Raw genomic sequence first — 518,348 nt, forward strand, 5'->3', positions numbered from 1 at the left:
AACCCTAATACCGATCGCGACGGCGAAGTACTGTTGAATACCTCTGTCTCAGCTGGGGGCCTTAGGACCTTAAGCCACCTTTGCAAATGGAATAATAATACATATAGTTTACCAACAAAAATAAAGTCGCTTAAGCTGAACTAATAATTTTAATTTCATCTTTTTTTATCATGTTAATACTGATCAGGATCTTGGAGCAAGTTTCTTGAATTATTTAATTGTTAATAAAAACGGCAGACAGCCACCATTTCTATTCGGGAACGTTTTACAGATGCAAAACCATGTTCTATTTCGATTACTGAAGTATTGGAAATAAAATATAACTGGTATCGTATTTCGACGCGACAGGCGGAAATAAAGCCTGCCGGCAAATCGACACGGCAAGCGCTGCCTCAACATTCGTGGAGCTTCTGACGTTTGCTCTGCGTAACACATAATCATCCCGTCAATGTTATTGTTATTGGATAACAAGTAAACTATTTAAGTATTCATAGTTCACGTATAGAATAAGTCGTCGGTCCACCTGGGAAGTCGTTGGATGCGGAAGGCGGAGGACCGCATTATGTGGAAGGCATTAGGGAAGGCCTATGTCCAGCAGTGGGCAGATAAGGGCTGATGATAATGATGATGATGATGTGTAGAATAAAATTGATTGAGACGACAACAGAGATTGTACGTTACCAAAAAAAATTATATGTAAAAACTAAACTATAAGACCCAATGCTACTCGTATTAAGCGATGCGACAATACCGGTGCTCGAAACCCGTAGACAGTTACCAAGTTTTATAAGAAACTACGTCCTTAATGTTCACGACCGATTTCCACGATGAAGTAATAGGATTGCGTAATAAAACTCAAAACCGCGAAATTCAAAATCACGTATTTGCTGATGATACTAATATTGCGTTAATACTGTAGGCTCGCATGGCTAAAGTGCCACCACCCCTATTTCGTTTTACTTTGAAATGTGGGACGGGACATTGGCTGTAATTTTTTTAAGTTAGACAGTTAAGATTTAAACCTCATGTTGCATGGTAGGTAACCATTCAACCATTTAATTTAATTTAATGTAACCATTTAACTCCCCCATTACTGCATTAATCTACTACTACACCTTCTAACATATTCTTTTTGTAAATTATGTAAAACTAGAGCTATGTAAGCAAATTTAAGCAAATATAATTAAAATTAATTTAATTATAATAATGAAATCGTCTGAATATAAGAATAATAAAAAAATTGCCGACATAATTTCAACAAAAGCAAAGCATGTTGTTACTATGACCAGAAATATCACGACAAAAAGTATAATTATCTTTAAATCGTCTGCTATTTAAGCGCGTTAAACTTGGAATATCCCTTAGAATGTTTAACACTCTTGGGTTGTTTACACGTTTTATTTTATTGCAAAACCAGTTACAGAATTCTGCTCAAATACCCAGCTCATAAAAAGTTCGCCTAGTCATTTTAATCTCAATATAATATTTGATTTTTTTAAATCTATTGTTATAACTGTTGCATCGCTGGACTGCTTTGTCGTATTTCGTGTAACCGGTCACTCTGTTTTTAGGAAGTGATAAAATTAAAAGGTTTTCAAAATGGGAGCATTGAATTCAATATTCTGTAGGACTGAAACAGGTAATTAGTATTTATAATATAAATATATTTTTTATGTAGTACGGAACGAATTTAAACAAATTAATTACAATTACACGAAAATAATCATTATATAACAAGATATTGAAAGTTAATAATACATTTGAATTGTTTTTCGTTCTTATTAAAGAAAAGGCTAAAACAAACGGATTTGTGGTATATAATTAAGGGTAATTAATTAATTAATTTTTAAAAAATTTTTGCAATTTAAAATTTGGTCATGGCATTAATCAATCAATCTATACTAATATTATAAAGAGGAAAGATTTGTTTGTTTGTTTGTTTCGAATAGGCTCCGAAACTACTGGACCGATTTGAAAAATTATTTTTCCATTAGAAGCCGACATTGTCCCTGATGAACATAGGCTACTTTTTTTATTTATTTTTTTGGTTTCATGTGTGTTTTAATGTTTCCGAAGCGAAGCGAGGGCGGGTCGCTAGTCGTTATATAAAATGAAAAAATATGTTCGTAAAATAAAACAATCAGAATACACAAAAAGTACATATAATGGTCACTCTTATCGGGTAAAAACAATTTCCAGAACACAATTGCCAAATTATAAATAAACCAAATTATAAAAATATTATAAAAAGAATAGCAGACCGATATTTTAACGCTTTGCACATATGATGGCTTACTTTTAATTCACTTATTCAATCATATCAATAGGAATGTATTAAAACTAATATTATAAATATTGAGTAGTTCGATCGTCGGTGGTTGGTTAACTGGTGGTAGAGCGTTTTGTGAGCTCATAGGTAACTTTTTTTTTGGTCAAGACGAAATCGCCGAACTTCTGCCGTTCACTAGGGATGGCGGGCGGAGCATGTCGGAGTCGAACCGACTAAAACCTCCTGTCGCTCAAGAACCCACTTCCGAACATCGCATGATACAGAACTCCTGAAAAGGCAAAGAGGGAAAAGTGAAGCGCTTAGTGCGGAGCACATCTCTCCCATCACCCTCCCCCTTGGGACGCCGGACCGGCTGTCGTCGGCGCCACGACCACCAGCCCTCTCGGTCGGCTGGCTATCCGAAGCCTGCCTAGATGACGCCGGTTAGAGTGAGTTATCCTACGGAATACCCCGCTGGGTCAAAACCAACGTGGGTCGAGGATAGCCGACCTTCCATCACCCGAATGTTCTTGCGTAAAACGCGTGTAGAGCAGCTTGCACGTCGTCTTCTTAGGCCCCCCTCACCGGTCCCCGGACCGACATGTTAGGTGAACCCGAAACACTTAGAGGGCCAGGGCTTGGACGAGATCCGCCTCTCCGGACCCCGCTCAACGGCGGCGGGCTTGTGGATCTCTTACGCGCCCCGCCGCCTCCTTCTGCGAGATGGTGCACTCGCAGAAGTCGAGCATCGCCTTCCACGACTCGTGGCCGCCGAGCATCGATGCCACAACACACGGCAACGACAAGTTGTTTCCTATTTTTGCGACGAGGTCACGGGGCCACCTCTCTCATGCGGGGCAGGCGACGAGCGTATGCTCCGCCGCACCTGCGTCAGTCGTAAAGTGAGGCGTCCTCTGTCACGATTCACCCAATCTACAAGGACCGGGCAAATTGACTCGACGGTCTTACGACCAGCCGAAGGATCGACCAGCCGCCTGCACCATGACTCCAGTACTGACCGCTGAGATTGGGCGCCCCGCGCTCCGACCACACTGAGGCTGGTACGAGCTGCGCCCCGGGCACGAAGATCAGCCCGCCACTGATAGTCAGCACCGAGCGCCTCTGACTCCAAGGTGGTGTCCAAACCATTACACACGCCGGATCGAAAAAGACAGTGCGATAACCATGGATCACCCTGACCGCGATGTTGCGTTGCGGCTGTTGCAGCAGCTTCGCTACCCCCACGGCCAGGGCCTGGCCCCACACAGGTATAGGGCCATTGATCGCATCACCCCTGTATAGAGACGGCGCGTCACCTGGTCAGGCCCCCTGACGTTGGGCAGAAGCCGGCTTGACTTGCCAGCCACCCCCAAACAAACGAGGGACCAGGTTCTGAAAGTGAGCACAGAAGGTCGGTCACTTTCAGAACCTTCAGAAGGCTGAGGTACTTCAACTGCACCCCGACCCGATAGGGACGCCTCCAACCACGATTGGGCATCGACAGGTGGCACTCTCTGGGGCCTGTGGAACCACATGGCCTTGGATTTACTGAGCGCCACTTTGAGGCCCAATCTCCTGAGTTTGCCGATGACATGCGCCACCTCAGCGGTGGCAATACGAGCAGACTTAGCCTGGGAGAAGGGCACCCCCCAGCACCCAGTCATACCTGATATTCCACAAAAAGGGGCCGAGCACTGACCCCTGTGGAACACCGTGCACGACCGGGAAACGGTGCACGATCCCATCGCGTCCGGCACACGTGAGCGGGTTCTCCGTGTCTTTCAAGCGTCCCCCTTATCACGGACCAGGGCAGGGTGTTAAACGCATTAGCGATATCGAATGACACCGCCAAGGCCACCCCGCCCCCGGAGACGGCCTTCTCCGAACTCACTGCCAATAGCCTTATAAGTGAAACATTTTTAAATTTCACATATTTATACTCATTTAGATTTCCTATATCATAACATTTTAATGAATATACCTCATAAAAAAAACGTTTCTATCATAAAGCGTTAACGTATACTTAAAGTATATTTTATACTCAATTTTACTTAAATTTATTATAAAGTATAAAAACTCAAGGACTAATGTGACTACCGCGATTTTTAATGAAATTCACACAGCCATTTGTTTCAATGACTCGTGGGTTAAATGTCCTATATTGATAATGCAACTCCAATAGCCTTCCCCTGAAGAGGGTGGTACTATTGGACCTGATGGAGTTTTAAGATTTCAATCTTGTGTTTGAAGCCATAGGCATTCCGATAACTGTATGTATAGGTTCCGGTAATCGCTGAATATCGGAAGGACGAGGCTGTGTGGCTTATCTTTCCTGAAAAACGGCAAAACAGTCGTACTTGACCGTCATTGTTTTAAAATAAAATTATATATGACTGTTTCCTCCACGAACGCAAAAAAAACTATACTTGATAACAACACAATGTTATGCATTAGCACAAAAGATTATAATTTATTTTATTAACTGAAAATTAGTTAATTATGTAAATTATTTTAATTCTACGGAACTTGAAAAATATTAAAATTGTTAGTTGCCTAAAAAAAATGCAATATTTAATTTTGAGTATCCGGAAGTTTTTTTTTTTCATTTCATTTTTGCATTAACAAAGGAAGATTAATTCAAAATACATGGCTTAATATTCTAAAATGCATTACCGAAGTCTTTAGACACCACAAAATGGAAACCACTTTGAACTATCTAATGAACGGCTTTGAATAAAGGATTTCAGAATTAAGGACAGAAATGAGCAGCACGATACCAACAATGCGTGCATGTTCAGAACAAACAACTTCACCAGACAATAGGCTTGATTAATTAATAATAAAGTTAATTGGGAATAGACTAATCACTTTGTTTACTGAACATGTTTGTCCGTAATAATTACCAGCAAACAGTTACATTTAAAAACGTACTTAGTATTGTATATATTATTATGTAGATATAAGTATATATGTTGGTATTAAATACAATTTATTAATTAAACTGTACGGCGAATATTTACCACTTGTTTAATATATTCATTTGCGGCTACAGAGCAAGTATTATTAAGTAAATCTGAAATTGTGGTTTGAACGAAAACAAACAGAAGGCGCTTTTTAATGTTTTTCAAATTACTCCTTAGAACTGCGTAATGTACATACTTCCGATCAAAGTACTTGCTAACTGGTCAACCGTTAGTATCCACTAGAGGTCACACCGGCAGCAATCAAATTGACCCAAGATGGGATTTCACATGATGATCACATATACATTGTATATCTTAAAGATTTAGTCAGGCGATTTCTTGGAAATTTAACATTTCCGTCACCAATTTCAGTAAAATAAAGTTATCGTTTATTAAATATCAAAGAATGTCATTGACCTTTACCCAAAATTGACTCATCAATTAATCTTTTCCCTAACTCATTACTAATAATTTCGATAAAGGTAGAATTAAAAATCATTATAAGATTGCCTTAAAAACGGAAATTATAAGATTCTTAACTAATTTGCCTCGACGTATTTTCCAGCGTTACGAACATGTAACGTTCGACTTTGGTTGTTTACTTGTTTTGCAACTTTTTTTGGTCAGAGGAGGAAAATCATTTTTTTTAAATACAGTCTGAACTCGAAGCACGTATAAATAATTAAAAATCGTTGCGTTCGACGCGTACCCGGAGAACTAAAAGTAAAAAAAAATACACACACACACACATATGTCAGCGAGTCTCGTCGGGAGCCGAGGGCCGAAAATTAAAAAACTCGGTTTTCCATACCGTTGTCGCGAACAGGCGTCCCGTTCGAATTGCCTCTCTACACTCAATTTAACGTGGAAAACACTCTGCTTTGTCCAGGTAACGAACGCAGCCCAAGTCCTGTCCGGTCAACAAGCCCTTAATTTTCGAACGCATTATAATTGTGTGATTTTTATTTATTGCTTAGATGGGTAGACGAGCTCACTGCCCACCTGGTGTTAAGTGGTTACTAGATAGAGCCCATAGACATCTACAACGTAAATGCGCCACCCACCTTGAGATATAAGTTCTTAGGTCTCAGTATAGTTACAAAGGCTACCCCACCCTTCAAACCGAAACGCATTACTGCTTCACGGCAGAAATAGGCGGGGTGGTTGTACCTACCTGTGCGGACTCACAAGAGGTCCTACCACCAGTAATTACGCAAATTATAATTTTGCGGGTTTGATTTTTATTACACGATGTTATTCCTTCACTGTGGAAATCAATCGTGAACACTTGTTAAGTACGTATTTAACTTAGATGCGATAGCTTTAGTTTCTAAACGTAAATTTCTATAATGTAGTGTACATACTCGTATTTATGCACATATGTACGTCCGTACACACATACAATACAATCGTAGCATCAATTGTCGTTACAGGCAATACAGTGAACGGATTTCTATATATTGTATTTCGATTGAGGGACAAGCAAAAATATTCCTAAATTCGGTAGGCAGCGGCTTGGCTCTGCCCCTGGCATTGCTGAAGTCCATGGGCGACGGTAACCACTCACTATCAGGTGGGCCGAATGCTTGGCTGCCTACAAGAGGTACGCCTGGTACGCATGGTGCCTTATAGATTTCTACTGCGAAGTAAGGTATACTGTTGTATTATTAATTACATGTAAGCAAGTTGCAAACTAACGCGGTTGAGGATTACGATCCTATTTCTTTCTGACAGCCGTGTCGATTGAACTCAATGGAGACAGTCGACGTCGCACAAACACACGTCATTTCGGATCTTGCCACCACTATCGTTGCCACCACTATCCACTATTGTCGCTTATAGGTACCACAAGCACCAGTCACCATTCTCGTCGAACCCGTCCCTCGCTACGAAGGGTTCGGCGAATAAATTGACCCAGAGACACGGCCCACTGAGTTTCTAGCCGAATCTTCTCAGTGCGTCGCGTTTCCGATCCGATGGTAGATTCTGCGAAGCACTGTTCTTGCTAGGGTTAGTGTTAGCAACATCTTCAACTTAGAGCCCCCTGAGCTCAACTACTCGTCTTGTTACGCTGGAATAGCCCCCTAAGGTTACCAGATTAGGTAGGATAAAATAAAAAAACTCGTCGTCCCTTGTTTGCAGCATGTAAAATATTTACAAAAAAAACGAGAAACAAATTGGTTTATCGAATTTATTTCTTTATTTATTTATTTTGATTTATTTATACTTTATCAAATTATGTAAGGTGTAAATGGTGTTGGTATGTAATTTCCGTAACATTTTAATTTGAAATTTTATACATTTGAATGTTTTAAACGGCACCGTTATACCGTATAATAGTTGAAATTGTGCTCGATACTACGTCTATACTGAACATATCTTTGGTCAGTGCTCGATAATGCAGACTTGTTTCCTATACTTAGAGTAATTATATGTTCTTAATAAAATTATTTCATTTATTTAGCATACATATTTTTTGTCTGTGTGGTAGATACTACATATTTATTATGCTTACTATTTATTAATTAAAATGACCCTGACATTCTCGCGGATTTTTCTCAATAATGAAACTGCATTCTAAAACAGTGATAAAGTCATGACTGTATAAAAGCATCTGTGAAGGTCCATTTGAATAAAAACTTTTACATTTAATTTTGACACTCAAGTAATATTAACATATTGATAAGTCGAGCGTGAAATTATTGTATTCCTTTTGAATTAAACTAATGTTTCATCTAATTCTCTATTTAATACATTATGCTCCTGAAGATCAATATTAATAAATAAACTAGAGAACTATAACACATTAAAAATATGGCAACATAGTTAACGACCAGTTCAATAGGCTACATAGTAGATCAAAGCGGATTGAAATCATTCATCCAAACGGAGTATGTAACTCGATTTTCCATTGCTCAAAGAATTGTTTACAGCTTAACTGAGATTGAAAATTAGAATACATCACACCGGTAAAATAAATAATAATTTAAATCAACTCTTTAGGTATTAGCCCATAAATTTACTAAAGTTTACCTTCTGCTGCATCACGCGTTACTCGTTAAAATACTTATTATACGACCGTTAACCAAACTATTACGCGAGCCGTACACATATTCTAAATGTGTAAAATCCAAAGTAGCATTTAAAACTACGTAACTTACAACATTTGGTAACTGTGATACCGCTTCTTTTACATTATCAATTCTACTAAACCAGTCCGTTTCACTGGCGAATAAATATAACGGAGCTTCTACTAATTTTAAATTATATTTCGGTGGCTTTGAACTGTTATACATAATTATATTTTTAGTATTACCGTAGTCGAACCTTTGAAACTGTCCACTTATATAACTTTGGAAGTAATGTAAAAATGTTTTTGTAGAAACACCAGCAGGTATGTGGCTTGCCAGAGCCGGTAACCTCTCTGAAACCAACTTCTTTAAGTCGGTTACACCATAATTGAGGAAAAACTCTAATAAGCACAGGACGTTTTGTAACTCCCCTCCACGACACACTTTAGCGTGATACAAATTAAAAAACACATTATCTGAGAACAATTCATAAACACCGATATCGTTCACAAAAGACGACACAAAATCTATATTATTTGTAAAAATGTCTACAAACGGATGTATTATATTCTTTACTGTCGTAATAGGTGCTAGTAAAAATGCGTTTTGTATTTTTTTGTTATATTCCGGTTTCATGGTGGTCATGACAAAGAATATTGTCGTTCCTTGAGAGAATCCAACATAAGATAGTTTCGTGTGAGAAGTCGTAGAAAGTATATGATCAACAACGGCGGGCAAATCCTGAGATCCCATTTCTTCATAACTGAAGTCCCAATACTGTTTCCTTGGAATATTTTCTATGTGTCCTTTACTGTATTTGTTTCCTCTTGCATTGTAAATCCACACATCATAATTGAGATCCGAAAGTTGGTAAGCTAGCGAATGAGACCGATCAAAAATCAGCCAGGAATCAGAACTGTCACCGATTCCGTGCACCAAGAGTATTGGAGGTCCTGTCTTCTGTATCCGAAATATACTTAATTTGTATCCATCTTCAGTAATGACAGTGTGGTTTTGTGAAGCATATCCATATTTTGCCATTAATTGTGGAGAGTCCAAGAACAAGTCAGAATCACTGATAATTTTTAAATGGTTACTACTAACGTAATTAATTAACATTGGAAGCACAATTACTCGTGGTATTATCACATAACCAAAGTACATTGTTACAAAATACGTCTCACTACGACAAAGACGAAACGTTATCTGAACCTTAAAAATTTGGCTTCGAGCTGTGGGTCAATGCCAAGCAACCCAAACGTGCTGCCTAGCAATGACCTCAGGGAAGGATTCTCAATTCACGCATTTTTTTCTAAGTTACTCAAATAAAGCATACTAATGCCATTCAACTCAAAAATTAAATTTGTGTATTTATTCAAAATGATTTCAGTCGAGACACGTAAAATTAAAATAAATTTTTTTTAGAGATGGGAATTAGACACTTAATTTTAATCGAGAGCCATCGTACTCATGCCTGCGTTCGTAACTCATACTAGGGCTCACCTTCGAAAGCAGTTACACAGCTTATTATAGTCGGGTTATGTTCTAAAAAAATGCTCGAGTTCATCTTATGAATAAGAGTAAATTTTCGATTTTGTAACAGAAGCCATGGTACAATGTGTAGCCATGACTGTCCATTTTGTAAGGTGCTTGAACTTGAACTTTCTTTTGTCACAACAATAAGGTCTAAATATTATAAGCGATTATTATGAATTTCAATATCCTATCGAAATTTAGGTATTGTAAATTAAACTATGGTAGTCCACCCCATAAACTTGGCAGTTTGAAACTACCCACGCATGTGTTTGATTGAATAAAACAGCTTTTCTTCTAAAAAAATATTTTAATTGACTATTAGCGTTTTCCATTAATGAAAAAAATATATTTAATTATACCTTGTACTCCTTTCAACAGTTTATTGAAAATAAAAATATACCCAAACGAACTATAAATACAAGTGGTACGAAAAAAGATCAATATAATTTATTAATATATATTTTTTTTTTTTTTAGCTTAGATGGGTGAACGCGCTCACAGCCCACCTGGTGTTAAGTGGTTACTGGAGCCCATGGACATCTAAAACGTAAATGCGCCACCCACCTTGAGATATAAATTCTAAGATCTCAGTGTAGTTACAACGGCTGCCCCACCCTTCAAACCGAAACGCATTACTTCTTCACGGCAGAAATAGGCAGGGCGGTGGTACCTACCCGCGCGGATTCACAAGAGGTCCTACCACCAGTAAACTCCCTTCTCTCCCCCATCAAAACATCGAAGATAAATCGTAGATTAAGATCAAAGCCTGAAAGTGGAAAATAACATTCTGTGTTTCATGAAACAATGGTTTTTGTCCTAACATTCATTCTCTAGCCCGAGCGTTTATAAATATTATATTAAGAAGAAGAAGAAAAAACTTGAAATAGAAAATTTTAAATTCTAACTTTGTAACGCAATACAACTACGACAGAAAACTAGTTACATCAATTAAAGATAAGTTTCATCGTAATGTAAGCTTCGTGAAAATAACACTGTTACCTACCACGAATAATCTATAGTAGGTATCATTAATTTTATCTTTTGGTTCTTTAATTCAGTTTTATTTAGTGACATTAGTGTTTAAACTGGTTTTATTATTACTATAGAAGCACGAGTTAACAGTAAACGTACTAAAGCCGCGTTGACAAGAACATAATATGCGTCGACCGAAGGCACTTTGATACCTACTCGCACAGGTAGGAGCCCTTTGAGATTTTGACTGCTAAAACATTTATCATTGAGTTTCACACCTAAAGTGATAACTTCATTGTTGATACAAATCTGTAAAAGTAGTATTTGTTTTAAGTATTTTATTATTGTGTTAACAGTTTAGCAACATTACCGAAATGGACATGCCTTTTATTGGCATACCGAGCTAACCAGTAATTAATAAGGGGCTTAAAAGTAACTATCGCCATGTCAGTACGAATGTAACAACTTGTCGGGCATGTTTTGTGTGAGCTCCATTAATACTCGAATGAAGATGAAGAGAACTCGCATGGTGCTACTCGGTCTGACCATACTCTGATGATATTGTCAACGCGCCTTAAGGATAATAAAGAAAGTACTTATGTCTACAGTATGCTTTCATTCCATATACAAACTACATAAACACTAGTTAATAAAGTAGAAATATATATATTTCTTTATTCTATTTATTAGCTTATGAAATACATGATAACCGAAGCAGAACCGAGTAACTATATTCAGATCCTGGGTGGTACATATTAGTTGTTGTCAAACCAATATCACATGCTATGTGCAAAAAGCACAACTCTTCTTTTTCTTTTTATACGAAATTTTGATTAATAAATAGTTAATACTTGGACTGAGTCGGTAGTACACTAGTTAACGCCCCTCGCTGCTGGGACGTAGGCCGCGGGTTCGTTTCCCACACTTGACAAACATTCGTGGCAAACAACTTTGTTCGCTCTGTAGGTATCTAGATGTTTATTATTTATTATATTTAAATGTATGTATTAGTCTCTTGTACCCAGTCTACATCGATTCCTAGTTATGGGCCAAGTGGGAATGTCCAGTTCACCCCTAATTATTTATTTATTTAATAATTAATGTCGAAATCTCTGAAAAATCCATATGGCATATTTTATTTTGGCAACGATTATCCTTAACAAAAGATACTGAAGACCAGCTATCGAACCCGGATCCCGTGAAACAGTCAACAGTATACAAACCTGACAAATGTTCACTATTGAGTGAGTAATGCGTTTCAGTTTGAAGAGTGGGGCAGCCGTTGTACCTACTGCAAAAAGTGAGACTTAGTCTCTCAAAATAGGCGGCGTCATTAATTTGGTTGATGTCTATGGGCTTCGGAGACCACTAAGCACCAGATGATCTGTCAGCCCATTTGAGCAATAAATAAAAAGTTTTTAATGTGAGACAAACATGCAAGAGTTTTCCAACATGAAAATACATAAGTTTATAATCACACATCGGTGTCATAATAATTCATTTTTTGTTTTTGTTTCACACTCCACAATACTTGCGGATTGTAAAAACATTAATCAATTATTTCGTAATGATATTTGTAAATATTTTCAATGATTCAATACAGTAATCTTCGCGAGACAATCCAATTTCTCAACTACGCACGCTTGTGTAACAAAAAATAACATTTACCGACATTCAAAACATCATAAACATTCGTGAATGTAGCTCTTACTAAAGCATTAAAATTATTTTATTCAGTAGCAGTGGTCGAAGGTGACAGTTTATTCGTGTTTTATCCAGAGAAATCCTTAGGTTTTTTCACATATATAAATAAATAAAAATGAGGTATCTTTTAAACTTTATCATACATGTTAATACTAGATATATTTTTAGGATTACTTCGATTTCAAAGTTTTAAACATCATGACGAGATATTTCGTTTGGTAAGTATTTTATTTGTTTAAAAATCATAAAGAATTTATATTTCTTTTATTTTAATTCATATATTATGTCAATGACATGTCAAAAACAGCAATATACATAAATAAACCAAACTCTAAAAAACCGGGAAACCGGACCCGCGAATAAATTTATCTTCCTTGGACTGCTTGTGCCCAGTATAGTTTTCACTAACCACTTGTAGTGCTCGTTGGATGTTGCTTGATTGTTTGATGGATGGCTGCTCGTTGTAATTTAGGATAGCCATAGTGGACTGAGTGACAGCCAACCCTAGATGACAAGATAAATTATGATCTCTTTTCGTTAAATAAGATCAGGAAACACCAGTTCACGTAATTTCTCAATGTACTTTTTAGGATAAGTCGGTGGTTTGGCAAATACGGCGAATCAATATTTCGGCATTGTGGTATCCTCTGGCTTTTGCTTTATAAAGCACAAGTCCGGCCTCGCGTGGAGTACTGCTCCCATCTCTGGGCCGGCGCTCCCAAATACCAGCTTCTTCCATTTGACTCCATACAGAGGAGGGCCGTTCGGATTGTCGATAATCCCATTCTCACGGATCGTTTGGAACCTCTGGGTCTGCGGAGGGACTTCGGTTCCCTCTGTATTTTGTACCGTTTGTTCCATGGGGAGTGCTCTGAGGAATTGTTCGAGATGATACCGGCATCTCGTTTTTACCATCGCACCGCCCGCCACCGGAGTAGAGTTCATCCATACTACCTGGAGCCACTGCGGTCATCCACAGTGCGTTTCCAGAGGTCTTTTTTGCCACGTACCATCCGGCTATGGAATGAGCTCCCCTCCACGGTGTTTCCCGAGCGCTATGACATGTCCTTCTTCAAACGAGGCTTTTGGAGAGTATTAAACGGTAGGCAGCGGCTTGGCTCTGCCCCTGGCATTGCTGAAGTCCATGGGCGACGGTAACCACTCACCATCAGGTGGGCCGCATGCTCGTCTGCCTACAAGGGCAATAAAAAATAAAAAAAATACTCAACGTCCAGGTTTTAGATAGGAAAAACGAGATAATTCATTACTTTTATGTTATACGATCTCAAAGGTATTTTAAACCCTTTCCAAAAATTGTTAAAGCTTTTATAAGCTACCGGTCGGGATCCTTGTCAAGTAATAAAATTTACATTTACGTTTATTCTAGATTTCACAGTGTGTGAGCACAAATGTGAAATCTCGCGGTTTTTTTTTGTCTTTATATCATTTCCGTAATTTCGAAGCCTTTAACAGTTTTCGTGGTCACAAAAGATAGTAAAAACGCGAGATTAAACTATAAAATTAGTTTTAATTACGTCTACGACTCGCACAAACTGATGAAAACACTAAGTAATAAATGGCTTTTGACTTTACCGCCATCATGGTACCTGCATCTGAGAAAGATAAAGTTTCCACTTCTCTCCACACTTTCATACTACTTCCTTAAGGCGATGCGTCATGATAATCGCAACAATTTATTATTGTAGGTCACCTTCCTAGGATATCTTCTTGAAATTGAGTAAAAAAGTGTAATAATTACAGAAAATTAAATTATTTTGATTTTTCCACTCACATACACATTTTTTTATTTTAAAACTATTACTATTACGGTACTACAACTGTAATTAGATCTGAGATTTCATTGTAATGCTGCAAGTTTGGTGGTGGCATACGTATTGTAATGTCTATGGACACCCATCTTCTTAACACTAGATGAGTTCATTCTATCGCTGTGTACACCATTAATAAAGAATTAAATAGTATTGTATATGTTAGTTAGCTAGTTTATATTTTATACAGCCATAAATGGTGCTGATTTCTTGTATTGAAATCATTAAAATAAGTTTGTTTTACCAAAAATTAAGAAAGATTTCAAGAGTAGGCCTATTATTCCGATACTAGATCAGTATCATATTATAGAGATAGCGAATCTAAAAGTGTGTATAAAATAGAAAAATATAGGTCCTCTGTCATAGATGTTCAATTCACTTAAGGATTCGATCACGGCACCGCTTGCTACTAAAAGCTACTAAAAGCCCTCCATAAAAGCAATAATTAAATTGGTGTAACACAATTTACGAAGGGGCTGGTGTCTGAGGTACCTATATGTGCTGAGACTACGTTCAAAGCCTTTGGCTCTTGTTTAACATTTGAATGTGTGTTCTTAGAAATACTAATGATAGTAATTACTAGCAGGGCTAATTGTGCTGCATGTTTTGTGAATTGTTCATATTATTTTAGTGTCTGTTCAGGCTTAAAGATATAATAATGATGGCTTATTAACCGTTTCGCTTTGCGAAAAAGATACCGCCATCCTTTCTCTTTCTGTTATGAAAAAATAAGATATTCCTGTTTTGATAAATGGGATAGCAATGATATTACAACTGAGTCTTTGACCGCATGTAATTGACACTGACCTGTTTCTAAAACCGATTGACATCCCGTGACATTTACAGGTCTTGTATGCTCATCTAGATAAATAAAATTAGATTTTACTATAATTACAATATTCAGTCTCACGCATAATATCGTTATCCCTAATGATCAATGTATCCTTCATTTACATAGCAATAATATAAAAAAATATCGAAAGCATGTAATTATGTATTAATGAATCAACGATTTCCAGTCGCCACATCGCGATTGATTTTTTTAGATTTTTTTGCACAAATAGTAACATATTTTACTTGCATCATAAAACTGCTAAGAATCGCGCTTTAAACGTACAAGTAGAATATCCAGATGTCAATTTCAATGGTTTATTGTAAGCAATATATTTTTGGTCTCCAGCTATAAAATCTTAAAAAACATTTTTGTGTTGCCCAGCTGGAGCACTGGGTATGAATACTCCAGAGGGTCCTACAAACAAGTTCGAAAAGGAATGGTAGCGAGCGAGGTGCGGACGTATTCGGCTGCCGACGCGGCAGGCGTTAGGCTTGCTATAACATGCATTTTAATATATTTATTTATTGACTAAATATTGTAATGCAAGCATAATGCTATTTGTAAATAAAGTCAATATCTATTGTCGACGTTATTTATATACAGGTCAATAATAATTTTACTACCATCCATTAGGGGTTAAAGTGTGAAATTGCTGATTTGTAGTGAAAAATTGAAATTCGTTTTTTTTTTTCATTTAACATATTTATTTAATCAAAATATCTACCATTATTATCTATACATTAGTGCCATCTAATAGGATGGTCATTTATACCTTTGCGATAGAACTCTGGTGATCTAGATTCTACAAACTGTGTGAAAGCATTTTGTACTGCCTCCTGGGAAGAAGCTCTTTATCATGTAGAAAATTGTCCAAATGACAAAAAAAAATGGTAGTCCGTTGGAGCAAGGTCTGGTCTGGCAAATACGGAGGGTGACGATTGGTTTCTAATTGCAGTTGCAGTTGCAGTCTTGAAGTCGTCGTGGCCTAAAGGATAAGACGTCCAATGCATTCGTATTTAGCGATGCAACGGTGTTCGAATCCTGCAGGCGGGTACCAATTTTTCTTATAAAATAACTAAATTGGGTACTTAAGAAATGTTCACGATTGACTTCCACGGTGAAGGAATAACATCGTGTAATAAAAATGAAACCCACAAAATTATAATTTGCGTAATTAACTAATTACTGGTGGTAGGACCTATTGTGGGTCCGCACGGGTAGGTACCACCACCCTGCCTATTTCTGCCGTGAAGCAGTAATGCGTTTCGTTAAAAGGGTGAGGCAGCCGTTGTAACTCTACTGAGACCTTAGAACTTATATCACAATGTGGGTGGCGCATTTACGTTGTAGATGTATACCTATGGGCTCCAGTAACCACTTAACACCAGGTGGGCTGTGAGCTCGTCCACGCATCTAAGCAATAAAAATAAATAAAAAAATCCTGTAGAGTTAAAACGGTTTCTCGTGCTGTATGAGGTCTCGCGTTATCATGGAGCAATAATGGTGAACATCGATTCATGAGTCGGGGCTGTTTTACTGCAAGTTTTACTATCATTGTTCGAAGTTCGGCACAGTAGACATCTGCCGTTATTGCTTGAAAAGGTTGGAGAAAGCTACAGTGAATAACATCATGATGAGACCACCAAACAGTTACCATTACTTTTTTATTGGCTTTGCTTTAGGATAATGTTGCGGCGTTTGACCTGGGGTCAGCCATTGCATTTTTCTCTTACGGTTATCGTAAAGAATGCACTTTTCATCACATTATTCGATCCAATATTCTTTCATTTCTGTATCGATTCAACAAGGCAACACAAGTTTCAACACGCGTTTCCTTCTGCAGATATCAAATCATGAGGCACCCATTTTTCATAAAAAAAATTACCAGATTTTCCTTTTTTTTTCTTTTTCTTTTTGCGGCTTTTTCTTTTTTGAGATATAGCTTCTAAGGTCTCAAATATAGTTACAACGGCTGCCCCACCCTTCAAACCGAAACGCATTACTGCTTCACGGCAGAAATAGGCAGGGCAGAGGTACCTACGCGCGCGGACTCACAAGAGGTCCTACCACCTTAATAACTTTTATTGAGATTATATTTCATTCCATATCATCTCATCTCATTTCATCCCAGTTGATTAATATCTCAAATTAATCATCTTCATTTCATTTCATTTCACTCCATACTATCATTTTTCATAAAAATAAGAATATACCTAAATTAAAATAAAACATGACCTAAAGGTCTACTAAAAAATACTTACCAGGTCATAAAACCCCTTAAAAAAAACGTTAAACAAGGGTATTCCGGACACCAGCGGCACCGTCTGGGCGGCCTGACGGGCTGCCGTAAAGAGACGGCCGACGTTTCAGAGCCTTCGATTCGCCGATTCGCCAAGGCTCCGTTAGCCGTGCGTCCTTGGGGTGAGCTGCGCCGTCTGGTTGTAGTATTAACCGCGGCAACCCCCTTACCTCATCCGAGTTCTGACCTCAGAGGGGATCGGACGCTTGGGCGAAGAGTGCAGGGGAGTCGTTTAGTGGCTATGGCCCTGAAAACTTCCTTGGGCCCGCGGTATCAAAGTCGCGAATCAGTCCCACATACCCCCGCGTAGGCGTTCGGCCGCCGGGCCGAAAAATTAAAAAAAAAATCCACTAACACCTGGGTAATTTGGCTCGGATCGGCTTCCACCATCTCTTCCAATTCATTGTTGTTCACATGTGTGGGCGGTCTTCCACGTGGTTCATTCTTCAAATCAAAATTTCTATCACGAAAGCGCTTAAACCAAAATCGCACGGTGCATCCCCTCCCTCTCCAAGTGCAACATTGATATTGCGTGCTGTTTCTGCAGCGTTAGTTCTGCGTTGGAACTCGTATTCAAAAATCACTCGAATTTTCGCAGTATCCTTCTTTCGTGTCTAAACTGAATAAAAAAAAAGAACTAAAAGTCAATAATCGAAAGTTGCACATTTTTTAAGAGAAAAACCTCATAGGTACCATTTGAAAAAGTTTCACTCAAAAATCTCAAGCCATGAAGGTTCTATGTCAATTCGAAGTACCTACCTATTACAATAAAACGGCAATTTCATACCTTAAGTACTTTAACTCTTATTATTAATACGAAGATTATGGATCTACGACTAGACATTCTTACTAGATAGTAGTTTATTCACCGATTTTCGTAACTAACTTGTTTATTTATTGTTGGAACAATGTGGAAGGAAGCTCATTCTAATTTTAAATGAACTCGACAATTCCAAGGGTTCCAAATATTTAGTAGAAATGAACTCTGCCTCAATAACTGATGATGCGATGGTAAAATAATAATTAAGATGGTAATTAAATCATCTTAAACAGATCGTCAGAGAAATCTTTATGGAGCATATAGTAGGAAACATAGAGTTGCTCAATAATTGCTCATACAATTTTCTAATTGGTGATGTTCATGGAAAATTAGTATTAATATAAAAACCGAAGTGCATTGCTAACTTGTACGCGGTAGATATATGCATCATAGTGTTATTTGTGTACATACTTTCATAGAGCTTCATTTAACACGTTTTTAACCTGAGGAAACACAAAAGATAATTCGCACATCTTGAAATCTCGCGTACGCGTCAAAAAGTCCACAATCATAGAAAATGGTTGTTATCATCAAAGGGTCAAATAAAATAAGGGAATGTATCATTGTTTTTTCAAGTAGTCTGATAAAGTGATACCATTAAATTATAGAGCAAAATTAAAACGTCGGATTTTTTGGGGGGAAGCGAGGAGCGAAGTCATTGAAATGTTTTAATATGATATTTTAGTGTTTCTAGTATAGACGTGTAATGATGGTAGCCCATTAATCTTTTAGTATACAAAGTTACGGAACGTCGTCGCTTCTATGACACTTCTGAAAAATCTACTCAAATCTTGATAATTTTTACCACTTTACTAGGATATTTCTTCGTTTATTTTCTCCCGTTTCATTACGATCATTACATTAAAATAATTAATTCCTTTAGAAATAAATAAACGAGGCACCATCAATATTAATTTTGCAAGAAACTGTTTGCCATACTAAAAAACCAAGAAGTCAACTCAATTTCAGTCTCATAAATAATAAGTGTATCATCTATGTTTCAGTCATAGATATAGGGACTTTTTGGCGGGAACGCGAGGAGTGAAGTTGTGTGATTTGTTTTATTTTGTCTATTTAGTGTTTCTTCAGGTTTAAATGTGTAATAATGGTGGTTTATTAACTGTTTAATATCTGTGAAAGTGCACAAATGTGGGAAAATGAAACAAAGCTGCTGGACGTAACTTCTCGGGTTCCTCCAAAAAGTCCACTCAAAAAATCTCAGTAAATGACCACCATTTTACTGCGATTATATTTCATCCCATATCATCTCATTTCATTAAATTTCATCCCAGTTGATTAATGTCTCAAATTAATCATCTTCATTTCATTTCACTCCATATTATCATTTTTCATAAAATTAAGAAAATAAAGTCATGTCTTACTTAAAGGTCTTAGTTACCAGGTCATAAAATCTCTTAAAAAAATAAATAATAGATATAGTTTCATTTCACAATTGAAGTTTTGACAATTTTGACATGCTAATGAAATGTACACTCCTAAGTGCCTTGGACGAAATGTAATTATTTGCCCGATAAAAACAGTTGTTATTACAACAAGGTTAAATGTACAATGAACACATACCAACGATCAGTTATGATTTCACCATATAAAAAGAAGAACGTGCGTCGTTGTTATTGTTTATAATATAATTTCGCTTTCAGTTTTATTTAATAACAATTATTTTAGGTACTAATGAAGAATCCGCAGAGATGACCGTGCTAAGTCAAATAATAGAGCCCGATGATATGATAAAAATTACATCAGAGTTTGAAAGACTGGGAGGTAAATGAGCTGTTAATCATTTCTTTAATATACATGGTAGTATTTTATAGTAAGTCTTATGTTTGTATGTTTATTGCAATTTACAGTATAATTAGTTCTAATCTAATATTCCTGATTTTAGTGTTAAATCAATTACAAAATTTCACAATCAAACAACTTTCTCTACAATTAACTTCTTGGAATCCAGTGAAAGTTTGCTTAACTTTATGATTTTGTAACTGAAATGAAGCATTTTATATTACTAACTATGTTGATGTTCTACAGAAAAATCTAGCAGGCGTCAATATGATTATTGCCAAAAAATTATACAGTTACGAAAAATGAAATACATGTTTTTTTAATGGAAATGTTATTGTAGTATTTGAACTTGACAAATCCTAAAAATGTAGTCTAGTGGCCTCTCACTCTGGTAGGACTATTTATTTTCACTTATCTGCGTTATTAAATTTTCAATTAGTTTTTTACGGACTATCTTGACCCCCAGTATTAACAGTAATAAAGCAGAAAAACAACCTGGTCATCTTTTTTTATTTCTCTAACTTTGTGAAGAAAATTTCCTGTGATAGTGATTGAACACTTCACAATATGAATTAAATCACTTAACTTATAACTGGACATTAAAGCTTCAATCATTGTGTACAACAGCTATTTGAGCCATATAATCAAAACAAATTGACTGCTTCAGAGAATAAAAAGCAAGGGTATGTTCAGTCGTAGTAATAATTGGGAAGAGGTGGTGTCTCATGTATATGTGATTAATATCTGGAGAATGCATGAAAATGGCTACCCTTACAATAATTGTTTGTTGGAATATTTTGTTCTGGCCCAATGGATACAATGAAAAACTTTCAGCGTAGCTGGCTATCTAACATGAATCACAGCACCAGCCCGAACATGTTTGTTATACAGATTAAAAAGAAAATTAAAAATAATGGCTAAAATATCAGTCATTTTATATGTAGATATGCAATTCAAATAAGAACATTTTAAATAACAAAATTAAAAGTAAGGTAATTTGTGAACCAGATGTTTAAATATTGATTCCTTTTATTTCCGCTTTCACAGACAGATGTTATTTGGACAATGCCGGTGCTACTTTATACCCAAAAAGTTTGATTACGTCCATAAATGAAGACTTATTAAAAAATGTTTATATGAATCCTCATACAGATAAAAATACAAAAGATTACATAGAACAAATTAGATGTCTCATACTAAAACATTTCAATACAGATCCTTCAACATATACGTTGATTTTCACATCTGGAACCACACAAGCTTTGAAATTAGTTATTGAATCATTTCAATTTATGAAAAATGAAGATGATGATTTAAATTGTGGTTCCTTTGTTTACCTAGAAGACAATCACACATCTGTTGTTGGCTTAAGAGAACTTGCAGTAGACAAAGATGCAGAAGTAGTCCACATAGCCCATGAAGATTTCTTAAATGTGATAAACACGAAAGCCAAACAAACAAGCAAATACACAAATGGTGGTAACAGTCTTGTTGCTTATCCTGCTCAAAGTAATTTCAATGGTTTTAAATACCCTTTAAACTGCATAGAGAATATAAAAAATGGATGTCTGAACAATCACTTGAAAAAGCATTTATGTGAGATAAACAGTGACTGGTACGTTCTGTTAGATGCTGCTGCATATGTTGCTACCAGTAAATTGGATCTCACAAAAGTGCAACCAGATTTTGTATCTTTATCGTTTTATAAGATTTTTGGTTTCCCAACTGGATTGGGAGCTTTATTAGTTAAGAAATCTAGTGAGAATGTTTTAAGCCAAAAAAGGTATTTTGGTGGAGGCACTGTTGATGCATTATTGAGTAATGAGCACTATCATATCAAAAGGGAAATCTTTCATGAAAGGTATATTATTATCTTATTTTATGCAACAACCAAATAACTTCAATTTTCTGTATAAATAATTTAATTACATTTCTTTCAGATTTGAAGATGGATCTCTATCTTTCTTATCCATAATTTCTTTAAAACAATGTCTGGATACAATGTACAGAATCATACCAAGAATAATACATGACGATATTATGGAAACAATATCTTACCATACGTTTTATTTAGCAAACGATTTGTATTGTCAGCTATTAGATTTACGACATCGAAACGGCACAAAGGCTATCAAATTCTATTTAGATTCAGATTTTAGTGACATTACAAAGCAAGGGGGCGTTTTAACTTTTAATCTGGTGAGAGAAGATGGAACTTACATTGGTTTTTCCGAGGTAAGATTAGTTAATTTTGGAGAAAAAAAAAAAAATAACAGTACTATACAGTTTTTTTAAATAACATATAACTTTCAGTTCCAACACATGGCAGACTTATTTAACATAAGTGTCAGAACAGGATGTTTTTGTAATTCTGGATCATGTCAAAGACATTTGCACATGTCAAACAAGGATATGAAAGATATGTATAATGCTGGTCACAGATGTGGAGATGAAGTAGATTTAATTAATGGAAAGCCCACAGGTGCTATAAGAATATCATTTGGATACTACAATACCTTTGAAGATGTTGACAAATTCGTTAATATGATATGCCGATGTTTTGTTAATGCAAAGGCAAGAAAACAAAAGCGTATCATAAATCATTTTGTAGAAACACCAAAGATTAAACATTATAATGGCAATGTTAATAAAATAATTAATGAACAAATTTACTTTAAAAATGTTGATGATGTACTGATAAACATTCCACCAATGAATACTAAAATAATATTAAAGGAAATATGTATATTTCCAATTAAATCTTGTGGAGCGTTCAAAATTTTGTCAGCTTGGAACATAGGTCCAAAAGGTTTTGAATACGACCGAGAATGGATGATAGTTAAAGACAATGGAGTGTGTCTCACACAGAAACAGAATACACGTATGTGCATGATTCGCCCACAAATCGATCTCAAACAAAAAGTAATGATATTAAATTTCCCAGGTAACTTACTATTCATTATTTTTTTATATTGCTTCACTCATCTGGTTTATTTCAGTTTGGGTACAGCAGCTTGTTGCTTAATGCTTTTTTGGCAATAAATACTTTAATATACTTTCCTACAAATTTGTAGCTATTGCATGAATAAGACCTGTGTGACATTCAGTATGCAATAACTGTTCATAATTTAACTAGAGAATAGATTCTTAGTATAGCCAAACTGTTGTAAATATGTATTTTCTGATTAATACCAGTGAATATTATATGTGATGCTATTACATATTCCTTATCCTTAACAGGTAAAACTCCGATCTCCATACCCTTGGAAAATTCTATAAACGAGGTACAGAAAAATGGATCACTCTGTCATAGTAAAGTCTGTACAGATATAATTAAGGGCATTGATTGTGGTGATGAAGTTGCAGACTGGATATCTGAAGCTCTTGAAATTTCATTCCTTCGTTTAATACGACAATCTAACAACGACAACAGATCTCTAAAGAAGAAGAAAGATGAAGATAAAAAATTATTGTCGCTTAGCAATCAGGCTCAATATCTTCTAATTAATAAAGCAACAGTTAAATGGCTTAGTGAAAAGATCAAAGATCCTCTCTTTACAGATGATTTAAATCATTTAACAGACCGATTTAGAGGGAATCTCATTATAGAAATGGAACAAGAATTGTTGGAACGTGAATGGCACAGTGTTATAATTGGAAATCACGAGTTTAAGGTTTTAATTTCATAAATTGTTAAAATTCTGTAAAAAAAAACAATAAGAAACACTTTGGTCAATGAGAATTTATCTCTCTTACTTTTAGATTACCAATTTTTCTATTACCTATTTTTAGAGTAAATTAGCAATGTTTTTTTTATAAATCTACATCCGAAAACAATTAATATAATTGCTCACGGCAAAAATTGGGAACTTAAAGATAAATTTATTAAAATCATGAACTTGCAGGCTCAGAAGACGCCCGATCACCATTAAATCAGGATTAATTATAAAACATGTAATCTGTCAGTGTTTCTGAGAAAAAAAAATGCATATGTTCCAGGTGGAAGGGCAGTGCCCCAGGTGTCAAATGGTATGCATAGATCAACAAACTGGCGAGAAAACTGTAGAGCCCCTTAGGACAATAGCAGAACAATTTGGAGGGAAACTTCGATTTGGTATTTACTTGAGTTATGTTGGCACAGTGAATAAATCTGACGACAGAACTTTGAAAACTTATTCTCCAATTAAAGCAATACTAAATGATGACAACATCAGTAGATGAAATGAAAACTGAAGTTGATGAAACCTTAATTAATATTAGATTTATTCCAATCATTCCATTTTTTAAACGCGTCCCAGAGACAATTACTGAGTAAATTGGGCGAAACGGGAGGTATGATGTGATAATGCAAACATAATTTGCTCGTTTGAATGAAAAAACGAATTGACTTATTTTAGTACTTGCTCTAATCCAGGGGTTCCCAGCGTTTTTTTTTCTCCTCTTATTGCTCCTCTTCACAGTCGGCCATGATGGGCGATTATAGAAACTCATGATAGTGTAGAGGGCATAAATGTCTAATCGGCCATCATCGCGTATGGTCGTGCACAATCGGCGTTGTGTCGGTAGATCAAAGGAATGATGGCCCATGATTGTGTGAGCGTCCAGACCATCGCCGATTAGTCAGGATGTAGTTGTCTCGAGTGTGTGTCAATTGTGTCGACTACAAAACTATGGTTGCGTGGACCTTGTTTTGTTCCGATTGATAGCCACCACCCACCACCTTTCTCCATCTTGTTTATCGTTATCGGTAGGCAGCAGCTTGGCTCTGCTCCTAGCATTGCTGAAGTCCATGGGCGACGTAACCACTCACCATCAGGTGGGCCGTATGCTCGTCTGTCTACAAGGGCAATAAAAAAAAGAGTTTCACGATTCTTTTTTCGCGCACACTAAATGACTATATGAGTTAACTAAAAATATTGTCGCAGTCGCGATCTCCTCGATTTCCATCCTCGATACCTAAACGTCTTAACAAAACAGTAGACAGTACTAGACAGTCAGTAAATGAACGTTCACGATTGTGTGGAGAGCTGCCCGATCATGGCGGCGATGATGGACGATCATTTGTTGGCCTATCATGGCCGATTGTGAAGTGGAGCCTATAGACCACTTTCAAAATTTAACTGATTCTAGTTGACAACTTCCATGCTAAATTTCTACCATATTCCCAAAACTCGACAAAAAATTGACGCTTAATCTAACTATGGAAATTTGCGTTGCAGCTAAATTTGGACGACGAATTAATAATTTTTCAAAAATAGGGTGAGAATTGATTGTTTATTATTAATTAATTGATTGCGCTGCGAGTGGATGTCAAAAAAGTTAAGTTAAAGTAAAAGTAAACGAGGAACCAATCAGTTCTCACTTATTTCATTTATAAAACCACGGTAATATAAATTCCCGTGGACACCCGGTGGGAACTAAGGCTCTAATCAAAAGCTAAAGTCATCTTAACCAATTGATTTTACATATATTTCATAGATAAAATATTGGATGTAGCGTGAGAATTAATTACTTAAATATTAGTGGTTTTAAGCTCATTTTAAATAAATCTGGGAATGTTGAAATTAAACTATTTCTTAATTCATAAAATTAGTTACGTTACTTTTTAAATCATCTCTGAAATCGCACTATCAATGAATGCAAAGATTGAGGATAATGAGGAAGTAGTTTGCTGCCTGCATGCACTCCACATGCAGTGATCTAAAACCTGCACAAGGCTAGTGTTATTAGCTCTTTAGAAGATTGTGTATGAGCTCTTCAAGTTTGCAAACAACATTGCTAACTGCACACCAATTGTTCTATTTCTGGAATCATCTCATTTAAGTTCGCTTTTATGACTTTCATTAAAAAAATGTAATCTGTAAAGGACATGGGCCATTTTCGGCCCAGCTACTCGTGCTCTCAAGGACATTAATGAAATATCTATAGAAAAAAACATTTCATTTTTACATACTTATTATAAAACTTGAGGGTATTTTAATGGTGGGATAATTAAAATCATAAATAAAAGAAATTAGCATGACTTAGCTACATTGATAATATTGAAGGAGAAAAAAACTAACAAAATATACTAACATATTTATTAATGGATTTTAAAATTAATATCAAATATGTATTATATCTAAACAAAAATCTATTTTTATACTTTTAAATCCGTAGAATAAATTATTACATGGATGAATAGTTATGGTTCTTAAGCAAAAAAAAAAACTTGATGTTTATTGACGTTTTACATTTGATCACCCCTTTTCGCACTCGTGCGCATTGTGGATATTATTGTTTCGTTGCGATATACCTGCTTATTATATTTTGTTAATATAAAGTTAATATAAATAATATTTAAGCTGATGATCATGTTAGTGTCAGTGTATTGACAGCAAAATCATATGATATAACCTAAAATTCTTATCTTATTTTTTTTATATCTCTGTATCCCCATGAACAATACTGATTTTAATTTGTTTATAATAAAAGGGATATATAGCTGGTATTTAAACTTAATTTCACATTACTGTCCTTGAACTTCGTTTAATCAGCCGTGCAATGTATGGAGAGTAGCTCATTTCCTTTGAAAGAAAGCAATTGAAATTGATTAATTATTTAAATTAAATGGCTAAAAATATAGTCAAACTCTTGTTTCCAGAAATATATTACAGCTCTTTTAAAACGCATGATTCTCAATGTTCGGAAGGTTTTTTTTTTATAATTATTGTTTTTGTAAGCTTTTTAAATGATACAACTGTTGTATCTCCAATTCTTTTATTTATGTATTTAAGTTTTGTTGTGAATATATTTTAATATAATAAAAGGTGAGAAGTTGGTAATCCTGGGCAAATAGTTTTTTGTTTTTCTTATGCTTGCTGCACCTCCGAGTTTTATTTTCAAGAACTGGGCGTCTTGGGCGTGACGTGGTAGGAGCTAGAACAAACTGCCTAAGACCTATGTAAATAGCAAGATTTGATCCCAGCCCTACACCCCAGCAGAGGGTTATAGGAAATAATAAAGAAGTTTTATTTATATATTGTCTAAAGATGAATCTATGGGTGACAATAGAGATAATGTCAATAACATAGAATCATTGAAATTATAGTTTGCATTTAATTATTATAATATTAGATCCTTACATAATATGAAATTAGCGTTTTGTTGTACTGACCACTTTGGTTAAAAATTTCAATCAGAGCGTTCGTTTGCGCAATAAACTAACTCTTATGCAAACAACCGTGATGAAGTGTACCACAATAAGTTCGCACGTTACCGAATGACCGTGGGTTGTTGCGAAGCCTCCAGTTTTATTTTCTTTATTTCTCGAATAGAACATAAAATTAATATTTTTATAATAAGAACCTTCGTTCCTATCCAGTGTCCCACGACACCACACATCTTTTTTTTCTTAAGCGTCGCTTATTACCGCACACTGGAAAACATGAAATATCGGTATATTTACGAGTACAAGTTCTACCGTGGCACCAGTGCGCAGAAACAGCTCGAAGGATTAATGATGTGTACGGCGCTGGTGTCGCAAAAGAAAGCACGGTAAGTTTTGGGTTTCAACGTTTTCAGTCTGGAAATTTCGACCTTCAGAACCAATCCCGTAGACGGCCGGAGCCTTAGTGGAATATGAAGAATTAAAGGCTATTGTCGAATCGGATCCATGGCAAAGCTCTTCAGAGATAGTTGCCGGCTTTGCGGTAAGTGATAAAACTGTATTAATCCACTTAACGCAAATGGCGAAAGTAAAAAAACTTAGACAATGGGTACCTCATGACTTGAGTGAATCGAACTTGCAAACACGCGTCGACTGCTGTGTTACTTTGCTCAACCGACACAATAATGAAGGGATTTTAAACCGTATCATTACTTGTAAATCATTACTGTAAAAAGTGGAAAAGCACTCGTTGCAATGGCTGAAGCCTGGAGACGCAGCCAAATCCTGGCCTAAACGAAAATTGACTGCGAAAAAGTTACTTGTGTTTGGTCCACCGCTAGTGAACGGTGATGCCCCTGCTGAGGTGGTCCCTCCGAGCATCTCGGAGGAGGAGATTCGTGCGGCCATGTCGAGGATGCGGAGGAAGGACGCGGCCCCCGGCCCTGACGGTGTTCATGGTCGGGTCTGGGATTTGGCCTTCGGTGCCCTTGGGGACCGGCTCGTGCAGCTCTTTGAAGCCTGCCTCGAGTCGGGACGGTTTCCGAAACAGTGGAAGACGGGCAGACTTGTTTTGCTGAGGAAGGAGGGACGCCCTGCAGACTCACCTGCGGGGTACCGTCCAATCGTGTTGCTGGACGAGGCGGGAAAACTGCTCGAGCGAGTGGTGGCCTCCCGCATCGTCCAGCACTTGGCGGGGGTGGGTCCCGATCTGTCAACGGAGCAGTTCGGATTCAGGGAGGGCCGCTCGACCATCGACGCGGTGATGCGCGTGCGCGCCCTCTCTGATGAGGCTGTCGGCCGGGGCGGGGTTGCACTGGCGGTGTCCCTGGACATCGCCAATGCGTTCAACACCCTGCCCTGGTCGGTGATCGCAGGGGCGCTGGAGTATCACGGTGTCCCTGCGTATCTCCGTCGGCTGATCGGGTCCTACCTCGAGGACAGGTCGGTCATGTGCACCGGGCACGGTGGGGCGGTGCTTCGCTTCCCCGTCGAGCGCGGTGTCCCATAGGGGTCGGTCCTTGGCCCGCTCTTGTGGAGCATCGGCTACGACTGGGTCTTGCGGGGTGCTCTTAGCGCTCCTCTCCCGGGTCTGAGCGTAGTTTGTTACGCGGACGACACCTTGGTGGTGGCCCGGGGTAGGGACTTGCGCGAGTCTGCCCGTCTTTCCTGCGCGGGGGTGGCCTTCGTCGTCGGCAGGATCCGAAGGCTGGGTCTGGAGGTGGCGTTCGATAAATCCCAGGCCCTGTTGTTCCACGGGGCCTGGAGAGCGCCGCCTCAGGGGGCCCACCTCGTGATCGGAGGCGTTCGCGTCGAGATCGAGGCGACCGGGTTGCGGTACCTCGGCCTCGTACTGGACGGTCGTTGGAGCTTCCGTGCTCACTTCGAAAGATTGGGTCCCCGACTGATGGCAGCCGCCGGCTCGCTGAGTCGGCTGTTGCCGAACATCGGGGGTCCCGACATGGTGGTGCGCCGCCTCTACACGGGGGTGGTGCGGTCAATGGCACTGTACGGGGCTCCCGTATGGTGCCACGCCCTGACCCGTGACAACGTCGCAGCGTTGCGACGTCCGCAGCGCGCGATTGCGGTCAGGGCGGTTCGTGGGTACCGCACCGTCTCGTTCGAGGCGGCGTGCGTTCTCGCCGGGACGCCTCCCTGGGACCTGGAAGCGGAGGCGCTTGCTGCGGATTACGCGTGGCGATGTGATCTCCGCTCCAGGGGGGAGCCGCGTCCCGGCGCGGCGGAAGTTCGAGCGCGGAAGCTTCAATCTCGGCGTGCCGTGCTCGAGGCGTGGTCTCGCCGCCTGGCGGACCCCGCCTACGGGCGACGGACCGTCGAGGCGATCCGCCCGGTCCTCTCTGACTGGGTGAATCGCGACCGAGGACGTCTCACCTTCCGAGCGACGCAGGTGCTCACGGGACACGGCTGTTTCGGTCGCTACCTGCACCTCGTCGCCCGGAGGGAGCCGACGCCGAAGTGCCACCATTGCAGTGGCTGCAACGAGGACGCGGCGGAGCACACGCTCGCGTACTGCCCAGCTTTCGCGGAGCAGCGCCGCGTCCTCGTTGCAAAAATAGGACCGGACTTGTCGCTTCCGACCGTCGTGGCTGCGATGCTCGGCAGCGATGAGTCCTGGCAGGCGATGCTCGACTTTTGCGAGTCCACCATCTCGCAGAAGAAGGCGGCGGAACGGGAGAGGGAGAACTCTTCCTCCCTCTCGGCGCCGTGCCGCCGCCGTCGAGCCGGGGGTCGGAGGAGGGCGTTTGTCCAGCTCCGGCCCCTATGAGGAGGCAGTCTCCTCCCGGTGATGGTCACGGGGCGACCTAAGGGGGTTGAGACTGCGCCGCACGCTACCGTCACTGTAGCGCGCTGGCACCAGGAGGACGGGACGACGCGTCGGCGGCTGCGGACTGCGATTCGGTCCGCATTTTCGTCGTCGCTGTCGTCGCCGAACATACTGTGGAAGAGCAACCCGGTCGGCGGTGTATCGCGTTCCGACCCGGCAGGCTGGTTCTGGCCCAGCGGGGTATCCCGGAACACCAGCGGCATCGCCCGGGCGGCCTGAAGGGCCGCCGTACCGCGGAGACTGACGTCGTTGGTCGTCGACTATCGCCTCGACGACCCGTCGGTCGGGCGTCCTCGGGGTGGCGCCGCGTGTCTGGTTGTAGTGTTGACCGCGGGAACCCCCCTACTCTGACCGGGTTTTGACCCCGGACGGAGATCGGACGCCGGGTGTAAGAGTGCAGGGGAGTCGTTTAGTGGGTGGGCCCTAAATTCCTTGGGCCCGCGGTCTGCTCTCAACACCTGCAGATCGTTGAGTCTCACATACCCCGTGCGCCCCCTAGGCGCGGGGACCTCGTAGGAGGTTCGGCCCTCGGCCCGGAAAAAAATAAATAAATGGTCCACCGCTAGTGGACTAGCGCCACTGTCGTTTATTACAGCTTTCTAAAATCTGACCAAATGATTACAGCAGATATCAATTGTCAGCAACTGCAAACCATGAAGAAAGAACTAGCTGCTAAGCAACTGAGATTGGTCAATCACTCTAAGCCACTGCTGCTTCACGACAATGCAAGATCACACACTGCACAACAAATAAACAACCACTAAATTAGATAAGCCACAATTGGAATGTCTGCGATATCCACCATGCTCCCCAGGCTTTGATTCAACAGATTACCACTTTTTCTGGAATTGGACAACTTCATACAAGGAAAAAATTTAACTCAGATTGATTCTCGCCCCCATGGTTTTTTTTTTTCAGTAAAGGGATCAATGAACTACATATGAGATGGCAAAAGTGCATAGATAACAACAACAATATTTAATTAATTAAATATATTTAACAAAAAAAAAAAAGAATTTATATTCCTCCTGTACAAAACACCTTTCATATGTAAGGACCTAATATTATCAACCTACATACTAACATCAACAATTGCATAAGTGAGTTTGTGCTGTTTTTTGATAGCCTTTCAAGTCTTAACCAATTCATCACTTAGATTGAATCAATGATTAGCAATAAATAATGACATATATTGTTCTACTTGTTATCAAAATCAATTTTAAGTAATAAAAAAATGGTTAAATCAGTCATCTGGCCTTAAAACTAGGTTTTCATATATGGAATCCAGATTAGCATACATACCCATATAAATCTGCCAAGTACTCAGGAAGCTTATGTCCAGCAGTCAATCTTATAAAGTACAAACAAACAGTGCAGTCTATTGTATCACACTTCCAAAAATCAAACATGTATTTGACCACATAACTATTTTCTATAATACTGGCTGGTTCAAGCATTAATCAAGATATAGCACAATTGATTGGCTGTTCTCCTTTGATTTCCCTTGGTTCTTGGCCTTTTGAAACATCGTGAACTACTTGAGCTACTTCTCCATAATCTGGCAATGCCATTGTTTTGAGCTTAGAGTAAATCAACTTATCATTCACAACTACTTCAAAAGATCCTATAACAAGATAGTAACATTATTTATTTAGAACAGACATAATTGAAAAATATTCTGGAGGATTTTTTAGATTTTGTTAAAGTTATACTATAAGTATGAACTTGCCTTGACGTCCCCTTTTACACAAAACCAAAGCAGAAGGTGTATCATTTCTAATAATTTGCGCCAGGGCTAAGCAATGACCTCCATAATCACAAGCACCACTAAAAAAAATTACATTATACACAGCTAACAATTAAGGATTGTTTTATGCAAATAGATGGGTAGGTAAGTTTGGTAAAACTTGAAAGCAAGTTGGATAGCAAGTAATAAGCAAAATCCCTATCAGTCCGTATTTCAGACGGAAGTTTTTAAGTCGAACAGTAGCTACCTATAAAACTCAGTACAAAAAGAACCAAGTACCTATGTACAATTTGAAAGTAAGTTTAACCTTACCTACGGTAATTATGGACATCTAATAATTTCCCATAAATTTAGCACTTTCATAAATACTTAACTTATACAATTATATTATTTTTTAAGCTTACCAGTATTCTACATGTACTTTAGGGATGAAACTTTTTTCTTCATTCCCAGTCATAATTTTAACTCATTCCTATTTACTCTTACAACCCTTAGTTTACTATTTTAGAATCTCTCATTCATAGATAACTTGATTTAAAAGTCTCTCATTGAAATACATTTATGTACGCACAATACATTTTAATTATTTTACTATTATTACATAATTACCGCTTTTTTAAGGGATTATTTGACCTGGTAACTGAGACCTTTAAGTCATGTCTTATTTTAATTTATATTCATATTTTTATGAAAAATGATATTAAGGAGTGAAATGAAATGAAGATGATCAATTTGAGACATTAATCAACTGGGATGAAATTAAATGAAATGAAATGTAGTTTTTGGGATCGTCAAGCTTTGTGCATTAGCTAGTGTCAAGTAATAAGGTTTTTAAAAATCGCCGTTTTTTATGAATTCTAATAAACGAAGTAAACTGTCCATGCTGACCATTATTAATATGTGTAAGTATGAATTAAATTAGCAGCGTGGGACGGTATAGATAAATTAGGTTGAGAAAGTAATTTGATTAATGTAGTAATCAACTCTGCAAATGATAATATGAAGTGTAATGAGATGAAGTTTAATATTATGAAATATGACATGAAATGTTATGAAATCAAATGAGATGGAGTTCATCCGATCTAAGTAAAATGGTGGTCATTGACTGAGACTTTCACGGTGAACTTTTTGGAGCATCCCGAGAAGCTACGTCCAGAGGGTTTGTTTCATTTTCCAACTGTTGGACGGTTAAATATTTGAGAGGACTGGGTTCTGTAGGTGATGAGGTGCTATTTAAAAACACAACTGCTTCATTATAATTATATTGCAGATAGCTTGAAAACTTTTACACCTTCAACTCCACTCACAAACCAGATAACTCATAACAAATAACCTCGCACAGCTTCAACAAACTCAACATTTGAATTCACATAGCACATACAATCTTACATTATTCATACAACCTTCTATTATCTTTTATAATTTTTTCACTTTTTTTTTTTTGCACATATCCGTTCAATTATTTCAATATAACATTAAAACCAAAATTCCTAAGATCTTTTATAACAAACACAACAATAAAACAAAACTTTAAAAGAGATTCAAAAGGATTTTAGAAAACGACTGTAAGTTTATTTGTATCAAAAATGAGTACTTCTTCCACGGCTTAGGTTATCTATTGTTTTTTATATTTTTATTAATAAACAATTATATTTTATAATCACCCCCTTAATTGTTTATGTCGGTGGAAAGAGAGCACCCCCTTAACTTTTGAATTATCCTTGTCTTTTTTCAGTTATATCTATTGTTGTATAATACAACATTTAAATTCCCAAAGAACTTATTAAACTATCCCATTTATCCCGAAACACAAGTTCACTTTTTTTAAAATGAATACACATAAAGTCTCAAAGTTTTCCATGACCAGATTTTCATTTCTTAATGTGCTATCATTTGTTCCATTTTCATTTGTTTCTCTATTATTTCGCCTTTTAACAACTTCTCGAACTTTAGGGCATTTCTACTTCATTACACTCCATTAATATTATTTGCTCTAATATCACCTTCTCGAACTCCACTAACTCTCCATTTCTTCCTATTTCACCTTCTCAAACTTAATTACACTCCATTAATCTCTTTTTCGATTCTAGTTCTTTAAACGCTTTCTTCACTCCGCCTGTTTTCTTAATATGATATTGGAAAGTATTTGCCCTTTTTTGTTTTCTGTCTTTCCTGATATTTTTGTTAATATTTTTACTTATTTCTGCGATCTCTTTTCGTGTTTCTTTGTTTTTATTGCCTTGTAAAAGCAATTTTCTTTCTTTAAGTAATATAATAGTTTCGGTAGATAGTGTGGATTTATTATTTGTAGACACTTTTCGAGCAACAGTTTTGAGAGTATTTACAAAATAGCAGTATGTCGTCTCAATTGCTTTATTGTATTCCTTTTGTTCTTTTCTCTCTAGAAATTCTTTTAAATTGTTCATTATCTCTAAGTTATTTTTAATGTCCACATAGGGAGTCAATCCAGTTTGCAGCCTTCGACTTTTCTTTGTATGTGACGCTCGTAACGTTGCACGTATCATTTTATGGTCCGAATTAAAATTTAAATGATGTAAAACTGACAGATCTTTAAAAACTTTTATAATAGCAGCAGAAGTCATCCCAGAAGACTGGGTGAGATCAGTGATAGTTTTGTTGCACAAAAAAGGAGACAAAAGAGACATTAACAATTATAGGCCAATAAGCTTAATGTCTAATATATACAAGATCTTTTCTAAAATACTATTGTTTAGACTAACTGTTACCCTTGACGAAAACCAGCTAAAGGAGCAAGCTGGATTTAGGAGCAATTTCTCGACCATTGACCACATACACGTCCTACGCCAGATACTTCAGAAATATAGAGAATACAACAAAACATATTATTTGGGTTTTGTAGATTTCAACAAGGCGTTTGATTCCTTGGAACACCACTACATATTGGAATCATTAGAACAACAAGGGGTCCATAAAAAGTACATACGCATCCTAAAAAATATTTATGGGAAAAGCACAGCACAAATAAAGCTTGAAAAATTAGGTGAAGAGTTCCCAATAGAAAGAGGCGTCCGTCAAGGTGATCCTATTTCGCCGAAAATATTCTCAGCAGTGTTGGAGTTGATCTTTAGAAAACTGGATTGGGATAATTTCGGACTTAACGTGAACGGAGACAAACTGAGTCATTTGAGATTCGCTGATGATTTAATACTTTTCTCCGAATGCCCGTTGATTTTGGAAAGAATGCTACAACAATTAGCAGATGAAAGTGCAAATGCAGGGCTTACTATGAATATAACAAAGACAAAAGTAATGAGCAATTCCTCACAAAAAAACGCTATTGCAGTTAACAATCAAGAGTTAGAATACGTAAGTGAATACGTTTATCTGGGCCAATTAGTATCACCGACAGAGAGCATGCAGAAAGAAATAGAAAGAAGAATAGCAAACACTTGGAAGAAATTTTGGTCATTGAGTGAAGTAATGAAAAATAAGGAAATGCCTATGGCAGAGAAACGAAAAGTCTTCAATGTTTGCATACTGCCATGTCTTACATACGGATGCCAGACATGGGCCTTAACTGAAAAACAACAAAATAAATTGAATATATGTCAGAATGGGATAGAGAGAAGCGTATTGGGAGTAAGAAGAAGGGATAAAATAGAACTAAAAAAGATCAAAGGAGAGACTAAATTTGGAAAAGTTCAATCAATATGCAGAAAATTAAAATGGCGCTAGACGGGACATATGATGAGAGAAAAGAAAGAAAAATGGACCAGAATAATAACGGAATGGTACCCTAGAGAAAATAAAAGAATCAGAGGAAGACAGCCGAAGCGATGGGAAGACGACTTGAAGCAAGTAGCTGGGCCAGGATGGTTACGTATAGCAAAGGACAGAAGCAAATGGAAATCCTTAGAGGAGGCCTTTGTCGAAAGACAAGCTGTTAAGAGGAGAGATAAGCCGAATGCCGAGATATGTTTTAGTATAAGTTAATTTTATAGTTTTCTTACCTCTATTGTTATCATTTTATCTTTAGTTAAATAAGTTAAACTCTAACAGCAATAAAGGCTTATTTATTTATTTATTTATTTATTACTATTATTTCCTCAAATATCATCTTCTTGAACTCCTTATCTCCATATCTTCCTCTAGCACCTTCTCGAACTTCGTCTTTACGGTTATGTTTATTTGTTACTTAAGTTAGTGTTTTCCCTTCCATTACCTTATCTCATGCTCTTATAATAATTTTCTGTTTGGTCTTCCAGTCAAATTTTATAACATTTTCTATGTTTTTTAAATGGTTTTATTTTCATTAAATTCATTACACATTGGTTGCTAAGAAAAATTTTTTACAAACGGTTTCGTTTCCATGGTGATGTAGGCTTTTTTTAATCAGCAAATTATAATAAATTTTACCTTTTAAAATTTGTTCTGGGCCCATAACCTGTTGGACGGTTACATTTGAGGGGATTGGGTTCTGTAGGTGACGAGGGGCTATTTAAAAACACAAATGCTTCATTACAATTATATTGCAGATAGCTTGAACACAAATTTTATAACATTTTCTGTTTTTTAATGGTAGCAGAGCGTGGTTAATTATTATTAATTATTATTTAATTAATTAAGGTTATTAAAGAGGTTGAGAAAGAGATTAAAGGTTTTAGAAGTCGAGAAGGAGTTGAAGGTTAATAAAGTTAGAGGTCGAGAAAGAGTTTAAAGGTTAAAGAGTCGAGAAGGAGTTAATAATTGTTAATTAAATTATTATTAAATTCCTTACATATACCAATATGTAACGAATTTAATAAAATAAAACCATTAAAAAAACAGATGATTGTATTCTCGTAAGAAAGTCAGGACTTCTCACCTAGACACGGCAAGAGAAACATGTAATAGTTTTATTAAAAATATAAAGATAATAATTTTATAATGGTGTAAAAGTGTTCAAGCTATCTGCAATATAATTATAATGAAGCAAATGAAGCAAAAGAATAACACTAACCTAACCTTCATAAATTAATTATTAATTTTAATTAATTTAATTATTTTCATTATTTTCTGTTTGGTCTCCCAGAACAAATTTTAAGGTAATATTTATTATAGTTTGCTAATTAAAAAAAAAGCCTACAACATCACCATGGAAACGACTCTGTTTGTAAAAAAATTTCATAGCAACCAATATGTAATGAATCTAATGAAAATAAAACCATTCAAAAACATAGAAAATGTTATAAAATTTGGCTGGAAGACCAAACAGAAAATTATTATAAGATCATGAGATAAGGTAGGTAATGGAAGAGAGAACACTAACATAAGTAACAAATAAAAATAATCGTGAAGACAAAGTCGATGAAGTTCGAGACGGTGCTAGAGGAAGAAATGGAGATAATGGAGTTCGAGAAGGTGAAATAGGAAGAAATGGAGAGTTAGTGGAGTTCGAGAAGGTGATATTAGAGGAAATAATAGTAATGGAGTGTAATGAAGTAGAAATGGGGTAAAGTTCGAGAAGATGTTGTTAAAAGGCAAAATAATAGAGAAACAAATGAAAATGGAACAAATGATTTCAGATAAACAAATGAAAATCTGGTGATGGAAAACTTTGAGACTTTTAGTGTGTTAATTTTAAAAAAGTGGACTTATTGTGTTTTGGGGAAAATGGGTTAGTTTATAAGTTCTGTGGGACTTTCAGTATAATATACAACAATAGAATATAACTAAAAACAAGGATAATTCAAAAATTAAGGGGGTGCTCTTTTTCAACAGCAATTAAGGGGGTGAGTCGAGAAGGAGTTTAAAGGTTAAAGAGTCGAGAAGGAGTTTAAGACTATAGAGGTCGAGAAGGAAGTTATTATAGTTAGAGGTTGAGAAGGCGTTAAAAGTTTTAAATAAATTTGAAGAGTTTATGTAGGAAGTCGAGAAGGAGTTAGACTATTATAGTTAAGGTTTTATATAGTGAGTCAAGAAAGTTAAGGTTGAATGGTTGTATGGTTGAATGAAAGTACATTTTTGATCGAATTGGAGTTGGAGAAGTAAGAAAGGATTAAAGGTAGCGACATTAGAGATAGTATTAAGTTTGAAAGGTTGAATGAATAGTTGTTGGTTGAATTGAGAGGGATTATGTGGAAGTAACGGAATGTAAGTGGTTGTGAGGTTTTTAGGTATGTATGGAAAGTAATTAATTTATGAAGGTCAGGTTAGTGTTATTCTTTTTTGGTATTAAATTATAGACGGAGTTAAATATGTGCAAGTGTTGAGGGGGTGTGTTGGAGTTTTAATATAAATATAATGTCAGGCAACACTTGACACATGATTATAGATTTCGAATATTAGAATTATTTTAAATGTTTAAAAAAAACAGATGATTGTATTTTCGTAAGAAAATGTCAGGACTTCTCATCTAGACACGGCAAGAGAAACATGTAATAGTTTTATAAAATATAATTGTATAATGGTGTAAAAGTGTTCAAGCTATCTGTAATATAATTATAATGAAGCAGTTGTGTTTTTAAATAGCCCCTCATCACGTACAGAACCCAATCCCCTCAAATGTAACCGTCCAACACCAACAATTAATTTTGTGCTCTTTCACAGATACTAAACAGTAAAAAATCAACGTTATTACAAATTTATACCTGAAGAAATATTAGGTGAACAAAATAAAACAACTGAACTTTGCGTTTTCGCCAAAAAGTCTTCAGTGCATGTGGTTTCAAATTCAGTGATTTCAAATTTAATTAAAAGAGGTTTATAAGAATATCATCCCGCCATTTCTTCAAGAATTGCATAAGTGCCCTGCAAGTTTTAGACCAGTATATGAATACATTAACTCTACTTTCGGAGACTTATATTGGGGAACACTAATTTTGACTTTTTACTCGGATTTTTCAAGAAACACGATTGAGACAGCTTTCAACCGAAACGTATTTGAAAAAAATATTATGAATAGACATTTACACGGATTTGATAAATATAAATTTTATAAAGAATACTAAAGAATTCGCTTTTTTGCCTTGAAACATAAAATTATATATGAAAATATTAAACTTAAGAATTGGCGGTATGGCTTAGTTCCATTGCCTTTCTTTTGGAGAAAAACCCTACCACTACTGAGTACCGTATGTACTGACTTACTGACTGACTCTAGATTTGAGAATTTTGAGTCGCGGCTTTAAATGTTTTAAAAAGTCTTGTAGGTATATAAATACATTAATGTATTACTTTTACAGTTTTTTTGAACAATAGTAACATGGATTACGATTATCTTATAAAATTGCTGTGTGTCGGGGATTCAGGAGTAGGAAAAACTAGTTTTTTATACAAGTACACCGATGGGGTGTTTCATACACAGTTCATATCAACAGTTGGAATTGATTTCAGGGAAAAAACTGTGGTAAGTTTGTCTTTGTTGTACAAGGTAAGATTAGGAATGATTTTCGTACAATAATAATTAATAACTTTTATAGATTTATCAGCAAAACGGAAGGCAGCATCGCATACATCTACAGCTTTGGGATACTGCAGGACAAGAAAGGTATAATCAAGAAAACAAATACGTTTATAACTTACATAGGTATTTGAAAACATGAAACACAGGTAGTGGCCGTTTTCCAATTACAGCACAAGAGCGCGTTATGCGACATAATGCTCAACTAAGCTTCAGCATAATTCGGCATTATGCGGTGTAATTAATTTTTCCAATTTTTCCAATTACAGAGCATAATGCGACTCAGTGACGCACAATGCCGAATTATGCTGAAGCTTAGTTGAGCATTATGCCGCATAATGCGCTCTTGTGCTGTAATTGGAAAACGGGCAGTGTTCGAAATACTTTACAAATTAGGTTGTTAACAATTTTACATCAACCAAACTACCTAAAATAATTTTATAAATAGTAACTACTTGTCATTAATTTAGTAATATGATTTTTAGGTTTAGAAGTTTAACAACAGCCTTTTACAGAGATGCCATGGGTTTTCTATTACTGTTTGACCTGACCAATGAGGCTTCATTCCTTGAAGTACGCAATTGGATTGAACAATTGAAGGTGAGATAAAATGTCTATTTTTTATCAAAGCATTATTTGCTGGAAGTCATCTAATGCTGCTACATAGGTGCCCCCAATATATATAATATGTCAAAACAATCAGCACTGCTCTATCTGCATTCAATACATTTCCATGACATTGTAAATTTTTGCTTAATTCTCAGAAAAAATAGTAGCATTTTGCTTCTGAATGAGGTTCAAACTTATTGGCTGCTTGCTTTCCAAATAGATAGAAATGTTATTAATCATCACACATTGTTAATTATTGAAGCCTTTCTTTAGAAACTATACAACATAAAATGTTTTACAGCAAGCAAAACTAGAAAAAAACAAATATTAGATTGTTAACCTTTTTTTTCAGACACACAGCTTAAGTGATGATCCAGATATCGTCCTTTGTGGCCACAAGTGTGACTTGCAAGAGAAAAGGCTCGTGAACCAGAATCGTGCCAGAGAATTTGCCAAAAACCACAACTTGGCATATTTAGAAACTAGTGCCAAAACAGGACAAAATATTGATAGAGCAATAGATATATTGCTAGATAGAGTTATGTATAGGTGAGTCATCTGATATAAAAGTACCTAAGTGCTTGATAACCCAATATAATAGTAAAATATGACTGATAGGAGTTTTATTAAATTATCTGTGTGATACTCAATTAAGAACCATTTTTTTCCAAATACTGAAGTTCTTGCATTGAAAAAAAAAGGAGAGGATAGTGTATTTCATTGTTCACCAAAACATGATTACCAAAAATAATATGAACTTAACACAGTGTACAATAATAATAATGAGTAATAGTAAAAAAAAGTTGAGATAAGATCGTTAATTATCAAGAAATAAGATTGTTATGTACTTGTTTATTAACAGCTACTTTATTGTTTAGATTACAATTTGATCTATTGATCTTAAAAGCTGGATATACCCTTGCAAAGTCCTGACCAGTCCTGACCTTCGATGACTCTTTAATAAGATTTAGATTCTTGTAATGAAAGGAAATCAAAACCACTTAGTTGTTAACTAATAATAGGGAAAGTAAAATTTTCTGTAGTTTTCAGAAGAGTCAAAAGAAAACTAAATGCTTGAAGGATTTTGCCACATTTAAGTTTTATAAATGATAACAGATAAGACATTAATGGTTATATTAGATTAATTGGACAATTTTTTTTTTTATTTTTTTTTTTTTTTATTGCCTTTGTAGGCAGACGGGCATACGGCTCACCTGATGGTGAGTGGTTACCGTCGCCCATGGACTTCAGCAATGCAAGGGGCAGAGCCAAGCCGCTGCCTACCGCAAAGCCGCTGCCTACCGATCCTATGAAGATATTCAGATTTTTATCACTGCTTGTTAAAGCTTAATAAGATTTATGCGATATTTATATCAAAGTGATGATAAAGGTAGAACAGTACCTATATAAAAAATTCTGCTATGCAACCATTCTTTCAACACCATTCTTTAAAATAAAAGGCTAGTTTCCAACTTTTTTTTTATTGCTCATATGGATGGACAATCTCATAGCCCACCTGGAGTTAAGTGGTTACTGGAGCCCATAGACATCTTCAACGTAAATGCGCCACCCACCTCGAGATATAAGTTCTAAGGTCTCAGTATGGTTACAACATCTGCCCCACCCTTCGAACCGAAACGCATTACTGCTTCACGGCGGAAATAGGCAGGGTGGTGGTACCTACCCGTGCGGACTCCCAAGAGGTCCTACCACCAGTGAAAACAACTGAAATGTTCAAACGTTATAAATGATTTCTAATGGCTATGATTTTTATTTTTATTGTTTAGATGGTTGGACGTGCTCACAGCCCACCTGGCTGTTAAGTGGTTACTGGAGCCCATAGACATCTACAACGTAAATGCGCCACTCACCTTGAGATATAAGTTCTAAGGTCTCAGTATGGTTACAACAGCTGCCCCACCCTTCAAACCGAAACGCATTACTGCTTCACGGCAGAAATAGGTAGGGTGGTGGTACCTACCCGTGTGGTCTCACAAGAGGTCCTACCACCAGTAATTATGCAAATTCTGATGTTACGGATTTGATTTTTATTACACCAGGTTAAGAATTATTCCTTCACCGTGGAAGTCAATTGTGAACATTTGATAAGTACCTATTTCATTAGAAAAATTGGTATCCACCTGCGGGATTCGAACACCGTTGCATCGCTAGATATGAATGCACTGGACGTCTTGTTGTCCTTTAGGCCACGACAACTTCACTATGAAAAGAAAATACGTTTTCTTTTTAATGATATTGATAAATTTTAAATGTGTATAACTGTTCAATTAATCTCTATAGTGACTTAGACTTAAGAATTGATTAACAATGGCTAGAGTTTATATTCCTAAGATAACATATTAAAGGTTCATTTTAGAGACCGGTAATGTTTTATTTGTTTTACAGAATGGAGCATTCTGTGGAATACGCTATGCTTTGTGCGTCAGGACGTCGCCGGCAATCTCTACAGAAACTACAAGCCAGACAGGAGAGAAAAATATGCACATGCTAGAATTTATTATCTGTGATTTCTATACACATACTTGAAAAATTTTAACTAAACATTTTGATCTCAAACGTAACTTGTTACATTATGTTATTGTAATTTTAATATCAGCATGATAGTATATAAGTGGCCTGCATTTTAAAAAGACTGATTTTCGTTCTACGTGTTATATTGGTTTATGGATTTCGAATTTCTCCATCGTTGCTAAATGAAATGATTAAAACGGAAATCAAAACTGCCATCAAAAGTACAGGGTACAAACAAAAATCTAGTCATATCTTGTATACACTACAAGTTATTATTATTTGTGAAAGGAATTGCAAATAAAAAAGACCTTTAATGATTCTTAATAATGTACTAGTCATTAACAATAAGATTGAAAGAACTGATTTTCATAAAGAAAAATAAAATGTGTTAGATGCAAAGACGACTGAATTATAACTACACAAAAAACTTATGAATTCGAATGAGATTCGTAGAAAATTTTATTTAACATGGCCTTTATTTAATTGAGAAATGAATGTAAATCTGGTGGAGGTAGTTATGAAATAACAATACGACAGCTTGCATTGCGGCTTATGACGTCATCGCCACTAAATAGCAAAAAATGTGTATCTAATAGGTATGTAAAGCTTTATTATTTTAGCTTAAATGAAAATAATAATTGCTAAATTATTTAACAACCAATGTTCACTATTCTATTCATTAAAATACAGTGTACAAAACGTAAATATATTATACGAAATATGTTACTAGTGGACCGTAGTGTGTACGGGTTGATGCCACCATATCCTCTGTTTCTGCCACGAAGCCGTCATGTGTCACGATTCGAAGAGAGGGACAGCCATTATACAATTCAATTGAGACTTCGGTCACCCATCCTAATACATGCTTAAGATAGGTGACCGCATTTGTGTGATGTCCAACATGAATTGTGCGTTCAGTATGTTCATCAATTGAATAGCAAAACTAGTCTAGAAACACTACAAACTACACGAGTTTGTTTGAACATTTCATGTATAATTGTAACCACATCTGCGTCGACCTAAAAATTAAACAAATGACGTTTGTACTATTGCTCGTCTTAAAGCTGAACGTAAAGCTCAAAACAAAACGCAATGAAGGGGCCATAATAAAATAAACATATTTAAAAAAAGTAACTAACAATAAATTGCTATGTAGTCTATTCAACATTGCGATATTGCAAGAAAATAGTAAATATAAGCAATTCCGAATACTATTGTTGGAATAGCTGAAATAATCGGTGTTTACGTAATGAAATAGATGAAATTTTGTGAAATTTTTGAAAATTCGTGAATTTGAATTTGAGTAAGCAAAAAAAACGAAACCCGCAAAAACAATGTTTACAAAGCTATATGTTATCTATGGGTGAAACTATGGATAGGCCGGTTTTGCATGAAAATTTATTATATTTTAAATAAATACCAATATACATCATATAATAAGCTTGAATATAAAAAAATGTGGGTTAGGCCACTTTTGCGCTGATGGCCTCATATGGTTGGTCACATTAAAAACAACCAGTAATTATATTGTGTGTAAATACTTTATTCGCTTATCTAATTTGATGTTACGTGACCGCGCAAAGCAAAACCAAGCCAGATGGCGAACGCTACACAGGTTCCGCGATTTAGCTAATTTCGGAACGTGCTTCATTGCGTGCTGTGCAAAAAACATTAGTTGTTTATAATTTTTAGTATGTTATATCAAAAATTAATTAAAGTTATTATTCTACAATATATCTGTACAATATTTCTCATGATTTTGTCATGTTTTTATCGAGCCTTTCAATAAACGTGGTGTGGTGCTTAACTCATGGTCACACTATAATATTGTTTTAAGCCAAACCAGCAATGTAAAGCAAATTAATAAATACTTATAGATTTATTATACGACTTTTTAAAAATAAGGGAAATAAATTAATATCTGTTATTATTCAAATAATTTATAAAAAATAAACACGAGATTATGAAACGCTTTAGCACAAACTGAATGTATTTATTCTTATGTTAAATATTATATTAAATAAAAATATATATTAGAATGGTTGAAATGTCCATGTAAGACATCTGCGATTATGAATTTCTTGCATTCCGCAAAATTTTTGCTGTTACAGTTTATTCAAAGTTACTAGTTTTTAAAATTATTGCTGAGGAATTATATATGAAGGAATATCAGTATTATTTCCTTGTAATATTAAGAAAATAAATAATTTTAAGTTCCAATAAAATAAATCCTGATATGATCAAAATTTTAAAATAAAACAAAAATATTGTCGATATGGTACAATGCAGTCATTTGTTTGGCGATTTCGTTCAAGAAGTATTCCATTAAGAAACAATTCGCTTTTATTCAGAAATTACTAATTACACCTGTGGTGATGTCACTTATAAAAGAAAAGATGGGTTTTATATTTCTGATTCTGCTAATGTCGAAACATGACCGCTGTACATATCTAACTACAACAAACAACTTTTATGTCAATATCCAATACTTATTTTGGATAAAATTGACTTTTAATAAATATTAAAAAACAAACATTAAATTTGACCAAACAAACGTTTTTAATATATAGGTAATAATATTTTCAATTTAAGTCAATTTATATTAAATTTGATGTTTCTGTCTATTAAAATCGAGTATAAAAATAATTTGTGGTTTTACTAACAGCTTGTAGTAAATTACGATTTTTTTTAACAATGGGTCTTCGCCATGCACAGGAACGAAGTTCCTTATTATAAAAATATTAATTTTAAGTTCTATTCGAGGTATAAAGAAAATAATTATTCGGGTATACATTTTTTATTATGATTTTTTATTGATAAAAAAACTACTTTACAAAGTTATCAACTTTATTTTATTTACAATGATTTATAAAGAATATATACAAAGAAACAGCTATTTATATGAATAATAATAATTAAGCCTAATTGTGTTCTATCATAGAAATAATAATAACCGTCATCACGTAGACTATACATTAGACACTGTATAGCCATCATACTAAGACTATACATAAATGATAAAAATCTTACGTTACGAACGTTTATTCCCGGTTAGAGTTCCGCATCGTCCCATAAGGAACTTCGTTCCAAAAAAAAACCTGACATAAGTTTCTTTAAAATGCCAATAATTTTGTTTAGCAAAACGAAAATGCAATATATAAAATGATGCGGTCGTATGAACGAGAAAAGGCTTGTCGGCTCTACTCCGACATCCAGCAAACCACCGCCAAGTGTAAGCGTAAGTTCTCCATTCACTTCGTAAAAAAATTAAATGTAGATTGTGAAGTTTTGCAATGCGCAAGAAAACTTTTTAATTTCGCATTAGTCTACCTGATTTTAAATGGCTTAGAGATCTACAGAGCAGTGAATGCAGTCGCCCACTTTAAGCACGAGGTGGCAGGCAGTTTCAATGGTATTGAAAAAGTTATTGTACTCCTAAGTGCTTTCTGCAATACACGATTATTTCACAAGAGAAATGGGTACGGTGATGGTACCCACCTGAGCCATCTTGTAGTACGCACCATCACACAGACAAGACAGAAATAAAGACAGCAAAGAAAATAATTATGAGCGAACGCGAAATTCGTGAATGTATTTTTTTTATCTAGAGGTTGCTGGCATCGCGTCTCCCTGTTGAATGGTCGACAGATTTAATTAGCAGTCTAGGATTCTCTGAAATAAAAAAAAGTCAGTTGTTTCATATTTAAGAGGTCTTTAGTTGTCACCTTCTTTATTCTATTGAAGGAATTGAGCATCTAATGATAGTGGCGCCTCTATGACCATGATATACAGAACTTTTTTACTAGTATGAAGAAGGAGCGTTCAGTAAGCTACTACGGTCTATCGTTTTCCTAATTATTCTCTTAATTTACTTTATTATAATTTGGATTAAATTAATCGAGTATCTGGCAGGTGTTTGGGTGGTACGGCGATCTCGAGGACTTAGGAATTTGCACAAAGAGGCTAAAGCAAAAAGACCCTAATAGCTCAACTCCTTAGTCATTTCCGGCTAGCAAGTGTCCTTACAACATAAATCTCTATATATAAAAATGAATTGCTGTTCGTTAGTCTCGCTAAAACGGCTTGACCGATTTGGATAATTTTGGTCTTGAATTATTTGTGGAAGTCCAGAGGTTTAAAAGGTAGATAAATATGAAAATGGTCGGTATTAAATATACAATAACAATTTTGTTTTTCCTTTGATGTGTACCTATGTCCCCCGTCGGACGGATTCTTTTTGTTTGTTTTAAGTTTATTTTATACAAAAGTGGGTTTTTTATTTATCGATTGAGGCACTACGAAGTCTGGCGGGTCAGCTAGTATTTTATATTAATGGTTTTAATTTTTACCATTGGCCGACATATGGCATGGAAGTCAATGCTTGTTGGGATTGGTGGGAATTTTAATTTAATTATTGCTAAATATGTACAATAGAATTGCTGAGAGGCTTTTTAATTACTGGCAGGCAGGTCCATCAATTGTCAACGTTTACCTTGACAGATTGGATAATTAAAATGTACGATTCACGAAAACCGAAGAATATTTTTTAATAAATATATTGACTCATAAGGTTGAAGTCTCCATTTCATTGTATAACGGCTGTCCTCCACTACAAATACCTACTGAAGCTTGTTTGCTTCTTGGCAGATATAGGCAGGATGGTAGTACCCGTCGATGCGGACTTACAATACGCTCTACGACTAGTTGGTTTTTATTCTTGATGTATAACACGATCCCATATTCATCGAAGTTGTTCGTAAACCCAACGCGGTCACCGTTCTCGTCGAACCCGTCGCTTGCTCGACGAGCGAATTAACCCACAGACACAGCCCACTGAGTTTCGCGCCGGATCTTCTCAGTGGGTCGCGTTTTCGATGCGGCGGTAGATTCTGCGAAACACTGCTCTTGCTAGGGTCAGTGTTAGCACCACACCGGTTTGAACCGCGTGAACTCACATACACGAAGCTGAAAAAGCCTCTTAAGGCTATCACCATAGCAAGGGAAAAAAGGTAAACCATTTTTAGGTGCGTATTTAAAAAAAAACGCATTAGAGGTTTTGTACACATTATTATACATTATATCATCCGCCTTACATATTAAGCCCCGGATGTTTGCAAAATGCTTTTTATGTTAATGTACTTTATGGCTTCTGTTTTTAATGAAAATAATAAAAAATAACAGAATATCTAATCGGGTCGCACGTGTGCGTGTATTGATTTTAAGATTTAGTTCAAGCTACGTTCATTTAGACTGGACATACGATCAGAATACGTACAATCGTAATTGCTTTCATTTGAAACCCTATAGCATTGAGGGGTCGTGCGTGCGTGAGTTCACGAAACTGCAATCATCTGGCCCCTCGCCACGTGTCATGTACGTCTGCAGCAAGCTTCACCAAAGTAAACGTGACTCTACAGTGTTGACGTAGATTCTATATTTCTTTAGCAATGGATTGATAAACTGCAGTGAGGGGTGACAATGGTTCATCGCGTCGACTTTAAAGCAAAGACACAGCGTTCAAATTAGCCCTCCGTTCAAGGACGCACACAGTCGTACCGCGCAGACGCGGAAGTTCTACTAAATCGCGTTAGTACTAAAGGCCTACTCGTCCACAATGTTTTCGTATTATTTCGAAATGTTTTCAATGGACGTATTCTATTTTATAAACCATTTACATGTTTTCAACCCTTGATCTAATATAAAATTTGTTAGAAATGAAGTGGATATGGACAGTGTTGCTTCGTCCGTGACTAGCTTCATCTCAGTGGCAGTTTGTTTATGTATTGTAAGACAACAGATTGGTGCAGGCCGGCGGCATCCGCGAACACAGAAATGATTCTTCCTACGTTTCAGTGAGAGCGGTGCGCGTGAATGTAATCGCAGAAGTTGCGGGCGCAAGTAGTGTGTTACGCTGGCGTTTACAGAGAACTTTATCAAAATTAGCTTTACGATGAAGTGAATTTCTGATCGCGAAGTGCTAATTATTTTCTATCGAACTTAAGATTATGTTCAGACATTAAGAAAAAAATAAATAAGGCAGTGGGTAAGTTTACTCATTTTAAATTTAGTGTAATATTGTTATGATATTTGAAATATTCCTAAAAATTATTGGTTGAAAAAAAAAACCTATTTACACTTTAACATAATTGTTTTGGTAACTATTAGAAAATTATTTTCCTTCAGCTAAATCAATAAAAATAAAGCTTATATGTTTTGGAGCACATGTATCAACTAAGCATAAGTTTAAATTACTAAAATGTCACGTAAATACATTTCAAAGTTTAGTTATGCTTGTCCAATATTACTTAATACACAGAACAATAATAAATGTATTATAATAATTTCATCACGTCAACATCATATTTCAGTTTTACTATACAAACTTCAATACATTTAAAATACATATTAAATTTCAATGGTTTTGTTGGTATATTGAAGTAAGTATACAGACTAGCAGAATCAGAAAATGACTTACATTCAACAATTTTCTATTTATTTATTTATTTAAAATATAGGAACATTATGATATGCCCTATTAGAAGTCAAAAACAAAGAGCAAGCCTATTCCACTTATGATGTCATTTACATCATTCACAGATTCACATTCGTCTATTGCATCCAATTAGTTTTAATTATTCCTAATACTTGTTAATTCCGGGTGAAGCGATGTGCCCGAATGTTGGTTTACGTTTCATAAAAACTTTTCTGAATGTTTTATCGCACTTATTTACGTTTAAAAATATATATTTTAAGGAATACAATAGAGTACCACACAGTACGCGGGATGGATGAACGCTATTACAACGTATAAGTAGTTTTTAATTTCCTCATACCTTCTCCGATTCTAGAAAACATTACAAAACAGTGGAACTAAGATACGGATGGAAATTACCGTTGATACAGTAAATTAGGCGTGGATCATTTGCAGCACTACTTTAATTTTTGGCAAATTATCATGAACTGCTCCACTTGCATTGTTTTGTTTCCGCGGGGAAAATCCCATTACGGGTGCATTTAAACTTGCAATAAACTCTGGATCTACCTTATCCGATTAGATCGGATATCGTTAGAAGGTCCGAGGTCCCACCGCTTTAAAATTCTCAACCGGCGTGCTCTTACCTTAATAAGGAACACTACATTAAGAAGTACATTTCTTTGTTACAACGAAAGACCACAGTATTTAACTTCACCCAGGCTGCCAGTGGTTGCAGCACGTCACCGCGACAAGGTATATCAACGTTGCGATGCGAAAAGTACACCGTGCAAATAAAGTGTTGCTAGATCAAAAAAACAGGCGGGCTTATGATCTAAGTGATTTTAAGTTATCACAGTCGCTTACAAACAGCGTCAATGCCAGGGACGCAGCCAAGTTCTAACATTAAGAACCTTTTCAAAATCTCGTAGATAAAAAGGACATGCCATAGCCCCCGGGAAACTCGTAAGAGGGGCATTCATTCTAGAGTTGAATGGTATGTGGTAAAATATAAAGTATATCTCGAACCGTATTGGATGAACGAACGGTCTAAGGTGTAAGAAATCGATTCTGCTGTATGGGCGAGTGCAGCAATGATGAAATGAGTATAACGTGATCATTTTAAACAGCCCCAAAGAATACACTCCGTCTAGTAGGTAGGTACACCTAGAAAGAGCCAAACTCTCTGTATTTACCCATATATTATTAAAACTAATAAATATAGATTTCATTAATTTTGATATTCTTCATAATATTTTGGAGTTGTGGACTGCCATATTCAACAACATGTATGTATGTTGTTTGTATACAAAAATACTATTTATGGTAACAATAATTACCTTTAAATTTGAGGAGTGTTCTCAGTAGTAGGCAGAGACTTGGCTGTGTCCCTGATATTGCTGACGACCACGAGCGAAGGTGACCACTAATGCCAAACTTAATTAATATAGTGCAAATTTATTTAATTAATTAATAAGTTTAAAATTACATATTTATGCCCTACCTATATTTCCCCTATATAATTAATTACATAGTGCAAACCAAAACCGAAGAGATTTAATAAATATATTAAAATTTTAGTACTTACTTTGATCGTCTTAATAGTTGGCTAGTTACCTTGGGTATTTTTTAGCGGAGTTCGATTGCCGATTGGCGTTAGTATCTTTGTTAAATATGTATGTAATTGTTTTTCTCTATAGGATTTCCGGTAACGGTTTAACACCACATAAAATTCGGGCCGTTGAGTGTGCAGAGCTTATGGATATCGGGAGCTAAATTAATAATTTATATTGCCTCGTTTGATTATTTTTATTGGGTAGATGAGTCAACAAGCTGCAAGCAATGCCCTATCTGTAGATAAGTATTTACCGGAATTAATACACACCATAACTTGAATGCTACTAACTCACCTTCAAATCGGCATGACTGCTTCGCGCCAGAAATACACTTTAGTTTTTAAAACTTTTATTGCATTTCAGATAGATTGTTGTTTCTCCTTTACTAATTGAGTGGTAAAAATAAAAACTATTAGCAAATGTCAAACTGACATTGAATAATAGGGGTGAAAACTTGCGAATGCTTGCAAATTGAATTATTGGTCATGTGAAGGACTTTAGCGTACGCGTCGGTAATGCCCAGCAATTAATCTTACGTAAAACGATGTGTAACGTGCCAACTAGTGAAGTCTGTACCGTTCAATTTCTAACACATGTGATTAAACATATCCAAAGTTTCGTAACACTGTGGTGACGTTAACATGTGTTTACATTTATATTCCGAATTAGCCGACATCTTAAATAATTAGACTTACAGAATAAGGATAATACGAACCCATAAAGACAGGCCATAGGGTATCTTGCAAGATTTTCTCAGTGGCTTATGATTCCGACTCTGCAGTAGATTCAGCTGAGAACCACTGTTGCTAGAGCAGATGTTAACAAAGTCTCTCAGGCAAGCCCCGTGAGTTAGCCTATCATCCGGTGTAGCAGAATAGACTCGAGGCTACTGGTCTGTGGCAGGGCAGTCGTGGCATTCAGTATCTTTTTTTTATGTTAGAGAAGTTACTGGTGGCTTTCCAGTTTTACCAGGACAGGTGGGCGAGCAACGGCTCAGCCAAGAAGAGTGGGATTTGCCAAGAGCTACCCGAGTGCGTTCAGACCTAACAACTCAAAAGTAGCTGCTTCGCGAATGAATATACTATCGGATCGGAATCGCGACTCGCTGAGAAGATCTGGCGAGAAACTCAGTGGGCTGTGTCTGTGAGTTAATTTACTCGCCGAGGCCTTCGTCGCAAGCGACGGGTTCCACGAAAACGATGACCGGTGCTTGGGGTACCTAAAAGCACCGTTAGTGGATCGGGAGGATCCGAAATGACGTGTTTTGGGCGACGTCGACTGTTTACCATTCGGTCCGCAAGATCAGGAATGTAGGCCATGCGATGAACCGACCAAGTCAAGTCGGCAATTGGCGATTGTTTACGTCAATGTACTGGTAATTAGGAAGGTATAAAAGAAAACTTTCATACAGAATTAAAATTGCTCGAATTATAATTATGTCGTATGTGAAAAACATGATGATAGCACGCCTAATGATGAAACGCCTGTCCTCACAAAAATAAATATGGAATACGTCATAAAATTAAAAGAATGTCGGTCGTCCATTTTAAGAGAAGATTATGTTTTGATTAAAATATTTTAAACTCGATTAACTAGGATAAAGTTGAGTTTTACATAATACAATCCACACGAAAACCTTTTTTTTTTTTTTTTCCTCAGGAGAAAATCGCCGGATCCCCACCCGCGCGGCAGGTGGGGTATGTGGGAGTTGAACCTCACTAAAAACTCCTGCCGCTCACAGCCGGCGCCCTACCTCGGACCGGGCCGGAGCCCAGTCGGGGCTATTGAAACGGCGGGACAGGGTTGACGCAGAGCACATTACATCCATCCCACCGTCCCACGAACGCCGGACCGGTGGCCGCCAGCGACACGACCACCGGGTCCCTCGTTCAGCGGGCCGAGAGCCCGCTTTGATGGCGCCGCGTTACACCTTCCCCCAGAGCGGTCGGGGGAACGCGGTCTACCATCACCCGGCGTCCTATTGCGGGTGAGCGTGCAAAGCACGCCACCCCACGTCTGGGTCTCTCCCCGCACAAAACGGGTGGGACCCCTAGCTCTTAGGGGGCCAGGTCACGGATACGACCCCAGTCCCGACCCCCTGCTCGGCGGCGGCGGGTTTCTGCGTAGTGAGGAGAGCTTTCCCTCACTCGCCCCGCCGCCTCCTTCTGCGAGATGGTGCACTCGCAGAAGTCGAGCATAGCCTTCCATGACTCATCGCTGCCAAGCATCGACGCCACGACGCCAGGCAGCGACAAGTCAGGTCCTATCTTTGCGACCAGGACACGGCGCTGCACCTCCCAAGCGGGGCAGACAGCGAGCGTATGCTCCGCCGTGTCCAGGTCGTGTCCACAAGGGTGACACCTCGTCGTCGGCTCAGCCCCTATCCGGCGCAGGTACTTCCCGAAGCATCCGTGCCCGGTCAGCACCTGCACCAGAACACCAAAACCTGGTGCATTTCTATTATTTAAAATCACTTATTTTTTTATCGTATTTTATGAACTTCTGTATATACATAGTTGCGATCAAAGTTTGTCAATTTCTTGTTTGCTCTTGCACAATTAATAGTGAAATTAATTGACAGTAAGCAGTTTCAACAAATGGGTGAATTTCATACAATTTGTATTATTCATAGCTGAACGTGTCTGTATTTTCCTAGTTTCAAATAAAATAAACAAGTAAAATTAGCCAAAAAACTGCCCACCGAGTTTCTCGCCGTATTATTTCAGTGGGTCACGATTCCGATCCGGTGGTAGATTCTGCGAAGCACTGCCCTTACTAGGCTAGTGTTAGCAAATTCTCTCAGGTTGAGCCCGTGAGCTCACCTACCCGTCCGGGCGTAGCTGTTTAGCCGGAATAGCTCCTTAGGCTGCCAGCGAATAAAAACGGAAAAAACCGATTAATTTAGAGTAGAATAGACATTATTAATTCATCAAAATGCGATTTAAAAAAAAACGTCCTTTAAAGTTTTTAATATAATATAAAAAAATAATCTAAATGTTGAAGTGATTATGGTAGAATTTCGATCATTGTATGACCATTGGTAAGAATAAACATAATTTTTCGAAGGAAAAATAAAACTATGTGATTTAGGGATATACTGAGAAAATTCCCTTATAAATTGAAAATTACTAAGATGTCTTGATAAAATAGGGTTTTGCCGTGGCTTTACGAGCTGGAAATGACGTTGCCGACTGTCCACTCTTATCTATCGGCGACCCAACCCTTTTCACTGCCACTCTCATCCGCATTATGTACCTACTTTCGTTGATATCCTCATAAAGTCTTTCTACAGTAATAGAAGAAGACATTTCAGTTTTGATAGTGTATTTATTATAAAATAATCAAAGCACAGCAACAGAATAAAATTATAAGTAAAAAGTTTCAGTCCTGAGTTGAAGAAATTGTTGAGTCTTAAAAAAGGGATTGTTCTGTTTATTGAAATTGCTATATACGTATAATGTATTTTTGTGATCTTACACTAATTTAGGACAATTTTATGACGAGTGATAATATTTTTAAGGGTTTCCATTTCGCATTCAATGACGCAATTTGGGCGTACAAAGCTGTTTCTATCTCTAAAAAGCATCATTTAAAAAAAAAAAACATTTATTATTTATAATTTTAGGAAAACGTAAATTTAGTAAAACTTATAAATAGTAAATATGAAGCTAAGTTCTAATTCGTAGTATTAAAATATATTAACTGAAAAAAATAAACATGGCATACTGAATTTCAAATAAAATCCTCTACTGGTGACGTACAGCGATTGGTTAGTTCAATACAAATTGTATTCTGCAGGGAAATGGTTTAAATTGTTGGTTCCGCATTAAGCCATAAATCCTTTATCAGACCACTTTACTTATCGGCAGTTTGAGGCTTACTTTTCGTCCGTTCATTCTGAATGCCTTACTACACTCCAAACCAGGGATTTTCAATAAAAAGTAATAATGTGTATGACGCAATTATCTTTTAATTTAATTAAAATTTCGACGTTGTCACATTTCAGCTTTATACACTTTGTATATCTTTTATCTAAAGCTAAATTTTCCTTTTTTTTAAATCGTGTACTGCGGTGATTACTGCGTCATAATCTTCAAATTTATGGCCCTTAAGATGTTACTTTAAACACGGAAATAGGCACTACGAGCTAGGTTCGGTGAATATGGAGGACGTTCCATCAATTCGAAGCCAGCTTCTTGAATAGCAGCCATCGCAACTCTGAACTTGTGCGCGGAGGCGTTATCTTAACGAAACTAAATAACTTTAGCAAGTTTGCCACGCCAATGCTTGCGTATTTCCTCACACGACTTAGCTACTTGTTTTGCGTACAAAGTCCTCGTAATGATGGTTAGGATCTTCGATCATTACCACTCCTTGGCTCTTTCAGAAAAAAAACAGCCCATATTCTTACCGGCGGACGAAATTTCTTCTTTCTTTCTTTTACTGGTGGTAGGATCTCTTGAGAGTCCGCGCGGGTAGGTACCACCACCCTACCTATTTCTGCCGTGAAGCAGTAATGGGTTTCGGTTTGAAAGGTGGGGCAGCCGTTGTAACTATACTTGAGATCTTAGAACTTATATCTCAAGGTGGGTGGCGCATTTACATTATATACACCAGGTGGGCTGTGAGCTCGTCCACCCATCTAAGGAATAAAAAAAAAGACTGTTTTTTCGTTTTGGCCTATAGTGAAGCCATATTTCGGCCGTTGACATGAAACGAGCCAAAAATCGGTCAAGATTGGTGTAATAAACCAAAACAGCTTTGTGGAAATTTCAGTCTCTTTTGTTACTGTACCTCAGAAAGAATTCCGGGCACCCAGTGCGCCGACACTTTTTTCACATCCAAATGGTTGTGTTGAATATTATGGAAACTTCATATAGAATTCTTGTTTTCTTCTACAATAAAACAAACGATAAGACGACGATCCACCAGGACAATGTTATCAACTTTTTTTATCATTTGTTCAATCATTACCGATATAGGGCATCTCGTGCGGAAGTCGTCGTTTTTGGAAGTTCTTCCTCGCTTGAACTTTGCACACCAACGTGCAACCGTTCAATATGTAGGTGCACGAACCCTTAATGTTGATCTCAAGTTTTGATTAACCAGCTCCGAATTAAAAAATATCAAGCAGAGATATTCTATAATATTCATGCCAGCCAGTGTTTTTTTTTCCAAGAAGAATGTATCGCATTATCTCTATTTATTGAACACCCCGCGAATGTGTTTTTTTTCTAAAAAGGCTGGTAAATTTAACATTGTATGTTATTGAGGAATTACATTTTTAATTGTTAAATTGAGATCCATATTACAGAAGGAAACAGCTGTTCTTCTGCGTAATAGTATACGGAAAATGTTGTCTTGAAAATATTACTCTTCTTCTTTGCAATGTTTTAAAAGTTCATCAAACTTTTGTAAGACCCGACGTCTTACATTAAATATACAAGTTGTTATAGTACCAAACAGAGGATTGCGGATGTTTCAGGAGTTAATTCATGTCGTATGGTACGGGTTACATTTGATCGTATGTATATCAAGCATTTTAGTATTAATTAAAATCCTTTTCTTTCAGGACAGGTCTGAAATGGCAAGTATATGATTTTATTTGTAATAAATTAGAAAGCCTATGTTAAATTTGAAAAAATATTGCGTGAGAATCACAGTTTAGCTTAATAGCAGTAGGATACGCATTGATATAAGCCTTGGATCAATAACTTACTTACTTGTTCCAGATAAGGTATTCTATGTCTGGTGGTGGTGATTCAGTGTACACGGTATTAGCCATCAGCTTACCCCCTTGTTCTGTTGGGCGAGGCAACCGTTTGTCTCAATCGAGGTCCAAGACTTTTTAGGTTAAGAACGACGGTTTTAGTGTGGTTCGATTTACTGCTACAGCACCACCTCCTAATAATATATGTAGATATCTTGTTGGCAAAATAAAACTGACAATAGTAATTTCATTCCCTTTATTCTAATAATATTCATTCCGAAAATGGTTAATAGATAGTTAGTAGCTATATTAATGGCTTACTGTTAAAACAACAATACTGTTGTTCTTACTGAGTTATAATCACTTAGCACAATAATAAATTGAGGTAATGTCGGGTCATTGACCAATAACACCTTACAAAGAACTCTTACATACTACTGAAAGGTTCATTATAACGAATGTGGAAACGGCAAACAGATCAATGGATTAATTGCTAAGCGATTGAAATTAAAACTACTTCAAATATTATTACTAAATTAAATGCAAGAGTATGTACGCATATTCTTCATATTTCTCTTAGATCTGAAAGGAGTCATTAAATATATTATTATTACGAGCGAATAACCGTAGTCTTCCTCACCTTAGCAAATGAAATGTGACCGTTTTATATTTCCCTGTGGAAAGCCGTGCAATAAAGTATGTTGGCAATTTAAGGAGAATATGCATTTAGTAGCACGACAGCTATAAATTCAGACGTAGCAAATGAACGAGCTTCCGCGGGAGCTACATTCTGCGGGATCTCGCAGCCACTGGCGTGATATGGACATGAAATATGGCCTGAAATATTTTAAACTAAAAACTACACGCCTCGTGAAAGATCTCATTATAACGTCCGGTACCTGTTTTTAGTACAGCCCTATATCAAACGCTCTTGGATTTAGGTCGAGATTTGATGTTTGGTTAATTGATGATCCGATTTCCGATAATTCATTCGTATCGGAAGATCGGTACCCTAATTTCGTAGAACTAATCAAAAGGACAAATTTTAAATATTGGGTGTACGTATATACGAGTATATATGAATAATAATATGTAAGCACGCAATGTGTCTAGATATGATAACAATAGAAGTAGTTAAACCCACTGAGTGTCTCGCCCGATCTTCTTAGTGGGTCGCGATTCCGATCCGGTGGTAGATTCAGTGAAGCGCTGCTGTGTCTAGGGCCAGTAATAGAAATTTTTCAAGATGTGCCTACGAGCTCACCTATCAGTCTGTAAGTAGTTGGAATAATAGCCCTTTCGATACCAACTTTAGGTAGAGCAAAAGTAGTGTAATAAAAAATAAAAACCCTTTTTTTTTTAAATCGTAGTGTTTCATGATTTATATTGTAGTTTCATGACTTTTTCGTCGACTATGAAATTTAATCATCTATATTATGTTATCAATTGTAACAGAAAAGATATGTACGTACCTAGTTTGACAGTAGCCGTCCTGAAATAGTGATTATCAACAAACATTACGTGGCTGTTTTATTTTAGTTATCATACTAAGAGCACAATGACTGTAATGCGCCTAAAATAAATATTAAAGCTTTGATTCAATGTAGGTATTTATATGATTACGTGAGTCGTATCTGGGAATTGGTTATAGTATTATTCATTGTCTCCTTCGGAGGCGCTCGGGTAGCTGTTAGCAAATCCCGCCCCTCCTGGCTGAGCCTTTGCTCGCCCACCTATCCTGGTGAAACTGGAAAGGCCTCCGGGCCACAAGTAATCCTTCAATCAAAAAAAAAAAAAAAGTATTATTCAGAGAGTCAACCATTGAGAAAATCATTCCATGATATTATTAAAAGCTACTACATAATATAGGTTTGTACACTGTTTTTATACCAACTGTATTTGCGTACGATGGTTTACGCATACAATCACACTGACCCAAATGTGTACTGAATACATTGCGGCTCGATGCGATGGTGCACGTGTTTGAAAGCTTTCGAATGCTATTTAAACTATTTCATTTCACATCATTTTCATTTTTCGTTCTCATATAACTTTCTGTCATGAAACGTTTAGGTACATAAATGATAAAATTTCTTTAAATTTAAAAATATAAATGAAAAAGGAAATTTCATCAAAAATCTGCCTCCATTTGTTTTTTTTTTTTTAAATCGAACTCTGAGATGATTGTCACTCATTCGATCATTTAAAGAGTACAAAATTAATTATTTTCGATTTAAACTAGAAGAAATGTTTAAATTCGTATTGAGCTTTTACATCACTTGATGGACAGAGATCAGGGTGAGATGCTCAGTGTACTCAAATGAATACCTTTTTTCTTAAATATATTAGTACTTATCATGTGTTCACGAATGACTTCAACGATGAAGATATAAATATAAGATAGGTATGGATAGGTATAATAGGTATAAGTATATTATAATATATTATATTAAAACAATAAATGAATTAGGGAAATTATTGGTTTTTTCGTGCGTTGTAAGCTCACGTAAATAGGCGCCACTATCTTACCTACCTTTGCCAGGAGACAGAGATACGTTCGGGTTTGAAGGGTGTTTTTGTGCAATACAATTTTTACCGGTGGTCGGACCTCTTGTGAGTCCGCACGGGTAGGTACCACCATCCACACCGCCTTTTTCTGCCGTGAAGCAGTAATGCGTTTCGGTTTGAAGGATGCGGCAGCTGCTATATAACTATACTGAGACCATAGTACTCATATCTCAAGGTGGGTGACCGCGTTTACGTTGTAGATGCTTATGGGCTCCGGTAACCACTTAACACCAGGAGCTGTGACCTCATCCAACCTCCTCCTCCTTGCGTTGGTTTCCTCATTACTGAGGGTCGTGGTCATGGCCTTGAAACAGTTTGTTTTTTATAGTGCACCGCCATCTGTTCCTATCTGCAGCTGAGTGCAGAGCATCGTGCACTGTGGTATCCAGGGCTGCACGAATCTGGTCCGTCCAACGGGTCGGGTTCCTGCCTCTTGGTCGCTTGCCCTCGACCTTTCCAGTGACCACAAATTTCTCCAAGTTGTCACTGTCTTTCCTTGCGATGTGGCCAAAGTATTCAAGTATCCTTCGCACGCAAATGATGGAGAGTCTAGTCCGGATCTTCAACTGAGCTAGGATGGATACATTGGTGCGGCGTGCGGTCCAGAGAATACCCAACATCCTCCTCCAGCACCACATTTCGAAGGCATCAATCCGATTGCGGTCAGCTTTCTTTATAGTCCATGTCTCTGCTCCGTATATTAATATTGAAAACACTAGTGTGCGGACTAGGTTGCTCTTGGTGTTCATAGAGATATTTTTGTCCTTCCATATTTTGTCCAGCTGAGACATGGCACCTTTTGCCATCCCAATCCGTCTGCGAATTTCCGGTTCACAAGAGCCATTGTTGCTGATATTGGAGCCCAGGTAAACAAAGTTGTCCGTTACTTCTAAATCCAACCATCTAAGCAATAAAAACACTAGTCCCGGTGTGCTAAGTGCGAGTTTTTTAACGTTCTCGATAGCGTAAAAGTTAACTCAACTTTGTATGCAGTTGGAACAGCGCCCCTAACGGTAAACGTAGGCAAAGGTTCCAACTCCATACAAATTTGACTTAATTTTACCGAGTTTTGAGTTTATTTTATTGAGAACGTTAAAAAAATTTCACTAAGCACACTGAGCGCATTCACTGCGTGATGCAGTTGTTGCATCATATTACAAAAATAAAATAATCTTAAAATGCTAGTTTTGATGAATTATACGAACACCTTCCATGGTTTTTAATTTAGACTCATATTTAAGTACAACATTTGAAATTTTTCATACTTTAAATATTTTTCTTAAAATTATGTTGTAGAAAGCTTCTTACTTTTTAAGTATAGGACAATGTTTATGTTTGGATTTGTTCAATCAAGGCCGTGGAAATGGAATCAACCCAGTCCCTTAACGAGAGGTCCTTTAGGAAATCACTATAGACCCACCATTCGATTCGATGTAATAAAATAGCAAGATCCTGGACATTTGTAGTTTTCAATAGTTATTCTCTAAAAGTGCCTTTGTTACCAGTAGTCAGGGTTCATATTAGGTTCTCTTAACCGTCCGGCTGCTTTTGTGGCCTAAGGGAGAGGGTCAATTTAATTAATTACAGAAACCACAACGTGCACCGTATTAAACCTTAGTTACGACATATTATTTTACTTTCTACGGGTGATTACGATATTTAATGTTATCGCCTAAAGCACCATTATCGAGAGGGCGTATGGTTCTTTGCAAAATAAAATAATAGTTCTATGAAACTGATACGGCTTCTGTTGAAATCTGTGATATTTAAAAAAATAGCTAGTCATATACAATGTAATCTTAACTCATAAAACACGTGTACATTCTCATTCCATTATTTTTAGCCTTCGATTAACTAAATGTAGGATGAGTCATTCTCGCAAGAGCTATTAAAAGCTTCGGACGTCTTTGAAGTTTGAACTGACACTTGGCTTGGTGCTGATCTATTCATGTCAAATTGTCCTACCTTCTCATTGTACTTGATAACACGAGATCGGCTACCTTCGTTCTTTGTGCGCGATTGTGTAATCAACAAAAATATCATCAAAATGAATAGGAAACTATTAAAATCAAAGACGAAAATGAATGTTTACGCACTTTCACCCGTAATCCCAAATGGTTCATTTCAAGTATTTCCCTGCTAGCAAAACTTCGATTCGATTTCTAACAAAACTATTGATGCTGAATATGAATGTTTTAAAATAACAACACGCGCTTAATTTTATTGTGTTCTTTTGGGTGAAGAGAAAAAAGCCACATTTTTAAAGCAATAATTCCCTTTTTACACTCAGTTTTCTTTTCACATTGTAATATTTACAAATTCAATGAGACAATTACAGATATAATAGAAAAGATTTTTTGGAACGAAGTTCCTTATGGGACGATGCGGAGACCCCTAACCGGGAAAAACGTCCGTAATGTAAGATTTTTGGTCGTAATGCACACAGTGTACGGCTTAACTTTGTAATAACGTACAAGTTAGTAATGCACATATTGTACGATTTAACTTTGTAATATCATACAAAAATAACGTATTTTTATCATTCATTGACCACGATCTCAGAGCGTTCGTTTGCGCAATACACTAACTCTTATGCAAACAACCGTGAATGAAGTGTACCACAATAAGTTCGCACGCTACCGAATGACCGTGGGTTATTGCGAAACCTCCAGTTTTATTTTCTTTATACCTCGAATAGAACTTAAAATTAATATTATTATAATAAGGAACTTCGTTCCTATCCGGTGTCCCACGACACCACACATCTTTTTTTATTTTATAACAAGGAAATATGTATATTTTCTCGCTGTCATCACGATTTTCAATTTGCCCGGTTAGGTTCTGGAAATGGTACATGTGTTTACAGATTTGTCACAGTGCCGGCTGGAACTCGCCCGCAGCGCAGGCTTCGACAAACCACAGCCATTCAGCTAGATTCCGACTGACAACATTAATTCCTCTCTATGTATCAAAGGCATTCGGATAACCTACATTTGAATTTTTTAATTTAAATAATAAGCCTGAGTTTATTTTAGTGAAATTGAATGAATTTATTAAAATAATTGATTATAAGTACAACCATAAGCAGCGGCTTGGCTGTGCTCCTGGCATTGCTGAAGTCCATGGGTGACGGTAACCACTCACCATCAGGTGGGCCGTATGCTCGTCAGACTACAGGGGCAATAAATAAAAAATTCGAAATGGTATAAAAGCGATTTCTTAAAATGTAATTTTGAACTAAGCTTTTTAATTCCAAAAGCCATTAGTAAATTCCTGGTTTGCCTTCAGAAGACTTGTCATATTTCAGAACAGCACTCTTGTTAGTCCTAGTTACTTTGTTAGACTTTTTGGGCAAATCTAATAATATTTAACGCTGACTTAAAATACAGATGAAATTCCGATAGCAATTTAATTCAACACCATTTTTTTATCTTCCATTTTGGATCGCGGTATGCTTAATCGGATTTTTACAAAAGATATAAAAACGTGATTGCGAAAGCTGCCTTTGATACCCTTAGGAAAAATATATCTACAAATCTACTGTGCTACAGAAAATAGGCGGGAAACTAGAATTTACTACGACAATTACAAAGCTTTAATTAAATAGGGGAGGTTTTCATCCTGCGATATAGACAGTTTAACAGTTCATTGAGTTAATCGTTTACAAGACATTTTTTTAGAAACATACCATTTTATATGTAAATATATATATATATTTTTATTGCTTAGATGGATGGACGAGCTCACAGTCCACCTGGTGTTAAGTGGTTACTGGAGCCCATAGACATCCACAACGTAAATGCGCCAACCACCATGAGATATAAGTTCTAAGGTCTCAGTATATGTAGTTACAACGGCTGCCCCGCCCCACCCTTCAAACCGAAACGCATTACTGCTTCACGGCAGAAACAGGCAGGGCGGTGGTACCCACCCGCGCGGACTCACGAGAGGTCCTACCACCAGTTACCGTCGGGGAATCCAGGCAGGCTGCGCGTGGGCTGGATAGCGGCCCACGTGCGCCTGCTTGAACCACGCGCCTGGCGATGCCTCCGGTGCTTTAGCACCGGACACGGTCTCGCCAGGTGCACTAGCTCGGTTGACCGCAGCGGTCTGTGTTTCCGCTGCGGCCAGCCGGGCCATAAAGCGGCGTCCTGCGCGGCCGCCCCGCACTGCGCTCTGTGCGCTGCGGCCGGGCGCGGGGCTAACCACCGGGCGGGAGGAAAGGCGTGCCTCCCGTCCGGTGATAACACCGAACGCAACCGGCACCGGAAGTCAAAGCGCCGGCAGAGGAGAAAGTTGGCCAGAGGAGCACTGGCCAACGCTGTAATCCCCGCTGCGGCACCGGTGCCGGAGGGTGGGGGCAGCGGTGAAGGGGAGGGAGCGATGGATGTGGTCCAACAGTAATGGACCGCACCTATCGCTTCCTCCAAGGAAACCTGAACCACTCCGCCAGAGCTCAGGACATGCTGTCTCAGAGTATGGCGGAGTGGTCTATAGATGTGGCTGTGGTCGCCGAGCCATATTTCGTTCCCCCGGCAAATGATTGCTGGTTCGGGGACGATGGCGGCCTGGCGGCCATAGCCATAAGAAGAGACGCGGCGATCCCCCCCTGGCGATGGTGACCAGGGGCCAAGGGTTCGTCGCGGTGCAGTTGGAAGGGACCGTCGTGATCGGGGCGTACTTCTCTCCGAACAGGCCTACTGTCGAGTTCGGGCATTTCCTGGGCGGGATCGGGGCGATTGCTCGCCGCCTCGCTCCCCGTCCAGTGATTCTCGCGGGGGATCTCAATGCGAAGTTTGTCGCATGGGGCTCCCCCCGCTCGGACGCTCGTGGTAGGCTACTGGAGAGGTGGGCGAACGCGGCCGGCCTCTGTTTGTTGAATAGAGGTTCGGTTGCGACGTGCGTGCGGTGGCAGGGCGAGTCTATTGTGGACGTTACGTTCGCAAGCCCGGCCATCGCACGCCGTATCCGCGACTGGAGAGTTTTGGAGGGGGCGGAGACACTGTCAGATCACCGATATATTCGGTTTGATCTCTCCGCCCGCTCCACAGTCGCGGACGTCCACGGGGACCACCCCCGTGGTGCGTCCCGGTCATTCCCCAAGTGGGCACTGAAGCGCCTGAATAAGGAGCTCCTGATGGAAGCCTCTACGGTGGCGGCGTGGGCGCCCATGCGTCCACACCCGGTCGAGGTCGAGGGAGAGGCAGGGTGGTTCCGGGACACGATGTGTCGCATCTGTGATGCGTCGATGCCCCGGATCGGCCCTCGACTTCCTAATCGCCAGGCGTACTGGTGGTCGCCCGAAATTGCGCAACTCCGCGTGGAGTGCGTTCGGGCGAGGCGCGAGTGCGCCAGGCATCGCCGCCGCCGCCTGCCGCGGCGCAACGATCCGATTGCGTTCGCGGCAGCAGAGGCCCGGCTGCACGGCGCATTCCGCGTCGCGCAGAGGGCATTGCAGCTGGCCATCAGAAGAGCCAAGAACCAACACATGGAGGGTCTCTTGGAGACGCTGGATGAGGATCCGTGGGGGCGGCCCTATCATATGGTGCGCAATAAAATGCGCCCATGGGCCCCCCCGATCACGGAGCGTCTCCAGCCTCAGCAGCTGCGGGACATCGTCTCGGTGCTTTTCCCGCAGGAGCGGGAGGGATTTGTCGCTCCCGCTATGGACGCACCGCCGGACTACGACGGCGAAGTCCCTGCTGAGGTGCCCCATATAACGGGGGCGGAGCTCCGTGTGGCCGTTCGCAAAATGTGCGCGAAGGACACTGCACCCGGCCCGGATGGCGTCCATGGCCGGGTTTGGGCCTTGGCTCTTGGTGCCCTAGGGGACCGACTCTTGAGACTTTACAACTCCTGCCTCGAGTCGGGACGGTTTCCTTCATCGTGGAGGACGGGCAGACTCGTGCTGTTGAGAAAGGAGGGGCGCCCGGCGGATACTGCCGCCGGGTACCGTCCCATCGTGTTGCTGGATGAGGTGGGCAAGCTGCTGGAACGCATTCTGGCAGCCCGCATCATCCAGCATCTGGTCGGGGTGGGACCCGATCTGTCGGCGGAGCAGTATGGCTTCCGAGAGGGCCGCTCAACGGTAGACGCGATCCTTCGCGTGCGGGCCCTCTCGGAGGAGGCCGTCTCCAGGGGTGGGGTGGCTTTGGCGGTGTCGCTCGATATCGCCAATGCATTTAACACCCTGCCCTGGTCCGTGATAGGGGGGGCGCTGGAACGACATAGAGTGCCCCCTACCTTCGCCGGCTGGTGGGTTCCTACTTAGAGGACAGATCGGTCACGTGTACCGGACATGGTGGGATCCTGCACCGGTTCCCGGTCGTGCGCGGTGTTCCACAGGGGTCGGTGCTCGGCCCCCTTTTGTGGAATATCGGGTATGACTGGGTGCTGAGAGGTGCCCTCCTCCCGGGCCTGAGCGTAATATGTTACGCGGACGACACGTTGGTCGTGGCCCGGGGGGGGAGTTTTGCTGAGTCTGCCCGTCTTGCTACGGCTGGGGTGGCGCATGTCGTCGGCAAAATTAGGAGATTGGGCCTCGACGTGGCGCTCAGTAAATCCGAGGCCATGTGGTTCCACAGGCCCCGGAGAGTGCCACCTGTCGATGCCCATATCGTGGTTGGAGGCGTCCGTATCGGGGTCGGGGTGCAGTTGAAGTACCTCGGCCTCATTCTGGACAGTCGTTGGACCTTCCGTGCTCACTTTCAGAACCTGGTCCCTCGTTTGTTGGGGGTGGCCGGCGCGCTAAGCCGGCTTCTGCCCAACGTCGGGGGGCCTGACCAGGTGACGCGCCGTCTCTATACGGGGGTGGTGCGATCAATGGCCCTATACGGGGCGCCCGTGTGGGGCCAGTCCCTGGCCGTGGGGGTGGCGAAGCTGCTGCAACGGCCGCAACGCACCATCGCGGTCAGGGTCATCCGTGGTTATCGCACCATCTCCTTTGAGGCGGCGTGTGTACTGGCTGGGACGCCGCCTTGGGTTCTGGAAGCGGAGGCGCTCGCCGCTGACTATAGGTGGCGGGCTGAACTTCGTGCCCGGGGCGTGGCGCGTCCCAGCCCCAGTGTGGTCAGAGCACGGAGGGCCCAATCTCGGCGGTCCGTGCTGGAGTCGTGGTCCAGACGGCTGGCTGATCCTTCGGCTGGTCGTAGGACCGTCGAGGCGATTCGCCCGGTCCTTGTGGATTGGGTGAATCGTGACAGAGGACGCCTCACTTTCCGGCTTACGCAGGTGCTCACTGGGCATGGTTGTTTCGGTGAGTTCCTGCACCGGATCACAGCCGAGCCGACGGCAGAGTGCCACCATTGTGGTTGCGACTTGGACACGGCAGAGCATACGCTCGTCGCCTGCCCCGCATGGGAGGGGTGGCGCCGTGTCCTCGTCGCAAAAATAGGAACCGACTTGTCGTTGCCGAGTGTTGTGGCATCGATGCTCGGCGACGACGAGTCGTGGAAGGCGATGCTCGACTTCTGCGAGTGCACCATCTCGCAGAAGGAGGCGGCGGGGCGCGTGAGAGACGCACAATCCCGCCGCCGTCGAGCGGGGGCCAGGGAGGCGGATTTCGCCCAAGCCCTGGCCCTCTAAGTGTTTCGGGTCCCCCTCACATGTCGGTCTGGGGACCGGCGAGGGGGGCCTAAGAAGACGACGTGCAAGCTGCTCTGCACGCGTTTTACGCAAGAGCATCCGGGTGATGGAAGGCCGGCTATCCTCGACCCACGCTGGTTCTGGCCCAGCGGGGTATTCCGTAGGGTAACCCACTCTAACCGGCGCCATCTAGGCGGGCTTCGGACAGTCTGCCGACCGAGAGGGCTGGTGGTCGTGGCGCCGACGACCGCCAGTCCGGCGTCCCGAGGGGGAGGGTGATGGGAGAGATGTGCTCCGCACTAAACGCTTCACTTTCCCCCCTTTGCCTTGTCATGAGTTCTGTCTCATGCGAGGTTTGGACGTTGGTTGTTGAGCGACAGGAGGTTTTAGTCAGTTCGACTCTGACATACCCCGCCCAGTATCCCCAGAAAAGGGCGGAAGTCCGGCGATTTCCTCCTGACAAAAAAAAAAAAAAAAAAAAAAAAAAAAAAAAAAAAAAAAAAAAAAAAAAAACCACCAGTAATATTATCTAAATAGATGTATTTTAGATACAGAAAACGTTCTAAAAAAAAAACAAGTTTGTATCACGTAGACATGTTTGAAGTGAATCATTTGCCACGTACTAGTCGACCTCCAGTGCTAAAGTCTGCATCATATCCTGAAATAATTCAGTTGTTAGCGTTACCCACTAACCTCGATACTAATAAAATTACTTGTACTTTACGACGCTGCTCTTTACATAGTTTCTATTAAAATACTAAACAATTTTGCAGCGAGATACTTTGTCTGAGTAACAATCCTTGGGCATGGTAATCAAGGTTTTGATGACGTATGAAGCGATGCGATTATACCGATCATGAATGATTTGGTGTAGAAATAAAGTCGTGTAACGAAAAAATCAAACCATAATTATTATTAAAACTGTACTATTTTATTGGTTCAATTTCGCGTTTATTGTCCTCTTTTTGATTATTATTTCTGACTTTTCGGATACTATATAGCTTAGTAGATAAGTTAGGAAAACATTATACACGAGACACCGCCTTAAATTTTTTTTCAAATTTTATGCACGATTCGTGAAACCCGAAAAAAGAATTAACTAAAAAATATATGAAGAGCGTATTGGATCTTCGCACGGATATGTACCTCCTTCTTTTTTTACCTTTTCTTTGGTAGCCTAAGAGACTATTCCAGCGACGCCGCTGGGGCGGTTAGGTGAGCTCCCGGGCTCAATCTGAGCTAAATTGCTAACAATAGCCTAGAAATAGCCTAGCCTAGCCTAGCCCTAGCAAGAGCAGTGATTCGCAGAATCTACCATCGGATCGGAATCGCGATCCATTGAGAAGATTCGGCGAGAAATTCAGTGGGCTGTGTCTATACGATAGTTCGCCAGGTACGAGGTAGTACGAGGAGTACCGTCGTCCTCTCTTTTTCTGCAGCAATGCTCTAACGGTTTCCAGTTTGAAAGGTCGGATAGCCGTGACGCAATATGACTTAAGACTTGAGGTAGCGGCACTCACGTTGTGATGTCCATGGGCTTTTAATATCTGGCGTAATCTTTGTCACTGATCTATTCAAGAGACGCATAAAAATGTATGTGAAATCTCTCTTGACTAAAATTCCGTTGCTGGTGTTATGATGTGGTTTGAAAAATCATAAAGATAAACGCTTTGAATCTATTTTTAAATTTTACTTCAACATCAGCGATCAAAAATTATTCCAGAATCTATCGCTTTGTTATTTAAATTTAGAAAATAGTGCCGCGATTTGCTGAGTTTCATGTTGAAGATACCAAAATTCTTGTTTCTAAAATCTTTACCCTTGTCTCTGATACGTTGAAATATAGCGTTCAAATAACCGAAAAGCCTAACTTTGATGTAAAACCAGGCAGATTTCAGCAATTCCGTCGATTAAATAGAACAAAAACCGGTTAATTATTTTTCACGAGCACTAGAGTCCCTATTAAAAGACATCTGTTACACCCGAAGATGTTTGGTATGCATTTAAAAGTTTACGAGCTATTAGAATGATCATGCTGACCGATCACTTCTAAATATACTCCGTCGTATATTAACCACCCAAGTTGTTAAACTGATTGAGTAACCCGACCATGTGTTAATGTAGTTTACATTCATTACCTAACTAGTAATTTAAATTATACTCGTGCTAATCAGGACTTGTTCAATTTAAAGGTATTTCCCATAGATCTTGTAAAGAATACCAATAGACTAACATTACACCAGTATACGATTTTACTAGTCGGAGTGGTGGGGCTCGATGGGGTTTAGTCGGTAGTCGTTCTGCGGGGCAAGTGCTTCGCGCGCCTTTTTCAAGGCGTAGTCTCCTGTGAGAAATTGGGGGAGGTGAAGGACCTCGGCTCTTCTCTTCTCCCCTTCTTCCTCTCAGGAGGCGCCGGAGTCCGACATAACCCGGTCCGTTACCCCCCTCGACCGGGTATCCGTAAATGGATTCCCCAGCGTTAAAAAAAAAAAAAAAAGGACCTCTTGTGAGTCCTCGTGGGTAGGTACCACATTGCCTTACCTATTTCTGCCATGAAGCAGTAATGTGTTTCGGTCTGAAGGGTAGGGCAGAACTTATATCTCAAGGTGGGTGGCGCATTTACGTTGTAGATGTCTATGGGATCCAGTAACCACATAACACCAGGTGGTCTGTGAGCTTGTCCATCCAACTAAGCAACAAAAAAATGAAAAATAAACTTACGAAAAAACTGTAATTATTTCTTTTGTTACAGGTTAAAAACACAGGATTGAAAATAATTTAATTGTGATAAATATAAGGGCTTCCAATTTACACCTTAATGTTTCTACGACATGAGCAAACGTTTTCCGGACACTTTTCGTTTTAAAAGTGTTGTTACATTTTCATTTTGTACGTGCTTTATACGATGAAGTGAGAGTCAAGCGATGACTACGAAGGAAGTGGAACTGACAGGTGGCGTACCCTGGGGATTTCGCATGCACGGCGGAACTGACCAGAACCAGCCGCTTAGAATATCACGGGTTAGTAAATTAAAGTTAATTTAATATTATATTTTCTTAGGTATTAGCGAGCGGTAGACAGAATTAAAAATACTTTTACGGTTTAATCTTGAGTTTTTACGGTCATTGTATTAACGTTTTTCTACATAACACACACACACTACATTTTTAACGTTTCAAATACTTTGTAGTTTTTCGTAATATATGAAATATAGATACGAAAGCTTAATATTAATAATATTATTTTGTGAACGAATGTGGTTACCGTCAATAAATATAATTATTAATAATTAATATAGTCTGCAATCACGTATACATTTTACGATATACAGAATTCGATTTCAAATTATATTCTAATTAAAATAACAAAATTCAGCATCAGAATGTGACTTGTTAATTATAAAAGAGTTTCTAGTAGTTGAGAACCCTATTAGCTCAGAAAGAAAAGTAATTTCCTTGAATTCCTTGGGGGTGTAGTGTCAGATTACGCAATTAAATGCCGCTATAAATGAAAGAGCGAAACAATTCGTTTCGCTCTTTGTTGGTGGACAACTGTATAATTTGTCAAGAGTACTGTACCGATTATTGTGGCGGTGAGGTGTGAAATGTACCATAGAGATTTACTGAAACAGATTCACTTACATTTATATGACTTTTGAAATATTTCATAGTTATATCCACTTAGCTCTTTTATTTGAATCTAGGTTATGTCGGTAATTGTCATTATAGAATTACAATTTTTCGTAATGCTTCTGGGGAATGGGATAAGAATAAGATTACCATAAATTGTGTTTACTGAACAAACAACAATCAATCATTAAAAAAATGAGACTCCTCTTCTTTAATAAAACCAGTGACGTTTTCCTCATCTTTATACACATAACTACCGCAGGTAATCAATCAGGATTTTTAAGACAAGATTAATTTCACTGTAATCATTTCTGTAGTTTATTACTGAATTATAGAATTAAAAGTTTTGAAAATGGTGTCATAAAATATATAATAGAAAGTGATTAGATTTAAAAGAGCAAGAAAAAATATTCTCGAAATTTTTTTTATAGGTTCCTTTGTTAGAGTATTTTACGGCACCATGCTCAAATAGCGGAAGCTGTCGGCGACAGTGAGGTAAAGCCCTTGTTTAATGTAACAAGATACTGCGATCGCTTCCCTTATGTTAAGGATTATTATTTGATAAATCAAATCAAAAATCAAATCAAAAATTTTTATTCAACATAAATGAAAGTACATACTTGTTGAACGTCAAAAAAAACTACCGCCAATTCACAAGAACTAGCCTCCGTCCTGAGAAGAATTGGCAAGAAACTCAGCGGGCATGTCTTTTTTTTTTTACATATGAAATTATTATTTATTTATTTTTTAATATTAGATTATTTTTTTAAATATGAATTTTTTACAATGAGTAATATAACGTAACAATTACTACAATATTGAAATGCCTGGAGCGAGCAACTCATTTCCACTTTGTGCAATCTTCTAGATAATCAATAAGGATTGAAGAGAGCAAATTAAGCGGCCCTATCTTGTTTCTTTTAACCTGTCAACAAACTTTACTAGCTGCCGAGACCAAAGCTAAGAACTACAGTTTTTTTACCTATTATTACCAACTTCGCCAATAATGGTACAATGTGACTCCGTAATTCTACTTACAATATTTGGCTAATGTATGAATGCACCAACAACTACAATGTGATAATGTTACGCGCTGGGGTTCGGGATAAATAAAATTCCACCGAAATATAAATTAAAACTCTTCTTATCACTTAGAACACTTAAAACACTTCACAAGCACTTTAAAATTCTCAGTTCGCTTCTTCCGCTTCGCTTCAGGTAATCGGTTCGCTTCGAGTAGTTCCGACTACTGACTGACTGCGTCTTGTTTTTTTTTTCTATCTATTCTAGTAACCTCGAGGGGTTACTCTAGATTCACCGAGCTTGTAGGTGAGCTCACGGCTCAAACCTGACGTCGTTGCTAACACAAACCCTAGCAAGAGCCGTGCTTCGCAGAATATACCATCGGATTGGAAAAGCGACCCACAGAAGATCCGGCGAGAAACTCAGTGGGCTGTGTCTGTGGGTTAATTTATTCGTCGAGCCCTTTGTCGCAAGCGACGGGTTCGACGAGAACAATGACCGGTGCTTTTAGGTACCTTAAGCACCGGCCATCGTTTAGTGTTAGTCCAAGTTAGTGGATCGGGAGGATCCGAAATGACGTATTTTGGGCGACTTTTTTTTTTTTTTTTTAATCCTACCTAAGCTGAGAGCCTTGAGAGGCTATGTCAGCGTAACCCTAACTTTAGTAGGTGAGCTCACGGGGCTCAAACCTGACGATGTTGCTAACACGAACCCTAGCAAGAGTCGTGCTTCGCAGAATCTACCACCGGATCGGAAACGCGACCCACTGAGAAGATCCGGCGAGAAACTCAGTGGGCTGTGTCTGAGAGTTAATTTACTCGTCGAGCCCTTCGTCGCAAGCGACGGGTTCGACGAGAACGGTGACCGGTGCTTGAAGTACCTAAAAGCACCGTTAGTGGATCGGGAGGATCCGAGATAACGTGTTTTGGGCGACGTCGACTGCTTTCCATTCTGTCCGCAGGATCGGGAATGTAGTTACCGGCGGCCACGATGAGAGGGTTCTCGTGTCGTGCCGCTTTATCGAAGTGGCGCATGGACGCCGACTGAAGATACTTACTGATGGACTCTAAGTCCAGGTCGTCATGGAGGTCGACGTTCCTGACGAACCACGGGGCTCCGACGGCTATCCTGCAAAAACGGGATTGAATAATTTGAAATGTTTTTAGGTGTATGCGGGCCGCGTGAGCGAACACTACACTTGCATAGGTCATGACGGGGCGTATGCAAGTTTTGTAGAGTGTCACCTTATTTCTAAGGGACATTTTACTTCGCCTACATATCATCGGGTAGAGACGTCCTAGAATGAAGGCGGCACGGTCGCGTACCGTCTTAATGTGGGGGCGGAATGTCATCCTACTGTCGAGGGTGACGCCTAAGTACTTGACCTTCGGGGCCCACGGTATGGGCTGGTCGAACATCGTGATTGGGCGAACGGCGGGGGCGGGGGTATTGACGCGCCTAGTCGGAAGGGGAAAGTTTGGGCGACGTCGACTGCTTTTCATTCTATCCGCAGGATCAGGAATGTAGGTACCGGCGGCCACGATGAGAGGGTTCTCGTGTCGTACCGCTTTCTCGAAATGGCGCACTGATGCTGACTGTAAATACTTACTGATGGACTCTAGGTCCAGGTCGTCATGCATGCTGATGTTCCTGACGAACCACGGGGCTCCGACGGCTTTCCTGCAAAAACGGAATTGAATTATTTGAAGGGGTTTTAAGTTTGTGCGGGTCGCGTGAGCGAACACTACACTTGCATAGGTCATGACGGGGCGTATGCAAGTTTTGTAGTGTGTCACCTTATTTCTGAGGGACAATTTACTTCGCTTGTGGTGTGGTGTTTACGCGTCTATTCGGGAGTGGGCTGCTCGAAGTAATATTCGGAGGGCGATTCCTTTTGAAGAGCATCGCTGTGCTTTTCGTGGGGTTGATGTCGACTGACTGCGTGCCATCTCTGCAACGGTTTTATAGTGGAGACGAAATCCCTAGAATCGTCGAGAATATTCCACAAAAGTCAAGTATTGTATGTTTCCGCTATCTGACAATAGATGACGTTGTACTTCTCGGGCGTTCTAGATGCTACTAGCTCCTTCGATATTCTTTCGACTATTCGGCGATAGATGGCGTTACTCTTACCGGCGTAACAATAATTATATTATATTAATATGGTAATATAATAATGATAGGAGAGATCATCCAATGTTGTTTGAGTGTGAATACAATGTTACTTGTAATTTTTATTGAGCCCAGTTTCAATAAGGTTGATATCAGTGCCTTATTTTAAGTTCCCACGGTCAGACACTAATGCCATAAAAAGTTCTTCATTTGATATGTTTTAACACTTATTTATTATATTACATGGGTCGAAATCACAGGTACACAAAAACGACCTGCAAGCTATGTGACGTCGAAATCACGTAGAGGGTTGAAAGTCAGGGCCACATGCGTCATTACGCTGATATTGTGAGGGTTGATGGTGCTTTGTCGTTCGCTCGGGCGTAAATTATCCCGCACGTTCAACAATTACAAGCGCTCGTTTAGAAAATCGTCATGTAATTGCAGAAATATAGGAGTGCGTTGTGCGTATTTTAAAATTCCGGAACAGTATTATTATTATTATTGATGATCTATGTACGCGGAATTTAACAAAAGAATATTTTGTCGTATTAAAATGTGTCAAGTGTGTTCATAAAAGCTTATGAGAAACACCCATGTTACAATTTTAAGTGACATATCTATAAGGCTTTTTAGTGTATAAAATGAAAAATAAGCCAATTGTCTTAAGCATTGCCCAAAAAGCAGGCGAGCTTTTAGTTTACATAATTGTAAGTAATTCCCTTTACCTCATGAACATGAGTATTGTCAGAGCACAGCCAAGACGTTCCGAAAAGAACCAGATATATAATGGAATCACCCTTAAAACGCATTCTAAGTGGAAACAGTTATTTTGATAGTGGGTATGAACTCTGCTCCTCGGGCGGATGGAGTAATGCTAAAAAACGGCGTACATATTTTCAAATAATTCCGTCTCAAATAATAAATCAATACGTTGATAATAAAATTTATTTTTTGGTCTGTTTAATTTTTTGTACAGATGATCGAAGAAAATGAATATTATATAAAAATAAGAAACGAATGTTATTTATAAGTCGTATTTTTTTGATTAAGCTTATTGTCTTGGATACATGCAACGTCTCTAACTAAAATGGATAAATTGGGAATATAACTCCAGTAGATATAGAATTTGATCGTTGAGGCGACGCACGTCGTTGTCACGCGGCCTACGTGTTCGGAATGTAAACCTAGTCGTTGTCATATCCAGATTATGTAGAGCCACTCTTCTCCGACAATTCACAGTTATCTACTCTTGAATTCGTCAGTAAATAAAAGATAGTTCTTATTAAATTGGTACTGTTTCAAACCTTCTCACTGTGAAACATACCCCGTTGGGTTTTAAATGTTTATTAGTCGTCGTGGTATCGATTAATCTGTCATTTTGTGATACTTTGAGATAACAAACTAAATTAAACTAACTAAACTAAGCTTTGTTAAGATTGTACGGTATGCTTTGGAGTTTGATGGCATTTAAGTACATATAAATTATTCACGGTTTTATGTTAAATGATTTAAAATCCTATAGAGTTGTTCTGAAGAACTTTTAATTGAATAAAGATGTCTAGTGAATGCGGCACCACTTTATTGAATTGCGCTAATAAGATTCTCACAACTTGTGCTTTTAATTACAACATCTCAAACGATGAGACACTTGCATTATTTAATAATTTCACTTAATTTTGTTATATTTTAGATTGAATATTCATTGATTAAACATTATTAGTATTTTTCTGCTTGGCGAGAACAAAGTATCTGACACAAACTGAGACAATTATATGTAAGACATAAAGAAAACTTATTTTTCCTTAATTTAATGGTGATATTCGATATATTAACTGAAATTATTGTTCCTTAAATTATACGTCAATCAGAAATAAAGCTAATTTTGAAAGAAAACAGGAAAAAAAACTTCTCGTAGCGCGAAAATATTAAATGCAACAAAACGAACCTGACTTAAAAAATGTGACGTAAAAACATTTGTTTCTAATATAATTTACAAATTAGGAATAGTAGAGTAAACAGAATTTGGCAAATATTGTAACATAGTTCGACGAAATATAAATATTGTTACGCGCTGGGATTCGGAATAAATAAAACTTCCACCGAAGTACAAATTAAAACTCTACGAGTATATTATATCACTTAGAGCACTTAAGGAACACTTTAAAATTCTCAATTCACTTCTTTCGCTTCGCTTCAGGTGGTCCGTTCGCTGTTTCGCTTCGAGTAGATCCGATTACTAACTGCTTTCGTGTCATCTCTGCAACGCTTTTATAGTCGATACGACAACTTTACAATTATCGAGAACATTCCTGACAGGTCGAGTAGTTTCGATATGTGTTTCCGCTATTTGATAATAGATAGCATTGTACTTCTCGAACGTTCTCGATTTTACTAGTTGTTTTTATATTTGTTTCTGATATTCAACGATAGATGGCGCTACTCTTACCGGCGTAGCTAGCTGACTGAAGCTATTGCAATTCAAAAAAATACCCTAACTATGATAGAAAAGATGTTTAGCGCTTATCTAAAAACTGAGATCCTCTTATCGAGAAGATGATACAGAATATCAGGCCCGAAGATACCTTTAGTTCTTTTTGTATGTTAAGAAAGGTAAAATTGACGTCAATATACAATATTCAAATGTTGATGAATAACAGTGATGAATAATAAATATCTTGGTCGTGCATGAATAATATAAAATCTAAGCAATAAAAATTTGTAATACTGAAAAGTATTCGAAATATCCGAAATAATGAAATCGAAATTTTAAGCACAATATTAAATATTAAAATCATAAAAGTAAAAAAAATATATGCCATTGCTTGCGTTCTCTACATTCGAGAAAGCTTTGACAAATTGTGGATATTTATTTATGTAATGCACTTAACTCAGATCTACATGAAATTAAAAGTAGGTACATAATATTTACAATACAAGTTATCATCTCTAAATTAGGTAATTAGAATTTATTCTAATATTAATCTTGAGCGATTTGCATACAATATACAAGTTCATCGTCCTAATAGCGACATGGACGTTCCGAAGAGCACGCGCGCACGACTTGAATCGAACGATACCCTGACTTACCTTCGACAAGATTAATATTCGAGGCGTGTGGTGGACCCCGACAATGTGTGCGTCCCTCACGGCGCATGCATTTTCGAATAATACCCATATAATGTTTCGATGAAATCGGCTATTGTAACGCGCCTATCTCTTTAGTATAACTTACGACTTTCTTGAGGCTACCGGCTGATGCTTCATAGGAATCGTAGCGAGCACGTTAACTGAAAAACAAATTGTATCGTACGGTGATTTTTTGTGTTTAGTGCCTTTTATGTTATTGACTTTTTATAAATAATAATAATAATATTAACGATGCAATCTGTGCTCTTGGTATTTTGAGTGCGATATAACATTAAAATAATTACAATGACCTTTCCCAACGTCTAGGGGTGTGCGTGTACATTGAGGGTGTGTGGTATCGAGGGTGGTTCATTACAGAGTGAACATGTTGAAATTTTGCTCACCAGCGACTCGGCGACGGGAAACAAATGTGGTCTGTGCTTAGGCAGCTTTATTTTCGAAAATAACAAAAAATATATCTAAACTGATGTAATATTTTACTTTATTTCTTTACTTAGAATTATCGTTGTTATATGCATCGAGTTGCTTGAGGAACTTCAGTAATAAATATTAGTACTTATTTAGGACAAATAGAAATAAAACACAAAAAAGAGCTTAGATAACCTAACTACATATAATGTGTTTGTAGTATCTGTGTAATGCAGAATACCGATATCAGAATGCAGGCAAAAATTAATATAAAAACTAAGTAATCATCATAATCATCATCATCATCATCAACAGCCCACAGTCATCCACTGCTGGACATAGGCCTCTCCCAATTCACACTACTAAGCCCGGTCATAATAAGTAATCATACAAAAAGTAAATTAAGAAATATAGATTTTTAAATTAGGATATGAGAAGTTTTATGGTAATATTTGAGGGGTACATATACATATATTATTTAACTGTAAGCATCAATTTAATTTGTTTTACAGGTAAATCCAGGACGGAAGGCATCTTTGAGCGGTATCCGCGAAGGTGATGTCATTTCGTCCATAAACGGGCGGTCTACCAGGAGCATCAGTAATGCTGAAGCTCACGCCATGCTGCGAACAGCTGGTCCAGTCCTAAGACTTGGCCTAAACGAGTAAGTATTTCTTCTGGAATGTTTACAGCTTAGAAAATATGCTGATCTCTTATCATAGATTGGGGGTAATAGGGAGGGACTAGGGGTAAAAAAAAGGTAAAATAAAAAAAGGGAAAATGGGATGTCACAATGCTTTTTTGAGATTTAAATTTGTTGAATTCAAAAGGACTTTTATTTAGTGTTAAAGAATATTAAACAGTTTAATTTGGTTATCAGAATTTTGTAACTGATTAATGATATTGAAAAGTTAATTACCTAAAGGTAAGTACCGACCTAACAACTACACAGTTTCAGCCTTATCGAAAAACTCTGTTGTCCCCATACGTGATTCCCCGATTCACCCCAAAAGTCAAGGTGGATCAGGTTCAGCTAGTTTTTTATGTTTTTGTGTATATTCGGTAGGCAGTGGCTTGGCTCTGTCCCTGGCATTGCTGAAGTCCATGGGCGATGGTAACCACTCACCATCAGGTCGTCGTATGCTCGTCTGCCCACAAGGGAAAATGAAAATTTTTTTTCAATGAACTATGTATAGTAATGCATCGTATATGAAAATTTAAACCTCCGGAACCATTTTAATCTCAATTTTATTGGTATTACCCTAAGAAAAACCGCTGAAAATTTGTGTTAGAATTGGAAAGCGTCCTGATTCTACCCTCTACTGTACAGAAAATCAAATTGTGCTTTTGTTAAAATTATATGTTTATTCACAATATTTTAGATAATATGAATAACATAATTAGAATTTTAGAAATTGTAATCATAATATGTATACAATGCCTACTATTCACTTGACTATGTGGTTATCGTCAGTAACAAAAATCAGTACGTCGAACCACTATCTGAACTATCCCTTTTGGTGTGGAGACAAATGAAAGTATTTCAGATGTGGTGGTCTCGTCAACAAAGGCCGCAGGACTTTTTCTTTCTCCTCCAATTCCAAAGCTGAGCTTATAAGACACTGATCAGTGTGATTAGGTATCCCAACATCCCAGTTCTGGTAAACATTTCGAAGATCGAGTTATGATATAAACAGATACTTTTTTGTGCGTGTGAACGTGTAAGTCTATATGTTAATAGGTGAAACTAATTTCAATATATATTTTTTATTTTATTGCTTAGACGTCTGGACGAGCTCACAGTCCACCTGATGTTAAGTGGTTACTGGAGCCCATAGACATCTACTACGTAAATACGCCACACACCTTGAGATATAAGTTCTAAGGTCTCAGTATAGTCACAACGGCTGCCCCACCCTTCAAATCGAAACGCATTACTGCTTCACGGCAGAAATAAGCGGGGCGGTGGTACCTACCCGTGCGGACTCACAAGAGGTCCTACCACCAGTAATTACGCAAATTAAAATTTTACGGGTTTGATTTTTATTACACGATGTTATTCCTTCACCGTGGAAGTTAATCGTAAACATTTGTTAAGTACGTATTTCATTAGAAAAATTGGTACCCGCCAGCGGGATTGGAACACCGGTGCATCGCTATATACGAATACACCGGACGTCTTATCCTTTAGGCCACGACGACTTCAATTCACCCAATTAGTAGAGTTCTGCAATTCAGACTATAATAACCGCAGAGCACTGCATGTCATCAATACGAGTAGATAGTATGTTATTTATGCGCAGAATGAAGTGGAAAGCTTAAAGTGTGAAGTGTAAAGCAGAGGCATAGAGCCTTATGAAACACTACAACGCGTTAATTGAACGGCCGTTATTGGAGAAATGGCCGAAAACCACGATTTTAGAGATTCCGATCATCCAAAAGACTATTCATTTACTTGGAGAATACTACGAGTATTTAGTTGTAAATAAAATTTAGAAATAAGTCTGTAATTGGTATGATCTGTCTCTCTTTCAAAGAGTATGGTCAATTATAGTTAATTATATGTATAGGAATTAACTCCCTTAAGATGCAATTTATTCCAATTCAAAATTTCTACTAGAGAGATAATACAAATACAATTATTCATATCAAATTGGTGTTGAACGACTTAAACTAAACTTACACAAAAAATGCTGAACTTTTTTCTGTTTAAGATCCGTTAAAAATAATAATTAAAAAATTAAAATAGTTTTCCTATCATTGGAAGCTACTCACGAGCTTAGTTGTAAGATCGACTTTCACCTTAGTGCAGGTTTTAAAAATGACTTCAGAAAAGGTATGTTGAGAAATAAAAATAACATTTGGTTCTAAATCGACTGTTGAAATATCTGAAATTGATTTCACATTTACAAAGACTTCTGCCGTATTGGATGGATGTCAGCGGAAATCGGACAGGCACTAATCCGATCTCTCCTCGCCGTTTCACACAACATTCAAATGGATTTACAGATTAGTCGGGACGTAAATCGATGCACATTATTTATTCTGTCAAGCCCAATTAACTTATTATTTACAAGCTTTACTCTTTATTTAATATGGGAAAATTTACACATAATATTAAATGTACATTATTGTTGAGTGAACAAATCGTGATTATCTTATTTTATTTCGCTCGGAATTAAGGGAAGCAACGGCCTAGCAAGTTGACATACAGGTGTCAATAGTATTAACGATATAGACATGTTATGGACAACTTTCTATCAGTACTAACATCCTCCATAAATTTATCTTCAAGTTCCAATCACATTGTTCTTACTCGAATCTAATTGCGACTGTGACTCCAATGCGATTGACGTTCAAAGTGTACTGCCTAAAAATATGGTAATCACTTTCCCTCAGTAAATCTACAATCTTTCATAAATCCTGTCTCTCTAAACTGTCAGTAAATCGATATATTGCTGGTGGTAGAACCTCTTGTGAGTCCGCGCTAGTAGGTACCACCACCCTACCTATTTCTGCCGTGAAGCAGTAATGCGTTTCGGTTTGAAGGGTGGGCAGCCGTTGTAACTATACTTATTTTTTTTTTATTGCCCTTATAGGCAGACGAGCATACGGCCCACCTGATGGTGAGTGGTTACTGTCGCCCATGGACTTCAGCAATGCCTGGGGCAGAGCCAAGCCGCTGCCTACCGCTTAATACTCTCCACAAGCCTCGTTTGAAGAAGGACATGTCATAGCGCTCGGGAAACACCGTGGAAGGGAGCTCAATCCATAGCCGGATGGTACGTGGCAAAAAAGACCTCTGGAAACGCACTGTGGATGACCGCAGTGGCCCCAGGTAGTATGGATGAACTCTACTCCGGTGGCGGGCGGTGCGATGGTAAAAACGAGATGCCGGTATCATCTCGAACAATTCCTCAGAGCACTCCCCTTGGAACATACGATACAAAATACAGAGGGAACCGAAGTCCCTCCGCAGACCCAGAGGTTCCAAACGATCCGTGAGAATGGGATTATCGACAATCCGAACCGATTTAGACCTTAGAACTTATATCTCAAGGTAGGTGCCGCATTTACGTTGTAGATATCTATGGGCTCCAGTAACCACTTAACACCAGGTGGGCTGTGAGCTCGTCCACCCATCTAAGCAATAAAACAATGTTTATAATATATATACCTATATGTATAAATAATAAAATTTATTTTACAAGTTCTTCAGCTACATACAACCTTAATGAGTCTACTTTTTGTCTACAGAGACAGAGAGATATCGCCGCGAAGGAGATCTATCGGCAAAGGAACGGATTTAAAACGTAAGATACGAAACACATGCTTATTAATCGATATCATTAGTGAAGTTTATTAGAAATTAAAATCTAAGAATTAACAATGAATCGAAAATATTTTTTATGATAATTTGTATCACGCCTAATTTGAATATTATTACCTTTGAAACCACATTAACTTACGTCGCAGTGAATCTTCACCGTCGCTCCGGAAATAAACCATAGCACTTTTAAACACAAGTGTAGATATTTTTTATCGATATATCGCGGTCATCATACATGCCATCAATGAACAGCCTGTGTACAGCAGCCATCGAATGCTCCGCGACCTTGATTGCTAGCAATTCACTTGTGTAGTACCTAGAAGATCGCATATTAACCTCAATAGAAGCGCTTTAAGACCCGATATGCCTCTGTAATAAACAACACATTTGGTGTTAATTGGTTACCGGATCACGATATCATAGACACACAAGTGTGTGCCACTACCCGCTTGGGAAAAGAAGATCAATGGTCACATGGAGAACATTTTGACTTATACGATTGGCTAGTGTTACCGTAGATGACTAGACGTGTTTGCTAATAGGTATATAGACACCATCCCTTATTTAAAACATGAGGTTCACGTTTCCATAATATTGCTTTAACGATTGTCCTATCCTTCGAGCCGTAATGCATGAATTATTTGAAGGCTCAGGCTAAATGCCTCAAAGCTTGGATTTTTTTATGGGTTTAGGTGCATTTCCACGGATTATTAAACAAACTCTATTGGCGAGCTCCTATATTTTGCCGGGTGCATAATTTTTTTTCCTAACTGATTTAAAAACTTAATTTCGATTAAACCAGATGAAGTTAAATTCGTGGCGTTTTCGTTATATTTAGTATTCATTCAAAGACTTATAAAGCTCATTCAAACTTAAAATTAATTATTCTGTTGAATAATAATTACAAGTTTAAGATGAGGCGCCTGAATTCTATCGTGGAAACCCAAAATATATTTTTTATTTATTCATCTGAACCTTAAAGGTTTAATAAAGGCGTTTTATGTTCGAATATAAACATTAACTTGTCCCCTTTGACAGAGCAATCTGCGAGACAACGCGTAAACCTCTATACAAATCAGAAACGTTAAAATATATATTTATACGTTTCGCTGTGTGAAATGTTGCCTTTTGTATGGCGGCAACTTTATTTACTTTATCAAACGGCTGCACGTGCTGGGCTTTGGTTCAAATAAGCACAAACAGACTGCGACTTTATTGTCGTTGCTTGTTTACTTGGAACGATCTAAGAAAAACGTTAAACGTACTAAAAACTGTAATTCTACCAAAACAATTCCGCGCTGAATGTGTCAGATAGATTATAATGTTTTCATCATCATCATCATTATCCTGCCGTTCTCCCAGTCACCTAGGTTCGGCGCAAAATGTTTTCTCCTTCCATACTCTTCTATACCATTTCTTCGCTCACTCCCCTCTTACCCATATCGTCTTTCACACAATCTATCCAATTACAATGTTTTACAATTACAATGTTTTATTTTCTCAAATAAAGTGAAAAAATTGTTTTAGGACCATCGCAGTTGATTGCTGAAGTACAATGTGGAAGAGCGACGCCTCAAGCACCGGTTTATGCAACGATAAGATCATCTGAATCACCGATTAAACGTCCGTCTCCATCAGGCATTCGTTCTTCATTCAGTTCCTTGCCTGGCGAATTTCATTCGACACCCCTTGTGAAATCGCCAACAAATTCCGATAATACTATTGGATTTCACCCGACAAATCCATTTTATACTACTCTCCCTTCAAATTATTTGAGTACTTCCAGATTACCTGTGCCGAATGGTAAAGCTAATACTTTAAATTTAGATAGAGATAAACCTAAACAGTCGTCGCCATTCCACGATTGTGGTGGAGATATAAAATCTACCACGAATCATGAGCGACTACTACAGTCTGGTTCCAGCGGTCTTCCATATTATAATCACAATAATGTGAAAAAATTCAACGGTTACGAAAGTCCAACATCAAAATTTGCAAACAAAACGGACTTTGGTCATTTTGCTAATAGCTATAAAGAATTTAATGAGCAAACAGACCAAAGTCTACCGGATGAGTCTAAAAATCCATTTGCAACAAAAAGAAACAGCGATCCATTTGAAAAGTATTTACGTCCAGAGCATAATACTAATGGAAAAACTGATGCCAATATTAAAACAATACCGATTTCGATGAGCGATAACAATTTTCAAACTAAAGAAGAAATAACGCAACGTTCAACTGTAACTGAACATAAGATAAATGAAATCGAAGAAATTAAGACCATCAAGAAGATAGTTCTCAACGAATACGATAGAATGCGTGATACCAGACAAGACGATTGTTCTAAAATTATTCGCGATAGAAATAATCATTCTGATAAATCTTCAAGAGTAAGACGCAATGAAGATTTTCGTCAAGAATCACCAAGTAAAGAACATCCTATATTACCAAGGAATGGATGTCATAATCCACAAAATGAAGAGAATAATAAAAGGAGCTGGAGTTCCTTATCTAGTACGTACGATCAGTACAAATCCGAGCATGAAAACCTCACGAGCACTTCAGGTAAGCCGTTAACGTTATTATGTTTACTGTAATAGTCAAATTCAAGGAAAACTGGCCCGGTACTGTAAACGAATCATCTCTATTGTTATTATGTTATCAGTACAGTAATATTTTTTTTTGTAATTGCTCCAAATTAGTAGATTATCTCATGTTCCATTGTTTGTTAAATGGTTGCTAGAGCAAGAGACATCACAGAAATAAAGGCCGTTACTCACCATTTTTATTAGGAGTCATTTCAATTAGAACGATTTAAGATGCCAGTTGAGGTACTTAACTTGTTTCATTGGAAAATAATATTATTCCTTGATACATTTGGTTTCAATTTTAATTGACAGTTAATCTTGATTCATGCGCAAGTTACGGGCTTTGTTCCCGAACAATTCAGGTGCGATTACACGATATGTACATAACAATGCATTCAACCCTCCAAGGCAATGTGGAACAGCAAAAGGGGTGGATCGTTATACTGGCTTATAGTACCGATACGACACGAATTTATACCGATTACTTTCGTCCTCACGTTTCCCATGTGCAAGCTTAACAAAATGCTCTACGTGCTACCTGATATATTACGTACAATGTGCCTACGCTAATTTGGGTCGTTTCTTATACGAATTGTATTCAATATATATTGGAATACATAAACTGGATAAATGGAAAATGGCTTCTATTATTTTATATATAAGTGAAATCTGCTATGACTATCGCTACTTATATAAAAGATTTCACGTGGATTTATAAAAAAACATCGAATTATTCCCGTAATAAAATATGAATACAACCAAAAGTAAAATAAGAAAGTGTTTTCAATCCTGTATGTATATGACATTTGATTTTTCGTTTGTGTCCTTTTTCTGTTTTATCTTTATATATATATATATATATTTCTTCTGTGCGTGTGTATATCAAATCAACCGGGCATAGGGCGCTGCAGTCGGTATCTAGCTTATTTATCTTTCCTAGAAATAATTTATATGGCAAAACAACGTTTGCTGGGTTAGCTAGTTGAAATATAAAAAATCATTATTTTTCAAATCTCGACTCGGCTATATATATATATATATATATGTCGCATCCGGGTCAATAGTTCGGAATATCAACGATACACAAACGTCAAAGTGACAGAATGGCCGTGTCGTGGTTGACGACTTTTAGTAATATTAAGACGGTGGTTTTGATTATTATTTTAAATGATGAAATGTTGTTTTGATAAATATCACAAAATGAAGGGTAGACTCCGTAACGCCAGTTATAAAATGGCGGTACGTGGACAGAGTCGTAGCATTTCGTGTCAGACAGTGATTCCGTCCGTCTCAGCAGTGAGTCTCTGATAGTCAGTCAGTCAGTCAGTCGGTCTGTCGGTATGTGCAACGAAACTGTCGGTTTATCCTGTCATTGTGAAAGTTGTGTGTGTTGAGTTTCAATAACTATTATTGAAAAGTTTTATTTACTAAACTGAGTTCAACCAAATACGAGTGATGACGAAACTGCCGCTCAGCCATCTCTGGCGACCCGCCTACGACATATATATAATGTATTTATTTATTTAAATAAAAATACAGTTTAGCTTTGTAAAACTATAGCAATTGAGTTGCTCTTATAAAGAGAAACAACATTTAAAGCTATTGCTTCACCATTATTTTTATATCTTTTTTATATTTTAATATTGCAAAAATGCTCTTTATATGTCTAATGTTCTAATGTTTCAATAATCGAAATTCTATTTATGTCATCTATAGAAGAATGATATAAATAACATATTAACCTCTTTAAGGATTAATCGTATAGAGGTTACATATATATATATATAATTTACTATATAATATTAGTAAATACGCATTACATAAATATATAAAAACTGTAGTTACGGATGATTTTTTATCAAATGTTATTAATGATCACAATTCAATGTATTTATTTCGCTGTGGTAAATCGACCTTGATTTATGGGAAACGATTAAGAGTTTCCCTTAATAAGCCATACAAAGTGATAACAAAAAACAGGCAGCTGAAGGAACTTACCTTCTATGAGCTTCGGTACCCACCTTACAGAGAATAGATCCAGAGATCGTTTAACAATAAACTCTAATTTCCAAATCCATAGGACCTATTTTCCTTAATTTATCGACTGCGGTATCAAGCAAAGTCACAATCAAATTGAGACAATTTGAGCTTCAGCGTCATTATGGAACTCGACTCAGTTGAGTTTTTAAACTTTGGGAAGAACCGTCTTGGTAGTGGGGAAAGTACGCTCGCGCAGTGTTCCCGACTTATTTAAAGTACCATTGAAACCTCTCTAAAGTGCTTCTAGCACAAGTCCCAGATTACGTCAGTGCATGTCTCGCGTTCAGTGTTAAACTGCGGAAAACGCAGCAGAGTATTTTTATTAAATTATTGTTCCATATATTCTCAAAGCTTAAAAAAAATAAGCTAGTTATATTTTATTATAGTTTAATAATAAATAAACATTTCGCTTTAACATCAATCACTTCGCACTGTTTGTGAACATTGTTAATTTATAGAGCAATATCTTTGAATTTGCATACGAAATTCGTGCTATTTAATTTGAGTAGGGACTTTGAACTTCATACGGATTTCGGTACGCATTAATCGCACGATAATTATATGTTGTAAATAACATATAGTTTATGTTCTAAAACAAAGAAATCCATGCAACGGTTTTTAATACAACACAATTATTAATTGGTACATATTAATTATTAATTAGTTTCTACATTTACATTGTTCATATAGAAACTAAAGTGCTGCTAAAAGTCAAACGGTGCTTTTTATATTTGAGAGATTACTGGTGGTCCGGAGGCCTTTCCAGTCTTACTAGGGCAGGTGGGCGAGCAAGGGTTCAGCCAAAAACGGTGCTAGAGCACGACGCAAAGGTTATAATAGTTGCATATTAGATTAGACTAACAGCTCTGACATCCATATTATGAAAACAAAAGCTTCATGTCTGAATTGCGTTTATCTCACGAAGTTTTTTTGGTATTCAACAAACAGGAACTGATTAAAAAAACTTTTTCCTCTAATAAAATCATAACCAAGAAGCAGCCTTGGATATTATTGTTAAACCAAAATATTGGGAAAATAAGCCGGAGGGAGGTCAAGGGATTAGCTGCTTTATTTCCCTCGTGGTTCTAATAGTTATTTTTTTTATTTGAAGTCATGCTCGGAAGCGGAAATTGAGTATCGCTCGCAGAAATCTATCTTATTCGCGTCCGAGCAGAAAATTATCTCCGGTCCTTAATTACTTTTTAAGAACTTCCTAAATCGATTATCTTTATTTCGGAATCATACAGAATCATTATTTAGTTCGAATGATTTTAGTTGTCATCATTAAATACTAAGATTAGTAGTAACTTTCACAACATATTGGATTTAAGGTAATTTAAATCAATAAGTAATTACATATTTTACATTATAATATTAATATTAAAACCTTGTCTCTAATTCGCATTTTCATACTCTATTTTACTTAGCGGATACATGTATAGTATATAGTTTTTTTTATTGCTTAATGCTCAGGACGGTGGACAAACTCACGGCCTACCTAGTTCTAAGTGGTTACCGGAGACCATAGATATCTACAACGTAAATGCGGCCACCTACCTTGCAAGATGAGTTCTAAGGTTTCAATTTTTACAGTACAACGGCTATCCCACCCTTCAAACCGAAACGCATTGCTGCTTCACGGCAGAAATTGACGGGGTGGTGGTACCTACCCGTGCGGACTCACAAGAGGTCGTACCACCAGTAATTACGCCAATTCTAATTTTGTGGGTTTGATTTTTATTACACGACGTTATTCCTTCACCGTGGAAGTCAATCATGAACATTTGTTAAGTACGTGTTACATTAGAAAAAATGGTACCTACCTGCAGGATTCGAACACTAGTACATCGCAAGATACGAATGCACCGGACGTCTTATCCTTTAGGTCAAGACGACTTCAAAACCTATATAATAATATATTATTTTGATATTTTTAACCGGCGTCAATAAGGAGGTTCTATATTCGTAACCTATGTTTTTTTTTAAATGTTCCGCGTTTATGATTTTGATACTTTTACTATGATCTAGATTGTAAGTATTACAACTAGTACAATATCTATATATTAATACGTGAAGCAAAAACTTTGTATCCCTTTTTACGAATATTGCGCGGACGGAGGATTGTGAAATTTCTCACACTTGTAGAAAATACAGTGAAGGAGTGCATAATGCTAATATTTTCTTTAAATTATGCATTAATAATACATTAAATCAATAAAAAAATATTACACACACTACCATGTTTTTGACACACACTACCATGTTTTTGACACACACACATATTTAGAATCGATGTTTATTGTCAAACTTTTGTTATTGCTTAAAGCCTGTGGTCAAATTGAAAATAGGTTAATATTGTTTATCCTTAACATTATTTGTCTACAGTGTAGTCTTGGCGAGATCTGTGATTATAGAAGTAAAATAGTTTTTGACAATTGAACCATAATAATGTTCAAATTATAAAATTTCAATTAATTATAGTCGAATTTCGACTACTGCGGGATCACTAGTAATATTTATTGTAGCATATATTTCAAACCACACCCGTTTACTGTTTATGATCAATTTAACGAACATTGTTCCATGTCGTTTAGTCTGCCATTGATAATTCCGATTAATTGTGGGCATAAAACATAGCAAGTAATACGGGCCAAGGCTGTTTAGGTGTGGCCAAGGAGCGGTTTCACGGTCTACAGAGTACCTGGATAGAACGTCTGCTATCCTTGCCAGTTCTGTCGTCGACTTTGATCAACGCTCTCAAGACTTCACCGTGAGCAGTCGTAATTGAAACATAGAAATAGAATGCGAAATTGTAATTTTAATTTTTTTAAACGGTGTTTCTGTGAAGCGAAATGAACTCGTGTTTTCAAAGCAGCCCGTACGTTTTTCATCCGCCTTCGGATACGTCGGCGACGGAAACCGACGACAGTGTTGATTCAGGCTGTGAAAAAACTGTCAGTATTAATAATACACGAACGAAAACTTACAACGAACCGAAGTTCAAAACGATTACCAAGGTCAGCGAGAAGATCCTGAGAGCCATTGAAAAGTTGACGTGTAACAAAAAAAAGAGCAAGAAATCAAAGAGATTCTTGTTCCAAGAAACAGGTCAAGTATTTATGAGTATTTTTTTATCTATAAGTTTTATTTAGAAAAAATATTATTATCGGCATTGGTACTGGAAACGCATGATTGCTTCGAGGCAAAATAGGAAGTACGCTCGTATCACCAGTACTGCGTATTGCATTTTTGTAAATACTAGTGATCCCTTGGTAGTCGAAATTCGACTATAATTAATTGAAATTATAAGTTTGTACATTATTATGATTCTATTGTCAAAGACTTCGAGATATACTTCGAGATTTAATCAAGACTACACTTTAGACAAATATTAATAAAGACAAATAATATTAATCTATTGTCAATTTGACTACAGACTTTAAGGAATAACGAAAGTTTGACAATAAAATATATTATGCATGCGTGTGTGTGTCAAATACATGGTAGGGTGTTTAATGTTTTTTTTTATTGATTTAATGTATTTTTTATGCATCATTTAAGAAAATATTAACATTCTGCACTCCTCCTGTATATTCTCTATAAGTGTGGGAAAATTCATGCTCCTCCGTCCGCGCAATTTTCGTAAAAAGGGGTACAAAGTTTTTGCTTCACGCATTAATATATAGATTATTGTGGACCCAAACACGGCAAAACCGAATTGATAACAGAGATTACATACACATAAAATTACGCTTAAATTTTACCGTTGATCGTATATATTGTGGGAACCTTAAAATGTGATCACAGAGTGATTATCGTAAAGCACATTCACGACATAAGTTTAGTTTCGAACAATAGAGTTTGTAGTGCGGGTAATGAGAGATTCGGAGGGGCCTCGTAAACTGCGTAGACATGTAAAATGTGAGCGGTTTCTGAACTCCTTTAGAGGTTCGGTTACGAAGCGGTAGGTACTTTATTTAAACTGGTGAAACAAACAACTGCCTATTGAAAATTCCTAATTTTTTTTATAAGAAACTAGCTGATCCGGCAGACTTCGTAGTGCCTCAATCGATAAATAAAAATCCTAAGCTTTTGTATAAAATAAACTTAAGACAAACAAAAGGAATCCGTGCGACGGGGGACACATCAAAGGAAAAACAAAATTGTTATTTTTATTTAATTCCGAAGGTTTACCTTTTAAACTTTCTCTGGACTTCCACAAATTATTCAAGACCAAAATTAGTCAAATCGGTCCTGCCGTTCTTGAGTTTTAGCGAGACTAACGAACAGCAATTCATTTTGATATATACAGATAGATATGACTAAACGTATTTAAGAAACTCTAGCTAACTTTAATTCCTCAAAAAGTGTTTTTTGATGTAATTTTTTTTTTTAATTTTTTTTTTATACACGCCACGTTAGCTTGTCCCGTGATAAGTTCGTAAAGAACTTGTGTTACAAATTACAGTAAAATCATATATTAATGTATAATAATTAATAATATGTGCTATTGATAAATTTAGTACCTTAAAAATTTAGTATCGCGTGAAAGAAGTCAATATCGAACAGCCACTGAACTAACTATGCCTTACTATTACTCCTTACTGTTACTATTATCTATATTACATTACTATGTATGTAATGTAAGGTTATAATTTCTGACAAGTATAAATTTTATTTCAATTTATCTGTACGATGTCTACAGATATGTGATATTGAATAAATAGTCACAGTAATTTAACTTATTGGAATCTGATCTTACTGGTGATAGGACCTCTTGTGAGTCCGTGCGGGTAGGTAGGTACCATCGCCTTACCTATTTCTACCGTGAAGCAGTAATGCGTTTCGGTCTGAAGGGTGGGGCAGCCGTTGTAACTACATATACTGAGATCTTAGAACTTATATCTCAAGGTGGGTGGCGCATTTACGTTGTAAATGTCTATGGGCTCCAGTAACCACTTAACACCAGGTGGGCTGTGAGCTAGTCCAGAATCTAAGCAATAAAAAAAACCTGTGATAGAAGTACAAAATAATGGTAATACTTTAAAAATAAAATGGTATCCAACATTTAGCATAATCTCTACACGTTACGTAAATTATATGGGAAGCAACGCACATTTTAATGGCCAGTTTAACGTCTTCGTTGGTCATTGTCCTTATATACTTACTATTCACCGCGTTCCCGCTCTCATTTCTTTATTCCGAGAGCGAGCCGTGTGTTTTCCAAGAATAGAATTACACACCAATTTTATATCGACGTCAGATAAACTCGTATCAACGGTGCAGGTATCCAAATTCACGGAAATCGAAGTTGGAATTCTTGGCCTGTTTACATTTACTAGTTAATGATCCCCCGGTAGTCGAAATTCGACTATAATTAATTGAATAAATAATAAATAAATATTTAATAACAATCACGCCACGTTAACTGGTCCCGTGCTAAGTTCGTAAAGAACTTGTGTTACAGGTACCAGATAACGGAAATAAGTGTAAGATTTTTATTATACACGTACATATATTTAATATACATCCATAACCCTGGAAAAGACATTTATATTTATCATACAAATATCTTCCCTTGACGGGATTCGAACCCGCGACCCCCTTGTGTAGGGACCATGTCACTTACCACTACACCAGACGACCGTTAGACCGTTGAAATTATAAGTTTGAACATTATTTTTATATTATGGTTCTATTGTCAAAGACTTATTATTTTACTTCCTATATTAATCACAGATTTCGCCAAGACTACATTATAGACAAATAACATTAAAGACAAACAATATTAATCTATTCTCAATTTGATCACAGATTTTAAACAATAACAAAAGTTTGACAATAAACGAAGAGTACTTATTTATGCGCGTGTGTGTGTCAAATACATGGTAGTGTGTGTCATGTTGCTTTTATTGATTTAATGTATTTTTTAGGCATCATTAAAAAAAAATTAGCATTCCGTCTTTCCTCTCTATATTCTCTATAAGTGTGGGAAATTTCATACTCCTTCATCCACGCAATTTTCGTAAAAAGGGGTACAAAGTTTTTGCTTCACGTATTATTCAGTATAGATTCGTAGATTGACAAATTATGTAGTCTTAGGATTTAAAAAAAATGCAAAATAATGTTGTTACGTGCGGTGAATACTTACAACACGTCCCAAGACTTGATTATATAATTAAAAACCTAAAATTTTCATCCAACAAAAAATCAAAGTACCAAGTACCAACTAATTTTTGGTTTTTCTTTGGCTTGGATCACGTGTCCCAAATATTTCCATGAGTTCGCAAGTTTGAGGCAATGTTGTGAAACCCGGCCTTGATCTCACTAAAATTATGATAAAAAGCCCGCCCCAATCTCGACAGGATATTACAATAGTATTGTCAGAGAATACATTTTTACATTTATGCTCAGAGAAAGATAAAGAACCGATGGAAAAAGGTTTAGTTTACCATTTCGTTTTCATAAAATGATATTTTTGTTTTGTTTTTACCTTTACGAAGATATGTGGATTTCGGATTTCATAACATTTATTTGATTTAATAATCTTTCTCCACGACGTAAGCACGCTTTACCATTGGCACTCCTTTCGACTTTTTGGTATAATATTAATAAAGAATTAAACAAAATGTAATTGTCTTTATAACTAAACTAGCCGTACTCGCCCGCTTCGCTGGGCATTTTAAATTAAGATTATTATTTATTGTCATTATTATTAGGGAGTCCAACACTCATATAAATATTAGCCTATCTATTAAGTGCATGTATTTTCTACATGGATACCAAGTTTCGAGTCAATCGGATGCATGGTTCAGTAGTTATAACGGAACATCCGTAAAAACCATATATACCTATATTAGTATAGATATTACCATTTAGCGATCAGAGAACTATATGAATATAATAATTGTGACTCTCTAAAAAATATTATTTATTATTATTATTAAGAATTCAAATAAACAAGTCCAATAGTTAAAAAAAATTAAACATGTACAAATTACTTTTTCCTATTAAATTCTAATCGAAAGCACGCGTCTGTAATGCGATGCTCATTTCAGGAAGCGTTAGGTCGATGTACCCATACTACGTTGCATTTAACTGTGTATGTTAAACAAGGAGGCATTGTGGTAAAACGGCATATTAATAGACTTCGTTTAAATATGCCTATTTCTGCCGTAAAGCAGTAATGCGTTTCGGGTTGAAGGGTGGGGCAGCCGTTGTACTATAAAAACTGAGACCTTAGAACATATATTTCGAGTTGGGTGGCGGAATTTATGTTGTAGATGTCTTTTTTTGCTTAGGTGGGTGAACGAGCTCACAGTCCACCTGGTGTTAAGTGGTCACCGGAACCCATAGACATGTACAACGTAAATGCCGCCATCTACCTTGAAATATGAGTTCTAAGGTCTCAGTTTTTACAGTACATTAGTAACTATTTAACACCAGGTGGGCCGTGAGCTCGTTCACCCATCTAAGCAAAAAAATAATGAAATATAAATATCTTCTGCACAATTTTATTTAGGAGTACATATTTCAAATAGGTGAATTCAAACGGAAATGTAAATTCATTGTACTATTGGATTCTTTTCTAATTCTAATTAGGTTACTAATTGTTTTAAAATTGATTTAAAAAGTAGAATTGTAACAGTTTCAAGGCGTCTTAAGAAATCTTGAATATTTAAAAATTGTCAATAAAATAAAATAAAAATATAAGCAAATATAGTGCAATATAAACTTTAAGATGTAGATAAAATTACCTCAATCGCTAGAAACACCTTTGATGTTCCAATTATGTTACGCAATAATATGTTATTTGATCTAGTTCACACATACACTTAAACATTTATTGTGTAATTCCATTCAGTGCCGTAACAAATCTAACTAATTTGTGTATATCACAATAGATTTTCCACTGTCCAAATAAAATTGAATTGAGGTGCGCCTACGGCACGCATCTCTGTGACAGCCACAGTTCCGCCCTTTTTATTGCATAAATAACTATGCTTCAATGAGCGCGTTCAAATGCGTACAATAGTTACGTCACCCGATGTGGCACAACGTACGGTTTCATCTGTAATTCCATTACACAGTGTGGTTTGTGTTTGCTTATTGTTAAAGTAGTAAATAAGATCTATAATAGGACGACAAATTACAAAATACGCGTAACTTTAAGATGCGTTAATAAAATTTTGATGACGAATGACAATGAGGATTACATTTAAAAAAATAAATGTGTGGTGTCGTGGGACACCGGATAGAAACGAAGTTCCTGATTATAAAAAATATTAATTTTAAGTTCTATTCGAGGTATAAAGAAAATATATATTCGGGTAAACATTTTTTATTATGTTTTTTTTTATTGATAAAAAAGAAAACTACTTTACAAAGTTATCAACTTTATTTTATTTTCAATTATTTATAAAAAATATTTAATAATAATATACAAAGAAACAGCTATTTATATGATTAATAATAATTACCGTCATCGCGTAGACTATACATTAGACACTGTATAGCCATCATACTAAGAAGACTATACATAAATAATAAAAATCTTACGTTACGGACGTTTTTTTCCGGTTAGAGTATCCCTCTGCAAAGTCCCATAAAGAAATTCTTTACAAAAAAAAAATCTTATGCTTGCACTCTTTCAATTTTCATATTGATGAATATTATTTAATTTTAAAAGATATTCAGTTATTGGGTTTTCTTTGGCGAATAATTATCATTAAAACGAAACATCATTAAAATTTGTTACGTGAAAACAGTCATTGGACGATTATTTTAAGTAACATATCTTTAACTTATTATTATTATTATTTTATTGTAGGCCGGTAGAGTATTGTGAAGTTTCTTGATTGTATAATAATTATTCAAGTTTCATAGCGGATAATGTATAGACCCGACTGGTCTAGTTTCTTTTTTCTTTTTTTGAGATTTAGCTTCTAAGGTATAGTACAACGGCTAACCCACCCTTCAAACCGAAACGCATTACTGCTTCACGGCAGAAATAGGCAGGGTATAGTGCCTACCCGTGCGCACTCACAAAACCTTATACTACTAGTCTAGTATATGCCTACACCTATAAGTCGTTACTTGTACCTATATCCATCACAAAATGGAATGCAGATGTCAGTCACCTTGACGTCAAAGTCTCAATTTTATTCTATATCGGTATAATTGACATGCGGGAGAAATTGGCAAGATCATTTAAATCTATCCCCGTGATTCACAATACGCTCTGCCGTCAGAACTTTTCATTATTAAATACATAATTATGAAAACGTGTAATTAAGCTCGTTAAGTTGTTTAGGTGTCAACGTTCTCGTCCAAGTACTCTCACGTGCGCTTCTCCTAAACACAACGAAGCCCGAGATTCGGCACGTGCCTACTAATGAGTTTTAAGATTTCTAAAATCACACAGAATTGACTTCAAATATCTTCACTAGTATTTGTAACAATAATAATCCATTCCTCAGCAATTCTAGATTAGTATAAAATATACATATAAACAGATAACAGTATAAAATACACTTAAATAATGCATGTATAATTTATAAGTATAATCATTATATTATACTACATTACTTTATAAAATACTTGCGACCCGCCCCCGCTTCGCTTCGGAAACTGTAATTTATTATTGATTTCTTCACTATTTAATGGATGTTATTATACATATAAACCTTCCTATTTAATCACTCTATCTATTAAAAAAAAACGCATCAAAATCCGTTGCGTAGTTTAAAAGATTTAAGCATACATAGGGAAAGATATAGGGACAGAGAAAGCGACTTTGTTTTATACTATGTAGTGATTAAGTAAATATCACGCAACAATTACATCTATGAAACTCGATTATATGTATTTTTCGTTCAGATGAATTCCCGTCTAATCGTTCGTATGAAACCACATGCAAAATATTGTTTTCCATTCATTAAACCACAAGGTTAACAATGTTTCAATTTAAAGTTTGTAATAGCCAGTACTGCTACCACATCTATACCGAGACATTGACGTCATTCACACGTTGATAAATAACGGTGTTATTTTCAGAAATCTATACTAATATTATAAAGAGGAAAGATTTGTTTGTTTGTTTGTTTCTAATAGGCTCCGAAACTACTGGACCGATTTGAAAAAATCTTTTTCCATTAGAAGCCGACATTGTCCCTGATGAACATAGGCTCCTTTTTTTTTTTGTAATTTTTTTTTTTTGGTTTCATGTGTGTTTTAATGTTTCCGAAGCGAAGCGAGGGCGGGTCGCTAGTATTATTATAAAATTAATCCAAAAATAATGAAAACGTAACTGTGTACCTATATACTTATTTGTCATCAGTGTAACTCTTTTCCCAGAACGCCTATTTATTTTACATCAGCGAAAAGTTATTATTTCCAATAGACATTCTAGTGGTGTACCATTTACTAAATTATCTCTAGCCCCTTGGGAATGTTTGTCAAAAATCTACTGCTTTGTAGACAAGAACATTTTAGATAATACTTGAGTCTATATTTAATGGTTACTAGTTTGAAAATATCCTCAACAAAATAACTCGCAATTTCCTTACTAGTATTTCTAAGATCGATTAGCCGCCATCCGGCGTAATGGTAAGCACTTCACAAATAGTATCATCCTCATTTGTCCTCATCTAATGTCTTTGTTTTCATCATTTTGACTTGTGTTTTCATAAAACCCAAGCATTGTGTTTCTCGTTAATGCTACATCCTATATTTTAAATGGCCATAAATGCTTATAATTAAACTAGTAGCATTATGAATTTTATAGTGAATAATTGTTTCATCATCATTATCATCACACTATAGTAGTCCACTGCTGGGTACTGGAAATATGTCTATCGAATTGCACGCCACTAAACACGATCCTCGGCTTCTCTCATCCATACAATACAATAATTGTTTACTATTTTTAATACGCTTTTAATAGCTTCAGACGTATGTATGTTAGTATGTAACGGAATCTTTGAACATGATTTTGACCCCCTTCAAAACGTCGGATTAGCTCGAAATTTGGTATACTTGTTAAGGATAGATGACGATTAATATTAAAAAAAAATGAAAATTCAACTAAAAAGTGAAAAATAAATATGAGTTTAAAAAAACTAAAAAAATACACTTTTATAGAAAATCCGACTAAAAATAGAAAATAAATTTTAATTAATTTGAATTAAAAATAGTGTAAAGTGAAGTTTTAGTAAAATAAAAAAAAAGATCTTGTTGTAGAAAAAAGGCGTGGTGTGCTTTTTAGGATATTATCAAAATATTTATAGCTATTGATACTATGTACCCCAGTAGTTGGATTTTCTATAAAGGCGTATTTTTTTTTGTTTTTTTTTAAACTATTATTTATTTTTGTAATATTGGAATTTACAGGCAGACAAGCCCATTCTCAAGTAACATTATTAGCAGATAAATCTGTAAATGCCACATTAACTTTACCCCCGCTAGCAGTTACAGTCCCAGAACGATTATCCTACTTTTTAACTCAGAACTCATCCAATCAAGCTTACCAAGCACAAGATTATAAATACATACCATTGCCAGTAAATATTTTTATGGCGATTAAAAAAAAACTTAATTGCTTACGCCAACAGACGAGTTTACGTATATATTTAACGCAAGCGTCTCCCGTGCATAATAAACATTATAAATAGTAACAAAAGCTTACAACGTCTCCAGATATTCTAATTCACTGCAGACCGCATAGATATTTTCGTATCTTCAGAAAAAAACCTAGAACGTTTTGAAAAAAAACTCGCATTTACAGGTAGGCCGTGTGATGAGTCGATGCGGAAGATACCATATTATCCTTTTTGCAGCGAAGTTTCCATTCAGATTTAAATGGTAGTACAAAGTTATAACAGGACAATTCAGATTATTTTTACCCATACATACAGATATTTACTGGAGGTAGGACGTCTTACTTACTGGTGGTAGAACGTCTTATTAGTGGTAGGACGTCTTGCTGGTGATAAGACATCTTGTGAGTCTGCACTGGTAGATACCACCACCCTGCTTATTTCTGCCGTGAAGTAGTAATGCGTTTCGGCTTAAAGGGTGGGGCAGTCGTTGTTGCGTAAATTCTGAAACTTAGAACTCATGTATCAAGACGGGCGGCGGTATTAGCATGTTGGATGTCTATGGGCCCCGTTGACTACTTAGCACCAGGTAGACCGTGAGCTCGTCCACCTACCTTATTAATAAAATCATAAAAATTTTGACTTCGTGTCTAAAGACGGGCTTAGCGTTCTTATGTCTATGAGCTCCAGCTATAATTTAATACTGCTTTTCCCGTTAGGTATTTCATCTAGAGCACAATGAAAAAGATAGATTCTTCATGATAGATCTAGAAACAGTGAACGAATGAATTAAGGACGTGCTCTAAATGGCAAATTAGGTGATCCGTCTAGCTAGTCTAACGCTGCCTAATTACTTAATAAAACAGGATTCTAAGTAGGTAGGGCGGATTGGCCTTTCCCATAGCACTGCTGATGTCCATGAGTGACAGTGATTACTTACCATTAAATGGGTTGTACACGCCGTCTACAACCGTAAAAAAACAATATTTAATAGTTTTAATAATAAACTAGTATACTACATTTATTCAATAAAAACTGTGCTTGAAGTTATATTTTGTGTCCAGTGTCCTATTTTAGTTCGTTTAATAGGACACCTCTGAATAGTTCGCTTCTGACATGTCTCGGGATGATAAATGGTTAAAATTCAACTTAGGTCGAACACAATTTAGCTGACAATCTAGCACCACACCTTGTGTTTGGGGTTTGGACAATATACAGCCTGTCAATCAATAGCAACACGCACGCAATTGTACCTATAATATTATAGCTGCTGCTATATATATTTTATAATCAATTTTGTTTCGTTTGAACACAATAAATAATATGACATACATAAATTATATATTATACCAGTAACCTATGTTATTTATTGGATGTTAGTATTGGAATTTAAGGTAAGAATTTTGTTGGCGGCAGGGCTTATTGTGATCCCCGGGTGCCGGTGAAAAAGTGCTTCAACTGTTTTAGAATGTAATTGAGGCGTCTTATTATTCTGTGTTATAGTTACCTATTTCTGTGGAGTTCGGTAACCACTTGGCAATAGGATGGTCTTGAATTCACTTGCCTACCTAAATACTTTCTTCGCCTTCCGCGAGTCGTAGACATTGGATTTTTAATCTACTTATCAGCCCACAGACGTCCACTGCTGGACACTGCCTCCCCTAAGCCTCGCCACAAAGACTGGTCCAATTTTTATTATCGACATTTCAAATACTTTACAATTTCCGTGGTCACGGTCACGCGGTCAATTGTTTTTGACCACGAAAACTGTAGAAGTAGTTTTATAATAATTAAAGCAATTAAAATACTCGAACAAACTAAAAACTCTTTTCATTCATATAAAACAGATTTTTGCTTGTGAATTCAACTCTGTGTATGTATATCATGTGCGTTGTTTAGTTCAGCGTGTCGTAATCAGTGGACAAAGCGGGTATTTTATTGTGATTTAGATACAGAAAGTGTCCATTGTTGATGCGTGCCCTGCCACAGTTGCCCTCCGGCCCCCGATGGCCTGCGCCGTGGTCCAAGTGACCCGTGTCATTAATTCAAGTTAATAGTGTAATTAATGTGATAAATAAATAAAAAATCATTCGCGTCAATATATTGAATCATTTTATTTAAATTTACATAAAAAGTGTCTATTATTTATTATCAAAGGTAAAAATATATTTTTGTTACTTGAAGTTTATTTATATTAACAAGAAAAGTCAATTTCAATATATAGGGTTCTTTCGAGATTTGAAGTAGCAAAATTTGGTTCTAACAAAAAAATATCAGTGAAAATTTTGAAAGTTACAAAAAATATCGTTCCCCAATAAAAAAACTGTATATATGCAAGTAATATAATTTATAAACATATTTATTTGTGTGTAATTGCTGTGATGTTATAATTTCACCGTAGTTTCGACATAGTAACAATTTGAAGATCTCATTACTCAATGAAATTACACCAGGCAACTTTTATCAAAGTTAATTCTTACAAAAATAATTACCTCAAACGAACCAATTTCTTCAATACTACGGTATTCCTTAATTCCTTGAATAAATTATTTCGAGCAGAGACTCCGCCCGACTCACTGTTCAGAAAAACGTAGATTGTAGATTGAAAAAGTTGTAGATGTCTCGACGACCCTTAACGATTTTGTTTGCTTATAAACCATTGCAAGCAATTTGCTCCGGTATAAAGGATTATTGTTTAGGCTTGACTTCGATTTGATTGACTTGATTTCGAACGATTCCGATCCGGTAGTGGATTCATTCGCGAAGCAATTACTCTTAAGTTGTTAGGTCTTATTTGGAGGCGCTCGGGTAGCTGTTAGCAAATTCTACCCCTCCTGGCTGAGCCCTTGCTCGCCCACCTGCCCTGGCGAAACTAGAAAGGCCTCCGGGCTACTAGTGATCATAAAATAAGGGCTTGATTTCATCTCTAACGAAGCGAGACGTCTAAGTATCGAGCGCTCTATGTAATCGTGGTACTTGAAAAAACGATTCATCGTTTTATTTGAAAAATCACACGCCTATACTTAAGTTATCCGCTGAAATTAAATAAAAATATTGTTGGATTACAACATCAATTTCTTTATTAATAAATTTGAAAAAGAGTACGAGCATATAGCTTATGATGGTGATGGTACCTTTACGATCACAATGCTCATGGATTTAAGCATTGTCAGAAGCAAAACTGATCTGTTGTTCGGTCATTTATCAGCGGATTTAAATAAGTGACCTGGTCTCATCGATCCAGTAAGCGGACCAAAAAAAAAGGGGGGTGTCCTATTTATACCCGGTTGGAACGGAGTACTTTTTTTCAACTTTTTTCTATTGTGCTTGTATTAAGAAGTGCGGTAATTTAAAAATAAGTCAGTTTAAAAGAATTAAACGAATCATAAAATGTGAATAATTGCGAATAGAGTTGGCATTACAGATAAATTTCTGGATATTTTTTATTGCCCTTGTAGACAGACGAGCATACGGTCCACCTCATGATGAGTGGTTACAGTCGCCCATGGACTTCAGCAATGCCAGGGGCAGAGCCAAGCCGCTGCCTACCGAATATATAAATATGTATATAGGAATATTATTGAATTAACATATTATTATATCACTATTTTATTTATTATTATAAATATCTATAGAAAAAAGATACAGTTTCTTTGGTGATCGGGAAGTGCCTATAAAATCACTGCAAAAGAAGATGGTTTTTGGTGTCGTTTTTACACTTTTTCCGGTCTTGCCCCTCAGCCGAAAACAAAATGTGCCATAAGGAACTTCGTACCAATACAGTTTATTTAAACATAGATGTATATAGTTAGATATAACACAATTTCAAAATCATCGCTTGGAGGTCTCCTGTTACATTATATAGCAACAAAATAGACAAGTGTGGGAGAAAAAACCAAAGTTTTGTGTCTATGGTCACCTTCAGTGTCGTCTGACATGTCAGGGTACTTGGCTGGATGCCCGAAGTGGAACAAATTAGATTCTCGATGATAGACAATATACAACGAAATATTATATAAATACATTTAGTACCCACTGCCTATTTACTTTTTACACGAACACATTCAGAAATTTAATTATTTCTGCTAATCTTACTTCTAGCCTTACTCGTAAAGATTTTTAATGCTCGTTCTAACGAGCTACTTCATTATGATTACCTGGTCCGGCCAGTGATAGGTCAGGCTTGCTGACTTCAACAAAGCGCTTTATTTACGGCGTCCGTGAATAGGTCAGTCATAGAAAAAGCTGTGCCAAATCCTGGCATAGTTGCATCAATTGCGTTTCCTGGTATTTGAATTCTTATCAAATTAAGTAAGGTGAAGTCTGATGTGCGTCTAGTTGGTTTTAAGCCGTCCAGTAGTATCGGAAAGTTACCGAATCACAATGAACCTTTACATGTATAAATAATCGCGATCAGCGGAGCCAGCTATTATTAGTTCGATCGGAAACATAACGTTTGTTCTTAATTAAACCGCAGCTGCTTCGAATACCGATAGCGGTTGTATTTGCAAAATATACAGGGAAAGCTATTCGAATTTAACCAGATTATCCGGGCGGATGATGTTCCGCGATACTTTTTATTTATTTTAGTTTTTAATGTGTAACGGTCTTAACATTTTCGGAATTTGCCTGTTGACAACACGACACAGTTGCTTTATGTTGTTTTATGACTGCTTTATTCTAATTTAATTGTTTTAATATATCTACGACTTTTTTACGGTTTGTTTTTAGTTTTTTTTTTACATTAAAATATTCCTGACCTTGCGAATACTTTACACAGTTTTCGTGATCACGGAAGTCTGAGGTGTTACACGTCGACATCCGAATGCTACTACACTGACTACTGCTAGATTTAGCCATTACATGTAATACAATTAAATTGTGCCTAAAACTCGCCAGAGCCGAAGAAAATATTAAATTTTAGAATTTAAATATTACTTATGACTTCAATACTATTGGTCATTACTGGTGGTAGCGCGTATACTCAGCCCGCACGGGCAGGTACCGTCATAAAAATATTTTTTGATTTGACAAACGGAAAAGCCGTTTTAGTAAGTAATTGAGACTAGACCTCATATTTTAATTCACACAACCACGCTGTGATGTTAATGAGCTTCAGTAAATTCCCATGTACATCTACAACGTAAATGCCGCCACCTACCCTGAGATATGAGATCTAAGGTCTCTGTTTTTACATTGCAACGGCTGCCTCACCCTTTAAACCGAAACGCGTTACTGCTTCACGGCAGAAATGGGCAAGGTGGTGGTACCTACACGTGCGGACTCGCAATACGTCTTACCACCAGTAATTAATCATTATATAATATTTGTATATATTACTAGCTGATCCGGCAGACTTCGTAGTGCCTCAATCGATAAATAAAAGACCTAAACTTCTGTATAAAATAAACTTAAAACAAACAAAACGAATCCGTCCGACGGGGGACACATCAAAGGGAAAACAAAATTGTTAATTTTCATATTTATCTACCTTTTAAACCTTCTCTGGACTTCCACAAATAATTCAAGACCAAAATTAGCCAAATCGGTCCAGCCGTTCTCGAGTTTTAGCTAGACTAACGAACAGCAATTCATTTTTATTTATATAGATGTTACCGGAAATGTATGAAATCAAGGAATTGTATACAAATCCTAGGAAATGTGTACAATTCCGATACTATTTAGGAAATGTATAAAATATTGTTTGAAAAACTATTTAATGCATAGATATCCTAGGAAATGTATAAATTTCCTCGGAATTGTATATAATTCCAATATCGTATTAGGAAATGTATAAAGTAAATGCTTTCTGTAATCAAACACGTTGTTAATAATATTTTTTTAATATAACACTTATTGAGACAATCGGGTAACAGTCATACTGTAAAATAATAATAATATATTCATATTATCTTACTAATTAAAACTTCTAAAATCAACTATCTATTAACTTTTAACGTATCACAAAATCAACTTATATTTATTCTTATAAAATAAAATTTTCATTTGGCAAGTAATCAGTCTGCTAATTAAATAATTATAAATGTCAAAGTATAAAAGTAAATCTTTATATTATAATACTTTGTCAGTCCATATAGCTATTTATTTTTGCAGGGTAAGCTCGAATGACATTTGGAAGTACATAATACTTTATTTTTAAAACACAGACATCTTGTTGTAGCACAGTTTTTCTTGCAAAGGCACTTCTTAAATCCCTGGCCGGTTCCAGTGGATTGCAAGTTGGCAACTGACCGTAGTGCAAGACTCGTCCCACTGTCCCCGCGTACCCACCAATATCTTAAATGTTTTACATTTCCGATTGCTATTTAGGAAATGTATAGATTTCCTAGGATATGTGTAATGTATAAGTATAATATAATTTATTTCACACATTTCCGTGCGATTTTGGGAATTACATACATTTCCTAGGAATTGTATACAATGACGGATTACATACATTTCCGTTAACATAGATATAGATAAAATATAATTGTAAAATAAATTTGTGCTTTTTTTTTAAACAGTCGAATTGCCGTCGAGCGAGGTGGTGACCATCAAACCACCCGTGAAATCCCCGAGCACACACACGCCTGCAAACGTCCCCAGCCCCACAACGAAACGTGAGTAACCTTTTGTTTTCGCCTCCAAACTCCTTTGTTCTTTTCGTTAATAAAACCTTTTGTAATATGACACGAATACCTGGAACTACTCGAAAACAACATAGGTACTGTATAAATATAGTTACAAAATTAGTATAACATCCAACAGTGCAAGGAGTATTTTTTGATGAACACAAGTCATTACGGATCCTCCCGATCCATTAACGATGCTTTTAGGTACCACAAGCACCGATCACCGTCCTCGTCGAACCCGTCGCTTGCGACGAAGGGCTTGATGAGCGAATTAATCCATAGACACAGCCCACTGAGTTTCTCGCCGGATCTTCTCAATGGGTCGCGTTTCCGATCCGGTGGTAGATTCTGCGAAGCACTGCTCCTGCTAGGGTCAGTGTTAGCATCACTCCGGTTTGAGCCCTGTGAGCTCACCTACTAGTTAAGGTTACGCTGAAATAGCCTCTCAAGGCTATTAGCTTAGGTAGGATAAAAAAAAAGATGAATAATTGTTCCATTATTATTATTGTTTAATCCCTACCTATGCACTGATAGCCTAGAGGGATATTACAGCTACGCACTGACTGGTAAGTGAGCTCGCGGGGCCTAACCTAAGAAAGTTTACTAACATTGGCCCGAGCAAGAGCAATTCTTTGCAGAATCTATCACTGGATCTTATTCACTATTCATAAAAAAAAAACTGGTACTCTTTTGAACGATTCAGATATTACCAGAAGCATATGGAAGGCAATTTTAATATAATAATAATAATAATAATAATAATAAAGCCTTTATTTCCCGAAAATTTTACATTTTAAGCTAATAATTATAAGTAGACTAAAAAATAACTAAAAACATTATAACAAATTAAAACAAAATATAAAAATAAAATCTACACTTACTACAAAATTTCTCTTATCTCGGTGTGCCTTTCGGCAATTTTAATGTTACAATCATGATAATTTTAATACTTGTGGAAATTGTGTACAGATTAAATATTAAAAAAAAAACAGATTGCACTGCTTTACGTAAAGTTGCATCTAATTGTCTATTTACGAATATATTGATGTTACTGGTGGTAGGACCTTTGTGAGTCCGCACGGGTAGGTACCAGCACCCTGCCTATTTCTGTCGTGAAGCAGTAATGCGTTTCGATTTGAAGGGTGGGGCAGCCGTTGTAACTATACTGAGACCTTAGAACTTATATATCAAGGTCGGTGGCGCATTTACGTTGTAGATGTCTATGGACTCCAGTAACCACTTAACACCAGTTGGGCTGTGAGCTCGTCCACACATCAAAGCAATAAAAAATATATATTTCTAGTACGAATTTAATTACCAAATTACAACCAAAACTGAAGTTAAGTTGATTTAAGGTGTAGGTGTGTTCTAGATGTTTAAACTAATACTCATATTCAAGGTGAAGGTAGGTGGCAGAATTATGGCCATAATACATATATTGGTTGCCACTTAATACCAGGTGAGCCGTGAGCTCGCCTGCTCATCAAGAACCTCATATGAAAACTAAAATTATAGAACTGGAAGAAAAGGCTTGTGGAGAAGTACTTAAAGGTAGGCAGCAGGTTGGCTCTGTCCTTGGCATTGCTGACGCCCATGGGGGACGGGAACCCCTCATCATGGGCCGTATGCTGGTCTGCCTACAAAAGCAATAAAAAAAGTGATTGTTTTTGAGGAAATTTATTGGAAATATGCGCTAGTTATGTGTATGAATAGTGGCACTCACGCAAACATACATGCATTCATTATTTACTTAGATACAATTTTAAATTTTATATGTCATTATTACAATAATTGTGAGATCGACTTCATGTCTGCGGGTGTTGTTTATACATAATATATCCCAGATTCGCAGATCACCTCTGACGATTATTTGGATTTAAATTTGTGCTTGTTAAACCTGAAATTCAGGACCAAAGTCTGAAAGCGAACATAAACAAAAGCCGTTAATTAGGAGTCACACATATTAAGCTAAGAAAATCGCGACATTCAGAGATAATCCAAAAACTACGAGGCCAATAATGAAATGCTTACGACGCGACGAGAATTAAAAGGTGATATACATAATAATATTAGTTTTATATGGAAATTTTGACAAGGTCAGGTAAAAATGTAAGATGAACTCCATTCATATATTTGAATCGTACAAGTTCGTCATGTTAATGTTAACGAAAAAAAAAACAGTTATTATTTCGCGTTTTAGAGACATGCGCCTTAAGCGCTTTGACTACACGCCAAAAAAAAAAACTAAAGCCGGACTTAGCGCCCGCAGTCGTTTTGGCACACTAGCCCGGATCTGTTCGGTGATTATGTCATGCAACTCGATTCCGAAACCCCGTTCGTTATTGCGTTCTCTACAAACAAATATCAAAATTTTATTGTCATGAAGAAAGTCGAACCAGACGCGTTGTGGAGGGGCCTGGGATATTTCTGGAAGGTCACACGGTCATGTTGTTGATTTGTAGTTAATGCAAAGCGCATATAACGATTCTCGTGTGCTAAAGGAATAAATACACTTGAAATTTAAAATGCATTTGCTAAATGCTGAATAACATAAATACAATTTCCACTTCGTTCGGTACTATTTTAGAACGCGATTATTTCTAGAAATATACCGCGAAATTCTTGACCTATTTATTTCAAGAGGTTCCATCTTTATTTATCAATTCATTATTAGTATAAATAACCTTGAATAATTCATTCAATTTTATAATGTATTGCACTACGATACACTAAGAAATTTTATTTTATGCTAAGAATTTCCTAACGTTTCCCTTTTCTGAAATTGTATTTATACATATGCCTTCTAATCTCCACATGGCTGAACAAATGTATCTGTACATTGTGGCAATATAGAATTTAACATAATTTAAAATCATTTAACCTAAAAAGATAAAGTCGAGATAATTTGAATTCACAGTAGTAAAAATAAACTATGAAAATCTATTAAGGCGCATTACCTCACTGCGAGTCCGACGCGATTCGCTATTGAAAGATACGGCTCATTGGCACACTTTGCCGTTATTTTTGGAAAATAACAACCGATAAATGATCTCACGTAACAAACGGGTCAAATTAGAAGTGACCGCCGCTGCAATCAAATCTGGAACCAAGCCTTTTTCTTTAAAACTTAATGTGTTTTATTTTTCTAAATGGAGCTTTGTTTCTAGGTGAGTGAGAGTAGAAGAGTGGGTAGATAAATTACCTTAGTTAATAAAAATTTAGGAGCACGTGGGTGTATCGTAGTCATGCATTATTCCTTTGTTGATATATACATACATTCATGAAATTTTAACAACACTTTTTTATACTTTACGTAGCTAAAACTAAAACATCATTATGATTTCTTGTAAAATGTTAGAGATGCCAGTTTCTAAAATTACGTGTCGATGCGATGAAATTAAATTTGAAACTAGTTATTTGGTTTTTATTTTGATGACGGTCTAATAAATAAATGTACATTGTATACAAGAGGTCATTCGGTATAATTCATAGTCGGTTCAGTAAATGTACAATACTTCCAAATAGTAATAAATTTGAAAAAAATTAAATGGGTGCCGAGAGCACGTCAGCTCGACTATTGCATTGAAAATAAAATGATCACGCCTTCACGGTTCGTTGACCGCTATAAAATGACCTTCTTCATAGGCATTTTGCTGATGTCCATAAGCGACAAGATGGCAATTATCGCTACTGATGTGACGCTGAAATAGTAGTTTGTTAGTAGTAGTTTTCCGATTCGTTAACTTGCACACTATACTAACAAGAAGTAATTAAATCGTGCCTTACATATTATCGCACTTTTAAATTGAAATGATAATACACTGATATGGGTTTCTTTCGGTTTATTCTCAGTCGAACTTTTGTGATATATAATATTATATGTATATTATTACGTGTATTTATCAATATAATAAGCGAATTTTTTTCGATCTGTTCCACAAAATCTATGAATTCATTGAGAAAATTAACGCTTTTAAAACCGAAAGACAGACATTTTTGTGAATGGTGGTAGGACCTCATGTGAGTCCACACGGGTAGGTACCACCACCCCGCCTATTTCTGCCGTGAAGCAGTTGCGTTTCGGCTTGAAGGGTGGGGCAGCCGTTGTAACTATACTGAGACCTTAGAACTTATATCTCAAGGTGGGTGGCGCATTTACGTTGTAAATATCTATGGGCTCCAGTAACCACTTAACACCAGGTGGGCTGTGAGCTCGTCCACCCATCTAAGCAATAAAAAAATAGACATATATTTCAGTATTTCGAAATTTCCACGAAGTTAACTCCCAAGTGAGGACATTTAAATTTAACTCAACGTCTAACTGCATCAGTGGAAGTGGTCAATCATTCTAGTTACTCGCGACGATTAGTTGGATAGGTACGCTACAGTACAGGGACTCGGCAGGCTGCAATTACCACGCGTTATGTAATATCCTGTTTTTAAGCTTGTGCTTTCTAAGTGGAATGGAAAAGGAAAAATGTCAAATGAAAGCTCGTAATTTCAATGATAAAAGCATTTAGTGTTTACTTCGATTTTCGCGAATCGTAAGCATAATAATGAAAAAGAAATATCTGACGTTTTCTACGTTTAACGCTTAGCAACAGAAGAATTTAAGCATGAAACAGCTGAAATGAAATATATGGAAAACATTTAATGCTCTGATGTGGAAATAAAGTTTTTATGACGTCCTTAAACCGCGTTATTTGATTTTCATAAAAATTTCAACACATTTTGCATATAGAAATAATATAAAGAGCTATATCTCAAGGTAATCTGAGGGATAACATCAGTGTTATCAGTTATTAAATGTCAACGTATGAAGGTGCACCTGTATTGACTAATTTTGATATCAGTGCTTGTGTTTTGTAAATTGTTTTTTACAATTAGGTAATGTGTTTTGTGTGATTAAAAGCGTAAATCAATGTGTGATTGTTTTGCATACAATGGTATCGTCAGTGCCTTAATCGGAGAACCGTAGTTTTTCGACATCCTCCGTTATCCTACCCTAACATAGTCAAGGTGTGTGTGTGCGCAATTTCAATTAGTATTATATTATTGAATTAATGTGCAATGATAATACAAAAGAACAGAATCGACCGGGCGACGGCAGCGACGTGCGGGCTCCCTACGCAGCGATATACCGGCGGCACCGCGCGCGCTCCACTCGCATACACGTCTCCGCGTAAAAATAAAGTCGACACTGCGCGCTCGCGTACTTCAACCCATTTATAATTATCAGTAAATCGCCGCGCGAGTGCACGACTGCCGCGGCCGGCGAACGTTCGTCGTTTCTTTTCGATTACCGGCGCTAGCTCCTCTAATCCGAGTCAGTCGACCCTGTTACGCGAGCCCTTGTACTAACAATATAAATTATCGGCCTAAAACTAGCGATTCCGACAACGCGCAGGGCTTACTTCGTCGAGAACGTAACTAACTCCTACGCTACGGATACCGGTATCGTAAGCGCGAAGCCGTGAATGGACGGACGACGACTGTTTTGTGATATGATCGTGTTGTGTTAGTGATAACAGTGTAAGGATCTTAAACATGCCTGAAAAACCGAAGCGACGTAAAAATAAAAATAAACGTAAAAATAAACACAATCAACAGAATAGTAACGGTGAGAAAAATGCTTGTGAGACTTCAGCAATTGAGAGTTCCCTAAGTGATAATCAAAACTCTGAAACTAGTACAACTTTGTGTGAAATTGATAATGTTTCTTCGTGCAGCAAAAGCTGCATTAACACAAATTTGTTAAGTCCAAGCGGTGCTGCTGTACAAACGAAAGAGGTCATCACTCAAGAAGTGAGTGAAGGCGAACAATGCGATTTAATTGAAACAGTGAATGAAAACATATCAGACTTAAATGACAATATTCACGAAATTCAAACTTACATTGTAGAAACTCCGGAACAAAAGAAACCTACACCAAAAATATCGAATTCAGTAAAAAGTAAAAGCCTAGACAATGATGATGATCCTAAAATTGTCGAAATAACCGATGATACACTATTAGTTTCTGAATCATGTAATATACCTATAATCGATTGTAGTAATGTGATTGTTACAGACGTTGACTCAGATGTAGGTTGGGAAAAAATTGATGAATTGAAAACACGTAACCCATTTACCGGAGAAGTTGCGACTGAAAGTATTTCAATAACTACGCTACCTCTTAATGTGGCTCAGTGCGAAAATATAAAATCATTAACTCCTGATCAAGAAGCATCGTTGCGAAATTATTTGAAAACACTTAATCTATCGACAAGTCCAGATAATCTTAATTCTATAGAAATTAAAACTGAAATCGAACAGATTATAAATCGTGAAGTAAAACACAGATTGCGTAAAAAAGCATCGGCCGATGATAGTTTTCCACAAAAGCTTTGTCCTCCAAGAATGCTAGATGTTATTGATGAAGAAGGTAGTAGTGAATCATCTATGACTTCTCGCCGCCATTCATATTTGAGTGAAAAAAGAAGTGACTTTGAAGATTTAGAAGATGACGTTTTTGAAGATACAAATGCTATAAGAGAGAAATTTGCTGCAAAACCACCAGTAGCCTTACGCAACAAATCATTAGGCCGTCTTGTTTCTCAAGAATGTGTTTTAGTTGATGCCAAAATAAAGGAACCTGAAGTGAGTGAAGCTCGAGGCGACTGGACTATGAAAACTGTTGAAAAATTATCCGGTGCCGAAGTAGTATATTTAACTGATTCGTCAAGCAGTACCAGCTCTATACATGAAATAGAGGAAGAGACAGATGATAGTATCGATACAGATGTTTCTGTGCGTATGATTACACCAACAATCGAAGTAATTGATACTGAACATTTGCTGAAGAAAAACTTTTTATCTTCTGGACAACATATATCCGACGACCATAATACTTCTCAATTAGAAAGTCAGGATGTAATGGAAAATAAACGTATCAATAATGAACGATTTATTAAAATTGAATTAGAGAAAAATACCACGGAAGACCTCCCTACTACTTCAACCAAAGAAATGGCAGAATCACACGAAATTGTTGTTTTATCAACGGACAACATTAACACAAATCTGTATGTTAAAGAATTAGGCGATGAAATTGAAAAACTTGAGAGTATTTGTAAATCAAGTGGTTCAGAAAGTACTAAAAATTTTAATGAGAGTAATGTTACTAAGCGTGACACCAAATTTGATTTGGAAATAAAAGTGATTAAATGTGAATTAAACGATGCTTTCAATAACTTGATAAAAGAAGTTACGTCTGATTCAGAAAGTTCAAATGATTTTCAAAATTGTAAAGAAATTTTTACCAGACAAGATTCTTCGAGTAGCGTTTGTTCTTCACAAAGCACAGCTAAATATAACCCTACGTCTACATCTTTGAATGACATATCTGATTTACATAACGACGAAGCATCTGAGAGTACTGCAAACGATAAAATATGTGTTAAGGTCACAGATAAGACACATTCTAATGTATCCAGCCATGTTAATGATGTTATAGAGCATGTTACAGGAGAATCTAAATCTTATTTGACTAATGAAGGTTGTAGCATACAGCATCCGAATACGTTAAGAGAAATTAGTGTAAAGAAAATTGCATCTTTGCCATATGGAGACAAAATTTTAGAGGAATTAGCCTCCGTTTCGGAACGTTTACAAAATGTCAGTATCAACAAAATGAGTCCTACTAAAAAAACATATAGTTCGAAAGATTCTCATCCGTCGACGAAGCAAACTACAATTAATGCACCTCCTCCAATAAAGCCTCGTGTTTCTTCGTTAAAAAAGCCACTAGAAAATGAGCATAATGTTGATGTCGCACCAAAATCTGAACCAAAACTATTGTCTATGTCCCCGTCGCAAAAGATGCTAATGGAAAAAACTAATTCGACTGCAACAACGCGTGATAACGTTGGAAGGCGCACTGAACAATATAGTAAAAAAATCACCAATGAGGAATTCAAAATTGATTCTCGGGATGTTTTTCAAAATACAGAACATAATCTTAATACTAATACTCTCACGCCTTTAAAATCACAAACCGGAAGCCGTTTATTAGCTTTAATATGCGACCCGACCATCACCTCAAATGTAAATTCATTAAAAACACGTTGTGACAATAGTTTTACACAGACACAAAATAATCTATCATATCGACAATTGTCGAAAGAAAAAAATGATTTCAAGGCAAGTCATCTTATGCGTGAACTATCTGGTACATTCAAACCAATTCCGCCTCCTCGACCGAGAAAAATTTCATTAGGATTCTATGAAAGTGATGATAATTCTGATTTTGCTGAAAACTCTCTGCGTTCTATTAAAACTGAGACAAAGAAGTTTCATTTTTCAACTGGCAATTTGAATAAAGAAATTGAGAGCGACATATCTTCCATTCAGAATATGCACAGATTTTATACAAATGTCAGAGATAAAACAATTGATTATGATAAACCTAGAAGACCTTCGTTACCAAAGGATCTATGCGAACAACAAATGGAATACATACGACAGAAAGAGAAAGAGGTAGAAGCAGAAATTCAACGATTGGAGAATCAGTCCAGAATGAAAACACAGAATCTAAGGCAAGGCCCTAGAGCCCCACTGATCTCAGAAAAAGAAACTATTGAAAATGATATAAAAAGCGGTGACAAGGTATTGATTTCTCGTAAAACAGATGTTGTCATGTCGTCACAAGATCTAATAAAAAACAGAAATGATAAAAATAAATTATCGTCGTTATTTAGCAGTAGTCAAGAAGAATTGCAACGTGAAAAAATGTATACTGAATATATGACACAAATGGCAGAAAGAATGGAAAGAAAGCACCATAAGGTTATAAAAATTACTAACACACCCACTTCGATAAGATCGATATCGAAAAGTATGCCCACACTTGAAAATTTTGATTCAAAGGTCAACAATAAAATTGAAAAAGAATTTATATCAAAGGCTAGGGAAAGATGGGAGAAATTAGGAATTAGGGACCCCGATACGGAAGATGAGCGTGAAGTTAGTAGGAATGTATTCAAAGAACCTAAAATAATTGAACACAAAATTAAGGTTATCGAAAGTGGTGAAGAAAAGGATGTCCAAAACTTGCCTAGTCATTTGCAAGACTTCATTCATTTTACAATTAAGGACAAGGGCGAAGAAACAAATAGCTCTGGTGAGTCAGAGAATGCACCGGCATCTCCGCACGTTGTGATTTGGTGTGCAGTGTTAATAATAATTATTTCCATCGGAAAGTATTTTATGCGTTTGTTGAGGAATAGTGAATGATGTGATCGACTAACAGACTGTTCAGCTGCTATACCCATTAACTAAAATAATAGCATATTGTTTTTTCTAGTGATGTAAATGTTGTATTTGTTGTGTTGCATGAACATTTGTATATTTTATAGAAACCTATTGATTAGATAGTAGCTGCGGATACTCAAGCATCACACCATGAGTACCAGTACCTTATATAACCAAGGTGAGTAAATATCTATCGGTATATTTTGATTGTTTTCGCTACTAAGTTTTTTATTGTTTTCCCTCGACGTAAATGTACAGCATTGATCACACAGTCATATGTCATTAGATATTTCTCTTTGTCATTAATTAGAAAAATCTTAGCACTTCTATGCGAAATTGTATGAATAAGTACGAGTAATATTAGGTAGACATATTCTAAATTAGCTGCAAATTCTTGCGAATATTACCTATGCGTAAAGAGCCCACATGCTTCCTGTCTACGACTGAACAATTTTCTAATTGAAATTCTGAGTGATTGTTCTATTTAGTTTCATTGTCTAAAACGGTATTGTCTAAAGTTACTTTTTAAACTAAAGTCTATCCGACCAAATATTTAATTTAAGAAACCTATTTAATAGTAATATTAAGATAAACGTTGAACAATTCGAACTTTTGGTTTATTCTACATTACTTTGTTACTATATTTTTAATAAAGTACCACAAATATTTATTAATTTAATAAGTTTTTTATAGCTTAAAAAGGGCAGATACCATTATAGCCCACCTAGTATTAAACCTTGCCGAAACACATAGGTATACAGATTTCATAAAGCGAATGCCCGCTTGAAATGTTTCATTCCTTAAATTGCTGGACGAGCTCATGGCCAATCTGGTGTTAAGTGATCAATGGAGCCCGCTGACATCAACAAAGCAAATGCCGTCACCCACCTTGAGACATGAATTCTAAGTCTCCGTTGTCAAAGTACAATGGCTGCTCCATCCTTCAAGTCGAAACGCATTGCTGTTTCACGGCAAAAATAGTTAAGGTTGTGGTACCTACCCGAGCTGGCCCATAATACACCGTACGGCCAGTAATTGGGTGCGCAAATTCATAAGTAGGTATTGCGAGTTCTTTTTACTATACGGTATTATTCCTTCATCGTCGAGGTCATTCGTAAAAACGAGTATCTTTGTATTTTATCGTATGTATCTTGTATTTACTTAAAAATTGTTACCTGCCTGCAGAACTTTAACCCTGACATCACTCAATAGGAGTATACTAAGCGTTTTACCCTGACGGCCACGAACTCTTCAGTATGAACTAATTCAGTCGTTTTATTCTTGGATTTCTTGTTACATTACAATACAACTTTTTGTTTTACGTAATTTAAACAAAGAACATTTCTGTTTTGTAAATCTAATGACACTATTGTGACGTTGTTTATTTTGTTTGTGACTATGACATCGCTACAATAACGATCGCCTTGTAAAGTGTCAATGCACGTAGTTGAAAGGATTTGACACTAAAATGAGTCTTTCTTTAACAGACAGCATTTCATATATAACTGTTTGCAATATTCCGGTTGCGAGATAAAGGTCTTATCTCGGTGCTGAATACCTACGTTAGTACAAAACATTATGATAATTAGATAGTTTGAATATCGAGCTCGACTAATAAATAATTAGGAATGATAACAACTTCGCGATAACACTGTGGGATCCATATATATATATAAATGAATTGCTGTTCCTTAGTCTCGCTAAAACTCAAGAACGGCTGGACCTATTTGGCTAATTTTGGTCTTGACTTATTTGTGGAAGTCCAGAGATGGTTTAAAAGGTAGATAAATATGAAAATGCTCAGAATGAAATAAAAACAAACAATTTTGTTTTTCTTTTGATGTGTCCCCCGTCGCACGGATACTTTTTTTTTTTTTCTATGTTTATTTAATACAAAAGTTTAGGTCTTTTATTTATCGATTGAGGTACTACGAAGTCTGCCGGGTCAGCTAGTAATATATAAAAATTACGAGAAAGTTTTCCTAATGCCAACAAGAATATTTCGCTTACCGAGACAAGCAAGTGCGTCGCCCGTGAAAATATTTGGATCGTCTAAATCTGGGCTAAGTGGCCTTTGGTGACTCAAGACGCGAACGCATACCCAGTTATTTCGCGCATCATCGAAACGAATTCGATAAACAGTTTACGAAAAACATCGTGTAGCAGATCTTGTCGCGCAAACAAACGTACATAATAAATTAGCATTTATTTAGCGGCAAATAATAATTACGTGACCAAAACATTCGTTGCGGTTCTCAGTCGGTATTGTGAACAACTTAAAAGCAAATATCTCCAGTTTGCGAATTACTAAACTGTAATATATAGAAAATAAACTTCTTGGCGGACATGCAGAAGAATAACCTTACCCAGAAGGCTGCCGAAGACTTGTCAAAGTGGAGGTGCTTAACGAAAGCGGACCCTGGTATTAGACCGAGAAAACGATAGGAAAAAGAAGATATTACTAAACTGTGCTAAAAAAAAATGACAAAGTGTAGTTTGGCTTTTAAGGGAATTAATATGAACTAGGTTGACTGGAAAACATATCTTAGGTTTTTTTTTAGATTGGCCTCATACAACACGTGAGCACTGAAACTGTTTGCCGTTAAGATCTATTTTCAAACCTTTGGTATTAACAAAATCAAGACAATCTATTTAATTTCCAATTACAAAACCAAACATAATAATATACTTTTTTTCGATTTTTTAAATGTCTTTTAAAGTTATTCTCATCTTTCAGAGTAATAAATGCCTGGAAAAGAAAACCTCTTCTCTGTCAACAATAGGTTATGCACTAAAATTAAGAAAGATCCAGAAAAAAAAAACCAATTTAATACATGTTTAATTCATGCAAAAGCTCCTTGTTTTGGAATTTGATTACGACTATATTTGTGCCTGTTTCCAAATAAAATTTTAGGCAAACAGTTATAGCATATTAATATTAAATCGTCATAATACAGAAAAATTTAAGAACACGTCATACGAGTGGTTACGATATCAATTATTATTTCATTTTGGGTTTGATAAAAGTTTCAAAGTGTTGCTGCAACACATAGACACTACGTCACTACAACGTTTTTGCTTCTGATCGCTTTCAATATCAAAAATCGAAATCGAATTTTTATTGATATGATGTCTAGCTCAGTATTCGAATCGTAATCCCTTGTTGTTTTTTTTTAGGAATAGGTAAAACAGATTTCTATCCGTATATCTGATATCCGAACCACAAGCCACCCTAGCCCCGGTAATGAATTCGTTAAGTCTGCGGGTTTCATTTGATTGCGGGGGTTTCTAGTGAAGTCACTCGTGTACAAAATGTGTTAAAACAATCATATCGGCCCTAAGATCGATTTATGGCATACTTTATACGGCTTTGGGGACGCGGAATAACGACTAGCTACATTTAAAAATGAAAGCCTAATAATTAAATATTATTACTTTAAAGCTCAGTGTTGATCTTGATAAAATTAATCGTGACTCGTTATCGATCACGTCAGTTCAAAATTTTATATCGACGTTAAAAAAAAAAACATTACGTAAAACTAAAATTTACGTTTAGATGCATTGCTCTGCCAACGATCATAAATTTCATCCATAACATCTACCCACCACTATTACGTTTATTCGGAATAAGCCAGATTGCAATGCAACTGTGCCTCTAAATACGTTCTGCGTATTTGTAAACATGATAATTTTCCTGTTCTCATTTTAGGCTTAGATGACCTTTTTATAAAATTGTAGACACTAGACCATACTCATGTCTAACCAAACCTTTATGTAACCCATTAATTATTTGGTTTGGAAATCTCTTTTGTTCTAATAAGTACAGATTAACAAAGTAATATCTGCCTTAATCGTATTATTTTGTAGCGTAGTTTCTAAAGATATATCATTGTGTATATTTTAAGACCATTGTGTAATTTAGCAACTGGCATATGTTAATAAAATATATCGAATCTAATTAAGATCAAATCCCACTGCAGTGTGATAGGTAATATTCTGAATACGTAATAGGTCAAATCATTAGTAGATAAACTGACCTAAACACTTGTTATATTAAACACATTACTTGTTATTGTGTTATACATAATATTACAAATAATATGTGTAGGTACCTAATATTGAAAATGCAAGTGCCCGTTTAGTATTTACAAGTTTGGGATATTTGTACTGTTATATTATTAATCTAATTGTAAAGTATTTGACAAACTGAATTGCTGTGGAGGACTGCAGTCCACACAATTTCCAGGTGGCTAATCAAACGAGTCATCAAGGAGGTACGCAATGTGACGCGTCGGGGGTCCCCAACAAAGAGAGAATGTCAAAGAGCCCGCAGTCGCTCCGGAAGCGATTTGACTGCGGATCTGACGTCATACTAGGGTCGCAGTTCTCATAAAAGTTCCTATGTTCCCCTTTATATACCAAACAACTTTAAAATGTACTAAGATGATAACATTGAAGTTAATCACAATATTATAGAAGTTTTTGTTTCTTTCTTACAACAAACGCTTTGCAACAAAAATGTGTATCAGGCACATATTCGACGGTCGTCGTAAATTTTAAATGTACTTTTTATAAGTAATACATAGCCCCTTAGTAATCATTCATTATTAATATGTGAATATTACGCGCATAATGCTGCTTTTTTGTCTAGTAGGTATTTTTAATTTGACTTTATCGTTTTACTGCCATCTGTTGGCGCAATATGAAACTTACGATAAGTTTCCATTTATCAATACAAGATGGCAGAGCTCTTCATCGAAGAAAATCTTGGTAAAAACTCGTAATCAGATGAAAACTTGCCAATGGTTTTTCGTAACACTACTCAGAATTGGCATTCGTCTTACAATAAACCTACGATGTTACGATAATAGATTCACTAATATTAGAAATGTTAACATATTATTCAACAGTATTTTCATGTTTCCGTTTTGTCAAAAGCATTAATATTTTAAAATTGGTGTTATTGCCTGAATGATTTATTTCTTGCGTTTTTATTAAAATATTGTCGATGTATTAAGCTTTCGTTAATTTAACCGAATGAAAAGTCTAAATATAAAAATAGAATTTTCCTTTTTTAGCTTTATTTAAATTATGTTATCTTAGTATTCGTGGCGTATCTACAATGAGATTTAAATATAAAATGGGCATATATAGTATTTGAATGTATCTACACTAACATACTCATGTTAATAGAACAAAATTAAATATCAAAAGTAATTTCATAAAATGATATAACTTTAATAAAAATGTCATTGGCGTTGTGGTTTTAATTACATTAGCTTATCAATCCTTAGATAACAAAGGTAGTATTCGCTTACAAAATAATGATAAAACAAGTTATATGTTTGATTTGTGTGTTATCACATTTACAATTTCACGCCTAGAATACACCTACATACATAAAATGATATAATATTTATTGAGACCTACATACATGAAATGATATATATTTATTGATTATATAATATTTTATGATAAATAAATATTATTGAGGTGTTAATAATAATTAATAATAATATCTTTACTTTACTGGTAATTTTTAGTGGTGGTTTTGTGAGTCCGCGCGGGTAGGTGGTGGTCACCCTGCCCATTTCTGCCGTGAAGCAGTAATATCCAACTAAGCCATAAAAAAAAAAACAACAGAATAGTGACTTCGATTTAAGCCTTTAAGGTAGGTCGTAACACTCACGTAATCACTTAGAACACAGTAACAGGGTTGAGTGTGTATGTTTGCTCATCTACAATTTCATAAAATAAAACAGATTTTGATGAAAAAGACATTCACCCATTTTCAGAGAACTATCGTAACTATTGTTTTTGACAGTTTGTTGTTTAATGTAGTTCTTTAGTTTTCACGAGTCGTAAACATAATTAAGACTAGATTTACGGTTTACGTGATCACGATGAAAAAATCACAAATAACAAATATTATATAGGATAATGACTTTAAAAAACCCGACATTAAATCGTAAGAGTAGTTTTAATTTTTCAATGTATTCTGTTAACTTTTTTATTTTCACCGACCCAAATTCACAACGCAAGTACCCGCCATTTTACTCTAATAACTAATTAAGGATTTATTATACTTATTACTTATATGTCAAACGGTTTCAATGAAACAAGTATTGTCAGGGTTACCAGGTTATTAAATGGTACTTAGTAGTAGTTATAGGTTGTTATGTTTATTTTCATAAATTTAATCTTGACTGTCAATACGACAGTCAGACGTACAGACAGACGAAATACAGAATTAATAGCACAGCCTTTTTTTAATTGACATCGATTGTAAAGAATCAATATTTCTAAAACGAATAGGTAGAGAAAAATAAGATGACCGTATCAAAAAAAAAAACACTCAAAGTATTCCCAATAGAAGATACGTTATAAAACGCAGAGAAAACGAAAGATTTCCGTAGACGTAGGATGCACATTTTTAACCTTAACTTGACTCAATAAAGTTGACAAACAATATTATTAAAAGTGTGTTTACTCCTTATGAACCTTATCAAGTTATAGCCAGTGAACCAGCGCCTACTAATATTGTATCTAAATAGATTTGCATACAGTTCTAATTGAAATGTATTATTGGAATTCAATATCGAATGCTTCTGATACGATCTGAATAGAGAAATTAATCTTGGCATCGCTTGGATTTTAGGCCGATTACCAGATTTATGCAGTTCCATTTGTGGTATAAACGTTGTTTGATTAAAACAAACAACCCAGAAAGACATGAGTTATAAGGAAAAGCTCAACAAAGAGGCCGGTTGTCAATGTTAAAAATTAAAAGTTTTCGAAGCAAAAAACAATAGCGATTCGATTTTAAATTTCTCTCTCGTTTCTGAACGATTTCAGTCATCGAACACATGCAATCATTTTATATAATTCGAATAGTATTAAAAGTCATAAAATACGATCATATTTTTTTAAGAAATTCATATCTATACTAATATATAAATCTACAGTGATTTTTACGGATGTTCTGTTATAACTACTGAACCATGCATCCGATTAACTTGAAACTTGGTATCCACGTAGAAAACACATGTACTTAATGGAGAGGCTAATATTTATATGAGTGTTGGACTCCCTAATGATAATGACAATAAATAATAATGTTAATTTTAAATGCCCAGTGAAGGGGGCGAGTACGGCTAGTATACATAGACAATTGAATTTAACACACTAAAAAAAACATAAAATGATGTGTACCCGAAACACATACTCATAGATATGTATGTGCACAGCTTATATGAAAAAAAGTATACTATGTGCTTCTAATTTTAATGAATGTACCTTCATCTGCCAAATTTATCTTTTAGATAACAAACGGTTTATTATTTATCCAACAGAAAATTAAACGAAGTCATATCTCGAATCTAATGTATGTATATGTGTATATGTAAGGCGAATAATACTGCTGTAATCATTGTGGAAACAGCTCAGGAGACAGGCCAAGGTCAAGTTTCAGGGACATGACCTTGCAATGAAGAAAGCGACGAAGAAGAGAAGATAATCATTGTGGTGTTTTATGACAATTTATGGAACGAACGAATGAGAGTAAACGCTCACATAGATTCTCATATTGTTCGACAGTTTTCCCGGTATCGACACTGCGATGAAATTAGTATGACTTATAGTTTTATCTCTATAATTTTGAAGAATTTTAATGCGTTGCGTGCCGTAAAGTAATACTCGCAATCTTCATAATATAAAATATATGAAAATATACATCAGAGCAACGTTGTTGATAGTGTACTATTCGATTGAAAGGTATTATTATTTGTTTATTAGCACTACAACTATTATTAGCTTCTAATGGTAAGTAGTTTTTTTTTTTTTTGGTCAGGAGGAAATCGCCGGACTTCCGCCCTTTTCTGGGGATACTGGGCGGGGTATGTCAGAGTCGAACTGACTAAAACCTCCTGTCGCTTAACAACCAACGTCCAAACCTCGCATGAGACAGAACTCATGACAAGGCAAAGGGGGGAAAGTGAAGCGTTTAGTGCGGAGCACATCTCTCCCATCACCCTCCCCCTCGGGACGCCGGACTGGCGGTCGTCGGCGCCACGACCACCAGCCCTCTCGGTCGGCAGGCTATCCGAAGCCCGCCTAGATGGCGCCGGTTAGAGTGGGTATGGTCAGTAGTTTAATATACTTATGGTATGGTATATTATATAACTATAAAGTAAATGGTATTAGAATCATACACGCACGGACACAGCAGGACAATACATCTCATAATATTGACGTCCAGAGTTTGTTCCTACGTCACTTGTGCAGCTGATTCTTCGAAAGTAAATAATATAATAAATAGTTAAAGATTAAACGTTAAAAACAATTTTAATTATGTCCACCGCTGGTTCCAAAAGTGACACAGTCCTAATAAAAATAGACGTAGCAAACTCAGTGGAATAGTACTTTTGTTAGTTTCCAATAATTAAAAAAAAAGTGGTGTTATAAAAGCATGTATATTAAACAAAATGAACATATTTAAAAACTAATTTTCTAGTCATTTCAATTCAATTTTCAGTCTATTTTAAGATTTAGCATAATACGTAAATGTCGAGGAATGATAATGAAATAATATGACGACAGTAAAAAAACGCCAGATTAAACTAAAAAAGTAGTTTCAATAATTAAGGTACAATTCGGGGAAAATCGAAAAAAAATGCACAACCAAAAAACGAAATGAAATAAAACTCAAGGGGCGAAATCCTCATTTCGATAGATAGCTACCTAATAAATAACTGTAAATATTCTAATTTGCATTCCAGAAACGTTGCCTGAGTACTTAAAACTATGTATACGTTTAAAGTTTCAATTGTACTGTCTTCACCCCTTGTGCTGGAGAATTCGGGTGGCGTATCCACGAAAAAAAATATATTCGAGAAACATCATCAATATCTCTGCGGCCTTAATTCAAGTAATCTATTTTCCTCTAACTGAAAGCAGTTTCGGCTCGGATTGATCAACGATATTTTACTCATACGTCGTATCAATCATAGTCGTAAACACGTTACGTGAAAGTGTCTTCCCGGAATTGATACGGAATACCCTTCGAGTTGATACTAACTGCTTTCTTTTTTCTTTTCACTTAATAAAATAATCAAGAATAAATTCGATTATTCAATCAAAAGTTGTTTACATGAATAAATCATAAACACATGAATATACCTACAAATTATTGCGAACAATAAGTTTTTACCCCCCTAATTTTAATAACCTCACTTTTTTTCAAATTAAAACAACTTGTTATTTAGAACGAATCGTAATAACTCAACAAAAAAGTTATTAACTCAATTAAAAGTTTGGAACTCATATCTTTGAATGGATATTAAGTTGATGCCTCAATTTAACACGCAAGTCGGGTAAACTGTAACATTTCATATAGGAAACATTTAATTTAGGTTGTCGGAAACATTACGTCGAGTAATATAAGTCATGTCAGGCGGTATTGGGCTCAAACGGCTGCATCGTTATAGGAGTGTGGCCGTGGGAGAATCCGCACCGGACAAGATTAATTACAGTTGTGGTTAAATTAATAACGGGCCGAACACGCACCCTAGATGCCACCTCGGATTTACTACCCTTATACACAAACAATAGCTAATCAAATCGTATTATCGCCTACGAAAGTGATTAAGATCCTGACGGCTCCACATAGCTTATCAGTCACCGCGGCAACCCGGAGATCGTGTTCATTTCGATGAGAATTTCATTGCATTTGTAATTACGGTATCAATAAACATTACTCCATAATTACAATTAGTAGTTTTATTATCGTGCCAAGTAGGTATTTTAACACGTATTTTTTTGTAATAACTTTCATAAGCCTTTGTTAAATATAATAATTTACTGATGGTAAGACCTCTTGTGAGTTCGCGCGGGTGGGTACCATCGCCCTGCCTATTTCTGCTGTGAACAGTAATGCGTTTCGGTTTGAAGGGTGGGGCAGCCGTTGTAACTATACTGAGACCTTAGAACTTATATTTAAAGGTGGGTGGCGTATTTACGTTGTGGATGTCTATGGGCTCCAGTAACCATTGAACATCAGGTGGGCTGTGAGCTCGGCCACCCAAAAAAAATTTTTCTTTGTTTTGTTTTTGTTATCAAGCTGACTTTTTTTTCCTACCTATTCGCTGGTAGCCTAAAGGCTATTCCAGCTACGCCTGGACGGGTAAGTGAGCTCACGGGCTCAACCTGAGAGAATTTGCTAACACTAGCCCTAGCAAGAGCAGTGCTTCGCAGAATCTATCACCGGATCGAATTCGCGATGAAAATTAAACTGACTGTACCAGACATTATGTCCTGTTCAGAATTCTTTAGGTATGTATATGTAGTGAACGTATTGAACGTATGTAAACTATCGGTCCACGGTGGTAATGCTAGCTTTGATAATCGACAAGTAAAGGAAATAAATTTATTGAAACTACTCATGCGCGCATTTTTAGTAAATTTCTCTTACTATGCTAGAAAACTTTTCTGAAGTGCTAACAACAACTGAACAATGTTTCAATTCAAACGGATAATTGACGTGCGAACGCATTAAACATGAACAAAGACACGAACCAGGCTCGGCTCGGCTCGTTCGTCATAGAATGAACGAATTGACTATAATGAACCCGTACTCTGCTTCTTTTGATATCATTATTCAAAGAATAAAATAATGTTGTAATCAATAAACGATTAACAATCAAGTACAACCACATTATTTTAAAACTAGCGACCCGCCCTCGCTTCGCTTCGGAAACATTAAAACACACATGAAACAAAAAAAAAAAAAAAAATAAAAAAAAAAAAAATTAGCCTATGTTCATCAGGGACAATGTCGGCTTCTAATGGATAAAGAATTTTTCAAATTGGTCCAGTAGTTTCGGAGCCTATTCGAAACAAACAAACAAACAAATCTTTCCTCTTTATAATATTAGTATAGATCAAGGAATTAAATACCCTTTTCGTATAATTTGTTTCATTTAAATGTAAGTATGTATTTGTACATCATGTTATTGGAGAAAAATACATGATCGTAAAATAAATGTTCTACAACTTGATGTTTGTTTTGTAATTGAAAAAAACTAATAAAGAAATAGAGCAAAGAAAAAAACAGCTAAAAAAGAGGCCCCACCTGATGATAAAGTAAAATAGCAATTCGATTTTAAATAATGTCATTTATCTGACCTTAGTGAACAAGTCACATTGGGATGCAAATTACATTCTGTAGAACGTACAGCTATTATAAAATGAGTTCATACCGCGTCCGACGAATAGCTGCATAAGGTCAAAGTAGTTGACATTGATACTTTAATAAATTGTTTAAAATGACCATGTTTATATTGCTAAAATACGCTTATTACCATAGAGGGCGGCCCAAGTGATTGTAATTGTTTAACGTCGTTTGAGGCGAAAAGCTAAGGATACAGGATCTCGTTGGAAGACGGACACAATGTGTAACGCTATGAAATTTCCACGCAAAGTTTATTCCGGACCGTAGAAAAATGCTGTTTGAAAAGAAGCGGTCAAATCGAATTAACGTAAAAATTAAATAACAATGCAATTTTTTTCTGATTCGTATCTGATATATTACTGAATAAGAAAAAAACAATTAATCATTTGAAATAATATTCTAATTTTGAAACGGTTTCGAGTAACCCTGTTTTAGAAAGGTACTCTATAGATAATAAGATAGATAACTATGAACAATAACAAAAAAATACAAAAATGTCACGAAACTGGAGAGCTATTGTTTTAATTTGCACTTAATGATGCAGGTAATACAAACTAAATTATGTATTTCATTTATCGAAATGCCACATGATGGCTGAAGTGACGGCTCCTGGGAATCCGGTATCGAATGAAGCCAATTTAGTAAATCGGAATAATAGGCCAATTTATTTAATCCCCGGAGTCCTTCCTAATAAAGGTAAAGTGTAGGCAATTAAAAGTTAACGTACATACGTATAGTTAGTCCTTAGTTGGGGACGAGTACCCAATAATAAGCGCATTTTCCGATAATAATATTGTAACGCGTTTACGGATTTTTGATTCCTATTGAACCGTTTACAAAAGTTCAAGAGTTTTATAAGTCCAATGTTAACTAAACCTATTATTATTATACACGGTTTTTTTTGTTTTTGCGTTCGTGTTTGAAGCTATGTGTATCCAAACTATGACCAAAGATGGTTTTTCTAATACGTAACCTTAGACCGTCTAAAAGTCCGTTAACCTACCTACCTTCATGCGAGAGGTTTTAGCTACCGGAGCACCGGTTTTATTTTATTTTAAAACTATATATTTAATCAACAGAACTACGTTGCAGTCGTATCTTTCCGATCCAAGTTTATCTGCAACAAAATAATTTTAACTGATCACTTAGTCTCCTATTAAATCAGCGTTTACAGCTGTGCATACAATAACTATACATGTCATTGTATGTTTACATATATATTTAGTAATCGGTATCAGAAAGACACGGCGTGTGTTACATACACAGTTTTCACAAAGTATTTTTTCTAAATACGCTCATTGGAAAGCAGTAAGTACTCTTGTCATGTAAATTGGGAATATTTTGTATTTGGGTAATCATAATTGACCCTACCTTCACATTATGGAAAACTAAAAGCTTATTACTAAAGAAATAGTAATTTTGACTAATTTCGATTAACATGAATTTTGGGCTGTAATTCTTTTTGGTTAATATGAGAACTAAAGTCTAAACAGAAGAATATAATTTACAACAAAATATGCCTGTTTGGAACGAAATATTTTAGTCTCAGCGTAACTCCCGAACCGAAATAGCAGAAATAAGCACGATAGTGGTGACATGGGCTAAGCATAATAATTAGGGTTTAAGAATAAAGAAGTTACATATAAAAATAAATGAAGTTGCTACAAATAAACATTATTGTTGGTATGATTTAGTAGTAGCTCTTGGATACAGAGAACTCATTCGGACCATAAGTACCGTTTGGTAGATTAGCACACAACGTTACCAGACAATATTTAGTTTTAATAAATAAAAAAATTACGCCGAATTTACCTTTTTACGTTAGATATTGCTTTATTTATTTACGTAATTAAAATACGTAATACAGTTACGTATACGTAAATAAAATTTACGTTTAATACAATTTACGCCGCACGTTGTGGTTTTCGCACCATGGACGATTATGCTAAAAAGAAAACACGTTTTCATCCGTCGCTTTGAAAAGCTTACTTGATTGGACTCTGTTGTAAAGTACTTAAGCAACAGTCCCCGATTGTTCAGGACGCTTCGGGCAGCGGCGTTTTGTAATTCCTAGAATGTATCCACTAATCGATATCACGGCGGCGGCCCGATTTTGCATCTTCAAGACGCTAGCCGGTTGCAGGAACATAGTTCTAAGGTTCTAGTTATACATTGATGAACTTTTGTACACCTATAAAAAGAACTTAATTATAAAAGAAGTTTTTTACGTAAAAATTACGTTTTTCTATATATTTTTGCAATAAAAAACCCACTGACTTAATAATAAATAATAAAAAAAAATGCTGTTTTATTTAGTTTTTATCTTCTGTTCCGATATTCAAATACAATATGATTTTACTATTTGTTTTAGAAGCAATACATATTTGTTAAGAATCGAAATGTCTACTTACATTGAAGATGCATATTGACTTAAAATAAAAAAGCGTCTAACGCGTCTACAGTTCGCAGTCACATTAACTCACCGCAGTTTATTTACAGATATTTAGTTCCAGTTATTTTCGGTCCTTCCTGCTCGTTGACCGACGTGCGAATTTAAGGGCAGCCTAGATTTTAATTCGATATTTATTTAAGTTTCTTAAAGAATAATACGAAATATTCAAATCTGAATTTCCATGTTAATTGTTAAAATACGTATTTACGTTTGATTATTTGCTGTCACAGTCTTCAGAAACAAAACAAGGTAAAAAGACATTAATGTACGTATGAGTATACCTAAGTGTGTAGCTTACATTGTGATGCTCGTTGTAATAACGACAACATGTCGTATTTCCATTGTTTCCCATTTTCCGTTTGTTAGTATCGCTTCGTGCGGCGTTATCAGAGGCAGACGGATCAGTAGGCGCTCGGCCCTCTCACACGTCGCACGTCCGCGCTCAGTGAAGTTTCCCGCACATTTTCCGACAGTTTTCCGTGCGCTCATCCGTCGTACGCCTCTCCCCGCTTCGAAAACGTCACCACGGGAAATGTCACCCTGATATACATTTAACGGTGTGTATAAACAACGCTGTGTTTATTATTTCGGATAAGTTAATGGTTGCCTCGATTCTTGTGTCTTGCACGTGATTGGATTACTGAATTAACGGATAATATTCGTTTTCATTGACGTAAGTAGGCGATGCGGTCGAGGTTTTGTTAATGAATTAGATGCGGACAGCGGGGCTGATCGCTGCTGCTTGAGATATTAATCGCCGATATCGACAACGGCATGTCGAAGGTCGTACTGATTGACTCGTTTATCTTTCATTATCTTTTGTCAAATGACATTATCTATTACCTGATTTTTGGGACTTGATAATCAATTCACCTGCAAGTAATGTAAAACAACAAACCATTTCAAATATAAATAAATACTCTTCGAATTCTCATATATTGCGTTCGATGATTAAAGTTAAATTTTTTTCATGAACTACGTAATAATATCATCAATAAAATAGTACTAATTTCGCCATTATTATAAATTCCCATAAAAAAAATGTGAGATTTAGTGCGATAGTTTTTCTTCATAAACAAGCCGTTTATGTTGCTATTGGGCCATGCATATAATCCATGGGTACGTTCGCTTTGAACCCCCGTCATCCCTCACGTGTACCTGCCCGCATATTGAGTTTTTTTTTTTTGCGTGCGCTTGTTTTATTGCTCGTACAAAGCCTTTACAGTGTTATTAATGGGCTTATAAATTTATTGGAACACAGCCTTTTGTGTTAGGTGCACGATTCTTGTTGACTTAGCGAAGTGATATATTTATTGGGACGCTCAAACGAGCAGTTTTCCATATTTACATAAATTTCCAAAAAAATAATAATCAAGTAATTCTATTTTTACTGATTAGACACGCAGTCGTATCGCAGAGTGTGTCAAATCTTAACACGTAGATAAAATGAACGTACTGTATATTTTGACAAAAAAAAGTAGGTACTGAAACATAATTTTACAACATTCTCTAATTAGATTCAATTCAAAATACATACTTAGAATGTTACCATACAAAAGTATTTGTAAAATTGCTCGAATTAATTATTACAAGAGACTATGTTTATTTTATAAACATATTCACAAAGCCGTGGAGCTATATTCTAATTTCAATTTTCAAGGCTTTTCATTTACAATTGTACAAAGCAAAACATGAGTTGCTTATATTATAAATTTTTTGTATAAAGAGTGGTACCTATCACATACAGCTCTTGGCACAATATATTACTCGGATTACGCGTTTCTAATGATACCTCGACTTTATTGTTCTGTTTGTTTTGATTTGAAATATCAGGCCTATGCTACTATATTTTTGATTGCTTTCATTTTCTCTATCTAAACAAAAACAAAAACACTAAAACTAAAATGCATAGTATAAAAATTAAATATGCTTAAACAATTTGAGGTCGAACCTTATGCTAATTAATTTACTCTATTCATAGTAAATTAACATAGTGGTCGTGTGTTAATTCGTGTTTTTCGAAACAGTTTTTTTTATAATACAGGCACTTCATTACATAACGTCGTTAAAACCGAATGTGTCATGTAAGTTGTAACGTTTTCCAAGATGTGGGCGAGATCATCTGTAACGCGAGCTAACTGGGCGTGGGTCACGGTCAAAATTAAATAAGACAGGGCAATCGGTTCGAACGATCGTTTGTAACAAGAGACAATTCACTCGTGTTGTAGCTAAAAAACATTACTCGACTGCCCTAGAGCAATTCCAGGAGGATCAGAATTACGATACCGTTTCGAACCTTTGACGGCGCCCAATTAACGTTACGATTCGAATCAAAGTCGGAATGTTTACGTAATGTAAGCAATTTCAAACACCCCCTAATTTAGTTAAATCTAAGCAGTTATAGGATACGGGTACTGGTTCATTCAGCAAATACTACATTCAATGCAGTTGGTGATTTTACTGGTGGTAGGGTTTATTTTGGGTCCGCACAAGTAGATACCATCATCCTGCCTATTTCTGTGATGTCTGCAGCTCCAGCTCCAACTTCAGCTTTAATAGTGGGACTGTCGTTATACAAAACAATGAATATTAAAAAAAAATGTAATATTTAAAAAAAAGATAAAAGAAAAAAGACATGCCCGCTGAGTCTCTTGCCAGTTCTTCTCAGGACGGAGGCTAGTTTTTGTGAATTAGCGGTAGTTCTTTTTGACGTTCAACAGGTATGTACTTTCATTTATGTTGAACAATTTTTTTTTATTTGATTTGATTTCATTGAGACTTCGATCTAAATGGTCAAGGTGTTTACGTTTTGTTGTCTACGGACACCGGCTATCACTTCACACCTGTTGAGCTAATTCACCCACCTCAGCAATAAAATAAATGCAACATCTCACATAATAATCCGTTTTATTGAATCGAATTGGAAATTCACAAAACCATCAAGCACTGCTTGTTCTGTTTGGCCGAATTTGCGGCCTAAGAGTGAACAGCAAGGCTATCGCCATTAAAAAGAAACGATTAAATCTTCAAAGCCACAAACAAACACAATGCTGGCGATTCTACTATATTTAGGTCATGGACTTAGACGGACGACGCCTTGCGCCCGGTTCTTAGTGACGAACTTCTATAATCCCTTATACATCACTATAGATAATGAATCTCAATAGGAACATATTTATGGCTGTTGATATAATGGGATGTTTCTTTTATTACCTTTGAAAATAGGAGAGCTTGCAGCTCGTCGAGGTCTAAAGAAATATGGAATAACAAATAAAGCAGTGGTTGAAAGGATAAGTGTTGAACGAAAGTCGTTCTTTCACGACAATAAAATCGATTAACCCGCCCTATTCCCCCTGTGACCCAGCTAATTGTTAGTGTGAAATTTATAAATCATATTTAATGTACAAACGTTCGTATAAGTGAACTCGATCCTTATATGGTTGTAAAACTGGAGCCTAGTACTCGCATGTGTACGGTTGCGTTGTAAAACCCGTCTAATGGATATCTATGAGTGAATCACGACGTATTTGATGATTTATGGACATAGTATTTGCTTTAAACAGATGTGAATATATAGTTCATACCGGATTATTTCTTTAATGTAAGCATAGTTACGATGCACAAATAAGCAAACCTTGAGAGCTAAATAGCATGGACACACACAGCAGCGTTGCAACTGTGAAATATTTGCATACTTATAACTGGCTCGTTAATTTTTGTGTAAGAATATACAATTAGTTCTTTAAACTAAAGTGTTGAGATAATTAAAAGCAAATGTTAACATATTTTCGATCCTATTCACGAGGAGTCAGGATAAAATTTCGACTTAAAATAAATTAAAAGTACCTAATTAGTTTTAGCAATAGGCCATCGAGTTTTGTAAATGATTCGACGAGTTACATAGGCTAAATTCGAAATTGGTGACATCGAACACGATCCTTGCACGAAAGCAGAATCAATTTATTATTTACCAAAACAAAGTGAATTTCCAGAGCATCGCTAACTTTTTAAAAGGGCTTACAGTTTTGTTCTCCGTAGCGTAGGTAACTTTGGTTTAGGAGTTGAAAAGCAACTTTGTTTCAAATCGAGAACTGCGTTCCGTAACTTATTTCAGTGTCATTAGGACATCCTCAAGGAAAACTCAATAAAAGCAAGTATTGACTTTTAGATTCGATTCTACGAGGGATATTCTATTGATATCCTTCATAAGTACTAATGAATTTAATTGACATTGGTAAATGAAAAAAGATAATAATATTGGATTTAAAGTCTAAATGAAAATTCATTGTTTTAGGGTATATTATATATGGTACCTTATGGTATATTGATCGAAGTGCAACGTACACTAAGCGTACATCTCTGCCTTAATGTGCTATTAAAATAAATAAAAACGTTTTTATAGAAGTAAATAATATAGGTAATTATTATAAAAAAATAAGAATATTTTTATGATTATTTTTTTATAAATTAAAAGAAGAACTGAATACAGAGTGATGTCTTTAAGCATACTAAAGCATTCTCCTAATTGTTATATACAGTGTACACTGTAATGATATGTACACTGTAATGTATATAATTGCGCAAAGCCCGATGCAAGCAAAATCAGCCAAGTTTTCCGACTAGTCGGCTACTGTGCGTTTAACCCTACAAGGCACCTAGTTCCATATGTGGAACACTGTCTTTAATCGTTCCTATAACTATAAAACAAGAAATAGCGTCATCTATTGACATATTGATAGATGCTACAGACATTTAGCAATGTTGTAATACAAAACTTTACCTAAAGATGTCTTTCGTGTTAAAGTTATAGTATATGAAGTGTGAAATTTGAATGAAAGTGGAACGTTAGTCGTTTGTTTGAATTCAAAAATATTAAAAAAATAGTTATTGAACAGTTTTGACTCCAAAAAAATTCTGTGCTGCAACGAAGTGTATATTTTGCAGAGGTAAGTTGTTTTTTTTATATTACAATAGTAAACGTATTAGTAAATCATATTTTTATGCATGTTCCACATACGGTACGTTGAGCTTTAGTGTCTGTTTTCACTTATACTTACTTACAATAACGTTCCCTAGGATTTTTTTGATTTTATTGCAGATAATGTCGCGAAGAAGATTGCGTGATGAAGATATTGAAGGTTTCTGGGATATTCCTTCTGGGAGTGAAGATGGTCAAGATTTTTCTGATGCTGAAAGTGATGATGACATCGAAAAGGTTCAGTCCATCCGAAACTTTTTATCAGAGCCACTCAGCAATGTGGAAACTTCCTTCTCTCCGCAAATATATCAGTATTCGTCTCCCGTCAACGAGCATGTTACGAATATTGTAAATCATCAGCCAGAAATATCAAACCCTCAGCCTAGTACATCAGGAATGACTTCAAGGACAACTACAAGTCCATTGCACAATCTCAGGAACCTAGACGATCATCGACTATGAGTAATACAATCGGTCATGGATCTAGAATCCCTGGCACTGTAACTGTCACTCAAAGAAAAAAAAGATTTATTTGGAAGAAAACATATTTTCAATAACGCCCTTCTTCATTTACTGGAAACGCAAATTTCCAGTCACCGATTATAGACTTTGAAACTCCCCTTCTTTATTTTTTATGTTTTTTTTGGTGATGCGTTATTTCAGCATATTGGAGAAGATATTCAGCATATGCACAAATTTAGTGTCCAAAAAAATTCTTCAAAGAAAATGGTACTTGAGGCTATTTTATCATCTTCTTGATGTAACCCTTGTCAATTGCTGGTTATTGTACAGAAGAGTCGGAGAGCAGCAGCATATACCAACCCCAATGAAACCGAAGGACTACAAATTTGAAGTAGGAAAAAGTTTATGCATATGTGGGTTATCAATAAACAAAAAGAGAGATAGACCAAGTTTATCTGATGAAGTTGAAAACAAAAGACAGAAGCCAAATACATCAATCCTACCTCCGCGTGATGTCAGGCGCGATGGATTTGAGAATTTTCCTGTTTGGGGTCAAAAAAGACAACGATGCAAATATCCTGGTTGCAAAGGAAATACATTCATATCTTGCGACAAATGTTGCGTAGAACTTTGCCTCAGTAAATGTAACAATTGTTTTAGATCCTTTCATCAATAAATCATTTTATATTAGTTATAAGTATGATTTTGCAATAATATAAAAAGTAAAATATAAGTAAAGGTAATAGTCATTTCATTTTGAATAATTTACAATTGAACAAAAAGTACATAGGAAACTTCCAAAACAATTCAACTGTACTAGTTTAGTATACCAAAAAGTATAGTTAAGGCTCAGTGTACCATATGTGGAACTGAAATAAAAAGTTGATTTTTTCGTAAAATATGGTTTTATTTTTATTTTTATATGTTTTCCCGATCTTCTGATCACTAAATACAAACTATATATTTTTTTCATGCACAAAAAAAAAATTGAGCCTTGTAGGGTTAAACGCTTCCTTAATTCAGTCCAGTTGCTCTAATTACCCAGCTGTCATTCGTTTAAGTGCAGGTTACTTGTGTTTTGTCATTGCGGCAGGAGTATCATTGGGAATTACTTAATGTTTGTAATTTTTCCTCGGGAATTGTTGTCTGTTCTTGACAGAACGACGTGAGGAAATGTAAAAAGAAATTATTGTTATTAATGCGTGAGTAACTGATTCAGTATCAAGAGCAACATTCAAATATAAAATTTAGTAGGTGTTCTAACTTTAGTTTCATTAAAAAAAAACTATTTTTCATTCGTTGTAAAAAGAACAGGCTCCATTTTCATATAGTTTAACATTATCATGAACCAAAAAAATATGATTTATTTATCCGTTACTCATACTATTTAATTTATAAATGATAAATTAGACATAATTATTTATGTACGTCATAATGAATGTATAATGAATCCAGTCTATTTATTATCCAGCGTAGCAATAATGCATTGCAGTCCGAAGGGACGCATAATAGTTATAAGTGTGGTTAAGGATTCAGTGTTTACAGATTGGCGATAACATTCACAGAGTTACGATTTTGGATTATCAGTTAGCTTGAGATCATTACTTCGGATCGGTCGGGTGGGTCTGTCGGATGGTAAAGAAGTAGTTGTAGTTGCTGGAGAAGGTCAGATTGCATTCTTCTGACTAATAACCGGACATACCTATAAGACTGGCGCACTATATTTCGTGCAAAATCCTCTAGCTATTTAACTTTATTAATGAAAAACGATAAAGGTCAAATAGATTTTTATCTAATTACTTTTGGAACAAAGAGTCCTGTAATACCATTTAATTAGGTCAAATTCTGCTTAAACTTGTTTGTACAAGCCGAAGGCAAAGATAATTTTGGATTAACGATTAATAGGCGCTCGGTTTCTATTTGTTTCAACGAAACTTTGCCATTTTATTGGAAATGTTTGGTTTTTAAAGTGTTTAATGTTTCTCGAAGCATGCCCGAAGACTATTTTATGATGTATCCTCGTATGCTGTTATTATATTCTGAAAGCCAAGGCCATCAATGTGAACAAACTTTTCACCAAATACTCACCAAATACCATTGAGTAACATCTCCAGTAGATATGGCTCCAACTGACTTTCCTAAATTCAAATTACCACTTCTTGGTAGCCATTCTTATTCGGTAGAAGACATAGAGAATTCACGGTGAGAATTTCCGTGAAGATCGTTTAAAAAATGTTTTGGTGATTAAATTATTCATTGGCGTCAGTGTATCGTTTCTGAAGGAGAGATAAAAAATTGATAAAATAAATTTGGATAATTGGCTAACATTTAGTGTATTATTGATCTATTCCCGATACTCTTTTGACAAATTAGTATATTTCACAACTTTAGACCTATTCAATACTTTTATCAAATAGTTGTTCTGAGAGCTCTCGATGTCAACTAGACCAAAAGCAGTATTTACTTTAATTTAAGATAGACTTTCTGTAGTGACGTCATAATATAGATTAGATCTATATATTTACCAGATCAACCCAACTTTCGATAAGGTACATTTGAAAAGTAGCGCCCACGTACCTAAACATTTTTCCCTGAATCGAGATTGTTTTTGCTATTTTTATAATAATCAGAATTATTATCTCAGTGTTAGCTATACAGTGTCAGTTATGTATAAAAATAAAACGTGCTAACTTGCTAACTTCCGCCAGTTCAGCTCAATGTGCTCTAGGGTACAAAGCTGTATGCAAGTGCTCGCGGTGTACCTACCTGCACTAAAATATCTAGATCAGTGTCTATTTCAACTAGTAACTCTTAAACCTTAATTAAAATATTTACCTGAATTTAAATGCATTGTTTTAATCTTGTTCCTAATGGTTTCCTTAGTTTCGTGAAACTGGTGGCGATCTATCTTTGTGCGCTCTTAACGAGATTAACCTGTCTCCTGTGGTTTATGGGAATTGTTCATTTGCGTAACTTTTTGCATTCAAAATTGATGGGTATGGTATTTACTTATGAACAAGTCAAAATTGTTAATTAATGTTTAATATAATATAAATCGAACGAGTTTAACCTTAAATTGGTTAATAAACGGAAAAAATACGCTGCTATAGGAAGCCGAAACAAAAAAAAAGTTGTTTTTCTGATGATTTTGATCAGCAAAAGCAGAGTGATAAAGTTATTGTATTGTCATTGAATCTTGATAATTTTAGGAGATATTTTTGTTTTGTATAAATCACTATAAAGCACTCGGTTGATAAGCAGATAGATGCAGATAAAGCTATAAATTATGTTAAAATTATGAATAAAATTATTTTCCTTGAAAACGATTATAGAGTACCTAGTCTAGTGAGAATCTAAAAATGTAGTAAAAGTATCTAAATTTTTTTTCTATTGTTCAATTTTTTTTTACTCTCATATTAGTTTGGCATTATGAATTTGAATAAACTAGTGGTCGCCCGGTAGTAGAAATTCGACTATAATTAATTGAAATTATAATCAATCAATCAATCAATCAATCAAGCATATAAGACTACACTATAGAAAAATATTAATAAAGACAAACAATATTTAATCTATTCTCAATTTGACAACAGACGTCAAGAACAAAAGTTTGACAATAAATAAATAGTATGAATCATAGATTATACACTTAAGTATGAATGCTTGTGCGTGTCAAGTACATGGTAGTGTGTGTAATGTTTTCTTTATTGATTTAATGCATATTTTAATTTATGTATTATCTTAAACAAATATTAGCATTGTGCACTTCTTCTCTATATTCTCTATAAGTTTGGAAAATTTCATACTCCTCCGTCCGCGCAATTTTCGTAAAAAGGGATACAAAGTTTTTGCTTCACGTATTAATTTGAATGAATATGAAAAATTTTTTTCTTTTCCAAATGCACCTTGTATTGGCATTCATTTTCTCACGCAGCTTAACAACACTTACGTCATAATGTATACAACATTTGAAGCTTCCACGGTCCATTCGCAGTAGCAAATTGTTAGTTTTATTAAATAGTCATCCGAGTGGCCGGTAACAGGGTCGATGGGTTGATTGTGTGTAATGGCGGGCGCGGTCGGTTCACGCACTGCACAGGATCTGGGCTTCATTTGATGCGCCGTCGCAGCCCATGTGTGGCGGCACTCCCTCGCCCATAACTCAACGATACGTAAACACTATTGTTGTTATAATTTAGTGAATATTATAGGTATGTACAATGTCCATTTCCTATATATGGACCCTTTTTTTTGTATACGTATCTATCTATTTAGTTTTTTTTGTGTGAAATGAGAAAAACAAGTGCCAACGGTTTTGTATAAAAATTACCCGTTTCATGAATTAGTATTAAAAATATCAAAATGCATTTAGGAAAGTTATAAGTTATAAGTATTTCAATTTTAACCAATAATAAATGTGAATAAATCAACCTAACGTTTACAAACTATGATCATGATTTGTATACTGTTACGTACTGTTAACTGTCAAGTGGTTTATAACTTTAGTGGCAAGATGCAAAATTAAACATTTTATTGTTTATAGCTTGAAATGAATTCGTTGGAAACGTATTGAAAAATGTGTTAGCGCGACGGATTACAACACGCCGTCGCGTCGCCTCGCGTACTCCCCGACGGTTACCGAATACCGTTTCAACTGAATCATTGGCTCGCACCTGCATTTGAACTATGGTTTCTCATTTCACTGAACAGATGCTACAAATATACATTTGCCTTTGACTGCAAGCCAATTCGATTTCACGGACCGACCGTTGTCAATAAGGTTCCGTGCACAATTAGGTAGACTTTTTAAAAATACCAGCTCTGTTGCGTAGCCTATGACTAACGCGTCGTTTTTTGGCTTTTGCATTATCGATACACTCATAAAATTATATGATATGAGGTTGGAATCTCAGTTTTCTTGTATAGTTGCTGTCACATCCTTCAAACGAAAACGCAAGACCACTTGAAGACAGAAAATTCGTAATGGCATACATACGATCGCGTTCTCGCAAAACGCCGCTATTATATATTCCATTTAATTACAAAACGAAAATCCATCACATCAGATCATATTATTTTGCTAGGTATTCAACATAAGCCCTGAAATTAAGTTTGGAGTCGCTGTAGATTAGTTGTTTTACTAGTTTAGTTGTGAAGAACCCTTTTCAAGTCGTGAAATTGAGAGTCCTCAATCTTCTAATATTTACCATTTGGGGTACAGTAATTTTTAAATTAAATTCAAGGGATCATCCTCAAAAGTAATGGCTTTATGGAAGGCGAGGTCGAAGCGTTGTTAACTTAGTTAAGTACGTTTTCTGAGCTCAATGAGGGTTGAGGTCGCGGTTTGTGCGGGAACAAATAAAGTCGTCAAATGCTTTTTGTCTCCCCCGTTGAACCCAAAAAAGAATTCACTGAGACAGTTGTTTAAACAGTAAGAACTAAGTAAGCTATTGTTGTCAATTGCGTTTCTTTAAACGAATATAAGCATTGTTTTATTTAATTTACCCCTAAAAATCCAAATAACAAATCTGGGTCAATACCCCTTGTATTGGCCCAGATTTTTTATTTGGATTTTTATAACGAAATATATAGATTTGAGTTAATTTAATATTGGTCAGCTTACGTTTATTTTTAGCATCTTGCAAAGGTTTACACATCTTGAGATTCAAATTTCAATGACTTCTGTTTTTTGTATCATCATGAAGCTTAAAAATGATATGTACTTTTATAATTGATGGCGGTACAGTAATATGGTTTGGTTACGCTAGTCTGATGATAGATTGGTCGATGATGATGATAGCCTGGAAATTCAATTACGGACATTGAAAGGCTATTGGGAAACTCATTGGATTTTACATTATCATATTTGTCTTAGCACTTACATGCGTACACAGGGAGTTTTTTTTTTAAACCAAAGTTTATTATTTACAGAATTTTTCTTTTCCCATATTTATATTTAGAAACATACGTATGATTATTTGTGAGCGTCTATACATTTTGTTGTTTTAGCTTCAAACATATATTTTAATAAGCGGTTGGATGCGAAAGCTTTCTCTACGATTCCGAATGCGTTAATTAAATATTAGTTTAACACGGTTCTAGAGAAGGGTTACCGAGAATCAATATTTACTAGGACAGTACGTTATTATTCATAAGTTTTGTTAGCTTAGTAAATATTTATACAAGTTTATTATGTTCAATATACTCGTATAGGTTACGCGAACTACTGAACTAAATTTTTCATGTCGTTAGTAAACATTAGAATATTACTATTAAAAAATCTGTTTGTAACTGACTTTTTTTTTACTACTTTTTCTTCTATGATTTACATTTTATGATTGTATTAAAAACATTTACCGCGTATACCCAAATAACTGCAGAAAATGTACTGCGAGATGCATCTTCATACTGATGAAATAGGAATTAATATACATATCATAAATATTTCATTAACAAGAACAGGCTTAGAGCTAACCCGATGCTTCCCGTGAGTGCTGTAAAAGGCGAGAAAGGAATTCACCAGAGAATAGGCAGCACGATTATCTGAGTTCAAACCGGCATACTGCGGTCGTCAATCGCTATCCTTGAACTGTTAGGTCCTCTTTGGAAACGCTCGGACAGCTATTAATAAATCCCACCCATCTCTGACTCAACCCGTACCTTCGGCCTTCGAGCCACAAGCGGTCCATCCCAAAAAGGCATTTAATGGTAGTAGGGTGTAATGTAAGTAGGTATGCGAGAGTAGGCAATACTATGCTGCTTATTTCTGTCACGAAGAAGTATTTCGTTCCAGTTCCAAATGTGAGACAGCCATTATACAAAATATAATTGAAACCTAGCACATAAAATCTCCAGGAAGATAGTGTCATTCACATTGTGATGTCTATGGGCATCTTTATAGCATATAAACACTGTATACCGGGTGAGCTGTGAATTCATTCAACTATCGATGCAATAAATGAAAAATAATAGGTCGTTTTAGTATGATGCTCTGTTACTTTTTTTTTTTTGCTTAGATGGATGGACGAGTTCACAGCCCACCTGTTGTTAAGTGGTTACTGGAACCTTGAAACCTTGAAACACCTTGAAATATAAGTTCTAAGGTCTCAGTATAGTTACAACAGCTACCCCACCCTTCGAACCGAAACGCAGTACTTATGTTTCTCAAATTTCTACAAGTTGGCTGCGGGCAAGTGAGCAAATGGTTTACCATGATAACATTAGGGAGGTATAAACGTGAATTTATTTCGGGACGCTTATAACAATATTTTGTGATCTTGTTTGTTTGCCTATTTCAAAGAATAAAGCTTCCGGCTATCCCTTGATAGTGGAATCAATGGTTTGTATTATCCAATACTAAAAGAATAACGGATACTTGGCACAACAAATAAACGTAGTGAAAATGTATGAATGAGTTTTTGGTAGTCCCATTTATAAACGAGTGACGTATTGTAATCCTTAACCTTTACCTCGATAGCGCCTTATCTCGAACCACAGATGTTCCCAGAATCGCGTAAATGTGGCTCGCTCGATTACTCGAATTGTACAAATTTAGCTAATTATCTCTACGGTGATAACAGTAACGTGCGTCTGATTAAAACTACTTTTACCATTTAATGTTGCGATAAAAATCGTGTTCATGATTAAAAACTAGTTTAAATTTATCTTTGGAATATACTCGGGGTGCGACATACGAAAATAAATAAAACAAAAATGTGCCTCTTATAATTCGCGATGTTGAAAAATTAAGAAGTAACTCAATTTAATTTAGTATCTTCTTCAGATTTCACGAGCAGTAGATATAATTATAATTACTTTTACGGGTTAAACTCGCTTTTTTTTTATTTGTCACTATATTATTAATATTATTATTTTATTGCCGTATAGGCAGACGAGCATACGGCCCACCTGATGGTGAGTGGTTACCATCGCTCATGGACGTCGGCAATGCCAGGGGCAGAGCCAAGCCGCTGCCTATTGTTTAATACTCTCCACAAGCCTCGTTTGAAGAAGGACATGTCATAGCGCTCGGGAAACACCGTGGAGGAGAGCTCATTCCAGAGTCGGACGACGTATGTTACAGTTTTCGGGATCACAGGCGACTAAAGTGTTTTTAAAAGTACTTGTCAAAGTAGTCCTAATGTATTTTAGTTTTGAAGAACGTTTCTGAAGAGCTGTTTACATGATTGCACTTGTGATGGAAAACTCTGGAAACTTAAATGAGTCCCACCGTTGAAATAATATAGGCACTCGACCTTAGGTCTTTCGTTAACGTCATAACAAGGAGATATATGTTTAAACCAAAGTCTTTAAAACCAATAATTAGTTGAGTAGTTTTTTCATATAGTTTAGTAAGTTAAGGCTTAGTTCGAACGAATAAATAAACTAATCATACAAAATCAGGTCCACCTAAACACCATACTTTATTATTATTTTTCTTCAATGTACACACACTGCTAGTAATATATAAGTTTGCCAACAATGAAGTAATTTGATTGAGTTTTTGAATATAGATAGATATGTTTGTTCGATCGATTCTGACACACGTGCCGTGACACAGTCTCTAACAGCAGACCCGAAAGAAAAAACACGGATTCGTGTTGAAGTAATAAACGTTTACACCACGGTTACGTTTACTGGTGGTAGGACCTCTTGTGAGTCCGCACGGGTAGGTACCACCACCCTGCCTATTTCTGCCGTGAAGCAGTAATGCGTTTCGGTTTGAAGGACGGGGCAGCTATTGTAACTATACTGAGACCTTAGAACTTATATCTCAAGGTGGGTGGGGCATTTACGTTGTAGATGTCTATGGGCTCCAGTAACCACTTAACACCAGGTGGGCTGTGAGCTCGTCCACACATCTAAGCAATAAAAAAAAACAATATTTTTACAATGGTTTCATGTTTGTGATGTAATTTCAGAGACCGTCATGATAACGCCGACGTTCAAGGCACGCTCGACCTCTCCAGGTATCAGAGTGAGATTTGAAAATATGCACGTATCTTGTGTAATCTCCCTTTAAATAATAATCTAACTCTGCCGATATTCATATGCTATTAGTTAAAAGCAAAAAAGAGAATATTTTTCGGTGATCTTTAATATTTAATGATTCCCTACATGTATTTTACTTTGATAACTCAGATCCAATGTCGAAATAAAGAACACGTTATTTTCTTGGAAACAACATATTTACGAGATTAGTATTTGTGGAAATGGAAATAGAGCCCTTGTATCGTGAAATACATGTCATTTCTTTATTAAATATGTATGTAGACGAAACACGTGACAAGATTGTAGCAAGATTGTTACACATTTTAAAAGACACGGAAAAGTTATTTTCGAGATAAGCAATAAACGCGTGAAATTAAATTCCAACATTAAGGAAACTTCTTGGTTAAGAGGCCTCTGTATATTTTTTATGTATATTTATCGTATATGTATATTTAGTTGTGATTGAGAAATACTTTGTTGGTAAAGCATATTAATATTCGGCAAATAAAAAAAAAACAAATAGGGTTTGTCATAAGCATGTAAGTATGTAATTTGTATGAAGTTTGCATATGAATGGTATGATTTAGCCTTGGAATTATTTTTGTCTGCCTTATTGATTTTAGGAAAATACGCGAAATATTTCAAATTCATATTTTTTTTTTAAATAGTGTGAATTGAATTGATGATTTCCGTTATCGATGTGAACTAATCAAAACCTAACTTTTTGTTGTTGTTTTAAAATGTAACTATGTGATTTTGTGTATGATGTTGTATTTTTAATTAACCCATATTCTGTGTATATTTTCAGGATTTATAAGCTAGTCATTTTGTTGATTACCGTTATTACTGGAATGATTGTTCAAATCTATTACTTCAAAGAAAATTGTGATATGATAAATTTGTAGCGAAAGTAAATGATATCAAAAATGGTGAGCTATATGCAGACGTTTATAAGACAGCTCCGTTTTTATGAGTGTCGACAATCATATCCGAATATCCATAAAAAGGCAAAGTCATAAAACGGGCATTAGTCCCTCCATGATACTGCTGACGAGGCGAAATTCTAACGATATGCCGCAACGGATAGAAAATGTTGTAATTTCACCAATTTCATTCGTCTTTATTACCTAAAGCATAAAGTCTATTTCCGCAAGTTAATTATCTGGTAAATTGAAGCATATTGTTATATTCTGACGGTTGACCTACGGTATCAAGGGGGAAAATGTTTTACAAATTTTATATGTGAAATTTAACGTCACATTAAATATAACACTGGTGTGTGAATGTTTGTGATTATTCTACAAAGACCAACTGATAATGGGTTTTGGAAATGCTCAACCAATTTTTATTGGTACGACGATGACGTTATTATTATATCATCAAGCTATTTATGGTAATAAGTTGAATTGGTTAGCTCATTAGCTTATATTCCGTGACCTTCTATGGCAATATTATATACTCAAATTCGAAAACTTTTTGTAAAGAAGTTGACAGTTAATAGACTTTTACTTTTCGACAAAATACGTGTAAGGTATCATTTTTCTTTTGATTAATACTAGATCCCTTCTATATTTTATTTACGTACGGAACGTTATGATACATAGGTTTTTCACACAATTTAATGTTGATAATGCAAAAACGTATTTGGAATACTCAAAGAATAATGTTATTAATATAAATTAGTGACGAATTAAACAAAAAAAAACAGAATTCTACGTAACGAGTTGATGATGTAATGTGATGATTGAGAAAGTAAACAAGAGTAGTAAAAACCGCAAGATATCGACAGAAATACATCAAAACTTCTAAATTTTATGCTACAATTCAGCTTTTAAATGAGAATTCCCGGAAACAAATTCTTACTTAATATTAAATGTGCTTAATAAATAAATAATTGGTATAAGAAATTTAATATTATGATATCATAATTTTTTTAACGTGACTGATATTCTTGAAGTGACTTCAATAAACATGATAGGTGATATTCGGAAATTGAATAAAACGAATATCCTAGTTCATGTTTCTTAGTTTTGTGACGTTGATATATTGACTATTAATAGTTAATGATATCAATATTTTAACTGTAATCCTATCCTATTATCTCTCGTAAATGAGTGGCGCCGTGTGTGGCCTCACAGACAGCGTGTAAGCCGTATAAATATTACGTCATATTGTGATAACGATAAGATCACGCACTTCCTGATATTTTACAGTTATTTTAACGCGAGCCAATAGCTCATTTTATTTTTGTTATTACAACTAATTAGGCACAATGAAAACAAATGTTTTTGAAATACTTACCTTTATTTGATGATGTGGTAATTTTAATCAAATCAAATCAAATCAAAGAAAATTTATTCTACATAAATGAAAGTACATACTTGTTGAACGTCAAAAGAACTACCGCCAATTCACAAGAACTAGCCTCCGTCCTGAGAAGAATTGGCAAGAAACTTTTTTTTTTTTTTTATGATTGAAAGTTTTTTTTTTTTTTTTTTTTTTTTTTTTTTTTTTTTTTTTTTTTTTTTTTTTTTTTTTTTTTTTTTTTTTTTTTTTTATGATTGAAAGTTTACTGGTGGCCCGAAGGCCTTTCCAGTTTCACCAGGACAGGTGGGCGAGCAAAGGCTCAGCCAAGAGGGGTGGGATTTGCTAACAACTGCCCGAGCGCCTCCGAAGGAGACCTAAAACTCAAGAGCAATTGTTTCGCGAATGAATCTACTACCGGATCGGAATCGCGACCCGCTGAGAATATCCGGCAAGAAACTCAGCGGGCTGATGCATGGGTTAGGTTGCACGTCGACCTCTTTGTCGAGTTCGACGAGTACGGTTACCGGGCTCCCTAAGCCTGCCCCTAGTATTAGAGCTGAAGGCATCTAATGCAAAGGTTATGCAAGAAACTCAGCGGGCATGTCTTTTTTTTTTTTTTTAATATGAAATTATTATTTATTTATTTTTTAATATTAGATTTTTTTTCCCATTGAGGTGGCGGCTACCATAGACATAGACACAACACTAAATGCTGCCCATCTTGAGATTAGAAGTCTCAATTGTATAGTATAATAGCTTTCCTACTATTGAAATCGAGCCGAGTAGGCTTACATTACGCTTACCACTAGTGACTACACAAGTTATAAATTTCGCGGGTTTAACTGTGTTACACGATGTTTTTTTTTGCGATATCGGAGTAATTTAATAAGTGGTTAAGTGCGTATCTGCATTAGAAAAAAATATACCTGAATGCCGGATTTGAATTTGAGCCTCGGTTTAGTTGTATAAGTCGATTCGAGTATAGTAAGTAGGTATTGGCGAAAAAAATGAAGTGGGACGATAAGGATTGCTAGGATAGAAATACACGAAGTCGGAGCCAGATGGAACTTTTCGAAACTCTTCATCCGCTTAGTGATAGACGTTGAATAAGGAAGATCCAGATACGATAGTTGAAATGGTGGTTAGGCTTTTTAGCGAGACGATGTACATAATCAATAACTTTTAGCAAGGGTTTGAAGGGAAGGTCAGGTATATAATTGAATTGAATACCTCATGTTTCAAAGTGAGTGGTGGCATTCACGCTACTATATCCATAGACTCCGGTATCTACTTAAAAGTAGATAGACAGTAAAATATTTTACTGGTCTATGTTATTTAATTATTTATTATTTTATTTCAGTCTTCTTTTTTTTTTTTCCTACCTATGCTGATAGCCTTGAGAGGCTATTTCAGCTTCGCCCTAACGTTTGTAGGTGAGCTCGCGGGGCTCAACCGGAGTGTTGCTAACACTGACCCTAGCAAGAGCAGTGCTTCGCAGAATCTACCACCGGATCGGAAAAGCGACCCACTGAGAAGATCCGGCGAGAAACTCAGTGGGCTGTGTCTATGGGTTAGTTCGCTCGTCGAGCCCTTCGTCGCAAGCGACGGGTTCGTCGAGGACGGTGACCGGTGCTTGTGGTGCCTAAAAGCACCGTTAATGGATCAGGAGGATCCGTAATGACGTGCTTTGGGCGACATCGACGGTTTACCATTCGGTCTACTGGGTCGGGTATGTAATTTCCAGCGGCTACGATGAGAGGGTTCTCATGTCGTGCCGCCTTCTCAAAATGGCGCAGCGATGCCGACTGTAGATACTTACTAAATGAGTCGAGCTCCAGGTCATCGTGGAAATCCACGTTCCTAAGGAACCAAGGCGCTCCGACGGCTATCCTGCAGAATCGTGATTGAATAACCTGAAGGGATTTCAAGTGGGTGCGGGCTGCGTGAGCGAACACTACGCTTGCATACGTCATGACGGGGCGTATACAAGTTTTGTAGAGAGTTACCTTATTGCGAAGGAACAGTTTGCTTCGACTACAAAGCATTGGATAGAGTCGTCCTAGAATAAACGCGGCGCGGTCGCGTACCGTTTTTACATGGGGACGGAATGTCATCCCTCTGTCGAGGGTGACGCCTAGATATTTGACCTTCGAGACCCACGGTATGGGCTGGCCAAAGAGAGTGATGGGACTAACGGCGGAGGTGTTTGCGCGCCTACTACGGAGTGGGATGCTCGAAGTGATGTTCGGAGGGCGACCCCTTTTGAAGAGCACCGCTGCGCTTTTCGTGGGGTTGATGTCGATTCGCCACTTCCGGAACCACTGTCCCATGGTGGCTACTGCGATCTGGAGTCGCCGATGAAGCAGCGACATCTTCCTACACGAGTAGTAGATAGCCGTGTCATCGGCGAAGAGCGCTAGATGGGTCTCCGGAGACCGGGGTATATCAGTCTTCTTATAAATTAACAGTATAATCAAAATATTTGTAAGTTATAATAATATTAGCTTAAGTAACTTCTAGCAACAGCTACAAATCGCTTTAAACCATCATGGAATATATCCGTTTCCGGAGCATAGGCTAGCAAGCTATTAAGTTGCGATGTGTCGGAGAGTTAGCAGTGTGCTATAAGAAAAAAAAAATCTCAGCACAGGATTATGATGTACACAAGCGCGGCTAAAAAAAGAACGTTTCTTACTTCATCATACCTGAAAAGCGACCGTATTCTAGTTCCAATTCTCAATCCACTCGATTATGAATGAAATTACGAAGTCCTTATGTAATTTTTTTTTTTTAACCTAAATATTTCGTGTGCTTTGTTATAAAACGTCACGAGTCGGTTCCTTTATTCCCTTAGCCGATTTTATACGATAGTGATTCAACTGTGAACGCTACATATTGTGACTATGTATAAGAATTATTTCGTGTGACCGAGCAGAGCGTAAATTTTATCTCACAAGAAGCGCCTTCTGAATAAAAACTGTAAGCCCGCCAGGCCAGCGTAACAAACACGCGATAAGGAATGCAAATGTGAGGCTCTCATAGTAATGTCATTGAGACGAGACATTTAGCTCTACCGGCACTAACCGCTAAATTTAGCCATGAACATTGCCCTTTTTACTCGCCAACCGTGAATGAAATGTTTGACAAAACGTTTAATTGAATGTTCTGTGCGTAAATTTATACATGCTATGGCACCAAAAAACATTTTATTACCGTATTCAGTGATTATAGTATAGGAGTCAATTGACATCGCAACTTCAGACATGACGTCCAGGTCTCATTTATGAGAAACGACTTTATTTTTTATTGCATAGATGAGTGGACGATCTCACAGTTCACCTGCTGTTAAGTGGTTACCAGAGCCCATAGACATTTACAACGTAAATGCCGCCACCCACCTGGAGATATGAGTTCTAAGGTCTCAGTATAGTTACAACGGCTGCCCCACCCTTCAAACCGAAACGCATTACTGCTTGACGGCAGAAATAGGCAGGGTGGTGGTACCTACCCGCGCGGACTCGCAAGACATCCTACCACCAGTAAGGTCCACGTACGACTTTCTAGCACTCGAAACTGGTATTACGCCAGAAATAGACAGGATGATGATGTCTAATCTTGCGGAGTCACAATACCTAGAGGTATTATAACAGGTATGCAGAGCTATGAATTTCTAAGCTTGCCTGCAGGATTTGGATTCTGGTATAGTCGCATCTTTGAAAATGAAAAAGTGCCTACACCAAAGATAATGTACAAAGTTTATAAACTTAATAGCCGTACTCGCCCGCTTCGCTGGGCATTTAAAATTAACATTATTATTTGTTGTCATTATCATTAGGGAGTCCACACTCATATAAATATTAGCCTATCCATTAAGCACATGTATTTTCTACATGGATACCAAGTTTCAAGTCAATCGAATGCATGGTTTAGTATTATATCGGAACATCCGTAAAAACCACTGTAGATTTATATATTAGTATAGATTGTTGAGTTACTGCACTAATTAAAAAACATTTCGAATAATATTTTAAATTGTATTTTCGATTGGAGAAAGAAAATAAGCAAAATTTGTTTAAATTCATAAATGTAATATTATTTATATGCATTTTGTTGCGATGCCATTTCAGATTATAAAACTTAACCAAGAAAGTATATCTAAAGTTCTCTTAATGATCCTTATTTTTGCCTGCGAATTGACTTGTTTATCATTTTTAATAATAACATTACTACATAGAGCTAGATATTTTTTTTTTTTTTTTTTTTTTATTGCTTAGATGGGTGGACGAGCTCACAGCCCACCTGATGTTAAGTGGTTACTGGAGCCCATAGACATCCACAACGTAAATGCGCCACCCACCTTGAGATACAAGTTCTAAGGTCTCAAGTATAGTAACGACGGCTGCCCCACCCTTCAAACCGAAACGCATTACTGCTTCACGGCAGAAATAGGCAGGGTGGTGGTACCCACCCGCGCGGACTCACAAGAGGTCCTACCACCAGTAATTACGCAAATTATAATTTTGCGGGTTTCATTTTTATTACACGATGTTATTCCTTCACCGTGGAAGTCAATCGTGAACATTTGTTGAGTACGTATTTCATTTGAAAAATTGGTACCCGCCTGCGGGATTCGAACACCGGTGCATCGCTCAACACGAATGCACCGGACGTCTTATCCGTTAGGCCACGACGACTACTATAACGACATATAAGAGCCAATATAATTTGTAATTAGCATCGAATTAGACTGATTAAACTTTGTATTTTATTACAATCGATGTTCATATATACATTATGTTTTTGGAAAATATAATCGTTATTGTCCATGGTAAAAATTTTAAAATGAAATTAACCTAGAATAACCTAAAGTTTCACTTCAAAATCAAAAATATCCTTAGTCTACGGATGTAGTAATTAGTTATGTCATGCAATGTCGAATAAGTCATACTAGTGGTCCCCAGGTAGTCGAAATTCGACTATAATTAATTGAAATTATAAGTTTGTACACTATTATGATTCTATTGTCAAAGACTAATACTTCTATAATCACAGATTCCGCCAAGACTACACTTTAGACAAACATTAATAAATACAAACAATATTTAATCTGTTCTCAATTTGACCACACATTATAAGCAATAAGAAAGGTTTGACAATCTACAAAAAGTATGCTTGCGTGTGTGTGTCAAATACATGGTAGTGTGTGTAATGTTTTTTTTTATTCATGTATAGTATTTTTTATGCATAATTTAAAAAATATATTAGCATTCTGCACTCCTTCCTTATATTCTCTATGAGTGTGGGAAATTTCATACTCCTCCATCCGCGCAATTTTCGTCAAAAAGGGTACAAAGTTTTTGCTTCACGTATTAATATATAGATAGCATCGGAACATACGAGTATGTTTGCGTCAAGGTAGCTAGCTGTAATTCATACATTGTGGACGTCTCGTGGTGGAAACGTAGCATTTGTTGTTCTAGTTTATATTTTACGATTGTTTGCTGGCACTGTAGAATAATATAACTACGAATACGTGTTTACGAATTTGATTTAATAAAACCTTTTAATAAATTTAGTTTTAATTTTAAAATTTTCGCTTTTAATTTAATCTAATCACGATTGATAAGTTCAGTTTGGTTTTTAGCAATACAAGATTAGTTTTGCGTTAGCTTCGGATTTAAAATTGTTTATCCTAATCTATATTAATTTTGTTATTGTTTGTATTAAGATAATTTATTTTCAAAATAACCTGAATTTTTTGCCGATTCTTCTCAGAGGCAAAAATGTAATACAAATCAGTAACAATATTAATATAGCTGGAAATCTACTCGAATGAAATCAAAAAAGAAGATTCGAATTTCCAAGTTTTTTTAAAATAGTTTTGGAATGAAAAAATAAGAAAACAAAAGTGTTTTTTTTTTTTATTGCTTAGATGAGTGGACGAGCTCACAGCCCACCTGGTGTTAAGTGGTTACTGGAGCCCATAGACATCTACAACGTAAATGCGCCACCCACCTTGAGATATAAGTTCTAAGGTCTCAATTATAGTTACAACGGCTGCCCCACCCTTCAAACCGAAATGTTATGTTATCTGCAAATGAAATATCATACTTTATGAAGATTATATCTCATTGCCACACTGAGAACGTAGTGCTTTATCTCTGTAGTCTGGTAACAAAATTACGAGAATTAGAATCAGTACCTATGTAGTGTTTCAGCTTACACGATAATATATTTCTTGATATTCACGGGCTTTATCATTGTGATTGAAGTTTCAATATTTCCTATATTTTAAGTCGTTACATTTTTTTATCTCATACTTGTTAGCTTAGGTTAGGTTAGTTCTACGATTCTCTTTTAGTATTCAATTAGATGTCATACAGCGGATTTGCCTGTCAAGGATTTATCTTTTAAAAAAATAAAGACATACCATTTTTCCGAAAGAAAATATCCTGCATAATTCTTTGGGTCATAGTCTTATTGCCAAGAGGCCGTGTAAATATATGCTTTGTTACTATACTTTGTACGTGATAAACAGTCTAACCAATATCTGCATTTTTGTTACCGTTAAAATTATTGACACTAGGAACATCTGGCCGGTTTCCATGATTCCAAATGTCATGTTAATTTATTGATTCTAATTTTATATACATATCATATTCAGGCGACAATTTTATAAATAAGATTGATTTAAAACCAACTTAAAGTTTTTGAGGCGAAAAAGGAAGGAAAATATAAACAAATCCGCATAAACGCTCCAGAAGTCGAGAATTATAATTAGGGTTCTTACAAATCTGAATCCATTTAGTACAATGCTATATTATTTAGTGAGTATTTAATAAATTAGTATAATAGAAAAGGCTATACTCGTAATAGTTGAATAGTGTAATAAATAAAAAGGCAGAAGTACAAGTTTTAATAACGAGGTATTTTTAAAGAAAGAATAAAATATCCTTTCAATTTACTCACTGGTGGTAGGAACTCTTGTGAGTCCGCACGGGTAGGTACCACCGCCCCGCTTATTTCTGCCGTGAAGCAGTAATGCGTTTCGGTTTGAAGGGTGGGGCAGCCGTTGTGACTATACTTGAGACCTTAAAACTTATATCTCAAGGTGGGTAGCGCATTTACGTTATAGACGTCTATGGGCTCCGGTAACCACTTAACATCAGGTGGGCTGTGAACTCGTCCATCCATCTAGGCAAAAATAAAAAAAAATAAAGAAAATTAAATCGCAGGGTTTCATTATCCAGTCTAGCTACAAAACGCAACTGTGGTAATTATAAAAGTTTACTCATTTACCTCTCTCGTGTGTATTAAATTAATGCAGCTTTTGTTTTTATGCATTAAAAACATTAGTATTGTAGCATGAACGGCGAAATTGAAATAGTTTTTCGACCTTTCTATACCGGCTTACTTATGTTCTATATTCACGTATTAAATTTATTGAACGTAATTATAATATACTAGCGACCCGCCCTCGCTTCGCTTCGGAAACATTAAAACACACATGAAACCAAAAAAAAAAATTAAAAAAAAAAAAAAAAAGTAGCCTATGTTCATCAGGGACAATGTCGGCTTCTAATGGAAAAAGAATTTTTCAAATCGGTCCAGTAGTTTTGGAGCCTATTCGAAACAAACAAACAAACAAATCTTTCCTCTTTATAATATTAGTATAGATAAATTAAACAAGCTATTTCTATAATCATATTTTATAACTTTCGCATTTTTCAACGATATTGTTTTTACAATAATATTCATGGGTACAATTACGACAGTATTCTAAGAAGCAATCGATGCGACGGACAACTTATTATTTTTAATAATAATAAACCAATAAATAAATAAAAAACTTTTAGTTTAGTGTGCATTGATTTATAAATTCGTGTTTTGAGATAATGTTAATTTTACATTTACATTATTTTCTTACCGCCGCCGATACGACGTTACGTTCGAATCTCGAATAATTTTCTGTGCGCCCTGTTCTATTGCCTATTTGCGTCTGCGTATGGAACGAGATTGATTTGATTCTACAACTGTTTCATGATAACGAAATTTGTTACAGAACCCTTCTAGATTTTAGAAAAGGGTCCGACATAGTTTTGCATTCCACACAGTCCCAACAAATGGTCAAGCTGAAACAAAATCTACAAACATGAATGTACGGAATGACAATCTGCACAAGCTTCGAAATACGGAACAACGCAAGTTAACGATTCGGGTCTTTCTTCGGCCTTGTTCGGACTAGGCGAGTATTTTAGTCGAGTAACGAGTAATTTAGTGGCTAAACTATTCGCCCGAAAAAATAGAACAAAATGGATTGACTTAACTAAATTATTTACTAACCTACCCGATTAAATTTTTGATGCTCAGACCCATTTAGCTACTAAATTACTCGGTACTCGACTAAAATACTCGCCTAGTCCGAACAAGGCTTAAGAGCAACATAATGTTTTTAGCTATCATGAGCAAATATGTTTTATTCGAGATCTCGCTACTGAACACTAATTTTCGATTTCATTGAAAGATAACCTTGACCTTGTCGTTGAAGGGCAGCTGTCGTATAATAATATAACTGTGTAATATATTATGACATGCCGAATGATATATATTATAATAGACTTTTTAATTTAAGGTAATTGGTTTTTTATGTTTTGCTTGTAGTAGATGATATTGTTAGCTCGGGTAGCCAACATCTGGCCTATATTTGCACAACAGTTATGTGTTCAAGTTTGAAGGCTGCTGTACTAAGTGTATAGACTTCTGAAGCCCTCAGTTTCAAGATGATCAGAGATTTTAAGTTATGATAAGTAAGCTCGGTATCAACTCAAAATTATTCGAGTGACGTCTTTTGAAAAATATTTAAAGCATTTATGAAGTCTAAGCTGTGTTCCTATAATCAACGCTTAAAAAGAAACGCCTCCATTTGTGCAATGTCTATGGTGTCTATAGAGACAAAAGGTGAAAAATTGAGCTGTTGTCTATAAACGGACACACAATCAGCTGTTTTGTTTGTCCACTCGACTGACTAATTCCGAAACGAGTGGGCAGTTCCGCCATTCATTAGTTCGCATTAATTGTTGAATTTATGTTGTTATGCAAATGCAGTTTCTACGAAATTTGGTTGCGGTAATAAGCTTAGGGTTCGTTTAGTAAATATTTCTAATTGCAATAACAGTTTAATGTATACGAATGCTAGTACTAAAACCTTAAAAAACTACGCATTTGAATAAAATTGTATTTACGGTTTAATAGGTTACAGTATATTTTGTTACTGGTGGTAGGATCTCTTGTGAGTCCGCACGGGTAGGTACCACCGCCCCGCCTATTTCTGTCGTGAAGCAGTAATGCGTTTCGGTTTGAAGGGTGGGGTAGCCGTTGTGACTATACTGAGACCTTAGAACTATATCTCAAGGTGTGTGGCGCATTTATGTTGTAGATGTCTATGGGCTCCAGTAACCACTTAACACCAGGTGGGCTGCGAGCTCGTCCAAACATCTAAGCAATAAAAAAAATGTATAATATATTTGTGGTCACGGTCGTACGTTAGTAAATCTTAATAATTATTATGTCTACGACTCGTGAAACTGTAATAAATACTACTATAATACTTTACCTCAATTCAACATTAACTTACTTATAAAAATTATGTACACGCTTTCATAATAATGTAATGAAATCGAAATTACAAGGCAGGTCGAGCCCGGGGTGTATTCATTGAAGTTTTATAGAGTTACCGGCGTCGGCGACTCGTCAGAATATTAATGGCACATAATACGTTCTGAATACTTGTTACAACTTTTCCCATTACGTCGCACAGATTTACACCGAGAAAAAAATGTCTTTGACGCATAAAAGACGGTTTAGCGGAACTCGACGAAAGTTGGTCGTGTGAGAGACCCGATTACAGTAATTTCGAACGTTGAAGCTAATGTGGCGCTGGTTAGTGGGGTTTATTTGTTAGCGTAGGCTAAGATTACGGGCCTTCTCGTGTTAGCACAAACAGCACTATATACTGGCACCGATCATGATGTTAAGGTATTATAAAATACTAGAGGTCCCGCAGTAGTCGAAATTCGACTATAATTAATAGGAATTGTAAGTTTGTACACTATTATGATTGTATTTTATACTTCTATAATCACAAATCTCGCCAAGACTACACCAAAACAATATTTAATCTATTCTCAATTTGACAACAGACGTCAAGAACAAAAGTTTGACAATAAATAGTATGCATGCGTGTGTGCGTCAAATACATGGTATGTAGTGTGTGTAATGTTTTCTTTATTGATTTAATGTATCTTTTATGCATTATTTAAAAAAATATTAGCATTGTGCACTTCTTCTCTGTATTCTCTATAAGCGTGGATAATTTCATACTCCTCCGTCCGCGCAATTTTCGTAAAAACGGATACAAAGTTTTTGCTTCACGTATTAATATATAGATACTGTGAGCACATAAGTCCTGTCTATTTCTCCCGCAAACTAATAGTGTGTTCCGCTTCGAAGCGAAAACAGTTGAGACTTCATGCTTGTGTATCTGAGTGGATGGAGACATTCATATAGGTATTATGATATCTTAATGCTAAATGTTCATGCGGTCATCTACCAGCACAACAAAAACCATTGCATCAGCATCGTAAATTGGCTTAATTCTATGTATAACACAATGTTACTCATGGAAGTCGTTTCTGAATTTTGGTAGGCGTATGGCTATTTTTTTAATTACCGGCCATGTTTGAATCTAAGCCACTTTCACATGACTGGACATTTTATTTACATGACGTATACTTAATATTTTATACGTTAACTATAAGGGTATTTCATTAACAGGATAAAACGCTATCAAAATGTCATTTAATAATCACGAAATATAATTAGGAGCACATACGGTCTATTAAGCCATATACGTCAATTGAACAATAACAGAATTTCTGCAGCAAAAAGTCAATAATGCCCATATAAGAATGTCGTTTCACTTCTGTGGGCGGACAAAAGCTGCAACACATGTTCCAATGTAGATTTACATACAGTTATTGTTTGCCTCCAGTTTTCACTAGAAGCGACAATCGAAAGCTTTGGCCTTTTTCTGTTGTTTATTCGGGAAAATGAAAGGACGACGATGTGAATATTCGCTGAGTATACAAACCCTTTGACATAACAGATCTAAATTTACATCGCTCGTATTCTAATACAAACGAGAATTTTACTTTTCTTTTCACTAAAACCTTTTCAGATTCCGTTAACCTAAACAAATTTTGCTTAATTAGCGATGAAAGAAACGAGATACGCCTAATGCATTTTCTTTATGAAATATATTTGATTAAAAGTTTTTTTTTTTTTTAAATGGAAGTGCAATAGAGTCTCTGGATGTTAATAAACTCTGCTTCGATTTATTAATTAAAAATTATACTCTTTCATCTTTTTTTTTTTTATTTCGTAAATATTGTATAATACTGTAAAGAAGAAGCAAAATGATTTTGCAGCGTAGTTTTAGCTCTCGAACGATATTATAAATGTATTATGAATTTAGCGATATCAGCTTGAATGGCCGCGATAAAAATAGTGAACACACATGTTCGTGCGGCACCAGATGCCCTGTGACCTTACCGCTCGGCTCTTTTAACAACTGTGCATAACCATCGACTATAAATGTGGGTTGTTTCCGTACTTTCCGCACATTAAGTTTTACATCACAATATAAAACCTCATATTCACTCATTCACCTTGGACGTGTGTACGTGTATATATCACATTTTGATACGTTCATTATGAAACAGTATACCATCACTGAATGCCAGGCGATGAGACCTCCACGAATATGAGTATCAAATTAAAACAGAATGTTGCAAGAACATTATACACACACATCATACACATGTTTTAATGGATGAATTATAGATTATACAATTATGATTTGAATTACGAAAGTCAAAGAGTTTCACATGAAAATAAACCATCCAAGTTATAACCAGGTATGCGGCCTCAAGTTTTCTTGAGCTATTAATATTATTTCCCTGGCGTTTATGTGTAGTAGTCGCATTTTCTTTCTACCTAACTGATGACAGGTTATAATACGTTATAAGCCCGAAAAGTTGAACTAAGTATCGTAAATCTAGACTACTGAAAAGCAATGTGTTTGGAATAGCCGCTATAGTAGTACATTTGAAACTTCGATCTTGGACTCCGGTAATTGCTTGCCACCAAGTTCATTGTTTTGAGAACTTCTTAATTATGCAAATGAGATAACGCCTAATTTACTTAATAGAGACTCCATTGAACTATTTAAACTAATATTGAGTTGGACAAGATATTTTACTTATCAACTCCTGTTTTTTTGTTACAAATCATATTGATGTTTCCATAAAAAAAAAAATTAATCACGCTCTTGTAATTGTTTACTGGAGTATTATGAAATGTTTCAAATCCAGAGCAAAGAACCCCATACCGCGTTGAAATCCCGAAGATTAAAATCTCGGAAGCCGGAGTGCTATTATTTATATGTTCATTCAACACATTTTTCTTTTCTATCCGAGTGTGACACGGTTTTAATAAAAACTCACATGGGCGTGATTCTTCGAGCAAAGAGTTTCTGCTTCAAATTTTTAATATAAATTTCTCAGACTATTCCTTCATTAATAGTGTTATGAATATACAAAAAAAAACTATTTTGTTTGAATACACTTAACGACATATTTTTGATGAAGAAATTATACCATTGTTGTTAATTTATAAATGATTATGTCATTATAAGTCATAATAAACAGTGGCTCTGTATTTGATAAAAATTCCAATAGTTATATAATATCGATTGAGCTTTCATCACCCTCGTACGAAATCAGACAGACAAAAGCTTATAAATTCAAATCTTAAAACAAATAATATTTACTCATCAATCATCAAGATAAACAGTTTAAAATAGATATTTTTTGAAGAGTCGTATGTGTGTCAACTCAAAAATAATTTTAACAGACTGAGATTAAATTTAATGATACCAATATGCAACATATCATATATGAAATATTTATGTACAAGTTTCCAAATTATTAAAATACTAGCGACCCGCCCTCGCTTCGCTTCGGAAACATTAAAACACAAATGAAACCAAAAAAAAAAAATTAAAAAAAAAAAAAAAAAGTAGCCTATGTTCATCAGGGACAATGTCGGCTTCTAATGGAAAAAGAATTTTTCAAATCGGTCCAGTAGTTTCGGAGCCTATTCGAAACAAACAAACAAACAAATCTTTCCTCTTTATAATATTAGTATAGATGTTTGATTTATTTTTTATAAGATGTAAACATAATATGGTAATGGAAATGAGAGTATGTCAGGAAAATGTGTGCTATCTAAATAATGTTGACTTAATTATATTATTAATGAAACGACTGACTGACGGAATAGTCCGTCACCATGAACGCTGTAAATTTTTGGAAACGTTGGAAATGATAAAATGTAAATAATAAACGTAAGATAAAACCGTAAAATTAATTTTAATTGTGTCTATGACTGCAATATTGTAGGAAATACTTACTGCTATTAAAAATGAATTGTACTTATATACAAGATAACGGAAGCATTAAAACGTTTAAAAGTAACGTTAATTTGGTATTACCTAAACAATTAATAGAAAATGAAATAAAATGGATTGAATGAAATAAAATAAATGAATGAATTGTTGATAGAATTCAAATGGTGAGCACCTCAAGTTAATGCTGTTACTCATAAAATAAAAATCTAATAATTGTTTGGATTTAATCATTACTACTGAGTTGTGCTTTTCGAATTTTTATGATCATCTAATTTAGATTCGGAACTCTAGAAGACGGCATTGCAAAGTTCGCACAGATTCTAATGTAAACTGGACATAGCAACAAAAACTTATGATGTTTTCTATTCTCAAAATGGTATCCACAAATTGGTTTACTCTCCAGCGAAAGGAGATCACGTATGAGTCACGAGCGGTGTGTCAACAAATGGCTCTTACACGGAGGTCACAACACCTGAACGTTTGGCTTGGCAGACTGACAAGTTGCATAATCCTCGTACCGACTAGCCGCGAAAACAGGAAACACGACTATTTGAGTCACCATTTTAAAGTTCACAAAAATACTATTAATGATGTGGATGTGCTAGCTGTTGTCTGGCGCCTTAGTGAATGGAACAAATGGGTGAATGATTTACTATATGATGTTAATGAAAATATAAGTCTGTATCAATTAAGACGTTTATAAAACTAAAGTATTTAAAATGTTCAATAAATAAACTATATTATGTTAAGATTTTATTAAAATTCGAAATTCGAAAAGCTTAGACATCTGATCTACTCATATCGCGCGATGCGACTCTTCTAGTGTACCCATCCCTCAGCCAGGTACCAATTTTTAAATGAAATACGTATCTAACTCATATTCACGAATGACATCCACGATGAAGGAAAAACATCGAGTAATTAAAATCAAACCTGCAAAAATTATAATTTGCAATACAATTGCGAAATAAGCCTCCAGTTTCAAGGTGGGTTTTACGTTGTGACTCCGATAGTCACTTAACACTAGGTAAGCCATTCACTCGCCTAAGCAATAAAAATTAAAATATAGTTTGTCCTCGGCCAAAATTTAGATTCTTCAACTTCAACAACTGTAAAATAAGTGGGTTGTTACATTATAATTTATAACACAATTCTAAATCAAAACGAAAAAGCAGCTGTTATAATGTTAAATTTTAGTTGTCACTGACAGCTTTCGACTCGACAAAGCTCCACTTGAACAATGGCGAAAGTATTTAATTCACAGATAATTCCCAAATCTCTGTAGGAAACTTGAAAGCTCATCTCGGCTGTTTGTAATTTTTCTAAAATTACAGAAGTAAATTCTTTTTGCTTATATTTTACAGTAACAGGAATTAAGGTGATGTTTTAGAACTTCACTTTCTTCAAAAGTAAAAATACTTTAACTAGTAAATGGTACTAATTTAATGGGACCGCACATTTAAAAACAGTTTTTTTCCATCAATATAGGTACATATTTTTTACAATTGTAGAATTTTACAATTTTGATGAATTGTTTTCTAAAGATTTTTATTTAAAAAAGCGATGTTTCACAGTGTAAACTTAATTTGAAAGGGGACCTCCGCAAATATTTTCCGTCTCTTACTATTGTATTCAGAATTTTTATTTTCAAAAGCGTGGCGAGTCCGGCGCCGTGGTTTTGCATAGCTAACACTTTTTTCACCGAACGAGCGTCCGCCAACATGATATTTTTCACGAAAATTCATAGTGTACGGTGTGTATAAAATTTTACGTGCACGTACTCGCCGTACATACATTAAATAACATAATTGAAAGTTTGTTTGTGGTTTGAAATGTTGTCTACGGTATGAGGACGAAAAACATCAAATCTAGCCCCTATTTACTATTCCTTGAATAAAACTATACACGGACTATTTCAGTACTAATTAGGAATTTCCCAGAAACTCTTAGCTATTATTTATAATCTGGAATTCGTGTAAAAGGTATGTTTTTTTTGTTTTATTGCTTATATGGGTGGACGAGCTTACAGCCCACCCGGTGTTAAGTGGTTACGGGAGCCCATAGACATTCATAACGTAAATGCGCCACCCACCTTGAGATATGAGAGTTCTAAGGTTTCAAGTATAGTTACAACGGCTGCCCTACCCTACAAACCGAAACGCATTACTGCTTCACGGCAGAAATAGGCAGGGTGGCGGTACCTACCCGCGCGGACTCACAAGAGGTCTTACCACTAGTAATTACGCAAATTATAATTTTGCGGGTTTGATTTTTATTACACGATCATATTCCTTCACTGTAGAAATCAATCGTGAACATTTGTTGAGAACGTATTTCATTAGAAAAATTGGTACCCGTCTGGGATTCGAACACCGGTGCATCGCTTCAACACGAATGTACCGGACGTCTTATCCTTTAGGCCATGACGACCACAAATGTATGTGAGTGACAATTTATTTGCGATAGATGTGTAATTTGCACAACATTCTTTTTGCATCTACTTAATTTTTTACTACAGTATTATTTTTACTACTATTGGCCGAACTGTACCGGCTTATCTAGGTTTTGCGGCAGGCAGCGGCTTGGCTCTGCCCCTGGCATTGCTGAAATCCATGGGCGACGGTAATCACTCACCATCAGGTGCGTCGTATGCTCGTCTGCCTACAAGGGCAATAAAAATAAAATTAAAATTTTTTGCGGTCTGCTAAAAATATATATTTAACGTAAGTACTTCAGGGTATAAATTAAAAAGAACTGGTGAGATTTTTTGATTTGATTTATTCTGGCAACAATACTAGCTAATTAAGAAAGAATCGTTACGTTGTTGGTGTTCTCCATGCCTCAAAAAATGGAACTCAAAAACGAGATGTTTCTATTCAAAGTTGACGTGCGGTTACATTGAGCATTAGTCAAGTAGCCGAGTTTTTGCCAGATTCCCTTCTTTTGGCTAATGACCCTATTAGCATTTCTAAGACAATAATTTAATATCTCTAAGAATCCCTCGCTGAGGCGTTTGGCAAATGATGACATCATTCTTCTGTAGAACCGTTTATATTTGATCACTTTTTCCTTTAATCTTTGTAAAATCTTTAATCATTTTTAGTTTTGGACATTATTTCTTGTTCATAACAATTTGACACTTATATATTATTTGTATTAAATTATATTATATTATAATTGCAGACTCTAAATCAAAGCATGATTAGATACTGGTCTATCCGGACAGCAATTTAATGCCGAGTTAATTAATTTTACCTTCCGTTTTAAAAGTGGCGAAAAACTGTAAAATATATAAGAACAAGTCAGTTTGGCACCTATAACTCCATTGAACGCTTTTAATTAAAGGTTCATTGCCTCTTAAAAACCAAATCAATAGTTTTTGTGTTAGTCCTCTATTTCGAATACGCTATGTGTTGTAAAAACTAGAAATAAATCCAATAATCAATGATTCCCTTATATTACGAGCATTGTATCTTTATTATATATACGTTAGTAGTTTGACAGCGTATTGTTATATAGTATCAACTAAAACGAATCACTAAGAAACAAACGCACCGAATACCATTAAAAAAATATGTTTCGAATCTTGAAATTGAAAGAGATAAAGAAAGAGAACTCCTTTATAAAAATTGAGATCAGGAATGAAGCCACTACAAACCCGTATTCCGTATTTCTCCAATGAGAAACAGTTTTACAATCTGAAATATTTCATTCGGCTACCGAAAGCAGATGATATTGAATTTTAATATGATGGCGAGTCCGCTCGATAACTAGATTGCGATCGTATGAATATCATGTCGGAAAATGAGAGCCTCTAAAATTGGGTGCCGAAAAACATGTTGGTATCCGACCGGAGGGAGAGTTTTAATACCGTATATCGTTAAAATCGGGTAATGTTATTATGATGTTGATCGTACTCGCTTAAAAACAATTACTCTTGCATACAAAAAAAAAAAACAATGCCATGATAATATTATGAGCATTAAATATAATTTAGATATTTGATTTTACGATATGTTGAAGAGCTGTAGGATTTTTCTTCAGCTATTCGTAAATATTTGTATTATCAGTACAAGGCTGCAGTGAGCATCTTCGAGTGAATGTCGTTGATGATTCGTAAAACAAATATCTTAGAAATATTTTCGTAATTTTTTAACATTCTTTCTATGTCTAATTTTTAGAAATCCATTTCGATTCGGTCTTAAACATAACCAATAACAACTCGTATTCGGTCTGTGTTAGTATTTTAAGAAAAATAAATTCTCAGAAATCGATGTACATTAGGATTGTAAGAGACATCACTTAAACCCCTAACCTGAGCGACACGCTATGTTGTTATGTGTTTTGCTAGTAGTGCTTCATTAACCATTAGTACCTGGATGACCGAGCTTTGGTCGCGACTTTTTTTTATAAATTGTATTTGTTACAAATTATATTTAAATTCGTTTAAGTGCCAATATTGGGCTACCCAAACGCCACCTTTTTATTATTTTCTTTCAATAAAAAAAAACACGAATAAAACAACCTTTTCTGAACATAAATCCTAGCTAGATCAATTTATCGCCCCCAAAATCCCCTATATACTAAATTTTATGAAAATCGTTGGAGCCGTTTCTGAGATTCAGATTATACATATTATATATATTTATATACAAGAATTGCTCGTTTAAAGTTATTACATAATTACGCTATGCGTTTCGTTCTTCATTGAAGTAGCGTTGGCCTAAACAATAAGACATCTGATTTACTTGTATCAAGAGAAGCGAATATGCCGACGTTCAAATCTCACAGGTAGGTGCCAATTTTTCTAATGGAATACGTAATTAGAAAATGTTTACGAGTGACTTCAACGACGATCGAATAACATCGAATAATACAAGTAAAAAAAAAACATAAAATAATATAACCCGTATAATTACTGATTGAAGGACAGTATTTACCTTGCGTTGTCCATGGATCCAGTGACCACTTAATGCAATTTGAAAATGCTACCTCAATATTACAACATCGCGATTATTTACATGATTTATTCATAACAGCATCCTGTTGTTAATACAAAAACAAATACGACTCATTAACAAAGTTTTGGTAACGAGACAAACTGGAAGTTTGTTTGAAAATAAATTGGACTCCCAATATTTTTCAGACATTGCGTTAACCTTTGATTATACAAAATGTTCATTATGAATTCGTAATATTTTTTTGTTTCATCCTAAAAAGCTCTAGGAACTCGTGATTGTTACTTGACAATTTGCTTTACATGAACATTACTGATGATTTATCCATTTATTTTCAGTACCTAGATATATGTACAGCTAGGTACATACACAAAAAAATGCATCCTGAATTGAGAGCCTTTTATTTGAACTATAGGTCCCACAGTAGTCGAAATTCGACTATAATTAATTGGAATTGTAAGTTTGTACACTATTATGATTGTATTTTATACTTCTATAATCATAAATTTCGCCAACACTACACTATAAAAAATATTAACAAAGAAAAACCATATCCTATTCTCAATTTGACAACAGACGTCAATTACAAAAGTTTGACAATAAATAGTATGCATGCTTGTGTGCGTCAAATACATGGTATGTAGTGTGTGTAATGTTTTCTTTATTGATTTAATGTATATTTTACGAATTATTTAAAAAAAAAAATTGCATTGTGCACTTCTTCTCTGTATTCTCTATAAGTGTGGAAAATTTCATGCTCCTCGGTCCGCGCGATTTTCGTAAAAAGGGATACAAAGTTTTTGCTTCACGTATTAATATATAGACTTGGTCAAAAATTACAAAACACGATAGTTTCATTATTTGCTTGTAGGAGTAGCAATGGTTAAAGCAAATACAACAATTAGAGTGCGAATGAAAATTAAATACGTTCTTCGTAATTATCCAAAAGTTAGGAAACGAAAGCGCTCTCATTGGAAAGCGAGTGTTTATGGGAGATACTGCCCGAAATTCGGAATGTTGTGGGTGTTTCATAATTAAATTAGAATTGGAAGGCGTTAAGTTAGTGTACGCCCGGAGAGTTTGTGATTTGAATCCGTAATCGGTTTTTTTTTCACAATTACACACTGTAGCTGTAACCTGATATATTCTTTGGTCAAAATTTTTCGTTACCTTTAAATATAATTAATAATTAATTAATTAACTGTGCGCATAGTGCAATGCATAATAAAACCTCATAATTTGGACATATTTACAGTACCACGCATAGTGATCGTCTAGCTGTTCAAACTCCTCAAATACCAATCTCGTGATTAAATAGAAAAATAATTTACATTCAATAGAATTCATATGACACTTTTTGATTTGATTTGATTTACGATATAACAACAAATATCACATCTCTGTGTATATAATCTAAAACTAAGATACGTCTAACTAAAGCGATTATTAAATTGTAAGTTTTCATAATTCAAAACTTAATTGTAATGATACTGAGTTATTTAACGAAAAGAATTCCAATAATGAAATTTTATTCTCTCAATCCCGCTCAGTTTTAATCCGACCCACACAATGGACAGGACTCAACACTCCCGCGCGTACAGTACATTTTTTCTCAGTTGGACCTTAATTGAATTCGCTTTTAGCTCACTTTTAATTTATTTGCGTTCGCTTCCCCACTTTGATGTCGGCACACGCGCTCCGAGGGCTTTTTAGATAAATAACCAATTATCTCGATACGACGTAATCTACCATCCGCATTGGCATGTGATCTGGAATTCGGCACTTGTATTATAGTCGCAAAGCGGTGTAATTTTGAATCCCATTGTTAAATTAATTAAGGTAACCGTGATGTTCTTTCGAAAAGTTTCGAAGAGTGTTTACGTTCAATTAGAAAATTAGTCGGTATGGTGATAATTTTTACTTTGTGTTCCAAATTATAAATCGTAGAAAAGTAACGGCTGTTGATTTATTATATATTACTTTTTGTTTTCATATCACAGAATTGAGTGTTTGACAGTTGGCCTTTGTCACGTAGAAATATATCGTCGACTTTTAGCGTAGACGCTGTTTATAGGGGGGTAGCTATGGCTTCATTTTGGCAGGGAAAATGAAATAAGTGTCAATGAATTGAGTAGAAAATTTATTGCATCTGGATCCGAGGACATGCCTACGTTTTATATATATTTGTTCTTCCGTTATTGTTTCTGGTCAATGTTCAGAAACCGAAGTCTATTAAAACCTATTTTAATTAAATTGAATATTGTTATCGTTTGAGACCGTCGTGGCCTAAAGGATAAGACGTCTGGTGCATTCGTATGTAGCGATGAATCGGTGTTCGAATCCCGCCGGCAGGTACCAATTTTTCCAATGAATTACGTACTCAAAAAATGTTCACGATTGACTTCCACGGTGAAGGAAAATAACTTCGTGTAATAAAAATCAAACCCGCAAAATTATAATTTGCGTATTACTGGCGGTAATACGTCTTGTGAATCCGCAGGGATAGGTACTACCACCCTGCCTATTTCTACCGTGAAGCAGTAATGCGTTTCAGTTTGAAGGGTGGGACAGCCGATGTACTATTAAAAGTGAGACCTTGCAACTCATGTCTCAAGGTGGGTGGCGATTTACGGTGTAGATGTCTATGGGCTTCGGTAACCACTTAAAATCAGGTAGGCCGTGAACTCGTCAACCCATCTAAACAATAAAAAATAACCTCTATTATCTTCCAGAATACATCTAATATTTATAAAATGAATGTTTATTTATTTGCTATCTACTGTCGCGTGTATTCCGAGAATGAATTAAAATATTAATGAGGATTAATTAAACCATTAAACTTGATTAAACTCATAGTTCCAGCATTCAAACCTACTTAATCGAAAATTGCGACAATCCCTGCAAATGAAATCAGTGAAATCACTTCAGCTAATTCAATTACGTTAACCGCTCATGTTAAGTATACAAACAAATCGATTGTCGCGGTAATGCAAATATGCGAAGATTCGCATTGGCGCGTGATCACATCGCAATCCTAATAGGCGAAGCGATTACGTCGCCAGGGTGCGCCACTAACCCAGTTCACGGAAAACGATCAAGTAAACAGAAATTGGTCCGGTCGTAGCTGGTAATGCATACCAGCTGAGATTAGCCTAGTGATGGTAAACTGTATTTTAAAGTGTAAAATCTGAAATTAAATGAAATATCAGGCATGTTAGTCTCTTACTGGTGGTAGGACACTCTTGTGAGTCCGCGCGGGTGGGTACCACCACCCTGCTTATTTCTGCCGTGAAGTAGTAATACGTTTCGGTTTGAAGGGTGGGGCAGCCGCTGTAACTATACTTGAGACCTTAGAACTTATATCTCAAGGTGGGTGGCAGCATTTACGTTGTAGATGTACATGGGAATTTACTGAAGCTCATTAACATCACAGCTTGGTTGTGTGAATTAAAATATGAGGTCTAGTCTCAATCGCTTACTAAAACGGCTGTCCCGTTTGTCAAATCGAAAAACATATTTATGGCGGTACATGCACATGCCCCCGTGCGGGCTGAGGATACGCGCTACCACCAGTAATTACCAATAGTATTTAAGTCATAAGTAATAATTAAATCCTAAATTTACGTCGTAGATATTTATGGGCTCTAGTAACCACTTAACACCAGGCGGGCTATGAGCTCGTCCGTCCATCTAAGCCATAAAAAAATATGTATTATATTTTGTAGGGTATTATGACAATTTATATAACGATAGTTCACCCGTAGGAACACACTAGTAACGCGTAGCGTAACATAGTCACATACTTTAAGTTATGTTCACCATTTTAACGTTTTTCATTATTATTATTATTTAATTTTGAATTATCCAGTTATTGGAAAAGTATTCAGTAAAAATGTGGCTTCTTCTTTTTTTTATTTTTTTATTGCTTAGCTGTGTGGACGAGCTCACAGCCCACCTGATGTTAAGTGGTTACTGCAGCCCATAGACATCTACAACGTAAATGCGCCACACACCTTGAGATATAGTTCTAAGGTCTCAGTATAGTCACAACGGCTGCCCCACCCTTCAAACCTTCCTAATCTATACATATAAATAAAATTGAAGTGCCAGTTTGCAATATTGAAATAACCGCTTTTTACTACATGCATATGAATATATATACGGTACATACACCAAAATAATATTTTTTACAATTTTTGTCTGTCTGTCTGTCTGTTTGTTCCGGCTAATCTCTGGAACGGCTGGACCGATTTTGACGAGACTTTCACTGATAGGTAGCTGATGATATAAGAAGTAACTTAGGCTACTTCTTTAGACTAGCTTCGTCCCGCGGCTTCACCCGTGGTACGACAATAACCGCGGGTAACATCGCGAAACTCAGCTAGTAAATTATATAAATGCATCATGAAGGCGCTAGTTTAGTTTAAGTAAAATAATAAAAATTGTTTGAAATTCATAAAATAATGTTAATTATGTAGCAATTACTGATTATATCAGGAAATAATTACAGAAGTGTAGTTTAATAAGTTGTTGTTGTAAATCTTGGACGATTGATTATTTCTCACAATATTTGTTGTCGTGTTATGAAAATGTTTTAACTATCAACTTTTAAATTACGTAATAAATTATTGCGCAGTTGCACGTTTACTGGTGGTAGGACCTCTTGTGAATCCGCACGGGAAGGTACCACCACCCCGCCTATTTCTGCAGTGAAGCAGTAATGCGTTTCGGTTTGAAGGGTGGGGCAGCCGTTGTAACTATACAGGCAGAGACCTTAGAAGTTATATCTTAAGATGGGTAGGACATTTACGTTGTAGTTGCCTATGGGTTCCAATAACGACTTAACACCAGGTGGGCTGGAAGCTCGGCCACACATATAATCAGTAAAAAAATACATTCGCTATTTAGCCCAATACAAGGAAGGATTCTTTTCTTACGAAATTCAAACACTACTTACAGTGAGCAGTTCTAACAAAACGAAAAAATATATTATTTTATGCCCGCCGTTAGAAGGTTACGTTGTTGAATTTTGATGAATTGTCAAATGTTACCAATTAAAATGACCTCACAGTAATCCGGAATACCAGTAGTTAGTATGTCATTGAAATAGTGAATTTCAGTAAAGTATGTGTTTCACAGCCGTGTGGAGGCCGGGAGCGCCAACGCCCCCGCCGGCTCCGAGCACCCCGCGCAGTCCCGGCGGACCGCCGCCTCCGCCGCCCCCGCCGGTTTGGACGCCGGGTAGCGCGGAACCATCTCCGCAACCCACACGGAAGACATTCAGACCAGTACATTTTGAGGAAACACCACCGAGTCGCCGGAAATTCGCAGTAAGTTTAATTACTTATTTTATTTTAAATGTGTAGGATTTTTTTTTTACCTGTGCCGATAGCCTTTTGAGGCTATTTCAGCTTCACCCTAACGTGTATAGGTGAGCTCACGAGGCTCAAATCGGAGTGTTGCTAACACTGACCCTAGCAAGAGCAGTGCTTCGCAGAATCTACCACCGGAGTGGAAACGCGACCCACTGAGAAGATCCGACGAGAAACTCAGTGGGCTGTAGGACTATCTATTTAAGAATATAATATTAATAACAGAGACAAACTCTAATATCAGTTGTGGACCATTAAAATCGTTTGAAGAAGGACATAGCTCCATGGAAATAACGATTGAGGATACATGCGTGATGCATACGTAATGAACTTATTAATTTATCGTGAGATTTTATTTGGAACTGATTTCTCGTAGTCTACCATACTCACATACCATGCACATACCGACGTACGGTTTGGTATGGGCTTCGATTATTTGAATACCACGACATATTTGTTATGCGCTACTGTGATGCGATTGTAAAATTAGGAGTAGGAAGTAAATGCATTTCGGCTACTAAATTGTGATGAATTCACAAGTGCATGGAAATAATCCCAAGGGAAAATTAAAAAAGTAAGGATAAATTATTTCTATAATGATCTTGGGCCCGCGGTCGGTTCCCAACATCTGCGGACCAGTCCACATATTTCGCGCCTCCTCTGGCCACATAGGAGCCTCATATGAGGGACTTCATAGGAGATTCAGCTCGAAAAAAATTGTCTATTTTGATAACATAGCAGGACCGGTCTTGGTGGCGAGGCTTGGGGGAGGGCTTGATCAGAAGATAACATGAATGTAGTCTGAGTAGTGTGATGCGATATTGGAAATAGGAAAGCCTTGATTTTCTTGCTGATTGATCCTTCTCCATATTTAAACTGTATTCCGAATCGTTGGTACAGCAATGATGATTTGAAACTCCTCATCAAGGTATATTTGCAAAACAACACTTTGATATAGATTTTTAATGTGAGTACGATTAAAAATATAGATGAATGGAAGAGGAAGATATATAATGACGAATCCTGATAAAAGGAAATGATAATAAAGATGACGACTTCTGCGCGTGTGTGTTGAGTACATCCATGATATTACAGAACACGGAACAAAACGGTTGCACCAGTGGCTCCGAGAGCGAGGGTCGACTGCGTACCTCGCAGAGCGCCCCCGCCACCGGGCTGAACACGCTAAGCGGCTCATCATCTACTAGCCGTCTACCACGAGTGCAGAACCCCACTGTCACGCTCTTGCAAAAAGCGCGAGGTAATGTCCTTTTGTTTTATTTTAACTGGAGGTACGTTGTTCGCTCTGATCATGATATGATGCTGGGACAGAAGAAGCGATCGATGGTAGTCCGACGACTAATCTAGCCGCAAGGGTGGCGTAAAAGTAATTAGAGACTATCAGATATAGGGCAAGCCGAGGGTTTGTTTGATTGACCTAGATTCGAGCTCAAGGCTCTTCTGGTGATAAAAAAGACCTCATAGATATCAACATAGACAACATGAATGTTGTCGCCGACTTCGAGTCAAGGCCGTAGTCTCAATTAAGATTAACAGCTGTCCTAACGTTCAGCAAATAAATAATTTTATAATAGAAATTGTTAGGCTCCTTTGCGGGCTTAGAGCATAAGAGTAATTAATAGTACTTAATAACACATCAGATTCCCTTCGTTTGCCGATAAGGGTGCTGTTCCAACTCTATACAAATTTGAGTTAACTTTTATACAAACGAGAAGTTAAAAAACTAGTTTTTTTTCCTACGTATGCTGATAGCCTTGAGAGGCTATTTCAGCTTACCCTAGCATGTGTAGGTGAAGCTCACGGGGCTCAAGCCGGAGAGTTGCTAACACTGACCCTAGCAAGAGCAGTGCTTCGCAGAATCTACCGCCGGATCGGAAACGCGACCCACTGAGAAGATCCGGCGAGAAATTCAGTGGGCTGTGTCTATGCGTTAATTCGCTCGTCGAGCCCTTCGTCGCAAGCGACGGGTTCGGCGGTGCTTGTAGTGTCTAAAAGCACCAAAAAGTCGTACTAAGCACACTGTTTTATAGGGTTTTACTTACTTACGCGATATTTTTCATATTAGTTCGATTCGATCATAATGGGAATCGTCTGTGAACTGCCATGCTAGGCATGTTTTCGCAACCAATTTCAATAAACCCTTTATTTTCTAAGAGAAGGTTCCAGATAGACCGCGGGACATTAAATCAGATCGAGAGCTATCTACCTGAATAAACTAAAAACTATAATTAAAATGGGTTTGTTTGTTATAATTATTAACGTGATTTAACTCGGTTACAACGGTAAAATGTAATTATTTAATTTATTATTCATTTAATTCTCAAACGCCTGAACGTGTCAAACGAACCTGTGTCCCTGTGTGTTATTTGAAAATTAATGAAACTGCCAACTTTAAAACGTACAGTTTATACTTGAAACTATATTGTTTGGTGTTCACGTTATTTTGACTTTAAAATGCAATCAGGTTCATGACTAGTGACAATCGTATTAATCCACGAAACGTTTAAGGTGGGTGGCGCATTTACGTTGTAGATGTCTATGGGCTCCAGTAACCACTTAACACCAGGTGGGCTGTGAGCTCGTCCACCCACCTAAGCAATAAAAATAAAAAAAATTAAGATCCCAGACTTTTTACAATTTTTTTTGTTGCCCTTTTAGGCAGACGAGCATAGGGCCCACCTGATGGTAAGTGGTTACCGTCGCTCATGGACGTCAGCAATGCCAGGGACAGAGCCAAGCCGCTGCCTATAATAATATAGACACCTTTTTTTTTAAATACTTAGTTGGGTGGACGAGCCCACAGTCCACCTGGTATTAAGTGGACCTCTAAGGACCCTAAATGGGGCTCTATGGAGCCCATAGACATCTACAACATAAATGCGCCACCCACCTTGAGATATGAGTTCTAAGGTCTCAGTATAGTTACTTTCAAAATTTCACTGGTTCAGGTGGACCCCATGCAGCTAAATTTCTCCCATACTCCCAAATCTCTATAAAAAATGTGAAGATTCGATCTAACTATACTGGAAGCCCCCCAACTCCAAAAAAAAATCTTTAATTAATGCTTTATGCTTAATTTAATTAATTCTTTACGTCGTTCAACTCTCATAATACTGAAGCCAATATCAATCTACTACCAGTCTGACATAAATAGGTAATTGAATAACCCAAAATTTCAAATTAAACCGCTACAGGGAACTGAACAATAGCCATCTTTCACGCAAATGAAGCGAAATAAATAAGACGGCGAACTCTTGATTCGCAGAAATAGCGCCTTACCTTTCCGATAGAATAGGTGATAATGTGAAAAAGATGTGCCGCAGTAACGAAGGTTGACAAGGGTCAGCTTGCGTCATTATTAAACTTTAATATTCTACGAGTGGAGTTGACAATTTTCCTGTTAAATAGACGTCGCGTCGCTCCGTAATAAAAGTTTGTCCGCATTTCATTCACATCGGGCAGTGCAAGTCCATAATCCGCTGCGGTGTATATTTCCAAATTTTAGCGCTTCTTTATGCAGTACGGTATAAATGTATACGGTGGATTAAAACCATTGGTTTTCGTTTGTAATTTTAAATACGTAAACTTAAATGATAATACGAAATGCTTAGCTACAATACCTTGATATGAGATATCGTGAATTTTCTAGATATAGTCGAGCCTTTATAAGTATTCTAATTAATTGCACTATCGAGCTTTTAAAGTATTTTCAAAATCCGGTTATCGGGCTCGATGAGTAAATTAACCCACAGACACAGCCCACTGAGTTTCTCGCCGGATCTTCTCAGTGGGTCGCGTTTCCGATCCGGTGGTAGTTTCTGCGAAGCACGGCTCTTGCTAGGGTTCGTGTTAGCAACGTCGTCAGGTTTGAGCCCCGTGAGCTCACCTACAAGCTCGGCGAATCTAGAATAGGCAGCGGAATAGGTAGGAAAAAAAATTAAAAATCGTAATACATGAATACTATTTAAATGATAGGCAATCACTAATTATGACTACCATTTAATGAAACACTTCGGTAACTGCTAAGTGATTTACTAAATATGTATGTAAATGTGTCGATAGATCTGACTGAGTGTAACCCGGTAAAAAATTGTTAAAAAAAACAGTATGATCCTGGAGAAGACTAAGCTCTCATCATTAGTAATGGCATCAATTATTTTACTATATGCTTTCACTTTCAGAAGGACAGTTGCCACGGGGTCCTGCCACACTTCAATCAGAAAGAGACAGTGCCCGATTACCTCGTGATAGACCTTCGCCACCAAGCGGTGACCCAGGTATGCTTAACAAAATACTTTTGTTTTTATTGATTTGAAATAATTTAACCCTAATTATAATTGCTATTCGTATATTTTCAGTCCATGCCTTAAGAAGAGAGTACGCGAGCGAGAGCGAAGCAGAAAGAAGAGATTACGAACGTATCGGCGTTCGTAAAATGTCTGATACTCAACGGAAAGTCGACGGTGTTGGACCTATAACAAAAGACGGCATGCCGATTACACTTAGATCTGTATGTAAACTATGTACTATATGTAGGATTGGTAAGAACGGAACGTATGAAAAGAGTGTGGAACGGAGCGTTAAGATGTGAGTGAGAGAAAACGGAAAGAAAGGGAGAAGAGAATGACAGAGAGAATGACGAAGAATTGGAAGATGGCGAAGACGGTTGAAATCGTTTGGAACCTCTGGGTCTGCGGAGGGACTTCGGTTCCCTCTGCATTTTGTACCGTATGTTCCATGGGGAGTGCTCTGAGGAATTGTTCGAGATGATACCGGCATCTCGTTTTTACCATCGCACCTCCCGCCACCGGAGTAGAGTTCATCCATACTACCTGGAGCCACTGCGGTCATCCACAGTGCGTTTCCAGAGGTCTTTTTTGCCACGTACCATCCGGCTATGGAATGAGCTCCCCTCCACGGTGTTTCCCGAGCGCTATGACATGTCCTTCTTCAAACGAGGCTTGTGGAGAGTATTAAACGGTAGGCAGCGGCTTGGCTCTGCCCCTGGCATTACTGAAGTCCATTGGCGACGGTAACCACTCACCATGTGGGCCGTATGCTCGTCTGCCTACAAGGGCAATAAAAAAAATAAAAAAAAATTGAGGAAGACGTATTATAAGTGTTAATTATTATTATAGTAGAAGATTTTGGAACAGTGGAAGTTTTATTTTATGCGCTGCGATCCCTATTCTACATATAAATATGCGTAATAAATAGGTAATTCAAGGAACTACGTGCCACGGTGTTTCCAAACTGTTACGACATGTCTTTCTTCAAACGAAGCTCGATAGTAGCAGACAGGGACTTAGCTGTGCTTCTGGAATTTCTGATATCCAGAAATGGGGGTAGCTACTCGACATCAAAACAATAATTTTAAAACTTCACTTTAATATACTGACCAGTAAAGTCCGAACAAAAAAAAAAGATGAGATTAAATGTTAGTTCGTTGTTACTAAGCTTGTTTTTTTAGTTTTTAAAATACGTATATATATTTTATACATTTATTTTATGTTTCGGTTATTATAGAGCGATAAGCGACCTGCTTTCGAAAAATAATAAGACCTCGAGTTGATGAAGTTTATCACTAATTATCAATCGTTTTTAGAATGTTCACTTGAAACATTTATTTTGATTGCAGGAAGTCAAAGATCCATCGCGTTGGTATAAAAAGATGTACGACACGATTCATAAAAACAAATACGATGGTAAGCCCCTTTGATATTATTGAAATTTTATATCCGTAAAAAATTATTAACTATTCGTTACAGTTAACTTAAAGTAAAACTCATTTGTTTTTCAGACGATTACGTGACAATACGATACAAAAGTCGACGAGGTAATTAACGTTTTTTACATATCCATAAAATTAGCCTATTTAAATTAAAATCTCAATTATACAGGCATGGGCCCATTATTCAAATCGAATATAGGATTTCCTCGCGGCAGAAATTGTCAGGAAATTGTTAAACACCAGTGCGGTCCTGACGTCATAACAAAATCTTCAACGACTTCTCCAAATAAGACATACAACAATAACTAAAATAGCCAAAAACGATGATTATTATTGTATCGTATAATAATGATTATATTTAATGAAAACCGGTCACTATTCTTAAATATATTAAAGTAGGTACCTATTTGTGAATAGCTCATAGTCATATTATCTCGAATTACTATGGGATAAAAAAAATAACAATTATACTGTATTTTGAAGTCGTCGTGGCCTAAAGGATAAGACGATCGGTGAATTCGTGTTGAGCGATGCACCGGTGTTCGAATCCCAGGCGGGTACCAATTTTTCTAATGAAATACGTACTCAGCAAATGTTTACGATTGACTTCCACGGTGAAAGAATACAAATTATAATTTGCGTAATTACTGGTGGTAGGACCTCTTGTAAGTCCGCACGGGTAGGTACCACCGCCTTGCCTATTTCTGCCGTGAAGCAGTAATGCGTTTCGGTTTGAAGGTTGTAACTATACTTGAGACCTTAGAACTTATATCTCAAGTGGGTGGCGCATTTACGTCGTAGATGTCTATGGGCTCCAGTAACCACTTCACACCAGGTGGGCTGTGAGCTCGTCCACCTAACTAAGCAATAAAAAAAATTAGGTAATAGCGTCGCAATTATAAATGAAACGATTTATGTACATATGTGATTTAAGTTAATAATTCTCCTGTTAACATTCAGAGGCCGCAGAAAGGGTGCCAAGCAGTAAATCTCAATACGCATATTTCGACCCACGTTCAGGTTACCTGAGCGAACCTGAAGGAGGATTGAGCAGGCTCAGTGCGTTTAGTGATGCCTATGACAGTGACGTCACGACGGGCCCGCGGAGACGAACGGCATCCGTGCAGGAAGATCGCCGGATCAGTGACGTCAGTTCTTCTTATCTATCCAATAATAAGTAAGTTGTTACAAGTTTATAACTAAGGTTATAATTTACTTCGCAACATTAACTCACTGAACGTAGATAAACACGTTGTTTAATAAAAAGAAGATGTGTGGTGTCGTGGGACACCGGATAGGAACGAAGTTCCTTATTATAAAAATATTAATTTTAAGTTCTATTCGGGGTATAAAGAAAATAATTGAGTCGACTATTATCAAAGCCGGCAATGTGACTTTTGGACAATTATTGGTAAATCAGAAAAACGAATGATTGACTTTGTATTCTATTGGCAGTCACAAAACTCTTCTGAACGACATTTTAGATAAATAACAGGTTAAGTATTAACCTTTATTTAATGCAGGTTTTGAACCGTATTCTTTGAAGGAGACGATTATATTCAAATCAATCTGTATTGACATATCAATAACATTTTTTTGTCCAAATGCACAGATTGCCACCTTTGATAATAGACGACTCAATTACTCGGGTATACATTTTTTATTGATTTTTTTATTGAAACAACTTTACAAAGCTATTAACTTTATTTTATTCACAATTATTTATAAAAAATATATAATAAAGAAATATATTATTTTTTGTACGTTATTACAAAGTTAAGACGTACACTGTGTGCATTACTAATAAAAAACTTACGTTACGGACGTGTTTTCCCGGTTAGGGTACCCCTCCGCATCGTCCCATTAGGAACTTCGTTCCAATAACAAAAGTTTTATATTTACATTATTTTCTTCGTCATTCGCGAGTCGAAGAGATAATTTAAAATCACTTGTACGATTTAATTTGAAAGAAAAAAACATGGTTTTAGCTATATATTCAATGACCTCTGTATTATGGTTACCAAAAACACATAAACGGTACTCTGAATGCAGACTGTTTTTAACAAGAATCCTGATTCCAACTCGAAATTGAACTTGGTACAAACTGAACTTGAGTATGGTAGTAAAAGCTAAACAATTACCATTAGACCAACGAAACAGTCGCATTGAGAGCTGATACGAACAATTGATACTGAAATTTTTTAATTGACTAACTCATTTAATACATATTTTCTTTCGATGCAAGTTAAAGTAAATCATTAAAATCTTTAATCAAGACGCAATTTTTTTCAAATGTACCTATAGTGTGCTTAATGTAAGTAATCTAATTTCACAGATACAGTACATTAGCATCGGCAAGGGCAAGCCAAGAAGTTTACAAGAACCAGCCGGGAAGGATTGAGAACTATGTGCCCGGGAAATCTTCAGTCGTTGATAAAGAAGCAAAGCAGGTAACAACTGTAATATAGTTCACCGAGCATGGCATTAAAGTGGGTTATTTTATAAGTTTGCACGAATAAACTCATTCTGATGTTATTCAGTTTCGAAATATGAAGACGGTTAATCTATAAAATTATTTTCATTTAACGAATGTCTTTCAAAAGTGATTACTACGCGTGTGTCTTCCTGCAGTTTTTCTTTTACAAAACTCGCAATTTCTACCATTTTATTCTTGCAAGCTGACATGCTCATAATATGTGCGAAAAACATTGGGTTTCATAAAAAGTTAATTTCAAATAACATTTTTTTTGTAAACATATTTTTAATAAATTATTCTTTTAGAAATAATAGTACTGTTTTTGTAATGGTTTTGTTTGTTTGTCACCCTACCTTTGGCTAAACAAATAGACTAGAACGCGTCAATGTGAATGCTCTCTTAAGACGTTAGATTGAGAAGTCGATTGCTTGAGTACAATATTTAACCATAGTTCAAAACGGAACAAAATATTACTTTGCAGTAGAAACAGGCAGATAGTAATAGTATTTATAGAATTAGTAAGAATAGTACTGCCACAAAGAAATTGAGTCATACATTTTTACTGTTTACAAAAAGAAAGTTAATTTTGAAAAGTACTTTTACTGCCATTGCCATCATCCATGCCTGGTATATCAACAGAACAATTTCCATTCACATTAACAACCTGGCCGTTAATTTTAAGAACAAAAAACCAAAAGATTGTATTTTTTTTCTAGTGGTGGGACGAGGTTATGGACATTTTTGACGGGGTACGAAATTTTTATTACTACACACAATCGTGTTTCTATGTGTCGATAACAATAATTATTTTTTATAAAACTTGATTTGTTGCTCTTTGACGTATTACTTAATTAAAATGTAACTAAATTCCTAATCAATTTGTAATGTTAATGATGCGTTTGATTGTTAAGAATGCTAAACCTGTTTTTTTGCTATACTTGTTAAGTATAAATTATATTAGAATCAGAATTTAAAAAAAAAAGAATTATTTAATTTTCCTTATCAATTACAATACAACTTAGTATAATCGGCAAATAAATGAGATCCTAAAAGAGATTATTTTATGTCTTAGTTTGATTTAAAACAATTTTAATACTTTGGCATATATAATTTTCTCGAAATTTTTCGAAATTTTAAATTTTCATTTGAAATATTTGTTTTGAAGAAAAGTTTAAAATCGGTTTCTGGAATGTTTTTGCTGACTATTGGACTAACTGGCGTATGTTCTCATGTGGGCGCGTGGTGGCGGCACTAACAGTGGCTAGACGAGAACTCCCCTCTGCCTCCTTACACAACATTGCTCGCTCGCGCCATTCAAAAAAGTGTAAGGTCCTTAACTTTACTATATTGACGTTCTAATTTTGCTCCAAACTTTGATTACGATATCGACTATCGCTTCTGAATAAGAAATAGAGATGTTTGTCGGATTTATGTCATTGCTATTTCATATCGGCAGGCAAATTTTCAAATTGTGATCAATGTCCCTCGAGCGTTAGATGCTAGTTGTCAATCATTTTTCATAAAACCCAAACAACAGATTATTAGAGACACAGATAGAAAGAAACCCACTTACTGATACCGTTGAAGTCCAGCTATTGAACGCTGACTAAGCCGAAAAACCAACAACTACAACACTTGTGCAAAGTATTAAGTATATAGTAATAACTAAATTAAAACCAGGAAGTAAACATGTTTCATCAGACTTTTGAACATAAGGAAATTGGAACAACATAAAACATTGACACTCCAATGTGATTATAACTAATTTTATGCAAATTTACCCTTACCAATTTCCATTTTTTTTGTTTTGTACCAAATTTTGATAATTAAATGGCGTGATAAAAAAGAAGTACATACAATTATATAAAATTATGCAATTATATATAAATTTACATCCTTTACAATTACTTAGCACAGACCGAAACATTTTGTATTAACTTTCTTGATTTACTTCCAAAATAATCTGGATTGGACTAAGAATATCACGTAAAAGGATTCTTTGAGGTTTCTTTTGTATGTTTGTTCAACGATGAGTAACATAATGGTTTAGGCTTAAAAAGCAAAAATCACATAAACAAAAATAGGACGTCAATATAGTTTACGTCCAGCATTGTGTTGTGTTATATTGTTTCCGCTTGCACGTTGGTGAAAACGTTACTGTTTTATTATTATATTTATGTCGTGTGTTTCTTTGCTAAATGTCATATAATTTTATTTGTATTTCTTACTTTCTTCATTATTTTATTTACATAAAAAATCTGACTCACGAAATATAATAACTACGTATTTGTGGTCAAGCGGAGTGATGGCTTTCCTTAATTAAAATAAGACTGGACAACTACTATGTGAAGATTTTCTGTAAATCATAAATTGTAATGCCGCATCAAGACAGAGGTACCACCTGCGTACTCACGGTATTCTGTTAATAATACAAGGTTTAATTTCGTAGATTATCTAAGTTACTAATGCTCAAATAATCTAGACTGATTTTCATAAAAAAATTGCTATTTTTTTTGGTTCTTCTCTTTTTTCTTTCTTTGTTAGTTCTTTATTTTAATTATTAATAAGCTCTGCACTGCGCACGTTTTGAGCAAAAATCATCCTTGTATTCGAACCACCGTGCTCGGCGTGTTTGCGGTTCGTCAGGAGTAAATTACCCTCCTCAACGTTTTCTGAAAATTGTATCGACTTAGCCGTGCTCCTATTTTTTTTTATTGCCCTTGTAGGCAGACGAGCATACGGCCGACTTGATGGTGAGTGGTTACCGTCGCCCATGGACTTCAGCAATGCCAGGGGCAGAGCCAAGCCGCTGCTTACCGGCATTGCTGATCTCCATGAGTAACTAACGGTGACTGCTTACGATCGAGTTCTACGCTGATTGTCATATTTTATGGCCAAAAAGACGCTGAAAGTACTCGTAGGAAATCCGAAATCTATTTAAACCAATGGATACTCATACATTTGTGTTTGCAAACTACTTCAATTAATCTAATAATATAATAAGTCTAGCTCTTAAAAAAATCATAACTAAAGGTGTTCATAATTACTGGTGTGGGCAAGAGCACATTGTGTGCCTTACCGTTGCCCACACGCAGGAGTCTGTACAAAAACCCTACATCGACAGAGTAATACAGATCCTATTTGAAAAGAACGAAGCTGCTATTTTAATGCAACTGATTCTGTAATATTTCAAGTTCAACGACAGCATTCTCGTCGTGATAATCTATAGGTTCCAATAACTAGTTAACGCTTTATGTAATCTGTTAATTAACACCAATTGAGCGGTATAAATGCTGCTATATTGCTTTGAAACGTCAACAACAAACTATCTCCAGATTACGTAAATACTAAATTGAACCTTGTATGTATTATTTGATATTGGAATTCCCAAAAATTGCTTTTCAGCCACTCTTTTATGTACTAAAGTGGGAAAATAATACCCCTTTAATGCATATATTTCTTGAGTTGATATTTATTTTGATGTTTCGTATTGTAATATGTATATTTGAAACATTCAAAACTCCAGAGAATTTCATATGTTCTACTTCAAAGTTTTAATTGAAACTGTCCATTAATATAAATCTTAAATTAATTTTAATTAGACAGGGGCTTGGCTGTTTCTCGTGGATTACTGAAGTTCACGAGTGATGGTCACATCAACGGCAATAAAAAAAAATATAAAAAATATTAAAAAAAAATTCTACGTTCGTATTTGGGCAATTAGTGACTTTATTCAACATTAATAATTCGCAATCTATTTTAAAACTTAATTTAAATAAAATGTAACTACACGAAAAGCATGTTTTTTTTTAGTTATTGTGCTGAGTAAACAGTAGAGGTCGCTAACCATCGCATGATTTTATTCGTATTGTATAAATGATATTAAATGTTATCGCATCATATAAGAACGCTTCGTTTTCCTTCAGCAAAATATATCCAGCACTACCTCGTTGCCCCAACCTTCGCCAAAAGAGAAGAAGGATATTACTGCCGCAATTCTGTCGAAATCCAACATGGCAAAGTGAGTTTTAATTTAAGTAAATACTTAAGGTTATTAGGATCACTAATAGTCGGTCCGAAGTTTTTATTTTAATGGGTGAAACAGCTCACGGTCCGGTAGACCTTAAGTGATACCTAAGTGGTACCGGTGTGAATGACCGGGACGAATGACTGAATTATCGCAGAATCGGGCAGGTTGTGGTACCTACCCGGACAAAATTAGAATGCAATAAAATTTGAAGTCGTCGTGGCCTAAAGGATAAGACCTCCGTTGCATTCGTATCTAGCGATGCAACGGTGTTCGCCTCCCGCAGGCGGGTACCGATTTTTCTAATGAAATACGTACTTAACAAATGTTCACGATTGACTTCCAAGGTGAAGTAGCAAGTAGCAGTAGCAATAGCATCGTGTAATCAAACGTAAAAATCAAACCCGCAAAATTACAATTTGCGTAATTACTGGTGGTAGGACCTCTTGTGAGTCCGTACGGGTATGTACCACTGCCTTACCTATTTCCGCCGTGAAACAGTAATGCGTTTCGGTTTGGAGGGTGGGGCAGTCGTCGTAACTATACCTATTAAGACCTTAGAACGTATATCTTAAGGTGGGTGGCAGTTGCAGATGTCTCCAGTAACCACTTAACACCAGGTGGGCTGTGAGCTCGTCTACCCATCTAAGCAATAAAAAAATGCAAAAGTAAAAGTAAAATTTTGTTTAACTAACCTTACGTATGTAAACTTTAACAATTTGAACATTTCACATACTATCTACAATATCGAATCCCCGGTATAAATTTCTTCAATAAACATCCGAATAAAAATTGGCTCGTCGTCAACAAAGTAAGGAAAATAGTATATTTAAAAGATCTTAACTTCAAAGTCGAACGTCTAGTCATCACTACATAGTATAAGTATAAAACAAAGTCGCCTTCTCTGTCCCTATATCTGTCCTTATGTATGCTGAAATCTTTAAAACTACGCAACGGATTTTGATGCGGTTTTTTTTAATAGATAGAGTGATTGAAGAGGAAGGTTTATATGTATAACAACATACATTAAATAGTGGAGAAATCAATAATAAATTACAGTTTCCGAAGCGAAGTGAGGGCGGGTCGCTAGTAGAAATATAAAATATACAAAGACATGAACAACACACGTGTAGTTTTAAAGAAAATTAAACTATGTTCTCTCTTGTATAGAGCTCTGAAGGAGTCTGGCTATGAATCTGATTCTACTCTCATATTCCGCCGTCGCGAGGAAACGGACGCTCCACTCTCTCCAGCGGAAAGGAGGGCCGCGTATCGTGACCTGCAGGCCGGCGGAGAGCCACCCCTACGCGGATTCCGATCTCCTGCCCCGCCACGTCAAGGTAAGCATAGCCAAGACAAAGGTCCTGTTTCACTTTTATTTTTAATACAGTGTGATAAACGAGAAGTCTATCCCTTGTCAGAAGTAAAGACACGACATCTTTATCTCTTGAACTTGAACGATTGTGAAACAGGTCCTTAATGTAATCATTGAAATTGAAATCAGGTGGTAGATATAATATAAAATATGCTGGTATTTTTTTTTTAAATCGTCATGAACTTTACGGAGTTAGTTTTAATAAAAGTTTTAGTTTGATAAAATTATTTCAATAACCGTGAGCTTTATGGTTAACTCTGTTGCCTATAATAATTTTTCGGCAGAGCTTCCTCTCAATTTTTCGTTATTTCCCATTTGTAAAATTAAAATCTAAAACTAGTATCCTTGATATAACGAATGATTGTGAGTAATGCCATAATGTTATCTGATGAATAAAGCAATAAAATTATCAATAAGTGTCTTTTTTTTTTGCAAAATATTACCTAATTATAACCGCTTTTGTTTTAAGCCGTTCATTGTGATTATGATACTTTGACACTACTTGTAACATTAAATAGAACTTAATGAACGGTTTGATACATATCAAAGAAATGCGCTTTAAAATGGTTGAAGATTCATAATAACCCGCATGGTATTTCTAATTTTGGCAATCGGTGTCGGATATTAATAACATCCGACTATAGCCTACGTTGGCTAATCGGTGGCGTTGTCAATGGGGCTCTGTAAAGTCCCCTAGCAAATTTGAGTCTGAGAAGGTCAATCTGGTCAAGGTTATTACTGCGCAATGCGTTAGGCATGGATTACATGCGCGTGCTATTGTCGGACGTCGCATCTCAAGGCCGTGTCAATGTGACAATAACAACACAGTTCGATCGAACACGCTATTGTAGTTTACACTGACGTACACGCAGGGTGAGTATAAACTCAACAAGTTCTATGCATGTTACTATTTATCTCAGTAACTCGGTTCTGGGTCTACAGCTGGCTGTGTGTAAGGTACAGTACTGCATGAAAACTAGTTGACTCCAAAATTAAACAAGCACCTATATGCCTTTGAAGGCACGTATCTATATTTTAATGAGTTATCTGCACTTTCGTAGGCACATTAGAAACATCAAAACTGCTTTTGAAGCTATCGTACACGTTTTATGGACACAAGAATCACGTTTTAATTAATTAATTTGCAAGAAAAGACTTACTGCTGAACGAAGTTCAATTTTCACAGACGAAACGGAAATTGAATACATACCTATTTCTCCAACGTTGACGAAGATCAGAGTTCACAAGAAAACGCCACAAATACATGAGGTAGTTTGTTATCCTGTGACATCCATTCAAACTGATTTTCAAACCAAATATAAAAAAGGTGCGACGTCGTTACTGAACTTCAATATCGTTAGCGACATAGCAGATGATCCACCAGCACCACCACGAAGAATTTCATCCAAAAACAGCAGAACACTTAAATTCATAACGTCAAACAGACCTTCATCAATGTCACCGAAGAGAGCCTCAACAATTCCAATGAAATCAAATGTTGATTTTTTAAAAGACAAAATAAGTCATAAACTGACGAGACAAAATACTCAAATAATTTCTCCGAATGTGAGTAAAGCCACTGATCAAAAGACTTATAAAACACGATTGATGTCCACGTCAGCACCACCTTCTATAAATAGAAATCATGTTCCTGCTTGTTCATCGAAATCAGTTAAAAATGTATCTGATAAAAAAACATTATGCACAAGCAGTTTTGGTTCTTCGCGAAGAATTTTAGTCCCCACAGAATATTCAAATGCAGCGTACGCTAGATACAGCCAGCCTCAACGATCTATTATAATTGAAGGCGGGGCTGGAAGAAAAACACCTATATCGAACGTTTTAGACAAAATGACTTCATTAGACAGATTGTGGAGTGCCGAAAAACGCAATGAAAAAATTGACGTACATAAAGTCAGCAAATCCGTAGCAAAGAATAGTAGCACAATTAATACAAATAGAAATTATACACAGCGATCAATTCCTGGAAATAATTCAAAATCTCCTACAAGTGTTACTCACAAAAGCAGAGACATGATTCGTACAGCAGAAAAAGTCCAAAGATTAAAACTTTCAAGCCAAAATACTAAATCGACTCCTTGCTTAGCTGTTAGAAGTGACGTAAAATTTTTGAAACCTAGTTCATTACAAACATCACAAAAAATATCTAAGTCATCAACTAATATTCCACAAAGTTCTAAAAAACAAGCTCAAGTGAGAACCGCCGTTGTAACAAATTTAAAAAAGAAAAAGTCACTTGAAAGTATTGTAGTGAGTCCCAAAATTGTGCCTTGCCATGAGACTTGCAACAAAAAATCAAGGGATTTAAGTAAAATTAATAAAAAGAACTCTAAATTAAAAACGTTTAAAAAAACAAATACATCAGGGACTGAGTCGGATAATGGAAATCAATTTGGAGATAACTTGAATAACATGTCAAACATGAGTTCTGTAGAATATTTAAACAATAAACAACTCATTGCAAAGGAAATAAAACAATCACATGATGCGGTTACTTCCGACTCATTTTTTCAGCATCTCTTTCTAGGAAGATCGCATGCTAGAAGTTTGTCTCAAAGTTTGCTTGAACCAAATACTACAGTGAGACAAAAAGCGAAAATGTTTCAAACATTACCTATTGAAAACGATACACCAAAATCCTTAAATTCATATTTAATTCACAGAAAGCCGGTTTCACTATCTCGTTTCAAAGTATGGGATAGATATCCAAGTCCAAAACGCCCTGAAAGCCCACGATCTATATCATGGCCCGGACGATTGTACAATGATGTACGAAAATGCGATAGTCTGAATATTAATGAAAATTTTGGTTCGACTTCTTCTTTAGCAACCGTTCGAAGCAAAAGTGAACCACCCATCAACAAAATATTCTTTTCACAAACGTCTCGCCCAAAATCACCTAAAGTAGTATTTTATAAAAAAAATAAGACTGAACAATCATCTAACAGATCATCAACTTCACCAAATAGATTATTTTTTTCCCAAGCCATTAGACCCATTTCACCTAAATTCATCCCTCCTAATAAAAGTACACAAACAACGTCGAATGGTTTTTTATCGAATTCAGTACACACGGAAACTGAATTAAGCAGTGGCTCTGTAAAGTTTGGAGAAATTGAAACAGTAGTCTCAGATAAATGTCCTTCTACTATTTTCTTTTCTCAAACATCTAGACCGGTATCTCCAAAAATACAACGGAAAGCGGATCCATCACTTAGTCATAGTAGAAGTCACTCTACATCACCTATTTCTTTGCGATCTCCATCTTATCGTCGAATCCATAGCGTTCGATCACAAATCAATAAAAATAGTTCTGACTTATCTAACTGCTTAATACGAACAAGAAGTGCTGGTGATGCCGATAAAAATAAATTCCAAGAAAAAATTTACTTCAGAACAAAAAGCGATAACATCCGTCATGTTGATGATCCAGATTATGATGAGTACCTTCGAGATGTTGAAAATACTAAGGCTAGATCTGAACGTTTTAGAGAACTGAATAGATATTACACATATTTAGAAAGAGTCGCAGAATTAGAGAAAACAACTTCAACTAGTGATTTACGTCACAGGAAAAGAGATGAAGAAATTATTGATTTCGATCGGTGGAAAAAAATTCGGGCAATTGAGAGGGCTGAAGAAGAATTAAATAATTTATATCACAAATTAAAAATTGCTCAATCCGAAAAAGATTTCCTATTTTATCCCAGAGATTTAAAAGACTATCGCTGGAACTATGATCGTGAAAGGGGTTTACGAGTTAAAGAAAGATCTGTAGAAGATCTAAAAGACCATTTTCAACATATTAGCAATACTGATTCTCTAGATTTAGATCAGGTTGTTTCTAAAGATACATACAAACCGTTATGGCGCGGAAGTAGCGTAGCTGAAACTGCTTTTTATATAAACAAAAAAAGTGACAGTGATAAAAAAGATAGATCCACTGTTAAACCCGTCATTACTTTAAAAAATGACTGCTCATTCGCCGAGCTTCGTAAGAAAATTGGACTAGGTAATCGTTTATGGAGCAGTTTATCAATGGACCAAGTAAATGCTTTAAAAAATCAGCTTAATGCCATATATAGTAAAGAATTAGAGTCAAAAATTAACAGGGACAATGAATCAAAATACACTATTGATGTAAATAGTAACTATAGAACAGAAAATCAAGATCTGCGCGTCAGGCGCAATTCGTTGATTACACCCAATAATATTCCCGAGGAACAAAACCCAGCGAAACTAATGAAGTCGGATTCCTTGGCAGCAATTCCATGTCCAGTTACATCAGTCAAGGAATTGAAAAATAACGTAAATAAAATACAGATGAATTTAAGTGAAAATGAGAAGAAAAAGATTTCTCAAACATTAAGTAAAGAATTGTTAGATAGAATAAATAAATTTGAAATCGAAATGCCTGTTGCCGCTAAACAAGAAACTGAGTTGAAATTATCAAACCAAACTGTTACTTTAAATAATGATGATATTTTAAACGACAGTAAAGAAATAAGCAAATTTAACTATCAGCCAAAAGAAAATGAAACTGAAACTGTTGATAGAAAAGACAAAAAAGAAGTTCAGAACACATCTGCAAGTGAAACAGAAACAGCTAGTTCAGATAATTCGAGTAAAACAGTCATATACCGTGGACCCAGTAAAGAAGTTTTAAAAAAAGTACAATATTTTGAGTCTGTTAAAAATATTTCCAATAAACCTAATACTGTATTTCATGCTCGAGAAAGTTCCGATGAAAAACTTCAATTAGACAGTGATGTTTCTCAAATGGTGCAAGAGCCCTCATCACAAAAACATAAAATTGTTCAGTCACGTTCTTGTTCAAATATTAAAGAATTCTTTGGCGAAACAGAGCAAAATAATTTTTTATCCTTACCTATGAAACCTGAAATAAATTCACGAACAACATCACCACACTCAGTATTAGACTTCACGGACCGGCATACGCCTGACACGCTATTTTCTAGTGATGAGACGATATGGCGTAGTCGAAGCCCTTCGCCCGACCCGGAACGATATTGGCGCGCATACCTCAATCTGGCACGCGCGGGTGAAGTACGTCGTCTCGCTAGACGTTTCGACTCACCCTCCATAACCGGTTCTGTGTTGCGTAGACATCGCAGTGATCCTGAAATTGCGCGGAATGTTCTCAATAAAAGTTGGCCTTCTTTTGAGAGGATCTCTACTCGGAAACATATGTCTAGGGCCATTCTCCCGGTGGCTCGTGTTCCTCTACGAACAGCGAATCGATTTATGCCTCATATTGATATTATATCAAAATTAGCAGCATTACGAAGACGTACTGCTCCCAGATCGAGATCAGCTGAAGAAGCCTTAGAATGTCGACCAGGAGAAGTAAACCGAATTCGGCGCAGATTCGAAGCAATGTCTCTTTTGGGACAACTTTATGCTTCAGCGCCTGATGTAAGTGAATTGCATGACATTGCTCCGTACCTGGCGGGCACATGGATAGCACATCGTTTTCCTAAGCCTAGCGACAACAACAGGTCCATAAAAGATCCGTATAGTTTAGTTCATGGATGCACAACCCCAATAAAAAAAGATGTCAAATTAGTAGCTCACACAGATTCGATTAAACTGAGCTCAATTTTAAAACATGATACACTACCGGTAAAAGAATTTGATCCATCACTACATCGTCCTGTTAGCCGATACGAACCACCAAGAGCGCCTCCTCGCCCTCCACCAGCTTCGTGGCCTCAACGGTTTTCAGCCTACGGGAGTCAACCTCGTCATTCTGTTACATTTCAAGGTTAACTTCAATTTAAATTATTTTAAAATCATCTGTTTCATTTTGGAGCAACTTTTACGAAAGCTTTCCTTGTTAAAGATTTATTGATTATCGTTAAGGTGTGTTACGTTTACGTTGCGTGCTTACCTAACATTGCATGTCTCAAAATCGTCAACGTAAATACTTGGGATCGCAACCTATATTCTTGGTCGATTGATTACTTTAATTTCATAAAAATAGAATTATTATTATTACCTGATTAATCATTTAGACAAATCTGATATTACAATATTGGATAAAGTATTTAAAAATAACATATTCATATGGTTGAGCATAATACGACCACCGTCCTGTATACATAGTAATTTCTTGAAGATAGGAGATAAATCTTTAACATCCACCGTTTAGTTACTTTTATTACTTTTATTTTCATTATGCTTTGGTAGAAACAGACTCAGCGCCCGAGCCACCGCGGAGAACACAACATGGGAGCTATTCAGATGCAGGCAAGTATCGAATAATTTCAACTATAAAAATTGATAACTAGTTTTAATTTAAACTTCATATAGACTCAACAAGAATTAACCCATGAAAAAAAAAGAAAAAAAAACTGACCTAGTTTTAGTTGTTAAATAACATTTCATTCTCCGTAACGTTATAACGTGTACGAACAAACTTGTAAGATTTAAATGAATTTCCTACCACTACTATTTGTGCAAATAAAAACCAACAATAGCCTTTGTTCAAGATACTCAGTTACCACTAGCCGCAGACAAATTTATTAAATAAACTCAAACCGTTGCCTACCACGTACGTACGTTTATAACAAGGAAGATAAATAACTTTTAAAAATAAAATGGAGGTGAATTAAAGTTTAAAACAATCCTTATTTATTTGGAATCATTATCTTTGTTCGTATCTTATAATAATGTACTATCCGTCCGCGATTTACGTCATTCACCTTGATTGTGTAGCTAAAACTTGTCGGTCCAGTATTTTTTCCGAATGTAAACAGTTCGGCCAGCTTTTTGTTCATGTGCAGAAGGATTTGTTCTGAATAAGTAGTTCAATGGTTGACCGTGCCAAATTGTTTTATTTTACGTGTCTAATGAATATCATATTGAAAATATTTCTTAAAATATATTTAAAGTTTATCAATCATTGTTGGTTGATATCACAGCGTTATCTACTTTATCATACCTTTAGTAAAATATCATTTAGATACTGCGTTAAGTGTCAGTGACATGATTTTGTGTTGAACTAAAATGAGTGCTGCGAACGAAATAAATAAAAACCGTGGTAGAACTGGTTCATACAGTGACGTTACCTATGAAGACGACGGATTTTTTAGTGATGTTCCCGGTTCAGGATCTTTATCAAGATCCCTCTTAGCTTTAAACGTGTACGTCAAAAATAATTTACTTTTCAATGAAGATGGTAGCAATGAAATAGAAGACGTCGCATATTTTTCAAAAGAAAGCAGCCCTAACAAATCAATCGTAAAATATGATGTGGATAGCTCAAGCAATGGTGAACAAAATTCTAAAATTGCGCAGGAAACTAGAGGCCAAATTAAATCAACGTCTGTTTTTTCTTCTAAGGTTTTAAGCGAACCTGTAAAACATGAATATAATATAAATACGCAAACTGACGATTACAAAAGTATACGATTACAAGATTTTCAAATAGCATCTGATTTAAATTGTAATTCTGATCACGACCCTGAAGAGAATTCCATACCAAATTCAACGACAGTAACTGAAAATGACCCCGAAACAGACAAACGACATTCTCGTACGGTAACTAATACTGTAGTACGTATCGAATATAGCGATATTCGTCAAAACGACGCATCTTCAAATAATTCCTTTGTTGTATCACCTCGGGAATGCAATGGCGGAATGCTGTCTAATGTTGTAACAAAAGCGATAACATTAATAACACATAACGGTGATGAAAACATAGAAAATAAACATAACGATGCTCGCAGAGATTACAACAGCATAAAACCGCTAGAGAACGATGACTGTTTATCCTTTGATAAAGGTAATGACAGAATTTATACGAATCTAGATTATAATTACGTTAATGATTTAAATAAGGAAAAGCAAAAAAATAAATCGTTTGAATATGAAGAAAATGACACAGAAAAACAAAACTCTCAAGAAGATGCACAGATGTTATTTAAATCAAAATCCTATGATAACTTGGAATTTCAAAAAGAAGAAGAAACAATTACAACGGTAGTTCACCGTCACAAGCCATTTAGCTTGAAGAAGCAAGATAATCGCCATACGCTACATGAATTTTCAGAATGGGGAAACAGAACAACTACATATCCTGACGTCTACGCTCCATTACCATATAGTGAGTATGATTAAAAAGAAAGTATTGCCTTCAATTCTTACTCTCTAAGCTGAGAAACAGCAGTGTCCATTAAAGAACAGTTTGTCAGTAAATGTTACAATTAAAAACAAAAGTTTTACCTTCAATGTTTACTCTCTAAACTGAAAAACAGCAGTGTCCGTTAAACAACAGTTTGTCAGTAAATATTACAATTGAAAACAAAAGTTTTACTTTCAATTCTTATTCTCCAAACTGAGAAACAGCAGTGCAACAGTTTATTTAACGGATATTGGTGCTTTATAAACACTGATTTATAATATAGATAACCGCGAAATTTTAAAACTACTGGTGTTTACAGTACTGTGGATGGAGATAACTGATTTTTTTTTATGAAAAATACAAAACATAGTGGGCGATGACTGTTCATGCCGAGTAATAAAAAAAGCTTTTATTACTTTAATATTATTGGTGGTAGGACCTCTTGTGAGTCCGCACAGGTAGTTACCACCACCATACCTATTTCTGCAGTGAAGCAGTAATGCGTTTCGGTTTAAAGGGTGGGAGCCGTTGTAACTATACTGATACCTTAGAACTCATATCTCAAGGTGGGTGGCGGCATATACGTTGCATTCGTCTATGGGCTCCGATGACCACTCAACACCAGGTGGACTGAGAACTCGTCCACAAAGATAAGAAAAAAAAAAAAAAACATTACATGCACAGAGCATGGCTACGTTCAGAATTTTACTAATACGTCATAAAAAAATGTTTTATCTGTGAGCGCAAGTTACTATTCCAAATGTCGACAACTTAACAAGCACGTGCGTTTGAGGGAAAGTGATGGCTCGTTGGCGGGAGATGTAGGCTTTCGAACCGATAGGATCCGAGTCGAGTGCATCCGTTAGAAGCGGTTGACGACAGTCGCGTCGACTGGCTGACAGATCGATCGCGTTGTGCTTTACCATTATGGGAATATTGAAACAGATAAAGAGAATAACCAATCAAGGTTCGTAGGTTGTCATTATCTCGATGAAATAAGTTACGTATAAGCTATGTTTACTTTTCTTTCTTTTATTAATATAATAAATCAAATCGAAACGGTGTAGGTAATGCTTGACTAATTCTCATACTAATAATTCCACTCGTTTTTTTTTTATATTCGAGTAAAACCGTAAAAATAATATAAATTTGGCTGGTTTTAATAAAAACATGTCTTCGTCACATAGAGCTTTGAACAGTTAAAGGGTCGCAGTTAATTAGAAAAAATCAAACTTGCCCTCGGCTAGAAAGAACCATAATGCGGATGCATAATTATGTTTGAATTCCCAGTGACCTAAAGGACAAGACTTTATTGATAACATTGTATTCGTAACTAGCGATGCAACTATAACAGACTTAAAATCCCACAAGTTTTTCACCAAAGAAATAATAATATGTATCTATCTCTAGAATCTAGAAATATATATGCTCACGAGTGACTTCACGATGAAAGAACATCGTATTTAATATGAAAACAAAATTAATTTTCGCAACTATAGGGAGGGTGTATTATAAGCTCGTAAGCATAGGTACCACGGCCCTGCTTGTAATGTGCAATACAATAAACGAGTACACATATGATAATAATGCTTCCGGGCTTAAAGGGTGAACCAGTCGGTATCTATTATAATTGGGACATCGATTTCATGCCTCAAATTGGGTCTTAGCGCGAGCTCCTCTTTCTATGAAGTGCATTAAAAAGAAACTAGTGGTCCCTCTGTAGTCGAAATTCGACTATAATTAATTGATATTATAAGTTTGAACATTATTATGGTTATTTTGTCAAAGACTATTTATTATACTTCTATACCGTACTCACAGATTTCGCCAAGACTACACACTATAAACAATTGATGTTATAGACAAACAATATTAATCTATTCTCAATTTGACCACAAAGTTTCAACAATGACAAAAGTTTGACAATAAACACTGAGTATATGTTTTGACTCAAATACATGGTAGTGTGTGTAATGTTTTCTTTATTGATTTAATGTATATTTTATGCATTATTTTACAAAATATTAGCATTGTGCACTTCTTCTCTATATTCTCTATAAGTGTGGAAAATTTCATACTCTTCCGTCCGCGCAATTTTCATAAAAAGGGATACAAAGTTTTTGCTTCACGTATTAATATATAGATTTACTATACCATGTCTACATACTATGTACTATAACTATGTATATACGATGTCTTATAATACGTTTTTAGGCTGAGTAACAACGAACCCTTCAGTACATTGAGTAATTGAATTTAAAAATATTAGCTTCGATAAATTACGCCATGCCTAAGTGACACGTTGTGAAATAGCCGTTGAGGCTGTGAAGAAATGCAAGTATCGAAGTGTCTTGCTTAATTACCGTAATTCGAGAATTGATCGTGGAGTTTAAGTAACAAAGCTATTTGATTTTAACAATTTGGCAATCCACTGACATCCTGTATCGTTCATTATGTATCTGTTTGATCTACGTACACTGTTTTGCTTTGACTAAACTCATTTTTATGTTTTAAATCCTATGATGTTTTAAAAGGCGTACCATTGCCCGTTCTACACAGGGATTTTATCTTTTGTTTATCAGTAATACATAGCTCAAAAATGACTCAGTTTTTTATTTATTTATTTCACTGTGGCAACACAGTTGTTGTTTTTATATTTCTTCTGGTGCAGACATCATCTACAAGACTACTAGTTCTTACCACATGATGAACAAAATCAAATAATATTCAAGTTCCCATAGATCTATTTATATGTCTGTCATTACCCTAGTACGGCCCACTGAGCGTGTTAAATACATGCTCAGAATACATAGTGTGAGAAAGTTGACTTTTTGTACGCTGTATTTTAAGAGAATTATTTACGTAGTCACGTGCGTTCATTTGTATTCACATTCCTTAAGAAGATAATAAAATTTTACGGAAGACAATGACTTCGTCCATCTTGTGCACTGTGTCTCATTGTTAAGTCCATTGATGAAAATAATGATTTGCATACGATTAGATATAATTAATTAGAAAAAATAGCTTTTCCGCTATCGACGCCAAAAAACAACTTTGTTTTCTTATTTTAATTTATGTTATTTAATTTTCATATTGTGGAATTTGAATAAATTTTTACATTCATTAAAATTATGTTTAATACTTCGATTCATGTAAATTTGTAATATTTCAATTATAATATTATCGTGTTATTTTATAAAACCGCTTTCTGATGTATGTATGGGTTAGCAGTTATCGTATAATCAAGCTGTGCCCAAAAAATACAAGTCATGGTGTTACGGCAACAGCTGCGTTGCCATGGTACTTTCACTTTTATGGAAATAAATGCCAATAACAGCCAAATGTTGATTCGACACTATTAAACGACTAATATCTACATTTTCTTCTACGCATTGGATTAAAATAAGCTAACAAGAGCCCCAGGTCATTCAACTTTATGTTATAATATGTTAAAACATATATTTGGTCCTAATAAATATTCATCATAATATGTATTAAATAATTTCAACTGTGCTTTAAGGATAGTAGAATTCATAAGTTTCATGTCATAATTGTTTGCTACGAATATTAAAATTTGTTTATTCAATCTTTTTCTGTTTATTTATCATTTATTTTTAAGTTCCCATAAAGAAAACAATTTTACTATGTTCGTTTTAGAACAAGAAAGTTATTACGCAATAGCTTTCTTCGAAGAATAAGATATCTATTATTTTCGAGTATTTCGTACAGTACACTTTTCTCAATAGTTTTTTTTTTAAACAGAGTCTCCCCGGCGTTATGTGGAAAGCGATGTGAACATCCACTATCGGTGTCCAGTGCGACACGACCCCTTACCTCTCGTACCCGAGAGAGAACTTGCGAGGCAGCAGGCTGAACACATGAAGAGGCTGTATCGAGAGCAGAAACGGAATAAATATCTGCAGGTGCGTACGAAAATCACGTCATCTCAGTTTTCACTTAATTAAGCATTAATAGTAATTATTATAGATCGTATTTTCTTGGCTTTTCACGAGTCGTATACACAATAAAAACAGCTTTTACGGTTTAATCCCGAATTTAATATTTTTATATTATTCTTTCCGATGTGTATATGTACAATACTTTATAGTTTTCTTGTTCACGGACAACTAAAAACTGTTATTCGTTGCCATTTGCATATTCTGATTATATATTATGTATATATATATATCAAAATATGCAACCGAAACTATTATCATAAGTTCACTGTTATTACAAATTATAAAGACATCAGCATCAAATACATCAAATCTTAACCGAATGAACTGGTGATGATGATTTAAAAATAAAACTACATTTTACGGTGACTAATATTATTAGTGAAGCAGTGTGAAGGTGTAATACGCCAAAAATTTTTCTCATTTGCACTGCTTTGTAAGTATTAAAACGAACACAAAGAGAACTTATTCACGACGCTATCGAAAATAGATTACCAATTATCGTGTCACTTCAACGAAGGCTCGTCGATACGGATAAAACGCTAAATTACAAAAGCAGCTCGAGCACAATTTACCCACGCGAATGCAGCTTAATCGATATACCTATCGCAAAAAATACGAGTACCTACTGCTTTATTTCAGCAATGAAAATAACTCATGCATATGTCATAGTTATGTTGTGATTAATTTGGCAAAGATATTTTTTTTCAATTTCGCCATTGAACGTAATGTTACACTTATGTACAACATATTTGGGCACTTTAAATGTTTGCTAAATAAGGATAGCGTTAAAGAAATAAATATATGACGGAAATTTAATATGGCCGCTGGTTGTGGTTTGTTTGCGGCGTCGAAGTTGTACACATTTGTTTAGCACCTATTCATTTCTATTCGAGTTTCATAACAGACGTGCTTCTCTCGTTAAACAAACAACGTTTAGTAAGTACTTCCACATACTTTAAATATAAATTGCAGTTGATGCACTTCTTAGGGTGATGAATGATGATTCATTCATCGGATTAAAAATATTCATAGTTTAAGTAAGGTATAGCAAAATAAACAGTTTTATAAAATAACTAACTTTTGGGATCCATTTTTTAACTTTAGTCACTTATATTACCATTTCTTCACTTTTACTACTTTTTGAACGTCCTTTTTAATTGAAAATATTTTTTATTTATTCTATAACTATTGAAACGCAAGCGAAACCATAGATAGACCTAGTATCAAAATATATATTGTGGCTGATATAGGCAGATATACTGTACTGTAGACTATATGGTAAGTAGTCACTGTCGCTCATAGACATCAGCAATTCCAAAAGCGCAGCCAAGCTGCTGTAGAAATAAATCTCATGCCCGTGCCATTCCTAAATTAGCACATAGGCACATGCTATTCTCGTCTCCGGATATGCGCTTCAAGACATATGTATGTACATACGTAGCAAGCTGTTTCTACTGACAGGAACTTACCGATTTCACTATTACAACAACTCGTATGGGAAAAGCCGCTTAATTCAATGTGCTATAAGCCCTTTGAGTGAAATTTATCGGTACTACTTCAAAAGGCGTTCCACTTTTTGCTATCACTCTTACTTGTTCGCTGTGATTTCGTCATTGCAATTTCACTTTTAATTCATGCGAAGCCGGTTTTTAATGGCAATCTTTTATTTTATTATTGTTTAAATATAAAGAACCTTTACCGTACATGGAAAGGCAGACTGAAATGTTCATGCTACCATGACACACGTTAGAAATCGAGAGCATAACGTGCATTGTTAAGAATCATTCACAAGCTAAGTATTCAACCAAATTCAGTTATATAATACATGTACTGAAACGAATCTCCGGTATCGAAATCTCTCTTCTAGGAACAATTACAACTGATAATATTAACAGATAGCTGGTTTTGGCCACAATGAATGAGCAGCGCACTAGGTTATCTAAGTTACGATAATTTAAGCATTCCATTAACGTGACCGGTGTTTGTTGCCTCATAAAAATCCGGTATAAACGACCTTGCTCCTCGTGGATACTAACAGAAATCCGTTGGCCAAATAACCATATCAATGAGAGCGTGCTTTATCGTTAATACTGTTTTGATGGAGTTTCAACCTTATTTTAAAGGCTTTAAAGATGCTATAAATGAATGAAACGTGAATGAATATTGGTCGGTACATATTATAATATACATGGAGGAGTCGACGTGTAGTTGTCGATTTACGGTGTAAGTAAGCGTGCGTGAGAGTTGGACGCGGAAACCGCGTTATTGTTGCTTTCAAGATTAAGCAAAATTTAAATTATTAAAATGCTGGACAGATTGGTATGTGACTTTAAATATTAAAATATAAAATAAAACTATTGTTTGTTGAAAATGCTGAAGTCGTGGAATATTAGTTTTTACTGTATGTATTTTTGAAATAGGTTCTTCAATTATAGTATTAAGAGAATTTTTTCTCACCCTATAGGTAGTTGTAACTAAAGCCCAATTGTCATGTATCTGACATCCGATAATAATAACGCATAGAATACAAAGCAAAGTCTATTTTTAAAAACAAAATCCGATTAATCATCAGATTGAAAATGCTATTAAAATTTTACAGGAAAGAGAAATCCAACCGTCTGATATAGATGCATTTGATGAATCAATTAAGGTGATGAGTGAGCGAAGATGTGACTGACAATTAACTGTTTTACTTGAATTCATTCATTATTTACTACTCGTGCCAAATAACATACTAGCTCTATCATATAAGCTACCTGACATACATTAATACAGGTTTTTTTTCTGCTCAGAAAAAACAACTTTATTTTCTGAGTGGAAAAAATAAATTTTATTTGTAGCTTTGTACAGTGGCTACAGATTTTTTGGGGGTTTTATTTCGCTTAGTTTTTGTCACCAATAAAAAAAAACTATTGCAATCATACATATTGTGCATGTTTTAAGTTTCGTGGTTTGATATCGACAGGAGCTGCAAGATATGCAAAACAGGCGTCACCAAGACAACTTCACGCCTTCACAGAAGACCGTAGTCCCTCTGAACAGATACGACGATGCCGACAAAGTTCTTGCAAAAGCCCTATACACTTTCAACGGTCAGACTTCTCGAGAACTCAGTTTTAGAAAAGGAGATATAATATTTGTGCAGAGGCAGATTGACGCGAATTGGTACGAAGGTGAAATTCATGGAAGAATTGGTCTGTTCCCGTATAATTATGTAGAGGTGAGTCTCGTCATGATTCTTTTAACATTTATTAATCGGTGACACTATTTTAAAATTCAAAATCTACTGACGAAAAATCATGTTATTATAAATTATTTAAAAAAAAAAAAAAAAAAAAAAATGTGTGCAATTCACACGTGGTAGAAGTGAAACCTTCCAAAATTAAAATACAATTATCCTAAACGTCTTCAGTATATGTAAAATTTTGTCATTAGTAAATAATTGTAAGGTAGCGCCCTCTGTGAATTGATATTTTAATTTCACGTATAATCCTAAATTAAAATTCACTACAAGAGCTTTCATACACACGTTAGTATTAAAAAATCTCACAGATGGCGCTGTATTAAATAGTATGTATATTTCTGTCTCATTCTTTGCTGGCTTCATCCTACACATTTTTGTATTTGTGTCTCTCACCTGTCGTTTTTTCCGTTGCATCCGGTTTGAAATCACAACGATTCTAAAGAAGTTTTCACTTCAAAATATTATAATTTACAGATACAGAAGGGTGATACAATCCAAGTTATTAAGAAGCCGTCAATCATCGAAGGCCGTGCCAGGGCGAAGTTTGATTTCATAGCACAGACCAACCTCGAACTGCCATTGAAGAAAGGAGAAGTTGTGACTTTGACCAGACGTATTGACCAGAACTGGTGGGAAGGCCGCAACGGCTTAAAAACGGGAATCTTCCCGGACAGCTACGTTACAATTCTACAGGAACCCAGTCAGAGCAAACCTGGTTAGTGTCAAATCTATTTTAGCCTTCTTGAATGTTCTTTTTTATCTATATATGTTTATCTATATGTTTATACGTGAAGCAAAAACTTTGTACTCCTTTTTACGAAAATTTCGCGAACGGAGGAGAATGAAATTTCCCACATTTATAGAGAATATCGAGAAGGAGTGCAGAATGCCAATATTTTTTTAAAATTATTCATTAGCAATACATTAAATTACGCACACTACCATAGGTATATTTGACACACACACATACACTCCTTGTTTATTGTCAAACTTTTGTTATTGCTTAAAGTCTGTGGTCAAATTGAGAATAGGTTATGTTTATCTTTAATATTATTTGTCTATAGTGTGGTCCCGGCGAAATCTGTGAATAAAGAAGTCTATTAGTCTTTGATAATAGAACCTTAATTATGTTCAAAATTATAATTTCAATTAATTATAGTCGAATCTCAACTACTGCGGGACCATTCGTTTTTATTAAAGGATGAGTTCAATGTTTTCATTCTATTGACATAATGGCTGTCCATTGACATAACGCTACGCAGGATTCTTTCACGACATAAATAGTCAGGAATATCTTTAAAGGAATATTTTTAAGTCATAGAAAAAGTCGTTGGACAACACAACAAAGAAAAAACTAACTTTAGTTAAGTAAGTGACTAGATAAAATACTTCAATGATTAAACATTTAAAAATTCGGTTACAGATCCGAGGCCAATCTTAAACACCGATAAGCCAGCGGCGTCACCGGCCGCTCACGGTCTTCTCAACGGTTCGGATAAAAGAAGTATGGGTTCTCATAGCTACACGCCACAGCAGAACAATCCGGCGCTCACTAATGCACCACCTTCCACTCAGCCACTTCCCGGTATGACTTTATCAAATTAAACTTTCTATAAAACATCTAAAGTGCAATATAGGTAGAATTGGAGTCGTCGTGGCCTAAAGGATAAGACGTTCAGTGCATTCGTATCTTGCGATGCACCGGTGTTCGAATCCCGTCGGCGGGTACCAACTTTTGTAATGAAATACGTACTTAATAAATGTTCACGATTGACTTCCACGGTGAACGAATAACATCGTGTAATAAAAATCAAAACCGCAAAATTATAATTTGCGTAATCACTGCGAGTCCGCACGGGTAGGTACCATCACCCCGCCTATTTCTGCCGTGAAGCAGTAATGCGTTTCGGCGTTGTAACTATACTGAGACCTTAGAACTCATATCTCAAAGTGGGTGGTGACATTTACGTTGCAGATATCTATGGACTCCGGTAACCACTTAACAAGCAATAAAAAAAAGAAATCGCAACACGTTGCAAATAATAATTGTACTGATAAATTTACTTTTATAGGTTATGTGGCGAAACCAGCCCAAGCGACACTGACGCCTTCCGAACGTGGCTACGGTCCTCCAACAGGCTCGGGAGTAGATCTTAATAACACCGAACCCCTGTACGTCGACACTAATGCCGAAGCCATACCGTAAGTGTTCTAGAAAATTCCATAAAAAGACCTTAGTGTATAAAAATTGTATTTTTAGGATTCCATAAGGCGTGAAACATACTTAAAACTACTTTTGCAGCCCAATTTTCGCAGTTTATTATCCATTTAAATATTACCGATGTTCCGTATGAAACGTGTTTATTCAAAAATCGTTTTAAATTTGGTATAAACAACAAGTCAATCCCGATTACGCTTCATCGTGACTATCGTTAAATAAATTATGTAATACGTTCACTGATGGAAATTACATCACGTGGATGTTGCAAACAGGAAACCTTTCTCAATTAATATAATAAAAAAAACACGTTAAAGTTTACATTGCGAACAAATAAGCCCATGAATTTCTATTTTTTTATCAGATAATCAAACCCGGTCACGCTCCGCTGTCACTAACACTGATTATACGAGAACTTTCGATTTTTTTAAATATCCGTGCGCTGTCTACCGTGCCTTGATGCTAATGTGACAGAAATCTTCTCTGAATGTCCAAAAATAGTTGTATCAAATTACTTCACAATCGGTTGCTTTCTTAGGAGCGCATAGAGGACAAACAGTCATCATATATCCATAACTAAAGCGTCTACGGCTTGGACGATAGGGAGCGTAATTTAGCAATAATGAGAGAGAGAGAGAGAGAGAGAGAGAGAGAGTGTTCTTTATTGTACACCAAAAAAGAAATAAACAGTGCGATACATTAAACACAAAAAAGTACAATTGGCGGTCTTATCGCTAAGAGCGATCTCTTCCAGACAACCATTAGGTGGACAAGAATCGTTGGGTATCAATATAGAATAATACTAGAAAATCATTTCGTTAGAAAGGTGAGCGAAAAATAAAAGTTGTATTGGATTTCTTCGTCAGATATCGTGCGATGTACAAATACCGGCCTCAAAATCCTGACGAGCTCGAACTGAACGAGGGTGATACGGTGTACGTACTGGAGAAATGCGACGACGGCTGGTACGTCGGCTCGAGCCAGAGAACCGGCCGCTTCGGTACCTTCCCAGGTAAAATTTGCAAAAGAATTAACTGTGAAATTCCAAAATGAAACTGACTGACTGATTTTTAAGACAGCACCTGAAGTAAAGCGGTTAAATGTGGTACTTGGATACCGTCACCTACTTGAGACAAGGTCGATGTCTTACAGAGCATTTGAATTTAAATATCCATCGAAATAAACGAGAAATTGTGAACGTACGTCACAGTAACTCCAATTTATTTCAGCCAATTTAAAACACTATATATGTAGACACATAATAATATGTTTGTGTGTGTGTATGTCACATTGGCATATCTTAAGTCTCAATAACTCACATCATACCACTAATAGATTCTTCGGCATTTGATTCGTTTCGTAAGTAGGAATTTTTTGCGGGAACGCGAGGAGTGAAGTTGTGTGATTTGTTTTATTTTGTCTAGTGTTTCTTCATGTTTATATGTGTAATTACGGTGGTTTATTAACTGTTTAATATCTGTGAAAGTGCACAAACCTGGGAAAATGAAACAAAGCCGCTGGACGTAACTTCTCGGAATCCTCCAAAAAGTCCTTTCATTTAATTTCATCCCAGTTGATTAATGTCTCAAATTAATCATCTTCATTTTTGATTTCCCTCCATATTATCATTTTTCATAAAAATAAGAATATAAATTAAAATAAGACATGACCTTAAAGGCTTTAGTTACAAGGTCATAACATCACTTAAAAAAAAAGGTTTCGTAATTAAAGCATTGTAATCGGCAGGCAACTACGTGGAGCGTATCTGATAGCGCGAGACGTCGCTGTTCCGTCGGCTGCGGCGCGCTGCACTGTGCGGCCGGCGGCGTCGCTGAACTGACGCGCTAACACGTGCCACGGTACAACACTACACAACCTCCATACCATTATGCAGGGTGTAAACACACCGTTTACGAAATCGAAACGAGATTTTTTTTTTATTGCTTAAGTGTGGTGTTAAGTGGTTACCGGAGCCCATAGACATCTACAACGTAAATGCCGCTACCCACCTTGAGATAAGAGTTCTAAGGTCTCAGTCCAGTTACAACGGCTACCCCATCCTACAAACCGAAACGCATTACTGCTTCACAGCAGAAATAGGCGGGGTGGCGGTACCTACCCGTACGGACTCACAAGAGGTCCTACCACCATTAAAAAATCTGTCTTTTATATATTATATATAACCTTACTAACTTGACTCAAACTAAACTATGTTGTAATCATATTATATTTCGCAAAGGCGAAGGCGGCTACCCCGTGTTCATCGTGATCGTAGATTTCGCGCATAAATCTTTGTTGGTTATTGTTACATTGCGTGCGATGTATAAAAGCTTTAGAACAAATACATTTTTAATGTTGCCTTGTTAACTATTCTTCTAATTTACTTTATTTACAGTAACGGTTCCAATACACCCTGTATACTGTTAATACTAGTGCAGCCCGAAGCCTATTAATATTTTATGAGACAATATTTACAACTTAAATTACCTTAAAAATCACCAATTGTACGGTCAGCTGCAAAATTGAATGGATACCTTGAGTTCCACAATCGAGTGAATATTTCAATCAAGTTAATAAAAGTACACACTAGATGGCGTTACTGATTGTATTCACTATATGCATATTATTAATTGACAAATCGGCTTAATTCTAATTTTACTTTTTAAATATATAGCTCTCGTCAAAATACTTTATTATATATAGCATAAATATCTATACACGATTACAATAAAATAAATACACTGAAATATAGTAAGTAATACGCTATCAATGACAAATGGCGTTAATTCCTTTACACTTTTACCATACTATATCCATATCCATACATTTTTGCAGCCCCTAAAAACATAATCACGAAACCATACAAAATGTACTGCCAAATACCAAATCAAATAACTTCGGAGCTTGAGCTTTGTAATAAAATTGTTGGCTGTTGTATTCGAGGCGTAGAAAAAATACGGCTTCAATTCATATTCGACAGACAATGAAATTCAATTAATTAATAGGAAAATGATCTTGACATTAGAAGCATCATTTTGAGGTGACTACTTTTAACGAAAATAGCATTATACGGATTCTAGTGTCTTACAAAAACAATTGTTCCCTTGGCGTTTCGCCCTCGGAACTATAGTCCCATTATAAACAATTCTTAGATCAATTACTTGACATTATTATCCTACAACATTACAGTCAATTACAATTTGAACAGTTCAGTGTTGAAGTCGTAAAAGTGTTTATCCAACCTCTTGCGTCTAATGTGGAGATTAATCATATCCTAAATATGTTATCCGTATCCGTTTACGTAGTACCTAGTAGATTGCCTCGATATTACCATGAAAGATACCAAAATATTGCCATGACTTTAAGTAATTTTTGTACAAAATATAGCATGAATATTTATTCTAGAAGAAGTAAGTTCTTAAACTTGATTTGTATAGATCCGTTTTATAAGGACAAAAAAAAATATGGCAACATCGTGGCATCTAATTTTTTTAGAGGGCTTACTGTAATATTACATATTTTGTTCTTTTTAAACAAAATAAGTTCAAAATGTAAAGATGAAAACGTCAGTGTAAGCAATCCAAAGTTGTGCTGAGTTCCAAAGAATATGTCTAAAATGTTGTAAAATTGTATAAATTTTTATTAAAAAAAAATACTTATTTACTTATAATTTATCGTAGTTATTTATTTAAAACATACAATTGACCATAATGAGCTCTTCATTTAAAAGTGAAATTTTAAAAGAATGTAGCTCTGCACATATTTCATTAATGAGAATGACTAACAAAAAAAATTATATTATCGGCAAAAGTCAAACTTTGAGTGATAACTTGTAGTTTGGCGATAACAAAGTTTAGACATTTTGTGAGCGTTGATGAAAGGCTTCACATAACATTAATTTAGTGTAATAACTTATTGACAAGTATGAAGTATTAGTTACCGTGTAGTTACTTTACTCAGGCCGTCTTTAACCAATTTAAGGCACTGGGCATTTCGGGATAATAGGCCCCTATGACTGTTGTTTAACGAATGGTCATTAAGCTACCACGGTCTACACCAGATGAATTTCCGGTGTACTCTCTCATTTTATGAGATGTTCTTGAGGGAGGGTTCCAAGGATATCAGGGCTCTAGGTTCCGGCTCGGAGTGACTAATGGGAAAAAGGGGCCTGATAATACTCAAGTTACACATTGACTAGTACATTAGGGCGAGTTTTTGGCAACGTTTGACAATACATTATGATTAACTAGGTGATACATTATTTAATTGAAATTTAAAGCATATTGTAAGGAATGAATTAATCAACCGATTATATGGTATGTAATTTTTGTAATAATTATCAAAAAATATTATTCTTCATCATTCATAAATTCTAGTCAATGAATTTTGTGCTACTTTTGTTGTTTTCGTTGTCGACTCCTTTGCTGAAATTCTTGAAATGTTTTATCCCTAAAGATTAGTTATAAGAACCGTTTATATGTAGTTTTAAGTAGATCGAATCCTGATATCGCATACAGCACTCGCCCTACGTGAAATGCTTGTTATTTTTCATAATGCATTACTAGTGTATTTTATTTTTAACCTATTATTGTATTGTTGTATTTACTTTTGTTAAATTATTTTTTAAAGCACAAAAATTTTATTTGTTGTTGACACCTTGAAGTACGATGTAACATTAACTGCTACTGTTCAAAATCACACCTAATAAAATAATCTTTCTATTTAAACCATTGTTTTATTTCATTAAATCTTTTTTATTTAATAGCATTTATAATATCAAATATCAATTGCAATCTCTGTAAAATGGCATTCGAAATATCAAAATTTAATTTTAAATACATTTTAAACGGGTAACCCATTTATTCAATACCTATTACTGACATAAATTATTACTGACTTACTTAATGGTATATCTTTTAAAAAGGAGGTTGTTTCCGAAATCATTTTTTATCCGTATTTTTTATATAATTGAAGTCAAAGCAAAAACCAAGCAAAGCCAAATGATATTTGACGCGACCAATAGTTGGTCTGGCGCCGTGCTTTTTAGTAAGTATAAGAGAAGATTAAATTATTCTAAAAAAAAGGAAGTGTCTATGCGCTAGAAGTGAAATATTCGGCTAAATCCTATCAATGTACACGCTACTCTTCATAATGTCCCTTCCTTGAGCGCAATTTCTGTTACATTAAGTTTTCAAATCACAACATTGCTAAATAAGCTGTTTACGAATGGCTTCCAGAATTATGGAGTAATATCACTAAAACAAACTCTTGTTAAAGTAAAAAATATATACATTCAACTAAGACGTCTTTAAATCTGGGTAATGGCGTCCAGCTGGAGAAGCTCTGGTAATCGTTTAAAATCAGCAGGTATGTGAGCTGATCTGAGAAAATTGAAAAATTCTCAGCCTTTTCGCTTAGAATCCGATTCAAAAATATTACTTGATCGTTGTATTTTCAGCATCACAACTTAAGGTAAACCGTGGAAAACAACGAAAAATACTGGGCATGATATTTGTCTCGTGTCTATTATCTTCCCTCCAAAGTATTTGCACGTTACCACATAACATACCAATAAGAAATTTAAAATTCTCAATGTTGTTTACATTCCATAGACTTGTGATAAAAAAGAAGATAAATAATCTCAGTTCAAAATATGCTCGTCTGTTTTTGTTGAAAAACTTAAAATATGACAACATTGCAATCTCGTCGCTAGGCAACGAGTTTTGTAAACAATTAAAAAAAAATCATTTACGCCGCTAGTTCATATAAAATATTTATATTATGTGTATTTGTTATCTATGTCGTATAATATATGTCTACAACTAAAATTAAACAATATTTTGAATAGGAGAAATATCTGTATGGCCTTCTCAAAATATTGATCCTGTTTCATACAGACGTAAAATGAAAAGCTTGAAATCACTATTCAAGATCATTGTAAATCTAAAATATATTAAATAAATTCGTGATTCGGTGATCTTAAAAAAGTACATAATACCATGGCTGAAATGGACTGGCGGAAAATATTGAGTTATTCTCAGAAAGAACTCCAGAATGTCGATAAAGACTCTATTTGCGAAGCCTTATCGTGGATGGATATCGATGATATCGACATCAGTTTTTCGGATTTAAAAATCCTATTTCGACTAACACAGGACGTGCTGAAGTATAAAATTGAACAGGTAAGTCATTTCATAAATACTAAGTTCGAACTTATTGCGGTAGGCAGCGGCTTGGCTCTGCCCCTGGCATTGCTGAAGTCCATGGGCGATGGTAACCACTCACCATCAGGTGGGCCGTATGCTCGTCTGTCTACAAGGGCAATAAAAAAAAAAAAAAACTTATTGATTAATCTTCAGCAAAATGAAAAGTTCAGATTTAAACAAAGTTAACGTTAATTCTATAGTTATCTCTGATCTAATTGATGTTTTCTTTATCCGAAACTGTTTAAAATATAATTTAACTATTCACGCGAGACCTATTGCATGTTGATGATACTAAGACAGACAGACGCCTTCACGGAAGTGTCAATAAGCATGCTAACTCCAAAATAATTAAAAACAACACATACACACAAAAAGATCAAAGTTCATTATTTTTCTAAGTGGATAATATACGGGCCTATAGTTAATAATATTTTTCAACCAAAATTCGATAGTTGAATGTCTTTGACAAAACCTAAAAAAAATTATGTTTAATAGAAATTAAACTTGACGATGCCAAGTTCGATCTATTTATGACAAATCGTTCAACTAGAACCTAAATATTGTGGTGCAGTAACTCAGGTCACCAGCCGGCCACAACGATGAACATATTTCGAAAAGAACAATTTTTTATTCTTGTACAATCTTCAGGTCAAAGATATTCTTGGTGAACAAGCAACAACTAAACGAAAAAAAGGGAAAATTAAAAAATATTACCAAGGTTAGTACTTAGTATAAGTCTTCCCAGCTGACAATAGGCGGGTTGTTGTACACATACGGGCACTACCACAATATTGCTTAGTTCTGTTGCGAAGCCATTATGTATTCCGGTTTAAAAGGTGGGATCTAGAAAGTTCTAAAGCATGTCTCAAAATGCATGATGGTATTCACGTTTTCATGTACAATATATATTCTCCAAACTTAAACCTTGATAAAACTTAAGCATAAGTGGTTTCTGTGTAAATTGGAACCTAGATAATAAAAAAATAATATTGAAATGCAATTATCATTATTATAAATCTATAATAGAACATGGGGTTAACATTTTATGTATTTTAAAATATTAAATACTGAAGGCTTGTATATTTATTTTACATATTTATAATATTTCAATTTATTGATTGAATAAATGAAGAAATACACGTATTCATTACATTATAATTTATAATACATCTGTTGTCATCTACTGTTATGAACTTTTATTAATATTGTTACGCCGAAAAGAGTAACGCCACCTATCATCGAATAGTCGAACGAATATCGAAGGATCTAGTAGCACCTAGAACGCTCGAGAAGTACAACGCCATCTATTGTCAGATAGCGGAAACGCAATACTCGAAATGTGTGGAATATTCTTGATAATTCTTGGGATGTGGTATCGGCTATAAAAGCGTTGCAGAGATAGCACGCAGTCAGTCAATGATCGGAACTACTGGAAGCGAATTGAGAATTTTAAACTGTTTCTTTTTTTAAGAGTTCTAAGTGTTTAATACAGTTTTAACTTGGTAGAATTTAATTTATCGGTATCTTTAATTCGGTAGAATTTAATTTATCCCGAGCCCCAGCGCGTAACAATATGCTACAAAAAGTTATTTCATCTTAAAAAAAATTGCTATGATTTCGCTGACATAATTTAACTTATTGAAATGATTTTATATATTTTTCATACTGTCATCATCAACGTATAGCAGCCCACTGCTGGACATAGAGGCCTTTCCAATTGCTCGCCACTGAGCACAATCCTTAGCTTCTCTCATCCAGTTCTTGCCAGCCACCCTGCACAAATCAATTTAATGTTGTGTTAATTATTAATACAATGCATTTATTAAATTAACTATTGCCAAATTTTGATATATTTATTCAATATTTAATGAATTGTACAAAAGGATATTTATATACCTGAGCTGACTTGAGAAGCAACGTGACAATTTGCTACATTAAAGTTTGATATTTAAGTGTTATACGATAATGTCTAATAAAGTATTTAAAAAAGAAAAAAAATAATTGACAATATTCCATTTCACTACCTATCAAATTTTCATAGCATTGGCTTAAATTTAAAACGATTCTTTGAAAATTATATTCTAATGAACTCTAAAACATAATTTTAGATTCGCCAACAAAAATTAAGAATAAAGACTTACAAACTATAAATAATCAAGAAGAAGTCATCAAAACAAACAGAGAAATTTTAGAGAAACTTCAAAAGGAAATAAAAGATTTAGAATCACTTAAAAATAGCAAAGAACTTGAACAGAAAAATGTAGTAAATGATAATGAATCAAGCGTTTGTACATTGTCCGAAATGAATACAGCCATGCAACTGGAGAATGAGATTGCTATAAAAAATAAACACATTAAAAAACTTCTAGCTGACGTTAAGGTGAGGACGAAGCAATTGATAAGTAATCGAATGAGCTTATGATGCCTTTGTCTGTTATTTTTTTTTGTTCCGGTCCTCTTTTATGTTCAGAACAGCCATTATACCGTTAAATTGAGTCCTCAACTTCATTTATTGACGAGCGCATTACATCTATAGGGTCTGGTAATCAATTAACACCAGTTGTGCCGTGAGCCAATTTAGTGCAAAAAATATATTCGCCTAGAAATATATTTTGGGGCGATTGATGTTTAATTTTTCCGCTTTACTTGTAGGTCTTAGAAGAAGACAATCTTACATTCAAAGGAAAAGTTTCCATTTTGAAAGATAAACTAATCGAAGCTACACAGATTATAGATAATTTGACCGAACAATTACTTTCGATGAAGAATGAGACTGCACGCTTAAAAGGTATTTTCAAATCAAGCCTTGCTCCGTTTAATTGAGTCATTAAAAATTACTTTTATCGAAGTTCCTAAAAGTATGAATTCGGCTAACTATGTATAAGTTTTCTCTGGATATCAGACTTACACTAATTTCTTTTACTATTATATTTTAGAAATATTGGGGAAATCAGAGCAAATAAAATCGCAACAGTCAGCTGAAATTGAAGTACTGAAGCAAAATTCTGAACGAGAGGCTTATTCGCATAAGTGCACTATTCCGGAAGAAATTAAATTAAAAATTAAGCATTGGAAGGTACTATCATCGTCAGCACAGTAACCAATCTTTCACAATAGGGAGAGGCATAAGTGATGCAATTCTCGGAAAATGCATTCAATAAGAAATTTTATAATCTTATTGATCAAGTATTATTATTACATCGTAAAACCCAGGTTTGAATTCTGAACTGAGCCAGTATCTTAGTGAAATATATCGTTATTAAAGCTATTTAGAATCTACATTTACTTGTGTATGTTTTCGGCACTAAAAGCAATGGAGAGAATACTAACCTGGTACCAAAACAGACGTAAAAGTAATAAATAATAAATAATTCCATTAAAAAAGTTCATTTGGCATTCTGATTTCATATTATTGGAATATCATCTTAGACATTGATCACTTAAGCTATGATTCATATTCTAAGCTACTAGGCTGCACTAAAAGTATCGGGAATGGAATATTTCCACTGTTCCTGTCATATTAAAATCTTTTTAATTGAAAACTCCTTGGTTTTAAAAATCGAATACCATTTATTTATTTAAAAAAAGATTCTCGGTCTTGTCACGAGGTTTTGTCAAACATGTTTAGTCGTTGAGAAAATGGAATTGACTCGAGAAAATTCAAGAGCGATGATTTATTATGACTTTCGAAGTGGTTTAACACAAAAACAGTGTGTTGACCGGATAATTTCTGCATTTGGTGATGAAGCCCCATCCAAAACCACAATTTATCGCTGGTTTGCTGAGTTTCAACGTGGACGTGTTAAGCTCAGTGATGATCCCCGTCAAGGTCGTCCAAAAACTGCAGTCACCCAAGAAAACGTTGATGCTGTGCGTAAGCTGATTGAGGAAGATCGACATGTGACATACCGCGAAATTCAGGCAACTTTAGACATTGGCATGAGTCAAATACAAATAATCTTGCATGAACAATTAGGTGAAAAAAAGTTGTTTTCCCGATGGATACCGCATTCGCTCTGTGAAGAGCAAAAAGCGGCTCGCGTTACTTGGTGCGTCAGAACTCTCGAAAGATTCCACGCAGGATCCTCAAATGCTGTATACAACATTGTATCAGGTGACGAATCCTGGATATACGCGTACGAACCCGAAACAAAAAACCAGTCACGAGTTTGGGTGTTCGAAAATGAGTTAAAGCCAACAAAAATTGTTCGTTCACGGAGTGTTGCAAAAAAAATGGTGGCCACGTTTGTCTCCAAAACCAGCCATGTTACGACTATTCCTCTTGAGGGACAAAGAACGGTTAATGCAGAATGGTATGCTAGCATTTGTTTGCCACAGGTCGTTTCTGAACTTCGTAAAGAGAACTGCAACCGTCGCATCATCCTCCATCACGACAATGCGAGTTCTCACACCGCGCACAGAACAAAAGAGTTTTTAGAGCAAGAAAACATAGAATTATTAGACCATCCGCCGTACAGCCCCGACCTAAGCCCTAATGATTTCTATACTTTCCCTAAAATAAAGAATAAATTGCGTGGACAGAGATTTTCATCACCTGAAGAAGCTGTGGACGCCTACAAAACGGCCATTTTGGAGACCCCAACTTCTGAATGGAATGGTTGCTTCAATGATTGGTTCCATCGTATGGAAAAATGTGTCAAATTTCGCGGAGAATACTTCGAATAGCAATAAATACATTTTTAAATAGTAATGTTGTGTCACTTCGTTAATTCCCGAAATTTTCAGTGCCGCCCTCGTATGAGTCGATTACCTATAAAACAAAACGTGGTAAATTGAAATGGCATTTAAATTAACGTTGAATATATTTAACTCTATGTTTGTTCTTCAAGGATATGGCTCGTTCCAAAAAGATCGAATTAGATATGATAGCTCTCGAAAATGTGAAACTAAAAGAACAACTTTCTAAAACCTATCAGCTGCCCCCAACACACAATGTAAGTAACATGAAAAAAATTAATATTCCAAGTTATAACCTTTTTCACTCTTTACAACTGCACAACATTGAAATAATTTTAGGAAGGCAGATCTTCTCGTGAATTTGAAATAAAAATAAAAGAGCTACAAGAAAAATTGCATGAAGCTACAAATGAAATCGAACGTTCCGCTATAATAATTAATACACTAAAGGCAGAAATACGTCAATTAAAAAGTGTTATAGAAGAAACACCCGATCTAGTTTCTGAAGTGAGAAATGAAAGTGACGACGGGAAACAAAGAGCAATCATAAGACGATTAAGGAAAAAAAACATAGATTTAATAGCTTCTCTCCAAGGGGCAGATAAGGTTCTTATCGCACGTGAAAAGGAGGTAAATTGTAAATAATATAGTAAATACAATTCCACAGGAACTCAACGCGAACCCTATGGTACTCAAAATTACTTTAAGCTAAACATCTCATTCGCTCTAGTAATTAATAAATATTTTTTACAGTTATCAGAAGTTACCGCGCAATTACAGTTAATTCAATCTGAAGAAGGTGTAAGTGTCTTGATCGAAGGATTGAAAAATAAAAAAAATCAGCTTAAAATTAAAGACGAAGGTATCAAAAGTCTAGTTCAAGAGGTTAATACTTTACATCAATTGGTGACTGATCTGCAGTTAGAAAATGAAACTCTAAGGTCTGTGTCATCTTAGTTCATAATTTAGATCTATATTTTATTCATGAATCAGCTGGAAGGTACTATATTTTGATAATGTTAATTTAATTATATATAATAAATACTTTTTTTTTGTAATTCAGACAAAAATATAACATTCCTTTTGATGAAAGAGTTTGTATAAAAGGCATTCTAAAAAAATACCGAGATATGGAGCTACTCAATGCTAAAATGAAAAACGAACTAGAACACGTGGAAAACAAAATAATCGATTTGGAACTAAACGAACGATGTATGTCGTCAAAAATTACAAAACTAAAAAAAATATTAACTTTGCAAGGGTATAATGTTGATGACGCCTATTTGAACGCTGAAGATGATGAATATAATGAGGAAATTTTATGTGGTGCAAAAGAATCTTTGGCGTAAGTGTAAACAAGATCAAATATTATGTGTATATAAAAAATTACGAGGTAAGCTAATTTAAAAAAAAACATTTATAGGATTGATCAGTCTATAAATTTAGTACAGCATGTGAAGAGTACCAATGAAACTGAAAATATACAGGCAATAATCGACGAAAACGAAGGATTAAGAAAAGCACTTCAAGAGCTCTTAGATTTTTTAAAAGACAACAGTAAGGGCTACTTTAATATGATCAATACATATGTTTTAGCCATTGAAAGTGTACGATCATCAGCATTATTTTATTTAGGTTCCACTTCCTCGGGAGTATTGGCGTTACAGTGTCCAAGTCTTGAGTCAATTTTACAAAAAATGGGAATCAGACACGCAGCCGGCTGGTTTTCACCACACATGTCTACTTTTATGGAATTAGAAGCGGCACGTGGAGGAAAAGAAGCATTGCTTTTAGCGCTTCACGAAGCCAGGTATACAATACTTGCACGCATATTGAAGGTTTTGTACAATTATTATTTTTATAAAGTTTCTCTGTGTAGTATTGAAAAATGTGATTGGATGTTGCATTGAACTATAAGTAAATATTGCATAAACTTAACAGCATTAGCTTAGTTTTTATTATTTATTTGTAGACATGTATACAACCCTTTTAATGAGGAGTGGTGATTGCCACTCGTGGACTTCATAAATTCCAGAAATACAATACTACGAAGCCATTGCTTACTTCTGACGATACTCCTCAAATATCGTTCGAAGAAGGATATGTCACAGTTAGATTATTAATTTGTTTGTAAAATGACAACCATAACAATTATTATTTTTTTCAATTGTGCTTACGTCTAGGAAAGAAACATTCAATTTAATGAAGAACTTATCTCATCAATCAAAAATAAATGAAGATCTTCAAAAAAAAGTTAACGAATTAGAGTCTCAGAGTGTACAAAATTTTGATCTCGAAGATAACTTGTTCGAATTTGGTTCATGGGTAACAGAGAAAGAAATCAATTCTGTTGACTTTTATGACAAAGAACAATTACAAGACAGTGTGCATATTAAAAGTCAATTGATGTATGAAAATACATTGAAAAAGGTACTAAAACATTTCCATGATCAGTTTAAAGTTCTATACGATAAAATGAATTCACTAGCCATAGAACATATAGATAAAAACAATCATTGGTTAATTCAAGAAGAACGCTACAAAGCCGAAATTGAAAATTTAAAGATTCGTTTACAACAAAATGAAGATGAAGATTTTAGTAATGCATCACCTGGTCTTTTACCTACATCGAATACTTCTATGCTTGAAAGAAGATGTTCATACTTAGAAGATTCTTACAAAGACATTAGGAACATAAATGAAAACTTAAGAAATGAAAATATAGAATGTAAAAGAGAAAAAATGTTACTGGTCTCAGAAAACGAAATTAAAACGCAGAAGCTATTGCTACTTATTTGTGACATTACTGATAAGCTGCGTTCTTCAATAGCCCTTGACTTGTTTTGGGACCAAAACAGACTTCTCAACGAAGTCACGTTAAAATATAGAAAAATTGCTGAAAATACTTTTAAAGATAAAAATAAAACCATGGACATGTTAAAGTGTCTTGAAGAAAATAAATTGGAAATTATTAATTACGTTCAAAAACAACTGTGTGAAAATGGTTAGTAGACAGTAAAGCGCTATACCTCTTAAGGTAAAATAGTATAAGTAGTGTAAGTGGACATGGCATAGCATTTTGTCTGACTTTGCGTGTTATAGAAATCACTACAAACATATGTGATCCATAATAATCGGCAATACAGGCAATTATGATCATATTCGAAATTGTAAGATAAAAATAAACGAAAAATACTAGTATGGTAAACTATATATTCGCGTCATTTATGATTAAAAAAACTAAACCATGTTTCACACCAACCCAAATAACACTCACTTACCTTCTGAGGAATACTTGAATACATTTAATACAATATCCTACAGAAGCCTACTTCTCATTCATAATTACGAGAGCGATTGTCTTTTATTCGTTCTATCAACGCATTTTATAGGTCTAATTAACGTTAATGCTTATCTGTCATAAAAACAAATTTTGTGCATTCATGTCTCGTGTGTTCGTATTGGTATGATAGCTGTGTAAATGTTAGCTGTGTGAATGTACTTTGAATAATAAGTTTAATGCTGCTAAAACGATTGCGGTCCTGCGCACACTTTACTTTAAATTATTAATCAAATTCTCCTTTCGCAGGCTGCTGGATAAGATTTCTTAAATAAATAAGTAATGTATTTATTAAGTAATGTATTTATCTATTATTTTTAACTGCTTCATATTTTTCTGTGTATAAAATAAACAAAAAAAATTAAATCGTTTTAAATTAGACTAATAATTGTCTGAATTTGTATATTTTATAGTAGGCGATGCCGATAGACGTCAAATACTTAATGAAGTGAAACAATTAGCAATAGAAAAACAATTGCGACAATCAATAACAGAATTAGAAAAGAGAGAAAAAGAAATCAATTTGTTGGAATCCAAATATATGGAACTAAATCAACTGCAAGCAGGCCTTATGTGAGTAACGTAAATAAGTATTAAGGTTTGCATTTTTTAAACTATAATCAAGTAGTACTAGCTGTTAATTTTTTCAGCGATGATTCTTTACGCTCGGTAAATACAGAAGAAATTAATTTTATGAAATCCCAGATTTCTAATCTTTCTGCGGAACGGAAAATACTCAAAGAACAATATCAATCCACTAAAGATCAATTAGAGGTTACAATATTGCAGGTAATTATAGTTAGCGTGCCTTCGTTTACTATTTGTATCATATAAATATCTTGTAAAATAATAACGTACGTGCTTAGTTGCAAGAATTCCAACAGCGTCAAATGTGCAAAGAAATCGAAGTAAATATTCTAAGGCATCAAATACTAGATTTACAATCAACTGGAAATAATAAAGCAGTCGTTGCAAGGTAAGTCATTTAATTTTACAGCTTAATCTTATATAGATGTTAATCTAAATTAATTTGTTGGGTGGATTACAGGCTGAGTAGTGAATTATTGGTGACACATTTACAAGCTTCGGAGTATAATAGAAAGATTCAAGAGTTGACCACAGCTCTGAATAAGGAAAAGGAAATGAGAGCAGATATCGAAGATATTTTGTCTACCAGGCAAAAAGTTTTTGACCTTTATACACGTAGATACGACTTAAAATTCCAGTACTTTTTGCTTCACTTATAATATTGTCTGTACTATATTTTGACAAATTATATACTAACATTTAAAAATTTCAGACATATTCACACGGTATTAAATGTTATGCGGCTCCAATACCAAGGAAGTTTGCCTTTGACGTCAATAGAAAATTTTGTCTCCAAATTGGAAGATCTTTCTCGTAAAAATCATGCAATTAATCAACAACTAACTGAAGTTGACGAACTGCGGACCAGTTTAGTGACAAAACATGCTGTATTCGATCAAATACTCGACGTTTCTAAAGATAAATGCTTACTTCAAGAAGATGACTGTCCACACAAATTAAAAAGTTTTATTATGGTGAGACACAGAATTAAAAAAAAAATATATTTATATATATTATAAAATATATTTTACTGTAGGCGTAGGGGTGTGGTGACCCCATCGCCCATGGATAAAACAACCAATATGAGATAGTTGTTCCATCCGCACAGGCAACCAGCGCTAGCTGAAGGAGTAAGGCACCGTGCTTAGCAGCTGCATGGCCTGGGGCGCTAAGTGTAGGTCATGAACGGTCCCTATTTTCGACTGCTCTGGGGTAGACCGGTGATATAAAATAAAAGAGTGCACTGTAATAATACGATAGGTGTAATGTTTGGTCAATTTAGAAAAAGAGTAAAACAAGTGTCGGGGGTGGCGTTACTGCACGAAGTGTAGAACCGCGATCCCGCACCGCTGTCCTTCTTCTGGCGCCCGCACCGCGCGATCGTCGATGTCCGTGCATCGACAGTCCCCTTGGGGTGACTGGCGACCCTCCACTGTATTCTAGCCATCTGCAGTTAAGGGGCTCTGTCTGCAGCAACGTAAGATTCCACATAGAAGCCCAACGATAATCAACACCACTATCACTAACCAAAGATCTGACCCACTAAAACCACCCCAGTGGGTCGAACCCCCACCATCATCACCACCGGGAGGCTTGGTGCCTGCAGAGTCCACAAGGATTAGCAACAGCATCCACACCTGGTAGAGGGCGGCGCATGCGATGGACGCGTGAACAAAACTCCAATGTGATGCGCGCTCACTTTGGGGTTGTGGCGGGAGAAATAGGCGGCACAAGGCGTCGAGAGCGAGAGACGAATGCAATTTTACTGTATTACATAGTATAATAATAAGTTTTTACTCACTGTTCCTAATAAATCTTTAAATATTATTATTTAAGGATGCAACGCATGCCCGAGAGATGGATAATATGAAGAAGAAAATTAAAATATCTGAACAAGTACGTGAAGAACTTTTAAGTCAATGTACTAACTTAGAAAAGACTTTGGCATATATTAATCAAGGTTATGAAAAATACACCTCCCTTGAGTTGAAGCACAAGCTGAAGGAAGTACAAAATGATGAAGCCATAAATTTAGAGGATCTGGTATCAGACGAGGAGCCAGATTCCAGAAGTAAGAAACTTGTATCTTCAGGAATCCTAATCATACCTAAAATAATTAAATAAGGCCTAAAAAAATCATACCTAAAATAATATTGCTTAATTTATTAATTTAACAATTTCCACCGTCCAATGAAATATTTTAGTTCTCGTGTGTACGGATAATTGTACAAATATTTTAAAGTAAACTTAAAACTAATCTTAAAAATAAAGATTAACCCAAAAACTCAAAGAATAGTATAGTATAGTGTTTTGTCCAGTAGAATTAAACTTTTTTAAAACATTTCATAAATATTTTTTCAAGGTAGTCGAATAGCTAAATCTCAAATACTTAAACCTACAACACATACCAAAGCAACTGTAACTGATATTAATAACGAACACCGTCAAGAAAATTTATTTGGTTCCCCGGCGAAATTACCAGTGACACAACTCAAGCCAAAGGTGGCCAATGTTCTTGTACAAACAGACCAGATGACACTATGCAAAAGTGAAAAAAACATTCAAACCGAAGAAGACGCTCTCATTATTGACATGAAATATTCTATTGAAAGTGCTAGAAATGATATAAAAATTAAAATGCGAGAACTTGATGAAGCTCTCTTGGTAGCTAAGAAACGTACGGAAGAAATGTTGATAATGGAATCAGAAAAAATAGATATACAATCGAAAATAAAAAATCTTCATCATACAATTAAGGAAAAGGATAATTTGAATAACCAGTTACAAAAAACTTTGTCTGAATTAAGAAAACAAGTAGAAGTTTCTCAGAATTTACAAATTGAAGAAATAGATAAGATTAAGCATTTAGAAAATGAAGAGACTAAAAAACTGTTATCAGCCTTGAAAGAATTAGAAAACGACAAAAATAAAATAATTGAGGAATACAAACAGCTACTATATAACGAAAGAGAAGAATACACAAAAGTTATGAAGGATTTGCAAGTGAAATTATTTGAATTACAAACCAAGCTAGACAGGTACATACATATTAAAGGAATAAAGCTTTCTTTGAAGTAGCTTGTTTTTTTACTTCAAGTATAAAACTTCAATTGCAAAAATATAAAATAAAACGCATTAAAGCTTTGAATGAAAAGATAATTAACTCGTGAAGTCGTCGTGATTTAAAGCATAAGGCGCACGGTTTACTCGCATCGAGCAATGTACTATGTCGGTGTGTAATTCCCGCCGGCAGGTAGGTATGAAATACGTACTTAACCCCTGTTGACGAATGAGGAAGAGTAACATCTTGTATGTAATAAAAATCGAACTCCCAAGAATTGTATTTGCGATATATAACCCCAAGCCTGGTGGTAAGACCTCTTGTGAGTCCGCACGGGCTTGTACCACCAACCTGCCTATTTTCTGCCGTGAAGCAGTAATGCGTTTCGTTTTGAAGGGTAGGGCAGCCGTTGTAACTATACTGAGACCTTAGAACTCATATCTCAAGGCAGGTGGCGGCATTTACGTTGTAGATGTCTATGGGCTCCAGTAACCACTTAACACCAGGTGGGCTGTGAGCTCGTCCATACATCTAAGCAAAAAAAAGGCCTACAGGATACACCGGCCAGTGACCGTTTTACACGAGGTAGACTGCGAGCTCTTACTGCGTCGTACCTGTCTACGCAAAAAAAATGCAAGAAAAAAAATATGTTAATAACATTCTCCTAATACTAGCGGTGATGATTCGGTCAATCAATCATTGTTAACAGCCGGTGAGATAACGTCTAGTTACATAATACAAAATAACTCATTAGATACATAATTTTGAACAGAAAAGGAAGCGACTCCGGCGCCACGAACACTGAAACCCTGAAAGAATTCATCAATAAATATACTATGAAAATTGCGCTATTAGAAGATGAGTGCTTTAGACTAAAAAGGGAACTTGAAGAATGCAAAGCTGATAAGTTAGTTGCGAATTTTGCTTCAAAGGTTTGATATCATTAGTTTGACGTTAAGTGAGTAAATATGTTTACATTGTGTGAATATTTCAGGACAATATACCAAAATGAGATTGAGCGCTGGAAAGATTTGGCTTCCGAGAGACTGATAAAAATGGAACAGCTGAACTCTCAACTCGAAGAAAGACATTCTCAAGAGGTAAACGTAATTTTAATATTATTTTTAAGTACTTATATTAATCATTCGCACCGATTTAATTTTTAACATTATTTAGGTAGAGTCATATAAAGCTGAAAATCAACATTGGCTATCGCAATTAAACGATAAACAAAAGGAGCATAATGAACTCCGATCTCGTCTAACGGAGCAAAAGGCTTTATACCTAAAACAGTTGGCGGATAAAGATGCACATATTGAAAACTTACGTACCGTCGTCCACGGCTTAAAGGTGAATTGAACTAGTGAATTCATTTTATTTTATTTCTGCTCAATGTATTTCTTAATGTGTGCTTACTTAAAATTCATATTTCAGTTTTATTATCCACAACTGAAATCTGATTTTAAAATCTTCCCCTTTTTTCCATTGACTGGCATTGTAGTGAATAGAGGGGTGACGTCGTTGTATTTAATAAAAATATTATGTAGTTATTTCCACTAAACTAGTGTTTACCCAATGGTCGAAATTCGGGCAAAACCTCAACTTTTTTACGTTACTTTCATATTTTTCTAAAGGTAGAAAAAAGTTTTTCCAAAAAAATTTCAATATATGCTTAAAAAATAAAATATTTTTCATCAAACAGAGAAGATAAAGAGAATGTACTGCAGTTGTTTACCTAATTTTATCTATATACCATTTTACATATCAATAATAACTAATGAAACATTAACACCTATTTATTATTCATTCAGACGCAGATTATGAACATGCAAACCATGCTGGCAGTCAACGATCCAAGTTTCGATTTATCTGCAATTGTGGAAATTGAAGAAACTAGTGATGCTATGTCTCAAACGGGTTCGGATCGATTGGAAATCAAATTTGATTCAACAACAGATATACATGAAGAAATGGTTAAAATACCCGGTTCTTCGACTACTATTTGGTATTTTTTTAATAATTAATCATAGAGAAAAAACCTTGAAGATTTTTGTACCAGAAAGTCTTTGTTTTCTTTCATTTACGAACTAAGTTTTTAAATAAACTTTTATATTAAAAATATATTGAGACTATATTATAATATACATTTTACAACTACCTTATTCATAGTTCCATCTATAAATATATCCTAACTAGTTTACATTTACACGACTATTGTGATAATGAATTATGAATATGATGACTAAAAATTTACTGACGTTTTCAGGCAGGAAACAATTATTGAACGCTTACGTCGCGAGAAGCAACTTGCAGGGAAACAGAATGCTATATTACGTCGCCAAATCAAAGCCCTTGCTGCTAGGGAAAGACGGGCACGCCTTGATGCCCAAAATTTGAAAAATCAAGTTTTCAGAATGTAACTTTGTAGTTCTTTTATTTCTTGAAAAAAAACTATCACTGAGCTTTTAATCTTACGTAAACAGCTTTAGTTAGATTCCGATTTATTGTATATTGTTTATTTTAAATCAATTTTAATCCACAATTTCTATAAGTAGCGCACTTGATATTCCTTGGAGATATCCAATCCATAAATATGACTATATACATTTCAGCACCCATCTAAGAAATTGAATCAAAATTATCAACCTTCAAAACAGAAGGCACAACTGAGCAGGACGATCCAACTTTGTACTGTATTCCGATTATTTTAAAGTAACGGAACATTTCCTCGCTCACGTAACAATTCCCTGTATTGACAGTGATTAATTGATTTGCAGTAGCACATCTGGTAATAAAGTTGCAACGGCAGAAACCGCAGCACTACACAACAAGATAGGTTCGCTACAAGCGCAGTTGACAAGCGCAAGGCGCGACACTCAAACCAACGTTGCTTTGTGGGATAAATGGAAGAGGTATTTAAAATGTTTTACGGTAAACTGATATTCGAAGAAAAAATAGTAACCTTTACTTTGAAGACTTTAAATTCAATGATAAATTAAGCTTTAAAAGTCTAGACAAAAAATTGCATGTGATTCTGAATAAAAATACTCATTTCTTTGTCCCAGGGCACAACAATTATCGGAACGCTGGCAAGCGAAATACGAAGAAAAATGTCAAGAAATAAAAAAGGTCGAATCAAATTTAGCTCTAACTAAGTCTGCTGTTGTGAGACTAGAAAAAGAGAAACGTGTGCTGTTCGCTCGACTAAATGAATTAAAATGTAATTTCCATCTATATCAGTTTGAACAGCCAAGTAAACCTATTCGTAGACAAAATTGTAATTTATCTGCATGGTTTTGTAAAGAAATTTAATCATTTTAACTTGTTTTTAAAGAGATAATAAACAAATTACATAATTTCATAGAAAATTACGGATCCTCCCGATCCATTACCAGCGCTTTTAGGTACCACAAGCACCGGTCACCGTCCTCGTCGAACCCACAGACACAGCCCACTAAGTTTCTCGCCGGATTTTCTCACTGGGTCGCGTTTCCGATCCGGTGGTAGATTCTGCGTAGCACTGCTCTTGTTAGGGCCAGTGTTAGCATCACTCCGGTTTGAGCCCCGTGAGCTCACCTACTAGTTAAGGTTACGCTGAAATAGCCTCTCAAGGCTATCAGCTTAAGTAGGAAAAAAAAATGAAATAATTAAAAAATTTCAGATAACACTGATTTAGCTGTAGAAAAACAAGAAGACGAACCATTAGAAAAAAGTCATAAAAATATGGCAGATAATTGTACTTCTTATACGCACGGTGTCTCGAATGTTCCTTTGTTATCTACGCAGTCTCTGATGGATAGGATACAGGCTCAGCAAAGAAGGATTGCCGCTTTAGAGCTTTCTGAAAATGTATGTAACTAAGTTATTATTCTTTTTTGAAATATTTGTGTATTGAACCTAAATATAACTTAGAACCGAAAATATTGTACTTTTGTAAAATTGTTCGGAGTACAATATTATTTGTCTATGTAAGTATCGTTTTAGTTAGTTCGGAATATAAGGGCATAAAGCAAGTTATTTCTAGCGGCTCATAGCTTAACTCAATTCATAGTCATAACTAAATGTTTTACAGATAAATATTATAGGTAATAAACTATAGCAATTTTACACATTTAAGATGTACAAAAATTGCGATATTTCTTCCAAATCGGAGCATATTCTACTACTACTTAAAAATATTAAAGGAACAAAAATTAACAATGTAAACAAAAGCCGATTCCAAATAGATTGGGATAAGGCGGAAAAAGTCACGAAGAAGATTTTAAAAGGAATTTCTTTAATTCGGCACACGCAGATATTATCACGGAAATATCTTTGAGCGCACATACAAGGAATACCTAATGTTATTCTCACTTTTCAGTCTTCTTTCGAATGAATATTGTAATTTAAAAAAATATATAAATTAGATCACAGAGCACTTTTTTTTTAAATACCTGTATAATGTTTTATGTTTGTAGGGCAACGAGCATCTTGTTTCCGAGTATGAGAAAGCTTTAGCCGAGATTACCTCGCTGAAGGGCCAAGTACTAAAACTGGAGTCAACTTTATTGGAATCACAAATTAAAATTCCACTAAAGACTTGTAATGATGAGAAACCAGAACTGGAATACTGGAAAAGGTGGGTTGTATTAAATAATTGAAATGTACGTATTAAAAATCAGTCAGTTGAAGTTAACTTTGACTGAACTCCGCTAAATAGATCTTTTATAAATGTATCTACTGAAATCAGACGGTAAAGACTTTTCTTTATTCAAAATGACAATATCGTGTGCAAGATGTATTTACCGTCTTTCGGTGTTTGCTTTTTAAGTTTTTTAATTTCCTTTGTAGACAGACGAGCATACGGCCCACCTGACGGGGAGTGGTTACTGTCGCTCATGGACGTCAGCAATGCAAGGGGCAAAGCCAAGCTGCTGCCTACCGTTAGCCAAGCCGCTACCTACCGTTATCCAAGCCCCTGCCTACTATATAACTTTAATATCCTTAGACGTGTTTAAGAATATACTTCTAAATTGTCGTGTTTACGTGCTCTGGCAATCGCTTAATACAGATCTTATCTTGATTACTTTGTCGTATTATCGATGACAGCAAGAATACCACAATTCGGTATTTTAACCAATCTTTATTATTTTTAGCTACTGCGAAATGCTAAAAGAAGAGAACGTTCAACTTAATTTACGGGTCAATTCGTTGGAGACGATTCCAACAACTGGTCACCAACATAGAATTGCTGATCTTGAACAAACTGTACTAACACTCAGAGGTATGGAATTCATAGAATATATCGTATAAACATAGAATTTAACTAGGTCTATAGACGAATAATAATGATTTAATTGATCCTTTAAAATAAACACTAATATCTTTCTGACATACCAGAATGAGGTAAAACAAACAAAATGAAAATAGCCTATCTGGTCACGGATAATGCAGGGTCCTTTTTTTCCTACCTGTGCTGATAGCCTATATCATATAGATATTTCGGTTCCAGCCCCGATAGCTCACCTACACGCTAGGATAACGCTGATATATCCTATATACATATGATATAGCCGCTTATATATAATACAGCTGATATAGCGTATATATTATATAGACTATATCAGCGTTACCCTAGCGTTCGATCATACATATGAAGGGTCGGACAGTCCTTTAGAAATGCATTTGAGATTTGAGTTTTATGCTCAAGCTACGTGTCTATGCGCACAAAAACTACAAAAAAAAAAGAAATCAGTCAACGAGCACTACTGCAACCGCACCGACACTTCTCTCGCAGCAACCTTACGCACAACACCTATGTACCTGTATATTGTCACGGCCGTTATTTCAAATATAATTTGGAAGGAAAAATAAAATATTCATTTCGTTTGTACACCACTGCTTGCCTCCTCTTCCTCGGCATCACTACGACACTACGTAACCGCATCCGGGCTGTCTATTAGCTCCGTTAACGGCTTATTGTCACGCTAGTCTTGAGCTCATAATAAAAAGAGCAGAGGTCTAAACCTGGTAACATATCTCGTCTCCAAATTATTCGTAATTAAAATCATTATCAGCCATCCGTAAATGTAAAGTATTCGAAACGTCGGAAATGTCAAAATAAATAAACGCGAGTTCAAAGCGTAAAAGTAGTTTTAGTTATGTTTAAGACTTAGTTATGGTTTGAAGTCGTCGTGGCCTAAAGGATAAGACGCCCGGTGCATTGTTCGTGTTGAGCGATGCACCGGTGTTCGAATACCAGGCGGGTACCAATTTTTCTAATGAAATACGTACTCAACAAATGTTCACGATTGACTTCCACGGTGAAGGAATAACATCGTGTAATAAAAATCAAAAAATTATAATTACGCAAAATTACAATTTGCGTAATTACTGGTGGTAGGACCTCTTGTGAGTCCGCGCGGGTAGGTACCGCCACCCTGCCTATTTCTGCCGTGAAGCAGTAATGCGTTTCGGTTCGAAGGCTAACTATACTTGAGACAGAACTTATATCTCAAGGTGGGTGGTGCATTTACGTCGTAGATTTCTATGGGCTCCAGTATCTACTTAGCACCAGGTGGGCTGTGAGCTCGTCCACCCATCTAAGCAATAAATAAAAAATAAAAATAAAAGACTCGTGAAAACCGAAAAAAATATTAAAATTTTCTATTGTAGTCTAGAACGAATCAACGATCACGGTTAATGATCATGTTATAAGTACGTTTAATTTATCTGGTGATGAATAGAAAAAAAAACACGTCGCCACATAAAATACAAATGCAGGTAAATTATTTTGGACTTCCGCATTTCACGAAACAGGTCTTGTTGGTAAGCTGCAAGCGGAGCAGAAAAACGCTGGAGCTGGGAAACGTACAGAATCGCGACCAAGTAGCGGGAAAAGTGCTTCTGAAAAGGTTGTAAAAATATCATCCAGTTTTTGAAATATTTTAATTTTTTTGGTTTGGTTTAATTTGTTGCCGTATAAATCATAATGTATGGATATTGCTAAAGCTAAAGAAGATAGAATTACTGGTGGTAGGACCTCTTGAGAGTCCGCGCGTGCAGGTACCACCACCCTGCCTATTTCTGCCGTAAAGCAGTAATGCGTTTCGGTTTGAAGGGTGGGGCAGCGGTTGTAACTATACTTGAGACCTTAAAACTTATATCTCAAGGTGGGTGGCGCATTTACGTTGTAGATGGCTATGGGCTCCAGTAACCACTTAACATCAGGTGGGCTGTGAGCTCGTCCACCCAACTAAGCAATACAAAAAAAAATTATTTATTTATACCCAAAGCTTCTTCAGAAATTTGAAGAAACTACCTGACAATTCGAATACGTAAACAGCAAATCCTAACAATATTTGGTAGGGTTTTTTACCGTCTACAAATATATACGTCACATCTGATCGTGAACCACCAGTCGTGGACATTAGGAATACCAGAGGAGCAGCTAAGTGGCTTCTATCACGACAATATTGGCTCTACTTTAAGAGATTGTATTAGAGTGCTCATAGGAGATTTAATTTTTCAGAATCGTACTCAACTAGAGTCATATCGCGTTGAAATCGCAAACCTAAAACGCAGTATACAAGACAAGGATTTACTGTTGGAGCGATCTAAAGAAATGCTCAAAATAGCCGCTGAACGTGAAGACGAACTTTTGAGAGAGGTAGGTTTTGGAATAAAAAATAAGTTAGATAGCCAACACCGGTAATGTTCCACTGCTTATCGTAAATACATTCATTGAATAATTAATTCCTCTATTACTTCAAAAAAAATTTATATATATATAAAACGAAATTTGTTCGTAGGTACCACGCTAGAAAATTAAAATTGTACGTAGGCCTAGAAAGCCTATATACCACCATAAGAAGCAATTATAGCTACAGTTTTAATTCAATCCGATTAAACGACCCGGGAATGTTTAAAAAAGTTTATTCGAATATATTAATTACACTTTGACTAGAATTGACTAAATCTACTTTATTTAAAGTTTTATACCGAATACGATCAGACCATAAAAAATACAGGCCTAGAAATGGATTCCTTATTTCATTTTTTTGTAAATCTATTAAAAAATCAACGTCCATAATCATATGACATAATGCTAAAAAAAATTACAACCTACAAACACGAACAAAATTATTATTTGTTTGTAGCTGCCAATGTTTTTCTTCATCGGCCAATTAGTAATAAAAAATTACACTTGTTATCCGAAACTAGCCTCAACTCTTATTTATTACGGATAATAAAGAACCTTGAGCATCATTTTTGGATTATGCTTAATAATTTATATAACAATATCAAGTAATCAAGATTTTCCTGTTTCTGTTGATTTTTGAGCTACCAAAAAAATCCCATATATAGGGTCATTGTACATATTTGTGAATATAGAATAGAATATATCTATCTCAAATTTATGATTAAATTTATTTGCTAGCCACGTAATTTTCCTATAATATCGACCGATAAATGTCTGCGCTTGATTAACGTACAAGCCAACATTACAGAATTATTTAAAATTGAACATTTGATTTTTTTTAATTCGAAAGTGGGCTTGCCAGTGTAGTCTCGAAAGTTACTTGAAATTCGAACACCACTCAACACCTAGCAACTTAAAACCTGAAGAACCATGAGTTGGTTTGCCCACGGAGAAAAAAAAAGGACTGACTTACACTGATCGGCAATCTAGTGCTACCTTAGAATTTATCGCACGCAATCCCTTAAAAGTCCTCAAAAATGAGATAAATAACATAAATGAATTTATTATTATTTATACGACGATCTTATTATAATAAAAAAACCGTCTTTGAAGTTTGCAGTATGTTGAATATAGGAGGACGGTATTAGTATTATTATGATACTAATAGAGTTATGTCAATTCATTGAGGAAATAAATAAACCAAATTTAGGTTCTCGGAAATTTTGGAATAATATTATATTGTTAATAAACTATTGTTTTGTGTATTAGTAAATGTATTTTAGTGTAATATTGTACTTAATTTATCATTTTTGTTTTTTTTTCAGAACCTGTTATTACGTCGTCGTATTGATGACCTTATTGCTCCGAAAGAAGGATTCTTATCGGCCTAAATGTAACTAATCTTAAAACCTTTCGTTGAAGATGATAACAACTGTTGAAATTAGTGCCTGTGTCCTATCTAACCCTTTAGATTTACTATTTAAAAGTTTAGTATTGTATTAATCTACCTACCTAAGTTAAGTGACCTACCTTCTTACTATGTCAATCAATATACCCCGAAATATGTACCTACTTAATATCTATAATTTAGTATTTATAATTGCATATCTACTTTTTTTTAAAGATTTTACGCGGCCAGACATAGACAAACACGAGCCGCGAGAGTACATACCTTTGCCACTAAATAATCAGATTTTTAAAGAATAGCGGCTTAGCCTTTGTGTGTGTGTGTTGCCTGTTGGCAAGTAAATATAGCAACATTAAAGTATTCACTATCTGGTAACTTTTTTTAGATAAAATTCGGTGTTCTTTTCCAAAACTTAGGTAATGACATGATGATTTCTTTTTCTCGACATTCCGAGATTCATACAAATCGTAGAAAATGATTGCTTGAATAATTAATTAAATTTGTTTTGCGACCTAAAGAGAGAAAGCTAATGTGCATTACGTTTGCGATCGAAGCGTTGCATACTAATTCATTTTTGTTTTTATTTTATTATCATCACTCAGATATGTTTCACTTGCAAAATGTTTAAAAATATTTGTGATTAGAATGTAAATGAGTTCACAGTATTTTTTGTTTGTTTAACAAGAACTTTGAGTTTTATAGACTTCTTTTTTTATGATTCTATGATCTAATGATAATTAGAAGAAACGTGTCGATACTATTGATTATAACAGTACAAACTTTGCAAATTACGTTTCGTATAGATTTTTCCATAAGATATGTAGATACATAACGAGGTCAATGTCCTGTTTGTGTAACGTTTGATTTTACGACAAAGTAGGTTATTGCCTTTCACAAAAAAAAAGAAATAGTCAGTTTTAAATGATTGTTTCTAGTTTAAGAAAATGTTTTGACTTAATTCGCGAACTCGTTTATTCATATACGGGCCTTATAACTGTTTGTTTGAAGTATTATATAATAGTTTAAATATTAAGTGCATATTTTAATGTCACTTGTACTTTAAAATAGGTATCAAAAAAAAACATTACTTATATTAATTATAGTCTATTATAAATTGAATGGATCGCGTACTGTGTGCGAAATAACGTTTTATAGTAACTACATGTTACGGGTGTCTATATTTATCATTTCTCAATACGTCGCAGTAAAATATAATTTAAAAACAAAATACACGCATGATCAGATTTTACCTGACTTAAACACCTTTTTTGCGTAATCGAATGCCTTAAGGAAATACATAGTTATATACAATAGTTTGTAAGATGGTAAATAAAATAAATCGAAATATTTTGGATTGTTTTATTTTAAGTACATACATTTTACGTTTAAAAAAAGAAATAACGTCATCTTACATTTGAACAATACATGCTATATGTAACTAGGTAAAAAATAGTATCTTTCTAATACATCAATAGTCGATCGAATGAGCTTCTGAAATAAATAGGTAGGTTTTTACCAAAATAAATCATAACGAAGAAAAGATAGGACGTAATTAAAACCAAACAGATGCAAACATAACATATGTCAATAACAATATAATTTAACGAATCACAAAAACAATCTAAAAGTGTCACCAAATAATCAAATTACTTAAAACACCCCACAAACATAAGTATATAAATAATAATATGTAATAAACAAATATATATAAAAGAACAAATGTAACCGAAGCCCTAATATACTCATTACCTCCCTTAAATGTAGCTTTGTCATCCAGGGTATATAGGATGAAGGTATTAAGAACCATCTGAAAACAAATTACATTCATTTTACATGGTAGGCAGCGGCTTGGCTCTGCCCCTGGCATTGCTGAAGTCCATGGGCGATGGTAACCACTCACCATCAGGTGGGCCGTATGCTCGTCTGTCTACAAGAATAATAAAAAAAAACAAAAAAAAAAAGGCTGAATACGTAAATCGAATTTATTTTGAAACGAAACATTACAAAATAATTAGTTTTTTCATATTTTAATCATTAGCATAGATATTACCTGAACGACCTTTGTAATTATAATAATGTAATTAATAGTATATGTTTATTGTCATACAAACATTTAATAAAATGGCAGAACGGAGCTGTAGCGTAGACATGTAAATTTTTATATTAAATAATTTAATTTAAACATATTACTTGTAGTAGTTAACTGTATCCACTTTCACCTAAAGCGAATTAATTTCATAACACTATCTGTTTAAAGTACTGAGGGAGATTTATTTAATAAATACATGCCCCCCCCCCCCTATTTTAACACAAAACCTCGTTCCATATGATAGCATAATTAATTCAAATTTACGACACCATAACGAGACGAGTGTTGTTTATACATATTGCATCACAAACTTAGCATCTATATATTATATCTATATCAAATTTTAATGTAGATTCATTGCACTGTGTCACTCAATTATAAAAAGGTTAACTTAATGTTCATTGACGAGGGGACAGCCTTCAAAATATGTAAGTCAATGTACTTGAAACCAAAGAGCTGATATAAATTAAAACTAATTCATAATAAAGCCGTTTCGACGCTTATTAATTTTAAAAATTAATTATGTTGACATGATTCCTTCAATAATGCGCACTGGAAAAAAAGACAATTATTTATAACTTCCGAATGTTACCCACAAAAACGGATAACGTCACAAAACATATTCAACACAATTGTAATCGAAAAATTAAAATAGTTTCAAATTAACTTCAAGAGTGAAATGCATCAATTAAATTCAAAAATTAAACCCTTTTACACAAACATAAGCATTTCCAAATTCAACAAATTACCGAGAAATCGACGAATTTGACGAAGGATTACGATTGGAGAAATCGACGACAGTAGAATTTGCCATATTTTTTTAATTCGTTTAAAAACAACCCTTGCGATAAGCGTATCAAATTTAATAAATATATATAAAAAAGCAATATATACATTTTAAATCAACGTATAGAATATTAAAATTAAAGAAACGAAGCTATTCGAATCAATACAGCAAGCAATGCAATTCTAAAAGCTAATACATAAAATAAACATACTAGAAATGATCGAACCCTTTCCTGCTTTCAATGACAATGCGAAACAAACCACCACCCAACTAAAAGCAATGATTAAAACTAATAATATTATAATAATAAAATAAACTATGAATAAACTACTATAAATAAAACAGTCTCATTCAACTAATATGTACATACATATGTACATGATTAATACAATGCAATCTTAGATTTACATTTAGTACTTTATTTACATAAGTTTTCACAAACCGTAGATAAAACATGAACATAATCAAGAATTATTCATATAAACACATTAAGCAAATACTTTTAATCCTACAAAGAGCTTGTTAAAGTGAACACATTATTAAGTACATTCGAAGATATAAAATATTCTAGATACATTCATTTTATACGTATAATATTTATAATACACACATTTACGATAGATACCTTCCGCTTTGGTAAGTGGTGTTTTCAAATACTGTCTAAAGTCACAGTCATATTCAATAAATTTGTAAGTTTTTGAAATGTACATAAAATAATTATATAGCCGTCATATGATGATTTAAATCATAGCAAATGCAACACCGTTAGTAAAATTCAAATATCAAACTTCATAATAACACTCTTTATCGTGCGGAAAAAAACCAAAACAATGAAACAAATCTAGCCCACTAATAGCATGCGATCGAAATTAAAAGTTTGTAGTTTCCACCTGTACGGGAGGCTTGTCACCATATTTCTTTCTAAGTAGCTTGGCAAGGGGCGGAGTGAAGAGCGCGGGGTCAGGATGGGGTTTCCCATCGCGTTCCCATGGTTGTTGCTGACGCCACACTAAAGATATCGCTGTCCCAACAGCTAACACCCAGACGAATCCAATCTGTTCGTTAGACGTACAATATCACATAATAATTTACAATAGATACCTTTTTTTTCTACCTAAGCTGAAAGCCTTGAGAGGCTATATCAGCGTAGCCTTAACTAGTAGGTGAGCTCACGGGGCTCAAACCTGATGACGTTGCTAACACGAACCCCAGCAAGAGCCGTGCTTCGCAGAATCTACCACCGGATCGGAAACGCGACCCACTGAGAAGATCCGGCGAGAAACTCAGTGGGCTGTGTCTGAGGGTTAATTTACTCGTTTTAGCACTTCGTTACAAGCGACGGGTTCGACGAAGACGGTGACCGGAATCGATACTTATGTATCGCTATAGACAACAGTTTGCTTATGACTGTTTGGCACATACTCGTATGTAAGTTGTTTCATTCCGAGCACATTCAGCCGTCTCTAATTTTTCGTTTCAAAAAGATTTGCCACACGCTCTCTATATTGTTTATCGACACGTGCATAAAATCACAAAACAAAACGTAAAACAAGGAATAATAATACGAGGAATAAGGGTATTTAGTTTAAGCTACATTTTTACAACTTCACAATAAAAACATGAAAAATTTGGAAAAATATCATAATAAACAAACTTCTTTATCTCTATTTGGATGGAGTAAGCTTAATTGATATTCAATTAAATGCATAGAACTGATGATGCTAATACCAAATAAAACGCACCTTTAATTACAAAGATAAATGGAAGACACAGTAGACGGTAACCACTCACCATCCGTTGGGCCATGCGCTTGTCTGCTTACAAGAGCAATTAAAAAAATTCACTTATTAGACGAAATGTCGCTTAAAACAAATAGCCCTTCACCCCTCAAATACGTCTTTCACGTCTTGTCTCAGTTTCGCGCGCGAATAAGAATTCTTCTATCTTTTTCGATTTTTCTACATTTATATGAAAACGCGACAACGGGTATATTTTAAAATATTGAAAGGATTCATTATAATCCACAACTAAGTTCACGCGGCATCGTGATGATAATATGTAAAACGTCACTTGCGTGAAGTCTGCAACGGTTTTATCAACTTCAAGTGTTCTTGATAAAACAAATAACGAGTTAAGATGCGGAACAAGATAAGATCTTAGCTAAGAGCTATTTGAAGATATTATTACATCTGAATAATCGGCCGACACCGATTCAAACTGAATAGGTGGCTAAATATAAAAAAAACACGTGTGGCACTCGGGGACTGCCGCGATAAAGCTATTGCATAGCACTTTATATCAACTTATGCAATTATAATTAGACAATAATAATTTAATATTAAAACAATAATAAAATAAGACCACGCTACATTTATAAACATTAACAAAAGCAAAACATTAACTGTCCCCTTCACACTCATAAGCTAGACCGCGCGAGAGAGAGATAGGCAGACTTTTCATGATGCGCATGCAGTGCGACGTCACGCCGCACGCTTATTCACAAGAGCAACGCGTAAATGTTGAAAGCGAACTACATGGTAGGCGGAGTGGGGATGTTAGGTATAATTTTCGTTACGGAATTTCTTGATTCGGTCACCGCGCTCAAAGTCCGCGATAAAAGCTATGCAATAGCTTAAAAAAAAAACAAAAAAAAAACAATACTAGTAAATTAAAATTAGAAGAATGCTGTCATAGCGAATAACATTTCAATTTGTTCCGATCAAAATTTTGCGATTGACAACTAGCGCGCTCGTCACAAAATATATCAGACTTTTAGTCCTTTAAAAAAACTGGTTAATTCCACTCACCGGACTGGTCCACATGTACGATATTCTGTACGGGTAAAAGTAGTCACTGAAGTTCGTCGACACGGCCGGTAGTGGATTGGTGACATTAAAACCGCATCCGTCTATGCTTAGCGGCAGTTTCACAGGCGTCGGTCGCGGTCCGCCGAAACTCATCCACAGAGTAAGCGCCATGCCAGTTAATAGAGCGACGAATGCGCCCTACACAACAAAGCTCAAAGTATCGAAACCATTCGCATTTTACTGGTAGAAGTCCGCACAGGTAGGTACCACCAGCCTGCCTTCTTTCTGCCGTGAAGCAGTTATACTTTTCGGCTTGAAACGGCAGCCGTTGTACTGTAAAAACTGAGACCTTAGAACTCGAGTCTCAAGGTATGTGGTGGCATTTACATTGTAGATGTCTATGGGCTCCGGTAACCACTTAACACCAGATGGGTCGTGACCTCTTTCACCCGTGGAAACTGATGACTAAGTATTATGCGCGCGACTCGCCAATACTAAATAAATAAATATTCAAAATTAGTTCTTATAATATAGCACTGATTTAATGGTATCTTCCATCCCAATATATTTCATTAAGTTACTATAAAATATTATTTTAATATATTTTTTCTTAAATGTGTGTTATCCTTAGCGTTTTAACGTTCGTTTCTAATTTCCATGTAGTTTTCCTCGTTGTGACTTCATAACGCAGTATTCTTCCTTACGTTAATTGTAAATGCATTTTCCTTATTTACATTTATATTTTGGAGATAATAATCACTTTTTTTTTTCATTTTATTGCTTAGATGTGTGGACGAGCTCACAGCCCACCTGGTGTTAAGTGGTTACTGGAGCCCATAGACATCTGCAACGTAAATGCGCCACACACCTTGAGATATAGTTCTAAGGTCTCAGTATAGTCACAACGGCTGTCCCACCCTTCAAACCGAAACGCATTACTGCTTCACGGTATAAATAGGCGGGGCGGTGGTACCTACCCGTGCGGACTCACAAGAGGTCCTACCACCAGTAAGGTAACCACTTCATGTTTTAATTGTTTGTTTGAATATTTTACTATTTTTCTTTGTATAAAAGCGCTTCTCAGAGATAGTCTGTTAGATATGAATCATCATTCAAATAGTTCAAACCAGTTCAAACCTATTGTGATATTGTTAATTCTATTTTGAATATTTTAATATTCAGTGATGTAATATTCGTAAATGGTCTTTTCTTTTTTAAAACAATACCATCGCTCATCATATAACACACTTCAAAATCGATATAAATCTTCTGATAACCTTTATATATGTATTAAGTAACCTTCGATATGACAATGGTTATATTATGATGAATACCACATTGAGCTTGCGTGGGTCCCCCCCACCCTGTCTCCAACTATACCTGCTACGAATTGTAGTTTGTTTGAATGGTCTCTTGCGTTATAAAACACATAAAAGACAAAAAATACAAACCAAAAATGATATTGCCGTTATTCAAACAAACGAATCTGCTATGTCGAAACACGTTTGTAACATAATAAGCGGTATTCACACTAAGATAGATATGGGTACCACCGGTAGCGAATTAACACCGAGTAAATCGTGAGCTCATCCGCATCGACAAAAATATGGTCACATAGTTGTTGATAAAAAAATATGTGTTTTGGGTTATATCGCGGACACATAAATATACTCACCCTCTCATTCGCAAAAGTAGTAAACATGCCTAAAGTAAAAACTCCGAACAATGGGCCCCCAACAGCTCCAAAGATAGTCAAAGCTGCTTGCAATACCCCCCCTAAATGTTCAGCCAAGAAAGCAAGGCCGAGGAATAGAAATCCATAAGTACAGGCTGCTAGCTTTGTCATCCAGGTTATATAGGATGAAGGTATTAAGAACCATCTGAAAACAAATTACATTCATTTTACATGGTAGGCAGCGGCTTGGCTCTGCCCCTGGAATTGCTGACGTCCATGGGCGACGGTAAGTACTCACCATCAATCAGGTGGGCCGTATGCTCGTCGGCCTATAAGGGCAATAAAAAATATATTAAAAAAACATTAAATTACATATTAAATTTCTTAATATTAGTTTACAATGTTGTTAAAAAGGTCCGGTATAATTTTGGCTGTGTAGTTTCTATCTAGAATAGCACCGCCTCAACTCGTCTGGTGGCTGTCGTAAAAAGCAAATAGAGGTTTCATCGGAGACTGGCCAACGGAATTCGCAGTGTATTATACCAGCACACTACAACCACTAACCGGCTTTTACTGGTGGCAAGGCATATTGAGAGCCCGCTCGGTCAGCCAACCTGCCTATCTCCGGAACCTATAAAGATATTTGTTAATGTCCATAGGCCCCAGTAACCACTAACCACAAGGTCGCCCGCAAAAGCAATCTAAACATAATTAAAACTGCTTTCAAAATTAAATATTGCGTTTTTTTATTGTCATTATATACAGATCTACCCGTGATCACGGAAAGTGGGAAGTATTCGAAAATAATATAATGGCAATAATGAACGCAAAATTAAGCCTCAAAATTTGTCTCAATTAAGTCTGAGACTAGTGAAAACCGAAGAAAATTCTAGAATCCAAACAATGGAAACATAGTTAAAATATTGTAATCTAACCTGTTGACGTAATCAGTTAGAGTCACTGCGGCCAGTGCATTACAAGCCGCTGATATTGTGGAGAGGGAAGCACTGAATATACCAGCGATGAATAGTCCTAGCAGACCGGGAGCTGACTTCATCATTTGTACCACGTAGTAAGGCATCAGTTGGTCAATCTGTATTGGTGATCGACTTTTTTAATTACATAATGTTCGAGCCCTTCAAACTACCAGTACTCGACATATACATATCGACGCTTGAAAGGCAAACGTGACTAAGCGACAATAACTGCATTGTACATAAATGATAGGCAATAACCATATTCGATGCGTAAAAAAATATATATTTCTAGGTCTATTAAAATCATTTCAATCCTACAGCTAGATTCGTTAAAATAATTTTTTTTTTCAGGTTTATCAACTTTAAATTAGTCTACTGTAAAGTTCACGCATTGTCGCTTAGTCACGTTTGCCTTTCAAGCGTCGATATGGAAAGGAAAGTTCGAGAAGAAAAACAAGGGAACGTATTAAAAAATCAAAAATAGCTGTATGCTTTATTCAATTAGGCCTTTACAGTCAAATCATAATAACTATGCAACTGATTCGGAATTCAAGGCTTCCACTTTTCCAACATAGGTAGGTATGTATCGCTACACAAAAACCTACGAAATTTATCATTTAATCATGATTAGAGCTAGAGAACAGGCATAGATTGCTTTGCACTGATTTAATCATAGATGACGGCCGAATTTGTAGATCTTCTAAATAACAATATAATAGAATAGTCACGTCAAAACCTCCTTAACTTCATATAACTCGGCAAATATTATTTGAACATTCATTCATCCTATGAATTGATTTTCCTGGAAGCGACAACGGGCGACAGATACGATCTTGGAATTTATTCAGTTACACAACAAGGTTATTCAACTATTTAATCTTTTTAGCGTAGAAACGTTTGTTTAAACGAGTATTGTGGGGTTGTCAATGTCAGCTATGGGCTTGGCTGTATCCCTGGTATTGCTGACGTTCATAAGCGACAGTAACCATTCACCATCAGTTGGGTCGTATGCTTATCTTCCTACTTCTTATTCCCCTGCCTATACTAATAGCCTTGAGAGGCTATATCAGCGTTACCCTAGCGTGTAGGTGAGCTCTCGGGGCTCAAACCGGAGGTGTTGCCAAAACTGGCCGTAACAAGAGCAGTGCTTCGTAGAATCTACCACCGGATAGGAATTGCGACCAACTGAGAAAAATCCGGCCAGAAACTCAGTGGGCTAGTCTGCCTACAAGGTCAATATAAAAGCATTGATAAGAAGATTAATAATTACGATAGTTTTCACTTCACCTTAGCAGAACATTGACTTTGCTTATTATTATATATTACTAGCGACCCGCCCTCGCTTCGCTTCGGAAACATTAAAACACACATGAAACCAAAAAAAAAATAAAAAAAGTAGCCTATGTTCATCAGGGACAATGTTGGCTTCTAATGGAAAAAGAATTTTTCAAATCGGTCCAGTAGTTTCGGAGCCTATTCGAAACAAACAAACAAGCAAATCTTTCCTTTTTATAATATTATTACTAGCGACCCGCCCTCGCTTCGCTTCGGAAATATTAAAACACATGAAACCAAAAAAATAAAATAAAAAAAAATTAAAAAAAAGTAGCCTATGTTCATCAGGAACAATGTCGGCTTCTAATGGAAAAAGAATTTTTCAAATCGGTCCAGTAGTTTCGGAGCCTATTCGAAACAAACAAACAAACAAATCTTTCCTCTTTATAATATTAGTATAGATATAGACTAAAATAATTAGTAACTGTCGAAATATATTAATTATAAATAAAGACAAAGCGTTACGCAATTTTGAGAGACATGCTCTCAGTATAATAAGTATCGATAAACATTGTTTTTTTAATTAATAAATACTTATTATCAAATTACCGTAGTCGACATTCGCAGTAGCTATTAAAATATGAACATTTATTTCCTTGTTTGCGATTAAACGTTATAACTTACAGCAGTAATTCCGTGATAAGTCAACGGATCACAGTCTTTGTAGACGGCATAGATGCCTAATCCACTGATGCATGTAATGATACTGAGAGCAGACATCACGGGCAAATTCCACCAGAGGCACTGCTGGGATCGGTCCAACGTGCTCACTGTTAACAGACGTTGTACCTGTGCGATTAAAAACTCTCTTTTATTGATGATTTATAACCACTTTATCCGGGCTGTTGATCTTTGGCACAACTCTACAAACCAGCTGATGACTCGCACGTATATGGTATATGTAGTTTCGATTGCCTTAAAACGCATGACGACTTATTTTTTAATGCATAGATCAGGGATTCCCAAACTATTTTGGGAAAATACCCTTTTCCAAAACGAACCTTAGACTTCTATAACAAAATTACTTTAAAAGTCCTTCTTATCTCTTCTTTTTCTTATTGACACAATTACCAAGTTACAAACTTTGCGGTCGATTAAGTTATCGCGTATTTAATTGGGTCGACCCTTTTGGGCATCACTGACTTAGATGAAAAAAAACGAAATCATGGCCCACCTGGTATGAAGTGGTTATCAAATTCCATAGATCACATTGTTAAGCCGCCACTGAAAGGCATGAGATCAGTCTCAATAGTATAGAATAACGGCTGGCCGTGAACACCGGTACGTCTTACGTAGACAAGTTTTTTTTAAACGATTACTGTGTATTTACCCGTATCTACCTATTTACTTATATTGCAGTTGTACATTTATGTGCACCAGTTATAACGCTCTCAATCAATTCAAAGTCAGTGTTCGACATTTCTATTCGCACTTATATTTTGTTAAGAACAACTCAACATGTGCACATTAATTCAACTTCTTTTTGAGAAATGGTAAACTCTTTCGTTGTGCACTAGGGATATTGCTATATCTCAGTCATAAGAATTATTTGTGTATTAAAAAAAATGCTACCATGGAACATCAGCATTAAGCAAATTACAATTAGTAAGCAGCGGTTTGGCTGTATCCCTGGCATGGCTGACGTCCATGACTATCGATAAACATCCACCATTAGTTGGCCATATAGTCGTCTGGCTATGAAAAAAAATACATGTGTTATAATAATTCACGTTCTATTTTTTCAGAAACGAAAAAAATACTGCTTTGTCAAATTAAATTTTTCCTGTTTTAGAATACTATTTGTATTCGTTGTAATGTAAGTTATATTAACATGAAACTCCATATCTATTGTGTCAATGAGTAAATCTAAAATACGTCACTTCAAAGATCGATCAACAATAGATGAAATCTGATTTCTATTTATAGAATAGTTGACATATTAACTGACATACGAGTAAATACAGTGAATTCTTAAAGATAAAACAAGATTAAATTACCTGAGTATGATTGACAGCATACAGTGATAAGTAAGTTATCATTCCTCCAATAATGAGTGACCACCACGTGTGCCTCTGGGTGGGATCTACACTGAAACTGCACACGAACTATCAGAATTTCCTTTTTTGATCTTAATAATTAATTAACTCAAAAAAAGAAATCGAACTCATTAATATTTTAAATTCAAATTATAGAACGTGTTATGTAAATGTCACAATTGAAGAACTTATTAGGAGAAATTGTTTTTTATTCAATACCGTTTTGTGCCAATACCGCTTACTTACTTGGAAAAGTCTAATCGTCCACCTTCCCGGGCACGAACAAATATTTGTCCGAATCCGCCGACTTGGACTGCGCTAAATACCACCACACTCAACACAGCGGCAAACATCAGCAAAGACTGCAGTAAATCAGTAAATAATACGGCCTTCATCCCTCCTAAAGTCGAGTAAAACGTACAAGCTAACCCTACAACTAGTATCGATATTATCCTGTCTAAACCAGTCACAGATTCTAATACAATAGCTGGAGCATAAAGCACTATGCCATTGTACAATAACATTTGTAAAGTGTACGTCAGAGACGCGAGCATACGTATTTGAGGCCCAAATCTCAGTTCTAAGTACTCATAGGTACTTGTTTTTTGAAGGCCAAAGAACACGGGTAGATATAATCTACTAGCTATCGGAGTTGCTAAGAAGTAGGCTATATTTATGATAACGAATTGCATGCCGAAATAGTAGTTTTCTGCCGACACTCCGAGTAGTGTGATCGCCGACATGAATGAGGCCATCAAAGAAACCGCGACCGGTAATATCGACATGTTTCTATCAGCTAAGAGGTATTCCTGGAAAAATAAAATTTATAACTTCAGAATATTATGTAAATTAAACGCTCAACATTCCGTAGGTGGTACTTAGCATGTTGTTACCTCGTTTGTTTTCTGTTTTCCTCCACTAAATCGGAAATAGAGTCCAATAGCCACAGAAGCGATCATAGTGGCTACCATTATAAGGTAGTCACATATTCCAAATACGGATAACGCCATGGCCGTCCTAAAATATTAACGAAATTTATTGACATCAAACTATATTGAATTACTAGCGGACCCGACATACGTTTTCCTGTACACACGTCTTAAATCCGAAAGTTTCAAACTTTTTTAACAATAATAATTAAAAAGTTATTTTTAGTGGACCGAAATGTGAATTTGCAAAATTACGCCGGCACCTACTTTAAGACTAAGTATCAAGTCTAATGCACCTACAGCAACTATCTCACCCTGTAAAGCAGAATGTATGACTGATTCAAGGCAGAAATGATAGAAAGATATTACTCCCCTTGCTCACAACCACCCTATTGCCAATAAAAAATCCTTCAGTGCGTCCTGCCACCAGCGGAGGTAAAACTAGTAATTGTCATTTTGATAATCGCAAATTACAAATATAATGTTAAACCAATGATGCTGGTAAATCGTACATATAAATTGGGAGCTATCATAAAGGTATATATCATTATCAATGCGATTGCAATAGTTAAAAATACCACAACGTAGACAGCAGATGAATTTACATAAGAGTTATTTTAAGAAGTCGTCGTGGCCTAAGAGATAAGATGTCCGGTGCATTCGTGTTGAGCGATGCGCCTGTGTTCGAATCCCAGGCGGGTACCAATTTTTCTAATGAATTACGTAAAATGTTCACGATTGACTTCCACGGTGAAAGAATAACATCGTGTAATAAAAGTGAAACCCGCAAAATTATAATTTGCGTAATTACTGGTGGTAGGACCTCTTGTGAGTCCGCGCGGGTAGGTACCACCGCCCTGCCTATTTCTGCCGTGAAGCAGTAATGCGTTTCGGTTTGAAGGGTGGGGCAGCCGTTGTAACTATACTGAGATCTTTAGAACTTATATCTCAAGATGGGTGGCGCATTTACGTTGTAGATGTCCATGGGCTCCAGTAACCACTTAACACCAGGTGGGCTGTGAGCTCGTCCACCAATCTAAGCAATAAAAAAAAATATGTCTAGTTTTATCTTTTGTCTATACTAATATTACAAAGAGGAAAGATTTGTTTGTTTGTTTGTTTCGAATAGGCTCCAAAACTACTGGGCCGATTTGAAAAATTATTTTTCCATTAGAAGCCGACATTGTCCCTGATGAACATAGGCTACTTTTTTTAATTTTTTTTTAATTTTTTTTTTTGGTTTCATGTGTGTTTTAATGTTTCCGAAGCGAAGCGAGGGCGGGTCGCTAGTATCTTAATAAAACGATTCATGTAACACGACTCGCATGCGTTACGTATACAAACAGAATGTCTGTCTTCAAATATTTAATTAATATCTGTTTAAGAAATTTTTATAAGTACATTGTTTGACGAACATTCGCAATTATAATATTACGTAACATATCAAATGAGTCGTCTATTATCAAAGGTGGCAATCTGTGCATTTAAACAAAAAAAATTTATTGATATGTCAATACAGATTTATTTGAATATAATCGTCTCCTTCAAAGAATACGGTTCAAAACCTGCATTAAATAAAGGTTAATAGTTAACCTGTTATTTATCTAAGATGTCGTTCCGAAGAGTTTTGTGACTGCCAATGGAATACAAAGTCAATAATTCGTTTTTCTGATTTACCAATCATTGTCCAAAAGTCAGATTGCCGCCTTTGATAATAGTCGACTCAAATATGTATATTCCTACTCGATACATGTGAGTGGGTCGTGTTAATGCCACTGCAATTGAAAGCTTCAACCTTATATCTAAAGATGAAAGCATTCCGGTGGTTATGGAGTGCGATGAACATATAACATCATATAGCCTCGTATTCCGTTCATTTCATTAAATATAGGTACAATAATACCATAATAAGCTTAATATAATGTTCTATTTAGTGTTCGATCAACAATACAATTAATTGTTGATCGAAGTATTTACTGCAGTAATTCCAACCGCACCCATTTAAATGTGCCGCCAAAATTTTGTTATAATCCAAAAGAATATACAAAATGTTGCAATTTTGTGAATTTTACAAAAATGTAAAAGTAAAATATATGAATTAAATTCATAAATCACACGAAGAACTACATCAGTCGACTGTCTATTTTTTCAAAATGATGTATCCATTGAAATTTTTAAATTAAACTTTTGTAGAACTTGACACTTTAGCACTTACCGTATTAATTAAACTCTGCTAATAACTAAATCACAACACACAACAATCTATTTTACACGTCAACTAATGTTATAGTTTTATTGCTTTTTTTTCTCATATTATTTTTACAAGCCTCAATCTTGTATCATTAAAAGTAAATTGAAAACTAGAGATTTACTTAATCTTGGTAACCCTAAATGAATACCCAAAAATTGTCCTTTTCACTATTGCAAAAAACTTCACATCACAACTCATACAACTGGACAAGTTTCGCCAGTCAACGCCGACTAATTAATGACTGAAGATTTAAATAAGAAGGTCATTGAGCAAAAAAATGCCATTCGATGTTTTTGTTTGCACGAAACTGTTAAGAGGTTATGTTACTTAAGTTTCGTTCGTTGCCAACGTTCACTCGCTGTTGGATCAAGAATGCTTGATAGTAGGTATAGTAGAAATTTGGTAACAAATGGATATCAAGCGCTTAAAGCGCTGCTCAAAACGTATAATTTTATCATGGCGAATGAAGTGAATGAAAATAAATAAATATATAATTGATTTGATAATTGATACAGTGAAATTATGCTGCTATATATGTTCATTGAAATGGAATAAAACTCATAAAAAAATGTTCTGAGTTTATGTACACTATAAGCAATCTTATCACTAATAACGACTTTTTCTAGACGGTGAGAAGAATAAAAAAATGGGAAAAACATTAAAAGCCATTGCTGTGTAACAATTGAATTGATTAGATGACAACTAATTCGATGAGTATTTAAAAAAATTAGAAAAAAACACAAATTTTTCAGTTTTAATTTTTTATCTGAATCTATTTTTTTTTATTGCTTTGATGTGTGGACGAGCTCACAGTCCACCTGGTGTTAAGTGGTTACTGGAGCCCATAGACATCTACAACGTAAATGCGCCACCCATCTTGAGATATAAGTTCTAAGATCTCAGTATAGTTACAACGGCTGCCCTACCCTTCAAACCGAAACGCATTACTGCTTCACGACAGAAATAGGCAGGGCGGTGGTACCTACCCGCGCGGACTCACAAGAGGTCCTACCACCAGTAATTTTAATACAAAAAAAACATTTAATTTATTCAAATACAAAAAACGTTTTATTTAAGTAAACATCTACTAGTATAATAGTACCACAAACCATGCTGATTGATTGTGAAATGGTATCACAATTTTGAAAGATGATATTAATTAAGGATCATACAGGGATCACAAAAAACATCCGCTCAGAGTTACCTACAACGATTTGTTTTCACAACAAACCATGTTTTGAAAACTCCAACAATATAGGTGAAATCTATTACTTAAACTAATGCATGACAATTAATTGTTGACTATATAAGTATCTATCTGCTATTATAATACTAAATTCTTTTAAAATTGCTAATCTTTACTGAAAATCAATTATTTACATTTGCATAAAATCTAAAAGCGCTTGAATTGCTGCAGCGCAGCTGGATTACAAAATCCGTACGTCAGCCGAGGGCAGTCTCTAGCGTTAAAATTTTGCCACCAACAGCAAAAATTCGTTTCGAAGTCTTTAATTATACTGTAGCTATTATTACATAACCAAAGCTACACACATTCCTGTGCAAAATTTTGCTAATATTTTTCAAATTAATTGAAAACTGCTGCTCCGTATGTTTTAGGTTACTTGTGGCGACATCTAGTAAGATAAACGAAAACGCTCTACACGAAAATATGGCGAAGATGAACAACATATTTAATGAGCTTGGTACAGTTTGTACATGGAAGGAAATCCATTAGATGTCTGATAGTAGAGAGGCTTATTACGAATAAACGTATAAAGCTCGTCACAGAAGTAACTATAAAATTATATTTAAAAAAAGATAAGTAATTAAAGTTTTGTCTTTAATACTTACATATTTATTTAAATTACACTACATTACTAATTACATAATTTATAAACCACCAATAGGCTTATTAATTATGTATAATATTTATTTTAGTAGGGTATATTTTTATTATTTCGGTATAAAACATTATTTATACCTACCTACCGAATAATTTCATAAATTTTATCAACTAGATAAATAATTGACGCAAACAAGTAGGAAAATAGTAATCAAAATAAATGTAAAGAATGCTTACAAAATAATGGTATAAAATGCAAAACAATATCAACAGTATTCGTAATTCATTCATTGCATAGCTTATTAACGATCTTTATTGAACAATAAAGCCCAATAAGCATCGTTGATTGATTCATTGAGTTCTGTTCTGTTATGTCTCTTATAAATAGATTTTTAAAATGTAAAACAAAAAAGTGGGATTTCTTATTGCTTAGACATGTGAACGAGTTCAGGCCTCTTCTGGTGTTAAAAGGTTACAGAAAATGCGATGCCGCTACCAATTTAGAGACACGAACTAAAGGTTTTAATATGATCACAAACATGTAGTTTTCGATACCAAGGCTTTAACCTTTCCTTACCGTTTTAGAAAGGAATAAAAAAAGCTGTGTTAGTGGTACTAGACAGCTACTAAGAATTTATTTCATCATAGGAATATGGCATCAATATTTCAGCATTATCGGTTCTGTAATGAGTTAGTCATTTACAAATAAAAATGCTGCCACCCAAGTCACGATCTTACCGTGATAGGTAGTTGTAGATCGTCGTCGTAATATCGACTATTTTATCCTTTCAAGAGAAAAACTACAAACTTTCTTTACAGTAAAAACAGTCCGAACCATTGGATTCGAGGTAATACTAGTACTCAGTAATCCGAGTATTTTCCTGGAACCAAGTACCTATAGCCTGAGAACAGTAAATAAATATGAATAAATAAACAAATATCCCAATAAAAAAGTCCAATTTATTACTCAATATTACATATTATGTACATTGAGTAGTGTTCTAAATTAAAAATCAATTAATATTCTACGTGCTATAACGTTTCTTACGCCTTTTCCCCGTTAACCAATAATTACGTTATAACAACGTGCTATTGTCAAGACTATAATTATCATGAATCAAATATTAATCACCGTCTACAATTTAAATTTGAATTTAAGGGTGTTTCTTTATTTTATAATAAGTACGTTTTTAAAGACATTGAAGGCAAGTTAGGCAAGCGCTGTGAGCTCTAGTATCCGAGTGGTTTAGATAAATCAAAAGAAACGCGAAATGTCTGTCTGATCAAAGCTAAAAGAAAACAGATTCATACATATAATGTAACATTCTCATTAATAAAAGACACAAACAATGTAATTTTTTTTATATCTCTTTTTTTCTTAGATTTTTTGTCCATCCACAGATAATATTTATGAATTGTTTTACTTAAATTTAACTAATCTCTCTTCCCGCTGCTGATATAAAAGATGACTAATAGAGATTCGCCGGAGAGTCAGTAGCAAATTCTTTGAGTATCTAGTATATTAGCGTATTGCGATTGTCAACCGGCATTTACTATTGGTAGAGCATATTGTAAGCCAGCACGGATAAGTTTCACTATCTTTCCTATTCCTGTCACATAGCAGTCATGTGTTCCAATTTGAAGGGTGAAACGGCCGGTAGGTGGTGGCATTTTCTTGATACCTATGAGCTTCAGTAATCACTTTACAACAGGTGGATCGTAAGTCGACTATCCCAGCTACGCAATAAAAAAATTCCAATGGACATAAAAGTTTCTTGTCATTATGACAGATTCAAATTCAGAATTCAAAAAAATCATAAGATTTAGAAAAATTATTATTATCAATCAGTAACTATTAATGATTCCTAAAAATCCAAACAATACCTACATGTCTTATACTTACGTACAATGCTTCAATTACCTAATCTATGTACCGAATCACGGAAATCTATGCAGTATCTCGCACACAATGTTTAATTTACGTAAAACATGGTTAATATTGATTAGCGGCTAATGAAATTTGGACGTAAAAGCTTTGTTTGTTCTCGAAATTCTGCAGGACTAATTTTCGCCCTAGACAAAGGAATAGATAAGAGATAAGAAAACGAAAATGCAAACGGTGAGACGTTAGGATCGGCTCTTATTAGGTATATTTGACCCTTTTTATCAATTCAAGAGATCAATTTCAGTTGACCAACTAATAAGTAGGTTTGTTTACAAATCGAACTGTCTGCATTTCATAGCCAACAATAAAATTTTAAATTGTGATAGTTTCTTCGAGAAACTTTTTTTTTATTGCTTAGATGGGTGGACAAGCTCACAGCCCACCTGGTGTTAAGTGGTTACTGGAGCCCATAGACATCTACAACGGAAATGCGCCACCCACCTTGAGATATAAGTTCTAAGGTCTCAAGTATAGTTACAACGGCTGCCTTACCCTTCAAACTGAAACGCATTACTGCTTCACGGCAGAAATAGGCAGAGTGGTGGTACCTACCCGCGCGGACTCACAAGAGGTCCTGCCACCAGTAATTACGCAAATTGTAATTTTGCGGGTTTGATTTTTATTATACGAAGTTATTCCTTCACCGTGGAAGACAATCGTGAACATTTATTATGTACGTATTTCATTAGAAAAATTCGCGGGATTCGAACACCGTTGCATCGCTAGGGATTCGAATGCACCGGACGTCTTATCCTTTAAGCCACGACGACTTCAAACTCAGAACTTCTTCTTCTTCTGACTCTTAGTTCACATTGTGTGGGATCGGTGCAAAATATTCTCTTATCATGCCGCATAGGGATTTGGCCTGTATTTTATGATCGGCTTACCTGCCTTAAGTAAAAATCTAAGCTCACAATAATAGATTTAACCACGACGTATGCAACTTTATTTTTAAAACTGACATAAATATATGAATGCTCTAAAACGCTAATTCTAAATCGAATAAGTTAAAAAACAGCTCCAAATTGAAAATAAAAATTTGTACTCAAATTTGGAAAACTTAAATTTTTTTTCATAATCAGTGGCTTTATAAACACTAACATACCCACATACCTTCTTAAAAAAACAAGCTCATTTTCAACGTCCTTACTCGTATATATGTCTGTATCAAGCTCGCATCTTTTGATCTCAACACCGTAGGAAGCACAATTTCAGTAAGTGCCTCTTGAAGATATTCGTGACTTTTCCGTGAGCGGTTAACGTGTTCATACTCGGAATTCGGAATTATGATAAATAAATCTCTTTTAGTTCCATTAAAATGTACTTAAATTTAGACATTAAAGAAGCGGAAAACGTCAAGACAAAACTGGAAATATCATATTAAGAAATAAACAATTCAGACTCGTTGTTGTCTCTAAGAAAACTAATTTAGAGAAAGATCACACAAGAGGAATCACGCGATAGTTTTAAATTTAGATAAATCAGTTAATTTATTCTCTAAACAAGTACGGAGTAAACTGTATTTCACACCAAATTAAAATATAATAATGCAAAATGCAATATGATAAACTTCAGATTCACATGCCCATACACACACATACTCAAACAATCATACACACATTTTTACTGGTGGTAGGACCTCTTGTGAGTCCGCACGGGTAGGTACCACCGCCCCGCCTATTTCTGCCGTGAAGCAATAATGCGTTTCGGTTTGAAGGGTGGGGCAGCCGTTGTAACTATACTGAGATCTTAGAACTTATATCTCAAGGTGTGTGGCGCATTTACGCTGTAGATGTCTATGGGCTCCAGTAACCACTTAACACCAGGTGGGTTGTGAGCTCGTCCACACATCTAAGCAATAAAAAAAAAACCCGTTCTTCGTAAGCTTTCATGAGCTGTTATGGTTGTTTCTGTAAATGAGAACACACCGTATCACTAAATTAAACACAACGGTTATTAATAAACAATTACAAATTACGGCGTCAATCACGCCCGCTACTGGAAAATCACTTAAAAGCCTAAAATGGCTAACATCGTAATATTTCAATTTAATACTGCCAGTTCATTCGTTCGATCAACATGGTACGACCCTGCAGATATTTTGCGATACATTTTATTCTCTTACGATTTCTTGGTTTAGGGTGGTGGCATCATCCCCACGAAAATAAAACTAGGAATTATCCCGGCCTATACTTGTACTATTCTATTTTGACACAGCTGGTTTGGGTGGTCGGTTTTGTGGGACTAGAAACAATAGATCCTTTTGTCGGTGAGAAAGATATGGATCGATTTATGTTCAGTCTCTCGTTTGTCATTACTCACGACCTGACATTGATCAAACTTTACATATTTTATTTTCGAAATGAAGAAATTCAAGACATCGTCCGCACCATTGAAATAGATATATATAGATATTATCAAAATGATGACAAAATTCGCGCGACGGTCAGAATTTCGCGAATTTTTACTGCAGCTTTCCTTTTCTTTGGTTGGGTGACGATAGGAAACGCAAATATTTACGGTATCGTACAGGATCTTCGTTGGAAAGACATCGTAAAGAATTTAAATGAGACGACATCTAAGCCCTTAAGAACATTACCGCAACCGATTTTCATACCGTGGCCGTATCAGGAAGATAAATACTACATTCTGACATTCATTCTCGAAACAATGGGCTTGTTGTGGACTGGCCATATTGTAATGACTATAGATACCTTTATCGCGTCTGTTATTCTGCATATGAGTACTCAGTTTGCGATACTAAGAGAAGCAATCGTAACCGCTTACGATCGAACAATGATCACTCTTTCTGAAGGGGCTTTACAAAGTGGCGTTCTTTTAGAGAACACTAATAGAAACGAAGAAAATAACCAGATATTTCTTGAATCATTCTATTCAAAAGAGCATATTGAATCTGTATTAGAGAGTACACTGTTAAGTTGTATTCGGCAGCACCAGCTTCTAATTGGGTGAGTCTTAACAGTATCCAATTATAAAAGTAAAAGGTTTTTAGGCGGTCGTGACCTAAAGGATAAAACGCCTTATGCACTCGTATCTAGCGATGAAGCAATGCCAATGTTCAAATCACACAGGCAGGTACCAATTTTCGTAAGAATATAAATATAAAAAGCCATGAAAGACGTCCACGATGAATGAATGTCATACGAGTACATATCTCTATATATAAAAATGAATTGCTGTACGTTAGTTAGTTTTTTTTTTTATTGCTTAGATGGTTGGACGAGCTCACAGCCCACCTGGTGTTAATTGGTTACTGGAGCCCATAGACATCTACGACGTAAATGCGCCACCCACCTTGAGATGTAAGTTGTAAGGTCTCAGTATAGTCTTGCTAAAACTCGAGAACGGCTGGACCGATTTCTCTAATTTTGATCTTGAATTATTTGTGGAAGTCCAGAGAAGGTTTAAAAGGTAGATAAATATGAAAATGCTCGGAATTAAATAAAAATCAAATTTTTGTTTTCCCGTTGATATGTCCCCCGTCGGACGGATTCCTTTTGTTTGTTTTAAGTTTATTTTATACAAAAGTTTGGGTCTTTTATTTATCGATTGAGACACTACGAAGTCTGCCGAGTCAGCTAGTATACATATAGAAAGCTTCTTCACAAAAGACGTCCACGATGTATGAATGTCATCGTTTAATAAATCGAATTCGAAAAATTCGAAAATATCAAATATAATTACTCCGTACTATAATTAATTGTGCTTTGCAACTGCAATTTTTATTTAATTAATTTAATAATGTCATTTTGTTGTCCTCTTCATAACATTTTTTTTTAATTCATGTTCTTTTTATTTTTTAATATATTTTACAATTTTGTGTATTGGTCGGTCTGATGCTGGTGTGCGCGTCACTCCGCACGTACCGGCGGAAGATCAGCGCCGCAGTACCGATTGTTTCGTTACTGTTAGGCATTGCTGAGCCGGTAACCGTTTCCAAGCCTCACTATTTTGTTATCTTTTTTTATATTTTTTGTACTTAATTTATGTTTGGAATAAATGTTTATTATTATTATTATAATAAAAATCAAAATCGTAGAATTTGTTAATTTACGACCGGTAGGGCGCATTGTAAGCCCGCACGAGTAGATAACAACTACTCAGTATATTTTTGCTGCGGAGCTATCATGCGGACCGGTCTGAAGGGTGAGACATCCGGGAGCTCGTGCTCCTACACCTGCATATCCTATAAAAATTAAAAATAAGGCCATAATATCGACCATCCACATACCCGTCTTTCAAGATTTAAATTCAAATCAAACCAATTTATCGATTTTAAATAATCATGAAACTAAGATAATTAACGTTTTAATCCTCATCTTAATATAATATAATCATAATCTCAAAATGACTTTAACTTGTTTGTTTGGTATATTTATCCTTTGATGTTCTAAAAGTATTCACGGACAACGTGAAAAATAAGGTAAAACATAATCTCCGTACATTGTTCGTTTTATTCAGTCTCGTGACGTTTCGTCATACATATTAAATTAAACGGGGGGAGTATTGTTCTCTTTTGTATTCAAAGTATAAGTCTACGAACAAAGGTATCTAAACGCCTAACACAACTCAAAATGCTCATGTTGTATTCAGCTCTGACGTTTTCATCTGTGTATAAACAGCGAGGAAGGATGTACGGGTAAAAGTTACTGCGATGCAATACTCATACATTTACTGAAAACCAAATTACAAACACAGGTATTATTTCATAATATAATGAGAATGAAGATTCAAAATGCGTTCATATGAAATTTGAAGCTTTTTGTTGATTTACTAAGTACAAGAAAGCAATGAAACTTTTTGTTAGTAAATTCTGACTTGGAATAACTAAGATTCCTGTATGGCCATAAAGGACAGTGAAATTAGTTGTACAGGCCAAATAGAACTGGGCTACGAGCCAAAATACTTTAAAAATAACTATTGTCTCGCTATGTTTCACTGACTGGAAAGTAAGTCATTCACAAAATACGTAAAACGCAATTAACGTACGGTAACGTATTTTAATTAACGGCATAAAGTCGAATAAAATTATTTAGTAATTAACCATTCGAATGTTGCTATGCCTCAAGTTAGAATAATATTAGTCAGTAATATAATAGGCTTTCATTTACATTTCCCGTTACTAAAACGTATTCAAGTATTCAATCGACAGGTGCGGGAAATGATAGGACGTATCCTGTAGCGCAAAAAATGTCAATTCACAGCCAATACGCAGGCAATAAGGGGTGGAGTTGTGTGGTTATGACAACCTGTAATATCTCAGGATTACGACTTCAATATTGTCACTCCTTTTGCCTTTTTTCCACTTAGGTCAACATAATACAGGCCGTTTCATATTCACCTTTGAATAAAAAAATCATCTATTTATAATGAGTAATGCATAAATATTCTATTCCATTCAAAATACCAGTACGTGTTTAATAATTTACAATTAATTGTAAAACATAACAGGTAATACATATCTTCTCGTTTAAATAGATTTTATGAAGGAATATCATCTATTTGTACTTTAAAATCATAAAATGATTGGAATGAAACAACAATTTTCATCAACTTTGGTTCATATCAAACATTAATCACATTTAACCAGCTGACATTGAACGCAATTATATTGTTGATACAACAATAATTGATTCTGAAGTACACTCATTAAAGTCAAACACTGTATATACGTACATTCAATGGGTTTATTTATTTTAGATGTGTGGAGAAATTCTCCAAAACCTATTCATACGGTTTCATGACGCAACTTTTGTCTAGTATGGCCGGCATCTGCGTGGTAATGGTTCAAGTTTCGGTAAGAAATGTGTATTAATGCTACCTCGCGCCACCTAAATAATTAGATTCTGAATTGCATTATTAGGTTTTTTTTTTCTTAGAAGTTAAAATTTTATCAATTTAAATAAAACTATTTTTTTCTTATTGCTTAGACGGATGAACGAGCGCACGGCTCCCCTCGTGCTGAATGATTACCGGAGCCCATTGCCATCAAAAATGTAACAGCCGCCACCCACTTTGAGACATTCACGCCGAAACGCTTTATAGTACCAACTCGTGCGGACTGACAAGACGCCCGAAAATCAGTTGTACGACTTAATCTCGCATTTATTATTTCAAGTAAGCTGCCAGGTCTCAAGATCCAACTAGCTTTTTCTGTGTGAAATGAAACATAAAAGTCAAACAATTTAATGGAAAAATAAACGGTAATTAATACGACATTAAAATGTCGATGAATAACGCCTTTTCCCCCCGAAGCACGATAAGTGTAAAGTATACGAAACGCCAGATTTAATATTATGATAATAATAAACGAGAGATTAAACCGTAAAAGTACTTTTAATTAAGTCTACGACTCGCGAAAACATAATTTTATCAATTTAATATCTACTATCAAACAAATGATATTTAATGATTCTATTTCACAGCAAGACGCATCCAGTTTCAAATCGGTCAGGCTTGTCACATCTTTGGCTTTCTTTTCGCTATGGTCATACAGTTGGCCATACAATGTTTCACTGGCAATGAACTGACTATACAAGTATGTTTTTTCTCTCTACACATTACATTGTCTGACTACAGCTCTTAACGTTTTATTTGCTAAGTCCACATTCATTATAGATTTGTTCCTTTTTATCCCAACATCACCAGGTGATAAGGCTCCCGCTGAGTTGCAAGAATTGGAATGCTAATTTGATTTTATTTGTCTCATAAAACAAGTATGCCTGTGGGTTGTTTGGATGGCTTATCGAGTCATACAATCCTATCACAATATTATTTATTTGTAGTTCATTTTAATTTTTAATTTTTATTGATTTTCTAGGCAGACGAGCATACGGCCACCTGATGGCGAGTGGTGACCGTCGCCCATGGACGTCAACAATGCCAGGGGCAGACTCAAGCCGCCGCCTACCATTATAATTTAATGAAAACACCTACCTTCTTAAAGTAGAGTACAAAAGGCCTTTCTTTTTATTTTATAAAATCGGCCATAGCTGCGTAGCCCCCTATAAGTAAATCAAGTTTTTTTTTCTTAATCAAACACCACAATTTCATTAGCCTTTTAAGTAAGACATAGCCATGTTTTAGGCTTTAAGTGAATTACATCATTGTATTATATTGTTTGATATATTGAATTAATTAGCGTTCTATTCATGTAGGTCACCATTTTCAGTGTGACTTATGATATTTTATGTTATGTTAGTCTGAAATGTGCAGGCTGAGAGAATCGCGGATGCAGTAATGGAAAGTAAATGGGAGAAGATGCCAGTGAGACTGCGACGCCTTCTCTTGGTGACGATGATGCGTGCCCAACGTCCTTTGCACCTTACAGCTGCTGGATTCGCCTATATCGACAACACTTGCTTTCTCTCGGTACACTGTTTGTTTTATTTACTGTCTATTACTTTACATATAGCATAGAACAGTCTGGACGTTACTTCAATAGCAAGCCAGTTTTTCATTTTATTTTAACAGCTAAAACCGCCTTTTCCGTTGTTCGAGTTTCATTTTTGCTGACAGCTTGTTATTTTAATTTTATTTATAAATTCTTACATTGTAGCTGAACTTGCAATATCTCGCCAGCATTAAACAGCAATTAAATTAATAACAGCTTTCTTGCTTAGTTTTTAATTTAAATAGTGACGTCCGACAAATGGTTAGCTTTGGGGGAACTATGTAAAGACATTCGTCTAGTTAGGTTTTTTTTTATTTTTATTTTTTATTGCTTAGATAGGTGGACGAGCTCACAGCCCAACTGGTGTTAAGTGGTTACTGGAACTCATAGACATCTAAAAAACGTAAATGCGCCACCCACCTTGAGATATAAGTTCTAAGGTCTCAAGTATAATTACAACGACTGCCCCGCCCTTCAAACCGAAACGAATTACTGCTTCACGGCAGAAATAGGCAGGGTGGTGGTACCTACCCGTGCGGACTCACAAAAGGTCCTACCACCAGTAAATACCTACCACCAGTAGGTCTGTTATTTGCTTATTTAATTAATTAATTTAAAATGAAAATCTTATTTATGTATCAATTTAATTTAAAAAAAAACGTTCACAGATCCTGAAAGCAGCTTATTCGTATTACGCAGTTCTTAGTCAGAAACAAGGCTGAGTAAATCAAACAACTCAATGGGCACAATTTTTTTATTGTAATGTCTTCACCAGTTTTTATTTCTTCTAAATCGCTTATCTACAATATAGAAATCTAGTCTATCACAGATAATTTATATAGATATAATAATTTAAATAAAAAACTACGTTATTTTAGTAATACCCTTACTGACTAATATAAGTTGTATTTTTTTTTTTCCTCTGACGATCAGAGTTCTGTGATCTAACTTGATGACCTAGTTCCAATTGTTTTTTGGCAATAACAATTTCAATGCATTTCATGTTTAAAACTATTTCATTAACATAAATTACTCAATGTTTCCTAGAAATACTTTCTAGTAAATATGTTGTATGTATTGTTCTCAATTCATATACATATAGCTTAAACAATAACCGTTAGATAAGATAAACAATACACAATCTCAATTGTTATTAGTAAGCGTCTTTTTGTTCTGCGTTTTTTTTTGTTTGTTTTAACGAATTAATATCAAAATTAATTGTATAATCGCAATCAGAGTTCTAAAAGAGGAGGTTTGGGAGTTGTCGAACGGGACCTTTCAGTTGTTTTAATGCTGAGAACGGTCATTTCTTCGCTCCTGAAAAATAAATAGACACTATAATTACACATTCCCACTGTTCTTTTCACTATACCGTCTAGAAACACAGAGATAAAGATACACATTTTAAAATATATACATATATACATACATACGTAGCATTTTACCTATTATAGTCGTTTGTAACCTAAGGAGCTATTCTAACTAATCTTCGACCGATAGCTGAGCATCTGAACTCGACCTGAGAGAATTTCTAACACTGACCCTAATAAGAGCAGTGCTTCGCAGAATTTTTTTTTTATTCTTTTTTTTTATTTTTTATTTTTTATTGCCTTTGTAGGCAGACGAGCGTACGACCCACCTGATGGTAAGTGGTTACCGTCGCCCATGGACTTCAGCAATGCCAGGAGCAGAGCCAAGCCGCTGCCTACTGCAAATACTACCACCGGATCGGAATCGCGTGGAAGATCCAGAGAAAAACTCAGAAGGTTACATACTAATGTACAACTATTGAACACGATTTGTTTTCTAACAAATTTGAAACAAACTACGTACGATAAATAAAATATGACAACGTTGATGACAATGAAACGAATGCAAGAAGAAGACATTAACTTTTTTTTTTATTGCTTAGATGGGTGGACGTGCTCACAGCCCACCTGGTGTTAAGTGGTTACTGGAGCCCATGGACATCTACAACGTAAAATGCGCCACCCACCTTGAGATGTAAGTTCTAAGATCTCAGTATAGTTACAAGGGCTGCCCCACCCTTCAAACCGAAACGCGTTACTGCTTCACGGCAGAAATAGGCAGGGCGGTGGTCCCTACCCGCGCGGACTCACAAGAGGTCCTACCACCAGTAGTTTTATGTTTTCGATACGAACCTGTCTTCGCCGGTATGCGCTGCGTTATAGAACACGTCTGGAAGTGGCGAGTCGTGTTGGCTCAGCAGTGAACTACCGGCTCTGGGCGAATGCGGCCCGTGGGTCGCGTACGGCGAAAACGGCACCGCAGCACGTAAAGCTGCTAATACTAATAGCATCCCACCTAGAAACGAATTTAAAGAAAGCTTTTAATCTCACAAAATTTATCTACCAACCATTGTTACTGGTGGTAGGACCTCTTGTGAGTCCGCGCGGGTAGGTACCATCACTGTGCCTATTTCTGCCGTGAAGCAGTAATCCGTTTCGGTTTGAAGGGTGCGGCAGCCTTTGTAACTATACTGAGACCTTAGAACTCATATCTCAAGGTTGATGGCGGCATTTACATTGTAGGTGTCTATGGGCTTCAACAGCCACTTAACACCAGGTGGGCTGTGAGCTCATCCACTTAACTATACAATAAACAACAAACGCTTGATTAAACTCGAAATTAACACTCGCGGAAATCGAAGAAAAAAAACTGTGTAATACCTATGATAAAACAGATCGAAGGCGAAAAGGAGACTAACCTTTTTTTTTTTGACATTAAAAAAAATAAAGGAAAAAAATACTGACCTGCTACTGTAGACAGTAAAGTTAGATTGGCGAACAGCAGTGCTGTAGCAACGCAAGCGTAAAATGGCGCCCGTGCTCGACCGCACGACCAACGCATGAAATCCAACACCTAAGGCCCATCGTATATTCGCCGCGTCGACACAGTAAGTCCACGAATAGGGCGGCTACCCACATCGTTTCAAGGATCAGGACGGTCGCCGCACCTACCCTGGAATACAAGGAAATAATTGACTTACCTTGTTTCATAAATAGAGCTTGGTTTCTTGAGAACAGTAATTTAAAATACAAAGAAAACGTATACATTTTTCTAGCATCGAAACAGCGACCATTTGCTAAAATTTTGTGCATTATGTCAATTGAATAACTTTACATGCGAAAAACAATGTCGTAATTATATACACTTATGAAAACTATTTTTTTAAACAAACTGTTATAATATATATAATATAGTATTTATATGTTGAAATATAAATGAAAACTTTTTTTAATCTTGAACAGGCTTTTATTAGTTTAGTTTGTATTAAGTTGTAATGTTATGTTGAAAAATTTGAACGTTATTTTCGACTTCAAAGAGTTCGATTAACATAAGAATTTGAATCCGCATCAAGGAACAATAACAATACTAAAAAGTTTATATCTTCACCCTAATATACCTCGCCAATATCAGTAGCTTAAAAAAGTTGTAATTCATTTTTAGCTCGGTATGATATTTCTATCAATTTTTTGTTTTTGAACTACTTAATAATATACTTAGTCGGCCATAAATACTGTTACAATTAAAAATAAACAAAAATGAATGAATGAATTTGGAATCTGTCATTTTTTAGGATTGCTCATTGAGTTTTATCATTTTGGCGCCAATACATTGTACAATATTTTGCGATATTAAAATGGAGTGGGGTGATAAAGAGAACCGAATCGCTGTGATTGCATTCCACAAAGTAGGTATGGAGCCAAATGCAATTTTTAAAACTCTCCATACGCTTGGTATTAGTAAAATGTTTGTGTACCGGGCTATTAATAGGTGCAATGAGACCTCCTCTGTTTGTGACAGAAAAAGATCTGGCCGTCTACGTAGTGCTCGTACGAAAAAGGTGGTCAAAGCAGTAAGGGAAATAATTCGAAGAAATCCTGTCCGAAAGCAAAAGATTTTATCTCGGGAGATGACGATAGCACCTAGAACCATGTCGCGTATTTTAAAAGATGACTTATGACTTGCAGCCTATAAGAGACGTACTGGTAATTTCTTAACTGATAATTTAAAAGAGAATAGGGTGACAAAATCGAAACAACTACTGAAGCGGTACGCAAAGGGAGGGTATAGAAAAATTTTGTAAACGGATGAGAAAATTTTTACAACTGAGAAACATTTTAACAAACAAAATGACCGTATTTATGCTCAAAGCTCTAAGGAAGCTTCCTAATTAGTCGACAGAGTGCAACGTGGCCACTATCCGACTTCAGTGATGGTTTGGTGGGGTATTAGCTATGAAGGAGTGACTGGGCCATACTTATGTGAAAAAGGTATCAAAACATCGGCACAAGTATATCAAGATACCATTCTTGAGAAGGTAGTGAAGCCCCTTAACAACACCATGTTCAATAATCAAGAATGGTCCTTCCAGCAAGACTCGGCGCCAGGTCATAAAGCTCGGTCTACGCAGTCTTGGTTGGAAACGAACGTTTCGGTATTCATCAGAGCTGAAGACTGGCCGTCGTCTAGTCCCGATCTTAATCCGCTGGATTATGATTTATGGTCAGTTTTAGAGAGTACGGCTTGCTCTAAACGCCATGATAATTTGGAGTCTCTAAAACAATCCGTACGATTGGCAGTGAAAAAATTTCCCATGGAAAGAGTGCGTGCTTCTACTGATAACTGGCCTCAACGTTTAAAGGACTGTATTGCAGGAGTATTAATGGAGACCACTTCGAATAAGCTTTTTATACTTTAAATTGTTTTATATTTATGTATTAAACTAACACACTGTAAAAGTAATAAATGTTATTTGCAATAGATTTTTTTTTATTTTTTATTGTAACGGTATTTATGGCCAGACTAAGTATTATTAGTCAATGATATCGGTGATCTTATGCGCCACGGTATTTTATTAAGTTGGCAACCAATTTATTTTAATGCCCTTAGAAATTAAAAGAAAACATAATATGCAAACAAAACTATTCAAAAATGTTTGTGTTATCGGGGCCTAAATCAAAAGGCTACGTTCTTGCATGCCGAGGTTTTATTTATTTATTAGTCTTGCTAATAAAAGATTTACACAATACAAGTGTCGTTAAAAAGACTAATAAACAGTTCTTAGCACGCGTATTCTTTATTGGATAAAATAGCGTTCATAGAAATACAGCTACGCTAATATAAATTAAGAATAAAGTATCACATCAAACAAAACATAAATACAAAAAAAGTAGATATAAAATTTAAAACCTGAATCAATTATAATTAACACAAAACCAAGGCAAGCCTCAAAAACCAAGAAGAACTAAGAAAAAGAAAAGGAAGGCCTTATAATAAATTTATCCGAACAAAATTTTAATATTTTAGCAGTGGTAATTAATTAGATTTAGCGGTTTTGATTTTTATTACACGAAGTTAATCCTTCATCGTCGTTCGTAACCCATTATTATTGGAATGTATTTCTGTACTCAGTACGTTTTCTTCTACCCGGTATAATGGCATGGGAAATAAGAATTTTTGTATCTAAATATAGATATTTTTTTTATAATAACATTTGATTGTTAGTTATTTCGTTTTATTACTGAAACTGATTTAATAGACGAACAAGGATATTCAGATCATTTCGAATCAATGAATATTTAACGACAACTTTTAGCCATAGTACAGGTATGTAATGTACTTACAGCAAACATCTTATTGTGTATGTTGTGTTGTTATCGACAAACTAACAATAGTTTGACCTTTGGTGTATTTGCCAATTGCCTTGTATTTTCTTTAGACAAAAGTTATAGTAATTTACAGGAATTCTTAAACGTACATGCGTAGAGACCTTGGAACAACGTAGTTTCAAAATATTAGCAGAGGGGATGACGTCATATAATTCGCTTTAACGTCATTACACGCCTAACTACTACTATATAGTTACCCTGAGTTATTACCAAAAAAGTCATCAAACTAGTGTTTCATGACTTTAATTGTTTATTTAAAAAAAGTACTGCCACATCACAAACATTTAACATTGAAAATAACTTAAACTATTTAATTTATGGCCTGATGCATTTGACAATAATGGCGTACATAACATTGGCAATTCATTCAATTCATCAATTTTAGAAGCCATCGAATGAATATTTATACCGCAAATTTTACTTTTTATTTATCCTCTTAATTCATGGAATCTGATATACAGATAAAGAGCCTTTAATAAGCAAAAACAAAATAGCATCAACGTGCCGTGATAATAAATCATTAATAGAATTTAATAAAAACCTTAATTAAGCAAATACGTTAATTGAAACTATTTTATTTATAGCGTTAACTTCAAGCGTTCCCGGAGTATTACAGAAGTTTGAATTCGATCTTGCATACAAATGGCTTAATAAATGAGTTTCAATATGTTAATGGAACAGGCGCCTTCGTAATCTACGGACGTAAGTCCGATATTACTTCCACATATAAGTGGAACAACATCCTGTGATAAAATTATGTATCTCGTTTCGTTCCAAAACAAAGAAGACTTAAAACTGATACGGTCTCATCTCGAATTATAGTATCTGAGTTTCGCTGCCCAAAAGCATCTAGAACAGTTTCAAAGGGGATTTTTTTTTCTTTATTGCCCTTGTAGGCAGACGAGCATACGGCCCACCTGATGGTGAGTGGTTACCGTCGCCCATGGACTTCAGCAATGCCAGGGGCAGAGCCAAGCCGCTGCCAACCGTATACATAACGAGAGTTCAATTTCAATTTGATTCAAAGCTTGTTTTTCAAATTAAAGAAAATATGGGTTAGGTAAAGGTGATATAACAAGTCTCATGAGTTTATAAAAAATTAGCGAAAACTCTACAAAAAACTTTTAGCTTTCAGCAAAGACGCGTTTATTACGCGATGCCGTAAATGATAGTTTAATATTAAATGACGGACTTACAGCAGTGCCGGCGCAACCTCGAATTGAAGGACAAGCAGTTCAGAACCGGCTCCGCTCATCACTGAAAATAATGTAAAATTTTATAAATAGTTCAATTTGATTCGTTAAATCGACGAGATATTTTTTTAAATCATATTTCGTTCGATTATTTTGTTATTAAATTAACTTACAGTATATTGTATATCGTCTTCTCGCATTGAAACTGTATAATTTCAAAACTTCTTAATTTTACAGGAGTGTTTTAAAGGTATAACATGTAATATTTTTAATATTAATCATATTTGCAACATTAATTTTTAATTTTTTACCAGTTACATTATCTGTCTTTTAAAGTAAGATAAAATTATGTATTAATTTTGATAATAGTAATCAAAATATAGGTAAACTAAAAAAACGTAAAACTAAACTACGCTCTTTTGACATTATTTATGAGAAAAATACTGGTGATACCAAATGTTTACGAATATTAACTCAATTTCGAATATTTTTGGAAACTGTACACTTTTAATACGAAAAGGCGATATATGCAGTTTATAATAATAAGTAGCGGCGTAGCCACACCACTACCATTGGTAACCACTTTCTATAAGGCGAGCCATATTCTACGTCTACTTTTGCAAGAGATGTAAACAATGATTAAAAATCCTATGCCAATTTTACTAGAACGTAAAAAAAAATTATGCTGCTTACCCTAAAAAATGTTACGTTTTGTTTTTTGGGGGCTATAATCAAACGGTTTTATCTGTTTTTTGCGATGTGACGCAAAAACTCATTAAGTTATTTCGCTTCTGAATCCATAGCAGTTTAAGTGATAGTGTATCGAACTCACGTTTCTAATCAACGAATCCATACTAAATCACATTGTGCTTTCCGGGAAATTTTGTTAATTAAATGTCGATATTACTCAAAGTGACGTGCGTGTTTAAAATTTACACCGGTACAGTACAGTGGTCGCAAAAAGTTTCGAGTGTGTGTTCGATTTGTATATAACAGTCGTACGTAGAAACATGTAAAGTAAAAATTTCGCAAACCCTTTTCGGTAGGTACGTGAAAAACATGCAAATCTCAGACCGCAGTCAGGGAAAGCACGCCGGAATGTTTTTGTGGAATGTAGATTAAAATCGACGCGACCGTATTTGCTCTCTGTGTGCGTTGGCACTGGGAATGAATATACGTCATCTCACTTTTTAATACGATTCCTATTAAACTAAAACATGTAAAATTGCAGATATAATTGGCAATAATTTCGAAAAGGGCACATGTCGCATATTTTGTCAAATACATTTTTTCATATACATGTAGTTTTGAGACTTACGTACACCCATTTTATAATAATTCCAGTAATTTTCAATTGCTAATTAACACTAAAATAGATCTCAAAAGTTAATATTTTTAATTTTACACTGCTTTAGAAAAAATCATTTTTTTTCATTTCCTGAACATTTTACATTTTCAGAGATGTGTCCTTTTCGAAATTGCATATTTAATTATAAAAATTAGATTTGTTAGTAAGACCACCAGAAGTACCATTTATTAGGATTGGAAATTAAACGACTCCAAGATACATAATTTTAATTTCTATACAACATAGCTTTCGTGCGTCATTTCAATTTTATTGTTGTTTTTTGGAAGAAGCAGAGTTATGGAATTATGAAAGATATTTAATATAGAACAGCATAGAATTGCAAAATAATCTGAATGACTAAATTACCGTAACCAATAATTAATTTACGTAAATTAAAACAATAAGTGTACAACATCAGAAACTTGACTGTCGCTGCCAGCCTTGCGACCCTTGAGAGAAAAGCACATTTTAGGTATGTACTATAGGACCAGAAATACATATAATAATAAATAGTGTATACAAAATTAAAACTAATCTTTCGTCACGGTCATCCCCGACCACAAAAATTGTAAGCTTTCGTAACGTAGGAAACGATATAATAACAATAAAAAACGCGAGATTAAACCGTAAAAGTTGTTTTAATTATATCTACGACCCCCGAAACCATAGAAAATTACTTTTATATGTTTAAATGTAACACATATATGAGCTAAACACTCCGACCAGTAAACACGTTTGTTACACAGACAATGACCTGATACTGTCCGATCTTAAGACTTCAAAGACTTCAAGGGGTATAACGGCAGCATCACACTTCAAAAGAAAACGCACAACTACATGGCGGTAGAAATAGGCAAAGTTTTTTTATGTACAAGTGACGGGAGATAATATGCTCTACCACCAGTTATTACAAAAATTTGCCGTAATTTACCACTTTCATTGTATATTACACAATGATTCCCTAACACCCCATTGACTTTCTCGCCGGATCTTCTCAGTGGGTCACGTTTCCAATCCGGTGGTAGATTCTGCGAAGCACTGCTCCTGTTAGGGTCAGTGTTAGCAATACCTCCGGTTTGAGCCCCGAGAGCTCACCTGCACATATTTTTTTTCCAACCTAAGCTTGTAGCCTTTAGAGGCTATTTCCGCGTAACCTTAACTAGTAGGTGAGCTCATGGGGCTCAAGCCGGAGTGATGCCAACAATGACCCTATCAAGAGCAGTGCTTCGCAGAATCTACCACCGTATCGGAAACGCGATCCACTGAGAAGATCCGGCGAGAAACTCAGTGGGCTGTGTCTATGGGTTAATTCGCTCGTCGAGCCCTTCGTCGCAAGCGACATGTTCGACGAGGAAAGTAACCGGTGCTTGTGGTACCTAAAAGCACCGTTAATGGATCGGGAGGATCCGTAATAACGTGTTTTGGGCGACGTCGACAGTTTACCATTCGGTCTACAGGATCGGGTAGTCACCTACACGCTAGGGTAACGCTAATATAGCCTCTCAAGGTTATAATCATAGGTAGGAAAAAAATCCTTAACAGTGGACACCTGCCAGTTGCAGTGTTTCTTCGAACAATTTATACCTGCTCATGGAATTTGAATCCCGCTATAATCACATCGCTCAATACGAAATCACCGGGCATCTTATAATTTAAGTGTTCATACCGTGTCCGTGGAAATTTTAGATGTTTTAATTTTTGTTTACTTTTACGATCAATTTGTTACAAAAAAGTTATAGAAGCCGGTTGATGTCTTGATCTTGAGATAAGCACCTCCTTATCATTTCATTGTTGACTAGCGGAAGACAAGAAATGATTACGGTGCGTCGTGATACATTGAAACAAATACAAGGTCATAATTAACATTACGTCAGCCATTTAAAAAAAAAAAAGCACGTTAAAAAACTTAATGCTGTATGAAAATCTAACTCCAAATTATTATTATAATATTCATGGTATGGCGACGCTGCATTGGTTTTATATGAAATGAATTTTAATTCTAGTCTAAAATAATATACAAGAAGTGTAAAAACGAAATAAATTCAAAACTGAATTGCGTAGAAATACTAATAAAAACGGTTCCCCAAGTATAACTTTATAAATACGTATGTACTCCTTAAATTACTGCTGTATGATGTTTATTACATCAATCTCAATTACTCTTCCTACTATGTCGGTACGATACGTATCTAAGTTGTATGATTAGGTTTTACATTACATTTCACTGATCTTATGCTAAGCGTGAATATTCTTCCGCGACTTTGGACAGGCAAATCAGGATAGAAAGTAGTGGGAAGGTATTACTTAGATATGATAAGAAATTATGATGGCAGGTGACCTTTTAAGACGGTATCTTAAGACCCGTATCTTCTAATTGATAGAGAAAAGGGATATGAGCATATAAGACCCACTAACCAACATTATTTGTGATACATTATATTTCAGATCTTTGGTATTAGACACCGCTGAAATATATATTAAAATTTGTTAATAAGCAGTCAACCGTGAGTGTTCATGAATACACTACACGCTATTGATGGTTTTAGAAAAATGAAACCATTATGGTTTGATAGATTCTCTTTTTGAACTTGCAATCGATAAGAGGCATCTAGAATACCTGGCGTTTGGGAGTGCGTGTGGAACAAAACTTCGAAGGCCTATGTTGAGCTTTGGACCTACGTGGGCTGAGAAACAGTCGCACCGAAATGAAGTTAATAATGACGCGATATATTCAGAACGCATTTAGGTAAGGCTAAACATAGAATTGTATGAGTTTTACGTACATATGTCCAAAATAAAACTACAATATGCGCCGGGACTGCGCTGAATCAATCACCAATCTAATTTACTTACATTTCACGATCTAATCATTGTAATCGCTAAAGATGTTGCATAAACTACGTTTTAAAACCAGTCTTTGTGCTTTCAATGCTTGAATTAAAAACTGTGAAGGATAACAATAATTAAGACCTTTTTTTTTAAACAGCGACTATAGCTTAATGCGTATTTCAATAGATTAGTTAAGATTTAGTGTAGAACAATATTAATCAAGTCGTAATCATAAGTTGTTGTTGTTGTCCTAGGGTAGCCGCTTGGAAAATAGGGCCCTCACAAGTTGTCTCCACTTTAACCTGTCTTGCACTTGCTCCTTAACAGTAGTATCTATACTAATCTATACTAATATACTACAGTGGTTTTTACGAATGTTCCGTTATAACTACAGAAAACATGCATCCGATTGACTTGAAACTTGGTATTCATGTAGAAAATACACGTACTTAATGGATAGGCTAATATTTATATGAGTGTTAGACTCCCTACACCAGTTGCAGGGGCGTTAATGATGAGAATGTTTGTGGGGGTGAAAAATAATAATGTTAAATTTAAATGCCCAGCGAAGCGGGCGGGTACAACTAGTATTATATATTATCAGTAGCTTAGAATAGCTTCTTAAACTGAAAGAGTAGATAGTACTCACCCACTGCAGTAATAAGTCCCCATAATCTAGCAAGAGGCTGCAGAAGCTCCCAAAGTCTTAAAGCTAATGATTTATTGGGAGGTCCTGGTCCCCTTCGTGTCGGGACACGAATCGTTTTCTGAGGCTGAGGGTCAGCCTCACTGTCTGACTTCTCCAAGTCCACATTCATTATTACTGTCTCATACTAAATGTAAGAATAATGATTCTATCTAATGATAGTATTTAATATTTCAATTAGTAAAAATATTTTTTAAGAAACGTGCTTCGTTTACGTATGTTTTTGTGTTATGATTAAATTTGCAATTTTTCACGTATTATATGTTCGTTGTCCTTATTATAGTACTATTTAAAAGAATTAGCTGAGTTATGTAGTTATCAGTCAATCATGATTTTGGGTTTTATTATAATATATGTATAGGGTATTTAAATCAATCACGTTGTCTTTTTCTGTTTACAAATAATGCTCATTGAATCATGATAATCACTTTAACAGATAAGTATATTTGTTTGGCATCCTGCCCTGTTACCAAAAATATCTCACCACCTTGAATATACTACGTTCTATTTTCAAAATGTTGCACTTGTTTTCCACTGATTTTCCTCTATGGAAAACACAAACGAAATAATTTGACCAGAAAAAAATGAGGCATGATAACTTGATTTTATTGAAAAAATTGAATGTGCGTTATAGAGAACAGTTTTTTTTTCGCGGGAAAGCGTTGCGGGCGTACGGCGCGCACGTGCACCTTAGACTAAAGACTGCAGGAAACTGAGAAACGCTAACATCTCAACGCTGCATCTGCTAGATTCACATATTAATGCTTACCGTTGAAAACCCGGTCACGTTAATTTCTCCACTTTTAAAGACACGAATACATCACTAAAACATACCATTTATCTACATATCTAGTTTGCAAAGAAAACCCGGAGGTCAATAAACATTTCATTTCAATTGAAAGTGAGCTTAGATAAGCACTATCTCATATAGTTGCTATTGATTCAGCTATAATATAACAGCTAGGCTTCTTTCGTGCCTATCATAAGTATTTCTACTCATAGGTACAGCAAAGTACCACTACCACCATCGTCGTCACCATTTTGATTTTTAATGATCTTGATGAGTACAAACACATTATTTACGAGCTCTGTTTTACATTCTCGTACTGTTTCAAGACCAGTCGTAGGTAAAAACAAAGTATTGTTTGTGAAGAATGTAAAAATATAATACCGTATAACGGTATATCGTGATTAGCGGTGACCATGGGGTTTACCGGGAGATGAGATCCCTCTAGGCGCCAGGTAGCACGAATCGCCAGAATGCGAGTTGAAAAGCAATGTCTAGCGAGAAAAATATTTTTTAAGGGTCGTTTTTCAAGGCGTCTGTCTGCTGCTCCGAACAAAAATACAAGACAGTAAAATTAAGCATAGCTACACTGTGCCTATACTTTTCGCTTGCAATACCGCCGCACTGTATCCATTCATATCAGAAAATTCGCAATGATTTTATAGGCATTTTTTACCCTTACATCACAAGTTACTATCGATTGTTTCAAAAGAATTTTTTTTTCGCATTTTTTATATTACCTACTCTATGTTACTCACAATATATTTTAGCAGCTCCTCGCGTTCCCGGCAAAAAGTCCGTTTAATTAAGATGTTTTTTAAACATTTTTTGGAGTAATTTTTAAAGATTTTTACGTAGTAATCTACACAGTTGGCCACCAACACTGTAACAAATAAAAAAAACAATAATATCACATTTAAATTGGTAGTATTCAATAATATTCACTGTGTTTTAACTTTCGCGACAATCTTTATTAAATATTCTGTGATATTAAAATGGAAGAGGTGATAGATAAAACCTAATTGCTTTAATAGCATTATACAAGTACTTATAGATCCATTTTAAGTTTTGTAACTCTCTATCCGCTTTGTTTTAATCATTTCTCCATGCTCTAGTATTAGAAAGGAATTATAAAACATTTTATATCTGTGTCAGAAAAAGATGGCCATCTACGTATCGTATTAAAAATATGATTAAAGTAGTGGAGGAAATCTAAAAAAAATCGATACGAAAGCAAAATATATTGTTCAAGGAAATGAGAACGCCCAAAATCAGGTCACGTAGTGTTTCATGTAATAGATTTTTTTTTTGTCCTAATGTTAAATTTCTTCTTGTTGTTTATTTATGGAGTATCAAAGTGTTGAAAATGTACTTCTAGACATTTCCCCAAAAGCTCCACAAAAGCTTAATACGCCGGACTGACCAAATGTGCATCGGGCTACAATTAACTGTCCTTAATGCATTTCAAGCAGACGCACACGGCTATCATAATTAAAATTCACTTATAAATTGGCACACTTTTCTAGCTAGAACATTTCAATCAAGGCACCATTCATTGAAAGGTCACGGTTAGGGCTATGTCCTAAACCAACGAGAGTAACTTTTAATTATTGTAGTTATTTGAAAGTATTTAAACTGCCCGAAAATTAATTTAAGTGTAATTTAATCTTTTAAAAATCGGTTGTACCTAGTCTTTATCTATTCCTTAGGAAAACAACAAATATTCCTTTTTTTACAAAATTTGGCTGTATGGTTAAGTTTTTGTAACATAAAGATGTAAACAAACACGAAGTCTATAGTCTATAGTTAAATATAGTTGAAGTTTGTCTATTGGTTGTGTTTAACGAATCTTAAACCAATAACCATAAAGTGTTGATTTTTTCGAACGCAGTGGCTTTAATATTGCGGCTAAAATTCATAGAAATATGCAATCTGGAAGTGGATCTAAAAATCCTCCATGGGCTCGATCAAATGTGAATACAAACATGACGGGAATAAACCCTCAAATAATGGATCCCAACGCCATGATGACACAACAAAGCATGATGCCCTTTCAACAGACTCAAGCAATGTTTAATCCTATGCAAGCCCAAGGTGGTATGGCAATGCAAATGACAGGACAAATGCCAATGAATCAAATGGCTCAAGGTCAAATGTTTCCCGGTAATGTTGTGGCATATCCAACGCCGCGTGCATTAAACCCCGGTATCTATCAAAATGCACAAAATAACCAATCATCAACAACTGAACAACGTGTATTCACTGGCACAATAACTAAAACTCACAATGATTTCGGTTTTGTGGATCATGATGTGTTTTACCAAACCTCAGTATGTGCAAAGGGTATTATACCCAAAATTAATGACCGAGTACTCGTAGAAGCAACATTCAATCCTAACATGCCATTCAAATGGAATGCTACTCGTGTGCAGGTCCTGCCTAAAGCGGGAGCTTGTCAAAAACCGCCGCCTACCAAAAGTAACTCTTATAATGCAGTACCACCACCATCAGTCGCAAGGAAAGCGCCTCCATCAAGACGTGATGAGCGTCCCACAAGAAGAGATGACAGAGTATGTTTGCATGTCAACACTTTATAGTTGTACATTTTCATAAATAAATTTAACAACATAAAAAAAAAACCAGATTAGAATGAAACATTTGTTCCATAGATGTGTAAACAAGCTCACGACCTACCTGGTGTTATATTTTTACTGTAGCCTCTAGATATCAACATCAATATCTTGAAACGAGATCTATTTCTCAATTGTGTAGAAAATGGCTATTCCAAATTCTTGATCAAACCAGAATGCACTGCTTCAAGGTATAAGTAGCCATTGTGGTTACTATACAACCTATGAATGTACTATATTAAACTACCTGTAAAGGCTCATGAGACATCCTATCATCAGTGAGTAAAGATACTTCAGTACCAGTAATAAACATAGAAAAGGTTAGAAATTGAGACAAACGTCACTACATTAAGGCAATGTGAAATTGAAATATATGCAAATCCTCCTCACATCGTTTCCTCGCTGCTGAGGGTCGTCACCATTATGTTTTAGCAGGATTTTATTTTTTGTTCTCTTTCTTTTAATTTACTTTCACAATCAAAATATTAAAGTAACAAATTATCATCTATTTCCCTTTAGTACTGGAGTAGAGTAACCAATAGAGTGGTATAAATTCACATTTGTTTGAACTTTTTGGAATCAGAAATGAGTTGATCAAACTCAATAGATAGTTTATAAATAATATTTTTGTATTAGATATGTATTATATTTTGTAATTTGCTTTCAGAAAAGATCCAGAACAAGAAGCAGAACTAGGTCTAGAGATAGACGTGACAGCCGTGCTCGTAGAGATTCACCTCCTCCTAAACGATCAGTTGTAAGACAACCATCACCAATTAAGTATTCTGTGAGAGTTCCCCGCATACCATTAGATATGTAAGTATGATTTTTCTCTAACCGCTTTGTGCACAAATATATAAACTCTCATAGATTGATTTAATCTACAATGTTTTATTCTTTACTCCCATGGCTTAAGTAACAATACTGTGCAAGTTTACTGGGCAGTAGCTTGACTGCTGGCATTGTGAATATCCATGATCAATGGCTACTTAACATAAAGTGAGCTCTATGCTAGTCTTGGCAATAAAAAAGTGAAATTTCCTTACTTATAAAAGGACTTTTTATTAGATTAGAAGGTTATTTAGATTTATTTCATTCTTCCATAAATAGATAAAGATAACAATTTAGCTATTTATGTTTGTATGTTTATATTATTATGTTTTATAAATGGACTCAATTTAGCACTATATTTTTAAAAGCATCATGTTATCCTTTCATTGTTGAAATACTTTGTGAATTTGGTAAGAAAGTATTTATTTAGCATAATTGAATTCCGACATTGGATTTAAACCCAGTACGTGAAAAAAGCGCCAGCGGCTTCTTTGAGATTATGTGATGATACTTGTGAAAATTCACTAACATTATTCGGTATCATTATTAACCCTTTACACTCGAGAGGTGACTCTCGCTCACAAAATAAGAGGTAACGAACAAACAACCTCTGGTGCATAGGGTTAACACTATCATGTTTGGTGCTCTTAACAAAACAATATAATTATTGTTACAGACAAAAAGTTGATGTCCCTGCATTGTCTCAAAGATACACAAACTTATATATACCATCTGATTTCTTTTCTGCCTGTGTGAGGTGGGGAGAGACATTTCCTCCTTCTACACCACTGTCTCTCAACAACTCTTGTAGCTACCATATTATGAGTAAAGAAATTGAGAATCCAAATAAAAATGACACAGTATTGGAACCTCCTGATGCAGATTATAGATTTTCAGCTAAGGTTTGTACTTTTTAAAATGTATTTTTTTTATTTTTCACAAACAAGTTTAAAGGTAGGCAGCAGATTGACTATGTCCCTGGTATTGCTGACGTCCATGAGCGATGGTAACCACTCACCATCGGTTGGGTCGTCTGCCTACTAGAGCAATAAAAAACAAACAAAAAATTTTTCTCGTGTGTTCAAGTTCGATTTCATTTTTCTCACTCTATCAGATTGCTAACATTGTGTAACTGTGACAGGTTGCTAACTTTGTATTTGTAAAGAAATTTGTTTACTTGTCATAGGTAATGCTAATGAGTATGCCGACGTTAGAGGCATTGTACCAAAAGTGTGGACTTACAAAATTAGAGAAAGAAGAAAAAGATAAACGCCCAAACAATAAGACTGCACTGCATCCTACACGCCTTATAAAATTCTTAGTGGGACAAAAAGGGAAAGGTGGCGAAAATTTTGCAATTGGGGGACCATGGAGTCCTTCATTAGACGGTGAAAATCCCCAAACAGACCCAAAAGTATTGGTTAAAACAGCAATACGAACATGTAAAGCATTAACAGGCATCGATTTATCTTCTTGTACACAGTGGTGAGTTTCTAATGAGGTTGTATATGAAACCCTTGAGTAAGAAGTTTTTTCTTTGTGGCAAAGAATTTCTAATGCTAAATAATTATGTATACAAAGAAATAGCTTCTGTCTCTTGTTGTTCCTGAAATTCGTCATGGTACCGCACACATTCCATTTTGAGAGTATGGAGGTGTTTATACACAAGCTGAACAGATGCAGACGTACCCACCTACACCAACGAATAGATCCCTATTAAACACTCTCGTTGCGGATGTGTTGTGTCCATGCGTGCAGTCGGTCGGCTGTCAACTTGTGAGTATGCTACTACATTTGTATTACCATGCAGGTACCGAATGGTGGAGTTTTACTACTGGCGCGAGGGCAGCGGCAACAAGTCGCGGCTCGAGTGTGTGGTGTTGTTCCTGCCAGACGTGTGGTCTGCACAGCCTTCGCGTATCGAGTGGAGCAGCGTTCAGGACCAGTATAAGGCGGCGTGCGATGCGGCCATCAGGAAACTTGACGGCGCCAGCTCGACTGTAGACAAGAAGCAGCCGTCTGCGGCGACTACTGCGGAGGCGGAAACTGCGGCCGATGCAGAAAATTGCGAAATTGTTTGTTCCCAGTTTTGTTTAGTTACGTTTCCGGCTGCGCGAGGACCTCTTATATCGACGATTGCCTCCTCCACTGCTGACTTCAATTTTCCTGTTCAAGTGAAGACGCTGATTTTTATATTACTAGTATCATTGTAAACCCTTTCAAATCGTTTATCTATAGAATCATCGAACTAATTTGCCATTCGATTTTCATTAAGCTTCTCATTGCAAATCACGTAAAATTAGTTCCGATTTTCAATATAATAACGGTAATTGAAAATTTTCAGGAAGCAACAAATGTTGATGATGGTACAATAACAATAGACGAAAATGATGAGGATAAAGCCGAGGATATCAAACTTGATCTTGAAGCAATGAACGCAGAACAATTGCGAGAAGAATTAAAAAAATGTGATTACAAATCTAAGGGTGTGTAAATTTTACTAATCAAATCATACAGAGTAATGAAAATGTTTGTCATGACTTAAAAGTGTTTGTGGCGCTTACAGGATTACGATCTCAAATAATTTCACGTTTGTCGGAACTTTCAAAAACCGACAAAGAAGATGGAGGGGACGTCATGGATCTAGAAGATGATGAGAACTTAGAAAACAATAGTCACGAAGACAACACAATTCAGTCACAAAATGAGGAAGAAGAGAATAAAGGGGACAACATAGAAGATGAAAAACCGAATGACGAAAAGCAGAATGAACCACAAGCTAATTCTAAAAAAGACGAGGGAGAACAAAAAGAAATAAAGAAGACAGATAAGGAAGTAGAAGAAGAAAAGAAAAAAGTAAGAAAAAAATGTACCTTTTATATTTCGTAAGGGCATTATTGCGATCATAAATATCATCCTATAATGGGCATAATAACATCACCTGAAGAGAGAGAGAGAGAGAATATACTTTATTGCACACCAAAACACAATAAACATTTAAAAATACAGTCAACCAATAGATGCATTTGTACAATAGGCAGTCTTATCGCTAAAAGCGCTAGAACCGTTTTGAAAATTTATGCAGGAAACATCTTCCGAGCAGATGAAGTTTCTCGCTAGACCGACGGTTCGGAACTTTTATAAGTGCAAACTTATCTTGAAAACGTTGATAGCGAAATGTAGGCATTTGTCAATTATGATGTGTTCCATTATAGATAACCGATACAGGCATATAGATTTTCTTTCTGTAATAGTTTTTGTAACGTAAGTTTTTATAGTTTTGGTCTTATTATATATTTTATTATAAATGTAATCATTTACTTTGAGTTACGTAATACGACTTCGACGCCATCATTCATATTTTTGGGCCTTGTTTAACCAATAACACTATATGGGTTGTAACTTGGTCATTCGATATAGTAAAAAAATTAAATTTCCATATAAAACTTTTAAATCAAATATATGCGTATTTATTATTTTTTAGATTGAAAAAGAAAAACAAAACCTTAAGTCCCGTTATGAAATACCAAATTCACCACACATTTTGGTGCATCCGTCAGCCACCGCTAAAGCTGGTAAATTCTGCTGCAATGTTGCAACCCTGTCGTGGATGCTAGACTACAGGGTTACCGACAACAAGGAACACAGCTTCGAGGTAAAGTAATTCCTGATTTGTGCCACTTTTTTTTTTCGTTTGTTTCATACCCTACAAATTTTAATGCATTGTATGTTTATGTGAATTCACAGCTATTTGTATTCGCGGAGCTTTTCAACGAAATGTTAATGAGGGATTTCGGTTTTTATATTTATAAAACGCTATATACACTACCAGAAAAAACTGAGGAAATCAGTGATAAGAGTTCCGATAAAGCTGAGAAGAAGGACGAAAAGAAAACCGAGGAAAAAAAAGATGAAAAAAAAGATGAAAAAAAGGATGATAAAGATAGAAAAGACGACAGGCGTGATGAGAAACGTGAATCGCGTGACGACAAACGAGATTCTCGGAAACGAGAAGTAAAAGTAAGATTGAATAAGTTTTATTTAAAATGGAACAATTTTATTTATTTGTGTTAAGAAAATTATGAAACTATTCCAATTGAAAGAATAAGTCACCTATTGGTAAATTATTAATATAAAGCCCTTATTATTTTTAAGTAGAAATGAAAGAAGAGAAAGGAAGCGTTATTTATTTAATAACTATACTTGAGACCTTAGAACTTATATCTCAAGGTGAGTGGCGCATTTACGTTGTAGATGTCTATGGGCTCCAATAACCACTTAACACCAGGTGGGCTGTGAGCTCTTCCACCCACTAAAGCAATAAAAAAAATTAATAAAATAAAAAAAAATTAAAGCTATAAAAATACTTTCAGGATTCTCACAGCGATGATGAGGGTACTGGCTCCCCGAACCGACGCAGTCGCGGTGTTGAGTTACCTCCAGATCCGTATCTACTTCTGTCACTTGTGTATTTTGATACAGCTCGAGGTGGAACAATGACCAAAAAAGACCTACAAAATTTATTCATGAGCCTCGGTTTGCGCTTATCTCGATCACAAATACGCTCCATATTAGAAAAAGTTTGCATCAAAGAACTGTTCAATTACAAGTAAGTGAAAAAGTCTGTATCTTAATTCTCTTAATTCTGTATAATCTATTATATGTATGTATGTGTGTATATATGTATGTATGTATATGTATATGTGATTTTGTATATATGTATTCGTAACTTAATATAAATTTCATTGCACCTACCACTATTTACTCTGCACTACCTTTGGTTGACTGGTAGAGAATGCCTTAGGCATTAAGTCCGCCAATGTAAATTTTACAGGAAGTGTAATAAATAAATAAATAAATAAAATAAAATCGAACTGTAATTTATTTATTTAATTCTTGAAAAGTAAATACTAGTGATTGGGTCAGAAATTCGTCGTTAATAATTTTTTCAAATTTTATGTTACTTGGTGCTACAAATCAGCTTAGGTATTAATAATAATTGAAAAGAATAATGTTACTTCACACAAACGATACAAGGTCGTATAATCGATTAATAGCCAATAATATACCATTATTCTGATGCGAGTGAGCTTTTAAAAGGTTTACTTTAAATTAGAATTCATTTTAGGTATTTAATAGGAGCTATCAAAGATCTGTCTTCAGGCTCATCAGAGGTAATACAAGATCTGCCTCTAGAAACAACAGTGAGTTCTGATGATGTACCATCACATGTAAGTAAAGCTTTTTGACAAAATTACAATAAAGTATTGTAAGAATTTGGCTTATGTCACTTTGAAAGATATTTAAGCTACAAAACAATATTAAACTTCGCATATTTTGTTATCAAGATCACAGAGTTGGAAGAAACTATTGCAGCTGGTAACCGTCTCTTGCTGCCTGTTTTCAAAGATTCTAATGAAGTAGATGAAGAAGATGGCTCTAAGAAGACGATCGATATTTCTGACTCTGGTAAAAATAGCTGCAGTTCACAATACTATTTTACTTAAATATGAGTATAAATGAAATTTAGACTATGTAACATGTTGTGAAATGGAGAAAGGCTTTACTATGTACCATTTTTACGTAGTCAACGCTTACTGAGCCCAACAGCTAACGAACTTCAGGGCAAGCCATAACTGGCAACTTTATCAACATCGCTTCAGAAAAGGGATATGGAGTGAAAAGAAATATGTATATATATCAATGAAAATAGATATTACAGTACGTAAATATATTTAAAACAGGTAAAAGTAAAACTTTTTTTCACACTATAGACATTTAATTCTGACAAACAACATTTACATTAAACACTGACAAAAACAAACAAAATAGCGTGAAGCACTGGCACAAATGAGTAATGCGGAGTTTACATTACGAAATTAGTGTCATGCATGTTGAACTCAGTTGCACGAAAGTAGTTTCGATACATGCGAAAGTAATTTCGTTAAAAAATTAGTGTCGCGAAATCCACAGTATCGCAGTAACCATGGCGCCGCCAGCATCAAAGCTATATTTTGCTATATTCAATGTAGCTCAAGAAATGCTTATATAATAGGTATATGCTTCTTTGACATATTGCATCTCCATGGCTTCCATAATTATTTTGTAGGCCGCATCTCGGGCATGCCTATTTTTATATTGTAGGTGTTTCGGGTCCCAGAGACTCTTGTCGCTGATATTCATTAATGAATTGTATTTTTTTTCTGTACTCCATCGTTGGTTTGCCATTTTCAAGGCTTGAAGCGCGTCCGGACTAACAATACACACGTCCGCGCGGCGCAGGCCCTTTCACGACATTAGTTTCACGTCGCGTCTACACTATGAAATTAGTTGCATGACATTAGTTTCACCAAAAAATCGCGCAGGGCACGAAACTAATTTGCATGCATGAAATTAATGCATGCATTACGAAAGTATTAAATTACACGTGAAACTGTCGATAAAACTAATGTCACGAAATTAATTTCATGCCACTAATTTCGTAATGTAAATTCGCCTTAATAGTTTATCCACGGTCAGCTGCTGCGAACTATAGGCGCCTCCATATTGGCCTTGGCTGCTCTGACGAGCGCCTTTCACTTTGTCCCAACTACGCGGCCGACCGTCACGCGACATGCAACACACAGACGAAAAAGTTTGAGACGATGTAATAAAAGTTTCACTTATCTCTAAAATGATTAGATTTAGTTTTGTCTAAAATGTTTTATTTTTATTTTAAAGGTTGTCTACTACCGAAGAGGACTACAATATCGATAACCCCAATATGTACTTGTGGTTCTAGGTATCGTGAGCTACAAGAACCGCGTAGTGGACGTGGGTGCTCTGGTGAGCAGCACGTCCCGCTGGGCGGCGGAGCGCGCGGCGCTGGAGCGAGCGCTGGAGTCGACCCGCAGCGCGCTGGCGGCGGCCCGGCGCGCCGCACTCAGCACGCAGCAAGCACAGCGCGGCGCGCAGGACCAGCTCTCCGACCTCACCGCCAGCCTCGCCGCCGCACGGGCCCGTGTCACCACACTCACAGTAATGCACAATGCACATGTTATCTATATAGATGTATACGTGAAGCAAAAACTTTGTACCCCTTTTTACGAAAATTGCGCGGACAAAGGAATATGACTGAGGAATATATTACTGATGGTAGGACCTCTTGTGAGTCCGCCCGGGTAGGTACTACTACCCTGCCTATTTCTGCCGTGAACCAGTAATGCGTTTCGGTTTAAAGGGTGGGGCAGCCGTTGTAACTATACTTGAGACCTTAGAACTTGTATGTCAAGGTGGGTGGCGCATTCACGTTGTAGATGTCTATGGGCTCCAGTAAACACTTAACACCAGGTGGGCTGTGAGCTCGTCCACCCAGGTAGTGACTAATCTCTGATTCGTAAAATTAAATTGTGAACAGCAGTTAGGTAACTAAACGACAAAATTACTGCTAATGTAATTTACCAAACCATACTTTTATCATATATTAATTGTTAGGGGTATTGTGGACTCGGTCGGATACCGCCATCCTGAGATTTCTGCTGCGAAGCAGTCGCACTTGCAAGCAAAAAAAAACCTTTATTGAAACTAATCAACCCAACAAACCATTCCAAATAAATGCAGTAATATTGTTTGCTACAGGCCAGTTCAAAAATATTTCATTCAACATTGAAGAGCATACAGTCTAAAGTGGAAGCGGTAATTAATATCAAGTATGAAGATGATGACGTCATCGAAATTGTCAATGGTCCTTCAAAGTAAGTAAATAAAGAACTTCTCAGTGAGTTTGTGATTAACATAAAAATTTCAAGAACATCAATTAAATAAATATGTAGTACTATTTTAAATCTCATTTTGTGATTGAATATGAGTTACAACGTTTTTTTTTCTATCAGGGATCAAAGAAACCAAAAAGAGAAGACAGAAAAAGCAAAAGAAACCATAGAAGAAAAGACAGAAAACCGAAATGATGAAGAGACTTGTATTAATATTGACAATATCGCCACAGATGAATCACAACAGAAAAATGCTGAAGTAAAAGAAGATATTGCTTCCAGTGATAATATGGAAATTGATGACAAAGAATAAATTTTGATACATGGTATATATACGGAGCTATGACTATTTTGGATAATGTATCACTTCACACTCTACAATCCTCATAACGATCAATCTAAAAAAGCGTCATGAGACTGGTTAAATTTATGATTACATCTTAATAAAAAAACATGAACACTGTGTTTGCTGTGGATTATGAACAAATTAATGTTTGAATACAAGCGGTCATAATTTCAGTTAAAAATGGACCAATCTGTGTTCGTTTTTGATGATTGTATTGGTGTATCCATACGGATTGATACTGCAACTTTCGGATTATTAGTCACGAAGCAATCGCATGTCCCGCCCTATAAAGGACGACGCACGATATACCATAAATATATAGATATTCCAATGCAAAGGAGACCTCATGATCTTTGTGCCAGATATATTTTCTAATTACTTAATTACGGTCACTTGCATGTTACCAAAACATGCGGTTTTTTATATCTATTAGTATTGTTTTTTTTTTCAGTCAATATTAAAGGGGTGAATTATTAAATTTCAGTCATAAATAGATGACTTTTGTATATAGATGACTCAGGAAACACCTGTTACGGAAGTATTTAAGATGCTGAATCTTCTCAAGTTACTTAAAAACCAAAATATAGCCTAAACTTAAATTTGAGTTAAAAGTAAAATAACTATATAAACTAATTGAACAAGTTTTCAAACACTATTAAAGTCCATAAGGTCTATAAGTTTACTTGTATACTGTCAATGGTCACAAGTTTTCACATTTGTTCTGAGTAACCTGTGCTAGCCGGCCCCTGCGATAAGAATAGATCGAGTTAAGGTTTATGTAACGTTGGGCGAAACGGATAATTTAAATGCCTTCACTAGATTTTAAGAAGTTTAAAATAAATAAGATTCAAAATGACACAATAAAATGTTTTATTTAATAAAATGCAAATTGGTATTTAGGACTTAAGTTGTAAATACAATGTTACTTCAAATCAGCCATGAAATAATATAATTACAGTATCTTATTAAAAGTAATAACATTACATTTCAAATATTTGATTAATAATAAAAGCCTACATTTTAGTGTTCTGATTTCTCAGAAATTTACTTTAAAACATAAAATAAATCTTGTTTCCATGTGTAACTAAATGCTAATTTTCATTAAACATTGCGGTTAACCAAAGTTTTATTACTGTAGTGACCATAGTGTACCCTAATTACAAACACTTATAAACCTTTTTTTTTTTTAAATAATTAAACATTTAAAGGTTTTTATATATATCTCTTCTATGCTTTAAAATATTCAAAATACTATTACTAGTTTAAATTATTATATCTTAAATTAAACAATACGGTTAGTAAAAGATGTATTGTTAGACCATAAGGAAGCAATCATGCTGTCCGGTTTGAAAGGTGGGACCTTTGTACAATTGAATTAGGACTCTGACCTTGTGTCTTAAGGTAGATTTCGGCATTTTGATGTGGCTCTTAAATGTATTACAAAATAATTGAAAAACGCACAAACATCTGAATGACCTTACGAGTTGACCTAAACAAATTTCTTCAATGAACGAAAAATAAAAAGTATCCCAGTCTTGTCCTTAAACGCAAAATATAAAGCATTGGCATAAAACTGAATAAATTTCTCGCACTAAAGAACCTATTACAAAGCTCTAGTCTATGAATACTCAATGATTACTCAATGATTTTATTTTAAGCTGATCTTATATTTTAATGATTCCTTTAATTATCACTAAAGTGAATTTTATTTTTTTTGTTTAAATTTTATTAAATTTGCTTGATTGGTTTTTGAGTTAGTTTATAAACATTTACTTTTTGCCTAAACACAGGGTTCCACATAGTTCCCGGGGAACAACCCAGTGACTCCGTCCATGACCCCCTCCCACCAGCCGTCGTCATTCTTCTTTAGGACATAGATAACTGCACTTTCTTGAAAGGACAGTTCGTCTTCCTTGTCAGCATAATAATCGTAGATCGCCACAACTGAAAAAAAAAAAGTTGAACTTCAAAACATGTACAAGATTATAAGCTTTTTCATGTCATAAAAGTTAATGATAGTGTAAAATAAAAATTTAATATACGACTCCTATAAAAATCATTGACATGTGACGGTACCGACTGATATGGTCAATAGCACCCCTGACTATTGTTCAGAGGGTCATGGGTTTGATTCCCAGATCACAAAAACGTTCGTGTGATGAACAAGTTTGTTTACTCCTTGGATGTTTAATACCTACGTAATATGTATATTTATTTAAATACATGGTACAGTGAATACTACTTTGGGGCGAAATGAGCGTCTCTTGTCCCGGATTTTTTTTTATTTATTTATTTACTATAGATAGCCATTGATGTGTTTTTGGTGGACCCTTTTTATATCTCCGTTTTATACATGCTTCATGACGTCATGTGAACTTATGATTCTCCAAGAGCTCAAAAATCTTCCCTGACAAAAAAAGACGACTAAGATTTTCGCGGCATTCTTATCGTAGCATTTTTCTCCTTTTCACATAACTAGCTTCATCAAAGCACACAAATTAGTATGCCTGAGTTACTAACGTACCTTTTTCTATGTAATTCTTTGGCACCCAACCTGGCAGATCTTCTTCGTCGGGTACAATAGCGGGTACGGCCGACGTGTACTGTGATCCCATTTTGTTCTGCAATGAAAACTGTTTCGCCAATTCATTATTAGAACTTGTCTTCGGAGTGTCGTGGCGTGCAACCTCTTTGACAGGACATACGATCGACAATTACTGGAGATCGAATTACATAAACTAAGAGAGAGACTTGACAGGAATGGAACGAGAACAAATGTGGCTGGCAGTTGGAACTCTTTTCAATGCCTTTTTAAAGACATACACGATATAGAGCGGCCTTTCCCAAAGTGGGCGATAATGCCCCCTCGTGGATGCTGCAGGCCTAACGGGGGGCGGTAAGAGATCTAGAAAAAAAATGGGGGCGTCGTTTAGAGGCTTGGGAAACGGTTTGTAATTTCATCTAGGAGGACTCTTGGGCACCGACTGAGCTCTCGCTATAGTGGTTTTAAGTAGGTGAAAAAATGGGTGCACTAAAAAATAATTTATTCTCAAAGTGGGCAGTAGGCAAAATATGGAGCCCCTGATATAGAGGACCAAGAACTAATCGACCGTTCACATATGTACATGAAATAAACTACAAACGAAGGAATTTTTTTTAATCGTTATTAATTTAAGTATTAAAACTCATGTTATCAGCTTAGCTTAAGTCATCGTGGGTTAATCGGTAAGGTGCTAGGTGTACCCTATCTATTTATGGCGCGTAGTGATTGTGAGCGGTTGTAAGATGGAAGAGCCGTTAACCTCTATAAGAGACTTCGATCTCATGTCTGGAGTTGGATTGCGGGCATTCACTTCTGAGCAAATCTGATTATTTTAGACGCTATTATTGTCTATTAGCAAAACCACTTCACATTCAAACATTACTCATAAGATATTTTAATCCGAATTGATATTTAAAAATCTTTAAAGCGTAATTAAACAAAAAGTAAACATAGTTATTTGATACATTTTATGTAATTTGACAATAAATCACACTATTAAATAAATGTAAATATGTATGTAATAAGTAAATGTTATTGAGACTGTGGCGGTAACCATTATAGTTCACAAGATATTTTACAGACGTCTCAACCTCGTTAGCGAAATTTTCGAGATAAGCTAACATGTAACCACCACCACCCTGCCTATTTCTGCCGTGAAGCAGTATAATGCGTTTCGGTTTGAAGGGTGGGGTAGCCGTTGTAACTATATTTGAGACCTTAGAACTTATATCTCAAGGTGGGTGGCGCATTTACGTTATAGATGTCTATGGGCTCCAGTAACCACTTAACACCAGGTGGGCTGTGAGCTCATTCACCCATCTGAGCAATAAAAAAAAATGTAATATAGTATGTACAAGTTCCGAACAAAATTCGGACCGTCGATTCACCGAGCCATTTTACCCGCTCGGTGTAAGATCTTCCTTTTGTGGTTAACTCCTAAAAGACTAATTACTCACGTTGGCATGGTGCGGTCTGCCAAAAGCATCGTGGGCGAGTTCATCCTCCATGGGCGGAGGCGGTAAGGGCGGGGACACACTGCCGCCGCGGACCGACCCGCCTCCAGCAGACGACGATGAGCCACGCTGATGATATATTACAACAGATTTATATTATTTAAATATTAATAACTTTAATTAGTGAAGCAAAAACTTTGTACCCCTTTTTACGAAAATTACGCGGACGGAGGAGTATGAAATTTCTCACATTTACAGAGAATACAGAGATTTTTTTCTTTTTAAATTATGCATAATAAAATATATTAAACCAATTAAAATAGCATTACACACACTACCGTGTATTTGCCACACACACGCATGCATACTATTTGTTTATAGTAAAAATTTTCTTATTGCTTACAGTCTGTGGTAAAATTAAGAATAGAGTAAATATTGTTTGTCTTTATTAATATTTGTCTAAAGCGTAACATCGTTCCGAGCGCGCGATTGGTGCGTCAGTCGACCCTTGCCTCTCGCACGGCGTCTACGTTCCGTTCGCTCCCGATTACACTTGCGTGTACTAAAGTTGTACTCTTTGTTTATATTGAATTTTTGTAACGAGTTGTTATTATTGTTATTTTTTTAAATTTAGTTTTGTTACGAGTGTTATTGTTTTAAATTTGATTGCAATGCCAGGACCTTTCGAGGTCGTCGTGGCCTAAAGGATAAGACGTCCGGTGCATTCGTATGAAGCGAAGCACCGGTGTTCGAATCCCGCAGGCGGGTACTAATTTTTCTAATGAAATACGTACTCAACAAATGTTCACGATTGACTTCCACGGTGAAGGAATAGGATCGTGTAATAAAAATCAAACCCGCAAAATTATAATTTGCGTAATCACTGGTGGTAGGACCTCTTGGGAGTCCGCACGGGTATGTACCACCACCCCGCCTATTTCAGCCGTGAAGCAGTAATGCGTTTCGGTTCCAAGGGTGGGGCAGCCGTTGTAACTATACTTGAGACCTTAGAACTTATATCTCAAGATGGGTGGCGCATTTACGTTGTGTATGTCTATGGGCTCCAGTGACCACTTAACACCACCAGGTGGGCTGTGAGCTCGTCCACCCATCTAAGCAATAAAATAAAAAACCTAATACCATTTTACGCAGACATGCCAGAAAAATGGTTTATGGTGTGTAATTATGCGGGAAGGTAAAAAAAATTGAGGCTGACTACATCCAAAGTGACCATATATATAGTCGATTCAGTCACTGAACGCTTTATTATTTACACCAGTGGCGACAGCGACGAGAGTTATGTCGAGGATGAGGAGCCAACTCCTTCCACTAGCTCAGGTGCTACCATAAATTTAATGCAAGGGGTAGCACTATTAGAAAATGATAGTGACGATGGCGACAGATAATTTTGAATATTAAGTATATTTTTTAAAATAAACTTCTTAACTTTCAATTATATTTTATTTATAACACCCAATACACTTCACGAATTCCTATCTTTTCTTTAACTTTCTTCTAAACAGACATGATTAAAAATAAATTATGGCAATAACCATAGAATAATGCGGGCAATAAAAGTGACCATTTTTTTGTTGCATTAAGTGCACTATGCGCGACCTTACCCCCACTACGCCAAAACCTTGCCAACTTACGTGCCGGCGAGTATACAAACTAATAATTTCAATTAAATAAAGTCGAATTTCGACTACCGGGGTCCAATAGTATTATTTAACACGAAAAATTATAATATAAGCCTTACCCTCAAATGTGAGGTCTGGAGATCTCGAGTTTGTTATTTAACGGCTGCCTTACCAATGCAAAGCGAAAACGATTCGCAAACGCAATTTAGGTAGTAATACCAACTTGTTTAGGTACAGAATACGGTTTACGACTATTGATAACGCAAATATTCTGTATTTGATTTTATTACATAAAAATATATTATTATTGCTTTATCGTGAATGTCGTAGTTGAACATCACTACAGATCAAGATAAAATCACATCACTAGATCGAACGGTTAGACCAAGTATCATTATTATTTGACTATTAATACAGGTGTATGCTATATACAATCTTACCTGTCCCGGAAGACTCATAGAATGCTGGCTGTGTTCACCGTCAGAACCGATCAAAGGTGATGGTGGAGCTGCAGAAATATAAAAAAGTTTATGTTAGTACTACGTAGTTCAAGTTTACTTTTAATAATTTACTTGTACTTAATTAATAAACTTTTAACACTTTTTTTTTCTTTTTCCTACCTATGCTGATAGCCCTCAAGGCTATTTCAGCTTCTCCTTGACGTGTAGGCGACCTCACGGGGCTCAAACCGGGTGTGTTGCTAACACTGGCCTTAGCAAGAGCAGTGCTTCGCAGAATCTACCACCGTATCGGAAACACGACCCACTGAGAAGATCCGGCGAGAAACTCAGTGGGCTGTGTCTGTGGGTTAATTTACTCGTCGAGCCCTTCGTCGCAAGCGACGTGTTCGGCGAGTACGGTGACCGGATTTTAACACTAAGATTAACTTTTTAACACTTAATATAAATATACAGCATATTTAAGATATAAGCTGTTATACCGTGTAATTGAAATTTCGATCTCACGTCTCAAGGTGGAAGGAAACATGAGGTTATGATTTCTCTGAGCTCCAGTAACTACTTAACACCAGGTGAACCATGAGCTCACTCCCCTCTATACCATAAAATAATAAAATATACTTTTAGTATACATACATAGACTGTTTAAAACGAAGTAACGTTTTATTGGCACCCATGTATGTAATGAAATAGCAGGTATAAGAGAACTATGTATTTTTGATATGTTTGCATGAAGATCGTGACAATTTAACACTGTCTATTGTAAGCCTTATTTTACACTAATTGCACTACACTAAATGTGGTTTGGTAACCATTTCACGTCCCATACATATTGGTGTCTACCACTCTTCAAGACAGCTATACAGAAATACTTTTCTACTACAGAAATAATTTTCAGCATCGTCAGCTGATGCTGACGTTGTCTTGTGGGGCACTAATTATCGCCTTGTATCAATTTACGAAAACTATAAGAACATGAGTATCCATTATTATGACATTTACATTAATATTATGGATGGATATAAGTATGGATTTCCACATAAATAGTTAAGCATAACAGGTACATTAAAACTTACGTGGCATACTGGAATGCAGTTCCTGTTGAGAATAGTTTGTTGGTGTCTGATGTTGGTTTGGGTGAACCATGCCCACCTGTAATGAGAGTAAACGATATAACAGTCTGAACAAAACAAAATAAAATTCAAAATTCAATATAGCAAACAAACATACTATTATGGGCACAAATTGATTGGAACTATATATATATATATATAAAACAATATATGTACATATAATTATTGATAATAATGATAATTATAATATTTATATATTATATATTTGGTACAACTCCTATCTAAGTATATCTGCAACTTGTATATCTGAGTTTTGGAGTTAATTACTCCTAATTACATTAACATTTATTTTTTTATTGTATAATTGCTTAGAAAGGTGAACAAGCACCTTGATAAATGGCTTCTAAGTGTCAGTTCTATAACACAACAGCTGCACCACCCTTCAAACCGGAAGGTATTACTGCTTCATGGCATAAATAAGTAGAGAAGTAGTACCTACCCTTGTGGGCTCACACGACCCTCGATCACTGGCAAACTTCTGGTAAGTATGTTATACTCACTTACAAATATGTATTTACAAAATACAGAACATATACTCTATGTCAAATATGATGTAAATTGATATTTACTTGGGGTTGTGCAACTGGCAAAGTGGAGTAGCCAGGCGGGCGACGTGGATAGTTTGGTGCATAATGTGACGGAACTTGGGGAGGTGCTACTGCAGGAGGAGTGCGGTATTCTCGTGAAGATTTTCCTGGAAAAAATTTAAATAAATTTAATTAGAAAATAATAAATATATGTAATAGCATTTTACCATCAACTAAATCATTACTCGTGCACCACCCTAACCGATCTGCAAAGCAGTCATCTGTATGGGTATGAAGGCACTATAATGCCGACCGCCGACAAAATATCGAAATTTGGGCATTATCTCATTTAAATAACTTTAGTACTATATATGAGTCGACTAGTATCAAAGCCGCCAATCTGACTTTTGGACAATGATTGGTAAATCAGAAAAACGAATTATTGACTTTGTATTCCATTGGCAGTCACAAAACTCTTCGGAACGACATCTTAGATAAATAACAGGTTAACTATTAACCTTTATTTAATGCAGGTTTTGAACCGTATTCTTTGAAGGAGACGATTATATTCAAATCAATCTGTATTGACATATCAATAAATTTTTTTTGTCCCAATGCACAGATTGCCACCTTTGATAATAGACGACTCATATGGAGTTTAGTTTTTCTTTAGTGAATTTTTTATTAGAATGTTATGAAATAGTTCATGACACTGTCCCTGAAACATGCTCAGAAATTGCAGAGTTGTGTACCTGATTATTCTTGATATAGGAAATGTATTTCCAAATTTAACCTAAGAAACCTAAAGTCAAAGGCTACTAGACCTAGGTCCTGTAAATTTTTACTATGTGCAAAAAACCGGCCTTTTTGATCCTTTACCTAATGTTCCACGTCCAAGCGTTCCAGTGTTGGCAGCTGATGAGGACCTGACAGCCGCAGGTGGCGTTGGAGGCTTGGTTGTTGGAGCCGGTAGAGGAGCCACCCCGGGCGCAGAGCTCGAGCGACGCCCACGCGGTGTTCCAGTTGCCCCACTACTCCAGTGAGCACCATGCCCAATGTCATCCAAAGCTAGAATAAAATATTGCTTGTAATATAACAACTAATATTATTTAGTTATAATAGGGTAAATAAGTCACACCAAGTGAGTTTACTTTCAATATAGAGAACATGCAGGGCTTCCAAATGGTCACTGTTCTCGTCGAACCCGTCGCTTGCGACGAAGGGCTCGATGAGTAAATTAACCCTCAGACACAACTCACTGAGTTTCTCGCCGGATCTTCACAGTAGGTCGCGTTTCCGATCCGGTGGTAGATTCTGCAAAGCACGGTTCTTGCTAGGGTTCGTGTTAGCAACTTCGTCAGGTTTGAGCCCCGTGAGCTCACCTAATAGTTAAGGTTCCGCTGATATAGCCTCTCAAGGCTATCAGCTTAGGTAGGAAAAAATAAAGCTTCCAAATAAGAACTCTTATTGTCTTAGAGTACAAGTCGACTTGTACTTGGATTAAAAATTAATTTTACTTTTACTGTTTCAGAGAGCCAAACAAATTTTTGCCTGACACTTTGCAGTCCCTTTTTTCATTTCAAAAGATCTTTCTTGTGATGTTAAAAGTGTCAAACAGGGGTAACTCCCCTGCCACATCAAAATGCTGTATAGAGCTAAGAAGTGGCAGGGCATTCAAGAAAAACCGTGACCTCTGTCTACAGAGCATTTCAAAGACTTAAACAATATTAAATGTAATTACTTTTCAATTATTTATGTACAGATAATAAATTAGGTAAATAATTAATAGACTAATAAGCTTAGGGTTTTTACTTAACCAACAGCATTTTTCTTACAGTATAGTAATTGTAGTTTCTAAATAGAAAATCCTGTTAAAAATTAAAGAGGAATGTGCACATCAACCTTGTTGACAAAATATGAAACAATTTAATCAGATAAGTTTATTATGTAACCATGCAGCATTAAGACTGTTGTGGGTTAAGTACTGCAGACATGTAAATTATTTTGTCATAATTTTCATCATCAGCCACTGCTGTAGATAGACCACCCTGTAGGTTGGCCATAATAGCCAGTCTTGCGGGGCCTGTATCTAATAGATTCTCTTAATCTTCAGCAGGACATTATGTACACCATCATTCTATATACCATCAATGTTTTTTTTTCAGTGGCTTGCGATACTAATAAAATGGCTGCTGGAGGAAAGCATTTCTCTTGCTAAAGTAAGTGTTAGAAAACTCACAAGCTAGCCCTGTATGCCTACTTACCAAGCCAGTGAAACTGAACCTATCTTTTACCCTTCGAGGTTACCAGGGATAGGGAAAATAGATATTGGAACTATTTCATAAAAAGGTTTTTGTAATTCAAAGTGTAGAATATGAAATACCTGTGTAATCAATGCTTTTTCTCACATATTTTATTGGCTTCTCAGGGTTTGCTGGTGCAATGATCTTATACTGCCTATTGGTGACTTTATTTGCTGTAAGAACTCCAATCTCACGACGTGCTACTTTTTCTTTGTGTATGGCGACCGTTTGGGCTATGTGATTCATCTGGCCTTCCATCTCAGCCAATTGCATGGTCTGCAGTTCCAGCAGTTGTAGGAAATTGTATGCTAAAGTATTAATCTGGTATGCAACACTAGCCAACGATTGGGTGGTGTAGTTTTTTGTACTTTCCAAAGCGAGACGTTTATTTTCAGATTGAAAATAATTGGCCTCACAGTAATCTGCCACCCTTTCAAGATTTGTGTGGCTATCGGTGAGATGATTTCGTCCCTCGGGAATTTCAGTCTGTAATAATGCTGCTAGCTCAGCCATATTTCCTGCTGTGAAACCTTGTTAATATTACCCAAAATTTTAAAGTATTGTAGAGATTGTTTTAAACAACTTTTTATCTGACTAATATCCAAATGGACCGTTTTGTGCCAATTATGTTATTGAGTGATCATGAAACATATCAAAATTGATAAAACACACAAATTAATTAGTGGTAAACCAATTATTATTAAACTATGTGCCCATTAAAAGAAAATTAAATGTACGGTACAAACACACCCTAATTTTTGTATGTCAAAATGTCAAAACCTCTTTGACATATCTGCCACTGTCAGTAATGTCTATTAAAGGTTGCATTTTCTAAATTACAAAAAGCGAAAGCATCACAAATCCGTCTAATTTTTAACTCATTTAATAAAAGGTCGGCAGATCCAAATGCATAAATTCCACCACACAATATCAGATTGGGCAATATCTATTTTAAAGATAGACAATTCACGTTGACGATTGTTTTCATTGGGTAATCAAATGTTTTGGTAATCAGTTATTTCAAGATAAAGCTAGTGATTAGCTTACACATACTTTGTAACCAATTTGAAGGTAAAGCAATTATTGAGATCTTCTCACCGTTCCTGCAATTCAGAATTTTTTGTTTTAATAGAAACTTACCAAGTTTTTTAGCCAAAACGAATCCATGAATACATAAATGCGGCTTACACAACAAATTCACACAATTTGCGTTACACCATAAAGACAAGTTTACCTTGTCTTTTCTTAAGCCTGAGCGCTCTGGCGGTAGATTCAGCGAAGCACTGCTTTGCCTAGGACTAGTGTTAGGAAGTCCTTCCAGGTTGAACCCATGAGTTCACCTACCAGTCGTCGCGTAGTTGAAATAGCCCCAGGTTACCAACCATAGATTATACACTAAATAGATAAGGAAAAAAAGCTAGGTATCTAGCAAAATAAGAAAATAATATCTATCCTGAAACTGGAATTAGGGACAGGGCCCAAAGCTACTTATAAAACGTGAACCAATATGAAGAAATAAAACCAACGTCATATTCGGACTGGAGTCAATTATGTTAAGAGTATTTACAAATTTTAATACCATTTCAGCAGTGGGTCACTACATTGTAATTATTTTTAATAAGATTAGAAGCAGACTATTGATATAATTTGAATGTAAAAACTATTAGGTATTTTCAAAATTAAACAAAGCTTTTTTGAACACAAGTACATAAAAACCTTAAACTTCACTACAGACGATAAGTGAAATTCAACAAAAAAAAAAGGACACTTAGTTTTACATTTGCATATATTTAATAATATAATTTAACATCAAAATTGTCAAAGGTCTACATTTTATGTTTTTATTTGTTCTTAAACAGAGTTTTATATGATAATAGTCTAGCCAATTAAAAATTAAGTAGATTCAATTATGTGACACAGGTCTCGAGCTATTACTACTTCCCTATAATCTATCTGTAATAGTAGCATTCTCATTTTCCTTATCTCTCATAGCAACAACAGATAATACAGAAAGTACAACCAGTCCTCAACTTGCAAGCCAAACTTTCCTTTCCTCTATTGGCCAAAAAGGTTAAACTTTATGTAGATAATAAGACATCCCAGTTGATCTCATTATTATAGACTTCTTGTTCGAGCCACAATTCATAATTCTCTTTGAACTCTTCATCTAACTCTATGTTACTCTCCAGGACACTGTTTATGTCTGTGTCCAAGGGAGTCAGATCAATTTCTTGTTCTGTACCTGTACCATATCTCCTGTGGTTGAATCTGTCTACACTGATTCTTAATGCACACTCTTCACTTTGAAAGTCCCAGGGTCTTGCGTCTACATCATTTCCAAATGCCCAATCATCATTTAATCGATGACGAACTTTTGAATATATTGCGCTTATTGTTTTCATGTTTGTTTTTCGCCACTGTCTTCCTAAATATTTTGTTTGCATTTTTAGTAATTTCAGTACATAAAACTGCATCAAGGCATGTCTTACTTTTAGTGTTCTTTTCAAAATTGGTGCGCTTTTGAATACAACTAGCATCATGATCCTAGCATTTTTCCATTTTGTTAATTTATTCAAAATTCTCAATAAGTTTATGCATGAGAATACATTTCTCCATGAATACGGAACAGAGGAATCTCCAATGTCTAAATATTCCTTAGTTAATTCTGGTTGTTCACCAATAACGCAAGCAGGGAAATCAAATATTGGGATGGAATTTTTGGCTCCTACATAAGACAGTATGTTTTGATTGAAGAACTTGAGAACCAGCGGCATACAGTTTGCATAAACTAAATGTTGTGACATAAATTCAAATTGGTAGACATGATTTAGTTTAAAATGCTTCAAGAGGAGTAATAGGATTGCTGTGACAGCTTTCACAATAATTTCTTTGTGTCTGTTTACATCTATGCCTAGTTTTAAGGATTGGAGAACTGTCATTGGCATTTCTTCAGGTAACAAATCAGCCATAATATTAATGGAATATGTTTTTGCAGTTGAAGTGGGAGCAGCAGCCAAGAGTATCTTTAGCAAAGCAATCATGTATTGAGGCAAATTAGGTAGCATAGCTCTATATAGAATTTCTGCTTCAGTTTCTTCTACATATTTTTCTCCCCTAGTAAGAGGACTCCATGCAATCTCAATTTCTCTCTCAACTTGGATTTCTGATAGACTTGTGTACATGTGTTTCTTTAATATCTCAATACCCTCATGGATGGGCTGTGGCAGTCCAGCTATTGTTTGTCTATCACCAGGTAAAGAATAGCCTACAAACTTAATGCGGACATTATCTAGAAACATATCAATATCTTTTTGACGAACCTTTGACTGCCATGGCAGACTACGGGGAAGTGGAGGTGGGGGTGGTGGACTATCCAACTGTTTAAAGTATACATAATATGGACAATTTTGGCTATTTTCACCTTGCTGATTGTCACTTGACATTGACTGAAACTCCATAGGATAATCTTCAGATCCATTTCCAGTGTCTTCTTTGTCAACAAATATTTGTTCATCAGTTTCATCTAGAGAAGTCTGTTTAGTAAATGTTTGTCTCCTCAGGGCTCTTTCATTTTCCTTTACTTTTCTTTGACTAGGATTTTGATTTTCTAACACATCTGCAGCATTTGGAGGTGGTGAACTGGCTCTCATTCCCTTTATTACTTCCAACGTATCTTCACTGATGGGAGGGAGCCCATGCTGCTCCCTCAACTTTGCTTTTCTTTCTTTTAGTTCCTTTGAGCCACCCAAGTAAACTAATAACACTTTCCACAAAAGTAAGAGAACTTTCTTCATTGGAAAGTGTGGTGTAGTCCCGGCACACAAATGCGTAACCATACTTAATAGTTTCACAGGTAACAACTCATCACCAAATGGTGTGCCTAATTCTTCAGTAAAATTTTTCACGAGATGTGCATACTCAGAATCTGGATTGTTTTTCTCTGTTCTCATGTATTCAGTTATAAGATATAGAACTGTCAGTATCACTCGCAAGTTTGTAGAGTCAGCTAACGATTCTGCCAATTTTCTTGAAGCTATAGCTGAGCTACTATGAACAATCTCGAGGTTGAGCAATTCCACAAATATTGAAAATGTTCCCATTTCATATAATGTCATAATGTTCACTCGAGCCCAATGTCCTTGTTCGGCATCCGATTGCATTTCTGCCCAGCACCCTTGGGCCAGATAGAGAATGCAACGAATAGCACGCATACGAATTTCGGAGATAGCTACGTCGAGATGTTCCAATAGCATCATTACTACAGTTTGTTGTTGTTTTTTTGTTAGTCTTTGCCAACTCGGTGGATGATTAAATTCTTCCATTATATCCTCAAAAGCCTTAACGTTTAGCTGATATTCGGGATGTTCCGTGTAACTATATATTTCAGCAATTTCGTTGGCTTGAGTATCACAGTCATCGTAGACGAAGTCAAGCTCGGGGCTCTCCATGTCGTTAACGCAATCTCCTTCTTCCAGGGGACGGCGAACATCCGGTAATTTAGTACCTCCGCGACGACCATTGCCGTTGGTACCCATTTTGTATACAATGTCATCCAACTTATAAAGTCAACATTTCAGCGATGTTAATTTATATTTCCAAAAATGTATACATTAATATTAAATCCGAAATTGAAGCAATTCGAAACAATACCATATTAATTACAGATTACAACATAGAATAGAAGTAGAGCACTATAGTCGGATTTTTAATTAGACGAAGCCAGCTGACAGTAGCTAATGTCACTTTGTGAAATAATGTTGCTATATTTAAAGTAATAGTGATGCGTTCAGTTCTCGTTCAATCACATAAATGAACAATGAGTGTGAAGAGTTACTCATTAATTTCAAACTATAAAAGAATATTATTTATATTTTACAATAAAATTGTATTAAAGTGATCCAATATAATAATATGTTACTAGTAGTATGTAACTACAATCAGTTTTTTTTTTTTCATTACCTATGTACCTATAATTGTTATATTTTATACATCTATAGTTTCAACTATATGATGCATTGGAAATAGGACAGTCTTACAAGCTTCCTCGCAATGTTTTTCTTAATGTTTAAAACACTCGGTATTCAGTACAGGTAGATACCATAGGAACATAATGTTTCGTCGAAAACTCGTTGGTATGTACAAAGCACGGCTAAAATTCGAACCCCGTGCCCGATATCGGCAGTTCGGCACACTAACTATTCACTAGACAATCGAGGCAATTTCATTAATTCAGGAGTTTTTTCAATCGTTCACTTTGTCACAACACTATTTTTATTTCATCAAAAACTGACAACACAGTAAACGTCAGTTTACTTCGTCTAATAAAAAATCCGACTATAGATAATTGACAGTTTTTTATTGACATATTTTTTCCATCAAATATGAAAAGAGAATATAGCCCATACAGCCAAAAATTTCGTAACAAAGGCCTATGCCAAGATTTTGTTACATAATGTAAAAAGTAAAATGGAGCAAATTTTATTATTAAGTTATATAATTTAACATCAGAAAAGATTAAACCGTAGGTGTTGAAAGATATGAAATTAAAAAAAAAAATTAGTAATAATTTATAGCGAGCTCAATTCACTTTTTCTTATAAAACGCCGCGTCCAGTGATCTTATTTTATTTACTAATCCAGCATTTTAATACACGTCTATCAAATACTTTGGTTCGCAATGTTTATATTGAAAATATCAACTTCTAACAAGGAATCCATAGAATATTTTAATAAAATTAGGAAATATGCTTTAAAAACAAAAAAAAGCATGCCTGTATAAAGAGCAAGCTGAAAAGAAAAATGACTTTTTTTATATCCTCGAGATTCTGGTTAGAACATAAAAACAAAGTAAAAAAAATTGTTTTATCATTGAAATTTGAAACCACTTGAGATCACAACGTGCAATTTTTTTACACTGAGAGATTGTAAAGCCTTTTGGACGAATCTATTTATCCTGGACATTTATTTATTATTACAATCTATCTAATCAATAAAAATACCGACAGCTATTATTTTAGGTATCCTGAAAATAAAATTCCAACAAATGTTTTGAAACGAAAATCTATTTTTTCACTCTTTAAAAAACTGCTATTCTGGGTTGAGAGCAATATGGTTTGTTCTCACGTCAAACGTCGTTTGTATGACACTGGAACATTTGTCATACAACAATAGATCCTTTTACCGCCCTCGCAAAGCCCACTAATAAGCAGAGGGGGTCGTTTGCTCCAGCCACTTTTCTTTATAATTGTATTAGCAAAATTACTTTGATAATTATTTCAATTTTAAGATTGGCATTTGCGTACCTAAGGTTCTATTCCAAGGTTGAGAGCTTGTAGGAAACTAGGCGCGCTACAGAAAGGGCTAGTTGTGCTGGTTTCTAAATATAACCATTTTCGATTCAGTAACTAGGTACAAAAAACGACAAAGTGACCTTTCTCCAAACGGGGTTATTCCTTGATAGATCGACATCAAGGTATTGAATGCTTTTTCTCCGGATTTGTTTAGGCAAGCTTATGTTTTAAACATCTTTAGCGTGGTTAGGCTCCTTTAAACTTTTCAATTACAAACATTTTAAATTATATTATCGAAAGAGGATCTCAGTTTTTTATTGTATTGGCTAGCTGCGTCAGGCCCCTACCTACCTTGAGACATGAGGTCGAAATCATAATTGTATTGTGTAACGTATCTCTCGCGCTTCAATTTATAAAATATTTAATTAAAAAAGTAAGATAACAGATACCCTTAGATAACTGCCCTAATTAAATTAAAAATGATATCAGTCCAAAGTGACAAAAAATGCTTAGTCAGCGGACTTTAAATACTTGTGAAATTTTCAAGTTAGATTGAATGATCAGATGCAAGTCAAGCTAATAAAAGCGTGTTAAAAAATGACTGCTTTGCAATAAAAATAGGCAGAAGTGTCGGTCTCGGATCAATTACATTCAACCACCGACTTAGGCATACAGCTTTTCATGTGATGATAACCTGAATAATCAAAATTCATTATTATAATATACTAATAATACCGATGATTTATTAATATAATATTTTAATAATTTCGAATTTGGATACTAAATAAATAAAAAGGTACGTTTTGTCCACAGCAACATATACCTGTAAGACACTTATTTTAATGAACAGTTACGTGCGTATCTAGATGAAAACGTTCTTCAACCTCAACGTTTACTCGGCGAAGATTTTCCGCTTTATAATCCATGTAATATACCTACACAACTTACTAATGCTCACGGGCTGTTCATTTGTTTCTGTGTGGCTGCACATACAGCATAAGAACAAAATGTTTCACAAAATTTTGGGATTTTTCTTTACTTTCTTTCGTTTAATATATAGAGCGAATACGCTTGAAAACGATTTAAACGTGAACGACATTTTACGTACGGATCTCATGCCTACGTATTTCATGGAAGATAAAGAAAATCAAATGTCCAATTTAACCAACAGCAAATATAATTTTCTTCCACCAGTAAATGGATCTATTGATGCTGCCCTGTCTACACTGGCTTTTCACAGGTAAATAATTTAAATTTATATTACAGCAGACCCGCCAATTATATGCAATAATTATGATTTCCAAATTATTCTAGAATTAATCTAGAATAAGAAATTTATACTTAGCTAATTGAGCGGAAATGGAATTCAATAGATTTAACTCATGATTATCGGTAAATATCTTGCATCTAAAGAATAATATTTAAATCGTGATAAGGTCTTCTACTAAGAATGTACATTTCATTAATTATACTCAATAATATTGTTATTATTGGTTGTTTGATGCCTAGAATAACAACATCCTATTTATTTCCGTCAGTATTGTAAAAGGAGATTAAGGGATTCACAAGAGAATGGAAAACAGCGTTCTCTGATTATTATACCAGCATACTATGATCGCCAAATGGAATCCATATGTATCTATTTCCGCCGTCATGCTTTTAGGTTTAAAAAATCTAGATAGCCGTTATACAAAATAATTAATTCTCGTTCACCGCATTTCGCTGTATGTAATTTTATCTCTTGAGTGAAAAACAGACAGATTATAGAACCCGAGGGAATGTATACTAGAAATTGTATGCAGTTTTTCTAATGAAATGCGTACTTATCAAATGTTCACGAATGACTTCCACGACAAAAGGATAGCATCGTGTAATGAAAATCAAACTCACAAAAAAATTAATTTGCGTAATTATGGGTGCTCTGGCGTTTTGTGAGCCCGCATGGGTAGGTACTCGGAATAGATAAATAAGGTTATTCCGTGGGTAGGTACCATCACCCTGCCTATTTCTGCCGTGAACTAGTAGGTAATGTGTTTCAGTTAGAAGGGTGGAACAGCGGTTGTAGTATAAACTTGAGACTTGGAACTCTTATCTCAAGGTAGATGGCGGTATTTATGCTGTTGATGTAAGTGGGCTCCGATAGCCTCATAACACCAAGCAGGGACGTGTTAAATTAGGCTGGGGCCCTTGGGCACACAAGAATTTGGGGCCCTTTTGGAAAGTCAAAAAAGCGAATTATAATAACATTTTTTTTACTGAGTAGGACCATTTATTATAGGTAATCAAATACAGTATGATATAATATGTCATTAATGATATTAGAATGCTGCTGGTTTTTTAGTTAGATGGTGTACTTAGTAAATTAGGTAGGATGCATTCGGAAATATTATTAATTAGTACAGTAGGAATAGGCGCAGTCATCGATATAATGTCGTAGTATATGCCTTGTAAATACCTTACTTTCCTACCTAAATACCTTATGATAAGATTACTGATTTGTGAAAAAGTGAAAAAAGTGTAATGTGGCCGACAAAAATGTTTTGAGAATAAATGCGTGAGAGAAATTGTCGGTCCTTCGGACCTGAGAATGGGGGCCCTGGGCACGGGCCCCGTGTGCCCTTATGGTAAAGACGGAGACGGTATTGACACCAAGAGGGTCGTAAGATCATCCACCTATTTAAGCACAACAGAATGCATATTTGATAAAATGATGAATTTCTTGATAGCAAATATAAAACCTCTAGTTAGACCCGGAATTGCTTTAAATATATTGCAACTTCCATTTTCGTACATACTATTCATACATCTATAAAATTTTAATTATTTATTATATGTTTCAACCATTACTATGCTCGTATTTTATTTATTTTTTTAATCAGAAAGATGATGAACGAGTACCATTGTCGTAATTACGTGGCAGAACAAATTTTAGAAGAAATGGGCAAAAGCGCCTTGCAAAATCGTGTAGGTATACCATTTCAGTGGCAAGACTCTAAATTATTTACGAAGAGATCACAAGACGTTAGAAACAATTTTTTGTACGATATAGGATCTGCTAATTACCAAGAATGGTTGGCCAAGTAAGTTTTTGACCTATTGTAAAGTTGTAAAGGAATTAACGGTGAAGGAATAACATCGTGTAATAAAAATGAAACCCGCAAAATTATAATTTGCGTAATTACTGGTGGTAGGACCTCTTGTGAGCCCACGCGGGTGGGTACCACCACCCTGCCTATTTCTGCCGTGAAGCAGTAATGCGTTTCGGTTTGAAGGGTGGGGCAGCCGTTGTAACTATACTTGAGACCTTAGAACTTGTATCTCAAGGTGGGTGGCGCATTTACGTTGTGGATGTCTATGGGCTCCAGTAACTACTTAACACCAGATGGGCTGTGAGCTCGTCCACCCATCTACGCAATAAAAAAAAAAAGTTAAGGAAGTTACATACCTACTGTTTATTTTTTTTCTACCTACATATCCTAGTAGCCTCGAGGGCTCATACTAGATTCGTGGAACGAGTCGGTGAGCTCACGGGGCTCTAATCTGACGTGGTTACTAACACTAGCTCTAACAAGAGCAGTGCTTCGCAGAATCTACCCACATCGCGACCCTACTGAGAAGATCCGGCGAGAAACTCAGTGGGCTGTGTCTAGCTAGGGCTAGTGTTACTATACTATACTTTTAATTGCATTAAAAATTTAACCCACCAGCTCCGATAAAACATTCCATATGCTTTTAGTAGTCATTATAGAACAAACCTCTAATACTATTATAGTTTCCATTAACTCGATAACTCGAAGTCATCATCACCGACCGATCACGTTGGTTAGATTTGGTATTTGGATGTACGAATTGCTTGGGTGCACTTTTTAAAATTTTTGGCCGATACCCAGTTCTGTATGTAAATACAAACCTAGTACATGATGATGATGATGATAGTCACGAACGATGATGAAGGGATAAAATCCTGAAACAACTGAGTGGATAACTGTATAAGCTGTGAGTTAGTCTGTTCATAAACATACAATGCTTGAATTTTCAAAATTATAATAAGATTAATTCATTTCCTCATTACCCGACTATTACCCGACCCAACGGCCGTCTGGTGTAGTGGTAAGTGACATGGTCACTACACAAGGGGGTCGCGGGTTCGAATCCCGCCAAGGGAAGATATTTGTATGATAAATATAAATGTCTTCTCCAGGGTTATGGATGTATATTAAATATATGTATGTGTAATAAAAATCTTACATTTATATTCGTTATCTGGTACCTGTAACACAAGTTTTTTACGAACTTATCACGGGACCAGTTAACGTGGCGTGATTGTTAGTAAATATTTATTTATTTATTTATTATTTGCTCAATGTTTTATGAATCAATTTGATTATTATGAAACTAAGGGTTACTTAATGATTATAGCTGGTCGAAATATTGGATAAGACATTGATAATAATACTAATTGATAAGACATTAATAATGATTTTGATGCTGTATATGTTCATATGTATATTAGGTATATATATGTTTATTTTACGCCATCCCAGGCTTGTATATGTTGAGTGCGCTAGAAAATGTCCGAAAATTCACATCCTTTACAGACGGAGTTAAATGTTTCGCGGTTTGTAAAAGTAATTTACATCGGCGCCTCTCCTAGTTATTACACTTAATGTTTGCATACGTCTATCAAACGTGATCATATTCCATTTTAAGTCAAACAGTTGGGGTAAATTTCACAAAGAAAGCTGCGTATTTTATTTAGGTTTTTTAAATAGAAATTATTAATCGTACGTTATGACATATTTTACGCAATTACAGCAACTAGATTAAAATTAAGATTTGGACACAGAACGTTATAACGATTATGATTTCCTGAAAATTTCCACGAAATAAGTTTCTTTTTGAACATTTTTAAAACGTTCAAAGTTCTTTTTCCTACTGTAGAATACTGCGAGAATCATCATCAATAATATTGCTGCATAATTTCTAAATACTTTTAGGGTAGCCTCTCTGAATGATGTTAATCGGAATAATAACAAGGCAGCCAATTTACAATTTGGGAAATTCAATACGTCTGCTGCTGTGGCCACTCCACACACTCCTAATTTACAAACGAGAGAAGGTTACGAGGTGTACGAAGGTGGCGAAGTGAACTATGCTGAGCCCGGAATAGCCGCTCATGATATTGCCAAATACAGTAATTATGAATTATTTTTGCCACCAATGTGTTCACCATTGTTAATGTTGCTAATGTCAGGTCTAGCTTTTTTGGACTAGTCAAGTCCAGTTTCACTTCAAATTGTTAAAAACGGCCCGTTTTAAACAATTGGGTAATGTCAATTTAACATTGTATGTTTTTTATTTCATAAAAACCGACATAGCTCAACAAAGTGAAAACAAATGTTACTTTTTAAATGAAAGATTTTAAATGAAATATTTGAGAGTCAATGATTCGGACATTCTGTAACCCCAAAATTGACGTCATATTCTGGAAATACTTCTTTTCTACAGGTGGTGGATACGAATATTCTATGCCTCCTCCCCCACCGCCAATGTACCATCAATCTAAGCCACGAGATCACCATACAGCAGAAGACGAATATGGTGTAGAACGGGAATCGCATGGGTTAGGACTAGCTGATCTTTTTGATGTATCGCTTACTGGAATAGCCTTTTTGTCCTTCGGAATGTTTGTGCTACAAGTTTTAATGTGTATTACTACGGTGAGTTCAAGTTCAAATTTGCGCATAAAACGACGTTGATTTCCTTTTTTTCCTACTTATTAGCTGGAAGCCTAAGGGATTATTTTAGTAGGTAGGTAGGTGAGCTCAGAGGCCCAACCTGAGAGAATTTGATAATACTAGCCCTAGCAACAGCAATACTTCGGAGAATCTACCATCGGATCGGAATTGTGACCTACTGCAAAGATTTGACGAGAATCTCAGTGGGTAGTGTCTATGGGTTAGTTTGCTCGTCGAATTCTTCGTCGTAATCGACGAGGACGATGAGGAAGGTAACCAGTACTTGAAGAGCCTAAAAGCACCGAAAGTGGATCCGGGGATCCGACAAGACATGTTTCACCTAACAGTCCGGGCGTAGCTGGAATAGCCTCTCAGGCTATCAGCGAATAGGTAGGGATTTTTATATGAAATATTTATTTTACTGGTAGTTTAAGACATGTCTGTTGCGGAGCAATCAAACTTTTCAGTTTGGAACAGCTGTTAAGTTATACGAGTATAATACAGTTGTGACTTCGGTCTCATATCTCAAGGTAGCTGAGGGCGTTACGCTATTTTACCTTTAGGTCAGTGAGCACCGAAGTCGAAGTTGAGCTCCTCAGCTAGTTTAGAGCAGGAAAAACACGTGTGCAATGGATGCCGGAGCTAAAGAAAAAAACTCAAATAAAAAGAACTTAAGCAATAGAAATCTAAATTCGACGAGTTCTACATTTTTATGATTTTTGACATTTAAGTATATTGTAGATATTTGTATCATTAGAATTTTGAACTTAAACGAGACGTTAGCTAGTCGCCTTTCCAATAAAAAGGGACCAGTATTAACACTGAATTTTTTTATAGAATCCACAACAACCTCCCGTTATGCAAATAGATAATGGCGGTGATTCAGTGAACATTGAAGAGGTCTTTCGAGTTAAAAGGGATTCTCAATTGCATTACACGCGGGAGGAAAATGCAACTCCAATTCCTGAGCAGCAAGGTTCAATATCGACAATGAACACGCTTGTTCGTTACGCCTTGATGGCCGCAAAACCACGTTCAACGGCTTGTCTGTACAGAGTACTGTGCTTAGGAAACAAGCTCGCAAGAGATCTTCGCGATGGTAATCGCTTCTGGTTGCCTGTCTGGCAGTGAGTATAATGACTAATTAATTTATGAAATTATATGCTTGTTCATCGGTTGGCGCATTCTTAATTCGATTAAATGAAACCCGCAAAATTATAATTTGCGTAATTACTGGTGGTAGGACCTCTTCTGAGTCCGCGTGGGTGGGTACCACCACCCTGCCTATTTCTGTCGTGAAGCAGTATTGCGTTTCGGTTTTAAGGGCGGGGCAGCCGTTGTAACAATAATTGAGACCTTAGAACTTATATCTCAAGGTGGGTGGCGCGTTTACGTTGTAGATGTCTATGGACTCCAGTAACCACTTAAAACCAGGTGGGCTGTGAGCTTGTCCACCCATCTAAACAAAAAAAATATATAAAATTGAAACCTTATAGGTACGGTCCTGGTTGTTTGCGCGCTAAAAATGTTTTATGGGATATAGCCGTGTCGACATATATTATGTAAATTACAAATGCTTGCAATAACCACTGATACCGGCATGATATCGATTTTTACTAGTATTAAGTAAAATGATAAACATCAGTTTAGATTTGGTAGAAATATAGAGCTTCCATCAATAATGGAACTCGGAGATAGACAGGCAGCGGCTTGGCTCTGCCACTGGCATTGATGAAGTCCATGGGCGACGGTAACCACTCACCATTAGGTGGGCCGTATGCTCGTATACTTACAAGGGAAAAAAAAACTCACGCTAGATGCCGGCGTTTGTGTGGTGATGTCTATGGGCACTGGTAACCGCGTAATAGTGGATGAGATTCTGAGGTTCGTCTATTAACTGTTTTAGTATTGAAATAAACGCTTTTTACTACATGCATATATATACGGTACCTACACCAAAATAACATTTTTTACCATTTTTGTCTGTCTGTCTGTTTGTTCCGGCTAATCTCTGGAACGGCTGGACTGATTTTGATGAGACTTTCACTAATAGGTAGCTGACGATATAAGGAGTAACTTAGGCTACTTTTTTAGACTAGCTTCGCCCCGCGGCGTCACCCGTAACCGCGCGCAACATGGCGGCCTTCGCCTATCAATAATAAAATTTAATGTTTCCGAAGCGAAGCGAGGGCGGGTTGCTAGTTTTATATATAAAAATTAAGCGAGGAAAATAAGATAAACTATTTATTAACTTTGATTTTTAGCACAGCAGTGGCATGGTTGCGGGGAGGAGCATTGGGTGCGTTGCAAGCCGTCGCACTTGGCTTGGGTGGTGCTTCATGTGATAAAATATATCCCTCAGTCGATTGTGACCCCAATTGATAGAGTACAAAAGTTTATATTCTACATAACAAAACCACATTGAAGGTCTTTTAACTATTCTTTGCAAAATAAACATTTCGATTTTATAAACCGTATTATTAGCCACACTCGCATAATTATGTACATTAATAATTTTGTATTATGTTTATTTAAAAAAAAGAGAAGGTTATTAATTCGACTGTTTCTTTAATCTGTATTAATTCAGGATTATTTTTTACGTGAACCGATTTTTTTTTATTTGAGAGCACCATTTATCATGATCTGATAGTCAGACAGATCAGTAGTTTTTGAGTATCCATAATAAGACATTTTTACATTTTAATTGACATCGACCACATCGTTGACAATTTCCATTTTTCTGAAGGCGGTTTTTTTGTCTTGAAATTTTTTTTTTTTTATTGCTTATATGGGTGGACAAGCTCACAGCCCACCTGGTGTTAAGTTTTTATTTATTTATTGCTTAGATGGGTGGACGAGCTCACAGCCCACCTGGTGTTAAGTGGTTACTGGAGCCCATAGACATCTAGAACGTAAATGCGCAACCCACCTTGAGATATAAGTTCTAAGGTCTCAAGTATAGTTACAACGGCACATAGTTATGTGATATATATTTTTCTACTTTATATCAGGTTTCTGAATCAAGTCTTAAGTGTTCGGGCACCTAAATGCAGTCGGTATTAATAATTGTGTGCATTCTTACATGGTGCACACAGTTGTGCTTGCTTACTGTAACAATTAAAAAACACACATTCACACTTCAACTTCAAAAAAAATTACAATATTCAAAACATTCTATTTATTTACATACTCACATATAAGTAGACTATGTTTTCATTAACTAACTTAAATATAGCATAAGTATTAAATATAATTAATACTATAATGTTTTTCCGTAGTGTATACCTATCATAGTAATCTTTCTCAATGCTATATCGTTACCTTTTAGTTCAGCTTAGATGAGGTGATAAAAGCAGCGAGTTTAATGATTATGTACTTTTCGCGCCACTATCAAACATGTCAACACGCTATAAAAGTTGTGAAATGAACCTTATTGACAAACTTACTGAGAAACACATTTAGAAATTTCTTCATAAGCTTTTATATTCTGTACACCTGAATTATTTAACTCACCGGATCTTCTCAGTGGGTCGCGATTCCGATCCGGTAGTAGATTGAGCGAAGCACTGATCTTATTAGGGTAGATGTTAGCAAATTCTGTCACCGTGAGCTCGGCCACCAGTCATGGTGAAGCCAGGATAGCTACTCGCGATAGTAACGTAGGCAAAAAAAGAATCTTAATAAATATACTTCTTGTGTCCGTGTGTATGTATGTTAGTAAAAACGGCTGGACCAATTTTTTGTGTGGTCCAGTGAATTCGAGAATGGTTTAGATTCACAATCTGGTATTCTTCACAACTTATTCAAAAAGTTTGTAATTTTCAGGCATAAGACGTGTGTATAGAAAAATGTCTGTCGGGTCCGTTAATATTATAATTAATATATGTTGGAAACATTATCGACTAATTTAAAACAATATTTTTGTTGCATTTGTTGATTTTTGTTGAGAAAAATTGCAAGCCTGTAATGGTTTCTCCATTCTGCCTACTTTTAGCGTAGTAAATTCCGCCTTCAATAATATTATCGATGATAAAATAAGAGATAGTATTCAGTAAAAGTGTAAGCGTGGTAACTAACTCGCCACTATCGTATTGCATTATTTTAATTAAAAAGTTCCGTGTCCTATAATTTCCATAACTAACAATTGTTTTAACGACTCCGGATATCTATAGATACCAATACCATATTATCAATAGGCGGTCATTGCGTTCCGTATACGCAAAAAAATAAAGAACAAGGCCAGCTTTATTTTAAGCCAAATTAATGTCATATTCGTTTTAACTTATCAATGGCTCGGCCTTATTTATAATTGTGGTGAAACTAATAAAGATTCATATCAGCTGTGATTATTCCCGCGTTTTCTAATAAGGCCTTGTCCTTAGTCGAATGAATCGATGCTATTGATGGAAACTACTTCATGTTGATTTTTTGATTTGTAATTTTCATTTAAATCTTATATTTTAAAATAACATATCATGAGATCAATGTGTTAATAATTATTGTAGAACTGTACAATCATAATAAATAATAAAAGCAAATAATAAAAAAAAAAAAAATTCATAAATACAGATCCTTAAGCTAAGAAAGATTTCGACTACACTATAACTACTCCCTTGATAATGCAAGTACTGTAGTAAATTTTATGTACCGATCAACTAGTTTTTAATTTTGTGGAATTAGCAATGCACTTTTTACATCGTTATAAAACAAGTTTTCCGAGACGAACTAACTACTAGTCATTTATTATTTTAATCGTATGAGTAACTTTTCTTGGAGCATTTAGCTTGCTATTTAAACTTAATATCGGTAATTGCTAATATTTTCAAGCTATAACCATGATCACGAGTAGACTTCTCATAATTATATCATTATTACTATGGTGGAGTGGAAGGCAATGTTACAGGGGTAAAAACACAGCTGAGCGGCGCATACGCGTAAGGATTTAAAAGGGAATAAGTTTGCGGGGCATGTCCGAAGATTTGACCAGAAAAGAGACCCTGACGTTGTGCTATTTTCAAACGAGATGTTAGCTGCTTCTTCCATTTCGTTCTGCGGTTCTGGAACCAGGTCTTAATTTGTACTTCTGTCAGACCTAATGCTTTTGAAAGTTCCATCCTCTTTGAAACGCTGAGGTACTTGTCCAATTTAAATTCGGCTTCTAATCGCTCTAGTTGTTTAGCGCTGTAAGCTTGTCGTGGCTTGCGTTCCGGTCCGGCTCGTCTAGGTCTTCTGTTGTTCTTGTCATCTGAATAAAAAATATATTGTAAGCACACACGAAGGTAAAAGCTAAATATACAGGTTATTCATATTTAGAGGCTATTCATTTTTCATTTTTAGAGTTCCACAGTGAAATGAAAAACCTCAAAGCACTAGTATCCTAAGACCACACTTAGGACCATGTCAATATTTTAATCGAAGATTATTTTTTTATTGCTTAGATGGGTAGACAAGCTCACAGCCTACCTGGTGTTAAGTAGTTACTGGAGCCCATAGACATTTACAACGTAAATGCGCCACCCACCTTGAGATATAAGTTCTAAGATCTCTCAGTACAGTTTCAACGGCTGCCCCACCCTTTAAACGGAAACGCATGACTGCTTCACGGCAGAAATAGACGGGGTGCTGGTACCTACCCGTGCGGAGGAACAAGAGGACCTACCACCAGTAATTACGCAAATTATGATTGTGCGGGTTTGATTTTGATTACATGATGTTATTCCTTTACCGTGGAAGTCAATCGTGAACATTTGTCAATTACGTATTTCATCAGAAAAATTGTTACCCGCCTGCGGGATTCTAACACCGTTGCATTGCTAAATACGAATGCACCGGAAGTCTTATCCTTTAGGCCACGACGACTTCAAAATACTTCTGAATGGGTAGCGAATAATAAATAAACTGAATAGAGTAGAACCTTGGTTTAACAATTAAACCATTTCAATTTAAATGTAGATATATTTTTTTCGAGCTTCGAATGTACTTTTAGTTATCGATCGGGCCAAAATTATATTAGGATGGAAGTCTTTATTTTCAATTTTATTATGTTCTGTACAAACCGTACATAGCAGATCTGATAATAATAATTCGATGTTAATTAAACGATACTATTATTTAATCCACATCATAGGTATGCACCTATTTAAGCACACGAATGACAACCGGTTCGTTTTCAGGATGAAGAACAATTATAGCTACCGTTTTGAATTGCGCGTTCTTTATATACATATATGTATTTCATTATGAATGCTGCTTTTTGCCGTTGTAGGCAAAAGAGTTTACAACCCAACTAATGTAGTATTGCTAGAAGGACAGTCAGTCAGTCGCAGTCGCAGGCTATCGCTGACTCGTAACGAAAATAATATTTATATTCTACTAGCCGTTACCCGCGGTTTCGTCCGTGTGGTCAAGAAAAAGTGTCAACCCTTTGCATTAGACGCCTTCAGCTCTAAGACTAAGAGCAAGCTTAGGGACCCCGGTAACCGTACTCGTCGAAATCGGCAAAGAGATCGACGTGCAACCTAACCAAAACATTAGCCCGCTGATTTTCTCAGTGAGTCGCAATTTCGACCCGGTAGTAGATTCAAGCAGCTACTCTTGGGTTGTTAGGTATATGGTAGGTTTGAAGGCGTTCGGGTAGCTGTTAGCCAATCCCACCCCTCCTGGCTGAGGCCTTGCTCGCCCACGTGCCCTAGTGGAACTAAAAAGGCCTCCGGGCCACCAGTAATCCCTCATACATCAAAAAAACCGTTGCTATGATTTCGACGCGAAAGCAGGACAATAAATACACAACAAACATGTTTTCACATTATAACTTTAGTATGGATTGGTATGAATGATAATTTTGGAGTGTTTTTAAAATTATCTAGTTAATTTTTTAACGATATTTATCGGTGACGTCCTCCAGACCTAACTGGTTATGACGCAAGGGAATTTATCTGTGTGTGCCTGTAATAAAGATTTCGTAACGGCATTTTTTGGAGCATCGCTAATTCATTGCTAGATATTATTTTATTTGGGTGCCCCATGTTTATTTTATTCATTTTACTCTTAACGTTATTCACAAAGTAGCTATACCTACACGCCAAAGACAAATACTCGGTTAAGATTTTTTTGAACACTAATCGGAATTGTCACGGGTCCTCGTTAAGTGTCTATAAACACAATCAGATTGTTTGCGTTGCGCCCGCGCAGTTTGACATCTCGACTGTCAATAGTTACGGTATTGTATCTGGCGTGTCTGATGGTCTTGCTAACCAGCTGCTAACTGTTTACGTAAGCGTTTTACGATGCCTCATATAACGAATATTTAAAATTAAAAAGAATATCGATTAAATTTAATTCGAAGGTATACAATTGTGTTGGATAAATAATTTTTAACGATTATGTTAATATAAATGATTTTTAATGGTGAATTTGTTTCAGCAAAATATTGTTTTGTTAACAATGTTTTCTGAATATTCGACTTTTAGTGAAGTTGAAAAGAAAAACACCAATGCTAACTACGTATGTATATATAAACATATTATGATTTTATTTAACACCAAATGACGTTTTGAATTAACACATACTCGTGCCAGCGTAGCGTGCAAGATTTCTAACATAACTTTTCTTGGTACACCCATGGGACGGTGGTGTGAATTCAGTTTCTGGATTCACGTTGTTCACAACAGGGCCCGTGTTAAGGCGGTGTGCAAACTAATGTGCTTTGTTGGTAATTATCGTCGCAGCAGCTGTTTGCCGACACCTCGGTGCGAAGTCGCGACCACCGTCCGACGACTGGCGACATTTCGTCGAATTTGTCTTCAGATATGTCACACGATCCGTAGCCCTTTGTGTAACGTGTTTAATGTTTTAATTACCGTGAACATTCTCTGACACGCTGTGATAAACGTCGTGCCGTTCGATATTCAGGATGTTAGTCTTTCGCATGTTAAACGTTAAATGTTTATTTTATATTATATGTATTTAATATTATGAAACACGTAGTTAGATCGCAAACTGGAATAGTATACTTACATCTAATATAATACACGCTGATGTATATAGCTTTATATGAAATCTTCCCTGATTTAACTTTACAAATTATGGCACTTTTTCGTATCTTAGAACTAAATAATCATCTTCTTGTATTTTTTTTATTTTAGTAAACGAAATAAAACAGTAAATTATCTCTTTCGCTCATTAGTAATTATACTAATCAAAATATTTCTTTCATTTATTAGAGCCCATTAAATATTGTACGTCCGCGGAAATATTTATGATCAATAAGAAATACTATTTGATTTTTTAAATAGTTTAGCTGAACAATTTTTTTTGAGAATTTGTTTACTCCCGCTATATAAAATAACTAGCGGCCCGCTCCGGCTCCACTCGGGTCTTTAACAAAAATTTCAACGACGTTATTTTATTTTTTTAAATAAAAGAACACCTATTGCGGCATAACTATAATAGTTAGAATATGCTGTCGCGGCACTTTTTGTAAATAATAATGTGTTCTACAAAGTCATAGTACATTATTTTATTCTATCATTAATAGTTTTCGCAGGGCACGCGATGTAACGAATATTTTAGGTATTTTTTTTACACCTTGGGTTACATTATTGGAGTTTTTTTCAAAAAAGATTATAGCTTATGTCACTCGGGAATAGTGTAGCTTCCAAACGGTGAAAGAATTTTTCAAATCGGTTCAGTAGTTTCGGAGCCTATTCAATACAAACAAACAAACAAATCTTTCTTCTTTATAATATTAGTACAGATACAGATTTAAGAACAATGGTTTCCCTTTTCTGGAATCGAATAATTACCAGTGACATTCCATTGATTTAACTTTCGGGCCATAGAGGTTCGTAAAAGAAGAATGTCCAAAATCAACCTATCTCAGCCAACTGTACCGAGTACATAGAAAGTTTGTGTTACAAGTAGACCCCCGCGCGATTCTCAGAGGTCGCACTCTCACACTAATTTAATAGCCACCGAAATTCCTATGCTCGTAACTTCATGTGTTCAACGTAATATAATTCTGTTTACAAAACGCTTACTCCAAATTTAAATGTGATTACGAATAGGAAATTTTGTGAACCGGCGGATTAGTAATTTTGAAAATATAAATGTTCCTTTTGCATCTTCAAGTTTATATAGCTAATGAAAATTATGTTCAGCGCAGGTATTCTCTTTTATAATAATACTAGGATAACATAAATATTCGTATACTAAACTATCTTTCTTAGTAATGTTCCTAAAAATATCAATTTTATAGGAACACTTGCTGTACTCGCCCGCTTCATTAACATTATTATTTATTGTTGTTATTATTAGGGAATCCAACACTCATATAAATATTAGCCTATCCATTAAGTACATGTATTTTCTATATAGATACAAAGTTTCAAATCAATCGGATGCATGGTTCAGTAGTTATAACGGAACATCCGTAAAAACCACTGTAGATTTATAATATTAGTATAGATGTTTTCATGCTTTATGATCTAGATGCTTATGCTTTTTCAGCAGGAAAGCCGTTTGTACCTTTTAAAGTGCATTGCATGGACGATGAGTCAGTTATGAATTTTGTTAAAATACCCAGAGTCGATTTCATACTTCATACCATTCATGCTTTGATAAGGAGGTTCCATCATGGATCTGTACGGTGTAGCGAACTAACCGATTTTATTTTTGCGAAACTTTTTTGCAATAGAATATAATTAATTTTAACTCAATAATTTATAATAAATAACGTTCACTAATCTTCATGAATATATACATATTTTCTTCTTGAGATGGCGTAAAAGATTTTTTTACAAAATCAGTTCAGACATTTGGTTTTAATTAATTAATTGTCGAAATGAAATGAAATAAGAATGTCACAGAAGTTACTAAGGAAAGAGAGATTAAATATAAAAAAAGAAAGTACAGAAGGACTAAATATTTTGCTCACCGTTTTTGAGTGATAAACGGCAGAAACAGCTGCATAGATGAATCGAAAAAAAAAAAACATCCTACATCTCCAACATAGTTCTTCGGACTTATTTATTTATTGGACCAAACAAGTTATGTGTAACATATTGTAAATTATTAGGTCTTTACCTTCGAAATTGCCGTTTAGTATACCGAAAGTTAAAGTAATTTTTTATATAATCATTATTTATTTCTATCAATCAAAATATGCACTAATGGTATCGATGCATCTCTGCTAGGCTAGTGATAATTGTTTTTTGGTAATTCCCTTCTTAAAAAAGTCAGGTGTATGGGAGCCAACAAACTCTTCACAGGTATTTTGCATTATCTCTCGGTTATTCATTTTTTCCCTGCTAAAAAGTTGTTCTAACATTGAAAAAAATGGGTCGGTACAAGCTATGGTGAGTACGGTAGATGACACATCTGCAGTAACGCCAGTACCATTTGGTAAGAAGATGTGATGAATTATACCGGCCACTAGACTATGTTGATTGAATGAATGATGAATTAGTGACTATGATTTGTTATTAATACGCTTTTATTAGCTTCAGAAGTATGTATGTATGTTTGTAACGGTATATTTGAACATGATTTTGACCCCCTTCAAAACGTCGAATTAACTTGAAATTTGGTATACTTATTAAGGACCGATGACAATTCAATATTTAAAAAACAAATTGAAAAAATTGAAATTCAACTAAAAAATGAAAAATAAATGATAGTTTAAAAAAACTATTATAACGAAATACGCTTTTATAGAAAATCCAACTAAAAAATAGAATAGAATAAAAATTTATTTATTTTAGAGGTAAGTTTCGGGTGGAGCATTGCCTAAATGCTGAACCCGGCTCTAACTAACATGATGACCGTGTATGTTAATCAAAAATAATCTATTTTTCATCGCAAGTGACAGTGCTATTCAAAATCCCTTCGTTTCTGCGTCAGTTATCTAACTGCAGTTACCTACCTATTATAGCTTACCTCAGCAACGCAAAGCATCCTTAAGGCTGTCATTGCATCGACGATTGTTCAGTTCGTGTGGCACCGACTTAAGAAGTATTTTTACCTTGCTAATTTTACGCAAAAGAACCAAAATTGTTTTTGTGCTAACATTGAAAGCTGCTGTTAACTCAACGGTAGATTGAGTATCGTCAGCTTCCACCATCCCATTTAATTCGTCGTAGTAGTCTTTAGTTTTCGGGGATCACAGATTAAAATTAAATTTAAAAAAACACGTCGGAAGCGTTGTAACAAATAAAGAATCGTGCGTCAGTTTGTAGTGTTCAGTCCGTCATTAATATTGTGAACCGTTTGTACGGCATCGCAACCGCGACAGAATTCTGGGATACGATTAATTACTCGTATTTTTATCGTGTCCATATTGATGAAAAATATACAAATGTAGTGAAAACAAAACACTAATAAATAAACAAATGACTAAATTTAAAAAAAATATATTCATTTGAATTTAGAATCCATTATCAGTGACACATAAATTCGATTTCAAATGGCCAGTATTGTAAAACGGTAACTTCAAAGGTAATAAATAGGTACCTATTATGAAATCTGTTTGGTTCGGCTTACTAGCACGAAACTAGACTCCTAACTAAAGACTTGAGAGGTTCTATGCTGATTGCCGTTTCCGAATACTAGGTCGGAAGCAAAGATTCGCGTATGTACGGATATTATGAGAAGGTTTGACTCTTGAAAAATGTAATTAGTGCAATACAGATTTTTAGCGGATTTCTTCCATCCATTCCCGGATAGCTATGGGCGCATACCCCAAGTTCGGAGGCTCCGAAAGTAAATATTGTAGTTTTGTGTCCAGATTATCTTGCAAATGTCAGTGCTACTCAAGATCTGGTTTTCCTTCACCTTGTTTTTATCTAGTTTGTGTGCGCTATAGTATTTAAGAAAATCCTAACTCGAGGTCACTGAATGTGGAAAATTTTCCGGTCTCATCATAAGAAGACCACGAGACATCACACTGACGTCATGATAAAATTCGTTCTCCGGTCGAAAACCCAGATGAAGACTTGTGAAAAATTGTAGAATAAAAAGCTAAAGCAATGTTTTGCTTTTGTTGTTTAAATATAATAGTAGCTTCAAATGAAAGCTGTTGCTTTTGTTGATCAAATAATGAAATGAGGAAGATCAGTAATAAAGTCTGACCTTAACCAGGGAATCAGTCGAGAACAGAGAAGTAGAGAATATTCAACCGTGGTGCGGTGGTATGACTAAGAGTGCACCGACTGACCAACCCATTATCCTGAGGACGATACAAGATTTCTTTTTAATCACATCTGCACAATGTTTAACAGGGGTTAGATTGCGTGCTCCCACTGTATGTGAATATTAACACCGGGTAGTCGATCACGCGATAATAACACGCACGGCAACCGTTACACAATTTTGGGATGTCACGGTTATATATTATTATCTTAAGGGTTTTGAATTATAAAGATTTTTTCAGGGTTCGTTAACCACCAAAACTATAATATTTACGAATTAAGTTTTCTTTCATTTTGTATATTTTAGGGCACTACCAATTACATCAGACCCCACTTTATCTACAGAAAGTCAACCAAATAGTCAACTACAAAAATAACTAAGGAGATATAAATTTGCTTAGTACACCTTTTTTTTAAGCAAAGGTATTCAAATCTCGTGGACGAATCCCCATGCGCTTGACTGATCAGGTGAAAGAGCTTACCGAAACCGCACTTAACAAGTGCGTGCGCCAAGCCTCAGTTCGCAAACTATGGAAAACATCTGTCAAGGTTTTAATAAACAAGAATTCCACATGACCACGACTGCTCTGCCGAGAGCTATCGCCTATGATGATGCAGATCAGTAATGCAAATGCATAAAAATTTAGATCCTTAATTTAATATGAAACGCTTCTAAAATGAAGAATTTTCGTAATTACAGTAGCATATTTAAATCAGTAGTAAAATCGTTAAAAAAAATTAAATAAATGCTTTCCCAAAACAATTACATCGGAATAATGCCTAAATGTGTAATGTCATCGATTAGGTCTGGGTGTCGCACGCGCGTCCTTACAATAATTGATCTGTGCGCATGCTGCATTGGATTTGGGTACAAGCTTCTAATATGTAGGTTGGTAGTTTAAACCCATCTAATTTAGGCAACTCTAAGCAATAATAAAATACTGGTACTGTTTTATTTAGTAAACGAACGTGATTTCATTGTCAAAATCCATGCAATTGATGATTTTACTGGTATGTGAGCCCGCACTAATAGGTACCATAATCCTCCCTTTTTCTACATCAAAGTTATGGATTCCCGTTATAATTTATAATTTGTTATACGATATTGTTGTATTCACGCTGTGATTACTAAACGGTAACAATCGGTAGCTTATCCACCAACAGAAAAAAAACCGGATGATTTGTAGTAACCATTTGTGCGTACACAATAAGACTTAGTTATAAGGCACATAGTTTATAATTTAGCGGGTTTCATTCTCATTTTATTATTAAGTCGTTCGTGAACATGAAATATTTTTCCAAGCAATACACACTTGCTTAGAAAACGGATTCCTGCCAGGTGATTTGTATGTTGGCATAGTCGCATCACTCGATACGATAGCTACATCTCTAAGTCATAACTATGAAGATACGGTTTTTTTCCTACCTGAGCCATTAGCCTCAAAGGTGGCATAGTGGCATAGCTAGCGTCACCGAGCAAGTAGGTGAGCTCACGGGGCTCTAACCTGAGAACGTTGCAAACACTAGCCCTAGCAAGAGCAGTGCTTCGCAGAATCTAACACCGAATCGGAAACGCGACCTACTAAAATTACGAATGTTTTTACTATAGTAATACCTTCAATCTAAAGGCTTCAATGACAGTTTGATACCGGAAGAATCGTAAGCTGTCCTCTAGTATATATACTGCATAATAAGAAAAAACGCACCGAAAAAACTGTTTGTAGGTTGATGTGTTGCCAACCAGTGCGTGTAGGCATGTCCTGCTAGGAGACCTGCGCCATTCAACGTGCCCAACTCTGGACATGCTGACGTCGAAGACACTGAAAGAACAATCAATCGATTCAATATCCGTAATTATTAAAAAGGTGTAAACGTTTCTAATAATAAAATGTAAATCTTCGAACCAAAAACGCATGAAGTAAAAGATACCATAAGGCACCATAACGAGAAATAGAAAAATTCCTTTCCTGTGACACGTTGCAGTGGATATAATATGGAGATATAACCCAAGCGCAGAGTTGACGTTAGGCAGGCAGTCTATCGTAAAAGTCATGCCTAATCCCTATACAGCATGCAAAGGAATATGCTGCGCCGGCCCCACAAACAGAAGAGGAAGAAGAATTAATAAAAAAAACAGACTTCTGTTGACTAGAAAGTTCTGAACGAAAAATGTAATATGACATTCTGAACAATTTTGACTTATCATAAAATTTATTTTACATATCTTTGTTTAAACATAGTTTGTGTTAATATAAATTTACTGATTAGAACATGAATAAAATAGCAAGCTTAATATTACCTAGGTATACAGGGTGGCCCATAAGTCCTTTGAAAAGTAAAATTTGAATAAAACGAACAGGGCGCGCGTGAGCGGTGCAGGGGAAGCGGGGGGAGTAACTTCGGTTTCTGGGAATTTATTCGCGATGGAGCGTTTTACCGGAGCGGACCGTGCGTTTTGTGTGCGCGAGTTTTATAAAAACGACAATTCGGCAACCGTTGCGCGGCGTAAATTTCGAGAACACAAAGGTTTACACAACTTTGACGACACTCCAACTCTTCAAACGATTAAGAACTGGGTTGCTAAGTTCGAGGAGACCGGTTCGACGTTAGATAAACCGCGGTTGGGTCGCCCAAGGACGTCACGTACGGAACAAAACATAGACACAGTGACACAGTCTATTCGCGAAAATCCGACACAGTCAACTCGTAAGCGCGCCAGAGCATTAAACGTATCCAGGACATCGTTACAACGGATTTTGAAGAAAGATTTACATATGCACCCTTACAAAATTCAGTTGGTTCAAGAATTAAAGGAAACTGACGGTATTCAAAGACAAAATTATGCGAATGAAATGTTGAATCGGTTTACTTCCTTCAATAACATAATGTTCTCTGACGAGGCTCATTTCCATCTTAACGGGCATGTTAGTAAACAAAATTGCCGCTATTGGAGCCCCATCAATCCAAAACTTAAGCATCAGAAGCCCTTACATAGTCCGAAAGTGACTGTTTGGGCCGCTATGTCAGCCCATGGTATCCTAGGGCCTTACTTCTTTGAGGATGGCAGAGGGCGCGCAGTTACTGTTACGTCGGAGCGATATGTGGCTATGATCGAAGAGTTTTTCATACCAGAATTGCAAAACTTTTCAGGCTTTAATGCCAGGACGTGGTTTCAACAGGATGGGGCCACTTCTCACACCTCTAACACTGCTATGCCCGTTATCCGTCAACTTTTTCCTGGCAAAGTTATCTCTAAGAGAGGAGACATTTCCTGGCCTCCACGTAGTCCAGATCTGACCCCGATGGATTTTTTTTTGTGGGGCTACCTTAAGGCTAAAGTATACGACACAAACACGCGGTCAACTGAGGCCCTAAAAGAAAACATCCGCAGAGAAATGACAAGCATTTCAGCAGTGACGTGCCGCGCAGTCATCGACAATTTTAGACGTCGTTTGCAAGAGTGCCGTGATCGCAACGGATTACATTTAGGAGATGTTATTTTAAAAAAATTATTCCCGTTTTTTAAGCTTTTTATGTAAATAAAAATTTAATTCATAATGTAATTAGTTTTATTTTAATATTTTTTTTTTCATATCAAAGGACTTATGGGCCACCCGTTACAATTATCATAAGTATGCACTAACCGTTGTATTCATCTGCGTTATCTTCGGTGGTTTCTCCCTGTTCTTTTGTGTTAATTTTTTCATTATTAATGTTACCTAAAATATTGTCTATCAGAAAAGTTTTACTTTTATCTTTTACATGCCGGGAAGATTCATTATTTACAAAATTTGTAAGTGATCTCGTTGGAAATATAACGCGGTGATTATCAAAGAATTTTGTTTTCTCGTCTTCAATGCGTGAATTCACTAACACAGTTTTACTAAAAGAATGCTCACTATTTTCACAGATGTCGATTGTTTCATTTTCACTATCATAATCGGTTTCCGAATCGCAATATGAATCTTTTTCGGCACTAAACAAAGCACTCGATTTTTTTAAGTTGACCAAGTCATTTTCGCACGTACTGGATATGTCATCAATAGTGTCCATTATTACTTAAAATTTAATTTTGAAAGATTTGAAACGTATCAAAGACTTAATCGCCCGTGATACTGGCAATGGCAGCGAGCCGAACTAAAATTCTTTAGCAGCCAGTCGGAAACTGATAATTGCTTCCGAAAATAGGTGGTGCCGTATGTTCGGCTGCAGTGGCTGTAGGTATGGATCTCGTGAGATTCTGAAACGCTACTGGCTGATAATCTGATGGAGGGGATAACGCCATCTTAAGTAGGTGGAGCCACGACAACCGCCTGTGAAAATTCACACCTTTCTTTTATTTGATAACACGTTATATCAGAGCTCTTTTGCCCACAAAGGATCTCTAAAAGCTTATGATGAACACGGGATCCAATTTCCAACGGTTATTGTTTGATTAATGTCACTGATTTAAGTGATTTATTGTAAATGATCCTATATGTAAATGGTATGGAGGGTTTATATTTTAAAAGTGTGGTTGATGGTTTTATAATGATTGTAATATTGAAGAATCGGAACTATAAAACATTACTATTTTAAAACAAGGGCATTAACTTTTTTTAACCGAAAAATATTTGAAATGTCAGAGATTGTTTAAAATAATGTATCCAAACGTGTCAAAATATTTGTTTCAATTTGTTCAGAATAACGTGACCAACGTGAATTAAGGTATACAATATTTTTTATGATCTTTGCGACACACGAAAAACCATGTGTTATTTTTGGGAAATAGCACTGACTTTAATTGAGTTAAGCTGATTTAAAAATTCAATATTTTTGGATTATATTGAAGCCGAAACACCAGATCCATAAATTCACCCTGATTTGGTTATTTACTGGTGGTAGGACCTTTTGTGAGTCCGCGCGGGTAGGTACCACCACCCTGCCTATTTCTGCTGTGAAGCAGTAATGCGGTTTGAAGGGTGGGGCAGCCGTTGTAACTATACTTGAGACCTTAGAACTTATATCTCTAGGTGGGTGGCACATTTACGTTGTAGATGTCTATGGCCTCCAGTAACCACTTAACACCAGGTGGGCTGTGAGCTCGTCCACCCATCTAAGCAATAAAAAAAAAATTTGATCCGTGATTCGGAGTAAAGACATAGAGTGCTCCCCTATCTCCGTCAAGCAATCGGCTCCTATGTGGACGCGAGGTGGATGGTCTACACCGGAGATGGCGTGGCGTGGCGTACATAAGTTCTTGGTCATTCGAGGTGTTGCGTAGGGGTTGGTCTATAGATCGGTCACATATACCGGACACGGTGGGATCGTGCACCGGTTCCCGGTCGTGCGCGGTGTTCCACAGGGGTCGGTGCTCGGCCCTCTTTTGTGGAATATCGGGTATGACTGGGTGCTGAGGGGTGCCCTCCTCCCGGGCCTGAGCGTAATCTGTTACGCAGACGACACGTTGGTCGTGGCCTGGGGGGGGAGTTTTGCTGAGTCTGCCCGTCTTGCCACCGCTGGGGTGGCGCATGTCGTCGGCAAAATCAGGAGATTGGGCCTCGACGTGGCGCTCAGTAAATCCGAGGCCATGTGGTTTCACAGGCCCCGGAGAGTGCCACCTGTCGATGCCCATATCGTGGTTGGAGGCGTCCGTATCGGGGTCGGGGTGCAGCTGAAGTATCTCGGCCTCATTCTGGACAGTCGTTGGACCTTCCGTGCTCACTTTCAGAACCTGGTCCCTCGTTTATTGGGGGTGGCCGGCGCGTTAAGCCGGCTTCTGCCCAACATCGGGGGGCCTGACCAGGTGACGCGCCGTCTCTATACAGGAGTGGTGCGATCAATGGCCCTATACGGGGCGCCCGTGTGGGGCCAGTCCCTGGCCGTGGGGGTGGCGAAGCTGCTGCAACAGCTGCAACGCACCATCGCGGTCAGGGTCATTCGTGGTTATCGCACCATCTCCTTCGAGGCGGCGTGTGTACTGGCTGGGACGCCGCCTTGGGTTCTGGAAGCGGAGGCGCTCGCCGCTGACTATCAGTGGCGGGCTGACCTTCGTACCCGGGGCGTAGCGCGTCCCAGCCCCAGTGTGGTCAGAGCACGGAGGGACCAATCTCGGCGGTCCGTGCTGGAATCATGGTCCAGGCGGCTGGCCGATCCTTCGGCTGGTCGTAGGACCGTCGAGGCGATTCGCCCAGTCCTTGTGGATTGGGTGAATCGTGACAGAGGACGCCTCACTTTCCGGCTCACGCAGGTTCTCACTGGGCATGGTTGCTTCGGTGAGTTCCTGCACCGGATCAGAGCCGAGCCGACGGCAGAGTGCCACCATTGTGATTGCGACTTGGGCACGGCAGAGCATACGCTCGTCGCCTGCCCCGCATGGGAGGGGTGGCGCCGTGTCCTCGTCGCAAAAATAGGAAACGAGTTGTCGTTGCCGAGTGTTGTGGCATCGATGCTCGGCGACGACGAGTCGTGGAAGGCGATGCTCGACTTCTGCGAGTGCACCATCTCGCAGAAGGAGGCGGCGGGGCGCGTTAGAGACGCGCAAGCCCGCCGCCGTCGAGCGGGGGCCAGGGAGGCGGATCTCGCCCAAGCCCTGGCCCTCTAAGTGTTTCGGGTCCCCCTCATATGTCGGTCTGGGGACCTAAGAAGACGTCGTGCAAGCTGCTCTGCACGCGTTTTACGCAAGAGCATCCGGGTGATGGAAGGCCGGCTATCCTCGACCCACGCTGGTTCTGACCCAGCGGGGTATTCCGTAGGATAGCTCACTCTAACCGGCGCCATCTAGGCGGGCTCCGGATAGCCTGCCGACCGAGAGGGCTGGTGGTCGTGGCGCCGACGACCGCCAGTCCGGCGTTCCGAGGGGGAGGGTGATGGGAGAGATGTGCTCCGCACTAAACACTTCGCTTTCCTCCCTTTGCCTTTTCATGAGTTCTGTCTCATGGGTCTCAACGTGGCTTTCATTAAATGTCAAGTTCTGTGGGCTCACGGACCTCGGAGGGCACCATATGTCGATGCGCACATAGTTGTTGGAGTGAGGTCTAGGTCTTGATCCGTCTGCTGTTGAGCACGTTTCGAAACTTGGGCAGATTTACCGGTAGATCTTAACAAACGCGCTAAGCAATTGATGCATCAATTACTTGCACTTATAAAAAAGTTGATGCATTGATTGGGTACATTGAAATTGGTCTACTATTATACATAGTCAGGTCATAAATTCTGTCACATGTTTAATGTAAAATAATTGAAACAAGTTTATTCATTATGTAACCATTCATATACCAAAATGAACTTAACAAAACATAGATTCTTATGACACTGAAGTTTATTCAAAATGACCTTCGTGCTGCGGCTGCCTTAATCAAGGATGTCTTGAGTGACTCCAAATTGGGATGAGGCTTTGAGCACGCCTTTTCCTCCAAGTGTTGCCATATCTTGTAATCTAACGGATTCAAATCTGGACTGGAGGAGGGCCAGTCTTCGTGCCGGATGAAGTCGATTTCACGCGCCGCCAGCCAGTCTTGTGTGCTCTTCGCTCTATGGGCTGGCGCCGAATCTTGTTGGAATACCCAGTGCTTGTTATTGAACATGGTATGAGAAACAGGTACCACAAGGTTCGTCAGGACAGTATTTTGATTCACAACTGCATTCGTTTTTACACCTTTCTCACAAAAATGTACCTCTGTTAAGCCCCAATAAGAAACTCCCAACCATACCATGAGCGAGGATGGAAAATGACCTCGTTGGACACGCGGAATAAGGTTGCTCGCTTCTTCACTACTGTGTGCGTACACCTTATCATTTTGTTTGTTGTAGCTCTCTTCTACGGTAAAAATTTTTTCATCCGAAAAAAGAATTTCCCGATATTTTGTTCCCGCGTACCGCTTCAACAAAGCGCGGCATCTCTTCAGTCTCAGGTCCATTACACGAGCATTCAAACGATGTGCTGTTTTTCTTCGATATGCCTGAAGCCCTAAGTCTTCATTTAACACCCTTTTCACCGTGGTTCTGCTTAACCCCATCTGAAGGGCCAACAGTTTCTGCTTACGTTTGGGATTTCTTTGAATTCGCGCCTTCACAGCTTTTATCACTGCTGGAGTCCTAACAGACCGAGGGCGACCACTTCTTGACCTGTCATCTACACTAGAGTCTTCATTGTATCGTTTGATGGTACGATAAACGAATCTTTTGGTTGTATTCAAATTTTTCAGTATGTTAAAAAATTGAATTGGCGCGTAACCCCAACCATGCAACGCAATAACTGCAACACGGTCTTCTTTAAGCGTCCACTCCATATTTAAAAATGAGTAAAATTCTAAATGTATACTATTTTTATTTATATGAACAATTCGAAATTCGAATTCAATAAACTTTTTTGTGGCCAGCATTCTAAAAGAAAAGTTTTTACTGTGTGACAATACTTATGACCTGACTAGGTATATTGGCAAGAAATATCCACAATGGTCTACAATTATTTTACTGGTGGTAAGACCTCTTGTGAGTCCGCGCAGGTAGGTACCACCACCCTGCCTATTTCTGCCGTGAAGCAGTTATGCGTATCGGTTTAAAGGGTGGGGCAGCCATTGTAACTATACTGAGCCCTTAGAACTTATGTCTCAAGGTGGGTGGCGCATTTACGTTGTAGATGTCTATGGGCTCCAGTAACCACTTAACACCAGGTGGGCTGTGAGCTCGTCCACCCATCTAAGCAATAATTTTTTTTTACCTAGGATAGCCGAGAGAGTGAGCTAGATTAAAATTTACGTGAAAATAAAATGTAAATTTCAGCAGTCTATTCAAGTTTTAAAAACTCCCAACTTGCAACTTGCAACAAAATACCAAGTAGTGATGAAGTTCATTAATGCTGCAATGATCGCTTTGATTGAAAGATTTTTTCTTATAAACTGGTTTCAATAAAGGAGGAGGAGGAGGTTATCATCATCATCCTGCTGGACTCTCTTTTTTTTTTCTACCTAAGCTGATAGCCTTGAGAGGTTATATCAGCGGAACCTTAATTAGTAGGTGAGCTCACGGGGCTCGAACCTGACGACGTTGCTAACACGAACCCTAGCAAGAGCCGTGCTTCGCAGAATCTACCACCGGATCGGAAACGCGACCCACTGAGAAGATCCGCCGAGGAACTCAGTGGGCTGTGTCTGAGGGTCGGACTTTCAAATTACACGCTACTGACCACGATCCTCGGCTTCTCTCATCCGACGTTTGTCAACCACTCATCAGATCATCATCATTATCATCATCAGCCAGATCATCACTCCACCGAGACTGAGGCCGTCCTGCACTACGTTTGCCAATTCGAGGTTATCAATTCGATACTATACTTTTTAAGTGTTCACAGAACTTTTTCTAGGTGAAATTGATTAAGACGATTTTGATGATATTTTTTTTTATTTGAAGACTACTGGTCGGATTCAAATGTTTTTCAAAATATGGCCCGTAGTTTTTGAGTTATTCTTAATTAAGTATATTTAAATGAACGTCTTCAACTACATTTATGATATTCTTATTTTCTTTTGTTGTAGTGATTTTCTTTTTTTTCAGATTTTATTCCTTAATTAAAATAATCTGCAAAAATAAACCAATAGGCAAGTAATCCGACACGATGAAGTTTTTTTTTACGAAAAAAATTATTATCTCCGTTCTGTAATGTTCGTATAATAAATTTACTGTGTTTTTTAAAGTACGTAATAAATCAGCAATAATAATCAACTGGTGCCAACAGCGACAGCTATTAATGTTTCTAAACGTGAAACTTACCAGTAGTTTCCAATGCGTAAGGGATTGCACTTGGATTTCATAGTTATCTAAATTTCGTACAAGCACTCAACGGTAGATGTCGCTCTTTGTGGAAAATGTTTTCAAAATCACCCTTTTACAATCAAGGATTATCAACAGATGGCAGTAGTATCGTAGCAAGACACGCGTTCTAATGTAATGTTGTTGTAGATTTTAAAGATGTTGGTTTGTAATCCCTCAAGTATTTATCGTTGGATTTATTCTAAAAGAACCGTTTCAAGTCTTAAAGTAGTAAATTAAATTTCATACGTTAGTTGTAAATTAATAAATATTTTTGAAATGTCATTTTCCTAAAAAAGTTTAAGCGAAAGTTTTGCCTAATTGCTGTTGTTTTATGCTTTCGCGAATTGCCGAAAGTTAGATTAAATGCTATTTTATAAATTTTATTATTCCGAGCATTTCGACGAATGTCGTGCAATAACTTACACAGATTACACAGATGTAATTTATTATACACTCACATTAATTACACCTGTATTTCAAATTGAAATAACTATCTACCTATTACTTTATCTTTAGTATCGCGTTCGACAAATACATATATAAGCAACAATTTAAGTAACCTATGTAATTAGTATAATTTATTTAGTTAACTTCCTTTAAATAATATTCTTGATATTTAAAACTACCTTGTTATTGAGTTATTGTTTGTGTACTTAATAAATAAATAATATTAATCTTTTTCAGAACTTTTGTCTTTTTTGACTGTCTCACATATCAATATAAAATGACTTAGTTTAATTGAGATAACATTTTGTTCCATGAATACCGAAGTTTAATAAGGCAATTTCAATTATGATAATGGTTTAGCTCGTTTCCCTCTACCTAAGCTGGGGTGGGTAGCGACATTCATCTTTTAAAGTTTAGGAGCGTACGTAAGCAATGAATACTTGCTAGCTCGGAAAAGAGCGCGTTTATTTACGAAATATATAAACAAAATCAATAATGACACGAAAAAAAGTATAGAAAAATAAAGGCAATTTTAATGATAGTATCTGTGGTAATCAAACGGTGTTATGAACCAGGTATTTTTACCTAGTTCCTGAAATTCCTGTCTTACGAATTGGTGATAGGGCGTATTTCTGTCTAATTCGGTTTCGGGTTAATGGTTAAGGCAGCTGGTGTTTCAATATGTAATTCGACAATGGAACCGAGTTTAATTGCATCTCTCTCTGTGGACTCCCGGTGCTGCTTTAGATGACGTGGACTATGAACCCGTCAATCCATGAAAAGCAATAAATAAAATGTTTCGGTAATGGTCATTTAACATCCTAGAAATAATATGTTATTCATTTATCTATGAGTTATATTATTTCCATAAGTTTTTCTCTGAAAAAAAAGAGAAAAAAAAACGTGTGGCACTCGGGAACTGCTGCGGTAAAGCTATTGCATAGCATTTTTTATCAACTTACGCAATTATAATTAGACAATGATAATTTAATATTAAAACAATAATAAAACAAGACCACGCTATATTAAACATTAACAAAAGCGAAACCTTCACTGTCCCATTCACACTCATAAGCTAGACCGCGCGACTTTTCAGACTTTTCATGATGCGCATGCAGTGTGACGTCACGCCAAGCGCTTATTCACAAACACTACGCGCACTAATACTACAAGCGCAACGTGTGAATGTGTTGAACGCGAGCTACATGGTAGGCGGAGTGAGGGGTGTCAGGTTTTTTTCGTTACGGAATTTCATAATTCGGTCGCCGTGCTCAAGACCCGCGATAAAAGCTATGCAATAGCTTAAAAATTCTGCTTTCAGAAACGAAGTAAAAACCTTAATATTAACTAATAACATCCTGTTATCAGAAAGGTAGTATCAAGAAGTTTTCTGTTGAATATTTTAATTACCGAAATTTTCGGGTAAATGTTTTTCCGCGTGCCGAGTGCTGTCCTAAAATAGGTCGTTTAACAGAATCAGCCTGCAAAGGGTTAAGCGCCGATTAACTCCGTCAACTGGAAAACGATCGTTTGGAGTTACTACATGCCTTCCCTCTTGTTAAATAAAATTGATGAATGCTGAAACAGAATTTCGACCCAAGCAGGCGGACCAGCGAGAAACAAAAGCAAAACAAACCTTTTATTAACATCGTTTGTGTGTTGACATTAAATTTATTAACACATGTAAGTGTCCGGGTCACGAACAAAATTGTTCAACTGGACAAATGATTTAAACGTATACAGAGTCTGCGTTTTGAAGTCGTCGTGGCCTAAAGGATAAGACGTCCGGTGGATTCGTGTTGAGCGATGCACCGGTGTTCGAATCCCAGGCGGGTACCAATTTTCCTAATGAAATACGTACTCAACTAATGTTCACGGTTGACTTCCACGCGAAGGAAGTATAACATCGTGTAATAAAAATCAAACCCGCAAAATTATAATTTGCGTAATTACTGGTGGTGGGACCTCTTGTTAGTCCACGCGGGTAGGTACCACCTCCCTGCCTACGTCTGCCGTGAAGTAGTAATGCGTTTCGGTTTGATGGGTGTGGCAGCCGTTGTAGCTATACTTGAGACCTTAGAACTTATATCTCAAGGTGGGTGGCGCATTTACGTCGTAGATGTCTATGAGCTCCAGTAACCAATTAACACCAGGTGGGCTGTGAGCTCGTCTACCCAAACAAGCAATAAAAAAAAACGTTTCCTTGAAGGAATTAGAATTAGAAAAGTGGCAAACAGATTGTTTTCTGCCCTATTATCACCGTATTGTGATCGTATTTGAACCGGGAACTGTGTTATGTGTTCAATTGTAAACTCTAAATATCAAGAACATTATTTTATTGACTGGATTCCTGCATTGAAGCAAAATGAATTGCCGCGTGATAATATTGTCGGTGGCTCAGATATATATGCATATATTATTATTTAATACGGTATAATGATCGTTTTAAATTGCGCGAGCCAGTGTAAATAGATTATATTCTAAGATTCAAATCTCGGGTGGACGTAAGGGTTGTTTAGTTAAGAGAGAGGTCCCCGAAGCCTTTTGTTCTGTAGGCCACTTGTGTGTTTCGATATTGGGAAGCAGTTGTGAATCGTAAACACATTAGTATTGTGGTTTATTCGGCTCGTTTCAAATTAGTTCAAAGCCAAAATCACGTCCTAATCAAATGCGTACCCCCGTTTACATCTCATCGGATTCCAATTTTGGTTTTGATAATATGATCTCGTAGTCTTACGTAACCGACCCTTAGGGGTCGATGCTGAGAGCACTTTGGGTGACTTTTAATGTCATTGAGTATAGGTTCGGACATTTTGGCGCGAGCACGAGGATCGAAGCTATGTGTATTCTATTATTTTGTTAATTTAGTGTTTCTGCAGACTTAAGTGTTTTATTAACAATTAATCATCCGTGAAATTGGATAGGGAAAATTAATGAATAAAGGCCACCGGACGTAGCTTCTTGGGGTCTTTCTACAAGTCCATGGAAAAAGTCTCTGTAATCCACCACCATTTGACTGAGCCGTTACTACATTTTATTTTACATTTTATTTCATACCGTCTCACCTACTTTCACTTAATAACGCCCCGATTGATTAATGTTTCAAATTAATCAATCTCATCTTATTTTACCACAAATCATTTTTCATAAACAGATTATGTATGAATTTAATAATTGAAGATTTTTATGAACTATAACAACAATAGCGTCGGCCGTAACTAAAAACGATGAAGAAAGTATAGGTTCGACTCTTACCAATCAGTCCACAGCCCCGACAAACGAACTCATTCCAATCTCACAGCCCAAAAAAGTCTGGTTAGTACTTGCCGAAGTTCTATTTTATATCTTTAAATATACCTGAACGATTTACATATTCAAAAGATCCGTGTTCAAAGCTTTCAATACGGCTTGCTAGTTACTAAAGGAGTTTGTTTACACTGGCCACTCTGGGGTGACTGAAGTTTTAGAAGAGGATAGTGAAGTCATCAACTTTAATGAATGAATAACAATGTACCGAAACCTTTGTGCAATCAAAAACAATCCTGTAGTGTTTCGTTATAGTTTACATACAATCAAAAATTTTGTTTTATTGCCTACGACCATGTAGGGAATAATAATGTACTTACAGCTTATGAAATTATAATGGGTAGGTAGTAAGTGAGTCGTCTATTATCAAAGGTGGCAATCTGTGCATTTGGACAAAAAAATGTTATTGATATGTCAATACAGATTGATTTTAATATAATCGTCTCCTTCAAAGAATACGGTTCAAAACCTGCATTAAATAAAGTATTAACTTAAGCTGTTATTTATCTAAGATGTCGTTCAGAAGAGTTTTGTGACTGCCAATGGAATACAAAGTCAATAATTCGTTTTTCTGATTTACCAATAATTGTCCAAAAGTCACATAACCGGCTTTGATAATAGTCGACTCAAGTATTCAAAAGAAACTCAGAGCGTAACATTACGAAAGCTAATTTAAATGAAATTGCTTTGTATAAATATTGATGAAATAAATCTCTTGTGCTAGTGTTACTTATGAAATAAAACAACTTTAAAAAAACAAAATAATATTGGTAGGACAGAGGATCTTTAGTATACGAAAGTTTTTGGTACTTTTATATGTTTATGCATACATCTTTCATGGCCTTTGTAGGCAGATGAGCGTACGGCTCAACCGACAGTGAATGGTTGCCATCACTCGTAGACTTTAGCAATGCCACGGCATATTCAAGCTGCTGCCTACCGCTGTGTAGGTACTCTCCGCAAACCTCGGTTGAAGAAGAATATTTCTTCCCGTGTAAGGGAATCATTCGAGAGCCTGGCGGTACGTGGCAAAAAAGATCTTTGGAAATGTACTGTAAGTGATTCAACTCTGTTCCGGTGGCGGGAGGTTGCGATAGTGAAAAAATATGCAGGGATCACCTCGAACAATTCCTCAAAGAACTTCCCATGGAACACACTGTACAAAAAATACAGAGAGAACCGAAGTCCCACTGTATATCCGGAGCACGGCTTTTTCAAGCTAACGTTGTATTAACAATATGATGTTCTATTTCCATACCTGATTCTCTTGCTAATTTTTTTCATGAGCGGTATCTGAGTTTCAAAGGTCACTCACTCGTGTAGGTACTCGCGCTGATTTCGGGCGTACAATTATATGAAGGACGGTCCAGCTTAGTCCAGTTTAGTTCTACAACGTAGTTCATACTTTATACGACACAATCTCTTATAGATATGACATTGCGTATGTGTGATTGTGGGCACTTACAACGGCAGAATGCAGATAGTGTGTCCATCAACAATTTTAAAAAAACTAGTTAAAACTGCCCAACCCTAAAAATCGTTGAAGTTAAAGGTTCCTTTAAAGAAGGTTTTATTTATTTTTGAGCTGTAAACTATAGTATTTTATTCGGTTTAACCACAACTACTATTACGGTTTAATCAGTTAGCACAATATTTACAAGTCGACGAATGCTGCTTTAGTCATCCGTGAACACGAAAACTGCTAAGTATTCGAACAATTGGAAATAATATCTATATATATAAAAAAATGAAACCCGTTTTCCGTTGTCACGACATAACATGAAAACGGCTTGACCGATTTGGCTTATTTTTTTTTTTGTAGTTTTCTAATACTCTGTACAAGGTTCTTACGGAAACAAATATTAAGAAAATCTCTCGGAAATATTGAAAAATATACATTTAATTTTGCATATTTATTTGTGAACTATTCCACGCGGACGAAGTCGTGGGCAAAAGCTAGTAATGAATATAAAGTAAATAAATCGAGAGAGTCGTTTTTTAAGCAGTAAACTAATTAAGGAAGAAGGATCAGTAATTATAAATGAAATATGTACTTATTTATTATTTTATTTATTTATTTATGTACACACAGAAAAGTGGACATAATACAGAGTAATAGGAAAATTATGTACAAAGGCACTGCTTATTTCTTTAAGAAATCTCTTCCAGCAGACCCGCGAGAGGATAATGAGAATAATAATAAAAAGTGATGAGTGTGTGTAGAACAAATAACACATAACTAAAATAACAAATACAACATGAGAATTATAGTAATGCACATACACATAGCAAATATTGTTAAACTTGAATACAAAATATTATAAGTAACACATTTACTTACTTACTTATATGATTGGAAATGAATAACGGAAAAGGAAGCTCGCGCGTATGACATCGGTCTTAAAATACGGAGAGAGTAATCGTAAATAATATTACTCCACAAAGGAGCTCTGAGTTGCTGTATACTAAGCTGGTAGCGAGCCAAATTAATTAAAATACATTTGTGACATTATGTACTCATATTACACACAGATCTCGTTTCATGTCGCAGTAAGAATCATTTTAGTGGTAGTGCTTCAAATGTTAATGTAAATTATGAAATCGCAACTAATTCTTGTTTTAACTACCAAGTTATTAATAGCTATAAACACCCACTCTAACCGGCGCCATCTAGGCGGGCTTCGGACAGCCTGCCAACCGAGAGAGCTGGTGGTCGTGGCGCCGACGACCGCCAGTCCGGCGTCCCGAAGGGGAGGGTGATGGGGGAGATGTGCTCCGCACTAAACGTTTCACTTTCCCCCCTTTGCCTTTTCATGAGTTCTGTCTCATGCGAGGTTTGGACGTCAGTTGTTGAGCGACAGGAGGTTTTAGTCAGTTCGACTCTGACATACCCCGCCCGCCCTCCCCAGTGAAGGGCGGAAGACCGGCGATTTCCTCTTGACTAAAAAATAATAATAGCTATAAACAATATATTGCATCTAGAGATAGATCCGTAAGAAATCAGTGCTATGCAATTTAAGTATCTATGATATGTTTAATTTTTTACGTTGAGAATTTGCTAATAGCATCTCATGAAATGTGAACGTGTGAAAATTATAAATCGATGTTATTGAAAGGTAGACGTTAACAATTTTTCCAACACGTCACTTTTAGTTGTTTATTAAATTTTTCAAAGATCGATAAAACAATCTCCGAATTAAAAACCTTAACAAAGTTTATCTCTTTATTATTTAAGTTTTGTCACTAGCTTCGAAATCGATTTTATTAACATGTTTATAATGTTTATAAAACAATTAATCTTTAAATCTAACTTTGTATAAAACACAAAAAGCTTGAGGTGAACACGAGATAAGGTTATTCACATCGGAGCACATATATCAATCAGATAGCGAATATCGAGTATCCATTTTCTTCTTTGTCATCGATATCAATTTGTCGAGTTAGAAAATGATACTTGTATTCAAGGAAAATACATTTGTTTTGAAATAAATTATGTTTGTACATTCATTATTTAATGCTGACATTAACAAGACTGTTGTTTAAGTTGATACATATAAATCTAAGGCCGGTCTAAGGGTATCTATATATTAATACGTGAAACAAAACCTTTGTACCCCTTTTTACGAAAATTGCGCGAACGGAGGAGTTTGAAATTGCCCACACTTATAGAGAATATAGAGAAGAAGTGCAGAATGCATTTTTTTTCAATTGTACATAATAAATATATAAAATCAATAAAAAAAACATTACGCACACTGCCATGTATTTGACTTTACTCTTATACTCTTTTGTTTATTGATAAAGTCTGTGGTCAATTTGTAAATAGATTAATATTGTTTGTCTTTAATATTATTTGTCTATACTGTAATCTTGGCGAAATCTGTGATTATATAATAGAAGCTTAATAGTCTTTGATAATAGAACCATAATAATGTTCTAGCTTATAATTTCAATTAATTATAGTCGACTACTGGGGGACCACTGGTTGTTATTAATCGTGATTACGAGATCATCAGCGACCTCTTGAACGCTGGATTTTAGTTTAAACTACTATTGATATTACGGACCTTAGGCTTAAAGCTATTGTAAAAGGCGGGCCTAATCTATGGCCAGTTTCCGGACCGTCGACGTAATCGGGGCGGTCCTGGCGGGCTGCTAAATCGTGTGTCATTACCGACGATGACTCCACGATATTTAACTACACAGACAGCGAATTTTGAGAGGGAAAGTCCTAAAAAGGGATCTTTGGTGCGATTCGCCTATCAAATTGCAACTTTAGCGACGATAGATGACATCGAGGGAAGTCCCTCTAAAAAAGGGTAAAATAAATTGAATTATCCATTTAAGTTCACGAGGGCAGCCTTTATTTGAAAGCGTCGTGGCCTAAAGAATAAGACGCCTAGTATATTCATATTGAGCGAAGCGACTCTGCTGATGTTCGAATCCCGCAAGCAGATAACAATTTTTCTAATAGAATTAGTACTTAATAAATATTAACGAATGATTTCAATTCTGAAGGAATAACATCGTGTAATAAAAATCAGTACCGGAAAAATTAGAATTTGTGCAATTACTGGTGGGAGTGCGTTTTTTGGTTCCACCACTCTGCCTATTTCTGCCATTTTGTTCTAATATAATATTTAAAAATATACAGTCATAGTAGTTTATAAAATAGTGATATTAAAAACTTCCATTACATTAGTCCACAAATGTGTTCAGCTGTAACAAATGTTACTGTTGTTAGCAAAACTGATATAGAAAATGAACATTCAACAGGATTCAAGTACCAATATTTAGTGACGTGTACTGTGACGAGGGTTGTTCTATCGTAAGTCATCAATACAAGAACTGTTGACAAAGAGAGAAATGTCATAGTACATTGTCATGTTCAGTGAACTAAAATAGAAAATTATTTGAACTAGTGGTCCCGCAGTAGTCGAAATTCGACTATAATTAATTGAAATTATAAGTTTCAACATTATTATGGTCCTATTGTTGCAGATTTCGCCAAGACTCTATAGACAAATACTCGTAATATTAAAGAATAAACAATACTAACCTATTCTCAATTTGCCTACAGACTTTAAGCAATAACAAAAGTTTGACAATGAACAAAGAGTATATGTGTGTGTGTGTCAAATACATGGTAGTATGTGTCATGTTTTATTTATTGATTTAATGTATTATCAATGTCAATTATTTAAAAAAAATATTAGCATTGTGCACTTCTTCTCTATATTCTCTATGTGTGGAAAATTTCAAACTCCTCCGTCCGTGCAATTTTCGTAAAAAGGGATACAAAGTTTTTGCTTCACGTATTAAATATATAGTTTAACAGCGCATGTTTCGAAATAAAACCTCCTCCTTTACAATATTCATTTACAAAATAATGCTCTTCGAATGTATGTGTTGAGACAACCAATGTAGTACTTTGATCGAGTGATCCGGCTGTCTTCGAATCCTATGCGCAGTTATTACTTTTTAATTTAATAAGTCAACTTGTCCACGAAAGAGTTTCATAGTTCGATTTAAAAACATGTTACAAAATGAAACTCGTAATATTTTATTTTATATTATTATATGATAAATCCACACAATACGAACATAAACACGCAATATTTTGGCACGAAGCTATTTCCAAAGCAGTTAATAACCGTTTCAAAGTACCCTAATCAAGGATCTCTATTCATCTATTCAGTCACCAATCTGGGAGCTGCCTCGGGCTTACTGGACGTAAATAAAATCTGTAAGTAGTTGACGATTTGCTATATAATATATTATGTTCATTCGGAACTATCATTCAACAAATATAGAGAAAGACATTTAGAAAATCATCACGTTCAGAAAGTTCCGGATTTTCCGATATTTTTTCGTTTATTACGTAATAAAGATGTCGACGTTGTTCGTCCGACTTGTTTGTCAGTTTCTTTGCAACAATGTTAGACAAGCAACAGGTAAACTTAAACTAGGAACGATTGCTCTTTAAAGTTATGGCCTATCACATTTTTCTTTATCTTACTTCTGCATTATATTAAAAAGAAACATTTTCTAATTAAGCATCCAAAAGAACTATTTCATGTTTATTTGGTTCGTAGCGTTCGTATTATAAGTTAAATGTTCCCGCATTTTACATTGTAAGAGCACGTTCGTGCGGAACACAATAAAAATATAATTACGAACTGCCTAAAAAGCGGTCATTTGAAAGACTTATCAACGTTTTAAATCTGTGACCGTTAGAAGCTCCCACTGAGCATCTTGATCTCAGAAGTACTCATCGAACAATGCTTTCAGCATTTTCGTTCTTTTAACTTCGCGGGAAAATAAAACATTTATTTTCATGATTAAAAATATTTTTTCCTGAAACATCAAACTAGGCCTACAGTTAAGGCTATAGTAACAACTACAAAAGGGAAGATTATACACAGGTAATGACAAAGGTAAGATCTTTCATCGAGCGTATGAATTTACTCTGTAGACCAAGAGTGCGAATGTTTTTGCTCGGAATTTGTATAGTAATGTTATTTATGGGACTAATCTTGTAAATTTTGTAAACGCGATTCAGATTTTTTCTATTCTATTATAGCATAAACATTATTGTAATAGATAAACGTTTTTAGTTGTGTAAGGGACTTTTTTTGGTATTGTCGGAGTCCACAAAAGTTACAACGCTATCGCGCCGCCCATCTTGAAGCAGGAGATTGGATTACTATTTTAAAGTAAAACGATAAACATTGGTCAATGCCACTACTAGTATTTGTCCTATGCCAGTGTTTGACAAAATTATGGTTTGGTGAAATACTTTAAGAAGGAAAATATTACAATCAGTAATAAACAGGTCTGCTTTATAGAAATAGATCGATTACTGAACAGTAAATGTAATAGTTTCGATAAAAATATGGGGAAACATAATACAAAAAAAAAAAAAAGTTGAGCTATACATCAAATAAGCAAACATTTTCTTTGGTTTTCTCATAATCGAAATGTTAACTAAAGAAAACAAGCTAGTTTTAGTCATAGTCCGTAGGTATGGAAAAAAAAAGCTTTTTTATTTTAATTTCATACCGAAGTTAAGACATATAAATATATAAATAAATTTAAATATAAATTGCCAGACCTCAAGATAATATTAGTTCTTTCAGTGTCCAAGCAAACCTAAGTGTCAATGAATTATTTTTATGCATGACGGAGCTGGCTGATTATAGTGTTTATAAAATTATGACGTTAGCGTTTGCTGTCGCACCATCTCTCTCGAGGCGGCGTGTGTACTGGCTGGGACGCCGCCTTGGGTCCTGGAGGCGGAGGCGCTCGCTGCTGACTATCAGTGGCGGGCTGACCTTCGTGTCCGAGGCGTGGCACGTCCCAGCCCCAGTGTGGTCAGAGCGCGGAGGGCCCAATCTCGGCGGTCCGTGCTGGAGTCATGGTCCAGACGGCTGGTCGATCCTTCGGCTGGTCGTAGGACCGTCGAGGCAATTCGCCCGGTTCTTGTGAATTGGGCGAATCGTGACAGAGGACGCCTCACTTTCCGGCTCACGCAGGTGCTCACTGGGCATGGTTGCTTCGGTGAGTTCCTGCACCGGATCGGAGCCGAGCCGACGGCAGAGTGCCACCATTGTGGTTGCGACTTGGACACGGAGGAGCACACGCTCGTCGCCTGCCCCGCATGGGAGGGGTGGCGCCGTGTCCTCGTCGCAAAAATAGGAAACGACATGTCGTTGTCGAGTGTTGTGGCATCGAAGCTCGGTGACAACGAATCGTGGAAGGCGATGCTCGACTTCTGCGAGTGCACCATCTCGCAGAAGGAGGCGGCGGGGCTCGTGAGAGACGCACAGGCCCGCCGCCGTCCAGCGGGGGCCAGGGAGGTGGATGTCGCCCAAGCCCTGGCCCTCTAAGTGTTTCGGGTCTCCCTCACATGTCGGCCTGGGGACCGGCGAAGGGGGCCTAAGAAGACGACGTGCAAGCTGCTCTGCACGCGTTTTATGCAAGAGCATCCGGGTGATGGAAGGCCGGCTATCCTAGACCCACGCTGGATCTGATTGGGGTATTCCGTAGGATAGACCATTCTAACCGGTGCCATCTGGGCGGGCTTCAGATAGCCTGCCGACCGAGAGGACTGGTGGTCGTGGCGCCGACGACCGCCAGTCCGGCGTCCCGAGGGGGAGAGTGATGGGAGATATGTGCTTCGCACTAAACGCTTCACTTTCCCCCCTTTGCCTTTTCATGAGTTCTGTCTCATGCGAGGTTTGGATGCCTCGGCCTCACAGCCGGCGAGGAGCTTTATCTCCGAACGATCGTCGGGGGTACCAATAGCTCCCGCGGCAGCGCCGTACCATCCGGTGGTCTGGCGTGCAGCGGGGCTATGTTGTGGAGATGCTCATGGGGCCCGTTTTCGGCTCGCTCGTACATATTACGGGCGAGCCTAGTCACAAACTCCACGAGCGACTCCACACCTAGGTCCCGGGCAATAACGTCATTTCTGACGTACTGCCCGGCCCCGACGATAATGCGGAGGGAAAGACTCTGCTGGGCCTGCAACCTAGATCGCTGGGACGGCGACAACAGGTGATACCAGGCCTCAGTAGCGTATGTGAGGCGGGAACGGACGTATGTCTTGTAAATGGCGAGTTTGGTCCTGGTCGGAAGCCCGGACGCAAACACCGGTCGCAACAAGAACATGGCCGCGCGAGCCTGACCGATGACTCGGTTGACGTGCGCGACCATGCTCAAAGAGCGGTCGATGTCGCATCCGAGATACCGGACCGTGGTCCTGAACTCGACATTCACACCTCGGAGGCTGAGTTTCTTTGGGACGACTCTGATACGGACCGGACCATAGAGTAAGGCCGCGGTCTTTCCCACATTGACCGCGACTCTCCAACGGTCCAGCCACTGGGGCAGTAAATCCAAAAGCCTCTGCATCCTCAAAATGGCTGCAGAGGGGAACGGAGAGGACGAGAAGTAGGCCGAGTCGTCAGCGAACAAAGCCAACTTCACGTCCTCCTCCCACGCCCGAAGGTGACCCTCCAGGGTGGGGATGTCATTGGTGTAGAGGGCGTATAGGATAGGAGATAGGACACTACCCTGGGGAACCCCGGCCGTAATGGGACGCACGGAAGGCCGTGCGCCCTCGACCGCGACAAAGAAGGTTCTGCCCTCCAGATACGACCCGAGCAGTCGCACGTGAGCGTGCGGTAGGCCCGCGTCCCGCAGCTTGTGGACCAGCCCCTCGTGCCACACACGGTCGAAGGCCTTCTCGATATCGAGAAGGACCGCGACCGTGTATTGGCCCGAGTTTCGCCGGTCTGCCAAGTGATGCAGGACACGGGTCAGTTGCAGAGTCGTCGAGTGGCCGCTTCTAAAGCCGAATTGCTCCGGCCTGAGGAGAATATACGGCGATATTCTCCTCAGGAGCAGCCGCTCGAACAACTTGCCCACGTGCGAGAGCAAGGTAATCGGTCGGTAACTGGAGGGCTTTCTCCTGTCCTTGCCGGGTTTGGGCAAGACGATGATCTTGCCCAGTTTCCAAGTTCCAGGGAAGTGTCCTACCCGGAGAATGGAATTAAACAATCGTGTCATTGCTGACACGATTGAGGGAGGGAGGTTTTGCAAGGCGAGGGGAGGAATACCATCCTCGCCGGGGGCTTTGCGCCTCTTCATCAGCTTGATGAGGAGGCGCACCTCGCTGGGAGTGACTAAGTCGTCATCTCCCAGCTCGACTCCCGGCGATTCCGGTTTGAGGAATTGGATTACACCCTCTGACACCTCGCGATGGAATGCAACCATCGAGGGTGCAGAGACATTCGGAGTGAACTGCCGCTCCAGCGAGTTGGCCAGGACTTCGGCACGAGCCATTTTGTGCGACAATAGTCACTTGTTTTTATAGTAGAAAATAAGGGTAGCCTAGTCATGAAGTTTCTTGAATACCGTCTGAAACAGTTGTTGATATGCGTAACATCAAGGAAACAGTTATCTTTAACTGTTCTTAATTAACTAATGACGTTGCGCTGACATATAAAATAAGGATAGTGAGTCGATGAACCGTTAACCGAAGTTAATAGATATTAAAATGTCGTTATCCTTTTGAAATTAAGTTCGAAATCTTAATAGTATTATTTTTGTTTTTATTGCGTTGATGGGTGGGCGGGCTTACGAACCACCTGATGTTGAGTGGTTACTGGAGCCTATAGACATCTACAACGTAAATGCCGCCACCCACCTTGAGAAATGAGTTGTAAGGTCTCACTTTTAACAGTAAAGCAGCTGCCCCCCCCCACCCCTTCAAACCGAAACACATTACTGCTTCACGGCAGAAATAGGCAGGGTAGTGGTAACTACCAGGGACGTCTTAAATTAGGCTAGGGCCCTTGGGCACACAAGAATTTGAGGCTCTTGCAAAGTAAAAAAAGATTTTTTTACTGAGTATGACCATTTATTATAGGTAATCAAATACAGTATGATATAATATGTCATTAATGATATTAGAATGCTATTGGTTTTTTGGTTACGATAATGATAACGGAAACCGTTATCGTGATCGCTAGGTGGTGTACTTAGTAAATTAGGTAGTATCCGTTCGGAAATACTATTAATTAGTACAGTAGGAATAGGCATAGTCATCGATATAATGGCGTAGTACATGCCTTGAAAGTACCTTCTGATAAAATTACTGATTTGTGAAAAAAGTGTAATGTGCCCGACAAAAATGTTTTGAGAATAAATGTGTGAGAGAAATTGTCGATCCTTCGGGGCCCCCTGAGAATGGGGGCCCTGGGCACGGGCCCCGTGTGCCCTTATGGTAAAGACGGTATTGGTAACTACCCGTGTGGACTCGCAAGACGTCCTACCACCAATAGTAGAATCTTAGAACGCCTGTCCCACTCCTCAGAGTAGGCACCTATGACTGCTTCATTGAAAAAATAGACAGGATAGTACCTGTAGCTTACCCTGTCACCCAAAAGAAACAAAGAGATCCACGTGTGTGCTAAAATATTCATGAACCAGAACCACGTGTCAATAGCTAGTTTCCTCTTGTTATAAAATACTCGGTAAGATGGAAAATTATTCTGTTTAATTTGGATTCTCTGCGGTTATTAGCATGTAAATAGCTTTTTCGTATGAATTTGAAGGTTTTGTGGATTTACTAGAGGTACAATTTTTTGGAGTTATTCATGTCTTATTATTTTTCGCTCTTCATCTCTGGCATATTAGTAAATGAAACCACTGGTTGAAAAGAACAATTAATTAACCTTCAATGTGCATCGAACGAAATCTGTTAGTTTATTGTTCATACCCGTACACAGCGGTAACCCATTATAATCAGTTGGAACGTGGGTTCGTCTGCTATGGATAAAAAAAAGGCTGGTACTTTGCACAGAGAGTGAGTCTAGCTGTCCAACAAGGTAACTCAGACAGTATCTTGGAAACTGTGCCTTCTTCAAACTCATTGGAAGATTAGTTCTACTGTATCAATTGATTTATGTTAAATTAATTTGATTTGTTAAGATTATTGACATAATTATTGAGATATGAAAAAAAAAGTTTAGTATTGTAATATCTCGAAAAGAAAACTACAGAGTTTTTTTATACACTTAAAAATAATTTGACTATTTAATTTTACAAAATATTCTGTAAGAAATTATTAAATAGTCTCTTTCATTCTCAGTTTCAGGTATTACGCGAATGATGAGTTCTATTTTTCAATACCCCAATGTCCCTTGAGTAGGCGAAGCAAATATAACCGAGGTAACGCGGACCTCGAAATGAAATATTGCTTACTGTTTTATGTGTCGGTATTTTTAAACTTATTCATATTTATAGTAGACGTATAGTAGATTTTAGTATCAATTTCACGAAGTACCCATATATTCTAAATAAAAAGTTGTATATTTTTTAATTACGTTTCCTGTGGAGCTAAGAATTGTAACAAAATGGAAATTTGGGCATGCTAGTTTTTAAATGTTTTGAATTATGAATTTAGAGAGGAATTACAGACGCAGGAGCTAATCACTTATGATCTGATGGTCCTTATGGAACCATTAGATCCAATAACCCTTGCATTAGATGCCTTCCGCTCTAACACTAAGAGTAGAGACCCCGGTAACCGTACTCTCGAACTCGGCAAAGAGTTCGTCGTGCAACCTAACCCATGCATCAATCCGCTGTGTTTCTCGTCGGATCTTCTCAGCGGGTCGTGATTCCGCTCCGGTAGTAGATTCACACCAGTAATGCTTCAGTCATAAAAAAAATACTTTCCTCGGTTTTATTTTTTGGCATAGACACTACTAGTATAGTACAAATTATAATATAAATATAATAATATATAGTAGATATGCCCCGAATAGGAAACTTTATTCCCCTTGAAATATCATATTCAAAATAGTAGAAAGAACGAAACGTACATGTAAATCTTATGACCCTTCTAATGACTTTTAGTGCATATTTTTTGTTTAATTATTCATTTGTTTTAAACTTTAAGCTTTTTATGACGTTTGTAGTTGATTATATACAGGATTATATACGGGATGCCCTTCTTTTCAGAATATTATGTTCATATTAATGAAAGCTATTAACTCTTTTTACTACATACTCGTGTTGTTTTTCAAACTAACTAATAATTATAGAAAACATTTTCAGCCTGCTCTAATAATTGCTTAATCATGAATCTTCGCAATTTTTTATTCTACTGATGACGATTCAATAACACATTATTGACTTGGAATGTTGGCACTATTATTAAGCTTAAAAATCATATATCGATTGTTAGGATTGTTTTTTTGTTTGTTGAAAGCGCTCGTGCGTCACTTCTTCGCGTATGTTAAAAATGTGTATAGCTTAATAATATATTTATTGACAAATAGGTATGTATAAAACAATGAAAACAATAACAATAAACCACGCAAACTACGAATAAACATTTCGTAATTTAAAATGTGTGTTTAAAAGAATCTAATTCGTGAACTATCAAACACGGTTTTAATTATTACGATACTTCTATGTTTACCGTTGTTACGTTTTCGAACGATCGGTCAAAAGCGATGCACGTTCAGGAATATAACTCACCCGTTTTAACGATCACAGTTTTGCGATTGTTCCAATTTCAGATCGATTCATAATATTGACCTGTGCGTATTGATTGACTACCAATAACGTCTCGAGCTGGAATTGCGAACAAGAAGTAATAATAGAGACAATATTTTCGCGAATCTCGAAAAATCGCGATGGGGAAGTATACAACAAAGGTGTGTTTGGAACCTGTGGTCACCCATGCTCGGGGCCTTTGTGGTGACAGTCCCAATGACAGATTAAAATTCCCCTCCTGGCTGAGCTTCTGCTCGCCCACCTGTCCTGGTGAAACTGGGAAGGCCTCCGAGCCACCAGTGATACTTCAATCATAAAAAAAAGGTTAAAAGTCATCGCGGCTTAAAGGATACGATGCCCGGTGTACCGGGTAGCGATACGACAGTGCCAGTGTTCAAATCACACAGAAAGGTAATTTATTTTTGTAATGAAATACGCACTTAACGTGTTCACGAATGAATACCATGATGAAGGACTACTCGAAGAATTCAAACTATTTATTTGCGTAATTTCTCACAGTGGAGCATATTGTGAGCCCACACAGATAGCTAGCACCACCTTGCCTATTAGAGCAGCGAAAAATTACATTATTTGATAAAAAATCATAATTGTTAACGAATCTTACTGAAAACGAAATAAATGTTATCTCAAAAAGGAATACCACCAGCCTTGATGTTTACTGGAACCCATACACGTCTATAAAGTAAATGCGCCACCCACCTTGCGATATAAGTTCTAAGGTCTCAGTATAGTTACAACGGCTGCTCCGCCCTTCAAACCGAAACGCATTACTACTTCACGGCAGAAATAGGTAGGGGTGGTTGTACCTACCTGACTCACAAGAAGTCCTTTTTTTTTTTTTTTTTAACGCTGGGGAATCCATTTACGGATACCCGGTCGAGGGGGGTAACGGACCGGGTTATGTCGGACTCCGGCGCCTCCTGAGAGGAAGAAGGGGAGAAGAGAAGGACTGAGGTCCTTCACCTCCCCCAATTTCTCACAGGAGACTACGTCTTGAAAAAGGCGCGCGAAGCACTTGCCCCGCAGAACGACTACCGACTAAACCCCATCGAGCTCCACCACACCGACTACACGAAACTTACGGTACCGCGATGCGCGCCGAAAGTCTCGCCTTAGGCGGTACCCGTACTGATGTTAAGACGGGGTTTCATCCCCGGGAAAATCCCGTAGAACTTCGTCTCGGGAGACACACCGTGAGCGGCGCACAGGAGCCACCTTGCACCGCTTCACCACCGGACCAACAGTCGAGTGCCGGGCGCCCCCGCACCCGGCACTCGATAGTCCCTACGAGGGCTGAGCGGCGGCCTCTCGCACGCGCCGTCCACCCCGCCTTCTGCGCTGAGGAGCCGAAGAGGGATCCCATTCCCTTTCGCGCTCCTCAGCCTCACGAAGCGCCATGACCAAGTCACAGAACCCAGCCATGGCCTCCCACGAACTCCGGTCCTCTACCATACGGGCGACGATAGCCCTCAAAGAGAGGTCCTGCCCCAACACCGCGACGAGGTTTCGCCGCGGGTGCTCCCACCGTGGGCACGCTTCTAGCGCGTGCTGGGCGTCATCGTTCGGGTGCCCGCACTGGTGGCAGCCCGGATGTGGCTCCCTTCCGCAGACTCTCCACAGATACCTCCCAAAGCATCCATGCCCCGAAAGGACCTGGGTGAGGCGAAAGGAGAGCTCACCGTGTCGCCGGTCCGACCATGCCTCCAGCACAGGCACCAGTGCCTCGAGCGTGCGCTGACGAGTGGCCGAAGTTCGGCCGAGCTCCTCCAGCAAGCGCTCTCTCCATTTGGTATACGCCAGACCACGCGCAGCACGCCTCCATCGATTGACAGCCGACGGGCCGGGTGTCCGTTCCCGAGTCGAGGACTGTGTTCTCCGTCGGTATGTCGCGGCCAAGATTTCGGCCTCGAGGTCCCACGGTAAGGATCCGGCGAGGGCACAGGCCACATCCTGAGAGATGGTACGGTACCCCCTGATGACCCTCACCGCGAGCGCCCGCTGAGCTCTGAGCAGCAGAGCCGCGTTTCGCGCGGTAAGTGCGGGTGACCACACGGGAGCACCGTACAGGGCCATACTGCGCACCACCCCCAGGTACAGTCGCCGGATACCGGCACTGCATCCACCGGTGTTGGGAAGAAGACGGGTCAGCGCACCCGCCGTCCCCATCAGCCTTGGAACCAGCATTTTGAAATGGTGGTCGAATCTCCATTTGCTGTCCAACACAAGGCCCAAATACTTGAACTTCGGCTGGACAGCAATGGTGATACCCCCGACTACGAGATTCGCGCCTTGAGGCGGCCCCTCCCGAGCCGAGTGGAAGCACACTGCTTCGGATTTATGAAGGGCCACCTCGAGGCCGAGTCTCTTTATTCGACTCACCACAGTCGCTACACCTGCTACAGCCAGGGTGGCTGCTGACCGGTAGTCGTCTCCGCGGGCCGTCACCAGCGTGTCGTCAGCGTAGCAAACCACTTCGTCACAAGAAGTCCTACCACCAGTAATTACGCAAATTATAATTTTGCGGGTTTGATTTTTATTACACAATTTTGTTCACCGTCTGTAGACGTGAACATATCGTGAACATTTGTTGAGTACGTATTTCGTTAGAAAAATTTGGTACCTACCTGGGATTGGAACACCGGTGCATCGCTCAACACGAATGCACCGGACGTCTTATCCTTTAGGCCACGACGACTGCAGAAATAAATATAGTAAAATAATTACACTAACGACTACTACAATGTACCGTTAATCTTGGGATGAAAATAAATATGATAAGCAGCAAACGTACGAGCTTAGTTAAAAAAAGATCGATAGAGACAAGCAACCTCATCTCCGTACAAAGATGCCGATATATGCGGCCGACTACCGTAATGACTAGTACATCGAGAAAGGAGTCCGGTTCATGGTTGGTTGGACAACAATGCCCGGTTGCTGAGAGCGGTGAGATTTTGTTTATTTTTACTATTACTGCTCCGAGCAAAGCTTTTATAAGAGAGCATTGCACCGCTATTGTTTTTTAAGTTGACTCCATCCACCCCTGTTGTATCTACAAAATAGACACAAAACCCAGAACATCTGTATAAGTTTTAATGGATTTGATACTTTCGTTCGTTTAGTCCTTTCTGAAGGCTATTTAAATCTTTAATAGCATGCGCTGCGCCTTCTCCTAGACACACTAAGTCATCTGTAATTGAAATATACATTTTTGTATTATGATTATTTTTATATTATATTATAATCATTTTTATATACTTAAATTATTTTAGTAGTTAATTATTTTGCTGATTTGTAGACTTGTTTGTGCTTTAAAAAAGCATAAGTACGGCCTAGCTTGGAGCACTGTTCTCATCTCTGGGCCGAAGCTCCTAAATACCAGCTATTTACTGAGAACTTAGAACTTATATCTCAAGTTGGGTGGCGCATTTACGTTGTAGATGTCTATGGGCTCCAGTAACCACTTAACAGCAGGTGGGTCCTGAGCTCGTCCACACATCTAAGCAATAAATAAATAAGTTGTATTCTGAGGAAATGTTCGAAGTCATCCCTCCATCTTCTTTTTACCATCGTTCCTTTTACGTTTACTTCCCACCACCTGGAGTTCGCATCGTTCGCAATTCTTTTCTAGAGATTTTTATTGCCACATACCATCCTACTCAGAAATAAATTCAGAGATTTTACTGTGCACTGTGATGCACATGACCTTCTTTAAACAAGGTTTGTAGAGAGTACTCAGGAGTAGACAGCGACTCGGCTCCTGGCATAGTTAACGTCCATAAGCGACGGTAACCACTCATTATCAGATGGTCTGTACGATCGGCTTCTACCTACAAAGACCATAAACAATAGTACAAAATACTTCTTACATATATAGTATATTACGATATCTTTTCCGTTTTCTCAATTTTACCAATTTTACTAATAAGATAATTATTATCTCCTTGCATTATAAAGCTATCTATTTATAGCATCCTCTATAGTACGTCAAAGTTTTGTTACGAAGAACAAAAGGAATTTCTAGTGCCAGTTAAGTAGGCTTTGATAAAGAGAAACATTTTTTTTGTACACAAATACTTAAATTGAAAATAAACAATAATATTATTTTTGTTATTTTAGTGTACTATTTGTTTCCGATTAAGGAAACATTTAATTCATAAAACCAATATTTAAAGAGCTAAACACAAAAACACAAGTAAAGTTTAGTAAACACAACACAAGTAAACACGTAAAGTAAAGTTGAAAAAGAGAAAATGTTTAATAATACTCTACTGGTGGTAGGACCTCTTGTGAGTCCGCACGGGTAGGTACCACCTCCCTGCCTATTTCAGCCGTGAAGCAGTAATGCGTTTTGGTTTGAAGGGTGGGGCAGCCGTTGTTACTATACTGAGACCTTAGAACTTATATCTCAAGGTGCGTGGCGCATTTACGTTGTAGATGTCTATGGGCTCCAGTAACCACTTAACACCAGGTGGGCTGTGAGCTCGTCCACTCATCTAAACAATAAAATAAAATAAAAAATTATAATACATAAATTGAATCGAAATCTCGAGGTGTCAGTGATTACAATAGAATTACAATAATTGAGCGTAATCTAGTTAACCATGAAAGTTCAAACACTTATTTAAAACTTTTTTACAGTTTAATCCTGCGTGTTTCATTGTCAGTGAGTAGGAAAACTGTAAAGTGTTTGAAACGTTTAGTATAATGACAATAAAAACCGCGAGATTAAACCGTAAAATTATTTTTATTCATGTCTATGATTCACGTACTTTACAATTCTAAATTATTTCTTATTGATTATATCAATTAAAAACAATTCAGTATCGAGAAAACGACAAATTCTCTTGTAAAAAGATATTTTTGCCCTAAATACCGAGAGTAAACAGAGTATGTCAAACAGATATTCCGAGAATTATGTATTTGAATATTCGCCTCTACCAGACTAAAGGTCACAAGCGAAGGCTTTACATAAAAGGCAAATTAATATTATGTAAGAAAGTAAGAATTTCATAAGGGCACAGAATAAATGTACTGATAAATCAGATATCAGACAATTTCTTCTACATAATAGTGCATTTAACAAAATGCTTATTGAGGTTTACATAAAATGTAATTCGATTAGAAAAATAATTCAAAATCGTATTGTGAGCCCCACGGATAGGTGATACATAATTCTACCATAAAACGTTCCAGCTTCAAGGGTGTGGGACAGCCGTTATACTATATAGTTGAGACACTTAGACCTCATGTCTCAAGGTGGATGGTAGCATTCATTTTGTGATGTCTATGGGCTTCGCCAACCGCTTTACATCAACCAGGTAGACTGTGAGCACAATCATCCATCTACGGAATAAAATAACATACAATAATATTGTATATCTGTACTGCCACCGAAATAAGTTTTCTGCGTTGATTATTCAAATGAAGATGTACAATCAAATTAAGCATTAATTGTACTAAACAAAGGCTATGTTTTGTACCTGTTTTACGTAATCTGTCCCTTTGTGTGAAATATAGAATTTCTACAATGTGACTTGGGCGTACAAAGCACTACGATGTATATATATACATAGCATTGTATTATGTTAGCAGACCTATATCAAAATAAATGATAATTTAATAAACCCGATAAACATTTCCAATACAACATATTCGTTTAAAATTTTATCGTTTATCATTCGTGAGAATAATTAATTAAGTGGAATTTTCAATTCTCGATCGAAATGTTTCGAACAATGAGGCGTAAGTGCAAAAATAATTATCAGTAGCATTTAAATAATCTCATATTTGGAAATATAACATAGATTTAATAAATTAAGCGGCATTGGGCTCTTTAAATCTGTACGGGTTGTTTTCGTACGTAATCCCTCCTGTCTTCCCCAATAGTGTTCTTTCTGGTTTGATTTTACGGGTCCTGGTTTCAGTGGCTGAATTACGTAGTACAAAGTACAACCTAACGTCTCATAATTTATTTTGTGATGGTCAGTGAACTCGTTGCTAATTCTATACTAAAAACAAAATAAAAAATTCAATGTTTTTTTTGTCAAAAATTTTACGCCCGCATGTACATTTGATCTCACGGTCTGCTCGGCAAGCACAGACAAACTTCAAATGACGTATGACCTTTTTGTACAGCAGACGATCTGAAGCGCTCCATTTGAATACCTAGGCGTCAATGAGAGCTTGGAGACTAAGAAATTTTAAAAAATCGCCAAGTTGGGAAAACGGTGTCTACGATGGAGCAATGAGTTTGATTAGATTAACGGACGCTCACCCAAAAACTATTAAAATTGATTAGCCACTTTCATCAAAGGTTTGCACGTACATTATAATGACTCAGTATGATACATACAGCGGTTTTTTTTTTTATTGCTTAGATGGGTGGACGAGCTCACAGCCCACCTGGTGTTAAATGATTACTGGAGCCCATAGACATCTGGAACGTAAATGCGCCACCCACCTTGAGATATAAGCTGTAAGGTCTCAAGTGTAGTTATAACGACTGCCTCACCCTTCAAACCGAAACTGCTTCACGGCAGAAATAGGCAGGGCGGTGGTACCTACCCGTGCGGACTCACAAGAGGTCCTACCACCAGTAATGAAACCGTACTGTACCGTAAGTAATTTAAAATACAATAATTCATCAATTATTCAGTAATTGCTGTCCCCTAATTTTGATGTCAATCAGTTTAACGGGGCATACTTTTGAACAGAGGTGTCTTCGGATAGCCTGACTATAGGTTACGCTCATTTATAAGAATAGAGGTCCCGCAGTAGTCAAAATTCGACTATAATTAATTGGAATTGTAAGTTTGTACACTTATGATTGTATTTTATACTTCTATAATCATAAATTTCGCCAAGACTACACTATAAAAATATTAACAAAGGCAAACAGTATTTAATATATTCTCAATTTGACAACAGACGCCAAGAACAAAAGTTTTACAATAAATAGTATGCATGCGTGTGAGCGTCAAATACATGGTATAGTGTATGTAATGTTTTCTTTATTGATTTAATGCATCTTTTATGCATTATTTTAAAACAATATTAGCATTGTGCACTTCTTCTCTATATTCTCTATAAGTGTGGAAAATTTCATACTCCTCCGTCGGCGCAATTTTCGTAAAAAGTGATACAGTTTTTGTTTTTGCTTCACGTATCAATATATAGATAATAATTCACTACTACTGTCACATCACACACTACTATTACAATAATATCTAACAAAAGTTCCAAAGGAAAACGTATATCGCTATACGTTGGTTTCAACAATTCATTCGCCTTATAAATTCCAACGAAATATTCGTCTCGCATGCAGCTAAAGTCGCAGAGATGCGGAGAATGCATTCAGGATTCATTTGCACGCACCAAAGACTATAAAAAGTTTCGATATTAGAAATTCTTCTTATGTACAAAAATAACACAAATTTTATTCTTTTAGAAATAAACATTAGGCAGCGAACTTCGAGTTAAGCTATAAGATAACGTAAGCTTTAAGATGATGCCTGCACTTGCAATTATTCGGCACTAAGTCTTCAAACTTGGAACGCTTGTCTAAACTTCTGCGTTTAATGAAATCGTTTGAGTCCAGTAACTCAACACATTCACCAAATAAGTTCAAATGTAGACAATACTGCATACGTAATACTGGTGTATGTCAATAGCATTATGATAGTTTAACATTTATTAACAAAAAAATCAGTTAATTTTTATGACGAATTATCTCAAACGTTCGCGTTTAACGTGTGGTACAGACATCTTACAAAATAATGGACATTTAGACTGCATTTCTCAAAATGCATTTACGTTGCTGTATATCTGTGAGCTCCGGTAATCTTTGAAAACCATATCCACTTACGTAATTTTTCTAATGAAATACGTATTTAACAATTGTTCACGATTGACTTCCACGGTGAAGGAATAACATCGTGTAATAAAAATCAAACCCGAAAAATGATCATTTGCGTAATTACTGGTGGTAGGACCTCTTGTGAGTCCGCACGGGTAGTTACCACCGCCCCGCCTATTTCTGCCGTGAAACTGTAATGCGTTTCGGTTTGAAGGACGGGGCAGCCGTTGTAACTATACTGAGACCTTAGAACTTATATCTCAAGGTGTGTGGCGCATTTATGTTGTAGAAGTCTATGGGTTCCAGTAACCACTTAACACCAGGTGGGCTGTGAGCTCGTTCACACATCAAGGCAATAAAAAAATATATAAAAAAACCTAGATTATTTGATACTAAAAAAACATATTTTTTCATGCTGTCCAACAATAAGCAAACAATACCTTTTTTTTTTTTTATTGCTTAGGTGGGTGGACGAGCTCACAGCCCACCTGGTGTTAAGTGGTTACTGGAGCCCATAGACATCCACAACGTAAATGCGCCACCCACCTTGAGATACAAGTTCTAAGGTCTCAAGTATAGTTACCTGAAAGCATGATAATATTTGTACATTATTTGTATGATTAATAACTCGACAACATGAGAATATATTGTGCATAAATAAAACTAAGCATTTGCCTTGATCGATTAATGTCTTTTTGCTAAAGTAAAGAAATGGATGGTTTCACTGTCGGTTGACCTATTTATTCTTGTGACCTGAATAGAAGTTGACGACTGAATATTGTTCATAAAATGCTGATCTGTATTACGTATGTTATTGTGTTTTACATGGAAAACGAAAAAAATAATATGCACTAAATAATCTACTATCGAGAGGATTTTAGATCAATCTAGAGTATTCTAGATTTTGGTAGTAAACTAACAAAAGGGCAGACAAAGAAAAAGTTCGAATCTAAAACATCAAATAATTATCGTATATTAAACAATACTAGAGGTCCCGCAGTAGTCGAAATTCGACTATAATTAATTGGAATTGTAAGTTTATTTTCTATACAATCATAATAGTGTACAAACTTACAATTCCATGCCAATTCCAAATTCACCATAACTACACTATAAAAAATATTAACAAAGACAAACAATAATTAATCTATTCTCAATTTGACAACAGACGTCAAGAACAAAAGTTTGACAATAAATAGTATGCATGCGTGTGTGCGTCAAATACATGGTATGTAGTGTGTGTAATGTTTTCTTTATTGATTTAATGTATCTTTTATGCATAATTTTAAAAAACTATTAGCATTGTGCACTTCTTCTCTATATTCTCTATAAGTGTGGAAAATTTCATACTCCTCCGTCCGCGCAATTTTCGTAAAAAGGGATACAAAGCTTTTGCTTCACGTATTAATTAATATATAGATTAGAGAATAGGCAGATGTTAATCTGTCCTGAATATAAAAATCCAAATCCTAACAGCGCCAACTAATGGGTTCAATTGATGGGATATTCAAACCAATATCCTGTTGTTAATTTAGTAAAAAAAAAGCCCAAAACCCGATTTCAGCAACAGTTCAAGAAGTTAAATTTTAACTTACAATATCCAAGAACAAGATGCAAACCAAAAAAAAATATTCATCAAAATCGGTCCAGCTATTTACTGGTCATAGAAGTTTACTAACGAACACATGTATAGACACGTATATTTTTATTAATAAATATAAGTAAAACTCGCTCCGCTATGGTTTGAGTATCGCTAATTTTGCCCGCTGAGTTTCCTGTCGGATCTCATCAGTGGGTCGCGATTTCGATCCGGTGGTAGATTCTGCGAAGCACTGTTCTTGCAAGGGCAAGAGCCAACAATAGAATAGCCACTTAAGCTAGCAGCGAATAGGTAGAGAAAAAAATCGCTAATTGTATCCAAAACGTCAATTTAATGAAACTATGAGTAATTGTGACACCCACTTTAATATACTATAACTGAACTGTACTATAACTGAAAGCTTCCACAGAGTACAGAGTGCCAACCACATCTTCAAATTTTATCACAATTGGTTGATGGCTTAGGAGCGCATAGAGGACAAATTTACAAACATTCACCTTTCTTTAAATAAACATATAAAGATTACAATAAGACTCAACGTTCTCTCATTTCTGATAAATAGCACCCTGTTACTTTTTTGAACATGCATTATATTAAGCATATTACAAAGTTCTATTCGAATATTCGAGAATTCACGAACTGCAAAGTTAGGTATGGATCCCTTCGTCAACTGTCACCCATGGTTTCAGAACATGACCCAGATCGGAATTACAACAGAACTTTCAACCAGTAGCTAGCTTTAATTTGGTTTTCAAGGAAACTTTATACAGATTAATTTTGAAAGTGAGCATAAAAAACCCAATTGTTGCGAAATATGATCGCAATGGTTTGTTATTAATATTAAGACCGGACAAGCAGTTCTGACACGCCCGTATTTATATAGTAATGGTCGCATAGTACGAGAAAACCACAGTTTGCATTTCTTTTTTTGAATTTACAAATATCGTTCAACGTTTCAATTTTTTTTAAGTATATTATCTGTGGACAATACTTCAAACTGATGAGTAAAGTATTTTAGGAAACAAAGGTCTCATTTTAATAAATTCGTTAGGCATACTGATTTTATAATCCAATCGACGCATTTTTGCGATCTCCAGCATGAATCGAGTTAGAAAATCGATTCGACACGTTTTTTGCGATTTCTTGGGTTTGATCACTGCGTTCTGTGTCAGCTAAAACAATTTCTTTTTTAAAAGTTTCATTCATGATTAATTCTATTTCTTCTTTTCTTACTCACACTCCAGCAGATGTTGTAAGCATAACATTTCGGTCTCATTTACCACTCGTTATTCTCCTATGCGAATGATAGGTTTACGATAGTTAAAGCATAATAGATATTAACGGGACAGTTACACTTAAAGAGGAGATGTGGAGACTAATATTAAGAGTTCATAACAGAGGAGCAGTGATAGTGGCTTGAAGCCGCTGGAATCCTGTTCAATTATCTTTCTAGTAACATGCATATAAATAATTATATTGTAAGATTATCTGACCTACGACATATTATTAAAATAACAATTAGAATTTTGAAACCTTTTTTGTGCTTTGATCATATATTCTGTGTAGGCTTAAAGCTCTTTTCGGTTGCGTTCATAATTAATTGGCTTAAATTACATCCGCCTCATTATTTATCTTTTAGATCAATTTAGTGATTAAGTAATCCATGAATAATTTTCTTCTTTGAGGTTCTTAACTCTTTGAGACTGTAACAGTTTTAATTGAGAGTTGAACGAAATGAACCTTGAAATTGTTTATTACCGCGCAGACATCTTGGTAATTTGTTGTACCAGCGGTGAGATAGTTGTACCTACTCTTTTGATTAACAACGTTTGCTTGTGTCTGTTTTTAACAAAGAAAAGTATTTAATTTAAGAAAAAAATATTCAATGTAAACAGTTTTAAGCTCACAAGAAGTCTAGATCCCAATGTTTACGCAATAAAAGCCACATTAATTTCATAATATGGGTAATAAAAATTATGCATTTAATAAAGTTTATTGAATTTGTTCCTAAGAGCTTGAGGTAAATTAAAGAAGCTGTATACATTTTTCTTTTTGGATTTTCTCAAGAAATAAAAATAAATGTAAATATAAATCAATGATAATATCCATTTTTTTATTCAAACCACAAAATTAAAGACATTTTAACGGTTTACTGAGTTTTTAATCTTTTTATTCTTTAGGTATTGCCGCCACTATTAATAGCCTAGATCGCTTCAGACAAGAATGTCGGGCATCGCGAAGTAGAAACGAATGCGCTTCCAGCCGTGTACTGGAACCAGTCGATACGTCACTAATCGTTTCACACTTTTCTAGTTAAAAGACAGACTCGTATATAAAATGGTCGTTTTCGAATCTGCGTAGGCTTAAATTGCATACGCACTTCTTCTTCTGAGTCGGTCTCTTCATTACTGAAGGTCGTGTCTAATCTAAAATGTGGACCACTTGATGCACAATGCTTCCCCACGTCTTCCTGTCATCGGCGGTCTTTATAGCCTCGGTTATTGGCAGGCCGGTGAGCGTTTTAACCAGATCAGACCAGCGGGTAGGTGAGCGTCCACGTGATCTTCTCCCGTCAACCTGACCAACTACCATCAGCTTCTCCAAGTTATCGGGGCCTCTACGAACGATGTGGCCGAAGTACGCGAGAATACGTTGGAAGCAGATAGCATACGCACTTAATGCGCTAGTAAAGAGGATCGCTCATATTTTCGCTCAGGCTTTTTAGTGACCCACAATAGGTGATCGATGAAGCGTAAATTATTTATCACTCAAGTGTGAACTACTACAAGGGTTGACCAATTTATGCCTTGTAAACAGTAATATTTTATCTTCTCGACTTTATGAGCTGTTAGTTTAGAAATTAAATAAATTTTTCATCTAATTAGATTTATAGATGAACTGAATACCATGCAAGCCATGCCACCCATGACCGAACACTATGGAGGAAAGCAACACGTGGTCGCGATTCTCAGCAGTAAGGAAACAATGAACAAGAGAGAGAAAAGTTAGTTAATATTGAAAGAATTGATGACGATAAAGATAATTTTACGGAATACGAAACTTGGGCAACTTTTTCTTTTATTGCCCTTGTCGGCGGACGAGCATGCGGCCCACCTGATGGTGAGTGGTTACCGTCGCCCATGGACGTCAGCAATGCCAGGGGCTGTTGCTGCCTACCAACTCAACTAATACTAATGTATAAATAAATATAGTATTATTCTCATTTTATTTTTCAAGTAAACCCTTCTCTTACTTCCTATCTTGAGCCCGCCCGCTTAGTGCTGTGTCTATTTCTGACATGATACAGTCACGCTTTTGAGTTTGAAAGGAAAATATATACAACACACAAAAAAATACATAATTATTCGAGAGATTTCTATAAATTCAAATTTATAAAACAATTTTGAAACACTTGATATATTAATCAAAGCCTATTTCGGTGGTAGTTGAATAAATTTATCTTTGTATTTCATTCATCAATCCAGGAGTTCAAAACTGACTGATATGTACTGTATTTTCTCAAAAATTTAACTAGAACAATGTCTAATCTAGTTTCCGCTTCATCATTGTTTCATTACGGTAGAATTCATATCAAGATAAAGGGATTGCGAACGTCAAGCCGCGGTGACACCGGGCCCGTGGTGTGGGAGATTTAATTATTATTAATTACACGTTCTAGACACGTTAATGGGGTTTAAAGTTAATCCGGCAGGCTTGACACTTTATCGTTTATCCAAAACAAATTCAGTTCAAATTAAACTGTCTTTTAAACTACTTAAATATTTCTCGAGAGAAAAACTCCTCACTGGTAGGTACCACCACCCTGCCTATTTCTGCTGTGAAGCTGTAATGCGTTTTGGTTTGTAGGGTGGGGCAACCGTTGTAACTATACTGAGACCTTACAATTTATCCCAATGTGGGTGGCGCATTTAAGTTGTAGATGTCTATGGGATCCAGTAACCACTTAACATCAGGTGGGCTGTAGTTCGTCCATCAATGCAAGCAATAAAAAAAAACTCACTTAGTCAAGATCAGAATTTGGTGATGTTCAAGAATTTAGTTAACACTAGCTGACCCGGCATACTTCGTCGAAAAATAAAATACCTAAACTTTTGTCTAGAATAAACTTAAAACTTAAAAGGAATCCGTCCGACGGGGGGACACATCAAAGAGAAAACCAAAATTGTTATTTTTATTTAATTCCGAGCATTTTCATATTTATCTACCTTTTAAACCTTCCCTGGACATCCACAAATAATTTAAGACCAAAATTAGCCAAATCGGCACAGCCGTTCTTGAGTTTTAGCGAGACTAACGAACGGCAATTAATTTTTATATATATAATAGATAATAGATGATTGTAACAAACTAACTTTACGTTGTTCATAATGAAACAAAGACGAACTTATAAAACAATCACGCTACACAAACGTAATTTTCAGAACGTCAGCAACAGATAAGTTGTGTACGAAACGAACGTATAGAACGTTCTCGACAACAATATGTAAGTCTAATGAAGTAAGCGCCTAAAAGTTTTACAACAAACGATACCCTAATGCTCCCTACAGGTAAACACGAAACGAATTCATTTTCCGAAACAAGCGATCCGCCCTGGCTTCGCTTCGGAAACATTAAATTTTATTATTGACTAGCTGACCCGGCAGACTTCGTAGTGCCTCAATCGATAAATAAAAGACACATCAAGGGGACACGTCAAAGGAAAAACAAAATTGTTTGTTTTTATATAATTCCGAGCTTTTTTATATTTTTTCACCTTCTAAACCTTCCCTGGACTTCCACGAATAATTCAAGACCAAAGTTAGACAAATCGGTCCAGCCGTTCTCGAGTTTTAGCGAGACTAACGAACAGCAATTCATTTTTATATATAGAGATAGTTGAGTCCCGCGATGTTACCCGCGTTTATTGCCGTAGCGCGGGTGACCCACGGGGCGAAGCTAGTATAAGAAATGTAGCCTAAGTTACTCCTTATATCATCAGCTACCTGTCAGTGTAAGTCCCGTCAAAATCGGTCCAGCCGTTCCAGAGATTAGCCGGAACAAACAGACAGACAGACCAAAATTGTAAAAAAATGTTATTTTGGTGTATGTACCGTATATATATTCTTATGCATGTAGTAAAAAGCGGTTATTTCAATATTACAAACAGACACTCCAATTTTATTTATATGTATAGATTTAACAAATTAAATTGAAAACTACTTTTAGATTGGGATTACTTATACTGGCGAAGAGATGGGTTTGTTGTAATCCATGTCGAAAACGTTTGTTTCGTTTTAACAAGAGCTCTTTGATTGAGGCATAACTACATAGTTTCAAACTATTGTCAAATGAACTATTTGAAACACAGACTTGCTAATTTAGTAACTTTATACTTATAACAGATAATTAAAACAGATAGATAGATGTTCATTAATCAGGTGAAATATTTTAATTTAGAAATTTCGGCATAAGACTCAAACTTCGTCCACGATTTCAACTTTTATTTAGAAATCTATGCGAGCATTATTGTGGCAAAAATTATAAAAAAAATTATATTATATAAATAATAATAATTAAAAAGTCGTATCCTTGTAAAGGCGCTTGCAAAAAGTATTGTCTGTGTAGTGTAGTCTAGCACTAAGTGACCACGAGGTTCTCCGGAGAAATGCAAACTTTGCATTTCCGAACATTTGCTGTAATATGCTGCATTTTTTTGCAGCTGAGCAGACATCCGTCGATTAAAGGGTAGAAATTCCTTGTACAAAACAATTGAAACCACGACCTTATGTCCCAAGGTGGGCGGCGAAATTTAACGTGTCAGCTGCGGATGGTAATTTACACCAGATGAGCTTTGAGATCGTTCACCCTTCTACATATTAAATAAATTAAAATATATTTTTAATTTTACGTGTCTCATTCTTAATACTTATAATGTTAATCTTAAATCTTTAAATCTTGAAAAGTATCGTTCATAATAACGATTTGGTTTAACATTTATTTAGATAAATGCAATGCCATTTTTTGCTTAATCACCAACTTCAAATCCGATTTTTAATATCCATCCTCCTTTGACGGTTATTATTAAAAACGAGTTGTTAAGTCCATATTACTAGTTGAATGAATGTAACCAAATTTGAAGATTTTTACATTAAACGTGCCGCGGCCATTAATTGTTATTAAAATAAAATCATCTTTGTTAACCTTACCTGAATACGAGGAAGCTTTTAAAACAAATTGTTGCGTAACAAGCGGCGCTCAGACAGAGCGCGCGCATCAGCCCGTCGCATAGTTCAGAGGACGCCCCCGGAGGAATGCCACTCTCCACTCAACCTTTTCAAACCCTACCTTTTCTGTACTGAACTTCCAGAGAAACGCAAACCTTTGTACACACGCCACTTACTCCAAAACGTAACCTTAAACAGCCCGCATAAAAAACAAGCGACATTTCAATAACGGAAAATAACAACAACAAGAATTATTTTACAAAGATATTTTATTAAACATTCTTGTCTGTAAAATAGTTTAATCATAACTGACGTTTACAACAAACAACTATAAAATTCTTTGTATTTTGGTTTGCTAACTCTAATGTTACATCAATAAGTTCTGTTCGAAATCGGAATAGACAATATTCATATTATCGGTAACAATCTTCAGCATTTCAGAACTGAATGTATATGTACATATAACAGCGCAGCGATACCTTAGGATAAACAAATTGTAACATTTGAACACGTAGCATATATCGTATCACACGAGGATGGGAGAGAATGCGGATCGCATTAAACTAATGTAACCCACGTTTTGTTGTCGACGCAAATTCGTAACTAAACGCAGACCGTATTTTTGCCCACACACAGATTACGTGTAAATTTCGATCATCTTATCGATTTTTTCATCTATTTTATAAAACAAATACTCTATATGATTCAATAGGTTCAACGCCGTCTTATTATGTTACCTGAAACTGGGAGAAATGGATCGAATTTATTTGAATAATGTCACTCGTTTGATTTGTATGTGGGTCACAAAATGTTACGTCGTGCTCACATTAAAATGTTATATTATTCGTTATATAGAACATCAATGTCCTCTATATTAAAACAAATGCGACAAACACTGAGCCGTATGATTTTCTCAACAATTTTTTTTGCAGAGTACTTTAGTGTCAAGTTTCAATTACATCTCATCAACTGAATACAATGGGCTTGGTCCCAATAAGTAGCCATCTAAATTTGGAGTAGGTTTTCTTTGGGTAATAAGTTAAAACATAAAGTACATTGAAAGATATTCAAAATTTCAAAAAAGCTATTTCGTCATTTTGTCATTTTTAAGTACTTGCTTTTACAGTTTTAAGTTATTAATATTGCATACGAGCACAGTGTTTGTAGCAGAAAAACGACACACTCACAGCTTCCCCCGAAATCGCACGCATTGTAACACCAACAAAATCTATAAGGATGAAAATGAAAACAGTTCGCCTAGTTTATTATTTATTTATTTTATTTATAAATCACACTTCATTTATTTGTATAAACTGGCTGACTTATTTATTACCTGAGAGATTCTCTATCAGTTAAAAAAATCCTAGAAGATGCTTAGAATTTTTCAAATTAAATTTAACAGAATGTAATGTACTCGTAGAGGAAGTAATAACATGCACATGCATAGAATAATAAATACATATCGACGCTTGAAAGGCAAATGTGACTAAGCGACAATGCGTGAACTTTACAGTAGACTAATTTAAAGTTGAAATACCTGAAAAAAATTATATTTTAACGAATCTAGCTGTAGGATTGAAATGATTTTAATAGACCTAGAAATATATATTTTTTTGCGCATCGAATATGGTTATTGCCTATCATTTATGTATAAAGCAGTTATTGTCGCTTAGTAACGCTTGCCTTTCAAGCGTCGATATATACATATTCCAATATTTTATTCCATTCCAATACTATCTTTGTGCCTTGTATTATTTAGTTTTCCCAGTTAGCATAAAGTAATTTGTAAATTGTAGGTAAATAAAGGAATGAAGAGAGCTTCATTCGATCTACGTCATTGGGCACATTTGTCATTACGTTACTCATACATTAGTCTGTTATTACACGCCTGTCACATTAGCGATCAATCACAAAAGGGGCTCTGGAACCATAGTTTTAGATATATTTTGTAAGTTCGAGTACACAAAACAGTCATTACTATTATTGAATTATTGAAAACATTAATTAGATTATTATGATGATGATAAAATTTTCATTATTATTATAATACTCACTTAAAACGTGATTTAGTTTTTTCGAGAAATTTCGAGAAACCCAGCGGAATACTTCAACTACAGCCTAGTTCTCTTCAGTATTAATCTAAATGACCTGACAGATTATAAAAACATGAAGTGAACTTTCACATATAGGTCACGACGAAACAATAGAATGAAACATATGAACGTGAGTGGCTCTAACAAAAGCACAATAAGTACATCATGCAGACGCGCTAGGAATTCCGGGGAAACTGTCGAACGTGCTTCACTTAATATCTTAATAATCTAACTTACCGCAGACATCAAGTGCATCGCCGGCTTTGTGGTCCACTGGCTACCATGAAGCTTATTAATTTAAGGCAGTAATGAAATAAATTTAGAAATTTTAAAATATTTCAATCATATATTATGTTGCATTAAATTCGATTATAACAAATAGAATAATTAGAAAATGGATTTTCGTGTACTGCCATAAAACAAATAAATTGATTTTAATTAAGATCTCATCATAAAGTCGTTCGTAATTCAGTAATAAAATTCAATTATCTTAATAATGGACAGTATTTTCTTTGATTTTTTTATTTATTTAGCCCAATCTTGAGAAAAGATTCAAAAGGTTATTTTTGTTTCGACTTATTCTTGTTTAATTTAGATATTAATCCAACGTTGAGAATACTTTGTAAATATACATATATGTTTTGAAATCATTCCCAAAAATCGAATACAGGCTGTGGAGTCAATGATAACAACCAAGACAGTTAGATAAATGAATCTCATTCGAAGTATATTTTTTACCAATGTCATATTTTGTATTCCACATTTGTGCATAAACAAAAGACTTGTTTTTCTTTTAATTATGTTTTTTTTTTATTGAAGTAAAATAAATTTCGGCGAGGTATTTTTAAGAAGTTCCAAACTGTTTATAGTACGAAGTCCAGTGAACAAAAAAGCCAATGTTGGCGAACAATGTTGACCTTGCGTATCTCTTACTTGACTCCCGTTGCGCATAAGACATAATATCTACAACAACTACTATACAAGAAGCTCTTATTTTTTTTAAACAGATTCTTAAGCGCTGATTCGAAAGCTCTTTTTATTGTAAACAGGGGTGTCGAATGCTTTAAGCGCTAAGAATTAACGGAATAAAAAAAAGTAACGTTGAAATGTTGACAATATTTTGATCGGCAATAAACTCACGAAATAAACTCAGAGATCAATTTATGAAACTACTCTTTGAAATATAAATATACTTTGTGGGTAGCTCATTTTTATTAAAAAAAAGCCATTTTGGATTTTTATCTGGCTCATCGAAACGTGTTTTAAACCTTCATGACACAAACTTAGACAGATAATGATATAATTAATCCATAGGCTTCACATAATTAAATATGCATGTATTAAATACTATAACAAATGTTAACAGCTAGCAACCCCCGTTACCTTTCAGACTAAGTAATTACAACATTCATTATTAGATTAATATATAACTACAAGATTATAGTGTTGACAGGGATAACTCATGTTTTTTTTCTTAGTTTTCAATATTTTTAAATATCCTTCCTTATTTGACAAACATTACATGTACCTTTGTTTCATTTATATCACTATTTTGTAAAACTACATTGGATTAGAGACAATTGTGTCTTTTGATTACTATCTGATACATTTTAACAAATAACATTTCAATTTAAATACTTATCCTTCACTTTTTCACATTAAACTACCTACGTTTTCATCTCGTCACTTTCATTATACATTACATAAAATCGTTATTATATATCTATGAGTATTTAATATACGCAGTAACTCACAATTATAAGTTATCAATGCGCCGAGATGGTTCATTGGCATTAAGTGTTGCACGTTTACGTCACGCGCGAACATAATAGCATCCGATGCAACTAGTAGAGGCCAAAGTCCATAGATGACGTTCATGTGAAATCGGGCGCTGTGTGGCTCACCGGGAGTCGATGGGCGGTGAGCACGTCGCGTGTGCTAGTCAGCGCGGGGCCGGGGTCGACGCTGGTGTCTAGTGGGCCGGGGTCGGGGTCGGAGGGTTCCTCGGGAGGAGCCGCGGCGGGTCGGACGTTGTCGAGCCGCGGGCGCGGCGAGTACCGCGGCGTCAGCGGAATCCCCCCGACGACTGGGTGCGATTTAAGACTTCCGCCTGCAGGACGTCGTGCATCATGCGCTCGTTCTCCTGGCGAACTGTAAACAACCATGCAAGCTTAATATCCGTTACGACTAATTGCATTATAATTTAACGGCCGTCTGGTGTAGTGGTAAGTGACATGGTCACTACAGAAAGGGGTCGCGGGTTCGATTCCCGCCAAGGGAAGATATTTGTATGATAAATATAAAAATGTCCAGGGTTATGGATGTATATGATTATTAAAAATCTTACATTTATTTCCGTTATCTGGTACGTGTAACATAAGTTCTTTACGAACTTAGCACGGCACCAGTTAACGTGGTGTTATTGTTAGTAAATAATTTATTTTAAAAAAATGGAAGTTTTGTTGGGTCACACCTAAGGTCTATGGACGATGTTCTAAACTAGAGCGTGACTAAGTTATTATGGATTGTGATCTAGTCAGATCAGTATGTGCGACTAGATTAATCGAACTGCTTCAGTTTTGGACCTTATGGACAAAGTTATGGGTATAACTCTAAATTAGTAGGGTTTTACGGTGTTATTGATAAAACACATATGTTAATTTGAGTGTTAGAAAAACATAATTTTGCTGAAATGTTACGGAGAAATTAAAACACGTATAGTATATTTAAATAAAATCCGTTAGTTAAGTTAATATCAGTGCTTAATGATCCGCGCTGCCTCTTTCAAAGGAATTGTACTTTATTTGCTTAGTTAATTTTGCGACGAGGATTCTCTTTAAAGCTTTTAAAGAGAATCCGAGGGGGAAATCGGCTACGTAAATACAATTACTGGCCTTGAGATTTCATGCTCCATAAAAATACATTAATCGATCCAAATAAAGAGAAAGTGCAGACGGTAAGACCGCTGTTAATTTAGTCAACTCCTAGACGAATAAAACCCTAACAACAGCTATATTACTTTTATATAAAAATGTAGATTTCAGTAAGATTTTATTCTAGTGACTTCTAGTGACATCATGTCGTTATCTCGATTCTATCATATAACCGCTGTACCAGTCTTAAAAAAGACGTACGCATTTGTAAATTTGTTTACTCGTGCCTAGATTATCTTTATCGCTAACGTTTCATTCTAAGAACACTACTATAGGTAACAGCACTATAACACGGTATTTTATAACACCTTTCCACTCTAGCACGAAAACAAAAATTCCCTAAAACCCTCTTATCAACACGGTACTTCTACAACACGATAACGTAAAATTTTGTTTAAAATTATTTAGAACCTTACATTAAAGACTATGAACATACCATATATGTGAATAACCGAAACTTTACTGCTCATTTTCTTATGTATAATAGATAAAAGAATACATATAGGCATTGTTTTGATGTTTCATTCCGAAAAAATATTCTCCTTTTTGTACTGGCTTCTAGTCTAACACGGTGTCGCACAACGCGGGACTTTGTGGGAACGTATCTACCGTGTTATAGGAGGGTTATCAGTACTACAAAAACGCAGTACTTGAAGTGCGGAAACTGGCCTTATTATGCCAGGCTAGTTGGTAATATTTTTGAAATTTTGTATTACTCCGGCTGGCTCCGACTGTCAGCGACGACGTGAGCTCCTAATCATAGATTTCTTTATTACATTATTGAACTCACGGTATGACGTAATGTAGTTATAAACTGTAGGTTTCTAGAGAAATCCGGTCACATGATGAAATAAAAGCATTTGTTGAAATTACTAGCGTTCCACCCGACACGGAACATCGATGGTTATATGACAATAAATTTTCCCTAAATATTGTAAATATAAAACCGCTGTAGGCTTCAAATCATTTGGTTAATCCATGTGCGATCGCTGAGATTGCTAACATTATTCTTGGGTTGTCTTACACCCTTACGGGGGCGGAACGGACGGAGAAAATCCAAGAGTAAAAGCAAATAAACTAAAATAAATTTTGTTTATATCATAAGACGAATCTGTTTTCAGAACTAAGCTGTCGTATTTCACGAACCTCATGCCGAGTAAGATTGTAAAGATTAAAATCGAACGGCATCTACAATCGTATGTTTTTTTATACTTCAATACCCTAACTGTGGTGTGTTGGATCACCTACCCGTTAATCAAAATTAATAGCCTATACCTAAAGCACTTGGAACTGACGAAGATACTAACGCGTGAAGAGTAATTGTGCAATGGGTGATGAGAGAATAGCTATCAAACTAGATGCGACTTTCAGAAATGAAGATGCCACTTTATTGTTATTATATATATCCGGCCGAGCAGTCGAACGGAGCGGATATTGATAATACAAATAAATTAGTTATAGATAATCACCTTAAGCACTCAACAAAAATGTTTACGGGCGTTGGCTAATAGATGGCTTCGCTTCGATTAGTTTCTCATTGCTCCTATAGATGGCAGTAACATATTACCTATCCTATATTTTATTTTTAATGAAGGATTTTGTAAATTTTCAGAAACCACAAATTGATAAAATTTAATCGATTTGTCTATAACAAATAATTACTTGTATGATTTTTTTCTGTGTTTAGTTATACAATAATTAAATGCCTTAACTTTAACAACATATAAGTTTGGGGGCATCCGCTACAAGAGGTCGCTAGTTTCCATACAGAAAAAATATTTGTCTTAAAGTATCGCAGTTTCAGGGCCTTGGGAGCGGAGCTCTCTGTTGTTACCGCTGTACACTTGAAATGTAATAAATGGAATTCATCGGAAAAGTGAGTCTTAATTACTGTAATTAAGGAAGGCAATGATAATGATGAAGACACTGGCGTCAGAAACGTTGACGTTATGATTTTAAAAACACCATGGAACTAGCACTATTTAATTAAAACTAGACTATCCATCATATAAAAAAACCTGAATACACGCTTGAGTACAACTTAAGGGAGTACTTTTTATTTTGATTTGTTGACCCGGCGGTCTTTCGGTAATGTGGATTAAAATAAGTTCGTTTGTGTCAATCTTTCTATTTAAAAATAAAGGAAGATTGGACAACGTAAACTAACGGCTGTCTGGTGTAGTGGTAAGTGACATGGTCACTACACAAGGGGATCGCGGGTTCGAATCCCGCTAAGGGATGATATTTGTATGATAAATATATATGTATTTCCAGGGTTATGGGTATATATTAAATATTGTATGTGTATAATAAAAATCTTAATTTATTTCCGTTATCTGGTACTTGTAACACAAGTTCTTTACGAACTCAGCACGGGACCAGTTAACATGGCGTGATTGTTAGTAAAATAAATATTTAATAGACGATATGACAGACTCGATGTTTCTAAAAAACCTTATTCAAAATACAACAACGAATGTGAAAAAGCGAAATCGGTTTATTATACTTACTTAATGAATGCGTTTCATTTTTATTTACATATGTATCTAATACAAAAATACTGAGATGCAAAATTCTTTTATTTTATTTGGACGAATTGCTGGAGGCCTTTGAAGTTTATAGAAATTCACAAATTCTGTATTCTGTATAGTTTGCCTATAAACTAAAGCAAATAAAATAAACGAGCTCGAAACTTTTGTTTTCCAACAACAGATCTGTCAACAGGACGCTAGATTTTAGGATATTTTAATACCCTTTTATTAGCTTCAGACGTATGTATGTTAGTATGTAACGGAATCTTTGAACATGATTTTGACCCCCTTCAAAACGTCGGATTAACTCGAAATTTAGCATACTTATTAAGGACCGATGACAATTCAATATTTTAAACAGTTTGGTCTGTTATACTTACTAGGATAATCAGGTTTTTTTTGTTTTCATGAGACCCGGAGTGTCTCTACGCTTTTTTTTACAATAAAATAATTTTTTCTTACACTATTTTTAATTCATTTTCAATTTTTTAGTTGGATTTTCTATAAAAGCGTATGATTTCGTTTTTTTAAACTAATATTTTTTATAAGGCATATTTTATAATCGTCATGCAATATAAGTGAAGCTTAGACCTTAAATTTCGAGATGGTAGGTGGAATTCACGACGTGATGTCCACGACCAGCGGTAATCACTTAACACCAGGCGGGCCTTTCACCCATCAACATAAGAGTGGACTGTTGTATTTGTGTTACTAGGCTAGGTCTTATACTTATATTTTCTAAAAAAATACTCGATCGACCTTTACTACTGAGCTGACGATGTGGGTTGACGGTGGGTGTGGTTGTGTGACGGCGTGGGTTCCCACTTTGGGCACACCATTCGTGTGACGACCATGATTGTTTGCTCTATGTTTGTGGGTGTGTATAATAATTTTAAACGTATCTATATGTATACAAGTAACTGATTCGCAAAGTAATGGAAATCTTAGATTAGAGACAGATGATCGCGTGTGACTTGTCTACGACCTCGGAGTCTTTTTCCTTCCCCTTTACCCGTAATGCAGCGCTTATCAGGGCAGTTGCCTGCCTTTCTGGTAATATGTTGTTTGAGACTCCAGTGCAGGCAGACACTAGATAGTTGTATAGTTGTGATATTGTTATAATTTTTTTTTAATCATAGTAAGTTTGGGGCAACATGCTGTTCAAAAAGTATGAAGCATTAGCTACTAGTATCAAAATTCATTCACAGCTGATCCAGCTTCCCCTGGGTCTACGATCCGACACGTACAGAATTATTCCGAACAAAAGAGTGTTCAAGTTTGATCTTTATCACAATACGTCTTTCTGTCGAAATTTTTGATATGGTATTTAGACATGGCATTTACAGTCAGTCATACCTGTACGTGTTCGAACGTCCGCCTCCCATGCATTAAAATCATATATCTACTTATATACTGGTAGGCAGCGGCTTGGCTCTGCCCCTGGCATTGCTGACGTCCATGAGCGACGGTGACCACTTACCATCAGGTGGGCCGTATGCTCGTATGCCTGCAAAGGCAATAAAAAAAATACTTAATATTATAAAGAGGAAAGATTTGTTTGTTTGTTTGTTTGTATTGAATAGGCTCCGAAACTACTGAACCGATTTGAAAAATTCTTTTACTGTTTCGAAGCTACACTATTCCCGAGTGACATAGGATATAATATTTTTTGAAAAAATTAGGGATTACTAAAACTCCAATAATGTAACCCAAGGTGTAAAAAAATTACCTGAAATATTCTTTACATCGCGTGCCCTGCGAAAACTATTGATGATAGAATAACATAATAAAATAAAAATAATGTACTAAGACTTTGTAGAACACATAATTAGTTACAAAAAGTGTCGCGACAGCATATGTCTAACTATCTATATATTAATACGTGAAGCAAAAACTTTGTATCCCTTTTTACGAAAATTGTGCGGACGGAGGAGTATGAAATTTTCTACACTTATAGAGAATATAGAGAAGAAGTGCATAATGATAATATTTTTTTTAAATAATGCATAAAAGATACATTAAATCAATAAAGAAATCATTACACACACTACATACCATGTATTTGACGCACACACGCATGCATACTATTTATTGTCAAACTTTTGTTCTTGACGTCTGTGGTCAAATTGAGAATAGATTAAATATTGTTTGTCTTTATTAATATTTTTTTATAGTGTAGCCTTGGCGAAATTTGTGATTATAGAAGTATAAAATACAATCATAATAGTGTACAAACTTACAATTCCAATTAATTATAGTCGAATTTCGACTACTGCGGGACCTCTAGTTATAGTTATGACGCAATAAGTGTACTTTTATTAAAAAAAATCAACAGCGTCAAATATCGTTGAAATTTTTGTTAAAGATCCGAGCGGAGCTGGAGCGACCCGCTATCTAAAATAATTATCAAAACATCGAAGTTCGCAACAATCAAACCAAGCCGATTCGACTCACTTTTAAAAGAGTATAACCACTGTACCATGCTCGAAACACTCAGAAAATTCTGTTCTTTATTTATGTAAAAATCATTTCCTAAGTACAAGTATCATTCATACAATACGGTTGGTGTAAACAATGGCCGGTTTCCCTTCGTGACGCGTTGGCAGCTTTCCAACAATACCGACTATTATTCCATAGATAGAACGATCGACGCATTATAAAATAAAATCATCGATTACCCTACTGTAGAACATAAATTCAAAATGAGGCATATTATCTTTCTTCTATCTATCAAACCTTCATCTCAATAAGATTGGTGAAAATGTTGAAGGCTCACACGGGCTTCTACAACGAATTTCAACCTCAAACCAAACATATATTATTATTTGAAAACCCATGAATCATTGCTATTTTAATTTATTAATCCTACCTTAAAGTATGCCATTGCAATTTGTATGGCAACATTCAAGGCACTATGCAGTATGCAGCTTTCTATTTTCCGGAAAATTCCTTAGTCTTGGCTATGACGCCCACGGAAATAGATGGGATAGTATAATTCTACATACACAGCCACGACTTTAAATTCGAAACATAAATCAGAAACTCTATTCTTTTCATGCCGTTATTTATTGACTGCTTGTGAGTGTCATCACTTATTTATTAACAGCAAAAAATTTATTCTGTTTTAGATGGAAGATTAAAAAGAAGAAAAAAGAAGAACGAGAGAAGGAAAGGGGAGAAAAGAGAAGAACATGAAAAAGTACTGTTCACTCCTGGCGTATTGTTCCAAGTCGATCAAAATAAATCTTTTTTTTTCTCATAAAGTGAACATGTTACTAAAAGACATTCTCGTAATATCTTGCTGTATTTGTTTGAAAAAAAAGCATACGGAGAGCTTTGTAAAATGTGTGAAACGTGGCTTCAGAGCAGTTGTGGCGCATAAAAATTAAAACTAATCGTTTGTTAGTTTCGATAACTAAATATACCGTAATTAACTATTCAGTAGCGGTCTGATCTATTCGTAAACATTACTGTAAGTAAGAAGCCCATTTCTCCAATAAATTTCTTTTATACGAATTCAAGATTTTTAAGCATTCTCTTTTGTTTATTTGGAAACATTGAAGTAAAATATTCAAGCGACTTCTTTACTCGATAGTAAGATTTCTAGAAACATTGAGCGCTATGATATGGCTTCTTCAAACGAGGCTTGCGGAGAGTACTTAACGGCAGGCAGCGGCTTGGCTTTGCGCCTGGCATTGCTGATGTCCATGGGCGACGGTAACCGCTCGCCATCAGGTTGGCCGTACGCTCGTCTGCCTACTAGGGCAATAATAAAAATCTGGAAAAGTTTGAATTAATTTTTATTTATTAAATACTAATATCATTTTTCCTTTACGTATTACAATTTCTGTCCAAAAGCTTTAGAGCCGATGCCTATACCTACCAATGTGTTTATGTTACAGTCCATATTACTATTAGAGATGACACACACTAAACGCACGTAGTTTCATTGCAACAAATTTTATACAAGCAATAATAAACCTTAAAGCCGTGAACAACTTAATAGAAGAATTTGTACCTAAACATTACAATACCTTTCAGAACGCGTTTAAATTAATTGAATATTAGCAGCCTCTTTGTAATTTTAGAAACGGTAATAATAAAAAGATAATGTTTATTATTACCTTATGGTACATTACGGTATTAATAAAAATATACTTTTTATTATTACCTTTTAATACTAAAAATATACTTACTGGAAGTATGTTGTTATTGTTACTGTTCCATTTCCGTAGTCCAGTGGACTTCACTACCTTAAGTAAGTAAATTTACCGACCAGAATTAGATCTAAACAAGTTTTAGATCCCATATTACTTAGGTCATGCGTGAAAGACACAAAATGTTTGTGAAGGTGCGTTAAATAACGGTATTATTAAGGTCTACGGCTAAAGCAAAGATTACTTTCCACGTGAACGCGCCGGCGGCCCTCCAAGCTCTGCTGAAATCAAAATACTTAAGAACTCGCGTCTTACACCACGAACGTTATCTGAATCTTTAATTCAAATACACAATTGAATCTGACGGTTGCTTTAATCCGCTCAAAATGACGATTTCTTCGGATACGTTTTTACTTCAGCTTGTTTTCATTTACGTACCTACTACCTGACCCGGCAGCCTTCGTAGTGCCTCAATCGATAAATAAAAGACCTAAAATTTTGTATAAAATAAACTTAAAACAAACAAAAGGGGACACATCAATGGGAAATCAAAATTGTTAATTCCGATCATTTTCATATTTATCTACCCTTTAAACCTTCTCTGGACTTCCACAAATAATTCAAGACCAAAATTAGCCAAATCGGTCCAGCCTTTCTCTCGTTTTAGCGAGACTAACGAACAGCAATTCATTTTTATATATATAAATAAATAATTAATAATTTTAATAATAATAATTTTATATATAGATAAATAAATAAAGCTATTTAACGGATATACCTATTTAGTGGTGGTATTTACATTGACTTCTACGAGTCGGAGACCACATTACAATACGGTTTAATCTAGTGCTTATCTGATGAATGTCAAGATCCACCTTGGGACACGAGTATTGTATTGTACAGCGGCTGTCTTACTCCACAAACAGAATCAGCGCTTCGCAGCGGAAATATGCTGAACAGCGATACCTACCTGTAAGAGCTTATCATAAAACAGGCAAACTCATTATCAGAGTTGAGTTATAGCATAATAAATTCTGTAATTTTTAAAACATCGAGATATGAATTTTAAGGTTTTTTTTTTGCCGTTTCTAAAATAATTATAAAGTAGTCAAACCAACGTATAACAACGTCCATAAAATAAGTGCGACATTAAATTGTAACACAGTACTTTGATCACTACTAGCGTAGATCCTACGATTCGGGCTCTTCGCATTGATTGCAGTAAAATGAGGTTAAAAACTATGACTTTTTTCAAGGATGATTTGTGGGGCTTAGAAGTTGCACTTTAAAAATTGCATTAACTTTAAATAAATTAAAAATATAATAATAAAATAAAACAACTAATATATTTTTATAATATTAATTAAAAATATTTAGAGCACTGACGAGACAAGTTAATTAATAACTTTCCAATTTTCACTGAATATAGAACATGTGCAAAAATTAGTTTAAAAACCACTGTTAGGTTTCAGTAGATAATGTCATGTGTATTTTAAGAAAAATATTTGTCCGTATCAATCGAATGAAAGCTCATCACTCAAGAACTCGTGTGGTGTTTTTTTTTTTGCAAAAATCGGAAAAGCTACCAGAAAAATTCACAAGCGGTTTGGGTTTGAAACATTGTTATTCAAATTTATCGTGAAAGCATTTTTTACTATTATTTTTATTGTATGTATTTTTGTAGCTAGTATTTGAAATAGATTTTTGAAGTGACTATATGTGCACGTACTGCTGCCAGACCTAAAGGATAAGACGCCCGATGTACTTGTATCGAGCTATGCAACATTGTGTTAGTGTTCAATACCGCAGACAGATACAACTTTTGAAGTAATAATAATAATAATAATAAGAAGTAACCTAGCACGTGTTCACGAACAATTCTCTACGATAAAGGAATAATGTCGTTTTAATAAAAGGCGATACTGCATTATTCCCTTTATGTAAATGCTACTGGTAGGGCGATCTGTAAACCTGCACCAGCTCGTCTATTTCTGACGAATGACAATCATGCATTCTGGCTTGAAGGGTGGGACAACTATGACATTACGTAACTGAGACTTTGACCTCGAATTACAGGGTGAGTGACGTCATTAATGTTATCATATTCATCACATTCACCAGCTCCTGTAAGCACTTAACACCGAGGGGCAGCGAGCCGCGAGCTCTCCCACCATTGAAAAAATATATATCATTACTTCCATCAATTGAGCATTCATTGATTATTTTACTTGCACAAGTTCTACAAAGTGATAATAAACATATATTTTTTTTGGATAAAACATTTAAGTCACTTGTATTTGTGCACAAGCTGTGAGTGAAAGTGCCGAGTTTGCAGTCCATTTGAATACAAATATCCTCGTTTAAAAAGAGCTGCCATTTGTGGACGTGTGGCCTCTAATAAAGGTTTACGGCTCTCACCGATTTTTTTTCAATGCCCAACGGACCCGACCTCGCTCCCGCAACCTTATTCTTAATCCTAATGCCTACTTATGGCCGGAAATTGCGAAGTATGAAGTTAACAAGGACCCAAAAATTGTATCTACACGTAAGGCAAGAGTAACTTGCTGACTTTGAACTACTTTTTGTATAAGTGTAGAAGAGTAAGCGAGCTTCACCTGCTGTTAAGTCGTCGCCATAGATATAGACATAGAGTCCATAGACAAGTCAATTGGCATATTATGAGGTCGAATTAATTCTGTTGTGTAAACCTACGCTACAAAATATGAGAAATAGCTGCTTTACGGCAGAAATGAGTGGGTTGGGGGTATATTGGGCGCAATGACATAATAGCGTAAACTTCAACACATCAAGTAGTGCTTTAAATGTTATTTAAATAAAACAAAGAAAATGAGATGTAATTGAATAAAGATATTTTAGTGTTCAATGAGTAAGCCTTCGCCGATTCCTTGTTTTAAAAATAAAAGAACTGCCTGTATGTCAAAATTGATATTTGAAATATGAATACCTATTATTATTAAAATAAAAACTGATGTGAAGACGACGACGTAATGAAAATGCTACTTGGTGGAATAACAAAGGTGGGTGTAGATGTAAAATTCAATTCGTAGAAAATTACATTAAATAATTCACTCATAATCTAAATAGAAATGAGAAAGGTTTACAAAATTATTTGCCTTTTATCATAGCTGTCCATGTTATTATTATGGAGACTTCATAACGTGATCTTGTGACAATGAGAATTAATTAAAATACCTAAGAAATTGACGATTACATTAACAATGCGATCTACTCACTCCCAAATTCAATATCGATATTATCAATGTCATATTTATTTATTTATTCCAATTTGACTATCATTAACTGGAGGTTTATTTTAGAATTTTATTTAAAATTTCCTAGTAATATTTTTCTAGTAATTCATTCTGCCAGAAATTAGCAAGCTACGAACTCATATTTATGCTGATGTAGTTAACAATTATTTCGCACCTTTAGAATTGAAGTGATATAATTTGAAATTCTTGTTTTTTAGTAAACTCCAAAAATGTAATTGATTTTAATTTTTAGGTATACACTTTATTTAAAAGAGACGAAAAGAATAATTTGTCCTTTTCACGACTAAAAGAGGCTGTTTAATTTTATAAACTGATAGAATATATAGTTTATAATTCGTTCGACGTATAAAATTCATTTTCTTAAAACTTTTAGATAATCCACTTCAATTCTAAAGGTGCGATATATTAATTTAAATTTAAGCACTTACTCCGATATAACCACGTCCCGATCCCTTCTTACATAGTAAGAAAGTAAATAGGTTTGATTAAGCATGGCTAATCAAAAAAATCGGGATCATAAACTCTCAGGCCGCAACTAATGATTGATTGCTTGCCTAATGACTCGTACTTATAAACATGTGTGCAATAGCTATCGTTCGACACAACTTTGATTTATTATTATACATATAATGATACGATATTCAAGTAATGATGCATTAATAGATTATAGATAGAACATACACTGAAAAGGGAAACATCATTGTGTTCCTAATAAATAACTAGTAGATTTTGCAAATAATCTTTGTATTTTATGAAATATATAATACATCAACCAAAAGAGAAAATTCAAGGATAAAAATGACATAAAAACGAACTTTGTTGGTGACAGACTCGGAACTTTTGATATTCGTATGAAAGAATCTCTTCTGCTTAATGTTGTCTTTACGAAACTATTTTTACTAACAGAACCGAGAGCATCTGCGAGACTTTGTTATAGTTTTCGACAAGCCTTAGCTTCGGGGTTAAGTAGGTTTTAACCCCGTTACTCTGTTAGAAACTAATTATAAATTCTGCGAGCGTTTGCTTTATTCTTTTACTTTGGAAAATTTTACGGGCCAATTCGCCCATGTTTACGTTATTCAGTTTAGAACTATTAATAACTATTTAAAATTTTCATTACGCTTAACCAAAGGCCAAAATCATACTAATAATAGCGCATCTTCGCATCTGGATATTCTTTCTGTTGCGTATCTATATTTGTAAGTTTACGTGTACACTTTGTAGATTGTGTGTTATAAGTTTCGTTCTTTGAATTTCATCTCAATGGATGACTGTCTGTTCTCGCTGTTTAGTTTATTAAGATTTGTTTTGTTCGAGTTCAAAGGGTTACGTTGTCAAACATAACTCCGAAACCATCAATATATCAGACATTGTTATTTTTTAAATGTTTACTCGAGAAATCACGTAACATAGTACGTTTCTATAAAAATCGTCTGGTGTTTTGTTAGGAAACTGTCCGAAATTCTGAGCGAATTTCGTTCACTATTGACAGTTACTTATACGAGACAATGCACATTAATCGGGTCACTTAGAAAAAAATTTGGAAAACACGTACCTATAAAAAAAAGCATAGACTACTTTTTTTTTTTTTTTTTTTTCCTACCTATGCTGATAGCCTTGAGAGGCTATTTCAGCTTCGCCCTAACGTTAGTAGGTGAGCTCGCGGGGCTCAACCGGAGAGTTGCTAACACTGACCCTAGCAAGAGCAGTGCTTCGCAGAATCTACCACCGGATCGGAAACGCGACCCACTGAGAAGATCCGGCGAGAAACTCAGTGGGCTGTGTCTATGGGTTAGTTCACTCGTCGAACCCTTCGTCGCAAGCGACGGGTTCGACGAGGACGGTGACCGGTGCTTGTGGTGCCTAAAAGCACCGTTAATGGATCAGGAGGATCCGTAATGACGTGCTTTGGGCGACGTCGACGGTTTACCAATCGGTCTACTGGGTCGGGTATGTAATTTCCAGCGGCTACGATGAGAGGGTTCTCATGTCGTGCCGCCTTCTCAAAATGGCGCAGCGATGCCGACTGTAGATACTTACTAAGGGAGTCGAGCTCCAGGTCGTCGTGGAGATCCACATTCCTAAGGAACCAAGGCGCTCCGACGGCTATCCTGCAGAATCGTGATTGAATAACCTGAAGGGATTTCAAGTTGGTGCGGGCTGCGTGAGCGAACACTACGCTTGCATACGTCATGACGGGGCGTATACAAGTTTTGTAGAGAGTTACCTTATTACGGAGGGACAGTTTGCTTCGACTACAAAGCATTGGATAGAGTCGTCCTAGAATAAACGCGGCGCGGTCGCGTACCGTTTTTATATGGGGACGGAATGTCATCCCTCTGTCGAGGGTGACGCCTAGATATTTGACCTTCGAGACCCACGGGATGGGCTGGCCAAAGAGAGTGATGGGACTAACGGCGGAGGTGTTTGCGCGCCTACTACGGAGTGGGATGCTCGAAGTGATGTTCGGAGGGCGACCCCTTTTGAAGAGCACCGCTGCGCTTTTCGTGGGGTTGATGTCTATTCGCCACTTCCGGAACCACTGTCCCATGGTGGCTACTGCGATCTGGAGTCGCCGATGAAGCAGCGACATCTTCCTACACGAGTAGTAGATAGCCGTGTCATCGGCGAAGAGCGCTAGATGGGTCTCCGGAGACCGGGGTATATCATTGATATACAAACTAAATAATAACGGGGAGAGCGCGGAGCCTTGCGGGACTCCGGCGGTCAGTTGACGGGGACGAGAACGAGTTCCCTCTACTCGATATCGAAACGAACGGTTCGACAAGAAGTCTCGTATGATGAGCACGAGTCTGTCTGGCACTCCCATGTTGTACAGTTTATAAATTAAACCGTTGTGCCAGACTTTGTCGAACGCCTTCGCGATGTCGAAGAAGAGGGCGCCGGTCGGGATTTGTTTACGCCTATTTAGTCCTATCAGAATGTGCTCCGTGAGGCGGTGCACTTGTTGTACGCACGAGTGTTTAGAGCGGAATCCGAACTGTTCGTCAATGAGAATTTTGTTCGCGGTAACAAAATCCCAGAGGCGTTTCCTAAGGAGCCGTTCGTAAATTTTTCCTATCGTCGAGAGGAGACTAATCGGACGGTAACTAGAAGTTTCGTTTGTCGGTTTGCCCGGCTTATGTATACCGATAACGTCCGCTTCTTTCCACACCGCGGGAAAGATGCAGTGCGTCATAGCGGCATTTAAAATTGTAGCCAACATTGCTATCAGTTGGACTGGCAAAAATTTTAGCGCGCGGTTGTGGATGCCGTCGGAGCCGGGTGCCTTCCTAGGTTGTAGGTTGTGGATCGCGTCTCTAACTTCGTCAGTGGTAATGGGGGGTAACGCGTCCGAGGGCGGCAGGGAAGCTCTGCGCTCGACCTCCCTGTCGACTAACTCGGTGTGTTCGGGGTCCGCGTGTTGAGTGCTGGTGGTGCACTGCTCTTGCAGTGCATCGGCCAGCAGCTCAGCCTTGTCATCGTCATCGAATGCCGGTGGTTGGCCTGAAGGGCGTACGAGGGGAGGCATAGTAGCGGTAGTTTCGGATTTGAGAGTCCTAGCTAGTCGCCAGTATGCTTGGTGGGAGGGCGCGAGTTGTTCTAGATAACTATGCCAATTATCGTTACGCGCGTCGCTTAAGCGGGAGTGGACTTCGCGTTGTAGACGACGCATCCGAATCCGGTTTGAATGCGTGGGAAGACGATCGTAGGCCCGGATTGCCGCGTTCCTAACTCTTAAGAGATTCCTAAGATCGGGGGACAGTCTGATGCGGTGGAAACTGTCCTCCACATCGACTTCTTTAGAAGATCTAATAATCGCGGAAGATATGTGATCGGTAATGATGTTTATGGATAGACTACTATAAGTTAAGAATAAAAATCTTCTTGAAAGAAACTAAAGAAATGAACTCAGCGAGCTTTGTTTTATCGTTATGTATTATGGTTATATGGTATGGATGGATATAGTTCATATACATTTCAATTAACTACATTTATATCGGTTTTCCAAGTCTAAGGCGGGTGGACACGAGAGGTACACGAAGGGCTTACTCGTTTAAATGTCCCGTTATTTATGACATTTATGACATATGGTATGAAATTACTAAACCATAATAATTACCATTTTTCCCGATTTCCCAAAAAAAATCCCATTTGAAGGATAGCCGATTTCAAATGTTAAGATGTACGGGGTTCAGGTTCTAATGTCAATTGGCTCTAGCAATCATTTCACTCTAGGCTGCTCGTGAACTCACCGTCTCATGTAAGCGACCAAAAAATACTCGAGAATTTAGAACAAAAAAAGAGGTTAGATTTAATGGATATATTGCAGATGATAGACAGACAACAATCGTCGTTGTTTCTTGAATCAATCTCCGCAAACAAACTATTCAGTAGACTAGTCTGTTTTCATGTACTATCATCGATCTTTTGTAACGTTTTCAACGAGCGACCCAACAACGGCTTGACTAATTACTACAAAAAGGGATTTACTTTATGAATATCCAATCCAGCTTGCGGGTTCGGGTTTCCCCTTCTATTCGTAATGAAGCAAAGTTAAATGGGCCCCAGTCGTATGAGTTCACAAAGGGATTTTTAATGCCAACGTTTAAATGCGCGAAACACATTTCAAATGTTGTGTAACGAGTGGAAATTGTTATTTCATGTCGATGATTGCGACCTCCGCTGGCTGCTAGCCTGTTGCTTCTTTTATCATAATATCTCGCAGTTCCGGAAATTGAGAATTTTGTGATATCAATTTTCAGTTAAATTAAATGTGATGAAATTATTGGATTTTCAGCGGAATAAACAGAATCTCTGTTAAAAAAAATAACAAGATAATTAATCGCTTAAAAAAAACATTATCTGCTTATCTAACTTGGAAATTGTACATTTTATCTTCTTCCATGCTAAAATAGTCATCAAACACTGCCCTACTTTATAATAAATTTTCCTCTACGAAGCGAATAAAAATAATTCGCTATGTTAAATATAAACATCTTAAAAATAATAAATTATTTTGGAATAATTTCAATAAAAAATATTTAATGTGTTTGGACAAAATCCTATTGTATCGACTGAATATCTACGTAATGTAAAATGTATTAATGTATGAGTTAGAGAAGAAGTGAACTGCTTCGCTTCATTTAGCAGCAGAAGTTTGAGTGGAAAATGTAAATATGTAGCGCAACACAAAAGGGACCAGTTAAATTTGCCACACCAACTTTAACCCACTTGTTTTGTTCGACAAACTTCTGTTTTAACAATAAACTGAACAAGCATTAAGCATTACATGTATACAAGAATATGTTTGTCCTCTTGAAGTTCATCGAGTATTGAGTTTCAGTTGGTAGGATCGAGCTGATATATAAGTTTATCTATATTGAGAACATTTTACAAATAACATAAGCACATAATAGTGTTGCCGCAATCGTATATAGAAAAAGTGGCTTAGGAAGTTAGGAAGAAAAAAAAATGTGTGTGTGTGCAAGTCACACACGGTAGAACTGAAACTTATAAAAATTAAGAATAATCGCAAGGGTCAACCACCAACCACTGCGCAGTGCAATAGACCAGCCTCACCCTGGGGGAACCGCCTGCATGATCACGATATCTCTACGCCACGCAATTATGATTTAACAAGAGAAATATGAGAACGTCTATCAACTGTGTAACATCTCGTTATCGCGACTCAGGAATTGTTGAATTTACGTGCAGCGACATCTGGTGATAACAAACTATATAGAAATAATTGTAAATCATCTGTTATAGTATGAGGTAGCGCCCTCTGTGAATTGATATTTTAACTTCTCGTTTCATTTTTTCGTTTCATCCAGTTTGAAATCACATAACGATTCTAAAGAAGTTTCACTTCAAAAAACATAAAAAATTCTTTCTGCCTGGAAAATACCGAAATTGAAAATAAAAGCGATAGCCCCGAGAAACGGAATTTGATCCCCATTCCGATAGAGGCACCCGTCACATGCGGACGTGCTCATCGTCCACTCGATCGCCCGGTCTTTGTTCGCCCGGCTTTTGTTAGCCCGGCCATTGTTCGCGCGGCCTGTGTTCGTGATACATCTGCCGACCAAGTGTGTTTCCTGGAAGCTTTTATTTGTTTTGTTTTAGTTATTTTTGTGTTCGTGGAACATTTGCCGACAAAGTGTTTTCCTGCAAGTATTTATTTGTTTTGCTTCTTTTTGTAATTTCTGTTTTGTTGTGCTTTTTCTTTGTCCTGTAGTAATCGCGCCGCATTGCCACCTGTGTTCAATAGAACCGCTCAGGTCCGAGAAGTTGGGGCCTCGCCGCAAGGCGAGTGTTTTCAAGACCCAGGGCCGCCCCACCTGGGTACTCAGCGATCATGGACGCTGTATTCGTGGAATTCCTCCGACTTCGTCACCCACAGCTCGCCTCAGAGTTTCTGGCTTTCAAGGCCAATCACACTGCGAGCTCTCTCGAAGACTCCGCCGTGCTCGCTGCTCCTGCGTCGCCTGTACCTGCGTGCAAAGCGTCTACATCGAGCACCGCAGCCTCCGTCGTGCCTGCCGTTCCCGCGTCGCCTATACTGGCGAGTAAAACTACTGCGTCGTCCGCCGTGGCCACCGTTCCAGCAGCGCGATCATCCGCGGCCTCCGTCGCGCCCTCCAAAACTCCTGCTTGTAGGTCATCTGCGCCCGCCTCCTCGTCCTCCGACTCTGACTCGGAGATGGAGGTCGACCTCGCCCCCGCCTCATCGACGGATGGATTCACCCTGGTACAAAAGGGTAAGAAGCGTGCCGCGGAGTCTCGAGCTCTCGCGGCCGCTAAAATTAGCAAAGCCGCGAACGCGTCGCGCCCCCGCCCTCAGACTCCCGTTGCGCCTCCAGCCCGTGCCACTCCGTCGCCGCGACCGGTGGCGCAATCTAAAACTCAGACCCCTCCCCCGGTTATCCTTCAAGAGAAGGCAGCTTGGGACCGAGTTTCCCTGGCCCTTAAAGCCAAAAATATTAATTTTGCCAGCGCCCGTAATCTCGCCAACGGGATTCAAATAAAAGTAACGACACCCGACGACCATAGGGCCCTCTCAAGTTACCTCCGAAAGGAGCGTATAAGTTTCCACACTTATACGCTCCAGGAGGAGCGCGAACTCCGCGTTGTCATACGTGGAATCCCGAAGGAGCTAGATGCCGATCTCGTCAAGGCAGATCTGATAGAACAAGGCCTACCAGTAAATTCCGTGCACCGCATGCACACCGGCCGCGGTAGGGAGCCATACAATATGGTTTTAGTCGCCCTCCAGCCTACCCCCGAGGGTAAGCAAATTTTTAACATTCGGACCGTCTGTAGGCTCTCCGGTATTGCCGTCGAAGTCCCCCATAAAAAAGGCACTCCTAGTCAGTGCCATAACTGCCAACTGTACGGGCACTCTTCCCGTAACTGTCACGCGCGCCCCCGATGTGTTAAGTGTTTGGGCGATCACGCCACGGCCCTCTGCGCTCGTGACCAAAAAACCGCGACGGAACCGCCTAGCTGTGTCCTGTGCCGAACACAAGGTCACCCCGCGAACTACCGTGGATGCCCCAGAGCTCCAAAAATAAATCGCCGCGTCGCCCGTCAAAACCGCCTCCGAGCTTCCGGCCCAGACATCAAAGCCACGGTACCCTCTGTGCCGAAGGCTAAGCCTGCTTTCGTGCCGGCGTCGGTGCCCAGCGTCTCGGCTTGGGCTAAACCGTTGCCGTACACGAACACGGCTACAACTCTCTCCCCCGCGACTCGTCCCACCCCCGCGATACGTCCCTCCCCCGCGACCTGCCCTCCGACCGCGTCCGAAAATCTCGCTCTAGCGATCGACTTTTTTCAGTCGATCAACTTTGAGCGTGTTAACGCTTTGGGTGACGCCATTCGCGCCGCCTCCACTGCACAACATTTCATCGCCGTTGTGCAAGAATACGCTGACGTATACGCGTCGTTAAATACGTACGTCCTCCCCTCACTCCGCCGGTAATCAATGGCGTACATTAGTAGAATAAAACCCTTATCCGTAACAATAGGATTTTTTAACGCTTACGGTCTCGCAAATCAACGTGATCAGGTTTGTGATTTTTTGCGTGACCATCAAATTGACATTTTCTTAGTGCAGGAGACCCTACTTAAGCCCGCGCGCCGTGATCCTAAAATCGCGAACTATAACATGGTCAGGAACGACAGGCTCTCTGCCCGTGGTGGTGGTACCGTTATTTACTATAGAAGAGCCCTGCATTGCGTCCCGCTCGATCCTCCCGCGCTCGCTAATATCGAAGCATCAGTGTGCCGAATCTCACTGACGGGACACGCGCCGATCGTTATCGCGTCCGTTTATCTTCCACCGGATAAGATCGTTCTAAGCAGTGATATTGAGGCGCTGCTCGGTATGGGGAGCTCTGTCATTCTGGCGGGCGACCTAAATTGTAAACACATCAGGTGGAACTCACACACCACAACCCCGAATGGCAGGCGGCTTGACGCGTTAGTCGATGATCTCGCCTTCGATATCGTCGCTCCGTTAACCCCGACTCACTACCCGCTAAATATCGCGCATCGCCCGGATATACTCGACATAGCGTTATTAAAAAACGTAACTCTGCGCTTACACTCGATCGAAGTAGTTTCAGAGTTAGATTCAGACCACCGTCCCGTCGTCATGAAGCTCGGTCGCGCTCCCGATTCCGTTCCCGTCACGAGGACTGTGGTGGATTGGCACACGCTGGGCATCAGCCTGGCTGAATCTGATCCACCATCGCTCCCGTTTAACCCGGACTCTACCCCGTCTCCTCAGGATACCGCTGAAGCCATAGACATCTTAACATCACACATCACCTCGACATTAGATAGGTCATCGAAACAAGTTGTAGCGGAGGACTTCCTTCACCGCTTCAAATTGTCCGACGATATTAGGGAACTCTTTAGAGCTAAGAACGCCTCGATACGCGCCTACGACAGGTATCCTACCGCGGAAAATCGTATTCGAATGCGTGCCCTACAACGCGACGTAAAGTCTCGCATCGCCGAAGTCCGAGATGCCAGATGGTCTGATTTCTTAGAAGGACTCGCGCCCTCCCAAAGGTCTTACTACCGCTTAGCTCGTACTCTCAAATCGGATACGGTAGTAACTATGCCCCCCCTCGTAGGCCCCTCAGGCCGACTCGCGGCCTTTGATGATGACGAAAAAGCAGAGCTGCTGGCCGATACATTGCAAACCCAGTGCACGCCCAGCACTCAATCCGTGGACCCTGTTCATGTAGAATTAGTAGACAGTGAGGTAGAACGCAGAGCCTCCTTGCCACCCTCGGATGCGTTACCACCCGTCACCCCGATGGAAGTTAAAGACTTGATCAAAGACCTACGTCCTCGCAAGGCTCCCGGTTCCGACGGTATATCTAACCGCGTTATTAAACTTCTACCCGTCCAACTCATCGTGATGTTGGCATCTATTTTCAATGCCGCTATGGCGAACTGTATCTTTCCCGCGGTGTGGAAAGAAGCGGACGTTATCGGCATACATAAACCCGGTAAACCAAAAAATCATCCGACGAGCTACCGCCCGATTAGCCTCCTCATGTCTCTAGGCAAACTGTATGAGCGTCTGCTCTACAAGCGCCTCAGAGATTTCGTCTCATCCAAGGGCATTCTCATCGATGAACAATTCGGATTCCGTACAAATCACTCATGCGTTCAACAGGTGCACCGCCTCACGGAGCACATTCTTGTGGGGCTTAATCGACCAAAACCGTTATACACGGGAGCTCTCTTCTTCGACGTCGCAAAAGCGTTCGACAAAGTCTGGCACAATGGTTTGATTTTCAAACTATTCAACATGGGCGTGCCGGATAGTCTCGTGCTCACCATACGGGACTTCTTGTCGAACCGCTCTTTTCGATATCGAGTCGAGGGAACCCGCTCCTCCCCACGACCTCTCACAGCTGGAGTCCCGCAAGGCTCTGTCCTCTCACCCCTCTTATTTAGCTTATTCGTCAACGATATTCCCCGGTCGCCGCCGACCCATTTAGCTTTATTCGCCGACGACACGACTGTTTACTATTCTAGTAGAAATAAGTCCCTAATCGCGAAGAAGCTTCAGAGCGCAGCCCTAGCCCTAGGACAGTGGTTCCGAAAATGGCGCATAGACATCAACCCAGCGAAAAGTACTGCGGTGCTATTTCAGAGGGGAAGCTCCACACGGATTTCCTCCCGGATTAGGAGGAGGAATCTCACACCCCCGATTACTCTCTTTAGACAACCCATACCCTGGGCCAGGAAGGTCAAGTACCTGGGCGTTACCCTGGATGCATCGATGACATTCCGCCCGCATATAAAATCAGTCCGTGACCGTGCCGCGTTTATTCTCGGTAGACTCTACCCCATGATCTGTAAGCGGAGTAAAATGTCCCTTCGGAACAAGGTGACACTTTACAAAACTTGCATAAGGCCCGTCATGACTTACGCGAGTGTGGTGTTCGCTCACGCGGCCCGCACACACATAGACACCCTCCAATCCCTACAATCCCGCTTTTGCAGGTTAGCTGTCGGCGCTCCGTGGTTCGTGAGGAACGTTGACCTACACGACGACCTGGGCCTCGAATCAATTCGGAAATACATGAAGTCAGCGTCGGAACGATACTTCGATAAGGCTATGCGTCATGATAATCGCCTTATCGTTGCCGCCGCTGACTACTCCCCGAATCCTGATCATACAGGAGCCAGTCACCGTCGACGCCCTAGACACGTCCTTACGGATCCATCAGATCCAATAACCTTTGCATTAGATGCCTTCAGCTCTAATACTAGGGGCAGGCTTAGGGACCCCGGTAACCGTACTCGTCGAACTCGACAAAGAGGTCGACGTGCAACCTAACCCATGCATCAGCCCGCTAAGTTTCTCGCCGGATCTTCTCAGCGGGTCGCGATTCCGATCCGGTAGTAGATTCATTCGCGAAACAATTGCTCTTGAGTTGTTAGGTCTCCTTCGGAGGCGCTCGGGCAGTTGTTAGCAAATCCCACCCCTCTTGGCTGAGCCTTTGCTCGCCCACCTGTCCTGGTGAAACTGGAAAGGCCTTCGGGCCACCAGTAAACTTTCAATCATAAAAAAAAAAAAAAAAAAAGGAATTTGATCCGTCACTCTCAATACTTAACTCTGTTTTCAAGTTGCCGAACTTTGCAAGAGTAATCATTCACGTTCGTAAGGGTATATTTGCGGACGACTTGAAGAAATAAGAGTAAAGTTCACAAAACATAAATCATCGGAATCTCCGTGTAAATAATCAGGTTTAATCTAAGTAGAAACTCGAGACGGAGTCCCTTAATTTTATGTACGAATAAGAATCATAAAAAACATTTGAATTAATGACGTTTTTGGAAATCAATGCAGGCGATTTTGTTAGCAATAGATATCAGTTTTATATAATTACACAAAGTAAGTGGGCCTAAATAGCGAAACTGTATTATTAATGTAGAACTGTGTGAATGACAAAACCGCAGGGTTTTTAAAATGTGTTCCACCCAGAAACAATACTAACTAAACCAATCTTTGGTCAGTGTTCAGTAATGTAAATCGTATGTTTTTATTTTTATTTTTTTATTGCTTGGTAGACGAGCTCACAGCCCACCTGGTGTTAAGTGGTTACTGGAGCCCATACACATCTACAAAGTAACTGCGTCACCCACTTTTAGCTATAAGTTCTAAGGTCTCAGTATAGTTACAACGGTTGCCCCAACTTTCAAACCGAAACGCATTACTGCTTCACGGCAGAATGTGTAGTTGTGATGATGCTTATTTGATAAATTTAGTTAGTTTATCTCTAGGGATGTACATAGATTGAAATAGTGCAAAAGCACTGAATTTCTTTCCGATTCTTCTGATACGAAACTGCATACCAAATCGATGGTAAAGCTATGACGACTTGTGATTGTCCCATATGAAATTCTATTTTCAGTTTCTGTCATTTGTTTATTGATTAGTCATTTCTTTTCACTATATTTGTATGTTTTTCACGAATATACAGGATAAAAATACGAGTAATTATGGAATAAGAGTTCTGTCGCGGCAGTAATGCCGCAAAAACGGCTCACAGCATTAATTACATTTACGAAGTTAAAACTACAAACAAACGCACGACTTGATATTAGATTGAAAGCTACTGATATGGATAATTTTTTTCTAAAAAATTAACCTCGTTCTCGCCACAAAACTACGAAGTAGAAATAAATACGGAAATAAAGAAATAACTGTAGTTTACAATAAAACAATGTTTTATATAATGAGGTTCAGGAATATCTATATTAATATATAAATCTACAGTGGGGTTAACGGATGTTCCGTTATAACTACTGAACCATGCATCCGATTGACTTGGAACTCGGTATCCATGTAGGAAATACATGTACTTAATGGATAGGCTAATATTTATATGAGTTAATGACATTAGATAATTTATTTATTTTATTTATCGTATGGCATTCGTTTACACTGCGTGGTTATAATTGAAATTTACAGTTTGTGATTAGGGTTTTATAATTGACGCAGTGTAGTTGGAACCGGGAGATCCTTAGGAGGACAGTTCGGTTGATTAATGTTAATTTTAAATGCCCAGCGAAGCGGGCGAGTACGGCTGGTAATATATATTATTATCAACATTTATTCTAATGCAATTCATTTAATCTAGAAGCTAACTCGATATATTTCAGACTATCTAAAAACTAGGCATCAGCGTCCATAAGCTGTTCGAAAATTGTTTTCTATTCGGCGCGTCACTTCCAAATAATATTTTACTTGAAGTTTACAAACAAGTTGCTTAGGACGCGTCCCCTTCAATTATACGAAACAAGATTCGAGCTTCGTTATAGAGTTTAAGGGATCACTTTACAGTGTTGTGGATAATTAACCATCTCCTAGTGTACGCAGCAAGTGCTGGCTGCTGACCCCGTAGGAATCTTCGAATACTATTTCTGTAGTAGCTCATGTCTTTGCATTCTCGGCAACGTTACGTAGGTTTTATTATTAATTCCGAGCACGTCAGTCAAATTAATCGTTCTGATTAATCATTGTTTAACGATCGCGAACATTCGTAATAATATAACAATTTTAATTCAATAATTGCGTGTTCTTTTTCTTGTGCGATTTTCGATCATCGGAATTATTTTTAGAGAAAATTTTAGCGAAAACGATTAATCATTATTAGTGAAATTTTAAGACATGAAGTAGAATTTACTCGGAGTGAAGTTTTCTGATTAATTTGGAACCAATGTGCAACCTAAGGTGTAGGTATACGACAAAGGGAAGATCTTCCACCGAGCGAGTGATATTTACTCGGTAGACCGACGGTCCAAATGTTTTTTTTTTTTTATGATTGAAGGATTACTGGTGGCCCGGAGGCCTTTCCAGTTTCACCAGGACAGGGGTCCAAATGTTGTTGTTCGGAACTTGTATATATGCAAGCTTATCTTGAAAATGTCGTAAGCGAGATTCAGGCATCTGTCAAATATCTTGTGTTCTGTGATGGCTACCGCCGCATAAGGTGGACCGACGACCCAGTCAAAGTGGCTGGTAGGAAGTGGATGCGAAAGGCAAGAGACCGAAAAAAATTGGGTCCATTTGAAGAGACTTACACTCAGCATTGGATGGACACCAGTTGAAGAAGAGAAGAGAATACAACTTAAAAACCTTAAATACAAAGGCCACTGTAAAACGAGCGTCTGTTTTTTTTTCTATTAAAATTAAATAAATAACGGTTCAAATCAAACCAAATCAAATCAAAAAAAAAATATTGAACATAAATGAAAGTACATACTTATTGAACGTCAAAAGAACTACCGCCAATTCACAAGAACTAGCCTCCGTCCTGAGAAGAATTGGCAAGAAACTCAGCGGGCATGTCTTTTTTTTTTAAATATTAGATTCTTTTTTTGTAATATTAGATTTTTTTTAAATATTCATTTTTACATAAGTATTATAACATAACAATTATTACAATATTGAAATGCCCGGAGCGAGCAACTCATTCCCACTTAGTGCAATCTTCTAGATAATCATTGACTTTATAGTAAGCTTTATTGCACAGATGCTCTTTAATAGTTTTCTTAAACCTATGTATATGTAGGTTCTGAACATCTTGTGGGATTTTGTTGTACAGGCGCACAGACAAACACCCGAATGAATTTCAAATGAATTTCGTTCAATTTACCTGTCGTTTAACATAAACTACTGTATTCGCAGCCCACTGAGTTTCTCGCCGGATCTTCTCAGTGGGTCGCGTTTCCGATCCGGTGGTAGATTCTGCGAAGCACTGCTCTTGCCAGGGTCAGTGTTAGCATCACTCCGGTTTGAGCCCCGTGAGCTCACCTACTAGTTAAGGTTACGTTGAAATAGTCTCTAAAGGCTATCAGCTTAGGTAGGAGAAAAAAAACTGTATTCGCAGTTTACATATTGAAAAAAATTCAAATGTCTCAACAATTTATAGACAATGTTGTAAATAACCAAGAGAAAAACATATATTAAATCGTTTCTAAAATAAATAAATGTGAGCCGTCACGAGACCCCTGGGAGATGTGAAACATCGACATTATTTTGTAAAAGTAATATGCAGAAAAGAACAGATTGTGATAGGAACTAAATATCTCATAATGATAAAATAAAATATTACGAAAAAATAATTTGTTTTCAAGTAAAACACAGGTTATGTGTACTGTAGTAAACAACACTGTATACACTACGGAGTCTGCTATAGGTATCCGAGCTCAGCGTAGCGAGAGAGATGGCTTAATGCCAGATCGAGTGGGAGAGAATCGCACAGGCGATTGCGCATGGCGACGCGTCGCCACGGCATGCGTCGCCATGCCAGAAATCGGTTTTACGTGCGGCTATAGATGTTTCACATCAAAAATATATAAATTCTCACATTTAAACTAAAACAAATTCAAATTCGCTTTAATTAATATCGAAAAATTTTCAAATCAAGAAACCTCACTGACTCGTTGTCGGATCCTTCATTAGCGTTAATGTGGCTTGGAGAATCGCATCTGTTAAATCGTTTTGAGCTACGCATATTACGGTTGCACGAGAGTCGAGAGCGGTTCGAGTTACCGCAATGGATCATAAAATGGTGAACCGCAATGTTTGCTTAAACAGACGTGTGTTGCCCGGTGCGTGCCCACGTATTATAAACAAGCCTGGTGAACTGTTGTTTATCTAAACTACGCTTTTTATTCACGAGATGTCAATTGCCTAGCCCGGCCACCGCACCGGGCGAAAGCAAAAAAAAAACAAAAATGGATTCTCTAATTAAACGAGAATTCACTTAATTCAATTATTTTTTTGATCGTAAAAAAAAACATAACTGAAAATAAAACACGTTATTGAAATAAAATTATAATGTACCTTTTTGTCTTAATAGCAAAAGTGTACCCTATGGTCTCGTTCGCGTTAATTTTTAACTAAAATTCACTTGTCAAATAATTTAAAAATTAATAAAAAATAGTATACATCGTTTTCTTGTTGGCATGGCCACTACTCGTACAAAATTGTCTAGGTACATGAAAAAAGTCATGCTACTCCGTATTCGAGTGAACTTTTGTTATTACATTAAACTCTAGTATCGCCGTCTTTATTTATATCTTTTGCCCTAGATAAAAGCGATCTCAGGTCACGTCAATGACCACGTGGTGTAAAGAGGATACCAGAGCTGACGATCATCAGAAACGTAAGCGCCGCCACGAAACTTAAGGCGAAGCAATTAAGAAAATTGTTTCAGAGGTCTCATTCTTCAAACCGAAACCCAAGACTGCTTTATGGTCGAAATGAACAATGAAGATGATACCTACCCGTGCGGGCTTAACAGTAAATACGTATCTATACGAATATTATAAAGCTGAAGAGTTTGTTTATTTGAACGCGCCAATCTCAGGAAGTAACTGATTCGACTTGAAAAAATATTTTCTTCTTTCTTTTCTTGGAAGGTCCGTTTATCCAGAGAGCTTATATACATATAGGATATTACATATCATGCTATGACCATCAATGAAAAATGTGTCACTGTAACCTTTTAAAAGTAAGTCAAATTTGTTCTAAAAATAAAAAAAAATTGCGAAGGTGTTTTATGAACATTGTGTCCAAATAAATACGCTACTCATCACAAGCAATTAATTTTGAACAAATGTTGTTCTTATATTATTTGATTTCAATGAATATTTTATGAGAATGTTTTCAAATATCTCTTCAACAAAATAAAATTCAAGGATCGCGTGCGTTGCGGCGGTCATGTCATAGACGGGGGGAGCGCGCGGTAGTGATCCTCAATGATTCCCAATGATTGGCCTTTTAATTTCAGACGAATATAATTTCCCAACAACGTATCGTTTGCCGTAGCAATTAATAAGCCCCAGGGGAAAACATTTAAGCACGTACGAATCGATTTACGTCAAGACTGTTTCTCACATGGATAGTTAAATGTTGCGTTATGAAGATCTTCGTTGCGGAAAAAGCCAGTATGTATGTTCTTCTACATCAAAAAAATAAAAGTTAAGATATCGTGTACCCAGAAGTACTATACTATTATATACTATACTACTACTTTATACTGATTATTATATTATGTTACATAAAAACGTAAATAAAATCAGTGTTACCTAGCGTTCCTTTATCATGTGGAAGGAACATTAGTTCCTGTTACATTTTTATTATAGTTCCACTGTTACTGATGATAGCCTGATGTACCGAAGATAGCCTATGTTATACTCTTAATGTAGATAGTTAAAAAACCAAAACAAATGTTCAAATTAATCAATAAATATTATCCATTACAGACATACAAACAATGTTACTTCTGGTTTCGTCCGTGTGATTTTAAATGTTCACTGTAGGAACCATTTTGTTCAATGGTTCACAAGACGCTGTTCTTGGATACCACAAAGCTTCAGAACCTTTAGAATAGTATTTATTATAGGAACCTTTTTTTTTTATTGCTTAGATGGATGGACGAGCTCACAGCCCACCTGATGTAAAGTGGTTACTGGAGCTCATAGACATCTACAACGTAAATGCGCCACCCACCTCGAGATATAAGTTCTAAGGTCTCAGTATAGTTACAACGGCTACCCCACCCTTCGAACCGAAACGCATTACTGCTTCACGGCGGAAATAGGCGGGGTGGTGGTACCTACTCGTGCGGACTCCCAAGAGGTCCTACCACCAGTGAAACCTACAATCCACTCTTTCTAATCCTCTCTTTCTCTTATGTTACGCGGATGATTTGCGCTGGTCATGTATTTAACAAAATTTGTGGAATTAATTTTTTTACTGGAACTTATTCCTTCGTGATGGAAGTCACTAGGGAAGACGTGTTAAGTGTGTCTACGAATTGTGAACCCCGATACAGTAACGTCTCTCGATAGAAATACACAGAGCATCTTAATTTCAGGCTACGGGCGCTTCTTCCCAAAATGATGTTCTTCGTTCTAATCTCCTTTTATAAATGCGGCAATTTTTTTTCCCACGAATTCGTTAAAAGCAAATGAAAATTATATTGAAGTAAGCTGATCATAATTTTACGTCAGGAAACAGGATAATATCGGACAATAAATTGAATTGTTCGTCTTTCGAGTTCGACTTTTTTTTTTACTTTAACAATCATATAAATTGGAAATTCTTAGTTTTGACGGATTCAAAATTTTGAAATCGTTTGTATTGCGCTTAACTGAAATACGAGGAACCCAATAAATATAAAATCATACGAAGAACCCGTCAAAACTAAGTGTTCAAATTTAGAATATGCGCTTCATGGAAACTCTTCTTACTGGTGGTAGGACCTCTTGTGAGTCCGCGCGGGTAGGTACCACCGCCCTGCCTATTTTTGTCGTAAAGCAGTAATGCGTTTCGGTTTGAAGGGTGGGGCAGCCTCTGTAACTATACTCGAGACCTTAGAGCTTATATCTCAAGGTGGATGGCGCATTTACGTTGTAGATGTCTACGTGCTCCAGTAACCACTTAACACCAGGTGGGCTGTGAGCTCGTCCACCCAACTAAGCTATAAAAAAAATATAAAAATCTGTTAGAGATATTTTTGTTACAGTAAGAAGAGTGTAGTTAAATTAAACGTCATCCCTAATATAATCAACATGAAAGTGAATGATACTCGTAGTGTGCGACACTTGTATCCATTAGCCCAATTACAGTTAAGAGTAATCACGTTCCCCACTATCATGTTAATTAACTCAGGAATTTCGTTTTACTTACACAAAAACTAGTCAATATTTTGTCGTGAATGGGCGGACGAGTCAGGCAGGACCCGGCATTGAGTGGAAGCTCATAGAATTCGAACCAAAATCTAAATCTTAGTTGTATGTACCGTGACAAGTTACCCTGCCTTTAAAAAACGAACGAATAAATTCTTCAGGGTATAAATAAACAGGATTGTGGTGTGGTTATTCGTGAAAATGTACTAGGTATGTAAATATTTAAAAAATACGAATTACGAAAACAGTGTTTTGTCTTTTGAATTGTATTAAATTACTAGCTGACCCGGCAGACTTCGTAGTGCCTCAATCGATAAATAAAATACCTAAGCTTTTGTATAAAATAAACTTAAAACAAACAAAAGGAATCCGTCCGACGGGGACATAGGTACATCAAAGGAAAAACAAAATTGCTATTTTTATTGAATAATAAAAGTATTTCAAGCATTTTCATATTTATCTACCTTTTAAACCTTCTCTGGACTTCCACAAATAATTCAAGACCAAAATTAGCCAAATCGGTCCAGCCATTCTCGAGTTTTAGTGAGACTAACGAACAGCAATTCATTTCTATATATATAGATTTGTGTGAAAGCTCAGTCAGCTTACGAGATACTATTAATTATTTTTAAGTCGTAAAATAATTAACGAAAACGCAACAAAAAATACTTGAGGAAAAACACTAAAATATTAACGACCTTCAAACAACGATTTGCTTAATAAGTAGAGATATTACGTTTTTTTTTCTTCTCTAACGAATTTCACAAAAGAAATGTTTTCACCGGAGATTATGGAAAGGAATTTTATGTGGGTGTAAAGCTACATAACAAGGATAGTGGAAGATAAGCGTAAGCTCCGAGCGTTGTTGAAATCATTAACTTTAAATTATTACCGCTTTTATCATTAAGGTTAACATTTCCGCATAGTTTTAGATAGGAAAAACTTTTCTAAATGTGAAACAAGTTTTTGAGCTGGAAATTATCATTAAATAGGAAGTAGCGAAACAGTTCATAAACTATTCTATTCATTTCATATTTAATTATTCATTTTATAACTAAACTGAAAATCATATTTCACCATCACATACCATAATGTGCACCTCTAACATGTTATTATTTCTTTTATCATACACAGAAATTAATTCAACAAAGAAACAATTTATATAGTTATTATTTATTGAACAGCTAGTTGCCAATCTGGTGTTAAAAGGTTACGAGAGACTGTAGACATGACAATGTAAATACCCCAATCATTTTGACGCGTACTGCCGAAATGTTTAATTTTATTATAATTACAATGTATTTAACACATCATTAGACATAGAAATAAATTCAGAGTGAATGTAGAACATTAATTTCAATAAGGCATAGTGATAAAAAGGAGCCACAGTGAAAAAGATTACAAAATTTAAAAGAGATAAAGGTGCAAATATGATAAGCTTTAGAATCTAAATACAATATCTCATATTATTATGTGTTATATATTTTTTATTTTAAGTGTAATCTATAATTTTTTCACTATCGTAATATAAATGAAGTGTCTTGTTTGTACCTATATTATTTGTTGGCATGAGCTATTAAAACCCTGAACAATATTTAAAGAAGATTTATCTTCTTTATAATCTTACGCCTTCGCTCAGTGAGCAATGATGCAAACGTTTACATGTATAAAACTGCCTGTGAATTCAGGAAGCTTTTATGTCGCTTAACGTTTTCAAGAAAAGGAAAACAAGATTCTGTACATTCCGGCGAGGAAGCCGAGGCATGTATTTAATGTACAGCCGACTCTGATACTAAGCGAGTAAATATTTTATAGTATCTTTCATGTGCGCTACTACGAAAATTTTAATTAATAACATTCTAAGTTTTAACGAAAATTCTTTAGCCTGCTCCTCCGTATATTGAAGATATTACGCATATATACGCATATTACGCATAGATAATACGCATCTGTTAAAACTCTGGCACCTACTATGCATGAACTCTTCTGGCCTCGAGTGGTTAATAGAGTCCGTAGACATCATCATGATGGTGATATTTACTCATGAAGATTTATATCATTATGTATTACGTCCGATATCATTAAAGACATTTCAAAAGGGAAATTTTTTGCTTATCTATATAGTGACTTTTATTTATATCTCAATTACTTTTTATAAAAGTCCTTTACATGTAAATTATCTTCATCCTTCTTTGGGCAATGCCATCTGTCGTTAGTCATTTTCTTTTTTGATTTTCTCCAAATAGATTAAAGACTTTCTAACCATATGTGGGAATAGCCTTCTTAGCCGCCATACTAATGATTTGTTAGCTGCGCAAGTACATATAATTTGCGGGTTCAATTTTTGTTACATGATGTTATTCCTACATAATTGAAGTCGTTGGTGAACTTGTGTTAAGTACGTATTTCGTTGGAAAATGGTGTTGTTTGTTAAAACCTACCCGCGGAATTAATATTTTTTTTCCTACCTATGCTGATAGCCTTGAGAGGCTATATCAGCGCTGCCCAAATGTGTAGGTGAGATAAAACCGAAGGTGTTACTAACACTGGCCCTAGTAACAGCAGTGCTTCGCAGAATCTACCACCGGATCGGAAACGCGACCCACTGAGAAGATCCGGCGCGAAACTCAGTGGGCTGTGTCTGTGGGCGGAATTCAATCACTGTTATAGTCGCACTGCTTGATACGAATACACTGAGCGTTTAGGCTTTGGCCTCTAAGCTTTGACGACTTCAAAAGTCTACTCGCTCTCGTGAACTCCGCCAATTTATTACCGATTAGGAGCTTATGGGTGGAGATAGGAGTCTTGAGCCAAGTTCTTTTTGCTTAAGATTTTCATCACACTCACAAGCTACACGATTTAGCTTTTACATACAGAATCTATAATTGCGGTTTTCAGTCAAGGCTATATTACAAAATAGCTGCCTATTTCCAAAATATCATATTAAAGCCCCAAAACAATGTCTGAGCTGACTTCTATGAAGTCTATTTGTTTGGTCGACTCAATTTTCCAACTGGCTGAATATATGAACACAAATCATCTAAAAGACATTATTGAACAACAAGAGAGACGCCTTTCATTCCAACTTTTAAATTTTGTAGTAATATAAATAATATTTTACAAAATTTTAAATATGCTATAAACTGTAATGTGCCTACCGTGAAAGTTAGATGTAGACAAAACATTCCGGCAATTATTTTCCGCTATAGTTTAATTCTTTAACAGCCATAATTCGAATAAGAGCTTGAAATCTGGCATGCAATCAAATTACTGGATGATTTAACCCCATTTAGTTAGTTTTAATGTACTGGACTTTCATTGCTAACATAAGATTCGCTCTTAAATTTCATGCAGCTATCTTCCTTTGCCGTATTATTCTATTATGGTAGAATTGAACATTATGTACGTCTTAAATTATATCCTGAAATTGTTTCAATTTTTGGTCGTGTTTATAATGGCTTCACTAAGGAAAAATAGGTTAATACAATTTCAGAAACTGGGGACCGCTACTTGATTTTGAAGCTAAACAATACCTACATGAGTCCAATTATCAAAACAAAAAAGCCTTTAAACGATTAAACTAAACAAAAAAACTGTCGATTTATTGAACTTATAACATATTTCGTGTACACGGAATATGCGAAAGATAGTGGCTCAACCCATAGACCCATAGCCAACTGAGTATCTCCCCGGATCTTTTCAGAGGTTCGCGATTCCGATCCGGTGGTAAAATCTGCGAAACGCTGCTCTTGCTAGGACTAGTATTGGCAAATTCTCTCAGATTGAGCCTGTGAGCTCACCTACCCATACAGGCTTAACTGAAATAGCCCCTTAGACTACCAGCAAATAGATAGGGAAAAAATAAATAATAATAATGGGTAAGCTCTGAATCGCACGTCAGTTGGATTTCAATTGTTATTTTGTGATGATGATTATCACCAGCATTACCGCTTGTTTTCGAAAATTGCTACACTGATAATAAAAAACTGAAAAAAGGGTGCGTGTACTTATGTACGCGCGTAAGAAGTTATACTTTATTTTTATTAAATTTATTTCTTTTTTTTAATTTAAATTTTAATCAATTTGAAAAAAAAATCGATTAATCAACATCCTCAAACACGCATACTGGACATCCCTTTTCTTGACATCGTATAAATTCGGTAATTCTCGGTACGGTTCGGAAAGTTCAGCTGCGCTTATATTCAGACTCGCCAAGTTACGTCGGTCGTATTGTAACGAGCGATTTAGTGGGCAACTTCATTCTGTTAATTTTGTGTCACGGTGCGCGCGCATCGTAAAATTTCACTCTCATCAATTTTTATAACGCGCCTAAAGAAGTATAACTTCAAAAACTGTAAACACAAAATCGTGATACTGACACTTGGAATCAAAACCATTTATTTCTGAACAATTAAGATGTCTTCGAAAGAGCGCATTCATTTTTTAAATAACACCTATCTATACACATACACAGTCCGGTATTGTTTGTATATTTTTTTTTAGTAACGTATCGTTAAAGTTAAAAGAAAGCATTAATTATTCTAATGTGATACTAAAACACAACTCGCGTAGGTCGTTCGCGTGTTAGTTTACATAATTAATTCCCGTACATCTATCACGGCGTCGATGAAAGAATTAGCACAGTTAGAAATTCTGTTGAACACGTTACAAATTGCCTATCAAACGATCATAAAATATTATCAACACTAAAAGAGATCCGTCTGTATCACACTAATGTCATCGGAGAAATAAATTTTGTTTGTTCGTTTGCGATAAACTCTGGAACTACCGGTCTAATAAAACAATTTTATTGATATATAGCTACAGTGCTTCTCACGAATTTAGGCGTTCGTTACGAATTTCCATTTTGATCTATCACATAGCGAAATAGATCTATCAGATGGCTTTTTACTGGTGGTGGGACCTCTTGTGAGTCCGCGAGGGTGGGTACCACCACCCTGCCTATTTCTGCCGTGAAGCAGTAATGCGTTTCGGTTTGAAGGGTGGGGCAGCCGTTGGAACTATACGTGAGACCTTAGAACTTATATCTCAAGGTGGGTGGCGCATTTACGTTGTAGATGTCTATGGGCTCCAGTAACCACTTACAAGCAATAAAAAAAAGATTATTTTGAAATATCGATGAGTCCATCACAAAATGGTGAATATTTATGAAAAGATAAACCACGCACCATTCTTAATACCACCATTTACGATACCTCCCAGTAGACGTAGGCAGAATTGCATGGCACAACCTCGCGGAGACGAAAGTCATGGATGAAGATCACGACTCTAAGATGAGGAGCACGACTGGAGGATGATACTAGATGCTAGAAGTAGATGCTGCAGGAGGTCATATTTTTCAAATTAATTTCATTTTTTTTTAATTACACCGATGGGTAATTAAGTTGGTGGTGTTAATTGCTCACCGGAGGCTTTAGATCACATCGGGAATCCTGCCATCGATCAAGAGTCATAAAGTCTCATTTGTATTGTAAATAGGCTACTTCAAACTGGAATAGCCTAGATAGCAATAATCTATAAATATTAATACGTGAAGCAAAAACTTTGTACCCCTTTTTATGAAAATTGTGCAAACGGTGGAGAATCGAATTTCCCACACTTATAGAGAATATAGAGGAGAATATAGTGCAGAATGTAAAAAAATTGTTAATTGTGCTTAAAAAACAAATTAATCAATAAAAAAACATTACACACAGTACCATGTATTTGACACAAGACATATATAAATACTCTTTATTTATTGTCAAACTTTTGTTATGTTTAAAGTCTGTGGTCAAATTGAATATACTAAATTAGATGTTTTTATTTAGATTTAGATTTACATTAAAATTTTGATTATTTTAGATTAGATTAATATTGTTTGTCTTTAATATTATTTGTCTATAGTGTAAGTCTTGGCGAAATCTGTGATTATAGAAGTGTAGTCTTTTACAATAGAACTATAATAAATGTTCAGACTTATAAATTCAATTAATGATAGTCGAATATCGACTACTGAGGGGCCACTAGTAATTATGTAGTTTCATATCAACACGTCCTTACGGATCCATCAGATCCATTAACCTCAGCACTAGACGCCTTCAGCTTTAACACTAGGAGCAGGCTTATAAACTCCGGTAAACGTACTCGTCGAACTCGGCAAAGAGTTCGACGTGCAAGCTAATCAATGCATCAGCCTGCTGAGTTTGTCGCGGGATCTTTTTAGTGGGTCGCATTTCCGATGCGGTAGTAGATTCATTCGGGAAGCAGTTGCTCTTGAGTTGTTAGGTCTCTTTTGGAGGCGCGTGGACGGCAGTTAGCAAATTCCACCCCTCCTGGCTGAGCCTTTGCTCACTCACCTGTCCTGGTGAAACAGAAAAGGCCTCCGGGCCACCAGTAATTATACCTACCTAAAAAAAGTTTCATATCAGCTAAATAATAATACCGAATAAACGAAATCTAATTAACAAAAATCTAAGTTTAATATTAGTCAACAATATTAAAAGAATGTGTCAGTTACAGTTATAAAGAGTGTTTGAGAACGTAATCGAACGATAGCATCTACGAAACCTACACGAAATATCACCTAGTAAATAAAACAAAAATAAACGAAGGGTTCACAGAAAAATGGCCTTTGACATCCCACACTGTTACCTAAGAGCACTTTCTTGTTCTTTACTAAAACTAATTGTTTGCTTTGTATTGATATTGTATTTCCCCGTGGATCAAAAGAAATGTCTGCGTTTGTTTCCAATGCTTTCAAATTTACTTTTCTATGCTGTAACTTTTTCACTTGAAAGTCTACGTTTTTAGAATAAATATGAGAATGATTGGGTTTTATTATTATTGTATAGTTGGTATTAATACGATAACGTTTTTTTATGTGTACAATACATAGCACTAGCAGTAATACTAACACTATTAACAGCGGATAAGTTACACATGTTCACCTGGCCTCAAACTAGGGTTTCCTGTACTATTTAGGAAGCAGAAACTTACAAAAGATTAAATGATGGTTCTACTGACAACGTGACAATTATGAATTATCTAATCTTGATTATGCTTAACACAACAGCCCTCACATATGATACTGCAAATAGCTATTGCTTAAATAAAGCTTGAGTGTAATTAATGATGTAGTTAATTTTAAATTACTTTTGCCATTTTCTGACTGTTATTATTTTAGTACCAAATACCATTAATTACCAACAACTGTAGATACATGTTTATCCACAAAGACACCAAAATTTCTCTCACAAAACGGTTAATTAAAATGACGCAGTTGTAAATAGAATATGAGTGTAACAAAAAGAGAAACTAAAATCGCAATTATTTTTTTTATAACAACACCGATTCGAGCAAATTAAACAAAATCAATTTGAAATTCTTCTAAATATTTGTTGTTTTAACAAGCAAAAAATACTTTGATTGTAATAATTTCATTTCACAAAAAACGTCCCCCGTTTTACTCGTGAAGAGATAAACAAATATGTAAATTGTAGAACGACCGGTGAGAACGTGAGTCCTTTAACACCCACTTTGTTGTGTATATTCCACGTTTGTCCGCACACAACACGGTAATTACATTTACTTACCGGTCGCAAAAACTTGGAAAATTTTACTGAATTCACTCGTCAGAGAAGAAGACTCTTGTGAATCCGCAAAATGTCAAGTGCTCTCAACAGCTTTGTAAGGATTTTTTTTGTTAAGAAAGTAAATTCTTCAAGAGAATGGGCTCATCTGATATTTGGAAAAATGGTAAAACCTGAATTTGTTATTCAGTCACAATTTTGTACACCGATTTTTTTCGAAAGACTATAAATTTAACAGTCTATGTTAATTTAACTCTTTTTGTGTATTTTTTCCATTATTAAAATAACTTTTTCAAAACGGATATAAAGCACCGTGATTCATTTCAATCATTCAGTCATTCATTATGACTTTCAATGCATGAAATCAAGATTCCTTGTGATAGTATTTCGCACTGTTCATGCAGCTAAAACGAATTTTCCCTTTTCGATTACCAGAACCCATGATCAAGCTCGGCCAATTTAGAGACAGCAAATTGGTAAATATTTTTTTACAATTTGAATATCTTTAACCCTTTAATTTTATTTTGATTTAAGTCCGTACGGGTAGGTACCACCACCCTGCCTATTCCTGCCGTGAAACAGTAATGCGTTTCGGTTGGAAAGGCGGAGCAGCCGTTGTAACAAAACTGAGACCTTAGAACTTATATCTCAAGGTGGGTGGCGCATTTACGTTGTAGATGTCTATGGGCTCCTGTAGTCGTTTAACACCAGGTGGGCTGTGAGCTCGTCCAACCAACACAGCAATAAAAAAAATAAACAAAAATTTACGACTCCCAAACTACATTTATATTAGTCAGTGTGATCAACAGTAGTCAGAAACTAGCTTGTTTTACTTTTAATTGTGTCATGTAAGAAATTCTTTCGTCTAAGCAGTCGGTTTCGATTGAAAGAGACCTAACTTAGTGTAGAACATAAGTCACGCCATGTTTATCAACAAAAGTTAAAATTTCAGGGCAACGGTAGACAGGTATCCTATGCTCTTTGGGTTACATATGTCACAATAAACGGCACTGAGAGTTGACTAAGCCTTTGGTGCTCAACAAGTGGCTCATAAAATTTCCTGCACCATTGTTATCGATACTCGTCCAGCTTCATATTCTGGGCACGTTCTAATAAAGCCGCAGAATAAAGTAGGCAAGCTATTACGATATCAAGTGTTCCGTCAATATTCTGTTCCTATCAAAGTTTTTAATTAAAACCTCACTCATCCGTTATATTCTCGACATCTAACTTACTAACTAATCATCGGAGATTCTAAACCACTGGATCTACAAACTTGAAAAGTCGGTAATTGATGCTTTTTGTATGTTGTGCACGTCCCACTTAGGAAAGATTTTACCTTTAAGTTGGTAAAATATGAGACGAATTCCACACAACATATTTGGAATTCCATCATTTCCAAAGAAGACCGAAATTTCATGTATCTATTTCTGGTTCGAAATAAAGGCTAAGTGGCTGATTGAGGGGTTGGAAAATTATGTGGGAAGTTCAGCTGAGATGGAAAAATCATGAAGTACAATGTTATGTAATGCTTAGGAAAAAATATTTTAAGCAATATATAAATTTATAATTTACTGCAATACATGTACTTTAAAATAGTGAACAATGTCCTGATGCCCGAGCAAAGTCACACATTCATTACGTGTGGCACATTGGTCACATTATTACATCTAGTATTTGATGCCGTTTTCTTTATGAAATAATTTCAACTTTAATATTACGTGTTTGCCTATTTACTTGCTTATATTATCTATATCAATACGTGAAGCCAAAACTTTGTACCCCTTTTTACGAAAATTGCGCGGATAAAATTTCCCACAATTATAGAGAATATAGAGAAGGAGTGCACAATGCTAATATTTTTCAAAATTAATGCATAAAAGATACATTAAATCAATAAAGAAATCATTACACACACTGCCATGGTTTTGACACACACACATATGTGTATGTACTCTTTGTTTATTGTCAAACTTTAGTTAATGCTTAAAGACTCTGGTCAAATTGAAAATCGGTTAATATTGTTTTTCTTTAATATTATTTGTCTATAGTGTAGTCTTGACGAAATCTGTGATTATAGAACTATAATAGTCTTTGAAAATATAACCATAATAATGTTAAAATTCGCGGGTAGGTACCACCACCCTGCCTATTTCTGCCGTGAAGCAGTAATGCGTTTCGGTTTGAAGGGTAGGGCAGCCGTTGTAACTATACTGAGACCTTAGAACTTATATCTCAAGGTGGGTGGCGCATTTACGTTGTAGATGTCTATGGGCTTCAGTAATCACTTAACGCCAGGTGGGCTGTGAGCTCGTCCACCCATCTAAGCAGTAAAAAAAAAAATCAATTAATTATAGTCGAATTTCGACTACTGCGGGACCACTAGTAGGTATATATCTCATCTTTCTATTTAGAACAACTAAATAGTAACTAAATTTAAAAGCACTACTAACTATTTGGAAACTCATCATTAAATTTAGTTCTTTAATTCATATCTGCCGTCAATTAATCGTTCTTAAGGTAAAACGAAAGCATACACTTAAGGCACCTACTTTACCTAATAGCATTCGATTGCATATTAAGGTAAAACTTAATAGGTTTGGGATCGCGTTTACCGACACGATAAAATAAACACAGGGAGTGGATCGTTTTGCTGGATGCATATACACAGTTATACAATCAGATCGGATATCTACTACTATGTAGCATTCTTTTATGTATTCTTATACATTAGGACCAACACCATCATTATAAAACAAGTCCATTCGATTTTCTATAAATACATATTACATATCAGAAAGATTATTATTCCAAATAACAAATTATTAGAAGTATTATTATTAATATCCTGTTGTTGATACTACACTCTCTATCTTGATTATTATGTTATATAAAATAAAAGTTATACTTCCATTTGGCTAGTACAGCGCGACACTGATGAGAAGTCGATGTCGCGTTATTGTATCGAGAACTTCAGTTACGTTCAGACGCACCCATCAAATGTTTGTTTTAGGGGAATACATAGAGCTGTAGTGGCCTCGTACAATAGATAACCATAGGAACTTGCCGTACGCAGCATAAGTAGATTATGCAACAACAGGAATAGAAAAATAGAAAATTTATGAAACGCATTTAGGTTAGAAACCGTGAGATCTCGCACGAGAAGCTGGTTGCTCTAGCATCAGATAGTTTTTCGTCCCTTCATCCTTACAAAATCCTATAATCATATTAATTGTGTATCTCACATATAGAACGAAAAACGTAAATATAAGATCGAAAGTTTAGTTACTTTAAACAGAGAGAGAGAAAGAGAGAGAAAGAGAGAGAAAGAGAGAGAGAGAGAAAGAATAAACTTTATTGCACACAAAACACAATTAACGTTAAAAAACAGTCAACAAGCAGATATAGATGTACAATGGGCGGTCTTATCGCTAAAAGCGATCTCTTTCAGACAACCGTTCTATTTACATAAATTCTGAAAAGACTTTAGCAGATGATTAACATTTTCATTGACTGATAAACAGGCATACCTCAGAAAGTAATTTTGAAACTTCGCTGCGTATTCTGAGGTACAGTGATGCTCTTGGTAATTGCTCCGAGCGAAGCGACGTCCCATTTATTATTTACGCCGAAAATCAGTCTGTCAGTTCAACGAAATGACACACGCGTTCTTGGCATCCAGCAATCCACATTCGCGATGAAGGTTACGAATCAAGCGTGAAATTAAAAAAGTTCCATATTCCATATGACGTGTTATAAGCTCGTCTATGGATATCTGAAGTGTGAAAGTGAGTTTGTTTCCGCCACGTTGCCTCGTTAATACTTTTCGATTAGCCGGTCAAGCACTCAACCTTCCGAACAAGATCGGAATGACCGAATTTATGTTAATTTTTTGTTTTAAAAATCTGTGTCGTCGAAACAATACAAAATTCAAAGCGGATAAATAATACTTGATTTGAATTTAAGGCTATCTCTGAAACCAAGACCTTGTTTTCTTGATGAAAATGTATCACTTTCTCAATCTACAAATAGTTTTTTTATTTTATTTTTTATTGCTTAGATGGGTGGACGAGCTCACAGCCCACCTGGTGTTAAGTGGTTACTGGAGCCCATAGACATCCACAACGTAAATGCGCCACCCACCTTGAGATACAAGCTCTAAGGTCTCAAGTATAGTTACAACGGCTGCCCCACCCTTCAAATCGAAACGCATTACTGCTTCACGGCAGAAATAGGCAGGGTGGTGGTACCCACCCGCGCGGACTCACAAGAGGTCCTACCACCAGTAATTACGCAAATTATAATTTTGCGGATTTCATTTTTATTACACGATGTTATTCCTTCACCGTGAAGTCAATCGTGAACATTTGTTGAGTACGTATTTCATTGGAAAAATTGGTACCCGCCTGCGGGATTCGAACACCGGTGCATCACTTCAACACGAATGCACCGGACGTCTTATCCGTTAGGCCACGACGACTACTTCGTGATTTATGTTAAACGGCTAGTTGTGGGGTAATAATGCTCTAATGGAGTGCTCTGAGAAATTGTTTAAGATGATCCCCCCATCTTGTTTTACCATCGCACCGCCCACCACCAGAGTAGAGTCTATCCATACTATCTAGAACTGCTACGTTCATCTACAGTGTGTTTCTAGATTATTATTTTTTGCCACGTACCGTCCGGCTTTGGAATGAGCTCCCTTCAACGGGGTTTCCTTACCGCTATGACCTGTCCATCGTCGAACGAGGCTATTGGAGAGTACTTAACGGTAGGCAGCGTCATGGCTCTGTTCCTGGCATTGCTGACGTCCATGAGCGACGGTAACCACTCACCATCAGGTAGGCCATACACCATCTGCCTACAAAGGCAATAACAAAAATCAATACACTGTTATTTATTCATATAGCGATAAGATGAACGTAACCTTCATACTATGTTAAATCAGTTATCGAATGACTGACTCAAAGCTTATACTTCGATGACTGACTTAACATAGTGTGTAGTGGGTGAGATTTATTATTTCTGGAAGTGTCAGTTGCGTTGTAATCACAAATTACCAAAGTGCGTGATTACTTCGATGTAAAACTAAGAAGGAAGACAATATTAAATCGTGTAAATTCAAAATGCCCTTCTTTCCCATTCAATATACTATTTGGTAAACCTTTCTCATTCCAAATACAAAATCAAGTAGATTTAAAACTAGAAATTTCAAGACAAATACTTCTACAAAATTTTTGTGAACGTGTGCTCAGTATTCAAAAACTTTTCTCCTCCGTTCGATTTATATCCGATTTGTCCGTGTCCAATCTGAGAATCGGGTTTTTAATCTTGAAGTTTACTGTGTTACTTAATCTCCCCTCGGAACTCGGGGAACTGATGTTAATAACTCACGAATAAAAATCCACTTTGTTTTCGTAGGAAAAAATGAAGAAATGCTTGAAGATAATAAATTGTGCCTTAAGAATATAATAAAATAAAATTCAAAAAGGAAATTTTGACCGAAACCTTACCTATTTGTATGGTGAAGCAGTCATGCGTTCTGGTTGTCTTCTTAATCTCTATCTTTATGTTTCAATGTGAATGGAGGTATTTATATTACGTTTGTGGATTCCGATAGCCGTTAAAATCAAGGGGAATGTGAGCTTGTCCATTCATCTAGGCCAATAATTTTCCGAATATTTTTTACAGCTTACACATTCAAAGGGACGGACCGCATTCTTTGAAAAAAATAAAAGTGTGGTTACTTTTTCATGTACCAGACGGAGTTTTTACTGGTGGTAGGACCTCTTGTGAGTCCACGCGGGTAGGTACCACCGCCCTGTCTATTTCTGGCGTGAAGCAGTAATGCGTTTCGGTTTGAAGGGTAGGGCAGCCGTTGTAACTATACTTGAGACCTTAGAACTTATAACTCAAGGTGGGCGGCGCTTTACGTTGTAGATGTCTATGGGCTCCAGTAACCACTTAGCACCAGGTGGGCTATCAGCTCGTCCACCCATCTAAGCAATAAACAAAAAAGTACATATTGAAAATTCTTAATTTCTTCATGAGCAGCCTTAGAGAAAAAGCTTTAGAGAAAATGAAACCCTCAAAACGCAACCTTTTCGAAACTCCTAATATACAATTTGTTTAATAAAATTGTAAACCTGTTTAAAATTTACACAATAAAGTTTTAATTAATCTTGAGATCCGTGCCTAAGGCAACCAACCGGATTGGGTGGATATTGTGAACCTGAGTTTGCTAGTCGCCCTTTTTCATTCTATTATGCTTTATGAAAATAATAAAAAGGAAAGCCGCTCAAAATTATAACGAGAGCCAACGTGAAAATATCGAGATGATGTCCATTGTTAACCTTTTTCTTATAAAGAATGACATTTAAGGGTTTTTATAAGAACCAGGTTTGACATATCGACTTTAATAAAAGCAGAAGTCATAATTCACGTAATCTTGAAGTGAAGCTTGCTTCGTAATTACATTACAAATTATTAGGTTTATACTATTGCGTTATCTTCTTGAAGAAAATTAATCGAAAATAAATTGTGTCTATAAAAACAACTACGTACTGTTTAAAGTAAACATATAAGAATTTCCTGAATTAAGAATTCGCAGTTCTCAAACATTTTTTATTTTTTTATTTTCCTTCGTAATTTCAAACAGATTTTATTTGAATGGTTACGAAGAACGAAGAAGAATGTTTTTCTACACAGAGCAAAAATGTCGAACTCTCTCAAAACATTCCAACAACTTCGTAAGAATTCGAGATTTTGTAATGCCGAATAAACGCAACGAGATCTCCTCAGCTTACCCTTTGCTAAATTCCAGGTTCTTGTTGTCTGTTCTTTTTCTATTTAAAAAAAAAAATCCGAATATAAATTTACACAAAAATATTAAGTTACATTTTAGTATGTTGAAATACGCGCTCGATTTCATGACAAATGAATTATTGTGAATTTGTGTTGTTCTTATATATTTTAAAAGACACTACATATTTTAGTATTCTCGGATTAATTTACATTTTACTAATTGTTACCTGCGGCTTGACCTGCGTGCTCAAGGTAAAGGGTTCATAATATTTCTAAAGATAATTATAATTATATAAAGTATCCTATAGCATGGTCTAAAATGGCTTAAAACGATGACTTCAAAAATCATGTCAATCCGTTATTTCGTTTTCACGTAAAAGAAGAATATATACTCGTAAATACACTCAAACAATATTACGATATATAATAGTGCAGATTCTTATATATTAACATAGATTAATTAAATTAAAAAGAACTTGTTTTTTTGCAAATGTTTTTTCTATATAGATATGTAGTTATCGCTCATTAAGACTTTTTTATCCCATAGATGAGTGAACAATTTCACGGCTCACCTGGTATCATACTTTCATTTACTACATTTGAACAACCCCTAGCAGGGTTAAGGCCAGTGTGGAACTTGAAACAGGTTTTGAAACAGCCATGTAAATTACATTAAAATATAGCTCGACCCAAGATTTCTTATCAGGTTTCCGGACTCCATGTTCGAACACCCGATGCAGCGTATTTTGTTTTACATAGCGCATAGCATTTCGTGATCTGTCTGGACGGAAACGTTAACCAAAAAATTAAGTTTCAGATTATGGAGACGGTACTTAACGGTAGGCAGCGGCTTGACTCTGCCCCTGGCATTGGTGACGTCAATGGGCGACGATAACCACTCACCATCAGGTGTGCTCGTCTGCGTACAAGGACAAAAAAAAGAGGATTTTAGCAGAGATTAATGTTCGAATGTCAAAAACTTTTAGAGTCGTCGTGGCCTAAAGGATAAAACGTCCGGTGCATTCGTATGTAGCGATGCACCAATGTTAGAATCCCGCTGGCAAATACCAATTTTTCTAATGAAATACAAATGTACACGATTGACTTTCACGGTGAAGGAATAGGAATAACATCGTGTAGTAAAAATCAAACCCGCAATATTATAATTTGCGTCATTACTGGTGGTAGGACAACCTATGAGTCCGCACGCGTAGGTACCACCACCCTGCCTATTTCTGCCGTGAAGCGATAATGCGTTTCGGTTTGAAGGGTGGGGCAGCCGTTGTAACTATACTGAGGCCTTAGAACTGATATCTCAAGGTGGGTGAAGGCATTTGCGTTGTAGGTGTCTATGGGCTCCGGTAACCACTTAACATCAGGTTGATCGTGAGCTCGTCCAACCATCTAAGCAATAAAAAAAACAATAAATAAAAAACCGCGATATGGGCAAATGCGTTTGGCGTATGAGGTCAACGTATGAGGAGCAAATCGTTCTTCATGCGTCAAACCGTCTGTAATATCATTGTGAACGAAAACCTCAAAACACTGAATCAGAACACTTCAGTTATTATTGGAACCTCTCAATGCTCGTAGAACGAACGTCCTACAATAGCACGATCTTATTTTAGTCCGACTGACTCAAGCATGTTCGCACCTTTACTTGTTCAGAGATTATTCGCATACCGAATTTAAATGCACACCGGAAATTTTAGTATCAAAATAATTTCAGGTGAGTATGCGGTGTTAGTCTGTTGCGGTGCAAGTTTGCGGAAAGACTATAATGTTGCGAACATACACAATCTAACTGCTAGGTAGGTGGCTTTGCTTTTATTTTGTTGTAAAATGATGTATGGCTATTCAGGATTAAGTAATACTAAGTATCATGTTCATATATTTAAAACATTATGAATCACTTTAAAATACACATTGAGGAGATCTGTTTTTACAGTTTTAGGCTTAATCTCAACTAATCCGGTCTGTAGATTTGGCAACGGAGTTAGGTTTCCCATGTTTTCCCTCAACTGTTACTAGTTTGCGTCATGTGCAATTAACTCACTATTAACTGGAACGTACAGTTATAGATCGTAATATTAGTTTTATGTCCCTATATTCTTTTATAATGATCACCGTACAATACCACCTAGTCATGTTTAAAATCGGATTCGACGTGCGTCACTATTTGTTTCTGGGATACGAAGATAATAAACATGACCACATCCGTAATATCAAGTACGATGTTTCAGTCGCACGTTTCTTTCTGTTTGATTATATTAAAGGTGTGATGCGTGAAAATAGGTTACATTGAAATAAAATTTGACTTTAATAAAAAAGGTTTGGAAAACGATGCTCCAGATATCCGCATTAATAATGCTCAGAAAAAACAATTAAAACCGAATTATGAACAATATTAATGAATCAAAATCTATATTAATTAGCATTTGTATAAATTAATACAATCCTAAAACTACACTGGCTACGCTGTGCTTGAAGCTTACTATCAGTGAAGAAGATATTACTAAGACTAAACCTTAAACAAATTATAACGCATTTATGACAACGTAAATAATATTATGTAATGACACATCAGAGAATCATTGAAATCAATTGTCTAAATAATCAGTTTATTAGCTGTAATAAAACAGATGAAAATGCTTATAAATCTAAAATACTAATGTAACGAAACACGATTCTATTCTGAATTTGCTGTAACAGATTATAGCTCAAACTAGTATAAACAGCTGCATTGGAGTTTAACCACGGCGTGAATACCACCGCCTACTTTCCAACATGTAGCTGATGCCATGAATTACAGTAGAAACTTGAATACTATTATGTCTTCATTTTAAAATATCATAATTATTTGGCCAATATACTAAAGCAAATACGAAATCACTTAAGCTACCTCGTCAACAGCCCTGCCACCAGCTTTGAAGGAAGCAGAAAAGTTGCCAATTTTTTTTTTAGTTTCGTATGTAATATTCGTGGTAGGACCTCTTGTGAGTCCGCACGGGTAGGTACCACCATCCCGCCTATTTCTGCCGTGAAGCAGTAATGCATTTCGGTTTGAAGGGTGGGGCGGCCGTTGTAACTATACGAGACCTTAGAACTTATATCTCAAGATGGGTTACGCATTTATGTTGTAGATGTCTATGGGCTCCAGTAAACACTTAACACCAGGTGAGCTGTGAGAGCGTCCACCCATCTAAGCAATAAAAAAAATTAGTACTTTATAAAAGTCTATCCTGCTTCTTAATCTATCTGCGTCATCGTCGCTTCAGTATTTCCGATAGGTCTTATGTTTTGGTTAAGAACGCTTTATCAACAAAAAGTAAAAGATGTGTTATTAATTTATTATAGCAAATATTATCAAAGACTAGTATCACAATATGTAAGATTAATAGGCAATATAGTCTGCATTAAATGTTTCTAATTAAGCGCCTTGCAAATAACGTAATCGGATTACTGTCTCCTCTCTTACATCATTCCCTGCCTTTAAAGTACCTATATCGGAATTAGAATATTTAATAACTAACGGTTAATTTGTGAAACTTGGGAGAATGTAATAGATTTTTTTTAAATAAATTTGTCTATTTCTTCCTATCACGAACCAATCCGGTTTTCCAGTTAGAAAGGTATATAATTAAGAGTAAATATTCAGTTTTTTGTTTCAAAGTAGGCCGCTGAAACCCCGTTTTATCGGTCCTAGGCTCCGGTACTCACATACCAACAGATGAGCAGTGAACTTGTTTATCCATCTATCCAAGAAAAATGCAGGATAGTGGTTCCCGTTCACAATATACCTACCCGAATATCCGTAATGAGAGAGACATTCATGTATGTATTTCGAAAAATATTTACTGTCGGGTAAACTAATATACATATTCCACTCTCTAAACTGGATTGCTGTGACGTAAACTCCTGTAATTTAAGTTTAAAATGATAACGGTAAAATGGTTTTTACCGTCGAAACTCAAATTGAAACAGGAATTGAGGTTGCTTCTAAAAAACATTCAATGTTGGTACTAATATTTAACGACCTAAATTGAAATTAATATTGTTCCGTTGTATCAATCTACAGCGACAATCAATTAATTTCGTTGGCCATTTTTCGTAAAACCTATTTAAATCATTGACTATTCTAGGCGCAATTCTGACAATAGTCATTTTTAAAAAAAAAACCGAAAAGAAACAATGAGTCAGAACCGACATTAATCTAATGGGAAAAGGAAAATTTTAATGTTCTTGAAACGTTTTATCCTCTACATTTCGCGATTATTCTGACAATTTATAAAATTGATTCTAAAAAGTTTGGTAACGTTTAAAATTGTGAATGAATTTACATGTCTCTTACCAATTGAATTAGCGTAGAATTCTGAATGCTTAGTTGAATCAAATTAGCGGCCGAATCTCTATTTAACATATTTGTAAATACTTATCTAGTATTAATTTTTTATTACATATCTAAAATATTGTTTCATTCCTATTTCGTAATGAATTCGTGGTCTTTTTCTAAATTTTTCTTTAATAAAATAGGAACATAAACCGAATAATAATACGAAATACCAATGAAATTATAAAATGACATCACAAACACTTGACATTCTACTACTTTCTAATCATGCAGAATGGGGGTTGCGAACGTGCGTAGCGTGTGTGGTACCTCTAGGGCTCATTTAAGAAATGTTTGGAATTATGTCTCGATGTTCCATTTTGCAACAAGCTTTCATTTTCAATAGTGAAGTTGTTATTTGTATTTTGGGACATGATACTGACTGACTAATACAAAATACAAAATTTCGTTGAAATGAAAACTTGTGCTATTGCTACAATGAGCCCTACCGTTTAATCATTGTGTATACTGTTAATTATGCTATGTACCGCTTGTAGTGGCGGTGGGTAACAGATGTGAAGACTCGGCGACGTTCGCAGCCCCACGCACTCAGGGTCGGAGACAGTCGCATGCGAAGCAGGAGGGGCGACGGTGGGGCAACATGAACGGGGCTCACTGAGAGGATGGTGCGGCGGCACGGAGAACGTGTAGTACTTGGCCGTTTGGTTGTGCGCGCGAAGCACAGAGCTGTGGGTAAGTGTCACCACCACCACGAGGACTGATGCCAGGGCTAGCGCGAAGAAGGAGGCTGCGACGGCGGCGACCACGCGTCGTCTTCGAGCTTCTTTTCCGGCGTCCTCGGGTGGCACCTCGGGTTCCGGCGGTGGAGGCGGCGGAGGCTCAGGAGATCGGCTGCGAACGCTGGGACCCCGGCTATTGGGTAACTCGAGCGTGTGCCGACGAGAGCGGCGCGCGCGCTCGCACTCTGCCGCTGAAGAATGGTGGCGGCGCAGGCGGTGAGGCGCCCCAGGAGCTACGCGACATGAAGCAGAACGTAGCGTGCGCACTGGCACCATCAAATCATCGCTTGAAACTCGCGGTACACGTGCCGAGTGAACCGAGCGAAATGAATGATCCCTTGTCGAGCCACTCGGAAAAGCGAGATCGACAGAAGCGCGGGAAGAGTGTCTCGAAAACCTGTCACGGTCTCGATGATCTACACGCACCGACATCGTGCGGGCGAAGCGCGCGGCGGCGGCCGCCCGAGTGACGCGTGTGTCCCTCCCCGCTTGGTTTTGCCGCGCCGCACCGTTCACCCGTGTTTACACTCGTTCCTGATCGCACAAAGAACGCTTGCAAATATTCGTTCAAATCACAAGTTGATGTTAACGTCACGTCTCACTCAAATGTCGTTGATTCAGTATTTGCGCGATTAAGGGATGTTTGGACTTCCCTCTAACGTCTGACTTCGCTAAAAATGTTTACAAGTGCGCTGGAATTGGCATAGCTTTTCAAAAGGTAGAATAGAATCCGTACAATTGTCAGTTTTTCAGGTTCAGATGCAACTGTAACATAAGTTGTCTAAAACTAAAAAGAAGAATAAATCAGCTAATATCAGCCTTCACTCGTGCCTTCACTGAAATATTCATTGAAAGCTAATATCGGGTATTATTTTACGATGAAAAAGCGTAACGTTTACAGTATTCCTGTCCGCATAGGCTGAGCGCTAAATAGAGCGAACGGTCTTTGTTGTGGAGACCATGTTGTCAAGTTAAATTGTCTCGGAGGCGGGAAACGAAACAGATAGTAGAGAAGTTGTCGTGGGGCCGGTACATCGACACTATTCAATAGCTACAGAATACGGCCGCGTACCAATATTAACCATTCCAAATATAGTATAGATGCAGTCGTAATATCCGATTATACTGTACTATATTGTAACTATACTGAGACCTTAGAACTTATATCACATGGTGGGTGGCGAATTTACGATGTAGATGTTTATGTGCTCCAGTAACCACTTAACACCAAGTGAGCTGTGAGCTCGTCCACCCATCCACGCAATAAAAAATACCCGCATTACAATTAAATTATATTTTTTATGACACAATCATATTATGAATTGATAGAAAATTGTGTATTAGACAATTGTATTTTAAAAGCTTTATACAAGCACAACGTAAACAACGACTTTTTGGAATAGAAGTTTTTTTAAGGGATTTTATGACCTGGTAACTAAGACCTTTAGGTCAAGTCTTATTTCAAATTTAATGAAAACCTTTTTATATGAAAAATGATACTATGAAATTAAACGAAGTTGATTAATATGAAACATGGCATGAAATGAAATGAAATGTAATGAGATGAGATGATATGGGATAAAATATAATCTCAGTAAAATGGTAGCCATTTACTGAGATTTTTTCAGTGGGCTTTTTGGAGGATCCGAGAAGTTACGTCCAGCGGCTTTGTTTTATTTTTCCAGATTTGTGCACTTTCACAGATATTAAGCAGTTTATAAACCGCCATTATTACACATTTAAACCTGAAGAAACACTAAACAGGCAAAATAAAACAAATCACACAACTTCATTACTCGCGTTCCCGCCAAAAAGTCTTGAATAGAAGAAACTCGAATGTTAAATAGATACTACGGGTACTAAGCCATGTTTCATGAATATTTTTTCATGAAAGTTTTCACCATTGCCCCTTTGTCTCAGGCCGCGGGTTGCGATTGAAGTGCGACTGACACATACAATAGTCGTCTCACAATGTTGGCGACGCAACGCTACGTCGGACATCCCTTAGATAAGATCCTGACATCTCGACTTCAATGTTTGACGGACGGAGAACGGTATTCACATCGATGAAAATATATTTTCTTTTTCAAAAACGTACTTGTAAAATTTAAAACGGCGAATGTAAAAAATTACATTATGTAGATAAAGTTTATAATACATGATTGTACATATTATGGCCGCATTATTTTGTAGCAAATAGATACGAGAAATAATTTGCTGACTATCGCCACTCATTAAGCAACATCAGATCGGAAACAGATTACTTTATAATACACTACTGCATACCTCTCAAATTGAAGCACAGAACTGGGCTGTCTCAAAAAATTACGATGCTACCAACCGTGACAGCCTTAGTATACTTAGTCTGGCCATAAATACTGTTACAATTAAAAATAAACAAAATATTACATTTGAATTTGGAATCTGTCATTTTTGTACAATATTTTGCGATATTAAAATGGAGTGGGGTGATAAAGAGAACCGAATCGCTGTGATTGCATTACACAAAGTAGGTATGGAGCCAAATGCAATTTTTAAAACTCTTCATACGCTTGGTATTAGTAAAATGTTTGTGTACCGGGTATATTAATAGGTGCAATGAGACCTCCTCTGTTTGTGACAGAAAAAGATCTGGCCGTCCACGTAGGGTTCGTACGAAAAAGGTGGTCGAAGCAGTAAGGGAAAGAATTCGAAGAAATCCTGTCCGAAAGCAAAAGATTTTATCTCGGGAGATGAAGATAGCACCTAGAACCATGTCGCGTATTTTAAAAGATGACTTAGACTTGCAGCCTATAAGAGACGTACTGGTCATTTCTTAACTGATAATTTAAAAGAGAATAGGGTGGTAAAATCGAAACAACTACTGAAGCGGTATGCAAAGGGAGGGTATAGAAAAATTTTGTTTACGGATGAGAAAATTTTTACAACTGAGCAACATTTTAACAAACAAAATGACCGTATTTATGCTCAAAGCTCTAAGGAAGCTTCCCAATTAGTCGACAGAGTGCAACATGGGCACTATCCGACTTCAGTGATGGTTTGGTGGGGTATTAGCTATGAAGGAGTGACTGAGCCATACTTTTGTGAAAAAGGTATCAAAACACCGGCACAAGTATATCCAATTACCATTCTTGAGAAGGTAGTGAAGCCCCTTAACAACACCGTGTTCAATAATCAAGAATGGTCCTTCCAGCAAGACTCGGCGCCAGGTCATAAAGCTCAGTCTACGCAGTCTTTGTTGGAAACGAACGTTTCGGACTTCATCAGAGCTGAAGACTGGCCGTCGTCTAGTCCCGATCTTAATCCGCTGGATTATGATTTATGGTCAGTTTTAGAGAGTACGGCTTGCTCTAAACGCCATGATAATTTGGAGTCCCTAAAACAATCCGTACGATTGGCAGTGAAAAATTTTCCCATGGAAAGAGTGCGTGCTTCTATTGATAACTGACCTCAACGTTTAAAGAACTGTATTGCAGCCAATGGAGACCACTTCGAATAAGCTTTTTATACTTTAAATTGTTTTATATTTATGCATTAAACTAACACACTGTAAAAATAATAAATGTTATTTGCAACAGATTTTTTTATTTATTGTAACTGTATTTATGGCCAGACTAAGTATATTCTGACCACGGGTCCACCGGGCGTTCTATTCTTTAGACCACGAGTCCAAATGATTACTTACCAAGGTAACCCATATTAATTATGAAATTAGCTTGTATTTTATTAATCAGGATCGGCCAGCTGATGTTTTATAATTTACAACCGGCCTAACTATTTACCGACCTCCTTAAAATATGACAATTTTTGCGTCATTCTCCATAGTATTCCGATTTATATTTCTAGTAAACCTTTCGATTCCGATCTTAAGTGGCTTTCCGAAATAGGTAGGCTGAGTCAGTAGCATTATCTAGAAATTCTCGTAACTGCTCAACACCAGGTAAGCTTGGAACCGTATACCAATTTTGGGTAGTAGAAATCGGTGTACCAATGCCAATAGGATTGACCTATTTATTCTCTTGAGCTATTTGCACATTAATTGCAATAAGGCATTTTCAAGAGTACAGTTCCTTATTATTTTATGTAGGCCCTGATTTTGGTATACGAGATCCATAATAAACGTGAAATTAAAATGTAACGAGCGCTTTAATCATGCCTACGATTTCCGAAAACGTGTTAAATTATGGGCTCAACACTTTGATGAATTCATTCAAGGAGCTAATAATTGATATCCCGAAATCTAGTGTTGACGCCGTAATGTGTGCTGGCGCCTCAACTCATGAATAATGCACGACGACCTTTCTAGTGAAATCTTGAAGACGCCCACGCTACCCAGGGACGAAATTAAAGCAAAAAGAAGCAACAATTACTAGGCTAAACTCAAAATGTGACAATATGTAAAGAAAAGTCTTTATCATTTTAAAACTTTTAAAACTCTTTAGCTTAAAAAAAAAATTAGACAGAATCACTGACTTGTCTGTCATTCAATGAAGAGAATAATTCATTTTTGCATAATATAATAAAACTGTATAAAATATTAATTTTATAAAATTAATATTTTATACAAAAGAAGGGCTTTAAATGTTGTTTTCTTGTTACTATGTACAGAAAACGCATTAACGCATTTAAGTATTTTATTATTAATTCATTCTGGAGTATTCCATATTACCTATGCATTATATGCAATAAGTGATCTTTTCTTTGTTGTGTTGCACATGGAGTTACGAGTATTTTCAAGGTTCTGGACTAGAAATATCTAAGCATCAACATAGATGACGAATACATAACTCAGCTTCTGTTTTGCCGGCCACATAGTATTTATAGCGGAGAAGGCCCTCGATATCAGGACAAACCTGAATAGCCTCTGTTCGAGTAGGACTTAGTATGAAAATGAACAAGACGAAGGTCACGGCATAGTGCCCAGTGTGATAAAATCAGAAACTCTAAGCTTAAAGTTGTTAATACTAACTGTCCAAGCAGGTAGATTCAATTGCCAAACCCAATTCCGTTCGTCAGGATTCTGGAGACTGCGAAAAATCGATTTTTTTTTCTTGAGATCTCGTTCCCCACAAAATGCTTAACACGGCGGCACGCGAGCATATAGCATGGCCGAAGCGACTCACTAACCCTCTTTCCTTCAGAGTCGCTGGCAAAAGCAACTCTATTGCGCTCTTCACACTTAGCAGTCCTACAGGCCATCAAAGCGATGCCGCAGGTAATTCGAGATATCCTACTAGACTAATACAACTTAGTGGTGGTAGGACCTCTTGTGAGTCCACATGGGTAGGTACTACCATCCGAGTAGGGCAGCCGTTGTAACTATACTGAGACCTTAGAACTTATATCTCACTGTAGGTGGCTCATTTACGTTGTAGATATCTATGGGCTCCAGTAACCTCTTAACACCAGGTGGGCTGTGAGCTCGTCCACCCATCCAAGGAATAAAAAAAAAACAAGCATGCCGGGCTGAAACGTAATACACCACCAGCCGGGCGCTCTTTAATATCAAACCTGCAGTGCGTTTCGGTCACCTCAAAGCGGATCGCCGAGGGAGCCATCCGTATCAAATATAGTAGAGGGAATCACAAAAGCAACCAATTAATTTTAGACGAATATTACTGGTTGTAATAACAGAGGTTTGTATAATTGCATATTGAACTTCAAATTTCATGTACGTTGATAACATAAGCTCAAAACAACTTCGTTAAGTGTAAAAGAACTTGGAAAATTAATAAGGCCACATTTGAAAATGAAATGGGTACTGATGGATTCATTCCTGTCACTGTATTTCGTAGATAAAAAGCGGCTAATGCGTGATGGTCCGCTGTTCACGCTTTCAATCATGTTATTCTCTAATTAACTTCGCGACAATTTTTGGGATATAATAAATTAACGTTCTGATATTACTAAGCTACGTACTTACTAAGACCCTTAGGCGGATAATTTTCAGTGAATCCTTGGCAATTTCGAAACCATTTATGAACCTCGAAAATACTTGAGTTATAACATAATGGTTGCTTTTCAAACCTAGCTGGAATTAATTAAATTACCAAACGTTTGTTTACGACTAGACGTGTGACGTAGTTTTGCTTGTATTAAAGTTGTACTTCAGAAAATAAAAACAAGCTACATTTTCACGGGATAAAGGACTTACTTGTGTCACTCTCTGATTTATTAACTACCGGTCGATTAGGTAGATCCGTAAAATCATGAACCAGTGATTATATAGATATTACCGGACTTCCTGAGACACATTACATGAGAAAAAGGAGCATATATTTATAATCCAGGTATAAACTATTTTTGTGTGAAATTTATCCCGAAAAGTTCTGCAATTTTCGGGTGATTGATCAACAACTGTCCGAATCTGCAAATTTCATAACACAAATAACAATAATAGTATAGATTTCCAGTACAATTTTCATCTACATAATTCCGTGGAAGAATGAATATAGGTATATTGTGAATCCTCTTTCTTGTTATTCATTTTCAAAATATAAGTCGTTACATACGTTGTGGCTGTAAATAACATACAATGTAAGTTGTGGACTTGTTATGTATCTATATGTACTAAAATCTTTACAGAAAACGAAATTAATATTCTTTTAATTTAATTAGTTCATAAGTTAGTTCGTTCAAGAGAATAAGTTCCATCTTGTGTTCCATATTATTTATTGCGCTTTATTTGTTTAGTATAAAAATATATCTGAACTAATAGAACCGATTTTCGTTCTATTCGATTTCGGTTACGACTGTTTACGTGCCGCCCTTATTAGGATCAATGTTTGCGTTTTCGGATTAGAGTCTTAAGTCAAGCTGAATAAGCACGTATGTAGCACGAACTATTGTTATTGTTAACGATAGCAATTATTTTCGATGGTTCAGCGTTGCTTATTTAAGGTACTCTAGAGATGATACTAAAACATTAGCGAAGCCATTATTTTCATAAAATGTAGGTTCTTATACACGTCGGTTTTGTTAGTTAGTATGATCTAGACATGACATCTACTAAAGATATTTACTTCATATAAAACTTTGTACAACGGATTTCTAACAATAAATGGTACAAAATAATAATAAAAAGTGGTTAACCTGCCAATTAGAAATGCAGAAACAGTAAAGGATATTAATATAATACTTAAAGAGGTTAGTAAAATATGTACTATAATATTTAAGGGTGATGATAATAATTTTCACATACTATATTATCTAGTGTTCACCATGATGCTCACTTGTAGATATTTTATCATATTAATGGCAATTATTTTTTTGATATTTTAACGGAAATTCATAAATATTAAAACCATTGTAATGAAATACGTACTTAATAAATGTTCACGATTGACTTCCACGGTGAAGGAATAACATCGTGTAATTAAAATCAAATTATAATTTGCGTAATTACTAGTGGTAGGACCTTGTGAGTTCGCACGGGTTGGTACCACCACCCTGCCTATTTCTGCCGTGAATCAGTAAAGCGTTTCAGTTTGAAGGATGGGGCAACCGTTGTAACTATACTGAGACCTTAGAACTTATATCTCAAGGTGTTAGGTGGCGCATTTACGTTGTAGATGTCTATGCCCCAGTAACCACTTAACACCAGGTGGGTTGTGAGCTCGACCACCTATCAAAGAAATATATATATATAAAAGGATGTATTACATTTGGAGAAAAATATTGAACGGAGTACGCGCGATAAAAATTAGCACATCATCTAGATCTTTTCGGATTCAGAAGCAATCAATCAACTATCTCACGGTAATTTATTACGATACGATTTATTTTGAAACTAAAAATATTTTTTTCAAGAAAATCTAGGAGCCGCAGAAGTTTGTTTACGGCGAACTTTTACTAGGAGTCATAAAATAAATTACGTCAGCACCAAAACAGGCCAAAGGGGACCTTAAAAGCTTTTAAGGGTTCCACACTAACACAAAAAGGTGGAACACAATTCTTATGTCCAGATGAAGGATAACCCTCCAAAGTGACACACAAGTACACATACAAAGGAACCGCTAAAAATGGATGTAAGATAAAAAATGCTTACTTCTGTTTACTATAGAAGTTATTTTTGGTTTATGACACAACTATGTTGTACTAGAAGTGGCTTGCGATTTCCCTGTCCTTAAATGTATATCTTAGAATTAAGCACGTAGAATTTTCTGTGTTACAACGGCGCTGGACACAGTCCCTAAGTTGGAGACGGACACCCGGCCTGTCAGCTGTCGGTCGGTGGAGGCGTGCTGCGCGTCATTTGGCGTACGCTAAGTGGAGGGAGTGGTTGCTGGAAGAACTTGGTCGAACCTCAGTCACCCGCCGGCGTACCCTCGAGGCCCTGGTGCCCGTGCTGGAGGCATGGTCAGATCGGCGACACGGCGTGCTCTCCTTCCGCCTTACGCAGGTCCTCTCGGGGCATGGCTGCTTCAGGAGGTACCTGTGGAAGGTCTGCAGGAGAGAGCCACATCCGGGTTGTCACCAGTGCGGGCATCCGGACGATGACGCTCAGCACGCACTCGAAGCGTGCCCGCGTTGGGAGCACCCGCTGCTAGATCTCATCGCGGTGCTGGGGAGGGACCTCTCCTTGCGGGCTGTCATCGCCCGCATGCTCGAGGACCAGAGTTCCTGGGAGGCCATGGCCGGATTTTACGACCTGGTCATGGCGTTCCGCGAGGCTGAGGAGCGCGAAAGGGAGTGGGATCCCTCTTCGGCTCCTCAGCGAAGAAGGCGGGGTGGGCGACGCGGGCACGATGCTCCCGTTAATCTCCCGTAGGGGCTGTTGGGTACCGGGTGCGGGGGCGCCCGGTGCTCTGCTGTCGGTTCCGTGGTGAGGCGGCGTAAGGTGGCTCCTGTGCGCCGCACACGGTGTGTCTCTCGAGACGACGTCCTGCGGGATCTTTCCGGGGATGGAATCCCGTCCTATTGTCAGGACGGGTACCGGCGACGGCGAACCTTCGGCGCGCACTGTGCGGTATCGTAGGTTTCGTGGAGTCGGAGTGGTGGAGCTCGATGGGGTTTAGTCGGTAGTTGGTTTTGCGGGGCGGGTCCTGCGTGGTTGACGCCACGCAGTGCCTCGCGCGCCTTTCTCAAGGCGTAGTCTCCCGGTAGGAATTGGAAGAAGAGGAGGACTTTGGTCTTCCTCTTCTCCCTCTTCTTCTCTGGAGGCGCCGGAGTCCGACATAACCCGGTCTGTTACCCCTCTCGACCGGGTATCTGTAAACGGATTCCCGAGCGTTAAAAAAAGGGTGGTTTGTGTCACTCTTTGGTTCATATACAGCTTACCATTTCATTTATACATCCGTTTAAATTTAAATCCATTTTATTTATTGGTACCTAAAATTATCAACTAGGATTCATAATATTGAATTTTTTATAGCAGATATATTCGGATTTACCTGCACAGCCCACCTGGTGCTAAGTGGTTACTGGAACCCATAGACATCCACAACGTAAATGCGCCAACCCACCTTGAGATATAAGTTCTAAGATCTCAAATATAGTTACAACGGCTGCCCTACCCTTCAAACCGAAACGCATTACTGCTTCACGGAAGAAATAGGCAGGGTGGTGGTACCCACCCGCACGGACTCACAAAAGGTCCTACCACCACTACAAAATTCTATATATTAATCCAAATTAAAAACTATTTTAGTACGAAACTTCATACAAATCTGCCATTTTTGCACGATTAAATGTCCAAACAAATTAACTTTTTTACGTTTAACATATTAGTGCAGATAGTATATTTACTAAGTAAAAATTTGCCAGAGCTGAGACTTATTTTTGAAGATGAACGGTACTGAGTCGAAAACACTCTGAACTCCAACGTCTACTCTATACTAGGTAAACTGTAAGCCCGTTACTTCCATAATAATATTAAGGTTAAGAGGTAAGTTGCATAAAATTGCTTGCTTTACGACAGAAACATACGCCCTACTAATAATTTGAGAAAGAAAGCTCTAAGACATCCTGATAGCCTCGAAATGGTGATAGTCCTAGATGATGTCAACAAGAAAAGACCACATAGGGTAGATCTAAAGGGCTGGCCGATCACCTAGCCGTTGGTCAAAATTAAATAGATACATGCCGGAACCTGAAGACAACTACCGAAAATAGAAACACGTAGACGAGAATTTTGCAATGAGTGAAGATACTGATTTGGAAGAAGAAGAATTAAGAAAGAAACAGAATGAGGAAAGTATTAATACGAGCCGTAGTGACATGAGCCATAGTAACTATACTGAGACCTTAGAACTTATATCTCAAGGTGGGTAGCGCATTTACGTTGCAGATGTATATGGGCTCCAGTAAACACTTAACACCAGGTGGGTTGTGAGCTCGTCCACCGATCAAAGCAATAAAAAAAATAAAAAAATGAAGTGGCCGGATAGCCATATGCATATCTGATGAATATCATTACCGGTAGCTACTTGGTTTAGTCTACTTATTTTTGCCACGAAGCAGCCATGCGTTTCGGTTTTAAGACTTTTAAGCCCATCCTTCATTGAAGCCATTATAAAATATAATGATTATATGATTTTGATTTCATGTTTCATAAGTGGCGGCAAAATATATATATTTACAAGTCGAAGTCGTACATAAGACTGCTTTTATCTCGCATTTACGATTTTCTTTGTAATTTGTATTTTTGATGTTTCCAAATACTTTACAATTTTCGTGCTTGTTTTCGATCACGAACAACTGAGATGTTATATGCTGATATTCAAATAATGTGTTAATTATAGTATTACAATGTATAAAAAATAGATGTAGTTGTAGTAATAATAAGCCCAAGATTAAAACTTAAAAGCAGTTTTAATTATATTAAAATTCTGACGGTCCACTTTCAAATAGGATCCCATTTTTACAGTTAAAGTTTTTCTCACTCCGCCATATCTAATTGCTATATTAATCAATCCAAGCCTACCAAGTATTGAATCATTTTTATCGCCGTCGATAGGGATTTGTCTCCCTTGATGATTTGTTGTAGCCGTTGCCCATTGACATCAACAACACCACCAATACAATCAAGCTCCCGATAATCAAAATGCCAATTAACTTAAAATGGATATAAAATAGTAAGTCACATCAGTTTCTTAATATACTTATTTCACCGAATTAATAACAACTCTTATTTTCTCGTAAAAACGTCCCTACAAATAACTTTGTGTTTGCGGAGTGTTATAAACTAACTTTTCGATTAAGATAAAGATCACTTTCTTTATACATAAACCGGTCACTTTGGAGGTGTTAAAAGGTCTCATTTAGTCTCCTTATAGGCTCACGGGCTCCGCTGTATTAAGGTTTACGAACTCCGTACCGAAACGTTATGTGCACATGCCACTAGTGTTTCTTCGTCGTAAATGTACCAGATTTAGTATTAAAAGAATTGAGTACTACACAGGGTGTGTATTGTGTATTGAAACCGAAAAGAGCTGTTAGTGATTTATAAAGCGATGGCACCAAAATTAAGTTTAAAAAAAACACGTGTGGCACTCGGGGACTGCCGCGGTAAAGCTATTGCATAGCATTTGTTATCAACTTATGCAATTACAATTAGACAATAATAATTTAATATTAAAATAATAATAAAAATAAGACCACGCAATGTTTAAAAACATTAACAAAAGCAAAACATTAACTGTCCCCTTCACACTCATAAGCTAGACCGCGTGAGAGATGGGCAGACTTTTCATGATGCTCATGCAGTGCGACGTCACGCCGCGCGCTTATTCACAAACACTACACCAGCGCAACGTGTGAATGTGTTGAACGCGAGCTAAATAGTAGGCGTAGTGGGGATGTCAGGTTATTTTCGTTACGGAATTTCTTGATTCTGTCGCCGCGCTCAAAGCCCGCGATAAAAGCTATGTAATAGCTTAAATTGTATCTTAACAGTGTTGGTTATTTATTTAGTTTTCCAATACCTATCTGTTTAGAAGTACATCAGTAACATCAAGCTCTACCACTAATATAACAAATGATACTTACTTAAGTATTTGTTTCAAAAATATGTTTTAAGATTTCTCCATTTAAATGAAATGTATATTAAAAAGAAACCGACAAAACATTAAACGTAATAAAGTTTTGGAAATATACACTCTTCAGAGACGGAGAGTTCAGTTCTTTAGACAAAACGTTACGGATGATCCATCTTCAATATAAATGATTGCCGAAAACATTCACTAAGTAAAATACAACCGGCCTTCCAAGTCTGATCTCTCGTAGAATGTTTCTTTAAAAACCATCTGCGAATGCTAACACCACTAACTGTAGATTTAATTGGAACGATAAACAAATAAAACTGCGTGAACCATGATCCGTGATGTTTACGTTTTTAGATCATAAACAAGGTAATGTATGTACAGTCAGTCAGCCCGTGAACGTTTTGTACAAATTGATAATGTATTTTGGACACAACACGTTTCATTTAGAATAATATTATAACGCGTATGTATTGCGTATGAACTAAATTCATGTTGGCAAACTATTTGTTATCTCAATTCTAAAATCAGCGGGCCTCGCATTTATGATGATTTGCGTGATATAAGTATATCTATACTGATATTATAAAGAGGAAAGATTTGTTTGTTTGTTTGTATTGAATAGGCTCCGAAACTAACGAACAGATTTGAAAAATTCTTTCACTGTTCGGAAGCTACACTATTCCCGAGTGACATAGGCTATCATTTTTTTTGAGAAAAATTAAGGATCCTTACTAAAACTCCAATAATGTAACCAAAGGTGTAAAAAATTACCTAAAATATTCATTACATCGCGTGCCCTGCGAAAACTATTTATGATAGAATAAAATAATGTACTACGAATTTGTAGATAACTGCAATAAGTGTTCTTTTATTTAAAAAAAATAAAACAACGTCAAATATCGTTGACATTTTTGTTAAAGACTCGAGCAGAGCCAGAGCGGGGCGCTAATATAATATTATACAGGGCGTTATGTTGGTTAGTTTCAGATGTTTTCGAAGACGAAAAATATATTAACTTCAATTTTAATACCTAAGGTAGCTTGCTAAGTAAGCATTTAAATTGTAGATAAAGACAAAACAGCTCAGTACGTTTTACTCATTCGTTTGCCAACCGATTGGAGTTACGTGATCCTGAATGGCGTGCGTCCATTATTTTGCCATTTCATCTTCATCCAATAACTCTAGGTTTATTCCATCTGTCCCATCTCTTGAGGTCTTGGGCTATACGTAGCGAGTTCTTACAGGTCTGACCAATCTCATCATCAGATCTCATTTGTTGCCCGTCTACCTTTCCATTTCCATTTCGATTTTAGTAAACTTCTGCCGTATGAATCAATCCTCCTTGGGCTATCTGTGGCCTTTTTTTTTTTTTAACGCTGGGGAATCCATTTACGGATACCCGGTCAAGGGGGGTAACGGACCGGGTTATGTCGGACTCCGGCGCCTCCTGAGAGGAAGAAGGGGAGAAGAGAAGGGCCGAGGTCCTTCACCTCCCCCAATTTCTCACAGGAGACTACGCCTTGAAAAAGGCGCGCGAAGCACTTGCCCCGCAGAACGACTACCGACTAAACCCCATCGAGCTCCACCACACCGACTACACGAAACTTACGGTACCGCGATGCGCGCCGAAAGGGCAATCTGTGGCCTACTAACGGTCACTTTCTTTGAGCTAAGATTTTTGTTTTAAGTCGATAAATTTTCTCCTTTTAGCTTTTAGAAAAGCTCCCTGCATGGCTCGAGCTCATAAATAATGAGCAATCTAGGCAACCACGTTTCTGCTCTTAATACTAAGACGGGGACAACACATTAATTGAAGGTTCGACGTTGTAGATCGAGTCGAATTTTATTCCGGAATACATCTGTCAACTCGCTACAACAACAATTATAACAACAACAAACTTATATCTTTACAGTTTCTGTTAACATTTCTCGATTTTCCGAAGTAAATATACTTCTCAATTTCCTCTCTCTCTCTTTCTAATGTTCTTTTTATTTACCCATGCAGTTATATGGACTATGCTTGTGTGTAACCCACCTTTAGGGACAAAATCAAAGTCTCTATTGTGATATTAATTTAAATGTATAACAGCTGTTATACTTTTTATACCCTCGTGTAACTGAAACCAACGTCTGCTCCTAAGCAGACATGGACAGCAATATGTTCCCCCTAGCATTTACAAAAATTAATCAAATTTGCGGATTTGATTTTTGTTCTATGTTGTTATTCTTTCGCTGTGGAAATTGTTCGATAATATTGTCCGTGTATGACAGCCATATGCGCGATAGTCATATTATCGCTGCATAGGATTGTATCGGCCTTTTTATATAATATTAGGCCACAATGAATCATATACCTAAATTACCCTATTAATTAATTCATAAAAAATGACTAGCAAATAAAACTATTTAGAAATTAAAATTTTTATTCATCTTCTATCACAAAATATCAATTTAATCTATAACGTGGCATTCACACACAATGCATTGAAAAAAAGTGGCACAAATTTGATATTATATCATACTATTCCCAATAACTAGAACATATTAAAGCATTTCCCTGTACCACCAAAGATATTGTTGTTATTTTATTCTATATTCGATAAATGTTTTTATTTGTTTTGAAAACAGACGCTGTGATCAACGCTCTAAACAAGCAAAAGCAACCAAATTTCAATCGACAATAAAGCCATATCTATTTCTTGATAAATATAATACATTATTTATATTAGATTATATACAACTTTAAAACATCTTATTGACAATATTCCATATTCAGTCCGCTAATATGATTAAATTTCTTTCGAGATAAAAATGCAAAACTAATTTTCAATATCAGCCTTCCTATCTAGGAACAGATTACGGTGTGTATCTTTATTAAATAAGACCTCATTTCATGTCAGGCCGCTGAAAAATTTACGTTCGTGATCGGAGCAGACAATGTAACTTTGAACCTAACGTTGAATTTCGATTTTCTTTCAATATTTATTTTCGCTACTAACTTACCCTACTAACTAATACTGGTGGTAGGACCTCTTGTGAGCCCGCACCTACTTCTACCGTGAAGCAGTAATGCATTTCGGTTTGAAGGGTGGGGCAGCCGTTGTAACTATACTGAGATCTTAGAACTTATATCTCAAGGTGGGTCCAAGCAATTAAAAAAAAAAACACTTCCAGAGGTCTTCTGACCCCTATCGGGTAGGAAACACAACCCTGTCCATTACTGTCATAAATCAGTATTGCGTTGCAGTTTGAAGGATGGAGCAGCCGTTGTACTACAGAACTGAGACTTAGAACTCATGTCTCAAGATAGATGACGGCGTTTACGTTGTTGGGCTCCGGTAACCACTGAACTCCAAGTGGTCCGTGACTCGTTCGCCTGTCTATGCAATAAAAAAAGATGACAAGACAAAAAAGGAGGAGTATACGGCAAACAAGAATTTCGCAGCTGAAATACCAGTGCCAGTGCAGTGTGATCGAATTACAAATAGTCAGGAATTCATACTACAACAAATACAGTTTTTTTTTAAATTCATGAATAAATAATGTATAAATTCTCCACATTGCCCCCAAGCTAGGAGCGGGCTTTTTCTGTATTACCGTTGCCTTAACAACACACGAAACAATAAAACACATATCCTTTACTAGCTTTTGCACGCGACTTCGTCCGTGTGGAATATAGTTAGTTACTTCTTTTCGATATCGAGTCGAAGGAAACCACTCCTCCCCGTGACCACTCACGGCTGGAATCACGCAAGGCTCTGTCCTCTCGTCGTTCTTATTTAGTTTATTCGTCAACGATATTCCCCGGTCGCCGCCGACCCAGTTAGCTTTATTCGCTGACGACACGAGTGTTTACTATTCGAGTAGAAACAAGGCCCTAATTGCGAGGAAATCCATAGCGCCGTAACCCTAAGACAGTGGTTCCGAAAATGGCGCATAGACATTAACCCAGCGAAAAACATTGCAGTGTTATTCCAAAGGGGAAAATCCACACGGATTTCCTCCCAGATTAGGAAGAGGAATCGTGTGCTCGGGCAGCTGTTAGGAAATCCCACCCCTACTGGCTGAGCATTTGCTCGCCCACCTGACCTGGTGAAAATGGAAAGGCCTTTGGGCCACCAGTAACCCCTCATTGATAAAAAAAGTTAGTTACTTTGGGATTGCGCTAAATTTTACCCGCGACTTCATTCACGTAGAAGGTGAAAATATTTTGGAATCATAGAATGTTAAGGAGCTATTTAAGGTACCAAATCGCGCTTTTAACCAACTTTAAAAGAGGAGGTTATCGATTCGACCACCATTTATTTATCTATGTATGTAGAAATCGGTGAGAGTTCTCGAGAATGCTTGAAACTGATTCTGATAATTCTTTTTTTTTTTTTCGAAAGAGTATACTTCCCGAGTGGTCATGTATTCATCAGAATCAAGATCTGATGATGGGATCCTGGAGAAATCGAGAAAAATCTACAATTTTCAAAGACTTTCTTGAAGTTTGGGTGTTTCTTGTTATTCTTCTTATTCTGTGCCGCCGCCGGCTGTCGTCTTGTACATTATTATTACGCGCTTGATCATTATTAGGCTACGATGTTATTTTAAAACTGCGATATCCTCGACAATACTCATTAAAGTCAAATGATGTAAAGGGCAAATTTCTTTAACATTAAATATTTGTAATTATTAACATATTTATTTGGATAAGGATTAATATCATCTTTATAAAAACACTTTCACAAATAATGCTTTATTTTATTATAGAATAAAGGGGATTGCCCATTCTTCTATGGGCCGCCGTTGCGCATTTTTGTTTGTATGATAGCATAAATTTTATATAACAGAATGGAAATATCGTACTTTCAAAGGAAATAAAAGTTATCCATTTATTTTGGGGGGTTTTGTTGTTCTTTAACTTTTTGTTCAATTTTGAGGTTATTTTTGTAACAAACCTTCTACCAAAAAACAACCACTTCTTACAACGATTATGATTTAAATTCTCATATGACAACAGAAAATAGTTCCAATAAACTAATGAATGATCCCAAGTAAATAATATTACAAATAATATTAGTAGGTCATGCTAAATGTAGGTGGCGTGTAGGTAGGTAGGTACCTATAGGGAGTAGAAAATAATAATGCTTGAATTTATGAATGAAATAGTTTTATTTTATTTTATTTTTTATTTTTATGTACCAGAGAAAGGGCACAGTTCACACAGCGTGACATTTTTAACAGAATCGTTGTGATTTACTGCACAGAGACACGGACTGTTGTAGAAACGTTCTACACAATCCGCACCACCAGCTCAGAAACAATAGGTACAATAGTCTTTAAAAAGATTCTTGAGCGTGCAGGAATCCGAAGACGAACTCAACGCAATAATAAGTTATTTATTAGCACAATAAACTCAATATCTATCAGTAAAAACAGCTGCTCTGTTTGACTTGACAAGTCATGACACTTTTGACAATTCATCTTTTTCCGTACCGTATAGTGCTTGCTACTTACTGCTTACTGCTTAATTTAACTTTCCCTGACTCTAAGTCAACTAAAGAAAGGTTTTTAATTAGTATAGTAATATATTTTATGTATATTTTATAGTAATATATGTTAGGTAATTATTAATAAAAATATTCATAACGCCGAAAAATGACATAATTGAAATTATTTTTAAAACTCAGCGTCTGCCCTTAGACTATTAAGTAAATACTGATTATGGGGAGATTCTTAAAATTGACAACACTGCTTTCAATCATAAAATAATACAATAAAATCAAATAAATAACTAATTCAATACATAAAGTTAACCCCACATACGATTTCGATCAAATGAACTAAGAAAAGCTAAAAAAATATTTTATTATTTATGTGTATAGTGTTGTGGCTATACTATTTTATTATAACGCGGTGCTGATTTTGGGAATTGTCCTTTGGTTAGCATAAAAAGGTTATAGTGAGCCAAGTAAAATAGAGACATGAGCTGTAGCGGACATTTTCCGAAAAAAAAAAAAAATTTTTTTTTAACGTTCTTTATTAGTGCTCCGCTCGTATTGGTCTTAGCGTGATCTTATATAGCCTTTGTAAGTAAATGGGCTATCTAACACCGAAATATTTTTTCAAATCGGACCAGTAAGTAGTTCCTGAGATTAGCGCGTTCAACCAAACAAACTCTTCTGCTTTATATTATTAGTAAGTATAGATAAATATAATAGTATTTCCTACCAACAAATAATATTAGTTTTAAAATAATACTTAAAATTATGTTGTCAATCCCTTAAATTTAATTAATCAATAAGTATTGAACCTTAACCGTGTAATAAAAACCCACGGACCAGAGCGAGACAGTCTGAAATATAAAGAACAAATCACAAAGGTCTATTTCACTATAATAATAACAAATGTGGGTTGTACAAGACAAAGGTTAGATCAGATAGTACATCTGATATCGATTTCCTTTAAAAGCCTCTCGATTTCGTGTAAATGCTGAACCATAATTTTATCCGGAATATGCATACCTACGTAACTCCCCAGGGCATGAGCCCGAAACATTTTAACGCGCGTATTTTATAACATGGTTTTCGTAGTTTCGCAACAATTAAATTTTTTTTAAAGATCTCGCTGAATATCGATAAGTGATAAAAAACTCGATATAAACAGTCCTACGTTTTTTGGTTGACATGACAGTAACGTTGTTTATAAATGAATGTCACTAAGTAGTAAAACATTTCTTTGAATTTATATGTGACGTTTAGTAATTTCTGTGGCATATAAAATAATACTAGGTGATGACCGAGCTTTGCTCGTTTTTTTTTTTTTTTTTGATAACTCATCTTGTTGTGTCTTTAAAGCGGTTAGTTGCCCTCAATTAAGAAAAATAGTGCTATTATTCGCCAATAGATGTCGGAAAGAGTTGATTATTGAAAACACGAATAAAACAACATTTTCTGAAAATAAATCGTAGCTAGATCGATTTATTGCCCACGAAATCCCCTGTATACTAAATTTTATGAAAATCGTTGGAGCCGTTTCCGAAATTCAGATTATATATATATATATTAATTAATATACAATAAATGCTCGTTTAAAGGCATAAGATTATTAATTTTAACGTCTTAAAATCGTGTTGTCGAACTAATAACCTTCATTCCGTGATCTCGGTCTAACGTCTAAACATATTTTTTGGTAGCGGCGAGAGAAGCGAGGCGGCCACATGACGAATAAATAAAATTGAAATTTTCTTGTTTAAATCTCGTATCTAAATATTATGAAATTTTCGGGCTATCAATTTTAATATATTTCCTCCGTTTAGAATACTTTTAAATTTTTCTAAGACATGGTTCTTGGACAAGCCTTGGGTAGGTTAAATAGGTCTTCAACTGATTTCAAATTTCGTTTGAAGAAGCATATTTCATATCGCTCAGGAAACACGGCGGAAGGAATTTGAAACCACAGCCAAACGGTACGTGGTATGAACATTGTCTCAGGAAACGCACTGTGGATATTGCTGTCCAGATAATAGGAATGAGCCGACTTAGGATCGAACGATGGTGCTTAAGAGATCACAAGTAGGTATTGGATAAGTGTTCATATTTTCTTTTTAAATTATTCATATTTTAATTTTGATGATTACCCGAAGCAAAAGTGGATTATGGAGCTTGACTTTTCTAAATTTATTCAATCGTTATACTAGCATAATTATACGCATTACAATAACATTCCAGGGAGTAGCATCCGAGGTTCAAGAACTCCGTAAATGGGTAAGTTTGTTTGTCAAGTATATTATATTTCGTCGAATTAGAAAAAAAATTACTTTCCTTAACCTCGCCCACGTCCTGAAGCCATTACTTGAGTAAAATGTAAACGTGATCTGAATTCACGAAAACGTTTTCACCACCATCATTTGTAAACCACTAGGTCCTCAATTTTCGGACTCAATTTACTTTTCCGTACGAATTCGGTTGGATAAATAAAACATAAATAAGAAAGGAGTCTGGTGCACGAAGTCAAAGGGAAGAAAGTGAAATTATCCCGGTGCTCGACGAACATAGGTCCACCGTAGGTACAACGTCGTCGGGCGGCCGTTTTCACGAACATTACTCGGCCAAATATGTGAAACAGTATGTGTCACGAGTAGTGGAAAAAAAATATTTGGTTCAATTAATATTAAAAAAATATATATTGGTGTTTGTAAATTCGATTAATAAACGATAGTCTGACATGATAACGTCATAAAAAACATTGATGAAAAATTGCATACTTTTATGGTTTGAATTGCATTATCATTATTTTATATAATACAAAACAGTAGTTCATTGAAAATAAATAAAAATTCGATAAATTAAAGCTTGGGCCGATCGAATCTCTCTATCGCTTCTTCCGCGCTCTCGCCTGCACGCTCAGGCTCAGCCGGAACGTGACACTTTTCCGTGCGTGCAGCCTGTGTTCATTGATTTATAACACGTTATCACGACAATAAAACTTACAGTAAATGGAAAATTATAAGATTTATATTTAACTCTAAGATTACTAATTTTTTTTAAACTTAGCTAAATAATTCGATAAATGACTGACTACAAAGTAAAACATATTTTTTAGAATATGTGAAGTAAGTTTTGTTTTTTAATCCCAGCTGTAAAGTTGAACCCAGTAGAGGTCTATTAAATTGTGCTGACTAGTGCCATTGATGGGATAACCGAATATCGCCCCAACCTCACGCTGTCGAACATGTAATATTTAAATGTATGCAAATCGATCCAACAGTGTAAAGAGTCCATTAAAAGTTTAATTACTTCGGAATCACGTGAATCGTTGTTAATTTGTTTTAAAGATTGTTAATTCTCTTCTGAAGTCATCAAATATGCTTTCAGAATACAGTTTTACAAAAATTTTTACACTTTCAATTATGTTTTTACCACATTTTTGAGTTCAGAATTACATAGTTGAGCCAACTCCTAATGAAACATTTGGTCCATAATCACTTGTTACTAAAGGATTAGTAGGAACGTGTATTTCGATAACTATTGATAGAAATAGAGAAAGTGTATGAATAAAATTTTCTGTAATCTATACCTATGTTGTATATCTTTTATTGCGTAGGCTGGCAGAAGAGCCCAAAGACTTCATACCGTAATGTCGTCTTGAGGGATGTAGACGAAGTGCCTCACGGAATAATTTCGTTTTCCTAACTTCTAGATTATAATAACGGCACCGCGACAGAAATGGGGATTGTATGTTATAAAATCGAACGGCGATGATTTTGGGTGTACTTCTACATGCTTACCTTTATCTTCTAATTATTAAATATCGATAAAAATGATTTCTTCTTCTCCTTATGTTTGTTTTTCACTTTCCCTTCCTTTCTTTTCTTGAGCATCCTAAAGCATCAAGAGGTATTCGTGATAACAAAGCTATTGTTGCCAATAAGATTACGACCAGTTTAGATTTTATTTCGACTTAGAACGAAGCGGAACAAATTCACTACATAAACAAGCTCACTACATAAAACTAAACATAAACGTACACATCTCTATCTGAAATAATTGTCTCGATAAGTGATACTTGACTGCTTACGTATCACTGATCTAACTACGAGTATGAATACAAACGTAGATTTACTAAGGAAACTCAGTGGTTCTGAAAATGGTTAAATATTCAAATGAAAACATACAATAGAGTTATCGAATTGAGATACTTTTTTAACATAAGCTATGAGATACACTAGAACATTTATCATTCCCGATCCTGCGGACAGAATGGAAAGCAGTCGACGTCGCCCAAAACACGTCATCTCGGATCCTCCCGATCCACTAACGGTGCTTTTAGGTACTTCAAGCACCGGTCACCGTTCTCGTCGAACCCGTCGCTTGCGACGAAGGGCTGGACGAGTAAATTAACTCTCAGACACAGCCCACTGAGTTTCTCGCCGGATCTTCTCAGTGGGTCGCGTTTCCGATCCGGTGGTAGATTCTGCGAAGCACGGCTCTTGCTAGGGTTCGTGTTAGCAACGTCATCAGGTTTGAGCCCCGTGAGCTCACCTACAAAAGTTAGGGTTACGCTGACATAGCCACTCAAGGCTCTCAGCTTAGGTAGGAAAAAAAAAAAAAAGAACATTTATTTTAAGATTAAACAAAGTCACTCAATAATGACAATCATAAAAGACAATGATCAAAGACCTTTTTTCCGCTAAGTATCGTCCAAACTCCCAATGCAAGTCGCTCGATTCGTTAAATGCAGAGCGTGATTCGATTATCAATTAGGGATTTCAATTGCGAATCTCACAAATATATTGATACTGTTTCAAGCCAAAGTATTAGAGATTGAATAAAAACTTTATAGAATAATATGGTCAAATGTTCGATCAGATGAACATCTATACCATAACAAACCTAGTACCCTGAAATACAAGCACTAAGATACTTAATATTACGCTATGACAAATAACATTTATTCTTAAATATTTCTAAGCCTAACAACCTTTATGGCCCGAAACAATATTTTAACTAAACTTACTTTTATAAAGTATTGGTGGTATTCGCTTGACAATAATCCCTGATTTCATTGAAAGCTTGACTGATAAGAACATCGGGTTCTAAGCTATTTACAACTGGCAAAACTTAATAATCAACTGGAATGATTTCTTTACTGATGCCAGACGAAAATTAAGCACTGACTGCTGTTATTATTATTTTTTTTTTTTTTTTTATTGCTTAGATGGGTGGACGAGCTCACAGCCCGCCTGGTGTTAAGTGGTTACTGGAGCCCATAGACATCTACAACGTAAATGCGCCACCCACCTTGAGATATAAGTTCTAAGGTCTCAGTATAGTTACAACGGCTACCCCACCCTTCAAACCGAAACGCATTACTGCTTCACGGCAGAAATAGGCAGGGCGGTGGTACCTACCCGTGCGGACTCACAATAGGTCCTACCACCAGTGATTACGCAAATTATAATTTTGCGGGTTTGATTTTTATTACACGATTTTTTTGGATGACTTTACTTGGAATTAATATGTTCAGGATATCATTTTAGCTGTTTTAGCTTTGCGTTTGTATTTTATTTTTCGATTTCACTATACGTTTATTTTTTTGTTTGTGGATATAAAATACATAAAACAAAGTCACATGTATGTATCACTAAATTTAGGTTAACAGAAACTCGAGCCTCGATTACTTGGTAAGGGCTCTCTCAACAGGTCCTCACGTCGAGACACATGAAGACATGTATTATTCATGAGAGGCAAGGCTGTCGAGATATCGTTTGTAGGCAGACTGAAGACTCCCTTCCAGCTTGTAATTTAGTTCCTGCATGTGCTTTCGGAATGTATAGTCGAATATTATTTATTGTATTTAAAAAAAAATCTACTATGTATTCACATTATCGCATTCTGAGATCAATAATTCGTTCGCTTCGTTCAAAACCATCAACGACCTTTGACAAACAATAGGAAAACAGAAATAAAACAGGATTTGGTAAATTATAGACAGCTTACAATGTTTTTAAAAGCAAAGAAATACATAATGCTAGATAGACATAAAGCAAAGTAATTTTTTCCAAAAAACGGTCGAGCAAATACTACTGGCAAAAATCATCGACCGCTCTCCGTTTCTAAAAATATTCAGGCTTCACAGTTCTTAATTTTTAAAAATTACCGAATAAGGTGTTAGATATGATCCGATCCGATCCTAATCTGGAATAATTCAACTTGAGTAATGTTGGTTCTGAGGTTGGCTTTCTGAGGCCGTATGTGTTAATACCACTGCCCTGCCTATTCATGTCATGAAAGACGCAAGTACTTACGTGATAGTAGTAAATAATTGAACCCCGGTAATTAGCGGGTTTGAATTGCTTTAATTATTGTAATAATTCAAGTTTACATCTAAAACAGTGGTTTCTAAATTAAGAAATACAGTGACTTCGATCCGCTGATCATCTCAAAAATTCATTTAGAAGGTCATTAACATTTTTTTTTTTTTGTTAAACATTTGACTGTTCGATTGGTATAAAATAATTTTTGACTAAAATTGAATTAAAAAATGAATGAAAAAATAAGAAAAAAAACTAATTTTATATTAAACGCGGATAAACTAAATCTTTCCAGCGTTGAAAAATGTGGATTGCATTCATTTGCATAACTGCATGTACGTCAAATATCTCGCATAGCTCGTTTACCCCCCAGACTTCGGTCGGCGTCGTGGAGTCGGCCACGAAATGTCATTACGCGACTAGACTAGGGACACTAATCACCAACGAATGATAAATTATATTATTATGTCGGGGTATTCGTAGTCGGTATTTATTCTTGAGTCGAGATGCAGAAATATCTAATTTGCTTGCCTTGATTAATACCTTGTCGTGGATTTAAAAAAAAAATTGAAGTTCGAGTTCTTGCGTGTTTGTGAAATTTTTAGGGATACTTTTGGTAAAGAATTCGTTTAAAATCAACATTGAAGTCATTATTCAACATATTGAATTTATTTTTTGGTTTTCTTGAAATCGATTGTTTTAGTAATGAAATACTATAAACTAGTTTGATTATATATCAATCTACATTCATCCTATTGTTAAACGCAAGTAGTGCTGTGACATTTTCTTATCAAACGAGGTTAAAAAAATCGTCGCTTTATATACATATTTATAACATAGACGGTAAACTAGTGGCCCATCTCATGATAATTGGTGACCGAACACAAATAGACATAAATCACATCGTGAATTCTGCCGTCCATCATGAAAAGTGCGGCTTTAGAATGAGCTCCCCTCCACGGTGTTTCCCGAGCGCTATGACATATCCTTTTTCAAACGAGGCTTGTGGACTTAACGGTAGGCAGCGGCTTAATTCTGCCCCTGGCATTGCTGAAGTCCATGGGCGACGGTAACCACTCACATCAGGTGGGCCGTATGCCCGTCTGCCTACTAAGGCAATAAAAAAAAAAAGATCAATGTTCAATGGTAGTTTATTAACGCGATTATTTTTTTTGGTGTACTTTTTGCAACACGATTATATTTCTTCTTCATGGACGTGAGTAGAGTATGTATTTTAGTAGAAAAATTGGTACCTACCTGCCTTCTCACTTTGAAACCCGTCATAGTCCAAACGAGGGCTTCTGTAGACTTCTTGGGCAATAATACTTTCAAAGTAATTAAAACGTTTGTAAAATAATATGTTGATTAAAATACAATTTGAGTCAGTTTGAATTTTAAACAGTTTAAGTCGCGTTGATAGGTATATCGTGAAAAATGTCCGGGCAGGTTTCTGTCACGTCTTCAGGTTTCGAAATAAATACGGAAAGACTTTTTGTCTCATTCAAATAATTACGATCAGAAAAAAAAAAGAAAAAAAAAAGTGTAACTCTGAAAATAATGTAATAATAATAATAAATAATAATAACGTAATAATAATAATAAATAGTAATAATAATAATAAAACAAATTATGAACGAAATATCTTCTAGTTATGTTATAATAAAAGTACAAAATTATAGTCGTTTCTAAGATACGTGATTTAGTCTTAAACATACACTTGTATAAGAACAGTTTGGGTAGACATTTCCGGTAGTTTTATCCTATAACAAAATTAAGTATTAAAATAAGTAGTGTTTTCTATTTTCACTGGTGGTAGGACCTCTAACAAAATTAAAATAAGTAGCGTTTTCTATTTTTACTGGTGGTAGGACCTCTTGTGAGTCCGCACGGGTAGGTACCACCGCCCCGCCTATTTCTGCCGTGAAGCAGTAATGCGTTTCGGTTTGAAGAATGAGGCAGCCGTTGTAACTATACTTAGACCTTAGAACTCATGTCTCAAGCTGGGTGGCGGCATTTACGTTGTAGACGTCTAGGGGCTCCAGTAATCACCAAGTGGGCTATGAGTTTGTCCACCCACCTATGCAATAAATAAATAAAAATTATAATTATATGATGAAATTATTCTAAAAGTATTATATTTTTTTTGTGAAGCTGTGAACTCTCACCGAGATGACTTAACTAGCGGCGTCTTTACGAATTAATTCGAATTTTTTACTCGAAAATTGCAGACCGAGGTGTTGTCAAGTGTGAGTGACGTTATCGGTAAGAGGGCTTGGAGGGCTGAGGGCGACGTGATTCAAATAAATTTATCTACCTAACAACATCTGTTGACGAGGCCTGTAATTACAAAATTTGTATTTTTTTTGCATATTTCTTCAATCATGGAGCCTTTGAAACGACCTTTAAAGAAACTACTCTCATATTACATGCTAAATATTAAAAAAAATCTTGATTACTTTATTATAGTCTGATATACTAAAGTAGCTTTTCTTTTTTAAATATAATGTTAGCATGATTATCATACGGCCCAGCTGCTGTTAAATGTTGAATGGTTACAATCGCTCATTCATACTTCAGCAATGACAGCCAAATCGCCGCCTACCCCTAAGTACTCTCCGCAATTTTAACTTGGAGAAGAACATGTCATAGCACTCGACAAAACACTGCAGAGGAGAGAGTTCATTCCAAAACCGGACGGTACGTGGTAGAAAAGATCTTCAAAAATGCACTTGTAATTCTTTTATGATTTGATTAAAAACGTTTCGCCTATATCATTTTTAATTTTCGTTGTCCCTGTAAACAGGTTTCAGCAATCAAATTGACAAACATTATGAATTTTATTTTATGAAATCAATTATTACACAAAACTGAAATGTAAAAAAAAAAACAAGGAAAAATTCAAAACTAAAAATTGCGGTGCTAAATAACACGACTTCATATTCGAAGTTTTAGTTGGAGTTTCCAATTGAAATCATCGATGTATATTATAATAAAAATATCACAAAATGCGTTAGTTAATTAACTAAGCCGAAGTTCGCGCATCAAGGTTTTCTTTAGCACAAAAACCGCCTCTTAAGACGTCCGACCCACGCGGTTGCTGTCTGTGATCCCCATTCAGAACTCGAAGAATATCGCTCCCTAAGTTAACGATCTTTTATAATTTCACGGTATTGAGAAATAAGAGTGGTATTTAGATCTTAGGTACTCTTAATCATATTTTAAGTCGCCATTAAACGTTATTGTTTTCCCTCTTGAATTACGTGAGCGCCAGCCCAAAACAATTTTACTAAATGAAGCGACTATTATTATTTCATTTAAATGGATAAAAATGCTTTAAGTCGTTGTTTTGTATTTTAACGAATGATTAAAAATGTTACAGATTACTTCGCTTTTGTCAGATAATGCTTAAACAGATTACAATAAGCTTAAATTAGTTTTTCAGTATAAATCCTGAATGCACACTTGTTATCATTCCTAATTTAACAAAAAAAAAAACCTTTTTGTTTTCTCTGATTATTTTGATTGCAAAAATCTAAATTTCTATTAGTCGGACAACAGTGACGCTTAAACCATTTATTGTCTAAAGTCGACAAGACTATTATGAAATCTATTTCAATACAAGACATCAGGGAAATCAAATGAACACAAAGATTCTTGAGATCCATCATAATTGGCTTCTTAATATACAAGAAGTTTTAGAACAAATATAAAATTGAAACACAGGCCCAGGCGTTGCGAATCTATTCTCGAATTCGGGCAAAATAATTATTACAAACCATTTTGAATAGATAATGCCCGCATTATTGGATCAACGGATTTAAGCAATGACAATTTCGTTATTTGAGAACGCTATGAAACCGTGATATCAATGTGATTTAAAGATAACTCTTTCCTTTTACAATATTTTTGTAATCACATTCTAATTACAATATCAATAAATGAGTGACTGAAAGGTTTTATGTATGTGAATTATTGTCTATGCTTACATGTCACTACGGAAGCTCTTGAGAGTCTTCATCGATATATATCGCTTTAGATATATTGTAATCAAAACAACTATTCGGGACTTGAAACTAGTTTGTTAAAAATTCCCGGCCAAACTATTTAAACCGCATGATAAGCCACAAATGTACTTGTAACGTTACACATAGCAATGTTCAGCTTGACATCAAAAATGCAATAATTTTTATATTTATTCGGTATTTCGGTTGCTTAATATAATAATAAACCATTAATATTTCAGAAAACGAATGGTTGTATGATCAATTTTAAATTGAACCCTCTTAACTATTCATTAGATTGTTTTATTAACGGTATATATATATATTAACGGCCTATTCTCTGCGCGAGTATTTTTTCGTACTTTTTTTTAAATTAGAAATTGGAATTCACTATGCTGGGTATTGTTAAAGTCCGCAACAGGCGCTGACCACTTAGGACATCCCGGGTGGGGCGTATGTGTGTCTGACATCGTGGTACTATACATATACCACATTGAAGACCAATGTCTCTTTCATTCACCGGATTAATTGCGTTTTAAATACAGAAGCCTGTTTTTTTTTATTTATGTTCACGTCCCACCTGGTATAAAGATCCCTTAAATATCGTTGAGATCAAAATCTCAAATTATATGTATTACAGCTGTCACACTGCATAGCAGTAGAAATACGACAGTGACATCTATCGGTGCGTGTTCACGTTTCACCCTACGACAGTAAAATACCCGCAACTTGCAACCCGAGTGCAAATGTAAACAAGCCTCCATTTCACTAGACTCAACACTCTTTTTTTTGGGCCGGAGGCCGAACCTCCTATAAGGTCCGTGGGCATCGGGTGGGTATGCGGGACTTGACGACCTGCTGATGTTGGGAGAAGACCGCGGGCCCAAGGAGTTTTAGGGCCCTACCGAACTAAGCGACTCCCCTGCACTCTTACACCCGACGTCCGATCTCCGTTTGGGGTCAGAATCCGACCAGAGTAGGGGGGTTCCCGCGGTCGACATTACAACCAGACACGCGGCGCCACCCCGAGGACGTCCGACCGACGGGTCGTCGAGGCGATAGTCGACGACCAACGACGCCGGTCTACAGCATCGCCCGGGTGACCCTACCAGTCCGCCCGGGCGATGCCGCTGTTCCGGGATACCTCGCTGGACCAGAACCAGTCTGCCGGGTCGGAACGCGATATACCGCCGACCGGGTTGCTCTTCCAAAGTCAGTTTGGCGACGACAGCGACGACGACAACGCGGACCGCTTCGCAGGCCGCAGCCGCCGACGCGTCGTTCCATCCTACTGGTGCTAGCGCGCTAGAGTGACGGTAGCGTGCAGCGCAGCGTCAACCCCCTCAAGTCGCCCAGTGACCATCACCGGGAGGGAGTCAACTCCCGCATTAACTGCACAGGGTGTGTAGGCAATTGCTAGACTAATTTAATAACATTTCTCAAGTGACAATGTCAATATTCGCTCTTGTAGCTTACAGCAGCTTCGATTATACCTATATAGTGAATAGATATTTGTTTGTAAGACAAAACAAGTGATGCATAAATATTCGCTGATCCGAATTATTACATTACATTATGTACATGATATTTTATCACATTGCTACCTCGACGTTGACGCTATCTGAGTCAGGATCCCTGAGGCGACCGCGCAATAATGTGGTACTTCGTGGATGTAGACACTAGGCCGGCTGATTTTACCCATAAAGTCCGGATTTTATGTTTTAATTTTACCCATCTACTCAAGAAAACGAAACTTTATCTTACTAATATTTTTTTAGTACTGTGCATTGTTTAATTATAACAATCATTCTATAATTAAATTTAATACATTATAAATTCGTATGTAAAGGATTAAATTATTAATTTACCAAATTATTTCAAACTGATTGCAGTCTTCCTACCCTGACTGAAGACTGCATCCTACCCGTCCGAGCGTAGCTGGAATAACTTTCTAGACTACCAGCGATTAGGTAGGAAAAAATGCCTTTCTATTCTTAATACAAAACATTATTTTAGTATAGATAATTTCGCCTACCTACACCTACCCCTACCTACGTACCTACACCTACCCTTACCTACCTACTTACACCTACACCAATGCTGAAGGTGGATTGAGGAAAACTTAAGAGATTTTTTTTTTTTTTTTATAACAACTAAGAGGCAAACGAGCAAGACGGGTCACCTGATGGTAAGTGATTCACCGCCGCCCACGGTCACCAGCGTTTACGCCAGTGCGTTGCCTACCCTTCAGATAAGAATATGCTCTTTTCTTGAATAACCCAATGTCGCAGTTGTTGGGGAAGACCGCTGATGGCAACGAATTCCAGAGATTTACTGTGCGTGGCAGAAAACTGTTTTTAAAACGCATTGTAGTGGACGCCAACCATCCAGATGGTGCGGATGATAGTTCCGGCGAGACGATCGGTTGCGAAAATCAGCGGCTTCTATTAAATTGAACAACTCCTCGGAACACTCCCCATTGTAAATTTTGTAAAGTATGCATAGGGAAGATAGATCCCTACGCAGTGCCAAAGGATCTAGCCGATCGGCAAGTACAGGATCGTCGACAATCCGAGATGCCCTACGTTGGATTCGGTCAAAGGGAGATAGCTGATAACCCGGAGCCCCGGCCCAAAGGTGGCAACAATACTCCATGTGAGGCCGCACCTGCGCCTTATACAGCTTAAGGCGGTGAGCCGGCTTGAAGTACTGTTTGGCCCTGTTGAGTACTCCGAGTTTTTTGGAGGCCATTTTAGCCTTACTCTCCAAATGACCGCCAAACTGGACAACACTCGAAATGTCTACGCCCAGAATGCCCATGTTCGGCTTGGCACAAAGGTGAGTGTTTCCGAAGAGTGGCGATGCGACAAAGGGGGCTTTTTTAGCGGTGAACGCGCAAACTTAAGTCTTAGAAGGGTTAAACTGGACTAGATTTAGTCCCCCCCAATCGGAAATCTTCACAAGGGATGATTCGATTTCAGACACAAGTTTGTTCCGACACTCATCGACGTGATCCCGAGAGATATTGCTGCGGCCGAAATACAGTGCATCCACGGTACTGTCATCCGCATAGCAATGAATGCCACTGGTATGCAACAAATCATTGATATGCAAAATGAACAATGTCGGGGATAACACACAGCCTTGGGGAACACCAGCATTTACGGTCCGGGGGTCCGAGCATGAGCCGTCTACGACGACTTTAACTCTCCGTTCCGCAAGGAAACTGCCGATCCACCTACAAAGTCTCTCAGGAAGCCCATAGGAAGGAAGCTTCGATAGTAAGGCTTTATGCCAAACCCGATCGAAGGCTTTCGCAATGTCCAAACTAACGCCTAGTGCCTCACCCCTACTCTCAACCGCCTGCGCCCAACGGTGAGTTAGTAAAGCCAAAAGATCACCAGCTGATCGGCCTTTGCGGAAGCCATATTGGCGGTCGCTGATCAGCTGGTGCTCTTCCAGGTAGCCCATGAGCTGGCGGTTGATTATGGATTCCATAATTTTGGAGAGTAAGGAGGTGATAGCGATAGGCCTGTAGTTGGACGGATCTGAGCGGTCGCCTTTTTTAGGGATCGGGTGTACTAGAGCCGTCTTCCATGAATGTGGGACAACGCCGAGGACATAAGAGTGTCTGAATAAGCGCGTTAAAACCGGTGCCAGCTCTGGAGCACACACCTTCAGCACAATAGGAGATATTCCATCGGGCCCACTCGACTTGTTGACATCCAGGGAAAATAGTGCTTTCCGCACAGCACACCGTGTGAAGCGGACGTCCGCCATTGTGGTTTCACACCTCGGGATGGTAGGAGGAGTGTTCCCCCAGTCGTCAAGAGTCGAGTTTTCCGCAAAGATAGAGCCAAGAAGATTGGCTTTCTCCCTTGCGGAATAGGCCAATGAACCATCCTCCCCGCGCAAAGGTGGAAGCGTCGACCGACAGAAATTACCCTGGACAGCCTTGGCGAGAGACCAGAACGCACGAGAGCCAGATGGCAGGCGCGCCAGTCTCTCGCCAATTCTCCCAACGTAATTTGATTTTGCCAATGCAATTTGCTTCTTAAAGAACCTGGAAGCAGAGTTGTACTTCTTCTTGAGTGAGTCAGAGTTTACATCCTTAGCGGCCTTTGCCCTAGCCCAAGCCTGGTAGCATTCCCGCTTGCGACGATGTGCGTCACGGCAGGACCCACCAAACCAGGGCCGAGACCTGCCACCGACAGGCACCGCTGAGCTAGGAACAAACAATTCCATGCCCTGCAGCACGACGCCGGCAACCGAGTCGGCGCAGGTGCTAGGATCCTCTGACTTGAAGCAAATCTGCCCCCATGGGTAGGATGCAAAGAAAGAGCGCATCCCGTTCCAGTCTGCTGACCTGTAGTGCCAAACACGTCGTCTACCAGATGGAAGTGGTTGTGACGAGACGGTGAGAGGCACCACGCTCCGAACTAGGCAATGGTCCGATGACCCGAGAGGAGCATCGACCCATACCCGAATGGGTTCGGGGCGAGAGGTCAGCAGAAGGTCCAATAAGGAAGGCGAATGGTCTTCCACATCCGGCACACGTGTGGGAGAAGGTACTATCTGCGTCAAACCATTGGCAATGGCAAAATCGTGAGCAGACCTTCCCGCATGGTCAGTACGTGTTGACCCAAGCCAGTCAGAGTGGTGGGCATTAAAGTCGCCCAAAACCACAATTTCTGCGGTAGGAATCTGCTCAAGTATTCTGTCAGTGGACACCTGCAGGTGCTCGAAGAGCCGGTCAATTTCCGAATTTCCGCTATGAGACCTGTAAAGGCACGCGTAGATGCGAATGTGATCCTCACAATCGACGCGCACCCAAAGGGTCGACAGGTCTCTGCCTTCAAGACTGCTGAGCCTACGGTAACAAATTCCCTCCCTGATGTACACACACACGCCGGCGCGTGGCACAAAAATGTGCTCCAGGCTATAGGCCGGGTACTTTAGATATGAAGTGTCAGTTGGGGAGGAAATCTGCGTCTCCGTCAGGAAAAGCAAATCTGGCCTTTCCGTCTCGAGATGGTGGTGGACGGCATTTAAGTTCGAGTGAAGTCCCCTGATGTTAGAAAAATCCACTGCTAAAGTGGAGGGGGACTTCCTCGTTATTGGGCTCAGTTTGCACCCAGCAGCTGTGATAAACGACGCTTGATGTGCCCCCCCAGAATACGATGGGCAGCCTGAGCCAGAGCGAGAGGATAGCATCTCTCGCTCTCGCTCAGAGAGGGATTCTCCAGTCTATAAGAGACTGGTACCCTCCTGGGGTATTTTATTTGTATCACTCGTCGCCATCACAAAAATCAAAAATAGCATAAGGGGTGGGGAAGGAAAGGGAAGGAGAAGGGTCACAGAGGGTGAGGAATTGTGGGACAGGGAATAAAAAGACAGGAAGGGGCCAACTGATACTCATTCCCACACGCAACGCAACAGTCCCTAGAAAATCTGTTGCGATACGTGTAGTATAATGAAAGTGCCAGTTGCTATTTGGGCCCCGAGGTAGAGGGATAAGGGCGCCGGGACTCTCACTCACCAGTCGAAACGCGGTGGCCTCTAGGAGGCCCCCACTTCACGCTGATTTTCTGTGAGAGGGTAGTGTTTCACCGGTCGATCCTGCCCACCTACGTGCTACAGCGAACTGCAGACTTGGATCTACTACTCTAGAGATAATTTAAATATTCAATAAAATCATGTTTCATTCATCATGTTTCATTCATTTCATCTTCAGCAAATTTTAAATATTGTATATTAATATGTAACAAATACCAAAATATGGAGGCCCTATTATGCTCGCATAAGTTAACCCTGTAATTGAAAATTTAATAAAGTGTTACTTTATATCGAAGCCGCGATTATAGCCGAGACTCCTGGCGTCGGCATTATCATGAATCCACGATACAAGCGCTGCTAACAAATTGCCGCAGTAATTCATTCAATTACTTTAGCAACAGATTTTTGTCTAATATTTATTTTATAAAACAAATTACTTTTAAGACTTTATTAAGTAAAATTTTAGTAGTCGAACGTAGATAAATAAAAACAATTCAGAACACCATATTTTTTGTAGACACAATCGAACCTGATCGAAATTAATAAAGAATAATAATAATAATAAATATTTACTAACAATCACATCATGTTAATTGGTCCCGTGATAAGTTCGTAAAGAACTTGTGTTACAGGTACCAGATAACGGAAAAAAATATAAGATTTTTATTATACACATACATATATTTAAGATACATCCATAACCCTGGAAAAGACATTTATATTTATCGTACAAATACCTTCCCTTGGCGGGATTCGAACCCGCGACCCCCTCGTGTAGTGACCATGTCACTTACCACTACACCAGACGGCCGATTTGATTAAATTTGATTTAATTTTCAGTTATTGCGTTTTACTTAAATTCGAATCACTCGAAAAACACGTGAAAACTTTCGTATACCATTTATTTCAAGTAACATATTATTTGTACAAAATAAACACAGCAGTATCAAAAAGTCAACAAAATATATTCCTAAGTATATTATGAATGATAAACAACCTTACACTTGTGACGTGTGGTGACGTATTTTAAGTAAACGTTATGTGAAGTGACAGTTTTTTGATCCAATGCTGCTTTGGGTTAAGATTAATTTGTTGTCTATTACGTTTTTTTTATAAATGGCTCCAACGGTGTATTACGTTGATATACCTACCCTTAATAGGTCTTTACCTATGAAGTTACCGTTCTACAATACTGGCAGGATTGATGTATATGTAGCTGGCGAATAATTCTTATTTCAAATGAATTTTATTTATAAAATAGAGAATTCTGTTTTCAAATTCAGTAATTTTTTCTTGATTAGAGTTCTGTTTTCATTATAGTAATAGCTTTATCACGCTGGCATAGCCTTCTAAGGCTAACAGCTTAGGTAGGAAAAAAATTTTTTTTTTCATTAATATAGATATGAAAAAATAAGAGTAGGTAATTACGGAACACAAGTTCCGCTGCGGTGGTAATGCACAAACGACTCACAAAAGAATGCTTCCCTGCAGTGTCAATAACAACTATACCATGTATTATAACATAATTATAATATAATATAATTGATAAATAGTTTGAGAGCCTATAAATGACAAACATTAAATTTTGTTCATATAAATACTGAAGCTTTGTTAGTCCATACACCTAGCTGATGGACCCGAGTTTTTTTTTTTTTAATATTACGTGTATTATCTATGATTCTCTTGTTGACAGCGGTCGCATTTAGTGGTCATTCACTAAATTAATTTGCTCTAAATCACTCATCATTACTGTAATCCCTGAATGTTTAAGTCATTTAATCGTCTGTATAATAAAATCAATGAAAACTCAACACTACAGTCTACATATTTCAAAATTTCCTGAAGTTCAACGCCCAATGTTGATTCCTCTGGTGATAAGTTCACAAATCAACAATAATTTTCATCAGCCTGGGCTCACGTCGCTCTGATATGAATAATAAATAGCAAAGTATTTGACGGTTTTCTAAAAAAATATGAATAAACATGAGATGATTACAAGTGAAATTACAACATTTTGTGCTATTGATATGCCTTTAGTATTTATTTTATTAAATGCTGATACATGATGTTTGATAGGATCTTGAATTATAGATGTAGTTTTTTTTTCCAACAATAGATATTAACACGGTTACGATAAGGACATTTCGTTATCAAACACGGTACAAAACTGTTGAAGTCCATTAATGTTACTAAATTAAGCCTCTACATTAAATTAAACATTAATAAACACAACTGGATGCCTATAGATTGTTAAATAATATAAAAAGCTCAATAATTTAAGTGAACAGTTTCAACTACAGGATAACTATTAGATTTATGTTGCATTATGTTGTAAAGATGGTTTACGCGGTTTACAAGTCTTTTGTAAATAGTTCAAGCAATATAGTAGCAATATAAATAGTTTTATAAATATTAGTTCTGGTTCAATAAATACTATTTTTTACTAGCTGAGCCCGCGATGCTACCCGCGTTTATTGTCGTACCGCGTGTGACGCCGCGGGGCGAAGCTAGTCTAAAGAAAGTAGCCTAAGTTACTTCTTATATCATCAGCTACCTATCAGTGAAAATCCCGTCGAAATCGGTCTAGCCGTTCCAGAGATTAGCCGGAACAAACAGACAAAAAATTAAAAAAATGTTATTTTGGTGTACGTACTGTGTATACGCTTTACGCTTAGTAAAAAGAGTTATTTTATTATTACAAACAGAAACTCCAATTTTATTTATTTGTATAGATGACTTCTGCATTGTTACAAATGAGAATCTTAATCACTCAGGTGTGACTAAGGTTTCTTCCTTTATAGTGTTTGTTAATCTTCGAGATATGCGTAAAACTTTTCGTAGATCTCCATGGTGGTATTCCTCACCTACGCACTTCCATACCTTCTTCCCTACCTAACTCTCAAATTCCCAAATCAAATCGGTTGAATGACAATGCTACGAGACTTTTTTGAGCGAGAGTGGGTCCCATAATCCTGGCTATTGTCGTTGCAACCGCACTTATCATACATAGGTCTTGGTGGAAGATATACAGTGGCGTTCACGTTGTGTGTGTGTTATCCCCTAGTAGGTCGTGAACATTTTCACATCAAAATCACAATGCAATATTTATTTTTCAGTTAACATTTTAAGCAAAAAAAACATCCAAAAGTCACATCATTTCGGTTCCTCCCGATCCACTAACGGTGTTTTTAGGTACCCCAAGCACCGGTCATCGTTCTCGTCGAACCCGTCGCTTCCGACGAAGGGCTCGGCGAGTAAATTAACCCAAAGACACAGCCCACTGAGTTTCTCGCCAGATCTTCTCAGTGGGTCGCGTTTCCGATCCTGTTCTAGATTCTGCGAAGCACGGCTCTTGCTAGGGTTCGTGTTAGCAACATCAACAGGTTTTAGCCCCGTGAGCTCACCTACTAGTTAAGGTTACGCTGATATGGTCTCTCTAGACCATCAGCTTAGGTAGGGAAAAAATAATAATCCAAAGGTACCTAATTTATAGCTCGCGATTTTCAAACCACACACCATAACCAAAAAATCTAAGCTCATGACTATAATATCACTGCGCATATCCTCCAGAAAATTGGGCTTAGATATTTAATTGAACATGATTAAACTAAACACTACCAATCTTAAAACAACTACATTTTGTCACAGCAACTGCATTTTTTACAAAGGCAGTTCATCATGACGAGCTCGTCTACTCGTAGTATCTTCTTGACCAACGAACCTGAAATTATCATTAGCAGAACTTACCCATATCATCAATTAGAGGAGCCATTCGCAGGGTAACACCAACAAGCAGCAAGCACAGGAATAGCAGCAGGCAGGCCGTCACCATAATCGTGTAGCGAGCACGGCGTGGCAACTCGTCAGGGTCAAGCACCTAATGTAAATAGTAACAGCATATCAGATACAAAGGTCTGGTCATACAAAGGTTTTGAAGTCGTCGTGGCCTAACGGATAAGACGTCCGGTGCATTCGTGTTGAGCGATGCACCGGTGTTCGAATCCCGCAGGCGGGTACCAATTTTTCTAATGAAACACGTACTCGACAAATGTTCACGATTGACTTCCTCGGTGAAGGAATCGGGTAATAAAAATGAAACCCGCAAAATTATAATTTGCGTAATTACTGGTGGTAGGACCTCTTGTGAGTCCGTGCGGGTGGGTACCACCACCCTGCCTATTTCTGCCGTGAAGCAGTAATGCGTTTCGGTTTGAAGGGTGAGGCAGCCGTTGTGACTATACTTGAGACCTTAGAACTTATATCTCAAGGTGGGTGGCGCATATACATTGTGTCTGTCTATGGGCTCCAGTAACCACTTAACACACCAGGTGGCCTGTGAGCTCGTCCACCTATCTTAGCAATAAAAAAAAAGATACAAAGATAAATTATAGGTTTTAAAAAAATTCATGTACAATTCATGTATTCATACAAATGCTGTCTGGCCGAACACCGGAATCACATGAGCATGTAGCTCTACTGGTAAATAGTTACACGATCGATCGAAGGTTATAAGCAATTTTGAGAAAAATCGTGTCAAGCCGAAATTTTTCGAGAGGTTCTAGAGTGTTCCGCTCGGGTTGTATGTAAAGTAAATAAACTCGAACGAGAGTTGAGAGCATCAAAGTTTTACTTTGAGACTCGTGGCGATTAAACAATGATCCGAGGAGAAGTAAAACTGTAGAAAGTACAGCGCAAATTGCGTGTATGTGAACGGTGTTTTGTTACACAGGTAGTGTTTACATGAATTCTGATTGTAAGGACTTTTATTAAACGTGTCAGCGTCATCAGCTTAGAAATAGGTCATCCAAGTAGACAAAGGCCCCTTAAGGTTTTCTTGCATACAGTGGATTTCCGCGACGTTCAATAGGACATCGGTCTACGGTGTGGAAGAGCTACCAACGCTGCGTGGGTGACGTCAGCCAGACAAAATTAATCTATATGAAACCCAAGTCCAGAACAATTTTTATACCATTCACCAAAAACTTACTGAATAGTCATTGTTTTTATTGCAATACTAGTAGCGGCCCGCCCCAGCTTCGCTTGGGTAGTAGCGCACGCGATGTAAAGAATTTTAGGTATTTTTTTTACACATTGGGTTACATTATTGAAGTTTCAGTAAGGATCCCTAATTTTTTTTAAAATATAATTAATATAGCCTATGTCGGCCGGGGATAGCGTAGCTTTCCAACAGTGAAAGATTTTTTTAAATCGCTTCAGTATTTTCGGAGCCAATTCAATACAAACAATCAAACAAATCTTTCCTCTTTATAATATTAGTATAGAAGTATAGATTTAACAAACATTTCAGTCAAATCATTTAAAAATAATGATAATAACGATAATGATTTAAATAAACTACTTTCTAAGGTAGGCTCGAATTAGCTTTTACTGAAGCTTTTGATACAGATACCGAATAATTAGCAGGAAAACGGACGATAAGTTTCACATCTTCAGAACTTCAGAAAAACCGCAGATATCGACAAATAACGTTTTATCCGGAAATTGCAAGTTACCCATAGTTTGTATGGCTCATTAGTAATTGCGAATTCACTCGTCGCTATACAGAAGAGCTACGCAGCCATTTTTTATGTTATGTCTATTATTTGCCTGATCTCAAAATAGTAATGCCTATTCTGATTTAAACTATTATGAATTTTATTTAAATAAGAGCTTGAAAATTAATCAAAAGTTTTGTAGGGATTTCTGTGATACGTAAGTAATAGGTTAGCGAATAAGATTCTTCGCATTTTTTAAGAAAATTCACAACATTTTTTAATATAGTTAATTTACGTTTAACTTAAGTATGTAGGTACCATTTTGTTCAATAACTTTTTGCCATCTTGTAGATAGGGACATGATCCCATTGCTATAGAAATTTTGGGGCTTCTGATCAAAATACGGCGACAATTGGTTTTGGCAGTCCTCTCGTGATGTTAACCTGACACTGCCTAAAGAATTCTGAAGAGACCGAAACAGGTGGAAATCTGAAGGTGCAAAGGTCATCAAGGCATTAACACCTCCAAGCCAAGCTCTCTTAATTTTTGCTGAGTGGCTAAAGATGTGTGAGATGTGTGATCAACACTAGAGGGGTCTAGTGTTATTATGATGAAAAACCACACCCCTTCTGTTGATTAATTCCGGCCGGTTTCTCTCAACTTCTTGCTTTAATCTCATCAGTTGTTCGCAGTAGAGTTCAGAATCGATGGTCCTGCTTGGTGGTAACAGCTCATAATGAATAATGCCCTTCCAATCCCACCACACACACAGCATCACCTTGTTGCGAGTTAACCTGGGTTTCGCCACCGTCTGTGAAGCCTGACTGGCCTTTAACCACGACCTTTTTCGCACGTCCTTGTCATACGTGATCCACTGCTCATCACCAGTTATCGGCTTCTTCAAAAATAGTTCGGTTTCATTACGTCGTAATAAAGAATCACAAATGAGTACACGGTTCATTAGGTTTTTTTCAGTGAGCTCGTGAGGTACCCAAATATTGAGCTTTTTTGTGTACCCAGTTTTTTTCAAATGCGCCAAAACTGTTTTGTGGTCAATTCCCAGTTCTTCAGCTTCATCGTAACTACTGATATGCCGATCTTGCTTCACTTTTTCACAAATGGCATCCATTTTATCCGTAATAGGGCGACCAGAGCGACGTGCATCTTTGACATAAACATTTCCGGATTGAAAACGCTTAAACCAAATTTGTGCTATGCTCACACACTAGGTCCATAAACATCGCAAAAATTTTTTGCGGCTTATGTTACATTTTTAGCTTTTTTGTAGTAAAATTATAAAATGTATCGAATTTTTTCATTAGATTCACTCATATAGACAGTACGAAAAATAAATAAAAATCACACATTTTTCTAATTTGAATTCGGAATTATCTTCTTTAAAATTTAAACTTTTAATAATACCAAAAGCAGCCAGATACAAATAGTATAGCCAAAGAGATTTTATTACAAGTTCATACATACTATAATGCGAAAGGACTTTTCCCTTACGTATTATACAATATAAGATAAAAATATAGAATTTTAGCAAGTTTTTATTTTTTATTTTTCGTTAATTGCTTCCATCCTTTTACTATGCGTATAACTAATATAACCTATATATTAATACGTGAAGCAAAAACTTTGTAGGTATCCCTTTTTACGAAAGTTGCGCGGACGGAGGAGTATGAAACTTTCCACACTTATAGAGAATATAGAGAAGAAGTGCACAATGCTAATTTTTTTAACATAATGCATAAAATATACATTAAATCAATAAAGAAAACATTACACACACTACATACCATGTAGTATTTGACGCACACACGCATGCATACTATTTATTGTCAAACTTTTGTTCTTGACGTCTGTTGTCAAATTGAGATTAAATATTGTTTGTGTTTGTTAATAATTTTTATTGTGTAGTCTTGGCGAAATTTGTGATTATCTAATATATAAAATTCTCGTGTCACAGTTTTCGTTGCCATACTCCTCCGAAACGGCTTGACCGATTTTGATGAAATTTTTTGTGCTTATCCGGTATCTATGAGAATCGGCCAACATCTATTTTTCATCCCCCTAAATGTTAGGGGTAGTCCACCCCTAAATTTTTTATTTTATTTTTTAGACAACATTTTTAATTTCAATTTTTTTATGATACAACATACAAAAATACGTACAATCCTCAATTTTCACCCTTCTACGATCAACCCTTATTTTTTATTTGCTAATTAAAAACTTTAAATTTTTTTGCGAGAATTTTGTTTTTATTTTGTCATGACGTAGAATAAAAAAAATCATATTACTCTGAAATTTTCACCCTTCTACGATCAACCCCTATTTTTTATTTGTTAATTATAAACTTTAATTTTTTTGGCAAGATTTTCATTTTTATTTTTATTTGGTCATGAATTATAATAAAAAATCTGATGTTACTCTCAATTTTTCATCCCTCTATGACCAACCCCTATTTTTTGTTAATTATAAACTTTAATTTTTTTGGCAAGTTTTTTTATTTAGTTTTATCATGACTTAAAATAAAAAAATCATATTACTCTCAATTTTCACTCTTATACGATCAACCCCTATTTTTCCATCCGCAATAAGGTTGCAAGATGGCAATCAAATATTATAATTGTAGTACGATAAATTCTTATTCAGAGTTTATAATTTCAAGTTCCTTTAATTATGATTTTTTTTAAATTGAATTTGATCTCCCGCGCTCGCCGGTCGACTACTGATCAACTATCAATCGATCAGCTATCCCCACCAGGTGTCACCACTGATCCAGCAAACATCACGTAGTAGGGATGGGGACGAAGCCGGTCTCCTGTCTTACTTACTCACTATACATCATAGATTATACACTTAATATATTTGAGAGCTATACAATACTATACATTTTTCAGCCATGTTTTGTTGGTTTTATTTGTGTATCAATAGTATGTTCAGTAGGTCTGAGAATCGGCTACTATCTATTTTTCATACCCCTAAGTGAAAAGGGTTGTCCACCCCAAACATTTATTTTTTATTTTTATTTTTTGGATATATTTTTTTGTTTAGAATGAGGTATTATGTGGTTAAATGAGGTTTTTATTTCTACAGTAGAATTTCCCTACAAATCTTATTTAAGGCAACACAACGTTTGCCGGGTCAGCTAGTAGAAGTATAAAATACAATCATAATAGTGTACAAACTTAAAATTCCAATTGATTATAGTCGAATTTCGACTACTGCGGGACCTCTAGTCTTATTAAATATACCTAATTCTACAACAATATGAGCTGACATACGCTCATTATATTCATTGCTCGTACTTCTTTAACATCGACATTCAGCACAATAAAGGAAGCGGCTCTCTTTTTTAACCGACTTCAAAAAAGGAGGAGGTTCTCAATGCGACTGTATGTTTGTTTGTTTTTTATCTTTGTTACCTCATAACTTTTGGCTGGGTGACTCCATTTTATTTATTTATTTATACACCAACAGCAATACACACAAAACATTCAAGCTTAAAATTGTATTTTTTTTATTTTTATTATTATTAATTTTGATTATTTATTTATTTATTAGAAAGCTGGCGCTTCCCTTGCAGTCCCATTTCAATTTAGTCCAGTTCGGTCACGCCAACCGATTTCGATGATTATTGTTTTTAGTGTATATTAATTTGTTTTGGAATATCTTTTATTTTTTCTATTTGAAGTCGGTTTTTGTTAAAGCATATCTATTTACAATTAGGTATTATTAATAATTATTAAGTCTAATGTTTAAAGGCAGTCTGTTTGCTGCTGCCTTAAATTTAATTCTACTATCAGTGAGTCCAGAATAAAGTTACTTACTAACTTAATTTTATATCACGCATGTTTCAAAGAAATTGTATTTTTTTAATTTTATTAATAGGTCTCTGCTAGAAATATAAAAAATACTGACATCTACATTTCGTTTCAAAATATGAAATGTTAAATCGCAAAATCTGTTATAGCAGCATCTAGTGTAAAGATTACAAACTAAAATGAGAAGTATGGTTCGTTTCCTTAGTTTCGAAATGAACCAGTGGACGGTTCTATAATACTATTTTTTGTTATCAACGCCATCTATTGAGTGTGGCGTTAACAGCACGCTTGCAATAAGCTCTGTTTAATTATTGAACCCCTTTGAAGTAGCTTCAAAAACAAAATGTCCACACCGAGATGTCTGTTTCTAGTTGTACAACGACGGCATCCAAAGGACGAGAGTTTTTTTTATTTTTATTGCTTAGATGGGTGGACGAGCTCACAGCCCACCTGGTATTCAGTGGTTACTGGAGCCCATAGACATCTACAACGTAAATGCGCCACCCACCTTGAGATATAAGTTCTAATGTCCCAAGTATAGTTACAACGGCTACCCCACCCTTCAAACCGAAACGCATTATTTCTACACAGCAAAAATAGGCAGGATGGTGGTACCTACCCGCGCGGACTCTCAAGAGGTCCTACCACCAGTACGCGTTTACTCTTCTGGCAAAATATCGCGTTCCCTACTCACCAAACCAGCAGCATGAGGCTACGAGCGTCATACAGAAGTTGACGGTTCAATTCCAAAGTTGATGGTCACAGTCAATTTGTGTGGGGGGGCGATGGACCTTACTTAGACTACCTGCCCTTGCTTACATGTATGACTTTCGCCTGTTCATCAATAGCAGATACTAGTAGTGTTCGATGTTTCTTAGGCTTCCGAGTGTGCTGGTGCTGGGTGCGCCTCCGCCGACGACGACGACGACGTTCCAAATCTAGCGTTTCAGGACAGTTCGTATCCCTGATGAGACAAACAAACATATTAATTCTCCTTTAAATTATTTTATTTACATTGTTTTTTTTAAATTAACATGCTCATAGTAGCCTTGTTTTGTATTTTTTATTGCTTTTAGGTAGGTGGACCCCTGGCACAGGAGCCCATAGACATCAATAACGTAAATACCGCCATCCACCTTGAGACATGAGTTCTAAATTCTCAGTTTTAGAGTACAACAGATGCCCCACCCTTTAATACGGTACGTGTTACAGCTTCACGGCAGAAATAGGCAGGCACCAGTAATTAGCATTTTACCTATTATTACCTGTCAGCTTCAAACATAAATAAAACATCAAAGGCACCACAGCTAATAAGACAGCTCCTTTTCAGTAAGGATATCAATTACACACATTGAGTAGCCGCCAACCTTGGGCTCGCACAAAAACCCTCCATGTTCCATATATCGTCGAGGTTTTATATTACTATAGTCTCAACGACTATTGATCGAAGAAGATAAGATACATAATTATTTAAGCTATTTCAAACTACAACTAGCAATGCTAAAGAAATAGCCAACATGTGCCTACTATTCAGACCTTATTTGACGAAGAACATCATAAGAAGAATAACACTTCAGAAACACCGTTAAAGGGAGTTCATTCTAGAGCTGGATGGTATGTGGATAAAATGATAAGTCAAAACGTCGGTAAATGCAGTAGTGGGATTGTAAATGCTTTTATCACCAACTACTACCAGAGCAGAGTTCGTCGCTACCACTTGGAACCACCTTTCACGGTGATTCTGAAGTTCCAACCGGCAATCCGAACGTCCCTTTTCCGAATGGAATTAAATGGTAGTAGGAGGGGGACCAGAAATATCATGTATGCCACACACGAGGCTTAACCTATGATTTGTATAGCATAAACCTGTGACCAAGCTAAAAGTATCATCACACCCTACTGAAGATTCCCAACGTTTCTTTCTAAGTGACTTTGAACATCGTCCGAAATATAGCCTCTGGAAATGTTGCCGGGATGCTCCTTAAAATCATGGCACTATGCCAAATGGGTTCAATTGATTTTAATTCAATTCAACCCACTCAAACGGCCACTAGATTTTTTAATGTTTTTAAACTAAGCATTTTTTTCTCACCTAATATGGGGTTGCAATTTAAGTTTTTTGCGTTTATGCCTTGCGATCTCATGTTCACACCAGTGTGAAGGTAGTTCTTCGCCGGGACTGCCAATAATCGATGCTTCTTCTGTAACGAAAACTGATTTGATTAACACATATGTTATTTATTTTCCATAATCATTGTATTGTCATGGGTTTTCGGAAGTCGTAAACAAAATTAAAACTAAATTTACTCTCCAGCATTTTATTTTTGAATCTCTATTTTTTTTAATACGAGATTTAACGGCTGTCGTCAATGATCACGAAATCTTTATGTATTAATAGTAGATTAATTTAACTTTAATGTTATGTTAAACACATTCTATATTGGCAGTAGAGCGCTTAGTGAGCCTATAAGTGTACCATACCTATTTCTACCGCGAAACAAAATGCGTTCTGGCTTTAAGGTTGGGTCAGCCGTGGTACTATACAATTGAGACCACGACCTCATGTCTCTAGTGGTAGCATACACGTTGAGACGTCCATAGAATTTGGTGACTACTTCACACGAAATTGGCCGTAAGCTCTTTTTTTAGTAATAGTCTTGAGTGTACACACCGGTTTCGACTGTTTTATTAAATGTATAGACATAAAAAAGTGGAAACGCTAAATAATATGCCCCAGATTAAAAATCACTAAGCCAATCTGTCAGTTACAGAAGAGACTTTCTCGATAAGTGTATCAAACGTTCGCAATCCCGTATCCTCGAGATTGATTGAATGTCGATCAATCAAAATGTGATTCGCGATCAAACGTGTAATAAAGAAACCAATTTACTACATTTTATAAATACTTTCGAACTTGTTTTGCTATTTTAATACATATTATAATACATAATTTATACATTTGAAGTCGTCGTGGCCTAAAGGATAATACGTCCGGTGCATTTATGTTGAGTTATGCATCGGTGTTCGAATCCCAGGCGGGTACCAATTTTACGGGAAAATACGTACTTAACAAATGTTCACGATTGACTTCCACGGTGAAGCAATAACATCGTGTGATAAAAATCAAACCCGCAAAATTATAATTTGCGTAATTACTGGTGGTAGCATCTCTTGTGAGTCCGCACGGGTAGGTACCACCGCCCTTTTTTTTTTTTTTTTTCTGGGGAATCCATTTACGGATACCCGGTCGAGGGGGGTAACGGACCGGGTTATGTCGGACTCCGGCGCCTCCTGAGAGGAAGAAGGGGAGAAGAGAAGAGCCGAGGTCCTTCATCTCCCCCAATTTCTCACAGGAGACTACGCCTTGAAAAAGGCGCGCGAAGCACTTGCCCCGCAGAACGACTACCGACTAAACCCCATCGAGCCCCACCACTCCGACTCCACGAAACCCACGGTACCGCACAGTGCGCGCCGAAGGCTCGCCGTCGCCGGTACCCATCCTGTTAGTAGGACGGCACTCCATCCCTGGGAAAATCCCGCAGGACGTCGTCTCGGAGACACACCGTGAGCGGTGCACAGGAGCCACCTTGCGCCGCCTCACCACCGGACCAACAGCCGAGTACCGGGCACCCCCGCACCCGGCACCCGACAGCCCCTACAGGAGATGAACGGGAGCTTCGCGCCCGTGCCGCCCACTCCGCCTTCTTCGCTGTGAAGCCGAAGAGGGATCCCACTCCCTTTCGCGCTCCTCAGCCTCACGGAGGTACCACCGCCCTACCTGTTTCTGCCGTGAAGCAGTAATGCGTTTCGGTTTGAAGGGTGGAGCAGCCGTTGTAACTATACTGAAGATGGGTGGCTGCATTTACGTTGTAGATGTCTATGGGCTCGTCCAGGCAGCTATGTAATAAAAAAAGCCGTAAAGGCTGTATTGAAACCATTCCCAAAAACGAATACAGGCGTCAGAGTAGATTAAGGAAAAAAAAAATGTATAAAAAAATCGGCAGTCATGTGAGTTCTACAGTTCAGAGAAACTGTGAGAATGACCTGCGCCTTAAATTCTAAAATGTAGCTTAGCTACCGAAGCCCATAGATATAGTCGAAATTGACGAGTTGGTGGGGCAATAGGTAGCGCTTCTGATCGTTTTGACGAGGGTTATAGATTCGATACCTGCATCAGGCAAATATTCGTTCGAACAACAGTTTGCTCTTTGTTTTTTTTTCACTTATTTTATGATTGAAGGATCACTGGTGGCCCTGAGGCCTTTCCAGTTTCACCAGGACAGGTGAGCGAGCAAAGGCTCAGCCAGAAGGGGGGCGGTCTGGGTGTTTGTTATGTATACGTTTATATTTAAAAAATAAACGCTTTTATATTTAAAAGTATTTAAGTTTGTATTTCAGTCTCATTCATAATTGGGGGCCGAACGACCGTGCGTGACTTGTTCCCGGTTATGGGGTTATTATAATAAAGGCTGTCTCATCCTTCAGCTAGTAACGCATGGCTGTTTCCCGGAAAAAATATTATGATGATGTTACCTATTCATGCGACCCCCGAATACACTCTACAAAGTTCATCAAATACAAACTTACTAGAATGACCTGATTCCGTCGCTTACTAGTAGCGCTTTCCGCTTATGCTTTGTTAGTAGTTTATTGCCTGTCGGCTACAAGAACAGAACCCTATAATTATTACCTATAGTCCAGCTATAGGTAATAATTATAGGGTCACCTATCTATATTAATATAAGTACCTATCTATATTATATACATGGTGTAATAATAACCTCAGTTTGAAAGGGAAAAAATCTAAAAGACCAATAATAAACGAACCGTTGACCCGCGTGACAATATTATTTAATTTGGATTTTAACATTTTTAAATTACTTTATATTATGATGCTGAACTTTATCACTTCTATTTAATAATTACATAGAAATTCGATATTTTCAGCCGCCCCGAAAAGTATTATGCAAAATGAACCAACCTTTATATTTCATGTACACCTAAATTAAAAATTAATTGTCCAAATTATATTTTTTGCTGGTTGATTTTTATTACAGAACGTCATTCCTTAATTGTATCTCATTAAAAAAAATGGTACCGGTGTGCGGGATTGGAACACCGGCATAGTCACATCGCTCGATACAAGTATACCAAACGCTTAGCCTTTTAGGCCAAGACGACTTTTGCATACTTTTTTTTATGGCGTATATTTGTATAATTGAGTCGTCTATTATCAAAGGTGGCAATCTGTGCATTTGGACAAAAAAATGTTATTGATATGTCAATACAGATTGATTTGAATATAATCGTCTCCTTCAAAGAATACGGTTCAAAACCTGCATTAAATAAAGGTTAATACTTAACCTGTTATTTATCTAAGATGTCGTTCCGAAGAGTTTTGTGACTGCCAATGGAATACAAAGTCAATAATTCGTTTTTCTGATTTACCAATAATTTTCCAAAAGTCAGATTACCGGCTTTGATAATAGTCGACTCAATTGTTGTTGTCATTTGAAAAAAAAATTCTTCAGGTTTAAATGCGTAATAACTGTGGTTTATTAACAGTTTAGTATCTGTAAAGTGCATAAATGTGGGAAAATAACAAAGCCGCAGGACGCAACTTTTCGGGATCCTCCAAAAAGTCCACTAAACAAGTCTGAGTAAATGACCACCATTGTACTGAGATTATGTTTCATCCTATCTCATCTCATTTCATGCTAAGTTTCATATTAATCAACTTCATTTAATTTCACTTCATATTATCATTTTTCATAGAATATATATGTCGGAGAAACCACATTATTAACACCATCGTCAGACATCGTAGGCGAATAGGGTGATCGAGCTAAAGAAATATTGAGTACACCAATCACGTTTGTTATCTTAGAACAATTTAGAAATCTTCTCTTGATGTTAGCAAACGAAAACGAATGACAGTTCTTAGGACTGAGGCTCCGCTCTTCAAGAAGGCAAGTTGGTAAGTGTGTAATGGCGTTTATGTGCCTACATAGGCTACCCTTTGTCGTAGCTCGAAGTTAGCCGAGTTCCGACGAGATCGCAATCGTACTGCCATCTCTCGGGAATCGTGCTGCGTTTCGTTTAGCTACCAAACTAGTGACCGTCTCCGACATTTATATATAACAGATTAGGCTGTATGGTATGACACCTTTGCCTTTTCTGTTCTGAAAAATAAAACCACTACTACTACCGTCTGGCACGTGGTCCCTGAGCAGCAAGAGCAGAGGGTGCGTCCGCGACTGCTCCGCATGCAAGGCTCGTGCTTTGCGCTCCACAAGCGCAACCAGGATCGCCTCCAGCCGAGCCGCACCGCTCTCCTCCGTGCACACCGCTTTGTCCACAGTCTGAAAGTATTTTACAATTAAGTGACAATATTTTCAACCTTAGTGTAGTCTTTTATTGAAAGAATTGTAGTAGCTGTATCTATAGGCAGTGGCTTGGTTCTGCTCCTGCATTATTGACGTAAATGGGCGATGGTAACCTCTCACTCTCAGACCGCACGCTCGTCTGCTTACAAAAAAAAGACTAGTTTCTAGTTAACAAATTTCAATATTTTTTTTCAAAAACTCAGATAGTATATAAGTAGATTAGGAATCCATTAACATCGATAGTGGATTCCTTTGTCTACCTTAAATCTTTGGGAAAAAATCTCAACTAATAAACAAATCTAAAATCGAGGTCCCATTCGGGTTAGCTGTAGCGTGGTCAACCGAACATTCAACAATACTTTAAAAAAAGACCGGTTAATAAAATAATGTGTAATGAGTAATTTGAATTATACGATCTCAATTCTCAAGGTGGCGATCTATGCTCATTGATAACTCAAAGATACACTGCTATTTTACATTACCGTAAATAAGTAGGTAGCTTATGAAATAGAGAAAACAACAGATTTTATACCCGTAATCAAAATATTGTCAGTAAGAAATGCATTATACCTACAGCATCAGAACAAAGCGACAATAACCAGGCAACCGTATTGCTGGTACAATGTTTAATCAGCACTCACTTTCACAGCAAACACACTCACTTTTTTTAGTAATAAAATATGACAACTGTCTAGCCGAAAAATACTTTACCATTAAATTCACTATTTTATTAACGAGTAATTAAAGTTGCCGTTACTTAAACTACAAATACGTGAATTTATTCAACCATGCTCAGGACTACAATGTACATGTATATATTCGTATAAATAGATTATCTGAAACAAAAGTCCGTCACGCGTATATAAAGGATAGGAAATGAAACTTACGTCTGTGGGTGGCTGCCGCATTGTGAGCGCGCAGCCAGTCCGCGCGGCCGATCATCGCCTTACCATCGACGCTGCCAAGCGCCAACCCGCAACTGTAATAAAAATTATATCATTTGTTTTGGGGCTTGCTCATACATTTTGCATTTATAGTAACATGGATCTTGTGACTGGTGGTAGGACCTCTTGTGAGTCCGTGCGGGTAGGTACCGCCACCCTGCCTATTTTTGCCGTGAAGTAGTAATACGTTTCGGTTTGAAGGGTGGGGCAGCCGTTGTAACTAAACTTGAGACCTTAGAACTGATATCTCAAGGTGGGTGGCGCATTTACGTCGTAGATGTCTATGGGCTCCAGTAACCACTCAACACCAAGTGGGCTGTGAGCTCGTCCAACCACCTAAGCAATAAAAAAAAAAAAAACATACGATTCCACTTCAAAGTAATCTATATCGTCGAATGCAACATGTGAACTATGACTATTTTAAAAGTCATTCAGTTTCTGATATAATTATACACTAGCAGATGACAGAGCTTTGCTCGTTCTTCTTTTTTTTGATAAATTGTGTTTTTTAGAAATTATATTTAAATACGAATTACAACATATTGATAAAATGATGAAATATGAATATTATTTTTCGATCTTACCGACAGAATAAAAAAAAATATGAACTGGTTATTTAAAGGAAAAATCAAAATTATCGATAAAGTTAATTATTGAAAACACGAATAAAACAGCATTTTCTGCAAAATAAATCGTAGCTAAATCGATTTATCGCCCCCGAAATCCCCTGTATACTAAATTTTAAAATCCTGTATATTAAAAGCGTTGGAGCCGTTTCCGAGATTCAGATTTATATACAAGAATTGCTCGTTTAAAGATATAAGATAAGATAAATAATCTGACAACTTTCGAATGAACCGTTATTTTTCCGTAACACAGATATTGTATTCATGCGTTCAATCGTGCTGCATTTTGTAAAGTTGTAAATTTTATTTCAGGGCTAGTTACCAGCGATAATCTGTGCGTAAATTTTTTTCAACCTAAGAGTAAATAAATATTACTGTCGTTAGTCACAGTGATACGTGGCTGTATTTCTCTAGAATATATGACAGCGAACCTTAATAAATCTAATCTTATTCATATTTCCAAACGAAATATTTGTACCTTTAATATAATACACGAGAAAGTGAATATTTTAACCTTTGAACTTTGTTATTCAAGCGCTAACTATAACAAACGATTCAGTAATTAATGGAATAAAAAAGGAATGTCTTTTTTTTGATTCTGAGCTTATGATGTTTGAATTTTAGCTTTAGCGAACGAAACTTGTATTTTAATAAAAGATGTGTGGTGTCGTGCGACACCGGATAGAAACGAAGTTCCTTATTATAAAAATATTAATTTTGTGTTCTATTCGAGGTCCAAAGAAAATAAAACTCCAGTTTTATGGGTGGGTTGTTGCGAAACCTCCAAGTTTCGGTCATTCGGTAACGTGCGAACTTGTTGTGGTACACTTCATTCACAGTTGTTTGCATAAGAGCTAGTGTATTGCGCAAACGAACGCTCTGAGATCGTGGTCAATGAATGATAAAAAAATATGTTATTTTTTGTACGTTATTACAAAGTTAAGTCGTACACTGCGTGAATTACTAATTTGTACGTTATTATAAAGTTAAGTTGTACACTGTGTGCATTACTAACAAAAATCTCACGTTACGGACGTTTTTTCCCGGTTAGGGTAACCCTCCGCAACGTCCCATAAAGAACGTCGTTCCAACAAGAATAGTATATAAAAATAATGTTTTTAATCGTTTTTTTCCTTACGTATTCGCTAATAGCATCGATGGGCTATTGTAGGTTCCCCGGGTTAGTAGCGTAGTAGTTAGCTCACGGGGCCCAACATGTAGAATTTGCTAACACTAGCCCTGACAAGGAAAATGATTCGCTGAATTTACTACACTGGGAAACAGAGGAGTGTGTACATACAGCACTTTTAATTTCCAACATATTCAAACAATCATAATCACCACTATACAATCGGAAAGTGACTTTCAAAAAAAAAAAATTTTTATATTTCTTAGTACAAGGCTAAAAACAACTGCAGAGGGTAATCCATGCTAAATACACCCTTTGCATATTTAATTCGCTGGGTAAAGACAAAACGTTTGCCGCATTGTATCCGAAACACGGGCTTCCCGATACCACAGTTTTATCGAATATGCAAACATCGAGGAGGTCGTACAATAAAAGACCAGATTCGAATTTAGTTTGTATGGATATATATATATTTTTTTTTTTATTGCTTAGATGTGTGGACGAGCTCACAGCCCACCTGGTGTTAAGTGGTTACTGGAGCCCATAGGCATCTACAACGTAAATGCGCCACACATCTTGAGATATAGTTCTAGGGTCTCAGTATAGTCACAACGGCTGCCCCACCCTTCAAACCGAAACGCATTACTGCTTCACGGCAGAAATAGGCGGGGCGGTGGTACCTACCCGTGCGGACTCACAAGAGGTCCTACCACCAGTAATTACGCAAATTATAATTTTGCGGGTTTGATTTTTACTGCACGATGTTATTCCTTCACCGTGGAAGTCAATCGTGAACATTTGTTGGGTACGTATTTCATTAGAAAAATTGGTACCCGCCAGCGAGATTCGAACACCGGTGCATCGCTCGATACGAATGCACCGGATGTCTTATCCTTTAGGCCACGACGACTTCAAAAGTAGAAAGTTACGCTGTTTATAACTCTATTCTCATACAGTATTTTCGTAATTGAATTGCTTAGTTGGGTGGACGAGCTTCAACCGGTTTGGTGTTAATTGGTTACCAGAGTACATGGACATAATAACGTAAATTCCGCCACGTACCTAGAGATATCAGTTCTAAAATCTCAACTTTTATAGTACAATGGCTGCCCCGTCCTTCGAATCAGAACGTATTACTGCTTCACGGCAAAAATAGGCTGGGGGATGGTACCTACCCGTGCGGACTCACAAGACGTCCTACAACCAGTAATTACGCAATAGTACATTGTGCATCAAGGGAGAAAAGTAGAACATGTGCATGTGCGTGTAAAATTGCCAAACACGCGGGATGAGATGTCCTACTTTTTTCCCGCGGTGCACATACTATTTTTTCTCCTACCAGGCCGAAAGTTCGTGGAGTACCTACGCGTGCACACAAGAGACTTAAAGAGAACAGACTTCATAGAACATACCCGAGGCGAGAAATGCAAAAGTGAATTATGATATACAGGTCGTCCCATAAAGAATGGATAATCTTGAAAAACCTCATAATAGAGCTATTGGAGACACAAAATAAAAAAATAAAAAATTCTGCGGTAGTACCCAAATTACGTATTTAAAAAAAGTTGATTTTATCCATACTGCTGTGCGTTTCTGGTATATACAACGGCTACAAATAAATGAAATCCATAGGTTTTTTGTTGTTATGATATTCTACATGGACTATTCTAAGGAATATGCAGGAAATCGTATGAATGGCTAAAGTATTTTTTTATAAAAGTTAATCTGAACTTAAATTTTAATCATGAAATTTGGTATTCTTTCTTTATTTTTATTTTGAGTCTCCAATAGCTCTACTATGAGGTGTTTCAGGATTATCCATTCTTTCTGAGATACCCTGTATACACCTTAGAATGAGACATAAAAGAAATAAACATTTAACGGTATTTTGTCTTCAAATAAAGATTAATTAGTTTTTAATAACCAATATTATAATAAAAAGACATGTGGCACTCGGAGACTGCCGCGGTAAAGCTATTGCATAGCATTTTTTATCAATTTATGCAATTATAAATCGACAATAATAATTTAATATTAAAACAACAATAAAATAAGATCCGGTGAGAAACTCAGTGGGCTAACTTTCAATGAATCTGCTACATTGTGAGTATTCCATTTTGACCGCGCACTCACTAGAGGGCGCTACATGCGATAGAGACACGCCTTTGGATGCTAGTTCTAACTCTCATTCGCGCAGAATCAACGGTTTAGCTAGTTTATTTTTATGCCACTCCAATCACTGAATGAGTAGTAGGAGTAGTAATAAAATTCTTCGACTAAGCGATAGAAAATGGCACGCCCAACGCATTGTAGTGTGATATAATTTTCTATTTTACAATTCCGTTTGTCGCCGATAGATGGCGCTTGACGCAAAAGCTGAATCGCGCTATCGTTGTGTTTCCCACGAAATTATATCACATAATTTGATAGTACATAAATCGGTGTTTAGACTTCTTACTTTAAACACTACACAAGCGCAACGTGTGAAATGTGAATGTGTTGAACGCGAGCTACGTAGTAGGCGTAGTGAGGGGTGGAAGGTTTTTTTCGTTACGGAATTTCATGATTCCGCTCTCAAGCCGCGCTCAAGGCCCACGATAAAATCTATGCAATAGCTTAAAAATATTTCGCAACTCAGTTGTCGTATCACTCTTGTCAGAGCGGTTGTGATTGTTGTTGTTGTTGTTGCTGTGGGCAGATATTATGCGCATCACGAGCAATCGCCACTTCTCCCGGTTTGAGGTGAGCTTGGTACACTCATGCAAACAACCGCCAACTCTCGACTTGACTTGGTCCATCGCATGGGCAACCTTCCACGCGGTCTGGTGCCTATTAAGGAAGCAAATTTAAACGCAACCTAAAATTCGTAGCTTTATTTTCACGTTATTTAGAAAAGCGAGTAGGTCGTTATGGATAATAATAATTTAGGGCTGCTCTAAATACAATGTCCCAGAGTAAAGTTATGTAATCCCTGGTGACAGTTTAGTTAACAACAGAGGAAATGATCAATTACTTTACCCATATCAAAGTCAAATAACTCATTCTCTTAAATTATATACTAAACGCTATTTTTGCACTGATTTTTAAACAATTCACTTCTAGTGCGTCAAAAGAAGAGATTTTAACTGGTTATTAATAAAATATCGTTCAAAGAAAATATTTAATCTTTGATAGTTAAGAGTGACATGATATGTTGCTGTATACTGCAAGTCTCTGTGCGTGTACGGATTTATTTGTTTTTATGCATGTATATATGTACATAATAAATCAAACAGCTATACTAATAATACGTATATTATCGCACACTTTGGGTACGGAGGTTAAGGCTGGCCATACATAGTAAGCAACGCCACTTCCAGATCGCAGGGCAGCATACGAACAAACAACACACCCAATCACATACGAGACAGTAAGTTCGCAAGAGTATACCGAGTGAGATATTGCAGGGTTGCAATGAGGGGAGGGAGGGATGGAGCCCGCCACCAGCTCCATGCAGTGGCCCGCCTCTACAACTTACAGCAGGCACATTTTTGACGCTCACCTGCTCCGGGCTCCCCAGAAGGGGAAGAAATGAGCGGGGAGGGAACGAAGTTAAAAACAATCCACTGATGAGTGAGTGGTCCGCCCACGGGGGTGGTAAAAAGGGTCCCCATAGGAATGCAACCCAACGGTGTGGGAGAAACGATGAGGGTGGACAACTGAGTCCCATGGAGGCGCTTATGAGCGCTCCCATATCACTTCGTTTAAGCCGACTATCGCACCATAGCAAGGGGCTCCAGAACCTCCTTCAGTACCGCCCGACCATCAAGTGGTCTGGCGTGCAAGGGAGCTATGTTGTGGAGGTGCTCGTGGGTTCCACCGTCGGCCCGCTCATACATAGTATGAGCTAACCTAAGTACCTCAGGCACCGGTCACCGACTTCGCCGAACCCGTCGCTTGCGACGAAGCACACGACGAGTAAGCTAACCCAGACCCAGTACCAGCCCACTGAGTTTCTCGCCGGATCTTCTCAGTGGGTCGCGTTCCCAACCCGCTGGTAGACTCTGTGAAGTACTGCTCTTGCTAGGTTAGGAATCTGCATCTATTTTAAGCATATTTTCATCTACCCAGATTTTATTTTAGAGTCTGTGGACGGCTATTTTTAGCTAACCCATCCCTTTCATAGTAAAATAGAAATCTAAAATATATTACGAACAAATAAAAAAATGTATAATTTGAAATCACGAATACCACCAACCTCTAATTTCCTGAATATTAATTACGTTTCGGAAAAATAAAACCACATTCACTCGCACAGTCCCAAAGGCATAAAATATTAAAACTGATTCATAACTGGATAAAAAGCATTGTAATATTTTAGACATTCGTTTCATGGCGTAATTCTTTGAAACGGGTAAATAATTAATGTAAAATTGTACAAAAATCGATATGATCCGACCGTTTCGTGTATTGTGTATCATCGAACCGACGGTTTCAAAGCGAGTATATAATGATCGGATACTAAAAGCAAACGTATCAAAGGCTTGTATGCCTGATATGTCATGTCATGAAAAGGAGTTTTTAATAAGCACCTATAAGCATTAAGCATTTTTTTTAATCACTACGAGGGCTGCACTAAAAGTATCGGGAATGGAATATTTCCACTGTTCCTGTCATATTAAAATCTTTTTAATTGAAAACTCTTTGGTTTTAAAAATCGAATACCATTTATTTATTTACAAAAAGATTCTCAGTCTTGTCACGAGGTTTTGTCAAACTTGTTTAGTCGTTGAGAAAATAGAATTGACCCGAGAAAATACAAGAGCGATGATTTATTATGACTTTCGAAGTGGTTTAACACAAAAACAGTGTGTTGACCGGATGATTTCTGCATTTGGTGATGAAGCCCCATCCAAAACCACAATTTATCGCTGGTTTGCTGAGTTTCAACGTGGACGTGTCAAGCTCAGTGATGATCCCCGTCAAGGTCGTCCAAAAACTACAATCACCCAAGAAAACGTTGATGCTGTGCGTAAGCTGATTGAAGAAGATTGACATGTGACATACCGCGAAATTCAGGCAAGACACTTTAGACACTTTAGACATTGGCATGAGTCAAATGCAAATAATCTTGTATGAACAATTAGATGTAAAAAAGTTGTTTTCCCGATGGATACCGCATTCGCTCTGTGAAGAGCAAAAAGCGGCTCGCGTTACTTGGTGCGTCAGAACTCTCGAAAGATTCCACGCAGGATCCTCAAATGCTGTATACAACATTGTATCAGGTGACGAATCCTGGATATACGCGTACGAACCCGAAACAAAAAACCAGAAACGAGTTTGGGTATTCGAAAATGAGTTAAAACCAACAAAAATTGTTCGTTCACGGAGTGTTGCAAAAAAAATGGTGGCCACGTTTGTCTCCAAAACCGGCCATGTTACGATTATTCCTCTTGAGGGACAAAGAACGGTTAATGCAGAATGGTATGCTAGCATTTGTTTGCCACAGGTCGTTTCTGAACTCCGTAAAGAGAACTGCAACCGCCGCATCATCCTCTATCACGACAATGCGAGTTCTCACACCGCGCACAGAACAAAAGAATTTTATAGCAAGAAAACATAGAATTATTAGACCATCCGCCGTACAGCCCCGACCTAAGCCCTAATGATTTCTATACTTTCCCTAAAATAAAGAATAAATTGCGTGGACAGAGATTTTCATCACCTGAAGAAGCTGTGGACGCCTACAAAACGGCCATTTTGGAGACCCCAACTTCCGAATGGAATGGTTGCTTCAATGATTGGTTCCATCGTATGGAAAAATGTATCAAATTTCGCGGAGATACTTCGAAAAGCAATAAATACATTTTTAAATAGTAATGTTGTGTCACTTCGTTAATTTCCGAAATTTTCAGTGCCGCCTATGTAGATAGGTGGGCGAGGTCATGAACCACCTGATGTTAAGTGCTTACAGGAGCCCATAGACATCAAGGATATAATTAAAATAAACGATGAAAAAAGAAGCTTTAACTATACATGTGAAATAGTATAGTTTTAGTAGGTAGCTTAGTTCTGTTCCTGGCATTGCTGACTTCCATGGGTGACGGTAACCAATGACCATCAGGTGGGCCTTATGCTCGTCTGCTTACAAGGGCAATAAAAAAGTATGTTCAGCGCTTTTTGTGTTATTATTTATTTTATTATGAGTGTTTAGCCTGATGTGGACATGTGATGCGTAGAAAGAAGATGCATGTGACTAGAAGATGTATGGAAATGGTAGTGCAAGGTAGAGGGGGAAGAGGTCGACCGAAGAAGACATGGATTGAGTCTGTGAATGACGATATGAGAGAGAGAGGAGTGAGTGTTGAGATGACGGCTGATAGAAGAGAATGGAAGAGAAAAATTAACTGTGCCGACCCTACATAGTTTGATAAGGAGGAGAAAAAAAAGAAGATTACGAGTGATTAAAGTGATCCTTTAAAAAAAATACATCACTCACATGCTACCACTACTCATGAACACCTGCAAACAGCCGTACGTGTCCATTCTCTAATCCGTGATTGAAAAGCGCTCATGTTAACGGTACGTTACGAAATTCATTATAATGAAACTCATATTAAATTAAATTCTGTAAAACTTTTAAAAAACACAAACTCGCAAAAACTGTAATACTTTGTATGTATAATTCGAAATTTTCCTCAAATGTTTTACCTCTGAGCGCTTCGTTAAATTTTTTAGCACGTGATGGTATTGGATTTCGTCATTTTAAAAGTATAGGGTTATATAAAAAGTAAATGATAGAAGAATAACTTGTTTGCCTTTAGATGGGCAGAAGCAGAGAAGATGAAGATTTCACGGAAGCTCGAATACCGAAACCCAAAGGATGATGGGACTACAATAGCTCCAAAGTATTCATAAATTTATATTGATTTTGATTTACTGTTTGTTTATTCATCAATTTGTGAACGAGCTCACGGCCAACTTAATTTAAAAGGTTACCGGAGCCCATAATCATTATTACGTAAATGTTACCACCTACGCTTTAGATGTGAGCTCGAAATCTTAAATTTTCTTGTATTACGGATATCCCACATTTCAAACAGAAACGGCACGTGATCGCGGCAGAAAATGAAAAATGGCGATAGCTTAAAAATGGCTTAACGCCTTACGTTAAGTTAAAACTATGCAGGCTCAAATCTGAATATTAAATAAACTAAACTACTTTGATTGGGAATGATTTCATCACCTCCTCAGAATGGGGTTGCTCTGGACTGTAGATTTAATCCACAGTAAGACTCAGCTCATTTTATACGCTATACATAATCTCTTCCAGCAGACCCAAAAGTCTATATGCTGGTAATTTCAATTCAGTCAAAAACAAAATGAAAGGAAGGCCTTATTAAATTAAAAAAAGGCTTTTTCTGATTAAGCACCGGACAGTCTATATTCATTAAGAAATTTCAACCTTCATTTTGTAGATGTCATTTGGGAGTCAAGCACCGAAGCTCTTAAGCACATATTCTGTATTTCATAATAATCGCTGAGATATTCGATAAGCAACAGTGTACGTAAAAAAACACAGCATTTAAATTCGGTCAAATTTAAAGTCAGTCTACACTCTACAATAATACCATCTAATATTTACGGAAACTAAATATATAAAAGCCATACAAATTCAATACCCATTGAAAAAGGTTTACATTTCAAAACAAAGACCTAAAACAAATAAGGGAAGCAGTTTTAGAACTTATTGCGTTTTAGTAAAGAGTTGATTACACGTAGAAGGGGGCCTATAAATGATCGTGGCTTTGTTCATTGGCTATTCGAGCTCTTGTTTATTCAGGTCACTCCTGATGGACAAGCCGTGTGGTTTTGGAGTTAAATTGCGAACTATCTGACCCGTTTTGTGAATATAAATTTGAAAGTTTCCAGTTGTTTAGACAAACATCGTTCGTGAAATTTTAAATTAATTGGGTTTGAAAACAGAATTTTCGGTAGTTTGTATTGAGTTCGATTTCAAACATTAAATGTTCATCTATCTATATATATAAAAATGAATTGCTGTTCGTTAGTCTCGCTAAAACTCGAGAACGGCTGGACCGATTTGGCTAATTTTGGTCTTGAATTATTTGTGGAAGTCCAGAGAAGGTTTAAAAGGTAGATAAATATTAAAATGCTTGGAATTAAATGAAAATAACAATTTTGTTTTCCCTTTGATGTGTCCCCCGTCCGATGGATTCCTTTTGTTTGTTTTAAGTTTATTTTATACAAAAGTTTAGGTTTTTTATTTATCGATTGAGGCACTACGAAGTCTGCCAGGTCAGCTAGTTTATTATAAAATGATGCTAAAGCATTCTTAAGAAATCCAAAATCAAATTCTCCTGACGATTTCAAGACAAAATTAAATGTTTGTTTTTGTGTGTTGAATAGTCAATTGTTAGGAGTACACCCTTTCTAACATGTGTGGTTTCAATTTGAGCCTCTCGCTTATCTTATGTTTAGTGACACTGACCACTGCAATACGGAGTCCAAGTTCCTATACCGATTCATTATCAAGTAGATATTCAGTATCTTAGTAAAAAAAATTGGTATCCAAGATTTAGGTGTTTGTTTTTTATGTCGTAATCACCGCCCGTCGTAACCAACGCCCACAGCTTGAAAGTCCTAACTTGGAGCCGTTATATGTGAAACGTTTATTGAAAGAAGAAAAACTGTGACTTCTCCAATAGTTCGTAGTTTTCATCCTATCACGGCGGTATCGTGTCCGAGTCTCGAATAACTTGGAAAATAAATTCCGAACAAATGCTATCGATGGTTGTAGTAAGCGTTTTTGGTCTGATATCACTGACTTTTGATATTGAAATTTTAAAAAAGTCTCATTCAAAATTTAATTGAGTAACCCCGTATTCTAAGCGCTTAAACGCTAAATTTGTTGGAACAACTACGAATTTCGCCCCCATCTAAACAGAGCTCTGAAACGCGAAATCTTAATAAGCTTGCTCACGGCTAATTAACTCGGTTCCGCCCTCTTCTGAGAGCTCCTTAAATTAGTATCTGTTTAAATTGTTACTGTAATTTTCACTGAGAGGTCAAATCGTAAAGATTGTAGTTGCAAACTGTTAACAAAGAAACAAAAGTTTACTTCCGTCCAGCATTAACTGTATAAAAACAATACGAAACAAAAATTGTATCAAACAATTCAATAAAAGCTTAATGTCTTATAAAAGACTTGTGTTTCGAATCTCCGTAGACCACGCGTCAATAACACACTCTCTTATATCGCTCCCGATGTGATTTGTTCTGAGACTAATACCGCTATGTGATTTATAACTATTCGATTGACTACAAAGTATTTTTGTGATTGTATTTGTAGCGATGTTTCAAAGCGATGTTTTCAAATTCAAAATATGTGGTACGACGACCGTCGATTCTGTTTATTGAAATTAAAACTTTTTTAGCATCGTTGTGAATAAAACTCGAAAAAAGGCTAACTATGTCCTGATAAGCCGTTCTACCATATTAATTTCAATTTATTCACTTGTCATAATATATATATACAAGTATGTATTTCACTAGAAAAATTGGTACCGGCCTTCGAAACACTCGTCGCTCGGTACGAGCACTATCACACCTTTTTTTTATTTTTATTGCCCTTGTAGACAGACGAACATACGGCCCACCTGATGGATGGACTTCAGCAATGCCTGGGGCAGAGCCAAGCCGCTGCCTACCGCTAAGCCTACACCTGCACCTTTTAAACAACGAGGATTTCATTCTGTGTTTAATTTTTTTTTTATTGCTTAGATGGTTGGACGAGCTCACAGCCCACCTGGTGTTAAGTGGTTACTGGAGCCCATAGACATTTACAACGCAAATGCGCCACCCACCTTGAGATATAAGTTCTAAGGTCTCAGCATAGCTACAACGGCTGCCCGACCCTTCAAGCCGAAACGCATTACTGCTGCACGGCAGAAATAGGCGAGGTGTTGGTACCTACTCGTGCGGACTCACAATATGAGGTCCTACCATCAGTAATTACGCTATAATTTTGCGGGTTTGATTTTTATTACACGATGTTATTCCTTCACCGTGAAATTCGATCGTGAACATTTGTTAAGTACATATTTCACCGTACCGCAATGCACCGGACGTCTTATCCTTTAGGCCACGACGACTTCATTTTAAAACACAGTAATAATGCACAGGCCCTACATGAGATCGTAATAAAATAAGACATTAGAATGTTATATACCCATCTTAATTAGATTTCACATACTATACGTAGCCTTAAACTTAGTTGTTTGTAGTAGGGTAGTAACCGTATCGCTAGATTATTAGATAATATTATATTATTATCAAAATTTGTTGCAGTATAACTGTATGGTGAGACTCGAAAAATAAAAACAATGATTGTCTTCAAATTAATTAACACTGCACAAGTATTCTCTAAATATTGAAAATAAAACTTACAGCTTAGTTTTTGGAGTTTACTCCTTTAGAATCGATTTACATATATAGGCCCGGGGTATGAAAATTATGGGGACCAAAATCGTACTAGCATGTCACACGAAATGCGTTATGCGCCTAGCATGTCACACGAAATGCGTTATGCGCCTGATTGGCTCCTGATTGCGTGATGCGTGCGCGCGCCAATCAGGAGCCAACGCGCGGCCGCGTTATCGCAGGTGACGCCGGGCTGCTGCGCCGGCAGTCCGCCACAAAGCCTCGTACTGATCGCGCGTTTCTCTCATTATTGTATTTTCATATATTTGTTAGTCGTTTGTTTTGTGTCTCGTTAATTTGTTAATAATCTGTTGTGTATCGTGTTGTCGTAATATAGAACTATTTCTCGTATTGTTTCGTTTAATTTTTTATATCCAGTAAACTCCAGTCGTGCGTCGGAGCGGACACACACACTTTTTTTTTATTTCGTTTATTTCTTAACTATCTTATCACTCCCACTATTCATTATAATGCTATGTACCTACATATGTACTACATGTACCGTACAGGTGAAATCCTTTAGTTTAGACTCGCGTTTAAAGAGAAATCAACTAAGATTTAGAATAATTTATACTCACGTGTATATGATTAGTAAATAAAGGGGACACCTACTAACTCGGAGAAAAATGACGGTAGCCCTATCAGTAATTTTTTTAACATAAATGAGCATCTGCTGTTCCTCTAGTGTAAAGTGTTATCCTCCTACATTGCAACATAAATACCACTAAAATAATTAGGATTTCCAAAATAGCTTATTTCTTGTATGGCAACTGAAAAACAATTCGAAGTTTATTCTATCAGGCGCGCTTAGCATTGTAAATATCTACTCATGATAATGCTCAAGAAATAGAAATAAAACTTGTTTGTAGCCGATCAGCAACTAAAGGAGAGTAAACAAATATATAAATCATGTTTATTTGTCTACACCCATAAATTAAGGATGAAAAACAAGTCAATTCCGAACAGAAATCTGAGACAAAGCATTTTTTCTACAGTTCTATTTACAAAAACAAATTACTAACGCTAAAAATTTGGGCCTTTGCATTTCTCGAGTGATACGCATTTTATGGACTGGACCAATTAAAAAATAAAACCTCTCTAACATGAAATAGAAGCTAAAAAATATCACATAAAAGATTTTTGATTTTATTACGAAGCGGATATCTGGAAAAAAATATTAAAAAAACAAAGCTAAGCTATACGGACTGCTGATACGGACCAATTTAATTATTAAAAAAATTGTCTTTTCTTCTTTTTTTTTGTGTTCACTTTCATACAAAATACAAAAACTTACATATTTTAATTGTCACTTCTTTCAAAATAATTTTATGCTGATTCTTGTGGTTGTTTAGGTATTATCTTAGAATATCAATAGGGGGTGGAAGATCTCACGGCCCATCTAAGGTTAAGTGGTTACCGCAGCCCATAGACATATACAACGTAAATGCCGCCACTTACCTTGAGATATGAGTTCTAAGGTCTCAGTTTTTACAGTGCAAACCGAAACGCATTACTGCTTAACGGTAAAATAGGCAGGGCGGTGGTACCTACCCGCGCGGACTCACAAGAGGTCCTACAACCAGTGATTACGCAAATTATAATTTTGCTGTTTTGATTTTTAATACTTGAAGTTGTTCCTTCACCGTGGAAGTCAATCGTGAACATTAGTTAAGTACGTATTTCATTACAAAAATTGGTACTTGCCTGCGGGATTCGAGCACCGTTGCAACGCAAGATACGAAAGCACCGTCTTATCCTTTAGGCTACGAAGACTTTAAATGATGTGACTCATTATGCGATCAATTATTTAGAAAATGCTATCCTAAAAATGACGGCTGAATAATGTTATAGTTACTGATTCCAATATTGAATATTGAATTCGAAAAGTCAAAATCATAGATATCGGACCTCAAATCTATCCAGAATTATTAAGTAGCACAGTGATCCTACAGGCTTGACAAAAATTTCATTTGGAAATTTAAGAACACTCTGCCATCTTTGAAAACTGCTTTGATGTAAGAATATTGAATGTTTATTAATGAATATTTTATTTCCCTACAAGAAGTTGTTAAAAGCCTATTTAGATATTCACGAATTCGGTATCCATTCAAGTGTAATACGAAGGGATTTGATTGATAGTTTCCCTGTTGCTTAGTCACGATGGTTTCCATTGTGCGGCGGCCAAAATGCTCATAAATACATTTATTATTATAACAATTCATAGACGATAAATCTAAGGAATCTTATTATATATTCAAACTCAGTCGTTCCAATGTACAAAAGCGTTTTTAGTTCGGTGAATCTAGAATAACCCCTCGAGGTTACTAGTATAGGTAGGAGAAAAAAAAGGCCAAAGATTTTATATTCTCTATTCGATCATTTCCAAGATATGACCTTTTTTAGTGATTACTTGTGGAATGTCACAGCGTGATTGCCACCGTTCACTTTGAGGCATGCAATCAAGGCTATAGTTTTCACAAGGACAAAGGCTGTCCTTCAAAGCGTGAAGCAAAACTGAGTAAATTCAAAACACGACCCACCCCTATTAACAAGCATTTATCAAATAGTCTATTTATTAGAAGAGCTATTTATCTTAGTAAGATTAATTTATTGAAAGAAACTAAAAAGTTTTATTTTCAGCATCGGATACTGATATGACTAATAGAGCTAACATTTGACTATGTACTTTAGCTAACTATTTTTTAACCTTCAAAGATGTCATATTTCGAAATTGGCTATTCGTCTATATTTGTGAAGTAATTAAAATAAATCAAATACTAAAAACAAAGATACGTGACACTAGTCCCTCTCCAGGTACTACTGGCAGCTTCATTCTAGTTAGTTCATAGTCGATTTAGTTCTATTAATAATAGAGATTAGTGGACGCGCGCACACACATATATAATACAATCGGTATGGATCGATTTAACAATGAATGTGGAAGTATTTAAAGGAAGAGGTAAACCTAAGAAGAAATGGATGGATTACGTGAATGATGATATGCCTGAGAGGGAAGTGAGCGAAGAAATGGTATATGATAGAGGAGTATGGAAGGAGAAAACATGTTGCGCCGACCCCAGGTGACTGGGAGAAGGGCAGGAGAATTATGGTGTGGATCGATTACTCCTTCAGAGGCGACAAATTTATTAACTTGTCCTAGTCATATCCATGCGATAACTTTTTAATTCCCTTAACTGTATATAACTGTGTATAACTTGTAGTACTCATTTGGCAGATAATAGTTAATGGTCGAATAACTCGGCTAACGACTAAGTCCCGGCCAGGAAACACAAGCTGGCCGTTAAGCTGTGAAGTTCCAGCAATCTGTTGTGACTTGAATTGTTACAAACTGCAGACATAATGTACTATATATCTTTAGTTTATTTATCGGTACTGCAGACATATTCTATTTATATGGCTCGAACTGTTAGCTATCGAATATCAATTCGAAAATATACCTCCTTTTCCAATTTACATGCAAATGTTTGTAGTTTCTTCTGTGTCGATGATTTTATTATTACCGGTAAAGTAGACGTATTATTGAAATTACTGAATTCGTTACGAAAAGAGCCATGTCTATGTTATAAATAAGTTTTGTATTGTAAAATAGTTTTGTCACGGACGGCATTCAAATGGTGCAAAGGGAATTTTAATTAACGGATTTTTATAACAACGCGGAACTTCACTAAGTTTATTGAACACTAGCGACTCGCCCTCGCTTCGCTTCGGAAACATTAAAAAACACATGAAACAAAAAAAAAAAAAAAAAGTAGCCTATGTTCATCAGGGACAATGTTGGCTTCTAATGGAAAAATAATTTTTCAAATCGGTCCAGTAGTTTCGGAGCCTATTCGAAACCAACAAACAAACAAATCTTTCCTCTTTATAATATTAGTATAGATATAGATTTGCTCCTTGTCTGAAAAGAGGTACTAATATTTTGTAAAATTAGTATTAGTAAAATTTAAATTAATATTGCGAAAAATCTACGTAAATATAAGCAACACAGATCTAAAATATTAAATGAAATTAAGTAAATGTGGGTAAAATAAATGCATTAATCTCCTCGCAACTAACGAATTTAGAAAACTATTATTATCTTCTGTCAGACTGCTCAAATCTATCTGTCTCAGAGTATTTACATAATCAAGCTACGTCTACAGTCAAAGATAATTGAAGCATTTTCAGCATTCATTTCTTTAGATTAAAAGACAGAGAATTGTAGAATGGATTAAAATCACTGAGACCTTTTGAAAGGTATCAAGTTCGTTAAAAACTAATTAAATTCTATCCTCCGATCGTGAATTCTCGTGAAAGGTCCAATGAAGAAAATAGCGGACACAATGGATAAGGTTTAAGGTTTCATTGTAACAACTTTTCAAGACATTTTGAGATAGAACTTTATGTAGTTCTAGAAAATGTAGAGGTTCCTCACTGTTTTTTTTTTAATTATTAAGCAACCTGATGAAGTTATCAGGTGTAATTCACGGAGGGGAATGTACGGGTGGAAAGCTGGTTAATTCTATTATTCTCGGTATATTAGTATCCGTATTCGTATATCATATATGTTGATCGACAAAAAGAAACAGAAAAAGAAATTGATAATGTACATATAACCGAAGCACGTAATAATTTAATCATTTTTGTTTGATAGTTCGCCTCGTCGAGCTGAAGCTTGAAAACAAACTCTTTTTAATCAACGTTTTTTAGAATAAGGATACTGATTATACTTATACTAAATCATGAACAATAGCGAGCGTAATATTATGGATGCATTATGTAATTCGTTTGCGGTACCTACTGGACTAGTCAACTTCCTGTCGATCACCTTTTAGTAAATTGGCCCAAATCGAGAGAGGCTTATGTTCAGTGGCCTGATAACGATAATTCATACTAGTGAATTCCAACAAAGCTTCGTTGTGATCGTCATTAAATTTATGAACTTATTTTTACTACGCCTCACCAAACCTGCTTTATCATACTATGTCAAAAACCTATTCTGAAGTATATTAAACAAGTGAAAAAAATTAAATTCTGAATATAATACAAAGCTATGTATCTACAGATTAGTATTTCTATAGAGTCAAAAAATACAATCCAACTACGAAATAATAATAACACTTCGCGTAGTCAAACAGTAACGAGCTTATTGCGAGAGTTCACGCAAAATTTAAATTCTTGAAATCTCCAATATCGAATAACCAAATTCAATAAACTTTAACGATGATCAAAGAACCATTTGCGAAAAAGGTTTCAAAGGTAATCGCGAAGGCCTCGAAGGGCTACTCGTAAAATCTAAATGTTTCAATAACAAAACGTGCCGTCTGTTCTCACAGTAGTGCTGTACTTGAGTGGCTGTTTCAACGCTTGTGCCCGCCTATTTTATCTCAAGATTATCTTAATGAGACCTTAGTAATGAGGTACTGAGTTTCAGGACTAAAGATTCCTTCGCCCTGTAAATCCAATGTCGTTTTACGTTTGTTGCGATTCTAATTTTGTGCGTTAGTGGAATTTGATTTGCGTTGATTTAACGTAACAGTATTAAAAAGCTGATACGATATAATTCATTGTCAATGGTATATACGGTCATTGATTTTAGCAGACTGTACAGTTTCAGAAAGTTCATTAACCCTGTACGTTTGGCGTTTTAACGCTTTAATGTCACGTCATATCGGATCCTCTCGATCCACTAACGGTGCTTCTAGATTCTGCACCTCAAGCACCGGTCATCGTTCTCGTCGAGCCCGTCGCTTGCGACGAAAGGCTCGACGAGTAAATTAACCCTCAGACACAGCCCACTGAGTTTCTCGCCGGATCTTCTCAGTGGGTCGCGTTTCCGATCCGGTGGTAGATACTGCGAAGCACGGCTCTTGCTAGAGTTCGTGTTAGCAACGTCGTCAGGTTTGAGCTCTGTGAGCTCACCTACTAGTTAAAGTTACGCTAATATAGCCTCTCAAGGCTCTCAGCTTAGGTAGGAAAAAAAAAAACAAAACAAAAAGCTTTAATGTTTATTTACTAGCGAGAAAACAATTAATTTTAGTAATCAATAGATCAACAAACACATATAATAAGAAACATCCGAAGCACGGACCACCTGACTCTAACTGATCCGCGTAGTTTTTGGATATCAATAGCACTAGGCGCCAATCTAATTTGCGGCAGAAATTTATTGTGCAACCTGTGACCTTTATTGTTATAGAAAGGTACACTCTGTGCACAATTCTCGTGGATTTTAATTTAAACTAGCGACCCGCCCTCGCTTCGCTTCGGAAACATTAAAACACACATGAAACCAAAAAAATAAAATATTTTTTTTTTTTTTAAAAGTAGCCTATGTTCATCAGGGACAATGTCGGCTTCTAATGGAAAAAGAATTTTTCAAATCGGTCCAGTAGTTTCGGAGCCTATTCGAAACAAACAAACAAACAAATCTTTCCTCTTTATAATATTAGTATAGATATAGATAACACGGATTTCTTCCTAAATGATTAGAACTTCCTGTCGAAACTTCTAAAGGTTATTACAGTTTGTTGGGTTTCTCAAACTTTCCGTGTGCCCAACATTGATCAGAATCTCTAAGTAACAAATTTTTCATTCATTAAAACTTATAACAATGCTTACTATAATATTTAACAAGCATTACGAAAAAAAAAGTGATTTAAACTTTAAATTAATTAGTAAAGTAATAATACATTTAAAACAAATTAAAATATAATGGACATTCTAAATACCGATTTAATCGAGTCTCCTAAAAAATGACCCATTTGAAAAGATTTATCAAATTAGACGGTGGGCACTGACGGTATATAAACAATTATGTATGTGATCAGCTTTATTTGTAGATAAGTTTATGTGTGATGAATTACTCAGATAATTGAATAATTGTTCTTCCTAGTTCCAGATTTAAGACGAATAATTCAGTCCATAATATTTTGACTACTATTTTACTAAATACATATATTGTATTGATATATGAATTCACTTATTAAACTCTATTAGCACGAAATAATAAAGTAAAATAATTTCAAACAACAACCGATGAGAAGATTTATTAATTTGATCGTTTACAACATTGCTGCTAATGATGCAGATAATTCTCTTTCTCAATAAAACAAAAACGTTATTCATATCTCATTTTTCAATATGAATTTATTTATTGTCCTGAATTACAAACTAATATATACCTTTCAAATGTTTCATTGTTTGTATTATTGAAAAAGCTTTTGTACTTCACTGTATTAACAAACAATGTGTCTGAATAAAGTATAGCTTTCAGGGTAATTTGATGTGCTTTTATTCATCCAATGATATGTTTACTTACAAAGGCTTTTAAATTAGCATTGAAACAGATCCATATTTTCTTACTTTGTATAAATTTTGATGATGATCTTTTAAAATTACCGTGTAATAGTAAAAATGTTTGAAGGAGCAACGGGGGAAGGTTCGATTATCATGATAAAAACTGCAGTATTTGAATTTTGTAAATCATATTCCCTTATCAATTATCGAACCTGTTAATGAAGAATCACACATGGGGGCGCAGGCTGACATTTTTTTTAATTACATCTTTAAAAAATAGTAGTACTACAAATGGGTAAAACTGATCAACGAAAATATTTTTTACTGGTGGTAGGAGCTCGCGTGAGTCCGGATGGGTAGGTACTACCACCCCGCCTATTTCTGCCGTGAAGCAGTAATGCGTTTCGGCTTGAAGGGTGGGGCAGCTGTCGTAGCTATACTGACTCAATATTGAGACCTTAGAACTCATGTCTCAGAGTGGGTGGCAGCATTTGCGTTTTAGATGTCTATAAGCTACAGTTACCACTTAACACCAGGTGGGCTATGCGCTCGTCCACCTATCTAAACAATAAATAAATAAATAAAAACTGATTGGAAATAGGTAAGCTTCAAATTAAAAAACCATGAAATTGAATCGTTTTAATGTCATCCAACGAATTATTTGTTCCGACGACGTCAATGCTTAAAAACGCGATACCGATTACATAACAACACTCGTTGCAGAAGGAGGATGAAGCATCTCTTCTCAATCTCCACCAAGTGAAAAGTCTTTCTGAAAGATATTTGGTGTTCGAGATTCAAGTATACTTGTTTTTATTCAGTACTAGCGACCCGCCCTCGCTTCGCTTCGGAAACTGTAATTTATCATTGATTTCTCCACTATTTAATGGATGTTATTGTACACCTTCCTCTTCAATCACTCTATCTATTAAAAAAACCGCATGAAAATCGGTTGCGTAGTTTTAAAGGTTTAAGCATACATAGGGACAGATTTAGGGACAGAGAAAGCAACTTTGTTTTATACTATGTAGTGATTACTGGTACCGATAACACAGAAGAAAAAAATAGCTAGCAACTATTGAATATGGAACGTTTAATTATAATATATTATTAATATTGTTATAATCTGTATTGCGTTTGAATGAAAGATTAAGTTTACATTCTGAAACTTTTAATTACACGAAAGTAACTGTGCCTTTCTTTTACGTTTTCAGACGCAATAAACTTAACTTTTTTTTAGGAAATTCTATAGTAATAGTTCAAATCCTGCGAAAGAATATAAGCTACCTTTCATCCCATTGTTGCGGACGGGTCTCTGCCCACGCTATGCAAAGTGTAGTGTACGCAGGCGATACTGTTAGCGGAAAGATTGTATTGAGTATTATTCCTCAATCAGGCATTAGGTTTTAATAAACATATCACATATCAATTCACACAACTTTATCCTTGTTAGGGACACTATATAGTGTCGGTAGAATACAGTCTATACAGGATGCGATTTTTTAGTTAGTGCGATCTTTATCTGAAAATAGTAAAATATATCTACTACAATATTTTCTACGATGATATATATTTTCGAACTATAATAATATTCATACTAATAATATGTATAAAACAGTACAGTACAGTACACTGTACACTACTGTACTGTACAGTACACCTGTATTCAATTCAATTTAAATTTAATATTTTTTGTTTTACGAAAGCTATACCAATATGGAAGGTTTGTTTACTATTTGGACGAATTACAAAATTTAAATATAGTATAGATACACTTTTCATACTAAATAAGAAACACAACGCAACCACCCTCTTTAAAATCTACAATAGAACAGACATAAGCAGATTAGAGCTACCCAATGTTAAATTAATTCAATAAGCTAGCACCTGACGTGAAATGTTAGTAAACGCAGAGCTCACGACAATACGGTCGGATCCCCCGGAGATCTGTTCCGCTCGGCTCGAAACTCGGCCACACTTGCCGGAAACACGGTTGGCCGAACACCGGCTGATACGTGTGCACCATGGATGAACAGGCGTGAATTATGAAATTCTAGGACACTTTTTTTTTGCCTACCAATTCGCTTGTAGCCTGAGTGAGGTGAGGAACACTAGTCACTAGCCCTAGCAAGAGCAGTGCTTCGCAGAATTTACCACCGAATCGGAATCGCGATCCACTGAGAAGATCCGGCGAGAAACTCAGTGGGCTACACTTATTGATTACCTAGTACATTGCATTTTATTTAAAACAATTAAAACGGTAGGCAGCAGGTTGGCTCTGCCTCTGGCATTGCTGACGTCCACGGGCGACGGTAACCACTCGCCCATGAAATCGTATTCTCGTCTGCCTACAAACTGGCAAAAAAAAAACAATTTTTACCAATATCAATTTATTAACGGGCAGCAGTATTATTACGGAAATATTAACATACAAGCTGCCCGCACCGGTTTCGCTCGGGCCTTTAACAAAAATTTCAACGATATTTGACGTTGTTTTATTTTTTTAAATAAAAGAACACTTATTGCGGCATAACTATAATAGTTAGACATATGCTGACGCGACACTTTTTGTAAATAATAATGTGTTCTACAAAGTCGTAGTACATTATTTTATTCTATCATCAATAGTTTTCGCAGGGCAAGCGATGTAAAGAATATTTTAGGTAATTTTTTTACACCTTGGGTTACATTATTGGAGTAAGGAACCCTAATTATTTTCAAAAAAGATTATAGCCTATGTCACTCGGGAATAGTGTTGCTTCCAAACAGTGAAATAATTTTTCAAATCGGTTCAATAGTTTCGGAGCCTATTCAATACAAACAAACAAACAAATCTTTCCTCTTTATAATATTAGTATAGATATATTATATCGTGAGCACCTACAAAAACACTAGCTATTGGTGGTATGGCGTCTCGTCAACCCGCACAGTAATCATCCTGCCTTCATAATTAAAACTAATTTTACGGTTTAATCTCACTTTTTTTTAAAATTGTAATCATATTATTTTCGATCGACGCTTCGATTACTTTACAGTTTTCTTGGTCTCGGACGACCTTGGTATTATATTATAATACGTAAGAATTGAAATTTTAATTGAAATTATATCGACCTTATGTTTCAAGTTTCGTTGCAGCGCCAATCTACCCAAACAACAGCAATTAATAAAATGAAACTTGGCTACGTGCTCGGAGTGCAACAATGAAGCAATAAATAAAAGTATTACCACACAACGTGCATACTGCATATTAATTTTATGTAATCTTTGGAAGTTCATACAAAGCGAGCCACTTGGGAACATCTGCTCGGTGTAATAAATAAAGCTAAAATGTTGTTTTGGAAACCTGAAATTTCCTTTCATGAATGGTAAGTTCTAAAAGTAAAAAAGTTCCAAATGATATTAGTTTTTTCTAATTAAGATTTTTTATTTAGTCGACATCATTTTTGAGATATAATTTACTCTTATTTGAACTTTGAAATTAATGTTCAAACATACCTAACATTATTCTGCGTCACCATGCTCTTTTCGGTAGAATGCTCTACTTACCTATAGTCACTCATGTTATTACATAAAATGCTATGATGCGATCCTGTGAATGATATGATTTTTTTCTAAATATTTTTTATCAATTTCGAGACTGACTTTCACAATGGAATATTTTTTTATTAAAACACAACTAATCAATTTAGGTTTGTTTATTTAAAATTCTGATTTGTAATATACAACTTGACAATATTTATATTTACTTACTTAATTGAATTGAAAAAAAAAGAACTTAAAGTAGCGAAAAATGATCAAAGTTAAGAAACGTTCTGTAAATGCGTCATATGGCTATATTTATCGGACACATGTTTCTATGATTCTTGATTCATGAAAAATCTAGATTTCGAAGTTTGTTTTACATATGAAATTATGCCGGTCCTTCTAGAAAACTAACTTCAATTTCAAATATCAAATTCTCAAGATTTAAACTACATTTATTTGTATTTAATAAAACGCAACACAGCTAACGGAAAATCCACTACTTCTGTCAGTATCATGGTAACTAATGAGAAAAAAAAAACGGTTTTATGTCTAATATTATGAAGTAAATTGACCCCTGGAAGAAATGTCACATTACGTCCGCGCCAAATGAAGGGTCAACTAATGACGTGAACGTGTCAGAGAAATTAGGCGAAAGGACGTTTTGACCTACGTAATTTGATATACGAAATTCGTGCTCTTTAGCGACTCCCATTTAAAAATACAGGGTGTTATAAAATCGCTTTCGAAGCAATTGTAATTCTAAAAATAGCTTAAAGGTTTTTTTCATATAATATCGATTGAACTATGTCGCGACTCAAACCTTGGGGATAATAATAATAACTGGGAACAAATCACGCACGGTCATCCGACCCCAATTTAGGACTCCCTGTGCCATGGGTACTAGAGACTAATAAACATACTTATATATATTGAAATGTATACATATTTACATAGATAATGAACACCCAGACAAAGAACAAACAAACGTGTTCGTCACATAATGTTTGTCCGATGTGGAAAACGACCCTTGACGCAACAGTCAGGGCTGCTAAGTACTGCACCACCGAGTCGGTGCCAGTACAAATAGGTGCTAAATTTTAAGAGTAAATAAGTGTAATAAGATAACCCTCATAAAATTGCTATTCGTGGTAAGGTGGTCCACATAGGTGGATGTAATAATCTTGACTATTTCTGCCGCAAAGCATATGTTCCCTTTGAAAGAGATGTGCTGTTGCGTTAGATAATAAATTTGGGACACTTTTTGAAGATGGGTTCATGATGCCTATGGACTTTGGTAACCACTTAACACGTTAAACGCCGTGGCGAACACCATGTGTCCACGTTATACTAATATATCAAGAATCTTATCAAGAATCTTTACTTGTGATAGGACCTCTTGTGAGTCAGCACGGGTAGGTACCACCGCCCTTGTTGAAGGGTGGAGCAGTCGCTGTAACTCTACTGAGATCTTAGAACTTATATCTCAAGGTGGGTGGCGCATTTATGTTGTAGATGTCTATGGGCTCCAGTAACCACTTAGCGCCAGGTGAGCTGTGAGCTCGTCCATCCATCTAAGCAATAAAAAAAACCTCCAAAAATGGTGTAGGTGCAATTGTGCGAAAAACGCAAATATTGTCAAGAAAAACCTCAAAAATAATTTGCGTGATCAAAAGATACACGGCGTAGACCGTCGCAGCCCCCTAGACCCTATTTAATGGCGGTCGCAGGGCTTCTGCCGCGGCCCACTGAGCTAAACATGGTTTCTAGTCTAGCATTTAAAGGGTGAATATGTTATTTTACTTATTTCTGACACAAAACAACATTATTTTCAGTCTTAAATTTAAAATAAACAAAAAAAAATCTAGTGCCTTCGATGGCCGACGATACACCCTATCTAATGGTGAGTGTTCTCAGCTGGTTATAAACATTAGCAATACAAGGTTAGTGGCCCCTTGTTTGAAATATGGACATATCATAGCGCCCAGAATACTATGTGTGTGGAAAACTTTCTGGAAAAGCATTGTGAATTAACGGTTATATACCAAACGGAACATTATTATACATAATATATCCGATACTGTTATATTACAATACATCATGCTTCAAGTCAAGTACAGAAGACAAGCGTTCTCTTTTAAGTTGAAGTGAATAAAACGTTTGCATTCTTGAAACTTTTGAATTCTGAAACAGATAAGAGTAGTAATGTCTATACGACCAAAACTGTTTTTAGCTTTCAAAAATATTTACGTCTGTATTTATTCATTCATAAATCAAACAAGCAAAACATTTTTATCAATGAATAACGGAAGTAAAATAATAAACGTGGTTGGGTGCTATTTTTTATGATTCAAAACAGAACTCAACATTTTGTTATCACCGAAAAAACAAGATTCGGCACAAATTTAAACCGCGCCAACTTCATTCAAGAGATCTTGCACAAATTTAAAAGTCATCGTGGCCTAGGATATAACACGTCCGGTGCATTCGTGTTGAGCGATGCACCAGTGTTCGAATCCCAGGCGGGTACCAATTTTTCTAATGAATTACGTACTCAACAAATGTTCACGATTGACTTCCACGGTGAAGGAATAACATCGTGTAATAAAAGTGAAACCCGTAAAATTATAATTTGCGTAATTACTGGTGGTAGGACCTCTTGTGAGTCCGCGCGGGTAGGTACCACCGCCCTGCCTATTTCTGCCGTGAAGCAGTAATGCGTTTCGGTTTGAAGGGTAGGGCAGCCGTTGTAACTATACTGAGATCTTAGAACTTATATCTCAAGGTGGGTGGCGCATTTACGTTGTAGATGTCCATGGGCTCCAGTAACCACTTAATACCAGGTGAGCAGTGAGCTCGTCTACCCATCTAAGCAATAAAAAAATTTTTTATAAAAGCACCAAACAATTATATTTAAGAACATCATTCTACTACGCAAAACATCCTCAAATCGATCTTCCGTGTAGCTGTTCGCTATAGAGAAAATTTCGTCGTAAGTGACTTTTTTAAAAGCGTAGATAGGCAGATTCACAGCTTATTTGTAATAATGCAGTTACCATAATTAAAAAATACAACAAAAAATATCTCCGTGTCTACCTTGAGACATACAAATTGACCATCAAATATATGTTTTGCATCGCTAGCTATAATATCCACTGTTGAAAACTTCATAATTGTTCTTTTTACACGTTTTGAAGTATCTGAGACGAAAATCACAAGGCACAAAGACGAGAGCACTAAATTTACTTGAATAAAACATGGAGTAGGTATTTCACTGGAGCGAGGACTTGAGGGATCTCCGCAGTTTCATTTCGGACCTTCGAAACGAAACGAAAAATTTACGAATGTGCTTTCCCTTCACTAAATAAAATATTTACAGACATTAAATCTGTTAATTCCTTTACAGTTGACAAATTTTTATAATTATTTTAATATTGGTTTTTGTTTCAGCCTGCTGTTTCAATATAAAAAATTCAATATTTTACAAGATTTTTTAGAAAAATAACTACATACTTACTTCAGTGTTTCAATGCAATTAACGGGTGTGTATATGATATATATGATAGATATATATTTAGTAGACTTTAATCTTTTTGAATTGAAAGATTTTTTTATTGCGTAACCGGGTGAACTACCTCACAGCCCGACTGACGTTAAGTGGTTCCGGAGCCAATCAAAATCACAACGTGAATACCGCCACTCATTTACTGTCACACAATTAAGTATGTATTTCATTACAAAAATTGATACCTGCGTGCGGGATTTGAACACCGGCATAAAGAATGATAGTTTGACTGAAAATTGGTCGAAAGTTTAATAATTCCCGAATCGAATTTATAAAGCACAATTCTTCGATATAAATAGAATAAGTACAACAAAGAATCACATTTTTACATTTTATTTCACACGCAAAAGAAGTAGTCATACCTCAATTAATGGACATGTATCTCTGTCACGCTACTAAGTGCTTTGTGTGTGACTACGAAAGATAGTATATATATTTTTGGAAAAAACAAATAAAGCATGAATATATTCATTAAAAAAACAAAACCATACAAACCATACAAGTCGTCGTGGCCTAACGGATAAGACGTCCGGTGCATTCGTGTTGAGCGATGCACCGGTGTTCGAATCCCGCAGGCGGGTACCAATTTTTCAAATGAAATACGTACTCAACAAATGTTCACGATTGACTTCCACGGTGAAGGAATAACATCGTGTAATAAAAATGAAACCCGCAAAATTATAATTTGCGTAATTACTGGTGGTAGGACCTCTTGTGAGTCCGCGCGGGTGGGTACCACCACCCTGCCTATTTCTGCCGTGAAGCAGTAATGCGTTTCGGTTTGAAGGGTGGGGCAGCCGTCGTTACTATACTTGAGACCTTAGAACTTGTATCTCAAGGTGGGTGGCGCATTTACGTTGTGGATGTCTATGGGCTCCAGTAACCACTTAACATCAGGTGGGCTGTGAGCTCGTCCACCCATCTAAGCAATAAAAAAAAAAAAAAAAAAAAAAAAAAAAAAAAAAAAAAAAAAAAAAAGTGAACCAGTAAAATAAATTACTACGGGAGTCGTATCTGTAATTCAATACGAATATTTTTCATTTCACATCTCTCTCATTCAAAGAACTTCGACCCTTTCGCGGTGTTTCTTATTGTGTTCCTATTTGATTACTTTGTCCTTAGTATCAGTTGCTACTTCTGTCGTAATTTCGAGAATATTGTTGCTTCATCCGACTTTTCTACAAAGACCAATTATTATTAGTTTCATACAGTTTAAATTAATTATGAAAACAATAGAGAGAGAGAGAGAGAGTATTCTTTATTGTACACCAAAAAACAAATAAACAGTGCGATACAATACTGAGTTACAATTGCAAAGAGATTCTAAATTTACCTTTTACCCAAATGTTTAGTACTTAATAATATTGCAGATAGCTTGGTCAGCAATATTTTAAATTAATTAATAAAAAAAACAAAAAAGTTTTTTTTGCTGCATTGATTTGTAGCAAGTGCTTAGATTGTCTTCTTAACTAGCAGTTACTTAATTTCAAACTTACAACAAAATTGTACCTAGTAGATCCATAAGTACTATAAATCATTAATAACACAGTTCGATAGGTACCTGCTTCGAAAACGCCACGTTAAGAGTACCGATAAATCTGTCTTATGTAGCTATTAACATTTTTATTGATTTACACTTCGCTCGTAGTTGCGAAGTTAGGGGTGTAACATTACAGGAAAAGAGAGAAAGTTCGGTATGAAGTGGCTATTGAATCCAGATTTAGTCGAGTGGGCTCCGGCTTGAAAGAAATGATTGATGTCACTTTGAGATAGTTTATGAAAACGATTTCGTATGATAAATGGTATGTGCAACTATTAAATTAGACGGAAAATTATTTTCACATTGCCTTCCAAGGTAGATAAGCTTGCATTCTATATGATACTAAGCGACTGCTGCACATTAAGTTTGGAAATCGATCTGTTGTCGACTTAGAGAAAATCTCAGAGCTTAAGAAGAAAATACGTATGTAACGTGAGACACTGCACAGAGTAACCTATACCGCAGTACTTTTTTTGAGTTCACCTTATTATCTATGTATTCAAATGATCCCATAATGGAACATTACAAAGATATAATTATTACTATAAATGCACGTTAATTCAAGAATATGTAAACGTTAAATGCTCATAGAATCAAACTTCCAAAAATAATATTCAAACAGCAAATATTACGTCTTACCGTGTCAGACGATAGGACAGGTGTCTGGGCTTATTCAATGAGAAAGAGATAAATCAGCCGACGGATAAACTTAATGTTCTGTTGATAAACAAAATTTATGAGCCTCGTTCGCTCAGAATCTTACTTCTGTGTAACACGGCTTCTTTTGTGTTTGCAAATACATAAACCCTTTTCTTAAGGGAATTTAAACGGAATGTGAATTAACCTAGACTATGTATAAATATGCAAAGTCAAAAACAATCAAGTGCCATTTTCTCCTCCATTTGTTACTCGGTTTTTTTGTAGTGCCTAATGACTTGTTTTATTCTTATCACTAAAAATAAGTGAGAATATGTTATATTTTAAATTTTCTATAACAAAACAAAATAAAACTTTATAACTCCTAAAAAATTTCGATATGTTCAGATGTTGATGATTTTCAACGCTTTAGAGAAACTACGTATAGAAATAAACAAAGTACATAATTATATTTTTTTCTAAAATGTCGCCTTTTAAAAATGTATTATTTTGAAGTAAAGATATGAAAACGGCAAGAAAGCTTAATATTAATTTTCATGTAGCTCGTTTGCTACGTACGTAGCGGGCCAATGTTTGTACATTCTACGGCGTAGTAAAGTCTACGTTAATATATGTAAATATAGGAGGAGCAACTGTTTATCTACAATCTACATGGTGTAATAGCTACGTGTAATATGTCGATAAGATACACCTTGTCCAAGAACAGTTGCCATTTATCTTTTAAAAATCATATTATTATGTCAAAGCACGATTATCAAAAATATGTGATATGATTGATGATGATCTATTTTGTTTATTGCCTTTGTAGGCAGACTAGCTTACGGCTCACTCGATGAGTGACTGCCTTTGGTATGGTAGTTATTTTCAAAACCAGATTGTGTGTGGTAAAAAAAGATATCTGAAAATTCACTGCGAATGAAAGCGTGGTTCTTGATAAAATGGATGAACTCTGCTCCGATAGCGGGCGGTGCGATGGGAAAATCGAGATGACAGGATTACCTCAAAGAATTCCCCAGAACACGGACCTTCTTCTTCTAGCCATCACAGTTAACACTAATCATTTCCAATGTGTTATCATATCATAAGCAAAGAAATAAAATTGTGTTTTTGCCTCGTATTTTTCATCACCAAAAAGCATTTTAACATGTCATTGTTTTCTTGAATTACCTCTATTTAAATACTGTATATGTAAATTGTTTATATTTATCATTCACAAATCAAACATTACATTGAAAAGGGACTGCGTAATTAGTCCATTGCATGAGCATTAGACCCTCAAGATAAACCCTTTAGATTACTTAACGAGCAATTTTGCTATCAGAGCGATAAAGTTTTAATAAAATGTTGGATAAGCTAAGCAAATCCAATCCTTTTATTTATGTGAGTTGAACGGACTACATACTACTTAAAATTTAAAAATGTCGAATTATCAGAATGAAATTTAATCGCAAAAAAATTCAATTGTTTAAATATTATACTATTATCATCATCATATAATCCTATCATCCTAGCGTAGTAATAGTATATTTTCTGCATTTACTAACCTAATCCACTAGTTTTTATCTTGACAGACGATCTCAGTCCCACCATTTCCAAGAAAGGATAACAGATCAAATTATAAAATAATAAGTTAAATCAATTTACAACTTACATTTCTTATATTCATATTACATTATATTCAAATATATTATTACAACATTTTGAATAAAATATGCCGCCACTTCATTGATATTATGTAGAAGCGAACCAAAAGAAGTGAATATGTTATTCATTTGCAATTCATAACTGAAAAATTACAAGGAAAAAAAACTCAAATGGAATCAGTGCTGAACTTATGAATTTTAAAACACTCACAGAGAACATTGCCTCTGAATTTAGTTTTAAAATTTACAACGTTTCGTTTCCAGCGAGCATTACTTTTAGTGCTCTCTATACAATTTTACTCATAACCTAGCAAACTTTTCGTAACAATATGTGTTTAAGAATACGAAAAATGTATAACCAATCTGGTTAATCGACATTTTCATCACTATTTCACTAATTCAAAAACGCCTTTAAGGCATTTTTTTAATATTAGCTGTCAACCACTTTAATTTGTGATAAGGTATGTATATTCATGAATATATGTATGTGTATGTATGTATATATATTTCACTGGATTGGTACACCGCACGTAATTCGTTTCCAAATGATTCTTGTCCACCTTATGGTTGTCTGGAAGAGATCGCTCTTAGCGATAAGACCGCTAATTGTACTTTTCTATATTTAATGTATCGCATTATTTATTTATTCATTTGGTGTACAATAAAGAATAATCTCTCTCTCTTTCTCTCTCTTAACTTCACAACACGAAAAAATACTAAATATTTTACTTAGGAAAGGAAAATAAGTATTTATACTAAATAAAATAAGGAAGGATTTATACTAAATACTTATTTACTTACTTACTTATAAAAAAACGAACAGCAATCCATTTATATATATATAGATAGATTAACAGTCGGAGAATGAGCCCATCCCAAATTAGTCAGAAATTATGTAGAGCTTACAAACGAAATGAGAAGGGTAAGTAGCCCGCATAACATATGCATTGGACAACATTATTTTGGATTCACCGAACAAACCAACAGTCGGAGTGAGTTAAATCAACATTCTCGTGCTTTTGCTTGTATGATAACAATAATTCGTCTTTTCGCATTAAAAGTGTACAATTTCTAAAAATATTCAAAATTCAGTTAATATGCGGAGCCATTTGGTATCAACAGAATTTTCCTCATAAATACTGTCGAAAGAGCGTAGCTTTTTTTTTTATGAAATTTTCCACACTTATAGAGAATATAGAGAAGAAGTGCACAATGCTAATATTTTTTTAAAATAATGCATAAAAGATACATTAAATCAATAAAGAAAACATTACACACACTACATACTAGACATGTGTAAGTAATGCGAGTGATATTACTCGGGTAATATTACTCTACGATGTAATGCAACATCACACATTACGCGAAGGAAACAAACATCACACCATCACCCAACATGTTTTTTTCTTTGTCGTGTAATGTTGCATAATACACGAACGGAACCGAGCGAGCGAGACAGACCGATCGACGCAAAATAAATGAGCAAGCGACACGGAATTATTCCTAGTGATTTGGAACCGTATGTCTCGGCCGCTAGGTACATTTTTATACCTATGGTACGTCTGAATTTTAATATAGGTATTTGTGTTTATATTTTTCATGCGGCCAGCCGGTAGTTTCCCGCAAGTACTTACTTAATTTTTTATTCGCAACTCTTGTAAAATCGCTAGTCGCTCGTAATTGTTTAGTAATATTTCATATTAATTTTTGTGTTTGATTTGAATTACTTAAGCACTTGTTTGAAGATAGTTTTATTATTTGTTTTAATGCGTGTTTAATAAGTGAAAGAAATAACGGCGTCTAAATGAAAGTACAGTCCTCCTTGGATGCACTTTGAGGATATCGCGCCGAAACAATGCATCTACTGCTCTCGTATATTAACATTATTGTCGAGCTCAATTTGCAGTCTAAGTCGCCATATGAAATCCGTTCATCCCACAATAAATTATATTAAGTAAAAAATAAAATTATTATATTATTAAGTAAGTCAATCTCTGTCAAGTAATATAACAGTGTATTACAATACAAAGTTCATACTTTGTATTGTAATACACTACTGTAATGACACACCCGAATCATTACCTAAGTGATGTGTTGATACACATCACTTAGGTAATGATTCGGGTGTATAGATACAATGTATTCGTCGTCACAGTATCTATTGAACGCACCGAGTAATGTTAAGAGTGATGTGTAATGTTTTCGAGTAATATCACCTGTCTGTAAAAGTGATGTCATATCACATTACATTGAGGAGTGATGTTTTGCGCAAGTCTACTACATACCATGTATTTGACGCACACACGCATGCATAATATTTATTGTCAAATTTTTGTTCTTGACGTCTGTTGTCAAATTGAGAATAGATTAAATATTGTTTGTCTTTGTTAATATTTTTTATAGTGTAGTCTTGGCGAAATTTGTGATTATAGAAGTATAAAATAAAATAATAGTATACAAACATAAAATTCCAATAAATTATAGTCGAATTTCGACTACTGCGGGACCTCTAGTTCATACTAATACCGATAGAACGGACCTTTAATTATGACAAAGGTAAATGTCGCGTATTAGCCGTTGCTTAAACCAAATAGCCCGTCGATATGTTTTAATACTGTATAAACTATTATATGTATGTATGTATTTATGTGTATATGTATGTATGTATAATATACTTTTTTTATGTATGTATTTGTAACTTAATATAAATTTCATTGCACTTACCACTATTTACTCTGCACTACCTTTGGTTGACTGGTAGAGAATGCTTTACGTATTAAGTCCGCCAACGTAAATTTTACATGAAGTTTAATAAATAAATACAATACAATAAAACTAATAATAATAATTTGTTTATTTATTTTTGCACTTTTTCAAACTCAATACAGTATTATTTAATAAAGTAAATTAGTAACCATTAACGTACGAATATAACTTCCAATAGCCAAAATCAATGTAGGCATCTAAAAAGTCAAAGGTTAAAGGCTACTTCGTTTAATCAATTTCATACTCGATAACTTCGCTCAAAGCGTGGGCATGCAATACGAAAAAAAAAAAACAATTTTCACCCACGTATAGTACTTGTAAGATAAACATGCGTCTGAACTATCCAAATACTTCTCCCATAATCCAGTTACGTCGATGAACTTTCTAAGTAAATGAATCTGTCTTAATTACAATGCTGTGAGTTCCACTTCAGGACATTAAGGCTGAATAACGCCTTTAGCGGCAAATCGTCTGTCGTGAACATTACCTTAAACAAGCCCACCGTTTGTTCAACTTGCCTAATGTATTGAAATAATCCTTTAATATATTATAATATAGACATATAAAGTTATGTACATATACTTATATAGAATTAACGTTTATATGTTAGTTCCACAATGCAGTTTTTGAAGCAGTTTCGACGATAAAAATTATAATGAGATAATTAAAACGCCATATTTTCTGAATTGCGTAAATATTTTACAGGTTCATAAAAACGCCTATCGGAGTCGCTCCTCCCATAATTTGATTGAGTAGGAACTCAATCAAATTTTGACAACTAATCTACATATTATTATATCTTACAAAATCCCAATATTTTTGTTTTTCTATTTTCTTCTTTTGTTATTTTTTTAAGGGTCTTACTAACAGTGTGTTTCATCTGGAACTAGAATTATTGGTCGTATCCAAACGGTTCGCTATTTTTATCTATGATTTATGAACTTATGCTTCTAAAGTAACGAATTGCTTTAGCTTGTTTCAGCTATGAGAAATGGATGAGACTTGGCAGCTAATTTTACATACTTCAAAATCCTTTAAAACATATATATTATTATGTACACTTACGCTCAGGTTATTCCTTATTTTATTCATTCATTACCTAGTGTTTTCAGGATTATATGAAGAAAAGTTAGTTTTGTGATTGTGTGTAATTTAATGGATAAATTTGTAGAAATGATCTATATCAGCGGTCGGGGAACCGGGGTAAATTAGCCCAAATGGGGTAAAATGAAATTTTGGGGGGTAAAAAGGAAACTTTTGTGAGTAAAAAGTATATATTGAAGTGAAACTTCTTTAGAATCGTTATGATTTCCAACTTGATGAAACGAAATGAAACGAAACAAAAGAATATTCTTTTTTTCAAAATTATCATGGGGCTATAATATGAAAGATGCTAGGGGCTATAATATGATTTTTGTTTAATTGTATTTAAGTTATTGTTTTATTTATGTTTATTTATATGTATTTTTTCATTTTATTATGATTTTTTTTAAAGGTTAGTTTAAAAATCATGCTTTAATACCTTTTATATTGTACACTATTCCCCTCTTATACATCGTATTTCTCCCTGCTAATGGCTTGCTGGAATAAAACTCATGAATTAGCTAAGCTCGCCTTTGTACATAGTATTTAGACATTATTTAAATCTGTTTTTATTGTATTTTCTTTTGTGTACAATAAGTATAAATAAATAAATAAAAATAAAGATGCAAAAAAGAAGCGATTTCGTTTTTTTTTGTTCTTCGCCATGGGGTAATATCAACTTACACAAAAATATTTTGGGGTAATAATTAAAAAAGTTCCGTGACCGCTGATCTATATGATAAATCACTTTTAAAAAATGTTTGTATTTTTCCTTTAACCTTTTGACTGCCGTGTAGGTCACCGGTGTCCTACGTGGCGCACTGAAGTATTTATGTTGATTTCTGTTACTAAGGCGCCGGAATATCTAGTAGACTGGGGAAGACGAATCTAAAGATACCATTTCTAAGAGATCTAAAAGACTAAAACATACGTTAAGAATAAAAGATGGTAAATATAGACTTAATAACAGAAATCGACACTATCACTTCAGTGCGCCACGTAGGGCACCGATGACCTACAAGGCAGTCAAAGAGTTAATAATAGCCTAAAGTTGTACATACCTAGTAATCAATGTGTATTTACTTGTTGATGAATTATATTATATACAGATATAAGAGACATCACAAAATATAATTTTGATAAAAAAAATAAAAAGTGCTCTTGATGTTACTGATTACACTTGAACCGATATTTTGAAGTAGAATGAAGAATAAGGTCTATTTTTATCAACAATTTACCTATATTCCGAATTGATAATTGCTTTGGTACAACTAAATTTATGAATAAATAAACCATACTTCATTTAAAGTTACATAAAGGCACTTACGACGCTTTACATTAAATAACTTTTACAGATTAACGAATCGTTTTATATTCTTTGATCATTTTCAAACTGGCTTATTACAAAAAAAAAAAAAAGGAAAATACATTTTACTTCTTAATTGTGATGAATAACACATCTATGTTATTTTTCAACCACGCACGAAAGTAAGTATTATATATTTTATTTAGAATTATATCAATACGATATGAATTAAACTACAGATTACTTCATTATGCTGTAGAATATAGATTTCTCTATGATTTCTGCGTCAAGAAAAAACGCACGTTGCAGATCACTATACTTAAATTTAAAACAATTATTGACTTAATACTCACCCCACTTAGGAACGTAGATAAAATTAAAAATTCTCAACCGATTTTGCTAATACACGTATCAAGATTACTTTTATTTATGAAATAATACAGTTTGTACAAAAAACCTTTTATGCTTTCAATTCCATTGTTACTAATGGACGCGAATGCCCGAGGCATTTCCCTTCGCCCAATTTTATGAACAAAATTTAAACTCTCAGTGCTCTGAGTAAATTATAATTTACTTTTCAAAAATCTACTTTCACGAAAAGTTTATTTCAAATCAGCTCCTTCAGAGATTACTTATACTGTTTCAGCGTAAATAAATAATGAAAACGTAACTTAGATCATCACTGAAAACTATGATGATTTTAACTTATTCGAAATATTTTGAACACTTTTAGGATTTTAGTGAATTTTAAAGTTATCGCGGTGTCTATATTGTTATATTATTGTGCTTACCATGGGACATGATAAGGCGTGATGGCGGGAACGAGTCGCGAGCGGCGGCCCACGCGAGCAGACTGTTGCTCTCGGCCGGGTCGAGCTTGCGTGCGCAATGAAACCTCCAGCCCCGCGCCCTAGAGCCCCCTCCGGGGCTGATGCCGCCAAGCCGCCACGCGCTATCCTTTGACTACTCTGATCTTCTTTGTCTCCAACTTAATTGCCATACTGTCTCGCGACTCTATTCATACAGCGAGGTTTTCGGTTCCTTAAAGTGTCCAATTGGAACCAAAATTTTTTGAGGATTAATATCTGAACAATGTGATGATAAAAAAGTTACATGGTTCACATTTAAGCCCTTATACGAATAATATATAGCCACGTCATTAACAGTTATGAGAATAGAATTATTTACTTAATAGACTAAATTGGAGTATTTTGTATAAATTAATAGTTTTTTTTCGCAAGATGGCCAGAGGGCTTACGTTCGTAATTGCCTACACCCACTTTAAGATATGGGGTCCTGGTTCTATTGTATCTCGGCTTTCACATCTTTATAACCGGAACACAATGAATAAAGTTAAAGTTTTTTTTAAATCGTAATATGTTGTTCTGGCCTTTTTTTTCTTTTTTTTTAAATCATTTATTATTGGATGTACAGTATTCATTCTGCACTGTAAAGTAAAATAATTTATACTTAAAAGTCAAGTAAATCAAGATATGCATTTTAATCTAAATCCATAAAATAGAAATAAGCTAATTTTCCTAGACATTTTGGTAGCCCTACTCAAGATATATTGTATTGTTCCTACATTATATTACTAAGGAAAAAGTATTTTTAAATGTTTTCTATCTTGGAGTTAATTTAAATCAGGATTTTAAAACGGTCTGGAACCTGTGGATTTATGGAGAGATTTTAATGCTGGGAGTGTTCTGAGTTTGAGATGATGCCGTCATTTCCGTTTTAACGCCGAACCAATTACCACTGGAACCAAGATAATCCCAAACCGTTTCCAGACATATTATTTGCCGTATTGGTAGCGCCATCACACAATCTCTTCCAAACGGGGCTCAAGGAAGATCCTCAGCGGTAATAGTTCGAAGAGTTCTTTCTCGTCTGCCTTCCAAGCCATGAAGCCTTCAGAAAAAAATATTCCTATTCAAAAAATACCGAAATTACATTCGTTATTTCAACTGAACATTTCGAAACCGTAAACAGTTTTATGATAATTGTAACAGGGCTTTCTGTGGTAATAAACTGAGATACGATATTTACATATGTTTTTTTTTTTGTAAGCTGGGTCATATTATTTCGCATATTTAATATGAATATAGAGTTTCTTGATGACGAGGGCGGGAACTTTAGGTTGGTTTTCGTTCAAAACGAGTATCACATGCCGATGTATATCGTACAAGGTGTTTGTTTAGTGAAATTAATATTTTTAGCTCCCTTTAACAAAGACAACTTAAGGACATGTAATCGACTCAGTATAATATGTATAGCTTAATTGGTTATTTTAGTGAAGTATTCTGTAATAAAATTATTGAGAGAAATAATATACTTTATTGTAAATCAAAACACAATTAACATTCAAAAATAGTCAACAGTCAAGTATAATTGTAAAATAGGCGGACTTATCGCTAAAGACGATTTCTTCCAGACAACCGTGTTATCTACCAGGTGGGCTGTGAACTCGTCCACAGAATGAAGCAAAAAAACTGGAAAAATACAGCACGTATGTTACGGTCGATTATTAATCGATTAATTGTTAAGGTACTAATTAATATATTATAAGAAATATCAAACAATGTCTAAAAACATTGGCGGTAGAGCGTCTTGTGAGCCCGCACTTATAGGTATATACCACCGCTCTGCCCATTTCTGTTGTTTTTACTGGAGCCCATAGACATCTACAACGTAAATGCCGCCACCCGTCCTTAATATGAGTTCTAAGGTCTCAGTATAGTTGCAACGGCTGCCTCACGTTCAAACCGAAACGCATTACTGCTTCAAGGCAGAAGTAGGCGGGGTGGTGGTACCTACCCGTGCGGACTCACAAGAGGTCCTACTAGCAGTAATTACGCAAATACTTTTACAGGTTTTGATTTTTGTTATATGTTATTCCTTCAGCGTGGTGAAAACTTAACAGCAGACGGGCTCGTTCATGCTTCTATGCAATAAAAAAATGTCGATAACGAAGCATGTTTATGATGTCATTTAGATTGTTTTATTATTTAAATTTATAAACTTTGTATAAGTACAAATATTAAGGACAAATATGTCATGTCTTGCCGAATTATTTAGTTGGTAATGTTTACAGGAGCATAGCCGGGTGAACTTAGCTTATTTATGTACCACATATCTAATGCAATTTCCACCTTAATAGGTATAGCATTGCGATAATACTTCGATTTTGTACTTTTAATTATTATTCTGTCAATTTAATCGATTGAAAAGTAATAATAATAAGATGATAGAATATGAAGTAATAATAATAAATTTGTAGCAAATATTTTGTCTTATAAAAAAAATAACAAACTCGAATAGTTTCATTATATTTAATTAATACATTTTATTTTTTATATATATTTAATTAATATAACTTATTTCGTAACGGTTAGTAGATTACTATGATATAATTCAATAGGCATGTTACTTGATATCTAAGTTGAAATAAATAATTTAATTTTCATTTGGTAAAAAATATTTATACATATTGACCAATTTTTCAAGTTCAGAAAACATTCAAATATAAATAGTCAGTTTTTGCTCAGTTTTGTCAAAGTTGGTCAATTAGTTTTTTCGTAATACAAACGACTTCTCTGAAATACTATCTTCATTAAACTACATACAGTTTTGTTACAACCTTTAGTTTGTTTTACTTTATCCTATTTACTTGTGCAACTTTTACAAAATAACTATCAATATTTGATTTATATAGTGAAATAATTATTCCGGTTTGAAAGGTAGATAGAACAAATGCTAGTTCAGAACAATCGACCTTAATTAACCAGCACCTCAAGATTGATGATGGTATTTGCGTTGTGTTAGTTGACTCCGGGTAACCACTTAAAACAGGGTGTGCATTGATCTTTTTTTCCATCTTTTTTTACTATTGAAAACGAGCGTAAAGCTCAGCTGATACTAAGTTATCGCTCTCGTTCGTGAAGGTCAGCAATACCAGGAGCACAACCAAGCCTGTGCCTCACCCACAACAACAAAAAATTAAATAAGTCAATTTCAATGCATACTCGAGACAGCAATAATTCTTTAAACGATGTCACTGCCTGTCGAAAATCAAATGATTAATGCAGAAAAATAAGCAATATGTTTAAATTGACGCATTGAATTTAGCGAGTAATGAAAATATATATTTTGTTAGCAAACAGCTGCAATTATTTTTTTAATATTCCCTATAAAAGCAACATACACATAGTTTTATGTATTTACATGATGAGTTTTCTATTACATAAATATCAGAAGTGTTATTCTTTTTAAATTGAACACTGGAAAGACAGCACCTATACGATGATGATTTTTACTACACATAATCTATATCTATATCTATACTAATATTATAAAGAGGAAAGATTTGTTTGTTTGTTTGTTTCGAATAGGCTCCGAAACTACTGGACCGATTTGAAAAATTCTTTTTCCATTAGAAGCCGACATTGTCCCTGATGAACATAGGCTACTTTTTTATAATTTTTTTTTATTTTTATTTTTTTGTTTCATGTGTGTTTTAATGTTTCCGAAGCGAAGCGAGGGCGGGTCGCTAGTCAATGATATTTATGAAAACCCAAGAATAACATACTAGTCAAAACAAAATAACGGCCACTTGTTTATTTTAACGTCGGTAATGATAATTTATTTTTTATACATTCACAAGCAGCTGATAGTTTACTGTGGTGTTACATACCTTAAATGTCAAAAAATTCTTTTTGAGTATTCCATCAGCATATTTTTTTGAAAATTAAGAAGATTTTCATAATTTAATGTAACCATTTCTTTCTGCCAGATTTAAAGACCGATTTCAAACTTATTCAAAGTGAAAATTTGGTAAAGAACAGTTTGTTCTGTTCGACTAGTAGCTGAATTAAGGTTTAGAGAACCTCACTCCGAGAACTCGACATAATATGGACACTGGACATATGGACTTACTAATCGTAACCAGGGTCTTAACATTACTTCAGTGACATTCGTAACGTTCTGTGGCGTTGCAGGTGAGTTTTTCCGGGCGAGCGAATTGATTTCAAGAGGCCGGGAGACTAATAGAAGACAGGGATCTAGCAAAATTCGAGCAACTACCGTACATAACCGCTACGTGCGTTTCACTGCCCACTGCCCAGTGCCCACAGAGAACGCTCCGTCACAGCACGCTCCTTACAAAATCGTTTGCGGCAGGCGACGGATACACTTGTTAGTGATAAAACCATTAGGAAATGGTTACATGAGGACCAGAAGTTCTCCAGGAGACGCGTAGTATGGATTCGATTGACTCGTCGTACAAAACGATTGTTGTCCACAAGACAGCATCTGGCAAATTCAAATTTCAAAATCATTTATTTCAACTTGGATGTCATCAAAAACACACTTGTTGAATGTCAAAATGTAAAAGAAAATGTTAACTCTACCACCGATTCCAAAAAAAGCCACAGTCCTGAGAAGAACCGGCGAAACAAACTCAGCGGGCTTTTTTTTTTGTATTTTCTCGAATATTTTCTTTTTTTTTTTTTAAACAAGAAAACATATTTACACTATACGAAAAAACAATTAAAAAAAATACAATTCAAATAAATAATAATAATAATGAAAAATGAAAAGGCCAGGAGCGAACGCCTCATTCCCACGCAGTGCCATCTAGTAAAAAATCCTTAACTTTATAATATGCCTTGTTGCACAAACGTTCCTTGACAGTTTTCTTAAATCTATGAACAGGTAGTAGTTGAACGTTTTGTGGGATCTTGTTGAAAAGTTGTACACCCAGCCCCCTGAAAGAGTTGCTTATTTTCTTAATTCGAGCCGCCGGCAACGCAAGCCTATGTTTGTTCCTAGTGTTCACATTATGCAAATCGCAGACTCTGGGGAATTCTACAATGTTTTTACGCACGTACAATAAATTTTCAAAAATGTATTGGGACGCTAAAGTTAGAATTTTGATTTCCTTAAACTTGTCCCTCAAGGATTCCCTCGGGTGCATATTATAAATAGCACGAATAGCCCTCTTCTGCAGGATGAAAATCGTTTCGACATCGGCAGCATTGCCCCATAGCAAAATGCCATAGGACATAACACTATGAAAATAACTGAAATAAACTAGACGTGCCGTATCTTCATCGGTATACGTTCGTATTTTTTTTACCGCAAACGCTGCAGAACTAAGTCTATTCGCTAACTTGCATATGTGAGGACCCCACTGCAGCCTGGAATCAACTGTTATACCAAGAAAAACTGTCGAATCAACAAACTCCAGTGTCTCTCCACTTACAATGATATTAGTGTCTACTTGTCTAACATTAGGTGTGGTAAATTTTATACATTTGGTTTTTTTGTTATTTAATAACAGATTAATAACACTAAACCAATGTACCACGCGCGAGATAGCATCATTCACATCGTCATAATCTTCCAATTGTCGTTTAATTTTAAACAATAAGGATGTATCATCAGCGAATAATACGACCTCGTGACGGGTTTCAATAAACTTTGGTAAATCATTGATATACACAAGAAATAAGAAGGGACCCAATATGGAACCCTGAGGAACACCCATATTAAGTAAGACACCGGAAGATCTCTTTCCTTTAACGTCTACCTTTTGGATTCTTCCGGATAAATAAGATTTAATAAGTTCTAATGAAACGCCCCTAATACCATAATGGTGTAATTTCCTCAACAATGTATTATGCTCAACACAATCAAAAGCTTTAGATAAGTCGCAGAATACCCCAAGGGCATTATGCGATTCCTCCCAAGCCTGAAAAATATTTTTAATAAGATCTACACCTGCATCAATAGTCGAACGGCCTCTAGTGAATCCATATTGTTTGTTATGAAGCAGGTTATTGGAATAGAAATGGTTCAAAAGTTGATCCAAAATATTTTTTTCAAAATTTTTACTCAATGTAGGTAGTACTGAAATGGGTCTAAAGTTAGTGGGGTCAAAAGTACTACCAGATTTAAACAGAGGTATTATTTTACTATATTTCATTAGATCAGGAAACACACCACTATCAATACAGTCATTAAATATCGTAGCAAGGTAAGGTGCGATTATATCAATAATGGATTTTATAACCTTAATGGATATTCCCCATAAATCACCAGTTTTTTTAATATTAATGAGCTTGAAATTATCAATTATGTCCTTTATATCAATATTTGTGAACTTAAAGTTAACACTGCATTTATCAACATGATCTTGCAGTAATGATTCGGCGACGGTAGGAGATGAAATTAAAGATTTTGTAGTAGAAGCTGGGATATCAGCAAAGTAGCGCTCAAAGGCACTGGCCACTTCTTGATGAGAAGTTATTATTTTATTATTGATTTTCAAAATTGATTCAGCATTGCTGTTTCTGACATTCCCAGTCTCCCTATTAATGATATTCCAAGTCATTTTAATTTTGTCAGGTGCATTTTTCATAAGATTGCCTAAGTGCAATGACTTGGCCAATGTACAGACTTTTTTAAACTTTGGCCTGGGATATGATGGATTGTACGACAGAATTGTTCACAGATTAGTGCAAAGTCAATTTTTTTGTGATGACCGTCGCTGTAGCGTCTAGAAGATTGAAGGTGAGCGATTTTCAGATGCACACATGCATAAAAGTGGCAGGTTTGGCAGTCCCCACGTTATGATGTGGGGAGAAATCTATATGTCAGGCAGAACCGAGCTGGTAATACCTAATGAAGGCACAGTTTCAGCTCAACGTTACATAGAGAAGGTCATAGGACCCCTTGTGGTGCCGTATGCACAGAGAATCGACGCAAGATTCCATTAGATGCTCGATAATGCTCGCGTTTATATATATAATAAAAAAATGCGTATGCGTATGGCGTATGCCACAGAGGAGCAGATGACCGTGCAGCATTCGTATCTCTGCTCAAAAAATTACGTCTGGCTTTCGAAGGTGAAGCCAAGACTTCCGGTCAGCCCCGGCTCCTGCTCACCGCCGCTGTACCGGCGTCGTTCGAGGCGATCGCCGCTGGATATGATGTACCGGAAATACCGAAATATTTGATGAGGACGATTTTAACTGTTATGAGAAAAACATCTTCTAGCTAATTGTTAGACATTTTTATGCCTCTTATCCCATATAAATGAACTAAGAACTGAAACTCTTCCATATTAACGCCATAAGCTTATTATGATATGTAATACTTCAGAATGAATAAACGTTATAGATTTAATTGCGTTTTCTGCGATATAATAAGAAAAAAAAACATTTAAAGCCCTTACATTCTTTTCAATTAATATTTCAAACAGACTTATCTATACTTCTATAGGTACTAATATTATAAAGAGGAAACATTTGTTTGTTTTTTTGTATTGAATAGGCTCCGAAACTACTGAACCGATTTGAAAAATTCTTTCACTGTTTGGAAGCTACACTATCCCTGAGTGACATAGGCTATATTCTTTTTTTTTTTAATTAGGGATCCTTACTAAAACTCCAATAATGTAACGCAAGGTGTAAAAAAATTACCTAAAATATTCTTTATTACATCGCGTGCGCTGCAAAAACTATTGATGATAGATTTAAAATAATGTACTACACCTTTGCTTACTGCGTACTTGTAGGGACAGCATATGTCTGACTATTATAGTTATGCCGCAATAAGTGTTCATTTATTTAAAAAAAATAAAACAACGTCAAATACCGTTTTTTTATAATTTATAATTGCAAGATTTTTTATAATTGTGGGTTTACTGGTGGCCCGGAGGCCTTTCCAGTTTTACAAGGACAGGTGGGCGAGCAAGGGCTCAGCCAGTACACGGAAGCTCTGACTAAATAAACTCAATGGCTTTTGTTTTGTATGTATGACCTTTTTACGAAAATTAGAAAATTAGAAAATTAATAATATAAATAATTAAAAAATTGATAAAAACAAATATTATTTAAAGGAAAATAAAAGTTTATTAAAAAAAATTCAAACTATCTTTATAATTTTCTATTTTTAGAGACCTGACGCAAATATAAGGGTTAATGTGTGTGTATTATAATTTTTTATTTTGAAATTTTTGTTAAAGACCCGAGCGAAGCCGGAGCAGGCCGCTAGTCACCTATAATAAGCAAAACTGTGGTACTCTCTTTACTGAATGACAGAAAGGTGAGTGATTTCCGTCCAAGATTTTTTTTAAAACTAAAGTGTCTTAAAGGTTTTAAATGATAAAGGTTATTCTTTACATGTATATTTACCAAGAAGACGTCGAAGAAACGTAAAGAACAATTACAATCCTATCATACTCTTTTATTCAACAGAATATGTATTAAACCTAAATTGATGGCGCAATTATTCTTACATTACTTCATAAACGTGATGACGTATGACTTCCAACAACTAGGACCACCAGAAAAGCCCTATGGGGGCCTGGGCTCTGGCTTGCAAGCAAACCGGACCTAAATCCCACCGAACACATGTGGAATTTATTGAAACGCAGTGTTCGAAGCGTAAACCAACCCGTGTCCCGTGTACAATGAAAGAAAGATAATCAACGTGCTAAAATCAAGCTGGGAACAAATTCCTCAAGAAACAGTTGTACACCTTATGGAGGTGAACCTTCTGGGCTTTAAGAGTACATTAGAAAATGAGGAGGGCACACCAGATATTGAATAATGTTTATTTTTAGGAAAAGTTGCATCAAAGGATTTTTTTACTGTTATGCTGTTAAAATTAAAAATTAATCAATTTATCTAATCTAAACATTTATCAACCCCTCAACCTCACAAATTCATGAGAACACTGAAAAAACAATATTTCGTAGGTATATTTTACATTTTCGTAAATTCAAATGACGAGTTCTCTTCAAACCGGATTGCATGATTGATTATTCACAATATTAAACAGATGGTATCGATGCGAGCTTACAACCCGTGCTTAAGTTGGAAAAAGAAAATTCGTAGCTCATAATGCTGGTGCAACACCTTTCTATGCTATATTTGCAATTCTTCTTTCTAATTAGATTATATTTATTACTCTTTGCGATTATATTTATTTAGTCTACTTAAACTAGTTTGTCTTGGTGATTCTAGGCACATCATGAATTACTAATTTAAAAACCCACTTATTGCCACTAAGACAAATGATATTAATTTCGTTAAAAAAGAATTAAAATATTTTATTGTGTTCGGACGATGGTACGACCCTCCTGACTTTAAGCGGTTACTGGAGCCCATAGACACCACTAACCTTGATAAACCGACCGACCGTATATACACGTAATATGTATGTATAACACATTCCTTACATACGTAAGTATATAATATGGTCATTATAATTTTGAAATCCCAAAATATTTCATTTCAATTTTAGTACATAGAGAGCGGTGACCACTTCAATCAGCTCAGCTGCATACTCATTATTGCGCTTTAGGACAATAAAATAAATACTATATATATATTATGTACTATACACACTGATGCATTTAAGTATCTTAATTTAATTCCTATATAAACATGTAAGTAGTGAAGTATAAAATAATTGAAGGAAAGACATACAACATTCATATTTGGCGCCTTTAATGAGGCAGTCTGACAACTGCGCAGTTGCACCAACATTGAACTAATACCTAATTTTTCACATTAGTTAAATTGAAATCAAACTGTTAAACAACAAGATAAATTTAATATTACAAACCATTTAATTTTTTATCAATATATTGCGGGGTTCAATACTTCTTGTAACACAAAACACAACAAAATTATGATAAAAGTTGCTCAAACGAACACTATCCGGTAACACTGTTTAGCCACCAGACGGCGCTACTAGTTCGACGTCACTCGTGTATCTATAATTTCCTTCTGTTTTGAAACCCAAGCTTAGTGATTTAGTTCCTTGAGAAATAATTTGTTGGCGAATCTAAAGTTGTTCAAAGTGTTAATTGGTATATTTATGAACATGGAAAAGAGGATCATCTTGGAACGCAGAGGGAGGGATCCTTCACAGGTAAACTAGGCATATTTTTCTATTTACTGGAATGTTTTGTCGATACGTATTTCATCAGTATTTATATGTAACATGTAAAATTATGTTCATTGTCAATCAAATATTGAAAATTTTGGCATTTACCAAGACGTAAAGATGTCTATCAAAAAATAACAAAATAATAATGAATGTGGCGTTATTATATTTAAAATTATTGGCCATTACCGATTGTTACGTTTCATTCGTGTGCATATAATCTTACCATATTTTATAGAATATGTATATATAAACTTGTTCTTTAAATCACTGATTGTCTCTTTCTTGGAAGTTTTTTATAAATAAGTATACTGTGTACCGATTATCCATTCCTATTGTAAATATTCACTTATTGAGGTTAAGTGTCGAAACTTGTAGATGTCGTACGTGCTATAGAGCACATATAAAACAAATTTTAACATGATAATATTGCACTTACAGAACCTATGATTAATTTTAACAATGCTTCTATTTCTTTTATTTATTGTAATATATATTTTGATACATATTGAAAAGACACATTGATTAAATGTTGTCAATGTCAGTTGTATTTTCTTATTTTTGTGTATACAAAAACTCAAGACCCACACCACGGTAATGAAAATGACCCGAGACAGTAAAGCCTTCTTTTAAATGTTTACTTCTGAAATTGGAACATTACTTTGTGGTACAATATTACACATCGTTAGATCACCCGTAAACTTTCATTTATAACTATGCATAATTTCGCGCCCTTTCACCGTCTTGAGCAAAGAAACCTAAAACGAGGGAAAAACCATTTGAGCTAAAATATGTTAGTTAATCCAACATTTACATTGTTTTAATAAGTTTTTCTTTCATTCCATCAATACCTACTATATTGCACCGCGCATAATTGACGCACGCCTTACCAATACAGCGGCCATTTTTATTGCGTCGCGATGATTCGTGTCATCCGCCATTGTAAAGTGAAAAAAGAATACTATAACAACAAAACCATAGCACTTCATACGTTTATTATATACCCCATGAAGTAACTATCACGTGTTTTTAAGTTTGCAGTGAAAATTTCGCCAAAATAAACACTGTTTTACAATTAAAAAACGTACTACGCCTATGTCTTTGACAACTTGCACCGGTTTGACGTCTCAGTCAGCTAGACACAACTTCGATTATGACCATACAAGACAATGATATTACTCATAAACTAATATTATACTGTATCTCAAACGTATTTCTTTCAATGTACTAGAAAAATTGAAAACATATTTTAACAATATACTGCCTTTTTCATCTAATTTCTGGACTTAGTTCGCGTATCTTTAAATACATCGAAAACGTCACTAAGGTTTAGCGAAACAGAGTAACGTTTGGGTCAAGGTAGAATCCGAAACACGTCAACAAAAAAATAAAAATAAAAAACAATAATACGTATAAACATTTTATTGTATAGGTAGGAAACACAAATTACCCATTATTATTTACTGCAATCAATTGAAGGATCCGCTACGGTTTTATTTTGTCCTGAATTATTGGGAACTATAGAATACTAGATGGCGCTATTATAAAGTTTCCCTTGGCTTCTGCTGTTTCTGTTGTTGCTCTACTCAAATAGATCAGTACCTATGCTTAATTGTTACAATTGAGACTTCACCTCATGTGTTAAGATAGGTGGGTGGATCCATGAATTTTGTGATTTCTATGAGCTGTGGTACCCCTTATCACTAAGTGGGCAGTGAGCTGTCACACATCTTTGCAATATGAAATGCATAATTATGATTGATAATTATAATGAATACTCTTTTCTTACAATTACAGGTGAAAGAACTGAATCTGGATAACTGCAGGAGTACGAACATAGTTGGTTTAACAGATGAATATACAAATTTACAAATACTGAGTCTTAACAATGTGGGTCTCACAACACTCAAAGGTTTTCCGACGCTGCCTATGCTCAGAAAATTGGAACTGTCAGACAATAGAATATCAAATGGACTGACTTTTCTCAGTGGCTGCAAAAAGCTTGCACATTTGAATCTTTCAGGAAACAAAATTAAGGATTTAGAAACCCTGAAGCCTCTTGAAGCTTTCAAGAATCTGAAGAATCTTGATTTATTCAATAATGATGTTACTAGCATTGAAGACTACAAAAGTAAGGTGTTTGCTATGCATCCATCACTAAAATACTTAGACGGGTAAGTGATACACAATGATTTTTTTGTTTCTTAAATATAAAATTGAAAATATGGCGGTATGACTCAAATTAATGTACCATGGTAAAATTCAATTTATATACAGGATGTAAAGATTTTTACTGAAATGAGAATAAACAATATTAATAAATTATCCAAATATTGGCATAACTTTTTTTTTAAATGCAATATATTTTAAAGCAGCTGATAACTGTTAGATTTTTATTTGTATGATATTGTATGAAAGTTAAATTAAATACGTATAATATAAAGCTTTCTAAATTTATTTTCTGATATCCTGTCTGGAATATGTTCCAGAATACTGGATATTATCAGAATAGTTTTTTTTGTAATTCTAAAATTAAATCAATGCTGTATGCTACTTTACTCTATAATGGAAAAATGTCACTAATGTTACCTTTTTTTATAGTTTTGATAAGTATGACCAGGAAGCTGATGACAGTGACATAGAAGAAGAAGATGAAATGAATGGAAACAATGATAGTGATGAGGATGGTATGTACCCATTCTTTAAACGCTTAGATTGTAAAATGTTGATAATGCTTTAGCATTCATTCATTGTCAACCTATTTATGTGAACATAGCTATTATCATGAAATATAAGAATGGAGACAGAAAAATCCGAATATAAAATTGTTATAAGTGAATAAAACAACAATGTTCATCCTATAGTTATTTAGTAAGTATCATAACTTAATTGAAACTTAAAAGTCAAGACTTAATTATAATCAGAAAACAAAAGTTTTTATTATTTTCTCATTTCCTAAAATAACAATACAATTCAAGCGAAACCATCATAGAAAATTATGCAACTATAATGCAACAAATGATATTGTTACATTGGTAATTACAGATTTGGACATAGATATTGGTTCATTGGTGATTGATGACAGTATAACAGAAAAGCCAGAGCATGAAAGAACCACTTTACCAATGATATTGTACACGGTTTATGGTCTACTCTTCCACATGAGTTACCTTTTGAAGAGTAAGCATCACTGTTTGTGACCCACAATGTGAAAGGAGAGTGGTTTCTTAAGACTTTAAAACTAAAATTATATTTTGTTCAAATAAGATTAGCATTAAAACTACTTAAACAATATAATACATCAGAACACTGAATTACACTAAGTATCTTTTAAATTTTGCATACAATATATATCATCAATAGATTGAACTAAAGAGAATAAAATGAAAACTTTTTAGTGAGAAATTAGTATTATGCTAATATGGATATGAAATGATCATTTAAATGTTCTTTATAACTATTTTAAACATTGTTTTCTTGTTGAAATGCTTGCCTATTGTGACCAAAACTGATATATATATAAATAATAATCTTAAACATTGTGGTTACATAAGCCATTCTCTAAATCTCGAGGCGCACACGAATCAGCTTATTAAGCTACTGCTATATAGAAATCAAAATTATAATATATAAAAACATTGTCAAACAAGTAAAGCATTAATTAAATGTTTTAAGCTCAAACTTGCTGCAGTGCTCATAAAACACTAGACATTTAATCTAGAAATTATTAAATATTGTAAAGATGATCTTCGATGATGTAGTAAACGACTGCAGTGTTTCCCATTAATAGAGAATTTTGTTGAGATAAAAAATGGTGAATCTGATGGGATGATCACAGTCAGAAGAGAATCTGATGAGATGATCACAGTCAGAAGAGAATCTGATGGGATTGTTAGACAGGATTGATAAGCAGCTACCCTATTCCTAATGTTTACATAAATATTAAATCGATTTCCTCTTATTTTTCGTAATTCTTTGTTTTAGGATCTGATGAAGAAGAGGAGGAGGAAGATGAGGATGACGAGGATGTTTCACTCTGTGCAGTTTATAATGCAGGTAAGAATTAAAAAAACCCATTTCTGTGTGAAGTCTGTATGTTTTGAAAATAAATTAAATAAGACTTTATAAAAATTAATCAATCATTCAATTATTATAAATTTGCAGAGGAAGAGAGTTCATCTAGTTCGATATTTGAAGGCAGCGATGTTGAAGAAGAAGAAGAAGTGGATGAGGAAGATGATGAAGGAGAAAACAATGCTGATGGTGAACAAGAACAAAATTCGAAAGGGCAAGGTATGAAATAACCCCTGTATTTCATGAGGAAAAGTTTTTTTTACCTAATCGTTAGTAGCTTTGATGGACTATTCGGGCTTTACCTAACTTGTAGGCAAGCTGAAAGTGCTGAGCTTGAGTCTTTGCCGAAAACTGCCTTAGCAAGAGCAGTGCTTCGCTGAATCCACCACTGTGTCAGTATCATACTCCACTAAGATGATGAGATGTTAGATGTGATGATATGTTTAGATTTTATTAGGGTAGTAACCATTTTTGAGTAATTTTTAAATAGGTTTCTTATATATAATACTAGTCAAACTCGATCACACTGCTTGCTGTAATTATCGCTTAAGAAATTGTTTTTTTTTTTAATTCTATTCCAGCTACTAATTTTATTATACTATTTTGTGATAGTGCTATTCTGATATGAAATTCACATAAAACCCGTAGAGCATTTTTGGCTTAAAAGGTGAAAACATCTGTCTATCCTCAAAACAAAAGAATATTAAGAACAAAAAGGAAGAAATAAATCTAATTAGATTTACAGCTGTCTATAAAGTGCCATTATATATAATTGAATTTGAAGAAGAAAAAATCATCTTAACATTACCTGCTCATTAACAGTGTAATTAATGACACATTCTTGGTAATAGGTCATAATAAAAAGTTTTTTTTATTATATAAACACTGAATCCACTATAAAACTGACATACAATAGAAATTCAAGAAATATTATATCTTTGGGTAAAAGGCTACTTGGTTTAAGCAACCTTCTGTTTAATTCGCATAATTTATCTTTGTAATTAAAGGTGTGTTTTATTTGATATTGGCATCAGCAGTTTGATGTTTTTAATTGAACTTTAATTAAGTTTACTCCTTTCAAATAGCTGAAGAATTTTTAACTTTAAATGTCTCCTGTAAAGTTGCAAAAATGTCTCTTAAACCTTTTCAAACATAAAGCTTTTCACGACGACGTTTTTCCAGTTTTTTAAACATATTAAATTCATTTGTGTCCATAGTTATAGAAATAGAGTGGCCAAGTTGAGAACTATGGATCTATGATTTGGCGTTTCGTGTGGAGTTTTGTAATCATATTAATTAATATTTTTGTGATGTTTGTTAGTACAGGATAACGCAAATGATTTATCCATGTAAAAATACATTTAATTTCTTCTACTTATGCCATTGAAAAATAATTATAATACATTTTCTATACCAGAAATCTTTATTCTTAAAAGCAACATCATCATTTTTTAAATCATGAATATATAAAAGACAATAGGAAGATAAATTCTTAGTTAAGTCATTGACAAAAATGTAAAAAAAGGTGAGAACTGTGGGGCACTTCAATCAGAAATCAGAAGTGGGTTTAAATGCGGTGATGTAGATGATTATCATTATCATTAGATCAGAGAGAATCAGATAAAAGGAATCTTGGCCCATTTAATGATAACTTCAATTAGTAATAATCATAATAACTATAAATGTCAACTAATAATAATGTTGTAAATACTTACGACCTTGCAAAAATTGTACTGGTACTGGTACATGCATCCATATGCATGTACTGCAGTTTCCATAATGCAATCTTTTGATTTAGTTCACACAGGAGAGCAGGACCATAAATGCAACCCTAAAAGTTTAAGCTTAAATATTAACTTACTTAATGTACTTAAATAAATTTTCATGTTTTAGATGGAGATGCAGATGGTGAGCCTGAAGAAAGTACTCGGGGTAAGAAACGGAAACATGAAGATGATGATGAAAACTGAAAGTTGCCTTAAGTGGAGTTATCGTACTAGTTTGTAAGTGTACAGCGATCCGATGCATCGGACAATAAATTTGATCACAGTCTCGGTACATTGCAATCATCCAAGTAGGCTAGTTGTCATTCATGAGAGTGATATGTCACCATTTGAGGCTCGACTCACTTTGCTTTCATTCTAGTGCAAACTCTGTTTATTCAATATAAAATGAAATATTTTCTATCATTGATTAGTGTTAATGTTCATTGTGTGAAATATCTGTAGTTTGTTGTCTGAAGTTGATGTTTTGATTAAATTGTTTATGTAATCTTTTTTAATATTCTATTGACATGCTTAATTTTAGCCTAATCATTGAAACTGAAGTGCATGATATAAATATGTATAATCTAGCTCTCATATGATCTAAATTTCTGTTTTATATAAGTTAGATTTAAGCTGAGAGAAAATTAAATTATGAAAGTATTTATGCCCTTTCAAACCATTAAAACACAATAAATTATTAGTTATGGGCTTCACCTGCATTATCGACCAAATTAGACTGAAGAGATTGATAAAAATGGAATGGGAATTACTGGCATTGTGTCAATTTTGGATATAGATAATAAGTACGTTAAAAAAATTGCATACCATAACATTTGTTTCAAAAATCATCTTTTTAACCATGTTTGGTCTTTTGTCTCACTTTTAAAAATCATCTTTCACCAGATTACTGGCCTGCAATAAATAAATAAATACCTTATTAACAAATATTTACTATCATCCAAGAGTAAAATCCATTGATTACAATAACATCTTCAGTAGGTATATATATACAAGGAGGTACCATAAAACTTTAAAAAAGACTATGAAAACCTAAAAGTTGATGTTAACAAAATTAACTGGAATTTCGAAAGGGCGTTATGTGAATATCATAAAACAATTAAATTAGATAAAACCTTTGAGTTCAGAGAGTATTTTTCTACAATATTTTTAAATCTAAAATGAGCAATGCACTTATATCAATGAAGTGTTTGGTTGATGCATCATGGTGTATGTGCCAGATATGTTGAAGAGAATTTTAGTTAATAATTTTATTATATTATGTAAGTCATTAAGTTTAAGTAATTTACAACTTGGTCTGTTGATATATATTATATAATCCTATTAAGACTTTATTTCTGGGATTGTAAAATAAAAATTAATAATAGTATTTGTGTTTTTTTGTTTATGATAATCTTTTATATTTGCGTATCAGCACTAATGTCTATATTCCAAATTTAACCTTGACCATAAATGGTTCAGTCTGACATTTTTCCCTAATTTTTCATGTTAATGCTTAATATTTTTATTGCATAGACTGGTGGATGAGTTGACAGGCCACCTAGTGTGAAGTGGTTACTGGAAGTCATAGACCATCTACAACGTAAATGTCGTCACCCACCTTGAAATATAAGTTCTAAGGTCTCGGTAGTTACAACGGCCGCCTCACCCTTGAAACCGAAACGCATTGCTGCTTCACGGCAAAAATAGGCAGGGTGGTGGTACCTACAAGTGCGGACTCACAAGAGGTCCTACCACTAGTAATTACACAAATAATTTTTGCGGGTTTGATTTTTATTACACGATGTTATTCCTTCACCGTGGAAGTCAATCGTGAACATTGTTTAAGTACGTATTTCACTAAAAAAAATTGTACCCGCCCGCGGGAATCAAACCGTCGCATCGCTCGACACGAATGCACCGCACGTTTTATCTTAGGCCACGACGACTTCAAGATGTGTAAACGAGCTCAGTGATTAGTGAAGTCCATTGGCATCAACAACACAAACGCAAATGTTAGATGCCCTTGGTCTGTTAAAAGTCAGAAGCATGTGGAGTAGAATTTTTGTGTTTATCTTCCATCGCCTCGAATGAAATCCAGTTTCTCGAGAGCTTTGAAAATAATTTTCAACGATAAACATCGGCTTGTTATGCTTCTGACATTATTCATGTCAATGAGCAACTGACTACACACTATGAGATGAATTAAAGGTCCGTATATTGGCTGTTAAAAATACGAAACATCAAATAAGGTAAAGAAAAAACATATATTTTTTTAAAGATTTAATAAATTAAAACTTATGCTTGCATGCGGTTATGTACATCAGTCGAACCGTTAACTTGTTTGCTGCTCTAAAAACTGTTGCAACAATGTATTGTTAATTGGTATCATCAAGTTTTCACTGCCGTCAAGAGTTCTCTTCATTTTAACGAGTTTGTGGTCTAAGAATTCTGTCAACTGTGCTCTTAGAGCTAAGTCAGAGCTGACCAAAAATTGTTCGCGGCATTTTGAATAGAGATCCTTAAATGGTAGTCCTGTAAACAATTTTTCAGTTACAGGTGTACATTAGACCGTAGCTCTTATTTTACTAGTTTATGTTTTACTAAACTGTATAATAATATTCTCCAGATAGAACATATCGCGTAACGGAGACGTTTCCAGAGTAAGAGGCGCAGTAAGGCCGGTGTGACAGTTATTTTCCGTTGTCTCGTTTAAATAATTGATTTAAATAGTTTCATCATTAAAAGAAAATAATGACTTTATATTAATAAACTAGTAGTACAGTAGCAGCGTATACTAATGTACTTTTTTTTAGGGGCCCAAACGCCCATACAAAATGGGCATTGTCCTTTAGTTGGAATAAACGTTCCACATTTGAACCCTGCTAGCGATTATTTTCTCGTGTTTAATGGGTACAAAACCAAAGTTTAAGATGTTATGTTTTATTTAGCGCAATTTTCATTTTTTATCTGTAATTCAATCGTAGATTATTTTGTATTGGCTTTAAGACATTTTTACTGGTAGTTTCGCCGGCGAGAAACTCAGTGGGCTTTACTATTGGAATAATTCCAACGGCTTTTATTCAAATTCCATCGCGTCACTTTTTTACTATTGTTATATTTTGTTGAGTTCTTGTACAACAGTCTAAAAAGGTTGTCAAAACGAATACGATATACTATTTTTTTATTTCCATATTTTAACTTAATTGTTTCGTTGGTTTTTCTAATTATGCCATGCCATTATGCTTTCTAATGCCATGTACACCATGTCGTGACACATCACGTCAGAAGTCGGACTTTAGCGGAAAGCCTATTTTTTTTTCTGAAATAATAATCTTAAATTGTATTTTCTAGGCTTACCTTGATAATGGGCTTGCTTTTGATTTGCTAATTGATGTTCAATAAGGATAGTGAAAATCCCTTTTGAATTCGATGTTAGTGACTGATAAACGCTCCTGAGTGATGATAATTGTAGGGCGCCACTTTTGTGTGTCATTATAGAATTCTCGAAGGAAGTTTCTTCAGTATAAGGAACAAATGAAGTTACATCCCACCATGAAAAGTTATATTTACTCAATTTAGAATAGTCCCATACTGAAAATTCAATTATTCTGCTTAATTAATGGTTTACGTGGTGTAGCGCTTTATATATATATATATCTTAAAATTTGTAGATTAATAATCACTTATTTGCCTAGGTAGTTTTCCAATTACAGCACAAGAGCGCATTATGCGGCATAATGCTCAACGTTGAATGTTCCAACTACAGCAGCGCTTCGCACAATCGAGCACTCTCAAAAGTACTGCTCTCGCGTGATACTCGCAATCGATACTGACTCAGTTACAGAAAATTGACAAGTGTTTTTTCTTTAAGTTGGCATTGATCGAAATTTTGTTTATATTGTCGTTAATAATATTATTTCATGTTGAAAAAAATTGTAAGGCTTTCGTTTCGTTGTAGTTTCTTAGAAATAATCAATGTTAATTAAAACTGTGCTAACTTAGCGCACTCTGCTGATGCATTTGAAAACTAATTCACGTTCCAATTAAGCTTCAGCATAATTCGGCATTGTGCGTCACTGAGTCGCATTATGCTCTGTAATTGGAAAACTACCCTAATGACCAATGTATATTTAATCAAGTACTTTCTCACGCTAAAATTGAGCATTTAAGAAAAAAAGTAAGGTACTTACGTAACGGGGCATTAATATGATCTATCGTTGCAATGGTGTGCACATTCTTTATCTGAGATAGACTAGCCAAAGTAACTTGTGATTTAGAATTTCTTAACATAGGTCCATCGATGTTGTTTACTATCAGAAATAGGTCCACGCCATTTTCTGACAGCTGACTGTCAATCAATTTTACAACACTGCCAATATTGGACGGTACAGTTGTATTCCCTAGCAGATCTACGACGATGCTTTCTAGGATATCCTTAATGGTGAGACTCGGAAAGAATCCATTTACCATTATACACGGAAACTTGTTCAACTTCTCAGTTTGAAACTGTTGGAGCAAAGTTCGTTTCGATCCTATGCCGTATAAAATAATACTAAAGTTTTCACTTAGTTCATACAGCCATCTGTCAAAGAGCTGTCGATGGTTATAGTTGAGCTCTGCTATTTTTTTCCTGTGTTCTGTTGATATATGTACAGTATCTGGAGAATTATCTTGAATATTCATGTTTTTCAATCTAGCAAGAGTGTGATCTGATGTGGCTATCTGTAATATTATAAATTTCTTTATTTAGACAATATCAAAGTAAGTTCAAATGAAAATCAATTAAAAATTGAGCTCGAATAAAAATAAGGCATCAACATGAAATCAGTACAATATTGTATGCTGATAATTCAATAATTCAATTGGTATGAAGAAATAAGCATACTAACCTTTTTACTAGAATTCATCATAAAATAGTTGTCAGGTTTTACGATGTATTCTGAATCCTTAATTTTCATTTTATTGTTCCTGTTTCTGGTGATTTGTGTTTTAACTGAATCTTTCCTCTGAGGTTTCTCATCTTCTACTGATGTTGATGATGATGATGATGAAGAATCAGATTCCTGCAAAAATATTTTTATTAAAATAGTATATAGTATTTTCTTTGACATTCGAGAGTTGTAATCATTAAAATGGTAATGGTTACAGTTTAATCACATGTTAAATAACACCTCAGTTGTCTGATGACCATGAAAACTGAAAGAAAGAATAAGTTTTTCAGTAATTCTATCCTAAACAATAAGACGCCCAATATATTTGTATCGGGTGGTGCTAAGTAGTAGGCAGGTACCAATTATCTAATGATATATGTACATTTTTTTTTTTTTTTTTTTCGGGCCGAGGGCCGAACCTCCTACGAGGTCACCGCGCCTAGGGGGCGCGCGGGGTATGTGAGACTCAACGATCTGCAGGTGTTGAGAGCAGACCGCGGGCCCAAGGAATTTAGGGCCCACCCACTAAACGACTCCCCTGCACTCTTACACCCGGCGTCCGATCTCCGTCCGGGGTCAAAACCCGGTCAGAGTAGGGGGTTCCCGCGGTCAACACTACAACCAGACACGCGGCGCCACCCCGAGGACGCCCGACCGACGGGTCGTCGAGGCGATAGTCGACGACCAACGACGTCAGTCTCCGCGGTACCGCGGCCCTTCAGGCCGCCCGGGCGATGCCGCTGGTGTTCCGGGATACCCCGCTGGGCCAGAACCAGCCTGCCGGGTCGGAACGCGATACACCGCCGACCGGGTTGCTCTTCCACAGTATGTTCGGCGACGACAGCGACGACGAAAATGCGGACCGCATCGCAGTCCGCAGCCGCCGACGCGTCGTCCCGTCCTCCTGGTGCCAGCGCGCTAGAGTGACGGTAGCGTGCGGCGCAGTCTCAACCCCCTTAGGTCGCCCCGTGACCATCACCGGGAGGAGACTGCCTCCTCATAGGATGATATATGTACAAACTTAACCCATGGCCATGATGAAGGAATAACATCATACAATAACAGTCAAACAATTACAATTTACAATCTTCGTTTTTATTAATATGCAATTGAGGCATAGAACTCAAGGATCTGAGGATAAAAAATCCTGGCGTAGCGGAATTATAAGAGCTGGCCCAATTTAAAGTGGGAAAAGGAGTACAAAACTTCAGTACTATCAGTTTACCTCCTCATTTTCACTCTCATCTGGAACAAAATCACTGCTGCTTCCAGAAAAATCACCAGAACTATCACTGTCTACTTCCTGAATGATTCCTGAAAGAGATGTATGTAGTATATAGATAACATTTGAGTGTACTCCAGTATATTGAGTATTTCAACAAATTAACTAAGAAAAAAAACTACCGCCTCATTACAATTTATGATCATTCTTAATTTTCGGCCAACTGTTACAAAATCTTTCTTTGAGACTTTAACCTCATGTCAGGTTATTGAGATTGGTGTGTAGGTGGCCTCTTGTTACCAGACAATCCAAACAGGCTCAAGCCATATAATACAAAAAAGGAAAACTCTGTTGTAACGTTAGTACTCCCAGAATTGCAATACTTAATATGAATATAATAGACATCCTAGTGTTCATTTTATTCCTAGAGAACTGTATCACAAATATTATTTATTTCAACTTCTAATGTATTTGTTTTAACTTGCATTTATACACATATTTATGTTAAGAACTAAATTCTATTTTGAAATGATCATATGAATATCTATAACCCAATAAAACCAATTATAAACTGAAATGTTCAATTTTAAAAGTTGGAAGTTTTAAAAGTTAATCAATATTAAGCTTTACCCCTATTTCTAGGACTTGCTGTGTATCTTTGAATTATTAAACTCAAAAATATTACTATAGTACTATGATGGGTGAAAGCCACTTAAACCAAATGTTTAATAATATTTATGTGAAATTTATCTTTGTAATTATGTTCTTTTTATTTGGTATTAGCATCACCAATTTCACATTTTTTAATAGAATTTCAATTATGTTTACCCCATTCAACTAGCTGAAGAAGTTTTATTGCCATGATATTTTTTCCAAATTTTAAACTTTAAATTGGCTTTCAGCCTCAATATATACTATATAATACATTTAAGTAATACTTACTTTTTTTTATTACTTCCCTAACATGTCTTGGAGTACCTGCTGCTTTTCTAATTGGGCTATGCAAATTTATTACTTTTTTAGGAGTTTTCAAACGTGTGAGTACTACTTTGGGTGAATTCATCATTGCTGATCTCACTGCATTCTGTAGATCATGCTTTGTGTGACGACCCTTAAATTTGAATATATCTTGACCCTCCACATCATCATCACTAAACAGTGCTGAAATTTACAAGAATGTAAAAATGTATTCCATTATAGCATTTTCTTGATTTTCACAAGTTGTAGACATAATTAATGCGAAACTAAACTGTAAAAAGTATGTGTAACCAAATATTCAGCATTTTAAATAATTTTCTTTATATATGTACTAAAAATTAAGTATGTACTTAGAATTTGATATATATATATTACAAAAAATACATTAGGAAAAAATTTGCCTTTAAGAAAAGTTACTCATTCTCAATTTTATGTTGTTTATTTTCAAATTTAGATATAAACTGTACATTCAAAGTGTACCTCTGGGTTTCTGTGGACAAGAGTCGTCGATAATCTCGTCTTCTTCACTAGAAGTACTCACTCTACGGGGTTTCCGTTTAGAGGGTGACAATTCAAAAAAATCGTTGTATTTTTTCGGTTTTTGTCTAGTTCTCCCTGTTCGACGAGACGGGGTTTCGGGCAAATCGACTGTAAAAACATTAAAGATTTATTCCTATTGGCTTCATTTTAACTCCATAATGCTTAAGGCAATTTCATAAAATATTAGTAAAAAAAGATGCGATAAATTTGTATTAAAATTTACCTGTCTCTGTTTCACTGTCGGATACTTTACCCTTGAGTTCACTTGACATAGTTGTGGCAAATATTTCCCTTAAATTACTTTACTCCTATAACAAATAATTTATTTGAGATTTATTAGTTACTTTTTAAAACAGTTGTATTATTAGCAAGTTAGATTTCAAACATTGAGTTACGTTTTTGACATTGTAGTAGTATTAGTTTTATTTTTTTAAATGGAAAGGCAAAAGTAACCCACTATACAGCCTAATCTTTTATATATATATATATATTTTCTGAAATATGTTATTATGAAATGAAATGAAGCTGATTAATACGAAACATGAAATGGCATGAAATAAAATGAAGATTTTGAGACATTGATCAATTGGGATGAAATTAAATGAAATGAGATGAGATGATATGGGATGAAATATAATCTCAGTAAAATGGTGGTTGCTTACTGAGATTTTGTCATCCTAAAATGGGATATTTAGGGATTGAAAGGTGAATGGGGAAAAAACCAGAAAAATCTTTCGACGCTCAATATTAGTTTTATATTCGTTGCAAAATCTTCCATTTCTTGTAGTCTAATAGTAGAATGTTGAAAGTTCACAAGCAACTTTGAATATGCATGATAATAGCTGCTAACTTTAAAAAAATCGCATTTCAAATTAACTTCTTGTGGTGGTAATTATTTTAGTGCTAGAAACTTTGCTCTCTTTTATTTATTTGATAATAATAAAAGACGACTGTGATTTATAAACGTTATTCAGTATTTTAGCGATCATATATATTAAAGGTAAGTCTCAGTTGTTATTGGTTTTAATGTTTTTTGATAATATAGAAATACATTTAAAATCTAAGTTTTTGGGGATAATGGGGACGTCTCAGGTACAAATAACAACGAAAAAGGGGTCAATTGGGATGAAAATAAGTTCAATGGGAGCGAGTAAAGTATAAATAGGTACAGGTTTGTAGGGTTGTCTATGTAGTTATAACAATCTTTTTTAAATGTATTGGTAAGAATCTGGTTTATTCATGATGTTTTTGTCTAGAACTTTTATTTAAAATTATCAATGCAGTGTTATTTTATTGTTTGACAAATATGTATAATATCAGTTACGTGTTGTTTTCTATTTTTAGATAAATAGATATGACTCACGTGTACGTATCAAAGAGTGCAAAGCCTTATAAGAGATATGATCCCTTAATATTAAAAACAGCAATAGAAGCTGAAATTGGGAATAAGTTTTTAGTTGAAATAGCTAAGTAATTTAATATAAGTAAGTCGGTTTTGCACAGACATGTAATAAGAACAATGAAATCTCAAGGTGGACAAAAATGTCTAAGTGAAGAGGAAGAAAAATACATAATAAAATATATTAATATTTATTCAGAGTGGGTGTATCCACTTGATTAATCCATGGAATAACCGACACACCTAATAACAGAATCCTTTGGGACAACTATACAACTATACTATAATGTCCACGGTAGCACGGTTTCCGTCAATGTTCTTTCGTAGTTATCCGATTGCGTTTAACTAATTTTAAGTGATGAAACAGATGTTTTTTCAAATTGTCTCACAAGTTACAGGAAAAAATTGTCGCGGATAATATCCCAACTAACAAATAACAAAGTATAATCTAATAAATTAATCATAAGTATTCAAATGAAATCAAGTTTTAGCATATATATTTTTTTGTTGTTGTCAATGCACTGTCGATTGCACCTATAATTGAGGTGACATCTGCCATGTACTTTTGTCAGTTTTTCAATGTTTTTCATTGATGATCACTTTGTTGGTTCAACTAAATAAATAAATAAATTAAAACCAAGTAGTGCCAGCCCTAGCAAATTTCTCTATTGACACTAATTTCGACCCCATTAACTCCAATTTCCGGGTAAACAGGGATATCACTTATTTTTGCTTTTTTTGCTTAAACTGGAATGTTAATTGCATAGTTTTAAATTGGATAACAATGATGCCCCCAAGACTCAATCATTTTGATCCTGATATAGCATTAAATACATCAACAACTACCTTAAAATTGTTCATCAAGTTGGAATTTGTCCCTAATCACCCCGTTTTATCGGTACCGTACTTCATTGTCCTACCTCGAGGATTTGTCGAGAACCTTTATTCACTGTAAATAGGGTACCTGTTTATTATAGATATTATAGAAATAGGTAAGGTCAATATAAGTTGTTTCTGATGGTAGACCGTCTGTCGCACTGGATTTAAAAAATGTATAATCTAATAATTTATGTATGTTTTTCTGCCGCGTAGCGATTATGCGTCAAACGCAAAAGGAAGCTTAGAGTGTAGTCTATACTAATATTATAAAGAGGAAAGATTTGTTTGTTTGTTTGTTTCGAATAGGCTCCGAAACTACTGGACCGATTTGAAAAATTGTTTTTCCATTAGAAGCCGACATTGTCCCTGATGAACATAGGCTACTTTATTTATTTATTTTTTATTTTTTGTTTCTTGTGTGTTTTAATGTTTCCGAAGCGAAGCGAGGGCGGGTCGCTAGTCTCTCATATTATTATAGGGAAAATTTGTTACCTTACTCATAGTACATCAGGTGTAAATAATAATAAAAAAAATACCTACATTTTTTTCTTTTATTGTTTAGATGGGTGGACGAGGTCACAGCCCACCTGGTGTTAAGTGGTTACTGGAGCCCATGGATCTACAACGTAAATGCGCCACCCACCTTGAGATATAAGTTCTAAGATCTTAGTATAGTTACAACGGCTGCCCCACCCTTCAAACCGAAACACATTACTGCTTCACGTCAGAAATAGGCGGGGTGGTAGTACCTACCCGCGCGGACTCACAAGAGGTCCTACCACCAGTAAAAA

The 518,348-nt window shown here is 36.3% G+C and overlaps 18 protein-coding genes, 2 long non-coding RNA genes and 1 pseudogene across 57 annotated transcripts; 9 read left to right on the forward strand and 12 right to left on the reverse strand.

Annotated features, from left to right (window-relative positions):
* The first annotated feature begins 1,369 nt into the window (after positions 1 to 1,369).
* On the forward strand, positions 1,370 to 26,933 carry mal (molybdenum cofactor sulfurase). 5 transcript variants are annotated; one of them, XM_089729793.1, is made up of 8 exons: positions 1,370 to 1,639; positions 12,684 to 12,733; positions 19,985 to 20,080; positions 21,146 to 21,959; positions 22,039 to 22,333; positions 22,412 to 23,042; positions 23,339 to 23,772; positions 24,098 to 26,933. In XM_089729793.1, the coding sequence occupies exons 3-8, from the start codon at positions 20,008 to 20,010 to the stop codon at positions 24,317 to 24,319; spliced, it is 2,469 nt and encodes an 822-aa protein (XP_089585919.1). In that variant the 5' UTR covers positions 1,370 to 1,639; positions 12,684 to 12,733; positions 19,985 to 20,007; the 3' UTR covers positions 24,320 to 26,933. The 5 variants fall into 5 exon arrangements, with proteins under 5 accessions (XP_089585919.1, XP_089585920.1, XP_028026054.2 ...); XM_089729794.1 differs by lacking the exon at positions 12,684 to 12,733 and having other exon boundaries at positions 24,098 to 24,212; positions 25,318 to 26,933; XM_028170253.2 differs by lacking the exon at positions 12,684 to 12,733.
* Positions 7,276 to 9,586, reverse strand: LOC149502329 (lipase 1-like). Its single transcript, XM_089729840.1, has one exon. The coding sequence runs from the start codon at positions 9,465 to 9,467 to the stop codon at positions 8,277 to 8,279; it is 1,191 nt and encodes a 396-aa protein (XP_089585966.1). The 5' UTR covers positions 9,468 to 9,586; the 3' UTR covers positions 7,276 to 8,276.
* On the reverse strand, positions 25,281 to 32,431 carry LOC114239763 (migration and invasion enhancer 1). Of its 2 annotated transcripts, none has more exons than XM_028170134.2 (4): positions 32,242 to 32,431; positions 31,820 to 31,917; positions 31,393 to 31,714; positions 25,281 to 26,664 (listed from the first exon to the last, which is right to left on the reverse strand). In XM_028170134.2, the coding sequence occupies exons 1-3, from the start codon at positions 32,292 to 32,294 to the stop codon at positions 31,551 to 31,553; spliced, it is 315 nt and encodes a 104-aa protein (XP_028025935.1). In that variant the 5' UTR covers positions 32,295 to 32,431; the 3' UTR covers positions 25,281 to 26,664; positions 31,393 to 31,550. The 2 variants fall into 2 exon arrangements, with proteins under 2 accessions (XP_028025935.1, XP_028025933.1); XM_028170132.2 differs by lacking the exon at positions 25,281 to 26,664 and adding an exon at positions 26,841 to 27,030.
* A 6,519-nt stretch (positions 32,432 to 38,950) lies between these two features.
* Positions 38,951 to 45,047, forward strand: Rab27 (RAS oncogene family member Rab27). 2 transcript variants are annotated; one of them, XM_028170125.2, is made up of 5 exons: positions 38,951 to 39,206; positions 39,280 to 39,347; positions 39,746 to 39,860; positions 40,222 to 40,418; positions 42,276 to 45,047. In XM_028170125.2, exons 1-5 carry the CDS (start codon positions 39,063 to 39,065, stop codon positions 42,379 to 42,381), a joined length of 630 nt encoding a protein of 209 aa, XP_028025926.1. In that variant the 5' UTR covers positions 38,951 to 39,062; the 3' UTR covers positions 42,382 to 45,047. The 2 variants fall into 2 exon arrangements, with proteins under 2 accessions (XP_028025926.1, XP_028025927.1); XM_028170126.2 differs by having other exon boundaries at positions 39,776 to 39,860.
* Positions 45,048 to 47,987: 2,940 nt separating this feature from the next.
* Positions 47,988 to 203,374, forward strand: CAP (Cbl-associated protein). Of its 23 annotated transcripts, XM_089729773.1 has the most exons (29): positions 47,988 to 48,444; positions 69,104 to 69,371; positions 77,186 to 77,337; positions 80,931 to 80,986; positions 82,531 to 83,568; positions 103,753 to 103,848; positions 141,192 to 141,239; positions 167,194 to 167,384; positions 168,522 to 168,687; positions 171,629 to 171,724; positions 171,806 to 171,957; positions 173,086 to 173,152; positions 173,248 to 173,283; positions 174,139 to 174,355; positions 175,514 to 175,628; positions 176,371 to 176,403; positions 176,913 to 176,978; positions 179,581 to 179,675; positions 180,852 to 181,021; positions 182,243 to 186,862; positions 187,288 to 187,347; positions 192,989 to 193,149; positions 195,785 to 195,835; positions 196,151 to 196,405; positions 196,904 to 197,144; positions 197,853 to 198,014; positions 198,502 to 198,631; positions 199,514 to 199,659; positions 200,394 to 203,374. In XM_089729773.1, the coding sequence occupies exons 2-29, from the start codon at positions 69,276 to 69,278 to the stop codon at positions 200,414 to 200,416; spliced, it is 8,739 nt and encodes a 2,912-aa protein (XP_089585899.1). In that variant the 5' UTR covers positions 47,988 to 48,444; positions 69,104 to 69,275; the 3' UTR covers positions 200,417 to 203,374. The 23 variants fall into 23 exon arrangements, with proteins under 23 accessions (XP_089585899.1, XP_089585900.1, XP_089585916.1 ...); XM_089729774.1 differs by lacking the exon at positions 141,192 to 141,239 and having other exon boundaries at positions 47,989 to 48,444; XM_089729790.1 differs by lacking the exons at positions 176,913 to 176,978; positions 182,243 to 186,862; positions 195,785 to 195,835 and having other exon boundaries at positions 48,050 to 48,444.
* On the forward strand, positions 131,467 to 133,169 carry LOC149502330 (uncharacterized). 2 transcript variants are annotated; one of them, XM_089729842.1, is made up of 2 exons: positions 131,467 to 131,776; positions 131,929 to 133,169. In XM_089729842.1, the coding sequence occupies exon 2, from the start codon at positions 131,932 to 131,934 to the stop codon at positions 132,268 to 132,270; it is 339 nt and encodes a 112-aa protein (XP_089585968.1). In that variant the 5' UTR covers positions 131,467 to 131,776; positions 131,929 to 131,931; the 3' UTR covers positions 132,271 to 133,169. The 2 variants fall into 2 exon arrangements, with proteins under 2 accessions (XP_089585968.1, XP_089585967.1); XM_089729841.1 differs by having other exon boundaries at positions 131,469 to 131,776; positions 131,907 to 133,169.
* Positions 165,751 to 300,036, reverse strand: LOC149502331 (uncharacterized). The gene is made up of 3 exons (XR_016323562.1): positions 300,005 to 300,036; positions 166,126 to 166,363; positions 165,751 to 165,955 (listed from the first exon to the last, which is right to left on the reverse strand). It is a non-coding gene; the product is annotated as an uncharacterized LOC149502331 (long non-coding RNA).
* On the forward strand, positions 204,382 to 226,976 carry LOC114239760 (uncharacterized). The gene is made up of 32 exons (XM_028170127.2): positions 204,382 to 204,829; positions 205,502 to 205,571; positions 206,962 to 207,233; positions 207,506 to 207,641; positions 207,790 to 207,929; positions 209,704 to 209,808; positions 209,891 to 210,181; positions 210,305 to 210,492; positions 210,615 to 210,896; positions 210,975 to 211,108; positions 211,187 to 211,361; positions 211,735 to 212,555; positions 213,305 to 213,464; positions 213,542 to 213,680; positions 213,758 to 213,867; positions 213,940 to 214,116; positions 214,192 to 214,453; positions 215,316 to 215,550; positions 215,842 to 216,517; positions 217,313 to 217,447; positions 217,535 to 217,640; positions 217,717 to 217,890; positions 218,352 to 218,545; positions 218,807 to 218,956; positions 219,318 to 219,452; positions 219,606 to 219,760; positions 220,202 to 220,389; positions 220,998 to 221,158; positions 221,676 to 221,803; positions 223,339 to 223,433; positions 224,051 to 224,188; positions 225,547 to 226,976. The coding sequence occupies exons 1-32, from the start codon at positions 204,647 to 204,649 to the stop codon at positions 225,610 to 225,612; spliced, it is 6,381 nt and encodes a 2,126-aa protein (XP_028025928.2). The 5' UTR covers positions 204,382 to 204,646; the 3' UTR covers positions 225,613 to 226,976.
* On the reverse strand, positions 226,975 to 240,889 carry LOC114239783 (putative sodium-dependent multivitamin transporter). The gene is made up of 10 exons (XM_028170164.2): positions 240,480 to 240,889; positions 238,229 to 238,352; positions 237,582 to 238,144; positions 237,297 to 237,393; positions 235,924 to 236,088; positions 233,923 to 234,080; positions 232,988 to 233,192; positions 231,313 to 231,510; positions 229,396 to 229,560; positions 226,975 to 228,270 (listed from the first exon to the last, which is right to left on the reverse strand). The coding sequence occupies exons 2-10, from the start codon at positions 238,343 to 238,345 to the stop codon at positions 228,235 to 228,237; spliced, it is 1,704 nt and encodes a 567-aa protein (XP_028025965.2). The 5' UTR covers positions 238,346 to 238,352; positions 240,480 to 240,889; the 3' UTR covers positions 226,975 to 228,234.
* Positions 246,198 to 252,619, forward strand: Or-60 (olfactory receptor 60; annotated as a pseudogene). Its single transcript, XR_016323561.1, has 5 exons — positions 246,198 to 247,272; positions 250,025 to 250,121; positions 250,750 to 250,862; positions 251,540 to 251,695; positions 252,386 to 252,619. The product of XR_016323561.1 is annotated as an olfactory receptor 60 (transcript).
* Positions 252,458 to 264,211, reverse strand: LOC114239767 (uncharacterized). Its single transcript, XM_028170139.2, is given in 6 exon segments — positions 252,458 to 253,034; positions 253,880 to 254,042; positions 254,492 to 254,593; positions 254,596 to 254,699; positions 258,610 to 258,670; positions 263,433 to 264,211. Coding segments are annotated over 6 exon segments (684 nt in total). The 5' UTR covers positions 263,602 to 264,211; the 3' UTR covers positions 252,458 to 252,949.
* Positions 266,076 to 276,700, forward strand: LOC114239843 (cell division cycle and apoptosis regulator protein 1). Of its 2 annotated transcripts, none has more exons than XM_028170258.2 (15): positions 266,076 to 266,846; positions 267,574 to 267,722; positions 268,414 to 268,639; positions 268,924 to 269,222; positions 269,548 to 269,812; positions 270,082 to 270,223; positions 270,304 to 270,593; positions 271,222 to 271,392; positions 271,485 to 271,757; positions 272,111 to 272,346; positions 272,866 to 272,968; positions 273,086 to 273,206; positions 274,519 to 274,754; positions 275,355 to 275,470; positions 275,609 to 276,700. In XM_028170258.2, exons 1-15 carry the CDS (start codon positions 266,202 to 266,204, stop codon positions 275,799 to 275,801), a joined length of 3,465 nt encoding a protein of 1,154 aa, XP_028026059.2. In that variant the 5' UTR covers positions 266,076 to 266,201; the 3' UTR covers positions 275,802 to 276,700. The 2 variants fall into 2 exon arrangements, with proteins under 2 accessions (XP_028026059.2, XP_089585917.1); XM_089729791.1 differs by having other exon boundaries at positions 266,077 to 266,846; positions 269,548 to 269,911.
* Abi (tyrosine kinase Abl) lies at positions 276,688 to 286,696 on the reverse strand. 2 transcript variants are annotated; one of them, XM_028170259.2, is made up of 8 exons: positions 285,972 to 286,696; positions 284,468 to 284,656; positions 283,631 to 283,755; positions 283,005 to 283,080; positions 281,911 to 281,978; positions 279,834 to 279,959; positions 278,359 to 278,467; positions 276,688 to 277,778 (listed from the first exon to the last, which is right to left on the reverse strand). In XM_028170259.2, exons 1-8 carry the CDS (start codon positions 286,402 to 286,404, stop codon positions 277,615 to 277,617), a joined length of 1,290 nt encoding a protein of 429 aa, XP_028026060.2. In that variant the 5' UTR covers positions 286,405 to 286,696; the 3' UTR covers positions 276,688 to 277,614. The 2 variants fall into 2 exon arrangements, with proteins under 2 accessions (XP_028026060.2, XP_028026061.2); XM_028170260.2 differs by having other exon boundaries at positions 278,359 to 278,455; positions 285,972 to 286,693.
* Strip (striatin interacting protein) lies at positions 287,660 to 291,225 on the reverse strand. The gene has a single exon (XM_028170113.2). The coding sequence runs from the start codon at positions 290,424 to 290,426 to the stop codon at positions 287,970 to 287,972; it is 2,457 nt and encodes an 818-aa protein (XP_028025914.2). The 5' UTR covers positions 290,427 to 291,225; the 3' UTR covers positions 287,660 to 287,969.
* On the forward strand, positions 293,034 to 300,390 carry LOC114239811 (uncharacterized). Its single transcript, XM_028170208.2, has 6 exons — positions 293,034 to 293,420; positions 295,060 to 295,260; positions 297,178 to 297,374; positions 297,689 to 297,900; positions 298,756 to 299,045; positions 300,183 to 300,390. The coding sequence occupies exons 1-6, from the start codon at positions 293,047 to 293,049 to the stop codon at positions 300,298 to 300,300; spliced, it is 1,392 nt and encodes a 463-aa protein (XP_028026009.2). The 5' UTR covers positions 293,034 to 293,046; the 3' UTR covers positions 300,301 to 300,390.
* Positions 300,391 to 302,491: 2,101 nt separating this feature from the next.
* LOC114239810 (uncharacterized) lies at positions 302,492 to 314,156 on the reverse strand. The gene is made up of 3 exons (XM_028170207.2): positions 313,748 to 314,156; positions 311,810 to 311,923; positions 302,492 to 303,163 (listed from the first exon to the last, which is right to left on the reverse strand). Exons 1-3 carry the CDS (start codon positions 314,154 to 314,156, stop codon positions 302,793 to 302,795), a joined length of 894 nt encoding a protein of 297 aa, XP_028026008.2. The 3' UTR covers positions 302,492 to 302,792.
* A 22,585-nt stretch (positions 314,157 to 336,741) lies between these two features.
* Positions 336,742 to 338,927, reverse strand: LOC149502332 (uncharacterized). Its single transcript, XM_089729983.1, has 2 exons — positions 338,423 to 338,927; positions 336,742 to 336,800 (listed from the first exon to the last, which is right to left on the reverse strand). The coding sequence occupies exons 1-2, from the start codon at positions 338,925 to 338,927 to the stop codon at positions 336,742 to 336,744; spliced, it is 564 nt and encodes a 187-aa protein (XP_089586109.1).
* Positions 338,928 to 352,673: 13,746 nt separating this feature from the next.
* Positions 352,674 to 492,166, reverse strand: LOC114239792 (uncharacterized). 5 transcript variants are annotated; one of them, XM_028170183.2, is made up of 7 exons: positions 491,601 to 492,166; positions 455,135 to 455,226; positions 454,070 to 454,223; positions 449,954 to 450,062; positions 448,681 to 448,825; positions 442,284 to 442,413; positions 352,674 to 356,666 (listed from the first exon to the last, which is right to left on the reverse strand). In XM_028170183.2, exons 2-7 carry the CDS (start codon positions 455,153 to 455,155, stop codon positions 356,581 to 356,583), a joined length of 645 nt encoding a protein of 214 aa, XP_028025984.1. In that variant the 5' UTR covers positions 455,156 to 455,226; positions 491,601 to 492,166; the 3' UTR covers positions 352,674 to 356,580. The 5 variants fall into 5 exon arrangements, with proteins under 5 accessions (XP_028025984.1, XP_028025985.1, XP_089585970.1 ...); XM_028170184.2 differs by lacking the exon at positions 491,601 to 492,166 and adding an exon at positions 491,163 to 491,513; XM_089729844.1 differs by lacking the exons at positions 442,284 to 442,413; positions 448,681 to 448,825; positions 449,954 to 450,062; ... (1 more) ...; positions 455,135 to 455,226; positions 491,601 to 492,166 and adding an exon at positions 405,072 to 405,884.
* Positions 492,167 to 500,416: 8,250 nt separating this feature from the next.
* On the reverse strand, positions 500,417 to 502,887 carry LOC149502333 (uncharacterized). Its single transcript, XR_016323563.1, has 2 exons — positions 502,624 to 502,887; positions 500,417 to 502,526 (listed from the first exon to the last, which is right to left on the reverse strand). It is a non-coding gene; the product is annotated as an uncharacterized LOC149502333 (long non-coding RNA).
* Positions 501,513 to 508,995, forward strand: Mapmodulin (acidic leucine-rich nuclear phosphoprotein 32 mapmodulin). 2 transcript variants are annotated; one of them, XM_028170053.2, is made up of 7 exons: positions 501,513 to 501,753; positions 503,566 to 503,942; positions 504,370 to 504,455; positions 504,814 to 504,948; positions 505,753 to 505,824; positions 505,933 to 506,061; positions 507,736 to 508,995. In XM_028170053.2, the coding sequence occupies exons 1-7, from the start codon at positions 501,700 to 501,702 to the stop codon at positions 507,810 to 507,812; spliced, it is 930 nt and encodes a 309-aa protein (XP_028025854.2). In that variant the 5' UTR covers positions 501,513 to 501,699; the 3' UTR covers positions 507,813 to 508,995. The 2 variants fall into 2 exon arrangements, with proteins under 2 accessions (XP_028025854.2, XP_028025855.1); XM_028170054.2 differs by lacking the exon at positions 504,814 to 504,948 and having other exon boundaries at positions 501,535 to 501,753.
* Positions 508,996 to 509,875: 880 nt separating this feature from the next.
* Positions 509,876 to 515,715, reverse strand: Orc2 (origin recognition complex subunit 2). Its single transcript, XM_028170237.2, has 8 exons — positions 515,503 to 515,715; positions 515,220 to 515,387; positions 514,704 to 514,922; positions 513,765 to 513,853; positions 512,498 to 512,671; positions 511,799 to 512,330; positions 510,966 to 511,199; positions 509,876 to 510,140 (listed from the first exon to the last, which is right to left on the reverse strand). The coding sequence occupies exons 1-8, from the start codon at positions 515,549 to 515,551 to the stop codon at positions 509,941 to 509,943; spliced, it is 1,665 nt and encodes a 554-aa protein (XP_028026038.2). The 5' UTR covers positions 515,552 to 515,715; the 3' UTR covers positions 509,876 to 509,940.
* Between the last annotated feature and the right edge of the window lie 2,633 nt (positions 515,716 to 518,348).

This window comes from Bombyx mandarina, chromosome 09, assembly GCF_030267445.1.
Source record: "Bombyx mandarina strain Sakado chromosome 09, ASM3026744v2".
In the NCBI taxonomy this organism is placed as follows: domain Eukaryota; kingdom Metazoa; phylum Arthropoda; class Insecta; order Lepidoptera; family Bombycidae; genus Bombyx; species Bombyx mandarina.

Excerpts from the sequence above, each read along its gene's own strand:
- LOC114239760 (XM_028170127.2), top strand. The coding sequence starts at position 204,647 with ATGGCTGAAATGGACTGGCGGAAAATATTGAGTTATTCTCAGAAAGAA. Across the intron at positions 216,518-217,312 it reads TTACAAACCAAGCTAGACAG|AAAAGGAAGCGACTCCGGCG; the intron begins GTACATACATAT and ends AATTTTGAACAG. Across the intron at positions 217,448-217,534 it reads GAAGAATGCAAAGCTGATAA|GACAATATACCAAAATGAGA; the intron begins GTTAGTTGCGAA and ends TGAATATTTCAG.
- LOC114239783 (XM_028170164.2), bottom strand. The coding sequence starts at position 238,345 with ATGGCGTTATCCGTATTTGGAATATGTGACTACCTTATAATGGTAGCC. Across the intron at positions 236,089-237,296 it reads ATGCTGTCAATCATACTCAG|GTACAACGTCTGTTAACAGT; the intron begins GTAATTTAATCT and ends TTAATCGCACAG. Across the intron at positions 234,081-235,923 it reads CTTATCACGGAATTACTGCT|ATTGACCAACTGATGCCTTA; the intron begins GTAAGTTATAAC and ends TCACCAATACAG.
- Mapmodulin (XM_028170053.2), top strand. The coding sequence starts at position 501,700 with ATGAACATGGAAAAGAGGATCATCTTGGAACGCAGAGGGAGGGATCCT. Across the intron at positions 501,754-503,565 it reads GAGGGAGGGATCCTTCACAG|GTGAAAGAACTGAATCTGGA; the intron begins GTAAACTAGGCA and ends TTACAATTACAG. Across the intron at positions 503,943-504,369 it reads TCACTAAAATACTTAGACGG|TTTTGATAAGTATGACCAGG; the intron begins GTAAGTGATACA and ends CTTTTTTTATAG.
- LOC114239843 (XM_089729791.1), top strand. The coding sequence starts at position 266,202 with ATGCAATCTGGAAGTGGATCTAAAAATCCTCCATGGGCTCGATCAAAT. Across the intron at positions 271,393-271,484 it reads ACAAGGAACACAGCTTCGAG|CTATTTGTATTCGCGGAGCT; the intron begins GTAAAGTAATTC and ends GTGAATTCACAG. Across the intron at positions 271,758-272,110 it reads CTCGGAAACGAGAAGTAAAA|GATTCTCACAGCGATGATGA; the intron begins GTAAGATTGAAT and ends AAATACTTTCAG.
- LOC114239763 (XM_028170134.2), bottom strand. The coding sequence starts at position 32,294 with ATGACTGGGAATGAAGAAAAAAGTTTCATCCCTAAAGTACATGTAGAA. Across the intron at positions 31,918-32,241 it reads AAAGTACATGTAGAATACTG|TGGTGCTTGTGATTATGGAG; the intron begins GTAAGCTTAAAA and ends AATTTTTTTTAG. Across the intron at positions 31,715-31,819 it reads GTGTAAAAGGGGACGTCAAG|GATCTTTTGAAGTAGTTGTG; the intron begins GCAAGTTCATAC and ends ATCTTGTTATAG.
- LOC114239811 (XM_028170208.2), top strand. The coding sequence starts at position 293,047 with ATGAAAACGTTCTTCAACCTCAACGTTTACTCGGCGAAGATTTTCCGC. Across the intron at positions 297,901-298,755 it reads TTTTAATGTGTATTACTACG|AATCCACAACAACCTCCCGT; the intron begins GTGAGTTCAAGT and ends ATTTTTTTATAG. Across the intron at positions 299,046-300,182 it reads TTCTGGTTGCCTGTCTGGCA|CACAGCAGTGGCATGGTTGC; the intron begins GTGAGTATAATG and ends TTTGATTTTTAG.
- LOC149502329 (XM_089729840.1), bottom strand. The coding sequence starts at position 9,467 with ATGTACTTTGGTTATGTGATAATACCACGAGTAATTGTGCTTCCAATG.
- Rab27 (XM_028170125.2), top strand. The coding sequence starts at position 39,063 with ATGGATTACGATTATCTTATAAAATTGCTGTGTGTCGGGGATTCAGGA. Across the intron at positions 39,207-39,279 it reads ATTTCAGGGAAAAAACTGTG|ATTTATCAGCAAAACGGAAG; the intron begins GTAAGTTTGTCT and ends TAACTTTTATAG. Across the intron at positions 40,419-42,275 it reads CTAGATAGAGTTATGTATAG|AATGGAGCATTCTGTGGAAT; the intron begins GTGAGTCATCTG and ends TTTGTTTTACAG.
- Strip (XM_028170113.2), bottom strand. The coding sequence starts at position 290,426 with ATGGGTACCAACGGCAATGGTCGTCGCGGAGGTACTAAATTACCGGAT.
- LOC149502332 (XM_089729983.1), bottom strand. The coding sequence starts at position 338,927 with ATGCTGGTTCCAAGGCTGATGGGGACGGCGGGTGCGCTGACCCGTCTT. Across the intron at positions 336,801-338,422 it reads ATGGTCGGACCGGCGACACG|CTCGAGACGTTATTGGTAGT; the intron begins GTGAGCTCTCCT and ends TCGCAATTCCAG.
- Abi (XM_028170259.2), bottom strand. The coding sequence starts at position 286,404 with ATGGCTGAGCTAGCAGCATTATTACAGACTGAAATTCCCGAGGGACGA. Across the intron at positions 281,979-283,004 it reads ACTGCATTCCAGTATGCCAC|CTCCACCATCACCTTTGATC; the intron begins GTAAGTTTTAAT and ends ATATTTCTGCAG. Across the intron at positions 279,960-281,910 it reads CTATGAGTCTTCCGGGACAG|CGTGGCTCATCGTCGTCTGC; the intron begins GTAAGATTGTAT and ends ATATATCATCAG.
- LOC114239792 (XM_089729843.1), bottom strand. The coding sequence starts at position 405,627 with ATGTCGGTGCGTGTAGATCATCGAGACCGTGACAGGTTTTCGAGACAC. Across the intron at positions 356,667-405,109 it reads GCGCACAACCAAACGGCCAA|TTCGCCAGGAGAACGAGCGC; the intron begins GTACTACACGTT and ends GGTTGTTTACAG.
- Orc2 (XM_028170237.2), bottom strand. The coding sequence starts at position 515,551 with ATGTCAAGTGAACTCAAGGGTAAAGTATCCGACAGTGAAACAGAGACA. Across the intron at positions 515,388-515,502 it reads CGACAGTGAAACAGAGACAG|TCGATTTGCCCGAAACCCCG; the intron begins GTAAATTTTAAT and ends ATGTTTTTACAG. Across the intron at positions 512,672-513,764 it reads ATGAGAGTGAAAATGAGGAG|GAATCTGATTCTTCATCATC; the intron begins GTAAACTGATAG and ends ATATTTTTGCAG.
- LOC149502330 (XM_089729842.1), top strand. The coding sequence starts at position 131,932 with ATGTCGCGAAGAAGATTGCGTGATGAAGATATTGAAGGTTTCTGGGAT.
- mal (XM_028170253.2), top strand. The coding sequence starts at position 1,600 with ATGGGAGCATTGAATTCAATATTCTGTAGGACTGAAACAG. Across the intron at positions 21,960-22,038 it reads AGGGAAATCTTTCATGAAAG|ATTTGAAGATGGATCTCTAT; the intron begins GTATATTATTAT and ends CATTTCTTTCAG. Across the intron at positions 23,773-24,097 it reads TTGGAAATCACGAGTTTAAG|GTGGAAGGGCAGTGCCCCAG; the intron begins GTTTTAATTTCA and ends CATATGTTCCAG.
- LOC114239810 (XM_028170207.2), bottom strand. The coding sequence starts at position 314,156 with ATGGACACTATTGATGACATATCCAGTACGTGCGAAAATGACTTGGTC. Across the intron at positions 311,924-313,747 it reads TAACGCAGATGAATACAACG|TGTCTTCGACGTCAGCATGT; the intron begins GTTAGTGCATAC and ends TTGTTCTTTCAG. Across the intron at positions 303,164-311,809 it reads ACCTACAAACAGTTTTTTCG|ATGACAAGAACAACAGAAGA; the intron begins GTGCGTTTTTTC and ends TTTTTTATTCAG.
- CAP (XM_089729768.1), top strand. The coding sequence starts at position 109,408 with ATGCCTGAAAAACCGAAGCGACGTAAAAATAAAAATAAACGTAAAAAT. Across the intron at positions 168,688-171,628 it reads GCTCTTGCAAAAAGCGCGAG|AAGGACAGTTGCCACGGGGT; the intron begins GTAATGTCCTTT and ends TTTCACTTTCAG. Across the intron at positions 187,348-192,988 it reads TGGGAGCTATTCAGATGCAG|AGTCTCCCCGGCGTTATGTG; the intron begins GCAAGTATCGAA and ends TTTTTTAAACAG.